The 573,093-nt window shown below is 38.6% G+C and overlaps 23 protein-coding genes and 1 non-coding gene across 47 annotated transcripts in view; 11 read left to right on the forward strand and 13 right to left on the reverse strand.

The window, feature by feature from the left end:
• Window positions 1-6,422, forward strand: part of LOC117371634 (membrane-associated guanylate kinase, WW and PDZ domain-containing protein 3-like) — a 13,153-nt gene extending 6,731 nt beyond the window's left edge. The window contains exons 2-5 of the mRNA XM_033967329.2: window positions 389-485; window positions 1,036-1,173; window positions 3,290-3,428; window positions 4,381-6,422. Coding sequence (XP_033823220.1) covers window positions 389-485; window positions 1,036-1,173; window positions 3,290-3,428; window positions 4,381-5,453 — 1,447 coding nt within the window. The 3' untranslated portion in view covers window positions 5,454-6,422. The remainder of the gene's footprint in view (window positions 1-388; window positions 486-1,035; window positions 1,174-3,289; window positions 3,429-4,380) is intronic.
• Window positions 6,423-9,589: 3,167 nt separating this feature from the next.
• On the forward strand, window positions 9,590-15,638 carry im:7151449 (membrane cofactor protein). 4 transcript variants are annotated; one of them, XM_055221798.1, is made up of 13 exons: window positions 9,602-9,742; window positions 10,502-10,687; window positions 10,925-11,024; window positions 11,328-11,401; window positions 11,503-11,685; window positions 12,439-12,513; window positions 12,989-13,090; window positions 13,236-13,307; window positions 13,776-13,817; window positions 13,899-13,940; window positions 14,028-14,079; window positions 14,482-14,557; window positions 15,390-15,620. In XM_055221798.1, the coding sequence occupies exons 1-12, from the start codon at window positions 9,661-9,663 to the stop codon at window positions 14,537-14,539; spliced, it is 1,068 nt and encodes a 355-aa protein (XP_055077773.1). In that variant the 5' UTR covers window positions 9,602-9,660; the 3' UTR covers window positions 14,540-14,557; window positions 15,390-15,620. The 4 variants fall into 4 exon arrangements, with proteins under 4 accessions (XP_055077775.1, XP_055077773.1, XP_055077774.1 ...); XM_055221800.1 differs by lacking the exon at window positions 12,989-13,090 and having other exon boundaries at window positions 9,590-9,742; XM_055221799.1 differs by lacking the exon at window positions 14,482-14,557 and having other exon boundaries at window positions 15,390-15,638.
• An 11,040-nt stretch (window positions 15,639-26,678) lies between these two features.
• On the reverse strand, window positions 26,679-43,368 carry si:ch211-286o17.1 (hematopoietic progenitor cell antigen CD34). Of its 3 annotated transcripts, XM_055222132.1 has the most exons (9): window positions 43,228-43,368; window positions 41,474-41,665; window positions 32,635-32,742; window positions 32,353-32,558; window positions 31,396-31,488; window positions 30,162-30,282; window positions 29,933-29,985; window positions 29,360-29,509; window positions 27,003-27,683 (listed from the first exon to the last, which is right to left on the reverse strand). In XM_055222132.1, the coding sequence occupies exons 2-9, from the start codon at window positions 41,550-41,552 to the stop codon at window positions 27,492-27,494; spliced, it is 1,002 nt and encodes a 333-aa protein (XP_055078107.1). In that variant the 5' UTR covers window positions 41,553-41,665; window positions 43,228-43,368; the 3' UTR covers window positions 27,003-27,491. The 3 variants fall into 3 exon arrangements, with proteins under 3 accessions (XP_055078108.1, XP_055078107.1, XP_033823222.2); XM_055222133.1 differs by lacking the exon at window positions 43,228-43,368 and having other exon boundaries at window positions 26,679-27,683; window positions 41,474-41,691; XM_033967331.2 differs by lacking the exon at window positions 43,228-43,368 and having other exon boundaries at window positions 32,353-32,549; window positions 32,638-32,742; window positions 41,474-41,681.
• On the forward strand, window positions 37,280-169,908 carry yod1 (YOD1 deubiquitinase). 2 transcript variants are annotated; one of them, XM_055222134.1, is made up of 3 exons: window positions 37,280-37,284; window positions 167,273-167,484; window positions 167,698-168,930. In XM_055222134.1, the coding sequence occupies exons 2-3, from the start codon at window positions 167,277-167,279 to the stop codon at window positions 168,393-168,395; spliced, it is 906 nt and encodes a 301-aa protein (XP_055078109.1). In that variant the 5' UTR covers window positions 37,280-37,284; window positions 167,273-167,276; the 3' UTR covers window positions 168,396-168,930. The 2 variants fall into 2 exon arrangements, with proteins under 2 accessions (XP_055078109.1, XP_033822305.1); XM_033966414.2 differs by lacking the exon at window positions 37,280-37,284 and adding an exon at window positions 166,188-166,304 and having other exon boundaries at window positions 167,276-167,484; window positions 167,698-169,908.
• On the reverse strand, window positions 52,358-117,118 carry LOC117371263 (plexin-A2-like). The gene is made up of 31 exons (XM_033966904.2): window positions 115,848-117,118; window positions 113,133-113,315; window positions 98,814-98,948; window positions 90,572-90,672; window positions 86,785-86,908; window positions 85,971-86,124; window positions 84,835-84,931; window positions 81,001-81,115; window positions 79,823-80,023; window positions 78,968-79,064; window positions 78,073-78,272; window positions 76,235-76,386; window positions 74,710-74,827; window positions 74,283-74,419; window positions 73,282-73,449; window positions 71,461-71,554; window positions 68,853-69,092; window positions 68,153-68,296; window positions 67,308-67,542; window positions 66,689-66,831; window positions 64,854-65,122; window positions 62,367-62,433; window positions 61,380-61,526; window positions 60,312-60,471; window positions 58,640-58,743; window positions 57,498-57,594; window positions 56,513-56,712; window positions 55,729-55,898; window positions 54,677-54,889; window positions 53,702-53,852; window positions 52,358-52,676 (listed from the first exon to the last, which is right to left on the reverse strand). Exons 1-31 carry the CDS (start codon window positions 117,069-117,071, stop codon window positions 52,581-52,583), a joined length of 5,736 nt encoding a protein of 1,911 aa, XP_033822795.1. The 5' UTR covers window positions 117,072-117,118; the 3' UTR covers window positions 52,358-52,580.
• LOC117371281 (olfactory receptor class A-like protein 1) lies at window positions 148,117-149,061 on the reverse strand. Its single transcript, XM_033966928.1, has one exon. The coding sequence runs from the start codon at window positions 149,059-149,061 to the stop codon at window positions 148,117-148,119; it is 945 nt and encodes a 314-aa protein (XP_033822819.1).
• LOC117371637 (olfactory receptor class A-like protein 1) lies at window positions 152,408-153,355 on the forward strand. The gene has a single exon (XM_033967332.1). It carries the CDS (start codon window positions 152,408-152,410, stop codon window positions 153,353-153,355), a length of 948 nt encoding a protein of 315 aa, XP_033823223.1.
• On the forward strand, window positions 154,023-159,506 carry phtf1 (putative homeodomain transcription factor 1). 2 transcript variants are annotated; one of them, XM_055222125.1, is made up of 17 exons: window positions 154,023-154,235; window positions 154,335-154,433; window positions 154,637-154,696; window positions 154,782-154,851; window positions 154,945-155,103; window positions 155,453-155,633; window positions 155,807-155,903; window positions 155,978-156,163; window positions 156,238-156,486; window positions 156,780-156,908; window positions 156,985-157,254; window positions 157,530-157,661; window positions 157,736-157,822; window positions 157,899-158,054; window positions 158,142-158,237; window positions 158,324-158,449; window positions 158,863-159,506. In XM_055222125.1, exons 2-17 carry the CDS (start codon window positions 154,404-154,406, stop codon window positions 158,881-158,883), a joined length of 2,049 nt encoding a protein of 682 aa, XP_055078100.1. In that variant the 5' UTR covers window positions 154,023-154,235; window positions 154,335-154,403; the 3' UTR covers window positions 158,884-159,506. The 2 variants fall into 2 exon arrangements, with proteins under 2 accessions (XP_055078100.1, XP_055078101.1); XM_055222126.1 differs by having other exon boundaries at window positions 155,981-156,163; window positions 158,863-159,495.
• On the forward strand, window positions 159,760-166,080 carry pfkfb2b (6-phosphofructo-2-kinase/fructose-2,6-biphosphatase 2b). 6 transcript variants are annotated; one of them, XM_055222127.1, is made up of 17 exons: window positions 159,776-159,981; window positions 160,329-160,442; window positions 160,701-160,826; window positions 161,318-161,414; window positions 161,827-161,893; window positions 161,975-162,049; window positions 162,125-162,181; window positions 162,322-162,446; window positions 162,902-163,109; window positions 163,401-163,547; window positions 163,712-163,816; window positions 163,881-164,010; window positions 164,079-164,141; window positions 164,224-164,288; window positions 164,677-164,862; window positions 165,261-165,283; window positions 165,462-166,071. In XM_055222127.1, the coding sequence occupies exons 2-17, from the start codon at window positions 160,364-160,366 to the stop codon at window positions 165,529-165,531; spliced, it is 1,623 nt and encodes a 540-aa protein (XP_055078102.1). In that variant the 5' UTR covers window positions 159,776-159,981; window positions 160,329-160,363; the 3' UTR covers window positions 165,532-166,071. The 6 variants fall into 6 exon arrangements, with proteins under 6 accessions (XP_033822303.1, XP_055078102.1, XP_033822302.1 ...); XM_033966411.2 differs by having other exon boundaries at window positions 164,698-164,862; XM_055222128.1 differs by having other exon boundaries at window positions 159,804-159,981; window positions 164,224-164,285; window positions 164,695-164,862.
• A 353-nt stretch (window positions 169,909-170,261) lies between the features above and the next one.
• On the forward strand, window positions 170,262-174,273 carry zgc:158258 (uncharacterized protein LOC791186 homolog). The gene is made up of 4 exons (XM_055222131.1): window positions 170,262-170,279; window positions 171,854-171,970; window positions 172,464-172,659; window positions 173,049-174,273. The coding sequence occupies exons 2-4, from the start codon at window positions 171,866-171,868 to the stop codon at window positions 174,125-174,127; spliced, it is 1,380 nt and encodes a 459-aa protein (XP_055078106.1). The 5' UTR covers window positions 170,262-170,279; window positions 171,854-171,865; the 3' UTR covers window positions 174,128-174,273.
• A 1,904-nt stretch (window positions 174,274-176,177) lies between these two features.
• Window positions 176,178-183,912, reverse strand: kif17 (kinesin family member 17). Its single transcript, XM_055222017.1, has 14 exons — window positions 183,682-183,912; window positions 183,077-183,223; window positions 182,894-182,995; window positions 182,444-182,633; window positions 181,665-182,117; window positions 181,254-181,342; window positions 180,994-181,159; window positions 180,446-180,513; window positions 180,229-180,359; window positions 179,750-179,978; window positions 178,980-179,238; window positions 178,096-178,148; window positions 177,904-178,027; window positions 176,178-176,389 (listed from the first exon to the last, which is right to left on the reverse strand). Exons 1-14 carry the CDS (start codon window positions 183,910-183,912, stop codon window positions 176,214-176,216), a joined length of 2,418 nt encoding a protein of 805 aa, XP_055077992.1. The 3' UTR covers window positions 176,178-176,213.
• Window positions 183,913-184,569: 657 nt separating this feature from the next.
• On the reverse strand, window positions 184,570-189,292 carry sh2d5 (SH2 domain containing 5). Its single transcript, XM_033966157.2, has 10 exons — window positions 189,044-189,292; window positions 188,618-188,681; window positions 188,439-188,519; window positions 188,283-188,357; window positions 188,049-188,195; window positions 187,640-187,840; window positions 186,727-186,910; window positions 185,934-186,036; window positions 185,324-185,483; window positions 184,570-185,232 (listed from the first exon to the last, which is right to left on the reverse strand). Exons 2-10 carry the CDS (start codon window positions 188,666-188,668, stop codon window positions 185,032-185,034), a joined length of 1,203 nt encoding a protein of 400 aa, XP_033822048.1. The 5' UTR covers window positions 188,669-188,681; window positions 189,044-189,292; the 3' UTR covers window positions 184,570-185,031.
• A 426-nt stretch (window positions 189,293-189,718) lies between these two features.
• On the reverse strand, window positions 189,719-194,661 carry hp1bp3 (heterochromatin protein 1, binding protein 3). Of its 4 annotated transcripts, XM_033966155.2 has the most exons (13): window positions 194,546-194,661; window positions 194,027-194,108; window positions 193,455-193,620; window positions 192,938-193,000; window positions 192,678-192,834; window positions 192,452-192,595; window positions 192,308-192,367; window positions 192,087-192,226; window positions 191,782-191,872; window positions 191,494-191,653; window positions 191,291-191,402; window positions 191,038-191,184; window positions 189,719-190,962 (listed from the first exon to the last, which is right to left on the reverse strand). In XM_033966155.2, exons 2-13 carry the CDS (start codon window positions 194,091-194,093, stop codon window positions 190,455-190,457), a joined length of 1,815 nt encoding a protein of 604 aa, XP_033822046.1. In that variant the 5' UTR covers window positions 194,094-194,108; window positions 194,546-194,661; the 3' UTR covers window positions 189,719-190,454. The 4 variants fall into 4 exon arrangements, with proteins under 4 accessions (XP_033822046.1, XP_055077855.1, XP_033822044.1 ...); XM_055221880.1 differs by lacking the exon at window positions 192,938-193,000; XM_033966153.2 differs by having other exon boundaries at window positions 192,087-192,367; window positions 194,546-194,634.
• Window positions 194,662-194,998: 337 nt separating this feature from the next.
• Window positions 194,999-229,012, reverse strand: eif4g3a (eukaryotic translation initiation factor 4 gamma, 3a). Of its 7 annotated transcripts, none has more exons than XM_055222028.1 (34): window positions 228,431-229,012; window positions 224,231-224,303; window positions 222,778-222,885; window positions 222,199-222,291; window positions 214,246-214,278; window positions 212,290-212,469; window positions 211,602-211,710; window positions 211,352-211,512; window positions 210,846-210,971; window positions 209,863-210,013; window positions 207,974-208,690; window positions 207,521-207,612; window positions 206,265-206,544; window positions 206,060-206,184; window positions 203,421-203,540; window positions 202,234-202,389; window positions 201,870-202,067; window positions 201,260-201,403; window positions 200,921-201,157; window positions 200,457-200,561; window positions 199,894-200,032; window positions 199,523-199,635; window positions 199,140-199,230; window positions 198,894-199,017; window positions 198,583-198,803; window positions 198,375-198,493; window positions 198,118-198,284; window positions 197,888-198,013; window positions 197,676-197,757; window positions 197,482-197,580; window positions 196,524-196,670; window positions 196,363-196,444; window positions 196,141-196,287; window positions 194,999-195,959 (listed from the first exon to the last, which is right to left on the reverse strand). In XM_055222028.1, the coding sequence occupies exons 1-34, from the start codon at window positions 228,577-228,579 to the stop codon at window positions 195,778-195,780; spliced, it is 5,196 nt and encodes a 1,731-aa protein (XP_055078003.1). In that variant the 5' UTR covers window positions 228,580-229,012; the 3' UTR covers window positions 194,999-195,777. The 7 variants fall into 7 exon arrangements, with proteins under 7 accessions (XP_055078003.1, XP_055078004.1, XP_033823072.1 ...); XM_055222029.1 differs by having other exon boundaries at window positions 198,375-198,487; window positions 209,863-210,016; XM_033967181.2 differs by having other exon boundaries at window positions 209,863-210,016.
• A 562-nt stretch (window positions 229,013-229,574) lies between these two features.
• Window positions 229,575-244,128, reverse strand: ece1 (endothelin converting enzyme 1). The gene is made up of 18 exons (XM_033966170.2): window positions 243,687-244,128; window positions 241,419-241,557; window positions 239,194-239,406; window positions 238,917-239,041; window positions 238,666-238,812; window positions 238,301-238,366; window positions 237,897-238,085; window positions 237,650-237,792; window positions 237,392-237,506; window positions 236,917-237,027; window positions 236,749-236,847; window positions 236,586-236,663; window positions 236,403-236,506; window positions 233,687-233,797; window positions 231,926-231,993; window positions 231,089-231,279; window positions 230,528-230,623; window positions 229,575-230,432 (listed from the first exon to the last, which is right to left on the reverse strand). Exons 1-18 carry the CDS (start codon window positions 243,813-243,815, stop codon window positions 230,256-230,258), a joined length of 2,301 nt encoding a protein of 766 aa, XP_033822061.1. The 5' UTR covers window positions 243,816-244,128; the 3' UTR covers window positions 229,575-230,255.
• Window positions 244,129-250,144: 6,016 nt separating this feature from the next.
• On the forward strand, window positions 250,145-264,483 carry alpl (alkaline phosphatase, biomineralization associated). The gene is made up of 12 exons (XM_033966783.2): window positions 250,145-250,315; window positions 257,282-257,441; window positions 258,263-258,382; window positions 259,711-259,826; window positions 260,414-260,588; window positions 261,581-261,756; window positions 262,183-262,323; window positions 262,433-262,502; window positions 262,633-262,767; window positions 263,239-263,430; window positions 263,510-263,629; window positions 263,948-264,483. Exons 2-12 carry the CDS (start codon window positions 257,327-257,329, stop codon window positions 264,211-264,213), a joined length of 1,626 nt encoding a protein of 541 aa, XP_033822674.1. The 5' UTR covers window positions 250,145-250,315; window positions 257,282-257,326; the 3' UTR covers window positions 264,214-264,483.
• A 15,356-nt stretch (window positions 264,484-279,839) lies between these two features.
• Window positions 279,840-279,911, reverse strand: trnap-agg (transfer RNA proline (anticodon AGG)). The gene has a single exon. It is a non-coding gene; the product is annotated as a tRNA-Pro (tRNA).
• A 601-nt stretch (window positions 279,912-280,512) lies between these two features.
• On the reverse strand, window positions 280,513-282,247 carry LOC117371363 (guanylin-like). Its single transcript, XM_033967025.2, has 3 exons — window positions 282,134-282,247; window positions 281,738-281,927; window positions 280,513-280,747 (listed from the first exon to the last, which is right to left on the reverse strand). The coding sequence occupies exons 1-3, from the start codon at window positions 282,197-282,199 to the stop codon at window positions 280,677-280,679; spliced, it is 327 nt and encodes a 108-aa protein (XP_033822916.1). The 5' UTR covers window positions 282,200-282,247; the 3' UTR covers window positions 280,513-280,676.
• A 4,082-nt stretch (window positions 282,248-286,329) lies between these two features.
• On the reverse strand, window positions 286,330-288,010 carry LOC117371246 (guanylin-like). Its single transcript, XM_033966885.2, has 3 exons — window positions 287,888-288,010; window positions 287,152-287,344; window positions 286,330-286,658 (listed from the first exon to the last, which is right to left on the reverse strand). The coding sequence occupies exons 1-3, from the start codon at window positions 287,960-287,962 to the stop codon at window positions 286,600-286,602; spliced, it is 327 nt and encodes a 108-aa protein (XP_033822776.1). The 5' UTR covers window positions 287,963-288,010; the 3' UTR covers window positions 286,330-286,599.
• Window positions 288,011-298,114: 10,104 nt separating this feature from the next.
• Window positions 298,115-300,282, forward strand: nmur3 (neuromedin U receptor 3). The gene is made up of 2 exons (XM_033966948.2): window positions 298,115-299,005; window positions 299,858-300,282. The coding sequence occupies exons 1-2, from the start codon at window positions 298,117-298,119 to the stop codon at window positions 300,280-300,282; spliced, it is 1,314 nt and encodes a 437-aa protein (XP_033822839.2). The 5' UTR covers window positions 298,115-298,116.
• Window positions 300,283-304,320: 4,038 nt separating this feature from the next.
• Window positions 304,321-318,307, reverse strand: lactbl1b (lactamase, beta-like 1b). 2 transcript variants are annotated; one of them, XM_055222030.1, is made up of 7 exons: window positions 318,248-318,307; window positions 316,065-316,236; window positions 314,891-314,997; window positions 312,773-312,930; window positions 306,836-307,083; window positions 305,874-305,979; window positions 304,321-305,321 (listed from the first exon to the last, which is right to left on the reverse strand). In XM_055222030.1, exons 1-7 carry the CDS (start codon window positions 318,305-318,307, stop codon window positions 304,343-304,345), a joined length of 1,830 nt encoding a protein of 609 aa, XP_055078005.1. In that variant the 3' UTR covers window positions 304,321-304,342. The 2 variants fall into 2 exon arrangements, with proteins under 2 accessions (XP_055078005.1, XP_033821782.1); XM_033965891.2 differs by lacking the exon at window positions 318,248-318,307 and adding an exon at window positions 316,385-316,480.
• A 33,958-nt stretch (window positions 318,308-352,265) lies between these two features.
• Window positions 352,266-471,707, forward strand: ephb2b (eph receptor B2b). Of its 2 annotated transcripts, none has more exons than XM_033966252.2 (16): window positions 352,266-352,455; window positions 396,323-396,402; window positions 406,836-407,520; window positions 431,288-431,443; window positions 433,237-433,572; window positions 451,495-451,619; window positions 453,897-454,059; window positions 457,606-457,714; window positions 458,225-458,292; window positions 459,722-459,844; window positions 459,999-460,246; window positions 465,063-465,278; window positions 465,953-466,102; window positions 467,687-467,880; window positions 468,678-468,833; window positions 469,932-471,707. In XM_033966252.2, the coding sequence occupies exons 1-16, from the start codon at window positions 352,404-352,406 to the stop codon at window positions 470,038-470,040; spliced, it is 2,970 nt and encodes a 989-aa protein (XP_033822143.1). In that variant the 5' UTR covers window positions 352,266-352,403; the 3' UTR covers window positions 470,041-471,707. The 2 variants fall into 2 exon arrangements, with proteins under 2 accessions (XP_033822143.1, XP_033822144.1); XM_033966253.2 differs by having other exon boundaries at window positions 352,317-352,455; window positions 458,228-458,292.
• A 25,769-nt stretch (window positions 471,708-497,476) lies between these two features.
• LOC117371672 (leucine-rich repeat-containing protein 38-like) lies at window positions 497,477-510,894 on the forward strand. Its single transcript, XM_033967370.2, has 2 exons — window positions 497,477-498,869; window positions 509,342-510,894. The coding sequence occupies exons 1-2, from the start codon at window positions 498,242-498,244 to the stop codon at window positions 509,587-509,589; spliced, it is 876 nt and encodes a 291-aa protein (XP_033823261.1). The 5' UTR covers window positions 497,477-498,241; the 3' UTR covers window positions 509,590-510,894.
• Window positions 510,895-532,123: 21,229 nt separating this feature from the next.
• LOC117371670 (leucine-rich repeat-containing protein 38-like) lies at window positions 532,124-545,519 on the reverse strand. Its single transcript, XM_033967367.2, has 2 exons — window positions 544,105-545,519; window positions 532,124-533,676 (listed from the first exon to the last, which is right to left on the reverse strand). Exons 1-2 carry the CDS (start codon window positions 544,730-544,732, stop codon window positions 533,429-533,431), a joined length of 876 nt encoding a protein of 291 aa, XP_033823258.1. The 5' UTR covers window positions 544,733-545,519; the 3' UTR covers window positions 532,124-533,428.
• Between the last annotated feature and the right edge of the window lie 27,574 nt (window positions 545,520-573,093).

Raw genomic sequence — 573,093 nt, forward strand, 5'->3', positions numbered from 1 at the left:
TTCTGCCCCAAAAGGTGTGAAGAGGAAGGAATCAGTCACATGGATTTAATGTCTAAACCACCTATTGTTTCTTCAAACCTCATTATTGTATTTGTGTGGTTTTTAACTGATGTGTTTGTTTACTTAGTTTTGTGTCCCTTGTTTAGTGCTTTGAGTTGATGCTCCAAATTGTCAGCGATTACCTGGGGAAGGCATAGGAAAGCAATAAATGAGAAAATAATAGAAGAAAAGATGTAATGTTCTAATTCTTCTGGCAGTAAACCGCCCACCCACTCCTTTCACATTCCTAGCATTACATTTATTGTTTTTGGTTCATGGCCAACAGCGTCTTGTGTGTTATTAAAAAACATAATAAGAACATAAGGCAATTTGTTTTATTTGTTTCCAGTTCAACCTTGGACTTGGAGGACAAAATCGACAGCCTCACCTGGTCGGATCAGAAGGCCGGAGAGCAGGGGGCATTGTGCATTACAGGTCCAAACCAGGTAACTGTGTCATCGCTTTATATGTACATGTTACTGTGGCAACCAGGTATAGGACAAACAATGCTCAGGTATGATCAGGTACGATAATGACTTGACTCTCGCTTGTAAGTTTGCAAGTGCAATGACTTGTGACTCAACTCAGTTTCAGGCAAGAAGACTCGGACTCATGGACCAAGAACTTGGAGCTCTAAAGTCTTTATACTGCAGACTTGTATATTGGCCTGTTTTTAAAGGATGATTTCATGTTCAAAGTTAGTTGAAAGCTATGCAAATTTCTAGTATGCTCCACGGAGTGGACAAAGATGAGAAAATTACAAGAAAACTTGTCTTAAATGGACTGGACTCAGTTTTAGTTGATAATGAGTTGCCCCATGGAGATCAAAGGAGTTGACTTGAACTCAGCTCAAACAATGAGGACCTGAGTGTGTAATGATTGTTATAAGTCTTCTTCTTACATGTCATGAATTCAGGTCATCCCATCCCCTTACAATGAAGTTACAAAACACAGTTTTGTTCTGTACCCCATATAAGCAGTGTCTTTCCTGTGCAGGGCTGTCTGACCATTGAGCTGGAGCGGGGTCCCCGGGGTTTTGGCTTCAGTCTCAGAGGAGGGACCGAGTACAACATGGGGCTGTACATTCTGAGGCTGGCCGAGGATGGACCTGCACAGCTGGACGGAAGAATCCATGTAAGTGACAAGTTAAGTTTTTTTCTTTTACTTTTATGATTATGTTGTTTATTCCTCTGATGTTGTATTATGGTTTAACCCAGGACTTCACTCTGTGAGCTCTTTTATGTTCTTCTCAAATCAATCTTCAGATTTCATTAAGTTCTTAGTTTTTAGCTTTGTCTGTGTTACTGGTTGTCAAGGCCAACAAGACGACATGAAAATAAAGTTTTTTGAGTGAACAGATGACCTAATAGATTTAGCAGTACGTAACATTCTGTTTATTGTTTTACTTCCATCTTGTCATTTTGAACGAACTAACTTTTAGTCTAATTAGTATGGTAATAGATATGAAGTATGCATCTGCTCTGCAGACTACAGAACTGCATACACATTGATTTGTACGCTCTATTTAACAGGTGGTTCAAATATTATGGTGTTTAAAGACACTTGTAATAATCTCAGCTCATAATAGTCGTAGGAGGCAGAAGATTAAAGTATGTTACCGCACCAGTGAGGATCTACTGTAGAGTGTTATGTTTGCCCCCCAGAGGCCATTGAAAGACGAAAATCATTAGAGTGAAGCCCAAGAAGGATTACCCATAAAGAATACCCAGTAAATGGTATGCTGAATGTGCTCTATTTAGGTCAGAAAACTGTGTATTTTGCATCTACTGTTTTGATTCAGAAACACCAGACATTGGAACAGTCCTTTGGCCACTATAAAAACATAAAATATTAATTTATTCTGGTGCCAACTTGTTCAAAGAGTCATAAAGGGCTGCACTAATGGACTGTATTTACACAGCACTTAGTTACAATAAGGCTGCAGAAAAATGTGTTTGTTCATTTATTTATACTCCTATTTAAGTTTTCTGTGCACCAGAAAACTGATAAAATATTTATATGCAGAAATTGCAGATGTGAATATTTTTAAACCATAAGTCAACAGTATCTCTTTTCAGTGCAATATATAATCACATATATTAATTGTTTGTAATATGGCTTTTATAAATGCTTTTTTTTTAGGTCACTTCATTGAATGTAAAAACGTTAAATGAAAAAAGGTGACAAAATATTTTGGGGTCAACATTACAATTTTTGAGTGGTGTTATGGCAAATGCACATCTTATCTGATGCCATTCATTTTTAATAGCCCTTTAGAGAAACTATGACGTAAAAGATCTTTGCATTCCTGATTATGGGGTAAAGCCCTGGCATCACTTTGAGGGCTGAATTCATCACATTATTGTAATTATTATTAGCATGGAGAGGCTGATGATGCACAGACGCAGCAGGAAAGTGGCCTCCAGCAGGAATCAGTCTTAGATTTGGCAGACTGTGATATTGGCACATGACTTTGCCCATCCACGGAGCAGAAGACGTCAACAGTGATTAGAGCTCAGGAGAATGACAGGCTTACACATTTCATCTAAAGTTGTTTTGTCACTTCCAATTATACTCTATGTCAAGGTGGTAGTGGTGGAAGTTATTCACAAACATTCAAATGGCCTTTTGTGTGTTCATAGAAAGTACAGTTTGAATGAATGGCATGTGTCCTGAACCATCCCCTTGTCCTCTTACCTAAGTGTTTGCTGGTGAACAAAATATAGACCCAGTTATGACCAATGTTGTTATGCTTTTCAAAGTAAGAAAAATACTGTATAAAGCTGTTTTCAAACGTTCTGTTTAAAATTTTCAGATAGGTGTAAGATGTTGTCATTTAATCTCATATATTACAGAAATGTGTTGAATGTTTAATGTTCATAGATGGATACTGTATGAGTGGTTCTCAAAATGTGGTACTTGAAGTCCTCATGACTCAGCATTTCAAATATTTGCTCAATTTAATTCATTTATTTCAATACCTTTTATGCTCCTTTTGGTTAGTCCTTGGTTCTAACTAGTACAGCACCAGTGTAGTCCTATGTTAGACCCTGTTTAGCCCTAGTTTAGAATAATCCAGTTTTACACATGGTTTAGATCTGGTGGTAGGAAAGCCAAATATTTGAGAATCTGTGCTGTTTATTTTGTCACCTCTGATATTACAAGAATATGTAAGAATATGTGACTCTATATGTGCTATAGAAGGCAGCAGTTTCCTTTTCCATGACGGCGTTTTCTTCGTGTCCCACAGGTTGGAGATGAGATAGTGGAGATCAATGGAGAGCCGGCGCGGGGGATCTCTCACACTCGAGCGATAGAGCTGATCCAGTCTGGAGGGAACAAAGTGGTTCTGCTTCTGAGACCCAGAGCAGGCCTGGCTCAAGACAGCAGTAAGTATTGCAAACACTGTCTGACAGTTCAGTGAACTGGGGTATTCAAAAGTAAGCACAAATCAAATAGGTTTATGTATCAAAAGGTTTGTCTGTCAACAAGCAAAATATTTCAATGTCTCAAAATTGAATCTGTGATATCCACAAAGTAAACCAATATGGATTGGAAGAATTTATGCTTTGCAATAAATCTGTTTTTCCATTATCTTCACAGGGTACATAACACTAGTATTACTATTATAAGTGGTATTTAATTGACTGTATAGTGATAATTGTGGTTCTTTTGGTGAACTAAACTAAATGAGTGTGTTTTTGGCTTTTCTTGTTCCTTGTTTTGACCTATTGCAGGTAGCTCTTCTACTGTGTGCTACTACACTGAGCACCAACACTAACATCCTCTATGCTTTCACTGGCATCTTCTCTTTAACATGGTAATTCTGGGTTTCTTTTTCTCCCTATTTAACTCTTCATCAGCCATAGCATTATGACCAGTAACACTAAATAACCACTTTATAACTGTTTTAGAGGGTTATAAGTATCGTATAATGTTGTTATAAAGGTTTTTTGTGTGTGATTAGCTTGATAACTGCATTAGAGCTTTGAGTTGGAAACATATTAGAAAAATGAATAGGCCTATCTCAATTTTCTAAACTGTATAGACCACAATTTTTATTTAATTGCGATCCGTGTACACTATGTGCATCATATTGTCTTGAAGAGGCGGCCACAACTATCTGCTTCCTCTGATCATGAAAATAAAGCCTCAGTAGCAATAACCTCTGATGGCTATTGCTTATAAAATAGTCAGTTACAGAATGCAACACAGTTTGAGGCACACTTTACAATCTTAAATACCAAGAGTGGTCATAATGTTTCGGTTGATCAGTGTAGAGTCACTAATTGAACTTGTACTAATGTAGCTATAAAATGTAATTGTGCATTTTCCCTCCAGGTCCACGTGATCCAAAAGTCATTTCACCTGCTGTCAGCTATTCGGAAGGAGAGGTGTTCTTCTCCGACTCGTCACCCTCGTCTTCTCCATATTCCACTTCTGGGGCTTCCATCTATGCTTCCTCCCATCTCTCTGGCAAACTCAAGCATTCCCGCAGCTGGGGCACTAATGTTTCCCCATCAGGCCTTAGCAGCTCACGCATTAGCAACTCCAGGACTTTGACTTCTGTGGACGAGGCAAGCGAGTGGGCAGACAATGAGGCAGAACCATTGTCCCCTCGTAGGTCTGAGCAAGCCCCATTTTATTCCAGGACCAGGCCAGGAAAGGATGCTAGTAATCTAACCAGCCCAAAGAAAACTGTGGATACACCCAAAGCCAAAGAGCAACATCCCAGTCCTAAAAACACAACAAATGTGCAAGAGGTGGCACCAATCAGAAAGAAGACATCCCCGACCTCAACGAAAACTGCAAACATCAAGAAGATATTACCTCCAGGCAACCAGCAGGAGGCGCTAACCCCACAGCAGCGTGATCGTCAACAAACTAGGGGATTAAAGGAGTTTTCCAGTAAAGAGAGCTTAGATCTTGAAAAGAGAAATGGCAACCTGGAGATCAGAGGATTAGCCCGAGAGATGGAAAGGAAAGGAGGAGGAGAAAGGACAATGGCAGGCCACAAGCAAGAGAGTTTCAAAAGGAGGGTTGGGGGAGTAACGCATCACCACAGGACAGCTCAAAACATGAACAAACAGAGGAACAGAGATAGCAGAACAGACTCAGGGCGCAAAGATGCTAAGATGAAAACATCTGAGGAAAATGGCATCAGAAAAGAAATCAAAAGAGAATCACCATCGTCTTTTAAGGATTTATTAAAAGGGAAAAAGTCTGTAGATTCTCCCAGAGAGCCCAAAGAGAGAAGCGCCTCCCATTTCAAAGAGGGCAGTCGGGAGCTCTCCGTCGCCTCTGTTCCAGGGACCCCACAGAGCCCAAAGGGACCTATTAGCCCCGGCCCTTGGAAAGTGCCAAGCTCAGCCAAAATCCTCTCTGAAGCCGAGGTCCTCCGTGACCCTTTGTGAATATTGAATCCCGGGCTGTGACTCGAGCTGTGCCATGGAATAATATTAGCCCGTTTTTATTTCAGAGTTCTTCCATAAAGCAGAGGAGTGCATGATGGTGCCACTTCAGTGGTCCATTTACATAAAATTTTTCAGACTTACTGTGGCATGTAGTAGCATCCTTCTGCCATGTCTACTGCCTCACATGTGGGATTTTGGGGCATGCTTCGGGCAACGCCAGAGAAAATCATAAGAAATGTGAATATGTGCCAACTGCGCTTCACCCATGAAAATGCAAAGACTCATATGCAACTCAAGACTTTTTCCCCATTGACAAGTCTCATATGGTTTACTTTTTGGAGTCTTGTCTCTTTGAGGGACAGCTTTTCTCAAATGTTTGCCCAAATGCATGCAGTTAATTCCTGTTCTTTTTACTGCTTTTAACTTCTCATTTTTCAGCACAAGACAACCCAGCAAGCATTAATTTCATGGGACACTAGACTGTTCTATTGTAACAGCGTCATTTAAAAGACCAGAAACTTGTGGTTAGAGATCTTGTTTACCGTGTGTATAATAGCAAATTTGTGTGTAATTTATTGAGATTATATAGATTAATATATATGTACATGTAGCTGTACCAAGCCATTCCACATTTTTATATAGACTCAAAGATTTGTCCTAACCCCATAAGACTGCGCCATCCTTCCAATGTATTCAAGTGGTAGGAATAACCTTGGATCTTTGTAGTTCATGGACTGCTGTACCAAATTGTTTGCAATTGCTCAAAATGTGTCTCATTGTGGAATTTAATATATACATAATTATATATTTGAATGTGTCATGTTTTACAGATTCTAACTTTTAAACTATTGAACTCCATTGCACTGCATCTGCCCTTGTAGCATAAAAGAATGGCAATGAGATGTGAAAATGAAAGCTGTATTTTATTTGTGACTTGCTATGAACATATTGCTTTTTCTAATTATAGTTTCTATCTACAGCTTCATTTTTTTTAGTTTATTACAGATTTTTATGTTGATGAGCTTTGGCTTGTCTGATTTTGAAAGTGTGCCCAGGTCCCTGCTAAGATTAAATTGTTAGAGTCAAGTGTATAGTTTATGCTAATGGAACATTGATCTATGCTGATGGTAAGAAACTGTAAGGGACTTGATTGAGATTGAGACTTGTGTGTGTTTAGTGCTCAGGGAACACAAAGTAGCAACATGTGATCAGGGAGGTGAGCAGCAGCAGTTTGATTGAAATGCTTTGTTTGATTGTATTTTGGTTCAGGCTCTAAGTAATATAAGGTGAAGAGCGTAGAAAGCAGGGGTCGGTTTGTGCAATAGTCTGGATTGATAACTCGATAAATCCAACTCCTTTTATCAGGTACATACAGTTTGTCATTTCTCTCTCCCCTGCCCCTCTGTGCTTCTGCTCTTTAGTTCTGGACCTTTTGTTTCCCCTCTCTGCATCATAATGTGGCCTTGCATCATGTCATTAGAAAACAATCCTTATTGTAGCTTCATGTAGGGCTGGTAGATGTAAATCTTTGTACATTGTACAGCACCTTTATAAATAGTTGCTGAGTGCAGAGGGAGAAAAAATAGAGGTATAATAAAATGCTCCATTATTTTTTTATGTAAAAAAGAGTATTTATCATGGATAGAAAAGGATTGGCTACAACCTTGACATGGTGTTCTGCTCATGCACTGAAAATAAAGTTTTACTGAAAACATCTCTTGAGCTTTGTGTACTCAAATTTCTTTACTGATGCAGCATCTCAATGCATTCATTACAATATATCACATGTAGATTGCATTTTATGTCTAGAAGTATACAATCACTTGTAGTTAGTGTTAATTGTATCCATGTTGTCACTGAAGCTTTTTGCTGATTTTTTGTAATGTTTTTGTTTATAAAAGTTAAAGTTGTTTATATTGCCCCCCAAAAAGAATTGTTTCTTGAAGACAAATACCATGCTCTCCACAGTCTCAAACTGGCCATGACAAAAACGGCATAAGCCACTGTTTCTGTGGCAGATTTCCAGTTGTCATGGCAGCCAAGAGCTTCATATCACAGAGCGAGCTGAGTGCTTTGTGCTTCAAGTAGATGTTTTTCCAATATCTTCATGCTGTATGTTAGCCCTGGGTCTATGAAAATGCCCATGAAGTCATAACTATGATTATTACAGCCCAAGTGAGAAGCTGGAGCACTAAGTTCTTTTATAACCCCAGTCACATTCCCCCCTCAACTTTTGCTGTATGATGTGGCATTGTGGATTATTCAGAATAGTTGGAAGATCTGGATTCAGTTGTGATCACTGCATTCATCACAACTATATATATAGTTTGGAGGGGGGGGTGCTTGCTTTCAGCACCACTAGATGTCAGTATTTGCTATTCTAACACATTATTCTAACACATTAGAAGTGGGTCTGTGTGCCCATACAACATGCTGTGGCCCATATTGCCGCTATTTATCTTTGCAGTGAAGTGTTTTTCATTAGGGGCCATGGCTGAAAATTCCCAGCTGACTTTGACAATTCCACTTGAGCTGTTTAATGAAAGTGTCACAAATTAAATGCTGTGCACAAAGTGAGGAAATCTGGACCTATAGTATTAGAAGGTACATACATCTGTGGAGATTATGTTTCGGGTCGTAGGGCTGTCATTCCACAACGTGTAAGAGTCAGATGAATTATGTAAGGCAGTATGATTGGTAACATATTTTCCTTATTCTTGGCTTTGAAGAGGCCCAGATGCATTCTTGTTGATGGGCTACGAAAGGGAGACGTATCAATCTTTCACTCTGACATAGTGTTTGTGAAGATAAGAAAAGCAGAGCATGTCTTAAGGGGTGAACATGAGATAAGTCTTAAGCTATGCCAGTTTGGTAAATGCCTTTAACGTTGTGGGGTCGTTTCTTCCATTAAAAAGCTTTACAATTTGATAAAGCATTCAGCTTAGGGCCCCTGAACTTTGCGTTTCCTTTGTGGTGTTTCTGTGTAAAGTAACTCAGGCAACACCGGGTGGGGACACTAAACAGTCCTTGTTAACAGACTGGTTCAAATAATCGCCTAATTAATGGGTGGTTGAGCAAACGCACTGGAATTCACTCTTTGCATCGGCCCAAAAAGCCACGAATGTGTAGTCTTAAGTATCCATGACGACACAACCCCCAAAGCCGCAAAATGAGTCTTTAACATGCCATGGCAACCTGATGGAAACAACTTTCCTAACAGGCTATAGGCTATTATCGTGGTGGTTTTTACAACGAATTTGTCCACTGTGCTATTTGTTATTGTGTCAGTCCATTTTTTTTCCATCGCAAACAAAAGCATTACCCATGGCAACAAAAAGGCTTCCCCCTCTGAGGGAACCCCCTGTTTTTCTTCTTCACGGACACGCCCATAAAGTTCTTAACAACACAAAAAAACAATCTATTCTAGGACAGGCAACTTGTTCCAACATGAGAAGAAGCCGCGCTCAGCTGACCAAACCAGTTTATACAGTTTTATTTACAGGTATACAGTATCAGGAAATGGCATTACACCGCGCAAAGCTGCGTCAATCTGATTTAACTTAGACTGTTCACTACTGCCCCAGTCCCATTCAGTGTGCCACACTCCGTGCACGCGCACTCTCGAGGAGGAGGGAGTGTAGATGTCCTGACAGCGGCATCCTTTTCACCTTTCAATATAAAGTCATGCAATTTTCATATTTTAGCAATATAATAGTCTCGTAGTCCTTTCTAACACAGCCGACTGTATGTTACATTTTCCAATATAATAATATAAGAGGTTTTTATACAGAAAGTACAAGGGGAGAAACGAAGTGTGTTAACAATTAATGACGGTAAGTAAGATGGAAGCAGTGCAGAAAATGTATTCATTATTATTATTATTATTATTATTATTATTATTATTATTATTGTTTGTTTGTTTGTTTTTAAAGTAAGCCTTTTAGAAATAGTTATTGTCTTGTACGACCTACAATGCGCCTAAACTTTTCTAGGGCGCTTTTATTGTAAATCCACTTCCTGTTTGGTATTCGCACTTCGGTGAGATTGACAGTGCTCCTGGAGTTCAATTGTAAAGGCACGTCTGGTGGGAGGTGTCTGTGAAGAGTGTCTCTTGCATTACCGCGCCTTGAGTCAGTGGATCAGCTGAAGTAGAGACACGGAGACCTGCGACTAGACAGAGACACTTCTCTTGAAGCTGCATTTCACGATGGACATATTACCGTGCACACGTGCCCAACATTGGATCAAACCTTTGTTTTTGCTTTATCTTTTTGTAGCCAAAACACTTGGTGAGTAAACTGCCACGCGCTTTGTCTAAAATAATGCTTCCAGGATTCTTAAACGATTTGTAGCCTATTGGCACATTTTACGCACAGCTTTGTAATTCACATGAAGATGCGTAATGATACTTTGGATACACGACTTTTGGCTTCCACTCAAATACTGTTAAAAGGTACCGTATGCAATTTTCTGGTGAAAGATTCCCCCCTGCTTGTCTCCGTGGAGATGTTACTTCTTCGCCTGGAATACTCCACAGCATGGCATTAAACGTCAGTCTCCATGCAATTGACATGCAATTGACACATGATCAGTTCTGTGGAGAGGTGACCTGCTCCTGCCAAGAATGCATGTCGTATTTATAGGGAATGAAGTTGAGTAAATGCAACATAAATTTGCTGCCATATTGTGGACCATTCCAGTCAAAACAATAATACAAGTATCAAGTAGCAAACCCCCATGAGAAACCTTTAAGTCTGAGTCTCATTCCAAATGTCATAATGTTGCATATTTTAGACACAGCTCTACAATGTGTCAAAGAAATGAAAATACATGACGATGCTGGTATAAATATTTGATCTTTATTTGCTAAGATTTTCCACGGTTTATGTTGCTGGCTTGATCTTCTTTCCACTTCAAGTGGAACTGTGTCAAACATTTTCCTATAAAGTTACTGGTGGTGTATGTTCAAGTCATTTTTTTCACATATTGAAGACAGAATAAATTCATTCTTTACTGTTTATTGACCATGGCTACATCCTTTTTTCCAGGCGACTGTGACAAACCTGTGTTAGAAGGAAACATCGTTCTAACCGATGAAGCTCTTCTGATGAATAAATACCCAGATAACGTTGAAATTTCTTTAACATGTGCCAATGGATATTTAAAAGACAGTGGATCTGCAACCATAAAATGTATTGATGGGGCATGGCATGACCCAGATCTAACCTGCAAAAGTAAGAATGAACATAGAGCTGGAAATCCTATGTGATAAAACTAACATTTTAAACAAACTCTATTAATTAACCTAACACGTCATACCGTATAAACCATGTGTACAAGTGTCCTTTTTCTTTTTTTACTTTCTTCACATTTTAAATGAGGCTTAAAACACCAAATAAGTTTGATTTATTATTACTATTATCATTATAAACTCAACCCAAAATATGTACAAATCTTATTTATTTTGACAGAAAAGGATTGTGGACCACCACCTCCACGGCCCCACATGACTTTTGACACAAGCATGGGCACCCTATTTGGCGCTGTAGCTACTATCATATGTGAGAAAGGGTGAGTTTACCATTTAATTTTATCCTTATCTGTGAAGTCAGTGCTAAGACAACAAATATTTGCAATGTTTTATTTGCTCAGTGTCTAACTGCTGTCAAGCCCACTATTTGACATCTTGCTCCTTATATACATGCATTATTAAGCCCATACAAGGTAGATATCCTAAGACCAGAGAATGGAAACATGTAGGCGGAAAGTTTGGGTGAATGTTGAGATTGTTGAGACAGTTCAGACTAAACTGAATCAAAAAATGTTGTACTGTGCAAAAGACGTAAACAAAATAAAATGCCTTGTTTGTTTCAGCTTCTCAGTCAATGGAACGGCTTATAAGCATTGCTACAATACCGGCTGGACTGGGAAGTACACCATATGTGAAGGTAATTGCTCCAGATATTTTTGAAGTTTGATATATATTTCACACATATAAAATGTCATTATCAGATTTTAAATGGGTGTAATCCTCCTTTTTTGTCCAAAGTTGTAACATGCGATATACCAGAGGAAATATCCAATGGCAAACATTTATGGAATTCAACAGAATATCCAGAATATGGAGATTATATATATTATTTATGTGATGGTGGATACAGGCTGACTGGGAAAGAGGCCATCATGTGCAATGAAAATGGTGAATTTGACTCCACTCCACCTCAGTGTCTCAGTAAGATTATCTACACTATTCTACACTTTAGTTTTAATGTGTGTCAACAGACATTCCTTTATGTATTTTATGTGTAATCATCATACATGAAACATAATTGTTCTTTTGTAAATTACATAATCTGACATAATCTCCCATTACAAAGTCCTTATTAGTTTTGTTTTTTTGGATTTATGAAACATTTTGATGAGTTGGGCAAATGGAATCCTCTTATTTATGGTTTTGTCATTCGATTGATATAATGTTATATAATGTTGTAAATCCCTGCCGCTATAACTGCACTGAATTCCTAAAAAGTTTATGTGAACTGGACAATGACATAACAAAATCTAGAATCTATTTTCCATCCCTAATTGGATTACATCAAAAACATGTGCTACGCATATGTGAAACTCCATATATTTACTCAAGTGCACCTGGTATGTCAAGTATTCTTGTACTTGCTCAGTGATTAATTTGCGCTGATATGCACTTTTTTAATGCAAAAGTGTTACATATTTAATATAATATTTTTCTGCAAAATGTTTTAAATCAATTATCCTTGTGACTGCTGCTCATACATTTAACACTGATAATCTCCATTGTCCATTCCTGTCTGTATTTCCTCTATGTTATCAGACTAACCGTCGGAACTCACTAACTCTCCAATATTGTGTCTTGTTGCACGTTAGGGTTAGCATGCACACTCTCAAAATGTCTTAAAACAGTAATTATATAAAAATGCAGAGGAAAACACAATCTTTTCATTTGTAGGTGTCACTAAAGCGGATGTATTTACTACTAAAATTGTGACAGCACCAACTTCAACCACTACACCTCCAACGCAAGGTATATTTTTCACAGAAAATATTTTTGGTAGAAGTAAAATGTTCTGCAAAAAATTCTATATAAAATATTGTTATTTGAATAAGTTTCTACGTGGTCAAAAAAAGATCTATCAAGAAATTTGCATTATGTTTCCACAGAAAAAGAAAACACTAACAAATAAAAAAAGTCTTCATTTGAAAGTTTGAAAAGCACTTTTTAAGCTTTAGTACCAGTACCTTGATTTCACCTTCATTTGAATAATTTCTTATATTTATTAACACACATTCATTCATTTATTTACACAGGTGAACCCAATGAGAGCACTCTTTTTCATGGGTGCCCTGTTCAAAATACAATACTAAATACTTAATATTACTTATTACTTATCTAATATTATAGATCTAAATGCTAAACACAATTGCACAGTTGTTTTAAAATACACTTAAATATACACTACGCAGTATTGAAAAAGGTTGGTTATTTCCAAATGTTCCAGAAACATCAGCCTCTACAACCTCAGCAGGCACAACAAGGTCAGGTCCCAGAGACAGCACTCACACAGCCAGTGTCTCTCCAACTGTCTCTCTATCCGCACGAGGTACTAGTGCACCTGCATGCTCTCTAGCATGGACTACTATAAGGCTTATGGGCTCACTGTATGTGTTTGAGGGAACTCTGGGCTGAGGAAGTACAGCACACTTAAAGGGAATAAGTTGTAACAATAATTGTTGTTGTGTTCTAAGGTGAAGATAAGTTCAAAGATGCAGACAATACCACCAATACCATAAGATCAACCATGCCACATAATTCTCAAGGTATCTCATTTGCAATATGTCTTTTTATAGAGTGCATTAGCCAGATCAACCACATAGTATGTTGTTTTTTATTTGTTTTTTTAAATCATTTTCTAACTTCTCTTGATACTTTAGTGCAAGGTCTCAGATGTCTCGATGGCTTATTCTTAGTAGATCTAAATAAAGCTAAGGTTAGCATCATTTGATATTCTCAAATTGTATGCCAGTTTGATTTGAATCTTGAACAGTACCAGTCATAACTTGTCATAACCCTTCTATACAGAGATTTGAAGCTGAAAAACTCGTGCTGATGCAGAACATGTGTCATTTATTTAGCAACATAATTATAACAATGTTTCTGCTTTCTAAAATACCCCTCCCTCTGGCATTAACTTTGTTTTCCTTTAATTTATTCTGTATTGTCTGTCATTGGATCAATATTATTGGACTTTGGAAAGTTGACACAAGTGTGAACATTTTGTCTTTCAGGAGATCAAAAAGACGACGTAGTGGATATAAAAAAAAATGTTGGTGAGTTTGAGTTTAATTAAAGTGTGGGATGCCAAAATGTTGACATGTTCTTTGATTGTTTAAACTGTGTGTGTTTTTCAGGATACACACCTGTAATAATCAGTGTGGTGTGTGTTTCATTAGGTAATTTGGGTTTCATATTTTTTTTCCATAAACTTTGATTAAAATAAACAAACCAAGAGTCTAATATGAATGTGTCTTAATCTACAGTTGTGTGCATAGCAGTACTTTTTATTCACAAGTTGCTTAACAAGAGAAAGGGGTAAGTGCACATCCGAATACTGATTGCTTGCTCTTTCCTTTTAAAAATGCATTTCTTTTCGCTTCTTTTATACAAGCCATTACAGCTGGTTTAGTACTGTTCAATAATGCTAAAAGTAACACAAAAGAGCAGTACACAAAAGTTCTGCCGGTTTTATTCTCCATTTATGGAAATTTGCATATTTTTGCCTCCTGGCTGGTTCTGAGATGTTTACAGGAAATCCTCTTGCCAGAGGAGGTGCCAGAAAATTCTTCAGGCAGATTTGAATTGGTCATATTGTAATAAAAAATAAATAAATTACAAAAAAGAAGAAAATAGCCTCTACTAACAAAGGAAAAAATGTACTGTAACTATTTCAGCAGCAGAATTGTAAAATATATTCCTTATTTGATGACACTGTAGCTCTTATGACACCAGAGAAGACCTGAAGCCGGAGTTATTACAGTTCCAAAATCTATAGTTTGGCCTCTACCTCCAGGTATCTGTCCTTTTCTGCCTGTTGTCAAGCCAAAATGTACCCTGATTTTTTACATCAAGCAAGCATAACATTATGACAACTAAAGTAGACCATATGCCAAAATAAATATGAATTTCATACAAATAGGTTGCATTAATGTGCTATAATTTAATGATTTGATAATTTCAGATGGAGAGTAGAATCATGTAACTCTATGGTAGGTTCACTGATTTTGCAAGAAATGCCCAAATTTATGATCCACAAATGTTTAATTAATGCATTAATGGCAAGTGGTCATAATGTTATGCCCAATTGCTGGCTTATGTACTGATTCAATAAAAAAAAAAAAAAAAAAAGATTTCAGCTGCATCAATAAATGAAAATATGGTTGAAATGTTGCACCACATTGGTGGTTTTCAGATTCTAGATGATGTGATGATCGTACTCCTGACCATCTTTCCCATTGATTAACACTGTATTTTCCAAACTGTAAATTCATAAATGTTGAACCTGATCATTTCAAGTGACTACAGTGGTACTCACTGTAAGTAAAAATCTGCATTTAAGTATATTTATTGTAGCTGCCCTGCGTCTGTATTAAATATTAATGGTCTATAAAATATTATGATCATCTGAAACCCAGCAATATAATAAGTGTCCCATGGTAATTTATTGTTCCCAAGTAACTCTTAGGACTAGACAATAGAACAATGCATTTCTTTATTACACAGTAATTGTGTAACTCAGTAAACCAAAACCATATTCTTATTTATTGATGCCAACATGCACCGTAAATGAGACTTTTATTACTCTTGAGAACTGAAAGCTGACCGTTGCTTGTTATCTTCTTTAGCTCACGCCACCTATCTGTTGGGGAGCATCTGTGACCTAGGAAGGATGTGCACACAGACTGTAGCAGGGCTTTGGGTGGAGAGTAACCACTCCAGCATTATTGCACTTGAATGAGAAAGTCTTCAGCCTGCTCGGGACATGTATGGAAGTGCACTGACAAAAAGCACCTTTGTAATAATCTATTTTATTAACACATCTGTAAATAGTTGTTTGTACTTTATTTATAATAAACTGGAACATTTTGTAAGTTATTGTAGCTGCTCTATACTGTTGTTTTTCTGCTTTGCAAGTCATTCAGACAACAACAATGTCAAAATACCTTGGCACTTTTAGACATTCATAGTCATAGCACATAGTCCTGGAGAAACACTAATAATTTAATATGTAAATTCATTCAGTCAACAAAAAATATGTTTCATAGTTTTCATATGAACAGCTTGCCATGTATTTAATTGTAAGTACACGGCAAACCATTTTGAGCCTATATTAAGCAAATATGTATCGTATCATGATCTAAAATTGCATGCTGTCTCAGAGAGTGTGGACATACTGAGAAATACCATCTTACGTATACATATATATGTGTACAATATTCCATTATCAAAGCCCCTCCTCAGGATGGTACAACACACCAACATGCTTAAACATTGAACTAATATATGCTCAAAAATATGAACAAACAGTTTGGCTTTTGAGAAGCAGAGGATGTGTGTCCTTTTAATGGCTGCCAACTTGAAAAGACCAATTCAGGAGACACACAATGTGGTGAATTGACTTTGCACAGAGCAAAACATAAAGATACTATCTGCCACATTCTTCACATTCTGTAGGCTTTTCTGTATTGTCTGGGCCGTACAGAGTGACTACATTTAATGGGAAGCTTTTTTCATGAGGAAACAACATTCCTTGGTTCACTGAACAATGCAAAGACATAAGAGAAGATTTAAGATGTGGTCTAGAGTTTACAAAATACTAGGAAGAAATTGTGGCAACAAATATGGTGTCAATTATGGATGCGGCAATAAACAATTTTTTTTTAATATATTTAAATTACATGAAGTCTATAATGGCATACCTAAATATTTGCAAAGGTTGTTGTGGCTTCACATCATTATTAGATACCATTTCTAGAAATGGAAACAAAGAAAATAGAGGGTTGAGTTTTGTAATTGTGGCAGAGACTAATGGGATCAAGTGCAAAGACAGGTATTAAAGTGCAGTTCCTACAGAGCTAAACAGCTTAGTCAAAGGAACACACAGACTTCCCGTCAGAGGCTTATAGTTAATCAATACTGGTAGCTTCATAGGCTTACTTTAACAGTAACAGAAGGGTAATGTTCTGGAAGGTCTGCCACCTGCTTGTCTACACATGTGTTCAGCTGTGCCTGCGAATGTTTCACATTATGGCATTAAACTCATCTATCATTATTCAATTGTAAACATTTTTATTGTTAAAAAAAAACAAAAAACAAAACAAAAAACAAAAAACAAAAACAAAACATGCATTCTCAGTGAATGGGGTTCCCTCTCCTCAAATCTGGCTTCTAACTTGGCCTGATGGTATCACCTGCTTGTCTCTATGGCGATAACTCATAACATTTCAGGCAAAGCAATAACATCTCCATAGAGACAAGCAAGTGGCATACCCTCCCCCAGAAAATTTACTAGATACACCTACAAGCTTAAAAGTTAAAGTAAAATGACTGTAATATCTACTGCAATGTCTTTAATAAAAAAGTAGGAAAATTATGTGCATATAAAGTTACTACTGCACTGATAAAGAAATAATAGGTATGGTACAGTAATAGTAGTGCTTTAAGAGTTGAAAAGGTGCCTTTTGAAGGTGTCTTTTGATGTCACTGTTCACACTAAATAGTTGTTGAATAGTATTCGTGGTAGAAACGGTGCTGGTGATTTTACTTCAGCTTAGAATCATCATCTTATGTTAGATCTTACAATAACAGGAAATATTCACACACAGCTCTTCTCCTCACTACTATCACTTGTCTTAATTTCATGGACACACAGTACAGTAGGCCTCATCAAGGCAGGACCTTTCTCACAACCCAGACAACACTGCAGTTATGTGTTCTGCCCACTGTGGTTGACCTCTCTCAACAAAGAACTTTTTCTCCATCACTTCAAATGCCTTTTCATTCATTCCCATGGCTTTACACACACCAAAGCAAGAATTCAAACCTTACCTTGATAGCACTGGTTATACTGAAACGTTTGACACATCTGTAGCTCAAAACACAAAATGTATTCTCTCTGGATATGACCTCATTCCAGGAAAAGAAATGATAAAGAAGGGCTCATCACCTGCATTTAAATATAGAAATGGGATGTTCAAAAAAACAAACGCATTGCATGAGGAAACTAAAAACTTGTAGATTTATAGGAAACTGGAGACAGATGTATTCCTGATAATATTTTTCCAGCGTGTGTCCTGTTTTGACGGGAGACCGCCCGAGGTGTTGATTGACTCGAGACATAAATGACAAAACTTTGCCATAATATATTGAGGTTGAAATGTTAAGGTCAGCAACACTGTGAATATTGTATATGTGTAAAGGTTTAATTTTCTACTCTTATCTTAGACAACTTCTTCCTAAGTTTTGGTGAAAGTTGATAACACAGTGGGTGTGATAAGGAAATATTTCTCTCAGTTTGTTTAAATCCAAACAGCAGAAATCCCTGGTGTATAAAATTTCATATTCTTGGAATTTTACCTAATCTTCCAGGAAAAGGCTCCAAATATTATTGAATGTGTTTCTGTACTCCACAATTTGACACCCAAAGCAGACTGCATTATAAAAGGATGAGGGTTGCAGGAGATAGAAAGGGAGTTCCTAATAACAATAGAAACCCCTAATATCTGGGGAGGTTGACCTGTATGGTGGGCAAACAAAAACCTACAAAGTACATACATTTTTCAGACAAATCATGTCGTAAAATTTTACAAAAAGTAAACCATTGTAGTTGGTTAGTTAAGTGACTGCCAAGCAGCAGGTGTTTTCAGTTACTTAGACTGCGTGCCTGGTACATATTAGATCAATGAGTTGTGTGAGTGTAATAAAACAGCATATGTGCGAGAGAACTATATCCTACTGCCGGGCGTCTTCCAATAAACATGGGCGTGCACTGGTGATGCAGGCCAGGGTGAAGTCCAAATACGTATTACATACTGACTTCTAAATGTATCTGGTTTTTTTTTACTTTTCTACTGACTCTGAAATGGCCTGTGGTAGAAGCAGCATTTGTTGAAGCACATTTTGATTAAGTACTTCCTTGTAAAATGTGGTCATATACAACACTTCATCTTCTATGTTGATAGGCTTGTTCCTGATTAAGTGTAAATCATTTCCTCCAGTAGTGCTGTCCTTTGTTCCTGTTGATGCTCCAATCTTTCCTGCTCCTGTCACGTCTTTTAACTTCAACATGGAAAAAAGAAGTAGGCCTATCTTCACTGTAAAGGAAGTTGTTTTTCAAGATTTACTGATTACTACAGAGCAAGTCAAAACACATTACATCAGCTTTGTGTTTATTTAATAAAGAATTCAAACAGAGAGTGAATAAATAAACCTCCAGAAAAAAACATAGAATTGTAATAATGATCTCAAAGCTCCACTTGATCCTGTAACAGTTTTCATGTCTATGGTGAATGGAGATTTGATCACTTAGTTAGACAGACAGTGTGTAAATGCTTCCCACAGGGGCCCCAGGGTGGAGAGCTCAGGCTGTTTAGTGTATATGGCACCAGTGAAGACTGTCAGTAAAATTAATGTTTAACATGCAAGAGAAGTACATGGATATGACTAGTTTTGAAGAACTGCACTCCCTGCTTACCTCATGGATATGAATCAGATTATATACGCCTATATTTTGTCCATTTCACCACCAAACGATGACTAAACAACCACATATGCTCAATGCGCCAGTCAGTGTTGCTCCTTCAAAGTGAAAATCAATGATCCGTCACTGGGCACTCCCTATGAGTCAGTTATTCAGAGGAGAGAAGAGAGAGCTGAACCACTATCAACTTATTGTTGATATATAGCAACCGGCTGAGTGAACACATCCATTACAGTACACGTAATCCAGTTAAAGGTCCCGAGATGTCTCCATGCCATTTTTACTTGTAAGGCTGATTCATAATGTGGAAAGAAGGCATTCTTGCCCAGATCTTGCTGGATCTTCAATTCAACTCAGAATGTATTCATATTTGCAAAGAGTCACCTGGGAAAAGAAAACTTCCACTAACGAAACATAAAATACAAAAATGCCACAAAAAGTTAAAAATATCATCATAGTCATTGATATTTTTATAGGCAAAACATCTTTTAAAACCATGTTAACTATCCAGTGGGAACACTAATTAAAGACTGTACAATGGGCATAATGCTGTGTAATAACCTATGTTTAAACCTTGTATAAATCTATATTTACTTCAAAAAGTCTGTGGCTAGAAGCAGGTGGCAGATTTTGAGCATTCAGCTACAAATGCTAAAAACTCAAGAAAAAAAAAACTAAATGTGGAGCTAGTTGGGAAACAGTGAACAGTAATGTGCATGGACTCGATACCCAGATACTTACTGCACACTACTAATTTAGACACTGATATACATTTTCTTGGTTTTTCAAATGTAGTAAGGTTAAAAGGTAAATTGCACCTGTCGTAGTCCACACTTGTTGGTCTACAAGAGAATGACTACTAAGGAGTGTTAACTTTGGTTACCCATTCATTAATCTTAATTAAGACTTTGGGGTAATTTATTATAGTTCACAGTATGTTAATGTGGTTCAGCCATGTGTACTGTGAAGGCTAACCATGCTGACAGTTTGGCCTTTCTTAATGCTAATTCCTGGCCCTTTGCTCAGTCAGAGCTCTGCGTAATTAAGTGCGACTGGAGCAGCCAGGTCGTTATTAAACTATTACATGGTCTAAAATAATCGCACTGTCAAAAAGGTGCTGAAAGGTGACAGCCTGCAATTAGAATAGGTTCACAAAGCTTAATTGACGCCAGCCTTCCCTGTCTTCTTCTTCAAATCCCTGACAGTGAAAGAATGTTATGTTACTATTAATATCCAAAAAAGCAGGGGTCTTTATCTATTCAACTTCCTCACAGATGAGAGGTGAGTGTCATTGTTCAAACACATTTCTCATAAGCGTCACCCATTGTATCTGGCAGTATACGGGCGCCATCTAGTGGTGTAACCCAGTATTGGCAGGATTGTTTCATTCTGTTGATATTCCCCCCACATTGTAACCGATTTCAAATGGTGCTAGACATGATGGCAACTCTGAACACCAGAGGAAAACGGTCAGCCTTGGTTAGGGGGTGACCCACCGGTATACATTTCTTGTATTTTGATTTTTTGTAAAAGTGTGGAGAAAAAAATGCTACCCGGAACATATTGTGAAATTTGAACATGTTTTGCCAGAGTATCACCGCTCTGTGCACTGTGTGTTGTCCAGACGACTGATCCCACTCAAGAACACCGATTTCAAATGGTGCTAGACGGAAAGTGTACTCTAAGACACCATCTGAAACCGGCTCCCTGGGGAGGAGGACATGAGATCATTCAACAATCCATGCATATGTCTCCATCTGCAAGTAGAACAACAAAACATTATCTGCTGTATCTGCTTATATACTTCATCTATATTTGCAGATGAGTAAATAGTAAAGCAAATAATTGGGCATATTTTTCACCATTTGTACTGGATCTGCATTTACTATAATGGTGCCATTATGGGAACGTCATAGTGCTATTTGTGAGGCTGGCATTAAAAGTGGCTTAAACATGCTCTGTCACTATCACACTGTAGTACTGCTGATGGGAACAGGTGACGTAGCACTAATCCTTTTTGACTCTGAATCAACAGTCTTTTGGGAATAATTTAAATGCCACATCCTATGTGCTTCTTAACTTGAATAAAAGAGTACAGTACAATCAGAGACTGGGTTACAAACAATATTTACACATGGCCAGTGTTCATATAAATATGAATATAAATATGACGTCTCTGCACCTTTTCAAAAGATCATCAAGTGTTATTGCAATCAGGAATCCTTTTCCTTTCAAACTTCTCAAATACAAAGTTTAGGCCTATATCAACACAACAAGTAATGAAGCGTTTGTTTTTACAGATTATACTCAAATATTCTTAGAATGTTTTACTTTATTCAACTAATACATTTTCTGTATTACATATACATATTTATAAATTTTTATAGTAATCTCCAAACACATTTTTCCGATAAGATTACAAAGTGATTTTTCATTGATTCAGTTTAAGACAATGCAAAATGTTGCTTGTTTTCATAAAACATTTCAGTCTTCCAGTGAAGAGTAGGAGGATCAAAACTGTGTCATAGGCCAAATGACTTGGGCTGGACAAGTTTAAGGGTAGGTGCATAATCCTCTTAAAGATTAGAGCTAATAATTCACCAGCAAGTAAAACAGTAAAACGCACAATTTTAAATGTTTTTCAAAGTTTATAAAATCTAATTATTTTAAGTATGCTTACATTGTTTGACAAAACCTTTTTTTCATAATAGTACAATTTTATCTAATATATCTTACTTTGCTGCCATCTACTGGGAATGAAAGGAATGAATAACACAAGGAATTGTAGCTGCTCTTTTGTTAACATCAGCAATATTGATGGTGACTACCAAAGCAACACTGAGACTTTTGTTTGTTATGTAATCCCACTGGTATCTCTGTGTAGATTATTATAAAATTTAAAGAACACAATTGTCTCCTCTTTGTAACATGTTCATAGTAATAATAATGTAAGAATAATACCTGCAAATGAATGCTGCTTCACACTTGTCTATTAATACATCATCCTGGAAGGCTGGCGGTGCTCATGGTTAATTTTAGCAACGTCAACTCTTAGCTCTGTGCCACCTCCTGCGCCATAATCTCTGTGTGGGAGGTTTGAAAAAAGCATTGGGTCGCTCTGCATTTTTGGGACTCCTGTTGCTATAACATATATATTTGTCCATAGCATACAATCAAGATTATGTTCAATTTTGCAAATGGGACTGAGTTGATTGAGTAATTCTACCAAATGATTTGTATTATGTTATAGTTAGTAGTTGCAATAAAACAGACCAATTTGAAAAATGCCTCTTCTGTTTGTTTGACTCAAGAGACAGCGCCCCTCCCTGAAAAGTGGCCAAATTACAACTGAGGTCACATTTCCTTGTTTTGTAACTAGGTCACTTGCTCTGGTCATCCATGGGCAACATGATAAACACTTTCCACAGCAAAAAGGAGTGATGTTCTGTAAGTACTTTGAGTACTTTAATATTTTGCTTTGGTTTATGTTAAAAGCAACCCTGACACAACAGCTGTTTCACCATGCTAAAACCTTTTATTGTTTCTGGATGTTTATGATCACGCTGTGTTTAGTATCAAACATTAAAACCATAAATAATTAAAAAACTTTCTTCCCTTCAATGCTGGGTAGTAAAGAACTACATTTTCTTGAAACTATCACTATCAAAATGATCATAAAAATAATTTTGACTTTGTGTATAGATTTATATCAAAAATGATATTGTCCTATTATTTACTCTTTACTCTGATCTGTTTGTCTCTCTCGCCCTTTTGAATTTGGTCCGGTGATGGAGTGACTTCTCCATCATGACTGTTGCTGATTCACCTGATGACTGAACACATTTTGTAGACAGGAAGTAACTGCTCCCTCCAGTGTGTGCCCATTTCTCACCTCCAGAGCTCCAGGAGATGAGCTGGCTCTTCTCTTCTCCTCAACAGGTGAATGAAGAAGGGATCACCAGCACCACCATCAGGCTCTTCTTTGCTCTGTTTTTATAGGACAGACCTGGGGTCAAGCTGTCAACAGTTACAGAGGATCACATTAGACATTACATGAATATAGAGCTTTCATAACTAGACATTAGTATGATGCAGATCTTGATATCATAAAAGCAAATAATACTTAACTTTTCTCTTTTGTATTGATGTCCTTGTCACATTTATCATACACAATCACATTTGTGGTCTATCCTGGATGAGTAAAGGCTGTTGCGCAATAGGAGAAGCTGGCCAAAATCTAAATTATATTGAATTATAACAATATGAAAAAAGGTGATGTATGACTGAAAAGTCCTAACTATTTATGCTAGTTTATTAAAGTGACATTTGCTGGAAACGCTTGACTTTAAAAAAACCAAACATTTTAGTCACATGTCTGCTCCGAAAAAGTAGGACAAGGTTATATTGACAGTTATATGTAAGTTTGTAGAAGTAAGCTATTCAGTTTGGTTTTCTAGTTAACCATAAAATGTATATCAATCATCACAGCAACCAAAATAAACTGTTTTGAAAACTGGCTTATCCTTTTTTTTTAAATAATGTACAACTCAACAGCTCCCCCTGCCTTCAAGGCAAGAATTGTTTTCATCAAATCAAGTGCGCACTACAAAACTAGATTACTATTAAGGCGCTCCTGGGATCTCAGTGACGCAGCAAATGTTGTTAGATACCTGAAACATTAGGCCACACAAGCTGCGTCACCACCGTGTACTCACTTCAGAACAAAGTGTCCACTCTTCCATAAAGGCGATGCAAACAATGTATTTCCTCTAAGGGTATAGAGCACACAAAACGTCAATAATATGCGCTATATCAGTAAAACAACACAACGCAGAGATGTTTAGATATGTGTCCATATCAAACTGCGTAACATGGTCCTTTCCTACAACAGGATTACGCACTATCCATCTCTTGCGCAGCATCCTATTCCTAGCTCTCCCTTCACACGCCAGCCCAGCGACAGCTCCATGCTTTGTTTACATGCCATTTTTACACATTTAAACCACCCAAATGCCACAATTTACGTCAGGTACAAACGACAATGTCACGAATAAGCCGTGCGTTTCTTGCTCTCAGCGGATATTCCCACTGGATTCAAGTGGTTTCACAGTCTTTCTCGCTGACGCAGTTGAATTTACCTGTTGTCGCGCTGATGATGAAACAACCCTGGATAACACAGCCCTTGTTCCTTTATCTACGGGGCCTCAGCTCCATGTTGGCACCTGCTTACATAACTTTTATATCTCTTATTGGCTATGCGTACACTTTTAACCTCTAGCGTTATCCTTACCTTTTCATCCAGCCTGACTATGAATTACATAGTGGTATTCTCTACGCAACATACGCAGGTTACTATCTCTATGGCGTATTAAACAGTAACAACTTACGCGTTAACTTCAGGGATGCCTTTGGTGGAGCCAAAGTGGTCCTGTCCTTTGCCCGGTCCTTCGAGCTGGCAAGGTGTTTTTCTTGCTATTATCAATCCCAGAGCCACGTTTGTTACTGTGTATATCCCTAATGATTTTCCATAGCGCAACACCGATGCCCCGCCCCTGACACTCCCCCGGATGCTGGTTGGCCAGAATATAGGAGAGCGTTTCCTCATCTCCTGAATCACATGTGGCTGACGCATGTTTACAAACATCAGCGAAATCACATGGTTATGACCCTTTACCGTAAACTGCGTTACACTGACGCATCTTGCAGATGTCGCATCGAGAGGCGAGTGAAAGTGATGAGGGCAAAACATCCAATACAACAGGCTATAATACAAGAATGAAATGAAATTATTAATGATGGAGCGTTCAAAGCACTTTCATCTAAAAAGGTTACAATGATTTCAGGCACAAAACAAATCATTTTGCTATGATGTAGCCTATTGCAGCATTGATTTTTACCGTGTTGCCTTCGCCAGGCCGTAGTTCACATCAAAAGAGTCTTGTTATTCTGTAAATTATGCGTTTTTTGTTGTTGTTTTGTTGTTGTCCAAGTTTTATGTGTTTAGTTGTTTTATGTGAAGCACTTTGGTCAGCTGAGGTTGTTTTTAAATGTGCTATATAAATAAACTTGAATTGAAACTTGAATTGAATTGTTGTTTTTTATTTATTTAGATATTTTTTCCTTTTTATTTATTTATTTATGTTATCTTTTTATTTATTTTATTTATTTATTTATTTTATTTATTTATTTTTTGCTAAAAAAGACTTACGTTAGTTTTATTCTACATGTTTACCCTATGCTTTAATGGTCATGATTTGCATGTTTAATGTTTAAATGATCATATTTTAGTTGCCAGCTCATTGTTTTGTAACTTATTTGAGAGATGACAAAGCAAAGACTGCAGTGCCATTTTGTTTCAGCAGATGGTGATATTTCACTTAGTAATAAAAATGCACTCATATCTGAGAGTGAAGGGGCAAAGTGTGCACGGTTTAACAGGTACCTATAGTTTTTATTTGTTTGTTTTGTTTTAAAAGTATTCTCAGTTTCGGCTGCAAATGTGTGTGTGTGTGTGTGTGGGGGGGGGGGGGGGGGGGGGGGGGCAGAGACGAACTGTTCCAGCTTGAGAAGAAAACACAATCATAGAGGTTTAGTCATCTACGCCTCCAACTCCAGATGAGGTCATCGCTCGTTTCTAGTTTTTAGGGACCATTGAACTGACACTATGTATGGCCACTAGAGGGAGACACAATACTGTCAGCCTGCTAGTGCAAGCTGATGTTTGAAACAGCCAACATTATTTTGATAAGTCTAGTTTTCTAACCTTTGTCTGTTGGCATAATGATGTTTAGTATTCAATAAATACTAACCATGAAAGTTTAAACCATCCAAACAGTGCACTGGAACAAAATGGGTTAAAACAGTCTAAACCAGTAGACTACAGAATTCCTTTGACCTGTTGCTGTCTAAAATAGTATCCTTAAACAGTATATTCTTGGCAGCTTCTTTGAAGGACATGTACGTGATGTCCTGGTGTTTGTAGTTGGATGTGTAATCCTCTGATATGTCTCAGGTCGTTGTGGAGTTGTTATGTGCCTGTGTCTGTCCTCACTCTCACTACTATGTTCACTGAGCTGCTGCTGGAACATCAGATGGATGAATGACACACTATCCATGGGTTTCAGAATGATATGAAATTAGGTTAATCACCATAGCAATAAACAATTTAAAACAAAATATATGTTTTGAATGTGGGGTGTGAAATACAACAGGAACCTGAAATCCATGAATACTCTAATATTAACTCTAAGTACTGAGCTTTAGTTTATACTCTGCACATTTCACTAACATTTCACTTTCATAAACATATCTTACTTCAATAGTTCCCCAGCTGTAGCAGTGTAATGTTTGCACATTTCATAAAATCAACATAAGATTTATTAATACATTTCAACAACTGTATTTCCTTTATTTAAGTTTTTTTTTTTTTTTCTTTATGTGGATATTGACAAGGGTGTACTTCTAGTAAACTTAGATAAGCCACAGAATTGTTTGACAGTTACAAGACTCACTATTTTCTAGCATACAAATGTTGAGAAAAATATGACAGTTGTGTTCAGTAATTAAAAAAACCCAAAACTGTATATAGTAATCTAATGTACAGTAAGTATATTATTTTCTTTTGCTTGACTTTAAAGTTGAACACATTGAATTTAACTGATAACTGAGTAAACGTATCTATTTTCCACTCATGATCAATTGTGATTTAATGTAAGTTCCTACATTCAAGTCATTATAAATAAAATGTGTTGATGTGCTTTATTTCAGAGTTGTAGACACATTTGAAACATCTTTATTGTTTATGGCATGTACATTAAAACAGTTACCTAATCACTCACTCATACAAAAATCAAAAATACAAAAATAAAAGTGGTGAGTGTCAGTCCCTTTAACAACAATACAAAATCGCCATAATTGTAGTTTCAGAGATCTTCTTCTTCATTTATATGACAATATTTTGATAATCTTACAATGATTTGACTACCGGTATACTTCTAGACCGAGGGTGGCTACCAAAATCCAAGTCAACTTTTCAGTCCCAGAAGAGGTTTTGGAGCCCCCTAAAGTCAGTGTTCCCACGTGTTTCACATTAATGGCATTGTCAGATATTTTGTTGCTCCCAAGTTTGCTTTAGGGGTATGTTTGGGCGTAGATGTCTTCTCTCAGTGTGTGGACAGTCAATGAGGCAGCAGAGGGAGTGTGGTAAGAGAGAGTGGGAGGGACTAAGGGTGTGTCAGGAAGTGGCTTTTTACATCTCCGTGTCAGCGTCTGGGGTCTGATTGGCTGAGTGTCCGTTGGTGGTGGGGGTGGAGCTAGTGCCATTTTCAGGAGGGGGGGACTCTCCATTCACAGTGGGTTTGTCCAAGGGCTCCTGAGGCAGAGGGGCCACAGATACTAGGGTGTTAGCCTGGTTCTCCTGATCCACCTGGAAGGACTCAGCCTAAAAGTAACAAAAAGATAATAGTGAATATGAATATTAGACCCTAAATGTTTTGCTTCACTAAAACATTTCAATAGTACTTCAATCAGAAGTGTCCAAATAATGGCAAACCAATTTCTGTTACCTTTCTGATGAATAGTAGCACTTTTAATTAATAGTTAGTAGCAATTTTAATTGCATTACCATTATACCCTCACTCACAAACAACTTTTAAAGGGCCCATATTATGCTACTTTCTGATCACTGTTCTAATGTTGTTTCCTCATCACAAACAGACCTGGAGTTGTGTTTTGTTTCATTCACACATGTTTAACACACAAACTCTGCATATTTAGGTTCTCATTGTGTTCTTTGCAATGGAAAACATTCTGGTCCACCCTGTGATGTCATGTTAATACAGGAAGTGCTCCACTGTGTTTTTAAACTTTCACTAGAATAATTTGGATAATTTTAGCCCTAGATTGCCAGTCTTTACTGAACTAAAGGTAAATGAGAGCCATTGACTTGAAAACTACCTCATGACATCACAAGGTGGAACAGAGCATTTTGAGCTTTGGAGATGTAAACAGACTAATAATAAAGTGTTACTCAAACATGTGTGAATAAAACAAAACACAACTCCAGGTCTGTTTTTGAGATGATAACAATATTATAACATAGCTTAAAAGTCACATGTCCATTTTGAGTAATATAGGACCTAACAACAACAAACATAACAAGGATCAAAACTGCTAAATGCACATCTGTCACTGCACTGACCATCAGTCTATGGCCCATCTGATAGGCCTCCCACTTTGTCTGTGTTTCTATGGTGAAAAAATGTTTGAACGCCCCTGAAGGAAAATAATGCCATGGTTTATCCCTATCAGACAGCTGTAATCGTGTTCCCCGAAAATTACGTTTGGAGGTTTTTCAAATTAAACTAAAAACTTAATTCCAGATGTTTTGTTTATGTTCATGTGGATAAATTATGGCGTTAAGAGCCTATGCCATATAATTCCCAAATCGGCTCAGCTTTTGGAGATCAAGGTATAAGAAGGTCATCTGTTCAAATGTTCTACTCAAACACAAGAAGGAGGGTTTGTTTTGTGGTTGTTGTTTAAAAACAAACACATTTTTGGTTAATGACTTTTATTGGTTTCAGCTGCACGTGCTCAGAAGGGTGGTGCTCTGGCTTTACTGCAGTGAAGAAAATAAAACACAAACCAGCCTGCACACACAATCCAAAATGTGCTTTCTGATTGTGAACCATTATCACGAATAGTTGAGGCCTGCATCAATAATCACAAAAAAAATGTTGCACAAAAATGGGTGGCTCCACACATGCTAACTCTTATGATAATGATGTCACAATGTAAACCGAACCATATGTCTCCCACTGAAACCACAGAGAAGCCATTGGTGAGTGCACTCGGGGCACAACCTCTGTATACTTAAATCTGACCTCAAATCCATATGGATTTATGCAATATAAATCGTTTATTCTCTGTAAGGGGATGTAGAGTTTGTGTGGCCTATTGATTTAGCCTAATATGGAAAATCTAGCTTTTCATTTTTTTTCAATACATTTTATATTAGATAAAAATATGCCATGATGTTATGAAGGCTATGCGATTAACACTTGAACTGTAAAGCTACTACTTCATTATTCAATTTCTCTAGAGAGCACAACTCACCAGTCGGACACCTTTGGAGTTTTTGCGGTGTGTCTTGAGGTAGTATCCAGCCACCAGCAGAGCAGCTAGAAGCAGACCAGCCAGCAGTATAGAGACGAGGACTAACTTCGAACTCTTTCCCCAGCGAGGAGCTGCCTCTTCCACATCAGTCTAACACAAAGCAAGATAAAAGGGTTGAACAAATGTATTTACACTTCTCATATTTCATATTAGAATAAGCCACTGTATAAATATCACCACAGCAATGTTTACATACAATGGAGTCATTAGCAGAACAATCAAGAGCGCTACATCCTGTGACTTTGAAGGCCAAACACATTTGTTTTTGCCGGTTTGCTGCGTGTTATGGGCAGTGCCTGTTTGTCTAAAGCAGCAGTAAACTCCTGATGTAGCGTGTGGAGGTTATGTAAGGCAGATGAAAGAAGTGCAGGGTAGGGCCCACACACCCACAGCCCCAGATTGAAGTGAAAGTGCCACTGATATATTCTGCACATGTTAATTTGTCAGTCAGGAATATCACAATTATACAACATCAAATTCAGGTCTATAGTTGTTTTGTTTTTATCAACTTACCTTATCTTTGATGTTGTCATTGTTGAACTTGTCAGCCATGCCTCCAACATCAGCTGTAAAAAAAAAAAAAAAGGTTAGTTCTCAAAATTGCATATCTAGCACAAGCACATACAATGCAAAAATAATTACCAAATAAGGACTATACCTAAACAAAATCATAACCAGAAATGTGTGCTATTGTAATCAGATTTAAATAGAGTTTTCGAGCTGAATGTAATATCTAACTGACCTTCCACATAGTCTCCTGCCACAAGGATCTGGTCTGTGTTGTCCTCTTGGTACAGCTGCAGTTTACAGTCCTCTCCACACAGCTCCTCAAGCACACTTACAATTTTTGTTTTTGTGTCCTCCTGGAACAAAACATTATTACGTTATTATTGTATTGTATTAACAAGATGAGCACAGCCAAGAACATCTCACAATTGAAATTACATGGTGAATGGAGAAGACTCAAATATGAAGATATAGAAGGAAGTTAAATGTAAATAATAACTGATATAATCTTGAATCCAAACAATGATCTGGATGCTCATCAAAGTGAATCTCATCTGACCTCTCCTGAAATTAAAGATACACTATGTAACTTTTCTGGCGGATGATCTGCCACCTGCTGGTCTCTATGGAGGTCAAGAATGCTCTACAGTATGGCATTAAACCAATCAGCTTACATATGATAAGATAAAATATGCCTTTATTAGTCCCACAGTGGGGAAATTCCAGTATTGCACCGCACATAGAGAAAAACGCCACTAGACCAATTCACAGGTGAGGTCATGGTATTTTTTTTTTTTTTTAGCAACAAACCACCAGAAAAGTTACATTGTGTACCTTTAGCATTCAACAAAATGCATGACCACTACTGTACCGGTAAACTGACAGAGCTGACAAACACTTTCACAGAACAGGATGTTGTTTGCAGAATACATCAAAATTCAGTTTTGTAGTAAGTTCCTGGCTTCACTGCACACAGAGGTAGAGCCCAGCTGAACTCATAGCTGGTGGTTTTGGACCACCTTACTGATGCTGTGATTCCTGGAGACCTCAAAGATGTTATTGTAAAGAAAAAACACTAACACACCCACGCTACACTCCTACACTGCAGCCCTGGGCATTTCATACAGTGTGCAGCAGCAGGCCCACCCATTGAGAACCTCGCCTTCTCAACACATTAGCAGCTCACTGACTCTAGGATGTCTCTCCACCTGATAAGAAATACTAGGTGTACAGTTTATCCCCTACTGTAAAGGAATGTGACGATTTATTGACATCTATATGTATAAATGGTCTTTAAGCTATGAAGGAATTTCCTGTTGAGCAAATGTTAGTATATTCTGACAGCCAAACCCACATTTATATGGAAAAAGGAAAGAAAAAAAAAAAATCATTGAATTCTGTATCACTAGTAGGCCTGGTTTGAACGATTAGAGTATGGTACTAGGATAGGTATGGAGAGGTGAACTTACACAGTTGGAGGCTGACTTGAGTTTGAGATTGACAGCGTTTTTATCCTGGACAGCTTCCTTAGTAACACAGACGACATCATCTTGTGGAACTGGCTGCAAACACAAATGATAAAATTATTATTAATGACCTGTTATGATTTATTTCTGGTATTTAGTCAAACCTAATGTGATTTTACACTTTGTTTTTTTGTAGATCACCAAATCAACTGGTCCATTGCCTTGCAGTTAAACATGACAGAACTCATTGGGACTTGGTCTTTAAAGAGTCCATATTATGATCAGTTCTGATGTTTCTATGTTATAATTTATCTATGTAATTTACTCACCACAAACATACCATTGTGTTTGGTTTCATTCACACATATTTAACAAACACACTCTGCATATTTAGGATGAGATCTTCTCTCAAACAGAAAACACTCTGTTCCACCTTATGATGTCATATAGTAATAAAAGAAGTACTCTACTGTGTTTTAAACTCCAGACAACTACACTAGAATCATGTGGATAATTTATGTCCAGCCTCTACTGAACTACAGGTAAAAGGAGCTGTTAACCTGGAAACTACCACAACATGACATCACAAGGTGGAATAGGGCATTTTGAGGTTTGGAGATGAAGACAAAAATAAAGTGTTATTCAAACATGTGTGAATGAAACAAAACACAACTCCAGGTATGTTTTTGATGAGGTAACAACATTATAACATGCCTTAAAGTTCACAAAAGCCAATTTTGCATAATATAGGACCTTTAAATAAAATGGTGACATAATATTGTATAACACAATGAATCACTTGGTTAATAATTGCAATAAAAACACAGAAAATACCATAGCTTCAATATGAAAACAGTAGTACACAGTTCATACCAGAACATATGATTTGCAGCTCTACACAATCTGTTATAAATGAATGGTAAAGTTACAATAGTTACAATATTTGAGCCTGTCCTTTACCTTGGGCTTATCAGCAGGCCCATCTCCTCTCGCAGGGGCAGGTGTCTCAGCTTTAGGTCCCTCTGTCTGAACCACCTCTGGCCCCTGTCCGTCTTCTTCTGCTGCAGCTGGACCACTATGGTCACCTGGAGCAGCTGTGGTCTCAGTCTCCTCTATAGGGCCTGTGGAAGGTAAGACTTCTATTTGTTCCTGTGGTTGTTCTGCATCTGAAAGAATACCACGTTGTCTTAATTTTGATTCTGAGCTCATTCATGTGGATTTAGTGAAAAGATGAGGTTGTACCAGGGTCTTGAGTGGCCTTGGGAATCATATCTCCTCGAACATATGCCTCAGCCACACCCACAGTGGTCAGTGCTTGAGTCACAACTTCATCTTCCTGTGCAATGGCTCCTGCAGTTTGAAAGGGATATTGTGGTGAGTGCACATACTAACCCACTGACATGTTTCCATTTGACATAAGTGTTCCATGCAACCATTCACATTCAAATGTTATGTTTTTATTTCATTTATTTCCAATATTTTTTTCTCAAAGGGCAAATCTGTTTCCTTATTAACTATCAGTTGAACATTGAACAAGCTCTCAAGTATGTTTATGCTTCATAAAAGTACAATTCTAACCAGCAGAATAAGCTACGTGGGTGTTGCTTCTCTGCATCTACTCTAGTTCATATCTAAAGTTGAGTCAGCCATTGTGCCTAAAAGCTTTTTAATGCCATTAGAGAGAATAGAATGGATCAGGATCAGTAAGGGCATCTGACTTTGACCAATCCTTATCACTGCATAATGGCAGAAGAGAATCACTGATATGTGCCAAGTAATTCTAGTAAACAATTGTTTGCTTTCAGTTGTAAACAATGACCACAATATATTTGTAGAATGTGTGTAATTCATTAGTAATTTGTTTTAAGTGACAATCTTTTAGGGCACGTTTCCTTATTTTGTGTAAACAGCACCGCACCCTGCTGCAGCTGCCTTAATGAGTTGCCTTTCCTGCACTGATGTACTAGTGTCAAATTAAAAGCACAGAATCCAGAGGTTGAACCCAAATACCCAGCATGCATTCCTCTTGCCAAGATACCCACCCCCCCACCCCCACCCCTTCTCTCTCTCTGTCTGAAAACAACAGCAGCATTACCTCACTTTGAAAACATCCCATAATACCTTACCCCTGCAGATCTCATTACGGTTGCCCAGATCCTGGATTATGTTAACAACCCATGTGAGATTTGTGCTGGACTCAACTAAATGTATACTCTGATATAACTACGATGTATTCATTTGAATGCATTTTTTATTGTAACAACCTTATGCAGTTTGCACCTGCAAATGAATATATTTCTGGCCATGATATTAATTGTTGGCTTGAAAAAAGTTAAATACTATAGTTGCATGAAATTGAAGCATCATTATTTTTGGTTCACTATCTGCCCTGCCATTTGAGGCTTATTCCTTGGCATCTCTCATGGAAAAGCTATAGTAGTCCCTGTAGTTTAGTATTAATAATTGCAGGGATAATGTATAGATTTTAGACTCAAACAAATATATATGTTCTGCACCAGTTTATAACAGAGTAGCTACCTTCCATCGATAGACCTTCAATAGACAATTATCAGTATCTTAAATTTTGTGATTAGTTATTCCATCTCCATTTTGACTTTGGCTTTAGCATCATTTAGCATCATTTTGAATACAAAGTACAAACAAATAGTTTATTAAGACTGACTTTGACTAATTAAGGTGTATAGTTATTATACCAAGGAATTTAAAAGACCAATAAGGCTCTATTGCCCCTTGCTCTCCACACAGTTTGTTGTGGCCTCTTCACTTCCTGTTGCTTTCACACATGAGCTGCATATACTGTATGTTCACACAGAGGTGGCATTGACACACATCCTCATGTGAATGACAGACAGACAGGTGCACGGGCCAGAACAAACACAATCCGTATGGGTCCAACAGGTGGAGCCGTAATCCCCAGGGAGGTCTACTGGACATGTCAATGTTAATGTTACCGTCAGCAACTGTCCTCTGCAGCTGTCTCCTGCTTTTACACTTACATTTACTTAGCTCACTTACTCACCCTGGGTAATAATATAAATAATTAATATTTGAATGAATTCTGCTAAACTAACTAATATGGTATTGATTTCCAAGCTTCATGGTGGGGATGAAATTATTTTAGTCCTGTGCCCTATGAGGCAAAGTCCTCAAAAACATCCCACTTCAGCTTAGAAACAAAGACGTCAAATGAATATTGTGTGTGACGAGTATCACCAATGACATAGGTATGGAACACTGACAGGTCATTGGCTCCGTAACACTGAGAGTCTAGACCTTTGTTAACCTTTTGGCTACATGCTGTCTACATAGAACCTTGGTGGTCTACATGTTTATGTTACTAGAGAGGATGAAGTCCAACATGAGCAAGATGGCTGCCCATAAATCTTATTTTTCAGGGGTTGACATTTGTCCCTCCCCAGTTATTTTTTTTATTTTTATTTTTTGCAATTGGGTGACTTGTTGCTCGTTGGTATGAAGCGGAAAAAGTAGAGGGAATGAATAATTGTCACAAGGGATTTTCTTGTGGTTGCTGATGGGAATTGGTTTTTAAACTACGACAACCACAATTGGATTATAGTTTTACATGGTTGTCTGTTTACAGTTGGAATTTGCTTGTACATGCAGTATTGTTACAAACATATATTGCATTATGTCTACAGTCTTTCTTTTAACAGTAGAAAACAAATATTATCCCATTTTATATGAAACAAAGCACACATTTGTTTAAACTGTGTCTTTGCAGTGTGATAGTTAGCTACAGATGTTACTTTTTGAAAGAAACACAGTTCCTAAAACCACAACCTTTGCCCCCAAACCCTATAAATTATCCCTTGACTCATTCCTGATATTTCTCTAATTTGAGCTGTTTTATTTATTTTTTATTTATACACTTTTTTGACTGTGCTTTAATGCATATGCATGTTTTCCAATGATGTGGTGTGTGCCCTGGCACTTGATAGCACCACTTTGTCAAATAAGTGACAAACAAGAACATTTAAAGTAAATGCACACATACATGGACACACCCGAAACACCAATCACCTTTCTTCCATGCAACAGCTTTGTGTAATGCTCTGAGCAGCTGATAGTGCAGATATCAGTCGCGTGGCTCACTATCACTGCACAAACACAATGAATCCAAGCCCAATCTCACTAACCAGCCCTGACTCCGTAATTCAACAGTGGCCATGACTTTGTGGCTCTCTCCAAGATTTTCCCACCAGATTGTATGAGTGACGGCTGTGGTCTGGATATGCTCTGACCCCCCCTAAACATACACCACAACCACCCTACACCCCCACACCATCTCCCGGGACATCCTATAGAGGAATGTGGCATGGAGCATGAGAGGAGACACGCCTTCTTTCCTCCCGGTTTGAGCTAGCTGTTATAGCCATGTTCCAGTCACGCACAGCTAATACCAGGCATCCACCGAGGTGAGATGTGGACCTTGACACACACTACCATAAAACGTATTGAAAAACAACACGTAAAGAGGCCAACAAAAACTGTTATTTTCAACACCAGGAGTGAGAAAAAGAATGAACACCAAGACAAAGTGACAGTAGATATTGGTTGGTTTTCAGATTGCATAATTTGCCAGAAACCTGTATTTTTGTACTATAAGACACACCCAAAAGAAAAAAAAAGGCACACCCAAACAAAATTTCTATTTGATCATTTCTATTCGTGACAATGTATATTATGCTGTTATTAAGTGATGCTAGTAATGGTGATGATAGGAGTCATTTTACTTTTCTAATTACTTCTTCCACATCTAATGTACTGTATCACATCTGTAACAGCTACACCCCTGACTTCCTCAGTACTGCTGGTGCCTCCTATGAGAAACGTGAACCAGCTGTTGGATGTTTTAAAATGGGTAGACCTTCGATCAGACCTCAGATTCCATTTCTGCTTTTTGAAGAGTACTATGCTAAATTCTAACCAAATTCTAAATGTAGAACATTATATCCCATAGTACCAGCAGTGTGAACCCTGTGCCGTTTAATGGGCCGTGGAGAGGTGCTAATGGCCGGCACACATTGGTAAAACAGTTTCTGTAAAAGTTTGAATGTTTGAGGTTTTACTAGCACCCTTCCTGTTACAATCAGCGCTCTAATTGTTACCATATGATACTGTTTAACAGATATGCAAATATCACATTGAGGGTTTCTCAAACTGCGAGAACTGTGTCCTTATTAAGTCTTGTAGCACTATTTTTTTTTCTTGATGTATAGAGTTGTTTATGGTTTAAGCCTATACTAGGTTCATTTTAGGTAGTTAGAAAGTCAAATAACTCCTGTAGTGTTTAAGAAGTGCGGGTACATCATTTGGGTCAGTTGCTCTGGCACTCCCAGCAGCATATTTCTGGTATTTATGAGTCTGAATGTGGATGTCCTAATTTTGTCTTTGGCGGGGCAACAGTACAGGAGCCCAGTTAGCCCAGATCTATATCCACTCCTCTGACATGACATCCATATTTGTGTGCACATTCTCAAAATAGTCGTCATGTTTCCATCTTCTGGAGGTGTTTGAATTCTTGACATGATAGATATTGGGTTAAGGTTATGAGAAGGGGTTGAGTGTGAAAGTATGGTCTAGAAATACTGACGTTTAAATATCTTAATAATGCTTTTGACCATTTCTCCACTCATATCGTCTCTATTACAAACCTCAAATAAATTGTGGGAATCATTTCAGCTTTTCTATTCTTAAGTCAAAGCCAGTCCCACATATGTAGTGACAAGTGCAGTCAAATGTATGATAGTTCTGGATATTCATTAAATAAAATGATTATAAATGGCATTGTGTGCTCAATTATCTTTTTGACCTTTGATTTGAGTCACATTATTTTGGGGTTGCATTGACTTATTAGGCCTGAGTGCCAGAAGGTGGTGAAGGGCTTGTTAGTATCATTAGGCCATACAAAAGCATGATCATGTAAATGCACTGACAGGAAGTGAAGTGCCCGTCCGTGATCAGGGACCTTCACCATGACATAGGAATTCACAAGTGCTTTTCTGAAAATATATGTCGCATTGGCATATTATTCTTCTTATTCTTTTCTATGGACCTTATTTTTCACCCAGTCAACAATGCTGAAAATTAAAACATCGGATAAATTTAAAACATAATAGAAGTGGTCTGGGTGATCATTGTCACTTGTGGCAATATAGTTACTTTCTTTTGTATTTGCATTCAAAACAGATAAGTTACTGTGTATAAACAAAACACAGTTCTTTTGAATGTTGTTTTCTTCAACAATGATGCTATGATTTAATATCCAGCTTTTGGTCCAAATGGATGAGTAAGAGTATGCAGAGGAATGTGACATTGGAGACTGGTCCCTTAGGGTTAAACATGCCACGCAACTCAAATCGCTCAGGAACAACAGAGCACTAACCCCACCATCTTGACCCCCATTTTGCCCCCTCCACTGCTTTATATGGTTCCAGTCATGTCAATTATTAGCAGTAGTGAGCCTCCTTTGTACTACTGACTCTCATGTCTTGTAGAAGTATAGATAATAGCAGTTTAGAGTTACACTGAGATTCTAAGGGGCCACAAACTTACAATTGAATACATTTAGCACAGCAGACGACATGGGCCTATCAGCAAAACCAAAGGACTACTGGAAGGAACAGTATTTCAAGTAGTATTTATTTGACAGTAGTCAAATGTGATGTTACAAGCCTAGTGGTTTTAAGGTGATATCAGTTCATGTAATAGGTGACAGTGCTAACTCTGATGGACTTTTATTGCATCAAAACATTCCATTTCACTGCAAACACTGCAGCATTCTTCTTGAGGCTGCTTGAGTTCTTATCTCCCATTTTCTGGGGACCACAATCAGGAAGCATGACATCTGCATTCAATTGTGAACATTATATCACCCCCCTAGGACCCAACCCTCACTCAACCCAGCCCCCAACTCAAAATCTGCAGTTATGGTTTCATGTCCATTACCTCAAGAGCAAGCGCCAGTGTGTTTTAGCAGGTAGACCGTTAGCAGATCCGGTTGCACTGTGAGCCAAATCAGGACGTCAATACCTTGGGGGGCTTAACATTGATTTTCTCCAGAAGAATTCTAGACTTTGCACTTATAACCGGTCCATTGGTAGGTAGGATTTGAAAACAGTCATTAAGACCTGGAGTTAAAGTGCACTTATGTTCAACTTGTGTTGAATCATTTTTTTCACCAAGTTGTTACAGTGTTGGATGCCATTTTACTCCCCCAGCTCTCCCTTTTCTGCCCTTGGCTCAGCTCATAGATCACAGCCCCAAACTGGCGCCCGCCACATGTTTTAAAGCGGTTTGTTAAGCTGTACAGTGTCAAGGCCTCTGAATGGTACTGGCACCCAGTGCGTATCTATAAAAGGTGCACTATTTAGCTTTTCTGATGGAAGCTCCTCCACCTGCTTCTCTTCATGGAGATGTTATAGCTTTGCCTGGAATGTTCCATAATATGGCATAAGCAGAGGAAGTCGCAAGCAAGTAAGCATATAGCCTTTTTTCAAGGTTTGTTTGGGTAATACAAAATCTAACTAAATACATGCAAGATAGATAAGTTTACTGGCATACTGTGGGACATATTGTGGAACAATCCAGGAAAAACTCCATGGAGACAAAGAAGAGGCATAACGCCCACAAGAAAAAGTTACCAAGTGCACCTATATTGATATTGAAACAGATTTGCTGAAGTTCTTTTAGGCAACGTGATGCTGTACAACAATAAGTACAAGTTGAGTTTTTTGAGTATTATTACAGTGTTATTTTGGTTAGCAGAAGCAGCAATGCCCTGTGATAGTACCATAGTTTTGGTGGTGGTATATAGTACTGTTTATAATATAGTCTAAAAAAATGTGATTCAGCCAAGGTAGTCGCCTCTAATCTTCTTTATACATTCAAACAACATATAGAACATAAAGTAGCAATTACCTAGCCAATTTAAAACAGGAAAACAGTCCAGGCAACTTATTTTGAAACCGCATGGGTAATCACAAACATTACCCTAGTATAGTATACAGATTCTTTGACTGCTTTGTCTTGTCTTTCTTTTGTTGCGTCCCTTGAGCTATAATTTCTTCAAAAGGGAGGATTTTCTTGTTGTCATTATGTTCAGGGCAAACAATGATTTCCATGATTACATGCTGCAGGGCTGGCACCGAGTTTGGCTAGGGTACAACTAAACTACAGAGACTTCAGAAACCACTTCATAGGCGATGCGACTTGTTCATAAGTAGGTTACGACTGACATTGTTTATACTGGAGCACACATAGGACTCATTGAATTATATTTTGCTCAACCATACTACTCATAGCAAACTGTGTGCCTATGCTTCTTGTGATCATGTCCTTACTTTGATGCCACTCTTATCACGCACACTGCCCTGGCTAACGTTACGCTTGGTTACATCTGTGAATCTGACCTCACCACACCAGACTGTACACTCAGCCACAGTTAGCATTAGCCACGCTTGCATAACTACAGGAGTGGATAAAAAAAAAAAAAAACATGGCCGAATTGCAGGTACTCTTAATTGATCATTTAAAGTGCTATAACTTCAATTGCTGTTGCTACACATGCTAGGTCTCTTGATATTACTGCTACTACTATTAGGCCTACCTGTAGTCAACTATTGAAGTGAGTGTAGTTTATTTTTTTCTCCAGCAAGATACAAACTTACCACAACTATTACAATTATGGTACTTTACAGATGGAGGAGTTGTTAGGACAGTGGAACTTTCGTGTTTGTATGTTTCTGTGATCTTTTGATTCTATGCTTTTATACACTCTGACATGCACATTTGACATAGATTTTAAATATCACATGTTTGCAATTTTCTCTTTCATGGGTCGAAATCACATTACGTTTAGCAGACAAATACGGCCTATGTGAACATGTACAACTGAATCTTTAGGTAAAAATCATGTCAAGCCACTCTGATTTTCTAAATCTGATCCAGCTGCCCCTCGTTGATCATGATCTCATCCCCATAAGCTGCATCCCATGGACAGGACACATGGTTCAAATTAAGCAATCCACTGTGTGATTTATATCAAGCCACAACACTGTGGGTCGAGGCTTAAAAAGCAAGGCGGGATTTCCCTAGATTCATTTTGTAACCCCAACTTAAAGTGTTTATATGAATGTAAACATAATGGACTGCTGAAAGAACTCATCTTTCTTACAAGTATCACTGATATGTTATTCTTTGCTTCTACCATTGATTTTTAATGGGGCCACTTCAGAGAATTTATGGACAATGACTCTGGGCTGACCTGCCTTGAGTCCCTCTGCAGGATTTTAATCATTTAGAAAAACATAAGGTTTTCATTGCCTTTTTTGGACTGGGTCTACACTTTATTCTGTTAGTTTTGTCGTCCATGAATGAATGGGAACTTGGACCAAACTCAGGAACTTAAGGCTTCAAATTACAAAACCAAAATTCATAGTACTGCATGCATGTATATGAACAACAAACATGAAGTCTATAAAAACACAGAATTTCAAAAGTTTTATAGAATAATATAAAAATAAATAAATAACTCTCCCAAGCATTAGTTCAAGAGTAAATGCTCTTTCAACACCCTCACATTCCACTGAAAATCTTCAACTATCATTCAAGTTTTATCTTTGGTGTCAATACCTTGCAGCCCCTTGTGTATTACTTTTAATTTCTCTAACACATTCTTCATAGAACTTTCCACACTTAAATGCAAGATTATATTCACATATATACAACAAACCACCAAGTTCACAGTGTTTTTTTTTCCATAAAGCATATCATTTTTCCCTATCCTCCTTTGTCTGCCTCAGCATGTTGGTAACAAAAGTTTATATTCATTGTCCTTTGCAAAGCCTCACGTTTGGATCATATCTCACTTCATCTTTTTATCTGTTGTTTATAGCATCACACAGTCCAGACTGAGACAAGGTTGTAGGGTTAAAACCAGGCTCTAACTTCATCCCTAGAAACAAACACTCCCCCAGCGTGCAGGACCCCACCCCTCCTAACCCACCCTCTCCACCCAAATTTAAAACAGAATTCTTACCATTTGAGAATAAAGCGATGAGAAGCAGAGAAATAGTGGTCATTTTGCAGAAGATCAGTCTCTGTATAGATGCTGCCATTGTCCTGGGTGAGTCCAACTCGTGTAGGATGAGAGGGCGGGTTTCGAAGAACAGAAGAAAAAATGGAGGGAAAGAAATAGAAGCTGGAGTGGGGCAGCGGAGGATAGGGTTTCCTGTAAGCACACAGGGACAGCCTGGATAAAGCAGCACTTGTGCTCAGTCACCCTTTATATAGGACCACCCCTCCCTCCTGTGGCTACTCCTCCCCCCCAGCACTGAGGCCTGGCTTTGGATATACCCCTCCACATGTGCCCCCACCCGCTCCAAGAAGCAACAGATAGTCGCTTTTGGGGTGCTCCCACAACTTCTGCTGCATTCTTGAAATAGTGCAGATATAGGCCTACATTATTAATAGTGAAGATTTTAAACATGTGACATATATTCCAGATAATTAATATTGTAGGGAGAACACATTGTTTATTTCAGATGGGCATGTTATCTTAACATTGCAAATTAGGGCTAGCATCCTGGGAGACATATATTCCTGGAAGACATATAATACATACATTTTAAAGAATATACACTACCAGTCATAAGTTTGGACACACCCTCTCAATGTTTTTTTTTTTTTTTTACTACTTTCTACATTTTAGATACATACAAAAGACATCAAACATATAATGTAAGATAATATGAAATTATATATATATAGCTTTGTTGAGGATTTTACTTTTTACATACTACAGGTTGAAACTACTGGTTGAAACTACATAATTCCATATATTTTGCTTCACATATCTGATGTCTTTCTGATGTATTCTGTATGTATATAAAATATAGTAGAAAGTAGAAAAAAATGTATATAAAAAAACAAAAAACAAAACATTGAATGGGATGGTGTGTACCAAAATTTTGGTAATGTATATCTATACACCCTCTTCACAGTATTTGAGTAGTCCACTGACTCAAATACTGTGGAGAGGGCATATAGATATACACAGTATTTGAGTAGTCCACTGACTCTATGAGGAAAACTATCACTAAAATTTATTCCAAATCAATGCACAGTTGGAGGATGACCTTTTGATGTCTTGACTCGAGTAACAGACTGGTACAGCCTTGACAACTTACTTCTACATACATTTATTTTAGCAGATAACATAGTTGCAATGATCCAGACTTTTGCGTTTTATGTCTGCAAAGAGCAATGCCAAGTCTTCTCTATCTGCGAACTCCATCTAGAACTAGCACACAATGAAAGGTGATAGCTCACAATGGGCTGTGACAGCACTGCATCTAATAGGCTTAGAAATGTCCCTGAATATTAAAGCTGCAAAACAATGGTGTCCACCACTGTTATGCTAATGCTATTAATCCATTTGCTAGAGTTTTAGCAGGTTTCCTTCATCACTCAGTGAAGCCATCAATCAACATCTGTGTTAGCAAAGACACTATGGACTTTGCTTCAACCTTTCACACTTAGCAGAAAAACCCACCCCCCAATCTTGCAACTTAAAGAGCTTTGCCTATAGCTTTTAAACATCTGGAACCATTGCAGGAGGTATGTTAAAAGACTAATAAAAAAGATTTCTTACAGACAAAAAGTATCACAATGAGCAAAGTGATAAATACTATGTTTGTAATTTAATACTTTGCAGTGTCCCCATATTGGCCCCCATTTCCTCCCATGTGAGCCCGGACCACTACACCCCCACCCTCACGCTTCAGTATTTACCTCAGACAGCGGGGCATTAAGGTAGCCAATTGGAGCTTAGCTGTGAATCCAGATGAGCAGAAGCAATAGTGCGGTAGTCGACCCATCTGTGCAGCAGTAATAGTTGTAGATGTTGGTAGTAGAAGTAGCTGTGTCCTCCTGATAAAATATTTGTTAGACTGTGAGCTGGTGACTTGTTGTGAATCACAGACAGATGTCAAATGGAAACATGAGCTGTTGACCTTATAGCCTTAACAGCAAAGTAAATACCTACATTTGTTCATTACACCTCTACCTTTGTTACAACTTTTATTTATGCTTGAGGTTTTACTTCAGAGCTGCAAAATACGCTTTGTCAAATTTTTGTTCATTAGTAAAAGAAATAGATCTAAGATTGTATAGGCTGTTAATAATTCTCAAAATAATCTGTTAAATGCTACAGTTTCAATTACATAGTGACAATTTAATTCTGAGAGTTGGATTTTTCTATCATTATTGTGTAAATACTTTACTTTTATACAGCCACAACAGATTAAAGTTACTTGTTTGTACCAGTTGCATGATCAAATAATGTGTGACAACTGGGTCATGAATGGAATCCAGTTTAAAGCGTCTAAAATAATTTGATGTCTCTCCAACAGAAAAAGCTTAAAGAAAGAGGTATTATTACATTATGCATGTTTACATACACCACAAACCTTTACAGTTCTGTATTAGACACAAAGCTGTATTGTCCATCCTCAGTACGAGTCGGCTGGAACATATTTCTATGCAGTGTGTCCATAGGACCTACAGGCCCGGCTTCATATGGTTTTATTTGTTTATAGTGTATTGACTGTTCTGCACATCTGCTGAGCTTTATGGACATTCAAACATGCCCCTCTTTCCTCTGAACTAAACAGTCCACAGAGTTCCTAAGAAACAGTACATAGTAAAAGTACCCTGTATCTGCTCCTTGGAGGGTGTGAGAGCTTTAGAGCACACACATGCTCATATGAATCACACATCAGTAACCTGCATTTTTGTTTCTTTATCACCGATTCATTTTCCTATATGCCCATATTAAAAATATAAGTCAAGCTGATTTATACATGGAGGACAGAAGAGACAATGCAGAAAGGATATCTGGCAACACTTAAGAATTACTACACCTAATTAACCATAATAAAGGGCAAAGAAAGACTTAATTCATAACGAAGCAATATTTTTAGTTTATTAAGAATGATTCAGGCTCAGTACTTATTCATTAACCCAATTTTAGCCCTTTTTGCTCTATTTTCTGACATGTTGTTTCCCCATCACAAACAGACCTGGAGTTGTGTTTTGTTTCATTCACACATGTTCAACACACAAAACCTGCATATTTAGGCTGAGTTCTTCTTTCAGACAGAAAACATTCTGTTCCACCTTGTGATGTCATGTGGGAAGTGCTCCACTGTATTTTTAAACTCCATACAGCTTCACTAGAATCGTTTGGACAATTTTAGCCTTGGAATTGCCAATGTCTACAGAAGGTAGAGGAATGTAGACAGACTAATAATAAAGTGTTACTCAAACATGTGTGAATGAAACAAAATGCAACTCCAGGTCTGTTTTGATGAGGTAACAGCATTAGAACATGGCTAAAACCTCACAAGAATCAATTTTGTGTAATACAGGACCTTTAAGTCAAAACTTCTATCCCTGTAACTAAGTAGTTAATAAACCTTAATAAACTATTAATAAACTACTAGCTCATTATGGATTAAGTCTTTGTTCATGTTTTATTAGGGCTAATTAAAGTGTAGTAATTATAAGTGCTATTATGTGTAAGTGGATATTCACCCACAAACACATGTATTCTTGAGTTTCTAGTCGAATTTGGATCAAAATGTAATTCAGTTAAAAAGCAGTATATCTGATATCCTTTCAAGTCAAGTCTTTGAGATTCCCAATCATTTGGTCAGAAATGTTATGTATTTTGTTTTCAACTGATCAAATAGTTTTCTAGACTATATCTGACTATTTTGGTGAGTCCACTCTGTGAAACACTCTCTGCCATCTAAAACATGTGTCCCTTGAGAAGGCAGACGGCCGGATTCAGCATCAAACCGAAGGCGTAGTGTTTTTCTGAACAGGAGTTCCCTTGCAGCTCACCCTATACTTTTAGACCACAAGAATCTCAGGGATGTCGCCAAGTATTTAGTGAACGTGCCAGTATTTCAACACGCATGAGAACTCCTCCTTATTAAACAGTCACTCCAGAGCACATGTGGATCCCATATTAAATAAATATGTCTCTCACACTTATGTAAAGGGAGGTTAGGTGTGAGGAAAAGCAGAGCTGGTCTTGCTTATACTAAGTTCTTTCTGTAGCTCTGAAAAAACATGAATTATTAGTTGGCTTTAAAAGTTTATAAAATATCAAGATAAAGTGAGGTTTTCACAAAATTAAAGATTCAAAAAGTGTTAAAGAAGTTAAATATTTTCTTATCCTGACCATGTGTGTCATATAACAGGACAGTTCTGTGCTCTTTTAGAAGGGGATTATAAAAGAGCACAGCTTTTTTTATATCTGAAACTATTTTGCACAATTTTTCATGCATGGCAAAGGGCACGCAGTTTGAACAAATCCACTATTGTGCTGGCCTGGGCTAATAGTCTACAACAGGACACCATAAAATTTCATCTAGCACACAGGAAGTGTTCAAATATTTAGTATACAAGCATCTTTTGTGGCTGAGAAAAAAAAAATACAGCTATGAAATTGGCTATTGCTTGTTAGTGTATCAGGTAAAAAAGGGCAATCAAACACATGTTCCCATTTTCCAGAAATAAAAGTAACTTGATGCTTGATTCAGATGTTACAATAGGTTAAAGGTCATATCTAGAACCAAGCTGGCCAAGGTTTGACAGCCTTTGTTACTGGCACACTTAACCTTTGACCCCACATTCAATAGTATGAAGAACATATGGTCACGTGATCTCTGCCTCTTCTGCTCACACTGTCTAAACGGTTTGTGATAACTGTGGCCAGAAGGGGGCACTGCTAGACTGATGTCCAATTGCAGGTGACTAGTTCAAGATATCTGGGCATGTAATGATGGTCTTTACAGAGTCTGAGGAGTATGTACTCAGGTATGTTTACTCAGATACATTTACTTTACTTATTTGAAGTGAGTATCCATTTCCGTGTTTTTGCTCTATTATTACATGGGCATTATGTGACAGTTCGAGTAAGTTTACTGTTATAGGGAGATATTTACTATCCATATTAACCTTTTCAGTAACTGAATTAACGGGCTTCAGCAGAAAGGTTTCCTCTTCGTAAGACCAACCTCAAATTACGTTTCCAGCCTGTAACTTCTCCCTGAAAACACCAGGGGGCAGTATCATCATTGTTTTAAACTCGTGATCATATTGAGTGTATTGGTCTTTGCAAGATTCATGCATTTTTTGAGGAAAACATTTACTTCTGACTTCATCACTTAAAAGGTTCAATAGAGTCTGTGCATTACAAGACATTAGTAGTGTGCTCATTGTAGTGGGTGGGGATTTTGGATTAGGCCTACAATTTCTTATGACCGTCCAAAGGCATTATCGTTTTTCTTATTTGGTGAAAAAAAACACTATCTGATGAAATGTATATGGCTGTTATGCTAAGGGCAGGCATTTTCCAGCTGGTTATATCCCACATAAGACCCATATTAACTGGACTACAGGCCTATTGCGACCCCTAATGGGAATAAGTGAAATATTAATCAATGAACAACTATTCCATTGGCTTATTTATTTATATTATGTACCTCGGAGCAGTGTAAATGTATCTGTTGCATTCATTGACAATTAAAAAGTTGCAGTTCCCAAACCACATGCCGCTTTCCAAAGCACAAAGAACAACTGCCAAGCCTTGATAGAGTTATAATGGACTTCTAATGGCGCCAGCAGCTTTATAAATCTGTCCATTCCTCCTCAGGCCCATCAAGCCAGACGTCCCGCAGCTCTCAATTTCTTTCTTACTTTTTTTTTGTCCAAATCATGTTCTCCTGCATAGAGCCCATGTGCTTCAGGTGAGGTGAGACAGCAAGACGGAGGCATTTTGACAGGCGCTGAGGCAGGAGCGGGGGAGGGATGGGAGAGGTGAGAGCTTTGGCAGGTGAGAGGAGCAGTGTTGGGTGAGGGCGGGGGCCACCTCCACCTCTATCTGACAGGTGTAAGAGCCGGGGCTGACTTTATACTCTGGGTCCCTCCCCCCACATTTCTGCACTCTGTGCTCGCCTTGCCCAGTGGCCCCCAGGGTTAAACATGAATAATGAATCTATGGCGCCTTATGGCAAGTGCAGAGCAGCCCCTCTATATGCCGCACTAAATACTGTCACAGCACTGCGCCTATACCTCACTGAGGTTGTGTTTTATTTGGCGCAGTTCAAAGGGACTCAGTAATGCACATATTTTTGTAGTAGGTTCAGTGAGGTAAAGTGAGAAATGTTGTCACTATTTACTCTCAGCTTTTGGTTATGCCCAACAGCATAGTACTGTTAAATAGTAATGCTTTTTGAGACATTTTTAAGGTGTGCATGTAACTTTTCTGGTGATGGGTCCATTACCTGCTTGTATTTCCTCCACAGTATGGCATGTATCTGTCCTGTTCTTAATACTGAACAAATGACGTGGGAAAGCTACGTGCTGTTTTTTTAATTAACCAGAGTGCCTCAGAGCAATGCCATACCTCACCAACTCTATCCATCATTTCACATACAATGCAGAATGTTGAATGCACCATGGTATCTACTCCCATGGAGACAAGCAAATGACGCCACTCAGCCAAGTCACAGGTCATCACTGTGGAGACAGAGGAAAGCTTCACAGTAAGAATACATGTTTTTTTTCTCTGTAGTAAAACATCTTTATCAAAAAAATTCTAGCCGACAAATTTAAAGCTATACTGTAGAACACTCTAGATGATTCAATAACGTAACCTTCACCAGAAAAGTTGCATAAAGAATGGTCATTATACTGTGTTATTATGCTGTGTTATTATGCTGTGTTATTATGCTGTGTTATTATGCTGTGTTATTATATTGTGTTATTATACTGTGTTATTATACTGTGTTATTATACTGTGTTATTATGCTGTGTTATTATGCTGTGTTATTATGCTGTGTTATTATATTGTGTTATTATATTGTGTTATTATGCCGTGTTATTATGCTGTTATTATTCTGTACTATTTTACATGCAGGGCTTATGGTGTAACAGTGTGGTACTTATGAGCTAAGTATAGTATTTCATATGAGCCATTTCAGGTGATGTGTGGAGTTAAAAATACACATTTTTGAGTGAGTCTATTTATTTTTATTTTTATATGTATTCTGTAAATCCTGCACTCAGGGTTAACTCAAGGGCACTCTGGCTGCAGCCCCCATCCAAAGGTATCCACGTCCAGGTGATATGACGTCTCCTAATTGTTCAGAATGAATGGATGGAGCAGTGGTTGGTTGTCAGTCTTCCTCAGCAATTAACTGAATTTCCAGGGTGTACCTCACCTCAGGCCCACAGTTACTGTCATTTCATGAGAGGAAAAAGCAGATGAATACTGAGGAAGTCAGGACATCTCGTACTTCAATTTGGAATATAGAAAATAAAACTGTCAAGTCTGTGCAAATAGGCAAGAACTACATTTATAAAGTTGTAGTGTTGCCCTCACTTATTACATTTATGTTCAGGAGTTAGCAGCAAGCCAAAACTGCATTCTTATTCTCATCGACATCAGACACATCAGGGAATCTCTACTCAAATTGAATATAGTTTCCAATGAATAAGCACAGGTAACTTTAAGACAGTACAGAAGTTAGACTTTGTGTCACATCATGTAAAATACTGTATGGGATAGCATCTCCTATATTAAAAAAAAAAAATTCTCTAATCACCTGAAATCCAGACAGTAATAACAAATTATGTTTTGTAAAATATAAATTAATAGTGTGAATAAACATGTGCAAAACAAAAACACATAAGAAATAACTCACCAGGCAAATATTTGTTTCATTAGTTGCTTATTTTATGTATAACAACAGTACAAAGTGAATATTTCCCTTGCAAAATAGGAGTGTTTTATATTTACAATATTTATATAATAATATATAGTTGTAAAAAAACTAAAAAAAAACAACAACAAAAAAAAAAAAAACAGTTAATGTTTGACAGAATATTGCACGGCACATTTATAAATAAACATATTCACATAGAAAACAGATGAGTTCTGCCATAGGTCAACACTTAACAGGAAATGGGCTCATTATTTCTCTTTTATTTATTCATTTTTTAAATAATAAATCAAGGTCCATTTGGGAGCAGTGTCTCTGTTGATGCAGAAATGGTGCAGAGCTTTGGAGTACCATTTAGTGATTTTAAATACATAAAAAAAAAAAAAATGTAATCATTAAAAAGATTCAGAACAAAAACCCTGATTAAAACAAAGTCATTTTACCTTCAGATATGGCAATAAATACAGCAGTCTGACAATGTACATCAAGTAAAAGACACAGTGAAATGTGAAATTGTCCAAAAAATTCTTAGACTTACAAAACATTAAGTTCAATACTGCTACTAAAGTCAGATTAAAGGTGCACTATGTAACTTTTCTGATGGAGGGTCCATCACCTGCTTATGGACATAGAAATATTATTGCTTTGTCTGCAGTGTTCCACAATATGGCATTAACAGTATTTACATCTATGGAGACAAGCAGGTGAACCACCGTGCTAAGTAACAAGTCAGATCTGTGGAGAGGGAATCCCACTCACATAAGAATGCATGTTTTCCATGTTTTGGCAATAATTGAATAAGCAAAATAGAAATGTTTAATGCCATACTGTGGAACATTCCAGGCAAAGTAATCACATCTCAATAGAGGCAAGTAATTTAGTGCACCTTCAATAAATCCACATGTATTTAAGGCTATAAGGAGCACCTACTTCAGTTTCAGAATACAAAACTTTCCATTTTTGTCACAGAACGTGTTTGGTTGAAATACTTCATAATATTATACGATATCTGGAAATTGCTGAAAGTGCTGTTCCAAGCCTAGATTATTAAAGACAGTTACATCAGTAACATTTTCAAGGATGTAAATCACAGAACATTATATTAAAGTGATGGGAGATAAAAGCTAAAACATACTAGTAGCCTTAATTGCTCTTTGTCCTCAGACTTCATATGACAAGTCTAAGTACCTTTTTATTCAAATTTTTCAGCTCGAGTGAATATATTAAAGTCAATGAGGCTCACTGCAAGTAGGTGTTCCTAATATCTCATCCAATGTGGAATTCAAGTATCACACCCATTGTAAACAATGACTGATGAGAATAAGGGTTGAGGGGATGAGGTTGGGTATGGGTAGGGTCAATGTCGTCCCGTTTGGGTTAATCTGACCCAGGATCAGTGCTCGTAGGGTCCATTAATCATGCTTTCTTCCACGGTTCAATTTGTCCCACACACTTATCTCTGAGTGGCTGAATTAGCGCTCTATAGATCATGACTGTAAAAAATCACCTATCGCAAATGGGATCTGTCTTTTTCTGTACAATGGCATCTTATATTAATAGCTTTCTCCAAGAACATTTTACATAAATGAAAGATGAGACATATTATATTTGGCAACAAACGCCAAGGATTGGGTCTTGATATATCACCGTGTATGTATAAAATATGAAAGTAATGCATTTTAAAGTCTCAGTTCATTCAAAGACAAACGCACATTTTGGCGTAGACACTATAGTCTATGGATGTCAATAGGTTTTAAGGGATTTGTTTTTTGAATCAATTATTTTATTATTTTAAATTTAGTGCAAATTTACAAATATGCCTTTATAAATTGAACCTTTTTGAACTATGTTTTTTCATAGTGATGCCAACAAATCAACTGGTACTGTCTTGTCTTAAATGTTTTGGCTATGTTGACATGTTATCAACTTTATATTAAATATACAATATCTCTTGGAGAAAAAAAAAAAAGGGTTTGAAAACATACACATTTCTGCTTTAAATGATCCCCACAAACCAATGACACTATACTTGTGATATGTTGAAAAAAAATCTTTCCTTTTTGACACTAAAATACTCTCTTGCGTTTAATAAGCCCCAGTCTTTTTCTGAGTCTGTTCAGTGACTTTTCAAGTTTCTCCATTCTTTATTAAGTGCTGTGGTCTTCAGAGATCCAGCCATGCCACGCTCTCACATATTAAGTAAAAACTACAAAGACAAACCATTACCCAGCGGGAAAGACACAGTGCCAAATGCAGCCGCTGCGATGGCCCAAATCCTCTTTCTCTCTCGTCTCTATACGAGCATTTCAGGAGTTGGAAATTCGCCGGTTGGATTTTGTTCTAAAAAGAGGGATGACACTGGACTGGAACGTGGAGCTTTGGGATTCTTCTCTGTTTGATGTGTGCTGTGGATTGTGTGAAGTATGCATTGTCCTTTTATACATTAGGCCCAAGGCTATGCACACTTTTCTGTGTGATGTGATTGTACATATGCATTTGCCAACCCAAAATGTAACTATTTGACATTTCCACAACACCAGTAATTATTTAAATTATTATTATTTAAAGGCTCTGAAACCTTCTATTTTCCATAGAGATGTTAATGTTTTACCTGGAATGTTCCACAAAATGGCAACAAATTCCATGGAGACAAAGAGGTGACTCCACAAATCCTTTTGGCAGTAAAAAGCCTGTAGTTGAGTAAATTGATGCATAAGATGCATATGTATATACCATATTGTGGAACATTCCAAGAAAAGTAATAATATTTTTGTTGGAAAAGGAGCTGGTGGACCCTCAACCAAAAAGTTTACATAATGTACCTTTACGTTTATACATTTTTTAATCATTTCAGACAACAGCGGGCTTTACAATTCAGACTCTGGTTATTCATAGTGATAGTAATAAATTCTTATACTAAGACTGTAAAACAGAATGTCTACTTGTGTGATAACATAAATCCTAAAAATGAATCTTGGTTTGAGTAGTTTTACTAAATTTGGATTTATCTAGATTATAGGTCTAGAATGTGGATTGCTAGATTATTATTTCTTAAGGCCTTTTGGATCACCAAACTGCAAGATTGCAGAATGCATCCAATAAGTGAAAGCAAGAAAGCAAGCTAAACAAAGACAAGCCATGCCAATGATGACTACTCTGAGTCATAAACCTTTATGTTAGTGGCCCCAGCATTGGCTTTGTGTATAAATGATATTGTCCAATGCACTGCCTTAATGCATCCTGTACTTGTAAACTGTGAAATGTCAAATAGCCACAACAATGGGTTTCACTAGTAAACATCAGTGTAGGTGTAAGACTGTATTTGACTTGTGGTGCAGTGTACAGCTCTCAGCTCTCTGCAGACATAGCGGAGATGATCTGCTCCACTTTATATGCCAGCTTCTGCTTCTGGGCTTGTTCATCATGCTCCAGTGCCTCGGTGATCTATCACACACACATGCATGATTACATTAGTATGGTAACTGTGAGCCAGTGAAGAATGGCACGAGGCCTGCTATTAGTCAGCTACCTTTTCCAAATGACAAAAATGCACATTAGTCATTAAGCAGCAATAACAGATCTTAAATACCAACAGTGTGCAAATGTGCAGTCGGATTTGCTGATTCCAAGTGATTACACTGTATATAAAGCAGTTTTTAAATGTCAGTGGCATAACAAAGCTGTGGCAATAGGAAAGTTTCATTATTATAAATTGATAAGTTGGGCCTATCTTATGTATTTAGACCTTTTTTATATGATGTACAGGTGCTCAAAACTGAGGAGCCCTCCCACCAGCACAAATGCACTGTTTGTAGTTGCTTTATTCAGTTAGTAACATGTTTTTGTGAATTTCTGGGGACAGACATTGTAAATTTGCTTTGTCTATAAATGGTGTAGAGCGTTAATGTTGAACATATAATTGTCACATTTTTATATAGCGCCTTTTCACCTTCAAGTCACTCAAAGCACTTTACATCAATAAACCACTCAATCATTCACACACACATCCATACATACACCAACATTCACAAATACTGGGGGTAAAGTGGGTTAAGTGTCTTGCACAAGGACACAATGGCAGCATTCATTTGTAGGAGCTGGAATCACCCATCCACCTGTGGGTCAGTGGATCTGACTGCTCTACCAGTGTTTTTTTTTTTTTTCTTGAGAGCAGGATTTGAACTTCTAATGTTTGGATCAGTGAACAAACACTACCAGCTGAGCTACTGTCGCCCCTATATAGTTGTCCCTATCAAAATAAATAGATAAATAAGTAGTTATTGACGCCTGTCACATTCAAAAACAAATACATTTAAAAAAAATATTTTTCTAGCTCTATTCTATCACATATAGTATTGCAGAATGGTATCTTTATCATATCTAGATGAATGAAAATGCACTGTCAAATCTGTTAATATTACGTCAATGCACTGGTACAGGTTCAAAGCTAGCGACCTCATTGACCTCACCTCTTGGCTGTACTTGCTAACGTAGGTGAAGATCTCATGAAGCGCACTGAGCACATTGAACTCGCTGGAGTGGAGGCGCGCCTGTTCAGCCAGATAGGCATTCATATCCTGATCGCTGATGGCAGGGAGCCGGCTGATGTCAGCGTAGTACCTGAGAACAGACGTGAGCAGATCACAGGGACAGTCATGCATGCCACACCTCGCTCCTGTCATGTCTGTGCACCTCACTACAGCCAATGGCAATATCTCATATGTGGTAGTGGAATAAGCCAATGAATCACACATGCATATTTATAATCTATTCATAAACTAAAGCTATTTTTATTGTATTTCCAAGGATTTACTATGCTGTGAGAATGTGCATCATAAAATGAGCACATATGTTGCCATTATTTATATTTCTGGATTTATCATTTCACTCATTTCCACTTTACCCACATAGATTAAGTTTAGATTTATCATCACTTACAAGCTATTATATGAATAGTGACAGGGAGCAGAAAACAACTCTGTTAAGTAACACCAGGGGCCTTTTCTCAAGCCTCCAAGAACAAAAGATTCTGTATTTCAGCAGAAATTTTGACTCATCAAATCACCCCAACCAATCACAACATGTACTTTTCTAGAAGGAACCCAGTGTCCCCACACAGAAACCAGAACACTGTTGTTGATGAAAATTATGTTAAAAGACTCACAATAATTAGATTTTACATCTAACATACTAACAAATAAAACAAAATGATGATTGTTAAGGTAAATTACACACTATGATATTTTACATTCAATTTGTACAATAAAATTACAAAATTTAAAAACTGAATTCTGTCAACTGGACAAAATACAATGCTGCAACCAATCACCTTCTAGATTAGTATTAAATAAAGTTGTAAAAACTGTGAACTTTTTATCCACTCTTATTATCAAGATGGTTCCTCTAATGCACTTTAGTGAATAGGCTTAGCTACCGGTACTTACCGTTCTACCCAGCTCTTGTAATGTGGGATGTCTTTAGCATACAGTAGTTTGGTGGAAGGTGAGTCTTTGCCGAGTCGGTGCTCAGAAGTGGAACAGGAGTCCATAAACGTTTGGGCCACCACTGATAAACAGGCGTCTGTGATACTGCTTTTATGGATGTCAAACACAAACTGTGGATTTTTTATTACGTTTACCCAGAACCTCAGGGGAAGGCTGTTGAGAGAGAGAAAATGAGAAACCATGAGATATGTACATGGTTAATATGGTTAATATTTTAACATAAATTGTGATATAATTCTGTACACAAACAAGTTAAAGCTGTATACAATTAGAGCTTATAATGAACTGAATGCAGTCTTTGGACAATATCTTGTGTTAGCTGGACAACTCCATGTAGGTGCTGAATTGCCATTTTACATTAAATTAGTTACTTATGCCATAACATTTCACATGAGAGAAGAAACCAGTGATAAGTCATTCATTTTGTTATAATTTACATTTTAACAGTGAATTTACCATGAAGAATTTTATTCAATCCCATTTGGGATTGTGAGGATTAAAAGAGTAGTTTAAAAAATGAAAAAAAATTGTAGCCTACAGTACTGAATACTGATTTGCAAGCTTTTTTTTCCCCAAAATTCTCCATAAATTGTCAAAAACTGTCAAATGCCTGATATGGTGTTTTTATTGTATTAAGTACAATGAGAAATTCACATTACACCGACAGTATGTGCTGTATTTAGAAATTTGACAGTACTTCAATTCAGCTGTTCCTTTGATTGACACAAATGCTGTAAGTGTATTAAAACGTGGTCTCAAGGGCATCTAAAACTCAGCTCAGGTGTCAGTCTGAGTTTTCCAATAAAATATGTTGACCGTAAAGGATGTAAGGGTAACAGTTTAATAGGCTGTGAGCATCTTTCCATCAAGCTTGACTTTCTCTTCTGCCGCAGCGATCTTTTTGAAAAAGCAATGAGAGTCCTCTCATTGCACTTAAAGGCAGTGGTGTGAGACAGGAGAGGCGGACTGGATGGATTTTGTAAGCTGCTCACCAGTTACTCTTCCAGGTGTGGCGCACGTCCATGTCATGAATGCCATGTCGGTCTGCCTGCTCGTCCAGGAAGTCGAACATGTACTTAATGGCTAAAGGCAGAGCAGTGCCTCGACACACAGTGCTGAAGAGAGTCTCAAATAAATCGTCCACAAACTTCTGTAGTGTGCCCTGATGAGAAACATGTGTGGTAAGACTGATGCATACATAAACACTTCATAGTAACATATAAAAGACTCTGCAAATGTGATAATTGTGGCATAATTATTTTTATTGCCAACTGTCTACTTTTTTATTTTTATTGCTAACTGGCTTTATAGCAATTAAAAATGAGAAACGGTACATTTACCCAACGGACCTATTTTGATAAAATTTTAGTAGTAGTTGTACTACTTGCATACAAACTATATTAGGCAGAATTAGAATTTGAGATACCATGGCATTCTGATAAAACAATAAATAAATAAAATATGCCACTATGTAATGTAGTAGTTCTATCAAAAGTATTGAAACCCAGATACTACTCTAACTAGATACTCATTTGAAGTATGAATAGTGACACCTACTGTTTTAAATCATCTTGATTTTTATCAAAAAATAATACAAGAACGCAAGGTAATATTAAAGAAACTATTATTCTATATATTCTATTGTCTAACAAACAGTGTTTTTGGTAACATTGTGGTATCAAAATTGGTATCAAGTATCAAAGTTTTTCCTTATGATTGAAATCAAGTTTAAAATCTTAGTATTGTGACAAAACTATAATGTGTAGACTGTAGTACCTTTGTGGCCAGTAGCCTGGTCAGGTAGATTTCTGACACCATTTTGCTGCCTCTCTCTCCTTCTTTCTGGTCACCGTGATCGTGATTCTTCACCAAATGCCAGACTTTGACTCCACTCTCCAAATCAGGGGTCAGCATGGGCACCCGTGAGTGGGGGCTGTCCGGACTGGTGGGGGTGGACCGGAACGGAACATCCACACCTACGCACAAAGTCAAATGGTTGTCTCTAACTGAGAGAAAGGATAAATGTCTTTTAAAGCTTTCTGTTCTCGATACAAGCAGATAGACTGTATATTTTTTCACAGTCATTATTTCTGTTGTCATAGTGATCATATTATTTGCAGTGCACCGGATGTGAAATTCAATAAGACTGTTCAGAATAACAATGTGGACAAAAGGCGCATACCCATAATATCATTAGTGATTTACTGATAATGGACAATGTACAAAGCAACATTTAAAAAAGGACTAAATAAACCAAAATACACAATGTATCTCTGTAATTTACATTTACACTTGGCAAGGCTGGATTATTACACAGTAATAATAAGTACCTGTTTTTTTGTCAAGTATATTTAACTTTCATGAATATTTAATTGAATGTTTTTGGCCATGGGAAATATGGATTTCAAGTGGAACCTACATATTCTTTCAGCAAGGGCAAATTCACCCCCCACAGCTTGGCATGATAGGAGCAAGTGAGGCTGACCTGAGAACCTGAGAGCTAACCACTCTGCCACCATGAACATCATGATTTCTTTATAGCTGTAGATAGCTTGGTAACATCTTGTTATGCTCTCTATACTTAAGAGAACTCCCAGCTTCTTTGAGTAACTTTCGTTAAATTAGACAAAGTTTAATTGAATCTTTTAATATCACTGTTTTGAACAGTCTATATCTGTATGTGTTAATAAGCAGTATGACTACCACGATCACCGGTGGCAACAGATGGTGCACAGTTCCCATTGAAAACCTCTGCACTGACCATATCTGCTGATGCTGCGAGGGAAGCTGGCTGATGAGGGAATATTGAAAGAAGACATCTGTTTAGGCACCAGGGCCACTACACAGCGATCCGACACCTGCAAAACAAAAGTAAAAATGTGATGCATCTACTTTTTGGTAATGAGACAGCAGATGTGGGTCAGAAGTAATCAGGGAAAGTTGGTATTTACAAAGAGTTTGGTAATCACCGACTTAGCACAACACAGATGGTGTCAGCTCCAAGCTTGAATCAGGGAACACTATTCTTGGTAGAAATGCTTTAAGACAAATGAAAACTATTTGTAAGAGAAATGCCTCCACTGTAAATTCATAGCCATGGCATTTTGAGATGTTAATACTTAGAGCTCAAATGACAGATGACTATGTGCTCTCTGTAAACAACAATGTCTGTGTGGTGCTTTTTATTTTGCTTGCTAAAAGAAAAGCCATTCTTGTTGTCTGCTTTCTAATTCAATGCATACAACAATACATCAAAACACAACTGACAGAATGGCTAGAAATGATTGTGAAAACAATTGTGCTACCAGCAACGACTAGACAAAACAAACACTAAGAGGGAATGATTCATATGGGGTCACGACCTTTGAAGTTCATGAGCAAAACAATGAAAAGACAGAAAGAGAATTGGTTGACTAAATGTGCCAGAGACCATGAAGCTTAAAATGTTATCTGGGAGTGATATGAATATGAATTAGTGATGTGTTGTCCTTCAGGGTGTATGGATAGTTGCAGTTGAAAAATGGTTGGAAATAAACTGTGGAGTTTGTACTATTAAAAAAATAATAATAATAACATATAGCTTATATATAAAAAAAGAAAAGAAATGACATGCTCTCTCACATAACTATTCTAGTTATAGATAATTAAACAGGTCTCTCAATTACAAGAAAACGAGTGTGTTACGATTTGCAGTTCATTTTACTTGTACTTGCACTTGTACTTTGCATTGTACCACTTGATCTTTTCTATTTGGGTTGTAACAAAATCTTGTCAATAGCTTACACAGATGAATCACCACCACAAAAGTCTTCTTACTGGAAATCAATAGATCCCAAAATAACTTTGTGAAATCAAATATCTCCCAAATGCAGCTCCTGTCTCTGCCTGTGTGTGTTTCTGTACCTGATAATGCAATAGTGTGTTCAGTCTCTTCCAGTCACTTTCGATCTTTGTTGTGATGTCTTCGTCTTGAAGGACCACTCGGGCTGTCCTGCCCTGACGCCACTCTGGAAGATCAATGTGACAAGCTTTTTAGAAAAATCTTCTTCAAATCCTGTTGCTATGTCTGCTCCTGCAATTCAGGTCATTTTGGTACAACTTTGAACAGCATAGCAATGTACTTCTCTTTTCCTTACAAAAAAAAATGATTAGAAAATATATAAGAAATATATATGAGAAATATCCTTTTTTGGAAGATTACAAGACAATTAGCAACTGTTTTTGAAGATTTCTTCTTGGTATAATTATGTTCAGTATTACCTAGTAAACTTTTATATCTCCACCCACCTATACTTTACAAATATTATTTACTGAACACTTTGAGAACTAAATGTTTTTGAACCACCCACTAATCTGCATAATGAGGGATAATCTTATTCACTTAACCTGTCAGCGGTTGTGATATTATCCTTGATTGGTGTCGTTACACGCTTGTTTAAAGTAATCCAGTCTTCAGACAGTACTAGTTTGTACAAGATTCCAAAGGAAATGTCAGGTGGCGTCTACCATGTTTCTATCTGACAAGTGCACTGATTAGAATTCTGTAAACAACCATCCACTAACATTGTGTTATTGTACAAAATCAAGCTGCTCAAAGCTACTAGACCTGTCTCCCAATCACCAAACTGAGACCACCCTTTTACACAACTCCCACCCAGGGCAAAATCCAGTGCCCATGAGGTAGACTTCCTTTTCGTGTCTCATCAGCCTGACTCTTTTGGTGCAGGGGTGACACGTGGTGGGAGTGAGTGTAGGTGTGCTGTCACCCGGGTTTAGCGTCACCATTTGAGAGTAGTGTCCTGATTACAAGTGTAAACAGGTACACGAGAGGGATGACTTCCAAAGAGGAGACAGTAAGTCCTCTGTTCATGTCATACACTAAAGATTCCTAATATTATATAAATATTGTTTCATTATTATTTTCTTAAAAACAGTTGTAATTGCTGTAGAGCATTATGTGCCAATGTTATAGTTCCACTGTTGAGCGCATTCTTTGTGCTTTTTTTATGTTTTATTTTTTATGCATTTCATTATTTTGCTATGTTTAATTTAAGCTGTTGGTAAATAAATTATATTTTTCCAACACATGTATTTTGGCCTAGCATCTAAATACATCTTTGACATTTTAGTACCACATGAACCATCTCACACCCAGAGAACCTCAGGAATCAGACTCCTGCTAATGTCCAAACTCAGGACTAAACATGGGGAATCAGCATTTCAGTTTTATGCTGCTAAAATCTGGAACAGTCTTCCTGAAGATGTGAGACAGACCTCTTCTCTGACAATGTTCAAATCTAGTCTCAAGCAGTTCTGTTTCGCTGTGCATGTGACTGAAAGCATTTTATTCTGTGCTCTTGTATTTTAAAATGAATCTGTGCTTATTGACTTACTGTTGCAAATTGCATTGTACTTTTAATGTGCCTTGTTCTTGTTCTGTAAATAATTTTGAATGACTTTGTGTACAAATAGTGCTGTACAAATACAAGTGCCTTGCCTTATACTGTATGTGCACATATTTTTGTAAGGCTAAGAAAATGCCATATATTTCCATTTTTGCTTTGTGCATTGTTACCCAGATCCATGTCTGCAGCCCTCGGCCTCTGTGAATATGGCATGTTCTTGTAGACGGCATCCAGGATCTTCTCCTTCACCTGCGTGATGGTGTCACAGTTGAGCACCTTGACAGGGATCTCAGGGCTGTTCTCATTGTCTGGATTCACACAGCTCAGTGTCTGGGGGAGCGGGAGAAAGAGAGAGCAGCGGAGGAGGAGCGAAGGAGAGGAGACAGAGCAGAGGTGTTGCTTACTAGGAAGGTCCTTTCATTACCTGCTCTTCACCAAACTGTCCTGGTGGAGAGGATCTTGGCCTCAAATGTAATTTCACACCTTCAGGATGTGGCTGTGTGGCTCTGGCAGGTATTAAACAAGTAATGAGACACACAGGTTCTGCGGCGCCCTGACATGCGATCAGAGAGGTGTCATCCTGTCGCCGCCTGCCTCTGCTCTGGAGCTAAAGCCTGGGGGAAACTTATTCAGAGGGACCCAGCCAACTTGAATTTAATGGAAAAGTAACCATACTGAGCAAAAGTTTGAGGCGGGGTAAAAAAGGTTCAGACAAATTTCAAAGTTTTGATTATATTTAGTTATGAACAGTAATTATAATTGACAAGAGGCAAAATGATTAAATTTCTTTGCAAATCATAGTTTTGCATTGATGTCTTTTTGTAAAACATTTCAATTTGAGTGCAATTTATTCTAATACAGATGGTTCAAAGAAGAGAAAATGCACCAAAATGGTCAAAGAAATTTCACCCTCCAGGAATATCTATTACAACTGTGAGAAATTAGTTTTATTACACAGTGTTGAGCATTAACCCTGAGCTAGGTCTGGTCACCATATAACACAAAAAACACCCATTCTGATGAAAGTTTGCATTTATATAACTTTCTTTGTACATTGCCTTTCTTAAAAAAGCCTGAGACTGTAAGAGTCCTCACTAACACTATGTGAAACTTTGTGAACACTGAGCACAACAATTTAATCTCCTCAAAGAGCCTCATTAATCCTGGTTATTATCTTCAGCTATTACAAAGGGAGTGTATTCAATTGCTGTTTTGCTTTGTGCGCTGGAATGACTCACCAGCGTCTTGTATTCGATTTGTTGTCGGATGAGTTTGTCCTCGCTCAGGGAGTAGCGTGCCTCTCCTGTGATGGAGTCAATGGGTCCCTTCTCCATTTGTTGCTTGATGGCACAGAACAGCATGAAGAGGGGCTCTCCAGCACACTCCTGAGTTATACAAGTGAAAAATGGGGAATACAATAAAAGTAAGTAGAGGTAGATGGGGCATTGGTCAATTTCAGAGGATGAAAATAGGCCAGTAAATTTCAGAGAGGGAAATGGAGAACTAGTTTGATGGGTACTTTCTCTTGTTTGGAATGAGCTATGGGAAATCAAAGCTCAAAGGCCCAACCAGCACATCCCTAATGCCTGAATATCTACAACTAGCATTATTGTAATTGTCTGTGGTATAAACTGAGTAACTCACAACATATCATTTTATGTATTATTAATTCTATTTATTTATTTTGCTCATTCCAGTTTTGCCTTTGCTTGTCCCAATGAAGATGTTATTTCTATGCTTGGAATGTTCGACAGTATGGTATTAAAGTTATCCATCTAGGAAACAAGCATATCACATGCTTGGCTATCAGGCCAAGTTACAAGTCATATCCATGGTGTGGCAACTCCAATCACAGTCAGAATGCATGTTGCTCATGGAACATTTGTGGCAAAGCAGTCCTCTGTGGACCCTAGATCAGACAAGTTACATAGTGCACCTTTAACTGAAATGTTAAAGGTGCACTATGTAACTGTCATGTGGACAACCTGCCCAATTTTTTGCTTCGTAAATCTAATAGTTGTTTCATTAGTGATCATAATTCTAACTTGTGAAAACGCTGTCAATCAATGTCTAGTTGTTTATTTATCAAGAAAGGCAGCAATAATCTACACCGGTATGTGTGTACCGCAGCTTATTTGCAAATCAGTGGCAGTAATTTAAAGCATTACTCTCGTCTATCTGGCTGACACCTGTAGAGATATGGCCCGACAGAGATTTGATTTTACCTTGAGAAACTTGTGGAGCAAGAAGGCAAACCAATTTGTCAGCATCTTCTCTGCCACCGACTCGGTTCTGCCGACAAGAAAGAAACACTCATTTGTTAGCAAGAGACAGCGTCCCACCGAGAGGCTGAATGCACTGATTATTCTTGTATAATTTAAGACCCACAAGAGCTCGACAGAACGGGACTCAAAACACAACAGCTGCTTTACAGGCTGGTAACTAGAACCAAGCTATGTTAAAACAAGTCATACTATGTGATTGTCATTTAGATATAGGGAGTAAATTCTTGCCCAGTGGTACAGCCTCCGAGGATGCACACTTAGAGCACATTTGGGCCATGACATAATTAAGCATGGATCATAGATGGCCACTTCAAGCTCTTTCACTTACTTCTGCTCCGCTCAACTACTTGAGATCAGGCCAAATGCAAAAATGTCCATGACTGCGAGGACAAAACTTCAGCTGCAAAATAATAAGCCTGTATTTGCTCCCTTTCTTTTCTGATTTAACAAAATGATGTCACGGTCCCTGCTCTGCTCTCCTCGTGTCCTCGTCTTCCCCCCTCCCTCACCTGTCTGTCTCCGGAGCGGGGCGGAATCCGGACTCCTCCCACGCGCACCTGCTCCCCATCAGCGCAATCAACGCCACCGGCCGTGGATAAGAGGGGTTCGGACGAGTCACTCGGCGCCGGAACGTCCGCGTGTTTCACGTGACTATACTTTTGGCTTTGTACTTTGATCTATGCTCGTCCTCTGTGTCTCACTGGAATCCCTTTGTCCTGCTCCAGGTCTCCGTCCCAGAACCTGCTCCGGACTACCCCAGCACCCGCACCTCCGCCCCGGTACGTCTTGTATCCTCACTGCCGCGCACCGTGTCCCTCTACGCTCACGGACCCGCAACCACGCTCCCCAGCTACGTTGGACCTGTGCACTCTGATCTTTATGAACACTTCTATGAACTTTGTCTCTGATGAGCATTTATTATAGCTCCATTTGATCCATGAACTCTGATCTCTTTGAACTTTTGATTTCTATGAACATTTATTGAGATTAAAGACATTATAAACCTTTGTGAGTCTCGCTACTCTGGTCCTTACGCCCCGCTGGTTACGATAAATGATTCTGTAAATAGCATGATGTACATTTAACACTCAAAAGATATATGACTGTCCAAACTATTGCTCAGGGCACAGAAAGGAAAATCACTGACTAAAGCAAGACAAATCTAGGACTAACCCAGCTAAACCAATAAAAAATCTGTTCTAATCCTAGACTAAATCAAGTCTAAATCAGGACCACACCAGGTCGTGACGATTTTAAACTAAATGAGTACTAAACCAAAGCTGCAAGACCAAACTATAGTCTAAACTAGGCATTAACAATATTTAAGAATTATGTAGCCTACCACAATGAAAAAACCTCTCTCAATGAAAGGGGAAATCTCATGAAAGATTCAGTGGGGCAGTCTCAGCGATGGGAAAACAATTGGTAGTCACGTAGAGGTAGCAGTAGGAAGAGGAAGAAAGGCGAGAGGTGATGGTGAAGCAGGAAACCTAAGCCATGGCTGAATTTTTCATGAGTGGCACAGTGAACAGAAGCTAGACTGACAACAACTGCGCAGCACTCACTCTTCCATATTAACTTCTATTCCTCAGCTGGGCCCTCCTACTCTCTATCACTACTGTCTTTCACCTGTCCGCCTGGTTGTTCGGCTCATAGCAGTTGTTTCACGCCGTTGCACAAAACAAAGCTGAAATGCAGAGGTAGAGCCAGGCCTCCCTCCTCTGGCCTAGTTATTCTGCCATCAGAAAGGGATGCTAACTGGACTGGAAGGAATAGCGTGCAGAAGAATTATATTTGCCAAAACATAAGCAGCAGCACTGATCACAAATTGTCAGCTTTGGGATATGGGGGACTTTAATTCGTCCTCTGAGTGGTATTTATAGAGGAAATGAGGGTATAAAGTGTTGGCTAACCCAAATTAAAATCAGCAGTATGGTCGGGCATGTGCACAATTGGCTAATCTGTTTTGTATAAAATAAAACCACCAATAAATGAATTAATGTTTACCAAATGGTATTGGTTGTGGAGTTATTACATTTTGTTTGGATCAATTTAACACTAGCTTCATTCATTACTTCAGCAAGTTCTCGAATTAGTAAATAGTTGTCTTTTGGGATATGAAATGGTTTTACATCATGACAACCACATACACACACACACACACACATTCATACATCAGCGTATACAGAGACTTGTTTGGTTGTATTAGTAATTATGATTCACCAACAAAATGCCATGAAACTGTCAATTATGCTTGTGTTAACTCTGATGTCTCCATAACATGACTATGTCTGTCAAAGTATTTTTTTTTTTAAACAAAGCTATGATAATTACGTCATTAAATTCAACATCCCATCATTCCTTTGCTATAACATAACCATTATTCTATAGAACTCTATTCAAAGGGATACCGGTTTGTTGGGTTACCTGCGCAGGAGTAGTTTGGGGTGGTTCTTGCTCTCCAGGTTGCGCTCAATGAGGTCAGACAGCAGATGTTTAAGGATGTCGGTGGCATACTCCAGGCGTCCTTGCAGAGCGGTCATGATGAGAGATGCCACGTAACCTCGGTCACGCATTGAGAAAGACCGCTGCAGCTCCAAGGTCCGAATGAACGTCAAGAGGAACACCTTGTTATTCACCAGCTGAGCAAACTGTTTCAGAGCCTTCTCCACACCCACCTGTCCGCTCCCCGGCACCTGCACACACCATCGACACATTATAGAACTTAACAATAGAGGTCAGGGTCAAATGTCACTGTCCAGATGTGCCAAACGTTCATAGAGAGTAAATCTTAAATCTTTAAATGTCCCCTGGTTTAACATTAGGCTAAAAAAAAAAAAAAAAAAATCTTAGGGGTACCAATCTCTACAGACTGCATTTATTACATTCTAAATTTTGGGGTGAATTTATGTTGTGAATTCAGATAGGGACTAATATAGTAATTATATGGTTAAGTCAGTGTGTGAAACAAATATTAAAGAAGATCCACAATTAACTAAGAAGATTATTTTCCAGTGTTTGATTGAGTCCACAAATTTGTCATCAACTGACAGCAATTACACTTTTGTGATTGAGTAATATCACCACTTTAAAAACAAATAATATTTTAGTTTGTTTGTGCTGAGAAACAATTTATGTTTTTTCTTTTTCTTTTTTTTTTTAAATTCAAGTGGATAGGGCAAGCAATTACACAGAAGTAATTACAAAGATGTTAACCATAAAACTGGACAAAATCCGACATTTATACAAAAAGGAAAAACCTGACATGCCCCAGTTTCAGTTTTAAAATATTGTGAAATCATGTGAACCAAACCTTTAAGCCTATAAGTCACTTAAAGGAGGCTAATACTATGTCATTGCATCTCTCACACGTTTTTCTTCAATAATATAAAATCTAAATGCATGCTACTGTGCACTGTGGAAGACAAGTTTCCATGATCTCCCTGTTAAACTGTGGGTTTTGTCAAAAATCTTCAGCTTACTATCAATGGATCTTCTCTCTCATGTCAATCCTGCAATCTGGCCATTGTGGAGTCCATTGCAAGACAGTAATCCATCAGCAGGCAGTGTTGGGACATGTTTCAACCGCAAATTGGTAATCAGTTAGACATTTATTTAAAATGAGTCTGGAATATAATCACCTCCTAGGGCCTCGAGCAATCATTGTTAAATGACACAGCGTGGTGGTTTAACCTAATTTTGATTGAGAAGTTTACAATTGCTTTAAGTGTTAGATGATAGATAGAATGTCAAGGAACTCAAGTCTGATGAGAAAAACTAAAGAGCCCTGGAAATGAAGTTACAACACAGTATATGTTAAAAATATGAGACAATATGCTGCAGGTCAGTTTTACATATACATAGTAATAGCATAAGTGTTATCACAGGTTCAGTTCAGTTCAGGGTCTAATTTGATATGATGGTAAAATAATCTTACTTCTAATTACACATGACCCTTGTAGAAATTTTGTTAGTAGCTGTCTTATGAAAGTAATAATTTTCAATGAGAGATACTGAAAACACACAGCAACTTTGGCATTAGACTCAAATCAATCAAGTTCAGGATGTGTTGTGGACACATCTGCACACAGTGTTCTTAGCTGCTGCAGTGAGTAGACTGGCATTCACTCACACCACGCCTCTCCCCTCGACACTTTGACAGATCTCGCCAATGCAATAAATCAGCAAGTTTGAAGTATACTCCAGACATAAGGTCGGAAACTTCAAAGAAACAGAGAGAGAAGCTCCAGCACTTGACTTACCTCCAGCTCTCGGAGCACAGGGTGATCGTCAATGCCGGGGAAGAGGACTCTCATGGCGTAAGTGCGGTAGTCCAAGTACGGGATGCCAGCACGGTCGAGGTCACTGGTCAACTCGTTAATGTCTGTCTGGAGCTCTGCAAAGGCTGCATTCAAAAGAAAAGTACACAACTGTTAATACAAAATGGAAAACACTGTTGAGCATTGCAGCATTCAAGTGGCCCTCAGAAGTTGACATTTTCAATGCATGAGTTCAGTTTGGAACACAGTTTCATTTCGAAACAATCCCAAAGTTAGAAAATCCTACATGGCTGTGATTATGAGTTACATGTCTCGCCCTTTACACATTATTCTCATGTGCTGTCCTTGTATATTAGCTCTGTTTATCATCGAAACAAAACAATGACACAAAGGGCACAACAAGGCAAGTAAAATCAGATAACTAGAATAATCAGACAACCCAATAATCAGATGTACATACACAAAAGAAATGTAATGATCAAAAATACCTGGTGACTTGTCTTGTGTCAGCTAATCAATGATTTTTAGAGTAACAGTTGTATTTAGAAGACAGTTTTTGGTGTGTAAATATAGCTAATAGTGACTTGATTTGTTCCCTGACCTTCCTTGCACTCGAGGGCGACACGGGACTCCAGGTTATCCATCTGCATCTGCAGCCTCTTCAATGTCAAGTCATTCTCGTGGGACTTGCGCCTGTAGGCCAGCAGCACCATGATCACAATGATGAGGAGCAGCCCCCCTCCGGCTGCGATGCTGAATATGGCGGGCATCGTAAGAAGACTATCTGAGCGGATGTGCACTTCACCTGGGGAGATGTGGAGACCTCCTACTTGTACCTATGGGGTGAGAGGAGTGCAGGCTCATATCACAATCCCACACAGTCTAGTTTGGGTTTTATTTTAAATTAGCTAGAGAAATTAGTTTGTTTGAAGTCAGATATGTGATTGCAAATTGAACTTGAACTATCAGCACAAGTAGGGTTAATTAGAAAAAATACTAAAATGATATAAAGTATGCATGTAGTATTGCTGTGCTATGTAGTATTGATGCTACTTCAACAGCTACAAACAAAGTGACAGAAGTGTTTTTTTTCATTTTCCATCTCTTCTTTTGTTGTGCTGCAATGCATTATTACACATTGTAAATGGCAAAAGCCTGTTATTAGTCGCTTGATTATTTTTCTTAAATTACTATAGCCAGGACAATTACAAAAACTCTTATTTTGTCTTCTACAGTCTTTTGTGTGCAGGGGTGCCCATCAATAGCTCCGTGGGGCGATTGAGAAGCTAGTGGACCATAAGGAACGAACAATGACAAAGGGACAGCGGTTAACCCAAGCCTGACGTTGACCCACAAACACAGCACTGCACAGAAAAGCAGTGACCCACATTGACATGGACAGACAATCAGCAGACAGCCGTGACAGCGCGAGGCAGGCGGACTGACCAGGATTTTGTGCTGTCCGGTGAGATTTGGAGGTTCACAGAGCAGCTGTGTGTCAGAGACTGTCAGAGAACATGGTGTGTCTCCAATCAGCACTGTGTAGTTGAGCCTGGCCCCTCCCGATGCAGATGGCACAAGGTTACGGCCCTGTGCAACAAAGAAACAATGTCAATACACAAAGCAATTAGCGAGTATTACGTGGCACTGTGTCCTCACCAATGGTATGTCATTTAAATCTGGGGCCAAGGACACATGGTCAGTATCACTAAATAAGAATTTATAGAATACACTCATGATTACAGTATAATGATTTCTTCCATTAAGCGTTTTAAAATAGCAACAGTGCCACCAATCAATTCAGTTGTTTTTGCTTGTGTTGGTTTGGTGGCTGGCTGTTGGTGTCAGATTAGCCTGGCTACCTACTATAAAACCCAATATTATATTATATTATGTGAAGTGATTTATTTTGTTAATCCATTGTTATTTTAATTGTAGTAAATATGTCATTAGTATATATTTTAGTTACTGTTATTTATAACACAAAATGTACAACACAATTAATAATAATTAAACAGTTTTGAAATTTGCTAAATTAACCTATGAGCTAAAAGTTATTCTACTATGGTTGGAATTTCATTAATTTCATGTATTATTAAAATCTCATTTCTGGTAAGTGTGTATCAGTAAAAAAAAGATGACATACTTTGAGAATGATAGGAGCTCCAGGTTTCTGCTCCAAGACCCCTGTCAGGCTGAGGGGCTCAAGGTAAGGGTTGGGGTAGTACACAAAGCTGGTGTTGTTGTACGTGAGCAGAGCCTGGACATTGTTAAACACAAAGCCAAACTCGTCCACATGTTTGATGGTCTCCTGGTCTGTAGAGTACTCCGCCTTCAGGGAGGGGGCAAAACAGCTGATAGTGGTCCGATTCAGCACCTTGCATACCTACAGAACAAGCATAAAAGGGACAAAAATAAAATTAGATTACATTATTTATACTATGTCAAAGACTATCCAAAATTTATAACTTTAACTTTATTTTGTGTTTTTTGTTTTTGTATTTATTGCTAAAACAATACCTTGAAAAACATGAATGCTTAATGCGAGCCCCTCCACAGACCATACCTGGTGGCATCACCTGCTTTTAATTCTTTTAATTCTTTTAAGTTTAATGTCATGTTGTTGAACATGCAATCAAAGCTAAACATCTCATTGAGACAAGCAAACAGAGGACCCCCCACCAAAATAGTTATATAGTGAACCTTTAAAATGTGGCATGTTGCATATTATATATAGGGCAAAGGTGATAGTATTTGCCCAGTAACCCAACAGTTGGCAGTCCTAACCCTTAGAGAAAACTGCTGTTGTATCCTTGGGCAAACGCACTCCTCACATCTCAAGTATCTCTTTTTGTACACTGCTGTTATGCCTCATTTATGCCTTATTACCTTCTTTCTGCAAATCCATTTAATACCTGTTCAAATTGTCCTTGAAACAGTAAGCCCTTAATGTTGTCTGTAAAATTAACCCGATTTCTTAAAATACACCAGACAACCCTTCTCACCTTTTGTTCTAGTTTGTCAATTGTCTGATTCTAAGATGCTAAACAATATTATGAGTTTTGAAGAAATGTCTGGTAATGAGCTCGGCCTCATTAAATTTGCTATGACCCTTTTTAAACTGCTGATTTGTTTGAGAGTTCAGATTTAATCCCTGAAGATGTTAGTGCTGCTGGTGATACTGAAATCCATGCTGCTTTAATTGACTGACTCAGATTCTGTGCTGGCATCATTAACACTGAACCTAATTGCTCCAGTGCATTCTTCTTGACACCCATGCCTGCAATGCAAAAATGAAGTACTGAAGGTATAGGTGTAGAAGAATCCTGTGCTTTTCCAAATAGTTGAGCCACAAATACTTGTCAAGTGTTTCACAAAATAATGACTATTTTAGCTAGGCACAGCTCTGAAGTATTCTTAACTTATATACAGTTTAGAAGCTATCCAATTTATACTATAAATATAATATAACCTCTAAAACTTTCAAATAAATATAGATGACTTAAATGAGACATCTTGTACATTTAACATCAAAATACACGTTAATACACGTTTCCATGGTCTCCCTCTTTTGGATAAGTAATCGGCCAGTACAGTACCCTTTTCCTCATTATTAAATACCAAAAAGGTCATGTAATACATGTACTAAAGTTTTGCCTGAAACTTCCACCTCAGAATATGGAGGGTTGTGTGCTGCTGCTGCAGACCCTGAGGCTACACTCTGACTGGTCCAAATTGGAAAAGGTAAGGCTAAAGGTGAGTTGACTTTTGCCATCGGGGCTCTGTGCTGTGGAACCATCAATCACTTTGAAGCCACCTGCCCGCAGAGCTCTGCCAGCAGACTCAGCAACATAAATCACACTCCAGAACCAAGTTGTACCTCATGTATTTTTTGTAAACCAATGGCTTTCTCTTGTTTCAATGGCACACGAGATTATTTTCAAAAGTAAAGGTTAGTTTGGAAACTAAAACAAGCCACTGTTTAGGTTTACCAGTTTAGCCACATGTAACTGTTATAATACAATATACAGTGTGATAATATACTCATTTGTAAACTGTTTTCCTCCTTACACCACTGCCATGTAACAGAGAGGCTAATCTTGTGCATCCACTGCTGCTTTCATGCATAAAATCTAGGAATGCTACATTTTGCTTCAGTAAGTCTTTTTTTTTTAAATTTCAGTAAGTCTTTTTTTTCAGATTCTCTTCTATAGACACCCTTTAGAAATAGTTTTGTCTCCAGTTACTTTTGATATGGGTCTAATTGCTGCCAGGCAGAAAGGGAATTAAGAAGAACAAGTTGCATGGCGGAGAATAATTAATTTTAATAAGACATGGGAAAAACTCAGGTTACTTAAGTATTGATTTGTCGTGTGAAACAAAATCCAGGCTCCATCTGTTTTTATGGATTTGCTCCTAAAATTAATTGACTCTGCGCTATATCTGAGTTTATGAAATTCGATGCTATAATATTTTTTGCCCAATTCTGCTGACGCAAAAGTGCACGTAAAGCCATAAAGCTGCTTGGCAGACCTATAGAAATATAATATACAGCCTTATCGCTGCACCATTTGCATGTATTATCTGCATTTAGTTGTAAAAATGTAGAGTTTTAAATTTTATTGTACAAATATAGACTGTAGAGTGGTGTGACTGTGTCCTAAATAGCAAACAAAGAATATGAAAATGTATATCTTAAATTGCATGTTTTACTAACTGATAAATAGTTGACATAACCTTGAATAATAACTTACATTGACAGATTCGTGGCCAGCGTATTTGACTCTGACACGTGGCTCTTGGACCACATCTAGGTTTGTTCCTGTGACCGTTAGCGTGGTGTGCCCACTGTAACAAAAACACAACAGCTCTCAGTATGCGGCATTGAAAAGATAAATGCACAAGAAAAAACTGCATTACAAGATCACATGTCTGCGCTGGAAAGAAATCAATTTTTAATTTGCAAACTCAACATTTTCTTGGTTTCCATGTTTGAAGAGGTATAGCTGGCAGGAGTGCTGGCTCATTCTTTGTTATAGAGCAGGAAGAGCCAGATCAAACAGCAAACCAGCTGGCTGCTATTTCATATTCATCCACGACTGTGAAGCTGGCATGGCACAAATACAGGTGCTGCTTGTTTACATATCTGCTAAATCTGATTAAAACAAACAGCACTCACTAATCTTCATATAACCTGTAGCGCACTTGATTGAAAATGTAGCTAGAAAAGTAAGACATGAGAGGCTGGGAGCAAAACAGCAAAGCACTGGTCAATTCAGTAAAGATGTCGGAGTGCCATTCCTTTTCTTCTTCCACTTCAAAGACCACCTAAGCTTGGAAGGCTGCACAGGCACAGGAGTTTCTATACACATTCATGATGAGGGCCCTTGATTGGCGCTCCACAAAGCTTCTCCTGTTACTTGTCTGAAGGCCAGCGGTATTTCTGTGAAGTTTAACCTGCATAGACATACTGCTGATAATCCCACCAAGAGCCAGTTTAAAGGTGTGCAAATACGTGTGTGGTGAAGAAAGGAAAAGAAAATAGATCCTTTGTGTTTGTTCATGGTCAGTAGTAGTTTCTTTAGCCAAGGGACCATCTTGGAAGTATCACACAAAATGTAAATTACCGGTAACCGTAAAATTCCAACAGAACTGTCGAAACTTCACTTCATACACTTGTTCAGAGGATTACACTGCTAATTTATTTTCATTCTACAGTTAGTGGAAACAAGTCAATGTAATCCCTCATTCCTCATTTCTTTCTATGTTTAATCACCATTTTTGCACCCTTTAAAACTCTTTTATTATAATAGCCTGTATACTCACTGTATTCCAATTTTTTTTTTCTCCAAACCAAATTTTCCGATTCTATCTGTTCATCAATATATCTCCCATGCCCACACTGCAGTAAAAGAAGTATATCAGTCTGTCTTTTCAGCTCTATCACAAGTCAAATTCCCCTCCTTCTCCACCTCACAGAATAAGAATATCCTTTTTTATTACCTGGAAAAACATAATTGTATCCATTTTAATTCAGTCAAAATAAGACTCATTGCTTTTATTGGTCACATGTCTGGGATTACTGATGCCATATTCTTATTTAACAATATTTGCATGATTCTCAATGTGTCCCTGATTGCTAGCTAACTCACAGATTGGCGGGCAGAATGATAATCTGTACTAGGCACGCTGCCATATTTAGGCAGAAGGTCTTTTTCATATTAATAACTTTGGGTTGGAAGGGGCACAGAGAATGCAAAACAGTTGATTCATGTTTTACCTTCCACATATTCAGCTGTGAAGAAGTGAGAACATGCAAACATAAATAAATGTACATATAGACACATGAATCTATTTGCTTCCTTAGAGTTATATGTAGGGCTGTGTAATTTTAATCAATCAAATTAATCAAATTGCGGTCAATTAATATGAGGAAAAGATTTATTTGGCACATATGTCAATAACAGACAGAACCTCTCAAATGTATGTAGCACTAGTAGTGATGGTAGGTGGTAATAGTAGTATTCACATAGCAGTAGTTGTATCTGCACTAGGATGTTATGCTTTTGTGTTACCTGGTAATACTCCAGAGTGGTTCAATGCGTTGGACAGTTGGATCCTCTATGTACTCAAAGGCCAGACTCCCAGGTACTTTAGCTCGGTCCACGGTCAGAGAGACCTGAACTGGCCCCGCCCCCATCAGTGATGGTGCAGAGAAGCACACTATCTCTGACATACTCCTCCTGGAGAAGACAAGACAATTTATTGTTCTCTTTGATTGTGATCACCACGGTTACAGCTGCAGTGGTTAACCCGTGGCTTCACACAGTTATGAGCCCCCACATTAGCATGAAGGGAAGGGATTCATCACGGCTGTCCCATCCCCTCCTCGTTAGGCTCACATTAACGATGGAACACTGTAATTAGAGTGAGCTCAGGCTAATGGCTCCATCGTTTCATCCCCTGACTATGAGTGTGGGGTATTTTAAACTTCAAATACTGCTAAAAATACTCTCACAATGGCGGCAAAGGGTTTCAGACCTGTCAAGTAATGCATTATTATGGCATTTAATTTGAACACAATGTAGTTCAAGTGAATCTCTTTAATAATAGACCAGTTTCAGTAAAGACAGAGCCAAGCAAAATGTGAATTAAAAAAAAAAAAAAAAACACACACAGAACTTAATGGTTCACAAATATCATAAAATATACACACTGTACAACATAAAAAATGTATCAGTAGCGGAAACAAACATCTTACATCTTACTTCTTTCTTGAAACACTTTTGAAAAATAAAAAAGTTAAATGATTCTTCTTAGACACAGCAGGACTTAGTATTTTATTAATGCAAAGCAAAAGCAAAAGCAAAAATTCATATAAATATAAAGTGTTTTTCATTAAGCAAGCACCCTTGAAAAAATTACCATTGTATAGCCTACCATTCCTATATTTTCCTTACTATCATTTCTGTACTTTGTTTTTTTTTTTTTTTTTGTGTGATTTAGTTATTTAGCTTTATCAATGTAATGATGAGCGACAGTGAAATATATACAGAGAAGGTAATGCAGAACTCACCGGTACAATTCACAGGTCTGGTTGCCAAAGTACACATTAACAGTGCTTCCAGCTCCCAGATTCTCCCCCACAATGGTGACTTTAGTACCCCCTGACTCGGGGCCTCTGCCTGGGGTCAGTGCCAGCATTGAAGGGGTCTACCAAAACCAGAAAATATGACAAGATTTGTAAATGAAAAAAGTGACACTGTTGGTTAAAATTCTCTAACAACATCTTGCGCATATCTGACACTTTGCAAAAATTACAGTCTTATCTGAGCTTGTGTAAAATTCGAACTGCATGTTATTTTCAAAGTATTTTACTAGAGGTCCAAAACTGTGAAACTATTCTGTTGAACAATGTTGGCAATAGACTCACTTTGCCCTAAACAACTGCTCTAAACAATTCACACATAAACATTTTTTTTATTTTTATTTTTCAGCCTCACCACAAAGGAGTAGATCTGGGAGGACTGTGCGCGTAGTTCAGGTCTGCACTGGCCAACACACAGCATCACTGGGCCCGGCACACTTCCTCTAGGGGCTGCTGCCATCTCACACACAATCCTATCAAAACAACAACAACAAACACTTTCATTCATTCACATTTGGGCAGTATGCATGCAAGCAATAAGCAGAAGACTCGCTGCAGTGTATCACATCTTTTATGTATTGCACAAGAGGGGAGGGACAAGATGGCCTCTGCATCCGCCGTGATTGAGGCAGACTTTCATGGAAGTTGTGGGTCAATACGACGGGCCATCTTTCATCCTAATGGGAAACCTATAACAGCAATATAACTCACATGATAAAGTACACCCCTCCCTTGTCTCCAGCAAAATCGCCACCCACCATTACCTCGCGTTACCATGACAACGCAGGGGTGTCTCCGATAAATCAGTATTCCCTGTCAGGTCAATAAGACAAAGTGCACCATGAATAAGTCATTATAGCAACTGACCCCATGCTGGAATTAATGATTGGAACAGCTGTAATGCCATGTTTTAAGACTCTAAGCATGCCACATAAATGGTTTTGCCGAATGGATTGCCCCACGCCTCTCAAACTCTGCATTTCCTGATACAATAAGAGAAAACAATGAATTGTCCCCAGTGAGCCATTGCATTCATACATCATATGAGTTTTCCAATTTTCTGCCGGCATGTCCTTTTGGTTCTTTTTGCCCACATGGATATAAATAAGTCCCTGTAGCTTCAGCACAGTCGTATTACATGGCTGTGGGAGAAACACACGGCTAACAGATTGTCCCTCCAGTCAGCAACACGCAGCGCATTTCAATTACAGCTGCGCTCCAAGTCTCACATCAACAATGACATGAAGACTGTCTTTTCCCTTAGCATATGACTACATCAATGCAACACACTGTCTCCATTAGGCTACAACCTGCTGTTTCATCTATGGGCATTTTTACAAATCATAGGCCTGGTGTGATAGGAAAAAGTGAATCTTCCAAAGCAATGGAAATAACAACCACGCATTGCAGGTAATTTTGTATATACTGGGCAATCGGCTAAGGTTTGGGTGAAAATACTTGCATCGACAAGCATTGTAAATGTGTATGATCTCAAGAAGGTTGTCATTGCTGTTCTGATTTGTTCACTCTAAGTTATTCTCAGTGTCTAAACATAAAGGTGTACTATGCAACGTTTTTGGTAGAGGGTCTGACACCTGCTTGTCTACATAGAGATGTTTTTGCTTTGTGTTGCAGGTTCCACAGTATGGCATTAGAAGTATCTATCTCAATGGAGACAAGCAGGTGACACTGCCACCAGGTCAAGTTACAGATCAGGTCTGTGTAGAGATGACGCATGTTTGAACACATGTTTCGCAAGGTATTTGTTATGTCGTTTAAATGGGAAAACGTTCTACGATTTTGCATATAACAGGAAGCTGAAACCCAAGAATATAATAGGGTTAATATTTTAGCTTGTTCGCGGTGTCAAATGATCTTACTGTTCTGCTGTGATGTAGCCTTCTTCTTGTGGTGTACACTGGACTCCTGCCACCTCCACGTTTCCCTCCAGTTCAGAGAATGACAGCCCGAGGTTCAGGCCCTGGATTGTCACCAACGTGCCCCCCTCAAGTGGCCCTGCGATTGGGCTCACCTGCAAGAACAGAGCAGCCAGAGTTTGGTTACTAAGAGGCATTCACACCTTCCCTGGTTTGGTCCTAGTTTAAGCACAGTTTAGTCCTGATGTAGACTTGGCTTGGTCTTGTCCTTTTTCTGGTTTAGTCCAAGTCTAGTCCAAGTTTAATTTCAGGATTAGTCCAAATTTTGATCCGATGTTATTTTCTAAACCTACCAAGGGTTATGTATTAACTCTAATCTTAACTAGTTTTTACATGGTCTGTATTCATGGGCACCTATTCAAACGGCCCTCCATCTGCATAGAAATTAAGCAATTAAAGTAAAATATTATGTATTTTGAACAAAGAGATGTCCTCGCAAAAAAAACTAAAATCAGGATTGGTTTGTCTGAATGCATGAATATTGCAAGATGTCTATTGAGTCCTGCCTGAGGTTCAGAATTGTATTGAGATTCAGAAAAATATTGTATGTACCTAAAGCACTTATATTTACATTTATCACTGGATTCCCTTCATGATTCAGTCTTCCCTTTTCCACATATTTTTTTCCAGATTAATAAAACATGTATTTGCCTTTCTCAAATCCATTGAAATACATTCCAAACAATCTTGAATGCATAAGACATTCCTATAGACTCCTTCAGTCACATTATCCGTCCTTTCCCGTATAAAGTGAAGCCTCCCAGCGGGACACCTCTGGACCTGTGGAGCCGAACAGGGGCTGCAGCAGCGTGACACTGGCTGCTCTCTGCTGTCGATTCATCGGGTCCTGGCTCCTTCAGAAAGACTAATAACGTGACAGGGACTTCAAAGTGTCTGTGTGCTTTGAAGTGGAGGAGCCTTGCATCTGTGCGTCTGACCTACTGTGCCTCATTGTAGAGGAATGAACAGGAGTTTGTGGCATAAAAGATCCATCTCCACTCTCTAAACAGTCTCAATGCGTTTATCTGTCGCGCATTTAGGAGGTTCAGACAGTGTGCAAAGAGAGGGGAGATAGACTGGGGTAAACATACACTTGGAGGGGAAATTGGAGAGGACCCACCGACACAAAGCAGCTGTTTTAAAGTGAACAGGTTGGCATGCTGTGTTCTAAGTCTGAGTGGGAGTGAAAGGAAGCAGATATATTTCCTGGGCTTTTATTTGGAGGTAAATAATGCTCAAACTGAACTAGTCGATTAAAGAAATTCTTGATTGATAGATAAATCGACTATAAGGGGTCATGGAGCTGGCAAAAGCTTGCAAAATCATCAGGATCTTGAGCATTTATAACTATGTATACAGAGAAGTACAAGTAAACAGCGCTCTTCACAACTGAAAATGTAGAATCCTGAACTGTTGCCCCACTGCAAAAACTCCAAGACACTAGACCTGGTTTAGTCCTGGTCTAGTCAAGGTTTAGATCCAGGTTTAAACCCAGTTTTGTTCCTATTTTGTAAATGCATCCCAAAAGTCACTAAACCATCTTTTATTTTATTTCTTAAAACTGCCGTAGTTTACTAAAAACAAACCAGACTTAGTAGAAGTTATGACTCCCCCGTGTCTTATATTTCTTGTAACTGGCATTTTTAAGCTATATATTTGCCCTGGGCTTCTGTAAATCTTGTCAGTTGTGTAGTTTATGACCAGACCACTTGTAAACATTGTTTTTTTTACTCTGTGTGTAAGAGAGAGTGACTGGGAGAGTATCCAAGTCCACAGCAGACCTCGGTGATGCGTGGGTTGGTGCACTTGACACTCCGGGCAGACAGGTCCAACCATCGACTGGCGTAGGGAGAGAGGGGGGCGCAGTGCTGCTTCAGGGTGCACTTGCCCTCACCACTGCACCAGCCGCACTGGAACTTCCTGTCAGCACGAAGACACATCCCACAGCTGTCCCTCTGGGCACTGCATTTGTACAGGTTTACTATGAGGAAGGAGAGGAAAAGAGAGTTTTGATAGATTTAAGTATACATGTACAAGCTGACTGTAAAAGCTACAGTTTCTTACATATTTAACATATATATGTATAGCTTTTTTTTTATTCAAGTAACATTGCCATCATGTATAATTAGATTGTATTTAGAGGACCATATTGCATATTTTCATAGGCTCATAAATAATTAACCTAATAACTTACAAAAAATAACAAAAAATAAGAAGAAATGTTTTTGGCTTGTATAAAATCTAAATTTATCACTAGTCCTGGGGTTTAAATGGCTGCCAGGGGATCTATCATTGATACCCTCCTTTTAAGTGCCTTTTATTTATGCTTGTAGAAAGTGCTGTGTCTAAGTGACGACATGGCCTGGTCAAATTCATAGCCATCCTTGACCAAGTGGATGTGTTTTATATAGAACCCACATTGAAAACTCCAAGCATGATGATGGAGAGGAAACTGAGATAGAGACTTCAAAAGCTACAGTGAGCAAATAAGAAGATTCGTCCTTCACCTCCTCAGCTACAGAGTGATTGGGCACTTTTTGATCACACTGGCTGCTATTGTGAACTTTCTCTCAAGGCCCTTTGGGTGGCTTGAAGTGCTCTCTCTGACCCATCTATCCCACATGGATTGAGTGCTTTATGCTCCTCTAGGTTGGCAGTGATGGATGACAGACGCACCTTTAATCTTCTCGGGATTGTCGATGATGAAATTGCCGTTCCATACAATAGAGAGGTCCACTGCCAGGTCACTGATCTTCACACCCTCGTACATGTACTGAAAATCACACAGTAACACAGTGAGCCCAAAGTGGGTGCTATCAAGAGCAGGGTAAAGGAGAGGAAAAGTTGCAGTAACATAAAGAAACAGAGCAGTGCAAAATGAGAGGATGAAAGGGCCATGGCGAGACAAGGCTTTTAAGCATCTGTCATCTCTGCCATGCCTGTCTGCTCCGCTCCTCTGCGATACACGGGGACACCGACCCCGACCACAGTGCCTGATGATCCACATCTGAAGAAAATGGCCTTTTCATTCATTGTCGCAAAAGCGCAAGGTGTGCTGTGCATTGCAATTTGCTCTCCCATTTGTGCTCAAAAGCACTGTTTAGTGAAGTTCAGTTTCATGCATTTTCAAATCACTTTTGTAATGTGAGTGGCACTTTGCTTGCTACTTCTTTTTCTTACCAAGCTATTTAAACTACACATAGAACACAGTTCAATGCCAGTTATATATAATAGCATCACTTGTCTTGTCAGTCAATTGTTTTATTTCCATTTCCATTCAGAATATAAAACCATCCAGCTACTTTTCTTTTCATTCTTATCTTTCCGGCAACACAAGTCAATAAAATTCAATAAATTATTCTACATTTTACTTCTTTAATTTACAATTTCACGGTTTTATTCTCCTCCATCCTCTTTTTCTTATCTTATCTTTCTTATCCACTTTTTAGTTCCCACCCCGCTCAGCCTTGTGTGTATGGCAGACTCATCAGACAGTGGTGAGTATCTCTCGGGGGGAGTGTGGGGTCATACCGAGCTGTTCTGGCACTGTACGCTGGTGCTGTTGAAGCGTAGGGCAGTGACTCTGTGGCTGGTCCCCTGCACATGCACCACACACTCATACCCCCTCTGACCCGACTGGGGCTGGGGTAGGTTACGCGCTTTCAGAGTGATGGGCCGCACCTCTCCAGCCGGGATCAGGATCTGCCCGGAGTTAAGGAGCTGGGGACAGTCCTGGGAGAGAAAACATGTCATACTAACTGATGAATCTTGAGATATGAGATGAAATATTGTTGGCTAAAAGGTGCACCATGGAACTTTTCTGGTGGTGAAATGTTCCACAGTATGTCATTAAACTTCAGTCTAGAGAATTACAGTTCTTATTGTTCAAATTACCTTGGAGAACATGCATTATTACAGTGAAAATGCATTCACAACACACCTGACCTTAAACTTGGCCAAGTGGCTTCACTTGGTTGTCCATATGGAGACTTAATGCCATACTATGGAACATTACAAACAAAGCTATAGCTCCATGGACACAAACAGGTGTCAGAGCCTCCACTAGAGAAATTATATGGTGCACGATTAACACAAAATGATAATTGTGAGATGAAAATGAAAGACCAACCCATTATAAAGCCTAAGTGTGTTACATAAATATTAAGTAATAAACAGGACAGGGATTAAAATCATATTAACTGTGACAGAGTATGTTTGTGCTGCTCCAGAATAATCCTCAGGGCATTGCCAGTTTACTTGTGGTCAAAAAAGCTTGTTTCTGTCAGTCAATACTCATTTAATAACTGATACTTAAAGTAGATACCCAAGTGAACAGGTGTTAATATTGGAGTTATATCCTGAATAATTATAGAATGGTCTGTCTTTATGTCAGAATGAATATGAGATCATGTGGCAATATTAGAAAATCTATTCATTTTGTTTTAATGATTACATTCCATTGCCAAAAAACATACAAACGTATTGAGTTGAGTCTGTTGTTTAGTAAAAAATCAAGTTTGAAAATTTGATACGGTAACAACACTTTACTCTATGATGTGAAAGTTCAAGCCTTTCTTTTCAAATGCAATGGGGACTTTCATTCAAATGGACGTGAAATGGGACATTTTGTGGCTCTATATTGTTCTAGCTCTGTACCAGACTGCTCTTTGTAGTATATATTTTCAGGCTAAGTGCTTTTGTGTGCATACCTCTGTAGCGTTGACCCTGCCCTCTTGAAAGGAACAGCTGCTAGGGTCGTGAGTGCACAGGTTGCGATATTTACACCAGTGGCATCGGAAAGTGCTGCTTACACAAGACAGACACCTGCAAGAAGAGGGAGAACAAATCATGTAATTACTATGTGTTTCTTTGTAAAACTCACAGCTCAATGTAATCTGTTCTCACGTTTGGACATTATCAACATCTTTCCTATTCAAACACAAAGACTGATAAAGAATTATAGCTTTGTGCTGGCGTTATGTTCTTTCAAACACCCAATGTGAACCATTTCTATGCTGGCTGAATGAATGGCATAACAGATATAACAATACGTGACCTTGAGGAAGCTTTGAGCAGTAGCAGAGAATTGTTCAAAAGTTTAAAAAGAAGGTATTTTTAGTTCAGTTTCAGAAGTCACAAACCAGTGCTGGTGCCATGTCTCGAGAAATGGAGGGCATTTGTAAATCAACATGCAACTCAGTACACAATTCAGTGACTTTAATTCATATCTTTCATTTCAAGTTGTTGATGTTGCAACTAAGTCACAGTGTTGTAAGCAAATGGAGTTGTGTGGTACATTATTAACAATTCCACCTAAAATACATAAAATATAAGTAAAAATCTAAATGGTGAACTTTTACTTTGAAATAAAACGACCATACTTATTGTTAAACATTGGAAATATAATATTGTATACTATTCAGTCCGCGGTAACAATCTCAAAGGATCATGTGATTGCAATATTAAGGTCACAACAAGGAGAGGTGATACATAAAGCTTGTTTTAGAAACCAGATGCGTGAGAGGGGTGAATACAGAGGTTCATAAAGATGCAATAACAAAAAAGCACATTGTAGAACTAGAACTTTATTTTCTTTTTTAGGAAAAAAAATTTAATTCTACAGTAAAAAAATAAAAATAAAAATAAACGTAACATAAGCATTGGTAAAAGCATATTATATTCATATTTCAAAGAGGAAAACCACTGGAAAATTGATTTTTATTTTCAAGATGAATATCCATTACCAAATTCATAAATTAGTGTGAGTAAATAAGTGAATCCAGGAGAATAGTACAATATATTTTGAGATGACGTTATTTTAGAGTTTTGTAGTGAAAATATGATTTTTGTAGACATATATAAACTCCCAGAGAAGAAAACTGTGTGATTAAAAGCTATGAACCCAGAAATGAAACAAGATTTATTTTTATTTTTTTTACAAAGCAGGCAATAAAATAAAGGAAAGCACATAGCAGAACACTGCCACTCATAGCGGGCTACAAATGCCAATAAATGTAGCACAGAGCCATTAAATTTTGATATTAATTAGCTGCCCAGGGCCAGTGTGGATATAAAGTGTGTGGTTGTGTGAATGTGTGTGTTAAACAGGGAAATTTCAGAGGTGGGGTATTAATAGCAGTGGACTGGCAGGGTGCTACACTCGTTGGATAATTAATTATGTGATGTTGGGGTGGTTCTGAAAAAGGGGGGTTGAGGGTTGGCGTAATTTTTGGTTTGAAATATTCACAGGCTTTCACTGGGTCACCTGGCAACTAATGGAAGCATGTACCGGTCTTAGGCTGATGAGATGAGCTTCCAACTGTTTCTGCCTAATAGCTTAATATGGTCATATCTGCATTCACTAGGAGTACTTTTCAATGGATGCCATGTGGGCTAATTTTCTGAGTCCAGATTTAGCATGCACCATTAATCATGCATCCCCTCCCACAGTGAACTTGCAGCATGACCATTAACACAATTAAAGGTTAGTTAAGTGTTGAGTGAATCGCCCTGGACAAAGGGTATTTTAAAGGTCATGCTGATATTGTACAATGCAAGTATCTTCCAGATTTAATAATAACATGTTTGCTTTTGAATGATTACAATTAGCTAATATTTCGAACAAAATGTATTGCTTTCATTTGTTTTCACATTCACATACAGGAGCTAAAAGTCTAGGGAGAATATGCTCTGTCCCGAGGATCACAAATCGTATCTCCCCCACCAAAACTCTCAGGCAAACAAAATAATGTAATTATTGTCCTAAAATTATCATACATTTTCAAATCAAGAGAAATGTAGTATGTAGGCAATTAGCTACAACATGTACATAAATAACAAACTACCCTTGTCCAAATACTACAATATTTTGCACAATTTGATTGATGGTGATGGTAATTAAGAAGAAAACCTCGTGTGAGATAAATACACACCATATGACTATAGAGGTGCTGATGTTGTTCACTTGGCCTAAAGCAACCAAATGTTCCTAATTGGCATTCCTCCCACCAGGATCCACCTCTGTAGCTGTTAGTACTTGATATTCAGATAGGGATGCTCATGCCATTGTTTACCACTATAGTAAATACAACTGACGTGAACATAATGGTTCAAAGTCAAAGCTTTCCTGCCTAGACAGAGGCTTAAATTACTGCAGCAGATGAGCATTTCAATGAGGTGCATTTCATTTACTGCGAAAAGCGTGCGCAGCGCCAAAATCTTAAATGTCAGATCAGCTCCCACAGGGGCTGCTCCGAGAGAAAAATCACAAGTGGAGTGTGACTCTAATTGTCATCTACAAAAAAATGTATCCAGTCATAACAATGACACAGACGTATAGTACTGGAGCTCCTGTAAGTGTCAGAGATGCAATTATTATTCAGAACATAATCAACAAAGCAGATATAGACCAACTGATACTTTACGATTTCAAAATAAACTAGCTTATATTTAATTTAATTTTGAATGGCATCAAAATGGCATTAAAATGGCATTAAAATGGCATTAAAATGGCAGCATAAAACTTGCAGAATAAAACAATTTGAAATTTATTAGCTCAGTTATTCATGTTCAGTGTTTACATAGTAATGTATGAGTTGAATTTAAAAAAAAACACTGATGTTTCCTCTACCCTAAAGTTTTTTTAATAAGACAAAGTTGGTAGGAGCTATTGTGTGTATTGTCTATTGCATTTAAACCATTTTTGTTTTTATGTCACATTATTAGTTACAGAGTAAAAAGTTTGTACAGTCAGTGTTGAAAAATTGGATGACAATTAAAATATCATACTTCAAATGTATTTAAATCTCTTAGACAAACTGGTAAAGTGCCACTTAAAACAAATCCCCAAACAAACGAGCCGCAGAGAATGCATCACCCTGAATGAAATAGAAGCTGACAGGTAAATTGAACTTAGAGGTTATCTAACAGCCTCCCCTTAAGTGGGCTAGTGAACAGCAGTACATCATTGTCCTAAATTAGGTTGTGCCCCAGCATCTATTAAACAGATCAAACCTAGGAGGGAGGGGCCGTCCTGCTGTTGCAGTAGGTGCAAAGATTTTAGTTAGCAAAGAACTAGTGGATAGTAAAAGCAAAAGTTAAATCTGTCAACTGGGCAAAATGTTGTAGGAGTGAAGACGTTTCAGTGCTCATCCAAGCCGTTTCAGTGCTCATTCTTCAGTTCTAGTAACAATGAAGTTTACTTTGCTACACGCCTTTTGTCCATATTTTGTGGTTTTTTTTTTGTTTGTTTGTTTTTTTTTGCTTCAAGGCCAATGTTTTTATATACTTAATAGAAAACAGATTAAGAACTATAACAATAATGAATAAAGCAATATAAAGAATAAAACAGTGACTAGGTAGTGGAATAACCTTTGTTTTGTTCATTCATGTTTATTTTCTTCAGTGTTACATCTCACTTAGTTTTTGATATTTGTTTGTTTTGTTCAGTCTTTGTCCAGTATGTAAAAAACCCTTTATAAATAACTGAATGATAAAACAGAAGTATCAAAATGTCATTATGATTTAATATTTATTAGACTCACGTTCTGTGGGTGCTGCAGTTGTAAAACTTCACCTCAGTGCTGCCCACCATTTGTCCCGTCTCCTTTGAGTTTAGTTGCAGCTCTATACCAGCCCAGTCTGAAAGAGAGAAAGAGGGAGAGAGATGGACGGAGAGATAAAGAGAGAGAAAGGGAGAGAGGGGGAGATGGAGGGAGGGAGGGAGGGAGGGAGAGAGGGAGGGAGGGGGGAGAGAGATGGAGGGAGAGAAAAGGAGAGTGATAAAGAGAGAGGGTGGAAGAGGGAGAAAGAGGGAGGGGGAGATGAAGGGTGGGAGAGAAAGAGAAAGGGGAGGGAAATAGAGGGTGAGGGAGAGAAAGGAAGGAAGAAAGCGAGGGAGGGAGGGAGAGAGGGAGAGGTGAGAGAAAGACTACAATAAATGGTGGGAAGAGGTCAATATGCAAAACAGTTTAATACTTTTATCTGGCTCCTCTAAAGAGCCACCTGGCGTCTGTGCTTCTGCAAGGGCATATTGCAGTTGGTGTGAAAAACCTTCAGTCAGAAACTTCAAATGAGGGATTACTGTAAATGTGCACAGAAAATTAAACAGCCCAGCAGTAACTTTGGGACTAAACAGAAATGCAGAGTGGTCAATCCCAAATGAAGGCTGCAGTTGTTTACTTCTTAAAACAACGCTGCCTTAAGTCACCAATGGACTTTTAGTTTCATTAAAAAATAAGTTCTTTTCTTTTTCTTTTTTTCATTTTTTTAGAATCAAAATCTTCATAAAAACCTTGGGCTGTATTTAATGGAACAATAATTGACTATGCAAATAGCTTCTGACTAAAGGGCCCATGTGAAAGTCAAGGCTGCTTCTGCAAAGATTGAAGATTATTTTGCAGATAGCACTGCAAAGGTTCCTTAAACATAATATTAAATGTTGAACTGGTAGGAATCCAAACTAAATATTAAAAAACTATAACTCATATATTGAGTGAATATACGGTTTTCATGGGTTTCAACTTCCTGTTTATAGGTGGCATTTTGAGGATGTTTCACCATTCAAAACATATCATATTTAGTTTTACATTGCTAACAGTTATTACAAAAGTCCTAATTTCTCATCTAAGCAGAGTTGGGATCTACGGGCATCTAAGAGCACCTGTGTCAGTGACCTCACCTTGTCCCTCAGGTATGTGCGGAGCCTCTTTCCCTGCAGGAGACAGACACATGACCCTGTTCCCATTCACGTGTCCTTCCACCTGCGCCTGCTGTCCGAAGGAGCACGTGATCCCAGCAGAAAGGTCAGGCACATTGTTCACCTCCAGCAGCAGCTTCAAGAAACAAGACATTTTATAGACTAAGAAACGAGCAACGCAGACTGTACATGGTTTCATATAATTTCTAATGCTAAGGGATTCAAGAGCTCATATAGTCCGTATTCATTATCTGTCAGTTCAATGTTTCCAATCAAACTGATTTCACAAAGATAGATCACAATCGCCTTCATTACGCCTAGTACATTAAAAGGACACTATGTAACTGTTGTAATGGAGGATCCATCACCTACTATTTCCAATGGTGATGTTATTACTTTGCCTGGACGTAGCATTAAACTATCTATTTTGCATTATTCAGTTGCAGTTGATTTATTGCTTAAAAATACCTTGAAACCAATAAGATCTCCATGGGGACAAGAAGGTGGTAGACCCTCCATCAGAGAATTTGCGTAGAGCACATCTAAATGTGAAATACCATGGTGTTCAAACAGTACCAGTAATTAAAAAGCCTAAATCACTGATATGACCTTTAATGTCCACTAACTGTATCTTCTGAGAATCTCTGACTTCACCAATGACAGTTACCATACCATGCGTCATCCCTAATCTCTTATCTGTACATTCTCCACATGTTTCTGCTCTGCACTACTCGCTGTACATTCTCGTAAACTTGTGACAGGTCAGTGATTGGTGCAATAGTAAAAGCGGACTCACTGGAACGCTGTGTGCTGATACCGCAATGCTGTCGGGATGAGAGATGACCTTCACACAGCGGTCAATGTCGGTGGCGAAGCGGTACATCTCATCAGACCTCGGACAGCGATCCCTCCTGGAGCACCTGTGGGAAAAGACCCCAGACATGGTTACACTGAGGCGGCCATTGAGAAGAAAAATGACCCCAGAAAATTGCTCTGCAGGAACATTTGGTTTGTTTGTCAATGCTGAGGTTGAGCCTGGATACTCCTATATATGTGATTTATATTCTATCAAAGAGTTACTGCATTTGGAGCTTGGGTTTGTGTCGTCATAGCACAGTGAATACCTGTTTAGCATAAGAATAAACAAATGCAGATTTGCTCTATGTAGGGTCCACCACCTGCTTATCTCCATGGAGATGTTATTGCTGTGCCTGGAATGTTACTTTAACTCTATGGAGACAAAAAGGTGACACCAGCAATTTACAAGTCAGATCTGTCAGAAAGAAATCCCTCTAAGAATGCACGATTTTCAAGGTAGTTTTGAAGAATAAAAACACCTGTAATAAATGCCATACTGTCAATCATTACAGACAAAGCAATACCATTTCCATCAAAACAAGCTGGTGGCGGACCCACCACAAGAAAAGTTACACAGTGCAACTTTTACTTAGTGTTCAAACAACCATATTCTGAAAGTATTCTATTAGATGCAATATAGTTGTTCCTGGCACCTTTAATTACTTTTTTTTATATTGTCCATTGTTGCATAGAAGTGTCTGTTAGTGTTTCTTAATATTAACTCTCAGACTTGGTTTCCACTATGTACCAAGGCCAAAGGTTTTTTGGTTTGGCTCGTACCACATGCAAGTAATTTGATCCTAAGTCAGATGTTCAACAGTATAGCTAAAGTCTTTCTATTGTTCATAGAAAGCTTATAAAGATTACATTACAAAACCCAAGCATAAACCTCACAATATAAAATGGTCATCTGCTTTTATAGATGACAGTTAAAATGAGCAACAAACTGTAACAGAATCTACATACTTCCTGCTCTCTAATAAAACTTAGCAGGGTCTTTATCACTCTGCTCATGTTTCTCCCATGTCTCACTCTCAATCTTTGATGCCAGGCTCAATTATTCATTTAACATTTTACTGTTCTTTTCTGCAGAGCCAATTACACTGAGTGCCACCAAGGAATAATCTGCACTCCTACATCCCAAAAGAAAATTACTTGTAGAGAGCTGAATGAGTTGGCTTTTTACTGTGACCTTACCATAATCTTGTCTGGGTGATGTGCGAATTAAAGTACTTCTAGGAGAAGGGAATCTGAACTTTTTATTTTATGTTATGTTGAAATTCAAACTAATATAGCACAAGCCATGTAAAATAAGATATACTGTGTCTGTTAGTCTCAAGATACCTGTTTGATATTATTAAAAGGTGGACTATGTAACCTTTCTTGTGGGAGGCCTGCCACCTGTTTATATCCACGGAGATCTTATTACCTGCCTGAAATATTCCACAGCATGACTATGGCTATAGTAAGAGCAAAAAGTACTTTTTACTTAATAAAACTTTACATTCAGTGCTTAATACTTTCTAACACTGACAAATACATATTCTAATAAATGTTTTGCTTCAATAGGTTTGAGTAATATCAGTTTGTATCAGCACTTTAATTTTAATACATTCTGCCTCAAAAATGAATATAAAATCTCAAAGCAATTGTTATGCCTTGAAAATCCAGACAGTATTTTGTTCTCCTCTTGTCTACCAAATTGTGTGCAGCTCGGAGCTAATACACTGTTGAAGAGTATTGAGGGGGTGGCACCTCCAGAGAGGACTCCAAGAGCTGCGAGCCTTGGCTGTAATTACAACACAATATAAAAGTAAAATGGGGAAGCGCTGACAGCTGTTGCCTGCTCAGAACCAACGGAGTACAGGCAGTCACCTTCTGACCGCACATCAGCTCAAGTACGCCTTTCATCCAGCCAGGCTTTCACCGCCTTTTATTTGAGCTCTTTTATGGGTGTGTTTTGTCTGATGAGACAAATTGTACCCCCCTTTTTATTTTACATAGTCTGTGGAGAGCATTAACCAAACATGCAGCCGAGAAAATTGTCTAAAATGGTGCTGGGATTGGCGAATTTAGATTTTGAAACACAAACCACAAAACTCTAAAATAGATAAGCAGTTCATATTAATATAAACCAAAATAATCAGTATATCTTTCTTGCTGTCAACTACCATGTATATGATTCTCTTTATACAGAGTAACAAATAAGAACTATAGAACCCTTTGTATGGACACTGTGGTAGAAGAAATTGAGAAGCTTCAACCTCTGTTCTCAATCTGAAGGTACTGATTTGATGAGTTAGAATTTATACTGCCCCAAGGGAGGAGTTATACCCTGAAACTTGCTCTTGATGTGTTTACTTGCTACTTACTAACCCTCAGCCCACTCATACACACCACATTATTCCCTGCAGCCTCTCACTCACAGTCGTTAAGTACCTGATAATTTGACTGGCCTAATTTCTGCTTTGACCAAGGTTTGGCCAAGGTTAAATTGTAACATCCACCATGGATTTAGATACAAAAAGATACTTCAGACTTTTTCTACCACTCCTGGATGAATGTGAGATTACACCGACTGTGAGTAGACACTACTCTCAAAAATCATATCTTTTATAAATATATGTACAATGGAGTTGCCGATAAATGTCAGTTTGCTTTCCTTTTGGCACAGCCCTTCAGACAACTATGGTTTGAATATTGGTCTATATAAGAAAAAATAAATTAACATATTTCTTTGATCTCAAACACTGATAGGAGAAGGACGATGGAAGAAACTGAACTGCCCCAGGCTCACCTATCACTGCTGACATTTGCGACAGAAAAGCAGTGGACAAGGTGTTCTGGGGCTGTGACACTGGCATTTTCAGTAAAGTGGCCTGGTATAACAGTATGTGCTCGGACAACTAACACCACATTCATCCGGAAAAGGTAGAACAGGAACAGACAGGTAGTGGACGGGAAATAAAGCAGCCAATTCAGTGGTTTAAAGAATCATGATTTACCTTGGGTTACTTGGGGCAACAAAAGCTTTCTATTCAGTGATAAGTGTACAGCATTCATTTCAGTAAACATGCTAATGATACTCAGAAAAAGAGGAGTGTTTAATGGGGTAATTTAGACTAAAACACAGCATTACCTTTTTCTTTGTTGTGATTTAAATAACCTAGATAATGGTGACGATACTGCTAGCTAAAATTCAGACGTCACACAGCTAAATCCCCAGGTTAAGGTCAACTACCAACCCAGCATCATGCTCAAAAACACGGGCGTTTAATCTCCTATATCCCCTTTACTCAATTTTGAGGGTTTTATGCAAGCTAACCTGGGGGTCACATAATTAAGACAGGGAGATAAGCTTGTTCATGCATTGTGTCTAAATATTCCCCCTGGTATATTGGGGTTCAGTGGTCCTGCTGAGACCACTAAATGAATCCCTCTCTCCATTAACTTTATTCACCCTCAGCCCACTCATACACAGAAATCACATTGTGGATTGTCCAAAATAGCACTAGCTAACAGAGGTCATGCTGTTCCCCAACCACTTCCTGGTTTTCTGAATGGCCAACCAGCTGTTCTTAATGGAAGTTGGACAATAAGCCTGCCCAGTATTAACCGACACAAATCATATGACCACTTTCTCATGTCTATTTTAAGTACACCGAACCAGATGTTGGGAAAGTGTGGTGATAAAATTGTAATCTCGACGCTGCGTGTCGACTTACATGTTGTAGAGGACACACCAGCCGCAGTGTGGATCTCCAGAGCTCAGACACTCGGAGCAGGTGACGTACTGATCACAGGCCTCAACTGGAACCTGGGCCACCTGCAACAAAGAGGGAAAAGAAAGCTAGATTTTAACCATGTTATAATGGTTTTCCCTAATCATTCACTTAAATTTGTTTGTAACCACTCAAAGATGCTTCGCATTTGCAGAAAATTTCAGTTTTCACCTACACCCTAGTCCTGTACTTGCTTGCAATTCTTTCAGATCAATGGACAAACACTCTACTAACTGAGCCACTGTCGCCCAGTAGTAGATGACTTGTGTAAGTTATTAGAACACACCATAAAAATCAGCAATATAAAAATCCCAAAATGAAGGCTAGACTGAACTTTTTAATGTGCACTAGATTATTCATGCGTACAGGTGTTGGTATAAGGAGCACTTTGCACACACTCTTAATTGCACGGCACTTATCATGTTAATGTGCAGAAGGCTTTAAGACCACTTCTGTGTAATTGTCAATGTTTGGATAAGAATTGTGACAAACTGGTTATGGAGGGATTCAAATGAAGTGGGCAACAGAAACAAACAATCTCTGATTAAAAAAAAAAAAATGCTCTGAAGTTACTTTAGAAAACATTAATCTTGTCTTCAGTTATAGTTAATCTCACTTGTGAAGATGGCTCACAGCTTGCAGCCGGAGTAGGTAAATACATCACTAACAAAGTTGTCTGACAAAAATAAAACAAAGAGATGCTCTGAATTAATTCTATTGTGATTTTTGCAAACCTTGACAGTGGCTGCGGTTACATGCACACTCCAAATCTGCTTGTTATTAGAATTATTATTTGTTTGTTTGTTTGTTTTTTTGTTAAAATGGCATGTAAACAGCAAAATCATCTGATTTATTTTTTACCATGGTCCCTCAGATTACTCACATCAATCTTGCATAATCTATATACATAATTTTAAAGGTTCAGAAATCAGATGATAATCAGAATTTTGTATGTGTGTAAACTTACCCATTAACATAATCATGCAAGTGTAAACAGGAAAAGTGAAATTATACCACCTTTGATGCCAAAGTCTGAAGTAAAATCAGTAGGTTGAACTGATCAGGTTTAACTTTAGATAGATTATATTATTATACTTTAGTTAAGTAGAGTAATCTTTATTTTAAATTGTGCAGTACAGCTCCACCTAATTTAAATCTTGTGAAATTAGAATAAAATGTGTTTCTTGTCAGAGACACCACAACAGTTTGCACTGAATACATGATATATTCACCAATATCTGAACAATCAAGATGAACCTCATTACAAAATCTCAATAAGTGCATTAAAGCATTATAATTCATGAAGCTAACAAACCTTGTATTATCTGGGTAATTGGACAACTGATATTATCACAACCTGTGACCAACCATGCGAATTAGTACCAAATAATGTGGACATTTTTTTGTGTGTGACGGCCTCCATCTAAATTCATGTTTTTTTAATATAGTAACAGATTCTGGAGACAACTTGTGCTTGTGCCACCAGAATTATATATGAAAGTCAGGCGGTCCATAAGCTCTCCATTAGCGTTTGGAGAGCTGCTGCTGTCAAGCGGGCAGCAGCATCCCCTGCATACAAAACCAGGATTGAAGCCTCAGCCTCCAAGTCTGGGCTATTCTATATGTGCTTATTATTCAGGCTGCTGGACGTATGATGCAAGCAATTTCCCGATGTAAGCAATCACAAATGAAGAGTGGATTATGGATTGGAGTGTCTACCGGTGCTCTTGATAGCATAAGTGGGGGCTCTCTCAGGTCTGTGTTGGCAAAATGGATTATCAGCTGCTGCCTGGAAAATAACTTTCTTTCCTTTTTCCCTGCAGTTCGGAGCATTCGGTGCATTCCATTAGTGAAATGATTTTGTAGTGCAGGGGGGCGGAGGGCTCGGACTCTATCTGACACAGTTGGAATAATCCATTGAATTACGGTGGACCAGTGTTCATCCAAACTAACAGAGCTGGTTGTGCGGCTGTTGGGCAGGGTGACCTTTACAAGGGGAGAGCTATAGATCTTCAGATGCTTGGACATCACGGTTTATTTGCTAAGCACAGAAGACTTGAGCAGGAAGAGCCTGGGCTGAATCCGAATAGGAACAAGACACGTGTCAGTAGGACTTAACTTTAAAAGGGCCTAAATGACCAGCAACTTTAGCGAATGCATCAAGAAAACAACTGTGAACTGCAATACTCATTTCAGTTTTTGAATGTTGCACATCAGCTTAAGATTTCCAGTAGGCTTCAATGTGTATCTACCAAAAAAGAAAGAGACCATTTTTTATCTAGAAACAACTAGCCTGCTAAGAACAAGTTAAGTGATGCCGTTTAGAATGGAGGGATTTCATGGATTACAACATGCTGACAGAGAATGTTTTGAGCTCTGGATAGAGAGATCAACTAAATGCAATATACTGAAACATGCACAAATAAAACAAAACATAGAACTATATACTATGTTGTAATTATATTAACTATTATCAGTGGTTACTTGTCCTGGGTTAGTCCTGGTTGTGTCCAGTTAAGTCCTGATTTAGACTTTGTTTGGTCCTGTTCTAATTCTGGATTAGTCCTTGTCCAGGTTTAGTTCAATTATATCAGTGTCCAGTGTTTGGCTTGTTTAGCCGCTGCATTAAGCTTTCATCTTCATGTTCAATGTAGCATGGCTCCCTCATAAATCATTCAGGACCAGTCGAACGATTTAGTATTTCTAATCAAGCTTTTGTTTGTCTTTTCCTCTGAGATACTTTCTACAGAAGAAGGCGATTATTTAAAACAAACACAGGCAGCCAATGAAAATCCTCTGCTCCCGAGAGTCCAAATCTCAGCCTGGCAGAATGTTGTGTTTTAGTTTGGTTTTTCCAGCACTAGAGCAGTAAAGGAAGATTGCATCCATTTTTACAAGCTTTGGGAATTAAAATAATTTCACAACATCTGGGGTGAGCTTATTTAAATGTGCTTCATTTACTAGTTTGCGTTTTCATTTGGGAATTAAAAATACTGACAGATATCTATGAATTTCCAGACCTTTTACTTGCAATAAATCACATGACAATTTGCACCATGTCTGCAGATCTTCAGGTCATATACAGCAGCTTCGTTTTATGACTGGACAAGGAAGGAAATAGAGGACTTTATTGCACTTGTCTGTACTGGCTATTTCCATTTTAATTAAAGACTGAATTACATTGTAAATCATGAAGATTAAATAAGTCAAAGCTCATTTTGTGACTTGTGCAGAATATTCTATTTGAAACAGGTTTAAAAAAAAAAAAAAAGCAACAGAATAAGACATGGATCTGCAACTATACAAAGAAATTAAGTCACAGTTTCACAAAAGATCGAGGCTCAACTGTACTCAAGAATCCATTACAAACCAACAAATGCAACTTCAGGGAGACAATAAATCTGGGTGGATATTACGGCTAAACCATTTTGGAAAAATATCAAATTGCAATTTTTTTTTTCTGACATGCACTGCAATCACTATTAGTCATTTATGTTTTTGTTGCAGGATTCTGTTGGTGCACAATTTAACAGTTCAAAGAAGAAAATATGAACTGCAAAATGACAGAAGTCCCATGTATTTTAGAACATATTTGCAAAGGTCTTAACTGAAGGATTAGCAACTTTTAAACAAAACATTTTGTTGTTTGAAGAGAGAATCATGTTTAATAAATTGGGTGACAAATAAAAACTTGATTTTAGATTTGATCCCTATAAATCTTGCAGCCCAGTCTCTTACTGCATGTCACAGATCACAATACTATATTAAAGAAGACATATTGTGCTTGTTTCTGCTACACAGTTATAATCTATGACATCCGTGAATCATTATGTTATAATTTGCACATTTTACATCGCAATAGTCACCTAAAACAACTTAATAAATAAACAAGTCCGCTGACTTCTGCATTAGAAAACTGTGGTGCCCAATGGAAGCTGACGTCACCATAAACATCATCACAACAAAGAGCCGTGGAGCTGTCGGCCCCTCCTATGGAAAGCTGCTGATCACACTAGCAAGTAGCAGATTTTTATTCGTTTGTACCAAAATCACTATGCAGCGCTGCCGAGTCCTGTGCATATCACTAAAATTGGAGACCAAAGTAAATACAGAGCAGAGGAAACATGGTAAAAAGCTCAAAAAATCGATTTTGTATAATAGGCCTGATTTAAAAAGTATTCAGTTTACATCAGTTGATAGCTATACCACAATTAAAAGATTGGGTTACTAATACAGCTGCTATTGCTGTTGAATAAATGCTTGGCACTTTTCATATAAAGCCTAAAAGACAACCATATCCACTTCTACTGATATGTCTGCTGGCACATGCTAACATAACATCAGATGCATCCCAAACAACAGATGGTGTAGGTCATTGTAGAGGAAGTTTCCTGGTTTCAACTTTGTATTTTATCCTTTTAAATAGATCTATAGATGAACACAGACTGGACCCTTTCATAGCTCAAATAATACACAATAATTCAATATGCAAATCAACACATCTATTTTTGATTGCATTGTCTGGCAGCCTCTTCTGTACACACATGCTATTCTGTGCCCACCTACAGAGAGCGGGAGGGCAGACAGATAGAGGTGGAGAGGAACAAAGAAGAGGATGGATGGGATTTGGAGTGATGATTTTGCATTCTGCAGAGTGCCACTCAGAGAGATTGCCCTGGAAACACCCTGAAGCAGTTTCCCCACACCGTGCTTTAAGTTTAAAGCCCTAGTCTTCAAAAAGCAGACAAACAATTGTAGCTTATTTTGTGTTTTGGGCGCTCAAGAATGCTGTTTACATAAGTTGAAAGCCAAAAGGGTAGATTGTAGTGAATTAAGTATTTGCTTTCAAACAAACATGTGTACAAAGATGGTGTATGATTGGTGGAACAACTACAAAGAAAACTCAGACTCAACCTGACATTTTGGGTTTGAGTTTCAATTCAGCAATTCATCAAAAGTCTCCCTGTGGCTTCCTCCATTAGTTTCTGTCTGGTCTCCAATGCCCAAACGTAAAAGCCAGAAATGCCAAGGAAATAGTTACAAATGCACATAATCACATGGTTGAAAATGCATAAAAAAGCAGAAATGTGGGTTCAAAAATCAAACTCAAATGGAACTAAAGCAGAGTTTGTTCACGACTGGATCACAACTTAAAGGTTCCCTATGTAACTTTACTGGTGGAGGGGGGGTTGTCTCTATGGAGAAGATAGTACTGTATTGACAGCAATTATACCATGAAAAGGATCTTTACTGAGATGAACAGCTGACACCAACAGGAATTACAGGTTAGATCTGTGGAGAAGCGACCCTGCTCATTGTGAGAATACATGTCAATGTTTTAAAAAAATTGAACTTCCTGTAATTGAATAAATGCAGGATAAGTGTAATGTCATACTGGAACATTCCAGACAAAGCAATAACATCTCTGTGGGGACAAGAAGGTGGAAGACCGCCCACCAGAAAAGTTACACAGTGCATTTTTAACCAATATAGACAATTAACTAAATCAGGGCTAGTGAGGAACAGACACAGGACTAATCCAGCCCCAAATAAAGACTAAAGCAGGGCTAATTTACTTCACAATACAACACATCCCCACTTCAAATACAGACAGATGCCCTGTATTCTGCTTTCTTCATCATCATGCTAACCCGACGTGTGTTTCCCTCGGCAGGAGACACAGAGGCTCATTGTTATTCCACAAGGGTCGGTCGATCTCCGCCAAATCTGTCTGTGCCCCACTCCTCATTTCACATCATTCCTGTATTGTCTAGCTCCCAGGAATCCAAAACTCTCTCATCTAAGGGATCGACTGGAAATGTGGCAAATCTGCACGTGAAACCTCCTCCCAGGGGAATTCTCCTGCACACAGGAAAAGTGAAGGGAGAAAAAGAAAGAGAGGGCAAGAAAGCTGCTCCAGGCAACAAAGCTCCTCTAATACTGAGAGAAAAAACCCAGGGCCAGAAACTAGTTTGGATGTGTCTTATTTTGTTGTCACAAAGAGATGGCAGAGTATCCTTGAACGAGGTGAATGGGGCTTTTTGAAAGACTAACCCTCATCAATAAATGATGCTCTGTTGCTTCCAGTCTATCATATATGAGAAAGATCTGCAATGATAAAGGCTGCATAATGAATCGTATGAATGTCAAATAGAATGTTTATATAAAAAAATATGTTAACACAAAAGCATTACTTATTAATGCTAATAATACTGTAGTAGGTGATGTTGCTATAAACTGTATGCACCTATTTGTAGTACCTGTTTCAGGTCAATTTGAAAATAATTTCTAAAGGTATAATCCAAATCATTCAGTGCATAATTTGTTAGAAAGTACAGTCAATTTGTGTAGATGTGATGGATGCCACTAGCTGTCAATGTGATTCAAATTATTCCTTGAAACTCTCCAGGAATCTAAGAAAGAAATCTCAGAGGGCCAATTCTGGTTGATGATGGTCTATGATGTAGTAAGCTTTCTGGGATATGTGTCACTGTGTTTCGATAACGCATCTGACAGTGTGTTTATCTACTCTTTGTGCTTTGAGGCAAGAGGATTAACCAAGGATGCCCTGCCCAATTATGGACATTATATTTCTCTCATTCATAGTAACCTGATTTTTTGTGAGGGCAGACATCAGTTTGTCATCCTCTTTGATGATATTGCTATATTCACTTTATTCTCTTGCTATCGTAGTTTTTCACCCTGTTTTCCAAGTTTTCAAAAGACCCACTCAGAGAGAAGTCACTGCACTGCGATTGTTCCAGTGGCCTTTTGCCTCTCCGTCCTGCGCCTCTGCCTCAGTGCGTTCCAGCAGACAAAAAGACAAGTGAGAGAGGCTATATGGAACGCTTTTTGGCTACGATAAAACCTAATCCTATTTCACAGTGCGATGAAGCTGTGCCAAAATAATCACTTGATGGGAGTTGAAAGTGATTACCAGTGTTCACTCTTATCTCCAATGAGTGCAGAGAATACGCTCCAGCAAAAACAACAACAGCAGCAGCAGCAGCAGTAGTATAGCCTCTGTGTGATGCTGGACCAGGAGAGGACCATATGCAGACTTGGGGTAAAAGGGGTTAGGGGAGTCAAACTGGAAAAGCCACTAATGCTTCTACTCAAAGCCAAAGTGAGTATGTCTGTCGCACACAAAAGATGTGTACAGTGTAAGTCGATTCGCATGGATAAGTAATTAGAACAGTGGTCCATCCTCATGTGCGTGGCCTGAATATTTTACAAACACCATGCTGGATGCTGCTTGCAGTTTTCGAGATGTACTTTTCATTCAGCCAAAAGAATAACGTACAATTATCTTTTTAAGAATTCCAAAATGCCAATTTAATTGATTATTCCTAAGAAAACAAAACATATTATAAAAGAAAGCATTATTTGGTTGTTTTAATGCTCACTAGATCTGTAGTTTTGTTCATGATGGATACAGAGATAAGTATTGGCTAGCATTGGCATATATTTAGACCAAATACACTGCCTGGCCATAAAAAAAGTCGCCACCTGAATTTAACTAAGCAAATAGGTTCGAGCTTCCTCCAGTTGGTCAGGTCTAGGGTCAGCAACAGGAGCATGAGACATCATTTTCACACATGGATTGTCCACCACAGAGTCCAAACCTTTAGGATGTGCTGGAGAAGTGTGCAGTGGTCAGACTCTATCATCATCAATGCAAGATCTTGGTGAAGTTTAACGAAACAATGCCACAGCGACTGTGTGCTGTAATCAAAGCTAAAGGCGGCCCAATGAAATTTTTTTTTTTTTTGGTGGGGACTTTTTTTTTGGCCAGGCAGTGTATGTCCATTAAGAAATTAAGATCACAGACAATGCACCTGCTGTTGATCTTTAATACAGTCAGTAATGTCCCAATTGTGGTACAAAAAATGTCTTACTTTATCTTTGCCCCAGAACTAAAATAAAATTCCATCTTTAATCTAGTTTTAGATTACATTCACACTGCTACTAAACTGCAGTTTCTTTGAGGTGACACTCCTAAATCATTGATTATAGGTGACCAGTCTGTTGAATGGATTTTTAATATTATCAAGTAACATAATGATTTGTTTTAAAACATTCAAACCATACACTTATGTCCTTATAGCTTATATAAGTGTTGTTTGATAAAGTAACAGTTGTGTAGGCAGTGTAGTGAGTGTCTCCTGGCACTATCTCCTCTCACCTGATTGTTGGACATGACATAGAGAGAGCTCCGGTCCAATGAGAAAGCCATGTCCCGCAGGATGGGGCTGCTCTCCTTCATCACAGTCACTGTCTCATACAGGACGCTTTGCTCCCGAAGACCATCCACACGGATCTGCACACATGGGACAAAATGCACTCAATAGAAGCCGGAGCAAAAATGTTGGTGGAAAATAAAACTGTTTGCCCACATCATATAAGACACATACAAAAACACATGAAAATTACAATATATTACTTCAAAATATTTTCAAATTAAAGGTGCACTATGTAGCTTTCCTGATGTAAGATCTCACACTTGCTTCTCTCCCCGCTTTGTCCGAAATGTTCAACATTATCACATTAAATGAGACAAGCAGGTGACGCTATCAGGCCAAGTTATAGGTCAGATTTGATGAGACCCCATTCACAGTAAGAATAGCATATCTAGGGAGACAAGCAGATGGCAGACACTTGTTACATCATGAAACTTTAACTATTTAGTTAGAGACAAAATGTATACAGTTATAACAAATGCATTAAAAAGGCCATTAGAAATAAATAGTTTTTACATGAAAATGTCTAAGATTACAAACCAGCTATTAATAGCTCATGTGAGTAAATGTACCAGTTCAAAATATATATGTACTATGCTGTGATATTAAAATTTCCGTAGGATTTTAGAGAGCTACATTTTGATACTTGGTTTATTACTAACTTAAGTCCCATAAAAGTCGTACAGAAAACCATCAGTGAATCTGGAGTTAGTCATTCCTCAGTCCATTTGACAGTTACAGCTATGACCCAGATCTGCCCTCCAGCCATGACATGTTTTATTTTTTTAACAATGTCTGCTGAATTCAGCTGCTTTTGACAGTGCAATGACTTCAGGCTGAAATCTTTCGGGATCCAAAAAATCAGATAAATATACATGCCCATGATTATTCTATCTATATCTTGAGCTGTGTCCTCACATAAAAAGGTTTGTTGTATTGATGCTTGTGTAGGCAGATGTGTAAAACTATAGCGAAAATGTATAAAATGTTGAATAAACTAAAAAAGTTAGTTCATCATCAAAGTCTGGCAACATCATAAACTTGGAGTTCTTGTCAGGATTGCATAACTGTTGCAAAATATGTTTTGCCATGTGAAAACAACTGTTCCTTCTTTTTTTTGGCAGGACAGCTAAATTTAATTGAAAGAGAAGTCTACCACTGAATTTTGAAGTTTCACATCTCTTACACGACCATTATTATCAAATCCAATTGAAATGTAATTATCTGGCCAACAACCAATACATACACTACAATGGACACTACAATGTGTTCTTACAAAATAAAACTGAATTGTAAACAAAGTACTATGTGTGTAAAAATAGCCATTGTGCTTGTTGTCAGTAAAATGAATTGAAAAGGGTCAGAGCAAGATACAATAATAATGGAATGCACACTGGCAGAGTTGTTAGCCTTGAGGGTGCTCCAAATTCACCCCACTGTCCAAGGCGTACCAAGAAGACCAAAGTTATTTCCTGTGACCCAAACAAACTGTTATTTGGTTGAGCTATAACCGAGAGTACAAAAAAACAAACTAAGCAAGCATCATTTTATTTCAAATTATTATCCAAAAAAAATAAACCTAAAGTGCTGTCTGTCTGTCACATTAACTTTCCTTTGTCATTCACAATGGAAATAAAAAAAACTCACTGTTGTTTGGTCATGGTGTCAATAACTGTTTATAATTGTAAAACTGTAATGTTGTTTTTCTCACACTAAAATTTGGCATTGTGACATCCATCTGGCATTAAAGTGTAAAACAAACAAAGATATTTCACATTCTCACTTGTGGAAACGTATTGCCCTGCGATTGGTGCTGGATTGATGTGGATTGCATCATATGACAGCACAGTATCCTGACACATGAAACGTCTGTCATTAAAGTGAAATGAGCTGAAAACCTGAATAAAGTATGATGTAGAAAAAAAATGTATTTGCTATGCAGAGCCAGGTTGAATCTTGAATTGTGGGAGATTGGATCATTAGTGGTGTGATGCAATTAAAGCTGAATAATCTTAGACATAATTACTAAAGTCGCTGCAGAATAATAAGGCTGTATAAGAGTATGCTGGTCTTGGATACTTGGGCAGCCTTGCATACCAAATTAAATCAGACTTTTAAATCTTAGACACATTATAAAGTAATTGGTTTGTTGACCCTTTATGCCAGACTTTAACCAGAGTATTGTTTAGCCAGCTGTGATATCTTATCTATTGTGGCCAGTCATTTTTTTTTATTTTTATATTTGTATTCATTTATTAAAAAACACAAACAAGATCTATTTTCTATGCTGGGCCAGGCTGAAGATCTTAGAATTATAGAAGACTGGATCATTAGCAGTGTGGTGCAATTAAAGCTGTATAATAATCTTGGTCATAATTAGTCAAATCCATGCAGAATAATAAGAATGTGTATGAATATGCTGGCTCTGTGTACTTCGACAACCAAATCAAATGCGACTGAGGGAGTTTTGAATGCATGCCAGGCCAGTGAGCGCTCGTGGTGGCAGGTCCACAGCACTCCCTCAACAGGGACAGTGAATCAATACAAACTGATTACATGATTGGATCCCCTGGGCACCCAAACTTCATCAATCAATCACGCCTCCACCTTCCAGGCAGCTGCGCCTCTCCAATCACCAGCTCTGCCAGCCAAAAGGGAGGGAAACATGTGGGTGCATTTGTGTGTACAAGGAGAAGTGTCCTCTTTAAGAGACAAAACATCACAGCTTGCTAATGAGCAGGCTGGCTTTCGACGCCAAGTAAACCACGTAAAATATTGGCTTGAAGAATGCATGATTGAATTGCAGACATTTTTTTGCTTTGTTTTAAGCCAGAAACAGCTTTGCCAGTAGACAAATGTTATTTATATTTACTTCAGAAGATGAAAATCATAGGAGATTAGGAGTTGATACATTAGTTTGTATCCACTACATTAAAACAAATGTGTTTACCTGTTTTAGGTGTATAACTAGAATTCTGAGAAGAATAATTTAAAAGGTTGTCAAAAAACAAAAACAAAAACAAAAAACAACTTGTGTATACATTTGGTATGTGTAGATTTGGTGATAACTGCACATGCATGATGAGTGAAGAAGAGAGAGAAATATGGATCATTAAATATTACAATTATGTCAATCATGTGCAGACAATGTTACTGTCAATCAATCATTTTCATAAAAGGAACAAATAAATTAATGAAAAAACAAGCTACAAAACATTTGTAACATTTGCAATATATTGTGTGAAGGAGTGCCTAAATCAGATATGGACGAGGCCACAGCAGATGAATCTATAAATGCCAATTCCTTTGTAGAAGGAACCATTGAGAACCAATATAACTAACTGTAGATTCCCACACCAACAGCCGTTGTATTGTCCTGACTCCAGACAGATTTCCTACACCTCCCATTCAACGTCAGCCTTCCTGCCTCTTCCACATCAAATCTCATTCCACGGTCCCATGCAAATGCAAAGCCATTTTACTGTACATTTTTTCCCACACTCATCTCATAAATAGCACTAATGCAAACCAGAGATAGTGGACATTTCTCTGTGTGAAAACCTTGTCCAAAAGCCACAAAATAATCTGGAGAGGCAGATTAATGAGTGTGTGGTTTTCATTGAGTACCACAGGGTCAAGCCAGGGCCAAAGGAGGACGGAGCCCCGGGATAGCCCATGCTTACTGTGGGAGTGAGTCTGCTTTTTATCATTTAAAACAAGGCTGACCAGACAAAAGCCCGCTGGGACCTCGAGCAGGTTTTCAATCTCATCTTAAGCCTCACAGCCCAGTAATGAGAGTAAGTCGAGTTTAATTGGTTTTATAATGAGGCAGCTCATAGTGACACACAAACCTAGGCACGCACTCACAAAGGCACTTCAAAGACAGTTTAGGTACAACTTTATTTTGGATTTATTTATGTGTTTTCCAGGAGCCCCCCACCAAGGCAATGACCCTCTCCTCCTATGTTTTAAAAGTTTGTGACAAAACTCTAGACAAATTGGCCCCTTGTGTGGTCCAAATTATATGGTGATCTTCAAAGCGTTGAAATTAAGAGCACCAGTATATTGTTGAAGCCCATGTGTCACCAGATAATCATGCTAATAATCAAAATAACAGACTATTGTGTGTAGGGTGCATTCAGCCTTGTCCTGGTTTTAGCCCAGGTAAGTCCTGATGTAGACTTGACTCAGTTCTGGTTTAGTCAAGGTTTATTTCTAGAAGAAGATCAACTGTTCCCGTAGAACAGTTTAGTCCTCTATTTGATTTGATTGCTAATTGTTTTATTTATATGGGACATTTAAATACAACTTCAGGTGACCAAAGTGCTTCACATAAAAGTCTGCAAAAAACAAATATGCAGATAATATGATACATAGGTAAAGAACAGTAAAACGATAAAAACACCAAGATATCCTGTTGAGCTAGAATTAAATGCCAGGGAGAAGAGGTGGGTTTTCAGTGTAGTATTAAACTGCGTTAAAGACTGAGAGGATATGACAGGCAAAGGGAGTCTGGGCACAGCCACAAACGATGGAACAGCCTCCCTTTCTGATGGCAAATGTGAATGCATCCATACACACCTACAATGAAAGTGATTTTAAAATTGAGAAAAAGACAAAAACATATCACTATACCAGTGTTAGTGTGTGGACGGAGCACACATGATAATTTTAAACGTTGGATTATTTAATCTATAGTACATTTGTCTATAAGGTTCATGGCATTAAACAAACCAAATCAAGTTGCCATTAATATTGTGTGTTATTATGACCTGAGAAATTCTTTTCATCTTTGTTCCCAGCATGCCTCAGCTAACAAGGATATATATTTAACCATGAATAATATTTAAGCCAATGACAGCAGCATCCTCTTTGCTTGTGCAATAATTTAGTACAACCTGCTGAGGAAATAAACAAGCCAGCTTAATATGGATTTCCACAAACAGATATGCAACGTAAGCTCACAAGGTCTTAACTAAAACAAAATCCTTTTCCCGTGGTTTCAGTTTGCATCCTGTGCTACATTCTCATCCACCCAGAGCCAAGCAAAACACAAAAGCCAGGCTATAATATGTCATTCAAAATAAGGCTGGCGCAATTTTAAAGTTGCCAGACACTGCATGGGCTGTGATTCTGCCATGTGGAAAATAATCAAAGACTCCCAAGCAAAGGATTTAGAGGAAGTATACATATTTCTTTCCATGGCAGATTGGTAGACCTTGCTATGCAGATGATCATTGTATTTATGTGGCAACAGTAATCTAGCCCGTAAAATCATGTCCGCATGTGGGTGGCCAGTCTGTGCCCTCTAAATTCAAGTCTAAACATATGGAAGAAGATCCGGGAGGCAAGGAGCTCACTCTTCAACCAATCATTCCCAATCTGCTCTTTTAGCATATGTCTCCGATGACCAGACTGCCAGACATACTCATATGAGAAGGTTAGGTCAACAACATGCCCTCTTGTGGAGTGGAGTCTAGTCTAGTTTTATAAAACTTTCTACACTTTGTAAATTTATGGAACTTAAGTATGAATAAAATACATAAGTGAACAAGCTTAGGTCTGGATAAAGACTGTTGTTTTTTTGACCTACTGGCAAAATATAGGTCCATGGACAGTCAAAAGGGGTTCAGGAAATTAATACATTTGTTTTTGTCAGTTTTTGACCACTATCTACAAAACCGCTGCTGCTGTGAAGTAATAAAACTTCTACCCCTATATATATATATATATATATATATATATATATATATATATATATATATATATATATATATATATATATATATATATATATATATATATATATATATATATATATATATATATATATACACGTATAGGTTCAGGCAGGTACCTATTTAAAAATAGGTGAATATGTCTCTTTCATGAGTAAATTACAATTAATGCCCTTTGGCTATGTGAAATTATTGCTTTTTTCACATATATTGCTATTTTTACACATAATTTCCTTGTACTCGGGAAAATGTTAAAATAAAAATACATGCAGTTGACACAGAAAGACAGATTCTGGCACAGAGAGGTAACACTCCCGGGCTTCTCTCCATATTGTGAGACAGGAAAAGCAGCAGTAGCATACGGACCAGACAACTGGCAACCTTTAAGGCTGAGTGGCTATGCATATGGTGGGATGGCGGATGACAGCAGAGGACAGCAGACATTGATTAGCCTGTGTATCCATCACGTCTGTGTGCATGCTAATGAGATTCAAGTCAGGACGCGGTGCTCCGAAAGGCTAATGAAACCAAAAAGTCCTGTGTATTAAAGGACAGGGCTAATCCCTCAGCTATCACACCAAATGCAAATGCAAAGAGAGATGCATTGATAAGAGTACAGGGACCAAGACGTTAACAATTGGCAACTTAAAGCTGTATTTTCAAACCATGAAAGGAGGAAGTAGGTATTTAAATCTACCAAAGTTGTTGCTGATCAATCACTAAATACTGCTTTTCCAAAGTGCCCTAGATTTAAAGAATGTAAAATGAAAATGAAAGCAGATATTCATATTTACCATCACATCAGCAAACTATACACTGCCACATATACATACTGCACTCAAATTTGATGCTCTACATATATGTACTACATATTTTCATTACTATGACATATTTTGATTGATACCTATGATTTATGTGGGTTTTGCATGCTAAATTATCATTGTACTCACTCTCAAAATTGTGTGAAAATAAATACTGTGACCCACGAAAGCATATCTTTTGGTTGTTAAAAGCTTTGTCATTACACCACCCGACATCCTAGTTCATATAACCTTCAGCTGTGTGGCACACATCCAGAAACATGATCCCATACATCCATGGCACAACCGCAGTCTCCACATGGCATTCCCCACTTTGGACAACACCGTTTCCTGTTGTGTGTTTCCTGTACTCCTCCATGCTGCCCCCTCATCTCTCCAATCATTCCCATTGTTTTTTCCGATTCCCATGGCCTGACTCGCGGAGGTGGTGGGAGGAAGACACAGAGGAACAATTCATGGCACTCATATGGTCTTGGTTTGCTCCTGACCACAGTGTAGTCACAATCCAGTTGCTTTTCCATTTGTGAGACTAAGTGGTAAGAGGACACAAATTCAGAAACACCAACTGAATTGCTTAAAGGGATAAAAGAAAGATGTTATCATAAAATTGCTTTCCTTAATGCGATTATCATTTCTGAAAGTCTGCTCCACAGACCTTTTAAGACTTTGGTCCAGTTCGCTTCAAGTTGAAAAAATATATCAATCTAACCTCCAATGCGCCTATTCTATTCAGAAATGGTGCCAGGGCACAACGACTTTAATGATTTCAATCACAAAATTGCTCACTTCCTGGACTCCTCTGATCGAAACCATGACTTTGAAAAGTCCAACTCACTTATCCCTGTACTGTGGAATTCCCCCTCACCGACAACTCTCAATAAGACATAATGAATCTGCTATTTGCACATGAGCGTATTTGACTAAGGCACCATTTGCTTTGAGCTTAACATTTCCAAGCATTCCTAGAAAAGTTATGCAGGGAAGATGAGGAACTGTGCCGCAGAAACCCATATTTAAGTTTGTGTAACCTTAAAGTCATGTTTGCCAGCACAGGGCTAATTTTCTCACAGTGGTTGAGCAGTTAGGACATCGGTGGTTTGCCTGAGAGCGGTGTTGAGGGGTCGGATTTGTGATGCTTCAGTTAAAGGACACATTACTTCAGTTCAAGGCGAAGGAATATTATTTTATAGAAGACAGCTCTTTACAGAGCAATGATTTGAGCAGGTAAACTGGGTTACCTGAGACTAAACAATGAACTAAAATGTAATGCTCTGGTTAGGTAATAATAGCCCATGTCACATGTATTCAAAAAAGCTAGAGTTTTACCATAAAGACAGAAGCAGTATGACAGAGTATTGATGTAGAGATATTGATTAATTATTTCTATAGCATACACATTCATACATAGATGGGTAAAGTGTTCTACCCAAGTACACACTAACAGAACTGTTGACACAGTTGCCTCAGAAACTACAGGTAACTTTAATGTTGTTGATAAAGAAAATACATAGAAAACATAGTTTAGAGTCAAGGTTATATTTCCTCTACATGCTTCGTGAAAAAAATTTACAATGAAAGAGATACTTAGTTTTCGATTTTCTAACACAAACTTTTAATCTTTAAAAGAAAACTTAATATGCAAACTTACAATCCAAAAAGCTTGGGGCAAGCTCAGCATTAGAAGCAAACTGGATATCAACAAAACTTGAATATATTATGCACTTGGCCCTAGGAAAGGAAACAACTGTTTTTTAATAGTTTTTATTTTTTATCTGTTTTTTAAAGCACAAAAACACCCACGGCTTGAATGTTGCACTGCACCGACCTTAGTATCGATGACCATGTTGTAATACACTGCCTTGGTCCACGTTGCATCGAGCCCCACTCTATATGCCATTGTGTTACAACACTTAGAAGAAACATTTCCACACAAAATCAATTCCATTCAACACCTGTTATGTGCTTGGGACTGCTACAGGGCAAGCCAAGGTATAATGTCATTCGGCACTGGCTTGTAGCTTTCTTGCATACTAAGCTCCGGTAGCACAGGGTGAGGAGATGTAATCTGCTACCTACATAGTCGTAAAATGGACACACTATACTTGTAGAAAGTTAACTTTTTAAGGCAAGCAGTCAAACTTCAGCTATAAGGTAAGCATAAATTTGCAATGTAACTATTGACACTTCTAGATTTTATTCCAAAGCCCTTCTGGTCAATATTAGCAAACGTCTCTTAAGGGTTAGTTGTCTAGCTCTTGGTGCTTTCTAATTTAGGGAAGAAAGTACATCAGAATGCAATTTTATGATGAAAGATCTTAAGTGTAAAGCTTTTCAAGGGCAAACTAAAAGTAATGACACTCTTAGGTGCATTTGTCGAATTTATTTCTCCTCAACTGCCAACTCTACTTTTAATTGCTTGTCTCTGTTCTTTCTGCAGTGACTGTCGCCTGTTTCCTTCCACTGTCTTTTCAGATTGTGACAGATTCAAATAAGAGGGCAAAAGATAATGGGTCTCACAACGGTCCCACCTCATTAGTGCACATCATCTTAAAGTGTCCAGAAGGTTATATAAGGCCAGTCACAGTCAATGCATCACCTACAGCTGTAAATGACCGGGAAGGTAGACAGGAACTCTGACATAATGACACACAAACTATACTGAGTAATTGATAAGAAGATCCAAATGAATGCCCTACTGCATTCGGAAATGAAATGTGCTATTTTGTTCAATTTTTCAAAGAGAATTTTAATAGAGCAATCCTAAATATGGCAGGTAGTCCACTTTGAGTTGAAATTAAAGGATGACAAATGCAATGGACAGATTTCTCTACTTATCTCTCTACCCTCTAACCATAAGGTTACAGGGTCAAAAACATTTTAGTACAGAACAAAGCACTGTCCCTCAAGGCAAACCTAGGTCTGTTGCGATGTACAGACAACAAAAAGATGTAATTTAAATCAAATCTTCTTTTGGTTGATTGCTACATACAATATCTCCCACCATCCTTTGTAACCTCCCCCTGACCCTGATTCATCTCATCTTCCTATTCGCTGCATTCATCCATTCACTTTTTTTGTTTACATTCATAGTGTGCCTTACCCTATTCCATAAAGGTTTATTGCTCAAAATTTGGACCTTTAAAAACAAGCTTTCTTTCTGTGAGCAGAGTCACCTCCACAGACCTGACCTGTAACCTTACCTGATGTCATCACCAGCTCATTTGGGATATATAAGTTTAATGTCACCCTTTGGAGCATTTCAGGCAAAGCAATAGCATCTCCATGGAGACAATCAGGTGACTGACCCTCCAGCAACAAATTGACATTAAATTCACATTTCAGTGTTGTGTCTGACATAAAAAGTCAAATGAAAAATAAAAATATCAACCTTTTATTGACAGAAGCACATTCAGAACATCTCCATCTGGCCTTTTTGATATTATCTCACAACATCAAATATTTTCTTTTCACTTGACATATTCCTTCCTATCTATATAATTAAACATCTCCTCTACACATTTGAATTTGGGGTGGTCTGGCTTGATTGATAGGTAATGATGGATACAAAGGTTCCCCATGGTAATCTAGAATGGATGATGGACAGATTTGTATGCTGTGTGGTGGTTTAGTGCTGGATTTGGTTATCACCTGATCTTTTTAACTCCAGTTTACCCGTCTAGTGGTGACCTTTGCAGTGGCCCGGCTCCCTGATTGATCAGGTTGTACTTGTTGTCATGCCCCATTTCCACTGGCTGTCCATTTGGGGGTGATGGAATAGGATTAGAGATCTGACCTCTGCGCACCTCTTTATCTCCAGGGAGTTTTTTCCAAGGCTACCCATTGTGCCAGCTAGCTTCTGGTAATGTGTCATTTACATTCATTCATATGGTTACGGATCACAGAGGACTCCTCCCATCTTTAGAAGCTATTTAGGATGCAGGCACTGACAGACTAATCACCCTAACATTCATTCTATATTGGCAATTTAGAGTAGTAATAATGCATGTATTTGAAGGTAAGGCAACATTTCTGTAGAGCGCACACAGACGTTCAGCAGCAAAGGAAGCTGCCAAGAATATGTCAATAGAATATCAATGTTCAAATGGTTGTTTAGCCATTGCTGTGTCTGTTTATTTAACTGAGTTTGAGATTAACACATTTCAGTCATTCAAAACTGCATTTTTCTTTTTATTTGAAAGTTCAAGAAATCAGAGATCACACTAATACTAAACAGACTGAATATTTAACTGGAGAGACCATGCTCCAGATCTTCACAAAAGACTGTAGCTTACTTGACCTCCTCGCCCTGGCTTAACTGGTAGGATGGAAATTATCTTCCAAAGTTTGAATCTGGCACCGTACAAGTATTGTTGCAATAAAGACTAACTGTACATTGTCCTGTTGAATAACTGCATGAAAAGAAATTAATGCAATGATTTGAGTCCTACTCAGGTCATGCAGTTTAACGAGACACTGGACATACACTGTAAAACCAATGCCAGCAAAAACATAACCTCCACGATGAAGGTTAACACTAAACAACTATGATTTTTGTTTTCACCATCAAAACACTGCAGATGAATGTGTCTCCATTGTGCCTTTGTCTATAGATTCTGCGCCTCATTCTGTCCTGTCTTCCATAACCCTCTGTCACTGTCTCTTCCGCACTATCTAGTCTCTTCTGCCCCGCCGGCGTCTCCAATAAAAGAGCTGCGCCGATGTTATCAGTGCTCCCAGTGTGGACCAAGCCTATAGTGTGTGAGTGTGTCAGACAGATTGCTCCTCATAAGACTGAGGGGCCCCAGGCTAATGTCACTACAGTCCTCCAACACATCTCTCCTCACTGTGCCGCATGCTGCAAGACTAGGCAGAAAGCACAGCCCGCGGAGCTACCCAGTCTACCCAGCTCCATCAAACAATGAGTCCTACAGGAGCTCAGCAAGAATTATGATTAAAATACACTGCAATGAAAATATGGACAATGGGCTGAATCATCTGAAATAACCTATGAGAAATAATCATGGTAAAAGCAGAGTATGTAAAGAAATATTATGGTCTTGTAGACACTTATTTGTTGACTGGGTTGTTACTGTATTACTTTTTGGTGGAGGATCTGTCACCTGCTTGTCTCCATGGAGATGTAATTGCTTTTCCTGGAATATTACGCAGAATGGCATTAAACCTAAACAAGCAGGTGACGCCATCAAGCCAAGTTACAGGTCAGATCAAACCCTACTCACAGTATTAAAAACGAATACTTGTTTTTGAAGGTAATATGAGTATTAAAAAAAAAACAAGGCCTGAACAATGTGGCTAATATCTCACTTGTTCGGGCTCCCTGAGGTCTAAATAGAGAGTCTAATCAACATAAGGAACCCACATGAAGAGGCAGGAGATGTAGTAGTCATCAGTAAAGTGGCTCTTGAAACACATTGTCATGCTAAAACCACTGAATCAAAAAATCCACATTCTTTACACAATGGCACTGGAGACAAAGCTCTGTAACATGCAACAGCATAAATGAAGGTCGGTTTTGTTTCAAGATAATCGAGATTTAAATGAATTAGTCCTCATTGTTGCTCACCAGAACCAATCATGAAAACATGTTTTGGATGGGAGATAATTACTCCTTTATTCCATTACTGACACAAATTGTAAGTCTATAATCACACTGAACAAAACAAGATCATTTTGATGTAAATTGAGACTAGGTTTAAAGGTACACTGCCCTTTTTTTGCAGAATGGCGCATCCCCATCTTGTCTCCCCAGGGATGTTATTGTCATGAAAACACTTGTAATTGAATAAATGCCAGATGGATGTGTTATGCCATACTGTGGAACACTTTAGACAAAGAAATGCAATGTCTAAAAAGACAAACAGAGACCACCAGAAAAGTAACATTTATTCTACATGATTCTATACCCCTAATTCCAATGAAGTTGGGACGCTGTGTAAAACTTAAAAAAAAAAAAAAAAGGCAGAATATAATGACTTGCAAATCCTTTTCAACCTATATTAAAACTGAATAAACTACAAAGACATGATATTTAATGTTCAAACTGATAAACTTTATTGTTTTTATGCAAATATTCACTCATTTTTAATTTGATGTCTGCAATACGTTCCAATAAAGCTGGGACAGGGGCATGTTTACCACTGTGTTACATCACCTTTCCTTTTAACAACAATTAATAAGCGTTTGGGAACTGAGGACACTAATTGTTGAAGCTTTGCAGGAAGAATCCTTTCCCTTTCTTGCTGAATGTACAACTTCAGTTGCTCAGTAGTCTCCGTCGGGCATTTAGGGTCTCCGTTGTCGTACTTTGTGCTTCATATGGCGCCATACATTTTCAATGGGAGACAGGTCTGGACTGCAGGCAGGCCAGTCTAGTACCTGCACTCTTTTACTGTGAAGCCACTCTGTTGTAATACGTCCAGAATGTGGCTTGGCATTGTCTTGCTGAAATAAGCAGGGACGTCCCTGAAAAAGATGTTGCTTGGATGGCAGCAGATGTTGCTCCAAAACCTGTATGTACCTTTGAGCATTAATGGTGCCCATTAATGGTGCCCCATGGGCACTAACACACCCCCAGACCATCACAGATATTGGCTTTTGAACTTTGCGCTGATAATAATCCAGATGGTCCTTTTCCTCTTTGAAATGAAGGACACGACGTCGATGATTTCCAAAAACAATCTGAAATGTGGACTCGTCAGACCACAGCACACTTTTCCACTTTGCGTCAGTCCATCTCAGGTGAGCTCGGAAAAAAGCCGGCGGTGGCTTTTGCTTTGCATGATACAGTTTTAACTTGCACTTGGAGATATAGCAACAAACTGTGTTAACTGACAATGGTTTCCTGAAGTGTTCCTGAGCCCATGTGGTAATATCCTTTACACATTCATGTCTGTTTGTAATACAGTACCACCTGAGGGGTCGAAGGTCACAGGCATTCACTGTTGGTTTTCGGCCTTGTCATTTACGTGCAGAGATTTCTCCAGATTCTCTGAATCTTTTGATGATATTATGGACCACAGATGATGAAATAACTAAATCCCTTGCAATTGTACGAGAAACGTTGAGAAATCTTGTTCTTAGACTGTTGGACTATTTGCTCACACAGTTGTTCACAAAGTGATGAACTTCGCCCCATCCTTGCTTGTGAATGACTGAGCCGTTCGGGGATGCTCCTTTTATACCTAGTGATGACACTCTCCTGTTTCCAATGAACCTGTTCACCTGTGGAATGTTCCAAACAGGTGTATTTTAAGCATTCCTCAACTTTCCCATTCTTTTGTTTTCCCCTGTCCCAGCTTTATTGGAACGTGTTGCAGGCATCAAATTGAAAATGAGTGAATATTTGCATAAAAACAACAAAGTTTATCAGTTCAGTTTGAACATTTGTGGAGTGGTAACACCACTAAAGAATGCATGTTTTAAAGGTGTTTCTGAGAAATAAAAACACCTGCAATGAAATTCAACATGATAGATATATTTAATCCCATTCAGGGAGCTTTTACAGGTAAAGCAATAACAACTTCATATAGTGGACCTCAGCAGAAAAGTTTTGTATGTATGATGTAAAGTAATCAAAATTGCTTTACAATTGAGATGAAAAGGGTGAATGCTCTCTATCTATATCTAAGGAACTATCAAATCCCAGTTCTCTTCTCTTGTGCCTCTCAGTCGAGTTGATCCTTACCTTTTTGATGCGTCCACTCTTGGTCCCCAGAAAAACCACGCTGTGCCCATTGTAGATGTAGGAGGTGACAGAGGTCAGTCTGTCCCGTCCCTCAGTGAACACAGTGTGCCCTGTCACCAGCTGGGACCCCCCTAAGGGCTGGTTTATGTCCAGGCCACAGAAATGGTCATCGATGGGAACAGGCTGAAAACAGAAGGACAGGGATAAAGGTCGCATTCATATGATGTCATAACAACATGGGACAATCAGATAATCATTTCATGCTCAAGTCTGACTGATGATTGGACATGAGACAGAACAGATACAAACCAGTGGTATGCATGGAATTTGCAGTTTTAATAAATGTATTATTTTGTTAAAAGCCACCTCTATACTTACTTTGTAGACTAGAGAACGAGACAGATGTTTACATAATTTATAATAAACAAATTGTGCAGTTCAGCAGTTGGTTTCATCCATTTTTTGTTTTATTTGCTCACTGTCATTATAGCACTGCTTTTCTGAATCACAGTTTGTCAAGAGATGTAACATAAGATGTTGTTTTATGTTGTCCCATAACGTCAAAGAAAGTTCCTCCTTTGTGAATATAGTTCACTGACAATGGCAATAAAACTTATTCTGATTCTGAAATAACCACCATTAACTCTTTTTTGCCAAATGTAAACACAGAAATAAAATCTTGTGGCATACTTATTATTTTGGCTTTGTCGTAACAAAGTCTAGGCAACTTGGCGATACAGGTGTAGTTACTGTTTTGTCTATATTTTACATATTAGTTCAAGCATGAGTCCATTCAGATTTCAGGTATTTGAGTTTTTTTACTATTACTTTAAGGACAGGTGGCAATTGGAGTGAACAGACTGGAAAACATTGGTTTAGGGCAAAAATAATATCAACATAACAGAATAAAATACATATCTGCTAGAACCAATTAACTTCTAAAAATGTATTATATTATGGTATTATTCAAGCACACAGGCAAAATCACAATTGTTGTAAGTTGTTACAAAGACCCGTACAACTTACCACACTCGGCTTTTAAAGATATGTCTGTTATAATCAGCTTTACAAGCAACACCAACCCTTGCCCTTCAACTAAGTTTTTGACATTTCATAAAACTACTTATGAGTGGGCTGGGGTGATTTTTTTGGGGGGGTGCAGCAAGTAACAAGAGTCTGGGGAAGAGCAGGGAGCACAGATGATGACCAAGTAAGAATGACAGATCTGAGAAAGTGGTTTCGAGCTGATGACAGAGAGGAAAAAAGCGCAAGTGCAAGACAGAAAATGACTGAGATGGCTTCAGACACTTACGCATATGAGAAGAGCACTCAAACTGACTTGGACTAAAACCAACGTGCATTAAGCTCAAGGTTTCTAGGTTAAAATGGCTACTTCAAATGAGCTTGTATTTATCAACAAGCCTTGGAGCGGGCCAAGTTGTGAGGTCGACTAATTGCAAATGGCAAACACATGAAACGGTATGTGTTTTGCATGCGTTTTCTGTGATTCTGAGGTTGCTTGATCTGACATCACACAAACACACAGCGCAATAGATGTCAGGTTGTGATTAGGCATCAAAGAGCAGCGTGTTTAGCAGTCCAGTTACATTGCGTTACATGCACATCATATTGCTGCTAATTGCTTGTCATTTATTATATAAATCTTTCTTCTTGGATAATTCTTTATTTTAGAATTGGTATTTTCTGTACAAATGTGGGTTTTTCTTCTCTCACACACAAATTCATGCCTTGATTTTGTTGAGTCTGGCAAAAAATAAGCATGATAAAAATAAATGTGGTATCAGTCAGTGATAATAATAGATATTTCAAGCAAAGTTCTGGAAGAGCTGCTGGCGGTAAATGCATTATACTTGACAAAAAACATTTAAAATATGAAAATTTCTCAATGAACATGCACCAACTGGCCGCCATTAACTTAAAAGCTATAACCATGCATAGTTTGAACTAACTGTATTCAAATGGCTCTCTACCTGCCAAACTAGAAATTGTATTATGACCAAATTAGCTTCATAGTGGGAATGGACCAAACTGCATGGCGGAATGTACCAGAATAGTGTGGCAGTGATGAATATGATTGTTTTGAAGCTTTTCTGAACCAAAGCTGCTCATTATACAGAATTACAGCTTTCCCAAAGGTCAGGCTTGGACCTTTGCAAGAATAAATCCTTTCTGAAGATCAAGAGCAGGTCTCAGAAGGCCCAAATTCAGCGGACAGCGACTTGAAGAGAAGAAGAGAGGAGAAAGAGGAGGAGGGAGGAATGGCAGCCTAAAGCTCTGAATGGACTCAAAGCCTCATACAAAACTCTGTGATTAGGGCTGTGAATTAATCTCCTCCAGCTCCTACGCTCTAGTGGGACCCTAAAATCATGAATGATGTCTTGAGCCCAGCTTTGCCTATCAGCTATTTAGGCAGCAACAACAATAGTGGTTTACATGAAGGAAAGGCCACTGAGTGAATCTACACAATGGTTGAAGACAAAGTAATGGAAAGAATAACGTATCACAATTATCAAAATAAAGCACACAATAATATGTTTGATAAGTGTCAGTTTGAAACAAAACTTAACTAACTAGAATTCTATATCAACTTTATAATATTGTCAGCATGGTCATAGTGGAGTGGCTATTATTCTTAACATAGCCCTACTGTTGAAACAAACAAACAAAATACTTTTTTCTCAAAAAGATACTCACAGCCTTGGTGCATTGGACGTCCTTCCCCAGCAGCCAGTGCAGCTCCAGGTGGCCCTCGCCCTGGTAGCAGGACTGCAGCCGCTCCTTGATCCGAGTGTTGATGTCTTGTATGGTGAACACGCACAGGGCAGAGTGATCCGGAGGGTCATTGTACTGTTTCTGCCCTTTAGAGAAGACTGTGTACAGCACATCTTCCTGAGCACTGATGTTCAGAGCCCGCGCCAGGACTCGACCTGCCTTTGACAGGTGCGCTGCCTGCAGCAGCCGGTACTCTTCACCTCTGTGCATGCAGCCCACCGGGAGCGACACGTATGAATGGAACTTCTTGTCACCTTTGCAGAGGCGGATGATTCGGGAGGTGTAAAACAGGTCACCGGGGGAGCTGCCAGCGGGCATCCCATTCTCAGGGGTCTCCGGCTGTACAGTCATGAAGTAGACAAAGCTGCCACTAGCAAACCCATAGATGTAGTAGATATCAAAGTGTGGTACAAGAGCCAGAGTGTCCGAAGGAATTTTAATGAGAGATGACACAAAGTCAGTGTGAAGCTCATAGTCCAACATAGCAGAGGATTCTGGGTCACGAGGAAGCTTACGGCTGGAGATGGTTGGAAAATAATCTTGTTTGCCTCCAACAGCAGTACCTATATACAAAGTAGCATCTTGGCCTTGAGAGGGCACCACCACCCCAAACATAGTCCCAGTCTGGTTATCACTGGACAGATAGTGTTCTTTCTTATGTGTGGGCTCTACAAGGATGAACAGGTCATCCAGCCTCATGAGTTTGCAGACCCCCTGGTACAGACTTCCACAGGCCAGCAGCCGATTGTGTGAGTAGTCAATGAGCAACAGTTTATTTACATTGTCTGTGGAGGAGAGTGGCTCAGAGCAGGGCTGGACAATAAGAGGAGGGTAACAGGCTTTGTTGTCATACTCTGGTCCAGTGTCATGGGAGACCAGCAGGGTAAGATTTGAGGATAACTTGTAAATGCGATTGACCGCTCCCACATACAGAGCTCCGGTGGACTGGTGCACTGTCAGGTGGTTCAGAGACCAGTCCCTCCTCTCTGACTGGAACGTGTTCAGAGTCTGACCAACAGTTGTTTTCTGATTCACACAAATTAAAGTTAATAATAACAGCGGCAGGGGCCATGACATGACTTTTAGTGGATTACGATCCTTTGAGAGGCCACAATAAGTCCTTCCTTTGTCCGAGCACGCTTCCATCCCAGCGGGTCCAAAATAATTGAAGTCAAACTAGTAAACAGGTGGTTATCTGTCAGATAGTTGGAAAGAAATGAAAAATATTTGCCTTGAGACACCACACAGGTTCCTCTCCAATGATCTTCACATCATTCTGAAAGAAAAAAAGAGAGAGAGTTGAGTTTTAGCTTAGAAATGAAGGTGATATCAGAGTGTCATTAAACTTTTCATGTACAAAACTACAGCACAAAGTTTCAAAGGAACAAGTAATGGTTGCTCAAGCTGTCTTCACATATTTACCACCAGTGTAGCAGTGTTCTCTTTATCAGCACAGGGGCTCATTATATTTGCCTCTGTAAGAAAGAACTGTCTGTAGCCTATTACTTGAACAAAGCGCAGGCACAATGCAGCTCAGCCTACCCTCTGTTTGGGTGGCTAATTAAATGATCCAAATGTATTAATTATGCACCCATATTTGGGTCTCTGTGTTTTCCCCCCCCTCCCCTGTCTTGTTCATTTAAATGGTTGAATCCAGAAGGAATTAATCACTCCAATGTTGCAGCCGACATTCCAAAATTAATCTGGCTTTTTTTTCATTGGATGGCATTGGAAGTCATCAAGGATTCAGCCTGCATCAAGCCTCACACAACCCTCTTTAATTTCATTAGCATATTTTATGTTGCTATTTCCAAGGGGACAAACAATGACCCTCAAACCAGCTATAGAAGGGAGAATGAATGAGCCACAGTGGGAGCCTGAAGACAGATGTTTGATATGCCATTGTTTCTTGTCTTTGTGCCTGGCATGTTTATATTTATCATGCATGTGGCAAAGTCGAAACAGTAAAACGCATTTCAATCTGAGAATAAAAGAGGAGATTTACAGAAGGCAGCACAAAAGCAGCGGGATACAGCTACTCGCAAATGCAGTTACTTCATCAAAGGCCATTAATGGAGTCGTAAAACTGTCATACATAGGTGGAGGGGGCATAAAATAAGGCACCTATCAGAAGACAACACGATCTTTTAGACTCTCGTGTCATTTTTCATTGTACACTGCCCTTGCACTTAAAAATATCACTAACCCACAAAAAATATCTCCCAAATTGTCCATAGATCATGTACCAATGATTGATTTTGATACTAAGGAAAATGCTTGATGATCAATTCCGATTTTGATACCACATTCATAATACATATTTTTTATTAGACCACACGATGTCATTTTCAACACAAAATTATAGTTTGTTAATATAGTTTCTGGAACTGGGTCTGATATAATTATTCAGTAAAATCAAAAGTTTGCTGATTTTCAATATTAGTATTAGTATTTGGGTAAGCATAAAAGCAACTTTTGGCAGTGTCCCCAGTAAACAGGATGACGGCTCAGTGCCACTCATTGGTATAAGTAAAGGTTAAGTGAAGACAGGCGTGTCAGGTGCTAATGTGGGGGTCAGGGCGCTGTGGGGCTGTGATGGAGAGGTGGGTTTGGCTGACCAACAGGATGTCCTGCTATGGGTTTGAGCACGGGCCAAGGACAAGAGCGGATGGACAGACACTGAGAGGCCTGGTTCATCTCCAGCTCCACTCCAGCGTCTCCTGTCCATCTGTCCTCACCACACAAGGCACTAAAGGGTCTCGGCATATTTGACTCAGTCTGGCAGGATCTGAGGGTGAATCTGCCCTACTAATTATACATTTAAAGCTAAAAACTACTTGGCAAAGTGTTTACACTAAAAACTACTTGGCAAAGTGTGTAAAGTAACAATTTGCTCAAGTTTATGTAGGAGAGAGGTTAAGTATTCAGTTGATAAAATGAGTCAAAACTTAAAAATAGTCTCCAGATCAGAAGGCAATGACATTACATTCATTAGAGTTTACTTCTACTGAATGGGTTTTGGAAATTGGAAGTAGGATCAAAGCAAATTCAATTCAATATCAAAAAGAAAATGTTCACACAAAAACTAGATCCAACCTTGCCATAAATGTCAATTGTTAGACCTACCATTTTATATTATTGAGAAACACAAACAAAAAAATGCTACTTAAAAAATAAATAAATAAATAAAATGATAACACAACATTATAAATGAAATCATCTTAAATGCAGAGTTGTATTAGGAAAATGGGGAACATGACTTCCTCTACAATAAGTTATGGTAAAACGTGGTATTTAGTTTCTTCTGGGCTTTGCTGTTAAAGGTTTCCTGTCTGGGCACATTATTCATATGAAGATTTTGATAGTATGTTATGTGCAGTGTTTTTCTTTTCTTTTTCTTAAAAATATCCTTGGATTATCTATTTGCGAACAATTCAACTATGTCTGTTTATGCACACTTCATTTCTGCTTTTGTGTCCAGGTTTCACAATAACAGCAAACACAACATAGACAAACTGAATGTTTTCAAAAGAGGTTTTGTTTGGTTCATAATACAATTTTGAATGGTTTGATTTGGTTTGTCTTATTTAATAGCCAAAATGTGAATGCCAGAATGCATTTTTCCAATGTGTTCCAATGATTATGGAAGAGTACAAAGAGTTGGAATGATGTTAGGAATGAATCATTGTTAACAAAGGTGAAATACTGTGCTATGGCTTGGACCAACAAACCACCAAAAAACCTTCCCGAAAACCAATCTCCATTGTCCAAGATTTAAATACAAAATACAACACAGGTTGGTTTTGCAATTTCCCTCAGAAGTAGTTACTTATCAGATTACATTTTGAGTTACATTGCCATTTTGTCTCAAGACAGAAGATGTGTGTTAGCCCAAAATCCAGCTGTGACAAGATGAAATGTTGTTATAGAAATCAATAGAGATTTTACGCATGGGTAATGATCCAATTTTGTTCTGGTTATGATCAATGTTCACATTTCCCTCTCCTGTACAAGAATAAAGACATATATCTCAACGACATGACAGCAGATATCAGATTTGTGTCTACAAAGTTATCCCATGACCTTTAGGAACTTGACACCAGCAGTGCCACTCGGGGGTTAATTCAGTGTGGCCAAACTCCTTTGTGGATTACAAAAATGCATAGGGAAAATAAAATAGGAAGCAGCATTGGAAGAGGAGACAGACAGGCATGCAGGAGGCAGTCTCAGCCTCATCGCTTCATCCATTTGGGCTGCGGCGGCTTTGGTCACGTCTTAGGCGTGCAGTCATGCTGCTCAGTGTTTACCCGGGATTACAGAGGCAGCTCTTGGCCCCGCTGAATTCTTCGCCTCGCCACTCAGACATGCTCCAGCCGAGACGTGACTCATTCAAACACACAGCACACAGGAGCGCCCCCTGGGGACACGTGCTCTCAGCGGGCACCAATCACAGCCAGGGGAGACAGAGGAGAAGGAGGATCTGGACCTTGACAAACATGACCTCTGACCTGGATGGAGATCAGTGGAACTAAAGCCATTCTATGAAGTAATCTTAAATCATATGTGACGTCATTGTTTCCTGACTTAATTCTATTTATGAAATTCACTTGATAGATTTTCATTGATTGTAGGCTGGTCTAGTAAAACAAGTAGACAAAATTACATTTGGACTGCAGATATTGCAATAACAATTACATTAGATTTACAATAGATTGTGTAGCCCTAATGGTTATGGATTTTTCTCTTAATTGTCCCAAATCCATAATGCCAATCAATACTGTTCCAATGTTAAAAGATTATTTGTCTGCAAAATCAGTTTTCTTGCTTGAACAATCTTGAGCTACAATACCATTTCTGTGGTAAATTGGCAAGAGTCAATTTTGTGTGTTTCAACTTTTATCATTGATTGCATAAGTTATTTTTTTCAAATAGTTTTAAGGGCCAAGGCAATAACTTCAAGGAAGCCTGATTTTAATAAAGCAATGGTACAAAACAAACCTCTTGCCTGAATTAAGACTGAAAATCAATGTGACAAAAATGCTATCCTAAACCAAATCTTTGCAAAAAATATTCAGTTTGTTAGAGTTGGATTTGTGAATTTATGCGGAATCAAAATGTTTTGAAAATCTGTGTCATAATAACAGTAAAGGTCACTAGATACAGCACAGTCAAGACACTGGTGATGGCATCATAAGTGAAAACACAAACTAGCTGTTTATTATACTGCTCACTCACTAGGGACAAAGCAGCTTCACCTTACACTCACCACAAGCTACTCTGCAAAAGATAGAAAGATGGAGAAAGATTCTATGGAAACATATGAAACTAAATTGTTTTATACATTTTAGGCTTAAGTTTTCTTAGTTTTTATCATTAATAGCTTGTACTGCAGCAGTTGGTAATGGGAAAATATTCAAACATCAACGTACGAGAGGAAGACAGAGAAGCCTGGCCAATTGTATGTTTGGGCCTGGCTTATCTGTTACTTATAAACACCGTCTTCTGGTATATGCAAACATTTAGAGGTTTGCAATATTGACATAAAATAAATATGAGATAATGAAATTAATATTTTTTGTGGACTATTGCAATGATAAATTAAACTGGCAGAAATGCATGTCTGTTGAGGTTAAAAAAAAAAAAAAAAAGTAAAAAAAAACATGGACAGTTTCCTTGTTTGAAATATTACACTGTAAGTTTTTTTTTTAGCCAACTCTTTTTCCAGCCTTTTCTTTTTATTCTGAACCATACTACAAATATCCATTACAACAATTGTAATATTATGAAATGTTCTTATTATACCTCCCACCAGCAGGATTGTTTTCATGTATTTTAGCATTACAGTAGAACAAACTTCTGACATGGTTGTGCCTACTATGTTTGATGGGATATTTAGTGGGTGCTGAATCACATGAGCGCTTCACTGGGGGGAGGGCTACCGTTGTACCAATTACACATGAATGAACTGCCGGGCGTCAGTCGCAACAGAACTTGACTTCCAAATGAATAAATGAAGGCAATTAGTAGGCCTGTGTTCAATGTTGTGAGGCCAGAAGTAGGTCAAACATGCCCAGAGTGGCAGAGGATGGGGGGGTATGCACAGCAGGCTGAGGACAGAAGACCCTCGCTGTGACCAGTGATGAGTTAGAGAATTGTAGGACGTAGAAATGCCATATTCATTAACAGGGTCTTTTATGTAAATGTCAGAGCAAGTCACAAGAGACTGAGGAGTTTATTAAAAAGTGAGTGTTGTGATATGGAGCCATGTTTTAGTGAGTGACAAAAGTGTCCTACAGGCAAAAGCTCCCTAATGCTTTAATAGTAACACTCAAAATAAGGTCAATAGAGGTAATGTATCAGATCATCATTACTTAAAGAGACCCCTAATAATGCTGTACTCTTTTCACATGCACACTCGACTGTTCAGGTTTGACAGTAGTAAGTATAGCTGTGCAGCATAATAAAGGTTCTCAGCTTCTATATTCTCAAACCTTGAGGGGCCATTTAATGTGGCGTTTGCATGTTCTCCTTCTGCCTTTACGTTTTCTTTGGGTGTTCAGGTTTTCTCTTACCATACTCTAACAACATACAAGAGGACTTACTCTGCCCAGAACCCCCCAATAATGTGGTAAATCGGCAAGATTCAATTTTTGTGTTTCAAGTAATTGTTATTTTTATCATTGATTACCCAGCAGCTATTTTTTCCAATTAGTTTTAAGCGCCAGGGCAATAACTGTGGGGAGGCCTGTTTTCAATAAAGCAATGGTACAAAACAAACCTCTCGCTTGAATTAAGATCCATGAGACAAAAGTGCAATCCTAAACCACATTTTGTTGTAAGAGCTACATGAAAGTACCTTAGTTCTAGCATTTACTATTACTACTGTTTACTACTTCCAACCTCGTTGCTTTTAATCACCAAGGACTAATTGGGTAACACTTTTTTTTTTTTTTTTTTTGCCAGTCCCAAGTCTGGATAAACAGAGAGATTGCCTTGAGAAGACAGATATTTAGGTTAAAGCTTTTTCTTAATCAGTATGCAAATGACAGCCGACCCAGACAGAGAAAAAATATGAATTTATGAAGCATAAAAGCACCATTTTGTTCGATAGTTTCCCAGCTTTACTGCTTATGTTAATTTTGATGCAGCACAAGAGATTTAGCTCATCATATAATTATGCTCCATAGTAAATTTAAGCAGAAACATTTTCTTGAGACGAGGGAATTCTTACAAACAGCATTTAGATTGATGATCCAAGTCTGAAGCTAGTGCACTCACTGTAAATTCATTCCACTGGCAGCCTTCTTGGCACTGCTCATGCATCATGTTACATTAATAACAAGTAGCATAATTGCCTTTTTTCCATATTTGTTGTTTGGTTTATTGGTCATTGCAGATATTGGGGCTTTTATGACTCTCAGCTTGGCTACAAATCTTTCCGGTGGAGTGGGGGAGGCTGTCCAGTGGGACCAGTAAAACAACGGCATGTCACTGCAACGCACTGTGCCCCTAATAAGAGCAGGATGCTGGGTACAAGCAAATGTGGCTTGGGGGAGCCATTCCAGCACATCACCAGCCTACCATCGTCAGCATCCCACCTCTGCGCCACATGCCATTATCTCAGCATATGCATAATACATGTAGATACAGCCCTATATCAAAAACTGCAAGTCAAGACCGTGGGTCTCCAGCTGCTCCTCCTACCCTTTCTCCATCTCTTCCATAAATCTCATTGTCGTTCTTCTCTGGCTAATGGTGACCCCAAGCTGGCCAAAGCTAACCGCCGAAGCCGCTGCATTGCATATATGATGAGAGAAAGAGGGGGGAAAAGTCAAAGTGACCTCCAGTGCCGTGATGTAAACCCATGCAGTCCAAGTGCAATAGGCAGCTTCTTCTATTATTCAGCAACCACAGAATAAGGCAGACTAAGGGGCTGCAAGAAAGTGTAGACCAGGCAGGGATATTTCTTAAGTGCACAAAGAAAGAAGACGGGATAAACAGGAGGAGATGGACGGCTACTAGGGGCCGGGTCAGTGGACTCGTACAGCTGTAAGGAATGAAGAATGACTATAGTGAAATCTGAGAGGTAGTTTCTTTGCTTCAGAGCACAGATGTAACAGGATTCAACCTTTTTATTTGCGTCAATAACTTTGAACCAAAGGCTCTGTTCACAGATTGGTAGTAATACAATCTACAGTCAGTTGTAATTTAACTATGACTCACCAAACATTTTCAGGGTCATTAAAACTGATTTAAGAAAAGATTTCAGGTAATTTTACTCAAAAAGAGGAAAAAAATCACATTTGAAAACCATTTCAGCAGCCATTTTTGAGGTGAACAGCAAAAAGTGAATCTTAACAATCTGAAAGGTCGTTGGCATTCCATAAAACTTACGAATCTACTACTGTAATCAAATAGGTCAACAACTTCCTTAAAACCAAACTAAAACTATAAAATGCTGTCTCATATGAATCTTCCTCCCCATGAAGACATGAATGTGTTAAGACAAATCTTGAGAGTATGGTTGTCTTGGTCTCCGTGTATATATTTTTTCTTTATTTACAGTAAATTCAGTGTTGCTTTATAACCATCAATAACCAAGGTCTCTGTATGTACAAATGAGAGAGATAATTCAAATCATTGATGCAGTGCAGGCATGAGAAGCTATGCATATGTCCATAATTCCCACACCACTAGACACTGATATCAAAGAACTTATTCCTGAGATGTCTTCTGCTTGCTTTCTTCCTCTCTACTTGCCCATATGGCTTCACGGAGCAGGGGGATGGCAAGGTCTGAGGAAGCTGGCACAAATAATTACGATCAAAGAAATTACAATGTAAAAGGAACAGATGCTGCCTTCAGTGCTGACAAATCACTGCAGTGTGAGGACATGCAGATTTACAGAGAAGAGGTGGGGATATTTCTCACGCACAACTTTTTTTCTCCCTTTCTAAGTATCTCCTGCTCCAAAACCCATTAAACATTTAATCCATGGGGCAAATACAGCTTTGGAAAGGCCATTCACCCAAAAAGCTGTACAAATACAAGCATCTGCCCAGATTATCACAGTCTGTCTCCACGGTTGACCCAGCTCAGTCTGGCCCTAATTGTACACACAGCCATGTAACTCTATCCTGCTGCCTATCAAGTAAAATTTTCAAGAATAGAAAGGCTAGGGAAAAAAATACAAGAAACAAGTGAGACGATCAATACAATAGGTGAGATAAACAATTTTAGCCAATTTATGGTAGAGTTCATATTCTCACATAGGCATTTAAGACAAATGTTAAAAAGGAAAATCAGCCTTTTGTTGTGTTTAGTGGGTTAATCGGTCACACGTCTTTTTATATTTAAAAATGACTAAGATTAGTAACATTGTTCAGTTCTTTTCACCACTAATTGTATTTTCAAATTCTAGTGTTGCTTGTGATGCCACACAGATCAGATGGCGTCTGGAGATTCTGGGTCAGGGTTTTGGGTAACCTCAAAGGACTGCAGAGGGCATTGGGGAGGGAATGATGGCTCAATTTCATCAAATGTTTGCACTCCAAACATTCCTGTAGTCCTCTCCAGCAACAGAAGCCGGTTGTCTGGGTCGTTTGTTATGCTTAAAAAATATGTTTACTTTTGTGGAAGCAAGGAGCTATCTTAAAATTTCAAGCCACTATACTGGTTTATCTCAAGATATAATTTCAAGATATATCCTGTTTTTTCAAACTTATTGAAACGTGCTAATATCCAAGATAAATTGATACCAACAACTTTACCAAATACACAGAACTGATCCATTTATGTTATGAAACTGTATAATAAGAATTTAAATATTAGGTTCTGGGACAACAACGGCAAGTAAGAGTCTTGGTAGATGTAGCCTAACCCTGTACCAGTACTGTGTAACCAGGAGTTGATATCATTATCAGTACCAGTCCATTGATCATTTCAAAGTCAAAGTCAAACTTTTGAAAGATCCATGCCACCACCATTTTTTAAACCAATCCTTGTGACTTTGATATTTCAAACTGCCATATGTTGTGTGTTCAAGCTTCAACTGTGTGTCGAAGCTGGCAGAACTGATGCAAAACACACACATCAGCAACTTCCTGCTCTGTTTGTCACAACAACAGTGTGACAATCTGGATCCGATACGCCATATTGTAGGAGCAGCTCCAGTGCACGCTGAGCATTGCCATTGGTACCATCTGCCAGGTGAGCCATGCACTAGACTCTGGTACCTCCCTCTTCCTCCACTGTCACCACATCACTCCATCACAGACACGAGGATCTATTTGTGCTTATCTCTTATCTTCACCTTTGTCTAACACTATCCTGCTCCAGGCTTAGTTTTTATGTTGAAATCAGCATGAAGACTGACAATTATAGTAAAGCCAAAAACAAATACTGATTCAAATCAGTAGCTTTGTGTCTACAGTTTTTGTTATATGCAGCTGAGCTGCAGCAAATTAGATCAATCAAACATACACAAATATTAAGTTCATGTTCACCTACAGCCCTTGTACTCTAACTCCTTTCATTTAGCAGAAATTATTTATTTTGCCGTTTTAAGTCAGTTCAGTTGTCACTTGGACTGGATGACACTGGGCCTGTGCACCATTACCAGAATGGTATAGAACAAAATGTTTAGTTACCAAAAAAAATGCCTGGGAGTGCACAATAGATTGTTTCTTGGCATTGTCACCAAAATTGAATTAATGAATACATAAATTGGTACAGAAAAGCACCATTCAAAAAAAAAAAAATTAATTAATTAAATAGAACACTGAAAAATATATATTGTCCCACCACATTCCCCTTACAAGAGCACTCGTTTTAGATGTTACAAATTGGAATACTCCAATACTAACATATCATTTTACCTACCAAAACTTTCTTTCATCTACTGCAGGCAATCTTTAGAATTGCCATAATCTTCATGGCTCTTGTGTGCATGCAGCTTCATACACACACATTCACACATCATTATTCCACAGACATCTAGACAGTTTGTTCCATACGTACAAACTCTTCCATACTCAATACCCACAAACCGGGGGCTCTACATCTTCTCCCTCCTCAGGCTGTAGCATCTGAACAGTCGTGTTTAATCAGCGTCTCCGTGGGCAACCGCGTGGAGGAGGGAGGGCTGAGGGTAGACGACTGGAGATGAGGGGGGTCTCCAGTATAGCACTGAGACACTGCAGTGCACTCACGCACCGTATAATTGTGTTACATTCACTAATTTGTCTGATGTAGTATTCCAGTATGTGTGCCTGTGCCCCTGACCCATATCGGCCACACTGATATTCAAATTACACCACAATCAATGTCATCCATGCAGCCAGTGCACATTTATAATAAAATCACTTTTTCAGAGACTTTGCCTGTGCTGTTACTGGTAAAGTGAGGGTGGCAGTAAAAATAAGATAAGATAAGATATAAGATAAGATATGCCTTTATTAGTCCCACAGTGGGGAAATTCCAGTATTGCACTGCACAGTTCAAGAACAGCAGGAAAATGGTAACATGCAATAAAACAAGATAATAGATAATAGCTTAAAATAATTAAAAAATAAAATAAAAATAGACTCTAATAGACACTGTTACATTAGAATAGAATAGAAAATGATGTAGATGTCACACAGAAGTCAGATAATTCAGTACTTTCTTCATATCTCCATTCTAAATTGGTCCAACATGCACCAATACATAAGTAAAACTAAGTTAATGTAAGCGTAATGACATTTGAATGTGTTTCCCTTAAACATGAACATTACCAAGATCAATTGAGAGTCTTATAATGTATTATTTCATTTCCCACTCAATCACAAAGGGGAATAATCGTCTTTAAACATCTGAACCCATTTTACATTATAATGATATCTGCATAAGACAAAATGACTAGGTCTATCTTGTCCTAAAGTAAATCTGTAGCAATAAGTTTCATTATTTCAAACTTCTTCAAAGATGAGCTCATAACTCAGACTCCTGTCAAACTCAGAAAAAGTGTCAGCTAATGTAGAAACTCATTTAAATTCTAAAATTAGCAAAGCAGTGATAAAGTGCCGCTTTGGTGGATGACTGGCATGGGTGAGCACAGGGGGAAAAGCCAATCTCGGGCTCTCTTCATCAGAGGTTTTAGCTGCTCTGGTGGGGCACGAGAATAAAGGCTGGTCCAACTGGCCGTCCAGATAAGCTCGGTCAGAGAGAGTGCACGTGCGGAGAGGGTGAAGGGGGTTTGAATGAGGGGCTGCTGGGGGGTACACATCCATGAACTGAACCGCAAACCCCTCTGCCACAAACAAATAGGCGCTGGGACGCACTTGGATCACGGCATTGTTAGGGTTGGCAGCGCGTACAGCTGTGTGTGCGCTACTTCTTAAGCTCCTGTTCTTATCTCCATCTCAACCCCTCCTGCTCCACTCTGACTGCCACTTTGACTTTGACAGACAGTATCCTACTTCTCCCCACTGTTCTCCTGATCACCTGCAATTTGAAGCACCTCCAGGAGCAATTGTCACACGCTGAGTGAGGACCTAAATCCCGTGCAGGCTTTGTTTAGAATACAAGCACATTTCCGATTAACGGATTTACGCGCACTCCAACCAAATGTAATTGTTGTGAGCTACAGTGCGTTTACAGTCTCTTAGGCTAGTCCTCAGAGAATGACCCAGTACTGTTACAATAGACTGGTTCTGTGTTACAGGTTGCCCAAAGCGGGAGAGACTCATGTTACCCCTCTCATTCAAAACGTTCATGTCACTACCTCCAGCAGGTTCAACGCGGGCAAAGTCAATTCCAACTTTGCAGTGCCAAAACTCATCATTAATTATGTCCCGTTACCTTACCAATTTTAACCAGCATTACTCACCTTGAAATAGGAGCAGGACAAGTCACCAGTGGAACATAGATCCGGTTGTTTCGTGTGGATTCAGTCAGTTACAGATGCAAACAACAGTGGCGGTGTCCATTCAAATCGCACGCGGTTGTTTTGTGCGTAAAGTCATGTGGATCGAAGCGTGGTGCATGTTCCCGACAGAGACGCATTCAGGTCGGTAGCTTCGAAGAGGGATTGATCATTTTCTGTAACAGGCTGTCAAATAGCCTCTCCCTCCTTCTCTCCCTCTTCTCTCTCTCTCTCTCTCTAGCTGTGTGGAGATGCCGGTGCTACACATGAAGTCACCCGTCAGTTCACTTGCACCTCACGTACAGAACAACCGCTCACGCGTCACGCTTTGGCACAACTTACATCGCATAAAAAAGTGAAAATAAATAATGTTCCAGAAAATATGAAGGGAAAAATGCGTTTTGGCACAATAATAGCTTCTTAAAGTATTTTTGTGAATGGGCAAACGAATGAATGAAAGCTTAAAATGAGTGGAAATTAATTACAGTTTAGCCGTACCATCATATCTCCACGTGTTTCTTTCCAAATAGGTGCGTTAAGCAGCTTGATTCAATTAAAACTATACATTTTGGGTCTAGATTCAAGAGAATTGGTGCCAGACGTCCCAGCAGGAGTTTCCTTTGAAATACTGCCCTCTGTAGGTCGAGTCATACAAGTACCAAACCCTGACCATTGAGCTGTGACTAAAGGCCTGTGAGTTTTTAGTTTTTTTAAAAGATACATTTATATACTTTCCCAGAGTTTGGAAAGAACACCGTCCCAGCAATATAAAAAGTAGAAACCAATGAAAGTGCTTAGATGGCCAAAAGCTTCTGATGGAGTTGGCGTGGACTGGGGTATTCAGGGGGTTGTGGCCAGCTGTCTGCCCCTCATTATGTGCTGTGTGGTGGGTTGGAGATGAGTTGGATGTGTCAGCCGAGCTACCTGTTACCTCCGGGGGCCAGTGGACTCCCCTAGGCCTGAGCAGATGGCAGCTACCTCTCACTGGATCAACATCAGGTGTGTGGAGAAGATACACGCTCATAAACACACAGCCCGCAGACATACAAACAAACCAGGGGGATGCATAAAATAGGATCCAAATGCACCCAGGGATGTAGGGAAAAGTGGTATTTGCGGTGATGATGTGTTGTTTTTTTTACCAAAATAGAAAAGGGTGTTTCTACAGTAGGGAGTTGTATATTAATGTTACTATTTTATCCACTCACATGGTATTATAAGCCAGTGTACCTTAAGTGGCTATTTTATGCAATGGAAGAGTTAACATCTTAAACTATAGTCTTCATTATAATAAAAATGCATGGTTTAGAAAAAAAAAAAGTATACAGAATTCATTTAGCTTTATTTGTAGATCTGTGTTGGGCATTGCAACTAACTACTGTCAAAGTAGATTTCCCTCATCCTGGACAGGGAAAACTGCAATAAAATACTACTGCTGTGTCTGTTAGTGTTTTAAGATTTTTGTTTGTTTATCTGTATTCCATATCAGAAAAGAAATGTCGACCAACCAGATGGGCACATCTTGGGCCAAAGCTCACCATCAAACTGATCTTAACAAGAGGTCAGGTATAGTTTTTTAAATGTATATGTAGCATTCCATTCCAAGACTTCAAGTTTGTGAATCTACACATATTAGGTGTTAGTTAAGATGTAACCATAAAGTGAAGATGTTTGATTCTTGTTTGTATAAACTGTTAGTTTGTTCTAATCTGAAATTGCACACTATGGCAATGGCAGTAGGGAATGAACTTTCTTAATCGCTATCATTTCTGCAGAGTGTTCTTGAGAATCTTAGTTTGTCACAGCCTAGCCACTCTGCTAAATTACAGAAAAATCTGATTGTTGCATCTTTAAACCTCAGCACGATTTGTTTTGTCTTATTTTGCAAATTATGACACTCAGGATGAAAGACAGGCAGGATAATTCACTGTTTATGGCAAAGAAGCAGAGAGGTGCCCTTGCATCTTTTTAGACTTTAACTTTAAGCTTCTATTGAGTTTTTTCCTCACCAGTTGTATACCATTTTCTAACTGCAGTAGGTAAAGAAAAACAGATGTGCTAATGCAATATCTGAACCACTGACTCTCTGGCTGCTGTGCCCCACTCAACCCACTGTCACCAGTCCCAGACCCTTAACAGGAGCTAACATAGTAATAATGTTTAAAGCAGTGAGCAAAACAAGAAGGAAACACAGTGGCGTTTGTGGGGGTTTATTATCTCTTGTCCATAGCTCCTCAGGTATCCACAGTCCTCAGCTAAATGGTTCTACTGCAGCTGGCACTTGTGGAGTTTCCTTCTGGCATTGTTCTGATGTGTTCATTATTATCTCTCTGCCGTGAGCTTTTTCTTGCGCAGACAGCACCAGAGTGGAGCACCCAGCTAAACACAATCTACTCCATGGAAATTACCATAACAACATGAAGCTGCAGTGGAAGGACCCGGCCACATGCAAATACAAGATCCATGAAAAGACGGCTGCAGGCCCAATCAAGCTGTCACAACACACAGAATAATAACAAGTGAAAGCCATTAAAACCCCTCACTCCGTACTGTTACACCTCACTGTGCAAAGAATGGACTGGAGAGGCTCTCATCTGCCTCATTTGCCCATATAGTCACTCCTACAGCTGGCTTTATTATACCACTGACATCCATCATCGCCCTTCATAATGAGGTATTCATCGGGTCTAGCGGCGTGCTCACAAAAACAATGATCCGATCCCTTGTCGCTTGTCTTTGCTTTGCGATAAACATTCACCCAATTTAAGATAAAACAATAGTGTGCCAGGTGCGTCAATCTGATTGCACTATAGTTTTTGAGGTACAATGCTCGATGGTGCTTGAAAATCCGTCATGGAACTATCTTGAGCGATGATGTAATCTTATATGTTTGCAGCTGCCAATCTTTTATATAGTATATTATTGAAATTATCTAACTTTACAGTTAATACGGAAACTCAACTTCGTTAGTTTTGCATTCGAAGTAAAGAAATGGTACGGATGATCTCACTGCAGTGTCGTAAATTGATGTTAGGATGGCAGACAGTTGATAATGATATAGTCATACATTTGAAAGATTGAGTAGTTCAAGTATAACTGTGAGTATTAATCAATGGCTATAATGAGAAAATCGTCAAGGTTCAAGGTTCTTTCTTGAGTCAGCTACACCACCTTGACGCTGTCTCAAGAGTTAAGTTTGTGCTAACAAAACTACGCCTGTTCATGTAATATGTTTAGAAATGTTAAAGCACATTTTATACTATTTCAGTTCAGAAACTCTATTCACTAATTATTTTCCATAATTAAACCAACACATTTGGCCAATTTCAAAATTTTCAACTATGTGAAAATCAAGTATTCTCGTCTTTAGAAAACAGTAATGTGTTCTACTATCATTGTCACATAAAGCGAGTTTGCTCAGTGGAATGGACTAATACAGTATAATCATGCATGTGGTTAAAGTGATGACACCAAAATCACTGGTGCATTTTCATCTGCTGACATTTGCTGGCATTTTGCAGATTCTTGTTGAATGCTTTATTTCATTGTTCGGCCAATCAATATTGTAAAGGTGGAGACATACTGTGTCAATACAAAAATGCACATTTTTCTTCAGTTAAAAAGTCATCTTAGAATTTCAGATAATTATTAACCCATGATCAAAATGTATTGCCAACTGCTTTACTGGGACACAATTTAAAATGAATTCAAAATGACTTACTAATTTCAATACAGGCATAATGAAGTAAGATACTGGATATAACAAGACTTTCCGCTCAAAGTATTAAAGACAGAAAAACAGAAAAACTTGTAATTACTGTTAACAACAAACAAAACTATGTATTGACAATTGCCTGTTTGTGGGGCGAATATTGATTTTAAAGGTCTACTATGTAACTTTTCAGCTAAAAAAATGACATGTATTCTTATTGTGTGTGTGTGCTCGTCTCTCCACAGATCTAAGCTGTAACTAAATCTAACCCCTTTCTTTAGGCCTGGTGTGGTCACTTGCATTCTTGTGCTGAAAGAATGTAAGTAATTATTTCTCTCAAATAACATCCATTGAGATGAGCAGGTGGTCTACTCTACCAGAAAATGCACACAGTATACCTTTAAAGAACATATGTAGGGTAGATGATGCACAAAAAGACAATAACAATATTTGTTGCTTGCATAGGAAGAGCCAGGACCTGATTTACAGGGGCCAGATTCGAGCTGTGAAAGTGCCGAAAGGAAGAAGAAATAAGTAGTGTCTGGACTTGATGCAAATCTCTGCGTACCTTAGCTGTGGGTCATTATCTCAGTGAACAGGTGAACAGGTGGACAGAGCGTGCACAGTCAGCTCTTCACAAAAGCGTGCAGGGCGGAAGTGCTCTTTAAGCCAAATGACTGTAGAGATGCCCACAGCGCTGTCTGAGCCTACACATGAATGAGTGTCTCTGATAGATGGAGGAGGGCAATCTGAAGTGCACAGCTCAATTGAAGGATTTCAGTTTTGTAGTAAACAACCAAGTAAAAGGCCCGCACTGGGTGGCTGCATTCAAGAAACTCATAATCTCTATAGTTAGACACCTTTCAGACAGTATTATATGAAGCAGGACTCTTGAATATGTTTAACCTTTTCTTAGTTGAATTCATTTGCATGCAGCATATTGGATGAACTAATTTGCAGCACCAAAATTAGTGTTGTGTAGACCCTTAGTCGTCCAGGTCTGATCCAGAGATGGTCATGCATTTTTTTCCCTGGCAAAGCAGCTCCATTCATGCTATTCTGGATCAAAATGTGGTATAATGCTTATTGTTAGATCTATGCTATCTTTTTAACACAAAATGTTCATGGATTGCCATGGAACAAATATGAATGTCATATTAATACTAGACTCAATATTCTGCCAAACAACAAGCTTGTTGTTGAATATTTCTGTTAAATTGAAGAAAAATGGCTGCTGATGAACATGGCTGGAGCCTGCACTGGACACATACTCGTTCATGGGGAGGTGCTGATTAGATCTCAGTGGGGTTCTCTCAGTTTGTTCCATATTATGTGATTCTTTAACAATGCACAAACAGGGAGGATAAAGGCCTGGCTCAGAATAGAGTTGACTGAGGTGGCTTTAGGCTGGAGCAGAAAATGACTGCATAGCGGCAGAGCAAACATGACTTGAGATAAAAAGAAAGAGAAAGAGCACGCTCCAGGATTCATTGCTGTTTGGTGGCAGGCTATGAGCAACAGTCGTTAGAGTAATTATCCAGCTCAAAGCAGAACTGCACAAGTTACAGGTAATGAAAAAATATCAGAAATGACTGCAGTGATGGTCTGTTTAAATTATTATTATTATTATTATTATTTTCCTGTTTAATGCATTACCTCATATCATTATAGAGATTGTTCAGGGGAATGAATGAATGTCACTTGTCTGTGTATAGCGAGCCCTAACAAACCCTTGGGTACTGTTTACCCAAGGCCCAGTCTAGGGAGGGGGCCCTCACAAACTCTGTAATATGCATTTTTCATGTAGTGCAGCGACCCCAAGATGATCTTTACGTAGAGCCCGGAATTTGGTGCTACACACCTGGATGTATAGAAGATTGGTCATCTATAATTTAAAGCAAAATATCAAATGTCAAATGTCTGCATGCTATTCAATCAGGCCCATTAAACTGTGCGAGATAAGATAAGATATTGGATAGGAAAAGCCCTGTAGTCTTAGCTGCCCAAGTTATATGAGTTTGTCAGTGCCAGTGTTCAAATAAACAATAGGACTTCTCTTAGGTGTACTTGCTTGGTCAATGAAACAGTCAGTCTGAAGCAATCATGAGTTCATGAGTTGGAATGAGTATTGTATTGAGCCCACTGAAGTTTTGATGAAATGCATGCAGCGTATCCAACGCGAAAGCATGCACCTGCGGCCCAATCTATATTTTGTTTGTGCGGAAATAATTACCACTTTGACAGGTCTATTCATATCAGACTGTCATCTTCGCACTTCCTTATCGGCTTATATCAGCTTTGACATTGGGAATAGGTGGTGTGATGGGTGCGTTTTGCCGAGGTGAGGCCTGGCTTGTGTTGGCTGTCATATGCAGTCACTACCGGAGACATGATGATGACCTGCGCGCCATGCTTCACTGAGAGCCCTAATAAGATGGTCCACCTCCATCTCAGTCTTACCGACCATGTGATCAGCCATGGGTCAGTCGGGAGCCCTGTCTGATGAATGAATCATTTCCTCTCATCTGAAATACTCTGTCCATGATCAGATCTCTAGAGATTGTGAAATATAGAAAGAGATGGGGGACTTGGTGCAATGCTGCCAGCAATATAAGGAAGTTTCCCTCCAGGACAAACAAGCAGGGGGACAGAAAACAGTATTTACAAGTCTTAGTATAAGAATGATGCAGGCTTTCAAACAATATAATTAATAAACAAGATGTGACTTAAAATGTTATATATAGAGAGAGAGAGAGACAGAGAGAGAGAGAGGACAGTAAGGGCTATATTTCAACAGGAAAAAAATTAAGGTGCATGAAGTAATTTATGGGCAAGGATAGACTTTACTATGAAGAGACAGCAGCAGTTTGATTTAGGGAGAAAAAACAGATTTGGTAGCTCTTTCAAACATGCCTATATTCTTGAAGAAGGTGAAGAAGATGAGATAGAAAGGCTAGGGTGGCTGCTAGTTTTGCTGCTGCTACTGCCTTGACAATCATTACAAGGCTGGTCGCAACATATGGTAAAATTGCAGCTGGATAACAAAGATGAAAGAATAAATGATAACAATAATGAGGTGATGTGTTGTTAGTTAGGGAACTTTGATAACATCTAAGACTCACAAACAAAAGCTGCCAACAAACCTCGGTTGCTTAGTTTACTGACAGCCTGCTTGTACCTTGCTTAAGTCTAACTGAGTTCTTTTATTTTTAACTGTGACAAAGACGTTCTGCAAATAGATCATTCCGTTTGGCTGCTTGTTGCGTGTCAATCTGCTTTTATCATTACTAATCTCAGTGGGGAATAATAAGACAAGTCCCTCCTGTCCAATTCTCCAGTCTCCCACTGTTTAAAAGTAGTTATTATTAAACGTGTGCATTTGCAAATGATTATGCTTGTATTCTTACCATTAGATATGATTTATGTTATACCATATCATTTGCATATCAAAGTAAATAATAAAAGAACAAAAATACTATAACTTACATATTAACTAAGGCTCTCTATCAGATCTCTTCTAACAGCTACAGCAATTAACACAGGATTAGATGTGTTAATGAGAGGATTTACAAACGGAGCTGCTCGTACTATTGCAAATCCACATTTTCATATTATTCATTAAAGCTACTCTCATCTTCCACAATATCTCCCCTAACTCTGCTAATCCCCAAATCTCTCAGCTAAGCGGTGCAGGACAGTTTATGAAAGGTTAAGCTGTCACGTCAAACACACAGGAGTGCACTGAAAACTATTTTGAGTTGTTTTTCTCCTTGCAATCTGGTGACAACATGTTTTAAAGTGGGGTGGATCTGTGAGTCAGAGAAGTTTCAACAACACAAGACAGGCCATGAAGCTGGATAATTTTAGCCTTTGAGAACCAAGTATATTTAAGAGAAAATATTGCTTATAATCACGACCAAGTCTGACACAACTGTTATAGGCAAGTCAGTCATATTGTATGGGGTCCTCTCCAGCTTGGGGCCCAAGGCAATTACGTGGCTTGCCTACCCCATGCTCTGATTTCTCCCATCCAATCTTTGTGGATGGGAGAAATCACTTGAGTGTGTCACCTAATAACTCGTGCAAACTGGTTGTTTTTACTCTGACAAGGTTATTTGGCCATTATTATTTTCAAAACAAAGGATTGCAAAATGTGTGTCGAACAAAACAGTTTAAAATTGGAAAAGGAAACTGTATTGCACAAATGTATCAGTGACAAGTGAACGATCTCTGGGTCAGACGCAGTGATAATTCCCAGAAAGGTCACACCGCATGACGACCGGCAGCATTAAACTGGCCCCTCTCTGGTCCCTTTCTTCCTTTTGAGCTATAATCTGTCCGATTCCGTTTCCCCACGCTGCCTTTGTCATCGCTCACACCGCCTCTCACCTCCACTAATGCCACTCTCGACAAGTGAAAGGGCATGAGGGACAAACTCTGTCATCCAGCCCATACCTAATGTTTCTCTAGCTACTGAGGCAAAACCACGAGCTGTGTGTAAATCAATGCAACTAGATTGAACATGAACAAGTTCCTATTATTTTTTATTACCTGAGGAGAAACTCTAGGTCGAGGATTTATTAGGGTGTTAGCGTCACAATGCTAAAGCAATTTGGCCGTTTGGCGCGGTAAATTGGCTTGTCAGTTAAGATAGCGTTACAGAGAGGACCAGAGAATGTCATGGAGCACATTAAATTATGAATGATGTGAATTATATTAACATTTAAATGAGACAGTCACGGTCCAGTGGGGTTACAAGTTTTCTGTGTTTATGGTGTGGAATGATGCATCACGAGGAAACAATAAATTAGTTTTAATTGAGTTTATTTGAGTTAGTTTTGGGAGAATAAATATGGTTGTGCTTTAAACAACAGCAATTTCGCCCTGAACTGCATTTAGATAGAAATGCTGGGATAACTAATGAAATATGGAATTGGCAGATAAATAAAGATATGGATTCCTCATGATTAAGTGCCTAAAATTACTTCCCCAAACATAGAAATTTAATCTTTCCCAGGTGAACAAAAATTAGCGTTCCTTTGTTGTTAATAACTGTGCCTATTCACAAGCAATAATCACAGACTGTGGCTCATTTCTCTTGCACCCTCTGTGGTTGCTCAGTTGCATTATCTGCTCTAAGGTGTTGGAGGGAACATCTAGTTTGAACTTGATTTCCATACATTTGAAGAGTTTCAATTAAGGCATGAACTTAAAGATAAGGAAAGATAGGTACACTTTTCTGATCCTGTCATTTGCTTTTGACCCATTCTTCAAAGCCCCTGGTGCAAACTGTCTGCCACAGTCCAGGGAACCACTCTTAGATCTCAATCTTGCACCAGATTTCGTAAGGATTACCTTAGCTGGAGGATTTTTCCAATTTTTAGGTTATGGTTGCTGTTGTGGTGCTGCTCAAATCAAACTGCTGGTGTACAATATTTGGTTTGAAGCTACATCCTTCTTTTGGTTACTAGATTAGATTATTATAGATTGAATCAACCTGGTCAGTAAAGAAGAGAATAGCCTAATACTTTTTAACATCATAGTAAGGTTCCTGACTGATCCTAATCATCAGCAGCAAGAACAATCTCTTTTTATGTAACATAGCGGAATCAGATGGTGCTTGTCAATGTGTGAATATTTTTTCAGATCATAAACTTCAATTTCCCCTGACCCAGAGTAAGCAGGTCATAAGCAGTCACAAGGAAGCTTGTCCATAAGGAACAGGGCCAGAGAAATGAAAGCAGAAGTACATGGTCTGACCTTTGCCGACTCAGAGCATGATAAATGTCAAAGGTTTTCTGTTTTTAATTTGTCAGACTTTCCAGAGAAGCCTGACCTATGCCGGCTCTGCAGCCACACTGTTCCCATCACACCAGTCGTTGAAGCGGCACCTCAAAACCTATTACTACCCGCCTTTGCCGAGGCTGGTGCTGTCAAAGCTGCAAATTAGCCTATTTGCAACCTTTCATAATGCACTGCAGCAGGGAAAAGCATGTTTTTCACTGGATGGAAAATGTATGCACAGATGGAGGAGTCAGACTTACAACAAGAAAATGCATTGTACAGAGGGGAAAAAGAGGGGAAAAAAAGTATAAAATATATATTGTAGATGCATCTACAATACATATTACAGTTCAATAATTTTTGTGAGGGGCATGGTCTGCTCTCAATAGTGTAACTTGGTGTTCATTGTTGAATGTATCTGTCAGTTGAGATGAAAGAGAAGAGAAAATCTTTATTTGAGATAAAGAAAAAAAAAAACCACACACTTTTTATGGGTTTTATCTGGCAATTCTTGGGTGGGATTTAAAACGTTTTCAGTTTTGAATAAGTGACAACAAAATGGAAAAATATCTGTCACCACTTTAAATTTGTTTTCAAAGTCAAATACAAACAGATCAAACTTCTCAGAGTCAGCTCACTATGTGTTCTTCCTCCTCTAATGTTTACCTTAATCTCACACCAGGAAGAAAATTACAAAATTACCCCAATTTCAGCAGTTCTCCTGAGGTTTTCTTTTCAAACTTTTCAAGCATAAATAACAAAATAAGCTGAGTGGTCCCTAAATAACAATAACAACAAAAAATGACTTGTCAGCACAAAGAAGTCAACCCAGGAAAAGCATTTGTACCCAAAGAACTACATACAACTGTTGCTGAATGCATTTTGAAAACTCCAAAACTATATAATATTTACATTTATTTACATCACACATTTTTTAATAAAGAATCACCAATTTAACTAGGTCATAAGGATAAACTAGCTTCAAATGGTACTGTGAAGTCATATGACAACAAATCATATCTTTCTGGCTTAACAGTAAATCTTATTTTTATCCACTTTGAACATACACATGTACAAATGGATATGTACAGCTATCTGATTCTAGCTGTGAGCTATAGAAACAGCAGTGGGTCTATACTCTTCAAAGCTTTCTTTCTTCTGCTCAATCAATGAACAGCAGTGATCATTAAAAGACCGGTCAATTCCTCATTGGACTCCTTCAGCTTTATTAATGAGATATTTCTTTCCTCATCTCCATCTGCTCTTGAACATATCTAACAGCTACAGGGAGGAACTGCAGAGCTCAGTGTCACCTTACATTACTGATATCACATAAGCACTTCATAAATTAGAACCCTCAGCAGCAACATGAGCCAAGACAAGTCTCAAAAGGTTCAAATACTAACTGTTTGACCTGTCAGTATGTCAAAGAGGTGTTTTTTTCTAAAGATGCTGGGGAGTAGAAATAGAAGTCCCTCTAAAGCAGCAGCGGTCTTCAGTATGCAGAGAGGTGAGCACTGTGACCTTCAGCCCCTCTCTCCTCATGGGGTGGGACGAGGCTGTGCCGGTTCGGTGATACTTCAAGGTCAGGCATAGGGCCAGGGTGAAGCAGGATGTGATTCATTCCCATTAGACTGAGAGATCCAATATTATGTTTTTTGTTTTTTTCTGGCAAGCGTATAGAAGATTTATTTGTTTCAATTGCTGAGAAGGATTAGACCATAGCATGCAATTCTTGTCAGTTTTGTTATACTGCTGTGCACCATTTTTGTTAGATCAAGAAATCTGAAACATCAATTTGACATGGAACTTAACTGAAGATTTTACAAACAAGCTTTACAAAAAATTTAACTTAAAACAGTTAACCAGAAGCATTTTGTTAATTGCTATGGCAGCGACTCTGAAACCCATGATAGGAACCATCCATTAGTCTTATATGATTCCTAACCGTAACTATTTCAGTGGAGAGGCAGATTCTTCAGCCACTCTGTTCACGCCTGCATCCATCCGTTAAGGCACTTTTAGCCTTGATAAATCCATAATGTGCTTAGAATGCACTTCTGTTCATTTAGCTGAGCTCAGCTGCACACATCTGTCTTGTGGCCTTCACTGCCATGTTCACACTTTTTAAATGCCACCTTACCTTTATATTCAATACACTCACAGATTATCATTTGTCATTACAGAAAAAATGAATACAACTCTAAAAGCGCAATGTATTTCAGCATATCATATTACAAATATTTAATGTTTTATTTATTTTGACTTTTATGAGAACACAATTGTCTAGTTCGTGTTGGCTGCATTGATTGCTGGCTGTGTTTCTCAGACATATCATGGATCAATATTTACTCAGACATCTGCACGAGTGACACAAGTCATCCATGTGGTATCATGAGATTGGATGCACTGAAATGTATGTTGTTTCCATGTACAGCTTGTCACTTCAGGACTGATATCACAGTTATTGTCTAGATATTATTATCTAACCTGACAGACTGAGGTAAACAGAATCACACACATGTAGCATAATTAAAATAAGAGCATTAGGCGTTAAATTAGCATGGGAATATCATACACTATGACATTGGAACAGGAGGAGGCTCAGTAAGTATTATAATTCTCAACAAATATTATTAACGACATTGCCTATGATAACGAAACCAGAAAATAGACTATGCGTTTTGTGATTCATGAAAATGAGTGAGTATATGAATGAGTATACCCAACATGTATATCCTGAACCTGGGCCTCTGACAGTAGTACTACAACTTACCATCAGGTGGCAACACAGAGCAGTACTAATAGCAAATAAATGGCATTTTTTGGAACTAGCCCACCTCAGGACTTGAACATGCCTCATTCCTGACTATCTTTATAATGGTGATGACAGCTGCTGTATGTTGAGGTATTTTCTGTGCATAATTCAGGCTTAAGAGAGAAGAACAACATGGCTGCTTGTTCGAGAATAGACACTGAATATTTTATTGCAAATGGTAGTGAAATGCTCTTTACCATCATGTCCCCTTATATACATGTCTTATATACAGTCTTTTAATTGACTTGAAGCTGTTCAGCCCTCGTAAGGGCTTTGTAGATGTACCAATGTGAAAGATGTACTCTGTATATAGAACATTATGTGAATTTATAATCCACTGTGTAGTTATTGCTGAATGTGATTGTTGCAGGAGAGTCTTTTCCATTTGGTGTCTGTTGGAGATGTGTGTGTGTTATGTCAGCACTTGCCCATGTTGTATAACTTTACAAGCTGCTTTGAGGCATAGATGGCAATCACGTGTTGTAAAGTCTTCACTTGTAATTTTGGAGAGTTCAAGCTTCCTGGAGACCACAGATACCTATACTGGCTCCTATAAGATGAATCTATAAGTCAGGTGGTAAAAGAAAATGGATCTTTGTTTCATAGTTTAGGTCAAAGAATGTTTTACTGTTCAAAAAATATGTTAATTGTCACTAAAAGGGATGGTGTGGGTAACAATATTAAATGCAAAGTGGCAGATGAATGACTGTGTCCACCTTAGAAAGAGAGGCTGAAAGTAAAAACAACTGCAGATTTATGTTGAGTTCACATAAAATAGCTCACAGGATCTTTTTGTCATCAATCATAAATGTCCAAGAGGCACAAGTACACTGTAGTAAGAACCCACCAAACCCTCCTGCGGGATGAATCAAATGACTGGACAGTGTGGCCATAGACAGGCTAAGCTCCATAACCCAGAGCTGGTGCAGAGGTGCGTCCTCCACAGGCCTGCTCCATCTTGTCTGCATTCCTCAGTGTTCTTTGGGAAGAGCTGTGTGGAAAATTCCACTTCTGTAGCATTTAGGAGGGAAGATAGCAGTGATAAAGGGCTGGAACAGTGTCATTTCAGTGGGGAATGGTAAATAAAAAGCTCATAATAAAATTGTACGTTTTGGTTTGGATAATAATTTCTTTTTATAGACTTAAACAATTCCAGCTTGCTTGAGTTGCAATGGTGGAGTCAATTACTATCAAATGTGTTGCTATACTGTGGTCTATTTTGGGGTTAGTAATAATATTAATAATATTTATAGAATGATCTGATCTGCAAAATTTGCAATTCATAGTTTCAGGGTCTACAAGTCATTCATATCTCTCTGCCTTATTGACTGCTGTGGCTATAGGCCTAGAAACGGGGTTTAAGCAATTTTAACATTTAATGCATTTATGTTTTTGTTTATACTAGACACACTCACTCAGACAAATTAATTTATGCAGGCTTGGGAACAGCACATTCATACTTGAGCATAAAACTGCAATAATAAATCCTTGAACCTTCATTCATTCAGTTAGTCACATTTACTGCATTAATTAACTCTCTTTACAGTGTTATTCAAGGCTGGATAGGTCTTTTCATGTCCCAGCAGAGTAGAACATATCTTACCTGAAATGGTGCAGTTACAGCAGGGAGCAGCCCAGGGCCCTCAGGTGTGGCCCTGCCCCCACTCTGTCCTCACTGGTACAGAGCAGGAAGTTATCAGCTTCTACTTTCATACAGAAGAATCATGAGGTTTTAATTGTGGTTTTGTACGTTACAAGTAATACAGTATTAATAACACCAACATTTGTATTGTTTGTTTTTTGTTACCATCTTCTAGAGATATTAGCAATGACAATAATGTATAGTGGATTTTATCAAGAAGGGATGGAATTATCTTGATAGCAGTAAATAGATTTGGCTTTGAAAATATTGCTATACAGTAAACTGCAAGCCTCCAGTTACTTTTTCAAATGGCACTTTTGTTCTGTTTCTGTTCTTTAGTGAAATAGCACATCAGCTAAATGTTCTATAACATCCACAAGTAACACTAAAACTCTAAAAACTAGTCAATCTTTTTTTGCGAAAAACTCACAAGCTATTCCACAAATAGCATGTCATCATAATGCGGTGTAAGGACAGCAGTGAGCAGCTGTATGACACCATTTTAATTCTTAAATAAACACTTTGAATCGGGTCGGTGTAAAAAAAAAAAAAAAAAAAAAAAGCACACAACTACTGTAAATGTATTGAGATTAGAGAAGTTTAGAAAATACTCTGAGGCACAAAACTGAGGAGAACATAGAATGAGACATTTAACCAGTTTTTTTGAAATTTTAATGTTCTATTTCCATTTGTAGCACCTAACCTAAACTCTCCAATACTCCACAACAAATCCACAACAATTTCCTGCATACTAATGATGAAAAACAGTTTCTCAGTTTAATATACCAATCCGTGGCTTTTCAACACTTTTCTGGAAATCAGCAATTACAAGTCATTTAAAAGGACTGCCATCATGTTTACTGGGATTGGTGTAAAACTGGAACGCTCCTTTCAAGGATGCACGGCAGCATTCCGAAACAAGTTGAAACTCGACTGGGCCCTGGTAGTCTGAGGGAAAATGGTAAAATGGGTTCTCGAAACAGAAATAGGCCACACAACATTGTAATTTCAGTGGGGGAAAAAACAATAATAATCAAGGATAAGTACTGGTCACCTGCTGCTGGACTAATCAGAACTGTAGCTGTGCCAAGCTGATTTTGAATCGTGTTTAACACTGAACGCATGTGTCACAAATATCTTGAATTGTTAAATTGTAAAATTGGGTTTATTTTTGTTCATTTACAAGTGTCACGTTTGTCTATTATTTGTCAAGTTACTGGGTCCAAACTGGGAATAAATCATCAAAAACATGCCTTGGGTGACATCCTATTACATGAAAGGAAAAGGTTAACAATATATAATTTCAAATTGTAGGAAGCCTCAAGTCAAAAGTCTCAGTTGGAATTTGCATCAGAAAGTTCAGTGGGGATAAGTGGGCGGGAAAATCTTTATTAATAACTCTGCATGTCTCTACAATATTTATTATCATATTGTTGACAGCGAGTTTGTTTAATCATGCCATCATTCCAGGCCCTGCACCTAAACCTGTAACAGTAGCCATTCATATGTTGCTGTAATTGGAGAGTCTTTGTTGAGGGGGATAGGGGAGGGGCCCCCACCAGTTCCTCTGTGAAAAAGGCCTATATTAGGGTGTGGAGGTGCAGATGTAGGCGGTACTCATGATGGCTGCTGCGTTGTTATTGGTGGAGCCGGGGGACAAAAATGCAGGTATCTGGCCCAGGTAAACAGACTGACAGGAGAAAGGATGAGGAGAGGAGAAGTGGCGGGATTGTTGGTGATGCATCTATGGAGATCCTTTGACAGCAATGCTTGTTTTTGAGACTTTTTTTTTTAATTATGGTGAGTTACAACTTCAAATAGATGCATTTCTGAGGATTTATTTGGTAGTAGCAGATTTGTAAGATGTCACATTTGTAATTGTATGTTTTTGCAAAAACAGAAAACTGAATTTGCTGAAAAAAATGATTTTTGTGAAAATATTTATTTCTTGGGTGTTAAGTCTTTTCTGAATTCATTTGAGCTCAAGGGGTGAGGGCCATACCTTGTGCAAGTATAGGCCTGTCTGGCACACCCTTCTCAGAAAAACACAACACAGAAAGATTGGAACCAGTTTTTCATGGACTAATCGCCCACATTTTATTGTTTTTAACAGAATGACTGACATGACTGCAAGGGAGCCATCTTTGTCAACGCTGTCAGTTTGAATGAACACCTTAATCTATGTTATTTATCCTTCATTCCACCGGAGTCTGTGTCTAAACCAATCAGATTTCAGTGGTGTGAAGGGTAAGTTGCATGGAGTATGCAACTTGGAAATTCTTGTATTTTGATCTAACCAACCTTTTACAAAGAGGAAATCCTCAGTTCCTTACATAACTTCCAAAAGTAGGCCTACTACTACTATTGCTACTACTACTACTACTACTACTACTACTGCTACTACTATTTTACTACACTAGTGCTACTTCTGCTACTACAAGTACCAATGTTGCTTTTATGTACTACCTCATATACTAAAAGGAGCAATACAAAATCACTACATAAATATATGCACATACACTTCTATACTGCTACTACATGAAATACATCTCAATTTCATACATTCTTTCATTTGTGTATTGAGTTGGAAAGTTAATTATATTATTGAAGTAATTTGTGTTATAATAATTTTCAATAAATAAAAGATTGCCTATTGCCTATTTTGTTGCCAGTTTTGCACAAGCACTGAAAAGTCACCTTTACCTGCAGCGACATCACTCGGCCAGCACTTAAGACTTATTGTGACATCAGGACGTTGGCAGCCATGTTGTTATGTCTTTTGGACTGCCACTCACTCAGGTTGTTATGTCCTCAAAATGTCTTGGTGCCCTTGCTTTTCAAAGACACTGCAATTACAAAATGACTCTGAAAACCCTCGTAGTATACCTACAAAACTCTCACCTGCTTCTCCTCCAATTCCACACACTCAATCATAGAGAGTCAGCATCTCCAAAGAATACAGTTTTCAGGCTGCAATGCAGTTCTCTGTGGGAAAATGGTTAACCTGAGTTATTAGCTACATATTAAATTGAATATTGAATCACCAGCTATCATTCTTACACCCAGCAGGCTTAAAAAGGCATTCATAGCCCAGTTTATCAAGTTGATATCACTGCATAAACTGAACCTGCACTTCTGTGTCAGCGCTTAAACTGTTTACTCCACTGAAAACTGTTACTCAAGTCCATGTCAAATTTTAGGTACCTGTACATTACTTAAGTACATTTTAAAGTGGATATTTTTTTGTTTGTTTGTTTATTATTTAATGAAGGGACAATGCATATTAAGAACAGAGGCATGAGGAACAAATCCCACACCTGTAAATATGCAGGATTATAGCCAGTGCTAATTTTCATCCTTTGTCCCTTGCTAGAAAAAAACAAAAAACAAAACAGCCACACCACAGCTTATAAAAACAATAAGTGCAAAATACAAAGTACAAAATACAAACCCTCTTTCATATCTTAAAACTCATCCATAGACCACTGCCCTCAGATCACCAGATCTCTCTTACAGTACATACATTCACAATACAGTCCACTCATACACCACATCTACCTATAATCACAGCCTACACCTTAATAAGCTAAACATTATACATTCATGAGAAACTGCATTTGCAATTCTATATACAGTACATGTACAATAATGTCTTGTGCAGACAAAAACACAGCATTACCACTAAAATCCATTCAAGTTAGTGATTATGTGGACAAGTTTGATTGTCTAACAGCCATGACCTGAGTTGTTCTGAAAATGAGCTGAGAGTGGGCAGCTCACGTATTGTTACTGGGATAGTATTCCAAGTTTGTGAAGCTCGAAAAGAGAAAACATTCAGTCCAAAAGTGCTTTTTCTAGATGGAATCATACAGTCACCTCTGGAACCTGCTCTTGTAGATCTAATTTGACGTTTTTTACTTTTACTTATTTTTTATTTTTTACTTTTAATAGGTATCTCTACTGTCTACACTACATTTTTTTAACTGGACTGAAAAGTATTTTTCATTATAGTATGGGACCTGCTGAAAAGGCCCAGTTTTTGTTTTTGTTTTTTGAACAAAAAATAATACATTCAATTGTTTCTGTTGAACAAAATTCAGAACAATTTTTTCATGTGATACTTTTACTTAAGTTTTTTTTCCCTTCTGTATCTTTACTTTTACTTACTAAAGTAAGAAAATTGAGTACTTCTTCCACCACTGTGTATTGTACAAGTTGATGTTATATCTTTAATGTAACTAGCCCATGCACCAAAGGTATTTCTGCTTCACAGGTAAAGACAGAACATCAGCAAATAAGCAAACAGCAAAATGCCAGATCAGCAGAGATCCATGTGTAGACTTGTGCCACTGTGCAAGATTATTTATGTCAGATTAATTACAGACAATTCAACTAAATGGAACTTTCTGCAATCAATCATGACGATTCAAATACAAACTGCAGGAGAAATTCAAACAAAAGCATAAAATAAGCTGCATATAGAATAAGCAATCAACAATGTAACAAACTTAGCAGAGCAGCCTCTCATATGAAAATTAATAAAATGTTGTTTTGACTGCAAAGGAAAGGTTAGTATCCCTGGATTCAGAATGCACACTTCTGCAATGTTTACATACTTTTGTGTGTGTGTTTAAGGCAGGTGAACACATACAAGTGAAAAAGTAGGCCTAAGTAATATTTGATATGTCCAGTAATTTGAAAATGGTTTTACCTAAAATTACTCTGAAAGCACTTTTGTCAGGTAAACTTTGTGAACCTGGAATGACCTGGCTTGAACTAAAGTAAAGTCTTCATGCCGCAAAACCCCGAATCCTTGATGGTTAAAAAATGCAAACATCATAAAAAGAATCAAATAAACCAAAGCTTTTCTTACATTAAAGAACACCCCCTCTGGCCACATGCCACACTGAAAACAATGGAAAACTGGAGTGCTTCTACCTTACGTAACTGTCAGTTGCAAAATAATTACATAAAAAAGACCTGAGTGAATAGAGAACATTTCATTGGGATAGTAGCCTATGAAATACAATGATGTCCTTATAGTAATCCAAAGTCAACAAACAAGAAGCTGTGTCTTAAAAAAAATAAACATTTTATTGGTTAGTAGCAAGAATAAGCATAATTTGTGTCATTTATGCATTCAAGTTCGCTTAATTATTCATATTTTCTTTCTTTGTTGCAGGAAATGTCAAAAAAATATTGTTAACCCTTTATATTGCTTAAATAAATGACACAATCCTTTATCTCTCTTTAGCTCAATCTTTTAACAGTTTTTGCAGTTGAATTACCCATCATTTCAGTCCTTTCCTCTTCTTGTAATTTCATATACTTTCACATTGTAGAGAGAGTTGTTGCCTTCTCAGTAATTGGTTTCTCAATCCTTAGACACCCGAGCAGTCCGTGCACCTTCCTGTTAGACGCAATAATGACCAATGGGCTGAGGGCCGCGTAAAGTGACGAGAAAAAAATACGCAGGTCAGACATGAGAGAGGACTTCATTGTTGTTTTTACAGTCAAGGTATACACCCAAATCCCATTATCAACGCCGTACAAAACCACATAGAGAGTCACTAGAGCTACTACAGCTTTGGCAGCACGTTGCTCTGCCCCCCCTCCACTGCCCCCTCGAAGCCCCTTCACCTGCTTACTGTGCTTGTACAAGAAAATGAGAATAATCAAACTGGCTAGAGTCATAAGCACCATGGGTACTACGTCTCGTCCCACCTGGGCTGCTCCATTGGCTTCTTTGGAGAGTCTGGAGGGAAAGTACACATGACAGAACTGGACGTTGATCCCGTGGAGGGCGGAGATGTTCTGATTGCCAAAGGAAAACACAATGCCCGCCGAGCTCATGCAAGTATTGATAAGCCATAAGCAAAAGAAAACGAGACCAAGATACTTCGCAAATACAGCGCGTGCAGAGGCCCAGTGAGAACCAGGTGCTGCAATGCTCAAACACTGGTAGGTACTCAAGACAAAGGTCAACCAGATAGACAGCGAGCGGGATGTTCGATAGATAAAAATTACAGTTTTGCAACCAACATCCGTGAAGACTTCAGTGAGGGAGAAGGATTCCAGAGTTTCCAGGAGACAGCGGACACCCACAACTAGAAGGTTAGCACAGGCCAAGTGCAGGACAATGGCGTTGGCTGGAAGAAGGCGGTTTTCTCGGTAAAGCAGAAGCAAAAATGCCATAATTACTGCAAGATTCCCGGGAACACCAACCACAGTGAGGGACAAGTAGAGCATGCCACGGACAAACAATTCGGAAGACATTTTGTACATCAGGAGCAAAGTGCCTCAGAAATGTGGACTTGACATCTCTTGAAGCTTAATGTGAAATGCAAGCCATCTGACAGACTTTCTAGGAGGAGTGAGCTAACATGTGTTTTATGCCACTAAACAGGTAGCTTTGTTTGCCACGGTCCATTGATTCTCTTCCCTCAGCTTCCAATTACTAGAGATAAATCCTGATGACTGCAGCTGTCTGTCACATTGCTATGCTAAACAGACAAGATAATACACCCAAAGGGGATTGACTATACCAGGGTATAGAGCCCCGTTAAAACAATTGGGAAGTGTTAACAAATAGGCCATTTAATTTTGATCTCATCAAGGATTAAAACAAATCTCCTCTTAGTGAATGCTTTAAATGTACCAGATAAGTTAGTTTAATCTATCTTCTCATCTGACTTTGTTATTCTGGAAATCAATTTGAAAAGACGGTTTTGATACTGTTTGATACAGTGTCCTCCAGCAGAGACATACAAAACCCAAATAAGCAAAGACACAAGCACGGGTGAATCACCACACACCACACAAAATAACAAACCCAATGACACAACAAAAGGACTGAATGTTCAATTCGTGTATGAGTGGGGAGCACTCTTGCCTTACAGCAAGAAGGATTTTGGGTCGACTCCCAAGCACAGTTCACATATTTCTCTCTGTGTCTTCCCCAATCACCCCAAAACATCCACAACAGGTACAATCCTCCAATTACGGTATTCCTGACCAAGCGTAGCTCAAGATCAAGAGATGGGTCCCAGAATGCAGCACTGCAGCATCACTGCTCCTGACAGGTTGCTACAGTGGCATTGAAGGATGGGCAAAATACAAAGAAAACGTAAGTCTAACCTTACCCTTAATTCAATTACTCTGCTTCCCCAATGAGTTCAAAATAAGCCACCCTATTGCATTAGCACAATTGTTTTTTGTTTTTTTTGTTGTTTTTTTTTACCAGTCACCAGTTGATATGAGTTCAGACAGAATATGAACTAGGTACTGGGGTCACACTTTTAGCTCCAGCTCTGGGGCAGGTCCTTTCAGATCAGACCAGTATCTCTTTGGTTCACACTCTTGTTGTGAAATACAAGCATTAATTCTCAAATTTTAATTCTCAGACTCAGACATACTTACATATAAACATATTGATCCACAAAAAAAATACTTTAATAGCTCCAGAAATACAATTCCTAATTAGTAAGTAGTGATTCAGATTATGATTAACTGTGGTAATAATTGAGTTAATTAAAGTAATAATTGATTAACTGTTCATATAGTTCTGTTTGAGTTTTGTTTTTGTTTTTTTGTACATGGTGTACAGTGCTCAACAGGAGTAGAATGAATAAATAATTTAAATTAATCCTGACCCCACTCTACAGCTGCTAATGTTAAAGCAGGTCCACATTAAGACACTGCCGCTGTGTGAGCCTGAGCCAGGAGGACAGAGTGCCTCAGACTAAACCGGGAGTGGAGTATATGAACTTTTTTGGTACTGTTATGTGTTAAACCGTCTCTCTATCTCTATATGCCTTTTACCGTAGGCATGTTGCCTTTCTATTAATATATTTAATAATTATGTGATATTCCCAAATGTTCATATGTAAACCTAAGCTTGTGTGCATAAAATGTTACATACTTACATGTGAACTTTTACCTAAAGTGAATTATCAGATGCTGTAATGAACAACTATGAACTTCTTAATGGATAAAAACATATTTACATCATCAAGCCTGAACAGAACACATGTCTAAGCCGTTGGGGGAAATGGCCTGGATTTTTCTGCACATAAAACTCCCTCCCCCGAGAGAAACGTGCTTGAACATGCCATTTTAATTAGCTCTCTGAACGTGTAAACATGTAAAAAAAAAAAAAAGAACACACTGAAAAATAATAAATGATCCCTTTCCTTATTACTGGGAAAGCTCCCATGAGGAACGTAACTTCTCCTCACTGTCAAAGTCCACTGGTAAAACTTTAAAATGGAAAGGGTTAGCGGGGCACTAGAGCATCTTGATTTTTAAAGGAAGACAAAAACATGTTACCACTTGGGGAAGGTCAGACGTAACACATGTCTTCAATGTGAGATGAACATTGAAGACATGAATGAATAATGTGTGTCCCTGTGCCCCCAATTAGCACAGGCTTTCATTGTTATGGCCTAATTGCCTCACTCCTCTGTGTCTTTAACATACTCCCAGGTTATGGAGGAGGAGGCCAGAACACCAGCTGAGCATCTAAAAGCCTCCTGATGGCTTATTCAAGGAATCATCAGGCTGCTTTGGCATCAACAATAACTGCACTGTTGTCTCTGCAGGGGTTAGCCAGCTCTGTGTTTATGCCACAGGACTACAGCACAGTTTAATTTGTCTCAAGATTGACATGCTCTCATACAGAGTACAATTTATGATCAAGGACATATCAGTCAAATTGTCAAGATTTACATAGATTTACATGTGTTATCTCAATGGCCTGTCAGCACTGCTGTCACGGATGTTAACTTACGGAAGTTGGCTTCATTGTTATGGAGTATAAAAGATGCAAAACTGTATGAATGTAAAAATATGATTTATATGCATCATATTTTACACTGCAACTTTAAACTGAAACATTTTGAAAGTAGCCTAAAGTACATGTTTTCTTCTTCACTTGACCATGGGCTAGCTTTACAAGACAGAATAAATGGTAAGGTTTTGTATGCCCTCTGCCTTACCACTCTGGCTCCATGTCTATGATCATGTTGTAATGGTCACAGGGATTTTACTTTGAATAAACCTAATTTTAGAGTGTAATGTTTCATTAAGTTTATCATAAACTGAGAACAACCAACATCAGTATTAAAAAAATGCCAATACTTTCAATGGAAAGTTATTACACATCTTCTTTCTTGATACGCTTCATGAAAGTGATCTTCACACAAAGAAATACAATGCCGTCTCAAATAAAACATGACCTTAATATTAATATTATTCCCACTAGAGCCGTGTATAGAGTCTTCTGAGACCACTTTGGTGTAATTGTAGGGTTGGGTTGAACATTTTACTATTTCCCAATACTCTCATGGGAAGTGTAAGACTATAAATGGAAATTACATGTCCCATTAATCTCTTTGCTTCACGCTTCATTGACCACTTCAGGTGAGATGATCATTTTGAGACATTACTATTGTTTTCAGTTTTAAATTTAGTAATAAATGAATAACTAGATATTGGGTTGATCCTTGTTTTGCATGTAAATTACAAGATGTCCATGCATTTGCCTTGATGTAATTAACTTGGTGTCATTTATTAGATATTTGTTTGTTGTGTTATTTATTTTTGCCCTTGCAGATTTTGCATTATGGATCTTTGCTTGACCATCAAAGGTGTCTCCTTCCTCTTCCAGACTGGAATGGGCATTTTGGGGAACTCTGCTGTCCTTTTGGCCTATGCCCATATTATCTACTCTGAGCCCAAACTTCTCCCTGTGGACATGATACTCTGCCACCTTGTCTTTGCCAACCTTTTACTGCTCCTTACTCGTGGTGTACCCCAAACCATGACTGTGTTTGGCCTTAGAGACCTTCTAAATGACGCTAGCTGCAAGGTGGTGATCTATGCCTACAGAATCGGCCGTGCCTTATCAGTCTGCATCACTTGTATGTTGAGTGTGTTCCAAGCTGTAACCATAGCCCCAGCTGGCCCTTGTCTTTCCAGGTTAAAACTAGCTCTACCCTCTCTTGTACTTCCCACATTTGCAGGTTTATGGTTCTTAAACATGGCTATTTGCATTGCTGCTCCATTTTTCTCTATGGCACCACGAAACGGCACTGTCCCCGCCTTTACTCTCAATCTGGGCTTCTGCCATGTTGATTTCAGAGACAATCTATCCTATGTTATAAATGGCATAGCAGTATCTGGGAGGGATTTTGCCTTTGTTGCACTCATGTTAGCGTCAAGTGGATACATCCTACTTCTCCTCCACCGCCACAGTCGTCAGGTTAGGGGCATCCGGCGCACTCAAGGTGGGGAAACCAGAGCAGCCAAAACTGTGGTGACTTTGGTAGTACTCTATGCAGTTTTCTTTGGAATAGATAATGTCATATGGATCTACATGCTGACTGTGCCACAGGTGTCACCAGTAGTGGCTGATATGAGGGTGTTTTTTTCCTCCTGTTATGCCTCTCTGAGTCCATACTTTATTATTTCATCAAACAAGAAAGTTAAGACCAAAATTGTATGTGCAGCAGAGCAAGAACAACCATCCGGCAGCACAAAAGAGTCTAGAGAAGTGACAATTAGTAAATAACATGGACTATGACCTGAAAATAAACACATACTCATCTGAGGTCTAGGTTAAGTTACAGGTGTGGTGAGGTCACCTGGCTCAGAGTAAGAATGCATGTTTTTGACAGGATCTGTCAGCAATAAAAAAAAAATAATAATAATAACTGTATTGAAATAAATGCTAGATAGACATGCACATTTAAGGTTCATTATACCAAATAACCAAAGATCATCACTGACCCACAATCAACAAGGCAACAAATGTTTTGCAGTTGCCCAGTATATCTAGTGTATTGTACTTTTATTATATTTTACTGCGTACAATGTAGACCCGTGGTCCATAACAAAATGTTACTCTAGTTGTTTGAGTTGATTTTCAAACTTTAATGCTTAATAATAGTAATAACAAAACACATGAAAATAAAATCAAATCAAATGTTTTACGTGTGACTCGCTGCATTTTCCCCAGCATACACTCATTGGGTAGACTTGTATTTTAATAATGCTTCATTATAGAATAAACTTGGGTGATATAAAACTCTAAATATACTCTACTTTGCAACTATAGCTCTTCGATGATTAATATAGGCATTTAGTTACATTATTTTGAAAAAGCGCGTCTCGCCGGTGTGCGCTAGGAGCCTGAAGGACAAAATCGAGGGGAAAATGGTACTGTATGTTTAACAAAACAAACCCCGGAAATGGGAAGTTGAGGATTGAGAAAGTTTTTAAAATGTTGTAAGCTGTATGTTTAGATCCTCACTGTGCGTTTGATCATCCAGAATGTATTGCTAATATCTCAATTTCCAAATTGTGAAACGCTAACAGTCACATATCAATACGTTTGGGATGATTTCTTGGCACAAATTCCGAGTTTTAACAAGAAGTACATTCCTGATCAGGTATGTTTCGTTTCCCGTTTACCTGTATGTATTTTTTTTATTGTTTTTTTTTTTCCCCCTTAGCGATAAGTAGTAGTTCTGGTTTTGTTTTGTAAACAGAAATCGACTCGTCCAGTTCTTGCTGTGAAATGACCTGACTATAGGAGCTCACAGTGAAAGATTATTACAATGGCCCGAATAGCCTGGTATCAGGAAAAGGTAAGCATATTATAGCATATAATTCTATTGTTTTGATTCATATACTAATCGAGTGTATGATAAAATGTGAAAATTGGAGTTTTTGACAATATATTTCCCTAAATATAAACATTCAGCTCTGTGTTCTATAGTCTTATTTGTTGAAGTCTTATTGTACATCAGTAACATTGGAAAACTTTGCTGTTACAATTCTGTTGTTACAGATTGGTGCCTATGACCAGCAAGTCTGGGAGAAATCTTTGGAGCAACAACCCGATTTAAAAGTAAGATAAAGTTATTTTACAAAGTCTAATCTCATTGTGCGGTTTGTCAGTGCTAGTGATACAAATACTCGTGTTATCTGGCCAGGGATTACATACTAAGCCAAAGAAGAATTGCCACATCAAACCAGACCTCATAGATGTTGATTTAGTACGAGGTAATTATGTGTGATTTGTGAATTGTAATAATTTGTAGTTAATTATGTATTGCAATAATTTTTACTTGTATAATTTGAATAATTTTATTTCAGGGTCAACATTTAGTAAGGCTAAACCAGAGAGTCCCTGGACAGCCTTGACGAGGAAGGGTTTGGTGCGAGTGCTGCTCTTTCCTTTCTTCTTTCAGTGGTGGATCCAGGTGACCTCCAAGTGTGTCTCCATATGTATCCTCGTACTCTACTTATTACAAGGTTTGCCCACAAAATCAATGTTTTAAAAATCTTGAACAACTATTGTAACAAAATCCAGATTATATACATGCTATCCCATATAGAGGTGGGGGATTTATTGAAAATTAATAATATTGCAGTAGTGATTTTGGGGAAATGCCAAATTAAAATGTCAAGTAACTTATGTAATATAAATTCCTACATAAAGCTGATCCAAAATAAAACTAATTGCAGTATAATTTCTCAAATAAATGTGTGTAAAGTGTCATTTCTGCATAGTTGTGTTTTAGAGTCCATTTATATTTTGTGCAATTGAGCCTCAACCAAGATATTTACAGGGACATATTAGCATTTTTATTGCACTTTTCAGTTGCTGCTGTGGTGCTGTACTTGGACGTCCCTGGGGCAAATGCCAGTGAGGTGTTTGGTCCCATGTGTCTTATGTTGCTGTTGGGGACTGTGCACTGCCAAATCGTGTCGACTGAGTCCAGCCGGTGGCCTTCAGGCAGTCCAGCTGCCAGCATCACAACCAGCCCAGCTCGCAGGAGGAGGTAGGGGCACCATTGTTAGGCTCTGAGCACACATGTGCACTTGGCTCAGGCAAAAATCCACTGACTACACAAAAGCATTCTTTCCCAAAGGCCTCCAAACCACAATACGCTGGCTTTTATTGTGACATTTCATGTAGTGTTTTTCACACCTTTAACGTTATTTAATATCTTAGGCCAAGGAAGAGCAAATATCCTAAAAGGTCTGAGGAAAAGAATGACAGTGTGGATGTCCCTCTACCAGATGGAACAAACGCAGAAAAGAAAAATGAGGTGTGCTCTTTGTATTTTTGTGTAAATTAACATAATATAATTCCTAATTACTATGGTATTATAATATCTTCTAGCAGAACAACAATAAGTGTGGCTTTGGAGCTTCTGATGAGTTGTCAAGTGATGAAGAATATGGAGTACAATCAATGGAGGATCCTCATGCACTACCTCATAGAGAAGACAATGAAACAACACATTCAACATTCACTGTCAGAAGAAGAAATGTAAAGTCTCACTGTAAACCTGCTGTGAAACCTCAGGTGTGCACAAATGTAATATTTGAATTCACTGCTCTACAGACACATTTCTGAATGTGTCTTTACGGAAACTTCAGGTGGGAAATGTGTCTGCTGTCAGGATGAAACCCCGAGAACTGGAGCGTCTTAAGCCAAATGTGAGCCCTCGTCATGCCTCGGACACTGATGACACAATGTGGGAGGAGCTTCTGCAGGGCCCAGACACGGTCTCAACAGGGAGCAGTGACAGTGAAGCCAATGCGAGGTACAGTGGAGGGGCCATGGCTCTCCGGGAAAGCTCCTCTCAGAGCAACAATGATGAAAGTCTACATCAGAGCATCACAGGAGTAAGAATCACCAACACATACAGTATGAATACTGTTGTTTTGTAAAACACTCATTTGGAAAATATATTAAGCGCCCTTAATTTAAATTTAGAGCTCTCTGACAGTCATTTTTTTGTAATTATTTTATTTATCTATGCTTTAGATCGCACTTGGATTTTATCGTTACACAATGGCGCCCTCAGCTGTTTGATTGGAGTAAATGGCTTTAGTGCACAGTTGTCTCTCAATCAGTTATAATTTATTGAATGTATTGGAATGGTATTCAATGGAGTCTTACTTTTTCTTGTTTTTAGAACCAACTGTCATGGCTTCAGGCTTGTCATCCATCCAAGGACAAAGTTAGTGCCATTATTTGGGAACAGGGCGAGTGTAAGAAAGTCGACATGTCAGTATTGGAGATAAGTGGAATCATCCTAACACGGGTACACAATTAAATAAGAAAGATTTGTTTAATGTATTTAGTAATTAAGTGTCACAAATGTGCTTTTGCAATAACAGGTGAAGATGGTAGAGCAGGGTGTAGGCTACCTGATGTTTGGTGGAGTGGTTACAGCCACATTGGCTTTGCTTCCTTTTGCATTTCGACTGGCTGAGGAACTGAACATGTCTAGCCTCAGCTCTACGGCCATGTCTGAGGTATTGGAGATGGCAGTGGGACCACCTGATGCCAAAGCCTATGTGTTTTACTTTATCACTACAGTGCAAAGAATCTGCCTCACTGGACTATTCTTCTTTATGATGTGTGTGGCTGAAAGAACATATAAACAGGTGAGAGGGTGCTTGCTTATCTATTTGTCTCAAACACATAGCCAATCACTTCCCGTAAATCCAGAAACCTGTATTATTTAACCCATATACTGTATACACAGTAATAACCCAGTGGTATTTTTAAACAATTTATTATGTGGTATTAGATTTAATTTCATGTTGACAACTTTATATCTTGAAAATATATTTAATGTGCATCCAAAGCTAATTCCTTCACTATCATCTTATTGTAGCCCACCAAGCCATATTGATAACTTCCGTATACGTTTTTACAGAGACTTCTATTTGCCAAGTTCTTTAGCCATCTAACCTCAGCTCGAAAGGCCAAGAAGTCTGAGGTTCCTCATTTTCGACTGAAGAAAGTGCAGAACATAAAGATGTGGTTGTCTCTACGCTCTTTTCTCAGAGTATGTACCAACCTCAAACTACCAGGTTCTTTTCACGATTGCTCTGAAAAATCTAATTTTTATTTTTTTTTCAGAGAAGGGGGCCTCAGCGCTCTGTTGATGTCATTGTCTCCACAATATTCCTTTTAGCACTTTCTATTTCATTCATTGTCTGCGCCCAGGTCAGTTGTTTAGTATTTTCTATCTACATTTTCTATGGAATTGCTATTAAGTTGTTTTAAAATGTTTCTTCTTCAGCTTTTGCACAATCATAAAATGTATCTGGAATCTTTAACTAATTGGGAGCTTGTTGTGTGGGGACCCTCCCTCCTACTCTTTCTATTGAGACTTGCTACTTTAGGCTCTGAGACAACCAGCAAATACAGTAACTCCTCAGTATTACTCACTGAGCAGGTGACAGAACAATTCAAAACACCATTTATAGTACATACAATCATACGGTTATAGTTGTTTAAGGTGAATAATCTACTGTGATTTCAGATTAACTTGTATCTTAAAATGGAGAAGAAACCCAACAAAAAAGAGGAACTAAATATTGTTAACAATGTTTTGAAGCTGGCAACAAAACTAATGAAGGTAAGCTCAAATTGGATGATGTCTTGTATTTATATTAAAATGTACCATTGACTACAGTTTGCTTACATAGTGCTCATCTATTTTAGGAGCTGGATACTCCATTCAGACTTTTGGGTTTGACTGTGAACCCTCTAATCTACAACATCACTAAAGTGGTCATTCTGTCTGCTGTGTCAGCTGTGGTCAGTGACCTGCTGGGCTTCAACATCAGAGTAAATACATAAATCCTTTTTTCATATTTATTGCTTGCACAAGTGTCATTAGGTAGTCTGTTTTGAAATGTCTGCTCTATTACGGTAAATGTTTTAATGGTGTACACATTCAATCAGTTTTATTAACACTACAGTAATTTAACAGGATTGAAAGAAATATTTATTTACCTGTATGCCTAAGAAAGTTTCTTCTTTCTTCTTTGAAGTGACAGTAAGACGCACAATACTACCCTCTGGCTTTAATTAATGGAATGACTTTGAAATAATTCAATATTTGAATAATAAATGCAATGCATAAAGCTTACAAAATGCATTTCCCATTGAATTAAACTATTGAAATACATTTTGTCTGTGCAATACTGATTGTTCAAGCAGCAACACATTTTAAAATATGCTATGTTTTTGCTCCTCAGCTTTGGAAGATCAAGTCTTAATGTGAACCTGGCAAACCACTATCAGATGAACACTGGAGATGAGACATACTGCGTGTGCATCTCATTAATCTACAAATCAAATGTGTGCCAACCTACTGACACTTAAGGAAATGTCTGTGCCATTCAGCTTCCTGTGGCAAGCATTGGATGCCTCGACAATCAGTCACATGCCCCACTACTGGCTGCCCAACTGATGCACTTTCCATTACCTCTGCCTCTAATCTGGAACATAACTATGACCATGAATGTCCCCCAGTGTATAACTTTAATAATGGTGTCTGCAAAACTAGTACAATTATTTAACAAATATAATTGTATATTTTTGGACACACATATTATATTTAAATTACTTTCTAGTGATGTTATGACAGGGATTTGTTGAGGATTTACTGATGGTTTTAAATTCAAAATAAATCCATCAAAAGGAAAAAAATGTACAGCAAGATATTTGTGCAATGTTGTTATTGTTAATGTAAAGTTGTTGGAGCAAGGGAAATGGTGGAAGAAACCTACTCTATTTTAAGACTCAACTGAAAAGGTACCTTTATGTCACTTTAAGACTTTTTTATGGCATTTAAGCTGATAAAATAAAATTAACGGGTGTTTCTTTTGTGTGTAACGGGTAATACCTGGTACATGTACATTATGAATGTCATAATAATAATAATAATTTGATTAATGAGCGCCTTTTCAACACCCACTTCCCTTTACGTCACTTAAAGCATAAACACAATAAATATTACTTTTAGAACATTAAACAGAATATAATGATAGTGTAAAATAATAATCACGCCTCAAAAAAAGCCTAACCTGCAGTCTGTCACTCAGCTCTGCAAAGGGGCGGTTCTATTACAAACATTACGGTAAGTTTTCCATGTCGCGTTGCACATTTGCACACCTCCAGCGCGCACGGACTGGTCACTCTGCAAGGACAGGTCGAGGTGTGACTGGTGTGACTGGTGGGACTGGTGTGACTGGTGTGACTGGCGCTCGTAGTAGTGACAGTGCATCTAACGCACATTGCGGTGAAAGTACCCGAACACTGCGTTATTCCCGCACACAGGGAACAAGGAGATCAGGAGACCCAGCAGGCATCAGGTAAAATCATATTGCTTTATTGATAGCCTATTATGAATATGGATAGGCCTACATGATGTTCTTTTGGAAACAATGTAAAATTTGAACATGGAATAGTTTGTTTTCAGAATAAGATTAATGTAATATTCTATAGCAGCCTATCTGATATTTACAACGTTTTGGGCAGACGAGAATAGATTTGATGTGGCAGGTTTGTCTGGTCCTTGCAGATTATTGTTGCTAAGGGAGATTAAATCATATTTCATTTACATCTTGGAGCCTTGTCTAAACATATACTGTCAAATGTTCTTCTTCACAAACTACGTCTACAGCCCTGATCCTGTTGAATTTGTATGTTTCTATTTCAGATCAGAAAATGAGCCTTTGAACGCCAGCCTCAAACATGTCCAACAATCAGACAGATCCTGCAAACTCAGTGGAGAGAGAGAAGAAAGACATGAGAGTGAATGAGAAAAAATGCTGTAAGTGATTGGGTCCTTAATTAGATTTCACCAAACTGCAGGTGCCTGTAACACTAGACAAACAATGACAGTTTGTTTTAAAGTTATTTATCTGAGAAAGGGCACCTATATCATGTATTTAGGTAACAATAGAGAGCTTGGCAAACAAACACATTGTAATCATATGCCTACCACAAACCAATTCTGTCTACTTGTACATGTTCATTTTATAATTACCCTAGTGCTTGTAAATCATAACATTTTTGATCTTTGTTGTAGCTTGGGCATCCTATATGACCAATTCACCAACACTTATTGTGATGATCGGGCTACCGGCCAGGGGCAAAACTTACATGTCAAAAAAACTCACACGTTATCTTAACTGGATTGGTGTCCCCACTAAAGGTAACTTGTCAGTGAAACACAACACCTCAAGACATTAAATCATTTAAATATATTTTTATGATTTTCTGTGTTGATCTTTCCTGAATAGTTGGAAGGGTTATGGTCTGGATCCATATCAGAACTATATACTATAGTAATATTTTAAAAACTAGCCTCCTAATAGTTGTGTTGTGTGTTTTAAAGGATGTTTTATTGTTTTCTGTTATCACTGTGGTATTTAAGTCAATATTGAGTATCAAGCTTTGATATCAATTTCAGTTAATGTTTTAATCATCAAACGAACACTTTACATCAAATATACAAACTGAAATTTTGTATTAAGAACAGGTTGTGTAACAAGAAGCTTTATTTACATTTCATTTAGTATTTGCACCATCAATAATATGCATCTGGGTTTGGCATTTCAGCTCTTAATAGCATATATTGCTAATACCAGCTGTATTTTGCAATCCTGATTACCTAAACCTTTATATTATATTTCAATTTTGCAGTATTTAATTTGGGCGTTTATCGTAGAGAGGCTGTTCGAGCTTATAAGTCCTATGATTTCTTTCGCCATGACAATGAGGAAGCCATGAGGATACGAAAGTAAGTTACATCCATTGTACAGCGTTATATAATCATGTTGTCCTATAGTGTGGATGATGCTGCTGTCTGCGCTGCTGCATCAGTGACTAAGCTCTTTTTTCAGCAAGAATCAATAACCCAACATTGCACTGAGTTTAACCTGCAGTGTGAATTTATAGACCGAGATGAATTATGTGAGTCTGACTCTTGAGAGTTCCCCTCTGTAACACCATGACCCAGATTTGAGCATGTCACAGCTGTCACTATGAAGCTGGAGGGTGTGAATCCTCATACTGCAGTAGGACTCAACCCAAATCAAGAATGCACTATAAAACTTTTCTGCTTGTCTCCAAGACGTTATTGCTTTGAGTTGAATGTTCCTCAGTGTGACATTAAACTTTAAAGGTGTTTTATCATGCACTTTTTTTTGTAGACAGTGTGCACTGATAGCTTTACGGGATGTGAAGGCTTACCTAACAGAAGAGGGGGGTCAGATTGCAGTGAGTACACATTTTATTTTCATCTCATCTTAATTTTATAATTTTTTTTAATAATAATAATTATGATTTGGATTATTGAAGGTTTTTGATGCAACAAACACAACAAGAGAACGCAGAGACCTGATTCAAGCATTCATTAAAGAAAATTCTTTCAAGGTACATATGTAAAAATAAGACTTTGGTTATAATTAGCCCTGCCACACTGTCTGAACAGTGTGCCCTTTGTGACAGGTGTTCTTTGTGGAGTCCGTGTGTGACGACCCGGAGGTTATTGCTGCTAATATTTTGGTATGATCTTGCGTCATATGCAGGACTTTTGACTGTGCCTTTTTGTTGAGGTCAAATTCATTACTTATTTATAGTCTCACTAAAGTGTTATGCAAACATGCTCATAGACAGTGTTCAAATATTTGAAATACGTGTCCCAGGAAGTGAAAGTGTCAAGTCCAGACTACCCTGAACGACACCGGGAACGAGTGATGGATGACTTTCTCAAAAGAATTGAATGTTATGAAGTGACATACCAGCCATTAGATCCAGATGACTATGACAAGTAAGACACAAAAACATTTTAGTATTCATTCCTATTATATTATCTGCCCTGCTAAGAAAGGAACATACTTTAAAGTACGAAAAACGTACTTCTAAGTCACTGTATATATTTCACATATGGCACAGAACGCAGAACTGACTTTTGTCCGGTTCAAATAATTCAGTCTTATAGGACAACTGAGGACACACACATGGCACAGAATGGTGGTAAAAACTGCCCTGAGCTGGACCCATATTGGAAGATCTAGTCCAGAAGAATTGCTCTCACCATTGAGTCATACATTCCTTTTATCTAACAATAGAAAAATATAGTTTATATTAAAACACAAGGTTAGTTTCCTCTCTCAGACATGTGTCTCATTATTGGTATACTTAATCATTTTAATAATTGGAATTTTATTGCAGTCTGTACACTGCACAAGAGATGGCAAACTACACAATGCTTCTCTCCTGCAGGGACCTGTCTTTTATCAAAGTGATGAATGTTGGTCAGCGGTTCCTGGTGAACCGGGTGCAGGACTACATCCAGAGTAAGATTGTGTACTACCTCATGAACATCCGAGTGCACTCCCACTGCATCTACCTATGCAGGCACGGAGAGAGCTGCCACAACATGGAGGGCAGGATTGGAGGGGATTCTGAACTGTCGCTGCGGGGAAAACAGGTATAACAAAGTTGTGTTTTTATACAAAAAAAAATATTGTGTAATAAAATATGATTTTTTTTATGACATTATATAAACATGATTCACACATCTGAATCTAGCATCATAAATAGTCATTTACAGTAAAAGTGACATAATAGCTATGGTAGAGTCAAAGATCAAAGAAGTGTGTTAAGTTATTTCTCTGAAATGTTGAAACTAATTAATTAAAAAATGCTCATGTTTTTGTCTCATTTGTGCCAGGGTTTGTACTTCTCAGGTAATTTTCATGAAAATGTCTCTTCTCTCCAGTTTGCCCATGCTTTGCGTGACTTCATTGAAGAACAGAGGTTGACTGATTTGAAGGTTTGGACGAGCCAGCTGAGGCGAACCATACAAACAGCAGAGGAGTTGGGGGTGCCTTATGAACAATGGAAGATACTTAATGAAATTGATGCTGTCAGTATTTTAGTTATTTAAGATCCTTTGTTATGTAATATTATTTATTGTTTTCACCTTATTAATTTGACATAATGTGCATTCATGTAAATTATATAATTTTATATACATAGATTTCACATTGTTGTTAAGTATGAAATGTGCCCTCTGCTTTAACTCCCTAGGGTGTATGTGAGGAAATGACCTATGAGATGATCCAGCAAACATTCCCAGAGGAGTTTGCTTTGAGGGACCAGGACAAGTACCATTATCGCTACCCAGGCGGAGAGGTGCTTATGTCTACCTCCTCAAAATGTGTTTTACCTTATGAACTTACTTTCTTGCTTTCGTTAGTCCTACCAAGATCTGGTGCAGCGACTGGAGCCTGTCATCATGGAGCTGGAGAGACAGGGCAATGTGTTGGTCATCTGCCACCAAGCTGTGATGCGTTGTCTGCTTGCATACTTCCTGGATAAAAGTGCAGGTCAGATACTCATAATGTGCTGTTTATGTATATTTTTAATTCTCACTGATTGAGTCATTATTCTACAGAAGATCTACCTTACATGAAATGCCCATTGCATACAGTTCTAAAGCTCACTCCTGTTGCCTATGGTATGAAAAAAAAAAAAAAAATCAGCAAGTCAGCATTACACTATGACATTGTAGTAATTGTTCCATCATGGTATTTTGTCAGGTTGCAAAGTGGAAATGTTTCACTTAAACGTGGAGGCGGTCAACACACACCGCGATCGACCCCTTGTGAGTGAAGCCCACTTGTGTCTCTGCTTTTAGTATTTTTTTTATTTTTTTTACTGTAAAAAGTTGCTTTAACTAGTCTTAACTAATAAGTAAAACACATTTTGCTTAAAAAAAAAAAAAAGAAGTTTTTTTTGCCTTTTAGCTTTAACTTAGTGAATGCATTACAGCAACACAAATTCTTAGTCACTAATTAGAAACCAAGTTAAGCCTGGCCTTGGCTCTAACAAATGCATTGGACAATGCCTAATGCTGAGCATGGCTTCATCTTGCATTGCTAATATTATTTCCAGTCCCAATGTAAGTGGTAGTCTTCACTGATCTTAAGGATCCAACACTCAACTTTTCTGTATGCATGCTTTTTTTACTTCCATATTTTCTTTAATTCCAGTGGTATCTCACTTTCTACCAGGGTACTATGCCGAGGGACTCTCTCATTCATCGAAGGAATAGTTACACCCCCTTGTCCAGTTACAACCAGGTCAAGCGTCCCAGGCTCTACAGTGCAGGGAATCAACCCTGGCTGCCCCTGGCTCCCACTCCTGCCGCCCTGATGCCAGAGGGACGGCCAAGCCAAGTTAGTGAGAGTTAGTGCCATTGGATCATAGTCAGTGTCTCAGCTCCTTCTGCTGTCCATGTTATTGCATTTCCCTAACTAAGGTGGGATTTGATGGAAAGCATCTCTTGTCTCAGGGCATTCTTTCACTTTTTGGTTTGGGGATTTTTTCTTTTCTTATATTTTGCATGATATGGTTGTTTCTTGCATGCATATTCAGCATACTACATGTCCAGTTGAAAACATCTAACAAAAGACACACAAACCTGAAAATGCGCTTTGGATCAGTTTTATTTTCACAATGAAACATGTTAGAAAACTGTCCTGCATATTCATATTGTGTTTTGTTTTGCTGTTGGTGATTCATGCCTCTCTTGTCCACATTTGTATCTGTTGTCTTTTCCACATCTGTGTTACAGACTTGGATTGGAAGCTCTTGTGTGTGAGTATTTTTAAATCAGAATTCCAACTTTGTTGTTTCTTTCAACTCACCTCATTGTATCCCTTCATGCTATAGGCTACTGTCACTAGTCCGCCTATATTATATATTGTTTTAGTTAACCATATTTAATGCCTGTAATGACATGGAATATTTTGGTAACTTGTGGAATTTTTTTAAGGAATGCCTGTCTGAAGGAGCCGACACTGACAGCCCAGAAGAAGCTAGTGAAGGTGTCTGCTTCTGATTGAAGAGGACTGATGCCATAGAATGTTATAAACTCCATTTTATTCATTAATGCACTAAACAGTATTTATCTGCTTCTGCACTAAAAATAGGAACAAACTGAAATCTTGTGAACACTATTCTTTATCACTTATCATTTTCTTGTTCTGAATGTTATGCAGTTTTTTGTGAAAAGTACTATTTATAGAGCCTGCAGTGACTCAAACCTTTTCTTAAAACAATTAAAACCCCCAAAACAAAACATGTTAAATTATATTCTACTGCTTGTATGCATAATTATTTGGTCTAAAATTATACCTTGTATTGTTTCACTGTCTTATCAAAATTTAATCCTGTCCTTCATGTACTTGCTAGTGGTTGTTCGCACAGGGTAGGGGGCTGCATTTTCAAGGACTAGGGGACAGGTGATAAGAGACAGCCAGATGTGCCTTTGGGACTAATTTGATTATATGAACGTATATGCATGTAAACAAGCTCTAAACTTAAATTTGCACAATGTAATACCTAGTATCATACAAAATGTGCTATTAAATAAAATCACCAAAACTGCACAAAACGCTCTCACTAATTTCTTTCTGGTCCAACAAGGTACTCCGGTTGCAGTAAAAGTTTGGAAAAACTAAACATGAAGCTAGTTTCAAGTGCATGTTTACCACGGGACTTACGGATGGGGCGTGTCTTTGAACACGACGTGATGACGTTCTGTGGACGAAAACTGACGTACTCCACTCTCGCCTCTCACGGGCTGTTTATTGTTTGGAGCAGTTGTATTGACCAGGTAGGACAATAAAATAATTAAAAATTAAGCGATCATAAATGATAATCCACTTGTTTTTAGACTGTTCAAAGTACCCGAGATGTACTGCCATCAAAAGCGGCATGATTTGTTTGTCCTTGTTTCAGTTTAACGGAGAGGTTAGCTTGCTAACGTTAGCATCATAACAGTCGGCAAAGAAAAGCGTTTTGTTTTTTAATCATACTTGAAAGTCACCGATTATACTTCATGTAATTGACCTCGTGATAACAGACATTTTTGTCTGCACGTTTTTTGATGTGTAATGCCAGTTGAATTGTTAGCACAACTCCTGTGTTCATTGCAGAACAATGGAAAGGTACAAAGAGATTTCAGTAGCCGGACTCTTCTGCTTTTCATCAGCATTTTCATTGTTTGGCTTATTTTCCCCATAAGCTTCTTGGCTGTTAGTGCCGTGGAGATAAGAGAGCAGCTTTTCGTAGAATCCTCGGCAAAGTTACTGTCACTGTGTTTAGGGTGGTTGTTTGGAGCAAACAAAATTAATGTACATATATGAATATTCTATATGCACATTTAAATGGGCAGTAATTATATTATAGCAATGTTATGTCCTAAGTTGCCAAGTTGGAAGCAAGGTTTAATGTAGAACTAAAATGAGAAAATCACGTTCATATTTTAATATTAATTCTAAAGAAATGTATATCTCTGTCAAATAGTGAACCTTAGCTTTGCCTGCTGTGATATTTAATTTCTTCTTATATATATGATGTATGGCACTTTTCTGTCTCACATACACCAGTGTATGTTAACACTGTGGGCAAGGAATGTTTAATGTCTCGCCCTTGACACAGGTATGCATCTGTGGTAGTTGGGATTGAACTGCTCACCTCTGACTTAGTGGATCGGACTGCTCCACTGCCACTAACATTGTGAATAGTTTGCAATAATTGCCCTTAGCCCTTAATTGTAATTGTCCATTACTGTCTTTTTTACAGGATGCTAAAACTACGCTGTAAGACCAAAAATGGGAGCCACATAATGCAAGGCTTGACTCACCAATCATGTGTTCAAGAGTTGAAGAGCAAAGTGGAGGAGCTGACTGGCATACCATGTGATGTGCAGAAAATAATGGTTGGTTACCCTCCGTCCAGCCTGGATCTCCGAAATGGAGACGCTCACCTCAAAGATTACCCCATCAAATCAGGTATGACCCAGTCTGTTTATCAGAAGACCTTGTGACGTGCCTTCAGAGTAAAGAGATTTACGGAAGATTATAATATTTTCAAGCTTAATAGATTTAATAGGTCAAGTTAAACTAAGAGTGAAGATATGATGTGTGAAGGGTAAAAGTTGACTAACACAGACTGTGGTTAAACTTTATACATAGCATTGTTAACACTTTTCATTAATTTTTCAGGAGACACACTGATTGTTGAAGAAGAGAAGAACAAACCAAAACCTCAGGATCATTCCACTGTGAACAAACCCCCTCGCCTAGACATCTCCCCTGTTCTAGCCCGTAGAGTGGTGCCCGCAGACAACTCCTGTCTTTTTACCAGTGTGTACTATGTGGTGGAAGGGGGCATGTATGACCCTGCTTGTGCCCCCGAAATGCGTCGCCTTATCGCACAGATTGTGTCCAGTGACCCTGACATGTACTCTGAAGCAGTCCTGGGAAAGACCAATGAGGAGTACTGTGCCTGGATCAAGCGTGACGATACTTGGGGAGGGGCAATTGAGGTGTCCATAATGTCCAAGTTTTACCAGTGTGAGATCTGCGTGGTGGACACTCAGACTGTGCGCGTGGACAGATTTGGCGAGGATGCCGGATATAACAAACGTGTGCTGCTAATCTATGACGGTATTCACTACGACCCTCTACAGAAAGAAACGCCCGGCTCAGATGCCCCGCCCCAGACTATCTTCTCAACCACAGACGACATAATCCTTGCACAAGCCCTCGAGCTGGCAGACGAAGCTCGCCGCAAGCGCCAGTTCACGGACGTTAACCGCTTTGCCCTGCGCTGCATGGTGTGTCAGACAGGCCTGGTAGGGCAGAAGGAGGCACGTGAGCATGCCAAGGAGACAGGCCACACCAACTTTGGAGAGGTGTGAAGTTCTCTTTAGTTTTCAGTACAACCGCCACTAACTCTGTGTTGACGTGTGACAGATTTTATGATACGTTTGCTTGTGTGATCCTCTACCTCACATTGTTCACCGAGTCCACAGTGTTCAGCCTCTGGTCTGTTCAGTATTCTACATTGCTACAAATGAATTAGGAAAACTCCATCATCAGTATTTTTTTAAGACCTAAGGATTATGAAATCTTTTCAAGAACACATTTTTCACTACCTGACTGATTACATACTGGAAGCAACAAATGACATGCAACTTTATCCTGTAACAGTTACACTCATTTAAGTCTTAAATTATAATATATTTTGCCTGTTTTGGGAAAATGTTATGTAGCAAACCCAACATTAACTTAGCATTAGAGATATCAGTGTACAAATTAGGGATGCAACAATATAAAATTGTTCGATATGGCCCTCACAACACAATACACTAGTGTGACTCAAAACACTGACAGTACTTCTCCAGCACATCTGGCAGATACAGGAAGAAAACAGCTCTCTAAAGGGGTAACACTATTACATCTGAAAATAGAAGATTTAATTTAATAATAAAATGTTATGTCTACTGATAATTAGCATAAAAAATAGAGGAAACATTTGCTTGTTTTAAAACTTATTGAAATCAGTTATCTTGACCTACGTATTGAATAAGGCAAAAACTGTATTGATGCATCCTTAGTATGAATACAGTGTTTAACTCAAATCAGTGAGGAAACACCTTTAGTGGTTGTCACCTTGGATCATGCCCTTTGACCAAAACTAGGTCGAAACAGCAAAAATAATGGTGCTTGGTACATTTTCTATTATTTTGTGGAACAAGTAAGCCTTTTATTTTTAGGCTTTCATCAACTACACACCCATTTCTTTACTAATGAAATACTTCTCTTAATTTTTGTCATGAAAAGTTACTTTTTCAGTGATGTATGTTATAACTCAGTACGCAACTATGACTTTTGCTTGTTGGTTAATACAGTTATTAGTAGTATGTTGAGTGTCCGGTATTTTTGTCTTAAGTGAAGCATGTTCACCTAACTACAACTGGCCTTGACAACACTGCAACGTGCACTTAAAAATCACAACTATTTAATGCTTGGGTGTCATCATGATAATGTACTGTACACTGTTGCCTCACCATGTGCATGACTGTGTGTGTGTGTGTGTGTGCTGCCAAAATGTAATGATTTTTGAGTGGTGATGAGTGAATAAAATAATATTAATACATTTTTTTTATTTGAATGTGAACTATAAACTATACAATTTCCCTATTCTGTTACTAATGTTGTTTTCTTACAATGGGTTAATTATTACAGTTCGAGGCTGTGGAAATAACAATGATAACAATGAATGTTCAACGCAGAGCACTACAAAACCACTGGAGTTACTTTATTCTGTGTTATTAAAAACTAGCGGGTGACGTTGTGTCAGGTGTTTTTGTATCAATATTTGGTTAAGAAAATAGATCCTTCTAACTGACATAATCTCAAATAAACACATTAAAAACAAGTAATTATGAAAAATTGTAATTTGACCTACTGTGTTCTTTCAATAAGCCATAGAAAACTTCATTACAATGAATAAGTGGGGATGATTTGTAATTGCCCGTTCGGATTTCACTGGTCATCATTGTGTAAGGCAGTATGATAAAATAAAACAATATATTAAGACCAAAAACAAAAAAGCTAGTTAATAATTTAATCCGTAGTAGTAGTGTCCCAGTGCGCGCCTCTTGTATTTAGCAGCACGGCGCGCTCTGATTGGCTGAACGTTTAGCGCACAGTCTTTGTGCAGGTGCAGTGTAGCGGTGTGCAGGAGCTGAGTCTGCGGACACTGAGGAGCACCTGAACAACTAACGGGACACAGGGAGGTGCGTACTAACATAATACAGTAGTGTTATATTGTAAATGTATTTCCCCTAGTTTGTTCACAGATTGTGGTAAAGTGCCAACGCCGCATATGTTTGTTTTACTTTATTTCAATAGACTAGCCTACATCATAACTGAAATACAGGCTTATGTGAATTCATCCCTTAGCAGGCAACATCCATGGCTAAAAGTTTTAGGATGAAAGACAAGATCAGTAAACTATTTCCTAGTGTTTTGATGCATGTCGTATAGACTACAATAAGCGTATACTCTAAATATTAAAGGTAATCTATTATTAGTATTTGAAACTGTTGCATAAGGTCTCTGATAGTTTGATCAGTCTTTTCCTGAAACTTTGATTATCAAGTAGTCATAATGAAAAAAGGACAAGGACAATAGACTGAAAATGTGAATTTGAACTTTTGTCCAGATAGAAATCTTCAACTTACTCAGTTGTTATTTTGTGGCAGGGATCAAATTTACATTTAAGTTTATTGTCAATGTGACTTGGACTTGTATCAAAAACCTTATGTAAGCATTACCAATCATTGCCAAGACAATACAACCCAAACTGTGATAATGATAATGATGTACCGATACTTTCCATTGCATTGATCGCAGAGATTTATAGACTGTTCTAGATGATAAACGATCCCATTCAGATGCTGAAAATACTTCTCCATTGTTTATTTATTCATTTTTATTCCTTGCAGTGTTTTACCTCAATTTTAAACTTAAAAATTATGGGCTAATTTATTACAAAAATTATTTGGCAACAATAAGTATGCCTACAGTGCAACTCATGCAAAACTGTAGTCCACTATACTGGGCTATTATGAAAACTACTGACTACAACTTTTCTTTCTATTGTATCTATACAGTGTATTACTACACCATCAAAAGGTCCCTTTACAATTTACTCTAATTGAGTGAGCTGGAGTAGTAAAAGAGCATGGCCAGATGAGCAGCTATCGTGTATCCTGCCATATATTTGAGCAGATTATTTATCGCGCCCTCCACTACCTCCTGAAACTGATCCCATTCAGGAAGATTAGGAGTGGCATGTGTGCTGTAATCCGAGTCACATGTAGAAGGAGGACTAGTGAGAAGGAGATCTGTCAGAAACACGTTTAAACAATGACACTCATTCAGGGAGGCTCAGACAGAGAGCACAACATGGTACAATTCACTTTTAAGATTATACTATAGTCTATAACTTAAATGTACACTATGTAACCCTTCTCATAGAGGATCTGGTATGTGTTTGCTTTGAATGTTCCAGTATATCATTTAATTTTTCTCCATGGAAACAAGAAAGTGATGCCAAGTTATAGATCAAAACAATGGAGAGGTGTGCCCACTCCCAGTAAAAATACATGTTTTCTAAGGTATTTTTGAGCAATAAAAAATGGCAATTGAATAAATGTGATATTGTGGAACATTCCAGGCAAAACAATGACATGTCAATGGGGGCAAGCAGGTGAAGGACTTTGTTTCAAAAGGTTGTATGTAAAATTGTATTCATGTTTAACAGATAAAGGGATTTCATCATTTGTGCATCTATCGTCTGGTGAAGAGGGGTAGTAAGATGCCCAAAAGTGACACATGGCCGGGAGGCACTGGACTGGAGGCCATGCCCGGCATCGACAGCTCAGGCAGCTGCGACAGTGTCCTGAGCACCAACTCAGGATTTGTAAGTATTGGAAAACATTATATTTTTAACATTATATTTTTTTTATACAGTTAAAATAACCAATATAAGTTATAAGTACTTTAACATACGACAGGTTTTCATGTTTTTCTCGTTATATTGGTGGGGTAGTATATGAGGTGAACTTTATCTTAAATTTTACATCAGTTAACTGTGAAGAAAAGGTTGAAAATGATCACACCGAGTAGTAAAAGCCTCATGTCAGCAATATAAAATACAAATACAATTCAAATATGGAATTACCTAACAAATATCACATCTGCTGCACATATCCAACCAGGAACTGAAATTGTAAACACCAAATTTTAAGCAAAATCTAATTATATATATATATATATATATATATATATATATATATATATATATATATATATAAAACTTGTCATATAAATCACGGCCAATGCATTATGTAAATCACAGACTGGATGCAAAGTAGCAACTTTATATATTTTACATTTCATTTTGCTTATTTCAGAGTGATGACAGCCTGGAGTACCTCTCTGCTGAGGAGAAGGCCTGTCTCATGTTTTTGGAGGAGACCATTGACTCACTGGACACAGAAGATGACAGTGGACTCTCTAATGATGAGACTGAACAAAAACCATGTCCTGAAACTGTGGCCAGCAAACAGGCCAAACTGACTGCCCATTTCAACCAAAGCCCAATCAAGAGTGAGTGAATACAGCGGCCTCCAGGGCTGCAACTGACAATTATTTTAGTTGTCGACTAGTCAGCGAATATTTATTTGATTAGTCTACCAACCAAATGATTATTTATACTGCACATTGAGATAAAGATTTTAACTAATATTGACCAAATAAAGATTAAAATATGGTGACTGAAGGCTTCGAGAGAGAGAATATTTAGGAATTACTCAAGTTGTTCTATTATACAGTCTATGGTTTAGACTCTGTTTAGTCAAGATAGCAATTACCATTATCAAAATACAATTGCGACTAGTCACAATGATTATATTATTCAAATTGTGCTGCAACCCTAGGGACCTCTGATTTATAAAACACAGGATATAGTGTTTCACGATTCTTTTCTGTTTTTTCAGGTGAGGACAGAGAAATCACCAAGCACGCTGTCAAAATTAATGTTGACAAAAATCTACCAAGCTACCTTGTTCCTACACCCTTTGTCATTGCGAACAGCACTCAGCCATCTACAGCTAAACCAAGTGTTGCTCCAAAAAAGAACAAAGTCTCAAAACCTACACGCAATATTTCGGATAAAGAAATTAATCCTAAAATCCCCCAGAGTGCAGAGCCTCCTCCAGTCCCCTTAGAAGTCAATGTAATCATTCCTCCTAAAATGCAACAGCACTCTGGCAAAGCAGTGGACAGTTCTTTACAAAGAGGCCCTCTGTCCTATGATGCACTGGTTTACTTGAGGAAGAATGCATCGGAAAAGAAAACACCATTATGTCCTTCAGTGGATCATACCATAGAGTCTGTTCCCCAGGACACCGCTACTGGATCTGTTCAGAGTAATATATCAAGATTTGACCGGTTTCACCCTGAGTTCTCCCAGTCAAGGACCATTCCCCCTGCAGTGCCTCCCAAACCAAAAAAGACACCCACTAACTCCAAGACAAAAACTCAATCCGATTTAGTTTCAAGTCATTCCTTCAGTATCAAGCGCACACCAAATCCAGAAACTGTGCGACAAGAAGCTTTGCAGAAACTGGGCCTCATCAAAGAATCGAATGAAGCAACTCTACCTACATCAGGACCAAAAGTTCAAAATAGTCTGGACTCAGCTACCAGCAAATTTGTCAAATCTCCAACTAACAATAACCCAATGAGAAGCCCTTCATTCTGTGTTACTCGTTTGCCCCCAGAGCCCAAGAGCAGGGGTCTACAGAGCAGTGCTAGCTTCCATCATTCAACCCGACCCAATCAGTCGTCTGTATCACCTAATAATCAAACCAGTAGACTGAGAAATGGTCCACAAAACAACTACAGGAGCGAACCACACCATCTTGACCAATCTGAGCCAGTGAAAGGTGTTAACACTGCCCAGTCTGCAACCCCTAAAGCAACTAGTGCAGTGGGCTACACGGTGATGGTGGTCCCCGGGATGGGTGCTGACAGGAGGGAGGCACTGAGGAAGCTAGGGCTGCTCAAAGACTGAATGAAATAAAGACGTTGACTGTTTGCATGGAGTGGGCTCAGGAGGAGTCTAGCAGATTAAAGGATTTAAGGAGAATTTAGCACTTGGCACTTTGGCATTGGCATAGTAAAACCAAGAGGATTAGAAAAGGCAAATATACACACAAATAAATTCTAAGGATTTATAATATGGAAAAAGGTATTTGATTAGTATTGGAATTGTACATAACTTTGTTTTGGTGGTAAAAAGTAGGGCTATAATTGCTAGGTTAAAAGCACACCAGCAGGCATCAGGTAGAACATGCATATAGTGATATAAGTTTACAAAGCTTTTTTCTAATGGCATTTTAATATATTTTATATGTGTTGAAAGTATGTTTTTAAGTATTGATCTTTTTATCTTATTGTTCTGATTTTCTTGTACTGCTCTGCTACTTCATAGTTTATCAATAATGTGTAGTAGTATTTTCATTAATAACTCACAAAGTGCCTTCTACAGAAAGCATGCAATGTCTTAGATTTGTTGCTGGATAAATTGCACTGATGTTTGCATTCCTGAGATAAAAAGTTTAGTTTAACACAACCAATTGCTTAAAATAACAGTTTTGATGAATGTGGCCTCAATAATGTTTGGCTTTGTTGTGTAGACTGCTTATCTGCGTAGAGATGATTTGCTTTACCTGCATTGTCCGGTATGTATTAAACTTTATTACAACTGTTTTATTGCTCAAAATACAAGATGACTTGTAACGCGAATTGGTGTCCTCCACAAGAAATGTTACACCATATATACATATTATAATTATTATACAATAAATAAATAAATATATATGATATATATAATAAATAAACTATACACACACACACACAAACATATATATATATATATATATATATATATATATATATATATATATATATATATATATAGTGCATAAACAATGCACCATGTATATGTATGTATAATATATACATGTATATATATATATACACAATGTATAGCCCTGTGATGATGCAGTTGCCCTTCCTGTAAACCTCCAGAGTATCAGTCATACTACTACTCATCTTACCGTCCACATACTGCTCATTTTACAGTCGACTCAAGTGATGCAGCCCACTCAGCGATTCTGTCATTATCTGATTATACTCAGTCCCCATGCCCTCTTTGTGAACTTACACCATTGCTTTCCTTTTCTTTATATCCTCTATTGTTAATTCCCTCTACTGAAAGAGTTTATGTAACAGTCTTAATGGGACCAATGATTGTGTGGGTGAATGATTAGCTTTAGCACAGATGATTTGTGTAGCTAGCGGGATAGATCGGTTGGGGGCTCGTGTGACAGGCAGTGTCTGTGTCTACTGTGTCCACATTCAAGCCAATAACGGTGTCACGTTTTGAAACTGAGAACGTCAAGCCACATCAAACAATGGACAAAGAAATCAGGCCACATGTGATACTTGGCCTCTGCTCTTGTACGAAAAGGACTGATGGGGAATCAAACCTTTAAGGAAGGAACTGATTTCTTTCAAAATTGGAAGTTATTCAACTCATGTAATAAATGTAAGGGGATAATGAAAAAATGTTGATGGGGCACTACTTATTAGATGTTCTTTATACATCCAATTATAATAAACATAAATATCCAACCCAATCAGTATACTAGGTCAATGAGTAAAATACATGATGATGTAAAAATATCAATTACTATACCTACCATATCATATTTTACATTTGTGTTAAAATGCTTTATGAAGCTTGCATGTAATGCACACCTGTAACTTAGACAACACAGGTCGTGTGTCAAGCTGTGAAGTCTGTTGGACTGTTTTGTCAAGGCGACAGGCTCCACCCTTTTGTGAAAAAAGCGAATAGTGTGTAGACCATCCATTTTATTTTATTAGACAGACCACATGTAAATACATATGTACATTGTCTTTTTATTCATTTTTCATTTTTTTAGGTCATTACTAACAAAGAGTACAAATTTTGCATAAAAATTCATTTCAAATACTACTCAGTTTATTGTCAAATGAAATAATGCATAGGCAAATTTGGACTGTGTGCAGGTGATCATGTGACATAATTCAAGAAATATTTATAGAAAGATTTAAATTTGAGACTTGCCCTTTTTCCGTCTGATTTTACCATTTGAAACAGAAACATCCAGGGACTCCAGACGAAAGGGGCGGGGCATCACAGAGTCTGGGCTTATAGACACGTTCACAGGTGAGCTGCTCAGACTCAGGTGAGACATCCCATTATAGAGCGCAGAGGAGTGGATGACTGGAGACGACACAGATTATTCAAGTTAACATTGTAGGTAAACAGTGGCTTGTATAGAAGTGACATACTGTATAAAAGTAAATGTTAAATAATAATAAACATTCAAAATGTGCACTGTGTAACTTTTCTGGTGAATAATTTGCCACCTCTTTGTCTTAGGTCATTACTTTCCCTGGAATGTTTCACAATATTGCATTCTTCTTCTTCTCTGTAATAGTATTTTTTCCAACTTATTTTAAACAAAAACACTTAGTGAAATAAATACAAACTTGATACATTTACAGCAATGCTATTCTGTGGTACACTCTAAGGAAACCAATGACCTAAGGAGAGAATCACATCCATGAATAGAGCCAGGTGACAGACCCCCACCAGTACTCAGTGTGTACGAGTTTACAGCATTCTCTCAACATCTCAGACTTGTGATATAGGTGTCCCACAGGGCTCTGTTCTTGGGCTGTTGTTCAACATCTATATTAACGATCTTCCATCGATGTGTGGGGATGTGGAAGTCCAAATGTATGTGGATGACAACTCTATTTATGTGCATGGAAATGATGCCACTTATGTGGCTGCCAAACTCTGACATTATGACAAAAATTGCTGATTGGCTTGAGTCTGCATCTCTTACTTTAAATGTTAATGAAACAATGGCAATGTATTTTCCAAAAACAAAAAATCTAAATCTTTCCCATGCATCATTGAGAAAAACAAGCAAATCAACGTTGTGGAGGAATTTAAATATTTTTAAGTGTTGTGTTGGATCCAATATTTGGGCTCAAAAAGCACATCAAAAAATGTATAACACTGTGAAATACAATGTGTCTGTCTTTAGACACATTCAAAATACCTACTGAACTATGATACAGCAAATGTTTATCTGGATGCCATGATCATTTCTCATATGAACTAATGCATTTCCAGTTGGTCTCAAGCAAGCAAGACATTAAAATCACTAAAATCTCTGTAAAATCAGGCATTAAAAGTGCTAAACAAGAAACCACTAAAGCATCATCATTGTCAAATTCTTACGAAATATAAAATGTTAAACTAACAGCTTTCTCATACAAGGGAATTCAAGAATGAAACAAGCTCCCAGACAGACTGAAACTCTCCTCTGACCTGAGGGACTTCTCTTATAATGTTAGTAAAGTCCTTTTAGAGAGTCAGCATTGTCAACACTGACTGATTTGTATGCGGTAGCTTATATGGTAATTTTTTTACATAATCTTTGAGTAATTTTAAATGTGGAAAAGTGGAGTGTGATGCCTTTAAATGAAAGAATGGGAGAATGCATGGTTTGATTGTAAATGGATGCATGCTTAGATGTATTTTAATTGTTTGTAACCTGCCCCTGGATTGCAGACAGAAACTAAATCTGCTGGAAAGCATTTCTTCTTTTATGAGATGAATGTGTTTGCATATGGGCCCAGTTAAAATAAACCAATAAACTAAACTAAACAGAAAAGTTACATAATACATATAGTAATAGCAGATTTGACCTTAACCCTTACCATGTCCCTTGCTTGGTTCACCCCCAAGCAGCTGAGCTGTTCTTTTGGATTTGAAGTAACTGTTGGCGATGTTCTCACTGTCACTGCGGTTGAGCATTTCTTTGTACCTGTCCTCTTCCTCCTGCTCAAAACAGAACTCTGGTAGGACATCTGCAAATGGCAGCATTCAGTTTATATATTGCATAAACTTACTTCTTCATAATCTGCAGAAGACCCTCTACCAGTTGGCAGTTTTTGAGGGACAGCTATAAACAGAAAGTGAATATATAAAGAAGTAAGATAATACACTTTTCACTCAGTAAATAAACATATATACATATACATATATATATACATACATATATATATATACATATATATACATATACATATATATATATACATATATATATATATATATATACATATATATATACATATATATATACATATATATATATACATATACATATATATATATATATACATATACATATATATATATATATATACACATATACATATATATATGTATATGTATATGTATATGTATATATATATATATATGTATATACATATACATATATATATATATATATATATATATACATATACATATACATATACATATACATATACATATATATATATATATATATATATATATATATATATATATATATATATATATATATATATATATATATATATATATATATAAAAGGAAATAAGGTTTGGCTTTAAGGTTTAATTTAAGGCACTTTATTATGCGAATAGGGAAAAATATCCTCTGCATTTGACATGTGAATAAGACTGTACAAGTGTTACTGTCATTCATTTTAACAAAGAACTTACACAGGAGGACAGAGTTTGAGATAAAACTGCACCTGAATTGAAGAACACCACCAGAGGGTGCTCACGTGCCACTAGCGGTACACAAAGGCTAGCACATTTTGAGAACCACTGTTCTAAATCAAACGTCTCTATTGACAAAGTGGTTAATGGGCTTGTCTTTCTGCATAAACATGTGTAAAAAGTCTCTATGTACCTATGTTTCAGAATGAAGAGCAGAAATTAACAGAAGAAGATGATCAAACCTGAAGGTAGTGTTGTTTTCTGCACCATGACCTCTGGCAGCCTCCAGGTGGCACTTTCCTCATCCCAAATTGCTTCTTTTTTCAGGCGGTCCAAGTTACTATAGTTACAGTCCCTCCTCACCAATTGCACCATGCGCTCCAGCAGACTCTGCATGAGCTGCCCATCCCGTTCTAGTCGGCGGATAGTGGCCAAATAGTCATCCCTCTCCACTTCAAACTCTCCCTGCAAGTCACGGATTTCCAGTTTTGCTGCTTTGAGCTGAGAGAAACAACAAAGTATATTAGAGAATCTATTAAGTCTTTCTTCTACTTCAAATAAACTACAAAACTGAATTGAGTAATTGAATGTGGATGTTTTCTTTCTGGCAGATGATTTGCAGTAGTAAGTGATAAGATAAGAAAACCTGAAAACCTTATCTGTCCCAAAAGAATAGAATAGAATAGAATGCATTTATTGTTACTATACACATGTACAACACCATACACATGCACAGCAAGATTAAAAGCATCTCACCCTCCAATACAGACAGACATGGGACACTACAACACAATATAACTAAGATAGCTAGCAAAATTGAGAAATTATAGTGTTGCAAAACAAAGTTCAAGAACAGCAATGGAATAGAAATATGCAATCCAAATAAATAATTATTAACTATAGATTTGAATCTAACAACACTGTGCAAGTAGAGCAAAGACACAATCTAACTTTATTTTATTACTGGGCAGTTCATATATTGGTAAAACTAACCAGCTGTAGTATTACTCACTTTTCCCTGAACTTTGACCAGCATTTGGCTTTTAGCATGAACCTCCTCCTGAATGGAGTTGTAGACGTTAAAGAGCACATTTTCACTCTCCTCGCTGTTCTCGGACAGTGCCTGGATGAGCTGGACTTGCCTTTGGTCGGCAATTTTTTTCCTCTGTTGATGCCTCCACCTCAGCTCCTGGTTTCGGACCTGTTCTCCTCCAACCACAGCCTGTTCAAGCTGCTGCAGCCTGGAGGGATGTCACATGGTCAAATGTTATGATTATTCTGAGAAGAAATAATGCCTTTGTATAAAACAGTACAGACTTTTAATCATTTAACACAAATTCTAATTTCTTCCTCCAAAGTCTCCGCTCCAAACGTCATTCTTTTACTGAGAGTAAGCTATAGACAAATAAATATTTGCAAGTATAATAACCATACCAAATATAATTTAAAAATGTATAATCTAAAAAGTAATAATAAAAAATAATGAGTGACCTTTCTATAATGTCTTTTTGGTCGGCAGATTGTCCTGACACTCCAGATGACTCTGTGAGCTTCTCTACATCTGAAACAGTTACATCCCCCACAGTCTGATCCACCATAGTACATTGGCTTTTAGCTCCTTTCTAATAGAAAAACCAAGAACAGTATTGCAATCATTCAGTACTAATCATTAAAGCGTAAGAGGAACAGTTTATAATGTCAGAGGTACCGTGTTGTTACTGTTGGGCTCTGCCTTATGTGAATCCTCTTCAACAGAATTGTGCTTGCTGGAACTCACTAATTTAAACATTAATCATTATGTAGTTGATGTTTATATTTGTGTGGTCAACTGTAATGCATTTAAACAAAAATAGAAATTGTTTTGCAAAAGTATTATGCTAAGTAAAACAGTTAAGATGGTTTTCATGCAACAAAATATACATATTCATAGTCTTATTAGTTTTCTTTTAGGCAGGCAACTTTATGTCAGACAGCTTTAAGTGAGATGTATTTACAATGATATATTCAAATATTATTGTTATATACTATTGGTGCCAATATTACTCACTGCTGTCACCAAATCTGTCTTAAGCCTACTAACAAAGCAATCCCACAAGCCAAAATATTAAAGTAAATTGTGTGTGCGTGTGTGTATATATATATATATATATATATATATATATATATATATATATATATATATATATATATATATATATATATATATAATGTTCTAAAAACTAACAACTGTGTCAGACAATACAGATTTTGTCCTACCATTATCTGGTTTAGAGCTCCCCCTGGTGGATTGAGCCTTTTCCAGATCAGACAGCTTTGATTCATAGGACAATCTTAACGCAGCAATGTCTTCCTGTAGCTTTGCCTTGGATTCTTGCTCTGCATTGTACTCAGCCTGCAACTTGGCAAGCCTCCCCTCATAGTTCTGCAGTGAAAGGAGCACAGAGATCCATAAATCACCTGCTCTTACTGAGTACATGTAGAGGTGTGGAGTGTGTGAACAGCAAAAGTTTAAATGCCTCCTTAATCTTCTCTTTCTCAGCTTCTGTTTCGCTGGAGAGGGGCCTTGAAGAGACTGGAGACGCCCCAGACTGAGCAGTCAACAGAGCTGCAAAATAATCAAGCACAACACATAATAATTAAAGTAACTTTCTGAGGATAGTTACATGTTATGCCATACTGTGGAAGATAGCAGCCAAAGGAAAAGCATTTCCATGGAAACACGAAGGCCGTGCCCCTCCTCAAAGTCAGGTTTGTGGGGATGCAAGCCCACTGACAGTATGGATGCATGTTTTTTATTCAGTGCAATAAAAAACATCCATATATTTTATTAGTTATCTACTTATTTTAGTCTATATCTACTGTAGGGCTTTAATAATCACACTATTTTGAATCTCATATTGACTATTCTACTCTACATTAGTACTTACTTGACAAGTTAGTTGTTCCCAGCTGACCCGAGACAATTGCTTTTAACTTCTTGATCTCCTCTTGATACTGTCTAAGCAGGGCATCTTTTGGGTCCTCGTTGATCCTCGGCTTGTTCTGAATGCACTTGGCCCTGTTTGCATATCTCAGCGTGCTCAGTGTCTCCTCGTAGTTGTAGTCGGCAGGTGACAGACAGGCGATCATCAGGGTGCGTGTGTTACCCCCGAGAGAGTCCTGGAGCAGTCGGGTGAGTTTGGAATCTCTGTAGGGGATGTACTTGGAGCGCCCGTCCACCAGAGCAGAGATGACATTACCCAGAGCAGACAAAGACAGGTTGATCTTGGTTGCTTCCCGGAGACGCTCGCCTGTAGCTCCAGTTTTGGACTGGCGTTCACTTCCTGCCAGGTCCACTAGGTTAAGTTTACCTGCTCGGAGATGGTCGTGTCCATTGCCATCTGAGAGGAGATGTAAATACTGGTCAATTTAAGTTAATTAATACTCAGGAAATACAGAAAATGTATTGTTTTTTTTTCTGAATCAAACCAATATAAGACTGAATACATTTACACAGATGGAAGAAAATAAAAGTAGAATTTAGTGCATTCTTTGAGAAAAATCAAATCAATTCCAACCTATTTTGAAAGACACAAAAGTCTAAATAATTGCAAAATCACTTAATTTTAAATTAATCAAAAGTTAAAGTTTACTTTCCTTGTGAGATGAAATCTATAAAGTCTATTATTTCTACCACTGATCCCATTTCTGTGTGTGACTAATAAACCTGTGCTGCAGATCTCCAAATGGATGGTGAAGATGGAGTGGGACCTAGATGAGTCTTTGTTCATCAGAGTGTAGCCCACAGCTCTGTTCCTCCAGCCCTGCTCCAGGATGCCCTCACACTCTCCCACGCTGTGCACTGTGTGCATGGAGAGATCCCGAACGTACACACCACGCTCAGGGTGCTCCTTCAGCTAAAACACATATCATGTTATTGTCACACAGCAACTAAGGTGACAAATGATGTTTGAATCAGGTCTGGGTCAAGGTTTATTACTGTAGCAACATTAAACAAGTACATTGGCAAATTCACATAATTTGGCATTTTTTGTTTGAAGAGAAATATATAAATCAATGTCAAGTGATGTGCTTTAATATGCATTTTAGTTTATTAAAATTGTATAGAAATTATTCTATTACAGTTTAAAGGTTATGCAAAATCCCCAAAACTTACCTCCAATTTATTCTTGATTTCACTTCCTAAAAGATCCCTTATTTCTTCATTGTATATCTCCAAGTATGAAGCTCTCACCAGGAATTTAGTATTTTCGGTACACTAGATTAGATAAAGAAATGTATTAACCATGTTTTTGGATTGGTTTAGCATGATCACAGTCATCATGTCACATAGGCCTACTTGTATAGTTTCAAAGATGTGCTCAAAAGCCCGTGGAATGACGCCTCTCTGACTTGCTGGTACTGGTGTGCCCTGCATAGTGAAGGATTTGCCACTTCCAGTTTGGCCATAGGCAAATATTGTACCATTGTAGCCTTCAGTGACACCCTATGTGCAGAAAATAAGAAAAAATGACCTGTTAAAGGAGCATTATGTAACATTTTGGTTAGAGGGTATGGAACCTGCTCATCCCCATGGAGATGTTATTGCTTTGCCTGGAATGTTTCACATGGAATTAAACTTATGCCACCGGGCCAATTAAGTTACAGGTCAGATCTGTGGAGAGGTGACTCCACACACAGTAGGAATGCATATTTTTCAGTGAGCAATTAAAAACATCAGTAACCTAAATGAATAAGCACAAGACAGACACATTTAATGCCATACTGTGGAAACGTCCAGGCTAAACAATAAAAACTCAATGCAGACAAGCAGATGGCTGATTCCTCACCAAAAAAGTGACATTTTGCACCTTTAAGAGAGCGTTGGCTAAATAATGAGCCATCTACACGCCAAGGTGTCCAGTGGCAGCTTGGTTTTGTCATTATAGCTAATTACAACCTCACCTCGACCAAAGGATAGGCGATCTCGTTGTACATTTGCTCAGTGGTGTGGTCGGTGAAGTAGGTCCCATCAAAAGTGAACTGTTTGGGGGGCTCATCCGCTGCTCCGGGCTTTTCTATAAAACACTGGCAGCGCTCTAGATCCATGGACAGCACCATCTTGGACTGGAGAGCCTTTTCCCGGTCATTCAGCGGTCGACTGCGGACAACCACTTTGACAGACTCGGACCCCATCTCGCTCCGGTCAAACCAAAAAGCCCCAGAAAGTTAAAAAAACAAACTATTTGCATTCCTATAAAGCTGTCCCCAGTGAAATTACTGACTAAGATAGAATTGCAATAAGACAGAAAAGGCAACGCGCCGGTCATTCTCTTGTACTCACGGCGTTAGTAAATCGCTTAGCAACCGTAAAAGTCTTACGTCTTACGCGCACACCTGCACGCATACCTGCACGCACAGGTGAGGGACTACAGTGCAGTGATCCCATTTGGCCTGTTCTTCGTCATCATAAGTTCAGATTGACAATTACCAATTCATACAGAAATAGGCCTACACATAGTACTATAATAGGCCTAAACATAGCACTATAATAGGCCTAAACAGAGTACTATAATAGGCTTACACATAATATAACTTTTGTGAAGCACTTGTGACTATAGTTTAGAAAAGTGCTAGGCCTAAATAAAGCCAATATGAAATTTCTTAATTGTTTAATCTCCACAGTTTTACAAATAAAGGTGTGTTGATTAAAAAAAACAAAAAAACCTCAGATCTAGGTCTGTTATCTTGGACTGATTGTGACGGTACATTATCCTGCCAAACACTAGGCCTACAATCTGATCTGTCCAGGAAACAGACAGATAAAAAAAAAAAAAAAAAAAGCAGAACTCAAAGAATTCAAATAATTAACTTAATTTAGTTACATTTAGAATTTTAGACATTTAGGCATAGATGTGTTTACCAGTTTTAAATACACACACAGAGAGAGTGTACATAAAAGACCAAGGGTTGGCAAATGGAGCAAATATATTTGCACACAGATTAAAAATGTTCAAGGCAGCAGTCCAAAAACAAAAACAATGTACAAGTATTGCCTTTAAGACATACAAAAACAGACTTAAAATACTGAAATAAAAGCAGCATATTTAACTTTTTTGAAAATAAGTACCTTTACTAAAGGGAAGTGCTGACATTTTTAAAGATGTGCTTCAAAGTGTACCACAGAACATCACCAAAAAGACCCCACCAGAAGTGAATACGATATATAAGTATATAAGTGCAAAAGAATAACATAACATCATCATACAAACACTATGCTCAGTCATAGCATACACATCAGTCCAGTTTCAGACTTTAAGGCCTTAAGTAGGTACTTTTCATCTTTGTTTTGAAGTTGTCCAGTGTTTTAACAGCCTGTTGTGGTTTGTCAGCATCTTCCTCCCACTCATAACAGTGGTTAACTCTGGCACAGCTCAGCAGACAAGGCAGTTCATCCAGGCTCTCTGTGTAGTGTTCAATTAATTCAGCCAAGGAGCTAAACTCCAGTTTACATTTCTGTAAAAGCAGCATGTAACAACTATCACCAGATCATAACAACAATTGTGCTACAATACAAATCTATTGTGTACAATAGAAAAAACGTTACCTCAAGCAGAAATTTTCCTTTCCGTGTTTGTTCTATGAGGTGAGTGATCAGGCCAGAGGGGAAGCGAATGATCAGACTGCCACATTTGGGTTTTTTAGGATGTGGACACACGAGATATGCTCCCAGGACGTCATCTGCCAGGAGTGAGTAGCTACTATCACTACAAAAAATAAGTAAATTAATTCACTGTATAATATATGAAGTACTATCCCTCCACACTAATTAGATCAGGTCCAGATGGTAATTTACAACTTGCTCTGCAATTTTCTAGAAGTCTTTGTTAGGAAATTTAGCCATCAGCACTGTGGATTATCCAGATGAGAAAGCCTGTTTTTTTTTGTTTTTTTTAGTTATTTAGTTATTAACAAAAGGTCTCCTGGGGGTTTAGGGTCAAAGCTCTGTGCTCTGACTGTGGAATGTGGGAGCAAAAGGAGATTCCCAAAACTGCTCTATATCGCAGTAGAAGTTAAGTCTGAAATATCTTAAGGGAATAATTAAGGCTGCTCTTCACTGGAGATAAAAGAACAATGACCAAGCCCTGAAAAACAGGTGTTGCAAAATACTTGTGTCTATGTAGATTGGGTAAACGCCTAGAAAGTGTGGCACTCACTTTGCGATTCCAGCCCAGCACCACACTGCCTGAGCGAGTGCTTCTTCGGTTTCGGCCAGACTCGGGGCTCGGGACCTCTTCTGTGGAGCGCCTGCTACTTTTGCTGCTTATCAATAAGAGAAATCAACTTTAGAGAGTAAGATAAAAAGAAAATCACCAGCGTTATAGCAAAACTACCAAATATAGGTGAAAGATGATGCACAATTATCTTTAATGAACACTATTAAAAATGACCTAAAAATAGAATATTTCTGCACATTTGTGGTTCATTTTAAACATTTTAGTAGATATCTGATACATTGTTAAAATATCATCTGAATCTTGTCCTTATCGCCCACCCCTGCTGCCCAAGTCATTGTTTAGCCAAATTTATTTATTGTTTTGTTCTCAATTTACTCTCCAGACACTGTTACATCTGAAGGTGTCATTGGCTCCATTCTAGGCCAATCAGGACACTTTCATCTTCCGTCAGACATGTAAACATAAATCACATGACTTAAGTCACCATATTGTAGAATAAAAAAATGTATTAAATGAAAAACAATGGAATGGTGCAATCTTAAATAGTGATGCATTTATATTAATCGTTGGTGCTTGCGAAATAGTACCAATCATTCCAAGATGACAAGAACAAAAGACAACACCCACACCAGTGTAAAATTAAGTGTGCAAGGATCTCCATCCATTCTTGTGGACACCACTCTTAAGTACAGCCCATCACCTAACACATAAATTCTGCGTTACCTAATCAACTCTTTCAATCTGGACAGCCCCCTCTGAATGGTTCGCCCACCTGGTGATGACTTTAGTCGCTCCTGAATCGTGTGCTGTTTGAGGGGAGTAAAAGTGAAGGAGCGGTAGGCCCCAGAGTGGAGGACTTTGGTGTGGATGGCTTTTCTTCGAGTCAGTGAAGGGGACAAGGAGGGGAACACTTCATCCTGGCTGCTCTGCTGGTCATCAGAGGGTTTACCATTTTTCTACAGAGAAATAACAAGAGAAATCCGCAGAGTTTATTTTATTGACTGCTTTATTTTCTGCTTAACTGACTGAGTTTTTATCCATGTTTTAATGTTGTTCTCTCTTGCAAACACTGAATTGTTTTGCTTCATTCATGGATATTATTTGGTTAACTGCACCCACTTCTGGGGGAAAAATAGATCAGAGAAATCAGAGCTGGAGCTAATTTAATGTATTTCCATATACATATTATTTTGACATTGACCAAATATGTAATAATTAATAAGAATTTGGGCTAGATTAACAAAATACAACAAATATCCCTTAAGTATGAAAAGCAAATCGGAAACAGTTCCAGTATTTAAAAGTAATTGTACAAGCGCATTTAGAAAAAAACAACAAAACAAAACAAAAACGCAACATTAATTCTTGATTCAATCTAAAATTCTTCTTTGCCATTGATCAGTTTGGAGCTTTTTAATAGCTAGGTCTAAACCCAATCCTGTAGAAGTAAAAGCTTTGAGGAATAAATATGATTCTTGTGCATTATATATCGTGGAATAAAGTCCATCTTATTATTGTTCCCCAAATTAAGACTGAAAGCCCTATTTATTAGTTTGTATTAAGAAAATGTATATCTAATTAAACAGAAAGTTATAAACCATCAGTCGGGATGAAAAAGCATTGTCAAGCCCTACAAAAAAAAAAAAGAAAAAAGAAAAAAAAAAGTACCAATGTAGGCCTAGTACCTTTGATCCAGGCAGCCACCCTCTAAAGGGTGCTCTCCTGAAGGACACCAGCGCACTGACACTGAGGGGGAAACCGTGGTTGAGGAGGGATGGGTTTCGACGAGGGGCAGAGCCAGTGGACTCCCCCTGGGCCTCCTCTGGATGTTTCTCCAGATATGACAGCTGGAAACATCTGCACAGGAGCAGATTCAGGAACTGGGCCTGTTGAACAGAGTGTAAAGCTTTTTTTTCATTTGAGGATTCATTTCAGATTTTTAACACTTCCCTAAGCCTGAAATACAAACTGCTAAACTACAAGAAGCCCATGACAAGTAAATATTTGGTGCCAGAAATAATAAGTGATGTTTAGTTGTTGACAAACATAAGGAACACATATATTTGTTTAGTAGCAAAATGAGGACTGGCTTACAGCTCGTGCGTGTCGGGCTTTGAATACATGACAGTAGAGTTGTGCATCTGTGCTCCCTGGGTTGTGGGATACAAAGGCAAACTGGGAGTCTGCAGGACGAGCAGTGGACAGGGACACTCTACGAAGGGCATGGGCCATCAGGAGAGTCTACAGGTGAGGAACAGTCAAATATTTTAAACTGTACTCTGTGTAAATTAGGCTTTATACTATATCAAATCCTTATTTTATACTTACAGTTTCATCCTCATCATACATTTTAACTCCTCTGATGGAAAATTTGAGTGATACAAGCCGTTTTGATTTGCATGCCTAATGGTGACAGATGGAGAAGTGCAACATCAGGTAATGTAAGTGTTGAAAAATTAACTACATTCATGTTTTAAGCCTTACCTTTAAACATTTGAGCTGCATGTGGAGTTGTTCAATTTGGTCATCCAGACAGCAATCGTCAACAGGAAATGACCCCACATACTGAGCAGAATTAAAATGTTACATAATCTAATTAAAAAAATAAAATAAATTAAAAAAAAGAGGTAAGACAACCCTAAATATTAATTTGAAGCCTTTACCTCAGCTGTGCGAGTGACTATGCCATCCTCTCTGCCTGGTGCCTCCCCCATGTTCCTTTGGTGCCTATCTCAAGAAAGGAAACTGTCAGTCTACTCAGATTAACAAAGTTTCAAGTTATGCCAACAGAAATGTATCAAGACAAAATGCACTCAAAGTGTTGGTGTTGAGAACATAACGCTACAGTCATAATACAGGCGTAAACAGTCTGATAGTTCTGCTAAATGACCTATGCTACAAGAACAAGTTCTGATGTAAATCGCACAAATGTTTAGCACCATAAATCGAAGCGTGAGAGTATGGTTTTGTGTATGTTGCTACTTTGGCAAATGACTTTGTTTGGAGGTCGCTTTCGCCAGACTGTGTTGGGAAAACTCTTCAGACCACAAAAAGCCTACATATTCAGCCGGTGTGAAATAAAAACCTACCTCTTCTATGTATGTCTCAGCCGACTGCTCTTCCTCTCCAGCTCGGCTCCAGGATCCGTCGCTTGGATCCGTCCCTGCGGTGAAGTCCCAGTCGCTCCCCGCGGTCCTAGTCTGAACCTGCGCCTGATCCAGGACCAGGTGTGCGTCTGTGGGCCGGAGGAGGAGCCACAGTGACGGGCCACAGTGACGGGCCACGGGCTCAAGGAATAACCAATGGAATCTTTATATGGCCACAACCTTAACTTGTCGATATCCTGAACTGTAAGAGTGAAATAAAGTGTTGCCCCGAGCGCTAGCTGTCTATCCCAGATCCTTTCTACAAATTCCTGAACATTGCGAAATGTTCTCCGCATCCCGCCCACTGAACGCCCTTACAGCTGTGTGTGTGTGTGTGTGTGTGTGTGTGTGTGTGTGTGGGGGGGTGTAAAGCATGGTCTGCTGAACTGTGAGTAGGTGTACTTATAACCATTACACATGTTAAGTCATACAGCTGTATCTTACTCAACAACAGATGACTTTGCATTAATAACAGATTACTAATAACTAATATTGATCTCATAAAATGCATTTTTCCTGATTAAATTGGAACACTATATTGGTTTGTACATTGCCTGATATTTAACAAAAAAAAAAAAAAATATATATATATATATATATATATATACCAAAACGTGCTACAAATATAGCCATTTATTAATGACTTAAGAGAAAAAGTTGAACAACACAAGGTATACATGCATGCAGAGTATGTATTAAGCTCTTGGCCGCCTCCTCTTTTTCTTATTCACAACACACATTTCTCAAGGTTTCTACTGTGATCCACTGAAATGAAATCTTTTTCTGTATATGTTCACACACCTATCAAAAAGACATTTCCTCATAGCCACATTTTAAAATGAATACTGACTTTAAAAGTCAATCTCCTGGCACCTGCAGGTACAAATCTTTTAGGGATAATGTTTTAAATCAACTATAAGCACATAAGGCAAATTTAGTGCTTTTACAAAGGCCATTAAAATTATAAAATATAATTAAAACACTAGGAATTGTTTAACATAAATTGAACCAATTACATTTTCCAGTGAAAACTCATTGTATTGTGTGCTGCTGACATCTACAAGAGGGTGAGGAAGTATAAAAACAGAAGTAACTTCATATCTAGTAACATGTTGGACCTTGCTACGTTTTCTCCATCAGTTCATAAACCTGTTTTATAAAGCACTAACTGAGCTTTCTACGCACAGAGATTAAGAAACACTGGAAACTCTCGATTTAACATTTAACTTAAAAAATTAATCTACTCTACAATAGAAATAAAAAAACCTGCTGCCTCATTAAAAAAGGCAGTAACTGATAAAAAGAGCACTGGTACAGATGCAAACTGCTGTTCTTGTAGCGTGGCTCACTTTGTTTAGCGCTTTCCTCTTTTGGACTTTCGGGCAGACTGAGCACTACTCTTCGCCCCTTTTTTGGCGGCAGGTTTGGACTGTTTCAGAGCAGCCCGGGAAACACTTTTGGTCGCCTGTTTTTTAGCTGGAGGTGCAGGAGATTCTTCTGGTTTAGAACGGTTGGACCGTCCTTTCGCTGTCTTCTTAGGAGCTTTAACTTCTTCCTCATCCTCTTCATCCTCCTCCTCCTCATCAGAAGACAGATCTCTGGGTGCAGGTCGCTTGGCTGCCCTGCTTGCCATCTTTTTAACAGCAGGAGTTTTGGGCTTTTTTGCAGGAGCCCCTTTCTTCACAGGAGTAGCTTTTTTCACAGGTACGGATACTTTCTTGGAGACAGGTTTGCTAGCCATTTTCTTAGATGGTGTCACTTTCTTGACTGGTAACTTCTTGCTGGCTTTGGATTTGGAGCGACTGGTGCTTCGGGATTTACTGGGGGGAGGACGTCGTGCCTTGGGTGGAGGTCTCTTACTCCTAAAGACGTAAAATGAATGTGTCACTTAAGATGCAGTAAATACAACAAGTGATACTAACAAAAATGCTACTCACCGACTGTGGACTGGAGCTTCATCTTCTGACTCTTCCTCTTCCGATTCCTCCGACTCCTCCGACTCATCGTCAGATCTGGCCTTCCTTCGTTTTGGCACTGGGGTTTTTTCAAGTTCTTTAAACCGGTCTGGATACAAAACTGTTGGACTGCAGAATAACAACATTGGTAATCATTCAATAGCACTTTTAAATATTCATTGATAGGTGCCTATTCCTTAATTACTAGATTCACAAGTCCAAAACCCTCACACACCTTGGGTAGTAGGGGAATGAGAGCCTGTAAGTCCCTGTGAAGCCGTGACCAGTGATCTGCTCCATCCAGCCAAGTACTTTGCACTTGGTTAGAGTCCTCCTCAGGGAGGACACTAAAAAAGGAACAGCGATACATATTAGTAATTTACATGTATAACATGATATACAGCAATAGCATTATCACATTTGGACCGATGATGATACCTAGTATGTGCTCCTTCCTGTCCTTGTTGGCGTCTACAAGGTGTTTGCGTAGAGTAGTGGTGCTGCATGTCTTGGGTTCATTCATGGCTGTGATTGCAGCTACAATGGCATCATCCAGCGTGCTACCTTTCAACTGGATTTTGTTGCCAGGTCGTTTCAGCTGTAAAAAGGAAACAGGTAGTAAAAAGATAAAATAAAAGTAGACAGCAAGAAAACTAACATCACATCAACTTTTATAAGGTGTGTGAGTATATATATATACGCATGCATGTATAAAAAAATGTATACCTGAAACGTTCCACTTGCTCCTTTTCCAGTAATCTGTTCCACTTGGCCCTTTTCTATGGCTCTTACCAAAGCTGCTTTAAGAATATCAGGTCTGAAAGCATATTCACAATTACATTTTGTTATTAATTAGTCCCTTTGAAAAAAGTTAATTAAATTTTGTGAGTCTGACTGACTGCTTACAACCATGCACTGAATGGTTAGTAAACAATTCAGTACACAGAAATTGCCAACCAATTCCTGGTTGCCTGAAGACCAGACTAAACTGTTAATCATAGTGTATTATTTTATTGAGCGTAAGAAAGTACCTTTTCTCAACATTGAGAGCAGGAAAGTGTTGCATCAGGTACTTCTTAATAAGGGTATAGGAGGCTTCTTTGGGCTGACAGAGCCGTGTGATGATGAGGGGCAGAGCATCTCCCAGAGACTCTGCATTCTGTGGAGTTTTCTGAAATGGACATGGACAGTTAAAGAAGTTAGAGTCATGCAATGACACAAACGCAGTGGGCAGATTACAGATGATATAAACCTTTGATGCTGGTGCCACTTTTCCAATGGCAAAGGTTCCAGAGAGGCCTTTACCCTTTAACTGTGCAGTAAAACAAAAACAGAAAGATGCATCAAGGTAAAAATCATGTTTTCTACAACTGTTTATTGAAAAACAGGCAGTTACCTGCTTGATGGAACCATTCCCCAACTGTTTCTTCATAGCTTTTTTAATAAGAAACTTCTTTTTGTCAAGGTCCATCGAAGGATATTTTTGGACAATATATTTAAATAGTGACTGGTAGGAAACCCCAGACCGAGAGTTGAAAGACTGTAAATGAACAATGCATGCATTATTTTCAGATCTGAAAGCAGCGGTTAATAGGTTCATGGTTTTCAGATAAAACACACACCGTTATAGCTTCAACAAGAATGTTATCCAGTTTATGCTGCGTCCCTGCATAATTTGTAACAGGGACCTTTTTATTGGAGGCAATGCTAGCCCAGGCTGGAATGGTCCTTTTCACCTTCTTCCCTTTGGACTTTTCATATTTGTATCCATCCTTCAGCCTGTCACCAAAATGAGCATACATGTTTGAGTTACGCTGCATAAGAACTTTAAAGCGATATTTCACTGTGATTATTACCACCCTTATCTTTATCACATCCTCACCTTAGTAGGAGAACATAGCAGTGTGTGGTGCAGTGTCCAGCCAAGCAGTCCTTGCATTTGTCACTTTGTCCATGTGTCAGCGCCGGGAGAGACAAAATGACATTTCAGAACATCCGTCTTAATGAGCAACAGTAACTGAACTACACTGGTGACTAGTTTGTGGAACAAGTTTTATCCATCAATCAATTCATCACACACATCTCAGCCAAATTTCAATGTAGAACACCAATCCTGATTCTCTTCCATAATACTATAATTTTAAGATTAATTTAAAAAGAACTTCTATTCACCCAGCAAACCATATAGGCCTATTAACTCTGAAAATGGCCACACAGACTGTTACATCTGCATGCACTTGAAGTCTGAAGCGTCATGTATTTTGGAGAGGTTTGTTGCACTCATGAGGCAAACAGTGAGTTGTTATCCAGCAGAGGCAAGGATAATAAAAACAGATAAAAGTGCTATCAAAGTGAAATATCGCAGATCTTACAGAGTTGAACAGATTAAACAAACTCACATTCTCTTGTCTTTGCCATCCTCCGCTGCTGCTTCTTCAGGATCCTTCTCTCCATTCTCTGTTGGTTCAGACTCATCAGTGGACTGGCCCTCTTTAGCCAAAGTGTCTGGGGCAGATGACTTCACTGGACCTTCAGTCGCTGAATCTTCATCTGCTCTTTCTTCATCTTTAAAAAGAAAATAATGACAAGAGGTTAATAATACAGAAGCACTAATAACCTGCCACGTGGATTCAAAAGTGTATTTATAAAAGACTACAGAAATGCAGACAACAAAGCTGTGGGCAAACCTGTTCTTGCATCTTTAGTGATAAACAAAAGACAGACTACTGTAGGGTCCTATGTCCACGCCGCTTTGAAGACAAGTAAATCTTTTATAATCAAGTGTAGCTCTAGTATTTGTCTGTAGCCTATATTCATAATAAGTTATGATAAAGTGATTCTAAGGACAACATCTTTGAACCTTCAGCCTTAAAAGAGCTGGCCTCCCATAGGAGCCGTGTGCACAGGAGCCGTGTGCACAGGAGCCGGAGCCCATTACCTCTGTGGTGGAGGACGGGAGGCCGGGCCTTACCTTTCTCTGCCGCCGCGGAGGGGATCTTCTCCTGTGGCGGAGTTGCCGCTGCTCGACGAATCGGCATCACTCCACACCTTACCTGGATAAATAAAACAATATGCCTTTTTCATGTTTTATGAAGAATTTGTGTCTTAGACTGAACCTACTGAGTCAAAGTGGTTAGTGCACCCGAAGGCTCGAGTACAGCCTCTCATTCATTGGACTCATACAAGACTCAAACACAAACTACGCTCGACTTTCATGAATTACTCTCGCCTTTTCCACTCTGCAGCTTTGGGTTTTACTGGCCCATGTTAGAAATCAATACTATACTTCCCCAGGACAACTAAAAAAGACGAATAGCTAAAATTTTCAGAAATTTCGCCATTTTGTCAGTTGGCGTTACACACAGTAATGGCGTCGGACAAGCCCGATAAAAAAATATTTTCCCAGCAGCTTTTCACGGTTCTTTCCATAAATGCACACATGCAAACGTGCCTTTAGTCATTGACGTTTCAATATGCAAACAAAACTAACCTTTCTATTGTCGAAGAAATGTAAAACACTTTGAAGTAAATTTCTGCACGATCCTTTATTTAGATTTGGCCGTTTACGTGCCCCGCCCCACTGCCGCGGTGGATTCTGCGTCTTTGCGTCACACAACGTAGGGTTCCCACAACCCTTTGAAATACTCTTCCTGTTTCAGTAGCAAGCACGATCTGTGCGCCACAAAATGTTTCATTTAGATATAATTATATCACTGCACACCATTTCCAAAACACTGTTTTGTTGGCAGGATGTTGTTTTGAGATAAGGAACTATTCATTCTTGTATAAATCACTTGCAACTAAATAAACATGACACTAGTTACATCTGAAGCCTTACTCTGGAGGATGTAGTTATACTAGATACTATACTAAACGCTTTACAAACTACTCAGAGGAAACCGGAACGAAATGCAGGGGTGACAAATAACACTTTCAAAACAACTTAGCAAATAGATTTTTAGTCTTTATTTACAAGCTTTTCATTTGCTCTTAAGTATTGTAAGCATATGTTCAGTAACCCTGGCCATGTGATTTAAATGTTGCATGTCGCTCATGTCATGTATCCAGTTTGTCCATCTGGAGGGTGACCGTTCTGTTGGCTGACTCGCTTCACTTCTTCAATGCACACTTTCACCTCTCAAGAGGTTTATGTACATTTCACATAAAGCAAGTCAAGACTGAGAGAGCACTCTGGAGACAACCCAAAGTGCCATTCAGACATGTTATAGTTCCTTGTCTTTCATTTATGCTTCCCCTTAATCCCCAAATGACTTTGGTTTTATTCTGTTTTAAATCAAACAGTGTGGAGTCCAGGGAAGCTATTTATATCACAATTATTATTTTGTTATTATAATTAATATTATTTCTGTTTTCAGATTCTCCTTTGAACATCTGCAAATGTTAAATAACTTTCATATTTGCAGTCTTTAAAAAAATAATAAATTAAGAGTCCAGGACCTATGTATTTAAGTCTTTCTTAAAAAGTAATAAAACAAAAGTTAAAATTTAAAACAAAAATATTTTCTATGTATAATACAAGTATTTAGTGCTTCCACCGTACGAATCCAAACTCAAAATGGCGGCATGTTTCAGAACTGTACCGCAGAAAAAAAAATATTCCAGCCGTAAACGCGTTGTCCTGCTCATACACCCATTTTGAATTTAGTTTGTTCTGTTGAAACAATTAAGTTTGACTATTTCCAAGTCCAGGGTTGCCTCATGTCAATTGTCTTCCGACTCTTCTTCAGCTTCCCGTAACCAGGTAAAAAATGCAGTCACAGATTTGAGGGCCACCCCTTTGCCCTGCTGCTCTGCAGGGTCTTTACTTGACTCCCACTTGTAAAACGCATCCTCCGAGATAACATCCTCATCATACAGACAGTCAAAGAACATCCGCAAGAGATCTGAAAAAACAAAAGAATGTAACTAAAGAATCTTAACATAACTTTAGTTTTTATGCAAGATTATCCAACATTACACTGGAACAGTGCTAAATAAACGTAAAAGTTGTTATATAAATCAAATTAAAGTAGAAAGAATAGTCTTACAGTGTACACATACTGTAGACATGCGTTAGTTACTCACTTGGTGGCTGATCGAGGGACACGATCAGTGCCTGAAGTGCATAAAGTGCTTGAAGCTGTCGCTCAGTGTCTGAGTTAAGGTACTTAAGTAAAACAGGAAGTCTCCTCTGGATGGTGTCCGTGTCTACACGACAGTTAGTGTTCTCATCTGTTCATAATGACACAGGCAGATCAGTTAAGTCAGCTCATTTAAACAAACTTAGAAGGGTTTGTGCAGTGTTACCTTTGACAGCTGCTTTACACACAGCCGTCATTAAGGCCCTCAGGAAGGGAGACGAGCTCATCTGAGATTCATCCAGGTTAGCCTTTACACAGCAGAACAAACAACATACACATCACAAATGTCTTCTTTTTATTCCATGAGTATTTGGAGTTTACTCCTACCTCAACCCAGTCAAAGATCTGCTCATCACTGGCCATATCCTCCAAGAGCAGTTTCTCCAACTGTCGGTTTAACTCCTCTGGAGAAAAGATCCTTTTCGATAAGGCGGACTCAGGCAGAGACATGTCTGACGTAACAAACTGGAGTTTCTGTTGGTAATGACATTTTTTTTTGCAAAGTAGCACAGATATAAAAATACCTGTTACCAATTCATGCTGTGATGGTATACAGTGGTCCCTCACTATAATGAGGTTCACCTTTCGTGGCACCGCTGTTTCGTGGATTTTTTTGGTGCAATTTCGCATGCTTTTTTACAGTGTATGAACGTGTCCTGCATCCTGATTGGCTAAGGAACTGGGTCTCCTGTACAGTACAGAATGCGTTCAGCCAAATTTACATAAATGTTGGATCGCAGTATGACTCTGAAGTGCTGTATGTTTGCAAGTTTTCTCCCCAACAAAACCCACAATGTCGATGAAACGTTCACTGACAAAGGCACCTACGGTCGCGTGAGTCACTATTAATAATTTCTTATGTGTCCAACCTCATAGGTTGATCAATAAAATGTAATTTGTTACAGTATTTCTAAAAGCTATTATTTTTATTTACAGTATTGGTAAATGTTTATATTTTTATTTCTCAAACAAATGTTTGGGCCTGTAAACAGGTCTTGATCTTTGGTTTTGTTCTATAATACTGTACTGTACTTTTTTTTAATCTATGAAGGTTTGAACTTTGAGAGTGTTTAAACAAGAGAGAAATGTGAGAAAATGTTAATGCCTGTCTGAGAAAAGTGTATAAAGTGTGTGGTGAGGAGTTTTACAGCCTTAAAACACAGTTGTAAAAAATAAAGCTGACTACTTCGTGGATTTTTCCTATTGCAAGTTATTTTTAGATCGTAACCCCTGCGATAAATGAGGGAACACTGTACTATAATCTTATACTACAACAATGACTAACCTGCTGTGAGATGAATGATTGGACATCCTCTCCTTCTGGTAAAAAATCCACCCAGCTCAAACCAGATTCCCTCCACAAGGACCCCACGGACCTATGGCTCTGTAAACACATTATATTTGCACATATTAGAAAATGACTTAAACAAAAGCACGGCCTTACTATCATATTATTTGTGTCACTGGTTCAATGATTACCATCTGTTTGCATAGTAAGTGCAGTATTTCAGAAATTAGGATTCCAGCTCTTCCCACAGGAAGCAAAGGTTTGCTTAATTCACTGTAAAAAGACATGACAGAGCAACCTGTAAGGATGATTTGCTTGAAAATATCTTGTAACAAACTTATTTTATGATTGATTTATAAAGTAAAATTAAATAAAATGTTGTGAATGGCACAGATTCCTGTACCTAAAGAGCTCTCTCATAGAGAAGCCTCCATCTTTTAGCACTGGGCAGAGCAGTTCAGCAAGATACAGCCAAATGTGGGGAATGTCAATGGCCATGTCATCTGCCTGTTCCAATGTGTCTGAAAATCTGTGAACATCGACAGAACAAATTATAGGTCTTACGAGTTACAGTATATGTGACTTGTTGTCAAATATAGACACAAAAGATCTCTAAACTGCATTTCTGCTGACCCTTTATAGAACTCAGATTTGGGGAGGATTCCCTGATGTACAAGCTGGAAAAAGAGCTGCCCCATGTGGTCCCGTGTGATCTGACTCCGCTCCAGAGTCGACTCGACTCCAACGCGAACAAAGACATGCAGCCGAGAGCCCAATTCATCCACACACTGGACTGCTTCCTGCAGATTAACCATCTTCACATTAAGACTTTCACTGATATTAAATAATTAAAATTAACAACCAGTATTAATCTTGTAACAAACATTTACCTTGTAGTCATTAATGTGCAGAAACTCATCAATAATGGATTTGGATTTTCTTTCAATTTCTTCCTCGGATAGGCCAGTCCGCTCTTGCATCAGTATCACAGATTCAGGCTTAACTGTAACTACATTTAGCAAGTTAAAATATAAGTGTTTTGTCATATAGCACTGTAAAAATTATGTGTACTGTTGGTGTAATATAGCATTTGCTCACCAGGATCCTTGATTCGGTTGCGCTCCACTTCAGGTTTGTCCTCTGTCACACTGGGTCTCCTGGGCTCCGCCCCCTCTGTGTTCCGGTCTCTCCGAAGCTCCTCTGAGGCCTGGGGATCCTGCAGCTCTTTGGAGCTCCCTCTTCGGAAAAACGGACTGGATCGCGATGATGGGCCAGACACCAGAGGCTTGTCATTACGCTCTCGCCCTGTGCTGCTTCTACTAAAAGTAAAAAAAAACTCATCATTGACGCATTCAAATCACTAGTTATCATTTATAATTCAATACAGTAGTAGTGGTTTTCAGCGTTACCTTCCTAAAGATCGTCTAGAATCAAAGTCTTGGTTCTGAGGCGGTGTGGTGGAGGGCTGGGCTGTAGGTGTAGGCTGCAGAGCGGAGTAACGATTGAGGCTAGTACTAGATGTGCGTGACATTTCTGTTGAGATAAGAAATAAAAAGAATACTAAATAATTCTTGATGAAAAACACTCTTGAAGTGTCATTTGTTATGAGTTTATTTGTTAAGGGTAATGATATGAATAGCAAAGATGAAGTTTACCTGAGTCACTGGCCTTGGCACCTCCGCTGCTTCCTTTTACCCAGGTGACTTGAGCTCGTGGACCTAGCTGTATCTTTTCATCCATCTGTGGCTGTACATGGAGAAAAACAAGCTTTTACAGACAACAAACACAGCAGTGTGTAAAGGAATCAAAATCTCTGAGCAGCACTACCTGCAAAGACCAACAGAGGGTGCATGTAACATTTAAAGCCACAACAACCCAAGTCAAGTTAGGACAAAGTGTACTCTCTCCTACAACCCTCTCATACGTGGTCAAAGTCAACAGTGTTTATAAATTTTATCCAGTCAGTTAAAATAATTCAGATTTTTGTGAACAGTGAAGTTGAATCTTCATTATTCACAAAGGGTGACGCATGTCTGACCTTGGAGATCTTTGGGATCTTTGCGGGGTCGATAGTCCTACTGTTCTTTGTCATGGGCACAGTGTTCCAGGTCTCGTCTCGCTGCATGCGCTGGTCCCTCTGCTCTCTTGGATCTGTTCAACAAAATACATAAGATATACATATATAACTACATACTGTTCTTCTCTAATGTTGTAGAGGGGTTTATATCTTAAGTACTATGTGTCAATTACATGTACTGTAAAAGGAGTATCCTCTCTGTTGAGGGGCACAATGAGGGCTGTGTGGCCATTTCAGACAGGAAGTGGGACTGTTTGCTCATGGACTTCCTGAGTGCCTGTAGATGTGCCGATGTGACTAAGCCTTAAAGAGGATTTGAGCGCTGCACTGACCTGTACGTCGCTTGCTGTCCTTCGAAAGCAGTTGCTGGTGAACTTTCCTCTGTTCCTCCTGTTCCTCAATTTTGGCCTCTTTGTGAATCTGCTCAATTGTTTTGGGGCCCTGGTCTGCTCTCCGGGACACCCAGTTGTGCTAAGAAACAACAAGCACAATCAATTACATATCAAGATGGCTAAATTGGAAAAAAAAATCTGTCCACCTAAAAAAACATGATAATTTATGATGATTTATGAAGATGGCAATGATTTGTGATGATTACTATTATTTATGATGATGACTAATGATGAATTATGAAGATGATGCCAATTAATAATACATCTTTTTGGTTGTAAAGCAACCAAAAAGTCTCAATAAAAGTAGTTGGCAATCTTCCTGTGTCTGTATCTGATGCATTTGCGAGTGGAAATAGTAACGCTCATGTTCTTTAACATGTGTGGGGATTGTTCTGGACTAACCATGGGAAGCTTTAACCAATACGTTAAAAAAGAAAACATGGTTAAAAAAAATGTCTGCATGGGAATGTCGAAATCACATGCAGCAACAAAACAAAACTCACCAATCTCAGGTCTATAACGTCCTGAAGCATGAACCGTATTCTAGATGAAGTCTTCCTTTCCTTGACTATTTTCTCCATCTGATTGAAATACTGATCCATTCGAGGCTGTGGAGAGTTATGAGTTAAGAGTTGTGGCATTTTAGAAGTACAACATATATGGTCACATCCATTATGTTAAAAGGATTCTGTGCCTACTGTAAATATCAAATAGAAAAAATAAAAGTCACTTATAGAGACATCACCTCTATAAATATTACTATTTTACTATTAGTCTGTAATTTGGTCTTGTAGTTTACAACGTTAGCCATTAGCTGAGCCCAGTTACATACGGTTCATGAATTTAATTATGTATTACACTAATTATTTTATTCCTACATGCAACTTTATTCTATAGAAGTAAGGATGTGTATTTTAAGAACTATTTAATGACATTCATATAGCTTTGTGCATCTTATTGGGCAAACCTTAGCCTTTTCGAAATCCAGGTCCTTGCCGATGGTGGTGAGTAACCTGCAGAGGCACTCCAGGGACTCCTCATCATGGTTCTTGAGCAGCTTAACCACACAGTCATGCATAATGGCCTCCGTCAACATTTTGAGTTTAAAAAGTTCCCCTATAAATTTAATATTGCCGATGGAGCGTCGCCGGGCTTTGTCCTTTGCTTCCTCTAGCTCTTCTCGTAGCCTCTCGCGCTCTGTTGTCTAAACACAAATATAGAATATGTTACAACTATAAAATAAACCGTTTTAGTAAAGGATATTTTGTGTAGAAAGCTCCTTTGAAATACTGTCAAGCTGTCTTACTGATGCAGCCGAGTCCAGTTCTTTCTGCTTCCTTTCAAATACCACATCATCAACTTTGTCTTTCTCAAACTCCTTCTGGCATCGGTTAAGAAGTAGTTTGCGAAAGTTCACTGTAGTGTTGGGTTTGTCCGTGGGCACTCTGAGCTGGAAACGCATAAGATCCGATATTAGTGATATAGGTCAGGAAAACAAAGTACTGCAGGCACGATGAACAATCCTTTATTGTGCTTAATGGCTTTAACACAGTAGTTCCCAATATTTTTCTCTCCACGACCCCCATTTTACTAGTGGATACATTGGCGACCCCATCCCAACATGAATCAATTATTTATTTCGAGTTTTCTAGTTTTCACACACTGTCATGGCAGTCAACTTAACATTACAATTCTTAAATAACAGAACTTTTTAATAAGCTAGTGTCTTGTTAGGAAACATAAAACCTTGTTAACAAAATATCTAGATGGCAATCTTTAGAGGGCGACAGCCATACATAGTCCATGTATATCAGCTGTCAACCATAGAATGTACAAATCAACTTGGCTGAGATTCCGAAATTTAAATATATTGTTCAACACACTGTGACAGTGTACCGGTTGTACTAGCAGCTTACCATGGCAAGGCAGCGGCACATGTTTCCATAGGCAACGGAGAAGCTGGGCTCGTCTATAGCCTTCTCAAAGACCAGGTCAATGACCCCTTTAAGCCTCTCCTCAGTGTCAATGGTCAGGTCTGTTACCTGCTTCATCAGCTGATTGAACTTCTGGGGTGTCAGTTTGTTCAGGATGCTACGAACCTTCCTAAAGAGTTCCTATTGAAAAAATAATATATATATAATTTTATGTGTATTATATAATTTTATGTGTATTTTATATATATATATATATATATATATATATATATATATATATATATACACACACACACGTTGATAGAAATGAAAAAAAAACGTTTTTGCTCGTGTAAGTTTTGTTTACCTGTGTTTTAAGTGTATCTGGATCCTCTGGGGGACCCTCTCTCTTCATACCTGGTTTCCAGGCATTCTCAGCCTTTTTCAGCTGTACATCATCATTCACCGACACATTCATGATAATCTTCCTGGGAGGGGGCCGCCTGGAGCTAATGTTCATGAGCTGTAAAAAACAAAGAAAAAAAAACTTAATAAACTAACAATACAAGAGCAGTGTACACTATTCTGAGAATTTAGTAACAGTAAAAGTAAGATAAACCATGCATCCTACTGACTAAGCTCTGAAAGCATATCAAGATATTTCAACAAAAATTAAATTAAATACTATAAAAATACATCTACTACTGCTTAACCCTATAGCGTCGAAGGCTATCGTCGCCGATAGAGCGCAGATGCAACCAGTCTCAGTCTCTCAGTCTCAAGTAAATTCAAACAGTGTCTCAAAGCGGAGGCACGGGGCTATTTAAATATTTTTTCCGTCAGTTACGGTAATCTGCCTCTGTTGCTCCGCGAAGGTGACGAATAAGAGCGCGGGTGCTGCGGGGATTTTCCCAGTCATTTATTCGATGCGTAAAAGAAAAGGATGGATGTGTAAAATAGAAGTAGATGTGTGAAAATATGAAGTAAATTCTGATACTTCCTTCAATATGATTTTTATGGCTAACAAAAATATAAAAGTCTAGGTGACCTATACTGGCCCATAGTGTGCTCAGTCCTTAAAGGGTTAAAGACTTCAATATCAAATAATAATAATGCCTTACACTTGTAATGCACTTTGTCAAAGCCTCTCAAAGCGCTACACTATAGTCATTATTCATTCATTTCCATACTTGGTGATGGTAAGCTACTATTGTAGCCACAGCTGCCCTGGGGCAGATTGACGGAAGGAAGGCTGCCAATCTGCGCCATCGCCCCCTCCGACCACCACCTATCATTCACGCATACACCACTTTCATACTAGGCAATGTGGGTGAAGTGTCTTGTCTAAGGACACAATGACAGAACTTGGTCCATCCATCCAACCAACCACTGTTTACCGGAAGAATATAATTGTGAGACAGCAAGTAAGATTTAGTGTTTGACTACTAATGGCTTAAACAGCAGGTGATTGGCTGTATGAAAAAGTGAAGGTGGAAGTTGTTTTGGTAACTTGTGATGCGACAGCTGGAGTGTGTACTTGTGTGTGTCACTCACAGCAGCGCCGCGCCCCCCACTCATCTGTCTGCCAAAGTCTGCAAAGGCAGGTGTAAAATCTGGTCCTCTGGAAATCACCCTGGAATCCACCACTCGCGTTGGCAGCTTATTTTGGTTCATCTGCAACATGGAATAGACAACATGCATATCATTATTATGGACAGCAGAGGGAGCACCAAGCTTCATAGAATTGTGTTCAAATCTTGCACAATGACAATAGTTTGAGAATTTCTAATTTACTGAGTTAATATAACTACAAATCACACTCAAAGACATGTCCAGATTTTAAACCATGAATTAAAGGCATGCCATGTAACTTTTTGGTGGGGGGGTCCATCACCAGTTTTTCTCTGTTCCACAAGTGTTTTTATTGCTCACAAATACCTTGGAAAACACACAGTCTTCCTGTGAGTAGGCTCGCCTCTCCACAGACCTCACACACAGTGGGGCCAAAAAAATACTTAGTAAGCCACCAATTGTTCAAGTTCTCCCACTTAAAAAGATGAGAGGCCTATAATTTTCATCATAGGTACACTTCAACTATGAGAGACAGAATGGTGGGAAAGAATCCAGGAAATCACATTGTAGGATTTTTTATGAATTCATTGGTAAATTCCTTGGTAAAATAATTATTTGGTCACCTACAAACAAGTAAGATTTCTGGCTCTCACAGACCTGTAACTTCTTCTTTAAAAGGCTCCTCTGTCCTCCACTCGTTACCTGTATTAATGGCACCTGTTTGAACTTGTTATCAGTATAAGAAGACACCTGTCCACAACCTCAAACAGTCAGACTCCAAACTCCACTATGGTCAAGACCAAAGAGCCGTCAAAGGACACCAGAAACAAAATTGTAGACCTGCACCAAGCTGGACTGTATCTGCAATAGGTGCAGCTTGGTGTGAAAAAATCAACTATAGGAGCGATTATTAGAAAAAAGGAGACATACAAGACCACTGATAAGCTACCTTGATGCAAGATCTCACCCCATGGGGTCAAAATGATTACAAGGATCACAATGGTGAGCAGAAATCCCAGAACCACACGTGGGGACCTAGCGAATGACTTGTAGAGAGCTTGGACCAAACTAACAAAGACTACAATCAGTAACACACTACGCTGCCAGAGCCAAATCCTGCAGTGCCAGACGTGTCCCCCTGCTTAAGCCAGTACATGCCCAGGCCCGTCTAAAGTTTGCTAGAGAGCATTTAAATGATCCAGAAGAGGATTGGGAAAATGTCATATGAAACCAAAATAGAACTTTTTGGTAAAAACTCAACTTGTCATGTTTGGAGGATAAAGAATGCTGAGTTGCATCCGAGAACACCACACCCACTGTGAAGCATCGGGGTGGAAACATCATGCTTTGGGGCTGAATTTTTGCAAAGGGACCAGGACGACTGATCCGTGTACAGGAAAGAATGAATGGGGCCATGTATCGTGAGATTTTGAGTGAAAGGGATCCCAGACACACCGCCCGGGCAACGAAGGAGTGGCTTCGTAAGAAGCATTTCAAGGTCCTGCAGTGGCCTAGCCAGTCTCCAGATCTCAACCCCATAAAAACTCTTTAGAGGGAGTTGAAAGTTCGCGTTTGCCCTGCAACAGCCCCAAAACATCACTGCTCTAGAGGAGATTTGCCTGGAGGAATGGGCCAAACTACCAACAACAGAGTGTGAAAACTTACAGAAAATGCTTGACGTTCATCATTGCCAACAAAAGGTATATGACAAAGTACTGAGATGAACTTTTGTTATTGACCAAATACGTATTTTCCACCATAATTTGCAAATAAATTTAAAACATAAAAAATCTGACAATGTGATTTTCTGGATTTTTTTTCTCATTTTGTCACTCATAGTTGAGGTGTACCTATGATGAAAATTGCAGGCCCCTCTCATCTTTTAAGTTGGAGAACTTACACAACTGGTGGCTGCTGACTAAATATTTTTTTGCCCCACTGTATCCTCATCTAGATAGACAAGTTTAGTGCCATTCAAAGTGTCAGTATAGACTGGTGTATGAATGTGTGTGTGAATGGGTGAGTGGTTGCTTGATGTAAAGCGCTTTGAGTGCCTTGAAGTTGGAAAACTGTTTTAGAGGTTAGACACCTATAGAGATAATTTAGGGGAAAACTGTAATAAATATCATTACTAAAATAGCAATGTCTTTCCATGGTGCTTGATCTGAGAAATGAAGAATACATGAAAAGCACATCAGCCCTATTGCTAGAGTGCTGGTCTGGTTGTTCTCTCACCAGATGTGGGGGTGGGGCACAAACTCTTAAGCACTGCCAAGCGTGACATAATAGCAATGGGATTTTAATCAAAACAGTATTTCTACTGGCTGTACACTCCACCCGTATGCAAGAGTGGATCAAAGGACTGCTGCAGACCTTCAGTGGTGTGAACCAATCAAATGAATCTACACACAAGACCTTTTTGCCAAATTATAGGTCAAGAGCGTAAAAGTAGGTAAAAAATTTCACCACTTCAACTAAAACTAATTACAGTTTATTACATGGAGCTCCATGTGAAGTTTGGGCCCCAATAGATTGGGTTGCACAAATAGATTAATTGGGGGAATAAGAAAAAGACAACTTACAACTGTAATCCAATACAATTTTCTCACAAGCTCACTCACCTTGTCAAGAACAACATCACTGATTGGTGGTAGGCCCTCAGGTTTCTGTATACATGCTGGCATAAACTGGAAGCCTAATAGGAAATCTCTGCCATACTGTCTCTTTCCAGTGGGCTCAGTTAGATCTGGGTGAGTGAGAAGATGAGGTTAGATGAACATAAACATTGATGCGGACTTTTAAAACTTTTACACAAAGAAAGTCCACCTTCTATGTCTGGAGGAACCCCAGTTGAGCTCTCTTTTTCTCCAGGGGTCATTCCACTGTCGCTGCTCTCGGTCTCAGATATGTGGCCTGCTCCGTTCCTCATTGGCTCAATTTCGGCATCACCATTCTCCTCCAGACCAGTGGGCTTTCCATCAGGGTCTGGGCTGCAGGCCAAGGGGGCAGAGGCAAAGGCTGATGGTACGAGCATAGGGCTGCTGCTCAATGCATCAGACTGCTGGCTCTGTTCTCCAATAGACTCATCCATTGGACAGGCTTCATCCTGTGTGCAGAAAACATTAATTACTTGCACTCAGGACAGCCTTGTTGGTGTCGTTTTTGTTTTTTGCCAACACAGCAAAACAATTATCTAAGGGCAAGGAATGTCATTTTAAAAAGGTCACTGATGATGCAGGGAGAGCTTTGGAGCTGTGGTAGTGTTTACAAGCATATATCCAAACACACCTTTAATCTCAGCTTCATAAGCAATATTCACCATACAAAATTGACTGTACTAAGCAACAACTGAATAGTTCATGTAGATAAATCTTTGTTCAAAGTGATAATAATGCAAAGAAAGCTCAAGTGGAAAACAGTGGGTTCACATGCAAGGGGAAGCTGAGCAGTAGAGACGATAGATACGCATTTGTTTAGATTTGACATCGACTGATGTGATTTTTTTCATGGCCGATGCCTATACCAATTGTTTAGAATCCAGAGTAACCGATGGCCAAAGCAAACTGGACTGATACGCTGGGCCGATTTTTCTCAAATTATGTAATTTAAATTTACTATAACTCCCCCCAAATAATTTACCACAAACATTTAAGAGAGCTGTAGTCACGTTTTTTTCATCTAGCTCTTCGTTTTAAAGTGTTAATATAAAGCTTTGTGTGTATTTTTAAGCAGCAGATCAACCAAAACAAAATATTGGCCTGTGCTGTAGATTTAAGGCTAATAGCCGATACACTAAAGTTTTAAAAAATCTGCCATATATCGGACTAACTCTAGTTTAATTCCTAGACAAAGTCGTTTTAGCTCTCTCTTCACATGTGGAAACACTTTCCACATTAACCATTCCCATATTGTGCCATTAGTCTACTCTACGAATACTTGGTCGTCAGTTGGTAAAGGACTCATTTTAATGGAACATCTTTTATGTTGTTATGTACAGACAGCATACATGATATGACAATCTATCCCTAATTGAACTAAAAAGTGCATTTACTCTGGTGGTTTGAAATAAATGTTTTTCTTACTTCCTCTTCCTTTTGAGGTGTCTCTGCTGCTGTAGAGATGTCTTCATTTGGTTTCCTCCAGGTCTTTGGTATAGTAGAAGCAGTCTGATTAACTAAAGACAAGTGTTGCATTTAATACGGTCAGTGACTAGTGAGGCTCATTCAGTTCTCTATAAGGACAGAATTCAAATAGGCAACCCAATGTCAATAATCTTTCTTGTTTAGATGGCATGCTTCTTAACTTTAAATACGGATGTTTAAACTTAAATTACTGTGTCAATAATCAAAGCTAAATAAGAAAGAAAGCACAAGAAACAGTTAATACCACTAAGCTGTTCCTGAAATCACATGCACTTGTGAGATTTTTGTAAATGTAGTTTTGTACTTGTGTAGTGAAAACACAAATTAACAAATATACAAATACAAAAATAACTATTTAGTCTTGCCAAAAGTGATACTGGAGCAGACTTGTACCTGTTATAGGGCTTGTCCTGGTGTTAGCTTGTGGCTGGGGTTCCGTTTTGCTCTCTGAAATACTGTTGCGAGCCTCTGTACCTACTCGAGAGGTCATGTCTTTAGAGTCCAAAGGCTGGCGGGGCCCATCTGCCTCTGTTGTGGCCTGCACTAGAGGCGGAAGGCCTGGGGGGAGCATCATGGGCAGGACAGGGGCAGGGCTGGAGGTGACCGTGACTGGTACAACAGACACCGGTGCCACAGGGGACAGCACAGCAGCCGCAATGGGCACCTCGGGCCTCATGTCGGGTGGGAGAGTTTCAGAAGAGGCCTCTCTAAAGACTGGGGCAGAGAGCTGAGGTGAGAGGACTGAAGATAGAAGCACAGGTTCATGGGCTGGCATGTCCAGTTCAGCCACAGGGTCAGCAAGGCCATTTAAAGTTTTAGGAAGTGGGGCTGGAGAGGGCGTTAGAGTCCGTGGGGGGTCTGAAACTGGTTTGTCTGTATTAGGGGTGTGTTTGGGTTCTGCACTCAGGGGTGAGGGTGAGGCAGAGAGCCGGTCACTACTGTGGGAGGCCGTGACTGGGACAGTGGACACGGGTGCAGTGAATGAAAGGTCAACTGGCACCGTCGAAGTTTGCTCAGCTAAAGGAACATTAGCTTCAACAGAGGCTTCAGATGAGACAAGCACCGGAGAGGAAGACTTCTGAACAGCTGGCTCCAGCTTTGATGAACCATCTGAGCAAATGCAAACAAATGAAAAACATGTTTCACTGTAGATAGTAAAAACATGTAAAACAATAAATATAAATCAATTTTCACAGTTGATGAAACTTGGATTAGAGCCTGGAAAACTTGATGCAGTGTAAAGTTATCAGCATGATACATAGTATTACGTGAACAAAACAAGGCGTGTCAGTCTTTGGTGTAAAGATTCCAACCTAGTTCTTTGGTAAAATCTTTGCTACTGTGCCAGTTAGTTGAAGCAGATGGGGCAAGATTGCTAGAAAGCTAAAGGTGCCTACACTCTACACAATCATTTTATAATACAGTATAGCCAAAGCATATCCATAGGGGTGGGTGATATGTCACAAATTTTAGAGCTTAAATCTTCCTTTCAACTTCATCACAATTCATGTAAAACTTTGTTTCCTCCAAAAGGCAATGGAGAGATACTAAATAATTTCAGTTTCTTGGATTACTTCACTATGATTGGTTAAATCCAGCGGTCACTAACATAGCTGAAGCTGACCAATTGATACTTTGCAACTGATGTTATCAACATTCACTGGGATATGATGCTAACTGAAGGCATAGTCTGTCTGAGGGTTTGTTAGACTTTAATCTGAGCTTTGTTTTAAAACAATCTAACCATAAAGAAAGGACATATCAAAAAATCAGCTCATCTGTTGTAGTTCCAGCTGTTAGTCCTCTCAAATAACATTACAGTCTCAAGCTAGCAAGCATTAGCAAACAGTTTTTCAGTAGACACACTTGCTTTTCATGCACACGATCACCAAGATCTAAACAGGACCATAAATGCTCATATTGCTCATAATCTCCTGAAAATGTGTTGTTTAAATCCATTTTGTATTTTCTTCATGAGTTTCAGGCTATACTTTTTGGCAGTGTTTGCCAAAATGTGTGCATTGTGTCACTGTGGTTCCACAATACACATACATGTAGAACACCCCCAGCCTGATGTCACTGTGAGGAATCAATTGGTGGAGTACAGAGCAGCATTAAACAGAAGCTCTGATATGCAGTATGGATTTGACAATTTTACCAAAATTACATATTGTCACAGGAATCAGATCAGATCAGATCCATTTTTAATCATACAGGAGCAAACACAGAAGGCAGAATGTGTGAGTTTTCATATTTCTTGAGAGTACAAAATTGAGTCAGACCTGGGCTTGCTTTGACGTCTGAAGCTCCAGAAGCCAGCGGTGTTGGTGGTGATGGTAGATGTGGAGAGTCCAGCGTGAAGCCTCCAGAATGGGCCTGCTGCGGCTGTGAAGGTTGTGACTGCTGCTCTGGAGTCTGGCTGTTGCTCGACTGCTGCTGTGTTTTGAGGTAGAAAATGTGAGGATAATGAGGATGCGGCCATAAAAACTAGCAACACAGAAAACCAGAATGATAGGCACAAAGATGTAGCAAGTGCACAAACCATGTTCAAGCAAGCCCAATGCACAAGATAGCAAACAATAAGGAGTCCAATGAGGTATGGGAAAAGAAAAAAGAAAAAAGTCAACAAAAGAAGGAAAAAAAAACTCAGAACAATGCCAAACAGGACGAAAAACAGACAAAAAATAAAAATAAGGTAAAAGAATATGAAAAGAGAGGAAACACTGTTAACATCCATAGACAGAGGAAATAAAGAGATCACTATTCCCTCAGCAGAATGTCACTCCACTGTGTCACTGCATTTATCAAATTATTACTACAGTTGGTATAGTTAAACTATACGAGCCCAGTGAGTTACTTCAAATCCTTTTGCTAAGTTGGTGAATGAAGTTAATCAATATTGTTTATTTCTGATAAATTAAGCAATAATTCTCACTGTCTTACAATAAGTTTACATGACATGCTTTATATAAATGTGAGGACAAGTGGATTCTGTTGAAAGAGTAGTACAACACAAAGTACAAACAATTTACTGTACAATAATAAGAGTAAAAACAGAGACAGGAGGCAGCCTGTGTAAGAAACAGTGGTCAAATGTTTCTATATATAAATGTTGTAAATGTGTTGCTCCAGTATTGGATATGACACTAAGGAAAAGTATAAATTGATATTTGGAAGCCATGTGAGAAAACATGAACTGTTTTTGGTGCTTAAGATGTGTCTTGTGCAATGGTGTGTACCAACAGTATTTAAAGAAATTATGTACCTGTGGAGGGGTTGGGGTGGAAGAGGGTGGACCGACCGGAGGCGTTGAATTCCTGCTTCCTGAGCCTCCTGCCATGATCTCCTCTGTGATGTCCCTGCCACCCTGATTGGGGTCACGGATACGGATCTGTGAGAACAATAAGCAGACGTCAGTCACTATCTTAACATGCACAGGAAAATTCAAGTGCACTACATCGCCAAATTCAAATAGTCTTTAAACTATGGGATGTTCATATACAACTTCTTTTCGCAGAATAGATAAGCTTTTGGTTAGTCTGTGCCTGATGTAAATCGGACTGCGTGGTTACAAGAAGCATCAGCTTCTGTAAATGTGTTCTTGGAATCTTCTGGTGTTTACATGCATTTTGAAAAATCTAAGGTGTAAAAAAGTACCAACTCTTAAAAATATTGTAATAAACCTAAAGTACTGTATTTACCGTACATTATTACTTCAAAACCAACTTAGTTCATCTCATTTTATAATTCAGAGATGTATTAAATGCTCACCGTTTTCTTCTCTCGCTTAGCTGGTGGAGGTTGCTGTGGTGTAGGCACTATAATGGGGGGCGAAGGGGGGTATACAGTCTGTGCTGGGTAATAGGGTGGCCCCGCGGTGGGCACAGGAGCAGGGACCGAGGGTGAAACAGGAGGATGATACCTGAGGGGATCTGATCACAAAAATACAAAATAAAAATGCGTAGAGCTGTTATGATTGGACATTTAGTGGGTTAGATTTCTTAATATGGAGGTAACTCACGGTATGGGGCAGGGTATTCCCCTGGCCCAGGACCAGGATAAAACGTGCCGGACCCCGGAGGCGGTACAGAATACTGCTGAGGTCCCACATAAGGCGTACTGGGGCGATACTAGAAGACAAAAACAGTACAATACAACAACTTTAAAAACAATTTTCTTGAGTTTTGTTTCTGTCAGCATGTGTGGTAATGTTACATAAAAAACAAGCCATAGTTTCAAATAAAATTTCAATTGAAAGTTTCCGTCCAAGAATAAAAATCCATGCAAAAAATATACAAAACAATAAAAATAATTCCGTGGATGTACAGTAGAGCTGTACATTCTGTGAATGTACAGCTCTACTGTACATCCACGGAATGATCTTCTCATACTGCATACTGCAGAAAGAATTAGAATTTATTGAGTTTTGAAAGCTTCAGTCATTTATGTTTTCTCTCAATTAAGCAGAGGGTTACAAGAGTCAAATCTATACTGCAAAATCCAACCGTTTTGGGCAGTCAGCCTTTTCCTGTAAGAGCAGAAATCTGTGCAACTCACTAATCACTGAAACTTATCTGAGCTCAAAATATTCACCTCCAAGAGGTATATAGTTTAAACTCTTACCCATGACTCTGAATTGTCCTCCCTCTTACCAATCCTTCAGCACAAGTGTTCATTGATTAATTGATTAAATGTTTAGTGAAACTGACCTGTGGGATGTAGTACTGTGCAGCTTGTGGCGAGGGGAAAGGCATAGGTGGCATGGTCATCATGATGGGCTGATTGGTGGGATACACAGCTGCAGTGGGGGTTTGCGAGCTGGGCCGTATAGAGGATGTATTTGTAGGTATGGTTGGACGTGTGCTCTGCATCTGAGCCCTCTGGAAAAACTGTAGGAAAGAATTAAAATACTATTAATAACTATTTTACCATTTCAAACCAGTGTGTGTTTCAGTGTGATCCTTATAAACACCACCCAAATATTAAACTAAACTTTGTTTCCAGCAAACTATCCAAATAAAGAGCTGATCATATTAATTGAAAATTATAACACGTACAAACAAAATAACAAAAGACATGGTAATTACAATTGTTTAGATAAAACATGCTGAATAAACACAGTGTGTAAATGTCCAAACTGTAGTGAACATTGCCCAACCCCAAGCAACATATAGATGCAACACATTAGTGAAAAAAGTAATTTTTTTATGTGTTCATTTCAATGCATACTTAGAAAATGCTTACAAAAATGACAACATATAAAATCATTTATGGCCCTAATACAGGGTAAAAGAGAACATAAGGGTTGATGGCAACAACTGGCCTCACAGGAGTGAACAGGATCATTTAAGGACAAATCTCATCATGCCATGCATGTCTGCAGATTTTTATATATATATATATATATATATATATATATATATATATATATATATATATATATATATAAAAATTATATGTATATATACATATATATATAAACATTTTACCTGGATAGGCCTGAATCCTCCCTGGTGTTATGAAAGCAAGAGAGAGAGAAAAGAACCAATAGAAAAGTCCGACAATCACCCCAACACATCAGGACAGAAAGCCTCCAATATTATTTGAACTTGATTATTGGTGTCAGTGAATTTGCTGATCAAAGAGTCAAAATGACACAAAGGCAAAATGCTCTAAACAATACTTGGATTGTCTGAGTGTGGGCGTTCAAATAAAGGAAGCTTGCAACAAAGAACAATCATCTATCAACATTTCGATTTACAACATATTAAATTCTACAAATCTCTACAGTGCAACTCTCCCTTGACTGCTTTGCTAAATAAACACTTTCCTACCACACTGGACCGGGTCATCATCTACAGGGATGACTTGGCAACTTAGAAAAACAGTTAAGGGCATGGGCTTGTGGGTTTACAACACATTCTTGTCATGAATCTCCCTCTGTGTGTAAGCTAAACTGAATCTCCTCAACTCTGTTAAAGGACTATACCAATTATGTCTGGGATGCACAATGCCACGAACAAATGTTATTCATTTCTGCTGGGTTTGACTTTTAGATTTAACTAAACTTTGTCTGAACACAGCCCTTACCAACAGTAAGATAATGACACTTGTAAAACAGGTGTTAAGTTGTTAAATTGATCTTTGCTTTGAAGTCACTATTTTGCATTAAGTGCATTTCATTAGAGACAATGGTTGTTTTCTCTGACAGAATAAAGGCCTCTGTTCAGTCACTGTCTGCTTTCCATCTCCACCTCCGTGGTGGCACAAGGAGGTGCAGCACCAGTTTGTGACAGGCAGTGTTTTTTGCGGTACACAACTGTATATAGGAAACCAATTAAAGGCAAATGCATTATAAGCTGTTACACTAAGACAACAGGAACTGAGTTATTTTCAGAGTAATATGTACCACTGAACTTAAATGTGCAATGAAAATAAACATGAATACCGGTAGATAAAATAGAGACCCCATCTGTTCTATCATGTGTTATACCAAATTGCAAATATCCCTCATCTAAGAAGCTCATTTAACTGTGTTCAAGACACTTAAAAGAAAAATCTCATACATTTGAAGGACAGCACTCTTTGGACAGCAGTAAAACACTTTATGACAATGGCTACGTAAGAGAAGGAGCAGGAGGGGTGATCAGCAGGGGTATAATTACCTGATGGTGGGTTGGTCGAGGGCCCGTAGCAAACTGGTGGGGGAGGGAGGAGAGGTCCAGCAAACAGATTGAAGCAGCGATGGTTAAGCAGGGAGGAGAGAAAGCATAAAGGCACACACATAAGATGAGGTGACGACAGGTGGATGAAGCTCTAACATGGCAGACAGTGTAGAGACCACATCTCAATTATTGTCTTCCTTTAATGAAGAAACAATGACTTTGTATTTGGCTACCATTCAAGAAGATCCAACTAACTAGCTTCATTTCCGGTGGGGGCAGGCCTGTAGCAAGCAAGTGTCATTAATAATAGACAAGTCTATGTTTGTAAAAAAAGTTTAAAAATGATACATTACAAATCTGAGCATTCTTTACATTAATGAATACTCAAAAAATAATAGATCCCAAATACACAAAAATGCATAAATATCAGTCAGACTTTAGACACACCTTCTCATTCAATGCTTTTTCTTTGGGTTTATTCTTTTCTACATGGTAGATATATACTGAAGACATCAAATACATGAGGCAATCCCTTCTCTCAATGAGATTCATAATGAAGTCTCCTTAAATGGTTTTCACTTCACAGATGCCTTTTCAGGCAGATTTTTGTGGAATGGCAAGCAGTGATCAAATCAAAGAACAAAGAGCTACTTTGAGCAATATAAAATATAAAACGAGAGTTTTGCATGTAACTAAGGTTCTGGGAATTCTGGATGACCATCAGAGGGTGGAGCTTATCTATGGATATTGTCTGTGGAGCACATAGGTTGAGAATAAATACCAAAAAAGTCATGCCGTGGATGTGACCTGGGTGACATCAGAAAATACATATACCTGACACACAAAATACACTTGCACACAGCAAAAGAAAGTGGTTGATTCATATGAAAAGCAGAGACTCAGGTAAGATAGATGGGTTAGTCTACAAACCGCTTTGCAGAAGAGATCGCAACAAGGAAGGCTGCTATAACCAACATCCACCTTAATTGTGCCCAATCCAATGGTTCAAATGGAGTTGAGCACAACTCTTCCAGAACTAATGGAAAATCCCATGAAGGCACTCGAGTAAGCCTTGGAGGTCGCAGACGGAGGACGCCTGTTAAAAACAAAGACGAAGGAATGTGACCCCACCAATCGGCCATCAACCAAAGAGTGGCGGGTTGAAATGGCAGCAACATACATTTTAATAGTTGAACTAGAGAGACCTGTTGTGCAATTTCTAAGAGTAAAAACCTTTAAAATATAAAATGAACAAAGAACTTGTCTTGAATCAATGGGAACAACAGTACAAGAAAACCAGTTTAGTCTAGTCAAAGTGGCCCATAAAACTAGAGACTTTGGTATCACTATAAAGGTGGTTGTGACACAGACACAGATGTCTCCACAATAAAGATTTGAATACAGAAAGCCATAACAGACCCTTGTCAAACAGTGTCTGAAGATAGTTCAAAAGTACTGGTACAGGACAGTGCTGTGGGTCCACAGGCAATGATAGCAATATGGTCTGGACCACTGCCTATTCACATTAGGTCAACATGTAGTCTGGCCCTTCAGTGGCAACAGATACAGGTGAAGGCGCTCTGGGTGAGGATGCCAGATGCTCCCTCCCAGCTGTCATAAGAGCCCCTTCCTCTGAGGGAGAGCCCAAGGCTTCCAGTTGAGCTTTAGAAGCATGGAAAACCATATTCTCCCTGGCTAATAAGGAACCACTAATGTCACTCTGTGATTGCTCCCGGCTATCCTGTGCAGCGCTAGCAGCAGCAGTGGAAAAGGAGGAAATGCATACAAAAGGCACTCCATCCATGTGTGTGCTAGTGGGTAATGCCTAAGCAGACTGTTCAGTTCTGACACAATCAAGCTCAAAACAAATAGATCTGCCTCTGCCGCACCATAGTTCTTCTAGATTTACTGTACCACAGTCCAATCTACATTCAGCAAACTTGGCAGATGGACTGCCCGGACACTCTGCAAACGAGGCACTGATCACAGGTGAAGCTCCCGAGCTTCTATCAGTGAGTGAATGTATCTCGTGCCTCCTTGATATGTGATGCACTGTTGAATGTGTTGTACAATGAAACAAGAACGTGCCTCCCCTGGAGGGCAGGAAGGAAGAACGTCAGTGCTAGCCCAATAGCTCACACCTCCAGTATGTATTCAAGCCTCTCATGAGGGCTCCAAACAGCCCTGACCATCCTGTGGCTCAAAACAGCTCTTCAACTGTGACTACTTTTTGGTAACAGGGAAGAGAGCGCAGAGAAATGACACTGGATAGGAACTCTGTTCTGCAAGCTCAGATGGTTGAGCCAAGTGCTGTAGTGGGCACAAAAGTACAGAAGCCCCAGAGGTATTACTGTAGATACTGAGGTGAGTTTGCCCATCAAGTGAAGCGACAACTTCGAGTCCTGTGAACATGAAAAACGAGATTGAGAACATTCTTTGCCCTCCGAGAGCATAGTCACAGAATTGATGGCAATGCCAGTGATAATAACCTGTTGGTCTGGAATCAACAAGCTCTTTGCAAAGTCCACTGCAAGTTCCAAATTTGATAAATGGTCTAAGTATCCCTGAGTGCTTGATCTCAACTCAAGCCAATCGTCCCAAGTACAGGAGAATTTGCAGTCTACTGGGGCTACAGCGGTGCAAGTGTTGTGGCCACATAGGCAAGGCAAGGCAAGGCAACTTTATTTGTATAGCACAATTCGTACACAAGGTAATTCAATGTGCTTTACAGAATAAGAAAGACATTAAAATTATACAAATCAAAACATAAATAATCACCCAATCTGCAACTCTCTCACCCACTCGTTTGCACCCTATAAAAACTTTCTCTCGCACTCTTTAAACACTGTCTTGCTCACTTTAAGAACTTTCCCATTACTTTACAAAAAAAACTTTCCTGTCACTTCTCAAATACTTTCCTGTCACTTTACTATGTCTAATAAAAGTCCATCAGTCCATGTTTCTTTTGTCATCATAAAATGACCATTAAATGAGAAGAGTGCAGAATAAAAACCTTTCAGTCATATTCACAGCTAAACAAAACCGTTTTGAGCCTGGATTTAAATATTGTCAAAGTAGAGGCCTGTCTCAGGCACATATCACATATCTGGTGAATGTTCAAGAGGCAAGAGAGAGAGAGGAGCAGCTTGAACTGGTATGCTCGTCCTTCAATGGCAAAGCAAAAGAAACTGCCCGTGGTGTGGCACTACAGCTATGGGGACATAAGCATCCTTCAAGTCGAACCTTATGAACCAATCCCTTCTCATGACAGACTAAAGAACATCTGTGGTACGTAGCACGTGAAAATGTAGCACCTTGGCATAACTTGACAACTTCAAAGGCACCTTTCTACAGAAGATCCTGAATATCTTACCTGAGGGCCATCGACCTCACTGGGTCAGAAACAACGGTCATTTTCACCCCATCGAACTTTGGGGGTCGACGTCTGAACTGAATGTTGTAACCATTAAACAATGTTGAGATCGTCCTTTGTCTTCCAGCAACTTAGATGTCTTGGGGGAAAACTGATAGAGGTCAGATGCCGAGTCAGACTCAACTGTCGTAGCAGCCCTGTGGCCTGAAGGCACAGTCCCAGTGGACCTGACTGTTATTTCTGAGAGCTCTTCCTCTAGGATGAAAAGAGGTCTGGAGAGAAGGTGAACTCGTCTGTTCTTTGCCATCAGCACCAGGAAATGATGAGGTTCTGACCGGGGAGCGAAAGACCATAGCACCTCTGGGTTGGGGCTTGGGAGGCTTGTAACCCAGCAAACTGTCAGCGAGATTGATTTGCCTCAACAGCCCCCTCCAAGCTCTGCTGGGCAGCAGGTCCATACACCTGGCCTGGGACCACAGGCAGTGTGCAAAGTGCGAAGTTCTTGGAAATGAAGTCATCTGTGACTCTGCACTGAGGATGTGGACAACGAGCCTCTGGTCAGGCAGCATCAGATTCCACTACAACCAGCCCCACACTAGGGCCATCAACAAAAGGTACATGATCCAAGATGAATTAGGGAATCACCATCATTATGAGGGGTAGGATAAGGCACAGAGGGGTGAAGGCTGAGGTTGGAAAGGACTTAATCTAAGTGAATTCAGAGGCCAAACTGTCCACTTTAGCAGATAAAGCCTGATCGTGACAACTTCTTTGGCCGCAGGGGTCTCAGTATTTGGGCACTTGTGGCGTTTAGGCTCTTTAACAGGGCTAGAGGCTAGAGTCAGTTTATGTATACTACTAACAACGGCTGCCAGCCTAGCAGACCTTTCTACCAGTGGCAAGGAGAAGCAATTAAAACAAGCCTCTTTGGTGAGTGCTTGTTTCAGGTTTCCAACCCCAAGACATTGCAGACATAAATCATGGCCAACTTCTGGGCTTAGAGGTGCCAAGCGGCTGTTGCATCCCTGCATCAAAGATGTAAACATCATGCTGTGCTATGTTATTATTCGAGGAACACACTACTAATGGTAGTGTCAATAGTTCAATGCACTAGGAACATCCGGAGCAGGGTGTCACAGACAGATGGTTGAAAACTGGTCACTAGGAATGGGACGATATACAATAATATCACTAATTGTAATTGTAAAAAGGTCCATATTTAATCGTGATCATAGCACACGATTATAATCACCTTTACGGCACTAGACTGCCTAACGTTTCCAGTTTCAATATAATGTTTAGATGTTAGTTCAGGTGTTTGCCCACAAGGGGTCCTACTATCATAGCAATGAAACTTGTAGGCTATTCTGAATTGGGGATGATTGGGTATTCACTGAGGTGAAGAAGCATCCCCAGGCAGTGGATCTGGATCCAGATGACGCCACACATTTACACACGTGGACAAAATTGTTGGTACCCTTCGGTTAATGAAAGAAAAACTCATGGTCATAATCAATTAAAATTCTATGAAATTTAACCAAGGAAAGTCAACCATGCTTCAACAGAATTACTTAAAAAAAATAAACTCATGAAACAGGCCTGGACAAAAATTATGGTACCCCTAGAAAAGACTGAAAATAATGTGACCAAAGGGACATGTTAATCCATGGTGTGTCCACTTATTCAGCATCACAGGTGTCTACAATCTTGTAATCAGTCAGTGGGCCTATATACAGGGCTACATGGAGTCACTGCGCTGTCTGGTCCATGTTGGTGTGTACCACACTCAACATGGACCAGAGGAAGCAATGGAAAGAGTTGTCTCAGGAGATTAGAAAGAAAATTATAGACGCATGTTAAAAGGTAAAGGCTATAAGACCATCTGCAAGCAGCTTCATGTTCCTGTGACTACAGTTGCACATATTATTCAGAAATTTAAGATCCACGGGACTGTAGCCAACCTCACTGGACGAGGCCTCAGGAGGAAAATTGATGACAAATCAAAGAGACGGATAATACGAATGGTAACAAAGGAGCCCAGAAAAACTTCTAAAGAGATTAAAGGTGAACTTCAAGCTCAAGGAACATCAGTGTCAGATCGCACCATCCATCATCGTTTGAGCCAAAGTGGACTTAATGGGAAATGAAAAACAAATCATAAAAAGCCAGATTGGAATTTTCCAAACTACATGTTGACAAGCCACAAAGCTTCTGGGAGAATGTCCTATGGACAGATGAGACAAAAATGTAACTTTTTGGCAAGGCACATCAGCTCTGTGTTCAGACGGAAAAAATTAAGCATATCAAGAAAAGAACACTATCCCTACTGTGAAACATGGAGGAGGCTCTGTTATGTTCTGGAGCTGCTTTGCTGCATCTGGCACAGGGTGTCTTGATACTCTTGAGATTTCATTGTATCCTGCACAGATTCAAGGGATTCTAGAGAGAAATGTGCTGGCCAGTGTCAGAAAGCTTGGTCTCAATCGCAGGTCATGGGTCTTGCAACAAGACAATGACCCAAAACACACAGCTAAAAACACCCAAGAATGGATAAGAGGGAAACATTGGACTATTCTAAAGTGGCCTTCTGTGAGCCCTGACCTAAATCCTATAGAGCATCTTTGGAAGGAGCAAGCCGTCTGGAAAAGTCACCCTTCAAACCTGAGACAACTGGAGCAGTTTGCTCATGGGGAGTGGGCCAAAATACCTGCCAAGAGATGCAGAAGTCTCATTGACAGTTACAAGAATCATTTGATTGCAGTGATTGCATCAAAAGGTTGTGCAACAAAATATTAAATTAAGCGTACCATCATTTTTGCCTAGGCCTCTTATGAGTTGTTTTTTTTAAATAATTTTGTTGAAGCATGGTTGAAAAGCAAAGTCTGACTTTCATTGGTTAAATTTCATAGAATTTTTATTTATTATTACTTTTGTCAGAGTCAAGTTATTTGTGACCATTGTGAGTTTCTCTTTTATTAATCAACGGGTACCAACAATTTTGTCCTCATGTGTATATCCTTCACTCAAGAAGGTAAAGTCCGATGTGTGCAATTATTATGGCTTTGAAAAACAATACCAACAAGGCGATGAGCCACCAACCTGCAGAACCTGCCAATAAAAAGTCACAGCTCCAAGGACAAACATGAGGAACTTGCACGCACAACCATCCTGCATTGTTTGACAAACTAGTTTGTGTTAGTTTGGATTTGCATGAGTAATGGTACGTGTTTGTGTCAACTTTGCTATCGCTAGGTTAGCGCTAGCTAAATAGCATTTTGCACAGCTGATGGCTGCGATGTCAGCATAGCCTTTATCATATCATTTTTTCTGGGGGCTTTCTCAGGTTGATTCAGGTGTTGTTGTTTTTTTTCAATATAGTTATATAATTGGCACATTTATTATTCATTCATTGTTAATTTCACTTGCAGCAAAAAACAATAAATGTGATCGCTCAGACATCTGCAAATTGTATGGTAATTCATGTTTTAGTGAGTTTTTTAAAAACTGTAAACCTTGGTTTAATCATTATCATGATAATATCGTTAATGGAGAGTATTTTGACCCAAATTATCGCAAGTCTAAATTTTCATATCGTCCCATCCCTACTGGTCACTAACATGGCTGAAGCAAAAGACACACACAAGACACCGGGTCAAGTAGTCGATAGCTAAATCCTGACTGCTACGTGCTGTGTCATTGGAGCGAAAGCACTCACAAGGCACCGAGTCACAAACTACCCCCTAACACAGCTTAATAGTCACAATATGGTATGCTGGAATTCGCTTACTAAAACCAAAAACCAAATAATAGCTAAGGCACAAGAGCTGAGTCACTCATGGGGCACTGGTGCACTACAAGCTTATTACAATGGTATGACAGTCAAGAAATGGCGGTTCCACTGAAGCAAAAGCAATCAAGAGACACCAGTTAAAACACTAGTTCAACTCTGAGTCGATAAATGTTCTATCTTACGTGAACCAGGATATGCAAATCTAGTCTGCCAATAGTAGCCATTGAACATGCAGTGTACGATAAGATATATTCCACAGTGACAGCTCCAATATGTGGAAAGAAAAGTTTAATGGATGCGTCAGGTATATATGGGTTTTCTGACATCACCCACGTTTGTTGGTATTTATTCTCTAACTATGTGCTACGCACAGATGTAGATATCCAGGTGAAAAGCATTGCCCTCAGGTGGTCAGAAGGAATGAAATAGAGCATCTATTTTGTTTACTATATTGCATGTGTTTATTCATAGTTTTGATACTTTCACTGAAAAGGTACAGTGTAAATAATCATGAAAATTAAGCTATTTTTACAGGCAGATTAACAATATGAATATTTGTGATGTATAACCACAAAATTTAGTGGCAGATCTTACCTACAGGTTTAAAGGCAATAACTTGAGACATTAAGATGTGCAAGAGAGGGCAGAAAATATCAACTATACTTAAATACAGAATTGACATTTATGGTCTTTGCACCTGGGGCTGTTGGAGGTCAGATATGACACTGTACAGTACACATTATTATGGGACTGTTGAAGCAAAAAGGAGGTACAGGAGAAGGTCACTCACGGGGCGAGTTTGTTGCTGTGCGCTCATTGTCTGGGTCTGTGGAGAATACACAATGGCAGCAGAGCCAGCATTCTGTCCAGGGTTGTACGGAGGCTGGAGACAAATGAAAGAAAGATCACAAGAATGTTACAAGATTAGAACCTGTACAAGAGCAAATGACATAAAAAAGTCTCTCAAACTAAAGAGGAATTTTTCCGTATTTATTTTGTGCTTTGAGTGTGGACTGTGCCTTTTTATTTTTCTTGTCAACATGAATGTGACCAGTTATGGTCTAGTGTAGGTGTATGGACAACAGGCTAGCAAATGCAAAAGTGGTGTGAACATAACAAGTGGCCACAAAGACAAACCAAAAAAGGGGCAGGATAGTGACTCTGAAGGAGATGATTTTGATGAAGCACAGTTGGAGGAGGAACAGACTCTGGTTGTAGCCTACACTTTAGCAACGTGACAAAAATTGGCAGGGCAAAAACATTGTTCTGTATTAATGAGGTTCTGGGAAACAATGTTTTAAGATTTATTGAATTAAGTATGTTTTGGGGTACATGTTGAGCAAACCTAAGTGTAAGTATGTAGATTTACCTGAGATAGGGCAGGCGAGTGAGCATGACCCGGCGGTGTTCCCGCCAAGTTTGGATGTCCCTTTGTGATGTCGTGTGCAGTGTAGGGAGGGCCAACCTGCCTGGCTACCTGCATTACAGAATACTGTATATGAGATAAAAAAAATTGAATGAGACACTGCGTAACAATAATTACATAATTTACAAAATTATACAAAGTTGTAACAATACCAAGTAGTACAATGCTTTCTTATTTAGAAAGTTAGTTTCAAATAAAGATCTTATGGAGATTCCATCTCAAATAGGTCCTTAATAAATTCCTAGTGAAATTATTTCATTCTAGGTCAGACTGTTATGATCCACTGAGCTAAACTCAGTGATGGGAATGATCTATGGGGCTCATTTGTAGGCCACATAATCAAACTACAGCCCTACTCATGTGTGACAGAGAGCACCTGGGACAGGGCTGTTGGACTGAGTCATGTTAGACATGCCTCCTCAGTGTGGCTGCATCACAGTTATAGCACCAGCATGAGAGCTCTCAAAGCCATTTTACACTGACTCCGCTCATGTTCATCAAGTGCCTGAGCTGCTGCAGCTGTGAGGCAACTACTGCAGGTGTTGCTCAATAAAACAATGAAGCTGAAAAAACAGCACTTACAAAGGGCAAAGGAGAGATAATAGTGAGGCCGAAGAGCAGACAGAGGGCCTTGGGCAATGTGCTGTTTTTTAGGATGCCAGACATAATGAACATATAAATTAGTATTTGGACAATGTCTTGAGATTTTGGAGTATAAATTTGGCCCGTTTCTCACTCCGCTCTGTGTGGCCCACTTTCCTCAGATGACCTGGGATAAAGCAACTAATCTGGCTGCTGTTGTCAAGGGAGGAGCCTGCACTGCTTCAGGCAACTGACTGATTCTGAGGATGTACTTGGTGATGGATTGGGGGAGGGGAGGCACTGTATAGGAGCTGTACATGAGGGCAACAGGAAGAGAGAAAGTAACCCACAAAGGTATGTTCAGGAAAAAGGTCTCACACTGGGGGCAGCTGCTCTTTTGTCTTGTGTCCTCCGCACTGAATACTGAGACTAAAACACCCCAGAGTACTAAAAAGAATATCATACAACTACTTAGGTCTTCCCAGTACCTTATAGTATCACTTTTTTGTTAAAATGGAAATTTAAAAAACAAACATTTAGTGCTTTATGAAAATTTTGATGTGGCTAATGGCCATCTCTTTTTCTTTTATATACTTCTATAAAATGTTGCTATCATACTTTTTGCTAAGTGTAAGTGGAAGGAAGTAGACATTAAATAGTTAATTAATCTTTTTCATCAGAGGATCTGTCAGTTGCCCTGACCTAAAGTATTCAATGAACTGACAGGAGCATCTTTAAAAACAAATTATTTTTGGAGAGTTCAGTTGTAGTCCAGCAGGTTTATGTTTACAGATAGAAGTTTGTAGTGACTCACGCTGTAGACTGCAGCCACTGCCGGCTGTGTGGGAAAAATCCGCTCGTCCAGAGAAGGCTGAACCCGAGGGATTCTAGGAGACACATGTTAAGGAAAACCCAAACATGTAAAATACTGTTATATGTGATGTGCTAACTTTTTAGATGAGGATAATGAATTCTTTACCCAAGAAAATAAGTTGTTCTCATCAGACCTTTGTCAACTGGAAAAGAACTCGTTTACTTTCAAGTCCTGCACCCCCCACCTAAAAAACCCAATCTCCACAAGTACACTATGTACCTTCAACTTTTGCAAGTGTTGTAGGGAAAATCCGAAGTGGACTTCCAGAAGACCAGAGATAGAAACCATGGCAAGTAAAAACCACACCTGAACAAATCTATTGTGAAAGCATAAATGTACTTCTTAAGGTAAACTGTTTGCCAGCATTGTAATAAATAGTGTAATACTTTCATGACTATGACAGAACTCACAAAGTGTTAAAAAAAAAGAAAAAGGGTAAAGATAAATACTGGAAACACTCAAGTTCCTTAATCGTATCACAAAAAAGGGCCACCTCCGTGGCAATAGACAGGAAGAGGCTGGTGCACAGCTGGTCACATGGTTTAGGAGAAACTGTCAGGCCTTCTTCCTTAAGCAGAACTCGCGCCTCCTTTTTCCCCTGAACCCTTATTACTCTGCTGCTGTCTGTAGGAGCTGCTTTTGGACCTCCTCCAGCAGATCAACTCATAACCAAGATCACAAAGAGGAGCAACAAAAACAGAAAGTGGTTATGTTAAAAGCAAACTGCTTTGCTACTAGAGAAAGAACAGCAAGATGTAATCAGTTTCATTGGGTAAAAAAAGAATGACAACAAAACACCCTCAATCTATCCGGATATCGAATAAAATAAAACAAACTGACTATTGACTGAATTACAAATAATTAACAGTACACTGCTTAAACAGTTCAAGTGGGTTGGAAGAAGGTGGTCATAAGTCAGGAGGACACCACAGAGACAACTTGATCCGTCTACAGGACATGTATGCTCATGGGTACAGACAATTTGAGGACTGTCAACACAGAAAGGGGGGGGGCATGGTTCACAGTGCCTTGTCACCAAAACAAACCAATTGGTCATTGGGTTCCTTCAAGGGAACAAGCAGACAGCAAAATGAGCTTACGGTATAAGCAGTAACTTATATTATGTCAGATGATATAACATAGCTTCCTTGTGTGTATACTTTGAGGGCTATGAGCCAAGAAGAACTTGAAAAAAGTTCATTGCACAATGCAGACAGAATGGCCTTCCTAAAGCACAGAACACAAATCAGCCAGTGGCATAACAGTATTGCAATACTTCTTGTGAGGATGCCAAAGAAAGAAGAAAATAACTTGTTACAAAGACTAATCAATACTAAAATTAGTATCAAATGTAGAGACTCACTTAAACAAATATCAATACTGATAAAAATCACATTGGGACAGAGATTTTGGCAGGCACAGTATTGGATGTGTAACCAGCCTATTCTTTGCCCATTCTTAGCATAAAAACGTCTTGTTTTCTATGTGGGTGGATAGGTAGCCAACAAGAACCCCCTTTCATAGTCCACTTCAGTGAACCAGTGTAAGACACAAGCTTGTAAGTGGCTGAGTGCGCTAATTAGACATTAGAAATCTTCATTAATTTTCTGCTTGAGGAGAGAGGGGAAGCTTCATGTCAGACTTGCAAGAGAATTACCACATTAGGAGAAAAATATAATCTAAAGCAACCAAATGGAACTGTGGAACTGCTGACCTGTACACATTAGAATATTCAGAGGGACGTTTAGTAGAACTCAGAGAAAGTCAATAAAAGCACAAGAGCCACTGACAGATTTGCAGTTTGCATTTGGTCACAAATAGTTCAACAGCATTGTCACTTAATTTAGAATACAGAAACCACTCAAATGTCATGCTTAACCTAAAGTAAATCCACCTGGAAAAATGGGAAAAATGTCTTAACAATGTCAGTGTGAGTATAAACTTGGTCAGTAATATGTGATATCCTAAATAATCTGTTCTTCAATCTACTCGGTCAACAAACTGTTTAAAGGTTGCATGCTGCAATGCTTACCATCCCCTGTTCATAACTGAAGCACAGGAAGTGAGTAGAGACAGCCCAGATGGTGCCGACACAAACCTTCCTTTTCCCCGCTTGACTAGTGCCCATTCTTTCACGCTCACACACACGCACAGTTGGATAAAAGCAGAGCTAACAAAGCTGTCACTGCCTGCCTGCTGGTGCTGAGACTGCTTTTTCACTACAGCCCAAACAATAGATGGCAAATTCAACTTACAATCCCAATGATGAGAAACAATCTATGAGTAGAAACAACCTACAGCATTGACTTCAACATAAAAAATAATAATAAAAACATGTGTATTGGAATTTGGAGTTTCAAATTATCTATATCTATCCATATGACAAAAAATGCTTGCTATATGGGAGGGTAACTCCAACAAATATCAACCTCCAGGATCTAGAGGTAAATAAGACTTTTTCCATTTATTGTACAATCTACCTTGCTAGTTCACACCTACTATTTTTTTTTGGTTTTTTTTACCAACTTCTTACACTGTGTAGTTCTGTTGTTTAGAGGTTCCACACCTGGCTGGAAATAAACCATGCGAGACACAAGGTATGTTTGTTGCAGGAAAATCGAAGCACTGAATGCAAACTGGACAGGTTATAAAAGTGCCTGATATGAGAGTATAACAAAGGAGGGGTTACATATATGGAGAGGGCCAAAACTTTGTCAGCTGTGCCCGAGGTGAGCTCTGGGGGATGGACGGAAACGAGCAGGGCTAGCCAGCCTGATTGACCTGAGCTTTTGTTGGCAGATGGTGGGAAGCACCACCTTGGCCTCTCGCTCTGAATGTTAAGCAGTGCTGCCATTGTCTGGCAAGTGCAGCAGCAGACGCATGCGCTAGGTGTTTCTCCGGCAACCAGAAACAGAAACAAGCTACCCCCCTCCCTGCACTGCACACATGCCTCACTATGCAGTCTCATCTAATCTAATGTCTCTCCATCAAGATTCCCAAACACAAGGAGATGATACTAATCACACAAGACTTGCACTGCTGTGAACTAGTGACTGTTAAGAAAAGAACAGTTTTTACCAGTTTTTCTATAAAGATTTAAATACACAATAACATATGGGCCCCTGTTTTATGCGAATTTAAGTTGCCAATACAGCCAATAACCAAAATGGCATAATTAGATTCAGTAATCTTAAGCAGATCATGTTTCTCATCATAAAGTTGTAGGAATGCATCTGAATACACAGATGCAGCCAACCAAATCAGCCAAAACAACCATACAGTATAATAATGTCTGCTGTCATCAAGTAACTACTACCCAAATGTCATCAATGGCACCTATTGGGATGCTGCAACATAAATTAAGTTTTCCAATTTTCCAGATATCACCAATCCTGCACCATACTGTAAATAAAACAGGAGGTGACATAACCACTGTGACTTTATGTCCCTGCCAGGTCAGTAAATGCAACTGGATTCTTTGGATGACAAGTTATGAACAAAAACTGAAAGTAAAAACATATTACAACCCTGATAGCATACATGTAATCAGTAAGCTATTTGATACTGAATGATTACAATCAGGTTTCAAGATTAATAAAAGCAGTCAGTCCAAAAGATAGCACCTGCTATGTCTCATGGTGCCGTGCATTAGATGAAGATGCTTTCACTTGTACAGTAACTGGGCTAATTTGTGTTAGCCAAAAACACTAAGTGAACAAAGCCGGTCACCGGTAAGAAACGCAGCTCAGCTTTGCTACAAAGAATAGCGAACTTGTATTATCCATTTAGAACGTATAATGGGTTGAATTTGTAGTGTTAATTACACATATTGGTAATAATGTGCATAAAATTCCTTATTCAAACTGCTATTTCCGTTAGCTTTTACAGGAGGCTATAGTCATTGGGGCAGTAGAAGCCAACCGGCTCCATAGGCTAACGTTAGCATTAATTTAGCATGCTGAGCTAAAGTGCTAACCTGATGCTAACGGTACCCTCCCCTCACAGAACCCTCTCTGCCAAACCAAGATACCCGCATTCAGTGTTATGGTTCCCCACCAATAAAACGGATGTTTGTAAATGTCATTAGTTGCAATCGAACACACCCGATCACACTCTCACATTGCCCATGTCAAAGGATACTGTGGTGGCGGGACAGCAGCGGGCTGTGGAGCGGTTGGAGCTCCCGGCGGCAGGGAAGCCCGTTGTTGGCTCGACGGAGAGGGGCCACTTCCAGGTCCGCTAACTGCGACAGCGGTGGGCTTGGAGACCACTTTCGGTGGCAAACTCATCGCAACAAATAAAATAATACCCACAAATAAATACTGTTATAAACAACACCTAGCTTGCATGCATTGAGCAATCGTAGCAAAAATATTGAAGGCCCCAAATCCCTTTAACGAACTGGGATAACGAAGCTCAAATAGCAACACAAACGTTCTTTTTCATGAAAAGTCGCTGTTCGGATCAGCGGTGCTATTCATGGGGACGGCGGGAGGTTAGCCTCCCTCGCCCGTCCGGAACCTCAGCGGATCCGGTTCGGTTCGTTTCTTTAAAAAGAAATAATCGCCGCGATCTTCAGAGTCCCACGGCGATTTACCTCTTCCTCTCAATAAGTGTTTTTTCTATCATTTTTCTCACAGAGATGAGAGACTTCGCCAACATGGCGTTGCGGCCGCTTCCAGCAGTCCGGGCAGGACAGATGATTCGGCAATTCTCGGCCAATTACGGATACACTCGTCTCATCCACTGAACATCAGTCAAACGATGATAAAGTACATTTACTAAGCTTTATGCATCCTTGGTTAAGAAAAGATTTGTAGTAAAAAAACAAAAAAAACAAAACCAAAAAAAAAAAAAAAAAAAACAAACAAGCGAGATGGAGTGATATACAAAAAATAGGCTTATATTGGTGTGCGTGAGTATGTGTGTATGTATATGTATAAATATATATATATATACACATACATACACACACACACATACGTATGTATGTATATATATATATATATATATATATATATATATATATATATATATATATATACACACACACACATATACATGTATTGTATGTATTTATTATTATTATTATTATTATATTAAACAAAAGTGTAAACAAGAGTGTAAACAATAATTTTGTGGCCGCATTCTCACATTAGCATGTAACACCATCGCCATCTACAGTTTGCTCAGTATTTTAACTCTTCAGTAACAGTAGATTTTACTTTGTACTACTATTATTAATGTATTCCTTTATTATAAAGAATACAACATGATCCAAACATATCTTAAACTTGTTTTACTATACAAAAATAATTTATTACAAATTCGCAAAAATTTACTGCACATATGCAATAAATGCAACTAGGTGAATTCACAACTCAAAATCAAGACATCTGTAACAAAAAAAACCCAAAAAACAAAAACATTAGCGAAGATAAATTGGCTTGAAAAGCTGATGTAACGTAAGACATTTTGAATAAACAGCGTATAAAGTGCCCCTATTTGACATTCAACCAAGAACATGTTTTGGTCCCTAAAACACAATTTAAAATAGTCGGGCTATATCACCATAAACAATATTAACGGTAAAATATGTTAAGAAATATAGCACAGTGACAAAAAAAGACTATACACAGTATGATTTGTATATCACTACGTCACAGACAAGCAGTGGCATCCATCAGTGGTTCTCTCACGCTGAAATAAAATGCAGTCTTCCAGTGCCAATTCCAGTGTGTAAAGCATTTAAAATAGAAGTTGAAGAATCCACCCAAGATAATAGGCAAAACATATGAACTGCAGTCTACTGAACAGAACAAGCAAAGTGTGTTATAATGTAAATCATGTGGTAAGGCTGAAGACTTTTCAGTGGTACACAAGTTTTCAGTGAAGAGCAAATTGTCTGCATGACTTTGTCTCAAATGTTCTTTTCATTCCCTTACCAACAAACCATTAAGCAGCATCACCAAAGCTCACACTTGTGTTTAGGGTTCATCGGTGCATCAGCTTTGCAGTCAAAGTGCTTTGAAAATTCTGGTGAATTTGAAATAGTCCCAATAACTCTAAATCTAGATGGACTGTGAGGGTCTGTGATCACTCCTTCATGTGAACTTTCTGGTGTCCTGACCGAGCACCATACCTGTATCATATTTAGAGGAAAACAATGACAATTTACATACTACATGACAGGCATACATAATCTGATGTTTGTGTGTATACCAATTTGATACAGACCTGGGCAAATCCTACAAAAAACAGTTGATGGTTTGTCATCCCAAGGGCTGGTAGAGTAGGCTCTTCACCATGTTTTTCAATCCATTTTACATAAGCCTTGAATGATCAAAAGTGGTGAAGTTAAACACAGGTTTATTTTGTTTGGAGAATGTGTCTGATGTCTTTTAAATATATCTGACTGCCTTAGTCCAGGCTGCTTTCACTGCAGAAGACTGGCTCATCTGACTCTCAGTCTATGACCTTTATTATGTGGAAAGAATGTGCATGAGATGTAATGATTGGGTGACAAGAACCCCTCATGGCTACCTCTTATACTGTATTTCCAGGCTTCATGGTAAATCAGGGCACCTTTTCCAATACTGATCAACTGACCACATCCATAAGAGCCTCATACTTGCTATATAGTAAAGATACTTTACTACGATTATACTAGACTGTGTATAATATCTATAATAATAATAATAAATTTTATTTATATAGCGCTTTTCAGGACACTCAAATGTATGTGCATAAATGGTTCTGCTGTGATATTTGATTTATTTTTTGTGCATCAATACATACTTTGTAAGCAGATTTAAGTCCACCATTGTCTGCAATGTTCTCTCCTAATGTGTGTCGGCCATTGAGTGGCTCATTATTGATGCTGTAGTTTCCATATTGCTCCACCATACACTGGGCCTGCTTCTTAAAAGCCTCTACAGATGAGTTTTTCCACCAAGAACGCAGGTTTCCATCTTTATCATATTCACGGCCTTTAAAACAAAGTATTGACATGTTGGAAATAGTCTGAACTCCTTTTCTAGAAAGAATTACTTTGTTGCAGCAGCAAATAAAGGAAGAGGGAACTAGAGCCTATATGAAGAAATTATTGTTATTTAACTTTTTTGTCTTAATCCTTGATAGCACCAAAGGCTTGTCAGAGGATTTTAGAATGAAATTCTGTTACCCGCTCTGCAATGTTCAACATAAGGTGAATACTATGATAATATTTTAAAGTGACATTTGGTTGAATTCCTGCACATAGCATGATGTTTACTAGTTTTCCTGTGCAGCTAATCTGTATACCAATTTTGCTAATGCCTAATGGCATAATTTGTCATAGCATAATTACCAAACATTTTTTTCAAGGTTTTCAGAAAAATACAACAGTAAATTCCCTATGTCAATGGGATGACTGGGTTTGTGGCATTTGCACGTAAAAATCTTTTTGATTGGTCGAGAACGGAACCGATAATACCTACAGATGCAGTAGGATCTGGAGAGTAGAATAAGATAAAAACGTATTTTGGCCAGAAAACACATTTATGGTATGATACTGGCACATTGTAATTCTACAGATGTGTTATTATATATTGCAACTAGTTCAGCTTTAGCAGAAATTATTTTAGTAAAACTAACCTTGGTCATCAAAAGCATGAGTAAGCTCATGTCCCATCACAACTCCAATTCCTCCAAAGTTTAAAGCTCTGGAAAGAAATACATTGTTGTAATTCATCAAGTTACAATGTTGTGCAAAAAATAATACAGTGAGGCAAATAAGTATTTGAACACTCTGTGATTTTGCAAGTTCTCCCACTTAGAAATCATGGAAGGGTCTGAAATTTTCATCTTAGGTGCATGTTCACTGTGAGAGACATAATCAAAAAAAATCTGGAAACCACATTCTATGCTTTTTAAAAATAATTTATTTGTATGTTACTGCTGCAAATAAGTATTTGAACACCTGTCTATCAGGTAGAATTCTGACCCTCAAAGACCTGTTAGTCCACCTTTAAAAAGTCCACCTCCACTCCACTTATTATCCTAAATTAGAAGCACCTGTTTGAGGTCATTAGCTGCATAAAGACACCTGTCCACCCCATAAAATCAGTAAGACTCCAACTACTAACATGGCCAAGACCAAAGAACTGTCAAAATGCACAAGAGACAAAATTGTAGACCTCCACAAGGCTGGAAAGGGCTACGGGGCAATTGCCAAGCAGCTTGGTGAAAAAAGATCCACTGTTGGGGCAATTATTAGAAAATCGAAGAACGCATGGAGTCCCTCGGACTGGGGCTCCATGCAAGATCTCACCTCGTGGGGTCTCAGTGATCCTAAGAAAGGTGAGGAATCAACTCAGAACTACACGGGAGGAGCTGGTCAATGACCTGAAAAGAGCTGGGCCCACCATTTCCAAGGTTACTGTTAGTAATACACTAAGACGTCATGGTTTAAAATCATACATGGCACGGAAGGTTCCCCTGCTTAAACCAGCACAGGCCCGTCTTAAGTTTGCCAATGACCATTTGGATGATCCAGAGGAGTCATGGGAAAAAGTCATGTGGTCAGATGAGACCAAAATAGAACTTTTTTTTGTCTAAATTCCACTCACCATGCTTGGAAGAAGAAGAATGATGAGTACCATCCAAAGAACACCATCCCTACTGTGAAGCATGGGGGTGGAAACATCATGCTTTGGGGGTGTTTTTCTGCACATGGGACAGGACGACTGCACTGTATTAAGGAGAGAATGACCGGGGCCATGTATAGTGAGATTTTGGCGAACAACCTCCTTCCTTCAGTTAGAGCATGACAACATGACAATGACCCGAAGCACACAGCCAGGATAACCAAGGAGTGTCTCCGTAAGAAGCATATCGAGGTGGAGTGGCCTAGCCAGTCTCCAGACCTAAACCCAATAGAAAATCTTTGGAGGGAGCTCAAACTTCGTGTTTCTCAGCGACAGCCCAGAAATCTGACTGATCTAGAGAAGATCTGTGTGGAGGAGAGGGCCAAAATCCCTCCTGCAGTGTGTGCAAACATGGTGAAAAACTACAGGAAACGTTTGACCTCTGTAATTGCAAACAAAGGCTACTGTACCAAATATTAACATTGATTTTCTCAGGTGGTGCAGCAGTAACATACAAATAAATTATTTTAAAAAAATCATACAATGTGATTTCCAGATTTCTTTTTTTTTATTATGTCTCTCACAGTGGACATGAACCTAAGATGAAAATTTCAGACCCCTCCATGACTTCTAAGTGGGAGAACTTGCAAAATCGCAGGGTGTTAAAATACTTATTTGCCTCACTGTATGTTATATTTCTGTTTATCCAATGTGATTTTTTTGTTACTTTTCTTATTTAATACGATTTTATAATGTATGTGTAAAATACTTAGGCCATGTTCGGCTGTAGAAAGGTGCCTGAAGAATCCCTGCAGGCAAAACCATCTCATTCTTTGTAGGATTGTAGTATGCATTCACAGTTGGAGGGGTCATGCTCCATCTGTGGAAAGACTGTTTAGTTAAGTAAGGCCAATGCCAGTGTTTTGTATTGCAAAAATACTTGGCAGTTTGTAGCACAACAGTATTTAATACTTGGCAACACTTGATGGGTTTGGGAGTGACACTAATTAGGGCAATTTGCCAGTGCAATTAGTAATTAAAAAGAAATATTGCAGTGACGTGCGGTGAGGTTCATGGCTGGTGAGGCATTGATGTCATCACAATCAGACAAACATGTAAACCAGGTGTTGAGAAATAAATTTGGCCCTGGACCAATTTCTCTCCTAGTAAGTGACTTGGGGCCAGAATAAAAAATAATTTCAAAATAAAAGTTCCTAAGTCTGTATGAAATAGCTCTAATAGTATGAAATAAAAAGCAAGCTGGTTTTGTATTGCCAGCCTTTTCGTGTGTACCACTCTGTTTGAAAAGAGTGAGTCTTTCGTCCCGTAGTCTGGAGCAAACCCTTTAGCTCCGGCATTGGTCTTCCTTTAATTATAACCTCCTGCTTCGACCGAAAGTCTAGTTTAGAAAACTGCTTGAGCTTTAATATGTAAGCCTCCTCCATTTAAAAGTAGGGCCAGACAAGAAGAAAAAAAGTGAAGGGATTGCTAAACTTGCCAACTCTAAATTGTAGCTTGCTGTCACTATTCTGCTGCCCCAGGAGTTGCAAGAAACTCTGAGCTCACAAATGCCCCCTACCACGAGGCCAGGTGACTATGTGTATCCCCCGGCGCCTTTTCAGAGCAGTAGTTTAAAGCAGTAGCTGTCACTGCTGAGCGTACAGCACAGCACGTCTCTTCTTGGTATTTGAACGGTAAAAGTAAAAATTCAGCGATTTTGAATAGAAAAAAGAATTAAAATAGCAGATTTAAATAGAAAATAACTCCATCAGGTCCTCAAGGGTTCATGGGAGTTTGCCTAACCAGTCCACATGTGTTTGGTGGATCTGGAGAAGGCATTCGACCGTGTCCCACGTGGTGTCCTTTGGGGTGTGCTCCGGGAGTATGGGGTCCGGGGCCCTTTGCTAAGGGCTGTCCAGTTCCTGTATGACCGGAGCAGGAGCTGTGTTCGCATTGCCGGCAGTAAGTCAGACCTGTTCCTAGTGCATGTTTAGACTCCGCCAGAGCTGCCCTTTGTCACCAGTTCTGTTCATTATATTTATGGACAGAATTTCTACGTGCAGCCAGGAGCCAGAGGGGGTCCGGTTTGGGAACTACAGGATCTCATCTCTGCTGTTTACAGATGACGTTGTCCTGATGGCCTCATCGAGCCAAGACCTGCAGCAGGCACTGGGGCAGTTCGCAGCCGAGTGTGAAGTGTCTGGGATGAGAATCAGCTCCTCCAAATCCGAGGCCATGGTTCTCAACCGGAAAAAGGCGGTTTGCCCTCTCCAGGTGGGTGGTGAGTCCTTGTCTCAAGTGGAGGAGTTTAAGTATCTCGGGGTTTTGTTCACGAGTGAGGGAAGGATGGAGTGTGAGGTTGACAGGTGGATCGGTGCAACGTCTCTGTATGAGTCCGTTGTGGTAAAGAAGGAGCTGAGTCAAAAGGCAAAGCTCTCAATTTACCGGTCAATCTACGTTCCTACCCTCACCTATGGTCATGAGCTCTGGGCTCATGACTGAAAGGATGAGATCATGGATACAAGCGGCCGAAATGGGTTACCTCCACAGGTTGGCTGGGCGCACCCTTAGGGACAGGGTGAGGAGCTTAGTTACACGGGAGGAGCTCAAATTAGAGCCGCTTCTCCTACACATCGAGAGGAGCCAGCTGAGGTGGCTTGGGCATCTGCTCAGGATGCCTCCTGGACGCCTCCCTATGGAGGTGTTCTGGGCATGTCCCACTGGGAGGAGGCCCCAAGGAAGACCCAGAACACGCTGGAGGGACTATGTCTCTCGGCTGGCCTGGGAACACCTTGGGGTCCCACCGGAGGAGCTGGAAGACATGGTCTGGGGTGAGGGAAGTCTGGAAGTCCCTGCTTAGACTGCTGCCAAAGTGACCCGGATAAGTGGAAGAAAATGGATGGATAACTTTATAATACAAATCATTGGATAAATATAACCATTTCATTTATTTTTTCTCTGTGATGACAGGTGAGGCACGACCTCACCTGCCTCCCCTGACTGCACGTCACTGAAATATTATTGTGTAAAAATAATACCAGTTAGGACTGATGACTATTATTATTATTTTTTACAAGGGTTTTAATAATAATAATGGCTTACACTTGTAATGCACTTTTCAAAGCGCTACACTATAGTCATTATTCATTCATTTCCACACTTGGTGATGGTAAGCTACTATTGTAGCCACAGCTGCCCTGAGGCAGACTGACGGAAGCGAGGCTGCCGATCTGTGCCACTGGCCCCTCCAACCACCACCTATCATTCGCGCGCACACCACTTTCATACTAGGCAATGTGGGTGATGTGTCTTGCCTAAGGACACAACGACAGAACTTGGTCTGAGCGGGACTCAATCCTCCGACCTTCTGGTTGGAGGACCAACACTCTAACCGCTGAGCCACTGTCGCCCCGTTCAACAGAATTTTTGTTTTGAATTGCAAATGGAAAACGGTCCATCTGTGCTTGAACTTTTCACCAACTTACTGGTTTCTGTTGGGGGCTTTCCTTAACTGGTCAGCTGTCACTCTGCCTGAGAAGTTGTAGTATTGCATAACGTTTTGGAAGTAAAGATCAGACACCACTTCAAACTGAAAGGAATATAATTCTATTATTATAACTAGATAAAATAACAAATCATTTCACTGGTTGTTATGGTCTATTACCTACATCATTGAACACCTTGTCCAGCTTTGTGGCATTCATTATAAACTCTGGGTATCCAACCATGTTGTAGATTGCATCTGCCTATGACACAAAACATTTAAGAGTTTACTAAAGAACTGCGACAGCAGGTGGCACTCCAGTCTTTCAGGAAGAATTAGTGTCCCACCTTTTCTTTTGCAGCTTTTTTAGTTTCTGCATCCATCCAGTTCACGTCTTTCAGGCTATCCTCAAATGCCCATTTGATTTCTCCAACCATATTTTCAGCCTGAAAAAAATAGCCAGAAGGTTATCATCTGACACCAGACTAGCAGCAACTCTTAAAAACAACACTTACAATGGTCTTGCTGTCCTCAGCAAATGTAGCTTTGACAAACATGGCACCAAGAGCAAAACCAAGGGCGCTGTCTGTATCACTAACACACAGCTTCCAGCGAGGGGTACAACTCTAAAAAAAACCAAAAAAAACCTAATACTATATAATATGTATTTATATAAAAAAATTTGTCAGTTAACGATGGATGTTGACAAAATGTTTAAAATATATAAAAAAATTTGTGGGAACTTTATAAAAGTTAACTGAATGAATGCTAAACTAATTATTTATATATTTCAAAATTTAGCAAAACATAATTTCTAGGCTGAATGCCCCACACAGGACTAAGAAGTAAAAGGCTCTTCATAGACATGTGTTTAGATTCAAGCCATATCCTCAGTTAGTATATACTACAAACATTGTATACTTTATGTAGAGACAAAAGTGTCTGTTTTGTATTAATAAATCTGTGAAATACTGTCCATGAAGCTCTCACCTTTTTGGTTCCATACATAACTTCTAGGAAGTGCTGCTCAGCATCTTGAAACCTTTGGTCTAAAATGGACACCATCTTCCTCACTACCTTCATTATCATGTAGTTATTTAAGAGACTGAAAGAAAAAGAAAAACATGTTGTTAGAGCTGATATTGCTTGGTTTCAGAGGACACCACAACATATATGTATCTATAAATAACATTTAACAGTAAACATTTTATGAAAAGCTTTATAGAATCATAGTCTCACACATCTAACCTTTTATTTGTTTGTGTTATAAGATCAGACACTTTCTCCAGATATTCTTTGGCATACACAACAACAGGCTCAGAGTCATTGAGTGGCACCGGAGCAAACACTTCTGTAAGGTATGGCATCCAATCCACCGCAGGAGCCAATGTCTGTATAAATATAATATATTAAATATAATAATACAATTATTGTAGACCAGAGACTCAGAGTACATTAAACAGTTTCAGCTGAAATTACAGCGCTAGGTACTGACTGTTAAATTTTTGGCTTCCATTTTGTGGTAGATTAGCTCCTCGTCCCTCCTCTCGTCTTGAGGGATTGTGATGTTGGCCAGAGTTGTTTCAAACTCCACAATCTCCTCCATTAGTGTCTGAGATGTCTCTTTGGAGCCACCCAGAAGAACCCCTAATTCCACCAGGAAGTCGAGGTATGCCGTCAGGTACTGTCAAGATGTTAGGTAAAGATGGGGGATGAGTGCACAAAAATGCCATTAGAAAAGCTGTTTAAAAGTATGCACATATATGCCAGTGAGATCATGTAAATACAACAGATGTGTCTATGCTGTGGCAATGCCTTGTTTTTTTAGGTCCATATTAAAGCAACTTTAGTTAACATTTTTTTGACATTGCTTATTTGTCATGTGCAAAGTTTTCACACCTTTTCATTTGCGGTTTTGTTGAGGTAGTAATCCCGCGAAGGAAGTCCGAGGCTTGACTGATCCACCTGGAATTTTGAAAGAGATCCTTTGAGTTACACCACTCTGTCCAGCTTCCCAAGGCCCAGAGTAAGGAAACTTGCCAGTGATTTTTATTATTCGCCATGCTCTAATGACTTTGTAAAAAGGGATATATTCTTCTTGGCTAACCAGCCGTGTAAATATAGGACCACAGTTAATAGGGACATAACACAGATAGCTATACTCAAGATACAGGTTAGCCACAGTATAAACAGGCCAATCCATTTTAGAGTGGTTGGGGTATTGTTCTTGTTTAAGCTGTCACATAAATATTCGAGCCTCTCACCTGGATAATGTTGCTGTTGGAGTTTTTGGAGTCTGTGCTGACAAAGACTGTAAAAAATGGTGACGCACGAAAGTTAGCAGACACCATTCTCAATACTTCCTGAAAATTGTCTTTGTCCCAATGTTCAGTCAGGGCCCAGCCTCCCAACTGAAAAGATACATTAATAGAAAAAATAAGTAAATAAATAAATAAAGTAAAATTGATTACTGTAAATGATGTTTGATGTTAATGACTTGAGAACAATATCAAACCTGGCTGATTAGCTCCTGTAGCGGCTTAGCTCCTAATTCCTCAATCTTGGCTTCATTCATGCAGGCCTGATAATATCGCTGGGCCTTTTCCTCAGCGTTATTCAAATCTTTCATTGTGGTATTCTCTACCCAAATAAAGATAAGGCATAAGGTTACAAGAACAATAACTACACACCTTCCATGACTATGGGAAGTAGGGTGACTAGCAAGAACATCTTTGCCTGAGGTGAAGGCAAGTAAGGACATAGGGATCAGACATCAGAGACAAAGCTCATACCTAGTAAGTGCTTCATTATGAGCATATTGTGCTCCCAGAGGTTGCTAAAAGGCCCCCAGCGTGACTTTCCCTCAGGAAGAGGGTTGTTCCTCACCCACCCTCCACATGCAAAATTGTAGAAATCATGGCAGGGGTCCACAGATCGGTCTAGTGCTGCCATGACCGTACTGGCCACAGTAATGCATGGCTCTGAAAGGCAGCGGCCTGGATGAGCTGAAAAACAGATTTTTGAAAACATTAATGTGAGAAATATTTCCAGCTTATAAAGGTCATTTTAAGATAAGTAGGTCTTATAAATATCTGGATGATATTACTATAAAGAACAAGTACACAGGATATTGTGTCATTATTCAAACTATGAAGTTCATTCCTGATATATTTTATTTGGGCTTCTCTGTAGTGGAATAGGCCCAGTCTCTTCTAGCATGTAGTGCTTGAATTTTAGTTTGATATTATTAGCATTATTCGAAATTAGGAAGGACACAAACACTTTTGTCAAATCATTTTTTATGATTTATTGTGACTGGGTAAAATATCTTGTATAAAATCAGCAACTAAAGCACTGCATGTAAGATTTTGATTTAAAATTTTGTCATGATCCGCACTGTCCGCTCCTGGGTTTCCTCCCTATGTGCTCTTCCCCCTCCCTCACCTGCTTCTACCTGGAGCTGGGCGGAGCTCTCGGCTCCTCCCACGCGCACCTGCTCTCCATCTGGCTAATCACCACACCTGCCATGGATAAGAGGAGATGGGGGAAGACACTTGGTGCGAGATCGTCTGTGCTGCGTTTCTGTGTTCCTGTCGTGCTCTGGCCCTGGATGTCTCCTGCCCGTTCTGCCCTACACCCGTCTGGTCTGCCTGTTGTCCTGTGGTCCCTTCATGTCCCCGGTCCCTGTGTTTCCTGTGTTCCTGCTCACCTGCTCACCTCCGGTTCACCCTCTGTTTGTATTTGTCCTATTCCTACAATAAATCCTGTAAATATTCCCCGAGTCTGCATCCTTTGGTCTGCTACACACACCCGTTATGACAAATTTTAAACATGCCCTGTCTTTGTTTTGGTTCTCAAGATGATTAGCCTATCAGAAAGGAGACTGAGTCTCATTTAGGCTGCCAGTTAGGTTGCTGAAATCCAGTTGCTTTAAACCTAAAAGGAACCTTTCTGAATCTTCATGACCTCAACCCCAGCACCTGCAGCCAAACATTAATCAGTACTAATGCAGTCTATGCAGCTTAGTGAGTGAATTCTTGTGGTCTAGTTTTCACATGTGGTATGGCTTCTCCATATACTGAGAAATATGGGTCCTCTATCTGCAGGTTTAGGCACTTGAAACCCAGGTTCAGTGGAGATTGTAGTACCCTTTTATAAAACTGTACGAGGCTACATATAGTGTTTTTAATGTTTACTCTTGGTTAATCAAAAAATTTAATAGAATTTGGATTACGAGGAATGCATGAAAGATATAGTACATGTAAAGGGCAGCACGTCTATTGTTCTTTTTATTATTTTTTTAGTGTGAGATGACAAGCAATCCTGAATGGGAGGAAGTGGTTCTATGTTTCCCTGGATAAATCTGAGGAAGCCAACACAGACACTGCCATGATGTAATAATAAAATTGTCACAACTTACCATCATAAGGAGGAGCTTAAAGCATCTGTAATTTATCAGAAAGCATGACTATATCTATAAAGCTAAATATTTATGAGTCATCTTATTCTAGTATAGAGTGTTGATATCAACCCACTGTTGATATTTTGTCAATATATGAACAGTGATTAAATCTTTCTTAAAAACTTGCTAATAAATGCTGACAGTGACCTGCCCTCCAGTGTTGATGACTTTTGTTTTTAATTTACATAAGAGCAGATGGATAACACATCTCCTCAGAACTACTGATGTCCGGATATGCAGGAAACTATTTATTACTTCCCTCTCGTAAACAAAGAGTTAGTGATGGGAACTGGAGTGGCTAAAAATAAGTAAATCATCCTATGAATGAAAATGTTTTCAAAGATGGTTGAAATACTTTGCATATATATATATATATATATATATATATATATATATATATATATATATATATATATATATATATATATATATATATATATATATATATATATATATATATATATATTATATAACATACAGTGAATATACTGTTTAAACATAAAGGCCACGCAATACAATGCACAGAATAACATCACATAGAAAAATAAGACTTACTCTGTTTGTAGAAAACCCCAGTTGTGATGAGAGATATAAACAAACCCACAGATAAAAAACAGACTAAAAGCAGTAGCTTCCTCTCTCTCTCTGTCTTATTGGACCAACACCGTGGACCACGGCCTGGAAGAAGAGTCACCTGAACAGATAGCAAAAATATATGTTAATGCAATGGACATGGACAGAAACTAAAATGAACAACTTTGAACATTCCCTAAAACAATATGTTTAAATTTCATGAAAAGTAAAGTTATAATTGACATTCAAAATTTCTGATTAAGGTTACTATAGAGCAGTGGTTCTTAACCTTGTTGGAGGTACTGAACCCCACCTGTTTCATATGCATATTCACTGAACCCTTCTTTATTGAAAAATAAAATATGATTTTTTTTCAAATTCAAGACATATGTATGTTTTACTGGTGCACAAAATGAATCGTGCATTAACATCACTGTGTTCAAAGAATAAAACCAATACAGTGCATGAACTCACAACAAATTACATACATACCTTTTCACAAGGCATGACCTTTTTTAATACTACCACACTGAAATTATTAAAATTTTTAACTTTATGTATTCCAATAATGAACTGTTACTGTATTTATGCTATTTATTATTTTTAACATTTTAACACACACCGTAACTTCGCAACCAATTGTGCTCTCTTGTAATTTCACGGCATGTCAAAGCAGAGGCATGGGGCTCTTTAAATATGTTACTGTCATTACGGTAATGTGCTTCCATGGTCCCTCGAAGATGTCCAATCAGAGCGTAGTTGTTCGCCGGGATCCTCCCAGTCAATGCTGGGATATCACTCTGGCCACTCACTCTGGCTGTGTCTCAATTCACCAATGTGCCTTGACCTCCGTCGAACCCCTGAGACTGTCTCACCGAACCCCTAGGGTTCGATCGAACCCAGGTTAAGAACCACTGCTATAGAGAAATCAAACCCACAACTACAAAAGCTAACCAATCCAACATAGACCGCTTATATTAAGGTTAATGACAACGTTCTAGTATTATTGTCAATTGATCATCTTTAAAAGACACCCTGTATACTTTAACTGAGCTTAAATGTACATGTTTAAAACTTCTCCTATGCCACACATGGCTAAGAGAGGAGCATTTCATATCAAGTTCAGAAGGATTTTAATTACAGATTTACAAAGCCCAATGGCTGCCTCTCTATTGAGGCCTTCCAAGCAGAAACTTTTGCCCATTCTTCTATTGTAGTCTCTTCTCTAGTTCAACAGGATATGCTCTACTTGCCCCAAATTCACACAATGCCACCTGCACTAGATTTGAATCTGATAATTTTGAAATTTTTGTTACTGGTATTATTATTTATAGATTTATTACCATTCAATCTTCTATTTGTTATTAGTCATTATTGTAATTTGGAAGCTACTGTGTCCAAGTAGTTTATCTCAATAAAATTTACCTAGAATTATTGGCAAGCCAAGACATTTGTGGGGAAAAAAATGTTAGTCAGAAAAAATGTTTTATTTTTTTTACTGAGAACTGGTTTGTGTACTACTATTTAAAAGGTGACTAAACTGAATGCCAGAGTCCAAATACTTTTAGACGACATACTTAAGTTGTTTGAGTTTGAGCTATTTGAGGGTAAATTAGTTAATCCAATAAAATACTTTTTCTGTCTAGATTTAATCTCTTGTATAATCCGATTTATTTTACTGACACCTATAGCAAATAGGCTATGGGTATTTTTGGCAAATAGGTCTTTTTAAAAAAAATGATATAAGGAAGTCTAACAAATGCAAAGAGACTAGGACAAGGAAACCCATGAGTCAATATAACAAGTTCAAACAATGGCAAGGAGCAGGATTATGTCACAGTTAATTTATAGGTGGTAACTGTTTCAAAATATGTTCAACACAGGTCATTATAATCAAGGAACTATATTAGTGTTATTAATGTGTGTTGTCTCTCTTTTCAAGATGCTGAACCAAAAATGACAAAATTGTGCACCATCATCCAATTAAAAAATTAACAGTGTAAATAGTTTGTAAGTCATAGCATAGACTGTATTGAAACCACTGGCACTGTACATCACACTGAAACTAAACCAGGGGTAAACCCAGAGTAATATCATATTTAAAAGTTACTAAATGAAACTAAAACTAATGACAAGTATGATTTTTCTATTGAAGTAATTAAAACAAGTCAAAATTACATTTTAGCAACAACAATTTTCACATTCCACCAATTAACTTTTATTTAGCTGAAAGTTTGGTAGTGGCTTTACCTGCATTGGGTGTGAGGGATAGATGTCATCCCCAGTGGAGTCCACCAGGTCCTCCTCGTCCAGCGTAGCCCTCTTGTACGTCGACATCTGAAAGGTTAAATGCAGAAAAGACTGTCTGAGCGCTTCCATGGTCCCTGTAGTTCCACACTGACGTCTAAGAAAGTGTGACGTCTAGATTTCTGAAGCTACTCCGGCTACACAGGATCAAGTTTCTGTCCTATATCCATGGTGAGGAATCCAGTCTTTCCAGTCCATCTGTCCTGTGCAAGCACTATGCCATTAAAAGCAATACTCACAATATATAAGTGTCACTCTTATCTGTTTAACTTAGCTTTTATAGTCCTTTCAATTGAAGCAAAAACAAACTTCAGCTCCAAGTGCTCTGGCATGATCGCCCTGCGCAGAATCACTCTCTTCAAAGTTTATAACATTTCCTTCTTGTGTCTAGATACTTTGCTCTTCCTGAGATTTTCACCTCCCAGACTTCCTCATCAGTCTGAACTATGTAAATGAAACGGGACAAGGCGGAACTAGTGAAAAACAGGAAGACGCGTTGGCTTGACAATGAGACTACGACTGAGAGTGTTATTCCCCAATGTGTTTTCACTTAGATTTAGGGAGGGAGAGTTGCTGGTATAGTGCACACCCAGGACTCTTTCTATAGGACATATTACACTCGTGGGCGGGGTTTGGAAAAAAATGAGCCCCTCCCACTAAATGCTTGCAGTTGCTTCCCTTGGAAACCGTTACCTGATAGTCAAGACAGACAGTAATGTTTCAATCTTACCACACAGACCCCCCATGACAGAGCTATGAAGAGGGCTGAGAATCACAGGATCTCTCATGATTCAATACATAACACACAGCTCCCCATACAATAATAATATGATTTTGCTATACACGATATTGCACGTATATTGTGCGATATAACTATGAAAAACAATTGACTCTGTGTACAGCAGCACACTAACTAGCTCACTGTGTCTCAAAGTTTATGCTAACATTTATTAAAAGTGTAAAATATAAAATATAAAATAAACAACCTATTAATTAAAATAAAGACCTGATTGTAGAATACATCAGCCTGCGGTGTGTTTTTAATATTTATTAGGCCTTAAAATTAGCACTAGTGTAAGCACTGAGACACAAACATCTCTCTTTTAAACACAGAACTGTCCTCCAAACTGTATTCATTTTATTTGTGTAGTTTTTTAACTTTTTAACTACTTTTTATCAGTGACGTCCATCCTCCTGTCCAGTGCCTTATCTTTAATTATTTATTCATTTTAGTGTGACTCAGCAAAAAAAACCTAGAGATACACTTGGACAGGAAGTAGTGACGATAACAGTGAGGTTGTCAAGCGCTGTTGTGCGCAGAGCCAGTTACATTTATTTGTTTAACCTCTACTGCAGAAGTTGAATATGAAATACTTTATTTTAATAATCTAAACTTGTCAAATGAATTGAACAAACAAGTTGGTGCTGTCATAAAATAATTTTGTAAAATATACCAAAAAATACATGTGGCGATTTATATAGAAGCCCACAATATCAATACTGTATCACCAAATTAATTTAGCATCTGAATATGTGAAATGAGGAGGTTTATAAGATTTATCTACTACCTGTACCTTTTGACAAGGCACATAGTGGAAGGAACTTGTATTTATGTTAATTGTTAATTTTTTATTTTTATTTTTTTAATTGATGCTAACAAAATTAAATTGCATTACCAATCAATCAATTAATCAATAAAATTAACAAACAAATTAATTATTTAATTAATTCATTTTCCTATCATTTATCAATCATGGCTATAAGAGAAAGTTGTCATAACCATTATAAAGTTAAACATATGTTGAGAGTAGAGACTAGCGAGAGACTAGACTAACTAGAGAACTAGAGACTAAGACATTCATACATAAGCTCGGGGGGTGAAGTGTCTTGCCAAAGGACACAACAACAGTATGTGCTGGTTGTAGCTAGGATTGAACCATCCACCAAACACTCTAACCACTGAGCAACTCCTGTCCATTCAGTGACAGAGCAAGTCTTTTACTCCTTTGTTTGAGCTGTGAATGTACAGCAAATGTCGGATCTTGAGTTTGAAGACACTGCTATTCTGGTTTGCATCACAGAGCGTTAACACATTCAGCACAATCCAAAAAGCTAAAGTTTTGTAAACAAATCCAGGAGACGCTGAGCCGTGGTGCCAAGCTTTATTTGAATCTCATTTGTGTCACATAAACACGCATTCCACAAGAGTTCTGGCCTGAAAATTTTTGTTTTCTCAAATAGCAGAAAACCACTTTGAACAATATCAGCAGTTTATCACCTTAAACCAGTGTAGCCGGGATAAAACACAGGGGGTGAAGTGTGGAAAGATGGCACGAGGGAGGGGGCAGGAAAAGGCCACCAATTGTTTTTAGGACATACTCAATTACATAAATAGTCTCACATGACCTACAGCGGAAAGCCTGTCACCTAATAGGTTATTGATGGGTTTCTTTCTCTGTGGTTGCAGACAGAGCACTCTTTTAACAGGGCAGGGTTTTTTGCAGTAGTATAAAATGAGACTAACAAGTGTAAAACAAGAAATGCATGAATGTACCGCATGTAAGTTTTGATCGGTTTTGCATGCTTGTTTTTTACCTGCTATTTGGTGACATACTATAGATTGCTTTTTTCCAGAAATGTCTCATATATGTAAGTAATTCTGTAACAGACCAACATGCATACTGTAAACAAGGGCAAAGCTATTCCACTTAAAATCGGGATGAGTTGAGACACAATTCCCATTAGACACAAGTGCTGTGATTTGACCACTGCTTTTTTAAACTATGACTTCTAAAATAGATTAACTCATCACAGCACTTCTTTTTGTTTGTGCCAAATGTAAACACATGGAAAAAAGTATCTCATAATGTCATGAGATGATTCTACACGTGAGCATGTGTGCACACATATCATGGTACATTTTTTCCCACCCTCATCCTCTTTTCTGAGTACACAAGCCTCAAATGAAGGACAATACAGGTTTACTCAAACATGCAATCAATCAAAATACAAAATACTATGAGTAAGCTAATGATGAGAGAAGCGTGTTTTGCTTAATGTCTCCTTAATGTTAGTAGGAATTTAAATGATTCTTGAGGAGAGGATTGCGTGAGCTGTGGACAGTTTGTGGCCATTGTAGGACCATGTCCCGTGATACCAGAATTGAAGCATTTAAATGCATTTTGTACGAAGGGTAAATATTGTAAAGGTTGTGAAGCCATGCTTTTCCAGGGCAGCTGTAAACCACAAACATGCGTCAGTAATTCGTCACTGATCCTCCAAAGCAGTTGATTATTTGTAGCACGGAGGCATTCCTCCAAGAATAACTGGAGTATGTTTGTGTTTGAGATTGGCTGCTGCATACTGCACACCTATCACACAGACTGTTAGCGGAGTGTGTCCTCAGTGAATGCATCTAAAGCAGCTGGTTAGACAGAAGTGGATATAAACCACCAGTAATTACAGACCGCACACCCTTAAATGATATAGAAGACAATCTGAGCTAGGCTTACCATGAAGTTCAGTACAACCTGTCAGAGCAGAGTTTCAGCTTTATCACAACTTCTCATTGCCTAAAGATGAGCAACAGGAAACCAGGGCTACACAGGAAAGAGCCTGCAGCTATCAGTTAACTCTTTATCTATTGTTATGCTAAAACATTCCTCAAATACCACAAAACCCAATGCAAATACAGCCACAAGTTTTACTCATTAAGATTTATCCATGAAAAATACCAGGATGCCAGGGATCCCGATACCAGACTTAAAGCTACACACTCTTATCAGTAGGCCATCATGCTGTCTGTAAATGCATGTATAAAATGAACAAGATAAAATTAATGAAGAAGAAAGAAAGAAAGATTAAAATGACCCAACAACATCTGAAAACTAAACGCAGCAGGTTTAACCCCATGAGTGTACAACTATAAGATCCGAAGGTCGCCCACAGATAAAGACACTGAACTATCCCAGGCCACAGCTCATGACCTGTGACGACTACAGAGAGGGTCTGTTTCCTTAAGATAATGCAACGTTATGCAAAAAGAAAAAAGGTCCTTTCCCAAGCAATCGGCTTTCCTCTAGGCGAGATTGTCAGGCTTTGAGGCTGTTTTTTAACACGTAGGGTTTATTTTTAGTTTTGCCTCATTATAGCAGACAGCTCATGCACTTTCTGATTAATTGCCTCTGCAGTCCTAAAATTGTTAAGATTTTTGTTGACATAGCTTTAAATCTTCTATACCGACAATACCAGAATACTGTTTTTGCTAAAAGCACCCAAGTGTTACGTTCAATCATGCTGCAAAGGCACCGGAGAAGTCTGATCATTAAAATTTCAGAGGTTCCATTTACTTGAAGGTAAAAGCTCCTGTATTTTGAAGCTTTAAGGCAGATCTGAGAGGCTCGTTGCTTGCACTGCCTGAGTCCCTCCAGAGACAGATAACATGAGACTACCCTTTTGCTGTTGTTATGGTGCCCTGTAGCTTCAGCACTCACAATGACACGTGACCTGGGTAATGAGTAACTGTCTGTAATGTTACTCAATAAGTATTAGGATTGAACCATTCATTTCCCACAACCAATGTCATCAGTAACAAAGTCTAGACCTGTCAAGCACTAACACATAAACATATAGCTATTGTGGTCAGCATTAGGCTACTCTCTTTTCAGTTCTTGAATCATGACTGGCTCTAAGATAGTCCTGGGGAAAAGTAATAAACGTGTTATTATACTGCACTACAATGGAGGTTTAGTCAAATAAGATCTTCCAGGCAAACATAAGCATGGATCGTTGTTACTATAAGATACACACAGCCCATGATAAGCAAAAAGGCTGACACATTACACTTGACATAACCCTTATATTGTAATAGCCAGATGAAACCTATTTTGCATCATAGACTTACCTCCAAGACCCATGCAATGACAACTAAAGTTTTGTCCTTGCCGCCTACACACAGGATCTTTACTGTGACTAATCTCAGTTCCTGTGGCTGTGGCAGGGACAGCCAAAAAAGGATTTCCCAGACCACTTAAAATGATTGAAATGTTCAGAGATAGAGGTCTAATTTGATGCGCGTCTACGTAAGTACATGTGAGGTAAACTTGGGGGTGTCAAATTCCCAAATGTTACGCAGCAGCTCCTCGTGTACAAAAACAGTAACTGATCATGTGCAGGCAACGTGGAAAGATAATCAAACCTGCCAACATCCATCATTCAAAGATTTAATAAGGATCTATTTGGCCCAACCACGTAGATCTGTAGGGCAAATGAATAAAACACATCAACTGAGATTTTGAGAATTTTTTTTAACAATTGCAAATGCAGAAAACGGGGTGTATTTCTAACCAAGTCCGTATGAAGAAGCCTCGAACAAGAAAACGGCATCTTAGCAAACTGTTTTTAAAGTAAACAATTAAGGACACTCGCTTACCTTGCTGTCAGAGGCTCTAATGACACCGCCGTGATTTCAACGTGCTTTCTGACCGCGGACAGAGACCGGGACAGCCTCCGTTCAACAAAGATCAAACCTGCGCCTCTGTGACAAGATAATTTAGTTCAACTATTGCTTACTTGGTTTTTGGTTGTACCCCGTCCGGAAGTTGCGCTGCCTGTTCTTGATTGGAAGCACTGCAGCAGTAGTTTCCCTTTTGAACTATTATGATTTACTCCACTTAAATTAAATAAAAATGGCATAGTAGCGGGTGCAGAAAATCGCACTTGTTAAAAATTACTCGTTTTTGTTTTCTTCTTCCTCTTTTTTTTTTTTTTTTTATCTAAAATTGCTTAACATTGGTTTTATTTTCTATCAGTGACCTCTAGCGGAGAAGTTGTGTAGTCTGCATCTGGTTGTACTTAACGTATTATAGTAAAGCATACAAACTGTCATAGTCCACTTTCACTGTGATTAGGCAAGGCAAGTTTATTTGTATAGCACAGTTCGTACACAAAGTAATTCAAAGTGCTTTACAGAATAAGAAAGAAATTAAAATCTCTCAAATCAAAACATAAATAATAACAAATAATCATCACAAAATTAACATTAAAACAGAAGAGTGCAGAATAAAAATTACAATCACAAAATGGATTTTATGAAAATAAACAGGTAAATGTAGATAAAAAGTAAAAGAACAAAACAAAAAAGGATGTATACTAGGCCCAGGGGGTTATAGGCTGCAGTTTAAAAATATCTATAATGTAAGCTTTGATATTTGTAAAAAATAAATAAATAAAAATAATAATAATTTTAAAAATCACTCATTGTGGTTTATAATGATGAAATAATCGCAAAGTAACGGAGCATTGTAAATTCGCCGAGAGGGGGAGCTCTCGGGCTATTTCCCACAGCGCCATTATTTGTAAGGATTTTTTTTTTTTTTTTTTTTTTTTTTTTTTCCTTCTTCTTCTCGTGGGATACAGACAGACCGCTATTCTTAGAGCCCAGAGCCAGAGCCGAAAAACGGTGCCCTTATAAAAAGAAGTGTGGAGACACAAGGACGCACAAGTCAAGGTGAAGCGCCGGGTGAACGGGACTGTTTGGATGAGAGCGCAGCACTTTTGGACCACCGAGTGAGGTAAGACCAACTACAATAAACTTTTGTTACAGCAGCCTGTTATCAAGCACACAACATGAACTCGATCAAGATCTGAATTTATGTAACCTTTTTGGAACTATTCGTTTTGTAATAACCTAGTTCTAGGTTCTCCGATTATGGTAATGACAAAGCCAGCTAATCAAAGGTTTTTATTATTATTATTTTTTTCTTCCTACACTTGTTATAACATTGTATCGTAGGCTCGTATACAGTCTCCTTTCTGTGGTGAAATGCAAATGAAATGTATGGAAGTCTGTCATGTTTGATGCTCTTTCTTTTTCCCACGTGGTGTGCTGGGAATGCAAACAAATCAATCATCAGCATCAACTCATACAAATCTAAATACAACGTCATTTTATTTTCAATACCCTATCAATGTTGTGTGAAGTAAAAGGTTGTGTCCACTTTTTAGTCTTTTAGTCTTTAGTCTTTTTAGTTTTAGCCTACATCTCTCAAACATATTTTAGACAACCTGTGAGAAAGCAAACATCTTCCCTTGAGTAAAATACTAAAATACAATGGAAATCCTCATGTTTTCTGAAAGAGGTAGGAGAATTGCATGAATTGCATCATGTTATTAGAGTGTCTTTATTTTGGCCTACTCTTTTAATCAAAATCCTAATCCATGCCTTGGATCAGCTTACCTGATGCATCTCCTTGCTCTAGTGACTAGCAGTAGGCTACTGTAGGACTATTCTATTACTGTAGGACTATTCTATTCATACATTCATTCATCGAAGTCCACTGGGTTGCAAGTTGCCATGACAGAAGATGGATCTTATTTGTTACTGACCACAGCTCTGACTGGTCTTTTGCTGGTGGCTGTGGTGGCTCTCCTGTGCTACTTCACATGCAGATTGGCTGCCTCTCTACCTTTGGGTGGACCAGGTCGTTTCTGAGCTCAAACTGAGCACATGAAGGGTAAAAACTATTCATGCGTGGGTTTCAGCTTCCTGTGATGCTCTGAGTACTTTTGCCCTTTCAAAAGATACAATATTTTGTTTTGAATTGTTATTTTTGTATATTATTGTTGTTTTTTTGTATTGACTTAAGGCCAAAAGCAGAGTGGCTTGTGTTGCTTGGTTGGGTATTCGTGCAAAATTGCTATAGGCCTACCTAAATTGTAAACATATACAAGTTCACGTCCTATTTGTTTAGTGTACTTAAAATGCTTTGCCTTTTCTAAAAAAATATATAAATTAAGTAGGCTAGAAGGCAAAGGTAAGTTAAATAGCTGTGAGTTGTGAGTTAAATAGTTGTTATTACAGTTGTTGTTACATTGCGTTTCATTGCGTGAACAGTGAGTTGTGAATTTATTTAATTATTTATTTATTTATTTAGACTTTTAGATTATTCCATCATGTGTTTCAGGTTGCCATGTTTGGTCAATCATCCATTGTTAATCGGCTTTGTTATGGCTATTAAAGCTCTCAGAACTATTGCACTCAATCCAATTAAAATGACCTTGAGTGTAAGTAGGGAAGAATAGAGGAGAGTGTGGATAATTACTGATAAAAGCCTGGCTGGCCTGAACCCTTCTTGGCCCCTGTTGTGACTACTTACATTCACGGCAAGACCTCCATCTCAACTTTAGTGAATTAAGCTTTTGTTTTTTCTCTTTAGCTGCAAGGACTGGCAGAGAGCTGAACTATACACATTTGAAAGGTTTTATAAAGCTAGGGCTGAGGAGTTTTAGTTTTTTCTTTTCTTTTCCTTTTGGCTGTTAGCTTCAGGGGTCACCACCACAAACTGTCTTTGCATTTAACAGTCTCCTCTGTATCCTGTTCGTCAACACCAAATACCTTCAACTACTTTTACTACATTCATAAATCTCCTCTTTGATCCTCCTCTAGAGTAGACCCCCTGCCTCACTGCTCCACCCTCACCAGCCTTAATATTGCTTCAGTAATGTTATGTAATACAATACACATATATGTATCACATTTATGCTTTTCATTATTTAAGTCATTAATCTGCATAATTAGACCTCTTTTAAATTTCAACCAATTTTGTCTCAACCACCTCAAACAATAAACAGGTAAATAAATTCTTCTGTGTGAAAAAAGAGTCTTAAGAAGACAACAAGACACATTTTGGGGAGTATTAAGTTTTAAACTCTAACATATAGCGATCATGATTTTACATTTTGTTCATTGTAAACCTTAATCTATAACTGCTTAATAAGAGAAAAAGGACATTGACTTCCTGTTTCAAACAGCGAAACTGTGAAGCCCCATGTTTTTATAGTGGCATTTAACTTAAGAAAGCAGTGGATCTTAGCCCGATATATAGGGCAATTTTAAATATTTTCCTCAAATTATCTTATTTAAACTTACTACAAACATAGCCCTTTTTTAACCACAAACCTTTAAGAGAGCAGTGAATCACATTCAGTGCCGTTGCCTCTTCATATTAAAGTGTTAAAATAAAGCATTGTGTTTATGTTCTAGGCAGCAAATCTACCAAAACAAAATGAGATTTAATGCTGATAGCCAATGTGCCAAAAAGTCCAAATACTGGTCCAATATATCGGGCTGCCTGTATATCAGTCTAAATCTACTCGAAATTCAATTCAATTTATTTTATTTTTTTAACGCCCAAAATCACAACAACAGTTGTCTCGAAGGGCGTTTATGTTTTGGTTGATGGGGGAAACCGGAGTACCCGGAGGAAACCCATCCAGACACGGGGAGAAACATGAAAAACTCCACACAGAAAGGCCTGGGCGACCCGGGGATTGAACCAAACCTTCTTGCTCTGAGGCATGAGTGTTGCCACTCAGCCACCGTGCTGGCTACACACAAACACGAACAGGAAAGCCTACAGGATGTCTTTCTGTTTCCTGTTCATTTTTGTTTTCCTGTTCGCACTAGAAATGTTTTAGGCTTTTTCATGCTGTAGAATCTCATTTTGCAAGTAATTCATCCATCCATCCATCCATCCATATTCTTCCGCTCATCCGGGGTCGGGTCGCGGGGGCAGCAGTCTAAGCAGGGACTCCCAGACTTCCCTCACCTCGGACACGTCCTCCAGCTCCTCCGGTGGGACCCCAAGGCGTTCCCAGGCCAGCCGAGAGACATAGTCCCTCCAGCGTGTCCTGGGTCTTCCCCGGGGCCTCCTCCCGGTGGGACATGCCCAGAACACCTCCCTAGGGAGGCGTCCAAGAGGCATCCTGAGCAGATGCCCGAGCCACCTCAGCTGGTTCCTCTCGACATGTAGGAGCAGCGGCTGTACTCCGAGCTCATCCCGTGTGACCGAGCTCCTCACCCTATCCCTAAGGGTGCGCCCGGCCACTCTGCGGAGGAAGCCCATTTCAGCCGCTTGTATCCGCGATCTTGTCCTTTCGGTCATTACCCAGAGCTCATGACCATAGGTGAGGGTAGGAACGTAGATTGACCGGTAAATCGAGAGCTTCGCCTTCCGGCTCAGCTCCTTCTTTACCACAACGGACCGATACAGCGACCGCATCACTGCAGACGCTGCACCGATCCGCCTGTCAATCTCCCGCTCCATCCTTCCCTCACTCGTGAACAAGACCCCGAGATACTTGAACTCCTCCACTTGGGGCAGACACTCACCACCCACCCGGAGAGAGCAAACCACCTTTTTCCGGTCGAGAACCATGGCCTCGGATTTGGAGGAGCTGATTCTCATCCCAGCCGCTTCACACTTGGCTGCAAACCGCCCCAGTGCCTGCTGCAGGTCCTGGCTCGAAGAAGCCATCAGGACAACATCATCTGCAAACAGCAGAGATGAAATCCTGTGGTTCCCAAACCAGGCCCCCTCCGGCCCCTGGCTGCGCCTAGAAATTCTGTCCATAAATATAATGAACAGAACCAGTGACAAAGGGCAGCCCTGGCGGAGTCCAACATGCACCGGGAACAGGTCTGACTTACTGCCGGCAATGCGAACACAGCTCCTGCTCCGGTCATACAGGGACCGGACAGCCCTTAGCAAAGAGCCCCGGACCCCATACTCCCAGAGCACCCCCCAAAGGACACCACGAGGGACACTGTCGAATGCCTTCTCCAGATCCACAAAACACATGTGGACTGGTTGGGCATACTCCCATGAGCCCTCGAGGACCCGATGGAGAGTATAGAGCTGGTCTAGTGTTCCACGACCAGGACGAAAACCACACTGCTCCTCCTGGATCCGAGGTTCGACTATCGGTCGGATTCTCCTCTCCAGTACCCTGGAATAGACCTTACCGGGAAGGCTGAGGAGTGTGATTCCCCTGTAATTGGAACACACCCTCCGGTCCCCCTTCTTATACAGAGGGACCACCACCCCGGTCTGCCATTCCACAGGTACTGTCCCCGACCGCCACGCGATGTTGCAGAGACGTGTCAGCCAAGACAGTCCCACAACATCCAGAGACTTGAGGTACTCAGGACGGATCTCGTCCACCCCCGGAGCCTTGCCACCGAGGAGCTTGCCAACCACCTCAGTGACTTCAGCCAGGGTGATGGACGAGTCCGCCTCTGGGTCCCCAGTTTCTGCTTCCTCCTCGGAAGACGTGACAGTGGGATTGAGGAGATCCTCAAAGTATTCCTTCCACCGCCCGACAACATCCCCAGTCGAAGTCAGCAGCTCTCCACCCGCACTGTAAACAGTGTTGGTGAAGCACTGCTTTCCCCTCCTGAGGCGTCGGACGGTTTGCCAGAATCTCTTTGAGGCCGTCCGATAGTCCTCCTCCATGGCCTCCCCGAACTCCTCCCAACCCTGAGTTTTTGCCTCTGTGACTGCCCGAGCCGCGGCACGCTTGGCCGGCCGGTACTCATCAGCTGCCTCAGGAGTCCCACGAGCCAACAAGGCTCGATAGGACTCCTTCTTCAGCTTGACGGCATCCCTTACTTCCTGTGTCCACCACCGGGTTCGGGGATTGCCGCCGCGACAAGCACCACAGACCTTACGACCACAGCTACGAGCAGCCGCATCGACAATAGAGGTGGAGAACATGGCCCACTCGGAGTCCATGTCTCCAACCTCCCCCGGGATCAGGGAGAAGCTCTCCCGGAGGTGGGAGTTGAAGACCCCCCTGACAGAGGGCTCCGCCAGACGTTCCCAGCAGACCCTCACAATGCGCTTGGGCCTGCCAGGTCTGTCCGGCTTCCTCCTCCGCCAGCGGATCCAACTCACCACCAGGTGGTGATCAGTTGACAGCTCAGCCCCTCTCTTCACCCGAGTGTCCAAGACACGTGGTCGGAGGTCAGATGACACGACAACAAAGTCAATCATCGACCTCCGACCTAGAGTGTCCTGGTGCCATGTGCACCGATGGACACCCTTGTGCTCGAACATGGTGTTTGTTATGGACAAGCTGTGACTAGCACAGAAGTCCAATAACAAAACACCGCTCGGGTTCAGATCGGGGAGGCCGTTCCTCCCAATCACACCCCTCCAAGTGTCACTGTCGTTACCACATGGGCGTTGAAGTCCCCCAGGAGAACAACGGAGTCCCCGGTTGGTGCACTGTCTAGTACCCCTCCCAGGGACTCCAAGAAGGCCGGGTACTCTGCACTGCTGTTAGGCCCGTAGGCCGACACAACAGTGAGAGACCTGTCCCCGACCCGAAGGCGCAGGGACGCGACCCTCTCGTTCACCGGAGTGAACCCCAACACGCAGCGGCTGAGCTGTGGGGCAATGAGCAAGCCCACACCAGCTCGCCGCCGCTCCCCGCGGGCAACGCCAGAGAAATGGAGGGTCCAACCCCTCTCAAGAAGTTGGGTTCCAGAGCCCAAGCTGTGCGTGGAGGTGAGGCCGACTATATCTAGCCGGTAACACTCAACCTCCCGCACAAGCTCAGGCTCCTTCCCCCCCAGCGAGGTGACATTCCATGTCCCCAGAGCTAGTCTCCATGTCCGGAGATCCGGTCGTCGAGGTCCCCACCTTCGACTGCTGCCCGGATCTCTCCGCACCTGCCCCTCATGGCTCCTCCCGCAGGTGGTGGGTCCACGGGAGGACGGCCCCACGTCGTTCCTTCGGGCTGGGCCCGACCGGGCCCCGTGGGGAAAGGCCCGGCCACCAGGCGCTCGCTGCCGAGCACCCACCCCAGGCCTGGCTCCAGGGTGGGGCCCCGGTAACGCCAGTCCGGGCGACGTAACTGGCCTCGTTGTTACTCTATTCATGATGGGCTTCTGAACCGCTCTTAGTCAGACCCGTCTCCGAGGACCTGTTTGCCATGGGTGACCCTACCAGGGGCATGAAGCCCCCGACAACATAGCTCCCAGGATCATTCGGGTGCTCAAACCCCTCCACCACGTTAAGGTGGCGGTTCGGGGAGGGGGCAAGTAATTCAATCTCAATAAAATCTCAAATATTTCAATGAGCAAAAATAGAGCTCACTGTGAAAATGCATGAAGGACCCACACAATATCCTTGTCCATCGTGTACGTTTAAGTGCTAAGAAATTAATTCACATAAAAAATAAATAAAATAAAATAAAAAAATAATAATAAAAAATTGACCAAACGTATAACCAAATATGCCCAGCACACTGAAGGACACAGCATTCAGTAAATTATATTTAAATTAATTAAATGTCACACTACATTAGAATGTTTTTCTGGATTTCTCTGTTGTGTGGTTTACTGTGTCACCAATATAGTAAAGTCTGTTATTATTGACTGTGTCTTATTCTTACTTCCTCTTTATTGTTCCAGCAGGAAAGCTTTTTCTTGTCATGTACTGATTTGCATGTTGATTTAGCAAGTTTTATTTAAGATCATTTTGTTGCAGTTCTCTCTGTAGGCCCCAGAGACATGACATTTGACTGCTGGTTTACATGTAGACTATAATGTGTGTAAGTAGATGTAAGTATCAAGGAATAAGCTGTATTTTAAAATCTTTTTAGGTCAACTGTCACGATATTGAGACTGCCTGCTATAATAATGACAGGATTGTTGAGTGACAAGATGGATGTAAATCTATTTCTGTTTCTAGCAACTCCTTGGCGGCATTCAGACCTCATCATCCTCTCCGAGGGCCATGTTATGGGCATCTGAGAGAAAACCTCACATAGAGAACAGCATGAAGGCGACAGTCCTGCTTTTAATCTGCTCCACGCTCTTCTCAGGGGTTGTGGGGAAGCCACTGTTTCCAGGTAAGAAAGCACAGTCCACACACACACTTGGTACAGGTACAGTGCTGGCTTTGGCAAGTAACAAATCTGTCAAAACTTAATACCCAGAATTGAAAATAGATATTTCAGTATTGTGCTTTTGCCTTAGTACCAAAATCAAGTTTGAGATTTGTTTTTGTTAGCAACACTGGTGCATATCACACATGATAAATCCATTTCCCAAGAAAATTTTAGTGAATCTGACTGTACTAATTTTATTCAAATGCAAACCAATTCAAAGTTATGTAAGAAGCTAATGTTGAAATAAATTATAACTACACAAAGTGTTAAACAAGATGATTGAGGTCAACCACTGTTTTTGCATGACCAATGTGATACAGATCTTTTAAGTCTTTTTGATTTCTTTGAGCTGTTCATGCTATTGACTTAGGAGCCAGAAAGTCAATCAGCTTTTGCTAACCAAGAGGATTTACCTCATGCTCCATTTAGTGAGGCCGCTGAGTACAGGGTAAAACAGCAAATTGTAAGCCTTCACTGGCAGCAATAATAGGCTTGGCCGACTGAGCACACAACTGAGCAGATACCATATGTTACAGTATGTTTAACAATCATTATGGAGCTATTACAAGCTGCTGTTAAAACCAACCTGGCATGCTCCCTTGGAAAGACAGCTTTCACACCCACAGCCCATTTGACCACATGGTATTCTGTGTAACATGCTTACACTAAATTACATCAAACATTTTATAGAGCCATGGATTGATGAATGTTGATACAATTCAAATTCAATTACAAATTAGCTTAAGTTTATTTTGATACTTGTCTTATATTCTGATGCACAGAGCAAGAAAAAGATCCAAAGTTTTGGAATGCGTGGGCTCAAAAGACTCTGAAGAACGCTCTGACACTGCAAGACCTCAACAAAAAACAAGCAAAGAATCTTATCCTGTTCCTCGGAGATGGTGAGCTTAACGCCTTTCGAACCGGCCAAGACACTCTCTGAATTGCAAATAGTATAACTGCTTGGCTGTACAGAAAGAAAATGCAAGCCATAAAAGTCATGTGTATGATGTATTTAAAGCAGAGATAGATTAGAAGATTTGTGAGAATTCTATATATGCTCCAAAAGTAGACTTTAGTCTTTCTGTTTATGTCCCATTAACCCATTAAGTTTTATTTCACAAAGCTGGTCATATTCTTGGGAAACGGTAATGTATTAGACAGTGGGATTGATGTTGAAGGTATTTGTAACAATAAATAGTCACTCCAAAATGTGATATTGTGACATACATAGTTTGAATGGTTAATTGCAATTAGCAGTGCAGTAGTGCAGTATACATAGCTGTTTATCCTTTTTAAAGAAATCTAAAATACTTACAACATTAATCTTTGCTTGTTTCTGCATGTTTTTGAGTATTCTGTCCAACTTTTATTTCTGGTTAGTATAAAGCAGAACATGTGTGAGTGGGACAAGTTAGCATCTCAGTGCCAAGCTCATGTTTGTGTTGGGACAGCTCTCTGGTCACACAATAACTCTGATCCTCCATCGGGCCTCTGCTCTGTCTGTTTGCATTGTACACCAGAGAACCACGCTGTTCTGTACTCAGGCTACTCTGAACTTAACAGAGTTTGAAAGTCTGATTTGTTAAATTTAACAGTTTTACAGAAAAGAAAATTGTTCACAAAAAGATCAGCTTTATGCCAGCTTATGTTCAGAAAAATAGACTCACTGTCCCATGAAGCTGTTTTCCTTAAAGTGCACTCTAGATGTGGCGCTAGCATTAAATTTTATTAGGCAGCAACATGGGGCTAGCTCTGGACCCTTTTTTTTCTTTTGGAAAGAAAACATGAAAAAAATGAAAATGAAACAATGACATTTCTGATTTTATTTTTTTATGCAAGGTTAGCATGTTCAAATCTAATTTTGCGTTTACTGATAACAAATGTAATGCTGATAAAACACTGGATATAAGTTATTTGGTGTTTTGGTTCTCACAATGATTATTCAGCCAGAAAGCAGAATGACATTTATGAGTGTCTCATTTGGCTGGTTTCAATGCCAGTAGGTTATCTAAGAACTGTACTTTGAGCCATGGAGGAATTGTGTGCAAGATGTAAATACAATGTCTAGTTTGTTTAGTTTTGGTTTCAGCTGTAATGTATGTTCAATAAAAAGCTAGGTTGTGTCAAAAGTTATTTCTAACCTAAATATAGACATAAAATCCATTGTTATTTTATTATTGCAGTTTTCTGTTGCAATCATAACAGATTACCTGTTTTTGGTGTCCAGGCATGGGTGTTCCTACTGTGACAGCGGCTCGGATTCTAAAAGGCCAGCTCAGTGGACAGAGTGGAGAGGAGACTGTGCTGGAAATGGACAAGTTCCCCTTTTTATCTCTGGCTAAGGTCTGACCTGGTTATTTATTCATTATTTATTTATTTTCTGGAACAGTGCATGGGCCAATTTACCTGCAGCCTACATTTGTACTCACAAATTCACAATCATTCAACAACATAGGCACTGGAGGAAGTCTTCCCTTTATGTCTAGTTATATTTTAATTTGGGTAGGAGAGTATAGGAGGGTATCATCATCATATCATCTCAGGTTAGCTGTCAACAATGATAACCACACACCTGCGGTTTCCTTCTATGACTAATGAATGACAGATGCATTGTGCGTTTACTGTTAAAAATAGGCTGTGGGTCAGCATACAGAATGATATACATCACATTTCTTTAGTGTACTAATTTTACCTCAGACTAAATAATAGAGCCTGAGCTGACCCTCTTTTAGATGTTGATAAAATAAATAATTAATAATAATCTCTTTCATTTTAGTACAGAGCTTTCTTGGAAATTTCAATAGAATTTCAGCACAAACAAATAATTCAGGCTAATAGGTATGATCACTTTATAAAAACATATAGATGATCAGAAGCTTCAAGGTTTGTAAATTAAGAGAAAATACTCACATATTGATTTGTATTGGCAGACTTATAACACCAATGCCCAGGTGCCTGACAGCGCGGGGACCGCCACAGCATACCTGTGTGGAGTCAAAGCCAATGAGGGAACTGTCGGAGTGAGTGCCGCTGCTGTCCGCTCCCAATGCAATACAACAGAGGGCAATGAGGTCACATCTATTCTCAAATGGGCCAAGGATGCAGGTAGAATATCACCAAGCCATTTTATCTTTTATGTATTCCACAGAGGAGCAATGAATTATCATTTATCTACGGTTTGTAAGGTGATTTTTTATGAATGTGTGAGAACCCAGTTATGCTAGAAATTTATGCTAAGGGGGGACATAGTGTATACTTGGGTGACTTGATTGCTCTGAGCAGTGACTTTGAAGTGCTCTTGAACACTGTTTCGCCTCCACTCCAATTCACAATCACACAACTAGAGATTACATGGTGCAGATGTAGCATCTGACGAAGTGGCACATTTTTATGGACTTTTTTCACATTCTTTTTCAGACCTTCTTTTAATGGTTAGACTAAAAGTACATGAGAAAAAATGTGTGAAGAGTCAGAGGTGACATTTGTGTGTGTGTAGGTTCAGGGATCATGGATAATGGGAAATCCAGGCATTCCATAGGGCATGCTGCACTAGTTAAATAAAAATAGTTGAGTGTTTTGATGTAGCTGGGTGGTCTGTTACTGCGTATATTATTCTGTAAAATGTTTAACAAATTAAGCTGAATAAACAAAATTACTGTAATACTATTATGATTTTATACTCACTCGCATTGACGTAAGACAATATATTTTAATTTATTTGTGCAATAGGACAACATGTTTAGCATCTAGCTTGCCAGAATAAACCAGGTCTTTGATTTTTGTGGCAACGATCCTGCAGTAAACCACAGTAAGTAACATCTGAATGGCATATTTGCTGTATGAATTGTTGCGATGGTTTTAAGTCTCATTTGGATAAAAATAGGAATGGAACATTGGGGCTGTTCCCACAGACAAGAGTTATTTAGATCACATCCTGTTTGTTTTGAGAATAAATCAATTACATAATGGGGACAGCTATGACACACAGACTGTGCTAATGTACATGTTAAAATACCAATATTTATTGAGTTTGGTTACTGGCTAAATAACATGCAAACATTCTAGCCCCATCAATAAAATTAGTGTTCCCATTTCAGGGAAGTCAGTGGGAATCGTGACAACGACTCGCGTTAACCATGCCACCCCCAGTGCTGCGTATGCACACTCTGTGGACAGAGACTGGTACTCGGACAATGAGATGCCTGCTGAAGCTCTGCAGGCCGGTTGCAAGGATATTGCCAGACAACTGTTTGAAAACATTCCCAACATTGATGTAAGTGTAATAATCTGTCAGAGCATGTCATTCCTGAGGAACAATGTGACAGGCGACATAGACTATCTCTTGATCATGGCAGCTGTTAGTATATAGCAGATTTGACACAATAATTCGTTTTTCTAGGAAAATGACATAGCTTAAGGATTTGACTGACATTGGAACTGGATCAGAGCATTCCCAACAAGTAGTTGTTACTATTTTGGAATGGTCAGTAACTATTAAAAGTGTTGTTTTTTTTTAAAATGACGAACCAACATGAATTAATGGGGAAAGGCAACAAAATTTCTTGTGTAGATAATCGATGGGAGTTACTACTTAGTACATTGGGATGCATTATAAAATATGAATCTTGTCTGATCAGTGTCTTAAACATTTTTGTCTTAATTGGTAGATGTGTAAATATGACAATGTCTTCCACTATAGGTTGTCATGGGGGGAGGACGGAAATATATGTTCCCCAAAAACCAGTCCGATGTTGAATACCCCAATATTGCAAAGCACAGTGGCACACGGAAAGATGGCAGAAACCTGGTGCAAGAGTGGATCGACAAAATGCAGAGCAAGGTTTCATCCCAGACTCTTTTTAAGGCATTCTTCACAAATGGATTTACATATTTTGCAGTTCAAAGAGTACAACATTCATCCATGCTGCTTTTTTTCTCTCACTTTTCAGAGAGGCCATTATGTATGGAACAAGAATCAACTCTTATCACTAAACCCTAACAACGTGGAATACCTACTGGGTGGGTATACAATGCAAGCTTCATGTTAGAAACATCATTGAAGTGTAAATGAGGAACTGTGTTTTTGTATTGGCTTCAGGCTTTTTCCAACTTGATGTAATATAATGAATTGTGGTGTCTTCAATGTCAGGTCTGTTTGAACCTGGGGATTTGACATATGACTTGGAGAGGAACACAGAGACTGATCCCTCACTCACAGAAATGGTGGAAGTGGCAATCAAAATCCTGAAGAAAAACCCAAATGGATTTTACCTGCTTGTGGAAGGTATGTAAAACTTTATACAGCTACCTTAGCAAGAGATGATTGTTAATACTGTTATACTGGTTCATTTATTTTTATTAAAGGTGCTGTACTTAATTTTTGCTCTCTGAGAAACCTCTTAAAAACAGAACTAGTTTGGTTTAAATGTTTGCAGAGGTCCAAGTTTATATGGGTTTTTCCCACGTATTTACTGTCACAGTAAAGCTAAAGCTAACAACTACTGGCACACATTCTGGTTCTCGAATGATAAAACACTTTCTAATTACTTTCTAATTATTATCTAATTAGACAGCACATAGCTATAACAAACATAAAAGGATTTTTATCAACAAAACTAGTATAAATGCAGAAAAATTATATCTGCTTCCTGTTTTTTGTGTGTGTTATTTCCAAGATAAATGGAAAGGTTTTGTCCAAAAGGCCTCTGATAAAACACGTACCAAATCAATTTAACATAGATTAATTTCCAATCAGGAGGGCGTATTGACCATGGACATCATGAGGGAAAGGCCAAACAAGCTCTACATGAGGCAGTGGAAATGGACCGTGCGATTGGCAGAGCTGATCTACTGACCAGCATCCACGACACTCTGACTGTCGTTACTGCAGACCACTCTCACGTCTTCAACTTTGGAGGCTACACTACAAGAGGAAACACAATCTTTGGTGTGTAATTACTCTGGTATACGAATGGAGCTTGTGTGGCTGGTTGATAAGCAACCCAACTAATCCATCTTCATCCCAGGTCTGGCTCCCATGGTCAGTGATATTGATCAGAAGCCTTTCACCTCCATCTTGTACGGGAATGGACCGGGTTATAAAATCGTGAATGGTGCAAGAGAAAATGTCTCCACTATTGACTACCGTAAGTCATTCGCACAAGATGAGCGTATATTTCTGTACTATCCAAATTTTTGAATGTGTTTTTAGAGTTTAAAACATATATTGCAAAAAGTAAATAAATAAAACATAAAATAAATTAAATATGGAAGTCTCAAGACGCAAGTCAGATTCACGCAAGTGGCTACAACCCAAATAGATGTAAATGCTTCTTCCAATTGGCCACAAAACAATAAAATATAACTTTGTCACTTTCCGAAAATGTTTACAAAAAATATGATTTCAGTAATTTTTTACTACTATCACTAAATGTCTTGCGCTGTTTTTTATTTATGCCTTTTAGAGGAGAATAACTACCAAGCTCAGGCAGCTGTCCCTTTGAGTATGGAGACCCACGGAGGGGAGGATGTAGCAGTGTTCGCTAAAGGTCCTCTGGCTCACCTGCTCCACGGAGTCCATGAGCAGAACTACATTCCCCATGTCATGGCATATGCTGCCTGTATCGGCCAAAACAGGGAACACTGTTTGAAGGAAAGTGGAGCCGGACATTTGCACTCCACCTTTGGCAGTGTAATATCCATACTCACAATTAGTCGGCTGATTTGCTGACCCTTGTTCTTAAAAGTTATTTTAAATCCCACGTTTAACAAGGCATACTTTTTTAAAATCATGTATATGTTGTTTAATTTGTTACACAGATTATGTGCTATCTATTCTAGTTACTGCACTTTGAAGGCAACAATGCATATGTAACATATATAGTACAAAATATTCTGTCTATTCATTAGTTTTTTGGATTATAATGAAGATATCATGTTGGCACCAGATTTGATTGTTTTGTTAACAGAATCTACCTCATTTGATCTAAAAAAGGAACAATGTCATCATAATTTTTTTTTTTCTTTTCTAGATGCAAATAAGAGTTACAATAAGACATACAATTTTAGCCATACACATTGTGGCACGGTGTCCACAATAGTCAGACAGAACTTGTTAAACAAATGAGTCTAAACTATGTCACTGTAAAATATTTTTGTTCTGTCACTGTACAAAAACCTGTGGAATTGTTGACATTAAATGAAGAAAATGACTGTTGTATTTGTGTTTTGCACCAAACAATAAACAAAAATAAATAGTATAATAGTATATATTTTATCAACCAACCATGATTATACTATGCATAGTTATATATTTATTATTTATCAGTGTATTAGTATTAGTTTTTTTAATGATGGTGTTCAATTGTGATTTGTACCAAAATGCTTACCTGGCCAGCCACTGCAACACGCTTTGACAAAACGTTTCAAAGACAAGTAGGTCTAACTTTAATCAAAATACAGTGTTAGCTGAAGGCAGAAAAATTTAAGTTTGTAATAGGGGTTTATCAAGATCAGCATCCATGAAAGGTTATTATATACCATACCATTCTGTTTTACATACTTACTGTCAATAGCTTAGTCTATGCACCAATGCCTCCCATCAAGAATATCCTATATTTTAAGGGTGGATATCGCTGATGTGTATATTTGGGGGCCTTGGGATAACCTCAATACCAAATACTGAAAAGGTGAAGTTTCTTTAACTGAGAAAACCACATTGCAACATGTATACAGATATTTCAGAATATTGTACACTTCACTTTAAAAATCCAGAATTTAAAACAGTCAAATATGTTAAGGTTTTTTTATTCTTTGTTTTGTTGTTTGTTTGTTTGTTTGTTTTTTGTTTTGTTTTTTTAATCAGAAATTTTAAATTTTAATTCTAACAAATCAAATTATCTTTACTGCCCACACAAAGTGCTGTGCTACAGGTTTTTACAAAGAGATGGAGCAGCAGAAATGTCCTTTGCAGCTGTGGTGAATATTTACAAACATTCAATCATCATTCACATCTTGAACAAAGTTATCCATGTTGTGATTCCATGCTTTGTTTGAAAGCTTCTGGAATGTGAACAGATGGAAGCCATCCATTCCTTGGCATCAAGCAGTTCCTGCAAAAACATGGGAGGATTCCTGTTGGATGAACCATGAAAACTGGTGTGGGGAGTTCTATAAAGCACCGTGATGTCTTCAAACTATTGTTATCAACAGATCCAGCAGGAGCCTCTGGGCATTTTGGTGTTTCAATGCAAACGTGATAAGCATTTCCGACTATTCATGCTGCGTAATCTTTTTTTTATTTCATTTTGCACTTGAGATAGATAATGATGGTTATCAACTATAATCAGCCAACATGCATTTTGGCAGTGTGCGTGATTCGTAACTTTTACCATTTCCACACAAATTAAATTCCTCACTTCTCTCTTTATGATGAAAATGTGATGAAACAGCGTAATGGCCCTGTTTGATATCTTACAAAATTATCATGTGGCATAATCTTTTTCCATTTGCCAAGACAGGGGAAGCTTTTATTAAGAGGAACTACAGCTGCTCTTTCTGTCATCATTCATACTGAAGTTGAAAGTGTGGTGTATTGAAAACGCCCATGGTGGCCTCTCCAGACGGTCAATTTACTCAGGTAAGTCATGTCTACTGTACATGAGCTCATGGTGTTACCTCTGAATAACAGGGCAAATGACAGCAATAACACTCATTTTCTACATCTTCGATCTATATTTGTGGCTATTACAACAGTCATTCTGTAGGTACGTTATAAAACACAGATTGCCAATTCTGTAGGTGGCAATTATTGTAATAGATGTCACACTTTTTTCAATCATTCAATGTGAGAAGCATGGGATTACAACAGCAGTTTCTGGACATGTCTACAGAAGTGTCATCCATCTCTAACGCATTGTCTCGGACAGTTTTATGGCAGATCGGTACTAAGGCAAGGTTATAGATTTTTTTTTTTTTTTTTTTTTTAATGAGATATTGTCTAAGTGTGAGTTAAAGGTTGACCACAGATAAAACTGACTAGCTTTGGAATAAATTACACTGTGCTTTAAGTTTTAAGGTATCAAATTTCTACAACTTTTACAGTGACATAGTGATGGACTGCCCTTCCCCCAAGCACTTCTTTCAGATATGCCCCAAAACATTAGTTATCAAGGGTCCGGAGGGGCATGCATAATGAATACTAGAGGCATATCAGTTAAATCAGCAGGTAGGCCTATCACGTTATATGTGAGTAATATTCCAATACAATCACAATTTTCTAGAGCCAAAATCACAATTTATTTTTTTCATAATTCAAGCTAGTATCTGTACGTTATTAGGATTTCTGCAGAAGATGACTGAATAGGTAACTTCTAGGACTCACTATAGATACTTACTACTCAAGTGTTTCCATTGTGTAATCATCTATTGCAGCATATTGTTACATCAAAAAAAATATGTATTGGGATTTTCTCTGCTTTTGAGTTATTGTATAATATTATCATTTATTGTGATATTTATATATTGTACCTCAAAATTTGATATTGTGACAGAAGAGAAGGCTTCTTCAGTGAAAGATGAAAACTGAATGAAAAACCAATACTGCAATGAACATACCAACAAGATTTGGACAAGGGAGTCAGCCAGGTTTTTAACATCTGGGTTGCTACAGATGCACTTCTCAAACTATAAAACTAACTGAAACATGCACTTAAATGATCAGTGTCTCAGGTTGAAGAATGGTAGATATGTCTCCCGAATGCACCCCAAATCCCTGATAGTGACACCAAAACCCTCTGACAAGATTGACATGCCTTATCATTTCAGTGAGCAATCTTCACCTCAATTTTTCTGTTCAATGTCACTCGGTCTGCCGTGCTTCATTTGTCCACTTGTACTTTGAGCGACAACATTTTATATCAGTCACTCAATCTGATAGTGTACCCCAGATTTAGTCTGAGATGTGATTGGGGCATGGAGTGAAAAAGTTAATATTTGAAAAACCGTGTGCTGGGATTGAGGGATTCAGACAGATCAAACTGAGAAAGCAGGCCAGGCTGACAGCTACTGGGCCGCTGAAGAAAAGGAGCACTGGAGCTAATGCTAATTCTCTCCTTTTCAAAGCACAGACCCTGCTCTGGGTGAGTAGACTCCAGGGGTGAAAGAAGCAGCCCACTCCAAATCTGTACCAGATAGGTATTCAGTATTCACATCCAAATTACCACAGTAAAAAAGAACACATTACAAGAACACTTCTGAAACTTCTGCAACAATATTGCTTCTAAATAGATGTTGCTACACCAAGTTGTTGTAGAAATAATTCAAGTAGCCTGAGAGTTGCAAAGCAAGGCAGGGGACTCTGGTTGTCAAATGCAGGAGCTTACCAACAGTACAGGGACATGGGGACATCAAACACACTGTAGTAGTATTGTCTGTTTCAACCTGCCCCATGTTTCAATTGTAGGGAGTATTATTATTTATTTTATTATTGTATTTATTTGTTTGAGTTACAGTACACAAAGAGATATATACGGTATGTACACCTGTCCACAACCTCAAACAGTCAGACTCCAAACTCCACTATGGCCGAGACCAAAGGGCTGTCAAAGGACACCAGAAACAAAATTGTAGACCTGCACCAGACTGGGAAGACTGAATCTGCAATAGGTGCAGCTTGGTGTGAAGAAATCAACTATAGGAGCGATTATTACAAAATGGAAGACATATAAGACCACTGATAATCTCCCTCGATCAGGGGTTCCACGCAAGACCTCACCCTGTGGGGTCAAAATGATCACAAGGATCACAACAAAAATCCCAGAACCACACGGGGGATCCCAGTGAATGACCTGCAGAGAGCTGGGACCAAAGTAACAAAGGCTACCATCAGTAACACACTACGCCACCAGGGACTCAAATCCTGCAGTGCCAGACGTGTCCCCCTGCTTAAGCCAGTACATGTTCAGGCCCGTCTGAAGTTTGCTAGAGAGCATTTGGATGATCCAGAAAAGGATTGGGTACTAGTAAAAATAATGGCACCCTGTATCCCAGCCTTGCTAATAAGTAAGGTAAGTAAGTTTATCCACCCAGCCACAGCCAGTGACTGAGAGAGTGACTGAGAGAGCACCCATCCAGCCACAGCCAGTGACTGAGAGAGCACCCACCCAGCCACAGCCAGTGACTGAGAGAGTGACTGAGAGAGCACCCACCCAGCCACAGCCAGTGACACAGAGAGGAGTAGAGAAAGGCATTGCACAGCCTGGCCAGTTTGTTGCAGGACAGACACAGAGGACAGTTTTATAAACCTGAGCAGTACACCTTATCAACCCCATCCTAAATGCATTGAGAAGCAGTGTCCAGCTGGCAAAACATTGTCATTTCAAGAAAAATGGTTTAAAATTTACCATGGTTACATTACAATCCGGAAATAAAAGGAGTATTGTAAATTCTCACAACTGTACAATTTTCTGTTATTGTAGATGGGACAGAGGATATTTCTGGTGCAGAGCAGGAAAGTGTCTGTTTATGGTATGTTGATAAGGACTTGGTTCCTCACGAAGAGTTCATTGGACTTTATAAGGTCACAGAGACCACTACCCTGGCTATTTCAAAGGTGGTCAATGATGTACTCCTGCATCTCAATCTGCCCATGTCTGGATTGCAGGGGCAGACCTATGATGGTGCAGCTAATATGTCAGGGCAGTACAGTGGTGCACAAGCCATTGTGAGGAAGGAGCAACCATTAGCCCTGTATGTCCACTGTGGTGCATATTGTGCATCTAATCACCCAAGCTGGTTGCTCTGCATCTAGATTAATCAGGGACTGTCTGGCATGGGTGCATCAGTTGGGCATTCTTTTTGGACAGTCAGGTAAATTCAAAAGACTGTTTGAAAATATTGCAACATCTGAACATTTGCCAGTGGTTACTTTAAAACCTTTGTGTCCAACAAGGGGGACTGTCAGAAACTGTGCAATTTTAGCTGTTCTTGGGCAGTATGAAGTTGTTCTGGAGAGTCTGTATGAGATGGGGAAAGGCACATTTAGTAGTGCTGTGACTGCTAGTGGCTTGTATGAGCACTTTTGTAGAGGCAAGACAGTGCTAGGGCTCATGCTTGGATCTGCTGTCATAGGAGAACTTTAATCACTTTATTGCAAAGAAGAACTCTGACTGTTCCAGGCATGCTGTCTGCTGTTGATTGTGTCCGCTATTCACGTAAGGCAAAGAAATGTGATGCCAGCTTTCAGATTTTGTATGAATAGGCATGTGCTATGGCCAATTCAGTAGAAGCAGTTGACAGTGTTGATGCTACGTCCCGCAGATTTTGTGGTACTGCATTTGACCAGTACAGGAGTGAGTTTTTTTGTTGTTGTTTTTTGTTCTAGAGGCAGTTGAGGTCCAGTTTTGCTTTGTTTTAACCAAGGAAGTCTAAAGACCCTAAAGAATTTGGACGATGTGCTTCTCACTGGTGAGGTTACTGACTGTGTTGATGGCTACCCAGAGCTAAATAGGAGATCTTTGTGTGTTCAGTTGCCCCTCATTTGTAAAAACTACTCTGTTAAGACAAGCATGGAAGCAGCAACTGTTCTGAAGGAGCTACCTCTGGAAGTGCGTGGCCTCTTCAGTCAAATGGAAATGCTTGGGAGGATTTTGATGGTTGTGCCTGTAACTTCATGTGAAGCTGAGAGGAGTTTCAGTGCATTGAGGAGGTTGAAAACATGGCTACGTGCTACCATGGCACCATATTAATCTTGTATGTCAGGAGTTTGTTGGGTCCAGTGACAACAGGAAAAAGATATTTGGCTCTTTTTTGTAGCCTCAGCTGTAAATGCATTATGATTTCAGAGTTTTGGTGCGACAGGTAATTTTTATTTGAAACATTTATATTTTTTTCTAAATATAAAAAAAAATAGAAAGGCTTACATGAAGTTGTGTTCAGTTGTTTTCATTTTTTCATATTGTTAAAAAAAGTATTTTGTACAGTTGAACACACAGTTTCTTTGCAAATAAACGAAACTGTTTACTGAATACCTTTGCATAGTTTAAATGACAAATAGTCACTAGTAGGCTAATAATAGCTTAATCATAATAACATAGTTGTTGAATTTATAATTGGGTATCATTACAACGCCCTTTGAAGCATTGTTCTAATTTTTGGTTTATTGTCTTCCCCTAGACCAAACTGAGAGTTTCGCCCCTGGGAGAATGCCATATGGTCAGATGAAACCAAAATAGAACTTTTTGGTAAAAACTCAACTTGTCGTGATTTTGAGCGAAAACCTCCTTCCATCAGCAAGGGCATTGAAGATAAAACGTGGCTGGGTCTTTCAGCATGACAATGATCCCACAACGAAGGAGTGGCTTCGTAAGAAGCATTTCAAGGTCCTGGAGTGCCCTAGCCAGTCTCCAGATCTCAACACCGCAGAAAATATTTGGAGGGAGTTGAAAGTCCATGTTGCCCAGCGACAGCCCCAAAACATCACTGCTCTAGAGGAAATCTGCCTGGAGGAATGGGCCAAGTGTGAAAGAGTGTGAAAACCTTGTGGAGTCAGAAAACACTTGACCTCCGTCATTGCCAACAAAGGGTAGATAACAAAGTACTGAGATGAACTTTTGTTATTGACCAAATACTTATTTTCTACCATAATTTGCAAATAAATCTTTAAAAAATCATTTGATTTTCTGGATTTGTTTCTCATTCTGTTTCTCATAGTTGAAGTGTACCTATGATGAAAATTATAGGCCTCTCTCATCTTTTTAACCCTAATTGACCATAATATTTTTAATAAGCCAGTGTTATTAATTGCAATTAAATGTTGTTGGCTTTTAATTATGATGACTGATTAGCATAAATAAAATAAAATAAATTACTATGTAAAACAGAATACGTTTAACAGGTGTAAGACCCAAAGTGTGCTTGTTGTGCATGCCACAGGTGCTCAGAGCACAGAGACACATTCTGAGCACAGCAGTGCACAGTGATAGAGTGAGGTGGCCCTTAAACACCTCAGCTTCACACACTTGTGTCAGGACGTCTGATCACATCTTTACGGCAGCAGAGGACTGCCATTCTGTGCTTAAATAAAAATGAGCAGTATCAAGTTTTAACGAAATTACGTGATAGTATCACCAAATTAGTGATAGTTTCATGTTAAAACGTGATACAAAATTACACATTTGTGATAAGAAATGATCATGAAATACCATAATATGTAGAACGAGGAACTACGGCAGCAGTGGAGGATCTCACTTCTGCACGTTTGTATGGCGAGAGATGGGCTATGCTAATGATGTTGGCTTGACTTTTCCCACCCGTTATCAGTAGGCAAGGCAAGGCAAGTTTATTTGTATAGCACAATTCGTACACAAGGTAATTCAAAGTGCTTTACAGAATAAGAAAGACATTAAAATCATACAAATCAAAAATAATCACAAATAATCATCATAAATTTACCATTAAAAGAGAAGAGTGCAGAATAAAAACCTTTCAGTCATATGCACAGCTGAACAGAACCGTTTTGAGCCTGGATTTAAACATTGTCAAAGTAGAGGCCTGTCTCACATCTTCAGGAAGTTCCAAGTTTTAGCTGCATAAAACTTAAACGCTGATTCCCCATGTTTAGTCCTGACTCTGGGCATCAGCAGCAGGCCGGTTCCTGAAGTCCCCAGCGTGCGAGATGGTTCATATGGCACTAACATGTCGGAGATGTACTTTGGACCTAGGCCATGGAGAGACTTATACACAAGCAGAGCTGCTTTAAAGTCTATTCTTTGAGCTACAGGAAGCCAGTGCAGAGACCTGAGTACAGGACTTATGTGTTTGTACTTCCTGGTTCTAGTCAGGACCTGAGCAGCAGTGTTCTGGATGTACTGCAGCTGTCTTAATGCTCGTTTGGAGAGGCCAGTGAGCAGGCCGTTACAGTAGTCTAACCTACTGGAGACAAATGGATAAGTCTCTCTAAGTCTGGCTTTGACAGTATACCTTTAATTTTTGCAATATTTTTAGGTAGTAAAAAGCTGCAGATGTTATTGATTTGATGTGGCTGTTAAAGTTCAAGTCCGAGTCCCTTATTACCCCTAGATTTCTAGAGTTGGAGGTCGTATCAGTAGTAGTAGTAGTAGTAGTAGTAGTAGTAGTAGTAGTAGTAGTAGTAGTAGTAATAGTAGTAGGACTCTCGGAGTAGGACTACTGCTTGTGCATAAATGACAAGGCCATATCACCAATGGTGACATGAGGCTTACCACTGGTGACCCCACTGTCCATAATGAGACATCTGAGCGGAAAATAACCCCCGCTCTGTGCAGTGAGTCAGTAGTCGATGAAGGCAATCCCCAGCCCCACTGAACCAAAGAGACAGCACGCCGAGCGCAGTGTTCTGTCTAGCAGGCTCGGGGAGTGATCACTTTTCTGTCTCTGACTACTATCTCAGAAAGAGGACACCTAACCCACAGACAGCCCATCCACAGTCTCACACCCAGAGCCCTTCACCTATTTGCGGCTTTAACCCTACGCAGTACCCAGTGCTCGGTGTGCTGGCCCTGAGAAGATGAGCTTTGCTGGACAATGGACCAGCAGGGGTTGTAGCAGGGCAGCTCCAGTAGAAAAACATGGACCAGAACGAAATAAGCCTCATTTTGATTTACACTATTCATCCAAATGTAACATCTATTGTAGGCTGTGCAGTTTATATATCTGGCCACGCGCTCCATCCTGCCGCTGCCACTCAGCACATTAACGCACAGGGGATAGATTATTCCATGACAATGACAGCAGAAGAGCATCAGACAGATGCTTGATCAGAATGATGCAGAGACTGCTTAAGTAGGTGCTATTAAATGTATGATTTATTTACTGAAAGTGAAGGCTTTGGTCAATGACAGAGAGTTGCTTCTTGCTGTGTGACCAGCAGTAGACTATGGGCACATACCTCGGTCTGTGCGTAAAGAGAGTAACTCAAGTTATCTCCCATAGCTCTGAGTTGAGTTCATTCAGCCACGGACTTGAATGTGGAGGACCACAGAAAGCTTACAACACTGACACAGTCATTTCAGTGCTCCCTCATGGGCTCCTCTTTCCATTGGTGATGCAGCCTTGTCATTTACACACAAGCAGTAGTTCTACTCCCAGAAGCAATACTACTACTACTACTACTACTATGGGTGGGAAAAGTCATGCCAACATCTGTAGCATAGCCTATATCTCATACAAATGTGCCTCCTCCATTGTTCCTGTAATGCCTCATTTTACATGTCATGTCCTTTCATGATCTTTTTGTATCATGTTTTAACATGAAAACCATGAAACCATGACATAATTTTGTCATACTATCACATAAAATCTTTTAGTCTGTTGCAGAAGTTACATAAGAAATATGCTGCATGGAAATTAACAGTGATCTAAACTAGAACAATGCAAATATATGATCTATCATGTAAAGTAAACACTGGCATGTTTGAAGATTGAAGTCTTGTCTAGTCTAAATAATTGTAATAATAATAATAATAATAATAATAATAATAATAATAATAATAATGTAATGTAATGTAATGTAATGTAATAATAATTCAATTTAATACAAGTTAATGTATTTATGGGCCTGGAAAGATTAATCATCTTCACAAAATGTCTTGATTTCACCATGATTTTGATTAACAGACTCTACAACTTTGCACGCTGCCGTACGGGACAGGGGCTGGGCCAACTCGAGTGAACTCACAGACATCACAACAGAGCTGTAAAGCCATTGAAAGTCGAATAAGAGCGTGCATGGTGTTGCGCACAGTGACAAAAAAGTAAAAAAAGGACCTCAACCCATCAGGAAAACTCCTGGTGCTCACGGTGGGGCCAAACTGGTTGTACAATCAGGTTCATATATTTCAGATAACGGAAACTTATGGGAGAATTGGTCATCTATAAATTAGAGCCAACTCAAACGTCTCTCACCTCAGATTAATGGTTGAGCTTCAGTCTTTTTCATTTAATACTGGAAGCAGACATGTTTGTTTTGATACAAATGGTACACACGTTTCTGGCTAGTGCAATTGTCATGTCCACCTGAACTTGCAGATCTGAACTGCAGCCCAAACTACACATCTTTGTATAGTATAGGAAAAGCATCTTGACTGGTCAGGTGCATTTGTTTGTGCAGGCCATTTAAAAAAAAAAAAAAAAAATCAGTTTACTGAATTAGAAATCACATCAGATACAGTGAGACAAATAAACAAAAATATACATTTTTCTTACTTGCTCACTGTGGTCTGGTGTTGTCCTGTACACATGCACTTGATAGAGGTGTCCAGATTATCAAATTATTGATAGTATTTTGAAGATTGTTTTGAAGATATGCAAAATTAAGGTATTAATAAGGGTACAAATAGATATTTCTGCCCTTATGCTGGTAAATGTATAGTTAATTTACATTTGTCTTATGCTTAAACTTCAACTAATAAATTTAAAGATATGTTGAAATATGTCTTTAAAACAATAATATATCAAACACAATTGATATTATATCATCTGAATATCATTATCAGAATTGGCTTATTGAGATCTTATTTTTTGTAAATATGGCCTGCCCCTGACTCTTGGTCTTTAGTCTCTCTTCATAAGTTCAGGTAAAAATTGGCCACACTTTTTCACACATTTTGGCCAGCCTCTCAACTAGACTCACCCCTCTAAAACTGATACCCAATAGGGTGGCCTGTGCTGTGTATATCCTGTTATTATATTTTCATCCATGTTCTTGATTCACCTCAGTCTGAACTTGTCATTATGGTCTCAGCTCTCCATGCGATTTACTCACAAATTGTTGCTAGCTTGCTAACAAGTTAAACAGCTAATCCAAAGCCTGTCTAGCCCCACCTTTTCCTGGAAAAAAACTGAAAGGTCATGATCTGAAACCAAATGTTTTAGCTGGACCACAAGATGTTTAGAGAAGCAAAAATTCCTTGGATTGTTACGTCAATAAATGAAGTGAGCTTAAAGAAAATATTTACTTACTTAGGATTTACATATGATTTACATAGGATTCCTCCTCTTGTCCCTGTGTGTCTGCCAAACTCATTTCTCAATTGTAAGTCATTGACAAGGAAAATATTTTGTATTCTTCATTCTGTCTGCTCTTATCTTGCAGTCAGTCCTCCAGAGCATAAAAGAAAAGAACATTTCAATTTCTGCCAGTGTCCACGTCAGTCATCTGAACAAAAGTTAGAGTTTTCATAAATATTGAAAAGAATGATGCTGTCCAGTCTAGCATTTCTGGTTTAAAATGTTTTTGGCACAGTTTGCATTTGGGCCAATCTGTGCCTCCATTTGCAACAGTTCATTGATTTGGTACTGGCTAAACAAACTCAGTCAGTTTGTTTTGGCTGTTTGGTAAATGTACTTTTCAGACTCCTGTGAACCAAAGCAAAATGAGTCTTTCAATAAGTGATGTGACAAGCCATACCATAATTACAGTCTACTCCAAAAAGGTACATTTGGTCTTCCTATTCTGTTGCTGACAAGGCTATTAGTGTAACTCAGTTTGCCATAAAAATGCTTATAAATCATTTTCATATTTCATATTGTACTTGCTTAGGCATTTTGCTCATTTCAATACTGCAATGTTTTTGTGTTTCATATAGCTTATTTCAAAAATATGCAGTTTCATATGAAGTTAATTCAAAATTGAAAACCTTGTATAAGTCTTTGGAAAATCTGGAAAAAAAACAACTTATGTCATATAGCAACCTGATGTTTACATATTAGTCATATTACCATAAACCAAAATATGCTCTTGGTCGACTTGATGCAACTTCCAACTTGTGGAAGGATGTGGTTTTACTCGATGACGCACCTCCTGGAAAGTGCCAAGATTTCAACTTTATTGTCTTTTTTGAATGTTTAGTGCATTTACTTGACCATCTGCACCTCAAGGAAGAATTTTTTGTATTTTTTGTGTGTCTTTCTCCTGTAGACTCATCTTAGTCTTAATCTTAACAGCCATTGTATAGCTGCATATGCTCTTTACCTTGAGGTAGTGCAGAGTGGAGAGCTTTAAATTGAAAGCAAAGTCTTTTGTAGTCTCATAGCTCCCACACACCCCCTCTGCCCTCTGCTTTAAAGCCCACTCTCACATCCCCCACCGACTATTGACCAGCACACACCACTGCATACAAAACACGGCCACGCTGTAACTTAAAAACCCTGTGGGTGAAAAGGATGCCGGGTGAACCTTTAATGAGATATCAAAGTTGAAATCTGTTCAGGGCAATTGATTAACACAGGCAGTTAGATAGAAGGAAACTTGTAAAGAGTCTCCATCAGACGCAGCAGAAGAAAGTGACTTTGTTATTAGATATGACTCACAGATGTTGTATAGACTTGTGCATCTGGTACAAGCTAAATTACAACTGAACAGATGCAGCAAAGGTTTAGGCTTAGAGGAGTTATCCGGTGTAGGTGGAATGACATTTGACCCTTGGCCTGACTGCTGCAACCAATTCTTTATTATTTCTTGTCTGTAAGAGAACACAGATAGATTTGCTTTAAAGTTGTGGCTTTGAAATGGTGCTGCAATTATCCCTGATGGTATAGTTGTAGTGTTAAAGATTGATCAATAGATGTGTGCTACTTAAAGATCTTATATTACACAAAATTGACTCTTGTGAGTTTGAAGCCATGTTAGAATTATGTTACCTCCTCAAAAACCACCCCAGAGTTGTGTTTTGTTTCATTCACAGATGTTTGAGTAATCCTTGATTATCAGGCTATCTACATCTCCAAAGCTCACAATGCTCTGTTCCACCTTGTCATGTTATCTACAGGTAGTTTTCAAGTTAACAGCTGCCTTTTAATTTTGTTCAGTAGAGAATAGCAATTCCAGGGGTGAAATGATCCAAATGATCCAGGTAGATTTGCGCTGAGGAAACAACATTATAACATAGATCAGTAATATGAGCCTTTTAAGGTTTATGTTGTATTTGTTGTCACTTGGAACGCAATGCACTTTGGTTCAGTTGTTGCTATTGTAAAGTGGTATACAAATACATTTTGACTAATTAATCAATTAGAAATAACCTGTGACAGTTGGGCAATAATTAGTCAGTAATTGTCATAAAGAATAAAATGCTAATCATTTATTCATGACACAGCAAGAGCCACTAAACAAACCAAAAAACAACAACAAAAACATTTACAAGTTCCAATCGTCTACCATCAAGGTCAGAAAAACCAATCACCCAGTTCCCCATCAACCTCTCAATCTCCCTCTTGAGTAATAGTTCACCTCAAACGCCGGATCACCGGTTTTGTGATTTATTTCAGTGGTGCTGGATATGGAGGAAGTTGGCAGCATTCCCAAAAGCTGCACTATTCTCCTATAATAATGACGAGACTGCACCTCTTGCCAAATACACTAAATCTACAATTAACCTGAATGGTGAACCCAAATCTCTATGTCCTCAGGCTGGCATAGTGAACAATGCTCCAGTTAATGAACTTTGCCTCAGTACATGACAATTAAAAGACTGCAAGTAGATGGAAGCTTGCCTATTTACTCATTCTGGATGGTAGCATATGAATAAGTGCTTGAAATTCTTCTGAAACAGAGAGGTCTTTCATGTGCACTAATGAGAGACTATGGGTATTATCTCATCCTCAAACAAACTCCTGTGGTTAATAGTGGGTAAAATGAACCAGTCAACTACAGAAAATTCACTATCACCAAAAGACTGCAGACTTCCCTGTTTGAATTCTTTCTAGGTACTACAACTTCATGCCACTGCAAAACAATACTTGTGAATTGGTGAACCCAGTTTCCCCAAATAATGGTCTGTCTGGAATTGTGTGGTAAATGAGTTAATTAATTTGTGGGTTTAAAAAGGCTGCATTCAGTTCAAGGTAACTAAAATCAACAAAGACACCGTTCAACTTCCCAACATGATCTTATTACAGAATGCTGCATATAATTCATTTCACCATCCTTCTATCTTTATTGTTAATATTGTAGGCAGAGTGATTGGTTGTCATCTGAAACCCAGCAATAGCAAAAACAAATGCTTCAAGCTGACTTTTACACAACACTGATGTAGTGTCTTGTTACTGAGGATCCCACTGCCAAGATCCTTCTGTGAGTTTCCAGCTGCACACATCCTGATATGCACTTTCTTATGTCATCTCAGATGAGTTCCCAGCTCCATGGTATTGGACAAAAGGAGCCCAAAGTACTAAACAAATAAGTAATGTATCCTTTGGTGGTTAAACTATAACACTGCATATCTGGTTGAATTCTTTCCATGACAAAACCATCAAACATTAGACACAGGCATAATCAGAAGATTTAGGGTAAAACAATCTTTGATTCTGCAACCACTTTACCCCTCAGGAATAGACAAAACACTGTTGTCCAGCCAGCAATGTATATAATGTAGAACTTCCCAGCATAGCCCTGCCAGCTCAGAGTAGCCATACTGGCTTGTGTTTGTGATCCTCTGTGGTTTTCAGTCTGTTGCAACAAAAACGTGGCTTTGGAAACTGGCCTTGAGATAGAAAACATGAAAATTTTTTTTAACCCTTTTACTGTAAAAATATAAATCTAGACTTGGTCCTTGGCTTTTTGGACTATCAACCAGCCCCAAGTGTCCGGTATTCAGCAGTTAAAGGATAAGCCAATTTTGCCAAGAGCAGGAGACAATACTGTAAAACTGTCTCACAGCAAGTTTTTTTATTAGCTACAAAAAGCTAAACAATAACATGGCCAACAATCTACACTGTATGTTCTGGAAACAGTCAAGCTCTGAATCCAATACAGCAGATGTAAACACCATCACAAACTACAGCATATTTGAAATGTGTGGGCAGTAGCCAAGATCTTTATTGAAAGGGATTGCTTTTGTATGTGATATGAATAAATTTAATTAAGCAATAAAAAGGAGCAGGTCACACTGTACTGCCCGTACCCTACACTGAGGGCAGACTTACATATACAGCACATGCCAGTGAACAATGCCTGCCTATCTAGAGTGGGCCAATACTGTGCACTGTGATAAATGGGGTTCACAAGGGTTCACATGATTCAAACATGTGCAGTGTTGCTAATTAAATTATAACATAACTAGGCCTATAATCTAAAAATTGTAGCCTATGTATGAACGTATCATAGGCATGCAGCAATTTAACCCTATTGCTGCTTGGTCAGGGAAATGTTTAGCAGACAGTTCCCTCTAGTGGAGTGAAGTGAAAAGACAACAAAAATTCATATCCAGCGGGTACATTTACAGTTTCTGCTGGATATATCGAATACTTTGACAACATTTAGGAGTAGTACAGTAGTTCAGTAATTTACAAGCCTTAAAAGAGATAAAAGAAGAAAAATATGGGCTCGTCCGGGATTTGAACCCGGGACCTCTCGCACCCTAAGCGAGAATCATACCCCTAGACCAACGAGCCACTCAAAGGAAGATTTACAATTATTATACAGTAAGGGCTTCTGTTGAACCTGGCCATACATAGTACGCTAAAAATGTAAACTTATAAAAATATATTTTTGTTAAGCTAAAAAGTAGTTATCTTAACAGTTATCTTACCCCGCTTCCAGATAACATTGCTCTGTTTTAGTGGCTCCGTTCGTTTTAAAAATGTAGCACGACTCGAAAAAAACAAAAATAAAAGTTGGGATAGCTAGCGTGTTAAGTGTTAAATAAATACTACTGCCAGCAGATGTCCCCATCTGAACAAAGTTATTGAAGCTCGTGCTCGTTTCTATGTCCAATCCGAGACACACGAGGACACGTTTGTTTACTCCCACCTCGAGCTCTGTCCTTTTTCTTTTCTCTGATTTTATAAGACTCTTTCGGCAAATTAATTAATAGGCGTTTATTCAAAATAAGCTGCTTTGTAACCAACTGCTCCATGGGATTACTATGCATTTTTGGTTTGGTTTAGGTTTAGACAAAAAGTAATTAGGCTCACTTTAATGCACACATCTTTATTATCAAAACATAATAACTTACTGTTAGTACAAAAGCAAGCAGAACATGTAACAGCGTTTTTTGACAGTGCACATTCTAGTCGAGAAGAATAGAGGGACTGTTGTAGGCCTACAATCAGCAGCCTTGAAAGTTCATAGTTCTGTTTTGCCTGGTGATTACTCCATGAATGCACTGTGGATGTTTGCACACAGGAGAAGTGCCTTTGGGAATGATGTTTTGTGCATCAGTTGAGGCAGCCGAAGCAGGCGGGGTTGACACAGATCTCACAGGGATCCACTGGTGAGATAAGCATGACTGAGAAATGAATGAAAACACTGTGTTAAAACAGAAGGTCTATATACAAGCTGTAGTCATATATCAACACAGATGGGTGCAGCCTGTTGTTTCTAAAGAGTGTAAAGGTCCTTTAAGATTGCATATGTTTAATGTTTATTGGTCTTATCATTTTAGGCCACATTAGGGTGCAGCATTTGTGGCTGAGTTTAAATAAGCAATAAAATGTATAGCCCCAAAAAAGTAGCCTATTAGCATATAGGAGGAGCAGTGGTAGTAGATATTTGAACTCAATATACTAATTGTAAAATGTATTTATTTATGCACTTTTTCTATTGAAGCAAACACATTTTTACAACTAATCTTTGTTGCTGCCGCTACCAATTAGATGATACAGACCTACAACACTGAAACCTTGGATTAACTTGGACTAAAAATATACTGCAATGTTCTTCTCCCAGATGTCAAGATGTTTTGAAGAGTTAATCCTTATCCTATCTTATACTATCCTCTTTATCACACCACGTGTACAATATTCATGAATCATGCAGTAGTGCTAAGTCTATTTAGAGAAAAGTGGGAGCTTTCGATTTATATGTTAAGTAAGTATGTCATCAAGTGGTTTGGTGTCTCTGCAATGTTCTTATATAGACTTTGTAATTTACCCCCTGGGCAATATGGTGATAAAAAACTGTAATCATGATATTATTCCTGCGACAATATACTTTTTTGATAAAATTGAAATGTTGTGATTCACAAAATTCATCTCGAATACACCTCTATTCTCAAACAAAGGCTTTTTTTTTCCATCCACGATTACTATTGACTAGCCTTAGGTGGATTTGAGCAATTGCAGTTGAAGTGTGAACTCTTAAAAAGTTACGTCTTCTTCAAGGAAACATAAAGATACCAAGTATACATGAATCATTGAAATTATGATCTAGCGTCCCGAAAATCGAGATTTATTTTGGTATAACACCCTTCTCCTAATGCATTTTATATGTTTCTTACCTAGTCTAGAAAGTGTCATGGCCGCTCCTCTCCCTTGGCAAACTGGCTTAAAAACTTGTGGCAGGAGAGGGTCCTTGCACACCGATACAATGCTGGTTTCTGCGACGTGTGGGTTCACCTCAAAATCTTCCATGGCCATCAGACCCTTCAGAGCCTTCACCGCCTCCAGAGGGAAGCTTCTGTCTCCTTCCTGCAAATACCAATGTGAGAAAAAAACATATTGATATTACTTGGTACTGGATATGAACATTGTGTAATATGCCTTCAGAGTTAAAACATAAACAGACACTATGAAAATTCATAAATTATTCAAGTAAAGCAGTTCCAGGCAAAATCAATTTACCCTGTAGTAAATTGTAACAAATCAACAGAAACTATTAAAAAGGCAATTCTTACCTGTACATACACTCCAAAGGTGTAGCTGCAGAGGCATAGTCCCGAAACAAAGAGAAAGAGTTTCATTTTAACTTGCTCATTTGAGTTCAAGTTCTTTCTGAGTTCGTATGTAGCTTCAGAGTTCGTCTGTGTTCTCGACTTTGCTGCGTGGCCCCTTTATAGATCCTGGGACAGGCTTGGCAGTGACTTATGGATGAGTGGCAGGTATGATGAGGTGGAAAGATAAGCTAAAACCTAATAACTATGGCTCTTGATTTTGTAGTTTACAACCTACTACTTAGTTTCACAGTCATCACAATACCTCACTGTTGACAATAGGGTTTTTGTGTAACTCACATAGTGCCTCGATGTCCTTCATAAATTAGTCATGACCTCTCTCCCATAGCTGAGAGTCACGGAAAGACAGATAAAGAAGAGTTCCTCTATGCAGAACAGTGGATTGTGAGTCAACAGCTGTGATGTACTGCAGTGAGTTTTGGACGCAGTAGCAATTTTGGTTATTTGCCCTCACGATTTAAAATGTCATACATTAGTGATACATGGTCCCATGCTACGCATCATACATGGAAAAAGATGTATCTCTTTGCAAACATTTGCAATGTAGAGCGTAGTCAGTGACGTTAGGATGTTAGCACACACTTAGTCCCCCTTTCCATGAATAAATTCAAATACACAATCTGAACTTTGACCGCACAAGGTCACGCTCTAGAATACAGAAGTCAAGCTTTTAAAATTTACACCCAAGTGGTGCTAGCTCAGATCTTTCCAAGAAAGAAAATCCCTTGGAGCACATAAAGGACGAAACGGATACCTTTTTGTCCAGATGTGCTCACATGACTTGCTGATCACATTAATGGTCACATTTTTATATGGTGCTTTTCTACCTTTCAAGGCAATCAAAGCACTTCAATGAACTCTTTCACATGCACACTCATACACCAGTGTACACAAACACTGGGGGGGGGGAATCTGTGGGATCTGGATTTGCACTGCTAACCTGTTTTGATGTCGAGGTTTGGATCAGTGGAAAAACACTCCAACTGAGCTACTGTAGCTGCAACTAATGAGCCCTTTGACGACTGGTATATAGTCCAGATAATCAACTTTCCATGCACACATTATGATAGAATTTCACAATGAACAGTGAATCAATATAATTTAGGTTTTGTCCTTCCAGGCTTGTTCTCAGCAAAGTTGTCAATTATCGATGAGCTGAGAAAAGCTGATAATATTTGGATTCACCCTGTGGTAATAATTGTGTCAAGTAGAATTATGCACTTTCAAACAGTATGCCCAGTTGACCATAAACCTAAAGAACAACAGTTTCATTTCTTAAAAAGTTAGAATAGTGTGTTCACTGATGTGCCTAATTAGTGTTATTCATGCTTCATCGTGGCTCATCTCTTATTCAGTAGATCAGAGCACCGGTCGTTGAGCACTCCAAAAGACAAAATCCAATTTGCTTCATATTAATCAAGGCATTATTTTAGGAACACACAATGTACAAGCCAGTACCAGAACTGAAATCCCTTGCAACCAGACGATGTTTTGTTAGATACTATTTGCTGTATTTATGTAAGATAATTAACAGAACGCTTATACTAATCACTAAGTTGCAGTGTTGTTTCAGCATTGTACTGGATATCAAGATTTTGATCTAAAAAAAACCACAGTGAAACTATGTATTAATAAATGAAATTACAATAAATTCATCCAACATTCAAACAAAAAGGATTAGGAAACAAAGAAAGCCTGTCAAAGTCAGCTCTTGTATTAGGGGTGAGAAAATAAAATGTCCAGATAACGACTTTAAAATTTTTCATTTTGGCTAATTAATAATTAACTCTTAAAACTTACTGGGTCTGTCTTGATATGATGTTGTTCTAACCCAGACATGGGCAAACTACGGCTGAGGGGCTACACACGGCCATTTGGTCTTATTAATCCGGCCCACTGAACGTGACTAAATTATATTAAAATAGGTAAGGGTAAACCTTATTCAGTTAACTTTTTCAACAAGTTGCTGATGTTTTGGCACTTTATAAAGCTAAATGTGAGTTTATTCTGCTGTGTTTATTTAACGGAAATTTAATAAATAAATTATTTGCTATGGCAATGCATGAGGGGCGGGGTTCACATGGGCAAAGGTGACGTGCTGATACATTCAAAGGCACCGGGTTTCCTGCTGTGGGGCAGTTGAAGAGGGGTGATGCTGGGTAGCTGTATTTTTTGTTGACCTCTTCCTTTTTGATTGTTACCATACTAGTTTTGTAAGCCTACATTTCACCATCTGTGTGTGTTTGTGTAATCTGGTTAAGCCACTTTGTCATTAAACCACCTGAAGATGCATTATGTGACTCTACTTCTTACAAACGGCAGAGCGTTGATGAGCCTTGTATGAGTCATGCTTTACTACATGTTACAGACCAAATGTCTAATGTAATATATACATATATACATCCTGGCCCTGCCCCTCTGTCAAATTTTAGAACCCACTGTGGCCCGTGTGTGTAAAAAAGTTTGCCAACCCAGTTCTAACTCCTCCCTCATCGGGGCAATAACTACCAGTAGCCAAAAGTTATTCAGGGGTTTCAGAATAATGAAAAATGTGAACCATTGCCACTTTTCTTTAATTAAGAATTTAAAACAGCATTTTACATTATTTGAATGGGCAAATGTCCTTAGGAAGCCCATTGTCACAAATTGTCAAGCCTGGAGCAAGTGAACATAGACACCTTGAGCTCTTACATGTGACCCTTTCGAATAGACTATTGTCACTATTAATTTGATTTTTCCACATAAAATAAAACTATTGCAGTGGTACCAGATTGTTACATTTCCCTTTTAGATGTGCTGTCAAAACATATTTCATTCTACCTTGCACTGTTAAACATGCCACAACTGTTCCTAATGCTACAGATATGGGCGCCGCAGTGAGTCCCAAAGCAGATAGAAATGCAAGCTTCGATGAATAATGAGTTCCCATCAGCCCAAAACATTCTTCGAGGAGATATCTGAGTTCTTAGTAGCTGCACGTAACCGAGACACGCTCCAAAATGGTGTTGATTTATATTCCACCTGCTCCTTTTTGTTCAGGGTCATTGACTCTTGCTTTCTACTGTTTCTCTGTTGGTAATTTCTTGTCAGTCTCCCCAGTGTTCTGTCAATAAAAGATGTAAGACCAAAACAAAGACCGCAGGAGATTCACGGAAGCCACAGTTTGATGGCATTTATGTCTGAGCAAAAGTGAAAAATGTGAGTAAAATTGTGGATTCTTGAGTAAATGTAATAAAATTATAAGTAAATGCATTAAAGCGTGTGTGATGTGATTTTCAAACCATTAACTCTCACAAACCCTTCATCAATCCACACATCACTACTATTATTATTCACATGCATGGATGTTTCAAGTGCTTGGCCAACTTTTGAACAACTTTTTTCAGTAAAGCAAGGGCAAGCTAAAACCAATCCTCTCTTCTCCCAGAATGCAAGAGATGTCAGACTCCTGCCTCTGTGTTTGCAAGTGTTTTATACTGTCATTAGATGCAGACACAGGGGTGGATTTGGTCAAGTGTTATTAATATGTTGCTTGTAGGGATGGGCGATATATTGGTTCCGGTATTGGCTAATAACAATACAGATTAGTCAATATTTATATTCAATACCAATATTTTTTGGATTGACCTATTCTTTGTGGGCCCTTTTTGAACAGACTGAGCCAAAATGGAAATAGAAAAGCATTATAGAGTTTATATTTACACATTTTATATCAAAAGCTAAAATCAAAGTATCAAAAGTGAAACATTTATTTGTGATTTTAATTTGTGAACTTAAGATAAATTTGGATCTTGTTATGGATTTTAAAAGGCTTGCTGTCATGTTCTTGTGTCACTGTGTTAGACTTCAGATTGACACGTTTCCTATTGCTTTCTATGCCTTATCATTAGTTCTGTTCAATCATTGATTACGTCTGGTGGGTACATAGTTGCACAATAATGAATGGCCATTAGCTCCAGCATCTTGGTCTATTTATAGATACGCAACATCCACAACTTATCACCTGGCTTATTACATGTCCAATAATGTGTGACAACAACAACAGGCTCACGTGTGCTGTGTTCACTTCAAGTGGGTCACAGAATAAAACAGTGTTGAAAAGAAGGCTCTTTATTTAAACAATGATGTCAAGATACAAAAGAAGATAACATGTAAAGACTTTAAATAATGTCTTAAAAATTGGGCAACAAAGAAATGTAACAAATAGTGTATTTTCTATACAGTGCATAAATGTTGAAAAAGTAACAGTGCAAGACATGCCAAATTACTGTATTTAAATGAGCTAGAACTTCCTTTATCTTTGGTTAATAAATACATAACACTATGACAATGCATTGGAATTTTTGTGGTATTAATATAAGATCAATAGAAAGGATTTGAAAATATGTTGGCTTCTTCTGTAGATTATTTTAACAGCCAGTGCAGGCAGCAAAAGCGCAGATCTCACACACATCCAAGGGGACCATCGCTAGAAGAGAGAGAATTACAACCGTTAGAGACAAAAGATCGTATTACTGTTACTATTACTGTTAGTCAGTTTCAGCAGTATGGTGCAACAATGAAAAATGAATGAACTATTACAAATTATTATTACTATTACTATTTTACTATTACCTCTATTATTTCTAGTATTATATCTATTACTGTATCAATTATTCTTGTAGTTCCACACTGTCACTATACTATTAAATATGTGGATATCTCTATACCTCTTCCTAAAAGTCCTCTATTCGATATTTAGCTTAAATATCAATTTTATCTAACATAGAATGTACTACTTTAACTCCCGTAACCACTTCCTCTAACCCCACCACTACTATTATATAACTTATCTTGGATCTACATGGTAATAGTTTGTTGTTTAACATTCACTTCAATTACTACTACTGCCATCACTACTACTATACTACTATACTACATTACTAACCCACTGACACTGTGTAAATCTCCATTGGTCTTACCCAGTCGGGCCAGTGACGCAGATGCCCCCCTCTGTCTGCACAAGGGCAGCAGCTCTTGGGGCAGCATGGGGTCTGCACACAGAGACACAGTGCTGGTCCTGAGGCGAGGGTTCTGCTTAGCGGCCAACATGTTGTTGTCTGTCAGCTCCTGCAGTCGCCTCACAGCCTCCAGGGAGAAGGCCAGGCCACCCTCCTGCAAAAATGCATGCTGAAGATTAATAAAAAGTATACAAACAAACAAAAGTGAGTACAATTGTGAACGAATTTGGCATTTATTGGTAAATAATTGACAATTCTTTGCAAAGTCCTATTCTTTCTAGTTCTAGTTCTTTCAGTTAGATATCAGCTCTGCCTTTCACATCCTTTTCTAGTTTCAAGGATTATAAATCTATAAATAAATAAATATCTAAATAAATGCTTGTTGAAAGTTAAGCTGATCATATGGGTTTCTGTAGTCCTCATGAGGGGTTATGCCACATCGTCTTAATTGGTTTTGTCAAAGATTTGCATAATCTACATTTTGCATACATACATTTTTGGGACAAAATTATTCTATTCACCAACACATGCTTGTCGCTTGCTAATTATTTGCTGTATTTAAAGGCCAGCGCAGCCATAGTGATAAGAGATAATAATTAGTCCATCCAAAAAATCCAAACCATTATCTCTAAGCACTAACGGTCTTGATCATAACTCCTAATTATGTTATTAAGCTAAATTATTAATATGGATTTACCTCCACTTCCACAGCTTCAGAGGTCCAGCCAAGTGCCAGTACGAGGAAAGCAACGGCGACCAGAGTAGTCTTCATGGTGTTTGTAGTATTTCTTTCTTGTATTAGGGAGATCTTTGTAGTTTCTGACCCAAGTGTCTGCTCTCCCGCTCCTTATAAAGCGTCTAGCCCGGGAGGTGTGATTCACGCAAGAGCAAAGTTTTTTCTCATGGGTTAATGATTAGACTATGATTATTTACAGAGGAGTTAAGATATTCATAAATCCGTCTTTAGCCAAATCTCCCTTCTGTGTTTTATGGCGGGGCCTACCTGTCTGTATATTGATCTCACCACGACGTCAGACACAAGTTAAAGAGTTACCATGATGGAGAAATGTGGGATGATTCATGTCCCTTTTACACTTAAGAGATCTGTCTGCTGAGTGGTGATGTGGTGGGTGTTATCACAATAGTAATATTTCAAGCTTGATTTCAACACTAAAAAAAAGACTTGATGCTCGATACCAATTTCAAATCAATAAAAATTTATGAGATGCACTTTTCAACACAAAATGTATAAGACCACATGGCAATATATAAGAAACCGACTACAAGTTTTGATATTGGTCAAGACATTCTAAAGCACTGCAGGGAGTGGAATATAGAAAATTACAAGAATCATATAAGAAGTTCGACCAGAGAAGTGAGTCTGCATGGCAAAAAGAAAAAAAACCCCATACATTTATTTTCAGCGGACTTTCATTTGATATTAATTCAACCTTGCTGTTACTCAGAAGGCAAGTTGAACAAATTAGCTTTAGAGACATTTAATAAACTGCAGGAGCCCACTGTACAAACTTCAAATTAGTCATGCTGATGAACATAGACTTTGTCACACAGTGAACAGACACTAGCATTTTCCTGACAGATCCATTGTATTTGATGGCTATTATGCAAGCCCACATCCTGCCTGAACCCATAGGTCAGACATGTTTAAGAATTCATTATGATGGAAGTACAAAAATGACAAAAAAACGGCAATCTCAGACACAGTAGGGGCAGCAGGAATAAGACATGCGACCTTTTCCCAATGACCCGACTGTCTAGTGCTGAAGCAAAGTGGTCAACCAAAGCAAATCAATTCATTTCCCTTATGAGTGGCATCAAGCATGTGAACGCTGCAATAATGTCCCAAATTTGCCTAATGAGTTCCTAATAAGCTCATTAGATACAATCTTTTACAGAGAGAAAATTGCAGGGATGTCCAAAGTGAAAAGCCATTTGCAGCAATGTCAATGATTTTATTAATCACATCTTTTAGAACACTGTCATAGTCATGTAACAAAGATGAGTTTCATTATCCGGCATCTTGCTAAGTCACACAGTTGGAGGATGGATCCTGTTTGCACCTGTCATGGACTGTTGTACTAGTCTTAAAATTAGACTCATGCTAAAACTAACATGACGATTTATAATACTTATATAATACTTGAATAGTAATTACAGGGATAATAGGCCAGCGTTAGCTTCTCATAATAGATGTGCCGTAACTAATCTAATCTCATCTACCTACTGCCCAATAAAATGATACTAGGATCAGGCATTTGAATACTCCACTTTTGTTTCCAGAGAACTTTAAATCCCACTATCACCTGATGAACTGTTAGCATCAAAAGTTACTCTTTTGTCCCACCAAGAATCTTATACTAGAGAAGTATGTGGATTCTTTACAGCTGAACCGACCTCTAGATGATAATTACTTATAGATAAATCTATAATAACGGAAGCAGTGTTATCATTCAAAGTTTGTGGTAGTCATAACCTGTCCTGTATGCCTCATAGGGTCTGGGCAGACAGGTGGGAGCACCATAAAACAAGATAAATCACTTTGTTAAGCAATAACCTCTGCATCATCTGTATAGATTTACTTAATGTGACGTTTTAAAAGTAGGTCAAAAGCTGCAAGACCAGCAACTCTGGCATAGTGAGTGTGCAACATGACGTGACCAGAACGTCTAACAAGATCTTTTTTAAGCTCACAGAAGCCTTATTATTGTATGTTGCAATTAACTGACATATCTAGAGAAGATAACCGCCTTGCCCGCACTAACCTCACACCATAAAGTTTATACAAGAAGACTATTGATTTTCAGTCAGGTTTATGTACATTTGTAGTCAAAGGTTATAAATAGTGGCTAAGTCATGGGAAAGGGTGCTCCGACATCCATGACTAATGACCACACATTAAGCTATAGGGAGTAAATCATAAGCCTGAGAGTAGAACAGTCTGTGTGTTTGCTCAGTTGGGCATCGGTATATTGCATGGTACATCTACATAACTATGAACCTTTTTGGAGGCTTTACATAAATTAGGGCAGCACAGTTTTGGAAAATAATTACAATTTTTCTGACAAGCATTGAGATAGTGATTAGATTTGCGATTTAACTTTTAATATCAGAATTTGCTTTAAAAAACATGCATGAACTTTTGAGACAAGACTGAAATATTAACAGCAAAACTGTACGAGAATGACAGGTTTGTATCGGTCTAAACTACAGGGTTAGCTGATTTTATACATAATACTCCTGGATATTTAGTAGTTTTCATGGCATTCTTTCTGATTTGTTAATTTTGACCATTCAAATTGTGATTTCATATATTTGCTTTTAATGTTACAGGTCTACTTTAAATTACAGTTAAAGTTCTACAGTAAGATTATGATCAGTGAATACTAGATGCTGTGGTTATTAATAAATCCTTTCTTCTGTTAGGTTTCCTTATAATTTGTCACCTGTCCATGGAAGATGCCAGTGACCTGAATCTATGGTGGAGTGATGAATTAATTCTGTGTCTTTCCCATCAAAAGGGTATGTCTTCATGTATTGGGAAATCCACACAGTTTTATTTACCAAGATCAATCAATCCCAGAAGAGCAATTACATTTTTCACCAATTTATAAGATTACAGTCACTGGCTATGGTTACATGCTAACTCTAAATCAGATCATTATTAGATTTTTTTGAGTTATTGGTCTATTAAAATGACACCTAAACCACAAAATCCATTATTTTTTTCCTCATCATGGTCCCTCTGTATACTCACCTCAGATTTTGTGGTTTACATGTCACTTAAATGATCTTAAAAGTCCAAAAATCAGATAATAATCAGATCTTGGTGTGCATATGAACATCAAAAGCCACTGTTGACCAATCACTGAAACCAATAGTGGGTTTAAAATTACAGAGGAAGTCAATATTTAATTAAATTTAAAGGTGCTATGTAACTTTTCTGGCGGAGGATTCACAATCTTGTCATCGTGAACATGTTAATGCTTTTTTTCTGGAATGTTTCACAATATGGCTTTAAAATTTTGCATTTGTTCAATAACAAGTGTTTTTCTTTTTGCTCTACCTTTGGAACCGTGAAACATTCAAGGCAAAGCGTAGCATCTCCATGGAGACCAGCTGCTGCCGCGCTACCAGAAACATTATGCAGTGCACTTTATATCATAATTTGGCTCTTTTATTGATGTAATTTACAACCTTTTTTGGAAAACATAAAATATGATCAATTACATATCACTTAGAATATCGTCAGACTATTTTTTCCCATCAAGTGTTCAGCAGATTGAGTGTTCATGACTCAGTATACAAAATGCCACCTGGTGCTTTTACATATCACTGTCCCATGACATTTTGGAGAAAGTAAATGTCAGCCCCATTAAAGTGAAGTATATGAGCGCACATGTCATAATTAATCTTTGTGTTTCCTGTTTCTATCAGAGGTTTGGGGCTTGGACAGTGAGCTATTTACATGTCAGCAGCTGTAAAACTGTAAATCATGCCACTCAGTGAAATCTCAAAGCACTCAAAAAGCTAATTGTGTCTACTGAGTATTTAAAAGTCAAATAACTCAAAATCAGACCTCATACACAGCGTATACAACATGTCTACTTTTTCCATTATGTTATCTTCATGTAAATAAATAGTATGATATCAGAGTATTTATGGCATATAAGATAACAGATATGGCAAAACAAAAACACAAAAAAACATAAAAAACATTGCTTAACATTTTACTAACTTATCTTATGCTTCATACTGCCTTGCAATGAGAAAGCAGTGTGTTGAACCTGAAATCTCCTGGTACAGAGGCTAATGCTCTACACATAGGCTGCCACACATGCTTACAAAATGAAAATATTCACATTGATCCAGCATGTTGCAGTAAGCGTAATGTGCTACTGTGGCACTTCATACTTTTGTTGAGTTCACTCTTGGAATCTTTTTTTTTTCACAATTTCTATGCATTCTTAGTTAAAGCAGACCTATTATGTAAAACAACTTTTCAGAGCTTTTAACCATGTTATAGTTGCTTCCCCTCACCATTTACTCATTCAAAGTTGTATTTGGAGTGATTTGTGCACGCTTGAGCAATCTTTAATACTTATTTTCAAGACGCCATATTGCCAATCAACCCTGTTTTCACCGTCACCATCATATTCCCACTGCTCTTTACTTACTTCCTGCCTTTGCAATTTCCATCCGCAATGATCTAATTGTTAAGCGAAGACAGTCTGTACTCAGTAGAATTACAAACTAATGTAATAGTGAGCCATGGTTTGAAAGTTCTAAAAAGTTCACTAATAATAACACTACTTTGTATGTTTTGAACCGCGACCACTAATTCTGATTTAAGATAGATTTGAACGAGCCTTCCTGAGCTACCGTTGCCCCACTTACCGTACGTAGTTGTTTTCATTTATGTACTGATGATTATGTATTGGGTGTTTATTATTACACTATATTCCCATCACGTATCTCAGTACCAACATAAAATCTCAATGGGCTAACAAACATGTGCTTTAATTACTACTATTCAGGCCGACGTGCCCATCCATGTTTTACTGCATGCAAAGTTATAAACTCAACTACATAGTCACAATTTATTGCAGACACTATCTTGATGCATTTAGTGACTTATGATGCAACCGTAGGGATTAGGACGTGGGGAAGCACATGAGCCAACGCTTGTTTATCTTATATAAATGTACCGAGATGTACGTGCCAAGTTTGCTGTTATCCTAATCAAACAGCAAGGGGCGCTGTCGTGTTCCCCCTGCTGACCTTGATGACCATTGCTGTTGAAATGTGTACAAACAAATTCATATTTAAAGAGACGGTATGTTGAATTCATAGTTCAAATTTCATGAACATGACCTGTGTGTCCCCAGGTACGAGGTAAACCCAGATAACAGTTGTGATTAGTGTTGCTCTGATACTTGAAAAATGTACGGTATCTGAGCTTTTGCCGGTACCTGTATCAGTATTAGAAGAACCCTAGTTGTGATTGTTGTTGTTGTTGTGAAATAGATCAGAAATTATCTATGAAAAATAAAGTAAAATAAAGTAATATAGACGATTTAAATGTAAATAACAACACATAAAAAAGAAACTGTTATAACACAAGCGTTTACACAAAAATACTGCCATGTAGATTTGTAATCACTGTGTCAAAAATCAAGGTCATGGTAAGTGTTTGCCCATTCCTATAATTTGATTGTGGGTGGTCCAAACCTTGACCCAGCAAAATTTGAGTTGTGTCCTTGAGCAAGACACTTTACCTTTATTGCTAATCCCAGTGCCTCAAATATTAGCAGTTATCCTAAATGCTTCATTGTATTTCAACGCCGTGACCATTACTTTCCTCAATATAAATGACATGAGTAACAAAGGGCCACATGTCTTTAACCTGTGCCTCCTCAGATAATGCATTTATTACATCTATTCAGAATTAAATGTCAGATTTAATTTCCCCATCATAGTTCAGCCAGTAATAATTCCAGTGACCTTTTTTACCTGCATGGACTTTTGGACACATGCTATTTGTTGATATAATTGTGGTAAAAGTGTATTTTTGCTTTTCTTTATGAAAACAACTCTAAACCGACTACTTCCTGTGTTATTCTGGTACAAAACAGGCACACACAACCACTTTGAAGTTTGATGCAGACTTTATGAATGAGAGCTCTCATGATAAATATAAAGGAAGGGGTTTTATTTCAAGGTTATTACAAATGTATTATTGGGAAGGACCTCAACAGCGACAAGACCAAGTATGTCCCTTTGATAAAGATAAGAGGAACAGAAAAAGTGATTTGTGAAATGTCCATCCTGTATGGAGAGGCAGCTGTCTATCAAACGCACCATATCAGGTAGTATTTGGCATTTATGTTCCTTAACTCAACGCCGAGTCATGTCTTTTTTGACATTGTACCTAAAAAACATACAGACATTTAAGAGCTAATTTCATTATTCTCTGTAAACTATGCACTGCCTTAACTAAGTGGCCTAGGATCTGCAGTATCCACTCCTCCAATTTGGGACAACTGATGCCTTCTCAGGTCTTCTACAGCTTTTCTCTGGGACCTTGGAATTTCTTTAGTTCCTCATGTTCCTTTTTTCCTGATGTTGCTTTCCTCTGCTGCTTGTCCACCACCACATAGTCTGGTTGTTTTTATGGAAGACCAAATCCTGAGAACAGTCATGAGCAATCTTAGGCACAGAAATGTTAGAATATTATTACTCCTATAGTGTTCCCAAAAAATCTTATTTCCACATGACAGTAAGTTATATATTTTAACAAATTATTGTATATAAAAATAATATTGTACACAATACAAAGTCTTAACAGGATCCTCAACAGTCACATCCTGTCTGTTCGAGTCGCTTGTCCTCAGTACAGGCCACAATATGCACATTTCAACTGGCTCTGGTGCCCAGACATAAAGCTGATCTCTGCAAATCACGAGAGGTTCAGTAATTCTAAGTATATAGCGCTGTGAGTAAACAGAAAACGACTTCTGAGCTTGAGGGTTCTATGCAGTATCATGCCTGTCCTTGACTTGATTTTATTTAATTACATGCCTGATATGCGAATAGATCAACTTTTCTTTAGAACTAAATAGGTGTACATCTCAGGAACACAATGCACCATATTTAAATGTCTTTGGTTTTCCACTTATTCAAAATGTCACTGTGCTCAAATGGGTTCAATGGAAATAGGTCATTTTTTTCTCATCTACTCTGATTTCCTCTGAGAATATATTGTCAGTCTCAGTACATATTCAAATGTGGCTTGTTGATCACCACGACTGCATTTGATTCGTAAATATAACACTTGTGTTACATGTAAAATGCATGAACATATGGGTATGTTGTGTAAGCTATAGCATAGAAGGACAGAAAATGATATTCGTGCTAAATGTAAACTGTATAATTGTACAGTAATAGTTTCCACTTGAAAATAAAATGCATGAGTTACAGTATGCCACAATATATCACAATATGTATGAGTCACAACAATACGGGTCAGCTTCTGATTCTCAAGCACTGGCATTCAGTCTCAGAATGGTTTAGTGTTCTTATTTTAGAGCAAATCTCATTCATATACAGTTTGTGACATAATAAAGCATTCATATTTGTACAGCATGCTGGTGATCAGTATATTTTCTAATATCTGATTACTTCAAAATAGATGAAATACATGCATTTATTGATTCTCTTCCTAGTATTTATTCTCTAGGTCAGAGCCAAAAAAATATTGATATGAAAATGATATGCCTGTGTGCTGTGGTTAAATAATTAAGGTTAATCTTAAATTTACATGCAAAAACAATGCCTTTTTTCCAGTACCAGTGTCTTTTTCACTATAACAACGGGAAATTGGTTCTCTGCATTTGACCTGTGCTGCTGGGGCAATGTAGAAGTCAGGGACCCATCTCTACATCTTGAGCTTGGTCAGGACTAAACCGGAGAATTTCATACATTTTGCCTTTTTTAAATTACTAAAGAAATTTCAGGAAAAAAACAACAACAAAAAAACCCCAAAACATCTAGACAAGGATATGATCAATATTATAACTCCTCCTGTGGCCAGGTTAAACTTTAATGTAACCTTAAGGTATGTCCTCGGAAGAACTTCACACTTCACTTCACTTCACACACAGCTTTATAGGGAGTAGAAGTCTTAGGGCATTATCAAATATTTAGTTTGTTTTCATAAATCCTACTCAAACGCAAGCATAATAATAGAGCTAATGCCAACGCATTTCACACACAACAGGAACACCATTGACAGTGCCAAGACACGGCATTTCCCTCTGACCATATGTGCTAGTTATCTCAGAGTTCAAACCAGACATAGCTGTTTGACCTGAGATAAATAAAACAAGTATGTTCAGATTTCCTTAGGTTGTTAAGAGAAGTCCTATGTCTTCTATGTTTGCCTATTGTTTTAAAGCTCAGGACTGAAAGAGAGCATAAAGATGTTTGTTCCTAATGTTTAAAGTCTGTGCACCAACCATGTCTGGTTGCTGTCTGATATATAACGCCTATACTGCCCAAAGTTTATGGTGTCTCCTCTGGTACCCAACTAACGAAGGAGATAAATGATCAAAAATCATAGATAATAACATAAATAAAATAATATATGTAACAGTGTATAATAAACAGCTTGCTTTGCGTGCTATGTTTTCATACAGTAGCTAATATAAAATCTAAAAAATGCCAAAATCAACCTCCTTGTAATGGCAATAATGTGCATTTCAGTATTTTACAGTATTTTAATGTTATATTTGCAAAACTACCCATGAATATTAGCACTCAGCCCCACTCTCCTCTCCGATCGTCCACTGCTCTCTTCCATAAATTCAAAGCTGTGCTCACTCTGCCCCCTCCTCCTTTCTCTCCTCCAGTTTCATCTGAGTCTGACGTGATGCGGTGGCAGCGCAGTTTTCATTGTCCTCTGCTCCTTCTGTACCCCCAATCATACGCTTTCTCAAGCAACAGTTAGATTTTAACAGATATGTTCTTTTAAAATGAATCAACAACAGGCTTGCTTTTGCTGCAAAGACTTACAACATAAAGGTAAGTAATTTTTTTTTGTTACATTGTATAATTCTACTTGTTCTTAACTTCTAGACCTTTATGCAGCAAAATGTGTCATGCCAAATAACGATTACTTATTGAAAAATCTATTTTATTGCTTCAAACGGCAATATCTTGAAATAGAATCTAACTTTGAAATGCATCGAATCTGCACCATAATCATCCCATTAGAAGATGGCATTTGCATCTTTCATTGGAGCCTATCTAGAGTCAATCACCCCAGCAATTACCAGCTTATAGGAGCAATTTGATCTTTATTGTTGTGGCTCAGAAAAAAACATGATGACCCAAGGGAACAGGCATAATTTCAGAAAAAAAAGCTGTCTTTGGAATATACTGTATACTAAAAATGTTTTTCTTGAATGAGCAATTTTTTTCTTAGAATTAACCTTAAGTTAGTTTGAATCCTTGCCAACTTCCTCGAAGAGAGCAAAATGTTCCAGCAGGTGGTCTCTAGACTATTACAGTAAATTGTTTCTACACAATGGTGCTGCCAGGAACCCTTCAAATTTGCCTCTCTTTTAATGTCGCAGACCATTATGGCTCTTGCATGATATGATTCAAATGAAAGATTTTCAAACATATTGAAACAGTTTTTATTGTTAATAGAGTCTTCTTTTTCTGGCAAATATACACTCAAATACTTATGTTTTTTCAAAATAACAAGAAATCATATGAGAGTTCAGATCAGTAACATTTGCCCAAAATATAATAAGATTCTAAAATGAACTATTAAAAACCTATTTTTGTCATGCAAATGCAGAAACATAGGCACCACAAACATAGGCATGTTTTTGAAAGCAGACACATGTTCTAATGAGAAACATAAATCCACCTAATAAGTAGGTTGTTGTTAGCCTAAAAAACAAGCTCTGTTAGATAGAGTGCCACAAAACTGATTTTCTTTCCATCTATCATCTCCTATCTATAATGCATGTGTAATTGCATTGTGCCTTGTGTTGCATTATTGCTGTCAATTTTAGCATTTGATGGTAAATTTTAACAAGGCACAACTATTTTCTTGGTTTTGTATTTTAATTTCCAGTTATTTCCACCAAATGTTGATTTGATTATTTTAACCTAGTCTTGTTAACATACTCAAACCCTGACTTTGTCTATGATTCAGTGAGTTTCCATCTTAGAAATGAGTGCTTTGTGTAAAAAGTTGAAAGCAAAGCAAATGTATCATCCTTGCCAAGTAGGTACTGATGTGAATGAAATGAATAAATCAATTCAAGTTTTTTTCTTCCCTTTTGCAGCAAACTTTCATTGTTGAGCAAATTACTCCAAAATCCAAGGCAGGTCATGATGGCATCTCTCATCAGTTCATTGGACATCTTCTCAGAAATGGAGCACTCTCTGATTGCATCCTCCTCCAACTTGTCCAGGATGTTTCTCAATTCTACTATACCCATGAACAACACTGGAAGAAATTCATCTGAGCAATTTGTGGAAATGAACCTTTATGACATCCTGGGGCCAAAACGGTCGCCATTTTTCCTCCAAGTCACCAGCATCTACCTACTTATCTTCTTAACCGGCCTCTCTGGAAATCTACTTACATGCGCTGTCATTGCAAAACACAAAAAGATGCGTAACCCCACTAACTTATACCTTGTTAGCCTTGCCGTGTCTGACTTGCTTGTGCTAATGTTCGGGATGCCTTTGGAGCTTTACGATCTCTGGCAAAACTACCCATTTCCGTTTGGCGAGGGGGGATGCTACTTTAAGACTTTTCTTTTCGAGACAGTTTGCTTCGCTTCCATTCTCAATGTAACTGCGTTGAGCGTGGAAAGGTACATTGCTGTAGTGCACCCCCTTAAGACACGCTACCTGTCCACAAACCAGCATGCCAAAAGGGTGATTTCAGTTGTTTGGGTTGTATCGATGACCTGTGCGATACCCAATACCTCGCTACATGGCATCTTCTACCTACCGGAACAGAAGGAGGAGTCAGCAATATGCACTGTGCTCAAACCGTTGTGGATTTATAACCTTGTCATGCAAATCACAACAATTTGCTTCTATTTTGTACCAATGATTGTGATCAGCATTCTCTACCTGGTCATGGGTCTGCATTTGGGCAGGGACCGACGCAACTACAGAGGGGTACTTGACAGCAGCTACAGCAGCCACACTCGTATCAAAATCAGTGCGGAGAATGGACGCAGGAGGCAGGTCATCAAAATGCTCTGTAAGTGTTGATTTGTCTCATATCACTGACATTTGAGCACATGTTCCTTTTGATTGATAGTGTGGATGCAGGGACATGTCTTAACAAGCACTTCTGATTGTAGTTTGTAGTTTGATTTTAGTTTGTAGTATAGTTCCACTGAGATTAAGACTCTCAGAATGAGGGATCTTATGTACATGTTTTAAGTCTTCCTCTGAGAACTTACAATTAAAAACATGGAGTCTCGGAGTCTCCGTTGGACATTTAGGATTTATAGAGATCAAGATCACATAATCTTTAGTTTGGCTAATGGTACACTGCAATTAAAATTTTAAGGTGCTACATACTAAACTTTACATTTATATTCTGATTCTATAGTGTGATAAACCGATGGGCCACAATAAATAAATACATTAATTGGGTTGTTGCATGACTTTTTGGTTTATAATATTACCTAGTATCTGTATGTATCTCTATAGAGGTCAGGCACATCTGGCCAGTAAAAGTTTTTGATATTCGATCTCTATATAGTGATGTTTCTGATACTCTATGTGCTTTTAGTCTGACAGTAAAAGGGGTACCTGCACACAACTACCACTCAGTCTCCCACACAGCACATTCACATATCTAAAATAAAGGAGTTTTGCTGTATGCTAATCACCAAACAAGACTTTTCAGTTTTCATTAGAAATGCTTTTAATCCCTTGGTAAATACAATCTCCCCAGGCTTTACAGATAAGCACTTTGTTTCCACCATGTTCATTTAAAAAAATCGAACAAATTTGTGCAGTTACTGTGTGTGGTGACCTTTCATAATCAAACCTCTTTTTGTAAACTACGTGACAGCAAATTTGTTTTTGTTCTTGTCCCCAGCAATTGTGGTGGCAGTATTTGGGGTCTGCTGGGCTCCCTTCCACATCGAGCGTCTCTTGTGGAGTTCTATCAGCCACTGGACCGACCTCATGCATAACATTTATCAGTACGTGCACATCCTGTCGGGGGTCCTCTTCTACCTCAGCTCTGCAGTCAACCCCATCATCTACAGTCTGTTGTCCACGCGCTTCAGGGAGTGTTTCCGAGAGCTCGTCTGTTCGCATGTTGATGATAGCAGCTCGATCAGAGGCTCCCCGCCCTTTCCTAAAATCCTCCTCCATCCCACTCTGTCTGGTTCCAGGGAGGAGAGGGCCCAGGACTGTAACGCATACCCCCTTTTGTCCCATAACCTGTCGCTAACCATGGAGTCCACCATTCTTACATGCACATGCAAAGACTCAGCTACGATGACCTCTGGATTTTAATGAAATTGTTTGTAAGATGGACAATTATTAAGTATTGCATCTGGACCATGATCAAAATTGTGATCAAAAAACAAATTTTGAGATATTCATAGTTGGAAATTCCTGAGGTAAACTGATATATCAGCTGGTTGATGACCTATTTACAATTGCTACAGTACTCCAATAATCAGCCTGACCACTGACAGGTATTGTATACAAAAGCTCTATATCTATTAATTTGCTGCTAAATTGAAGATTAAAGTGGTTGACATGGTACCAAAAGTGTTTAATTTACAAACTTATTTAGGAGTGAAATATAAATTTTCTCTGACACTTAATTTACTGAACCAGTTGCTGTAGCAACATGCAATGGAATAAAGGTTAGGCGTAGAAGGGAGGAGTTACAAACAATTCTATTTGTAAAATAAAGTATTACATAATTTTCAATACAATTCCAATGAATTGTAATAGAATTGTAATAGAAAAAATAAACTTAAAGGAATTTATAGAGGGACTGAAAACTTAAACTCCACCCATGACCACAGTCCAAATGAGCTGTTAAGAAGAGAGATAATCCTGCAGGTTTGTGTCTGAGTGAATACTAATCAGAGCAGGTGTTTTTTTGGCTCTTTTAGACCACAATGTTGAACATTTACCTACGTTTACCATACAGACAGTTTGGTCACAAAAAATCTCTAGTACTTACCCATTAATCATACACAAGTTTCAGAGAATAAAAATGACAAGAAAATAGCTATGACTATAAATCTTTCTAGAGAAAAATCGATTTTTAACAAATGTTTAGCTCACTCACATCTTGGCAGACTTGGCAATAAAATATAGCATTGTTGAGAGGCAGCTGTCATTGACATCTGAAAAATGTTTTCAGCAGTTGATAAGAAACAGACTCTTCAAAGTTTAGACTGGCTCAAAATATGACACCAGCATTTGATTCTTTTTCTACGAGTAATAAATTATGCTATTCATATGTCAAAGGGGAGGAACATTAAGTTTAGAAAAAATGGCCAAGCTACATCACACATACTCAGAATACAATTATGCTGTGTTCATATAGGCTACACAGTGCCAAAGTTTGTCCTCTGTTTTCATCACTTATCTAAGATATTCAGATATTTTGTTAATTATATTTTGTTAATTTTGTAAAACTATTCAGTTAAAAGATGCAATAGCAAAATTTTATAAAAAATATATTGTGGCTTGTGGTCACTGAAATGTCAACGTTTCAATTGTTTACTTTTTCTATTATCAGTCACATTAAATAGGCCGGCCAGTAGATAGGCCTATCATCCACTTACAGATGATAAAAACATAATCAAGTCTTATTCAGAGACTTTGATTATGTTTAAGGGTTGTAATATTATGCTTCAGCCCGATTGGAACACAAACAGTAAACAGTACAACTTACTGTGTGGCCTTCAAATAAAGTAATTTTCTGATGGGCATTTTGTCTTTGTTTCAGTTGAGAACAAGGATTAAGATGTATTTTTAAGCTTTCTTACAATATAGGCAATTTCATATTAACGTCAACAATGCCCACAATGTCAGACTAGTGATTTGTCAAAGAGCAAGTCAAAAAGTAATCAAAAAATAGAATATGCTAAAATGATCTAAAAAGTCACATAGTCAAGTCATTACAGCCAAGGTCACTAACTAAAAGGCAACTTAGCACATGTGTGAATGCTAGTATTTTCTAAAGGGGCAGTCGTACAGATCTAGATACGTGGATTTAAATAGCCTTAATCTGCATTTTGAATGAGGCCCTGGACCAAAGTCAGAACTTGTAGATAACCAGAATACTGTGTATGCGTCTTCTCCCAGAATGTCTATGCTATTGCGATGGGATCTCAAATGATCTTTTGTGCTTTATCTGGAATATTGATGTTGCTTTGTTGAAGCAGGAAAAGCTTTGCTGTGTTCCAGTCAAATACTATACATCCATGTACGTGTGTTTTTGTATATAAACTGCAAATGTGGCTTTCTGTGCACATTATTTGATTCTTAGCTTGTGCCATTTGTGATTGTGGAGGACTGATTATGGCTCTCGTGTAATAAATGTAAAAGCAGTGTTTTTTTGACTGCTGTTTTACAAATGCTTTTCTTTTTAAATGAAGAGAGATGTCCAAGTGTGATCCGTAATTGCTGTGTAATTGGAGGTTGTGATTGGAAATGTTTAGTGTGACTTCTCCACAAATGACAGGTAGAACAATAACTTGGTTTATAATTTCTGAGATTGTTACATGTAAAAGGGGATGTATTGTCATTGCATTTTAATGCACAGGTACTGGGCTGAATGACACTATTGAAGCCAGGCTTTAATATTTTATCAAGTGAAGAGAAAGGCCATTTATTTAAAATCACATTGCAACTCAGATCCTTCAATCTCACTTGGTGCACCTTGGTTTCTGAGCAAACCATTGATTTCACTATGCTATTTCTGGCAATCCTTTAAGATAAGTTATTTCTCACAAATGATAAACTGATGGGCTTTTAGCTCACATGAATATTTATGTTCTCTTCAGTCAAGGATCAAAGTGTGTTGAAATTAGATGAATGTTTATGTAATAGAAAAAGTGTATAAATGATTAAAGTTTAAGCACCACTTGGATTTTGATGAAGTTTGACATTGGATGGAGGTTAAATCTCAAAGTGTTGCTAAGATTGCATTTAAAGTATCCGTCAGCTGTGACTACAATTGTAGCTTACTACCACCAAGTGTGGAGTGAGTGAATGAACTATTATTATTTGAGCATAATAATAATAATAATAATAATAATAATAATAATAATAATAATAATAATAATAATAATAATAATAATAATAATAATAATAATAATACAATTCTAGATGGAAAGTAACCCATTTGCTAAGCCCGGTGAGTTTTGAAATACAGAAAAGTTTTATACTTTGTTATAGCAGTTACAGACAGGGCAAGGCCTAGACCTGCCCTAGCCACAGACTGGCAGCCTTCGGGCATCCCAAGTCTCTCTGGATCTCTCTTCTAGAGCATCTTTCCCCCTGGTCATTAGTCTCCCCAAGCATCTGAGCTCAGAGTTTTGTTTACAGTTTCTGCATATAGGCTAGGTCTATTGAGCTACACTAAGTGTGCACTGTGTCTGAGTCATACTTAGCATATTCATACACCCCTTGATAGATGTTTTCACACCCATTGGCATCCTAGTTAGCTCTGTCATTTTCTTTGTTCCCTTTGTTTGCTCTCACAATAATCATAACTCTAAAATTTGATTAAGTAACCAACCAATTTTCAACATCTTGTTTTTTTTTTACTTAATCTGAAGTACAACAAGGTTTGATTCCAATATATGGAGACATTGGGGTTCTACTTTTGTTTCAGAATAACAACACAAGGTCAATTACCCAGTATTTATTCAAATTAGTCTGCTGTAAGTATGATGCTTGGGTCAAACCATCTCACATCTAAATATGATCAATATATCACCAATAATATATTTAATGAGAGGACACAATGTGAATTTGCTGCAGTATTGTTATTGTAGTTAGTACGGTGATATACCGTATACAAATACACACTTCATGGTTCTCGTTTTCATTCAAAACACAAATAGAAAAAAAACAAAAAAACAAAAAAACCCAAAAACAACTATGTACACATGTTGCTGAAATCACAGTACAAAACTCAATCAAAGAACATCAACAGTATACCAAGTCCATTGCAAAGTGGCAATGCAGCTTAAGTCATGCATTTATAAACAGAGAGCGTGGGGGTTACAGACTCAATCATGAAATCACTATGATGTCATTTCAACTTTAGCCACACAAAATCTCTGGGACAACTTGAAGGAGCTTTTGAAGAAGTAAAAAAGTGTTCGCAGAGTAAACACATGTGGAGACTTGGATCAGTAAAAACAGGTTTTGTCACATCCGGACCCATTTATGCAAGTCAGAAGGTTCTCAGCATTCTTATCCATTTATTTGGGACTTTCAAAACATCCCCAACATTGTAGACTTTTAGTATTCTCTACCTTTTGGAGGTTGACGCCAAGAGCATACCATTAGTCTTACACTTTTGCAAAGCTATACTTCAGCTTGAAAAAGAGGGTCTCCGAGCTATTCTCACCACGTTGTAAGTGTTAAGTCCTGGTGCATCAAATCCGGGCGACACACCTCTTTTGTTGAAGTTGTAGAAGTTAAATAACTGTCCGTCTTGTGCCTCCAGAGACACAGAGGCAGTGCCCACTCGCAGAACACAGGGATATTCTGTCTCGAAAACAACTCTAAAGACACGATCGACTAAATAGTTCAGTTTTATTGTCCTGTATTTTTCTGGTATTAGCTCTTCGATCTGTGGCCCAAATTGTTGCATGATCAAAACTCCGTCAGAGCCAGCTCTTATTTCATAAAATGTGATGTTGCTGTAAGTAAAGAAGCCAACATATGGGTCAGCTTTTGGTGGTGCGTTGAGTACTTTTGTGGCTTCTCTGAAAGCTTTTTCTATGGCGGGAATTATTTGGTTGTATGCTTTGATGACTATATCCTGTTTTTGTGGTCGACTTCCTGCCATTAAAACTATAAATCCTAACTTTAGTCTTGGGACTAATGAAAAGGTTGCAGAATAACCATCCAAATCACCATCTTTGCGCAAAACCTCATACCCCATAAGCTCATTGACCTCCCATGGTGTTCCAGTGCGGTTGGCAAAGTAATCCTTCTCACACCTGTAGAGTGGAGTTAGCATGATCTTCAAGGAATCCGGCTCAAGTAGTTTACGATGGTAAGCTCCCAAAAGCATCATGGCAAGTTTGGCTAGGTCTGCTGCTGTTGAGTACATTTGACCAGATGGGCGATACCAACCAAGGTCATAGAGGGGTGCTGGTTTGCCATTGGCATAAACCCCGACTGCCATTTGACTGTAGACTCCAGGAGATACATCAAAGCCAGTGTCCTCCATCCCCAAACGGTCTAAAATGTTGTCAAGGACCCAGCGCTGGTATTCCACGCCAACTATTCTTTCTGCCATGACGTGAGCAAGTAGTGAAAAGGCCAAGTTACTGTAATGGCATCTGAAAAAACCCCAAAGAGCTTTTTAGGATTACACTTAAAATAAAAAAAATTTAAAAATGCAGAATATCTTGATACTCAGCTATACTTTACTGGCAATTTTGTTTATACTATGAGCAACAGAATGCAATGTATTTTTAATGCTGATATTTTCCATGTTTGCTTCTAAAATAACACTTTTTTTTTTTTTTTTTTTTTTTAGAAATGTGACTGACATTAAACAAATATTTCTCATAGCCTTCCTGTGTGTAGTTGTTCACTGAGAAACACTTCACAGCAAACTGAGATGTTCATCTCATCCTTGCTTTTACAGTGAGCCTTTGGATCTCCTGCCGTACATCTCATTCATACAGATGGACAACATTAGTATTAGTATTTATTTTTATTTTTTTAAATTATATCGGATGATCCCTACTTATTTCTGTGCCTTGCAGTCATGCGCGTCTCTGAAATAGTCATCAACTCTCTCTTTATATTATATATGAGCAGGCAATAGAGATAAATCTAGAGTATTTACACAAATGTTGTCACCAGCCAGAAAAATCACATCTTACTTGGTGCCTGGGTCGGCTACGAGAACATCATCTTGTAGAAGGTTAATTGCGGTTTGTGTTCTGCCTTTCCAAAGCAAACTGGTGGCTCGAAGTCTTCTGGGCAAACCTGGATTAGAACAAAAATCATTGGACTTGAAAACACATTATCAAGAAACTCCTCTTCCAGCATAGCCTGTAGCAGTGAACTGTCTACTTAAAATGTATCTGATAAATAAAAAAAGAAACTTTATCCCCTTCCCCCATTGTAATATATTTAGAGAAATATTCATAGCACCACTCAAAACCATTCAAAACTGTGGATATATATATATATATATATATATATATATATATATATATATATATATATATATATATATATATATATATATATATATATATATATATATATATATATATATATATATATATATATATATATTTATATTTATTTATTTATTTATTTATTTCAGGATCAACTTATCCAAATCAAGATAATGCTTTGCCTGTAATGTTCTACAGTATGAAATTAAATATAACTTGCATTTGACCTATTACAGATATTTGCATTGCGTAAAGGTACATGCATGCATCTTACTGAGAGCATGCTCATGATCAGGTTTGTAGCTTGGCCTGTTGATGTTACTCATTTGTCTCCATGGAGATATACGTTTAATGCAAAACTGTGGAACATTCCAGGCAAAGCAACAGCATCTTCATGGAGACTCTCTATTGGAAACGTTACACAGTACACCTGTAACCAATAATAAATAGCTTTGATGGTATGTCTACGTTTTTTTTTTTTTTTTGTTTGTTTTTTTTTTACAACTATGCAGCAGGGGTAGACAAGTTTAAAATACCCTAAAGTCTGAAATATATTTGAATTTTAGTTTAGTTTAAAAACTAAACCAAAAAACTAAAGATAAATATTGTGAAGAAATGGTAATCTGTTTGTGAAGTTGATATAGCCTGAATATGTATACCTGAGAGCTGACTAGCCATCCTCCTCAGAGTGACTGACGTGGAGCGTATCTGCACCTCTCCGCTGTCCAAAAATATGAGTCCGTCTGTGATGTGCTTGAGCTCTGAGTCCCGGGACCTCCCCAAAGGGTTCTTGATGGTGAAGTTATCCACGTACTTCTCCAGAGGGTCATCTAAGGAGGCAATTTTCCCATCCTCCCACAGCTTGTACAACATCAGAGTGGGGAAGATCTTTGACAGGCTGGCAATTCTGAAAAAGAGCATAAGTTTGAGTTTAATCCATGGTTTTAAGTCATTAATGTGGGCTTTTGAGGGGGAAATGTCTTCTTTTAAATGTATTTTCTGGTGGAGGGTTTGTCACCTTCTTATCTCCATGAATATGTTAGTGCATTGCCTATGAGCCTTGGAGTCCCTGGGAGGGGTACTAGAAAGTGCACCAACCGGGGACTCCGTTGTTCTCCTGGGGGACTTCAACGCCCATGTGGGTAACGACAGTGACACCTGGAGGGGCGTGATTGGGAAGAACGGCCTCTCTGATCTGAACCCGAGTGGTGTTTTGTTATTGGACTTCTGTGCTAGTCACAGTTTGTCCATAACAAACACCATGTTCGAGCACAAGGGTGTCCATCGTTGCACGTGGCACCAGGACACTCTAGGTCGGAGGTCGATGATCGACTTTGTTGTCGTATCATCTGACCTCCGACCGCGTGTCTTGGACACTCGGGTGAAGAGAGGGGCTGAGCTGTCAACCGATCACCACCTGGTGGTGAGTTGGATCCGCTGGCGGAGGAGGAACCCGGACAGACCTGGCAGGCCCAAGCGTATTGTAAGGGTCTGTTGGGAACGCCTGGCAGAGCCCTCTGTCAGAGGGGTCTTCAACTCACACCTCCGGGAGAACTTCTCCCTGATCCCGGGGGAGGCTGGAGACATGGACTCCGAGTGGGCCATGTTCTCCACCTCTATTGTCAATGCGGCCACTCGTAGCTGTTGTCGTAAGGTCTGTGGTGCTTGTCGCGGCGGCAATCCCCAAACCCGGTGGTGGACACCGGAAGTAAGGGATGCCGTCAAGCTGAAGAAGGAGTCCTATCAAGCCTTGTCGGCTCGTGGGACTCCTGAGGCAGCCGATGAGTACCGACGGGCCAAGCGTGCCGCGGCTCGTGCGGTCACAGAGGCAAAAACTCGGGAGGAGTTCAGGGAGGCCATGGAGGAGGACTATCGGACGGCCTCAAAGAAATTCTGGCAAACCGTCAACCGGCTCAGGAGGGGGAAGCAGTGCTTCACCAACACTGTTTACAGTGCGGGTGGAGAGCTGCTGACCTCGACTGGGGATGTTGTCGGGCGGTGGAAGGAATACTTTGAGGATCTCCTCAATCCCCCCATCATGTCTTCCGAGGAGGAAGCAGAGACTGGGGACCCGGAGGCGGACTCGTCCATCACCCTAGCTGAAGTCACCGAGGTGGTTAGCAAGCTCCTCGGTGGCAAGGCTCCGGGGGTGGACGAGATCCGTCCCGAGTACCTCAAGTCTCTGGATGTTGTGGGACTGTCTTGGCTGACACGTCTCTGCAACATCGCGTGGCGGTCGGGGACAGTACCTGTGGAATGGCAGACCGGGGTGGTGGTCCCTCTGTATAAGAAGGGGGACCGGAGGGTGTGTTCCAATTACAGGGGAATCACACTCCTCAGCCTTCCCGGTAAGGTCTATTCCAGGGTACTGGAGAGGAGAATCCGACCGATAGTCGAACCTCGGATTTAGGAGAAGCAGTGTGGTTTTCGTCCAGGTCGTGGAACACTGGACCAGCTCTATACTCTCCATCGGGTCCTCGAGGGTTCATGGGAGTTTGCCCAACTAGTCCACATGTGTTTTGTGGATTTGGAGAAGGCATTCGACCGTGTTCCTCGTGGTGTCCTTTGGGGGGTGCTCCGGGAGTATAGGGTCCGGGGCCCTTTGCTAAGGGCTGTCCGGTCCCTGTATGACCGGAGCAGGAGCTGTGTTCGCATTGCCGGCAGTAAGTCAGACCTGTTCCCGGTGCATGTTGGACTCCGCCAGGGCTGCCCTTTGTCACCGGTTCTGTTCATTATATTTATGGACAGAATTTCTAGGCGCAGTCAGGGGCTGGAGGGGGTCTGGTTCGGGAACCACAGGATTTCATCTCTGCTGTTTGCGGATGATGTTGTCCTGATGGCTTCATCGAGCCAGGACCTGCAGCAGGCACTGGGGCGGTTTGCAGCCGAGTGTGAAGTGGCTGGGATGAGAATCAGCTCCTCTAAATCCAAGGCCATGGTTCTTGACCAGAAAAAGATGGTTTTGCTCTCTCCGGGTGGGTGGTGAGTCTCTGCCCCAAGTGGAGGAGTTCAAGTATCTCGGGGTCTTGTTCACGAGTGAGGGAAGGATGGAGCGTGAGATTGACAGGCGGATCGGTGCAGCGTCTGCAGTGATGCGGTCGCTGTATCGGTCCGTTGTGGTAAAGAAGGAGCTGAGCCCAAAGGCGAAGCTCTCGATTTACCGGTCAATCTACGTTCCTACCCTCACCTATGGTCATGAGCTCTGGGTAATGAGGACAAAAAGGACAAGATCGCGGATACAAGCGGCCGAAATGGGTTTCCTCCGCAGAGTGGCTGGGTGCACCCTTAGGGATAGGGTGAGGAGCTCAGTCACACAGGAGGAGCTCGGAGTAGAGCCGCTGCTCCTACACGTTGAGAGGAGCCAGCTGAGGTGGCTCGGGCATCTACTCAGGATGCCTCCTGGACGCCTCCCTAGGGAGGTGTTCTGGGCATGTCCCACCGGGAGGAGGCCCCGGGGAATACCCAGGACACGCTGGAGGGACTATGTCTCTCGGCTGGCCTGGGAACGCCTTGGGGTCCCACCCAAGGAGCTGGAGGACGTGTCTGGGGTGAGGGAAGTTTGGGAGTCCCTGCTTAGATTGCTGTCCCCGCGACCCAGCTCCGGATAAGCGGAAGAAAATGGATGGATGGATGGATGGCATTGCCTATGATCCAAAGTTATCTATATGCACTGAAACAGGCAGCTGATTTGTGGAGACAAGACCTGTAAGAATACATGTTTTTCAAGGTATAAGTTGAGCAATAAAAACATGTTTAATTATGTTTAATTAAATAAATTCAAAATACACAAGTTTAATGCTCTACTCTGGGACATTCCAGGCAAAGCAGTAATATCTGCATAGAGAAGCTAGTGTACCATCCACCAAAATTTACTGTCAATTTTATATATATATATATATATATATATATATATATATATATATATATATATATATATATATATATATATATATATATATAGATATAGATATAGATATAGATATAGATAGATAGATAGATAGATAGATAGATAGATAGATATATATATATATAATATTTCAGATTATAAATTGAAATCACATATGGTCCATTACTTGGACACTGACTCTTCTTTATTACACTTGCATGAGAGATGCCAGACATTTGTGTCATGGCAGGTCATTATGGCTTAGCACAGGGGTGTCAAACACATTTTCACCGAGGGCCACATCAGCAAAATGGCGGCCGCAAAAGGCCAGATGTAAAATAAATCTAACTACTTTTTTTAACTTGTCTATTCATTGTTTCTGTATTTATTACTTATTCAAGTTACAAATATTGCATATGTATTTGCCTAGATGTAAAAATATGGCTATGTAACTGTGTATCTCCTGATAAAATTACATTGTAAGACCATCATACCTTTTAATTTAACCTGTCGAGGGCCACATAAAATGATGTGGAGGGCCGCATTTGGCCCACGGGCCTTGAGTTTGACATATGTGGCTTAGCAGATGCAGTCAAGAGAGTAAAAGAAATGACAGACAAAAGAAAAGAAGTCTAACACTAGTGAATGTGAAAAACTAATCTTTTTGATTGGATACACCTATCTTATTCATATGCAAACTTACTATGGAATTATATACACCTATTTACCCTGAGTTTTCTGTAAACACCTTCTATTTGAATGGAATTATAGACATTGCATGCATCTGCCTGATGTAATAGGATAAGAGATATTTTATTTGCACGAACAAATTGCTTTGCATCAATCGTCTGAGGGTAATCTCAACTCAAACCAAACAATCTAAAACCATCTAAAGTCATTTATCTCCAGGCAGTCAAAGTGCTGCACTGTTTTCTATTTCTTCTTAAAGAAGTATAATGGATTGAAAACCAATATACATGTTTTCCACATTTTCCCACATCCTTCCATTCTTTTCATATAATAGTGAAACAATAAAGCAACAGGGTGCAAATATCTGGAGTTATGGTACATACAAAGCTATGCAATGTGTGAAACCTTTGCAGTGTAGAGGTGTGACAGAAAAGTTTTTTGTCCCCCCTGAAATTAAACATGGTCTGTCATTCATTTTAGTGTGTTTTATTAATTAAAACATCCTTGTGGTGTGTAGCCTTGCCTCTTAGTCTGCACAGATCTGATATGTAACTTTACCTTATTGAAGCGGAGAGACGAGGGAACACAGAGCTAGCCCTGTGGCTGCAGCTAAACAAATCAGTGCTGCGTTTCAACATCTCGTCATATACTGCACTGGGTTTGACTAATGTTAGATGCATTGTGCACTGGTAATATAATATTTCTAATACTGATGTGACTGATGTGCATTCATAAACAGGAAACAGCTGATGCAAATGTGCTCTAGCTTTGTTTTGCTAGTATGTAGGCTCAACACTTAAGTTGCCATCACTGTAAATAGAATGGCTTTATTACAAGATCAAGTCAGTGTTTGGTGAGAAATTATCTTCTTCTTACATCTACTTTTTGCAACCTTGTTTCTGCCTGAATCTGCCTTCTCTCTCGTAGTGCTATGTAGCCTCTCCTCAGCTGAAGCGAGCCAGGGGTACTACTCCCAGGGGTCTGCTTCGGACCCATCAAACAGGTCTATACATAAACAAAGCTATAGTTAACCTCTAAATATTAAATATAAAGCAGTCAACAGAGTAGTTTCATGTTTATAAGTTAATATAACCCACCCAACAACATCATGAAGACAAAACCTTTGTTCTCTTTATCAGACTGTGGCTAGAGCCAGTTTGTAAAAGATAATTGTTAGACAGACCATATATGATGAATTGTCTATACAGAGTACCAGAAGGTGTACTTTGACATGTTCAAAGAAATAATACAGTAGACTTAATATTCTCAGATCTCTAAATGCTTTGCATTCATCCAGCCACAGCATATGAATGGGTATATAGTTCAAGGTGTTTCTGCTCCTGAATAACAGCCCCTATAGGAGCTTTATACTGAAGCACTATGTGGTTAAGGAAAAAATATAAGCTACGTAGAGCCTTTTATTTAAGACGTCCATTTTCATGATAACAGGTACATGTTTTAAGTTAAGAAAATCTGAAAAATGGTGCCTGCTTCAATGAATAGTATGGTAATAGTTTTGGGATAAGGGACTAGAAAGTAATTCAACAACAGAATGTTCTCCTGCTTGATAAAATAATGACTATTATTTAGCAAATTTTACCATTTTGTTGTATATCTGTAAATATAGTCCACAAATTATCTGTCTGGACTTATATTCATATAATGATATATGTTCAGCATGCACTGACTTTAACCAACAGTCAGGTTCCTAAAGCGGTCCCCAGATGAGCTACACTGTGCACTGGTATAAACTTAGTGTACTCTCTCGTATAACACAGTGCACCCAGGAGCAACACGAGGAAGGTGTAAATTAAAATAGATGAAATTTACATTCCGGGTAAATGAGAAAGTCTCTTCCCTCGAGCGTAAAGTGAACTAATGTGCTGTGTCTCAATTTCTGATGCAGACCCATATCAGACAAGAGGACCAATAGGGCTGCAACAATTAACTGGAAAAATCATGACTAGTCAACTGATAATTTGCTATGCTGGATGCCCTTCCCTTCCATTTATCCAGTTACCTGTAGACAGTGTACTCATTTGGAGGGCCAGCCAGAGGGTCACTGATGTTCTTCTTCCCAAAGTTGCCGGTCCACAGCACAGTGTCGTTCAGAACAACAATAGCCGACAGTGAGGGCAGGCTGACAGGGTTAGTGCTCTGGCGCAGTATCACGTCCACCTTACGGCAACAAAAACACAATTTTAACTTGTTATTACTAAAAGGAATTGGGCATCCTTCTCTGATTGAATTAAAGACACAGTAGCTTATTTTTTCACTTAAAAATGTGTTGTGACTGTTTCAAACAGTCTAAAGTTATTCCTAACAATTACTCACTACAATGGATTTTTAAGTGCTTTCACAACTTCCGGAGACCAGAGTGGAGTTTTGTGGTCACAGTGAAGCTGACAGCAACTAGCACCAGCATTACTTCCTGGTTTGTGACTGATCCAAATGCTTCAAAATTAGATGCAGACACCAACATTTGTTTTAGTTTGACCCGGCACTTTGAAATCTACGTTTCCAGTCTAATAATATATATATATGAGTTTGTGTGACTACACCTGACTACCACCTCCTTCATAATGTCTTCTGGGCATTGAAAGACTGCAGCTGCTGTTTCAAAACCACAGCTGAGAAAAACAATGGCCTCCAGTCAATCAAACTCCCTAAAAGAGTATACCTCTCATACTCTCTGTAGTGATGCAATTCTCTTTTCTTTTGTTCACCTCCAAGTGATTATGGCATCACTGTCAGTAAGCATGTTCTCATAGTATAAAGGTCTTCTCCTATAAGACTCTTACTCTTAAACATTTCAAATTTTATTATGTGACAAACAACATCTGCTTTCATATCTTGATCCAGATAATAAGAATCCTCAACCAATTCTGTTATTTTCTGAGCATTGTTAATTTCTGAGCATTAATGAAGAGGAGACAGCTGCCTCCACCAGATGTTTTCAAAAATATGTCATGAATGCACAGATTACAAAAGAAGTCTTGCTTTGCCAAAGGAATTCTCAGGACAGTTCAGTATAGAATTCACTAACCTTTCCTTCTAATAGTTTTTCATCCTCCATAACTTTAATCTCCTTCTGTTCAGTGGAAGAGCATTTGGTGTGAAGGATTACAGGGTTGGATAGTAAATTTACCCACACTTGTTTAGGCATGATGGATAAATAACACAAACTAATCTCAAAAGTCTCACTTCTAACACTCACCTGTTACCAATATCACAAACATTTCTGATATCTTAAAGGTGCACTATGTAACTTTTCTGGTGGAGGACCTCCCCCTGGTAGTCTCTATGGAAATGTTAGTGATGGCGGGACAGTATGGTATTTAACATATTGCCATGGAAACAAGCAGGTTACACTGCACAGGCAAAGTAACAGGTCAGATCTGAGGAGTGGCAACCCCGTTCACAGTAAAAAAACAAAAACAAAAAATAAAACATGTATTTCAAGGTATTTTTGCGAAACAAGAGAAAAATTCAATTCTGTCAACTAGACAAAAGTTTTAAAGCGAAGATGTTTCACCACTCATCCAAGCTGCTTCTTCACTTCTGGTCAGATTACTGGCGGACACTGCCTTATATCTGTCTGAAGGGAGGAGCTAACTACACTGAAATTCTCACAAACAGGTGTGTTAGTTTCAATGTAGTTAGTTCCTCCCTTCAGCTAGATATAAAGCAGTGTCCAGCAGCAATCTCACCAGACAGACAGAATTTAATTTATTTATTTTTTGCTACGGGTTATAGCTGGACATCTGAGGGATCACACAGACATCTGTCCTTGAGAAATAAACACATCTGTAATTGAATAAATGCAAGACAGATATGTTGACAGTTTAATGCCATGCTGTGGAACATTCAAGGAAAACAAATTATAATTCAAGCCATCAAACAGGTGGCAGACCCCAGGAAAGTTATTGCCTTTTGTTATTGCCTATTATTTTGAAGGCAATGAATCTTTCTTTATGTAAGACAGCTATTCCCCCACCAGGAAAGTTACATAGTGCACCTTAAAATTTCCAAATGTACCACTATAAGATTATGCAGCAGATTATAGCCAAAGCTAGTTTTCATCTATAGTCCCTGAATACTTGAAGTCTATGTCTAGTATTCTTGTCATTGTTCTCACCTTCTCAAGAGCGTCCTTCAGTATGGGAATAGGGTGCTCCAATGGCACAGGCTCGGGAAAACGTGGACAGATCATTTCTGCTTTAGTATTGCGACCCATGCTTTCATCTGATATAAAAAAAGAAACAATGAGGACTGACTTAATCTCATGAAATCTAACATCTTAGGCATCAGGGTGGATTTACAAAATGCTATATGAGGGTGTGTGCTATTGTTCCATTCACCGTCATGATTAATACACCACCATTTTATAGCGTGTAGATCATGTGCAGGCCATAGACGGAAACAGTGGTAATGTGGACCCACTGAGATCCTCAATAGAGCAGGGATATTTCAATAGAGCATCACTGTGGGGAATGTGCATGTATGAGAAATTAGATGTCTGGGATATAATAGAGGTGTATAATGGCTTGACCTGACTTTGCTTTTCATATGAGGATTCACATTGTGCAATAGAACCTAGTTGGGATGGCAGATTTTGAGTAGCGGGCTTGAAAAGCTTTGTTAATCATTGAAACAGTGAGGTTGAAAAATCAAGATAGAAGAAAAAAAATCACAACTTATAAACTGTATATCATATAGCTTAAGAGGAACCTAATATGAAATTTAGACTGACAGGACAGACAATGCAATTCAGGTTTTTTGAGTTTTTTACATGGATATGAAGGAAAGCAGGAAAAATACCAGAGATCTCACAGACACTGATCAGAGTAATCGGATGTATACAATCCCTCACAAATGTTACTGAAATAACCCATTGTTAGACTGCACACTACATAGAGTATTGTGATTTCTCGCCTTACTCCGGTTGACCATGTTTTTATTTGAAATGCTTTTATAATAGTGTTGATCACATTAACAGATATCCTGTGCTCAATAGGAGATAGTTTATCTTGTAATTAAGAGATTTTTATCTGAGAGCAGGCACCATTCCAATGTCATTATCGTAATCACACAAGACAATGAGAAAACATTATCTATTGATTATCAGGGACGTTTGCGGTCTGTTTTAATAGATAAAACCTTTAGCTATGAGCCCATAGCTATCTTAAAGTAAACAACCACGGATCAGTGTTGATATCAGTGGACTCGTACTGTATAATAGAGAATCACTGTTGTGAATTTCAATACATTTGAGGTTAGCCTTTAAAGTTTTCTGGTCATGTTGCATTTACCTGGCAGCAGTTTGGGCAGTTGGTATTGCCAAAAGAAGCAGCCCGTCATGATTACAGACACCACCAGGAAGAAGACCAAAAGCACTTGACTCCATTTCACCTTCATCTTCTTTTTCTCAGGCAGTCCTTCAAACTTAACCGCAGCAGCAGGTGCAGCCGCAGCAGGAGGAGGCTGAGACACAGACAAACAAGGTGACCCACTGGAGCAGGTCAAAGGGTCAACTTCATGCATATATAGTACACACAGAAAGTACGTATATTTAAAATCTCTTATTTCACATAAGCTAAAGTACATGTTATCTCGTATTTAATGCACTCACCACCTGATGCACCACAAATGGGATTACTAGCCAGTCTGTCAGTATTTACACCCGTATAGCTCTTCTGTGCACGTAGATCCCATTCCCAAAAGGTCCCCTGCGTCCAATGAAGATTTTCCAGAGACAGTCGTCTGCATAGACTTCCATCTCTGATTCCTGACTCTGCCGTAATCCTGAGCCGTTAGCGCTCACTACCCACAATTCAATTTCCTCTTCTGCAGCGACAGGCTGGTGACATCATAATCCCCAGATTTACTCCACCAAAGCAGCTAGGGAACTCTTAAACCTTAATCCCTGTGAATGAATTTGCTTCAGTCCAGCACGGCCCTGTTTAGAGCCATGGCTAACTCTCACAAGCTGACAAAGATGGCACCCAACATGCTGAGATGGGCCATAAGAAGTGCAGAGTAGCCTTTGTGCCAAGGCATCTGTGTGTTGGCTGTGTCAGTCCAATCCTTCAGAGCAGCAGTGGATCAGGACACACACTCCGCTGTAACACACCCCACTGTGTAATACATCTGGCCCAGGAAAAGACGACATGCTATGATTATTTAGATTAAGCTCAAATTTGTCATTGTGACTTAAGCATCTCTAAAGTGTTTTCAAACAAAGAAGCAGGGAAGGTACATACCTCACCTTAATATAAATATGCAGGCACAGTCAACAAGGACAATTTGTCACTGCTTAGCAACCTTCTACATCATAAGTGATTTTAGATGAATAATTTCAAACAGTAAATCTATAGCACTGATTTGTTTGTATAAGCAAACACATCCATCAAAGTTAAAGGCAGTGTTCCAAAATAATATACACAACTTGTTTGTTGAGAACAGACTATTCCTCGAAATTGTATCCTGTTTGCCAGTGAATCTTGGGGTCAGGAATGGTGGTGTCTCAGTGTGCTAAGCCTCCTTGAGCTCATCTGCTTATGTCAACAAGAGTTCACTGATATGATGTAATATCATCGTAGCTTTATTAATCTGCCACAATGAGAACTGTGGGGTATACGTATACGGTATAACTACTACTGCCAATACTGCACTATGAAACATATTTTGTCAAATATGCTGTATAAAAAAACATCAACACACACACACAAACACACATGTATATATTATTTTATGCTAAATCGATGTTGAATCCCAGTTTGGTGTATGTAGTGATTATGACTGGATATTAATGGTCAGCTTAATCGTGTGACATTTAAAGTGCGGTGATGCATCTGGATGATTACAGATATGATGTGATGTGTGATCAGATATGTGTGAAAGCTGGCTCTAAATCATCCTGGTTGCGTAACCTGGGACTGCTAACGTGCCCAGTGGCTGGTTTGGGGCGTATAGCATAGATAAAAACACATGCAGAATTTACGATACATAAAGGTGCAGGTGTAGGTCATTTGTGGGCCATAGGAATGTATATGTATATTTGTGTGTGAGCAGAGTGATCATTGTCCGGTCGGTGGTGTTGTCATCATACTAATTCATGAGGGATAATAAATTATGACATCTTTATAATAACTGCACTACATCCTTAGAAAAGCGTGCATTAAGTGTTACCAAAATTTCAAACTACATGCCCAAATAAAAATAAAAAAAGCTTGATATACAGATACAGATACTGATATAATGAAGATAACTAAAAAATATTAAATACATTGCTATTTTCAACAACACAAATGATACATATATATATATATATATATATATATATATATATATATATATATATATATATATATATATATATATATATATATATATACACACACACAGTATTGATGCCTATGTAAATGAATATCAATTACTAGTTTTAGTATTGATTAGTGTGTGAGTTTTGATTTTTGACAACCCGATCACTTACCTGCGACTGAACACCATCCAGCATAGCCCCGAGCAGGACTTTGCTGTCGGTCTTTCCCATGCTCCACTGGCAGCAGCTGCACAAGTTTTTTCTGTGGATAAGACTCTGAAATTGTTAGGTTGAAGCTAGTGTTGTGGTGCAGGCACAGAGCAGAAGCGCAAGTAGGACAGTGGGAGATCTATATTCATGTTTATGTTCTCATTCTATCTCAGTCAGCCACATCCTGTATGTACAGAGTGTCCTTCGCTCAGCCAAGTTATGTATGTATTTTATAGTCATTCACAGGTCAGGTAGATGCATAAGTGCAATAGTTAATATTATATCTACAGCAAACTTTGTAAGGAGGTAGTAGGTATTTAAATGTGTAATTCTGACAAACCCTTTGGCTCACCATTAATGTCCATATACATTAATTTACATGTGCATGTCTAAAAAATAAATAAATAAAAATCAGATAGAGATATGAAACTAGGATGGACTGTGCAAGTACAGCCAAATGAGTCAATGAGAGTGCTGCTTTTGGTACTTCTGGGTTGACCACAAATAAAATACTTTCTTATTGTTTTGCACCACAATGGCTGTAAAGAGCGGTGTTATAGTGTTGACATTGATCATTCTGTAAATCAAGTGCCCTTTTCAGAAATTCACACAAACAAGTGCGTACATTACTTATCCCAGTATTTATGTCAGGTTAGGGCTAAGTGCTACGGCAACAAAAAATGTAATTCTGATCTCATCCTGTGATCTACTATTTTTCTACTTATTATTCCACTTATTTTCTACTTATTTTATGTTTTAAAAATAAATAAATAAAATACAAAGCTTATTATAAAAATGGAAAAAAATAAAATTCTAAACACAATCTGCTATTTTGTTGAAATCATTATATTGTAATACTGTGGCTTTCTGTTTAGTGCAGATTTTAGCTCAAAGTCTCCAATAATAGTGGTCAGCCTTTGTCATGCCCTGAGTGAGTGACAGGTCGATTAAACCAATCACAGTGAAGTGTGAACTCTCAGAAAAAGAGGGTGGCTTTAGTTCTCTTGGCCTGTCACAATAAGATAATTAGAAGTGTGACATTTTTCTGAAGAAATTATACACAATAAACGATAATACTGAACAATAAATGTCAAGCTATTATAGATTTATGAGCTTGTTCTTTTTATAGAGGATCTAGATCTATTGACACTTACTCATGCTCTAATCAACCACTAAGAGCAGATGTGTGGAGGTGTTGATGAAAATATTATGATGAAGTATTACACACCACTATGTCCCGCTGAAGATGGAGAAAACACACTCTGCATCAGGCCTGGATTAATGGATCACTTTTATATCAGCACACTCTAAATGCACCATTTCAATTACAGAAAAGCCTGGGCCGGGTGCTGTCTCTTGAGAAGGGTAATCTGAATGATAATCCTCTCTCAGAATCAAGAAGCATACTTAAGTACAATCATCACCACTGCTGAAGGAGCATTTATTATTTTGAAAACAATTATGTTTGTTTTGTTATTTCTGCCAGTACAGTTTCAGCGTGTAGAGGAAGAAGAGGATCTAATTAAAGCATTGTGGGCAGCAGACAGTCACACACCAACCAAAGCACTAAGCATCTGTCTCTCACGTGTTAAAAGAATCCTGTTGTCTGCAGAGGTTCTTCATTTTTAACATAAAATAAGGTAAAACTCTCTTCTTTTCATTTTTGTGTGCAATATGTTAAATATACTTTTTTTTTTTTCTTTTTTAAAGTTGCTCTATGTAATTTTCCCTGTGGGGGATCACCACTTGCTTCTGGCTATGGAGCTCAACAGTGACAGTCTGCTGAGATTACAGAATTACATTTTCCATTCATTTTTCCCATAGACTTTTTGAAAAAATTCAAATACTAAAAGTTCAAAGGCATCACGAAGGCTAAGCAGCTACATGTAACTTATATCCACAATATGGGTTTTACGGGTTTAAGTCCAAAAAGGCCATTTAAAATGCAAGATACAGCGAAATGGTTTAATAACTTGGTGGTTTATAACATTTCAGAAACAGATTTTAAATAAAATTATAGGTCTTGTGGTCATGTAGCTGACTATCCCCGGGCAAGCTTTCAAATTTTTCCAAAAGTTAATGAGAAAAAATGAATAGGAAATTTAGTTCCAGAACAGTGGGGTGGGGTCTGGAATATGGCAATATGGTATTAAACATATAAATTTTGCATCTATTCAATTACAAGCGCTCATGTCTTTAAAAACATGCCTTCATGCCATCGCCTCTCTACAGATCTGACCTGTAACTTGGCTTGGTGGTGTCAACTACTTGTCCCCTATTTTAATGTTACAACAGTTACAATAATTTGGTATTCACCAGGATTTTATCCAGATGTGCCATTATTGGCTCGTTGATAAAGGCATCTAAATGGCAGCTGAAATGTCTTTATAAAAAAAAAAAAAAAGACATTGATAAACTTTTTCTAGCATGGACACTCCTGCTGGGCGAATGAGGGATTACATTATGAGGGATTATCACAAGTTTGATTAGCACTGTTCGTATTAAGGCAAGACTAGGCACAAGGGTGACATTCATATTCAGAGTGTGAATATTTCATGGGTCCAAATGCAGAGTCGTGGGTCCAGACTTATAGTAACAGCAGAGTCTGTCAAGGTTGGTCAGTGTTGATTTGCTATTGGTTGTTCTGATGGATAAATGATATTATATACCCCCTTCTACAGTTTGGTAGTTTATGAAATGAACTGATACTTGTTAAGGCATCTGTCTTACCTTAATTCATGATGCTATTTTGGTTGGACTGATTTCAGTTTTCTTGTTTCAATATTTATGACTGGTCATTAGCACATAAAGAGTATGCCCTATATTTCATCAGATCTCTTAGAACTCTGAGCTAACCCAAGCACCCCCTGACATGGCATTTTGGAGGTTGCTTACATGACGTCTTTGAAGAGCTCAGTATGCTTTATCAGTTTGACCTTAGCCTTTAGCTTGAACTGAAAATAAACAGAGATAGGGGCTTGTTGAAGACCACCGGTAATTGGACTCTAAATCTTCCTTCTCTACCTACTGGACAGAAAATCCTCACAAAATGCCTTGTGCATATATCATTATATAAACATGTTTCTAAGAATCTTAAACATTTAATAAGAAAAGCAATTGTGTACATGTAAACTGATTATGATTAAATGCTAGACAGAGCATAGCTCATGAGCTCAAATAACCCTGCTACCATTGCTAATTATACATTCAGTTCTTAGCTTTTCTGCTAATTAGTCCTTTACCCCAAATGTTCTCATAAACACACACACACTGATGTTTCAATCAATTTCTCTTAGAAATACTAATTAGAATGCCATGCATTTGCATATATTTACTGAATGTGCTCTGGTTCTTAATTGTAATACAATTTACTACCATTTACGCTGTGATAATGGTTTGTTTTAGACACTTTTGCATTTCATAAACATGATGGTGTGGCATATGGATAAAGCGTCTAGACCAGGACTGTAGCTGAACATGAATAAGAGGTAAAAAAAACTGAACTATAACTTCCTGCCTTGAAGTGTTAACTAAAATATCCAAACAGTCGTTGAATCACTTACCTTTTAGTATTTTTGGACTTTTGATTATTCCGTTTGTTGTGTCAATGCCGGTCTCGTGGCTACAGATGCACAGATGTTGGTAGCATGGTTGTAGAGGACTAAATCCGGCTCGTTCCCACTCACTGTTGTGGATTAAGCATGCAGCCAATGGCCACAGCTGCCATGCCACCAAAATGGGTGCCCTTTCACTGTGGCTAAAAGCATGTGTGTTCAGGCATTTGGCTTTTTGCATTTGCCTAATTGTGTGTGTAGGTACAAAGGATTATACACTGACAAGTACTGAGGTTATGGGTCAACAGGGTGATAGAACACATGTCATAGTTGCATGATTTAAACTGGAAACATTATTTTGGATTCATTAGTTGCTCATTGTCATATCTTCTCATTCAGTGCACATTCTCTTGCCAAGTAGGCCTATTATATTCAATTTAAACACATTTAACAATAGTAACTCTTCATTATAGCGAACATGATCCTTTGTTTTTAGTCTAGTGTAGTGTTGCTTGTTGTTTGACACTGCTGAAATTTTGTCAACATAAATATATTTAGATGATGATATATTGAAATGAAACAGCTGTCTTTGAATATTATGTTTGCTTATTTAAAAAAGGGCTGTAAGTAACACTACCCTACTCACAATATGTTATGTTCTCGTTCACCACTAACATTTCAACTTATTATTTAGTTATTTGGTGCAGTTTCTTCTTTTCTTGGACTCCTCAGTCTGAAAGGCCCCATTTGATTCCACAGACCTTATGACCCAATTATCCACAATGTTCTCAGTGTTGAATAGGAACATGGCAACATGTCCTTTTGTGTTTGATGCATTTTAATGTAAACCCATGGACACAGAGAAGGAGCTGCCTGGACCTGTTGTCCTGGGCGACATATAGTGCCTCTTTCACTGAGCATGACTAGAATCACTTGCTTGGGTTTAGTTATTTGGCAAACAGCAAATAAGTGCACTTGAGCTGTTGTTAATTTTCTATCAGGTCACAAAAAGGATAAGACACTCTTTTCACAGGGGGACTTCACAGCAATGGAGACTTTTAAATACATATTGTGTCTCTTTTCTTAGACATAAACACACCAATAGAAAAGATAATTACCATAATAGTTTGGAATTTGCAAGGGACTGACAGTGAGATAACTGCAGAGGATTTATTGGTTTATATTATAAAATAATTAAAATTTATGTAATCCTTGAAAAACCCTTGATGAAGAAGAGCACAATTTCTATAATGGCTGTGTAAAAACGTAGTTGCTGACAATTCACTTTATAAGAGCGTTAAGCACATGCTCTGTGTAATTACATTCCCAATCCTATATGTTTAAAGCATACAATAATCCATCCATTTTGTTAATACAATGACTGACATAACTAATCTGCACATTTCAATGAACAATTCATTCTCTTGAAGAGATGGATTAGTTACAATCAACTATTTTATAGAATGGAGAAATGTGCACTGGAGACAATATGTAGTAACTACTTGCTCATATGAAGTCAAGTGTTTTATGGATGACTTTTGCGTTGCTGATTCAGAGGTCCAAACTGTGAGTAAGTATAAACAACGCTTTCCACAGCATAACTAACAATTTTCTTATTGATTATGAATGTGTTCTGACAAATAAATCATGCCACCTGACTAATCCTCTGCAGAGTTTCTCACTTTTAACATGAATATGCTGTCATATGCTGCTCAGTGCATAATCAATGCATCCTCTCTCCTCCAGCCCTGCAATTGAATCTACTCAGTATGATACATGCAAAATGAATGTATGGAATAGAATATTCATACTTTCGATGACAAACTTAACCTTTGAAAAATTTTGCTGCGGTTCAGTGATTTGACTTATGCTTAGTTATGTTACCATGCTAATCATACTGACTCAGTTTACACCAAATATGAAAGTAATCTCCATCCATCCATACATTTTCTTCCACTTATCTGGGGCCAGGTCGCGGGGCAGCAGTCTAAGCAGGGACTCCCACACGTCCTCCAGCTCCTCTGGTGGGACCCCAAGGCATTCCCAGGCCAGCCGAGAGACATAGTCCCTCTAGCGTGTCCTGGGTCTTCCCCGGGGCCTCCTCCCAGTGGGACATGCCCGGAACACCTCCCTAGGGAGGCGTCCAGGAGACATCCTGAGCAGGAGTTGATTCTCATCCCAGCCACTTCACACTCGGCTGCAAACCGCCCCAGTGCCTGCTGCAGGTCCTGGCTCGATGAGACCATCAGGACAACATCATCTGCAAACAGCAGAGATGAGATCCTGTAGTTCCCAAACCAGGCCCCCTCCGGCCCCTGACTGCGCCAAGAATTTCTTTCCATAAATATAACGAAAACAGAACCAGTGACAAAGGGCAGCCCTGGCGGAGTCCAACATGCACCGGGAACAGGTCTGACTTACTGCCAGCAATGCGAACACAGCTCCTGCTCCGGTCATAGAGGGGCCGGACACAACAAGGGACACGGTCGAATGCCTTCTCCAGATCCACAAAACACATGTGGACTGGTTGGGCAAACTCCCATGAACACTCGAGGATCTGATGGAGAGTATAGAGCTGGTCCAGTGTTCCACGACCGGGACGAAAACCACACTGCTCCTCCTGAATCCGAGGTTCGACTATCGGTCGGATTCTCCTCTCCAGTACCCTGGAATAGACCTTACCGGGAAGACTGAGGAGTGTGATTCCCCTGTAATTGGAACACACCCTCCGGTCCCCCTTCTTATACAGAGGGACCACCACCCCGGTCTGCCAACCCAGTGGCACTGTCCCTGACAGTGCCACATGATGCTGCCATGCCACTGAGGAACTCGCCAACCACCTCGGTGACTTCAGCCGGGTCCCCAGTCTCTGCTTCCTCCTTGAAAGAAGTGACAGTGGGATTGAGGACATCCTCAAATTATTCCTTCCACCGCCCGACAACATCCCCAGTCGAGGTCAGCAGCTCTCCACCCGCACTGTAAACAGTGTTGGTGAAGCACTGCTTCCCTCTCCTGAGGCGTTCTCTGGAGGAGAAAGTAATATTTAAAAAAAAAGAAGTTTGCTTCTCCCAAAGACGTGTGTATTAATTAGAGGCAGTGATGTGCAAAGGTGGGTCTTCAGTAGAGTCAGGACTTTATGGGAATACTGATTTGCTTTATATATTTCTGAAGATAATTTGGGCAATTTTGAAAAATGTGTTTTGAAACTCATAGTGTTGGTGCTACAGGATGCAGTAAAAATGCAATTTAGCTGTGCAGATATAAGCATGTGGTAAATACTCAAACAATATTTTCCCACATAAGTTACATATAATAACCATATTTTTAAGGTTCTGACTGACGCTGTCTCCACTGGCACTGTAAAAGGAGAGCTCTGATCAAAGGTGAGGAGTGAGTGCATTGATTCACCCCCCTTATTAAGTCATTCATTATATCAAATTGGGGGCCTACGCTACAGATGACGGTCCTTAAAATCTGCTCACTCTATCAGACAAACAGGCATTAATTACAATAGCCCCATGTTGCAGCTTCATGATCCTCTCCATTTCTCTAATTGACATTTCAACACCACTGTTTATAGTCCAAGCACATCAGTATTATCTCAAGGGTTCTGTAATCTACAAACATGCAGTTTTTTTTCTCTATAGATCAAAACACACACTGCACTGAAGTTGAAGTTGCCATCTGATGGTACCTTGTAACTTCTCTCTTTGATGTGTTGCCAACTCATTCAGAACTTACATTTACGCATACAGAATGCTGATTATTCCCACATATAGGCTGTAGGAAGGACGTATACCCTGTGCTGCAAGTGAATACATCACATTTCTGGTTATGATGCTGGAAACTGTTCAAACATATATATTTAATCATTCCTGTCTCAAACAAAATTGCAACACTATGAGCATAAATGGTTGTCTATTTGTAGCCGTTGAACTCTACAGTGATTGTCTTGCCAAGCAACTGAGTTTATCCCACCAAAATCTATATTGTCCTGTCCGGTCCCTGTATGACCGGAGCAGGAGCTGTGTTCATTGTCGGCAGTAAGTTAGACCTGTTCCTGGTGCATGTTGGGACCTCGCCAGGCTGCCTCTGTCACCGCCCTCTGTTCATTGTATTTATGGACAGAATTTCTAGACACAGTCAGGGGCCAGAGGGGGTCTGGTTCGGGAACCACAGGATTTCATCTCTGCTGTTTGCCGATGATGTTGTCCTGATGGCTTCATCGAGCCAGGACCTGCAGCAGGCACAGGGCAGTTTACAGTCAAGTGTGAAGTGGCTGGGATGAGAATCAGCTCCTCCAAATCCGAGGCCATAGTTTTCAATCGGAAAAAGGTGGCTTGCCCTCTCCAGGTGGGTGGTGAGTCTCTGCCTGAAGTGGAGGAGTTCAAGTATCTCAGGGAGCGTGAGATTAACCGGCGGATCGGTGCAGCATCTGCAGTGATGCGGTTGCTGTATCGGACTGTTATGATAAAGAAGAAGCTGAGTCGAAAGGCAAAGCTCTCAATTTACAGGTCAATCTATGTTCCCACCCTCCGGGTAATGACCGAAAGAACAAGATCACAGATACAAGTGGCCGAAATGGTTTTCCTCCACAGGGTGGCGGGGCGCACCCCACCCTTAGAAATAGGGTGAGAAGCTCGGCCACACGGGAGGAGCTCAGAGTAGAGTCACTGCTCCTCCATGTCAAGAGGAACCAGCGGGCATCTGTTCAGGATACCTCCTGAACAGATGCCCGCTGGTTCCTCCCTGGGGAAAACAAAAACCTTCTTAATTTACTTGAGACTCTTTGATTACCTCATCTGAGTCAATAGTAAAAGGAGACATAAGCAGAGGTGGGTAGTGCTCAGCTACATTTTCTCAGTTACATTAACTTGAGTAGACCTAACTTTTCTAAGTGTGTGGGTGTTTTGATAATTCCTGGAAGCTAACTTCATCCTGCTTCCCAGAAGATGTACTCGGTGCGAAGGATGTTGTGAAATGTTTTGAAAGTGAATGTCAAGATGACCCTTGTGAGAGGAACCAGACGCCAGATTGAGCTCAGATCCCGTCTCACCCCCTTCTATGGTCAGAGTTAGGTCCGGAGTAGAGTTGCACCAAACTACGTCAGGTGGGTGGACGGTCCGAGGAAGGGGTGGAACCTCCAGTGGAGTAGATCTAATAAAAGTGATGGCCACACCCGATTCTGGGGCTTTACTGGGGCTTCTGGGGCTTTGTTGGGCATCTTTAGATTCAGAGCCACTTGTTTCTCACTGAACTGGTCTGGGTCCTAACGAATGAGACACCTGATCTGTAAGCTAAAGTAATTTCTGTTCATACTGAACACTTCAATAAACCTGTGGAACCTTATTTTGGACTCGGCTTCTTTCGAGAGAAAGCACCCACAAGTGCAATGCCAATTCCAATGAAGTTGGGACACTGTAAAACTTAAAAAAAAAAAATACTTTGCAAACTCGAATTTCTATAATTAAAACAGATATATTACCACGTATACTTTTTTATTTTGCAATGCTTCCCCTCTCTCCACCGCCCAGGTATTTTGAAAGGCTTCACTCTCTGATTTCAAAATATTTATGGAAAGGAAACCGACCACGTGTCTCTTTACCTACGTTACAGCGGCACAAATCTTCAGGACGCCTTTCACTGCCCAATTTCAAATACTATTACTGGTCTTTTGTTTTACGTCCACTGTCTTCATGGTTCTGCCCAACGAGTGACTCTGCATGGAAATGCATAGAAGAAAATCTAGTTCACCCTCATAGATTAAAAGACCTAATTTACTCTGCTATCCCACTTAAACGAGCAAAGACTCGTTTTGGCCCAATAATTACTAATTTATTAGCAGTCTGGAGATACGTGGAAAAAGAATCTAAAAGCATACAAAAATGTGATAAGAACAGTCCAATTTTCCACAACTATTCATTACTATCTGGGGCCAAACCATTTGCTTTTTCACAATGGGAAGAGAAAGGGATTCATGTGTTAGGAGACATGTTTGGTGATTCTGGGCTTTTCCCTTTTAGTGATTTACGTGCCGTCTTTAACCTGCCAGCATCTTCTTTTTTTGTGTACCTACAGTTGAGATCCTCCATGAAAGCCTATGGGGTTCCATGGACTGAACCTCTTACCACACACAAATTACACCATATATTAAATAGAAAAAAGAGCTTTGTTACACAAATATATCATTTATTATTGATTGCAAATTATAAACCATTGAAAATTGAAAACGTGTGGAGTAAGGATTTGGATGCAGCAATGGAGAATGACAACTGGAAAAGAATATGGAATACAGTTACTTACTCATCAAAAAATCCAAACCATCAGGTACTACATTTCAACTTTTTACATAGAACTTATTTAACCCCTAAAAAGAGATACCTGATGAAGCTCACTTCTTCTCCATATTGTGATAAATGTTCAGAGAATGTGATTGGTACTTTTATCCACATGTTTTGGGATTGTAAAGACGTCAATATATTTTGGAAAACTGTACATTCCTATTTAGTTAAAATGTTAAACAAAGATTTTTGTTTTACCCCACTTATCCTTTTGATTAATGATTTTTCAATATTATCAAATTGGTCCTTTTTTCACAAAAAGATTTTACTGGCAGGGTTGACAGCAGCGAAAAAACTGCTGGCCCTTCGCTGGCAAACATCCAACAACTTGACTCTTAGTCACTGGATCAATACCTTTCGCTATATCATCAACATGGAACTATCAGTAGCTAAAATGCATGGAGCCAAAACAAAAACTATCTCATTATGGAGTAAAACCTTATTGGAGCTGTTGTGTTTTTGCTGTTATTATGTAAACAATAAAAAAAAAATTTGATCACAAAAAAATAAAAAATACAGAATACAATACAATTTCAAAATATATTGAACTGAATAAACTACAAAGACGTGATATTGAATGTTCAAACTGATAAACTGTATTGTTTTTATGCAAATATTCACTCATTTTTAATTTAAAATCTGTAACACATTCCAGTAAAGCTGGGACAGGGGCATGTTTACCACTGTGTTACATCACCTTTCCTTTTAACAACAATTAATAACCGTTTGGGAACTGAGGACACTAATTGTTGAACCTTTGCAGGAAGAATCCTTTCCCTTTCTTGCTGAATGTACAACTTCTGGACTGAAGGCAGGCCAGTCTAGTACCTGCACTCTTTTACTGTGAAGCCACGCTGTTGTAATACGTCCAGAATGTGGCTTGGCATTGTCTTGCTGAAATAAGCAGGGACGTCCCTGAAAAAGATGTTGCTTGGATGGCAGCAGATGTTGCTCCAAAACCTGTATGTACCTTTGAGCATTAATGGTGCCCATTAATGGTGCCCCATGGGCACTAACACACCCCCAGACCATCACAGACATTGGCTTTTGAACTTTACGCTGATAATAATCCAGATGGTCTTTTTCCTCTTTGGAATGCAGGACACGACGTCCATGATTTCCAAAAACAATCTGAAATGTGGACTCGTCAGACCACAGCACACTTTTCCACTTTGCGTCAGTCCATCTCAGGTGAGCTCGGAAAAAAGCCGGCGGTGGCTTTTGCTTTGCATGATACAGTTTTAACTTGCACTTGGAGCAACTGTGTTAACTGACAATGGTTTCCTGAAGTGTTCCTGTGTGTTAATATGTGTTAATATCCTTTACACATTCATGTCTGTTTGTAATACAGTACCACCTGAGGGGTCAAAGGTCACGGGCATTCAATGTTGTTTTGTAGCCTTGCCGTTTACATGTAGAGATTTCTCCAAATTCTCTGAATCTTTTAATAATAATATGGACCATAGATGATGAAATCCCTAAATTCCTTGCAATTGTACGTTGAGAAACGTTGTTCTTAGACTGCTGGACTATTTGCTCACACAGTTATTCACAAAGTGATGAACTTCACCCCATCCTTGCTTGTGAATGACTGAGCCGTTCGGGGATGCTCCTTTTATACCCAGTCATGATACTCACCTGTTTCCAATGAACCTGTTCACCTGTGGAATGTTCAAAACAGGTGTATTTTAAGCATTCCTCAACTTTCCCATTCTTTTGTTGCCCTTGTCCCAGCTTTATTGCTGGCATCTAATTGAAAATGAGTGAATATTTGCATAAGAACAATACAGTTTATCAGTTTGAACACTAAATATCATGTCTTTGTAGTTTATTTAGTTTGATATAGGTTGAAAAGGATTTGCAAATCATTGCATTTTGTATTTTTTTAAGTTTTACACAGCGTCCCAACTTCATTGGAATTGGGGTTGTATTTATACCTTATTTAGTCCCAGATATGCTCATTTCTAGGACAACTACTTTGTACATCTATTTGAGTAATATTATTTTAAGGTAATGGTACTTTTACTTAAGTTCTGTTTTTGGTTACTTGGCCTACCTCTGGACAGAAGTAGATTTCGGTGTTGTAAAATCAGCAAAGGTTTAAAGACACGTTGCCTCCCTCTTCTGGCCAGTATCAAACATTGCACAAACTAATCCGTAGGGTATTTTGAGGATTACAGGCGACCATGTCTGCAGAGCACTGACACTGGCTGGTGTATTACAATAATATTATGGTTAGGTCAAAATGTTAAAGTGAGTATTTCAGGGCAGAGAGCATGCACGTAACCTGTTAAATGCCCTGGCAGAAAGAGCTTTATGAAAGAGCCTATCGCTGTACAAATACAGAATTTTGCTCTTTGAGGGTGATTTTTCTGGTCCATAGGCTTTGTTGGCTAGAATAAATATTAGATTTAAATTGGGGTGAAGAGTGGGTAGAGAAATGAATGGATGGAATCCAGCACAGCCAAATTATTGTCAAAAACTTGTATGTACTTTTGGAGTAGGTTGCTTCAACAGTTTAGATGAATTTGAGAAATATAATTGTACATATCTAAATGGGGCCAGTGGTGGTAATAAGTAATAATGTACTGCACTAGTATATATGTAAGTATGTATTTTAGGTATCTGTACTTTACAGAAAGTAGAGTTTAAAGTATTTTTTGACTGGACATAAGTATTTTTTGTTATTATCTGAGACCTGCTGAAAAGGCTGAGGGGTTTATTTAACGTCCATGTAATATGTTCATAATCTGAGCAACAACATACACACAAAATTATACAAGTAAAACAGCTAGAAAAAAAAAAAGACTGATTCAGTTGTGTTTACTGAACACAATTCAGCTCAAATCTTGATCAAAATCATTACATTTGAAGTCTTACAAGACCTCAAACATGCACAAAATGCTTTTACTTTATACCCTGTAAGCACATTTTTAAATGGAACTTTAATCATTTTACTTAGAGAGTAGATTTTTTCATGTGATACTTTTACTTTACTTTTTCTTGAGTAATTTTTTGCCTCAGCATCTGTACTTTTTACTGTACTTACTTTTGAATAAACTGAGTACTTTTATCATCACTTAAGAGGGCAGAGGATGGTGGGCCTGAAGTATATAGGGGCTGGATTTAGCTCCCTGACCTGACGAATAACAAATGTATCAAATAGAATAGACTCAGCAAAGTTGTTATTTTTGCCAATCATTAGACCATCTTTTGAACCAAAAGCATATTTTCTCCTGGTGTTGAACTTATGCTGCAATATGCTTACCACCAGATGGCAGTAGCTTCTCACGTTTGACTTGTTTCTCTGACAAAACTGGTTAAAAAAACCCCAACAAAAAACAAAAAACTGCCATTGCCTCGAATCATAAGAAAGGCATGTTTGGTCTGAAAACAGAACAAAGGATTACAAATACAAATAAAAGATGACATCACCTTATGATTCATTTCTGCAGCACTATAACCATCAGGGCTAATAAACTTCTTTTGTTTACTATTGACTGTCCATGGCTCTGTATTAGCATAAATAGTGCTGGTGGTCTGTGCTGCATCTTGGACTTGTTTTTTTTTTTTTTTTTTTTGTATTGGATATTCATGTGCCAATTTTCTGTTTTCCTGCCAATGACTGCCCCCAACAAAAAACCCACAAGACTTTCCATTAGCTGATACAAAATTGCAATCAAGTAGCGTCCCTAGGGCCCAGCACAAAGCACATCCCCACTTTGTAATATTCAGGGCTGTGGTGTGTGCCAGCACATCAGGCCAGTGGGTTTGTAGAGGCAAAAGTGGAAAATTAACCAGTTCCAGTTTCCAGAGCATCTAGTCCAAGTAAGAGTAAAGGGTTGATGAAAGATTTTTAAAAAGCAACATTCAGAAATCTTCTATATCACAAGGCAAGGCAAGTTTATCTGTATAGCACAATTCGTACACAAGGTAATTCAAAGTGCTTTACAGAATAAGAAAGACATTCAAATCACACAAATCAAAACAAATAATCACAAATAATCATCATAAAATTACCATTAAAAGAGAAGAGTGCAGAATAAAAACCTTTCAGTCGTATGCACAGATAAACAGAACTGTTTTGAGCCTGGATTTAAACATTGTCAAAGTCAAGGCCTGTCTCACATCTTCAGGAAGACTGACTATCACAATAAAACATTTCTGACAGTCATATTGTTTTAGAACAGCAAGAAACAATTCATAATTAGGACATGTTTTGAATCAAGCTCATGTAGCGGGAGGTTTCCCTGCAAAGGTTTTTGGACCAATCATTAATAATCAAATTAAACTAAGATGAGATGCACATTTTATGTTTTTAAAGAACAAAAACATGTGAGATTGAAATATCTATGTGAGTGATGGCATGGTAACAGTGTAAATAGCATGAATATTTTCAGATGCCAAACCAGGTCATGAGAGAGTTTTTTTATAGCATTTTTCAAATGTAATGTGTTCTGGGTAAAAGGCACTTGTGTGTTTTTGAGAATTGCATTTGAGTGTATAAAGTGTTTAGGCAAGAACAATAAATGATCATTTCTGGTGTAAATATAAGAATACTTAGTTGTTTTTACGGTATAAAAAAGGTGTTTATTATGTCTTAATTACAACCAGACATTAATTGTGTCCTTACTAGTCATTTGCCAAAGCAGAGGAAAAAGCAACACATTTGAATGAATTTAATGCAATAGCTGTGACCACCCACTATACCACACACTCGGGGGACCTCCAACACTGCATCCGGCGTCTCTCTCTGCTTACCCCAAACACGTTGTAAACACGCAGGCCCCTGGCTCTTTGTTCTGGCGCACACAGGCAGCAGCGGATTGTGTCAAAGCCCTCCTTTTTTCACTAGTCCTCCTGTGACCCCTGACCTCTTTTCAGACCCGAGCCGCAGACTTGAGGGCATCTGGACTGCGACTTCACATTAGAAGGGCTAGTCAAACAGTGCACACTCTATGTAGGTCAGCACATGGCACTCCTGGTCACTCGAGAAACACAAACAGATCAAGAATGTGCATGGGTAGTATTTGTACTTATGTGTACATGTGTGTGCTTATGCATACTTGTGTATATGTGAGGCATTGAATACAACAAACTAACTGCAGAGTGGATGTGCATTTCACGGGATGTTACTGCACTGGAGGGAACATTCCATCTGTTGCCAATACTAGTCATGCTTCATGCTTCTTTAGCTCCTCATATGGTTGGAATTATGACTTGTTGTGGACGTGCATTACACGATGTTCATGCTAATAAAACGTATGTGTTTCAAGATTGTTACTTATTAAAAGGACTGTGTTTGAACTTCAATGTGCTCTGAGCACACAATGGAAAGTAGGCAAATTCTTAGATTCATAGACTGAATTTCTAATTTGTGTTTTGTTGTTTGTTTGTTTTTTTCTTTTTTTCACAAAATACAAGGGTACTCTGGGGCCACAAATTTGGCTCAAACTATATTTAAAATACTTTATGCTTTAAACTGTAATGTTTATTAAAATGATCTGTGCATTTATGAATCTGCTTAAAGACAGTTTTATAATTTGCATTGTAACAATTTATTTAATGTCAGTATTTATTTGCTGTATTTTCCGGACTATAAGTCGCACTTTTTTCATAGTTTGTCCGGGAGTGTGACTTATACTCAGATGCGACTTGAAATGATTAAAATATATAATTTCTCATCTTCGTTATTGTCACACTGTGAACCCTGCGAGGTCACTCTAGACTTGTACCAGTATCTACTACTACTAATGTACCATTAAAAATTTTAACATTACAGTAATTTAAAAGACATCTGAGAAAGACTGAGCAAAACTGCCCCTAAAAGAAAATCAGCCACATGGAAGCAGAAACAGTGCTTCATCTACCTCTGGAGCAGGGGGAGTTGTTCAGAAGTGACACCGAGGACGAAGAATTCAATGGATTTAGTGATTTGGAGTGAGATCGAGAGTTTGGTAAACATGTTGGCTTGTTTTTTATGCTTTAGTTATTGGATTTACTGTTAATAGCTTACGTTAACATACCATTATTATTACGTTAACATACTATCTTCATTATTATGAATTTTTTGGCTGGTGCGACTTATACTCCAAAATGACATATAGTCTAAAAAATACAGACTAAAAATTGTTGTTTTACTTTACACTTTAGACTCATTTGTGAGGCCATACTTTGTTATGGAAGCTATTTGCTACACTGCACTGATGGTCTTTGAGACATCTTTATACAAGTCTCAGAGAAATCACTTAGGAAAATGCAGCAATGATCTCAAATGTTGAATTAAAGCAATGTTAACTCTTGCTGCTGCTCATGTACAAACCACTTTTAGGTCACACTGCTGAGAATAGAGGTCATTCGATAACCATTGATTTCCAGTTACCCAGCTTCATAAGACTAGTGGTGCATTGATCAGCCGGGACACCGCTCCCACCTCTGTGTTCATTTGGCAGAGCTTATCAGACGGAGATCAGAGCAGCCTCTATCCACCTGCCCCTTATGCTCTTCTCCACGGTAAATACAACACTTCACCATGACCCCTGTATGGCCTCTATAACACTCTTCATCCAGACAGCGGAGGATTATGCAGCTTGAACTGATCTGGTTATCAACGTTAACACAATAGGTTACATCCACACTTATGCTCTCATACATCCCATCCTTACATGTTTTTGGGAAGCATCTGTGATAATAATTCAAATTTTTTCCTTATTTTTTTTGTGCATGAAAAACTTAAAATGCTGGTAAGTGTTGCCCCCAACTGGCAATAGTTTGTACTGAATCATATTGCAAAGCTAATTAGCATCAAGAATACAGTAAGTATAATACAATTTTAGTAGTGAAATGATCAGAGAGTGCAGTGACAGTAGATTAGCTTTGGGGCGTTTCCATGTCAAGCTGAATCCTTTTAGCTCAAGAAAGAAGCTTCCTCCCTCAGCACAATTCAATTCAATTGATTTTATTTTTGTAACGCCCAAAATCACAACAACAGTTGTCTCGAAGGGCGTTCATGTTTTGGTTGATGGGGGAAACCAGAGTACCCGGAGGAAACCCATCCAGACATGGGGAGAAACGTGCAAAACTCCACACAGAAAGGCCTGGGCGACCCGGGGATCGAACCAAACCTTCTTGCTGTGAGGCATGAGTGTTGCCACTCAGCCACCGTGCTGCCTACACACAAAAACAAACAGGAAAATCAGACAAAACAAGAAAAATCACACAGTTCATACATCCTCATGAATGTATGAACTAACAACAATAATCATTGCAAGCTTCAATATTGATCTAAAAACTGGCACATTTAAAAAAAACTGCAGGACTCTTCCTAGTGGCATTTGACTGTAGTAAGCAGCTGATTTTCATGTATTTAGGTGTTTTTTTTTTTTATTTTTATTGTTGAATAAAAACTATATGACATTTTTTAACCCTGTATGTGTGACATGGAGTCCAAATTATTATTTTTTTATTACAAGTGGGCGAGGACAAGGGGTAGATGAAAAATCTCAAATGCAGGACAATACAAGAATACTCAAACAAGCAAAAGATGAAGTTTAAATCTGTAGGAGTGAGGATGTTTCGTTGCTCATCCAGAGAAATGTCTTCACTTCTACAATGATTTTTCCAATTGACAGTTTTAAACTTCATCTTTTGCCCTGGATCAGACCTGGAACGACTAAGGGATTACACAGACTATTCTCAAACAAACGTAAATTTACCTTAAAACATGCTTTAAAGCTGTATAATATTTTTCCCAAGGTAGTTCAGTGCAACAAGTGTGTTAGCAAACCAATTAAGTGGCTTTAGACATTTTCAGTGAGATTTCCCCAATATAATATAGGTTCTTTTGGTCCATGGAGTCTTCTGAGAATCCTGTATGGCCAAAGTGATAGATAAATCCATGCTCTTCCTCTTTTTCTCCTCTGTTTGTCCTGTACACGTCTTCACACCTGCTGGTCACTGCACCTCCACTCACCCACCCCCAATGTCCTCCAACCCCACAGGACTCGCTGCCAAATGTGTTGACAGCCATCGATTTAGCATCAGCAGCATCAGCTAGCTCATCAAGAGGAAGAAAACATTATTTGTGAAAATGATCAGGCTTCAAGGCGTTTGACAAGGGATTGCAACTACTACACTAAAATGAAATGAGGTAAATACACCATGGATAGTGTTCATCAGCACGAGGCAGCATATGGAGGAATGCAGTGGATTATAATCTATCAGGGAAACTTGAATTCCCCAGGTCGTGAGCCATTTTAGAAGTATCTTACAAAGCTGGAGGATAAGCCCTGTTACTATTTAACCTAATTAACTATGTACATCACCTTTGAAAATTGTATGACGATAGTAATAGTACATAGTCTTTTGCGTCCACTCAGTGCTTGCCCAAACTTTCAGGGGGCCCGGGGGTAAATTTGTTATGGGGGGCCCTCACCTTTTCACCTCTAGTTTGTCTTAAGTATTGATGTAGTCACGTCCAATCTCTGTGTTAGTATTTATAGTTTATTTTAGTAATATATAAGTGATAATAAGACATTGTAGAGTCATGTGTTCATGTTTGCTGATTCATTTTATTGTCATCTGGTTGGATAAATATCAAAGCAATATTTTTTTCATCATTTGCAATCACATTTGAGGTATTCTTGGACACCCCCTGGAGGCTTTGGGGCCCTAAGCAGCTGCAGGACACTCCTTCCTAACCCTGTGCGCCCACCTGTCTTGTACTTTTGCATCTGACTCTTTGCCCTCGCCATGCCAGAGTGCTCTCAGACTTGGGGCTCTTGTCCTATAGCCCTGAAGCATGATTTGAGAGAGAGGAAAAAAAAAACGTGCTGTACAACATGAACCAAACTAGTGACTGGGACAGCCTTTGGTCCTTTCCTTTTCAGAGATTGCTGTCTATATCCGGGCCAGCATCCTGAGTGCAGCGTGCACTCATGTTCCAGATATTAAATTACTCATGAAATATTTGCTTGGCCTCCGGGCCTCATGGCTTCTTGCTCTCAAAGCTCCACTTAGCCCTAAAACCTCTGGGAGTGCACACTGTCACCTCTTTGTGGAAGGTCAACTTTCTAATTCAGCAGCAGGCCATTACATTTCATTTTATATTATCGTCACATTTATTTTGTTGTCACCTTTTTGCCACATCTTCACATCAAATGTTTAACTATGATTTTGTGTGGAAGTAGCCTGCTTCTTTGTCCAAGAAGTTCTCCAGGTCCTAAGAGTGAATTCCATCAACAATAGGATAAAAACGATTGTAAAACTGGACCAACGTATAACAAGTTAACATATTACTTCTACCACTGCAGTGTAACAATAACTGCAGCTATTAACAACTACTCTATTACTACCTTTTAAACACTGGAGTTTAAATGTTTAGATCAACCATGCCATAAAATACGTGAGTAAAATTGAGTTACTTTAGATGGTGCATTTTCACGGTGGCTGCACTTGGATGGGTGGGGAAGTTGAATGAAAAGGCTTGCAGACATTTGAAAGCTCGTGCTGCAGAGTTCACGAGGCCACAGGAGGAGTGCGAGGGTGGGACAGGCTGACATGTTGTGACTGGGCCCTGTGGCTGCACTTATCAGCTCTGACGGCAACATCACATCACATATTTAATTGGACTTGAGGGAATGTGTGAGATCCCAAATTTACTTACACAACACGTGACAAGGATTTTAAATTCAAAATAAGAACAACTTTTTTTTGTTTTAAGTTGAATTCAGTTTTTAAAAATGAATGTGTTACCCTCTCGACAAATATAAATGTACTGTGTCACATTACTGTGTTTAGAACAACACAGCTAAACATTGACAACCAGAAAATCTGATGAAAATGATTTTGCATTTTTGCTGCAATGGTTTCTACATTACATAAAAGAGCTTTTGAAAGTGAGTTTTATCTTTTATGATAGCAACATCCACGTGTGTACATTTTAGTTTAATTGTCTGTATAATCCCTGTCATCCAGGTATTAAAAGAAAAAAAAAGAAAGAAAAGAAAAAAAGTCCAAGTGTCAGATTTTTTATTTAATTTTTAAGTCAAGTAATAAATGAACTGAATCTAACATATTTAATTGAATATGAAAATGTACACACACAAACATATATTTTTTAAGACAAATGGCTGATTGATATCGCTTTTGTCACACACAAAAAACTTGAAGCAAGAGCATAGAATACATGTGAGTGTTTTAGGATGTCATTATTCATGACTGTATTGTACTGCTGCGACATCTCCTGACCTGACAGACGACAGCTGACCTCATTTTACAGTTTTCATCCACATGTCTAGTGCAGAGCAGGTGGAGATCAAGCCGGAGGCTCAGAATGAGGCAAAACTTAAGTGAGAATACTTTTAGGACGGAACTGGTGGTTGTAAGTGTAACATGTGAGGGTGTAATAATTGAGATGTTGGTTGTTGTGTTATGTTGGAGGTGGGCATGCAGAGACAGAGCATGTCTTTGCCTGTGTGACTCAGTGGGGAGGTAGTTTTATGTAAGCACACGTCATGATCTGCATGGGGAAAAAATAGGACAGAACTGCTATAGCACAACAAAGGGGAATGGAGCAGGGTTAGGAGTTAAGATACAGATTTGTCCAGATTGTATTATTAATGGGTTACAACAATTTTTTTATTGATTTAAAAAATGTATAGATTTTATTTTCCCCTCAATATTTGAACAAAACAGAAAAAAAGTGATCAATAAAAAACAAAATAAAACACATAAACACTGCAGATACCTACAAAAACTACCCGCACAGATAGAGAATATGAATTGCTCGTTAGCTCAGTTATGCAAAATGTTACTACAGACTAAGTGAACATGTTAATTGTACTAAATGAAATAATGAAATAAATTGATAATAATAATAATAATAATAATAATAATAATAATAATAATAATAATAATAATAATAATAATAATAATAATAATAATAATAATAATAATAATAATAATAATAATAAAAAGAGTGCATGAGCACATGAGCATTTATAAGGATTATATTAGTGAAGACATGTTCCACGGTTGAAGGTTGTTTTGGTTATTGTAGAAAGGCTCAATTAATTTTACATTGTTAAATATTTGTAGACTAATTTTATTGATCAAAGGAAATCATTAGCTCAAAAAAAATTCCAATATAAAACAAATCTAAATAGTAATGAAAATGAAATAAAACCATACAGAAGGATACAGATACATCAAATAAATGAATAAAGTGTAATTAGATATGAAAGGTTCAAAAGTACGAAAGTATTAGCGTGGGAAAAAAAGACAAGTGTGCTCTGTGAGGCGTAAGTGTGAAGATGGCTGTACTTGACCCTGAGATGGTTTCCCTGTGGCTCCCCACGGCTCAGTGCAGAGGAATCACTCATAGATCTCAGCCAAAGGTGAGAGTCCAGTCACCCGTGATTATAGCAGCTTACTCAGGAAATCTCAACCACAGGCTGCCAGCCAGTCAGGCCGACATTCAAGACCTGTCCACAACTCCTGAAAGACATTTCAGACATGTCTATGGTTATTTATTTGTCTGTTTATATAGGCACATTATTGAAAGCAAATGATTATTTGCGGTGTTCATTTGGATATTATATCCATGTGTGGCACAATTTATGTGTTATTTTAAAAACCATTAGGGCCAAGCCAGAAAAGGGGACGAAGGCCTTTATCACCACATGCAGCTTTAATGAATGATTTATTGTGCTTTATTTTTCTTTCAAATTAGATTTTTTAATTAACCATTAAAAAAAGTATTTCTTCCCCATTTAAACGGACTGTATGGTACTTATCGGACTTATAGAATATAAACAAATAATATGTCGCAATAATAACAAATAATAATAATAATAATAAGCTTATTCTAAATTAATTTGTTAGATTTATTTCTTTGTTTTATATTAACTGTCAAATATAGCTGCCTAAATACAGATGTTACACAGATAAGCATCTTGATCACTGGCTTCAATGTTTATGTGAACAATATGTAAAAGCACATTCACCCCAAATATACGTTTTCATGCACACACATGGTTTTATTAATGCATAACTGAGAGTGAAGAATTTAGACTTGTCTCAAAATAGGATTTATCAGTTTAGTGAACCTTACAAAGCCCCACACTGCCGTGAGCGCTTAGAACATAGAAGACCACATGAGGCTTGCCAACACACTCTTGACAAACTGAAATCGTGAAGTATAAAATATTCAAACCTTCTGTGTTTCTGGAGCTTCCTCCTGAGTGTAAGGTTCAGTTAGTTCAGGGCAGAGGCATCCATGGATGTAGTAATGAAACATGCCCATGCACAATAGTCTAGCTCAAAGTGCAATATGGCATTCATAAAAGGCTTTGCCACAGTATAGAAGACTCTGAAAGTCAAAGATATGCAAAACCAACACAGGTCCTAAAGAGTGACAATTTATATATATATATATATTTAAATGCTAAATAAGCCAACATACCTCAATAAAATTTAAGTATTGGGACTTACACAACTTGCAAGGAGTAAGCAGTGTAAAATAAAAAAAATATATATTTTTTTTTGCCTAGTGAGTAACGTATAGTTAAAAATAATGAAAAAAGTAGACAAAAGTTTACTTTACTTAGATTCTGTTTCTAGCTTTGTATTTAACCTTAAAGACTAGATAAGCAGCTATATTTGTAGGGAAAAATCCTCTTTATAATTGATTTGAGAGGCCTCAACATTTTTCCTCAAACTTAAATGAAAATGCTGCCAGCACCTAACATGATATCCTACAAGTGTGCATTTGACTGCAGTACTACAACTTGGAACATCCACAAAGCAGTAATCTAGTGAATCAGTATAATTACTATAGGCCTGCAGATTATAGTTCTCTATGGTACGAGGTGTGTTATGTTATGGACCTGTGAAGTGTTGATGATGCCTTGTCATATCATATACTTATCCATATTTGTACTTAGATGGGTCTTGTTGACACAAACATTTACTGGGTCAGCTGATCTGCTCTCCGTCATGTCGGCCATTCTCATAAAGACGCACGCAACCATGAGATAAACCAGCTTTCCAGTAGAATTTATATATGACCTACAAGTTCAGCCAGATTAGTCCTGATTGGATTTCTGGTGCCATATGTGACCTACAATCTACAATGGGGCGAGTACGGCAGGGCGGGAGGGTCACTGATCTCTCTCGGATGAGGTTGCCATGGGAACGACCCCTGGATGCTCCCGTGTGCTCTCCAATGCCCTCACGCATCTTCAGGATTTCAGTGTGTGTCAGACTGGGCTTCTTCTGCTCTACTTCCCCATGCGCTGCCAGTTCTCTTCTTTCATTACAGACTCGACAGCAGCATGGATACTGGCATTTATGTGCGCTCAAACTTAAAGTGTTTTTATCAAATTCACACTGGTATTTTTATAGGAAATATAATACTAAATGATTTGATTATGATTCTACTGGGTGCAAATTATGAACTAAAGCGGTGGTTGTCAAACTTTTTATGCCATCTATGAAAATATTTTGTATTCTGAGTATCACCAGATCCAGTCGAGGACTATACCAGCTCTTAAACAGGTTTAAAATACTCCTGCACTTTTGCTACGAAATTTCTAAACAAGGACTCACATGAGGAAGAAAATGTGAATACAATTTCCTCAAAATGTAGCAAACTCTAGAACTGGAGTTGAGTCTGTGTATACCACCAGAAAGAGTTAGTAGTACCATTGCTAATAAGAGACGTGTCCAGGTTTGTTTTTTAATATAGTAAGTGTTGACTAAATAGCCTTTTAGCCTTGTGCTGTCTAACTCTAGTGTTGCCTCCAGGACTTCTCTGTTATTAGAATTCCATTTCGGGGACGAAACCCCAAATTTTGAGTCAATGCAGCAGAGCCCTGGGCCAAACAACACTGTTCATTATCAGTGGAGCGTCTTGCAGCTTTTTGGTCACTGCACAGGGACACATTTATCCTAGTCCAACTGTAGCCACAAGCACTCAGCATCACAAACTTATTGTTAAAAGTTCATGACATTCAACTGCAAGGCTCGGCTCATATGAGTCAGAGATTGTTGTAAAATAGGGGACTGTTCTTCTAATGCATAAAAAAACTTCTAAACCACAGAATGATACTGTTCTAATGTTGGCCTGTGTCTGTAAAAAAAAAAAAAAAAAAAAAAAAAAAAAAAAAAAAAAAAAATATATATATATATATATATATATATATATATATATATATATATATATATATATATATATATATATATATATATATATATATATATATATATATATATCTTAAGAAGACATGATAAAAGCTGCGTCCTCCATGTATTCTGTTTTCATGTAATCATTTGATGAAGACAGGTCACTCTTATAATAACAATGTGCGATGTGCCAAAATAAGTGTCAAAGGTCAATGCTGACAGTTCCACACAGATGTAGCCTGTAGCAGAAAGGGCATCTGGTGCAAAAGAGACAAATCAATCTGTAAACTATTGCATGTGATGATTTGCAAAAGGAAATTAAAGAAATGTTATTAGATCTAATTGCCTCTATCCTAGTCCAACTGTAGCCACAAGCGCTCAGCCTCACAAACTTATTGTTAAAAGTTCATGACATTCAACTGCAAGGCTCGGCTCATATGAGTCAGAGATTGTTGTAAAATAGGGGACTGTTCTTCAAACGCATAAACCCAACTTTTCCATATTTCTGATAGGAAATACAAATGCATTTGATGATTTGAAGATCTTACCTGACCCCTCAAAACTGCATGGCATCCTCCATTTTAATGTAATAATAATATATTGAAGCCAGATCACTCTTAAAAACAGATTGCAATATGCCAAAATAAGTGTCAAAGGTCAATGCTGACAGTTCCACCCAGATGTAGCCCATAGCAGAAAGGGCATCTGGTGCAAAATAGACAAATCGATCTGTAAACCATTGCATGTGATGATTTGCAAAGGAAATGAAATATTATTGCGTCTAATCACCTCTAGATTGTTTCCTTCGCTGCGAAGTCATATTTCAGTGAACACAATAAAAATAGCACCAGATCTCTCGAGAGTCTTCGCTTCTCTCCCAGGGTTAAGGTTAAATACAAAGCTACTCATCCCTTTAGAATCAGAAGGTTCTGTCTGCGTTCTGGGCACATCTGAGATATTTAGGTTTAAAGTTTTGATGGCTTGTACAGCAGATAAAAAAAAACAAGGGATACATTTATTTGATAAATGGGAATTAAGGTCACCCTCAGGGGAGTCTAAAACGAGAAAATGAAATTTTTGACACTTGTTTTGACCGTGGGTGTTCTGGGAAGTGGTCATTTGAAGATAGAACCTTCTAATTCTGAAAAAGGTTCTATCTACAAAACATGCCAAACTCATTTTACAGTGGTCAACTTATTTTATACTAACAATGATGATATTTAACTTGTACATTTTAAATGATTAAGCATTTCCTGCATATGATCACAAACATACGATAATAAACACACAGTTAATGTCAGTTTTTTCATATTATTAACTGTTATCATCCGTTTCTAATCCAGAAAAACTTTAGATCAGCATAAACTGTTTTTGGTAGTTTCTGTCTTAACTAGAGCATGTGTTTACACATGTTACACTATATTATTATATTTTCTTTATCTTAAAGGAAATATAAATGTTTTGGGAATGAAAGAGACACGCAAAAAGACATTACAACAGCATTATGATCACACTATACTGTAGGGTGAAAACTGGGTGGTTGTAAAAATAAAACAGCGAGAAGATTTTTTTTTGCCTTATGTTCATTTTCAAGCACGCTTGAACCATTGGTAGGGATCAAATTGGTCAAAAATCGGGACACCTGGGACATTTCTTGAATAAAACTGGGACAAATCACAGCTTTTGGATAAATCTACTGGGACTGTCCCGAGTAAGGGCCGTCTGCTTGGCTATAACCTATAAGATGATTAACAAGTATCAAATATTATCCAAATAAAAGTGTAGGAATAAACATTTGCAATTTAATCACAAATAAAAGTTATTTGATGTTAATTTGTTTATCTTTGTTTATTTCTTGTTTTCCCCACTTGCTAGACTTGAAATTAAAGTCTTTTTTAGTTAGTTAGCAAGTTAACAGCTAACAGCATTACATCTGCACAAAACGCAACACAAAAAAAATTCAGAATTTTGGACTGAAATGTCCTTTTTATACCAAAAATGCAGTCGTCTTTAACAGAACAAGGACAGAACGCCAAAGTTCCAAAGCAGTTGACTGTGATTGGTCAATTTAAATTTATTCTGTGTTTTGGTTGGTTCAGAAACGTATAACACAAGTGAAACCTTATAACACAAGTGAACTTTCAAAATTGCATCTCTATTTGCTTATAAAATCTTCAAAAATGGACCAAGTCTATACAAATGTAGACGCCCAGGAACTAAAACAAAATTTTGGCAAAAATGGGAGATAGATCTTTATAATAATAATAATAATAATAATAATTATTATTATTATTATTATTATTCACATTCTTGCTGTGAATGCCTCCATATAGATCCTGTGTCATTACACTGTTTTTATTGCACATGTATTTAAGAGTGTATGGCTGCAGCTCATTGAAAACCCCACCATGACTACGACTTTTACAAGTAAACATCTCAGCTACTTCAAGGGTTAAGGTAAATGTAGCACAAACTAAGCGTGGAGTTGTGAAAATCAGGAGCCTTTCATGGTTAAATACAGTGCACCCTTTAAACAAGAACTTAACCTGGTTTGACTCCAAAAACTAAACATTTTGATGGAGATTGGCTGTTAAAATATACATAGAAAACCAACTCTTAGATTTAAAACTATTTGTTGATGAAGCAAAATTACATGGTTCAGAGTTACAACATTTAAACCACAATCATAAAAAAACAGTTGAGTTTTTTGTGTTAACATTTCACCTGTGCGTTTAAAGAGAAGCAGATCCCCCTGGAGGGGAGCGTAGACTTAAATATAGCTGCCATGGGTCACTGGTCTGATGCCTTTTGTGAGGCCTGAGGTAAGACTGCAAAAATGGGCTTTAACCATGTTTAGCCTTGACCTGACCCTGTTTTTGGTATTGTGCTGTACAAAGAAGTTGTTTTTGGTGCACAAAAAGCTCACAGAACACATGTTTTAGTTTAAACATTACTTTGGTTCTTATTCACTTTTTATTTGTGTAAAAAAATGTGAAAGTGATGGAAAGTTATCTTGATTTACATAAGGGATTATCCTTCACATATCTTACCATTCATATAAGAGACTAAATTAATTGTTAATTTCTTGTTTATAGACACAATTTTTGGGGAGTTTTGAAGCTTTTATGTATGTAGCATTTGTGCATTTTTTACATTTTAGATGTAGCCAAAACTGCTATTTCAGAATCTTTCAAACTATTATTTTATTAGACTATTCATAGTTAAATTTGTATAAGGAAAATACATCAGAATGCTGTGAAATTTGACCGCAGTGACAATAGTTACAATATTTGACCGCAGTTAAAATAGTTCCAATATTGTTTTTTGACTAAAATTTTTTTTTAATCAGTATTAAAGATTAAAACTTTCATTAGTTTACATTTCAAATTATATGTTTGTCCCATACAAACCTTGTATTTGACACAGTATTGCCTGTTGTAAACTCTTCAATGTTGTATAAGTGTATTAGCAGAACAGGTGACTCTCACAGAGCTGGCGCGTACCTCCTCGTTCTCAAAGGTCACTGCCTCCAGCGCCCACGCTCCCAAACACAGACTAATCCCACACAGTTCAACACCATTCCTGATGAGTACAGCCCGCTGTGGTGCCAAGCAGGTCAGTGTGGTCCACGGAGGTTATCCAAAGGCTTAACCGGAGTTTACAGTCCAAGACTCTTTGCTGCAAGATCCAACCGACACTTGGGCCCACATGAAGGAGTCCAAAACGTTAACTGTCCCAGGAAGAGACACAGAAAACTTCCAATGACACCGTAGGGTCCCACTGAGCATCACTGCAATAAAAAAAAAGAAACAATGGCATGAGAAAAAGAACAAAAAAGTTTACGTATTCAGTTATTATCAGCATACAATATAAAATACTTGCAATAATTCAAATTGTATGGGGAAATCATTTAGGCATTTATTTGAATTGTGAAGACTGGTGAAACAATGAGACTTTTTAAACTACAATTTAATTTGTATAATTTGTGGTACATAATTTGCTGTTCATTTATAACAGTACAATCGATTTAATTTTAAATCAGTCAATGGATTTAAAGTTAAGTTAACGTAATAATAAAAAGCATTTGCAAATTTTGATATATTATTTTAACAGTGTTTTTTATTAGAAAGTGTGGTGTGTAATGGTGGGCCGTTTGTATCTTTGGAAGTGTAATTTATCTTTTGGGCCCTTTTATACTTACATATTGTATGGCCGTGTGACATGTGCGTGTGTGTATTGTTGTTATTTTTATTTTATTTTTTTTAGAATTTCTACACAGAGACAATAACCAAACTAAACTAAACCTATGTATTCATTATTTTGTTATTTTCTACAATTGCCGTCACATAAGGCCATGCAGCGCTGTTCATCATACCCCAGAAAATTGTATTGAACCACTGTGACTACAATCCTTCCCACTTCCACACATCTGCAGATTTATGTTCAGTCTTACGGTCGGATCAATTAGTGCTGCAAGATAATGCTAGCGTCCAGAACCGAGGCATGATTGATGAGTGCCATTTACGCCAGACATTCATTTGGCCATGACTGTCATCTCAATGGCTTTTTACAGAGCCTGTGTTTTACTGCTTACATTCATTATAATGATAAGACCTAGCCTTCTCTTACCATACTCTTTTTACATACATTCCTCTTAAGGCGGTGACACCATAAACCACAAGAAGACACTGATTCTGACCCCATTTGTCAAAGCAAAACGCCTTAAGTGATTTGATTTAAAAGTAGTGAAAGGAGAGGATAGGGGAGCGAGGATCTCTTTTCAGGTCCCTGTAGTCCACTATAATGTGAGTACTACAGTGTCTGCAAAGTTCACATCACAAGAAAGTCAATTAAGTCCTGCCAGGGCTTTTGGGCTATTTAATTAAAGCTAAAGCAACTTAGCAGGATTGAATTAAATTTTTGGCAGCGGTAAACCAATACACTGGGAAGGCGAAGGTGGTGTCCGGGTGGGGTGAGCTGTCCATGTAAAATAAGCACAGAGGACCACATATCACTGCCTCTGAATACATTATCTAAAACAACTGGTGGTTTGTGTCTCATGTTCTATGGCTAATTATATAACGTCAAACATTAGCAAGTTCATTTCAAAAGGTATAATTAGTTTTCCTCAAAATCAGAGGTTATAGAATGCACAACTTAATACAGCCCTATGTAACTTCCAGTATAATGTAAATAAGGTAAACGTGTATCTTGCCGCAAGAAATCTGTAAATATTGTTGTAAATTACAAGGTGAAATTTTAATAATAATTATAATAATACAACAGACTTATATGGAATTCTTTTGGACACCTAAAGACGTTTTACAAACAATACGAAAACAGTAGAATGTAACCGTGTTATTTTCTATCATAAGATCAAATATCCATCAATCAATTCATTTTACAGTCCATTCACTATTTATGTGAGGACTTCAGCCATGACATTTACAGACATATTATAGCACATTCCTAATTGTCTGGAAATCATTGTCAGAAAAAATGGGAAAAAAATCAGATATTGATGTTGGTAGATATTAGGCAGTTATCAGACAAATATTAATAATAATGAATATGAAGAGATACTAGTGGCAAAACATGCATGCATTTTTGTTTAACAGAGCCTTTAATCTGCACAGAGGTAAATATGAGCAGAGCCAGATCTGGGATTAATCCTGTGCGAAAGGTCTCGGCAGATTAGACAGGTCCAGAGCATTTTCTCACTACAGGGTCAGAGACCCTGACACTCAAAAACAAAATGCTTCCATATATATACATATATAATTCTCAGTGCAAAACCTACAAACACAAACTATTATTTGCTCACATTGTTACGAAACACACATCCACTAAACTAATTGTGTCTGAAGCTTTTATTTCAATTAAACTTTAGAATTCAATTATAAATTTCAGTTTTCAAAACAACTCAAAATAAATTTTATTATCATGCATAATTAAATCAGCCTTATCCTTCAGGCATAGTTTTCTAGTAAATAATGAAATATTTGCACTAATGAGTTCAAGAGAGTGCTGGTAGATGTACAACTGTGAGGCTCTTGGGGGCGCTGTTGGTGAAAGTAGACCCTCTGGAATGCAGTGTGCTTTTGTGTTAGATTTTTACTGACTCCTACTCAGCATTACCTGGGCTCTTATAACATGTGTGTGTGCCTATAGAACTGTAGATTGTGTCTATAGGACAGTAGATTGTGTCTATAGAACTGTAGATTGTGTCTATAGGACTGTAGATTGTGTCTATAGGACTGTAGATTGTGTCTATAGGACTGTAGATTGTGTCTATAGGACTGTAGATTGTGTCTATAGGACTGTAGATTGTGTCTATAGGACTGTAGATTGTGTCTATAGGACAGTAGATTGTGTCTATAGGACTGTAGATTGTGTCTAAAGGACTGTAGATTGTGTCTATAGGACTGTAGATTGTGTCTATAGGACTGTAGATTGTGTCTATAGGACTGTAGATTGTGTCTATAGGACTGTGGATTGTGTATATAGGACTGTAGATTGTGTCTATAGGACTGTAGATTGTGTATATAGGACTGTAGATTGTGTCTAAAGGACTGTAGATTGTGCACTGTGTTGAACTGTGCTCATGATCATAAATATACGCTGTCCCATTTTAAATAAATACATGGTAATGGAAAAGCTGCAAGAATATTAAAATACCAAAATGTATTGTAATGCCAACATTGATATACATTTATGGTCTTTTCTTGTCATTTAGTGGGTGTTTATTAAAATATAATTATACTAAATAAATTTTAAAAAATCTCAAAGTGATACTAAATACAATAATTACATTTAAATAAAAGACATCCTTTTTGTTGCATATTCATTTGCATAAAAAGGGGTGATTTCAGTGACCCTCCTGCACTAAACCTTGTGTCAGACACAGGACACTGTGTCAGAGTTTAGACCTCCGCACAACACTACTGAAAATATCACCAGACAAAACATTACAGCTACATTAAAAAAGACATTTTTTATCAGCTTCCCAGAGATACTGTGATGGTAAGTACTCGAAAACTCACCTCATAAGTCTGTTTACTCAATTACAACATTGAACAAAATTGTGTAAGTAAATGTATAAGGATTTTAACAGGAGTGCATATTTTTTACAGGTTGAGGTTTTTCCAAAAATGTATATTTTAAAAACAAATATAGATATTTTTTCTGATTTATTAAAGTAAAAATGTGTTATTTCATTCCACGATGTAGCACAGTTGTATTCAGTTGGCAAAGCTCAAGAAGATTCCTTCACGTTTACTGCACTCTGCTTTTCATTACACACATATTACCACTACCATTATGATATAGTATGTCTCAAATATATCTCTAGGCAATATCAGCGTGTATATTAATACCATTTGCATCTCTAGGTCTCCAGTCGATGTGTATGGAAGTCATTATAAGAGGTCTCCTCTCTTTCTTTCTCTCTCTCAGAAGGTTTGCCGTGTTCTCTCCATCTGCGTTGAAGTCACCTGGTCTGAAGTTGGCCCAACAACTGACCTGGAATCAATACAGTCAAACTCAGTGGAGGCAGATAAATCAGACTTGACTCGTTTAGCCCATGAGAGTCTGCACCGCATGGGCCCGCCGCTGCGCTACATAATAAGCTAGGCATGTTTGATGACAAATAATTTATAGGAAATTCTTCTATTAGTTTGATTTAGAGGCTCTATATAACCACGGGGCATCCAGGCACATACATTTTTACTTGTTTCCAGTGAGCTATAAATCCAGGTGTACACAGCTGTATGTTCGCCTGGACTCTGGCCTGGTACTATGACAAAAGCAACCTGACTCCAATACTTTTCAAATTCCTGCTATGGTCTCTGCTTTTTATTCAGATATAAACTATCGGAATAGGTTGGGACTTTTATAAAAAAAATAAATAAAATAAAATAAAATAAATAAAGACTTTTGGAATCAGGAATGTCTTATTTATTTTATTTTTTCTCTAATAAAATGTGAATGTAAAAATGTTTTTTTCAGTTAATTTATATAGTTCTTGTTAAACATTTATTAAACAAAATGACTTTACATCGAATTGTGTTTAGTTTAAATTTAATTGAATTTATGAATTGTTCATATTTGTTGTATATATTTGAAGTGTTAATTTTTTGAATATATTATTTATTTATATTTATATATATTTATATTATTTATCTTTTTTTGTTAAAGAAAAAAAAATTCAGGTCTGTAATGAAGCACTTCTATTGACGTTGTTAGGAACATAGTAGCAATAGACTTTATATTTTACTATGCAAATGTACTAAAGCAAAAACACATCTAAAGCTCGTGACTTTGTAAAGTAATGTTAAGCGTTTATGTTTATATATTTATATATGTACTTCAGTTTACATTATTATTATGTGTGCATACTTTGTACCACTGTCAATTGAATTGACTGAACTGAGAGATTTACTAGTTTTAATATTTAAAATAAAATAAATAAGTAATGTAATGCAATAATGTACCAACAATAAAATATGTTGGGAAAACTATATACAAACAATATAAACAAAAGAGTCAATCCAAATGGTGCGATATATAACCCCCCCCAATAAAAAAATAAAATAATAATAATAAAAAAATAAACTAAATAAAAAAAAATTATAATGATGAATCTTTATGCTCTAATTATTGCTATTAAATGTATAAATATCTATTGCCTGCTGTCCACAGTTATGGTGCCAACATGTCTGAATAATCGTAGAAGCTGAGGCCCAGTTGTCTGAGCCAACATTACATCAAATGATTATAGTTTTATGACAATTTTAAAGTGCAGGAAGAAAAAGTTTGTGACCTGGAGGAAGTCACATTTCACTTGAGTGTAGGCTGCTTTGGCTCATGTTGCTAAAAAATGTACGACATAAGATGGAAAAAAAAAATGGCCTATAAATGTCACATGACACTTGTGTGACACCAGAGTCACTAAGAACTACGCTGGTTTTGATTAAAGCAAATAACTACATTTTTTGTTGTATGAACCTGGTCATTACTGATGAATAATTAAAAATAATTAACTACTGGGTCAAGCTCAAAGCAAAACTTAGCCTATCAGGAAATGTGATAATGGGTCAGACAAGTGGAGATATTATAACGATTATATAGTGAGTTTATCTATATCTATAAATATATATATATATATACACACACACATAAAATACTATGGACATCCCAAATGTTGCTACTTCTAAAAAGCCTATATCCTAAAGGGGTTGTCACTTATTATTTTGACACAAAACAATGCGTAAACACATGCAATCATCAAAAATGAAACGTGGGTTGTATTATATAGCCGTATTACTCAGTCATTATGTTCTCTACATTTAAAAATGCACACATATTACCACTACCATTATGATGTGCATCTAATTATCCAGAAACAATACAAAAAGTTTGTGGAAAAGTGGGTTTTACTAAGCACAGCACGAGATAAGTTGTACTTACTTTAAACTGTTCTTCAGGCAGTTCTTCATGACGTGCGTCATGGCGCACTCCATAGTAAAAAAACAAAAACAAATGCTTTTGTTTTAGCGGCTGCAGTGCAGCCTTGAGACTCCATCTTTCATAAATGCCCCACAGGTCCCAAACATTTAATTGTCGTTAGGTGAAGGCAGAGAGGACTGTCCTTCTCGCAGTGATTGACAGTAGGGGGAATTGAAGTCGCATCTGCAGGGGACGGACTATTCCGCGACCAATTGCTGAATATGTGTTTATAGCGCAGTAAAGCGGCTTTTTATAAACACATATCTAAAACAACGTGTTTAAAGGTCTTGCTGTTTTAAACTCTACAGTTGTGTGAGCCTGCGCTGCTTCAAGCCTGCGTAGCTCACAGCTCCCCTCTGTCTCCATTTTTTTGGTTTGGTCCAAACTTGGTCCAGATTTGAGTTGGTTTCTCTGCGTCTCGGATCGCTGTACTGGGGCTGACGGAGCGCCTGTCCCTTATCTGCTTTTTTCCTGTCAATGGCTTTCAGGACATATTTTATTTGAATGTCTGGACCTTTAAAGTGACCGATAATGGATATTCTATGGATATTATGGACCGTACCGGCCGTAATAGCTGTTGAAGGTAAGCCAGTGTTTTCATCCATCACAGCGTAAACGCCGCATCCTCACGCCGGTTTGAGTTTGAAACAACAAAGCGCACGAGTGGACGTTTTGTGAATGTAATAAGGAGACTAACCTAAAATGACGCTTTTCCCTTTTCCTGGCCCTTCTTTGAAACACCATAGATTTTACGCACATAATACGGCTTCTAGTCTCTTTATAAACGGCGAGCGGTGATGATGGAGGGACACAAAACACGCGCATCTCTGCAGGTTTACACTCGTTACAATAGTAATTACGGGATTACTAGTGTGTAACATGGCATACGATGAGATCATTGTGAGTGTCTTCAGACCTGAACATCACATGTATAAATGTCCCGTGTTGGCTTAGAGGTTTGTTGCCGGGTTAGTTGTCAAAAGCCGGTGCCAAAACGAGGCATACGATCACAAACCATGGCGAGATTATGGTACTATTGTCCGCATGCTTATTGCAGTAATTGACCGTGGTGTGAGCGAGCTTCTCGTGCAGAGGCTTCCCAGACTTTGAGACGCAGTGCGTGCTCAGGCAGTGGTGTGTGGCGGCCAGGCAGCGTGGCTCCGCGCACAAAGGAACAGGTTGGCTGAATATCTGTGTTAGGTGTTTACTCTGGAGTGTCTGGACACAGGAGGAAGATCTCTACCTCAAACAGACTTTATCTTTCTGAGTCACAATTTATAGTATTATTATATCAATTCCATATAAACAATCCAATCCAATATATTATAGGTCTGCTCTCCAGTATATTCTTTATTTTGAGTAAAACTCACTTTATTTTATAAGAATGCAGTTGTGTTGGACATTCATTCATAAAGATCTAACTACAATTATATCTCAAACTATTTTACCTTAAAGTAGCAATCAGGTCTTATGCTCATGCAATATACATTAGACATAAATTAAATGTCTCAAACTGCTATAATTAATTCCAATAATATTTGGCAAAATCTACTGTTTTAATGCTAACCCTAAAATAATTCAATGGTATTTTTCTATAACATACATATTGTACAGTACAAGAAACTGTAAAAGAAAAATAAATGAAAACTGAATAAAAGTGTGGTGTTGTATCAATTATAATATGGATATCAGTCAATTATTTCACTTTCTAACTTTCTGTTGGTTAAATCAACAACTCTGTGAAGCTCTGCCTAACTGTTGCTGTGCTTTTGTCTCAAAACAAAAATAAATTCAATTGAATAAATCAACATTTGATATTTTCATTCTCAATGAAAAATCTTAAACTGTTACTTGGAACTTGTGCTGTGGAGATCAAACGACAAATGTGCCGTGTTCACTGTCTCTCTACTATCAGTAACAGTGAACTTGGTGGGTCGGTTTCTCCAGCTCCTCGAATTTTAATGTGCAGCCTTTTGATCCCAATGATACGACTGCCTTTTTTCATTGTTTTGATTTAAGGAAAATGTTTTGGGTGTCTTTCTTGATAGGGGCCGTATCTCAGTCACTTGTGGATGTTTTCTTCAGCTCTAAACATGTTTTGTTATTCTCAAAAAACCTCGTCTATTGGCCAATCCGATAAGACCACTGTCCATTTTACCCTATGAATCACCCTAGTTGAATAACCAATGGGGATGCAAAGATGGCTTACGTGTGAGAAATATAGAGAGTTGAAAAAGAGGTCACCAATGCCTTAATCCAAAAAAGAAAAAAAACATCCCAGCATGCAGCAGGGCCGATCTCACCAACAAATCATTTTGACACATTTGATGGCCGTGTTTTCAGTTTAATTCAAGTTGACAGTCCTTCATATTGCAGTAACGTTTGATGACAAGGATCAAAAGTTGTACTGTATGGTATTCATCTGATCGTGTTTAGAGGTCAAAGTTCAGCCACAACGCGAATTATTAAAAATCAAATTGCTAGCCTTGTCTCATAATACCATGTGAAACTGACTTAATTTGTGGCACTAAGACATTGGAAACATAAGCACATTTTTGCTATTGTGAAAATAAAAATTGTATTATCAGGCCAGGCTATGAGAGCATTATTTTTGAATTGATACTTGACCTTCTTATTAAAATGCATTAACTGCCAGTGTTGACATAGTTGGTTAGCAATAAATTGAGACTCTGTTGCTATGATGTTAGCAAAAGGAAACAGAAAGATTTGCACAGTTTGTTTTGAAGCACCTGTTTATTTATTATGTATTTAATAATAGTATCAGTTTTTCATCTTTATGCCTGTAGGTCAGATTATGCAGTATGGATTTATATGTTCGCTGTAAATTTCAGTATAAGTTGAATTTTGTGCCCAAAACATCCCTGGCGCTCTTCTGATTCACACTGCTCATTATGTTGTGGCATTACAAACATTTTATGGGCAGCTTGTTGTTGCTATGATGCAACGAGCGCCTCCTCCAGACATGTGTGTGAGTTGTTGTGGCTTGAGCTGGATGATGGATCACTTTGATAGCAGACTCTTTCCCTTTTTATTTGAGTGGACACAATGAGACACACAGCCCACTGCAGAGGACAGCCGAGCGGGTTAGAATGAGCCCACAGCATGGCGTCTTTAAAAAATGTCTCTCCGATTGTGATTGCATTTCAGCATGTGCACCACATTCCTTCAAGCACTGTATCTCGTTCAGTAGAAAATCGTGTTGGCAAACATTACCCGACATGATGTTATTTCAATTCAGATTTGTCACTTGAATTAATGCACTGAGTTACATATCTTTGTATAGGGTGTTTCAGAAATCCTGCCAAGTTTGGTTAAATGCTTTGAAATGTAAATGTGTTGGCAATTGTTTTGCATGGTATAGACTGTAACATGGAAGCTTTATGCTGAATAGCAAAAAAAGATAGACAATAGGATTAGATAAAGGTAAAATGAGTGCCCTACACAACTCACTATTTTAGCAATTCCCCCAATGAGCAGATGCAGGGAGCCAGCCCTGCACGCCAACCGCCACAGCAGGCTTTCACAAAGAATCTGTCTCTATTCAGGCCCTAATCCATGCTGCCCAGGGCTCGGGCATTGTCACTTTGCATGCAAAATTTCAATTAGTGCTGGTACCAGTTGTTTCACTTGGACGGGGAGTGTCACATATCAGTAAAGCTACCTTTTGTATTAGAGATCGACCAATATGTTTTTTTTCATGTCCGATACTGATTGTTTAGAATCCAAAGCAACTGATGGCCGATAAGCTCTGCCGATAATTTTGGGCCAATATGTGCGTCTGAGTTTTATTTTTTCCCAACTTACGTAATTTAAATTGACTATAAACTCACTCACACCCCCTTTTTTTATCACAAACCTTTAAGAGAGCTGTGTTGTTATGTTTTTTACAGTTATTGCGTAGTACCCGGAGTGTTCAAATAAAGCTTTGTGTGTACTCTTTAGGCAGCAGGTCAGCCAAAACAAAATAATGGCCTGTGCTGGAGATTTTACGCCGATAGCCAATGCACTAACAAGGGAAAACATCGGCCTGACATATTGGCCAACTGATATATTGGTCTATCTCTATTTAATATGGGACCCCAAAAACAGCCATAGCTTCTTAAGCGCGTGTTTTAGAAAACATTGATTTCTTGTATTATTACATGTCCCGTGGGACATGGCTTGATTGTGGCCGCTTTATGATGGTGACCCCAAGAGGTAGTCAATGAAAGGTATTTTTGCAATGACTGCACATGCTTTTTCACATAAGCAGAAAAAATAATTACGTGTACTTCAAATAGAGATGTGCTAATCGATAGCTGTGAAGACTAGCATTGGCTGGTTTAAGCTTGGGCAGCCAAGGCTGGTAACTCACAATGCAGCTCTTACAAATATTTGATTCTGTGTCCATTAAAAGAGATGCACAATAAGTGCTGAAGCCTTGCATGCAACTCGCTAACATTGACATGTTAGCATGGAAATTAGTCTTTGTGAACAATGAAGACACAACATGATTAGAGCTGACTAACCAAGTGTAATGCACGCCATGAGCTTAAGTAACGGCAGCAAAATTAAGCTCAACATTTGCCTGCTGCAACAATGTTTTGTACCCTCTATTAATATGGGTAAGAAAACAGTCAAGCCATAGAAGATGAAAAAATATGGTATAGATCATAAATATTGCATTCTAGGTGAAAATAAAGTCTTTACCTCTTTGTAACCTCTGTAGTATTTCACACAAGATCTAGATCAAGGATGTTCTCATATCCTGCTGTCTTAATTAGCACATGTTAATTGGTAATGCCTATTCTCTTGGTAAGTCATATTTATTAGCAGGAGCCTGATTCATCTTGACCCAGTGGGAATATAAATCATTTGGGGACTGTCAAATGTATTTCCAGACTTGGTTCATAACAAGTTTTCAATCTGCCCTGCAACAACTAGCCTCAATTTCACTTGATTTTATATAATGATCCTATTTTGATGTGATCTTTGATTTATCTGGTTTATGCACCTTTTGGGTTGTGTAGTCATAAATCCTCACACTCAAAAAAGAAAAAAAATCAACAGCAACAATAACAAAAAAGACAAAAATAAATGTAGACTTCTTTGCTCGAAGGAACCAACACAGAATATGAAGCACTTAACTTAAAGAGGTCTTGACAAAGTGCTACATGGGAGATATATTCAGCAACAACCTTTCTGTGCAACATAAATGTTGTTTTCCTTGTATTGTGCTTTACTGATAGTGTGTCTCATGGTACAGAAAATCAACCAAATAAAAGGATATACAATCATCAATTTAGAAACGCATATTACATTTGTAGTCACATTACGTGGATTTTCATTCGGTGTATTATGCAATGTCTTTTCCTCATCAGCACAGATGACCTGCTCAGCTTGACCCCTCTGGGCCTGTCACATCCATCATTTGAATGTTGAGTCATCCATAGTCACAATATGGCCCATGAAACAGTTAGCTCATCACTGCAGCTCCTTATGCAGACACAGGGGGCACTAACAGGAGCAACAGCACAAGGAGATTAGAGAGGTCAGACCTGTGCTATAAACCTACACACTCTCCCAGGTGCACGTACACTGCCCATATAAGAGCGCCCATGAACACAAACCCTCTGGATTAGTGTCAGTCAGTGCAGAGCACAGCCCGCTGGAGACAAAGCTAAACTGATTGTCATCTGCATGACAAAGAGCAGTTCTTTCTACCTGAGCCTCGGCATGTGCTGCACACACCTCACATCAGCCCTCTGCACCATGTGACCCAGCTTTTGTTTTCTCATTCTTTCTGTAGCCCACTCCGTCTGTCCACCCCGGGTCATATCAACAGCTTGCCCCTCCCCCTTTTCTATGCGAACTCACTCTGCTCTGCACCCATGAGGCCATAACAGTGCATTTCTTATCATCCTCATAGCTTCATTTTGATTTGGTGTCTTCTCAGTTTTGAACAGTCAGGTCCCAACAGGTCCATGGGTCTCTTTGACTTGTAAGCCGACATGTTTTATCTGATTAGTGCAGTGGCCAGACAAGCTCTGCTCCTCTATAACCAATGAGGGTCGCCCTGGGTTAGTGACCCAGCAAGCTTCAGCAGCCATAACAAATAGATCAAGCCCCCTCTGCAGATTATCTACTGCAGCATATGTGTACGTAGCACAAGTGCTCTTTTTAGACTTTCAAAGTTTCTCCTTTCTCATAATCGTAGGGATCATTAAATCTCTGTCATGTGACATGTATGTATATTTCTCTCACTGTATACTGTATATTATTAATTATTTACTAATAGTAATAAATGTTTATCATGCAAAACTCATGCAAAATTTATGGACTGCTTATAATAGAATTTTCTGATTTGGTTTTGTCTGGTATGAGAATTGCTGCTCTTCCTGTGTTGTTATAGATCTGTTCACAAATCACATTTAATCGCATTTAAAAACCCTGTAATACATAAGTAAACAGAGGACTGCTTTGACGTGTATGAACAGTACTAGTAACAGTGTAATGCAAAAGGTGTAACATGTGTATAGCTAAAAGCTGCAGTTGAACTGCACACATGAAGGGTTCAGAGGTGAGAATATCAGAAACAGAGGTCAGTGCAGCCTCGGGGTGAACACTGGCATTAGAACTTAATCATCTGTAGTCCAATTACTAAAGACTTTTCAAACACATTAGGTAGTTTACATCACCACATCAAGTGTATTCAGTAAAACCTCATTTAATTTTTTCATTTACATTTCATTTTATAGAGGCAAATAAAATAAACATTCAGTTCAAACCAAAAAAATAAATAAAAATTGCATAGACATTTACTGAGCTGACACAGGTGTCCACACTCATGATGCATACCTTCACCCCAGCTTCATCTGAATTGACTCTCTGCTGTCATCCCTTCAGTAAAACCAAACCCAATGCAACATTTGGATGAAAAAGATTAGCCTGAGTTGCACAAGCACTTATCTGAAAGTTAATCTGTGTTGGGGGTGATCGGTGACATATGCTACACACAGTGAACTCTGCTAATGCTGTAAGACCGTATTCCCCCTATTTGGCTTCACTCATGCACCTTTAATTCATTATCCTGTACTAATTTAAACCTGGCAAACCTAGAGAGGAAATACTATCTGCACAACACATGCTAGCTCTGGAAGGCAAAGCTAAAATATGTCTTTGGAGATCAATAAATACCGTCTGGAATCACAGCATACAAATAAACGGGTTAAAACAGAAGCAGAATATAGGGAGCTGATATGACTGTTTCCATAGCTTCCACTGGCAGGACCTTTGGTGGTGAAATTACAATAGATCATTTGGAAGGGCAGCTGGAAAATCCATAGAAGAGCCCCAGAGACCTGCTGTGTCTGTGAAATCAATCCACCCATCCAGCTGAGGCCAATAACTGCGAATGATTGTCACATGATAAGGTTAAACACATACAATATTATTATTCATACTGTCCAAATAGGTTTTTCATCTGCACCTAACACAAGAAGGCATTTCATCAATAAACGGCTTGATTGGTTTTCATAAAGCAGTCCTTGACCCACACAGTACCCAGGGCTTAATATTTATAGGGTAAAATGTTAGGGCTGTCACGAAAACACATTTTGAAGTACGATTAGTTATCTTGCTGAATAAAATATAGACGATAAACGATAAAATTTAAGCTAATTGATATTTGCTTGTATCTATATTGAGTGATACAAGTTATTTATTCTTTTACAGATCCAATTTTATCATACAAAAAAATACAACACGGGCGACACTAGCTCAGTTTTTCAAGTGTTTGCCCACTGCTCCAAAGGTTGGCTGTTTGAATCCCGCTCTCGACATAAACATGATTGGATGAGCGGTCCAGATCCACAGACCCACAGGTTGGTGGTGCAATTCCAGCTCCCACAGATGAATGCTGTCATTGTGTTCTTGAGCAAGACATTTTACAGTGTCTGCGTACACTGGTGTATGAAAGTGTGTGTGGGATGGAATGGGTGAGATTTGATTTAAAGCGCTTCGAGTGCCTTGAAGGTGGAAAAGTGCTATATAAAAATGTGACCCAAAATATCCTCATATCCATATACTATCCATATAGTAAATATATTAATAGTTAAGTAAACGTATTGTGAAGATGGATAAGAGTTTGTGTCAGTTTAAAAGCTTTAAAATCAGACAGATAACACAAGTTAAATAATATAGAGCTCTTATTTACTATTTTTACTATTCTACTAAACCCATATTAATAACAAAATACAATCTAACATGAATCAACCATTTTTCATGTAATAATACAAGATTTTCTCACCTTGGATAATAGCTATGTTATCTGACTCAGTTGTTTATGTGTTTCATAGTCAAAATGATTTGTTTCACTTATGTAATTACAGTACAGTCAGTTGCGGGGTGGCCTCGACAGGAGAGGAACCTAAAGTAGGTTCTTGTTACTCCCATGCTGTGCTCTGTGCGAACAATTCAGTCTGTTCAGTTTTAGCATTGCTTTGACACTACTGCAGCGTGTAGGGGAGCCACCTCACTATGGAGGGGAGCACATTCAAAATGGATAAGGCTGGTGTCGAGAGGCATGCCTGTGCTGCTGATTGGAAAAGTGTGTATAGGATTAGCTATCTGTCCTCAGCTGTGTTGAGATTTGGTATACATTTAGAGTGTACTGCTTCACAGGCTTCAGTTCTCTATGAGTGACAGAACAGATTCAGTTCAGTCCAGGTTTCTAAAACAAATTTGACATTTTATTCTTTCAGCAGTAAATGAATGTATGCTTTAGCTACTCATGTCTTTGTTTCTGAATTCCCTGCTCTAATTTAAACATAAAACTGCACATGGAGAATGATCTAGGACAGGGGACGCCACCTTTAACATCCAAAGAGCCATTTGGACCCAGTTTCCACAGAAAAAGAAAACACTGGGAATACTTTTTGACATTTTAAATGAAGATAACACTGTATATATTGTTTTTTTGTTTTTTTTTACCTTTACGCTACACAGAAGTCCCATATATATATATATATATATATATATATATATATATATATATATATATATATATATATATATATATATATATATATATATATATATATATATATATATATATATATATATATATATATATATATATATATATATATATATATATATATATATAACTAACTATAATATTTGCAAAATATCTGCATAAATATTTATTTTACCTGGCTAATGGGACTTCTGTGCAGAGGACTCTAAGCTATCATCTGTGAGGTGTGAGCAGTGTTTGTTTTTAACATGGTTCCATGAGTGTGAGGCTTATTTTGAGAAATGAAAAATAATACAATATTTTAATATTTCAAGATTCCAATTTAGAAGCGCAATTTAAAAGAACAACTAACACAAATAAAATACATTTCAATTAAATACTTATAATTTATTTTCCCAAGCCATGCAGAGCTGCAGTATAAGGATGAAAAGGCTGCATGTGGCTCCGGGGCCGCTTGTTGCGACCCCTGACCTAAGACATCTTCACAGCCTTGCATTGTGACTCTTCAGCTGAATTGCCAAACCATTTCTTCGCTACATTTTAAATATAAAGCACTGATGAAGCTGAAATGCTGATGCTAATAAAACATACATTTTTCATAAATTGCAAAGAGATACAAATCATAATGCGGACCCTGCTGCAAGAAATGGGGAACTCAGTACAGGGTATATATTGTGTTGCAAAATCATTGAACATACATATCCCTAATGTACATATATGCATGTTTATAAATTGAACTGCCCCAGCAAGCAAGTTACTGCAAAAGCTACTTATATTTCCCCTGAAAAATGGAAGGCTGGGATTATATTGTGCAATTTTATTTGTCATTACGCAAGCACATTTAGTTATTTTCCTTTGATTGTAGTTCAAGCTGTAATACCTTTGTCCTACTTTTGAAAAATGGAAATTGAGTCATTATTCTGCCAACAGATTTTCACATGAGCTTGCACTAATCACTTGCACTTTTACTGCATGTTCCTTTCCCTCAACCTGGAGCACTGGGCTAGGGGCTATTGAAGAATGTTAGCGCCGACATAAAAGCAAAAGAGCCATGAATCTGGATTACAGAGTTGCGGTGTGAACACAGGGTCAACCCTATGATGCGCTTTTATCTGGCTAATACTTGCTCTCTTAAGTCTTATCAGTGCATTAACATAAATAGGTCATAAAGCCGAACTCACTGTGCCTAATCCAGTTATCAGATTTTTACTGGCCATGAAAGTATATGCACTGTTTGGTCACTCGCTCTGTGCATAGGCTGTACTATATATAAATGGACATAGCTAACCTGCCAACTAAGAAGTCAGCAAAGGTGCACTTCCAGCTCCCTCAATTCTGACTCCAATTCACTTTCTATTGAAAAACTGTTGCCCATCTCTTCATAACTACTGCTATCAGGCTTGTCATTTTGGTCTTAAATGTTCATATTAACCCACTCTACATGACCCTGGTATTATTTCACTATTGTGTCTGTAAATCAAGATATTAACATTAATAACAGAACAGGTTTGATTGACAGCGCCCTCTCCATGGTAACCCAGTGGTATGGGTGAGAAGGGGTGTTACCTTCAACAGCCTCACTCCGGATTGGCTCTGTGGTTGCTATGATACTCTCGTTTGGAATTCTAAATATGGAACTTGGCTCCAAATTTGCCCCATAACTGCTAACCTCGATGAGCTTCATTTGACTGCAGCCGAATGCTATGGGTGATGTCACACTCCCTTACTCCACTTCTGTATACAGTCTATGGCTCTGAGGTTCCCTTTTCAGTGCATCTCATTCAGTTCTAATATTTGCACATTCCCCTGGCTGTGTAGTATTCAGTCAGTGTCAAGGATTTTGAATATGGAATTTTCTGTTAAAATTGAGTTAGTGCAGTGTTGAAGGTAAATATTGCTTAAATTCTTGTAGTAATTCATAAAAGTTTTTTTTTTTAACTTTCTATTTGTCCCGACACCACTTATCAGGGCTTGAAAGTGGCACATATTACTCATGATGTGATAAAAGTACTAGCATGTGTTAAACAGCTTGACAAACCTGAACTGGAATATACTGCTTTATATCTTCTACACCATTGTAGATTTTTATTAAAGCCCTAGGATTTGTGTCAGCCAATCACGGCAGGTTTTGTAGGAACCAGGACAGGAACCAGGACAGGCATAACGATAAGGCTATACAAAGGGTGCTAAGACAGTTACGTAGATGTCTGGTTGGGATTTTAGGACAGAACTGAATAAAAATCCATGTCTCTAGCTCTTTGTCTCCATCTGAAACTCCAAAAACAGCTGATGAAGTAGTAGAACTAGACGACCTTACACACGAACTTAACATCTTTAACTGCTAATTTGATTAAATGTAAAAAAAAAATGGCAGAACAAAAATAGAACCCCCACTGTGGATGTGAGGGATGTTATCATGGTTATTATCAGGTGTGATACCAGTGGAAATGTGCCAGAGTGGTGTGACTGCATATGCTTCATCAACACTTATAGACTGAGGACAAAGGGACACATTTTGGTTCCTCCGTTCAGTTCTGTGTAGTGCAGCTATGAAAAATTTTAGAACAACAATTTAACAGTTCTTTAAGTGCATATGCCAGGTTTTTCATGTTTTTCTTCTTATTATATGGTTAGGTGAAATAGTAGCTGTTATAAATATTTGTTACAGTTTTATATCAGTTAAATGACAGTTTGTGGAAATAAAATAAAATAAAAATAGCAGAAAAGTACAAAAATACAGGAGGCAGTGGTGAGTTCTAAAAAGACTCTATATATGTCATCTGCAAAGAAAATACTCCCTACAGTTGGCAGTTTAAACCTTCATTTAACAAAACAAAGATATATTGGTCTAATCATCACTGCTGTGCAATTTAGATACATTTTGATCTTTGTTAGCATTGTGGTTGTTATCTTATGGACAGTTATTGAATTAACATTTGCTGCTGCTGTCCAAACAATAAAATTATACACACACACTGAAAAAATTGCAAGTTTTTAGTAAGTTCTTCTGTATAATTGTGCTGCTGTTCTAGTGAAATGAGTAGTCTAACTTGCCATATGCGCTGTAATCTCTTTTTTTTTTTAAATATATTCAGTTTCAGCGATTAACCACCTCTAATCCTTTAGCTGACAAAAGAAGTGTGTAAAACTCCAGCCTGTTGTGAAGCCTGCTCTTGTGTTGCGTGGCTCAAGGGCTCTTGTAAAGCGCTCGCTCTCGTCCTCCCATTTAAAAACATTTGCCGCTGTGTTTACCTCCTTTGTCTCGCTCCGGGCGCTCTCCCACAAAAAAGAACTTCACCTGCTTCCTTTCTTGTATCGGACCAACCACCACCTGTCAGGCCCAGACTAATGTGAAATATTAACAGCTGAAATCCCAGAGTATAAAAGCCACTTCCCATATAAATACATTAGCTGTCACTCCATGTCGGGATTAGGGCTTCAATGCTGCCACATGATTTAAGGCTCTTGTGCTGGGCTGTCAGAGTAGACATGATTGTGCCCGTGGTCATAAAGAAACATGTGTGGTTCTGTTTGAAGGCAACACCAGATGTGTTTAGTGAATGGTGCGGGACATTTTTTTTTTCACACTTGCACATGTCAGACACTTTGGAGGAGCGAAGTCTGTTTCGCCGAGGTGAGAAGCAGCAAGTTTAATTGAAGCAGTTAATAGACTGTCTGAGGCCTTCCGACTGTGCAAAAGAGAGAAAGTTAGCGCACTCGTTCTAGTCCTCCTGCTCTTACACACTTGACGTGATATTTGTTCTTGTCCATATGCTGTACTTTACACAGTCATAATCTATAGGCTAATCATAGCTTTAACGTATTATTTTTTGCAATTAAAACGCACTGTTGGCTGGATGTCACTGACAGCGTGTTAAAAGCTACACAAATAAAATTAATACTTCACCAGAGGACTATTCTAAGTTTAGAAAGAGAGATGTTTGTGTCTCAACGCTAATGCTAATGCTAATTCTGAGACCTAATAAATATTAAAACACCACAAACTGACGTATTCTACATAATTGGGTAGTCTGTATTTTAATGACACTGTGGAGTCAAGGTAGCAGGCCTCTTACCAGAAAATTTGCACATTTTAAATGGTTAGATTGAAATATTGTAATAGTTATTTAAGTTTATTTCAGATAGCATATATTGTAGTCGCAGAAATCAAGGTTCTCTTATCTTTATTTTATTTTAGTTAAAGCTAAGACATGGACTTAATTATTGTAAATGCCATACAAGAGCACACATATGATTAAAAAAAAAAAGGAAAAAAAAGTGTTATTTAGCTTGAGAACTATAGGTGAAATAGGGGATTATAAGTAAAAGGGGACTGTAACTGAATGGCCACACTAAACACATTGACCTGTAACCACTGGAATAAACATATCTGCACACATATATATTTATATTTTTTACCCTTTTGTCAAGTAGGTCTATTTTTCACGCTGTATTCATAACATTGCATCATACTTTCAATTGTAAATTGGCTTCACACTTCCCACACCCACGGTTGGCCCAGAGCAATCTCTTTGAGGTTTGTCTCTCTTGGATTCAGTGATGATCCGTGCACAGCCACTTCCCCAGCGGACTCCCCTGGTGCTGCCTTCACCGCTGCTGGGAAATATGTGATACAGCTGCAGAGCCTCCCCATATAATGAATGTCGGTTTTAAAGCCAACAGCTCTTTGCTTCTGACACAACCTTGCACCTCCTCCAAAGATCATCCCACAGGAACAATTCACAGTGTCAGTGATGCTATCCCCACTGCTACTGCCACTCCTCATTCTACCTCCCCCTGAACTCCAAATCTATGGCAAATATCAATACAGTGAACTAAACCGAGATTAAACGAACAATGAATCCTTCTGTGGCCATTGAGAGATTGGACAGATATTAAATCCCTAATGTTTTCACTGGAGAGGAATGTGTACAAGTGATGTAGAAGTCTTTCTTTTTGCAGAGTTGTTGGAGGTTAGATGGGGATGGGCTGGCTTCAGACTAAAGCTGGGGGGGATGTGGTTTCAAAGGCAAGCATTCATTAATATTTAGATTTTCTTTTTACTTTTAAGAATAGTGAAAAACAGGTCAAAAATGAATACAATATCTCGTGATTTTTATTTATTTTTTATTATCTCTGTGGTGATATTCAGATGATATTTTAACTGTGCATCAGGAGTGTGCTATTTCATTAATTTCAGTTCATTTGTAATTTTTAACCAGCATGTCGCCCACCACTAAAACCAATACATGCACGTTGTATGTTGCAATTAGTAATAACTTCAGTTTTCAAATTATAAAAGTCTGCCTAATGCCCTGTTTTCAATTGTAACATCAGAAGATTTAAACCCTCTTTTCCAAGAACACTTCAACATAACAAGTCTTTTCCCTTGCACTTTTCTCCATAATCAGTTTGAAATGGGAGCTAAGACTTTGGCACACTTAAATGGTGCAACATGATGGAGCCAAAAACCCTTTTACAAACCAGATGAATAGTGAGCCAGGGTTCATTCATAACGCCACGAAAGACACATACTAGACCTAATTTGATACATAGTTTGTTTTTGTGCATTTTTTATATAATCGTAGTCTGACTGATACAAAGGCACATTTTGAAGTACAATATTATAGATGATAAATGATATTGCAACTACTTGACAGAGTGAACTTAGAAGTAGAATTATCTTCAAAAAATATTCTAAATGTATATAATATGGTGAAAAAAATTGCAATAAATAAATAGCATAATGAAACACTTAAGTAGTTATTTTATGTTTATAATGGGTCATAGCAGTTATGTATTCACCCCTCCACAGCTCAAATCTAATCATCATACAGAAACACACACACACACACACAAAACAAAAAACAAAACAAAAAACACACTAGTACACAGAAAAAGTACATATGAGAAATACTGACCCCCAAAAGCTATTGTCCCATCTGTCATATATTGAACGATATAGTAATCATCGTGACAGACCAACATACAACAACAATATTTAATTTCTTTCCAAGCTCACATCCTCCTCATTGGGCTTTCAAAATGTAATGAAATATGGGCAGAAATTCAAACACAAAATGTGATTGCGAATTGGAAGTATGTCACAACTCCATTCTTCCTCAGAGAATAATCCATATTAAAAATGCAGAAATATCCTGGACTTTGATGTATTTCCTGGTTGCTTTAATCCTTTGATGTTTTCCATTTGTTTTATGCAGCAGCAGTGATATTGTTGCTCGTTTCTTGCATGACTTTACAGCCCTTCAGCTCTTGCCAACTGGATTTTACATGGCTCACTCGGCGTTGTGTGTGAATTTCAATGACATCCATCTGCACTGTGGATCTCTGAGACGTGCAAACATCATATGCCCTTTATGTAGGTTGGTAACCCGTTCTCTGAGTGAGTTAACCTACCTTGACACGCACCCATTGCCCTGTGCCATTAGCTGGGAGTCTTGAAAAATACTACAGTAAAACTTGAATCTTCCTTTATCCATGACAAAGGTGCACTATGTAATGTCTCCATTATTCAGAATCCAGATCCAAACTCCATGGAGACAAGCAGATGACGCCATCAGCTGAGGCTATAGGTCAGATCTGTGGAGAGACTGCATACATTATTCTTGAGCTATAAAACACCTGGAATTGAACCAATGCAAGATGTAGACAAGTTTAATCTCATGCTATGTAACATTCCAAGTCAATAAAATCTCCATGCAGATTGCAGACCACACCGAAAAAGATACATAGTGCACTTTTTATGCCTGCCTAATTCCTCCTCTATGTAGTTTTACTACTATTATATCATCATCACGCAAAAATACTGAATATACAATGACTGTAACATGTCTTCTTTGAGTTTTGAAGGCTTAAATCAGAATACTTATTCAAAATCTACAGGTCTGGACTTGCTGAAGGACAAATAATAATGTAGTATTTTCATTAGATGGTGGAATGGTAGTGGCCTTTCGCTGTCCACAGCAGTATGTAATGTGCTGATTGCTCAGGACGTGCTTGGCAGAATAAAGTCCCAGCAATAAATTACAGCAGGACATGAAGATGATGATTGGACGAGAGGAAAATCATACCTAATCTCCTTATTACGGAAGCAGGAGTCAGTGTGTAACTCTCCCTCTGTGCGTGCTCCTTGTTCTTGGGAGGAAATAAAAGAGAAGCTGAATTGTAGATCTGTGCTAAAGCATGTGTGACCCTCAGGCAAAGTTTGGTCACTGGCCCATGTTGTCATGTGACCTCATTGTTAACCTACCTGCATTCATAAGGGATGCTTTATGTTTCATACGCTGGTAATAACCATGAATTAAAGGGGGTCAAAAGTCTGCTTTTATGTTTTGTGTGGAGTTGATTCATGAACTGTTGTTCATTCCACCGCTCTACCACTATCTACTGAAGATAGACTGAGGGTTGTGCCTCAGGAATATTACCTAAGACTAGAGTTCGATTCTCAAATACCATCATATTGTCCTCTAATTATACCGTGATAGACAGTATTATGGCTTGTCCATACGGTTAAGGCAAATCTGCTAAAAAATGTTTTAATCTCTTTTTTTTTTCTTTTTAAATAGCCCATGTAAAATAAAGCTAATTTATTAAGGGGAAATTTTGTTAATTTAAATGCAAAATACATCATTAATTGACCAACAAGCCTCGTGTCTCTCTCCCCTCTGCTCGCACACGTCTGCTCCTGCCCAAATCCACCTCAGTCTGCTTTTTTTCTTTTTAACCATTTTAAAACTACAAATCATGAGTAAATGTGTGAAACTGTGCAACTAATACATCTGATACAAAAATCTATACGTTTAATGGTAAAAAAGTGTTTTACTACTGTACATCGCTCCACATGTCCTGAACATTGCTCCAAGTCCATGGGGTAAAAAAAACAACATATTAATATTTCTTGTAGCTAGGCTGTTGTTTTGACAGGTAGAAGGAGCCGCGCTCTACCGATGTGATGAGAGTTCATGTGTGCTATGAAAGCTTTTCTTGTAAGTTCTCATCTTTTAACTAGTTATTTATTCACATGAAAAGGAAGCTAACAACAAAATAGAGGTTTAATATCTAGACTATATATTTAATGGAGTAATTAATTGTATAGAGCATTTAATTCTGACGTCGCTGCCCAAGCATTTCCTCGCCCACTTGCACATGACCCTTCAGGAATGATATCCAGCTTACTTTACCTAAAATGTAATCATTTTTTCCTTGATCAGCACACATCATTGCCTCCTCTCACTGTTACTTTAGATAGGTAAGCAGCTTATGGAATCTAGATGCAGGGCACAGCTGAGCTCTTTTAAATATTCAGCACCTTCGTGGGATATTTATTGAAGCGGTAACAGATTTAATACATCCTATTTGCCACAGGGAAACAAGTGTGTGAAGAAACTTTTCTAAACTTTCATTAATTGGAAGTGCATACCTTTGGAAACGTGATAGTAATAGAAGATGAAACTATAGAATCATCACTGCCTCATTGTTATAGCAACAGTTGTAGAATAAGTATGTGATACTTTGAGTACTAATACATTTAAATTAAAATAATTTTAAATAAATTAAACAAACATTAAACAAATACTTTTACTTGCAGATTTACTGTACATCTGGATACAGAAGCTAAATACAGACGTGCAATAAAGTGGCAGTTATGTCCTTAGGCGATAGCACACCAACCACAGGGGAAGACATTGCCCTATAATTTCTCCTCGACATGTTTTTATTCTCTTTCTCTCTTGTTTTTGATCAAGTTAGTGGCACATCAGCTTGTGTTAACATAGGAGAGTGCTGGCCTTGTTTTACAGAGGTGCTGCTGGGAATTAGGCCCTGTTTTTGGTATATGAAGATACACACTTCCAGAATTGACACATTTAAGATAGAACTAAAACAGTAACATAAACCACAAGAGACTATACTGATGCTAGAAGGGGTTACAAATAAAAGATATACACTTGGAACATTTTTTTTTATGTCTGCTAAAGGCATTGGGTGTAGACGCTCGTGAAAAGTCAAAAAGGATTGTGTGAAGAATCTGGCATGCTAGAAGGCTAGGAGGCAGATGATTATGTTATCAGCCAAAAAGGAAGTTTGAGAAAAATATGTTCCGATTAATGTATAATTCATTGGTTGTAAGTTAGTACTTTAAGAATTTATACCCACATTTGACTTTGCATATGTTATGAGTTACTTAGTGAGTGCATTTTCCAAACAGTAATGTCCCATCTGTATATCTTTCATGATAAAGCGGTGGTATTGGAGTGCTGCAATAAGTACTGTCTATAAATAGCCTTGAGTGGTCTCGCCAAGCACTGGTAATTCACTCCTGAGTATCCCTGTTATTCAGTCTCTGGCTTTGTTTTAGCATTGGAGCGACTTAAATGGTTGGCAAAATGGTGATTAGAAGAGCGTCAATGCTTTGTCTAACATTATTTATTTGGCAGCTTCTAATTGCACCACATGTAAGACTGGCTCTACATGGTATGGCTTCTTTTGCATAGTCACAATACATACAAGTTTGAAAACACACACAGTATTTGATCCAAAACTAAAATTAGCTGTGCCCTGCTATTTCACAATAATCCCCTCCGTCTTTTTACTCACTGCTTACTGTAATCACCAGTACCCACAAAATGAATACATTTAACTCCAATCAATAGGATTCATGGCACCCTTAAAAGCCAAAGGTGTCTTTCCTCTTTTCAAAGTGCTGTTTTGGCTGCAATCCAGTGTACAGCCAACCTATACCCAATTGTGATAAATTGTTACTATCTTGGCCACCCGCTCTCGATTCACATGTCTTGTTAAAGTTAGAAAGAGCAGCGATGTCTTGATGCATTAAGTAGCCTGGATTGTGGACTCAGGTGGTTCATTTGTCTCCATGTTGTTAAACCTTCCTGTTCTTCTATATTCCAGTGGTTCTCAGCTGGTACAAGTTGAATGCTGAGTTTATTAAAAAGAATAGTCACTATAAAGGCATTGTTGGAGCCCTGCATGGGTTCATTATGGTTGCAGCTAGTTCACAAGCCACAGAATTCTGCAAAAATGGTAGAACAATGAGCAAAGTTTGGTAATTTTATAACTTTATGTTGCAAATAGGGCTCTTGGGCATCATAGCAAAGTAGCACTTTTTTAGCTTGTATGGCTCGATCATGAGGATTGGCTGTACACCTTTTAATTAAAAATCCCCCAAGCTATTCAGATTTAAAACTCAATATCAAACCATTTCTGCAGTGCACTGAGGAAAATTATGACTATGCGGAACTTGGGCCTATAACTTATTCAACTGAAACACAAACTTCTCAATAGAGTTTTCCAAGACATATAGTCCTGTATTCATCTTACTTCCCCCTGATAAAACCCTGCCCTGTGAGATTGGTAACTGGGCATTTGGGATCTGCATTAACACAGTACAGACCTCGAGAACACCATTGAATCCACCCAGAACATACAAGACAAAGACTTACACTCTATTAAATGTTTACTACTCTACTGGAGTTATTCCACCTCCCAACCTCATGGCTTATATAAAGAACCACTGCAGTTGTTTCTTTTACAGAATAGCTCACTTGGGCTGTATAAATTGGGAGCAAGTGTCAAGTTATGACTTTTGTGTTTTGCCTTTGAGGATTATATGACAGACAAGAACATTGTAGTTAACACAGAAGATTGCTCTGCTTTGTGTAGCTGATAGTTTCAATCTGGAGTTTACACATGCCACTGAAGTCATATGTCTGATAATCTTCGACCTTGCATACTTCCTTTGTCAATTGCAAATATAGAGATTTCTTCTTATTTTAGTTTTTTACAGAGTGGAATGAAATTGAATGCATTCTCAGGCTTAATAAATTATATTTATTACTCATTCACAAAAAAAAAAAAAAAAAAAAAAAAAAAAAAACCCTCAGTGTTCTTGGCTGCTATTGAGTGGAAAAGACAGGGCTTAGAATTTTGACGACCTTGAGTCTATAGGACATTTGAAACGTAATCAACTTCATATCACATTGAAGCTTAACAACACTCAGTGGCCGCTATTACCGCGTAGTGTAGGAAATAGAAGATTCCATTATCTGATAGGAAACAACTGGGCTTCTCCAGCAAATGTATTTATTGTGGACCAAAAGTCAATTGAAAAATCAAACCAGTACAACGTGCACTGGAATGAAGTTAGACGTCATATCAGTTGTGATTCTATGTGTGTAACTTTTGGCCTGTATTGTTCAGCAGTATACACGTAGAATTAACTGCAGTACTCACCAGCCTGTTTGTGCTCAGTAGGTGAAATAAATGGCTTTTCTACTACTGCTTTATTGATATTTACTTAATCAGCCGTAACCTTATGGGAGCCAGTACCCATTAAACGACAACTGTGCTGTTTAATTTCACATAAGGTTTGCACTGTGAACATTCTCTCAATAACAATAGGTCTTATTTAATTCACATGCATCTACTAAAAGTAAAATATAGTCCATATAAATGTGTAGAACAAAGCTGTGGGGGTTTCACACTGGGTATACTGCTGCTACAGGCCAGCCAGATCCACATGTCTTATTGACAATGCAAATAAAGCTTTCATAAGAGAACTATGCACAGCTATAACACGATCAAACATCATGATCTGTGAATTGTAACAGAATAAACTTAATTTAAAATCTGATATAGATGTGCTATTGCTGATATCTGGGATTAGAGATCCACTGATATATCGGTTGGTCGATATATTGCTTGATTGATATTTGCACTTTTTAGCGTATTGGTCTTAAATCTCCAACACAGACTGATATAAAGTGTACAAGATGAAGCTTTATTTTAACCCGCAAATGCAAAGAGATAACACAACAAAACGTGATTACACAAGTCTCTTACAGGTTTGTGGTAAAAAAAAAAAGGGGCTGTGGGTGAGTTTATAGTAAATCTAAATAACAGGACTTGGAGAAAATAAACAAAATCGAACCCACATATTGGCCCGAAATTATCATCAGGTGCTCAGGATTCTAAACAATCGGCATCGGCCATGAATAAAAAAACGAAACAAAACATATTGGTTGGTCTCTATCTGGAATGGTTTTATATATTGATACTGAAACAACTTCTCAATGCTTTGGGCCAGTATTTTTTTCTCTAGTTCTTGAATGGAACTAGAAGAGCAACAAAGCTAAGGAGTTCATTTGTGAATCTAACCTAAACTAAATATGTATAATTTTAATTTCGTAGTTTTTTTTTTTTTAGTTGTTTGGGTATATAATGTAATAAAGACACCACAAAAAGAACAAGCTCAAAACCACATTGAGCCTGCCCTGTTTTACAAATGGCAGCCTTCCAATTACACATGATTGCATTTTAACACTCACTTAAAGCAGACAATCTAATCTAATTCCCATCAGAATCATACTGAACTAAATTTATCCTGGTTAGAAGCTGTTAAAGTGTTTCCTTTCCTACCATGTCCAATTGCAAACATGTAATTTAGACAAGAAGGCCTAATTACCCACAGTTAAAAGTAATGACCGGTCTTGGAGCTTTGTGCTGGAGTTTCCATGCAGGCTAGTGCTAGTTCTTAGTGAGTGTCAGAATGCGTCTCAAAAAGGGGAGAGGGGTCCGTGCTACTGTCCATAGTCTGTGCGTGGAAGCTCATTTGCCTAATCTTGGGAACTAGAGTGGAAGCCGTGTATAATGAGGCCCGACTTGTCCCTTGTCTGTTGTCCGCGATGGCGGTGTGGGGAGGGGCCAGACTGAAAGACATGGAAGGTATTAGTCAGACAATGGGGTGAGCGAGGAGTTTATGCAAAAGCCAGTGGAATGGTCAAGCATTTTTAGTATTTTAACCACTTTTGTGCGAGTGGGATTGAAAAGACAGAGAAAGGCCAAAAGAATGGATAGAAGGTGGTGATGGTTTAAAGTTTTCCGGTTGCTTTTGTGCTAAGATTGTGAAGTGGACTTGGATTTTTCAGGCATAAAAAAAAAAGTCCTTAGTTAATTTAAATTCAGCTGTTAGCTTAAAATTCTGCAAAGTGATTGACAGTTTGTAATCTTCAGATAGTATCTCTCTGTCATTTTTGGATAGCCTTTTATGACACCAAAACCAAGCCTGTTTTGACAAGGAACAAAACGTACATTGTTGGGAACGTTTATTTTTACATACTGTGGTTGGATACATTTTGCTTGCGTTGCCCTTCCTGTCCCAATATAAACTTTGAAATATGAATTAAAATGGACAATATGTACCTTGAATGGTCATACTATAGAAATACTAGACTTTCTAACAGTAAACACACACTTGCTGCTGTATTGATATTAGTCCTGTGTTGCCTTTTTTAAGACCAGACTAATTTAGTAATGACATGGGCATTATCTTGTGTAATCTAGCAGTGAATTAATTATGACCCACATGCCCCCATTCCGCTCTTTGCTCCCCCAGGACACAACCACAGCCGCAGTTTGCACTTGTAGTGACTTCCTGCACAATAATGAAAATGAAATATCTGATCGACCAATACCATCTCAGATAAGAGACTGGGGGGAATAATCCTATTGAAAGTCCTGAATTTCAGTGACAGATTTTCATATTCAAAGCTGTACGTTATGAATGTTTTGGCCGTTTTTTCAGATGCCCTTGTTGGGTTGGTGAAGCCTGGCAACTCTGGGTGATAGAGATAGTGCTTTAATAAAGGAAACTAATAATTATAATGTAGGAATTGGTACTTTCTTTTTCCAATTTACACATCAGTACGATAATATTTCTTTCGCCAATTTTAATCACCTGAGGCCTCAACTTTGGCATGTAATATATTTATCAGATTAGTTGCCCCAAATTAATACTGCGGTTTTATTTCTATAAAATACCGTGTTAGTGAGTACTCTAAATAGTAAGCCACTCCCAGTATCTTCAATAAATAAATAAAAGACTCATGGAGGCATCTCTAGCTCTAACCTTGACTAGCAAAGACTGATCAAATATTCAGTTTGCCACTCGTTTGCATAAAATCAGCCAAAGGTGTGAATGCATTACTGTGAGCTCAAAGTCCTGCAGTGAAGGTCACAGTATATTTCAAAGTTGGTCTCTGAAAAATGCAGCCTCATAAATAACAATTAATGCCAAGTAAGTTTGACTTTGCTGTAATTGGTTCTAAACGACGGCGAGAAATAAAAGGGCTGTTGTTTAAACTTGACATTGGAGTTACTCTGGCTGGAGGGAAACGGGGGCCCTAATTGATGTAAAATGTAATCACTGTCAGTTTTGTATGTATTAGAAAGTTGAGGTAAGTGGCATTGTTCTCAGCGGTCTGAACAATGTTGCACTTCCATTTAGTGGATTTGGATTTTTCCAAATGACCTATCATTGTTTCATACAAATCTGAAAACAAAAGTACTTTCATATAGTTCAGATTGTTGACATGTTACTAAACCTTTGTGTAGCTTCATGCTTTTTGGAGATGAGGAATATTTTTTAGGTTCTCTTTGATATCCTATTTGACATTACCATCCAGATGTTGCTTGTGTATTTGTAACAAGTCAATGCTAAGTCAGTTCTAATATTCTTAAGAGGAACTACTTCTAAATCAGACTCTTTTTGAAACTTTTTTTTTTTTTTTTGATAACCAATTTACAATTTTACCAATTCTTTCCATTTTGTTTTACGCTTGCTTAGGAGTGTTGTGGAATAGTTGTGCCAAAAGATTAGTTTTATCCAAATCACAATTTAAATGTAATTTCAATTTACACACAATAAATTTAATTCCTATAAGACGTAACTTAAGACATCCCTGAGCATGAAGGAGGCTGAGCAAAAGGAGAAATTTGTGAGAAAACATGTCTGAATTTGAGCATAGCGCTGCATTAAGCAATATCACCAAAATTGTAGATTATCACATGGATCAGATCACAGATTTATTTGCCATATCACCCAGCCCAGTGCCTCTTACTCTGCACGATGATACGAGAACCAAATCACGCGACCGCCTTGTAATCCGAGATTAGTAAAATGTATATACCTCACTATCAATAAAGAGCCGGAGAAGGACCCAGGCATCCCGAGCTCTGAATGCACACAGCGTCACACAAAGACAGACACAAGGTCACAGGACTGGCTGGCACAATAGGCTCCACGTATGCAGCCCCACACTCAGTACAAAGCGTCCACAGGCAAATGAATGCGCCGACACACTCCAGCAGAGATAAGCTGTGGCCACACGTCGCTTAGGGAATTCAGTCATCCATATCATAGAAAAAAAGGTCTGTTCAATTGTATTCCCCAAACAACAGAGGCTTAAAGACTATAAATAATGTTGGTAGGTGCTCACTTATGCCGATCTCCTGAAACAAACCCTAGAATCTACACTGGTCTATCATTTGTGTTAGTGAGCCTGGTTCTGGCTTCCACATAGGTCTGTCATGATAACACATTTTGAAGTGTAATATTTTCGTGAAGAAAATATAGATGGCAAAAGATAATATTCAAAGCCATTATGCCACTAAAGCAAGATCCCCCCCCAAAAAATAGATTTCAGATGTGCAGTATTTTTTATTTTAGTGAAACAATTAACGAGTCATAGAAGTTATTTATTCAACCCTTTACCATATATGTACCCTAACCCATATAAGTACAAATAAAAAGTACCCATGATAAATATTGACCATCATCCAGCTGTCATGTATTGAATGATATTGTAATTATCGTGACGTTTTTGGCGATTTCATAAACAAGGCTACAAAACAATTAAATATAGTTCAGGGATTTATTCGTATTGAAAGGAAAAACAAAACAAACTGACAGTGGTGACAGTGTAGAAAACTCTTTGGCTAAAGTTGACATTGTAAGTCAGATCCGCACTCATAAAGGACACTGTGATCTTTTTTTAGTCTGCTACTTCTCTTTATGTAAAAAAAAAACAAAACAAAAACTTTTCATGACACACCAGTCGCACAAGTCATTTTTCCTTGAAGATCTCGTTGAGTTACCTTTAGCAGAGAGGTGCTCTGAAGTTCTCTGTGTTTAATGTTGAACAAGCTGAAGTTCTGTTCAATTTTTAGAAAGAAAAAGTGTGATGAGGAATAAATGTCATAGGCTGGGCAGAGACGTAGTATTTTGGGTTGTATTTTCACAGTACTCACTCACAGAAAACATGTCCTAACATCTCTGCTACTTTAAAGGCATTCAATCGAAAACAATGAACCTTGAGTCTTTTTATTGTGTATTTCCACCAAGCTGCATTTGCTGCCTTTCAACCTTGAGTTTATATAAGCAAACATTTCATAGTCATGTCTTGCCAGCACTTTTCTTGATAAACTGTCTTGTTCTGTGTTCTGTGTCATTCTGGGATTCTTTTAAGCTTTTTTTGTTTATCTATGCAACACCTTGACTGTTTAAAAGATCGTGCTTGAATATGACATGATAGTGATTCATATAATTTGCATCTTGAAGGAATGAAGAATATGTAAAGCGGTGATGTTTTTTTCAACTCAACTCCAGACACATTTTGTGCAGATGTGGTTAATTACGTAAATCTTTGGACAATTAGTAAATGAGTCTGACAGTAACCTCCTAGCATTAATCACAGTAAATTACACAGAGGAAGGCGCAGCGGCAGTACTGAGGTTCAATTAACCTTTTAGCCTTATTCCAAACGCAACGGCTTTAACACTCGCAGGTCGCCGGGGAGACGGGGATCTGCTAAGTCCTTACGCACGGACCCAATCCCACCCGCACAAATTACTTCAGCGTCTGCAAATCAAGGCTACCTTTGTGTGCCGATGTTTGCCTCTAAACAGTCGTGCCGTTTGTTTCCTACACGCTTGTGCCACATTCACACGATTTATTGGGTTTTAATTTAGCTGATTGTTGAAGCTGACCTCATGATCACCACTAGGCCTGGGAATCACAGGGTCCCACATGATCTGATACAATACATGGCTCAAAATGTGATAATAGCAAAAGAAAATTCTATTCTGTCAACTGAACAAAAGTTTTAGAGTGAAGATTTGCCCAGTAAAACAATTGAATTTTCTTATGCTATGGATCGTACCTGGACACGTACAGACACAATGCGATAATTTCATGTTGCGATGCATGCAATAATCAATATATTTCACATGGTATTCTGAGATAGAGATCAAACTCTTTATTAGAATAGAATATGCTGGTAACAGTATTTATTTGTTAAACCATTACCTACATTTGCTGGAAATACATAGATTTTATTCAGCAAAACAGTAGTCAAATTCATCTTTCTTTAAAATTAAAATGTAGCATTGTCCCAAAAAAGAAATATACCAAAAAATATTCATGACGATATATTGAAACAGCTGCAGGTGAATCATCAAATTCAGTATCTGGACATTTCAATATTACAGCATATCCCTTAACCACCCAAACATACATATTGTCACATTTTGCAATAAACCACTTATGACAAAATTGTTCATGGCCAAGAATAGCAAGCATAACTCATCTGTCATCCAAAAATGATGGGGATTTACAGGACTATCTGTGTTATCTATAGAATATTGGTTTTGAAAAAATGAAAGACTATGGTGTCCTTGGTTTTGGCTGGTGGAGTAAGCGAAGGTTTAAATTATTCTGTGGCTTCTCAAACGCAGTGGAACCTTCGGCATACATACGTCATTCAGTAAGCCAATTCGGTCGAAGATATAGCTTTACTTTCGGAATATCTTTGGCTGTGATCCATGCAGACTGCGGTTTGAGAGTGGTTGAGTGACTTTATATCTTAACTGCTCTCACCTCATTAGCCTTTAGTACGAGGCACTGATCCACTGATTCCTGTGGACTGGCTGGCTCTCAGTACATAAAGACACTTCCTCCGCCACACTGCGCTGTTGGCAGGGTGCTCTCCCATCACTGTTTTTGCTCCTGTGTTTGCTTTGGTAACACTCGCCAGCCTTCAAAAACACACTCCGTCACCCTCACATAGTTGTTTGCAGTATGCTTCCATATCACTCAAATATTTAAAAAAAACAGATGTGGGGTTTCAACGTCAGCTTGCACCTTATCACAATGCTTTTTGTTTGTTTTCTTTTATTATACAGATTCCTTAACTCAGTTTTTTTCCAATACTGTACAGATGTCAAGATTATTTAACTCCTTAACTTTCATAATTAGGCTCGTCACAAAATGGTGGAATGGGAAGCAACGTTGTTGTTTGGTCATAGTGTCAGTAATAAGAAATAATTAATGCATTGTTTTTTTTTCTCACATTAATTGTAAGACAAAAATTTCATATTGTGACAAGCCTGCTCAACCATTTTACCCTAAATTTTTGGAATTTATGACCCCTTTGCCTTCAACTTAAATAACTTCAGTTTTAAACCCACAATCCTAAACAACAACAATGAGCAGTGGCCTTTTCTTTCTTTCTGGGTGAGTGCACTCTTTTGTTGCTACGGGCTAACAGCTAACACAGTGTCTCTGCTTAGATGTTAACTTTATGGCTGTTTGTGTAACATGGGGAGTTAACTGCTTTTAAAACACTGGGCAGACGCCACTGAAGATATGGGTCACTGTGACATAACACAAGGAAGCCGGTTCAGCTCGCTCCTACTATTTACTTAGTTTGTCACTTGTGTAATGGTTAACAATAATTTAGTCCCTGGTTGTTGCTATTCTTGAACTTTCACAGAAGTCGTGGGATTAATATTAGTAGTACAGCCCACTTCCTGTTCTCCGTCTCTTTGAACAAGACAATAAAATGACAGTGGAAGCCGTTTAGACAGACCAGTCTAGGTTGAGCACGGCGGATTACATTGCCAGTTTTTATGTAGTGCTGTTCTTTGGTGGTTTTACATCCTGCCATGAGCAAATAGTGAATAGTTGAAAGAAAGAGGCTTGCTTCTCTTTCTGTGTAGGTCATGAGAAACAGACAACAGAGAAAGACAAATGTAGTGTTGGGGACAGAGGAGGCATACAGACAGATAAATGAAGGAGGAAATACTCTTCACTGCTGTTGACTCAGTTCCCAGAGCAGGACCGACACAGTGCGGCCTCTGTCCCGCTCTGTCTCGCCTCACTTTGGGCTTGTGGCCGGTTTGCTGATGTCCCAGGATTGATTCGTCTGCATTCAGAGCAGAGGCACCCCACACAAACAATTCAAACAGGCATGCGGCCCGAACACGCTGCCCTCTTGTTTGCCACTGCCCATAGGCTCTGTGAGAACCAGTAGTCACATGAACCACGGACTCATTCAAACAAGGGAGGGTCGCCCCATCACAGAGAGCGAAGAACATCCACCCCCCACATCCAAATCAGACACATGTGCTTACATATGCTAAACTTATGCTTCGCTGCTGTGCCAACACACATGAATACCATATAAATTTTGAGTGTATGATAACTGGATTATAGACCACCATCTTTAAATGGTAAATGGTGCTTTTCCACTGTCAAGACTCACAAAGCGCTTTACATCAAGGGACCAATCACCCTTTTTAAACACACATACTGCATACACCAGAGTATGTAGACACTGGGGATGAAGGGGGGTAAATGTCTTGCTCAAGGACACAGCAACAGTATTCGTCTGTGGGATCTGACTGCTCAACCAATGATGTTCATGCTGAGAGTGATATTCAAACTGCCAATACTGGACAAACATTCTACCAACTGAGCTACTGCCGCCCTCTTCCACTAGTGTTCATGCGTGGAACTGCACTACTTTTTTTTTCAAATTTCTTTAGTATTGTAGTAATTCTGTAATATGGACAACTCCACCGACCACTATTTGGAATACGCAGAAATGATAGGACAAAGATAAATTGTAATGTATGCTCCAGCATTGACATTTTGCCTCTCCACAGTCAAAAAAAACAAAAAAAGGAGGTTGACTGATATGGGTTTTTTCATGGCCGAAGATGATACTGATTGCTTAGAATACAGATCAACCAATGGACGATAAACTCTGACTATATTTTTGTGTCGATACATAGGACTGGTTTTGATTATATTCCTCAAATTATGTAATTAAAATTTCCTGCAAACTGATACACAGCCCTTTTTTTTTTTACCACAAACTTTTAAAAGAGCAGTGTGTCACATTTAGCGTTAAACTAAAGCTTTGTGTGGATGTTCTAGGCAGCAAATCAACCAATACAAAATATCGGCCTGTGCTGGAGATTTAAGGCTGATAACTGATCCACTGAAAGTCCAAATACTGGCCTGATATTTCGGCCAAACGATATGTCAGTACTGTATATCTCTAGTCACATCACTAGTGGCAGTTTTAATTTTTCAACCTGTGTTCAGTTTTGTAAATGTTTGTATGTTTGTAAACCTTCTGTTTTGTGATATGTTACCACACTAGAAATTACCAACTAAATATTTCTGGAGCCTGAGACGCTGAAACTCAACAATAAGAGCCTCAAAGTTGCTTCTTTTGGCCCTTCTAGTCTTCTAGTGCACACAAAACAGATGCTAAATCACTTGACAGAAATCCCCACGATTGTGCCAACACTCAGATTGTCAGGTCCTCACAGACGCATATATCATCTTTTCTTCACTCCAAAGCCAATCCCTCATAGACACTCATGCTTTTTCCCTGTACACTCAACACCATATCTCCATTCACACTTGACCACCCAGATTCTACAGCCAGCCACAATAAACCACAACGGCTGGACCCACACATGCTAAACAACATGACCCTTTGTGATCTATACAGGGACCTTTTTCTCAATAGGAGGAGCACTATTCAAAGTAGAGACATGATTTTAGCCTTTAAACCTTCATTCAGACAGGAAAGGCTCTCACGCAAACACTTAACACACATGCACATTAAGCCTTACTTCCCCTCCTTTATCCTGACCTGTGCCCCCCCTCTCCCAACCGCAGTGCAAAAAGACCATGTGCGAGTGGTAACACAATACAATTGTTGAGTTGTTCACATGCAACAGTTGTTTACAGTTGAGATCTTTTGTTTTAATTATTAACAAGAAATATTTTGTATAGAAGTACCTAACCTTAACAGTTTCAGTGTTTTAGTTAACCATGCATATGCCATTCTATGATAATATTAAAAAGCAAATTATAAGCAATTTACCTATATTATGTAAAGGCTCACCCTGCAACTTTTCTTGTGGATGTCCCGCCACCTGCTTGTCTACATGAAAAGGCTATTGTTTTGACTAGAGAATACTCCACGGTAAGATTAATCTTAACAATCTTGCATACAATTTACTGGTGTTTATATCGTAAAAAAAACAAAAAAAAACAAACAAACAAACAAAAAAACCCAACAACAACCAAAAAACGCTTTCTTACTATGAGAATGCTTGCTTCTTCACAGATTTGATCTTGAAGAAAGATAACATTCTAGGCAAAGCAAAAGCATCTCCATGGAGACTAGAACCCCCCCAATGGAAAAGCTACATGGTGCTTTAATTTCTGAACATTTTTGACTAGTTAAAGCACTTTTTTCTCTCACATTTTCATTTGTTGTGATCTGTGCCAAAAAAGCACATAAGTCCAGCTATTTTCTGGACATGCACAGTTGCCCCCCCTCCTGCCCCATGTTGCCGCTCCACTGAAATTCCTTGCGGATCACTGCTTCCCAATTCTTTATGCCCATTCTGCGGCTTCTCTGACACCTGGCCGCTGCCCCCCCACTTCTCTGCCCCCACCTCCACGTACCCCTTTGGCCCCTCATTAATCGCCCCTGATATTGATGGGAGCTGAATGGTGGCGAATGACTGTCCTCCTATAGTCCCTCTCATACTATCCCGCTTCTCACCCTGATTAGCATGCCGGCCCATCACCAAAACTGTGAATCACCTCCTGTGTCTCTGCTCAGTCCTATCTGGCTTTTTTGTGCTTTACACTTTTGTTTTATAGTTTTTGTCAATTTTCTGTCCTGATTCACATAAACGCAGGTGGTGATCAAAGCACCATTCTCTGCAAATTTGGCTGTGTAGCTTAATGTTTACTGCTGCGTTAATTTCGCACTGAAGAGATTCTGCTGTAAAACAAAACTAACACAATAAAGGTTGAGCAATATACACTATTCTGAAAACAAGCAGGCGAAGATGTGTTCAAATTAATCAGGCTCAAGCAATCCGTTATATAAAGTCCAGCTTAAGCAATGTTTTGGATCTACTGCGAGTTTCTGAATGAAGATAAGATGTAGCGCTGTACTTGAAGAAATACTTGATTGGCTAAAGACATGTCCTGCCGATCGATTACGTTTTTCTATGTATCTGACTCAAACTGAACCTGGACAAGAGTTCATGAAGAGAAACATGAGGAAACAATGTACTTATCTGTACCCAAATCTTCAGTAAAGTCCTTTTTGCAGTTGTTCCATATATGAATAAAATAATTTGCCAACTAATACAAATTTTCGTGGACTGAGACACCATCAACTCATTCAACTGAGTCTCTTTCTGCTCCCTAATGTCCTGGGGACATATTTGATAATGTCAGTTTGCCCCTACACATAAATTACCCTTTAATTAAAAGCAAGAAAAAGCAGTGGTTCTATCTTATAGTTTCACTTTTAAACCATTTAGCATTTCCAGCATCTAGTAACTGCTTTACACACATTTAAATGGTCTCAAAGCAGCACTAAAGCTAAACTGTGTTAATCCCATAGTGCCAAACAGGATCTAATTTGAAGACACCACCGACAAATAAATCACATTAAGTTGTAAGATCGCTACATTACAGGTCAGACTGTGTTGTGCAAACAGAAATAAACAAATGTGTGTTGTGTCTGGAAGCCTTGGCTGTTTTGAATGGAGATAACTCTGTCTGGGAACATGGCGCTCAACAGGCTTTATCTCTCCTCTGATAACCAGCTTCCATTACACGTGCCCCTAGCTCAACTTTATCGGCGCCAATAGAGATGGGGTCATCCTCTGCTTTAATGACCTGCTACTCATTACACCTCTACACCTATCGGCGCGTAACCATGGCAACACCAAATCCCGTCTGGTTCATTGTCAGCACTTCCGATTTGATGGTCTTTGTCCGTGCCAGGCGAATTGTTCAAACATGACAATATCATCTCTCACTCCAGCTAATGGACGGTGCTATCTGGCATTAAACCGTACCAGGTTCTTTAAAATGTGTTTTTCCGAAGTTCACCTGTCAGACTTGGGTCTTGGTGCTGAAATATGCCCTTTGTGCTTTTTTCCTCCTGGAATGAAACCATAAAACCCAAAGTATCCTTTTTTTTTTACAATGGCTCACTCAAAAGCAATTTGTCTTTGATGTGTGTCATAAGTAAACAGGGAGATAGGAGCTAGAGTCGAAGCCGGGCAGACGTTCTGAACACTTGTGTGCATTTTTAGCTGCATTGGAGATAAGGGGAACAAAGTGCTCTGTCAGGCTAAGTGGCTGTAATGGCCACAGTGCAAACACATGGGCCACAGCTTCAGACTGAGGACGTCTTTGCATTCTTCAGAGCAGAACCGACCACAAGGACTCAAACTGCAGTTAACATAAGCCAGACATGCTGTGTTTGCCTTGCAGATTGTTATGCAAACATTCACTGGCCTTATAGGCAAAAGGTGAAGTCTGGAATATACACCATATGCGCCCAGCCCATACAGCACCTGATGTCCTTGTTAACACTCAGAGCGACATCCTCACGCTTAGGGAAGCAACTTGGTGAAAGGTTTGTTTTAAGACAAGCATGAGTAGTGATTGCACTGCAAGTAAAATATCCTAACTCAAATAAAACACTAAAAGCAAGCACGATACAAGAAAACGCCATTAGTTGTAAATGTTAACAAAAATAAAAATTCTACTAAAGGTTTTAACACCATTATCTTCAGAAATGATTGTCTTGCTTACTTAAGTATGACTATGTCGGTTAACACTAATGATTAGAACAGTATTAGAAAGTAAAATGACAATATCACACTGTATATTAAAAGTGCACTATGTAACTTTTCTGGTGGAAGGTCAACCTTATTTATCTCCACAGAGCAGAGAAGACTCTTTGGAAAATATAGACCCCCCCAGATGGAAGACATTAGTGATGAGACTTTCGGGTCCTTCGTGGGATCCGAATCTTTTGGATCCGTTCATGTCAAAAAGCTGTTCAAAAGAGTGGTTCTTTTACTATTTATTTATATGACAGAAGCCAATGTGTGAACTCATTTTATCTACAAACTAATCACAGATGGAAATGACCAGGGCTCAGATGTGTTTAAAATGGTTCAAACTGAGAGTGGGAGTGTGTTTACTCTTTGAAATTATAAATGATCTAAATAAAACGTTGACTACAATAATAATAATTCAAAAACTAACCGTTAAAACATATAAATATTATTATGTTATATGTTTTTTTTCGTGCACAAATCTCTCCCTCGTGTGGCCTGCTCTGCTTCTATGATGATTCTTGTGTTGATCCAGTGTTAACCCATGTAAAAATGTACACAAATTGGAAAGAAAAAAAAAATTGGTTCTTTTAAAAAATGAGATCCGGATTCAACTGTTCATGTTAAGGAAGAGTCGACTTATCACATCCTTAGATTACATGTACATTATAGTCATTTTTAGCAACAAAATCTGCCCTTGAATAAATGAAAAATAGATAGTGCACCTAACAAAAACCCATACACTTCCTCTCTTTCATATCCACAAGGGAAAAACATTCTGCATCTCAAATAAAAGCAAAGCAGTTATGCGTAAATATTTTGATACCACTGCAGCTGGCATCGGGCAAAAAACATATGACTGTTATGAAAGTAAACCATTTATGATTTCACGTTGATGGAAACTGTGCAGCGCTATTTGAAAGGCCAGTATAAATCTGCAAAGCATACATCACTACAAAAATGCAAGAGAACTGTGCTATTTTTCTACAAGTACCTTTTTTATAGACATCTTCACACTTAAGAGGAATGCAAAGTCTTGAACACGGTGCTATAAAACAATGACGAGCTTGCTTGTAAATCCACTCCCATTTAATTAAAGACAACCCGGTGATAACCATGTACTGAATGAAAAATAAATAAATAAAATGCGTAAAACTGTTTCACTGGTTGACATGGGTTTTAGAAGAATTATCCACAGTTAGTTGGGAAAAGAACCGCAGTAATTTCCTCCCCAAAGTTGTAAAACTATAATATTCAGTTTTTCTTGCATAAGAGCAATCATTTCTTAGTTGGCTCTTGTCTGTTTCACAGCTAACCGTCGTGAAACCATTAGCTGTGTGTTTTCTGCTCTGGTGGTGTCCGATGTCTCCCTGTGTATGTTAGTTTGACAAACAGACTGTCCTAAAAGTGCTTTAATGGTGGCCAGCAGCACTTCCACTGTGCCGTGCAGTCAGTGATTAAGAGGTTGTTGATTGCAGAGGCTGGAGGGCTGTTGTACTGTAAGCGATATTTGGGTTATTCTAAGGCCTCTTGTTGCCGTGATTGGACGCAGTAATGGTCCCAGCAGTGCACCAGGCGAGCAAGCAGGCATATGGCCCCAGCACTGCCTGCAGGTTATGGATCTCCATGAGGTCACAACCCCATCATAACTTTGTTAAATCTCAAAAAATCTCAAAAAAGTTCTCCTTTATATGTGTGGTCTTGGTAAAAGGAAGTGGATAGGAGGTGCACAGGCTGTCTCCATGGTTCAGAGAGGACAGAATCAGCTGAAAATTGGGCATCTGTGCAATTTTCAATAATGTCAAGGGGTTAGATCTGAGGAACTGTGGAAGGTGTAGACATGATTGAGGAAGACCTAAAAGGCTAAAGGTATAAAGATATTGGTGTCGTAATCATAATTCGTAACATCTTCAATGCAAGGTAGTGAGCACTTATAAAAACGGGGTTCATAAGTAAGTATGTTTTGAGTGCCGTTGTTGTGTCTTTTGGCAAGACTCTTATGTGCTTAATTACTATGGGATTTGGGGTGGTCGAGTCTTGCACAGTTTTGCAGCCATACTTTTGTCAGTCTATTAAGTCGCTTGTTATTTAGCAATTACATTTTATATGGATGTAGTGTTGTCATTTTCACTTGTTACACTTTTAGACTTTTATGCTGGCTTGAGTTTGTATGTTTGCACTCATTGATTACATTTATATTTCAATATTGATACACAGGTATGTAATGATACTTAATTTAATATGAACTTGTAATATGTATTTGTTCACTACCGGTATCAGTCTTATTAAAAGGACATTTTTATCCCACTTAGATTTGGAGTACCTCATAATGTGTGCGGAGCTGAGACAAAGATAAATCATTTTTATTAGATTTTTCCTACAAACTACATCCTGCCCACGACTACATTATCCCCGCTGCATTTCAAATCATAATACAGACATTATCTGTTGTAGTCTACAGGTCCCTCATTCCATATCTACTGGTTTACCACATTGATTTTTTAATACAGGGCCCCTTGTCTTTACTATTACATACATTAACGGCAATTGATTGACCACGCACAGGTCAAGTGCTGCATTGGACTGCAGTTTGTGCATGCTGTGGAGGAGAGTCAGAAAAAGGCTCTGATGACTTTGTTTGCAGACAGACAGACAGACAGACAGACAGCATCGACTGGTGAAAGATTAAGTCTCACAGTTTGACCCTCACACGTCAATAGTACTCTTTCTGTTTCTGACCTCAAGCCAGAGCTGTATCCAGGCTGTTTGAAGCTCATTTGCGTCTCATGTGAATAATTATTGCATTTGAGCAGGCACTTAAATTAGGCCTGCCATGATAATTACTATATTGACTTATTGTTCAGTGTATGAATGCTATAATATTTGGTCACTTTTTGTAGCACCATAAAATTGGAGTAGTTGAGGGTTGAACAAGTTGCTTCTACAAGTCTTTACAAATATAAACTAATGAGTGTTTCATTCCACTTTATTGCAGCTCATGTTTTTTACTTTTAGAATTTATTGTGTCAGTTGCATTAATTTGTTTCAATATTATCATTTATCGTCTATATTTTCTTCAGATCACATTTCAAAGTTTGTTATCATGACAGGCCTAATTTGAATTTCAGATATTGTTTTACAAATTAGGAGTGGATACTATTGACGCAAAATAGTATTTTGACAACATGGCAGTCCAAATGAGAAGTAACCAAATGTAAATGGTTGACGTTTAAGTAAGTATGAATACATTATCCAAATATGTGTATATATATGTATATATATATATATATATATATATATATATATATATATATATATATATATATATATATATATATATATATATATATATATATATATATATATATATATATATATAATTATTATTATTATTATTAGAGCATTATTTTCACTATGTAACAATTTATATGTTTCAGATGACTTCTTTGTAGGTCAACAGTTCATTCTATCACTAAACTTCAAATGATAAGGATCCTGCTTTATCCCAGGAATTTACTACTGACTTTTAAAGGCTGCCGTCTCGAAGGATGAAAGGCTCATTAAAGGCATGTAGAATAGGCCATAAACTAGATTTGTTTGTCGCACTATAATGACTGGACTTGGACTGCGTTATATAATCCAAGTTGAACACAAACCTGAAGGAGGACTGTTTTATCAACTAAACAAGGACAGGTCATCACAATAAAACTAGGTGCTTGTCTCTTATAGTAATTTACATGCGCTCGGCCTACATGCACTATTCCCTGTCCAGCCTGCTCAGAGGACCCTGGATACATCACTTAATTAATTTTCAGCATCATATCTCACTGTCATTGGCTGACTGTGTGTATGACGGGCCAGTCTTAGCGTGAGCTGCCACTCATTATAGCCTGCATGGAGACACTAAACTCCCAGAGGACTGCATCATCTAATGAAGCTAAATTAAAAGGGGAAATGGTCCCTTTGCACCACACCACAGATAAGTGTTGCTAAGCTGTGAGGTTGGACTCCACATTATTATTGTTGCTAACTCTAATGCGCAATCAACAAAACAATTATAAATGTAGAGATGAGGCATGAAGGAATCAAGTCTGGCGATATGGTCATAAAAATCGAATTGTGATCTCATCCTTTTGGTGAAATCACTTCTCTGTTTAATGCTGCTTTATGCTTCAACACAGACACATTTAGATAGCTTTTATGGTTAAGATGATTGATTCTTAACTTTTTTATTTGTATTTATTATGATTGGAGTAGTCATTGTGTCGGAAAAGTCATTACACCTTCTAATAGAAAGGGAGAGGTAAAGAAACAGGCTTCTAAAATGTATAATCTTCATTCATGTTTTGTGTTCATTTTAATCATTCATGTTCAAAAATGGCTCGTGGGCAATGTGTGGGAGTCTTTATCATTATTTCCACCAAGTCAATTAGTGCTAGTATCTTTGAGGCTGTCACTTTGATGGAAAGTGATGGTACATTAGCGGCCTAACTTTGCTGCAGGTATTTCCACTTGCATGGAAAGCTGAACATTGCATCGCTCATTTTGATTTTACATGATTGCTTTGCTAGGCGAATGTCACTTGTACCGTGCGGCCTTAACTTCAAACCATACACATGTTCCCTTCAGCTGCCGCTTATAAAAGTGCGGGGGCCCCAATTTTTTTAACAGAATTTTTCCACAGTAGAATTCTGAAATGCACTGATGTGTTAAACAGGTCTCAGCGGGTTGTCCGGGATTTGGGAAAATATGGAAAGCGTACTTGTAAATCCTTTCGGCGAAGTTATTAGGCAGCTTTTGCTCACATAATCCCTGATTGGCTAGGTGACAGTTTCCTTTTCTTCAAATTTATAGCTTGGATTGATGTCTCCGTGCTGTGAAATATGGTGTCATTGAGGACTCGCTATAATTTAACGGCGGAACTAAACTAATGACACTTTTACAGGTGCTTCTAATTGCCAGCACACATCACAAGATGGAGGAAGGAGAGGCTGATTATGATGCATTGCCTGTGATTACAATGCTATCAGAAACTGTGCGTTGTGGCTATTACAAGCTGAAGGAGCTGACATTTAGCGAGGATATGTCAAGTTGCAGTTTTTGCAGTACTTCCATTTGTTTTTGCCCACTGCCTCTTGGCTCCATTGACAAGTGAACGTACACTGAGTGATAACACAGCACAGCAGCGGTTGTAGAGATTACTGTGGCACATTTTGCCTTTGAGGCCCCTGGGAGCACCATGTTGGATCTCTCTGTCAACAGTTTCTGAGTGCTACTACGCTTCTACGCTTAATGTTTGTGTGTGTGGTAATGCAGTTCTCCCATCGCATGCTGCCAAAGCTAACCACCCTCTCCTGCCTTTCTTTGCCTTGGACATTACCTGACTTCTCATTGTGTAGTAATAGTATTTAAGTTGTCAGTGTGTTATGTAACTGTTGATCTTTGACTGGGTTTAAAATAACATACACTGATATCCCTCATATAGATTTAACACAAGCTGTACAACACATTTGTACTGTTCTGAAGCCCTAGATTGATAACCACAGGCCAAACATAGAAATTAAATTGACATTATTGATGTGATAAACATTTACTTTATGCTCAGGTAAAAACTATTAGGTTCAATACATTAAAGAGTTAAAAGCATCTGTTACGTGGCTTCATCGACATGCTCTGCCATGACATCCTTTAGTCAGTGTCTTTTGAAGTGAGCAATTCCAATACATCAATACATTTCCTAATGGCTCATGGTTTCATATAAAGTACCTCGATGGTTGTGATGTTTAATTGTATTTTGGATGCTCGGTCATTTTCACAATTTACATTAGTGTGAATGACAGAAGCTTTACTAAGAATATCTTGACACAAAACTTAATCTTTTGTTATTTATATTTAGAATTGCAAAAATAAAATGTCAACTAGACAAAACAGAGTTAAATTTGATTTGGCCTATCTGAACGACTGAGGATTACACAGATATGGAAGCGAGCATGGCTGCTTGCGCTAGTGTTAGTAAAAGGTTTGATTGACAGCGTTGCTAAGCGCCTGCACTGCTGATTTAGCAACCGGAATGGGCTTTACCTTTAAAGCCTTACTCCGGATTGGCTTTTTGGTTGCTTGTGGACAGAATTCCAAATATGGAACTTGACTCCAAATTTGCCCGTATAGCACAATGAAGCTTGGTGAGCTTCATTTAGCTGGAGTCAAAGGCTATGGATGACATCACACTCACTTAGTCCACTTCTTTATACACTCTATGATTTGAAACGCTGTAACCTTCACTCCATCTGTCACTGTACTGCTTTACCAACGGCCCAGTCTTTGGTCATCATCGTCTGCGTGCCAGTTTGCCATTAGCTCTTCAAGTGACTAAAAGAAACCTGAAGGATCTCGCCCCCTTGCTCCACAAAAGGCTTAGGACTTAGCATAACTGTACATTGGAGGGATAGTGTTGTAATGTGACAGGGCTGGGAGCTTTGCGTTAATGGCCCCAGCGCGCGTTGACAGATAAGTTGAGTTTCTCTGGACTGGGTGCCCCTCCACTTCTTCCCTAAACAACATAGATTGTTATTCTTTCCAGCGGGCCGTACAGTAGCTCTGTCCATCATTATAGTTATGAATCATGTCTGGGACTCCCCGTGGCCGGTATCATTGCTTCATCTGAGCAGATATCTGTGCTGGTACCATATAGATTTCTGTTTGTAGAACAATTAACAGCTTACTCATGTTACTTTATGTCATGCAGCCGGCACACATTTGACATGGAATATATTGCTTTCAACTAAGGTGATGAAATGCTTCAGAGAAAGTGTTGAAGCTTCACGAAATTGAACCTTGCTAATATGCTGAGAATGGTATAGGGCTGTTCAATTAATGGAATTTGAATCAAAATCTAGATTCAGTCACTTCTATAATCAGCTTTGGTCTTTTTAATGAAAAGGTCTACAGTCAAATCTAAGTGGGTAAAATCATTTTGTATGAATCAGTTCAAAGATGAAATTGGACAGTTTTTTTGTCATGACAATCATTAAAAAACATTATTTATGTTCAGGAAATTCATCTTGAAAGCCATTTTGATTTGTTTTTAGTGAGACAAAAAGTAAATGAATAAAATTGGAAACTGAGATTGACTATTTATTTTTTGTCATATGGCCCATGGCATGTTAGTCTGACTGCAATATCTGTACTTTTACAACTTTTTATTATAATCCATTTTGGACCTCAGGAGTTGGGTGTTAAGAAAACAAAAACCATGGGATTCATTTTTGCCATGAATGTGTTGTATTGTTTTTTATAGCTACCAAGAGACTTTATGAGACTGGTTTATCTGGATAAACTGTTTTTGTTAGACAACACCATGAAGGCATTTTCCAACAAGTAGCTTAGTAGCAACCATAAAGATAAAAAGAAGCCACTCAATCAGAACACTCAGTCAGCCATGTCTTCGGATTGGCCTCATTAAAACGGTCTGCCGGGGTCTTACTGATTTCACTTTGAAGTAGTAATCTGTATGCTGAGGTTTTTCTCTCGTAATGATGCTCTAACAGTTACGCAAATACGTTCAGTCCAAATGATAAAAGATGCAATATCAAAGCAATCAAGAGTCAATAAGAATTATTATTTATACACATATGCTTTATTTCGAGACTACAGAGTTTTACAGTTTGTTGAAGTAGTATAACATTGAATCAAATCAAATCAATACAACCGATCTACACTCATTACTTTTTTTTTAGTACTAGAACACTAAAGTATGAACATTCAAATTAGTGAAAAAAACAAACAAAACTTCAGCTTGTTCTGGGATGTTGGGGTTAGGACCTGGAAGTGTAGGTTTACCTCTAAGATGAATGGGGCAGTCACACGTCTCCATGCATCACTCAGATGGTGCTGTGCTGCTCTTCTTCTGTCTGCTTCTGTGAACTGATTGGCCATCCGTCTATCACAGCCTTTGGACAGGGCACGGCCTCAGCTGCTGCCTCTCGACACATCTGCACAGTCTGTTTTATTTACTTATTCATGACACAAACTAAGTCAAACTAAAACATTTTTATTTTGAAAAACAGCAAGGTTTGATAAACTAATCCATGCTAAAACTGGTATCGGAACAAGTATCATACAAGTAAATAAAATAAAGTTGAATATTTCCTGGATACTTTTAAAATTGTCTGGATCTTTATCAGAACTAGCGCAAATCCAGATGGTAACTATTCTTTCATTGTTTTGTGTTGAAAATGACATTCTACAGTCTAAAAAACAATATACATATTTTTATAGTGGCATTGACATTGATATTGAGTATTAAGTCTTTTTCTTAGACTCAAAATCGTATTTCATCTTCTAATGGCGTGAAATGTTTATTTTGGTCTTGCTGTATTCTTGAGACTCTGTGATCTGCTCTTCTTTGAATGGCTCATTGAAAATGCTGTTGCTTTCTTTAGCACAGAGATGGTGCAGACTCTCTCTGCTGTCACTTCAGACAGCCCCTCATGGAGAGCTCTCACATCACACTCCAGTCTCTCCTTAGACTCAGGAAGTGTTGGAGGAAGCACTCTCCTCCAGACTCAGCTCATTGCATATTTATGACCTCGCTGCCCACAGTTTATGCAAAGAAGAAAATGCAGATTTTTATGGTTTTGGATTTCATGTAGACATTTTGTGTAGACTTACGCGTAACAGTAATGAAATAATTAAATATTGACCAAATTAATTATTATAGATAAATAATGATTTCAGTATATCCTAAAGAATCACCCACCACGATGAAAGGAATTTTTTTATTCTGTAATTGAAGCTTTTAGTCAAACAGTTCCCTGTATTCCTTAGGGTGATACTTTACTCAGACAGTAGACTGTGTTAGTGGACATCTTTGACAGCCCCTGCAGTGGGAGAAGCCCTGATACAAACAGTACAGCGCTGCTCCAAACAGAATAAGTGTCTCCTGCAGTGGGCTGTGCAGAGCCCTGTGCTCAGCCTCCTTCAGATTAATCACCCACAGGTCCAGCTGAGCGACGGCCGGCACGGCGGGGGGCGGAGCTCAGACTGAGGCTGTGAGCTATGTACTGCTCTGTGCTGCTCTGCACTGCAGGAAGAAATGGATGCTGCTCTAACAGAGCTGTAGACAGCAGAAGTGATCAGTCTGTGTGTGAGGGACTGTGTCCAGTGAGTGGGCAACACAAGACAGAGAGAGCAGGAGACAAGCAGGATCTGTGTGTGCTAATAACTGTATTTTTCCAAACTAATGATTGTGGGAATGAAAGTGATGTGAAATGAAGCAATGCACAAGTCATTTTCTGATTTGACTTCTAAAGCTAGTCGTGATGTGCAATGAATATCTGTATTTAATTGGATTGTGATGCTTTAATTTTTGGCAGTCACAAATAGCTTGTTGGCAGTTCACTTGTGTGTAACATTTTATTTTGGTAGTGGTAAAATTTTCCAGCAAGTCAGATATGAATTCCATAAGCAGGCCAGGCAGATGCATTCCAAAGACTAGGGTGTTCCTTCGACTTTGGTTCAAGGTACATTTGCTTCTGTTCCCCACAAGTTTCCCCCACGCGGCCGCAGAGGGGGTTCATTATTCTCATTTTACTCCTTTGCTAATTATCATTATCATTACGCTGGATAATTACCATTTCTCTGCCTAACAACTGCACAGGCTGCAGCTTCTCAGAGTCACTCACACAAGCTTATCAATAGCTGCTCAATTGCAGTTTCATCTGACTAATTATACGATTTGAGCTTTGTGATAAGTGAATAGGAGGGAAAATCTAGTATTATGGCATGGGGAGAGGCAGAATGTAAGCACAAGGCCCTGGAAGAAATGGATGCGTGCAGAGGATGTTAATTAAAAAGTAGTTGGATGCGGAATATAAATCAGGAGAACCACAGTTATGGAACCACTGGAAGGCTAAGATATCCTTAGTGCTTCCATAGGGTTTAAAGTATTCTTATAAACTATTTATTTTAGTGTGTATGTGTATACTGTGAGTGTGCTATTAAAGGTGCACTATGTCACTTTTCTGCTGGAGGGTCTGCTACCTGCTTGTCTTCATGGACATGTTATTGCTTTGCTTTCGGAGTGCTCTAGCTTGCAGTTATTAAATTACTCAAAAACCATGCATTCTTACTGTCTCCTCTCCATAGGTCTTACCTGTAACTTAGCCTGTTCATGTCTTATCCTTGTTTTTATGGAGACAGATAACGTGAATCCCTTAACTTACATTTTATGCAAAGCAATAACATCCTCATGGAGACAAGCAGGTTGCGAACCATCCATGAGAAAAGTTGCCTTTAATAAATGAAGAATAATTTGATCATAACTGTTCATCTGTTTTGAAGTCATGGGATACTACTGGGTTCAACTCCTAACACTAAAGTGCACAATTAATATGGCTAAATGAATGCAGCCGCAGTGAACAATTGCTCAAAAGTGTTATATTTCAACACTGGCTCTGACTTCTGGAGAGCTTAGAAACTGTGTTCGTCAGGGGACTTTGTAAATCCCTGTGTGGCATTTCCGAGCTGCAGCTGCCGCCCCAGACCTGATGAATGTCCTCTCCATCTGCTGCCGGCTATAGCACTGCCCTAAACTTACACTCACGTCTAAGGGCCCAGTGGCAGCATAAATTCATTAACTCAAGGGGGAAAAAAAACAAGTTTGCCAATAAAATATAATCTTTTTTTTGTTTTTTATATACAAATATGTATATTTAAAGAAGTAAATAAAGTCACAAAAAGCCAGGGCCTAGAGCTATTTACTAAAAAAAATAAAAAATGGTGAAGCACAGCTTTTGAAAAAAATAAAAATAAATCTAACATTTTACAAGCTTTGCAATTGTGATTGGATTTGTGATTTTTTCAGATTTCATTTCAGAAGATGTTTGCAGAGATTTAAATGAGGGCTAGTAAGTTATATACAAAATACAAAATATGATTATATGAAGATCTATTGTTGTGTGTTTTGGAAATCAATTATCACCATGTTGTGATTGTGCCTATATATATATATATATATATATATATATATATATATATATATATATATATAGGTTGAACACAGTATCTTCATAGCTAACCAAAATCTGCCAGTTGTATAAATGAATAATAATAATAATAATACATTTCTTTTTATTGTCTCACAAACATTATCCAATAGCAGCTACAGCCGAGGCAGAGAGTGGTCATGCATGCTCGGGTGATCCTTTGATAGACAAATGGATCACATCCGTGGAATGTTGTCTACAGCGGACCTCATGACAGACAAGAGGCACATTCTTTTTGACCCCAATTACCAGAGGTGTTCCTTTACCCGGATAATCCACTGCCCCTCCTCTGGACAGACTTACAAAGGCTGTAGCTTTCACTTCAGTCGTATGGCGCTTGTCAATGTGGTGTAAACTGACATTTTCAGACTCGTTAGAAACCTGCTGGGCCTCAAACGCTTGCTCAAAATAAAATTGTAGTAATTGTTCTATGTGGGACAAGAACAACCAACATTGTGATTTACAGCTGCTCAATATGTTTTGTCAATATAAAAATAAACAATATTTGTTTTTTGTTTTTCTTTGTCTAGAAACCCTAATGGACTCCACTACAGCGACGGCAGAGCTGGGATGGACAGTCTATCCAGTGTCAGGGTCCAGCGACAACAGTGTAAGTATATGATCATGTGCAAACTGCTACTGTGCTTTACCTAACTGTAGGTCATAGCAAAAAATCTATTCAGGAATTACATCAATGTAACACACACAATAGATAGGTTCATACAGATGCTGCTCTTGTTTTACTTTGTTAAACTGTAGCTTTGCCAAATGACAAATGTCAAAATGACAATAAACATTTTATCCTCATTCCTTGTTTTACTGTTTGGATGATTGGATGATATGTTCCCTCTTAACAACACATTCACTTATTAGACAGATTCAATTATATATAGAAAAATTGACCAATGTTTAGAAAATCAAACTTGAACTGTATGAGACACAGTGTTATTGTTAAAGCTAACCAAGCTAACAGGATGAGGGCACTAGGGTCATGACTGTCTCTCTGAAGGTGCAGGCAGCTCAGTAAATTGGCTCAGTCCCCCATGATCAATTTAATCCTGACATGTTTTGCTATCTCACCTTTAGGTCAAAGCTCAATTAATGAATGCCGGCCGGAACTCTAGAGTCAAAGCTTTGCTCAAACCTCTAAAGGCAAACCAGTTGAACAGTGTAATACCAACTATGAAACACATTATGTTAAAGGCTCTATAATTTTACTCTCTTCAAAACATGAAAAATACAGGTATTATTACAACCAAGTTATTCCTCACTTCCCTAATGCACTTCTAGTATCCTAATTATTCACCTTAATGAGATTCTACACATTTCACAACTTTCAGAGGCCAGATTAGAGTTTTGCCCTTAAAATAATGTTAACAACAACTATCATACTAACAGTACATTTCCTGTTTCTCTAAGGATAAAACACTTAATTACACGCATTCAGCCCACAGCATGCAGCGATCTCATTTCTACTGTAAGTGTTGCTTATACAATTTATCTGTACTGGGTAAAACACATTTTAGCAACCATACAGAAACAATTTGGCTACTTTAATGTTTTAAATGTACCCAAAACATTCTCAGTGCCTGTGTTGCAACATGGGTAAATTGTGCTTTTCACAGGGAGAGTAACCAGTCCCAAAGCCACACTGTTAAGCCCAGAATTCCTAAGCCAGACAAATAGCTCCAGTATGTGGTACAATGCTTTGGTGCTGTTTGATGCCCTGTGTTTCCACATGGTTAGCCAAGGCTTGGGTTCCTCTGAGCCACATTGAAGTCAGGCCTACGCAAATCCAGCCAAAACCAGAGTCTCGTTCCCCTTCACTTTTTTCTCACCACAGGATTTAGACTTCTTAAACCAAGTCCAAAAGAAGGAGAAAAATGTTGTACACGTATTTGCTGCTGCAGTTGAAAAGCCCCACTACAATTTTATTCAATTATTTATGCCTCTGTGGCTTTGTTATAATATGGTTTCAATTATAACCTATCATTCTAATCAGAGAAATGGCCACATAGAAAGGAGTTCAACATTTTTGTAATAATTTAGGAGAGCTTTATTACTCAACCTGGAGTTTGCAAATGCTAATTCCAACCAAAAAGACAAGTTTTATCTTATTTCTGCCAAGGACAATATGTCTAATAATACACACCCTCTAAAGTTTTCCCTGGAATTTTCAGACAATTTAGAGGTGGTTTCATGCCAGTTCATAATTTTGCCTTAGTTCAAGTCCAATATTAACAGATTTTAAAATTATTCTCGTCCTTTTCCCAGTATGATTTAAGAACTTTTCAATGTTTTTATTTTCGTTTAATTTTATTCATTGTCGTGTCCCACCATAAATATCTTTAACCATTTATTGAAGTCATCATTTACAAATTAAAACAATGAACTATGAATGGTAAAATAAAATAAAAATAATAAATTACTGGCAGACATAGGTTAGCTAATAAAGGCATAGGTTAGACTGTACATATGTAAACTGAACTATGCAGTTCTCTATGCCCTATGAAAATCTCCTTAACAATCAGATTTAAGAGTGCAGTGAAACGCGAACAAGTTCTAAAGCTGCTGGATTTAGCAAAGTATAAATCGGCCTAATCTGAGCGGGTAGTGTAGATTTATGAGTATTCTGCGCTGTACATTAAAATACATTGTAAAGCAGTAGGCGAAGTCGGTCTCTAACTGCCCACGACAACAGGTGTGGAGTTTGGTCTAACCCTCACAGCCAGAGGTGCCCTACAGAAGCTATTGTCTTACACATATATGCACGGCTGTATTTGGACTTAGCTGGAGGATCAGTGATATCCAACGAGAGCCACACCACCACACATTTGGCTTTCACTAACTCTTAGTGTCATGAAATATATCCTGACACGATATGTGATACTTGTGACACCTTGGAAACATAAACAAAATGAAAGTTGGTGTCACATCATCTGTTTTATTTAAGCAGATATATGAACATCAGCTATCACATTATAAGTGTAAGGCAGTCGTCCAAACAACGCTATAAACAACTGATACAAGGTGATTTATGTTAAACGCTATCTCAGCTTTGCCTGGGTAAATCATCTTTATATATCACCGCACGTATAGCCAAGCTGTTCCTCTATTTCATTAAGGAAAATGACAAGCAGAGCTATGCCGTATCTGTGCCAGACAAGTGAAAAGTCTATTATTCTTGTCTGGAAGAAAAACTCATAACATAACTTATCTGTCATATTAAATATGCAGACACGATGTAATACACAGGTTTCAAAAATAGACTTCTAACTTTTGACCTGAGATTCCTGTACACATATGAAGTCATGAACATTGCTCCACCCACATAATACTGTATCAACTTCTCTGAATGCTGAATGGAAATACATTTGGTGGATTTGTCACAATTGTGTGACTGAGCCAAGTTCTGTATTTGCATATTTCAAACATACTTCAACATATATGATGCTGTAGTAATTTTGCCATACAGTTTAACTGACTATTACACAAGCTTTCTCATGAAATGAAATACTTACCTGTGAAGTGTTGTGGGTGCAGAAGTGAGTTCAGCTCAGCAATAATGAATGTGACCTGGTCTGACTCAGTATACGCTTGGTGACCTAAACTAAAAGAATTTTATTATTATAAATGAAAGTGATATTTATGCCTTTATCCATCCATCTATTTTCTTCCACTTATCCTGAGCCGGGCCATGGGGGCAGCAGTCTAAGCATGGACTCCCAGACTTCCCTCACCCCAGACACGTCCTCCAGCTCCTCCGGTGGGACTCCAAGGTGTTCCCAAGCCAGCCGAGAGACATAGTGCTTCCAGCGTATCCTGGGTCTTTTCTGGGGCCTCCTTCCGGGGGGGCATGTGCGGAACACCTCCCTTTAATGCACCTTTAATATTCTCACAGAAAGTAATGACGAAAACAATGTTGCTCAATGTTATTACAATGACCTCACATCCCACCACAAATCTGTACATTAATGACATGCTCACCTTTACTTCGGTTTTCAGTTTGCAAGATTGATAGGTGACTTCACCTAAACAAACACACTAACATATTATTATTATTATTATTATTATTATTATTATTATTATTATTATTATTATTATTATTATTATTATTATTATTATTATTATTATTATTATTATTATTATTATTATATCTATATACATATAGATGGAAGTGATATTTATGCCTTTAAAACCCCTTTTTTGTCTTTGTAGTTCCCAGCACACCCATGTCAGTCCACGCTCACCTCTGATATCTGCTGCCTCTTGAGTCAGATGTGCCACAAACTCTCGCTCTACTGGAGTTTTACAACAGCAGGGCCAGTGTCTCAGTGCAGTTAGCAGCACACTGTTTACCCACATCAGTCCCTGCATAGCTCTGATCGCTCGCTCTACCGGAGTGTTACCAAGTCTCTTTGTACTATCCAGTGGAACCGGGCCAGTCCATGATGTGCTCAGCTCAGATCACCGACACCGTGGTGCCTCGCGCAGCAGCACGAAAGAGGGAGCAAAGGGCTCAGTGAAGTCGGCCTTTTCACTCGTGGTCATGTAAATGAGCCTATTGCTCTAAATACGCCTATGTGGCCACAGCATAGTTATTCAGGTTTAATATAGGCAAGAACTACTTAAGAACACAACAGACACAAAAGTCCTAATACTCTACAAAATACATTACAAAGCTGAAAAATTTGTAAGTCTAAGTTTTACTCTTTTGTGATGTGAATGGAGTGCAGTACTCCCACAAGTTTCTCTTTGGCTGTGCTCTCTGCAACTGAATATATACAATGTGCACACATTTGAAAATACAACATTTACATGCAATACGCTCCCATCTACAGTGGTGCACAAGCTAACTGTCAGTTAGATAGTAAGTTAGTATGTATGTTACAACATGCTTACTAACTTAATTGTTCTTCCTAACTAATGAATTTCTGTCCCACAATGCATTCTAAATCTACAGCTATGATGTGTAATATGAATATGAAAGCAAGAAGTTTTTTGTAAAAAATACTGTAGGAACTACAGCAATTTGCTACAGTGTAGCATTTGACAATAATGTATCATCAAAACAGCTTTATGTAGCCTGAATGCATACTCTCTCTGAGACCTCGGCCTGATAGAACTCTTCTGTGTAACGTATAGTGAGGCGCAGTGGGACAGGGTTAAGTGGCCAAGACTCTTCCTTGCGAAGACAACTCCTCAAGAACAGGTCAAAGCTCCTGACCCTCTCAGTGCCACACTCAAGAGCAGACAAGCACAGACATTTAGACTCACCATGAAATCCTGCTGAATCTGTTATACATAAAGGACCATTCATATATTCATATAATAGTATGAATATATGAAAGGCCTTCTCCTGCCATGAATACCAGGGACTGAAATATGCCTGTTTACCTAAAAATGGGTCATAGTATTAGAGGGGTACTAGTAGAAACAGCATCCCTACAATAATGGCAGCAGTTGTAGAAAATATAAACTATAACTGTAGCAATAAATGTAACACATCTAATAGCATTGCCATGATGCAGAATCTCCCTTTTGATACCAAGGAAAAGGCTACATACTGATTTAGATACCAAAAAGATAATAGTGATATTATTATTATTTTTTTCCAACATAAAATGATAGTAGTTTCTCTGAATGCATTCCAAAATGCATTCAAGAAATGTTCAGCTTTTTCCTATTATTTCAATATCAGTACTTGCTTAAATGAGTGATCAGTGATGTCTTGGTTTTGTTTGACCACCCCCATCTACCACACTGTAGACAGTTGTGACATGACTTTGTGAGTAATTTGTTAAATGTTTCCCAGTGCAGTCATATTTCTCATACCGTGGAAGCATGTCAGTAAAAGTTCACATGTTGTACATTAGCAGTGGTCAGTTGTAATGGGAGCTGACTTGAGCAGACAGTTGTACTTAAGTGCATGCTTGTATCTGGCCCTCTCTCCCATGGCCTCTGTCGGAGTAATTGAATGCAGAGAGTGGGTGTCATTTGTCCTAGCTGTCCCTCTGGGGAAGGCACTCCTGCTTTGACAGATTCCCCACATCTGCAAATAGGGCGACGATACCGCTGCTTCTGCTGGAGGAGTTTTCTACCCAGCCTCTCGCTCTCGCTGCCTGATTTTACTGTGAATAATTCATTTGGCTCTGTCAGTGATCGAGAGCGGAGTGCGGGCCCTGGATTGTGAAGCAGGACTAAGTTAATTCGTACAATGTAATGACAAAAACGTGATAAATAGATGGTTGGTGCGACGTCGAATGTGTGGGAACTGCACGGAAAGTGGAGCTATATTGAGATGTGGTAGTGCCCTTGACTGATGTGGGAAAACATTTCAGGACTGCTCTAGACTGTCAAAATGGAGAATAACAATGTGTAGGATTTTGACACCTGAAAGTTTTAACCCAGCTTGAGTCCATTAGTAAGGGATGAGATGAGACACAATTCCTACAAGACGAGACGAGACACAAGACTGGGTCCACGAGAATGAGACAAGACAATATTTTGACGTCATTTGAGATGAATAAATTGCGGGGATCAATCAATGGAACTATGGCTTCTCAGGAGATGTTAGTAAGAAGAACTTAACCCTTTTTATCCATGCCAAATGTAAATTCTTTGAAAATAAATCTCACAAGATAATTTTCCACATGTGAGCACAATCTTGGCAATTTTATCTTGTGGGATCTTGTGGCCTGAGATCTTGTTCCTACAAACTATTTCTTACAACCATACTCTTATATCAGTCATTCTGCATTTATCTGATGCCATAGATCTTCCTTGAGAGCTACAGGGACAAAAACCATTGGTCAGGTTTAACTGCTCTACAGACTGAACCAAACAAAGGGACCAAAAGCCATGATAAATAAAGATGGATGTTTTGTTCCTTTAATAGGCCATGAATTCTCTCAGTGATATAGAATGCATTACTGACAAAACACTCATATGAGAACCTATATATCCAGAAGCTGGAAGACACTAGCCTTTGACTGATTTCATGAATAAAATGTGAAAATAATTCCTATTTTATTATTACTTAAACTTTAGTTCTGGGGTTGACACCGAATAACGCTGTTGACAGTCAGCAAAATAATCCAACATCTTTCCATTGGCCCCTAGCCTTAGACCACACAGAAAACTCCAGACAATCTGTATTTATCATTACAAAAATAAAACATTCCATGGATATATATCAAATGTCACTTTTCACTTTGTTTGGCAGTAGAGTTTTAAAGCACCCATCTTTAGAAAATCAATGTTTCAGAGTGAACTTTTGTAGTCATTCTATACAACTATCTTTTACCCTTCTGAGGTTAGATATCGCAAAATCTCTTTTCAAATACCTGACTTAGCGGATGTCCTTGAACATGACAGCCTATCCATTACCGCCATTACTGCGAATTAATTTGGATTTTGGACGTCAGTGAAGAGCCCAGATGTAAACATGTCTCCCTTTCTTCAGACGATGGAGAAATTAGCGGTGATAGAGGAGTCCAACACCACTCTCCCAGTGCTTTTGAGTGAAGGCTAGTGCTGTGTTTGGCCTTGATGCAGTGTTACGGTTGGCTTTGCAGGGACCAGCTGTCACAGAGATGTATTATAGAGGTTAGCTGAACAGGGCCTGTCTTCCCCAGAGAGGCACTAGAAGATATTGATTCTGAACTTCATTGTCGGTGAGCGTCGCTGAACTGTGCCGCTTATGTGTAACTCAGAGAAAGTCAACTGGAATGTAATAACCTCTGCTGCACAATGCACTGTCCAATATATCAGAAAATATATAGAGAAGTGTTAGCATGCTGTATATGTAATGTACATATTACAATAAACTACATTTACATAACAATGATGCCATTTCAGATGCTTTCAGACATTCACACCACAGTTGTTCATCATTTAAAATGACAGATACCTGCGTGTTCTCTGTAGTTAATCTATCTCTCTTTATTCAGTTGAGTTATCTTTTTTGGTAGAAATTGCTGTGGCATTATAAACCCTATAGATAAGACATTTTATACATACAAATGCCAGAGGCTTTTAAAAAGCAAGCATCAACCGTTAATAGCAGTTATAGTGATAAAGATAAAGCACAGGTTTGTTGTGGTAACAGTGCCAGAGTGGTTGCAGGTTAAACTGTGTGATATAAATCAAAGACAGGTGTGCTGTTAACTGACAATTGACACAACATACAAAATTAATTTTTCCATTTGCTCTCATAAATCCAGATTGGAAGTGGAACTTCAGGTGCACAATGTAACTTTTGTGCTGAAGGGTCCACCACCAGCTTGTCTCCATGGAGATGCTTTGCTGAATGTTCCTCAGCATTGCATTCAAATAAAGCATTTAGTGGGTGACTTCATCAACCCTGCATCAGTTACTGGTCAGATCACCTCCCTCTCCAATCACATTGTGGACTTTAATTTATTTTTCTCTGTTGCACCTATTATTCACCTCTTGATGTTTACATCATCACAGACAAAAAACAAACACAGGTAAATTTAGGTCATTATGTTTCATAACTTTGTGTTGTGAAAGTGTAGGTGTTGAAAAATAATTATGTGTCACATGGCAGCCACACTAAACAGTGAAACTCATTTACCAATGTTGTATAAACAGGACTATTAGAGCCTGGGACCCTACAAGAGCAATTAAAACATAAAAGACTGGGCTTTTGTATGGAGGTAGTCATGCATCCTATCTCACAGATGCCTCTGTGGGCTCTCTCTGGGGATGGAAGTGTATGTACTGCAATAAAAGTATTTTCTTGTTGCTTACCTGAAATAATTCATATTCAATTTAGTAGACATTTAAAGTTACTTAGAGTAAAAGAAAAGAAAAACTTCAAAGTCTGTACTGTTCAAAAATATTTCTGAATAAAATTGTAATTGATTTAGTACTGTAAAAGTATAGTACTGCTACTATCACCATTACTACTACTACTACTACTACTACTACTACTACTACTACTACTACTACTACTACTACTACTACTAAAATACTAAAATCAAAACTGTTCACCATAATTTTGATCAGAATATTTTAGCTTTGTTGCGTAGATTTAAAAAATCAACTTTACAGGCCCTCCTCTTAGCTGCCCTTAATCCTTCCTGACACTCACCACCTCCACTTTCTGTACTTAAAACACATGATCGGTCTCTTTACACCAGCGCTGGGCGAAAAGCTGTGAAAATGAAGACGTTTCTTCTAATTTCACACTCGGAGCTTGATCGTTTGGCTCTTATTATGCCCCATTTGCTTCCCTCCACTGGCTGTGATGAAAGCAGGGCAAAGAGGCCATGACAGGACAAAAAGGGGCCCTTCATCAAAACACATTTTGTTTGGGGTTCTTCTACCACCCTCCCCCTTGGAACAGGACTAACACTTTCCTATGCGGTTTCCCCTGTCTGCAGCTCTCATTAGTGACCACCCCCACCTGCCTCTGCATCCACTTTGTTAAACTGGGATTGTCCCTTGCTCTGTGCTGGCTGGTAGACTGTGCACTCTGCTTTAATTGGCCCACAGCCGCCCCACTGCGTCTCAACAAGTGGGAAGGTCAATGGCTGCGCACGACCTGAGATGATGATGTCTGCCAGCACAGGCCAAAAGACACAGCAGCTCTGTGACACGGTGCATGCTGGGAAATCCAAGCTTTTAATGTTAAATCCACCTGGTTGCATTCCTTTGAAGAGAAGCAACATTTTATTTTTGTAAAGACTAGCAAAATATTCAAATTGTTTCATTTTATTGTGCTTCATATTAATGCTTTTTGTAATAGTTGATCTTATTTCAAGTTTTTTAGTTTGTTTTGCAGATGTATTAAACTTTTGGCCAAGCAAATAAAGTTACAGACTCCAGATCTCCAGAGTTACATAACTACAGCTGAGTTGCTCCCTGTGTGATGTAGTAACCCAGTCTTTTTAAAGTGTTTGTATTGTTTTCTACATGGCAGTAGGTAGGAACAGAGGCTTCATAGATTCAGCCAAACATGCTCTGCTTTCTGTTTGGGTTGGCTCGTGAGATTGTTCGGGCACTGGGTCAAGCCTTTGCTGAGCTGTGATTAATTAAGACATGGGAATTACCAACTAAAGCTGTTGTAATTAGTCCGGGGTGTTTGGTAGAGGCCGCCCTGTGACACGCAGGGTGACTTACTTCTCCCAGCCCGTCAAAAACTGTCAAAATCCTTGTAAGCGCGCACTAATTTGAGGAATTATATCAGCGGTGTAGTGAAGAGTGAATGGAGGTGGGGCGCAGGGGGCTGCAGCTGATTCAAAGTGTCTCGTGGGGGTTAAGAACAGACTTTCTTTCTTGGCTGAGATGTAGGGGTCAAGGTTATGACCCCCATGTTGGGTGGAAAACACAGCATGTAGTGTAGTTTATGAGCAAAGGCAAAACACCAGATGTAACACTTGCATATTTACATAGGTACAAAGTAAACACCCTAAAAGTGATTGTGTTCATCTGAATGTGTGACTTTGACCTTGGTGCATTCTGTGGTTGAGTGGGTTTGCACCATGTTATCTGGTGTGAAAAAGAAAACTGAGGTTAGAAAACACATCATTAAATATGCTAGTGAATATTTGACAGGCATATGTAAATCTATACTGGATGCATGCACAATAGATGATAATTGAGCTACAGTAAGTTGGAAAGTTAGAAAAATAGCTAGCTGAGTATGTATTTTTTTATATGTATATTATGTATTTATTCATCCACAGTATTTGGGGTGAAAGTGTCAGTTTAAACTAACAAATATACACACAGTGATATGAAAAGGTAGAGCTTTTCAACAAATTAGTTTCTTAACAGCTACAAAATAATAAATCACAATTATATATAACTGTAGTATTAGTAACAATAGCAATAACAAGTCTAAAGTGTCTAATAAAAATCCAATAAAACACAAGCACTATCACATTAACAAGGCTGCGCAGGAGATTTAATGCTAGTTTTACAAGTTCTCTGGAGCATTAACGTAAATGTTTACTGTCAAATTGCTTTGTCAGTAGTACTTCTAATTCCTCTGCTGTCTTTGCTCGTCCACAGTGGGAGGAGGTGAGTGGTTATGATGAGAACATGAACACCATCCGGACGTACCAGGTCTGCAATGTTTTTGACTCCAACCAGAACAACTGGGTCCGCACCAAGTACATCCGACGGAGAGGTGCCCAGCGTATCCATGTGGAGATGAAGTTCTCCGTACGGGACTGCAGTAGCATTCCCAACGTCCCGGGCTCCTGTAAAGAAACTTTTAACCTCTATTACTATGAATCTGACTCGGACATTGCCACCAGACACTCCCCTCCTTGGATGGAGAACCCCTGGATCAAAGTGGACACTATCGCAGCTGACGAAAGCTTTTCCCAAGTCGACTTAGGAGGCAGGGTGATGAAGATAAACACGGAGGTTCGTAGTTTTGGTCCGGTTTCCAAAAACGGCTTCTACCTGGCCTTCCAGGACTACGGCGGGTGTATGTCACTCATAGCTGTACGCGTCTTCTACCGAAAGTGCCCTCGGATCATCACAAATGGGGCATTGTTCCAGGAGACTTTATCAGGAGCGGAGAGTACATCCCTGGTGGCGGCGAGAGGTGTCTGCATCCCGAATGCAGAGGAGGTGGACGTGCCCATTAAACTGTACTGCAACGGAGATGGAGAGTGGATGGTACCGATCGGCCGCTGCATGTGCAAAGCTGGGAACGAGGCTGTCGAGAATGGGACTGTTTGTCGAGGTATGTCTTGAATTTATTTTTTAAAGGTGCAATACGGAACATTTCTGGTGGAGGGTCGGCCACCTACTTGTCTCCAATGAGATGAGTTTTTGCTTGCCTGAAGTTTCCACAGTATGGCTTTAAATATTTCTATCTATGGAAAGGCAACCCTATTACTGGAAGACTCACTGTATTGTTTAAGCAATAAATGCAAGATAGACACATGTGAAACTTTTCTATGAAACATTCCAGGCAAAAATGACATCTCCATGGAGGCAAGCAGGCAATGAACCCCCACCAGAAAAGTACATTGTGCACCTTTAAGTAAAATAAGCCATAGTTAATGCTTATCCAAACACAATCACACCCCACTAGGCTTTCTCAACTCAAAACTGATTTAAGTTCTATTGAGCTCCCCTTATGCGATGTTTCCAATAGCTCTATACATATTGAAAACGCTTATGCTGATCCTTTCTGTGAAAATATATATTTTACCTGATTTACATTTAAATGTCATTGCCATTTTTCCAGTTTGTGCACAACAGAAAACATTGCTGAATATAGCAATTCAAATGATAATTTTTGTCAAGGTCTGATCAGAGAATGTAGTGCTGCATTCATGTTGGAAATCAGGACAGGTCTTTCATGCTTCCATATAAAAGGGAGGGTGGGCGTCAGTGCAGGTGTTCGGTCACAAATCTCAACTTGACAGTGAGCGGTTTGTATTTCTGATCAAAGGGCTTACTGACAGGAAACATCTTGTTAAGGTTTCTAATTTTATATTCCTCTTTAGTACTATTTGAATATCTTTGTTGTGTTCGGTCTCTTACCACACACTTACTTAGACTGAAAATTTATGCCAGGAAAAGTTGCCATTTTTTTTGTTTAGCTGTATAGAGCAGTATGCTTTTTCAGATAAAGAAAACATATGAAACGCAATTTTGAAGCCGGCAAATTTCATTGCTAATCTGCTGGTGAAATGCCTTCTCCCATGCGACTGAACAAAAAGTATATTTTTCAAAATTGCCTCCATCTTCCTATCAATTTTCACCTCTCGCAGGCAAATCGATGTGGGCTTTTCAGAACATCAATGCCGCAGACATGGTGTTGTATGCTAGCAGGGCTGTGGCAGGTGGCATTTGGTCAACGTGCGCTGGGATCCTCATCATTTGGAGCAGTGTGAGCTAGCGTAGCCTGCAGACTGGAGTCGTGCTGTTGTAGCCCCGAACAACAAACCACCCACCTGTGTGTCTGATGGCTGTCTCTTGTACGTGGGGCTGTAATTACAACACTTCCCTTTTGCGTGCGCGTGTGTGTCCATGTGTGTCCCTCCCCTGTGTGTGTGTGTGTTTGAGCAAGGAGGAGAAACATGCCGGGTGCTGCTCCACAAACAGAGCCAGCCATATTCTATTGAGTGGTAATGAGGAAAGAGGCTGCTCTTCCTATAGGAACAAATGCTAATAGGAAGGATGAGGCTTGCAGTATGCTGTGTATAGTCTTAGGCATTACACATGTCTCTGTTTAATGGAAAATAGCTAGACTGTAGAAAATATATATATATATTGGAATTTTGGTTTTAATTAAAGGTGGAGTTACAGGGTTTTACAATAGCAACAAAATCAGCACTCTTCCCTATAAGCATGAAGGATGTGCGTTCAACTTCTTTGCAGTCCAACAACAATCCCAGTGTTTATGTTGTGCACCAGAAACATTTACAGATTTATAAAAGTCTACACCTCAAAACTAAAAACATATATATATATATATATATATATATATATATATATATATATATATATAAACTTAGTAATTTGGGTAATGTACATTTCATATTTGAATTAGAAAAGCCAAAGGTGTTTAAAACGTTAATTAAGCATAAGATGATACTATACCTGTTGACTTTCTTACACTATGCTATCAAACTAGAAATCACCACGTGTGCTGCAGCGTTCACTGAAACACATGGATTAAAGTGTGTCTTATAAGTACGTCTCTGAAACAGGTACAGTATGTGAGGTTTGGACTGTGCTCTTCTTCATGCCGTTTCCCTTCATCATGTGACGCTGGAGCCCACATTAAAGCTGTATGAGGAGAATGCATTATCTGAGATTGTGGCTTGCACCAAAATGCTATGCACAGATGGAAATTTTATTTTAAAACTCCATACAGGGCTGTACTGAAATATAGAATGGATTTTCTCACCAATCTTTTTTAAATATTAGAAAATTTGAAGCAGAAGTAGACATCATCTTTCATTTTTGTCTTTCAGTTTGTTTAATACTATCATTTTTTTTTTCATTTTGTAGTTTGATAACTCTCCGTCTCTCCCTCTTTTAAAATGCACTCTGCCATCTGCTTAATACTCTATTCTGACTGACTGCTGCACTGTAGACATGTTTCTGTTCACTGTAAGCCGATATATGATTGGTTAAATATGTGGTCAGTGCCTGCCTTTCAAGTGCCAGTAGTTGGATAATTAAGACGTCCATGAGAGATGCATCTTGGTTAGCCCATATTGTAATGAATTGGTTTGTGAGAGGTGCCTGTCGTGGTTTTGGGCAGATATCCTCTTTCATGGCAGGATTATGGAGCTAAGAAGACAGGCAAAATGAAAGGGAGTATTTGTAGTGCAATATTAATGTGGGAACTACTGCTTTGTTCTAAGATCTCTTCAACGAAACGTGTAATTACGCATGTAACAATTAAAGCCTTGGCGGGGATCCCAGCAAATAATTACGCTGTCATGAAATGTGTCAAAATATTGATACCAGATCTAGTGCTTACATCAAATTGGCGTAGCTTTTCAGTGTATTTGTCTTACAAGAAAGATGAAGTTTCCTCAAGGAGTTTGACAAGCACACAGTTTTGTTGGAAGATAGATCTAATCAAATTTTAATAACTTCCAAAATGATGTGTCACAGACATTACTGTTCATGTCTGCATAGATCATTGTTTACTGCTGTAGTGCTGCTGGAGTGACATGGAATGAGCTATTAAATATGTGTTATCATTAAATGCACATTTCCTCAAAAACTCAAAGATTATATGATATAACTTACTGTATGCATTTTTCTTTTCATTATTATGTTTCTGTAGCTCCATTGTCTGTAATATTATATAACTTCAATTGTATTTTATCTATGTTGTAATATCGCCCACATCTCTGTTCATTGTTAGACCTTAAAATGCATTGTATTGTACTATTATCTTGGTTCCCATTTGCATTTGATACTACATTCAAAATAAGAGCCAACCATCATAGTTTGACGAGACGCTCACAAATGAAACCAACCCTTTTAACAATGCCCTTGTGCTTCTCACAGTAAGACGATCATGTAATTCCATGCTATTGTAAATTCAGCAGCTCATCTCATAGCAATAAAAATCCAGACAGAGACTGCTCTGTCAGTGACGATAACAGCTTCCCTAGTTAAACATTTGCCGATTGCTGTATTTACACAGAAAATTGTCTATTTACGTTTATGTTCTGATTTGTGGCAAGTGATGAGAGCACTAAACAGCAGGCTCAAATGTGCTGTGTAAAATATTCCCAGAAGCAAAACTAATTAGTTTCATTGCTTGTAAAAATAATACTCCCACGTTTAAACTTGATCCAAATACAACGGTAGAATAAAATATTAGAGCTATGTTCTAAGCCCTCATTTTTCTGATTGACTTTAATAGCCCCATTTGCACAAAACTAAAATTATTCACACCTTAAAAACATCTTTAATTGCTTTTAAGTTTAAAGGTGTAAAATGTGACCTATTTTGATAGGAGGTCTGCTACCAGCTTGTCTCCATGGAGATGTTATTGTTATTGTTATCAACAGGTTGGTTGGTTTATTGTTAGGCCAAAACTTACTGTTACATAATTGTACTTATCTATTGGTTGGTTCATTCTTGATATCTTTAAAGACAAACAAATAGAAATATGTTCACAAACCAAAAGTAGGATCATAAGACATGTGTATTCAGGGCAAAACATATTACAGATCAATATGCACCAGAAAGAGCTTTGACAATGCTAGGAGAAAAAACATGGTGGACGTCCTGAAAGCCCTGAGGCCAGGTTTGCACTGTTGCACACCACAATTAGATTAGGAAGGAGCAAAAGCACCTATACAATCCCTATAGTTGAAATAAACTGTGCATGTAAATGAAGACAGTTAAGGGGCTGTGAAGGTGAGCCACACAGTTCAGATTGAATAATTGTATTGCAACAAGAGGGGAGGAGGCAATAGTAGAAAATGTACCCACAGTTATTACCGGTGCTTGTTCTGGAGAGGCTGAGGGGGCTGAAAATCAGTGTAGCACCACGCCTTTATTTCCCCTGGTACTTGTGTCTTATAATGGCAGCTCTAATTGACTTACAGCGCACGTGGGGTAACTGCCTCGCCGCTGACTGTCCTCTGTGCCGGAACAAGACGCAAAGCAAAACAAAACAAACACACCCATCAAGGCTTCTACGCTGTGAGCAAACAGGGATGAAGGCAGCTTTGCATTGAGCTGTAATAACAAGTGAAGGAGGGCTAGAGAAATGTCAAAAATAATGGGCTTCTACACTATGTAATGCGAAAGTAAAAGCCCTACTTATATTTGTAGATTAATGCCTGTGTTATGAATGTTTAGCTGTGGGTTATTGCCCTAACAGATGTTCATTATTGCCACATTTGCTAAATAAAACGGTTGCAGACAACATGAGTCAATTTCGGCATAAAAGATAATGGTCCCCATTTGCATACTGATCGTTTTACTGGCAAAGAAAGGCTGGTAATATGTTTTAGATAGTTGCCACCTTAGAGGGATGTTTTTCGGCCAGCTGGAGACCAGAAGGAGAGCTATAAGACGAGACGTTTTGTTCACAGAAGCTCCAGGAAGAGCCCCAGCTGTGATGGCTTTTCAGTGTGTCCATGCAGGTGCCTCTTTTCCATCGCTCTTGGTTTTACTATAGAACCAAGAAGAAAAAGCTTTGGACAACCCTCAAGAGATACAAGTTGTAAGACAGCAGTTGAAGAATCTGACCCAGAAGTATGAGTCATTTATCAAGTACCGCCCGAGTCTGCAAAGAGAAATCCTTCATTATTTGTAATATGCTAATGTGATAATGTGACCTGTGAACTTGTAAATCTCTGTGAAGGGGAGGATCACGCCCTGTTAAGCCTGTAAATGTTTTTCACATGTTTTTGCACATGGTGGATTCAGACCGCGTCTACCAGAGCGCTCACACTGCTCTGTAACCTGCTGAACTTTAAAAAAAATAAATACCTATTGTAGTTTTAACCTTGTTTGTTTCAGGAGCACTGGTCCTGCTTCTAATACAGGAACAAATGCAGGGTTTAGTAACATTAACTACAACAGTTGATTATTTTCTCTGTAACAATTTTATATTTCATTTTGATTGATTATTTTACACTTGACGTTCTGTGCAACAGCCTGTATCACAAAAACATTGCTAAACAAATTGAATTTGTGAAAGAACTTAGCTGAAATCAAAACTGACTTTCTACGATCCATGGACGACTTATGTCTTCCAAGATGTATGTTTCTGTTTTTTTAGTTTGTATTTGATGTTTAAATCTCAAAGAAAGGGAGACAAAATAAAAAAAATAAAAAAAAATATAGAAATGACTGGATAAGAAAAGACTATCGACATTTTAGCTCAATCTATGGACACACTGTGATTTGTGTAGTGAGTACATGCTAACAGTCCATTTAAAAGATTACCCACTGAACGTTACAAATTCCACAGTAATAGTCGTGTTTTTCATGAATCATATGTATTGTTTTTCTGTGTGAGAGCTGGTTGACAAATGCGTTCGGTCTAAGTTAAGCCCCTGATAAACTTGTGCATAGGCCTGGCTTCTTTTACATAGGGGAATGAGAGCGCGGTATAGATGGGCCTCTCCTCTCTGTCATCAGGGACATGGCCGGGGCTTTGTCAAACTATCCCCATGTGCTCTCTCTCTCTCTCTCTCTCTCTCTGCTGTCCCGTTTAAGGATTCTTGTCTGTCCTCTGGCTAAAGAACACTGATGGATCAAGCATCTGTCTAGTTAAAGGATGAGAAACAATTGTGGCTTCGTGCAAAAGGCAGGAATCCCTCTCGAGTATCACTGACCCTGTTTCCTCTGGTGATGTATTAGAAGTCGGTCAACACTGCGCGAAAACTCTGGCGTCTTGTGTTGTGTGGCGTTGACCTATTTCAGAGCTGTTTTCTTTGCTTGTAAGTTAAGGGATAGCCTATCAATTCCTTACATTAGTGGCATATGGTGGATGTGTGCTGCACTTGTTAGTTTACAATTAACACTTGGGTGGGGTCAGTATGTGATTTCAAGCTACGTATCTTGTGTCATGACTTTGTGGCATGTCCAACTGTGCTCTTTTGTGTTAATATAATGTAAATTCAACTGTCATATCGTTAAGTTAGTTTAAAGGTGCAATTTGTAACTTTTCAAGTGGAAGTGCTTGACTCCATAGAGATTATATTTCTTTGCCTGGGATGTTCCACAGTATTTTTTCTTTTCATTTATCTTGATGTATACAAGGAGAACCGAATGTGAGCACTCTTTTCACCCTGGCACCCTGTTTAAAATGCAGAAAAATACAAACAAACAAACAAACAAACAAACAAACAAAAAAAACCTCAAAGAAAACAAAAACAAAAAAGAAAACAGGTACAGGTGTGAGTATAAATGTTTATCACCAGATTATTAAAGTGCGTTGTGGCACCAAAGTATCCAATTTTGCATGCTCTTGAAATATATTTCATTTTTGGGAAACAAAATAACCAACTTTTTCAGTTCTAATGCAGCTAGTTTTTAGATTTAGACAACCATGAGATCTTGTATTAAAAGTAAAAAAACACAAGATAGGTATGTGTAATACCATACATTGGACCATTCTTGGCAAAGCATTGAGAAACAAGCAAGTGGCAGACCCCCCCACCAAAACAGTTACATAGTGTACCTTTAAATGACTGGACAGTTGGTTTCACTTCCACAGACCCACATCTGCCCTCACACTGACTTTGTGCTGGTGCTGTAAATCACAGAACAGGTACTTCTCCCTAATGCTGGAACATGATAATGGATTCTAAAATAAGAAACATCACACTACAGAGATGTGGTGGATTTGATTTAGTATTAAACAGCTGCACAGTGGAGAGGTATGGGAGAGAAAACAGCATGTGTGTGGAAGACTGATGTTAACAAGGACACATGGAGCTCTGGAATTCACCTCTTATGGCTCTTAGGGCTTTCTTATACTACCCTGTAGCTAAAGGCTTACAACAGAGCACATAGCTACAGTGTATAGTTCATAGTAATGACAGAAATACTAACAACAAATTCATGAAACAAATATGAAAATACAAATACAATGAAGGTACAATTTGGATAAGGATAAACTGGTAAAAGAGTGAGTCCTCCAAGGCTGATTGTTTGATTCTCGTTTGCCCCAATTTTCGTCATGCATAGTAGAGTAGAATAGAGTATCTGTACATAATATTAAACTTCACACATAGGCCCATGATAATCTGTAGCATTCCAACTTCAGTTTATGTCCCTGTTACTTGGTCATATTCGGATAAAATGCCAACTGGCCATTTTCTAAAACTTTCATAAATCGTGAATGAAAGCTGGGAATTGGAAAGACTGCAAAACGTAGCACATAGTTGGTGAAGTACTTTTGAAAGTGTGGAGTGCCCACAAACACTTGAAAGCAGTAAATCCAGTCTTATCTCAGTTGCGGTATATCAGTGTGATGTGCTGGGCTGGCACCATGACTCAGAGCTCACACTAAATCTCTACGTCTGTTTGGTGTCACTAAGACGGATGCTCACCCTCTTTATTACCCACTTATCAAAGTGATTTAGATTCTGAAAGTACACAACACCATAGGGCTGCAAAGTGTACTTGAATTAACTGTTAATCTTCTTGACATGCGCAAGTTAAATAACAACAACAAAACGCTTTAAGTGTTTGTTCACTGCTGAGTAAAGTCAACAATCAACCGCGTGTAAATTATTTTCCCTTCGATTTTAATTTCAAAATGTTTAGATAGAACGCGCTAATGTCAACTGTAATGTTCAGCTGGCTTTGCAAATATTTCCGCCATTATCCCCATAGGAGGTTACTAAAAGGAATTCATTTTGGAAATTGAGCTCACACTTCCAAGACTTCCATAGGGTAAAGTCAATCTTATTCCCTGTTGAGAGGCTGCACTCGTGGTCTACCTCGTGTTTTCTCTGCTCGATCACCTGCAGTGTCCATGTCTCAAATACAGGTGGATGATATTTGGTTAACTGCTTATATCTCTGGTTTTATTACACTGAACACTAGCAGATTACGTTTGCAATAAAGTTATTTAGAGCTTGATAGAACACGTCTGGATTGCGTTTGCACAGAATCACAAATGTAAATCAGATGAGAAGGTCAATACTTGGGAGAAATACGGTTTATTTGTGTAGACCAAGCACATTGATCTTTGTAAACAGCCTGTTATTACATATTATTGTAAGAAGTAGGTATTTAAATCTGTCTAACTCTAATAATAATAAAAAAATCATTCCTTCTAATATTTTACTCCAGAGTTGCCAGATACTGCATGAGAAAATCTGGCATTCTGCATGATGGGGAGGGGGTCTAGACTGGATTAATTGTACGAGATCCATGCTTTCCTTTTGCTCAGGGGGACAGCTCTAGCACTTTGTAAATGAACTCAAATATTCTGGACTGTATATTTTTTCTTCCCCTGTGCCTTTGAGCAATGGCTAGACAAATAAATTACTCACTATAATGAGACGTTCAGTATTCTCTGTGGAATACCCAACCTCCACATTTGAGAGGTGCGGCTCGACAGGCTTTCTCATTCTTCCAGCTCTTGTAAGGGACCGGGTTCAACCAAAGGATAGCTGCTATTTCTATCGCATTTTGGCAGATGAAAGACAAAACCCGATACACAGCAAATCCTTATCTATTCTTTGACAGTGAGTAAGCATGGGTGAGAACTATATCTCCATAATATGGCTATTTAACTAGTTCCACAAATCTGGGACTTTTTCCTCATGCTGTTTGTATTGGAGAGCCTTTGGGGTGTGCTGATACTGCGCTGATATAGAGAGAAGAGGTGAGACTGTGAACACAAGCTAATGAGAAGCTGCACTGTTTAGTTCTACAGGGAAAAATAACATTTGCTTCCTGTGTGTTCACCTCAAGATGTGAACTTTAATCTGTAAAATGTTCTAAGGCAGTGGTAGGTTGGTGGTGGCCAAGCTTGTTCTGGTGAAACTGGGTTAATTATATATTTTCTTAAATAATACTTGATATGAAAGTTGGAGAACCGTGCTCTAATCCACAAAGATTGGTATTTAGTTTGTTGTTTCTGCTAAATTGTATGCTGTGTTAGCTCTCTGAAGTAAAAAAAAAAAAATAGAAGTACAAAATGAACAATGCACATATCTAAACTAGCTGTATATTATATTATAGTATATTATTACTATGAATGTTTTATGTGTTTCACCTTTGACACTTTCAGATCATTATACATGGCACCAGTCCTAAAGATAATTTAAGGTTGTACTTATTTTGGTCAGATTTACAGGGTACATATTACAAAATTTTCTGTTGTTTCCTCATCACAAACAGACCTGGAGTTGTGTTTTGTTTCATTCACAAATTTAGCACAGAAATCCTGCGTATTTATGCTGTGTTCTTCTCGCGAACAGAAAACACTCTGTTCCTCCTTGTGATGCCATGTGGTAAAACAGGAAGTGCTCCACTGAACTAAAGGTAAAAAAGGAGCTGTTAACTTAAAAACTATCACTTCATGACATCACAAGGTGGAACAGAGCGTTTTGAGATTAGGAGATGTAAAGACCAACATGTTGTAAAGCTCACACTCAAGAGTCAATTTTGCGATATATAGAGATCTTTAATGTATGTTAAATGTGCTATGTAAATAAACTTAGGTGTCTATACGGTTTGTGTTGATGAGATGGACAAAATAGAAATAATAACCAACAAAAACAACTCAACATAATTCCACATGTGCACTCTTGGGGACATTAACCACCCGCCTGTGCTTACTCCTGATGTCTGATTGGTCCATGCAGTCCTGTAGTGGTTCCTGGGAAATGTTCAATTCGTGCTGAGACCACTGTTCTGGTTTATTGTGCTCGTCACCAGGCTGTGGGGAGGGGGAGGGGTCTGACTATTTTCATGTGTGTATTTACTCTGCACTGCTAAATAACTGTCAGTGTGCTGTAGGAACACTGCAGTCTCTCCAGTCTATTGAGCAGGGTAATCAGCACCTGGAATACATCAGCCATGCTTATATGTTTATTTAGGGTTTCCTTTACTCTTGTTTCAGCTCGTTCACATATGTGCCAAAAAATAAATAGCAGTCCATGCCCATGCACATGTGGTAATGTTTAAAATGCATTTATTTTGAAATTCTTGATAAGATGAAACATACATCCAATGAGGTGGCTATGCATGTGTTTCAGAATGATGACAAATTGGGAGTTTATTAGTTGTCATAGTGATTAACAAATTAAAATCTTGAATTGAATAGGAAAAAGTCCTCAAAATGCAACATATAATAGGAAGCTGAAACCCCTAAATACCACCCACTAAATCTCAAAGCCCAGTATGACCCAATTGGAAACTCAGTTCTATTTTTAAGTTCAATTTGATAACTTTGTAAGACCCAAATATTGGTACTTTCGACTTCTGAAATCCTCAGAGTTCTGTGACATTTTCAACAATCTTGTAAAGTCTCAATGTAGCCCCTGAAAGGTTAATGCTACGCCCTTGACACTTAGCAGAATGATGACATTTGGAGCAGCCAGGAGGGGCACGTCTCTCCATGGGGTGGATTTTGCACGGGGGAGGACATTTTGGGTCTATCGTGATCAGAGCTGCCTCAACTCCTAATAACTCCTTCTGATGACCTTCTTACTAAATATACCCATTTATGTATTGATCTGGGGCCCAGGCATTCTCACAGCATGTCTCCTTTGTAATGACACATTTCAAAAGATTGTGTGTCATTTTTGGTATTTTTGTATCGAGCCTCTTGGAAGAAAAAAATATTGCCTCTCTTGGTCTTCTCGTTTGCGTGCACAGAAACATTATGCATTTTTGATTATCTCTGGGCAACATGTACACATATTCTTTATGCAGTCAGCCCATTGATTCCATACATTTTTCATTTACAATTTGTTTAGACTCAAGGCTGCCTGTTTTGTTTAGTTTTTTTCTTAACTGAATCGAAACTTCACACTCTAGCAGATCTGTGAGCTGCCAACATAGTGAAAGTACATATTCCACATAGATGAGCAGTGATATTGAACTAAGGCAATAGGGAAATGAACCAATGAAATGTTGGCTCAGGATCTCTCGAATTCTTCCCGAGCCTACACCATTCCAGCAGGCAGGCTTCCCCTTGGAGAGTGACTGACCGTGATTGAAACGATAGCTGTTATGTGCTCTGTCAGCTGTCAGTGTGGTGGAGCAAGACATGCAGCCATCAACAGGATCTGTTGTGCCAGTGAGGTAAGAGGAAATCCAGAAAACACAAAGGTATTTTATTAAAGCAATCAGCGGACATGCCTAAACACAGTGTTGTTGATGTTTTGCCCTATTCAGAACCATCTGTAGACTCTTCTTTCATCTCATCGTCCATTGTCTCTCAGTATAGAGTATAGTATAGTATAGAAACACTTATTAACTATTGCTAAATATATACTATGTTACTTGAGAAGTATCAATGTGTTGTGTGTTCAGTGAAGTTATGAAGTTTTATATATATATATATATATATATATATATATATATATATATATATATATATATATATATATATATATATATATATATATATATATATATATATATATATATATATATATATATATATATATATATACACACACAGTCAAATACTTTTACTACACTTTGATGACTTTTTCCAGTTTTTTTTCTTCCTTTTCCACCTCCTCCTCTTCCACAGTAAATGAATGTATTCTGGCCATACTGTAGCTGCATTGTCATGTAGCAGGTATCAGGCACAAAGCCCCAGAGAAGAGCGGTCATTCTTGACTCTTTACCTGGTCTCCATGGCCTCCACAATCAAGTCTTTGTGGCTGTGCTTGTCTGTCATCTCCCTGCTTCTGCTGATATGGGCCTCGTGCTTCAAGTGTGCAGTCCTCATACACTGCACTAAACGCTGGCTAATTGTGCTTGTCCAGCCAGAACCTGTTAGAGTGCTGATAAGAAGCTATCGGACATATAAGCAGGCCTCTGCTGATGCCCTGTGGAATATGTTCCTCAAAGCTCTAGAAATCTAACCCAGTTTGTAGGGCTGGGCATTATGGCCAAAAAATCAAATCTTATTGTTTGTGCACACACTGGAGGATTATAATTTGAATCAGTTTTAATCAAAGTCAGAGCAGGGACTGCTTGTCTTTCAAACTGGGCAAACTCTTTACATTTTGATTTTTATATGCTATTATTTTAGGAGATTGTGGACTGCCTTCAGTTACATGTGTATAGACATGTAATCTAATTTTAATAGTTTAAATTAATAGACTTTTTAACAATGCGAATTGTTTAATTGCACAATAATTCTGCTTTGCAAGAAAGAAAATCTGGACTCAACTTTACAATTTTGCAGTTTTTCAAAATTTAAATTATTAAAAAACACAAATTAATTTCTTTAATTAGATTCATTGCCCAGCCCTACCAGTATGTTATAGTTTTATCATTGTGGGTGGTTGGTTAGCAGCGTAATAAGAATCAAATCATTTAATTTCAAAAAGTAGGCCATGGAAAAATATTTTTTGCTTAGTATAAGTGTAAAATTGGTAGTGCACAGTATAGTTTTGATAAGGCACACCACTGTGAGAGTCATAATGGCAAACATGATATGTGTCATTATGCACAGTCACAGGCAGCACTGGAATGCTCACCGTTGTGCCAAGAAGTAAGAAAAGCCTGAAGCTTTAGATCTCATGTAGTATGCAGGGAGGTTTATATATATCACACCATATAAACCATACCTGTGATCATAAGTCAGGAGCATTTATAAACAAAAAATACATAATTCAAAGATGGAGCCTTGATCATGTAGACTGTAACATTCTCAGTCAGACATAGGTTATTCTAGTAGATCTAGATAGAGACTAAAACTGATGCAATAATGCATATATAGGGTAAATTCAACAGGCGTCGTTGCCAAGCAACAGTGGGCTTGCCTGTACCCTCTGCTTCTACATTACTCGACCCCTCTCTGTGTGAGCGGGGTACTTAATTTCACTGACCCCCTGGGTCTGCTCTGAACAGCCTCCATTGATTAGGACAAATGGAAGGAAGAGCAAGCAGCCAGCCCTATTCTTTATCAGGGTTAAAGATGCAGTCATAGCAGGAGAGAGGTGCAGGGTTCTACATGAATAGATCCGTGATCCCTTGTTTTAAATAAATCAATGACAAAAATGCAGGATAATTGGTTGATCTGTTGAGTGAGTATATTTTCTCTCTCTTACCTAACCCCACAGTCATGAATGAATGGGCTCTAAGACTAAACAGCCGCCATTAAAGCCATCAAACAAACGTTGTCCTTACAATGCTGGCACTTAGGCATTCATAATGCTTGGGGCACATTTACATGCATGTGTTAAAACGCCAGTGCACAGCTTCACATGCAAAGACTATTTCAAATGTTTCACACTCAAGTGCAACTGCAAGTTCATACTTTCATAATCTACTTAGTTTGGTCAAAAAACTTTTTTGACATTAACAGTGCGGATAAATTTTTGTGTTTTCATTTTAATTAACTAGAACAGCTGAGCACCGGTACAGCCTCTGATACTTAGATGTGGTCGAGTGATTGTCAGTTGGCAAAATAGTCTTGATTTTTCAAATAGTATAATGTTTAGTGGTTAATGCTTTATTAAAAATGTGTTTAAAAAATCTTAATCTAAGATCTGGTCTTCAGAACACAAACGTTGAGTTTACAAACACTGGAAGGGTCTATGGAAACTCTACTGACACAGTCGTGTGTGTTCCTCCTTCTCGCTGGGAACATTGGATTTCAGAAGAGTTCCATTAAATATGGAAATATGGTTAGTAACCATAATATAATATAGTATAAGTAATATAATCCACCAAAAGTTCTAGCTCAAGATCTCAATAGTTCTCTTTTCCTCACAGGTTGCTGCAGCGGCGTTGAGAGATGGGTCAGAGAAAGAATTTTCCCCCATGAAGGATCAATAAAGTCCTTGATAAAAAACAGAATCTTATAATGGTGTCTTTGTAATTAATTAATCCTATTTAATTCCAATTTAGCAATGCACCGCTTCTCTGTTCTCAGTTTTGTTTTTCTTAGTAGTCTGAAGCCAACAGGCTTTATTTATAGATGAATGTTTGATTTTATGTGATATAGCTTGATAAGATTGCATTTGCTCTGCAACCACTTTTGTCAATTCTGGATCCCTTTATATTTCCAAACTAGCTCTTTAACAATGCAGCTATTGCTTCAGTTTTTCCCAAATGCTGTGATTGTGGTGGCTTCCAGGACTGTGTGGGTTTGTTGGATGCATGCATGCGTGCAAAACAGCCACATTACAGCTGTTGTTTCTTTCTTTCTCTTGAAGCTCCAATAGATAATAGCACTCTATAGACTCCCTGCTGCCCCATTAAATGCCTGTGGCTAGAAGAATTTATATAATCTTTAATAAACAGACCCGAGGGAGACTGGGTTTGAGCTATCAACTCTACTCTTTAAATGTGATAGTTGGATGCAGAGACGTTTTCTTCTTTGTTGGAGGTGTATTCACAGACTGCAGTGGAGGGTTACGCAGGGACAGGGACTGGATTGGGCACCAGCTGCTCCTTGGAACGCCTCCTCCCAGAGCACCCCCTCCCTCCCTGTGACACCCCCTTGTCTCTACAGACTGGACAACATGCCGGCCCTTTATGCCACCTGTCCATCAGCTCCACTGCACCTCGGGGAGCCCCTGTCACTGAGCTCTGAGTGGCCCATCGCTGCCTTTGTTCACATTCTGGTAACCCCCTCCTCCCTCCACCCCCCAGCCCTCTCAGTGCTGTCTTTTAGAAATACAGACACACTGGACATTGGATTGCCTCTGTCAGCTATTTCCTACATCTGCCTTCAGGCACAAAGGCTCCCATCGCCTCCACAAGCACGTCACCGCTGTCTGTCCCTCACCTGTTGTGATCGGACTGTCTACTCAAACTGTTGTGTGCCTATGGGGAAGTTTGAAAGCATTTTTACAGAGCCATGACTTGAAAGTTGAAAACACACAACAACTTTTTATAACAACTTACTGGATAACTTAATCTTGTCTAATATGTTTTCTAATTATGTTTTGTTTTTTTAACTTGACAGGAGTAAGTTTTTGTTTCTCCCCTCCTCCTTTCCCAAAGTTTATATGTCACTCGCACAGCCCTTGTTCCTCAAGTCGCCCGTCCACTGCTGTCATCTGTGGCTGAGTCCACATCTTGAAGGTCTGGGTGCAGTGTGCGGAACGGAGCGGAGCAGCTCCTTACATGGTCATGTCTTTAGTTGCCCATAGCAACAAGCTGTCCTTGAGAAAAGGGTGCGTTAGTGGGTTTGGAAGGCCTCTACACTGACAGCCACAGTCAAAACTCAAGAGTTGTGGCACATTAAACTGTCTATAGTGTAAACACTGTCCTTCATACAAACTTTAAAAATAAATCTTTCAATCAGAGCACAGGGGCACTGTGCTGGAAAATATGTGTCCACTGGGAAAGAGCATCTCCAAATCTCTCCACTACACTTGTCTGCTGCTGGTGTGGGCACGCTCTTCAGTGCAACCAGTGCCACAAGTGCTCATTTCACACAAGATCCAGGTCGGGTGGAGGTTGGCCACATTCTTTTGTGTGCTTTGACAATGGCCAGTTAAAACTTGGGTATCAGATCTCTCCCAGCGCTCCTCATTTCCCAGCTCTTCTAATGTTTCAGAGTTTGCCTATTCAAGCACAGCAGAACACAGGGGAACAGGTGTATTACTTTTACCTCTTTACTGCAGGATCGCTACAGCTGTAAGACTACAAGCACAGACCACAATTACAGCCTCTCCTCTTACAGTTTTTAAATGTTAACCAGAAAATTTTAGCGTTTGTCAAATACAATTGCCTCCTACTCAGAATTGACTATTAAAATTTTCACTTTTATCAATGTGCAACATGTTCATAAATTGACTAATACTCATTCCATTAACATTAAATAATGTATTTGCTTCCAAGCTTGTAAAGTGGCCAGATTGTGTGTTGTAATTTCAAATTATCTGCCATTATCTTCATTAAGGGACTTCTTACCGATCTCCTAATGGCCTGTGATTACCGATAATGGAATTTAATGTAGTCGGTTGGATGTGATGTGGATTGTGCAGGGTGAAAGCCAGCCCTAAATGGAGATTAATGCCGACACTGGCCCTGCCTCCTGCCACACCCGAGCCATCTGCGGCCCAGTGTAGCGAGGAGGTCCACCAGCAAACCTGATTGGTCTCCTCTATCCTCGGGAGAGCAAGCTGTCAAGTGATCCGCCTGCATGAAATGACCCTTTCCGCTTTATTCCCCTCAACCACCCAGCCCTCTAACCTTCTCCATACTTTTACATTGTATGTATTCGCTGGCTCAGATGCCTGTAATTTTACTAGTCCACACTTTTTGGGCCTGGCTTCCCACTTTGGCCCTGAAAGAAGCAGTAACAGAAAACCAGAAAATTCCAGACGATATTACTGCGCATTGCTCCGGGAATATTCTTTCATCTTTGTTTCTTCCTCTGCTGACAGATGGTAGTTATCAGACAGTATGGTAATGGTGTGGTTAAGATACTTTTCACTCTTGCTTTTTTCTTTGGGCATTTATGACCTGATGATTATTATGAGGGTAGTGTGGTCTCCAACAGTGGGACATTCTGCCAGTATGAGGCTACGCTAACGTTTGCCACATGGGAATGACGCACTTTAAACTTCGTTAACTTAACTAATGTTCAACATGTTGAAGAGTCTTGTTATGCTCAAGTACAATAAATTCACCGATAATCAATCATTGCCATTTGCCCCACTGGTTGTTTTGGAATTGTGCAGTGATGTTATCCTCTTTGGGGTTTGAATATGCTACGATAGTTTATGAGACAAAGCTAAAAGACAAATCCATACATTTTAAAACAAGATACTTTTTATTAGTGGCAAGGTTCTTTGTATTACTGTACTATCTAATCAAATCATAACATTGAAACTACACTATAATGTTTCCACGTCCTAATAATGCACTTGTCTTATATAGTGCTTGCAGATGCTTAAAGTTGCTTTTACAATTTCATGCATTATTTATTGATTGGTGGCAAACTATTGCCTTTGGACACAACAATAAATACACACTTTACAAACCAGGCCCAATCCTGTTTAGTTTCCAAGATCAGACAAAATCGAACATTCTCTAGGTGGTATGGGCATAGGAGTTTAGTTTTTGGTTCACTATAAGCTTGGCCCTGTGTGCTGCTGAGGAGATAATGAGAAATCAGGCCAGTTGAAAGTCAATTTAAATTGGCCGTTACATCACTAATATCTCCCATGAGTATTTTTAACTGCCTCTGACATTTTGAACATTGCCACAGCTACATTTTTGTCCTTGTAAATACCAGTCTGGGGCACATATACAGTGAGAGGTTAAGCCCCACCAGGATCAACTGAAACGTCCCTTCAGGCTCCGGACAGATGAGGTTTGCCAACCATTTCCCTCTGTTGTGTCTGTTTATTTATACTTCAACAAATATAAATGAGGAGAAGATGTAATTAGATAGTGCGGCTGGTGGTGTTTATTTCTGGTTTTCTATGGATTTTTGCCACTTTTACATCTTGTTTGCTCGGAGCCCTAGCAGTCCTGATGAAGCTGTACCTTGGAGCTCATTTCCCAGGTGTCCCACATTTCCAGCTATAATCTGCAGCACACTCCGGCCCCTAATCTGTCTCTTAGGAGCCCGCTGGGTTGTGAAGGGGATTGGGGGATGTGAGATCTGTGACAACTGCACAGGAAGCAGCTTAGAGCAAAATGCTATGGGATACGCAAGTCACTTTCGGTTTTGCTGTCCTGACATTTTCTCCATTATCCCCTGACACACATATTCCATATTTAGTGTTAGAACTGGTGACATTTTACACATCCCCTTAACCTGGAAAACATGCTTCCAAAATCCATTGGACAGTTTTAAGACTTAGAGATGTTATTGCTTCATTTGGAATGTTCCAGAGTGTGGCATTAAACTTGGCTTGGCATCACCTGCTTGTTTCCATTGAGGTAGAATTTATATAGTGAACCTTTTCACTCTTGCTCTTGCACGCTAGCTAGTTGGACTATTTCTTTTCCCATTACTGTATACAGAAAATGAAAATGAATAATAGCATTAATTTCACTTGTGAAAAAAACAAAACAAAACAAAAACAAAACAAAAAAACACCACCTTACAAAGTTTTAAGCCTGGTGTCTTGAGTGGCACTGTTGGCACTGTGTCAGACCTGGCCTATAATAATCCTGAATAATCCGGTCTGTAAAATCAGTTGTACTTGTGTCCCCAAACAGAAATGATGAATATTGTACTAATTTTGTAACATTCTGCAAAATGCTCTGTTCAGACTGTCCTGGTTATATTAGGCAGACAGCAGTAACCCATTTAAACGACCCTGTTGATATCCTTGAGCCTGATTTACACCTAGTAGGTCGTCACTGGTCACCCGCACACTGTCCTGACTTACAGCGCCCGGCTCCACACTGACTCCCACACCTGTTAATTGCATCCGACATGGAAAACCTTGGGGGGAAGAAATGAATCTCTTGTTTGTGTGCCAGTCTATGTGTGTACGTGGGGTGAAGCCAATGCCAGTTGTCTAATAGCGTTCACACAAGCCCTGATTGAATTAAATGATGAGGACGCCTGTGTTCCTAATTGAATTGCCGAGACCTTGTGTTGCAAACAGTGTGGTCTAGTGTTGCCCGTGGAAGTGCTGAAGCAGACGGAGGACAAGCTGTAAATGTGTGACTTTATGGGAGTTCTATAGCTTCAGCTTACTCCTTTTGGGCATTCTGCATTTTTATGATAATGTGCAATATATAATGTAAAGTTGCCTAAATAAACTAAACTAAAATATAAAGATGTAATAGACTCCCACTGACGTCAAAGTGCATTTACTGAATCATGTAATAAGAATTATTAAAAGAAAAAAATCTGTTTGATTAAATAATTATGACTAAAATTAGACTATATTTACAGATAATTTAATGAAATGTGTTTGGTACACATTTTAACTATTGGAAAATTTGAAGTATTCAAGTAGCAGTTTTAGTAGACGAAGAACCATGAATAGACCTGCTTTTTTTTTTTTTTGGCGGCCTTATTGGTGCCGCTGCTCCTATACGAGACTGCCTATTCATTATTATTCCACACTGCTGTCCAATAGCTGTTCTTATACCTACAGTAACTAAAGCAAACAGAAGGCAGAACGCTCCATTCTGGTGGCCTCATTGGTCACAATAGATACAGGAAAATACCCGACATCACACACACAATCCCTCCGACGCTGGCCATTTTCTCTCCTTTCAGCACTTTTTCCTGCTGTGTTCACAAAACCTCCCACCTCTGATTTTTTTCCTCTCTTTTTCAGCCCTCAGTCTATTCTCTTTAGCACTCTGAACACGTGCACATGCTCTGCCCATCGCTGTCTGCTTGCTTTGTGTCCAGTAAATAAAACGCTTTTGGGGCTGTCAGGAGTTGTGCCTTGAGTTGTTCAGCGATACCTCATCGTTTCAGATAGCTGTTATTTTTACTTTTTTGTTAGTTTTTTTCAGAATCAGTAATATTAAATGCATGTTCGATTAGATTCAATGACTTACAAAATGTTAAGGCACTACAAAATAGCTGACAAAAAATGAGAAAAAATATATAACAAAGTCATGTCAAATTTCCAAATAAATATCCAAATAATCCAAATATAATATAATAATCCAAAATATTTGAAATTAAATCAAATTCATTTTATGTTTTGTTTTTTTCAGAATGGTTGCCCAGTTTTCCATTCTCCTCACATATTACACTGTGTATATGTTGACTTGTATGAGTTTGCTTAGAAGTGGATTGTGTAATTATGTTGAGGTAATGCACAAATTGAACTAAAACTCTGACAATAAACAGACCAATAAAGATCCATTTGCAAGTTTCTGGAGTTGTAATGCATCATTTGACCAACTTTGCCTGTCAGTTTTCCCCCTCCCTCTTCTTTCCCCCACAGTCCCATAGTGCCTCCCATGTACCGTCTATGGTTTTAGCTGCAGGTCTCTTCTCCATATTGCTATAAATTTCCAAAGCTGTAATATTCAGGAAACCTTTGAAACAACCAGCAAATTACCTGCTATAAAGACTGCCTCGTGCCCTGGCAGCGGCTCTCATGTGTCTCGCAATGCTATTTTTAAGCAGCAAAAAGCCCTAATTAAAGCCCTATATCTTATTGAGTCGTAAACACAGACAGGGAAGCAGATGCGGGTTCTGCACATGAGTGTGGGAAATGTGTTATTAAGCACTCAAGTTTATGACGAGGATTAATTGTATTTAAAACTTTACATTACAAGCAATGCAGCAGCCTAGACCTTGCAGAGTCAATATTCTGGCTTATGTCTGGAACCACTTTGAGGTGATCTGGACCTTTTCGAGATTGCTAACGCGAAATTGAACTTGAACTGTTTATAAATTCTCTAAAAGCTTTTTCATGAGCTGTTTTTTTTTTTATTTCATTTTTGGCCAAATTAGATTCTCTGCATCAAATCCAAAATCTATGCCAGAGCTCCCTTGAGATGCACCATGTTTGTTTGATAGTTTAAATAACACTAATAGGAAGCAGGAGTGTTAATGAATATTCTTGGCATGATCAGCACTACGAAAACCATGTGTAAGGTTAGACAAAACCGTTTTTGGCATGTTGATTTAGACTGCAGGATGGTAGTGATCAAACAACCTCAGTCTGGGCAGGCAGTGAGGTGGGAATTAAAGCCCATGATCTGTTTTTTAATTACCACTCTGGTCTGGTACATCTGACAGCGCTCAACTTTTAGACTCTTAGAAGATGGCATCTGCTGCAAGTTGGTAAGTCCCTAGATATGTATCCAAGTAATGGCCATGGGGAGAAAGAGACAGCTTTGTAATTTTATTATAAGTTTAGAGAGTAAAATATGTTTACAAACTCTGTTAATTGCAAGATTTATATATATTTTTACACAAACCTGTCCTTTTTATCCAGGGATCAACTGAGAGAGCAGGCTGTAATCTGTACACTTTGCAACAAAGAATTCAGACTGCTGAGTATTTAGTAGTGACCTGTGAGGACCTGGCCAGATGAAGTATCAATGAAGAGCAGATGAGGGGTAGAGGAGCATAGAACACATTACACATCCATCCCCATATATGGAACAAAGGAAACAAAATGAAAATTAAGCAAAAATGAAAAAAAAGAAAAAAAACAACAACAAAAAAACAGTGCAGGTAAAATACAGTAGTTCCCCACATGCGTCATAATAATAGTTTTGATTACTCTCCATCTACACACTGTAGCAAACACACTCCTCAAAGGTTTTGTAGTAGCAGGAGCAGATTCCTGAGCTCCCCTCCTCTCCCTCTCTTCTCTCCTCTCTTTGTTGTCCCTCTTTACACTTCTGTCTGTCCCCCTTTGCCACTCCTTTATTGGGTTCCCTTTGGTGCTGCGGCTCTCTCCATTCCCCTCATGGCAGTTGCCTGGGCCTCATTCACACTCTCTGTTGACTGGCAGAGTGAATGTCTCGGCCTCATGTTTCACCCTGTACCCCAAATCTCCACCCCATCCATCAGGGAGCAAGAAAAACATGTCAGACTTAATATTTACTGAAGAGATCTGGGAGATTATTTGAATTTATGTTGGAAATCCGTACTGATATTTTTGATAACTTTACATTCCAACAGTGTGTCCCTACTTTTACTGATTTCTTCACAATCTGCATGTTCTTTATGAATAGACTCATTCATGTTAATGTCATCCATCATTTTCTTTGTCCAGCACTGATGTCACTTTGTATTTTAAAGAAACAGCTCCTTGTATAGCTTAAGTTTTAACATCCAAATGCCAAAGAACAATGGTCATAGTCATGCCTCCATCGTACAACACTGCTGAATATGATATAAAGTAAATGTCTTCTACCACTACTTAAAAATACTTACTAATACTTGAACTGGGTTGATTTTCATACTGAAGAAGGCAAAGTGAAACTAATCATTTATTATTAGCTGCCGACAGTGTACGATGATCTCTATTGGGTAAAGATGGGTAATGCTAGCTATTAGTACAATTGCATATTTGTAGAAAGAAAGGCAGTGAAGCTCATGTGCTGGAGGTTTTGTGAGTGCAGAGAAGTGTCTGTCTAGCATCAACATGGGAATTGGATGAGGACTAATTCTGCTCTGTGACTTGACCTCTTTAATGAAAATCACAGCTGTTGATGTTTTCCATATTCCAGATGCTGGGCTTGTAATTACAAATGCAGATTTCCAATAAAGTAATAATGTTTTATTACCATGAATAATACAAATCCATTTTTCCTCACTGGTGAAAATGTATAAGAAGTTCTACAGTCCTAAATTTATAGACTGGGGTAGTTAAAACTCATAGCTCCCAGTAAGCGTCGACATCTGCCAATACAAAACATAGCTGAGTGGTCAACGCTTTAAAAATCTACTCATCTGGTAGCTTTGACAACTAACGCACAACCATCAAACAAACCGTTATCGTCAAAATACATTTTCCTTGACAGGAATATCAAAATAAACCCAACCTCAGGGCTTCAAAGTACGTGCACTGTGTCCCATGTGTGATTTTTTTGATGCATCTATACTTCGCACCTCTGTCTTTTTCTTTCTTATCCGTCCAGCAGGTGGGAGCTGTGTTACCTGGAGCTAGACCACGGCTGCTCCGTCCAGAAATAGAAAGGAAGGAAAATCTATTAACACTGTGCAGGTGTAAATGCAAGCAAAGGTTATTTTTCAGCAGTGAATGTTTGGGGAAGTGTGACTCAGGAGAGGATACGGCGCTTGGCAGTTCGACAGCAGCCAAGTTGGTTTGTTTATCAGCGCTTATAGAGGCCAGCATTCACCCAAGGGCAGATGCAGAGTTACATGTTGTGTGTCTATGTGTGTTTCTCCCAGACTTCCTCCAAAAGGCCTTTAGCGTAGCTCTTAACAGAAACCAGGGCACTTCAGAGATTCCCAGGCAACTACAGCCCAGTGAATAATTCAAAGCAAACTTACAACATGTTGCAATGTTGCCAGCGAGTTGCTTCACATGCAAAGCTTTCCCCCGAATCTATTTATATGACACGCTCTGATTCTTATTTATGCGGATTAAAATTCAAGCCTTGTTTCATTTGTGGAGACCCTGGCTATGATGATGTCACAATCGTTTTTATTTTATTGTTTTTTTGCAGAGCATACATGCAAAGCAAATCATTGCAATCAAATCATCCAGGTTTACATGAAAAATATGTGTGTCATTCTTGTAGCAGTGTGTTTTTTCCTTCTACCATATTTTCTGGGTGGTTTAAGATGCTTACTCACATGCAAAAACATACCCATACTCAACAATTTTGGCAGAAAATTACAATTAGTAATTGTATCTGTTTTTGTGATTTTCAAAATGTTGTAATCTAATCTGTTTTTATGTTTCTTCTTCCAGCTTGCCCATCTGGCTATTTCAAACCAACCCAAGGAGATGAGGCATGCATGCAGTGTCCCATCAACAGCCGCACCACCAGCGAAGGCGCCATGAATTGTGTTTGCCGCAACGGATATTACCGCACTGACTCGGACCCTCTCCAGATGCCCTGCACTAGTGAGTACAGCCCCATACACTTGAAACTCCTCTCCAAAAACCAGCAGGCCAACATGAAAAGGCCAAGTCTTTTTTGTTAAATATGAATCCTTTGACAGTACGCATTTCACACCCACTATTAGAAGCGCCCGGGGATCAGAGGACAGTGATCGTCTGTGTAGATCTAAACAGAAAACGCCTGTCAGAGCTGTCCTTCAAACAAATGCAGCAGTGACGAGCCCATAATGTAGCTGTCCAAAAATCTGACCCAACACACAAGCTTGGGACATCCCTCCTCAGCATCACAGTGTCTGTTCCAGGCGGGGGCAAAGGTTAGTGGGCCGGGCCGCAGGGCATTGTAGTGGGCCAGGCTCACACAATAGGCCGGGCCGACATTCTCTGTTGTCATGCCAATGAAGGTGCTTAAATTTGAATTTGAAGCTGACACTCAGGGCCACGGATAGACGGGAGTATCACCAGGAAGAGAGACACCAAAGTTTGAGTGCACATTTCTATGCAGCTGAATTAGTTCAAAGAGTGGTCAAGCTAAAACAAAACAGGTGAGGGTTGGGCGGTGAAAAAATCTTTCTTTCAGCATGTCTGTAAAGTTTTTTCCTCACCCTCTTGCAGCCTGTTGAAAGTAAGTAAGAAGGGGAAGAGATTTGATGGTCTCCAACAAAAGTGATTTGCATAAGCCTGGCTCTGGGACTAGAGCAGCTGTTGTGAATGAAAAAGTGGCAGCGGCACGTCACAAGAATTAAACACAGCAGGGCCCAGTCTGATTAAAGCAAAGGGAATGGGTCCATTACAGTGGACGGCTAATGGGTGAGAGCAGTGGTCCTCCCAGTAAAGAGAGGCCCGCGAGGAGTTAGGTTTTTATGTAGAAGAGACTTTAAAAAGGGGAATCCAATGGGCCTTTATCCAGAAGATTTGGTCATGATGAGTAATTAGAAAGGCTAAATAAAAAGATAGATTTATCTTTAAGATGGTGTGGGCGTTGTGGAACTGCTTATCCCATTAGTCCTAGAGGACACATCTTCCATAATTGGGCCCACATGGCTGCAAAAGATAAACACTTTTGGTTGTTTGTTTGTTTGACCTGTCATTCCAAAAGCAGTTTCTGGTGGAAAGTTTCCACCCTGGCCGCCGGGACCAAAACATAAAACATAGGTTTGTCTGTTCTGCGGTAAGTGTGTGAAGCCCCATGAGGAAATCATCAGGAAAAATGTTAAGAAAACACTTGACTAAGTGGACAGCGCAGGAGAAAATGAGAGCGTGTAAACAAGGCTCTCAAGGGAAGAGGCTGTTAGAGGCTGAAGGAGCCAAGAGCTAAAGAAGTTTCAATTTTCATGAGGCTGTTTGTTCTGCCCTGTGTCAGTATCGCCCTATTCACTCAATAACACAAAAATTACAGTCTTAACAAGCAGAAGTCAAGCGTTCAACTCCTGCAAATCAATGTGCAACCTCTTCTCTCACAACTCACACCACTCATCTTTCTACGAGAATTTCCACTGAACAGTTTCACCATTTGTTTTTCAGTATATAAGTTCATTATCATAAATACATTTATAAGAAATACATTCCAATACAATATCAGCTTAAGGTTGTTTTAGTTTTTTTTTCCGTTAATGATGAGAGTTTTCTGTCAGATAAAAAGCAATATGATGTAAATATTCTTTATTTAATTCATTTCTTTGTAACTATATATACCATATGTAGTTATAAACAAATGTATAACATATCTTTGTATGTTATTGTATTATTGCACATTGTGTTGTTTGATGTTGTTTGATAAAAATGTGTTTGTTTTGCAGCTGTGCCCTCAGCCCCCCAGAACGTCATCTCTAGCGTGAATGAGACCTCTGTGATGCTGGAGTGGATGGCTCCCAGGGACTCGGGGGGCCGTGAGGATGTGGTTTTTAACATTATCTGTAAGAGCTGTGGCGGCGGTCGTGGAGGGTGCACCCGCTGTGGGGATAACGTCCAGTTTGTGCCCCGTCAGCTGGGCCTGACCGACTCCAGGGTCTACATCAGCGACCTGTTGGCCCACACGCAGTACACCTTTGAAGTCCAAGCTGTCAACGGGGTGTCAGACCAGAGCCCCTACTCCCCTCAGTATGCCTCAGTCAACATCACCACGAACCAAGCCGGTAAGTGGGCCCATCTGTCTGCAACCACACTCTATGCTCCACATGTGCTCTCTACTTTTGTCTTCAGTGTTTTGCTGTAAGTTTGACTATAATTTAGCCTGTTCTTTTTTTACTACGACATCTCTGCAACTACTCCAGCATACAATGGTCAGTATTTGATTAGTAGATTTAGCCAGATACCAGTTACCATATGTGTCCTAGTACAGACTTAGTTCAAATCTGGTTAATACTTAAGGTGTGTTCACATTTGGTTCTTGTTTGAGCTCTTATATAGATTTGGTTTGGTGCTGTTGTAGTCTTGCTAGTGTGAACACACCCTTTGTTAAAGGTGCACAGTGTAAACTTTGTGGTGCCCTTACTACTACATAGATATGTTATTTCTTTGCCTAAAATATTCCACAGTATGGCATCAAGCATCTATCTTGCAGTTATTTCATTAGCTATAAAACACACACACCGATTGAAAAACAAGCATTTTTACTATGAGTAGTGTCACCTTTCGACAGATCTGATCCGTAACTTGGCCAGGTAGCATTGCCTCTATCCAGATAGATTACATTAAAGCCATACTGTGGCATTCTAAGGAAAGTCATAGCATAAATATGGAAATCTGCAGCTATCATACCCTCTAACCTTAACTGTCAACAATCCATGGCTAGTCCTTGATAGGTTTACATGTTATTTTAGACCTAGTTTGTCCTAGTTGATACCTGGTGTGGTCCTGGATTAGATCTTTTTTTATAGTCCAAGTAATACACCTCCTTTCCTGCTACTCCCTGTTTTTTCTATATCTTAGTTTAGTCCAGATTCAGACCCGATCAAATGCTGGTAACAGAACCTCTGGCAGCCACTCCACCAGCTCATATAGGGTACATAGAATGGACTCTTGTGTGTTATTGAATGTAGATGTAGGGCTGGAGAATTGTATGTAGTGAGCACTTGATGATGTGGCTTATTGTGACCGATGAGCTGTGATGGCTGTAGGTCTTCACACTGTGACCTCATCATCGGGCGACTCTGAGTGAGGAGAGTAGCTGTGGGCTGTCACTGTCTCCTGTCTGTTCTCACTTCATGTGGTTCACTTCACTTTTTAAAAATAGGTTAAATTTCTCTACATCATGAAACAGTTCGTAAAATTCACAGTTCGGTAGGTGGCATGTTATTCTAGTTGGTCTGGATTTGACTTTAATGGAAAATAAATGTGACAAGTTGGCCCAGGGTGTGCTTTCAGCAAAAAAATATTTGTTATGACAAGAAAACATACTGTAATACATACTGTCACTTATAAACCTTTGCTTGGTATTTTTAGTCAGGTCTTTTTTTTGATTGAGAAATTACTACTTTTCTTATTAGAGGCAGATACTCTTGATGTCTACAGCAGGAGAAGTTTATTCACCATCAGTACAGAATCTGAGACATGAACACTTAACACACCGTGGTACCTTTGTTCTTTCAAATCTGGCTATGCTTCAATTGTAGGGAATATTACAACCTCTGATGATGTAAGCCAGTTACTGACAAAGAAATATTAACAAGTAAGTAAGATTTTATTTATGTAGCATCTTTCAGAGATAAAATCACTGAGCTGGAGGTGTCCTTGGTACTTTAGTGCAATTTCTTTATAAACCAACTGCCTGCCCACATATGAGTGATAATATTAGTGTAGTTTCAACACTTTTGGCAGGCTACACTTTGGCTAAAACTTTTTCTCCCTTATTTTGAAAAAATAAGAACAAAAAAGATAGTTATTATATCCCCTCAAAACTCAAACTATATTTATGGACACAGCGTGCCCATTGGCTCAAAAAAACAAAACAAAACAAAAAGAAACAAAAACAAAAAGACAACAAATATAACTTGGGGACAACAAAACAGAAGTGCAAAATTCATATTCATTTTCCGCACTGCAGCACTCTATTATTACAGGGGATGTGAGGCTGGTCTCTAATTATTTTACTGAGACGGCTGCATTGATTCGCTCTTTAATTGTCTCTGTGTGATGCATCACTTGCTGTGCCAAGCTCTGTTGCCCTGGGCGCTGATGAGCTGTGGACTGGAAAAAAAGAACTGTGGGAAATCTAAATATATATAAAGAATTGATCAAAACAGCATTAATGCATCGCCTAATGTAATTTCTCCTAAATAAAGTATATTCTAAATAATCACTGTTATGATCTAATCTATGATTCATACTTTTTTCTTAACAATGTGCCCTAGATAAATTTCTAAATATAATGTAGGTATTTTTATCTGTATTCATAGCTGAAATGACTTTTCAAACATTAGACATAGATAGACCACAGTAGTTTTGCATTCCACTGCCAGCAGACATAAAGAGCTTGTCATCTCTTATAATCCTAGACATTTCAAACTAAAGTTCTATACGCCTGTGTTTTTTCACGATCAGGACACACTTGGTTGGAAAAGATTCTGCAGCACATGACCTACTAAAACAATATGAAATTCACACACTTAAGTCAAAAATAAAATAAAATAAATTATGGATGTTCATGCCACAATGTGTTTTTCTGCCTTTTTGCCAAATAAGTTTGCTCTGGAGCCCCTAAATAATAAATCATTTAATTAAATCAGGAGTGGGTAAACTTTTTGACACACGGGCCACCAGGGATTCTAAAATTTGAGTGGCCAGGCCAGGATATATATACGTATATATTATATTAAAGATTTGGCCTGTAACATGAAGCAAAGCGTAAATATGCAAGGCTCTTTGTACAAATTGTTTTCCAAATGCATTCATTAAATGAATAATTAATTTATTACATTTCAGTTAAATAAACACAGCAGAAAAACTTTGAACAAAGTTTACCCTTACCTATTTATAATTTGGTCACGTTCGGCATGCCGGATTAATAAGCTCAAAGGGCCTTGTATGGCCCCTGGGCCATTAAATCCAAGTGTGAATCCTAAAGTCACAGTAGTGTTCCCTTGCACAATATTTGAAAATCAAGGCTATACGCAATTGTAGTAGGCACAGTCTTCTAAGTTGTACAAAATTATCATACAATTTTAAACCAATAGTTGCACACATAAAACAAGTGAGATAGTTCTGAAGTTGTGTAGCACTTGTGTAAAGCTTCATTAAGTTGTGTGTTATAATGCCAGCTCTCCCGCATGCATTCTAACTGAAGACCTTTATTTGGACGGGCACCTCCATTTTATTGTCTGTTTTGATTTGAGTCACTGGTGTGGAGGGTTAATGAGGCCCTCTGAGTGCAGTAAAGCGTTGTAATAGCCTCTCTTCTCTCACTCTTTTTCACTGCAGCACAAAAAAAATCTCCCACCACCCCTCTGACTTCACCGCCTTGCTCCAGCCGAAAGGGCCCTGGCGGAAATTCAAGGGCGGGGGTGGGTCGCTCCGAAGTGTCCCGTCATCTCGGATTAGACGGACAGAACTTGGAGCTGTGAAAAGAACTCACCTCATAGTTGCCCCTAGTTGAGCCTTGCCACCTTTTGCTGTCACCCTGCAAAACCAGCTCCAAGCACACGGGGCCACAGTGTTTTGTGGTGCGTCGGGGTCATAGGGAATGAGAGCCCATAATTGCATCTGGTTGGTGAGGCTTGGAGGTTACATAAACATCATGTCGTTCCTAATTACTTTGGGCAGTACCGCAGCTCCCTCTTCTATGGAGAGAGAGAGCACAAGATTGAGGAAAACTAAGATAACAGTCAATGAACGTAGGTGTACACTACAAGTATGTTAATTGCTATAACGAGACCGTGTAGATATAAATTAATCAGTGTGATGTAACTATTATTACTTCAAATACTACAGATTTTAACTGGGGCTGCTCAATTGTTTTCACAGATAGAGCATCAGTGTGCTTAAAATTAAGACAATATGAAATAAACTTGGAGAGCTGTATATTATTTATTCATGAACATATTCTAAAAGTATGCACCAACACGCAACGTTTTCTCTTACAGAAATACTTGCACCCAAATTCAGTTTTGGGGTAAATAATGTATGTGATTTTTGTAATTGCTATTGGATAATAATTAATTAACTGCCCTACTTATATTAGTATCATCCTGTGTTGAATGATCCGATTCCATTCCATTAATGTCACAAACGTGATACCAAAAAAGAAAGTTTGCTGGTATTAATACAACCACAAATCATCCTTCAGCCTACTACTATTATCAGTAATATTGCTAGTTGTACCCAAAGTATTACCAAAATAAAAACTACTATTGTGTAAAGAGTTATACCATGCTTGATGGCGGGTACAATAGTATTTTTTATAAGTAGCTACTAGTGATAGCTCATCGGCCAATACATTCTGAATGTCTGCAACAGCTGCACTATTCCTCAGGGTCATAAAGTGCAAACCTTACACCACTACAAATGAATCTAAATCAAAAATCTAAACCAAGCAAAAAACCCAAACACTGATAAGTAAAATGTGAATGGTGTGAAAGGGAACCTTGTGTGGGACGTCCTCTGTCCTGAGTTATGACTGTAGATGTATGGCGGGGCAGAGGGGTAAGCAGTGACTCACTTCTCAGTCTCTTAATCAAGTGCTATACCCAGAGGGCTCCTTCTCCTCCCCTCTGTAGGTGGCTGGCGACAGTTGATAAAGGACGTGATTGGCCTGGAAAGGACAGTGCTTGATTACACACTGTACAAAGGAGAGCAGTCAATGGGATTTGAGACTGTTTTATAAGTATATGACAATTTCCCAGAATGCATTGTGCGTTATATGCATAGGGTTTAAAATGCCCATTTTTACTGGCCTTGCTGCTGCGACTCAAATGAATTGAGCTTGATGGAATTAGTTGTATCTATTCTAGACACATAATATAATCTATAAACAAACAAATCTCATTTCTTCTTTTCATTTTTCTTTAATTACCATTAGGGGGCACCAGTCACAGGAGATTATAGAAGCTATGGGCCTTAGGTGCTGCTGGGACAGTGTCCAGGTATAGATGGATGGCACCAGTAGCTCTCAACATAAACATTGGTACCACTGACCCACAGGATTATTGTTGTGTCCTTGGGCAAGACACCTAACCCAGCTTAACTTGTTTTTGTACACTGGTCTATGAATGTGTGTGAATGTGTGTGAATGTGTGTGAGTGTGTGTGCATGGGAGAGTGGTTTCTTAATCTAAAGCACAGTGCCTTGAAGGTGGAAAAGTGCTTAATAAAAATGTGACCATTTATCATATAGATGCAGGGCAGGCAATTCAATTCAATTCAATTGATTTTATCTTTGTAACGACCAAAATCACAACAACAGTTGTCTCGAAGGGCGTTCATGTTTTGGTTGATGGGAGAAACCGGAGTACCCGGAGGAAACCCATCCAGACACAGGGAGAAACATGAAAAACTCCACACAGAAAGGCCTGGGCGACCCGGGGATCGAACCAAACCTTCTTGCTGTGAGGCATGAGTGTTGCCATTCAGCCACCAAGGCACCCAGCAAGACAACCATTGTTGCTGACAATAATTCAACTGAGGTAATATTAAACATTATAGCACGTGCATGCATTTTTTTTATTAAAGTAGAAAAAAACAAAGATGTTAATGTTTAGTTAAGAAATATCCAACTTCATGTTGTTTTTTCCACCGCTGTCTGCTGTGATTGTCCTACAACTGTTTTCCGCTCGTAAGAGTTTATACAAGACCTTTGTTGTTATCAGCAAGAGCCATGTATTTTGGAGATATTAAGACACTACAGCACTAATGTACTAATACCACACTTGCACTGCTGAAGATGGGGCATAAATTAGATCTAGTTTAAATGTAATTTGAAAATTGAATTTAGATGTCAAGATCACACCACAAGCATTTGCACAAAATGTGATGAAAGCACATCTACACATCTAGAACACACATATTTTGTATACTAAATATATTTATACATATTATATACACTATATACCGGTAAATATATCTTACATTGATGCCTGTTGTCTAATGTATATAAAAATTGTACCAGTTTACCGAAATAGTCAATTCTGTGATCTTTAACAAAAAACTAAACATTTTAACCACAGACATTCTCCTCGGTCTCCAGCCTTATTGTTGGCTTACATTTATTATCCTCTAAAGTGAAAATTGTAACCGCATCTGTGCCATGAAGTTCAATCTGTCACTCCTCATCATTCACATGGAGAATACACACTAATGCACTTCTCCTGCCACTTTTCCTTCATACACTTTAAGGAATCTAACTGGAAAGATGGGTAACTCACACACAGCCTATATTTTGTGCTTCCCGATATGTCAAACATGTCAGCGAGCACTGGGTTACGGTTATGGACTGCCAACCCTAAGTTTAAAATGCCAATACATCTCAATAGCATGCTTGTGATTAGAGCGACTGGAGCGGATGTATGCTAGTCATGGCTAAATGTTGTTTATATGAGGAGAGATGGCCTTTTGCTATTTTATAGCCGACAAAATTGCCTATAGACACACACAAACAAATGATGCATGTAAACCATGCTGCAGAAGCTGCCCGTACCTGGCTGCACACTGTACTGAACATTTATAATTCATTCTAATAGTGGCAAATATTGATTATATAGATTACGTACATATCACATCTTTATAATTATAGGATTCTAAACCCAAAAATCTCAGAACTACCCAGAATGCAGATAGTACCATTTGTGGTTTGCCATTCCAAAAACTTCAAATCAAGAAGGAATCTTTGTGCCTGAAAACCATAAATAATTAGAATGATTTTACACCTCATTTAGCTCTGGTATGAAACTTAGCTCGTTTTACATCTTATTTTGTCTGATAGAATTAGTATAGTTTTGATCAGTGAGTCCCATAACAGGTTTATCACTGAATGTGCTGAAATAACAGTATCATATCAATACAATATGAAAAGTACTACATTTATGCAGAAGATACAAATTGGCAGTCAGCCTACGTGGGCCATATTGCATTTGATGGCTGGGTATATTGGATTCCAGAGGACATATTTGTTTGGCGTTCCATTAACTCAAGGTGAACTGTTCAGCCTGGCGCTAATGCTATCAGGAACCAGGGGCACTCAATTGGTTTCTTATCAACTGACTGAGGAAGTGAAGCACATTTCCTGGGAGGTGGGGGTTTAATCAGCTGCGGCCTTTTCATGTGTTCTGGAGAAGATTTATGACTTAATTATTCACCAAATTCTACAATTCTATGCATGTAAAGCACAGGTTAGCGGGGTTCAGTTGCTGCACTGAGGCATGGTGTGTGTTACTCTTGTTTGGAGCCAGGGGGCAGTGCCAGGATGTCCCAGATGCCAGGGCTGGGTTATGCTGTGTTGATTCTGGGACAGTGTCATCGCTCAGCATGGGTTTAGTCTAGTCCAGTGGAATGTTATATTGATTTCATTATTTATAGAGCAGTTCTGTAATTATTATGTTGTTACATCAGCAAAAACATCCTAGAGGTTGAGAGACAATATTAAAGTCTGAAGGAATTAAGCATCTTGAAATTGAAGGGAGGAGAGAGGGGTTGAGAGAAAAAGATGAACAAGAATAGAAAAATGAAGATAAAAAAAAAAAAAAAGATAAAAAAAAAAAAAAAAGCAGACCTGGTAAAGTGTTGTGCCCAAATCTTGTTTTGGTAAAACTGTGAGCAGCACTGTTACCACCCATTCATAGAATAATGTTAATTTATTGAAAAAGCAAAGCATCCAGGAAATTATTTGGGAATTATTAGTTTCCCTAAATACTGACATTATTGGTCAGATCTGTGAAAAGGCTGCATAACTATTTCCTTTTGTACTAGCATTCTCCACAAACTGCCTTCATATTCACTATAGAAGCACATTTTCTGCATTTTAGTCCCCTGACTTTCACTGAAAATCCCAGCACTTATTAAAGACAGTGCTTACTAATGAATCTGGCAAGAAACATCATTATCAGAGGGACCAGGGGTGTCATGGCGGGGAGCGTGACAGTGACAGAGTGTTAAGTGGAGCACATATGGTGGATGCTAGTGGGTCAGTCTGTGTGCACCTGATCTCAGAGCTGCAGAAAACCAGAGAGACAGCTTCCTTTTCACCCTGTACAATCACATAGATGAGACAGCATCCATTTTATACTTGCAATCCAAATGGTCACATTGAACACACCGCAGTGAAATTATTCAATGAATATAACCTTTTCATTTAGTTGAAATGTTCTAAATGGAATCATATTTTCAAATAGCCAGGTGATATGCAATAAAAATTCTTAAAATACAAATCTTTTTTGTCATATTGTGATTCAGTGTTTCTTTGTTTATTATGGCTCCATGCTCAAACACAGACACTTTTCCCCTTTCGCTCCTCACATGGCTCAGCCTCTCTCATGCTCTGAGTGAGTGAGTGACAATTGGATTTAACCAATCATCGTCAAGTACGAACTTTGAGAAGTAGATGACATCACCAAACCAAGGTTTAGTTTGTTTTCTTATAGTTTTGACTGCTCTTCATCTTCCTCAGAGTGGTTACATGATGTCGCTGATCTGTTGCTAACGAAAGCGGGAGCAACTTCAGGGAAAGAAGGCAGCTGATTTGTCTCTTATTAATGTTCATATCTTGATTTATGAACACAATACTGAAATAAAAATAACAAGATCATGTAGAGCGGGTCAATATGAACATTATAAGACCAAAATGATGAGCCCGACAGCAACAGTTACAGAGAGAGGGGCGTCAGTTTTTCAAAATAAAGTGAACTGGAGCCAGAGTGTGTGTGTGTGTGTGTGTGTGTGTGTGTATATATATATATATATATATATATATATATATATATATATATATATATATATATATATATATATATATATATATATATATATATATATATGCATGTGTGTGTGTGTGTGTGTGTTTAAAGTGTTGTTGTTTTTTTTTTATCATGTTATTGATAAAAATTATAACTGTGATCTAGTCTCCTGATATTTATATTTTGCCCACACTTCGTCGCAAAATTATTTCCAAAATGGTTGGCCCTAATTTTAATGGCCGATATGTTTAATAAGAGGAGGGAGCTATGCAATGATATAGGATTGATGACTCCCTGCAAGCCAATTAGTCTGTCAAAATGAGTTAACTAATTGCTTTAGTTTGTAAATAATTCAGCAGTATTGTGCGAGTGTTTTTCTGTGTACATTAATGCTTTTCATCCTTCTGCTTGGGATTTACGGGGCTTATAAGCTTTCATCAGAGTAGAAAAAAGTGTGCACATCGCCTGCATACAAATGTGGGTTAAAAGGCCATGATCTTTTGGACCAGTGGGCTGTAAAACAGATCCTAATGTGGGCACGCAATTAATTATCGCTGAGTGCATTAGAGTTATGGCTAAATGTTTCAGTAATTGAACAAGCTTTAATGCACTCATCTATTTAGGTTTTACATGCAAACTCATTAAAACAACATAGTGAAAATAAGATGGTAAAACAAAAAAGGGTCACATCCAACTTCAGTGTTTATTTTCATCTGTTTATAAATCCATCCATCCAATTAGGAAAATGGATTCTAACTGTTCAAACAAGGTCTGTCTTCCTTCAGAATGTGTTTGGTTGGGCTGAAAAATATATTGCCATTGAATCAAAATGACAACTTTAATAGTGCAAGTGGCAAATCACAATGGCTGCAAGCATTTAAGTGAAAAAATGTCCTCTATACATATAACAAAAATCCCAGTCTTATAAAAGTAATCTTTAGACCTTTACAAAAATGATCTGAAATGCATGTATTGTTCCTGTATTAGTTTATCAGTTCATATTTCAGTCTTGTCTCAAATGTTAATGCCTCTGGATATGGTTACAGTATCATACAAAAAACATTGTGATTGAAATATTTGTCCGAAAAATTGCAATTAGACATTTTTTCAAAATCAGTGAGCGCTAGTTGAAATTCCTGCGGTGGCATGCCGATTATGGATTCCTTCTGATGGTATTGGAAAAATAGAGTTATCATTGTCTGCTGCGACTGTCCTACAACTGTTTTTTTTTTTTATAGTTTATAGCACAACAAGCTGTTCTTCCCTGGGCCTGCTCATATGTCACTAATACCTCTCTTTTTAATGTAGCCTGGATTCACTCACATGCCATCTCCCCTCATCCCTCCAAGGTTTTATGTGTAAATTGAGGTCAAGAACTTTATAAGCACAGATGATCTTTTGTAATCCTTCTCCATTGTGCACCGCTCATGGCAGGAACCTCTTACTTTGTAGTTAAAGTGTCATTCGGATTGCTTAAGCCAAAAGTCATAACTGGGGCATATGTGGGATGCACTTTCTGTAGCTAGTGCAAAAATGGGACAGCACAAAGTCACAAAGGACTGATTTTGTTTAACCAAATCTATTCTTTTGATAGATTTTAAAGAAACAAGGTGATACAGGACTATTCTGAAATCTCTTTGTTATTTAGATCTGAATTTGACCGGGCTATTGATAGTTTAGCCTGTAACAAATCGCATTGTATTTGTGCCAGTCCAAAGCTCCTGATATGAGCCTATTCAGAAAAGACAAATCTGAATGCAAAACATTGTCAAGTTCAATAAGTTTTACAACTAAAATGCCCTATACTGAGATCTTACTAATATAACTTTGACTTTTAAACTGGTGCTTGGGTTCTGTTTTTCTTGGCTAATGACAGATTTAGCCAGTACTTACTCAACACAGCATAATGTAAAATAGTTGGCGAGCCAGCAATGTGAAAATCTATTCTTTTGCCTATATTTTGTTCTTCTAAATGTTGAAATTGGCATGAGTGATAACTTCTCCCCTTCAGTGAGCTACAGAATTATTTTAATGTTGACATGGACCAGAAGTTGTCCAACACTGGTCGGAAATAACTTTTTGGCCTCTCCTTCTCTTCTTCTCTGGCCAGCCTTTTACCTACAGTGAACAAGAACCTTTATGGGAATTTACTAGCAGTATTTTTCATGTCATTGGCCAAGGAGAAAGACAAGAATGCTGCTCCTCTATGTTGCCTTTGTAGGATATCGACATGCAATCTGTGGTTTGTGTAGCGTTCCCATTACAGATGCCAGTTTGGAAGTTGTTTGAAAGCAGAAAAACAGTTTTCTGATTAAACAGAGTCCAGCTTTCCCCAGAGCTGTTTTTAGACTCAAAAAGTAATTCCTTGTGTGAACAGTGAGCTTGTTCATATCAAATCTGTCTCCTGTGAATATATGACCAATCTGTTTGTCATTGTGTAACAATGTATGTGCATTTGTTTTATTCCAGTCAATATAGAAACAGATATGTTTAGCACTGAATACAATTTGCATCCTCATATAAAGATGAATGTTGTAGTACACAAAATGAACCCTTATTTACTCACATGGGGAAATAAAACCGGATGGGTATATGTATCCTTATACCAAAATGGAAAATGATAATCACACCACATCCAAATCAGCACTAATCCAGGACTAAAACAAGGCCAAACCAAGTCTGCTCCAAGACTAAACAGGGCTCAAACCAGCGCCTGTGAACGCACCTATGAACATCACAGTATTTCTGTAGTTAAAATTAAACTATGTACAAAGATATAAATATTCAATAATGTGTTCAGCATTGGCAAGTTCATCAAAAGTAGTTACAGTTGTAAAGCTACCAGGCAAACGTCTATGACAAAGAAGCAGAAGGTAAAATCCAGCTGTAAGTTCTTCGACAGATTCTCACAGTAGCCATGGGGTTTCCTCTTCTGCTTATGTGGTACTTATTTGGCTTGTAAATTGGTATAACTTAGCACTAAACCATAACCTCTGCTAGCACGTCAAACTTCCTGAACTGCCTATTTTGGAATTAGCTTATAGCCTACCACTGTGTCACAACCCCCGGCTTTTTACCAGATGGCTTTAAGCTTGATGAACGCAAATCGTACTTTTGCAACTTTACTGCGCTGGAAAATCTTTATAGATGTAAAACCCACAATCCTTTGCAGCTGAGGGAAAAGGGCAAGCTGCCAGTGCACAAGAAGTACATGCAAATGTGGGCCTCTCCCTTTAAGACGGCTCAGAGCGGCACTCATAAAGGCGGAGATGGAGAGAGAGTGAAGTGGTTTTCAGAGTACTGCTGGGCCAGGACTAGTTGCTTTGGACCCCAGAGAGAAGGTCCAGAGAGGAAACAGATTTTACAATGCAAACGAAAGAGGATGTGTATGTTGTGACCTGCTCTCAACTTCTCTCACTGGCTCCAAAAGTACATGTTGCTAATTGGGCCATATGGAGATCAAGAATGAAGTTTGCTAGAATTTATCATTATTGTAAATTCAAACTGGCCCTAGTATTTCTTGAGCTAGGGAACTCAATTCTCTTTTTGAATTTTGGAAATGATTACATGTGTCAAAGTAGAAATGTGTAAGTTACTGCCAGCTAATGTTGGCATAGATATTAGTAATAATATTATTCATATTAAATTTATATGTATTTTTAGTATAACTCATGCTGGCATTTTCAGTGATCTGCATATTACGATACTTGGAAAATATTTGTGGTAATGTTAAGTACAATTTAAACATATGGTGAAAGAAAACTACAAAAAATAAAACTTTGAACTGACAAGTTACCTTATGCTGGGTTTATTATTCAAGCTACTGCTACTTCCTTAACCTTTAACATTTAACATGTCACACTAAAACTAAAATCCAACTTAAAATGTAATTGCACGCAGTATATGAAGCTACATTTATATAAGACTTCAAATAGATAATTGTTTAAAATGCCAGCTTTAGAACAAAGAGTTAGGATTTAGGAGTAACCTTTGGATAAAAGCCTCAGAATGTTGCCTTGTAAAAAGCCTGTTTTATCTGAATGAGTCAAACTGTCTAAATAACACATTTATTAGATTGGGTGAAGTTACTGGCTGCTAAAACACTGCAGTAAAACATCTATTAGCGACATTCTTCAAAAAAGGAGCCTTTATATCTTCCTGTTTTGGTACAAGGCCAAAGTTCTGTGCTACAATAGACTCCCGGCACTCCAAAGTCCTTCATATCAGATCTCTGGCTGCACAATAATGTGTACCCTGAAACCCTATTCTTTAACAACAGCTGGGGCCTCCCATCTGCACAATTAGACCATGTAATATAGAACCTTGAAGATTTTGCTTACAATATTTACCATTTAATTTGATTACAATTGTGATTATCTATAAGCCTTGAAGATTTGTGTTGAGCAAAAAATGTTGTTGTGACTGTTTCATCTGTTATCTGTAGTTTTGACTAGGCCTATTGTGAATACCTTTCTGTCTATCTTATGGGAAAGCCATAAAATACAATTAGAGACATCTCAGTCAGTGCAATTTATCTTATTAGTTAAAGCAACTAATTTAATCATGTAGTTACAATACATGTACTTGTCATTATAACCACTTATTAGTTGGAACAGGATCCAGCATTCATTGAGAAAACCAAGCAATATGGCTGGACTTAGTTCTCATCGCCGTACAGTACACAAACCGAGCTTTTACCATATTGTTTTTACATGTCTAATTGTCCTAATAGAGTGCAATCCACAGGGTTTAAAAATAATTACTGTAACAACAAAGAAAATGGCTTGAAACAACTCAAACATGTATTTAGCGGTGTAGCTCCAAGACTCATGTTGACACAATGAAAACCAAGTATATTTACTCAACCTCTGAATTATAGATTAGCTTGAAGAAGGGAAAATGGCAAGACTTGAAGATCGGGAACACAATAAGGACTTGTAGTTTGGGAGTACATAAATTAGATGTAGTAAAATGGCTTTCATATGTGGATCAGTGCTGTAGGCCTAACTCAAGTGTAACGGGGACTTGGCCTGGTACCACATTCCACAGTCAATTGGTGGAACGTCAGCTTTAGCTTGAGACACATGGAGTGAACTGGCTCAGCATACTACACAGCTGGATGGCCTTTTCTCTGTTCGATAAATATTTCATACAACACTCTCTTACTATGCACTGGAGTCATATACAGCCAGTCTTCGATGCACGGTGCAAGGGAAATAACTCCATGTAGTTGATAGGCTGTAATATGAACACACATGGGAGCTTAACTGTTCTTGTTTTTGGAAATATTTAATTAATATCAGACCAGTTCATTATTATATGAATTCACTTTGTATGTTTTTCAATAATGATAACCAAGATTTTGTTTGTATAACCAATTACAGTAGAATGCCAAAATGAATAATAGGCCTGCATGATCATGAGGGGGTCATTAGCATAACAGACAAGGATAGCTGCTGACTGTATCTTTCCACTGCACTCCTCATAATGACGTATATTCATGGTAGCATGTGTATTTATATAACTATGCATTTATAGCTAAAACAGCTCCACTGACTTTCAAGAAAATATTTGAAGGTTGGGACAGACTTAAAGGGGGGTTTGCTCACATTTTATTTATTTATTTTTTACAAAAGTAGTTTGTCAGCAGTAATAACAGTAAAACATCTTCAAACACTTTTCAGAGGGAGGAGGAAAATATACAAAGCCTATTTATCTTAAAGGGCCCATATTACATTATTTTCTGATCAATGTTATAACATTGTTTCCTCATCACAAATGTGCCTGGAATTGTGTTTTGTTTCATTCACACATGTTTAACACACAAACCCTGCAAATGTAGAGAGTTTTTCTCTCTAACAGAAAACACTGTTCCACCTTGTCATGTGGTAAAACAGGAATTGCTCCACTGTGTTTATGAAGTCCACACAATTTCACTGGAATCATTTGGATGATTTCAGCCCTGGAATTGCTATTCTCTAGTAAAAGTTAAGGTAAAAGCCAGCTATTAACTTGAAAACTACTGCTTCATGACATCACAAGGTGGAGCTTTGGAGATGTTGACAGACTAATAATAAAGGGTTTCTCTAACATGTGTGAATGAAACAAAACACAACTTCAGGTATATTTTTGATGAGGTAACAAGATTCCAACATAACTAAAAGCTCACAAGAGTCAATTTTGCGTAATATAGGACCTTTACGTTATTACAGTTGTAGTTACACAGCAACAAATACTAGCATATTCGCTATTTATTTATCTTTTACCATTTTCCCAATAGGCTTTTTAGGTGACTGACGCTTGGATGGTGATTTGTTATTTTAAAGTAATAGTACCTCTACACTGAGTGACAATTTTGAGTGAACACTTAATTATTCAAGCTATTTATTTTTTAGAACAGGGATGCTTTTATGAGGAGAAGTCCACAGGGTTGCCATCGGAGTGCTTTTATGTTGGCATGTGTCCATCCCCTCTGCATGAATACATGAGCTGCCTTTGTTTCTCTGCCTCGGGTTAGGTTTCTAGTCATGGCTGTACCGTGTGTTTAATGGAAATAGTATGCAGGAGACGGCCATGTGGCACTCCTGAATATGTGTATATCCGTAATGGGATACTCGTGAGCTCCCCTCAGCCTCCCTGTTTGCCTTATTAGGCCGTCGTCCTGTGAGCACAAACAAACTGTGTGTGGAGTGTGTCCGAGGAGATTCCCCTTGTCCCGGCTGGATACGTCTGTGTTTATTATGGGACCTCCGGCTTCAGGAAAGACTGCTCTAATGTATTCAAGGAGCGAGGTACACGGCATTACAGTGTTAAGTGCTGTACTCACAAGAACAGAACAGCAATTTATTATCTGCAGACCCATGTACTATATATCTCACAGTGACTCACTCTCATTATTTATGTTGGACGTGATCTGTTGTGGCCTTAGATAAATTTCTCTGTAGGTGAGAGATCAGACAAGGCTTGATAGATTGGCTGATACATAAAGTGTAATGCATAATGCAAGGCTAATATAATATAATACAGTAAAAAATTAAAATTGGAACAAGCTTTGAGCGCTGCTCAATAGTAAATTGGACCGAGTATCTTGTGGTACTTCATATGAAACAAAATTTTGACATTTTATAGATGCAGGAAGTCCCGTGATTCCTGACTCTGACCATTTTTTTCCCCCATATTTCTTCCTTCCAATGTAGAGAAGGTTTTCATTCAACCATAACTGGAAGAGAAGGGATTAGTCTCATATCTTCCTTCCATTTAGCGTTACAGTTCAAAGTTTTAAGATTCTTGGGACCCTAATTGAGAATATTGCTTAGATATGCCTTTCCAAACACAACTAAATCATTTCAAATATTGTTTTTTTTTTTTTTTTTTGTTTTTTTTGTATTATGTATTTAGTTGTATTTCACTTGTTACTTCAGAAATATATAGCTAACAATTTTTTCTTATTATTATTTTGTCTACACATTGTCACACTAACTTTATATTTAAGTCAAATGACTGAGAAAAGTAATTTTATTTTGGAAGAACAGGTGTCGTACCAGCTGCTTTAACATAACATAAATTGTCCAATTATCTTCACGCACTGCAGATTTATAGCAGACATAAATTCCACCAGTGAAAAGGCTCAGTGCTACAACAGCATAGATTAACCATAGTAAGAGTAATAAGGGAGGCGTAGCTGCTTTTCCAGTCAGTAGACTTTCCATAGAGAACATGTCTTTATTGGTGCACCAGGGGAACCACGTGTGCGGTTTGTGTGCGGAGATGAGTGGAGGCCCCTGTCATAAATCTGAGACTGCACCCCTCCCACTTCTACACACACTTCCACAGACACTTAACAGGACAGGCCCAGAGCTGCAGGCCCAGACTGTGCCCTCCTGTGTTAGCTTTACGCTTAGCCTCAACTAATCTTAATGCTTGTAGAAGGACTTTGATGTGTTCACTCTTGGCTGACCTTGGCTCCTCAGAAAAGAATGGCGTCTTTTTTTGGCTGAAGGGAAGATTTATTTACCTGGATACTGTTGTTTCTTACTTAAGTAGTTTAATCATTACACAGTTGGAAAAAATAAAACTTAAGGAAAATAGGTGTGACGCTTTGTAATAACTACTATTAACTCATTTAAAACCTTAATAAAGCATGGAGAAATTTATTAATTCACAACAAATAGTTTGTCAAGAGTGATTGAGGCTTAAACTTCTTCAAGGGAAGGGTTAGGAGTTAGTATAAGGGTAGTTATAAGACCTGAATCATTCTTAATAAACTATTTGTTCATTATGTATTAAGACTGTCTTATTATTATACTTCTTTATTAAGGCTAATCAGTGCTCAATTATTATAGTGTTACTAATTAAGGTGCAGTCATCAATTAGATTTTGAAATTTCTGCTGGTATAAAGATGGTAGGAAATAGTCACAGAAAGGGTAGTAGGAGTAAGTAGTTTCTGTGAAATCTTACAAAAAGAAAGATTTATAAAATTGAATTAGTTTCATTTTGTGAAGACCACCCATACTGTAAATGGTTCATTTAAAAATGATTCTGTTTTGTTTTTGTAAAATTTATCATAGTCAAACGCTTCTTTAAAAAAATGTTCTTCTTTCTCTGAGAAATTTTGCTTTATTCCAACTTTAGCAACATCTAAAAAAGGTTTTTTTCCCATGAGGTTTCCAAATAGTAGCAAGACGTCTGCTTCTCCAGAAATATTTATCTTGGATTCAGTTGCACAGGCCAAAAGTGTGCAGTAATCAAAACATTTACTGCAATGAATGATGTTGTCATGCACAAATAAATATGCACGCACAAGTGATATATTAACTGGAAAGATGCTAAATCAGGTAATATGGTTCTCACTTACATACCATGGGTTAGTTTATAACGTCTACAACACTGGCTTATTTTACACCCCTAACACAGCAGTTTGAATAATGCTCACTATTCTCAGAGGGTGGTCCATCATCAGATTTCTAAGTCAACATATAAGTAGAGGTTGATGCTGGGAAATCCCATGGGTGCACTCCGACCTGCCATCCTGCCCACTCTCTCTGAAGATAAACTGCCTTACATCATGTTCCTGGCATTGCAGATTCCCAAGTAGTATTTTATCACAAGATTAAAGATGCAGGCAATGTCGGGACATGCTTTTATAACTTTTAACACACTATTTGTATCTGTTTGCAGCTCCTTCCACGGTGTCCATAATGCATCAGGTAAGCAGGACAGTGGACAGCATCACCCTCTCCTGGTCCCAGCCTGACCAGCCCAATGGAGTCATCCTGGATTACGAGCTGCAGTATTATGAAAAGGTAACATCAGGAGAACTACAGCAGTCTTTCAATAATGCCAGTAATAAGTATGGCAATAAAAGCAGAAAATGAATACACGAAATACACAAAAATGTTGAATTATCTACATAGAAAACTGTTTTGCAGTTAATTTTTTCATTAGGTCATTTATTAAGGTTCACTACCTGCACATACATACATGGAAACCACATGTGTTATCTTTTGTCTACATAAAGCTTAAAGAATTATTTGGATTTTTAATAAATGTCATATTGTGAGGAAATAAATTTATGATAATTAAAATAGATTTTGGAGATTAAAAATGCACTACAGCAAGGCCATTCCAAAACCACTTAAAGAAATTAAAGAAAGAAAAAAAAAAATCTCAGTAATCATAAAGGTAATAGAAATATAACCCAGACCAGTGGCAGCCATCTGAAACACTTCTCCACAATACTCTTTACAGGAAATGAGCCTTAAGATAAATACATTAAGCACTAATCGTAAAAACAAGTTAATTTAAACTAGCGTGTGATAAGAGCAGATCAGGAGAGCCATGTCTCTGGGCTTCTGAACACTGCTCAAACTTATGTTCGCTCTTTTTACATTAGAATCACCATCAGTCACAGGGAAAACCAACCGCAATCGTCCTGCAGCACCGCCACTGGGGACTGGTGCTCTGGGACTTGTGGTTGAAACAATGGTGCGCTGACTGCTGTTAAAATAGGAGTCAAAGACCCGCATCAGCATTCTTTCTCACAAGAACATTCACAGATGGCTGCTGGCCCTCATGCTGTTTGTAAATCATCTTAAGCTTAAAGGATCAATGTGTAACTTTTCTGGAGGGGTGCAACTGCTTGTCCCCATGCAGATGTTATTGCCCCCATGCAGATGTTATTGCTCTGCCTGTATTGTTCCACAGTGTTTATCAACTATTTTGTCAGTGTAAGAATCAACAATATTTTGGAACTGCATTAGTGAGAAAGCCATTTATTTATTTAACTTTTATAATAGTAAAATAGTAGTAAAATGTATCTCTTTACTTTTTACTTGTGTGCAGTAAAGAAAATACATTTGTCTTATTAAAAGAAAATACAAAGCTTTGCTATAAAAACAAGATTAATTTAGTTTAGTATAGTGCATTTAGTATACTGAACACTTAAACAATATATCCAGTGAGTTAATGCCAGAGATACCCTTGTTGGTTTTATTCAAGGTCGGGGCTAGCACTTTTATACAGTCATTGTTAGGCTCTTCTTCCACATGCTGAGCCATCCACTCTTGACTATAATTCCCCTCTTTGTGACGCTGCTGGAGTGAGCTGTCAAAACAGTTGTCCTGAGCCTGCTGTGCCTCTGAAGTGTGCACACAGCGTCTGGGGCTCTGTCTGCTCTCTCCCACATGTCACTGTCAGGAGGAAGAGAAGGAAGAGAAGGGAGAGGAGGACTAAATATGCCTCTGATCATGTGATGTTACGGCTTAGAAACATGTCCTGACCCAAAACTGTCACCAAAACCTTTTGGATTATCAAATATGAATTGTTTTGTGCTTAAAATATGCAAATGACTTCTGTTGTGAATGTTATTTTTGGAACAGGAATGAACAATAGGAACTGTAAAGGTGTGTTCACGCCTGAATTTATTTGGTCCTTGTTTGAGCACAATTTAGTCCTGATGCAGACTTTGGTTTGGTCCTGTTCTGGTCCTGTTCTGGTCCTGGTTTGGTCCTGGTCTGGTCCTGGTCTAGTCCAGGTTTAGTTTCATCTTAAGCCCAGGTCTAGTCTTTTGTTGTTGTATATGTACAACTGTGAACACACCTTCAGTGAATGTACGATATAAAACTTCAAAAGTAGACTATGATAATTACATGTATTATAGATTGATTTCAATACAAGATTATCAACAATTATTCAAAAACTAATTAATAGTGAAAGTTTTTTTCTTTTTTTTTTTACACTGTAGTATATTTGAACTTAGTTTGACCATCAATTGCCCAAAAATGGCTAACTCTGTTGCCACTATTTTTTTTTTTCTTGTTGGTTTTAGAGTTCATTGGCATAATTATATCTTTCATAATATTACATTAGCATACCTCAACCTTTTCAAATAACCTTGAAAACCTTTATAGTGAATTCTTCATGAAACGCCACTACTTCTTCTTTGTTTGCTTTCCTCAATCGTGCTGCATATTTTAGCATAACTTGTGGACAGAGTGCTAGCCATAATTATTAGTCTCTGCAGCTGCACTATAATTATTAATGTACTTCCATGTAACACATTGTTTTCCTTTTGTTTATAGGACCAATCAGAGTACAACGCCACCACAATCAGGAGCCCGACCAACACGGTGGTCATCCGCAGTCTCAAGCCAGGGAGCATATACGTCTTCCAGGTCCGAGCTCGCACTGTGGCCGGGTTTGGACGCTACAGTGGCAAGCTCTACTTCCAGACCATGACTGAGGGTGAGAATCCTGACAATGTGCCCTTGAGCACGCAGAGCTGTTATCACCTCACACGCACACGGCAATATGGGCCCTAACAGCTGCAAATCTGGAGACACATAATGACACAGCATACTTATGTTAGAATCAAATCTATACTTTAAAGGAATATGGTAAATTAATTAGATGGATATAGTTGTGTATTGATTGCTTGAGTCTTTGACTCATGCACATAAAACATCCTAAAACATGTTATCTGTTGGTTGCATTCATGTTGTAGAATTTGATGATGCAAATATCTTAGGTGGAGAGCGGAATATATATTTTGTTCGGGTCCATAAACTTGGTATTTTAATCTTAATCTTCTAAGTCTTTTAAGCCTCAGCTGGTGTGATTAAATATTGCTACCATTTGTGGCTATGCAGAAAATAAATAAATAAATAAATAAATAAATAAATAAATATATATATATATATATATATATATATATATATATATATATATATATATATATATATATATATATATATATATATATATATATATATATATATATATATATATATATATATATATATATATATATATATATATCCACACAGTGGAGATGTTAAATGTTTTATTATGTGAATAGGTCCCATAATTGCATAGATATTACTATAAACTGACAGCAGTGGTATAAAGTAGGTCACACTGTCCAATCTAATTGTACCATACAATTCCTAGCTGCCTTCCACCTCTGTGTTGAGCCAATCTAATTATGTCATGGCCACCTGTCAAACCCCATATGCAACTTACTATGATGCACTGTACATGTGGGGGCTGTATATTCTATTCAAAACAGTGTTGACCTCTTCAGGAATCTGAGCGCTAGTAACCTGTTCGATGTACCTCACTACTCATCCGACCACACATCCCAGTGTTCTCTTGTGCGTCATCATTTTTTGAACCATTGAACTTGTCACAGCTGAAGCAGTCTTTAATGCCATACAAACATTAATATGTTTAAAATATATCATTTTGTCACCATTTACTAACTCTGGCCTTTATAAATAATCCTTTGATTGTACTGTGACAGAGTTTTGAAGACGAGTAATCATTAGTCATGTAGCTCAGTGCTGGAGCCAAGGACTGGATATTCTGATGTAAACATCTCTTTTCCTTAGACTACACTGCCCGGGGCCATTATTATACCACAACTCAACAAACAGCTTTGATACTGCTGCCACACGCTTTCCAGATATGTTCAAGTCATGCATGTAATCAATATTAAGTTGGTGTAAAGGGCCTAATATGTTTAAATTATTACTATTATTAGGGGGGGAAAAAAAGTATTTTCAGTATGTTTCATTTTAATCGTACTCCATTGAAAATGAGAAGTTTCCAGGTTTAATATCGACACAGATAATAAAAATAGATTAGTTATGTTTGTATTTGTTTTGTATTCATTCATTTTATCCACTCATGTGATGTTAAACTACAAAAGCCACAGCTGCCCTGGGGCAAACTGATGGATCAATTGCTCATTTACCACATACAGTAAATAGGAAAAGGGGGTGAAGTAATAAGGGTGAAGTGTCTTGGCCTTGGGCCTCATTCATGAAGCTTTCTTATGAAGATTTTTGGTATTCACAAAATGTTCTCTTAATTGAAAATGTTCTTCTGGAAGAACAAATCCTATGAACAGTCAGGAGCACTCGTAAGAACAAACTACTGTTCTATTTTAGAATATTATTACAAAAATTCTATTTCCTACATCAGGGGTGTCAAACTCATTTTCACTGAGGGCCACATCAGCAAAATGGTTGCCATCAAGGGCCAGATGTTACAGTGAGGCACTTATGTCATGTAAAATAAATGTAACTACTTTTAACTTGTTAAATAACTGGTTCTGTATTTATTACTTTTTCAAGTTGCAAATATTACATGTCTGTGTAACTGGAATCTCCTGATAAACTGACATTTTTAAAAATGTGTATCGGGGCACACCTGCTCACAGACCTTCAGCTCTGCTTCAAAAACACACCCTCTGAAAAAGACTCAGCCACAATAGAGCTAGGTTCACTGACGCATGTTTTTTGGTTGTTGCTTTTGTGAACATATTCTGCTGTGATTACAGCCTTTTAATTCTTTAACAATTTGTTGTTTTTCTTAAAGGCTAACTTTTCATACTTAGCTCTGTAGATTATACTCTTTGACAACTGACAACGCCTCGTAACACAAAAAACATACAGGTTTTTTTTTTTTTTTGAAGTACAAGCTTATATTCACCTTCACACCTTTCTTGAAACTGCCTTCCATGCCTACAATTTTCCTCTTTTCCTGAACATTTTGGCATCTTTATTTGCAAATATTTCATTTGTTGGAAAAACCTCATTAGTTTATGCGCAATACACACATTAAAGCAGCATAGACTTATTTTAAAATGACAGTCATGCCTTTTAATTTACCTTCTCATGGTCCACATAAAACAAAGTGGCTGGCCACAGTTGGCCCCCGGGCCTTGAGTTTGACACATGTGTCCTACATGATTGTAAATTATATATTTATTTTTTTATCATAAAAATATTAGAACCAAGAACCAATCCAATATATGAGGAGTTTTATAGAGCATGTAGTCTGTTTGATCTAACAGATTTTATGCAGGCTGCAGTGAAAGCCTCAGCCTGTCCCAGCCCCAGTGCACTCCATATGGGCCACTGTTACAGCCCTCCCGCTGAAGCTGTAAAACAGTGGTAATTGGTAGATGTGCTCTACCTGACTTCCTCTTTCACTCTGTCCCTCGCACTTTCACATGTCATAATGCCAAGCCCATATTGGCCATATATATATATACATTTAGAGGGTTTTACTACTTACTAAATACATATTCTTTTTCATGCAAATGAAATGTAAATGAGTGTTGTGGTGTTTGTCGCTGGATTTTGGTGAATCAGGCACAGCTGTTATTTAAGAGGAAATTTGGCAGCTTAAAAACATGTTGTGAATCTGACGAGTTCTCTCAGCATCTTCTTAAACTGGAAGTTACAAGCATTTTTTAAGAAAACATTCGTGAATGAGGCCCATTGACAGGGTGCATTCAGAAAATGCAATTGGAGCTTCAGGTCAGTTGGCAAATGCTTATAACAGATCCCAAACTTTAATGCCAATGTGTGAAAAGACAAATGCTAAATCAAGCATATTTTAGTTTTTCTTTTGTGTTTATGCCCTTCTAAACCATAAAATCATGTAATTTGTCGAGTCTGCCTTAGCTCGTATAGTTGTTGGATTCTTGGCTGCTGTCAGATGAGACTGGTTCTGTCCTCGTTTCACACTTTCTGCCAGATGATTTGTCCATAATATCCTGAGCATCTGAGCACATTTAGCCCTCGCTGGAGAACAGGCACGGTGCAGCCAGTCAAGATGCCAGCTCGCTCATAGATTCACAAGGCCGTATGTCTGTCTCTCACCCACTGCTCTGTCCATATGCAGCGGCTCAGATGCTCACCCATATGTTTGAACTGTCAGTGTGTGTGTCGATGCTGTTTGCCTGCTCTTTATGTGGTATGTGTTTGTGTCTGTGTTCAGAGGAATACAACACCAGCATCCAGGAGAAGTTACCTCTCATCATCGGGTCGGCAGCTGCTGGACTGGTCTTCCTGATCGCTCTGGTGGTGATTATCATTGTCTGCAATCGGTGAGTCAGTCTTTTAATTAAAATGTGTAGTATTAACATTTTGGTTACATCATTTTATTATCATTTACACTTTTACTGGGCACAGAGGATACTTATGTCTGTTTAGAGCTTCATAAATCCCACACTATGCATGGGTTGTAAATATAAATATATATTATAGACCTATATAGCTTACTAAAACTGTTGTGACTCAGCTTTTGGAACTGAACTCAAGGAAAATGAAATGTACAATAATGTAATTAAATCAATACACTGCACTGCCATCAGATGAAGAAGGACCAAACATAAAGAACCATCTATAAAACTTGCTTTAATTACATAAACTATTATGTGTGGAAAAGAATGTTCTGGTGACAACTTGGGACTGGACTTTTGGGTCATTACATGCAGGTTTACTTAATAAACCAATGTAAACAACATTCCGGGTGGGTTATGAGGTAGTTGGTTGTGTTTGAGCAGTGTCCCAGGCCCCTTTTTGTACCAGAGCTAGAGTTCTTTGTCTTCCCCCAGGAGGCGTGGCTTCGACAGGGCTGATTCTGAATACACGGACAAGCTGCAGCACTATACCAGCGGCCACAGTGAGTAAACTCCATTACCACTGCTGCTCTGTTTACCTCTACCTCCCTCTTCCCATTCAACTCCATGCACACCTGTAACCATGACGACCGCCTCACATTGCCATCTCCATAGCGATCACACCTGTCTCCATGGTGACCACCTTTCATGGCGGTGTCCTTGGCTATGGCCCAGCATCCCCCACTTTCAAATACTCCTGCCTGTTGTTTGACTTCATCCTTTCTTAGTTCAATTTTACCATATCAAATACCTGTGGTAAAGAGAGCTCACCACATCATGTTTCATACTTAACTAAACCCATTGTTGCAGAAATGGGTCACTCAGCGCTCACATTAACACTATTACCATGCTAATGCCACGTGAGTCATTTCCCATTGTTGAATATCATGAAAAACCTAGTGCGTGAATGGAATTTTTGAATGGATTCGTACCACTGTAGCGAACAGTTTAAATTACAATAATTCAAAACGGAGCCTGAGGAGCACTGTGGCTGATTTGTTCCCTCGCTGTGCCCATGATATTATGTTAATCTGCCTCTCACCAGCCCAATGTGAAGGAAAACATTTATGATCTCATACTAATTTGTTTATAATTGTATAATTACTTCTCCCACCATTCTATCCTTCTATGATGTGCTGCTTCCCTGAGGCCAGTAGCTCTCTCAGTATGATCGGATCACACTGTGCTCTAGTTATAAAACCGTGCCAGTTACAGTTCAGGTGTCTGCTTTTACTCTCTGTGGTCTTTGCCATCGGCGAATGGTGGTCTGGTGAACAGCGCTTCAATTTGGGGATAGAGTGTTGGTTTTTTGTAATGGAGGCTTTACCAGCAAGATCCTCTCCATCTGCTCGTCTCTGCACCTCTCAGTAATGTGCCAGCTCTCAGGCACTGCTCCAGTGAGTGTAGCGCTGCCTGGGCACAGGGACAGTATCCATTTTAATAGCCTTGGGTCTGATGTGAAGGTGAGGCAAATAATCGGATTTAAAACTCAGGACACTTAAGTCCCCCAACACTTAAAGGCCACCTTAAGCCAATTTACCTGGCATCGAGGCTTAGAGGGGCCAATTTATTTCTTGGACTCGAGCTGTACGATCCAGATACAGACCCCGCGTTTCTTGCTCTAGTGTTAATGGCCGTATGAGTCGCACAAGGTGATATATCTTTTAACCTGGCTTATCACAGCTGCAAGGGCTCCAGTTCCCATGCTGCACTGCTCCATTGCTGTAGCCCTATAGGCCACAAGTCACGATTTGTAACTACACCATAAGCCCTGGTCTTTTATGTCACGCAAGAAAACACATAATCACGTGTTGACGCAGAGTGAATTGATTTGTGAATGTGCATGAATAGATTTAACTGTTGCGCCTGTGGGGGTGTGAACGCTGGGCCACGAGAATCAAATATTAGAGCTGGTCTCCGCTTTTTTCCAAGTGTCTCCAGGAATGAAGATTTATATTGATCCGTTCACATATGAGGACCCCAACGAGGCTGTGCGCGAGTTTGCCAAGGAGATTGATATATCCTGTGTGAAGATTGAGCAGGTCATCGGTGCAGGTAATGGAAAAAACAGCCAAATGAAACATATCTAAAATGCAGCACACCACGGTCACATTTTGAGTTATTTGATTCATAAATATAAATGGATGGCTCTGAGATATTTAGTTGCATCTATGAATCATGCTTTTATGTTATATGTGAATTTTTACAGGGGAGTTTGGGGAAGTGTGCAGTGGCAACCTGAAGCTGCCCGGTAAACGAGAACTGTTTGTAGCCATTAAAACGCTCAAATCGGGATACACGGAAAAGCAGAGGCGGGACTTCCTGAGTGAGGCCAGTATCATGGGGCAGTTTGATCATCCCAATGTAATTCGCCTGGAGGGAGTGGTCACCAAGAGCAGCCCCGTCATGATCGTTACAGAGTTTATGGAAAATGGATCACTCGACTCCTTCCTTAGAGTAAGTATTGATATTAATATAGTATAATGTAGTGTTGGAAATATATGGTGTGGTAGAGAGCAAAGAGGTAGAATGATTAGTTACTATGCTGTAAAGATGGAAATGTGTATTTACTCTAAATTTCCCTTTATTTGTTTTTGTTGTCCAAAAGTTGAAACCCAGATACTAAGTAATACTAAAACAAGAACCTAGTACTCATTTGAGCAGGTTTGAGCAAGTTTATTAAGTATATAGCACAATTCGTACACAAAGTAATTCAAAGTGCTTTACAGAATAAGAAAGACATTAAAAACCTTTCCTTCCAGAAGTTGCTCTGGATGCTGACATTGTGATTCAGGTTGTATTATTTTGCATTGGGCGGCCGAACTTAATAGCAAATAAGTTCTACATGGACTACAAAGCTGTTTTAAAGCCTCCTAGAGAATCGGTGAAGTGTTGACTTGTTGCACATAAACATTGAACATTTGACACAAATCAACCTACTTTATGTTCATAGTTCTCTATTGATTCCCACTTAACTGGAAGTGACACCTCAAAGAAAGTGCGGTTTAAGGTCAAGAGCGTAAACAATATGAGAATGATATAGAAATGGCAAGGAGACTAGGGTTTTCTAAAGGACTACATCATAGTACCTTATTTTGTTAATTAAGGTAATGTAATTACCATATTTTCCGGAGTATAAGGAGTATATAACCAATAAAAAAATGCATAACAAGTGAACTATAAGTCGCGTTTTTGGGACCAAGAACAGACATTTTATCGTTAAAGACAAGTTATAGTAATAACAGTAAAATAGAGAAAGCAGGCTGAATAGCAGTACAGCACGCTAACGTAACACATAGATAACAAACTGTCTGGTTTACGTAAGTTATTAACAGTTAATCAGATACGCTACACTAACGCAACATATGCGCCTTGTCCACAGACACGAGTGACACGAGAGTTCTTTTCACTGATGTTTACTGTGGTCTTACTTTTTCATCACAGTTCACACCGTAGATCTAGCAACCACATCAAATATGACATAATCTCTGTACAATCAACCATTACCTAACGCATACATAAACACGTACATGAAGCAAACTGAATACGCGTATGGTATGTTAAGGTAAGATATTGACAGTTAATAAGATAACTAAAGCATAAAAAAACAAGCTAACAAGTTTACTCTCGATCTCACTCCAAATCACTAAATGCATTGAATTCTTCCTCCTGGTTGTCACTTCTGAACTTCTGCCTTCTCCGGAAGTAGATGAAGTACCGCTCTGGAAGTAGATGGCTGCCATACAGGTACACGAGCCTAGAGTGCCCTCGCTCAGTTGTCAGTGTGACAATAATGAAGATGTGAAATTATATATTTTAATAATTTCACATATAAGACGCATCTGAGTATAAGTCGCACCCCCGGACAAACTATGAAAAAAGTGTGACTTATAGTCTGGAAAATATGGTAAATAATACTTAATTAAAGTCCATATTTGCGTTGAGTGCGTGAGTACATTAGTAATACAGAGAGACAAGTTGAATCATTCTTTAGACATACACTGTAATCACTGACTTCCTCATGCAGTGATAAATTGCCTTTTCACAAAAGGATATCACACTTGTTTTTCTTCTTTTGCGCTGATGAGAAATATGCCACTCTTACAACTTCACAGCGTTTGTATTATGAAAAACTAGGCCAGATAAAGATATTACCCCGATCAGTCCATGCACAGTTATGACACATGATTTAAACACTTTACAAGGTTTCAAGTGACATGTCCAGTGTTTTCATAATGTAGTTAGCAATGAACTTGGATGTCTCATAGTTTTTTTGCGATGTGTCTACAAGGCAAATGCTTAGAATCTGTACATGTTTAATAGGAAATTTGAGTGATATGGCTTTTGTTTTAGTTTTATGAACTTTTTCAGGCGAAAGAGTAATTAAAAATCTAAGGGAAGGTATTATAAACAATACTGGATAGTGATGGGTGATCTGATACCAAGTAGTACTATAGTAAGTATCACAATGTCAACCCAATACAATGAACTTTGTATTAATAAAAAGCATTGATGCTCTCCACTATTAAAAAAAAAAAAAAAAGTATTATCTCATTTTTGCTCCACCCCTGCTCCAACTGATCTAACAGTTAAATGGGTACAGACAAAAAACATAAATATATAATGAACATTTTTACTGACTGTACACTTTTGAGAAATCTAAAGTATCAATATTTCAAACTGAGAATCAATACTTTTCCTGAGAATCAATACCTGGTCTGTATTGAAATAACAATCTTTTTGTATTGATCCAATCCTCCCACAAGTAACTGAAGTGTAGGTAACGTCTTTTCAATGTAACCAAGTGTGAACAACTGAGGTTATATAACATATTTATATTCACAGCCTATACCTTAACTTCCTGCACAACTCTTTGTGAAGCATCTCCAGGAAGATGACTTCTTTGCCTTGTCAGCAGAGTTCTGGAGAAAAATCTGTATTTGTATTCTACTTCTAACATCATAAATTCAAATAATCAACACTTTTTAGCCGCTGGTCCCGTGGCGTAGTGCTTTGGGATATGTAAATGTTTTCTAAACACATTTGACAGTACATTGTAATGAAAACAGCAGGGAAGTAAGTTGTGGAGGGTCTCACACTGACAGTTCTCAACAACACTCGCTCTCTGCAGACAGTGTCAAAGCCTCAGCTCGGTCTGTGTCTTCTTCTTGGAGGTGATGGTGGTGGGTGGTGGTTAAAAATGTCTGCTGTTGCCTGAGCTGAGCTGTCTGCTGTAGATTGTTTCTCTTGCTACTCCTGCTCTGAACCTGCAGGGGGAAGAGATGGAGGATCAGGGGGAGAGGGGTGAGATGGAGGGGGTGGAAGAGGTAGAGAAGGGGAGAGGGAGGATGAGAGGGTAGGAGAGGGAGAAGAGGCAGATGGGGAGGAGGGCAGGAGAGATGCATGGGCGAGATCGATGAGACTCCAATGGGATCCCGAGCAACTGTAAAGAAAGCACAGAAATAGTCTCTTTTTATGCCTCACCGCAGACAGCATTATTATCCAGCTCGCTTTGAGATCCTCTGTGCCATTCAAGTAAAGACAGTATTTACCTGGAGGGAGGCTTCACACAATTTCTTTTACTTCTTTCGGTTGCCATATCAACTTTTGTAAAGGTTGTGATACATTGATATGCAAATGTCCGCACACTAGCCATTTAATCATATGCTTTGCCCCAATCTAACAAGAGATTATTTATATTGCTCTATATGTATGTCTCAGGGGACTTCATCATACTAAAATGTCCTTTTTGCTTTGCAACATCTACAAATTACAATGTGTTCCGCAATCTTTTGTTTATTTGCTCCTAGATCTGTATGAAGCAGTAACTAACTGTATTTCTCAGGCCTATTTATTAGCCAAGCCCAATCTTCATATAGTGAGAACTGTCAACACCTCTGGAAAGCTGTACTGCTTATTGAAATTGCAATGTGAATTACTTTTTATAATGTGTGAATAGACTTCACCTTGAAACACAACCTCCGTTAACAGTGTGAGATTTTGCATTATCACATTATCACGTCTTGTTCCATTGCACCAATTTCATACTATATAGAGCTATTTTATTAAGTGACGATAGGAGTAAATTCTGTTGTCGATGTTATATTCAACAATGGGAGAAAATAACTTCTTCCTCATATTCTAATCTATTGCAGAAAATGGTGGATTCCTTCCAGCTGGACCCACCCAGCAGACTTTGCCATAGTCCTTCCAATTAAAATATACCCAAACACAGGCCTCAGATTATGTGGCAATTTGAATTTGTGAGAAAAAGTTCATGAATTATGCATCCAGTTTAATTGCATTGGAAGACTATGAGCAGCTTGACGTGAGGAGAAGCTTTCAGTCAACTAATGAGCAGCTAACTGTTTGAAAGAGAACTGGGCTACTGGGGCGGTCACGCAGGCTCGTAATATGGCAGTACCCTGGATCTGGCCTCTCTGTCCACGCCCTTCGCCCCATGCCCCCCTCCCTGTCCCCCTCTCTGCCCCCCTCTCTGCCCCCGTGTCGTGGTGGGTGGTGGGGGGACTGCAGGTGTGCTCTGTTGGAAGCACAGCTGTGGTGGAGGTCCAGACACTCCCAGTGCATGGGGGTAAAGCCCTTTCCAAAAGTGTGGAGGGGAACAGCTGTAGACCGTTAGCCAGACCCGACTCAGCCCAGCCCTGCCAAGCTCAAGCCGGAATGTTGGTCATAAAGTTGGTGCTACCTTTTTGGTATTGTTACAATGTTGAAATGAAAATTCAATTTCGATACAAAGAAAAAGGCTTGATGCTCGATACCACAATTCAAATTACAAACACCCACCTTTTTGACAATAGAATGTAATTTTTTAGCACAAAATAAATAGTTTATTTTATCTTTCCATGTGCTCAAAAGTTCTGATAAAGATTGTTCTAATACTATTCAGGAAAGGTTACATTTTGCCCTATTCATGTGTTGTTTTTCAGTATGAGCATCTTATTTAGACTAGTTTTGGTATCTGTTACTATCTGGGTATCATTCTTTGGACAACCTACGACCTTATAAGGAATGTCTTATATTTTAATCATTGTTCAAGAAAGAAAGACAGCTACGATGCATACGATAAATAAATAAATTAAGGTACAGAGACAGATGCTGTGCTTTGTTTTAAAGTCCCTAATATCCTTATGTACTGCATTTTTCCTCAGGCTGGCACAGAGCATATTGTTTAATCTTATCTAACATACACACAAACAAGCATGGAGTAACTTGTACCTTATAAATTGACAAATGCTGTTTATTGTATTTGTAGCAAAATGATGGCCAGTTCACTGTGATTCAGCTGGTGGGGATGCTGCGTGGGATAGCATCAGGGATGAAGTACCTGGCTGATATGAACTATGTGCACAGAGACTTAGCCGCTCGTAACATCCTGGTCAACAGTAACCTGGTGTGCAAAGTGTCAGACTTTGGGCTCTCGCGTTTTCTGGAGGACGACACCTCAGATCCAACCTACACCAGTGCTCTGGTAAGAAATGTGTTGTTTTTTTTTCAACCATAAACAGCATTGTACAAAAGTAGGCTAGACTATGGCTTGGGGACACTTACCAAAGCTTTTGTATAAGTCATTGTTGTATGAAGTGACAAAGATGTGCCTCCGGAAACCATAAATAAGTTGTACTTTTTAGCTATGTTAAAATAATGGAAATGAATACTGTTCATGGAATACTTTCAATGGAAAAAATTGGAGAAACACACCTGCTATAATATAAAGTTACAGTTTTCAGAGTATTCTTACTTTTTTTTTTGGTTGGAAATGTGTGTTTTTGACAGCATGTACTCATACTCATTTTACATTCTGAAGTATTGTCTTGAAGTATTGTGTACCAGAGTCAGACCCCGCACAGCTCATCTTTTCTTCCATTTGGTGTTATTTAAGTCTAGGTCAGAATAGTGCTCCTGACATGAGTGGCCCTCTCAGGGCACTGTCACCTCTTCACCTCTCCTCAACCCACCTCTCCCCTCACCTTCCTGCCTCTCCTGTATTTCATGTTCTCTGCTCCACTCCCACAGGCTTGGTTATATCCATGCCCAGTTTGAATTACCACCTGCATTGTCCCAGTGAACGGTGTCTCTCTGCAGAGCCAGGACACTGTGACGGTTAGGTTTCGCTTGCTGAGGTTGTGGCCTTTGTGTTCACAGGGAGGGAAGATTCCTATCCGATGGACCGCCCCTGAAGCCATCCAGTACAGGAAGTTCACCTCGGCCAGCGATGTGTGGAGCTACGGGATTGTGATGTGGGAAGTCATGTCCTACGGAGAGAGGCCATACTGGGACATGACCAACCAGGACGTATGTATACTGCCTGAGAGAGGTTCACAACTGATGGGTGGGACGTGAAAAGTGGGTGCACACTAAAAATAAATGAAATATAGTTTGCATTCAATAATCATATCCTTGTGTTTTCATATTGACAATCAAATATACCAGTACATTGAATACATCGACCAAAGAACTATGCACTAATTATGTTAAATTCAAGTGACTTAGTGAAACAAGGTCAATTGTTATATTTGAAAGAAAACTCAAAATAAAAATTGGTTCTCAAAATTACGCCAGTTGAGAATAACAGCTCCCTGTAATAATGCTGGTTATTCTTGTAATATCTTATCACAGTCATTCTTGAAGAAGCTATTGAACTGCACAATGAAAAAATCAATTTCTTTTGCTATCTGCATTTCATTAGAGCCACAATTGCTTAGAGACACATTTTGTCACTGTATCTGGTTTCCCTTGGCTAAACAGTAGCTTTCACTCATCATGTTTGAATGAAAATTCCCACACACCACAGAGACATAATCAGATCATTTAAAATGCACAGCAGAGCTCTGTGGGCATTTTCTGCTCTTGACTCGAGCTTCCATTTCCTCATCCCCCTGGGCAGTGGTGGAGAGCAAATTATGGCGAAGAGATAATGAAAATAGTTTCAAATTGAAAGTGAGAACACTAATGTGCTAAGAGGGACCATGGACCTCCACAGTTATCTTATTAGCAGCTCCAGACTGTGTTTCTGCTCCATTGGGGTGCACTTTTGGAGGTCTAGTGAATGAGATTAAGCAGGACCTGAATGGAGCCCCTTTAATGATCGACAAATGAACGAGGGATTGTGGGTCCTCAGCAGAAGCATCCTCTGGAGTTTTCGTCTCTCTTCACTGTTACCACCTTTTGCCTGCCCCCCTGACCACAGCACTGTAAGGCTCAAAGTGAACCACTGTCAGAGGCTGTGGTGTGGGCCAGAGACAATATGATGAAGTACAAGTGGAAATGAGAAGTTGTTGGAACGTGATATATGGTTTTATTCCAATAAGGTCCTAACAGGTCTTCATATGCTGAACTAATGTAATGATTTATGTTAAGTGTAATGGTTCCATTGAGCTTTAACAGATATTAATGCTTCTAACTGTTCATTGTAGCCCCAGACATTGAGAAATGATGTCAACGTTGTAATAACCTCTAACATAACCTAGACATGAACTATTTTCAATATTTATTCCTTCATCTTATACCACTTGAGGTTATATGAGACTGAAACCTATTTAAACAATCATCGCTCATATTTACTCCTATTAAAAAAAGGTAAATGTGTTAAATCTATGACAATAAAATAAAGTCGTTTTGCATCTTTGTGATATATGTAATATCTGTGGTAAAAAAAATGCTTTGATTTTAAAATGTAAAACAAGCTTCACTTAGTAAGTGTAAGAGCAATCATAATACTAACTGAAGAATTACACAGATTTACCTAAGTATGTAGGCTACAAAAAGTGTGCATGCACCTTGTTTGTGATGAAGATTAAATTACTGAGTACAAGTGGCATCTTTTCTGTAGTTTGAGGTTTTGTTCTTGCTGTTACAACTCTCTGTCTCCCCCTGCAGGTCATCAATGCCATAGAGCAGGACTACCGACTGCCTCCTCCCATGGATTGTCCCAGTGCGTTGCACCAGCTCATGTTGGACTGCTGGCAAAAGGACCGCAACAACCGGCCCAAGTTCAGCCAGATTGTCAACAACCTGGACAAGATGATCCGTAATCCCAACACCCTGAAGGCCGTGACGCCCCTCTCCTCAGGGTATGTGTGGCGTGTGGGAGCAGGGCTAGTCATAACACTGTCTGAATGATTTAAATGAGGGTTTTATCTTTGGATGAGCTCTTCCATAACACAGTATTGGCATGACAACAGGGGGAATATTTTTGTTATACAGCAAGTAAAAACAAATAGGACTTAATCTGCAGAAATAAATAGAAATTTAGGTTTAAAATAAATTATAGAGGACAAATTGTAGGTTGCTTTTTTGCACCAGACCTTTAAATGTTACTACAAAAAAACTACATTTGGTTTTGAGTACCAGACATTCTTTTTAAAATCAGTTTGTCAGTGTTAGTGGATAACATCTAAAATAATATCCGCTGTGGCAGTTGACTTTTGCCTAACTGTCTCTCATTTCTGTCGGCGCCAAGTGGTTATGTTAATGCTGTTTGGTCTCATGAATTGAATCATTCCCACAAGTGCTTGAGGCAAACCCAGAACTGAAATAGTTTTATAATTTTCAAAACAAAACATTTTTAGTGCCTTCATTTTTGGATGTCCTTTTTCCCTCTCGGAGAAGGATTTTACTGATATCCACAGGCTGTAGTTTCATTTGTGGTGAGGAGCAGGACTAGGGCGCACATTTTCCACTGACACTAAGTAAAAGTACATGCTCCCTGAAGCTTATCACTTCATTTGGAAAATTCTTTTTTATGAGATTTTAGTTCGGAAAATGTTCAAGAGCATAGAGACTGCTTTTTAAAATCAAATAATTCATAAATCACTCTCAGGTGTTTTGGTTTTGAAGATAGTCACTCATCATTTTATGTCCTCTTCAGGGTCCACCTCCCCCTTCTGGACCGGAGTATCCCAGACTTCTCCAGCTTTAGTACAGTGGACGAGTGGCTGGACGCAATCAAGATGGGACAATACAAAGACAACTTCGCAAATGCTGACTTTTCCACTTTTGAAGTCGTTTCTCAAATGACCATGGAGTAAGTGCACTCTTCAAAATGATTATGCTTTATAATCACCTGCAGTGTACTTGGGCTGGACAGCTAATTATGAGTAACTGCATTCTGGTAAAGTTACTCTTTTATTTTGTGGTATTCATTATACAGTTACTTTCCTAAAATCACAGGAATTCATTGAAGTACATGATCACGTATTTTAGACTATGAAAATAAACCTAAAATTTGAAAGTATTCTGTATACACAATACACAGGCTTGACTTTAGACACACTACATAGAATATGTTCTAAAATCATTAACAGTTTGAAGTGTGCTTCTTTGATCTATCAATAGTAGAAACCCCATTATAATCCCACTGAATGTTCCTGAGGCACAGGCGTGTGTGTGCTGTGTGATTAACAGATTGCACTTTTATATTGGGCCTAATCACTCAAAGCTATAGCTGTGGCCTTTAGGCTGAGCCATGTGCCAGACCGACTGCAGAGGAAACATTAAATATGGGGTGAGCCCAGCACACTGCAACAGATAAAACATGAGAGTCAAAGATTAGGACTGGCACCTGTAGGAAAGTGATAAAAATCTCTTCCTGTCTCAGCGTAACTGTATCATCATGAGCTGAAGATTAACCCACACAGAGCTGGCTTTAAGAAAACTGCAGTAATGTGTAAAGATCATATGACAGACTATTCATTGTCTCGTCCATAAAAATACTAAGTGGAGCTGGCGTCCCTGAACTGGAGATACATATCATAGCTACATATGAAATCATAATGTCTTCTGCAAATGCTATGGTGTACTTTTTCTCTACCTGAATGCATGGTACATGATTTTTATGCACTTAAAAATGTGAAATACAGAATGTATTCCTCACCTTCATTCCTAGCATCCTAATGATTCACTGCAATGAGTTTATATGCATCTTTCACAATTGTCAGAGACCAGAGTTTTGCTTTTATGTTAATGCTAACAGAAAACCAGTGTATGTTCCTGGTTTGCAGTAAAAATACATATTTTACTTTACATGAAAAAATGGGTATAGCTCCTTTAAATATATTATACAGTCTATTTTATATTTGTAGAAAAATCCAGTTGCTGATGGATATCCTGTTTGTGTTCCCAGTGACATCTTGAGGATTGGAGTGACGTTAGCAGGCCATCAGAAGAAGATCCTGAACAGTGTGCAGATGATGCGGGCGCAGATGAACCAGATCCAGTCAGTGGAGGTCTGACATTGGGAGGGATAGGGGGCAAAGGACAGGAGCACAGGACCAGGGCTGTGGAGGAGGCAGTGGACCTAGATTCTGTGGCAGTGTCTGTTGAGCCGATCAGATGCCCGTTCATACCCTACCCCTCGCCTCCTCTGGATTCTCCCTCCACCCTCACACCAGCTCTGGGCACTTGGTCCGACGGCCACCAGCCCTGGAGCCCTCACATGGGAACTAGACCAGCAACTCCATTTTGCAATCTTCCATCACTTTTCATTTCAAGTTGAACATTTTAATTTTGTGGTTTGTTCAGATATTTGTAAATTTTTTAAAGAAAAAGTGAACTAAATTTATAGAAGTTATAAGGTTGTATGGTAGTGAACTGCATAGAATGCTACCCTTTAAAAGGGCAAAAAAGAAGAGTCAAGGACAAGCTGAGGTTCAAGAGTGTACCCAGTCCTTGTCTGAGAAACAGTTGTCTGGCCTTTGGAGTGGGACAGAGCTGAGCTGCACTCCCAACTGTTTCTGTGAGAAGACCAAGACATCCATGAAATGGACAAGTGTAGGCACAAACTCATCATTCAGACAGACTCAGCACTGGGACGTCTCCACAAGTACTTTTCTTATAGTGTGAAACGTTGTGATGAAGACCCTGTCACCATGCTTCCTCTCACTGTAGACAAGATGACATTTCACAACCTGCCAAACAGAGCTGCTCCCTATTTGCACCTGACCATGACCCTATACTGTACATATCAGCCCGCCTCACTGACACAGTGCTACACAGGAGTACAGATGGCTTTATTTTTAACAGTAAAAGAAGTGTTCCCGTGTTGGCTCAGCACGTTGAGTGTTCCTCCATCATCTCTCATACAGCACACATCAGTGAAGACATTTTGAAGAGTGAGTGGTTCATTTGAGTTTGTGCAGTAGAATCTCTTTGGTACTATAGTGTGGCTTTGACACAGTGTGGCTGCATTCAAACAGCTGACCTTCTTCCAATTTTACATGGACCTTGCATTTTTTTTCTTTCAAACACACAGACTCACGTATCACTCCAGCTTATGCAAAGTGCTCTCTCACATACACCCCACTACTTAATCAAACACTTTGTACAGTAATGATTTTGATTTTGAGAAAACACTCTGGATCTTCCATTGATGCTTGTTATTTTTTTAGCAGTGAATAAGTGCTGACAGGTTTTGGACGATATGCATTTGGTTTGTATGTGTGTTGTTGTCTTTGAGCTGTCCTTCTTCGTTTGTGTTGTCGTGGGTTACCTGGTGTAAAGGTCGCAGGGGTAAAGACTCAGTTAATAGTGATGTAGCGTTCCCTGGAGAGAGGAGAAATCAGACTGACTTTATGTAGTAAGTAACACAAGCACCAGCCTAAGGTCTGACAGGCAGACACAGGCAGACACAGGCCTCTGGCTAAACAGCGCCCCCCTCAGGCTGTGCCCGTGCTGTGGGACCTGCTTTGCTCCTGACGTACATGTGAGCCGTGCACCTGTCAGTCCTCTCCGCTCCTGTCACAGTTGTCTGCTCTCATCTGCCCGTCTGAAACATCAAGAGCAGCAGGACATTGGCACTCATCACACAGGCTTTTGTTGGCTGTGTGCTCCGTGATGCTGCGTGCCAATCACTCCATGTGTGGAACTAAAGGATTCTCATTCACTTCACAGTGCCTCCACTGTAAATAAATAAATAAATATATATATATATATATATATATATATATATATATATATATATATATATATATATTATATATATATATATATATATATATATATTCTAGTAAATGATCTGGCACCATGGAGAGGTTCTTGTTTTCCTTGGAATGTTTAAACATATCTACCTGGCATCAATTCAATTACGGGTGTTTTCATTGCTAAAAAATACAATCAGCTGGGTCACCTCTCAACAGAACAGGTGACAGACTCTTGCCAAGACAAGTTACATAGTGCACCTTCTAATTTAGAAGAAAACATTTTGATGAGGAATTCTTACATTTTACAAGCTGTCTGGGCAATATTACATTATTAAATACAATACAAGTTAGACAGTGTTTAATGACTTGAAAGAATTCAATTCAATTCAATTCATTTATTTTTGTAACGCCCAAAATCACAACAACAGTTGTCTCGAAGGGCGTTCATGTTTTGGTTGATGGGAGAAACCGGAGTACCTGGAGGAAACCCATCCAGACACAGGGAGAAACATGCAAAACTCCACACAGAAAGGCCTGGGCGACCCGGGAATCGAACCAAACCTTCTTGCTGTGAGGCATGAGTGTTGCCACTCAGCCACCTACACACAAAAACAAAACAACAGGAAAAATCAGACAAAACAAGAAAAATTGTCCAAAGAAACAATTGGTGTCTGTATATGAGGTTTGTTTTGACAGTAGTATTTATTTAAATAAAAAAAAAAGGGGCTAGCACACAGTTGACATAAAACACAAGCAGTAGTTGATTTTGAGTGTATGAGGTCTTGCAAACCGAGACCCAATCATCATGTATTAGATATTGATACTGTTTTTATTACCACAAAAATCTGATTTCTCTATTTTTTCCCCACACAAGGCTATAAACACCCATGACTTTGCCTTGACTTGTATTACCAAAAGCTTCTAACAGTGCCGAGCAGGTTCGAGCCAGAGTCCATGATATATGGCTTTGAAAGTGAGAGTCCTTCTGCCTTTCATTATCACTGTCTTTCCAGAGAATGGAAGCCCACACCATGTCTCTCCTCCCTCCTCCTCTAAATCCTCTTGCTTATTTCCATGCTGCGCATCACTTTAAATATTCGCCTGAATGTGGTCCCAGCTTCAGAGACAGTGGGAGGAGAAGCATTAGTCGAGGAGTCAGAGAGAGTGATGCCGGAGCCGTGACCTAAATGCCAGCCGTGCCATACTGCTGCAAGAAGCTTTTAGCCTGAGCTTTGCACTGTCTTCCTTTTCCCATTTGTCTGCGCTTAACAGTTCATCACGTTTATTTACTGTGATGGAAGCTGTAAGTCTTACAGAAAATGCCCCACGAGTAGAACAGTTTTTTCTTTGTCCCCAAATAAATTAATGTATTGCTCAGTTAATCAGGGTTTCTCATTTACAAAGATGGTCCCCGATTCCTAAATTTCTACTACCCCCAAAAAAGTTTAGTGTGCCACAACAGGTGCTGTGATAAATTTACAGTGAATTTGCTATGATAAATTTTATTTTTATCTCATTATCTAATATATTTATTAAGAATGATTTGTAAGGGTCCTCGCCGGTGCCTCTGTAGTATCAGTAGAAAGGGACTACGTAAAAATTGTGAGTTATTGGCAGAGTGGTTTGCTATCCTGCCACTCAGCAGAAGTTTGTCCTAACAAATGCATGAATTGGGTGCCTTGGTTATAAGGTTGTTCTCTTTTCCTTGTAGGAAAATGTATCCTCTGTGTTTAACCCATCCTTCAATGCCATATTTGTGGGAAAGTTACAGTACAAATATACATACTATGGTCAGCTTCTGAGAATCCTTTTATCCAACATGGAGTGTTTGATAGAAGTATTTGTGTCTCCTGGTTTGATGCACAAGGAGGAGAGTGGTATTGTGGAGAGGCACAGATGAGAGCAGCGCTCGCTGAAGAGGATATGTCTGCACTTATGTCGAGTGGTTCAAGTGATTACTCAAAGGTGTGCACACACAAAAGGCGTTCACAATTCCAACAGCAGCTTTTTGAATAAATCTCTGTTAGTATCACTTACAAAGTTGGGACAGTGTCTAAAAATGTAAATAAAAATACAATGTAATGGTTTGAAAAATAGTACAAACTATTTAATTTTAATACTGGCCCAAAACTATTCATTAATAAGTTCAAATTCCCTTTGCTAATGTCAGACCATACTAAATTGCTTCCTACTGTTCTATACACTTTTAATTTTGTTTGAATTGGTTTGATACATTCTGTAAGTTATTTCATGAAATTTAGATAATTAATGAAATAGTTAATATTCATGGAAGAAAATTATTAAATAATTGGAATAATAGTTTGTTTTTTGTTTTGTTTTTTTGTTTTTTTTGTTTTTTTTTGAGAACCATTGCGTTATGTGTTTATTTACATTTCAGCATTTTCTGAAATTATTTCTTGTTGTGGCTTCTGCTACTAGTTGTACTCAAACATAAAAGAATGTCCCCTTAATTTTGTATATAAAGTAATTTGCCCATAATGTATAGTGTTTCATTTAAAAATGATAATTTAACTTAAAATATTTTTATTGTAAAAATTGCCCTTTTTACTTTTGGAAATGAAAGGCACAATAATATTGTTGTTTTCGTGTCTTCAGAATCTCGCCCATGCCTCATGAGTGCCAATAGTGAAGCTTACAGGGAAGTGCAGTGTTACAGTTACATGATAGTGTGCCAGTATTTGGTGTTTGCTCCTGTCCGGGACCAGGGTCTGCTCTGTTGCCTCCTGCACAGAAAATGGCTTCTGTTTTTGGGGCCTGGCCTACAGTGGCACAGCGCCCTCTGATGGTGCATTTATCAGTAACACTCCTCCCACTGGGACCTGTCGTTAAGGAGGCTGCTGACAGACAAACGCCGGGTGTGGATCAGATTAAGCCTGTGTTTTGCTCTCTGTTGGACAAACATTCATAACACTACCCCCCTCACAACCCCCCACCACCTGTGTCTCCCTGTGCTGGTGGTCAAGGCGGTTGAGAGTTCAATTCTTTATGTTTGAGGTCAGGACGGCAGTTGAGCTGGTCCAGAGCACTGTGACATGACGCTATGTGGGAGCCCCTGAATTTGTGTATAAATGTATATTGACTGTAACCCTGTGAATGATGTAACAATTTCATTATTTGTAATATTTGTCATTTGAATTATTTTCTAAAAATGGAAAGCCCAACTTGACTCTCCTCAATAAAAATAAGATCTGTTTTAAAATAGTGCTGTGCTCATTTGATAAGCAACTTAAACTGACTTTTTGGATATTATGTATGTATTATTTAGGTTACTGCACCCATCACCCATCACCCTTCAATAAAGTAATTTAACACTTTACTACACTTCAATTAGTCTTAATAAAGGATGGGCAAAAACTTAATTCATAATGAACAAATTGTTAAAAAAAATAATTCAGGCTTAGTAACTACTTACTTAATTAAAGTATAGTCATTATAACGTTACACCAGTGAAATTTATGCAGTCAGAAAATATTACAGTCTTAAAATGGCACCCTCTTTATTTCCAATAGTTACAAATTCCCTATACTTTTTGTTTTCTTTTTAAATTTAAGTAAGTTATTTTTTATTGTCTGTGATTTATATTAAACATCTTAGGCACATTCACACTTATCATAAATTGAGCCCATTTGATGTAGACTTGGCTTGGTTCTGCTCTAGTCCAGGTTTAGTAATGGGTTTAGTCCTGGTTTAGTCCCACTTTTGATATGGTGAACGTGCAAATGTGGTCGCCCCCTGTGTGTGTTCCCCGTGGTGCAGCTCCATTGTTGAGCATGTGTCCGGATGGGGTATGCTGTGGAGCGGGTCAGACCTCTTTACTTCACTATGAGTTTTATACCTCATTAGAGTCTGATGTGTGAGGGACAATGACCCTGCTTTGACACTGCACCAAAAGCACACTTCACTTGTACAACACCCATAAAACTCATCAGTTTGGGCGCTTTGGAAAACTATACCAACAAAGACACCGAAACATAAGCAGCTTGTCATCAACGCTCTCGAGGCCAAAGGTGAAAACTGGGTGTGAGACTGAGGTGACTTATGAGTAGCTGTGACGTGACGTGCTTAGTAGGTGCGTACCAAAAGTGAAAAGGTGAAGAAGTATATTCATTAAAGATGTTTTGTCACTGTTTGGTGCTATATGACTTAAGCTCTGTCATCTTTTTAATTTAAAGGTGAACTATGTAATTATGTTGTTTCCACTGACACATAGTTACATTGCTGGAATGTTCCACAGTAAGACATTAACTTTATCTTGCATAGAGATACATTTAATGCCAACATTCCAGGCTAAGCCATAACCTCCATAATCTCTGTGGAGACAAGCAAGTGGTTGACTCTTTTCTAAAAAATGCAAGCATATTGTGCCAGTGTTAATTAAAATAAGTTGAAAATAAAAAAAAAAAAAAAAAAAAAATTATATGCAAATGTGTACTTCAGTTACGCTTCACTATACACCCCCCCATGCACCCCCCCACACATACATATACATATATATATATATATATATATATATATATATATATATATATATATATATATATATATATATATATATATATATATAGTGAAGCGTAACATTTGCAATCAATGAAAGTCCCCCTCAAACTGCGAATGACATTTTACATGGTGACCTCATGCCCATAAAACCTGGGTGATTTTATATTTCCAGAGTGTTTTGTAATCTTTTGGCAACAGCATCAAATACAGAGGTTATTAAAATAATGAGGGGTGAGCTGTTTACTCATTCAATTCCAACACACATATAATTACAAAAGAGCACATTTGTTACTTCTGTAACATCTGAAAAACATCTGGACCACACTCCACAACAAACAATCCAACATGAGCAATGTCATGATCAAATGCATTGAGGTTACTGCTCACCAAAAACACTTGTGATGTCAGCTTTTGGGCTTACACTTATGACCAAAGATGGACTTTAACTGCTGCAGGGAAACCAAATGTTTCCAAATGTTTCCAAATTCTGTCTATACATAAAAATTGGACACTGTGAAGCAGTTTTGCATTACATGTGCCTTTCCATTTGGCTGTCAATACAGAGAATACTACCAAGTCCACTTATACAGGGACTACTAAGATTCAGGTCACTGGAAGTAATTGAAAGATCATCTGAAAGTATTTCACAAGTGTCCAATTCTCATGCTGTTCTGTCTTGCTAAGCAAATCCAAAAGACACATAGTTATATAGTGCTGCTTACCATGCATACACTTCTAATTGGCCCAAAGCTCAAAGGTCTGGTCCCAGGATCCTGAGTGGAAGAGAGTTATTAAATCTAAATAAATAAAATCTTAAAAAATAAATATATAAATACACAGTACATTGAGATACATATTATTAATTTGGCATTTTCTTCTGCAAAATACATAGAAATTAACACTTATAATTCCTATATGAAGAAAAAAAATGTTGCAACAAATTTTTGAACACATAGCTGTCATAGGGCTTAATGATCAAAGCTCAGGATCCAACATATTTATTCTTATTGGCATTTTAAGTTGCATTAAAACACATTTTTATATTTAAGATAGATGCAGTGTTCAGTACTTCACTGAAGATGTGCTAAACAAAAGAGCTTGATAAAAAGAAGGCCAGAGTCGCTGTCACTGTGTGTAGGGAATTTATCTGTGATCACATATTTTTAGATGCAATTTTGTGATGTACTCAGTGAACCGTACGCCCCCGGGATGAACTCAGAATGAGAGCATTTGAGGGCCTCTCGGCACTTACACAAAAACTTTCATCTTGTCAGCCTGGAGACTTGGACTGTAGACTCTGATTAATTAATTGGAGAACTTGAAATGGCTTTTGGCTGAGCGCTCCGCGCAATGAGCGCATCCACCTTTAGATAAAGATAAAGAGCTTGGCTGCCACCTAGTGTTGTGGAGAGAACATCACACTATGCAAATCTGACACATGTATGTGGGGTTGTACGTGCTTAATAATAATAATAATAATAATAATAATAATAATAATAATAATAATAATAATAATAATAATAATAATAATAATAATGTTTTGTTTGTTTTTTTTATCTGTGTTGGAATATCATGTAGGAACACAAGAGAACAAACATTCCCTGAAATGCAGCATTGGGCCTATAAATATAAATGTTTAGTTGTTATTACCTGATGCTCTTATACATAAAACACTTATCATGTAGCATTCCAGAAATAGTGCTTTCTGGATCTGAACTGAAACAGCTGGCAGATTATTACTTATAGGGACAGTATAGGATTTCTAAGAAAGGAAATGACAAAGGATGTTTTTCCTATTGGTGAAAGGATTGGGCCCCATTTATCCGTACATTATTAAGGAAGCAAACTACTTTCTCTTCCATGAAGTACAAGGAAAAGCTCTGATCTCTGTCTCGATAAAAAAAAAAAAAAAAAAAAAAAAAAAAAAAAGTCACTCTCAACGATTACCCAAGGCAGTAAAACTCGGAAATTAAAAATAGGGCTTTCCAAATTCTGAGAAACTAATATTCTTAATGAGACAATTAGGACAGAGTGTGGTTATAAAGGTGAAACAAAAAAAAAAAACAACAACAAACAAACAAACTACTTTACCATGTGCACTTCCCCTCATGACTGTATGGGAAAATCGTTCAGCGCGTTCAGTCCAAAGTCCCACTAGGGGGCAGTGGCTGACAGCTCCTAACCATCCTGGTCTCTTCTAGAGGACAAATCCCCCCTCCAAGGTCCTTGTCCTGTCTAGACTATTTGCAATTCTCCTCTTATTTTGTGTATCACTGAGCAAAGTGAGTGGTCCCAATTCTACCTTAAAAAAAAACTCACTCACTGCTCATCTTTTCCAGTCATCCAAGGTAATTTACCAAGAAAGAAAATGTGAGCTTTCAAGGGGACACAAAGGCACTGGGGTTATTCATCACATAAATATCAGTGGTAGTAATATTTTAAAACTATATTATCAATGCAAGAAAATGTGACAAGATTACAAACATGTGTAATCCAGCATAGGTCAAAGGTTATCATTTATCTCCCACTCTGTACCACTGTGTTGGTACAATAGCTTTAGCACTACCGCTCATGTGATTAATAGAGGACATTATTAACATGGTAGTCACAGTGTTCAAACCTGCTGTCCTTTGACTACAGTGAGATCATCCCACAACAGTTATTTACAACTGCAAAGGCCTGCACTCACTTCTGTTTGTGACATGAGACACGTGACAAGAATATATTGAGGTATTTTAATAGCTTGTGTGAACTGCGCTAGTGGAGGCATGAAGAGGAGAAACATGTCAGGAATGTACAATTAATAGGGTGCATGTGACTGGTAGGACATCTCAAAGAGTTTTTTTTTTTTTTTTTTTACATTTATTGAATACACATTATAGTGCTAAAGAGACAACAAATATAATTTCTATAAAGATGCAAATAAATGTAGAAAATTTAGGGAGGGAGATGGAAAGGTTGAGGTGGTTGCCGATTGGTAGTTCAGCTGCTGCAGTGGCCACTCTTTCCTCTACTCCAGGAGTTCCTTGCAGGCAAAGTAGATCCCTCAGTGCATTATACAGGATTACATGACAAATCAACTTAAAATATCTCATGCAGAAAACATTTACATTTCTAAACAAATCAGGCTTAATGAATAGAATAGATAGAATAGATATGAATTTAGAGCAGAAAACTAGAAAACGTTCTGAAAACTACTGTTTCTTACCTGTTACATGTAATTTAAACTTAAAAAAAACATCACTCTGCAACAGCGAAATAACAAACAATCCATATTTGAAACTTAAGTTGCCAAGCTTTTTGTCTGAATCCCATTTTCACTCTCTGCTCCAACTCTTGAGGGAAATAAATGCAACCAAGGCTGATAAATGGCTCTCCACACTTCTGATACAGTATTTGTTTCATAAACCAGCTCGGAGCTTCTGCAGGGATCCAGGCTCAAGAGTGCCGCTGAGAGACACAAATCTTGATCAATTTCTCCCCCTGGTTTCTCCTAAACTCACAATCAGAAATTCAAAGTGTTTTCCCCACAGTGGTCTAGATAGGAATCTCCCAGAGGACTCCATCCATCACTGAGGTCAGAGTGACAAGTCAGTAGTTGGAGTAAGGAGGTGTATATGACAGATTGGATTGCTTTGACTAATGTGAAGTGTATTGCTTTCCTCTAGCTTCACTCTCCTGCAGCCCCCAAAATTGCCACTCCCATCATCTCCATGTGCACGTAACGCACGTGTCAGAGAGAGAGGGAGAGACTATGAGGTCGTGATGATACTGGCAATGCAGGAAGGTCCTCAGAATGATAAAACATCAAGATCAATACAATGGCAAACATTCTAGATCAGACATGGGCAAACCACGGCCCGGGGGTCACACATGGCCCTTTGGGTTTATTAATCCAGTCAGCCCAATGTGACATTATATTCAAATAGGTAAGAATAAACCTTCAAAGTTTTTTTTTGCTGTGTTTATTTAACTGAAATTTAATAAAGTAATTATTAATTTAATGAATGCATTTTGAAAACAATTTGTACAATAAGTCTTGTATAGTCATGCTTTGCTACATGTTACATGCCAAATCTCTAATGTTATATATACATATATATACATATACATATATATACCCCTCTGTCAAATTTTAGAACCCACTGTGGCCTGTGTGTAAAACAGTTTGCTCACCCCTCTTCTAGATGATTTTTTTTTTTTTTTCAGTGACAGCTTGCCTTTAATTGACTGATAACTACTGCATTGTCGTGGCCTGTTTGTTAGATAAAATAAATAAATAAATAAATGTGAGATAACTGCAATTCAGATTTTTTGCTCTACAAAATGTATTGAATTAATTTAAACTTAAGTTTCGATAAGTCAAATTATTATGAGTATGTCTATGGAGCTCAAAAGTGACTGCACACCCACAGTTCTGAAACTAAATCTCCCATTAATTTTTCTCATAGACATTCCAAAAAGAATTTATATTAAAGGTTCGGAAGTGTGGTAGTGTGGTAACTAATGACCACAAGACCTATAATTTTATTTAAAATCTCTTTATAAACTTTATAAACTGCAAAGTTATTAAAACATTTCACAGAATGTCATATTTTAAAAGGCCATTTTGAACTTAAAACAGTATGGATATAAGTTACATGTAGCTGCTTCGCTTCTGCTTAGCTTCTGAACCCTTAATATTTGAATTTTTTGAAAGGTCTGTGGGAAAAATGAATGGAAAATGTACTTCTGGAACCTGAGCAGGTCACTGTGGAGCTCCATAGAACACTACTACTATATTCTATTGAGAAAAAAAAAAAAAAAAATATATATATATATATGAGATATGGTGATGATTTCTAGATGGAATTTTTTTTTGCAAATATAATGTAATAATACCAATCTAAAATTCTTGTTGTTTTGACATTTTAATGTAATATTTCCACTGTCTGTGTAAAAGTGCATTTGTTTTAGAATTTATAGTCTAGATAACAATTACTTTAATAGTTTGATACTTTTACAGAAGATGTGTTAACAATATGATTTGTATCAAAGCCCATGTTAATCTTAGAGGCCTCAGATTGTATTATTTTCTGATCTATGTTATAATGTTGCTTCCTCATCTAAAACAGACATGGAGTTGTGTTTTGTTTCCTTCAAACATGTTGAAAACAAAAATCCTGCATTTTAAGGCTGAGTTCTTCTTTCAAACTGGAATCTTGTGATGCCATGTGGACAGGAAGTGCTCCACTGTGTTTTAAAACTCCACACACCTTCACTAGAATCATTTGGATGATTTCAGATCCGGAATTGCCAATCTCTACTGAACAACAAAAGGAGCTGTTCACATGAAAACTACCACTTCATGACATCACAAGGTGGAACAGAGCATTTTGAGTTTTAGAGATGTAGACAGACTAATACTCCAGCATTACTCAAACATGTGTGAATGAAACAAAACAGAACTAACATTCTAACATGGCTTAAAGCTCACAAGAGTAAGTTTTGTGTAATATGGGACCTTTAAAGACATTGGCCCAGCAGTGACACGTGTCTTATTGGTCTTGTTGTTAGGCCAATAGGTTTGAAGTGATAAGTATGTCTTTTCACCATAATTAATTTCTAAATCTATTCTTCACTCATACTATAGACATTTTTCAATTTAGGCAGAATTTTGATCTGATGACAAGTTGCACATTCTGACTTGCATCTTAATAAAATAAGATAAATGCTTTTGTACTAAACCACTTAGGGCAGAGGAATTATTCAGGTAGAAGTCATAACTCAGCTTGATGATTTGTAATCCAATTTTTTCCAATTTGAATCCTTTTTCAGATTGAGTTACTTGTGGGGTGTGTTAACATCCCTATTGCATTAAACTATACAAGCACAAAATCTAAACAGCACATTGTAGAAATTCAAACGATCCACACCACTGAGGAATCATAATGAATTCTAGTCACATTTCTCACAGACGAAGTCAAAACAAAGTCATAGAAGTTATTGTAGGTAGCGCCCTCTATAAAACAACCGCCATGAGAGGATGAAATATCAAAAGTCTGAAGAGTTCTTTTGGAGAGGAAGTTCATTATGAAAATTAGATGGTTACAAACTGTTTAAAATCTGCTGGAGTTGTGGAGGTGGTTTGAAGAGTGTTTGGCAGATGCAGACTGGTGCCCTTCTACATGACTGACCAGAGTCTGTGTCCTCTGGTGCTCTGGCTTTTATCTCATTTTGCACACGACCAAGGCCAGAGTACAGTGACTCAACAATGTCTCCACAGGTCCATTGTCAGAAGATCTAGGAAGTTGTCACGCTCATGAAAATATAGTTTTTGCCTGCTGACATTAGATTGTGAACAAACTGATAGAAAACAACAAAAATGTTAAACTTGAATAATCACAAGTACGTACAGAGAAGTGGGTGGAGATAAAGGCTAGGTGAAAACTAAAATTTTCGGAGCAGTCAGAGCTGATGTGGGACAATGCAGAATTACTTGAGCATGAGTAATTGAATGAATGAATCAATTGGAATACAATTTAAGTAAAGTAATGATGAGGGAACACTGTTATAAAGGCTATAAAGATGACAGTAGTTCAGTTGGTGGAGCATTTGTTCACTGATCCAAAGGTTAAAGGTTCGGATCCCGCTCTAGTAAACATCATTGGTTGAGTGGTCAGATCCAGAAGTGCAATTTCAGCTCCCACAGATGAATGCTGCAGTGTCCTTGGCCAAGACACTTAACCTCCTAAGACCCGAGCTCCTGCATGGCATGCTTTATTAATTTCTCTTTATTATTTGGGCTGATAGGAACCTGATGAGTGCAAAATGTATCTTTTTACTCTATGAGAAAAATAGTTTCGACATATGAGGATATTCGTTCTACTTTTTAATGATTTTGAACAAAATAAAATCACATTTGAATAATGATTCCCAAAAAACTATTTATTAAGTGCCTGAACACAGCAACATTTTTCCTGAGTAAAAACAAAATGAGAAACAACAATTGTGCCTCTTGGAACAATGTGGCTCATTTGAAGAGCTGCTGACAGGTGCCGATATGTGCCTTTAACAAAGACATATGCCTTTAACAAAGTCCATCTGAAATCTAATTGTAACATGTTATACTCGTCTGTCACCACTAAGGGGCAGTATAAAGACCACATATGTGGACACCAGGACCTTGTGGAGAAAAAAAAGTACTGTGGCCGAGACAACCCAAAATGTGTTGTCCAGATGTATGGATGCCAGGTCCTATGAGGTTAACGCACCTCACCCCCAGTGCCTGTGTACACTGGTGTATGAATGTGTGTGTGAATGGGTGAGGGGTTCCTTAATGTAAAGTGCTTTGACCATTTACCATTTATGATAACATGGTTAAAACTCATAGAAATTGATTTTACACATGCCCACTTTTATTGTTTACCAAAGTCAGTCAGTTATTTTCAAAATGTACAAAACCTCAATAGAATAATTCAGTACTTCCATGAAAGCACATATCTTCCCTCACTGCTCTCTCCAGTCACCAGCCATTCTCTTCCTTCACAGTCTATGGAGCTTTCTGACAGTGACAGTGTCTGGAGACAGGGTCACATCAGTCCGGCTCTGCTCTTGCATAACGCCACAGCACATGACAGGGAAGAAGGCTGTGCATATTTAAAACACACCATTGTGAGTGTCAAATACGGGACCATTGCATCTTTGCTGTCCATCTATCACACTGAAATAGCTCTGGTGGTGGCTACTTCAGAAGAGCTGGTTAAATGCAGTGCTGTGTTTAAAATCAGTTTTATCTTGATGCTGACAGAACATTAACTCTCATCAATGTTGTTTTTGTAAAAGTATTTGGGATCTGACAGTGCTCTGATCTCTGTCTCACTTGTGTAGAGAGAAGAGTGACTTTGAGGTACGCACAGAGGAATATCAAATATAGTGACGCAAGTCTCACCTCTCATGCAACTCAACTCAACTGGAATAATATCTTGCCGCTTCAATTTTTTCATTATATTCTACAGCTAAAACACAGGCTGAAAGAAGCACTCGATATAAATCCCTAAAAGTAGTACGGCAAAGTAGACTTAGATGAAAACAAATTGTATTCACAACCCATCACACTTGTTTTTCATATATAAAAAAGGCATTATGTGTGTAAAAATGGCCAAAACTGCAGCTTTTTTGGGTAAGCTACATAAATCTGAATAATGGTAGAGCTTGATTCATTTTGTTGACAGATCTGATATAATTTCACAGCAGATATTGGTGAAAAAATATATCTAAGAATTAAAATAGTTCCATTTGTTAGAATTAATGTTATACGTGGTGTCTTGGGTTTCTCCTCCCTAAACTGTATTAATTCTCGGTGACTAAAGAAAAGCTTATACCAGTGGCCAAGCGGTTTAGCCCTAGCTTTTTTTTTTTTCATTGGTTCAAGAGTGATGACAGAAATTTACACTTGTGTTATTTTTGTCCCCCCTCCCTGCAGTGCCACCCCACATGCCCTCAGCTTGCTGTGCTGCTGCTGCCCACAAACACAACGCTAATGATGTCGTCATCTCAGCCTTCTATGGGTTGTCCCCTTTGACCTGTGTGCTTTTGATGGGAATGCATTAGTGCTGATGTGTGGTGTGCCACTAACACGGGCATGCCTGAATGTTTGAACATGCCTAAGTGCTGCCAAAAAAAATAAATAAATTGAGGAGTCTTGGCCAGTGACGTTTTAACAGCTTGAAATTGCTCTGTTGGTTTGGGTGTCTTCATTTGTGACTTGATAATTACAGCCTTTGAGAAACATGGATGTAAACAATTCACGCAAATTTAACTGCAATGACAGCAATTATGAACTGTCGAATGTTTTGTTTTATAGCGTCTCTTATGGTCTATTTTCAACTCATTTGACCTGGTTAAATTTGTTGTATATAATGTACATATTTTATGTTCTTTACGTGTAATGAAATAGTTTCTTTTTCAGTTTATAGCATTAGCCTTTAAAGCTAAATACAGAGCGTTTCTCCTTTTAAAAGTTCACTCACGTCATTCACTTAAAGGTATACTATGCAACTTTCTAGTAGAGGGTCACATACCATGGTGATGTTATTGCATTGGCTGACATGGCATTGGTATGCTCAGAAATGCCTTAAACTTGCATTCTTACTTTTGCAAAGTTTACCCCTTCACAGATCCAACCTGTAACTTGGCCTGGGTGCTGGCTGGGCTTGTCTTAAAGGAGATAGATAGGTTTAATGGAACATCCCAGACAAAGCAATAACATCACCACGGTGACAGCTGGTGACAGATCATCCACTAGTAACATGGCAGTAACAGTGGGGGGCGTGTACATGCATGTGTACATGCATGTGTACATTACATGCATGTGTATGTTTGAGCACCGAGTTGCATTTCATAGAAAAGCTCAATCACAAATATATCACTTGGAACACAATAATTGATCCTGATATCCCCCGCCCTGCAATGTCCTCATGGAAATTATCTGATTTTATTCTGACTGACTGAGACATGCCTCGACAGTCTATGATGTAACAATCTTTTTCTTTTTTGTTACGTGTTTTACTCCAACGTGTTTAGACTGGTAAAGGGTTGTTGAGACCTAGAATCAGTCTATGTTAATATTGTAGAAATAGACAAGGGCTGTGACCGCTGCGCTCCAGGGCAGCTGTCAAACACAACCTGTCCCTGTGGCTGCATGTGAGACAAGGTCATCAGCTCCATGTGATGTCCACCTCCTGCATCAGCTCCATTCACTGCGTCTGTGTCCTCATAAACAAGCAACTTTACAATGGAGGCAGGCTACTCTGTGAGATTTCAAAATGTCACTTGCAGTAAAAACGATTTGTTTGATACATAATGTCACAAACGGTGTATCAAATAAATCACTGTTACTGCAGCTACAGAAATATAAAGTAGATTCCAAGAAAAATAAATATGTGGTGGGGCTAAACTTCTGTAGGTTGGACATGCACACTGACTCTGATTGGTTTATGATAGGTATGGGACAGGACACAATGAGAGCAGAATTTGCATAATGTCTAACAAAACCTATAAATTATCCTAATTTATTATTTATTTGATATCTTTGCTGTAATTGTTCATTGTTATGCTGATTTTTAAGTTGGGCACATGGGAAAAAAAATCTTGTGAGATCATGGCATCTTGTCCCATTCCTAGTTCAGGATCATACCATGATATAAAAAATATATATGAATAAATTATATTTAATTGGTGATAGGATTCTCAAGGATGCTCCACTCAATGAAAACACTCTGATGCATTTTGGCCTGTCAATCAGAGAACATCTATTTCTGTCTGTCTCTGAACCCCTGGGATTTGCGCTGTAAGAGAGCACAGAATGTGTGACATCTTCACAATAATCTCACTGCCTTTCTGTGGCTGACCCTTAGAGGATTCAGACCCACTTTCCCCTATGAGCCTTTGTTCAAGTAACCCACACCAGCATAGAATTGGCCTTTCTCTGTAAGCCAAAGTGAAATGGAACTCAATTATTTATCACTGGAACATGTACCCTGATATGATTCGAGCACTGACCACATATAACGACTGTATTCAAGGTTGGGAAGACTCCAGTTTTTAGATGCAGAATCCTGAATAACTTTAAAGCGTATTTTGTAATGTATTTCATTACATGGTCCAATCAGATTACGGTATATTTAATAGTTAGAATACTTTCACTTTAAGGGTCAGGGTTAGAGTTAATATTATTGTGAAATGCAACATAGGATTAAAATCATGTTTGTTACTCTGCATTCTTGTATTTATTTAACACTGAGAAAAAAAAACGGAAAAAAAAAACATGCACACACTTGCAAGCACTGCAACAGTGGTTGTGGTTCTTTTCTAAACCAAAATTGTCTGATCAAGTGCCACAATGCATTCCTTTGATTTTAGAAATTCTGAAAAGCATCAAATGACAGAAAAAAAATAAATAACTGTACTGGAACACAAGTACTCAAAATTAGTATTCTGAATTTCAATTTTGCTATTTAGTTCCTTCCAAACACTGACAGTGGTGTGTGTATGTGTCTTGGAGTAGTGTCACATGCCGTATCTCTTTATTATGGTGTGCAATCAGCATGTAGCAGATGTTGTCTTAATCTTATCCTCATGACTTGTGCCTCTTGTGTTATTTGCAGCTGTAAGCATCACTGACGTATCCTTTCTGATTTTTAGCATAATCACTGTAGCCAGACTGAGGACAAAGGCACACACTACATGACCCATGAAGCTAAAGTAAGCGCTGCTCAGCAAGAGCTCTTGGGTGAGTGTATTTATGGATATTTGGAATTTCTCTTCAGAAAGAGCTATTGATGATCAAGTAATACTAAACAAATTATAAAAAATGCAGTGCATTTTTCTATTATTCATAATCAAAAACAATTGAAAACTGACATAAAAACTGACCTGATGTAGCCATAAAAAGGGTCAAATCTCACACCATAGAGAAGCAGCAAAACATAGGAATGCTTGGCCTTATGTCCTGCAGATCTACCACACCCTGGTATGTAAACATGGACCGGGGCGTCTCTCTACCCACTCATGTGGGTGATGTGTCTGCGATTTACTTTATGCACAGCTGACACGTTCTCCAGTGCATTGCCCACTGCACACTGCCATACGATAGACTTTTAAGAGCAGGGGGACACACCACTCCAAAGTCACTAAGAGCATTGATCTAGATCCTGATGTTCATATTCTTGGAGGCAGACGTCCTCTCTAACCCAGTAAAAGGCATCTAGATCGTGGCAGTCCTCTCCAAAAGGCTGTCAGCACAGTAGAGATTGAATGCATGGTTGTTCTGTTTTAAGCCACACCGAACGTTTAAAATCTAGGGCTGAATGTGTGCATTCAAACACGCTGGGATCCAGATGCCTTCTACTGGGTTTGGAGAGAACTTGTGCCTCCAAGAATCTTAACGGTGAAACTTTGGGGTGGTGTGTCGGCTTTAACTTAACAGCACAAAGATGGATGTGCACAGCGACCAATGCACTGGAACTGAGCCGGCTGTGCATTGAGTGGTACCACTGGCCCCCAAACACCACCACTCTTCTCTTATGACATTTGGAGACGCATCACACAAGCAGGTAGACAGCCAGGGGCTAGACAGCAGGTAGCCCCTGGCTCTATGTTTGCAACCTGGGATGTGTCAAGTGTATAAGTTCCATATTGGCATATTATCAGCTGATTATAATTCTTTAAAAAAATGTGTTGAATAGATGCAGATTTATTATTATAGAGGTTCTGTGATATATGTTCATAGTTATAACTATAAATGTACAACATTAATAGTACACGTCTTGCATTAGTGCCTTTTATGACCACATCCGGTTTCGTAAAATGAAAAACCATCCCGTTTTTGGACTGTGTTTGTCTTTGTCTTATTATCACAAATAATACCAAAACACACTGTAATTCATTATTCATTTAGTTGCCATTTTCTGAATAGAAATACCATATATATATATATATATATATATATATATATATATATATATATATATATATATATATATATATATATATATATATATATATATATATATATATATATATATATATATATATATATATATATATATATATATATATATATAATATATATATATATATATATATATATATATATATATTCTGATGCTGCTATTGTACATATTTTCTCCCTTTAAGTATTTCATTTGATTTTTTTAAGCATATCTTTTTAACTTTGTGCATGCCCTTATTTGTATTTGTATTTGTATTTATTCAGTGTGTTTATGTTGCACTTTTTCACCGTATCAAGTTCCTAGTTTGTGAACTGTGTTCACAGACTATGGCAATAAAAGTCTTCTGATTCTGATTCTGATATATATATATATATATATATATATATATATATATATATATATATATATATATATATATATATATATATATATATATATATATATATATATATACACACACACCCACACACACACAGATAATTTCTGCTTCTGAACACCGGAGGGCATTTTTATCCCATACCCATACTAATACTATATCACTGGGTTTGTGTGTATCACCCTGTGATTATGAACTTGATAATGCTATATAACAAAATTGGAAGCTAAAGTCCAACACATTTCAGCAACAATTCAAAAAACAATTCAGCAAACATAATTCAGACAGTTCAAAAGCAAATCCAATAAAAATCATTACGAGCTGTTATTCTCCAAATATCACTCTCATCATGTAAACCTCCAGGCTGAGGTGATAAATTTGTTCTCTGTAGTTGATCATTCTTGAATACCATTGGGGCAACCTGTCTCAAGGTTTTGGCTTTGTCAAGACTACTTTAGCTGGTCCATGTTTTGGGTTGTTGATGTAGCCCAGCTGATCTCAAGACATGAACAGTTTGAAAATTGTCAGAAACAAAGAAAAGAGTGCAGTCTTTTCAATCTTTAAGCTGTGCGTCATTAACAAACCCCCTGATACCATACAGATGGCTAGATGGTAACACAAATTCTGCAATCTGAGGACAGTGTTCAACCCCTGACCCCACATCAACACCTAGTCCACTGCAGCTCAGAAAGTGCATAGTAGCTTTTTCATTGCATGTGAGTAACACTAACCTCACACAAGATCAATGGAGCATCTCATTTGGCCTGGCAGTTGGCACAGCCAGGGAGGTGTGTGTGCTGGTGGCTGAAGATTCAGGGTAGAATCCAGGGCTGACAGGGCATACTCCACGGCCAGTGCCAACAACGTGATGAAAAACCAAGTGACTCAAATCTGAAAGGTTATTACTGAAGTAGAAAGATGTCATTTGGCATGTTTTGATGAGTCTCTTGACCTTGCTTATCTCATACTGGGAGACAACACACATAAAGAATTTTCAAGGTGTAAAAAAAAATAAAAAATACTAAGTCATTTATAAGGTTTTATGAGCTGTCCAATTTTTATTTTAAGGAATGTCATTTTGGGAACCTTTTTAGTTGATGAATATCTCCACTCTAGTCACAGACAAACTAAAAGTAGATAAAGCTGCAGATGAGAATATATTACGACTATTACGACTAATCTAGATTGCATGTTCTTATATATTAGTTCAAGACATATTTCCAGGATGAATTAAAGCAATACCACATAACTTTCTGCAGGTGGCACAGTGTCAAGTTAAAACCAAACTTTGGAGATAAGTTTTATGCCAATCTGTGTAATATTATGGCCAAAGGAAAACAGTGAGGACACATTGCAGACATATTTGCACATTTTGGGTGGGTATTTTTAGCCAGCATTAAAAGTGAATGGGGAAGACCACACCATCCACGCATCTGAGCATCCTATTTCCTGACGCTTGACGAAACATAGGGTGTGTATCCCATTCAAAATATACAGAGAGCATGCATTTTACCACCAGCATGAAATCCTCACGATTGCCGTGGTCAGACTTCATAGACAGTAAACAAGTGGCTTTCCCACTGAGAAACACAGAGACAGTACCACATGCGTCTGTGTGCTGAAATCGCCATGTGGCCATCCTTGCATTAATGCGTGCAGTGTGTTTAGAGCCTTATGCACGTAAACACTGTGGCTACAAGTGTGTTTGCCCCCTAAGCATACATGCCTAAAATATAGATGTAGTAAGTTGGAAAGATGTGGGATTTGTGTGCCAAGTTTTCTGCAACTACATCCACTATAGGAAATAAATATTACAAATGGCACCTCTTCTGTAAGTGGGAATTAAATGCGTTAGGAGAGTAGATGTGGGCCATTGTTATAGTATATTTGAAAACTGGCAGGTCACATATGCCTTTACCTCAGTGGAAAAGCTTTTATCATATAAAAGAGCTTTGTAAATATTTAATCAGATATTAATATTAACATAGAATCCTGTCGCTTCCAGAAGAGCTGAGCCTTTGGAAATGTCCCTAACACATGACGGAGGTTGATATGTTTACTACTGGCATCCACAGCATTGGACATGATGCTCAGTGAAAGGATTTTTGATATTTACCTTCAGCTGCAAAACATAAAAACGTTAAAACAGTAACAATACTGTTTATATAGAGGTGCTTAAAGGTGCACTACAGGTGACACCACAGGTGACACCACAAAGCAAAGTTACCGGTCAGATCTGTGGAAAAGTATTTTAAGCAATTAAGACCGGTTAAATCAATCAATAGAATAGATTACCCTGGAACATTTATGGTAAAGCTGTAACATCTCAATAAGATAGGCAGGTTACATAGTGTATCTAAACATAGATAATAATTATACAATAACATGGACAACAATAAAATAAATGAATAAATAAAAATACAATACTTTATATCCAACAATGTCATTTATCTTTATGCAATATTTAATGTAATATTTTAAATGAATAATAAATGCTATTGGAAATTTCCATTGCTTTACGCATTGCCAGTGCTGTCTTAGTCATGTATACGTAGTATATGTCTAAAAAAACAGCCTTGTCAGTGCCTGTCAAAGATAACTAGTGGATGCGTTGCTTTTATTGTAGCACTGCAGAGTTCTCTCCACAGAGTGTTTGGATGGTTGTGGGCTCTGACTCCAGTGCAGCCTGACTCATCCCACTCACCCACAGCTGTGAAACTGCAAAACACACAACAGCTCCCATGTGAGGATCCAGTAAAAGGAACTCTTTACTAGAGCAATACACTGTAAACAGGAGTGGAAGTGAGGTAACTTTTTTCATTTAAACACTAAGTCAGGTTAGAGAACATCCTTGCACAACTCTAAGTGAAAATCTCAGTGATAACCCTATTAATGCTGAGTGGCGCTGCTGAGATGCTGCTGCTTGAAGCCAGACTGGTGTGTGTCCTTGGCAAAAGAGAAAGACCTCTGTCCTGATCCACTTCCTGGTGCTGCTGGCGCTGCCCACAGCCCAAATGTCATCCCGGGCTTAGAGAGGACAGCTGTGGAGCATCTTGAATGTCTGCATCGTGTGGTGAAAGATCCGTGTGACATTCTTCCTTTCTCTGCCTTTTTCCACACTTCCAAACCTTTGTTTACAGCCCACTGTAGATCTGTGCATGATACTGTTGTGCTTACCAATCCATACACCACGCTGTGTATGACATTCATCATTTATTGATGGCGTGTATTTAATTGTAGCAGCAGAGTGCTTAGCCTCCCTACTGTCCCACTGGGTGGGTCCATGGGAGAAGGCCGTCCCAGTGGGTGAGCACATTGGCTCAGCTCACCAGGTGCACCTCTCTTGACTTTTACTGGTTGTGACACACAAATACAACCTGCAGGTTTTCCCCTCTTCTAGCCCTTTAGTGTGGTAGCATTTAAGTGGCTCCAAACAGCAAAGGAAGCCCAGGATGAAGAGCCATGGTAACATTCAGCTCAAATCTAGCCCTGTTAGTGGATGTCATAGAGATTTAATATATTTTTAAAAAAAATCTCATTTTAGATTGTGGTACGTCAGTCTTTCCTAGCACAGCTAGAAATTGTGTTTTTGGCAGAAGGAGAAAGGCAAAGAGCCCAAACACAGCAAAGTAGAAGCACTTTAAGCAGAAATATTGGCTATTTTGCTTTAGAATAAAGAGTAGAGGGAAGCACATTGGGCATTACGGGATGGGAAATGGGAATGTAAATCAACAAACGTTGACCAAGAGGACAATACAAACAACAGTGTTTATAGTGAGTGACAGCTTTGATAAATGTGCTGTATATTATAAAAAATATAGACTCATGTGTGTGCTGTGATAGCACTGCAATGATTTACTCTGTGAATATGGAAACAAGTGTAAACCCCACAAAGCTCCATAAATCCCTCTAAGTGCACCCTGTGGAACACTCAGAAATATATCCTTTTCTTGTCTAATCTTTATCTGTGGTCGGATTAATTTGCCTCTGTACAGCTGTGGATGGTTAATTTTAGCATTGAGAGGTCAGAGGTCGAGCTGGTGGTCAGAAGCCCACAGTAATTGAGGTTAGGAGTGTTATACAGACATATATATGTATATAGACACAGTGGGTACAGAAAGTATTCAGACCCCCTTAAATTTTTCACTCTTTGTTATATTGCAGCCATTTCTTTTCCTCATTAAGGTACACACAGCACCCCATTTGACATTGACACCCCATTGACAGAGAAACAAAAAAATTGTTGAATTTTTTGCAGAATTATGAAAAACTGAAATGTCACACAGTCATAAGTATTCAGACCATTTGCTCAGTATTTAGTAGAAGCACTTTTTGAGCTAATATAGCCGTGGGTCTTTTTGGGAATGATGCAACAAGTTCTTCACACCTGGATTTGGGGATCCTCCTTGCAGATCGTCTCCAGTTCTGTCAGGCTGGATGGTGAACATTGGTGGACAACCATTTTCAGGTCTCTCCAGAGATGCTCAATTGGGTTTAAGTCAGGGCTCTGGCTGGGCCATTCAAGAACAGTCACGGAGTTGTCCTGAAGCCACTTCTTTGTTATTTTAGCTGTGTACTTAGGGTCATTGTCTCAGTCTGAGGTCCTGTACTTGGCTGCATTCATCTTCGACTGTAACCAGTCGTCCTGTCCCTGTAGCTGAAAAACACCCCCACAGCATGATGCTGCCACCACCATGTTTCACTGTTGGGACTGTATTGAACAGGTGATGAGCAGTGCCTGGTTTTCTCCACACATACCAATTAGAATTAAGGCCAAAATGTTCTATCTTGGTCTCATCAGACCAGGGAATTTTATTGCTTACCACCTTGGAGTCCTTCAGGTGTTTTTTAGCAAATTCCATGCGGCCTTTCATGTGTCTTGCACATGATGCTTTTGTCGGGCCACTCTGCCATAAAGCCTTGACTGGTGGAGGGCTGCAGTGAACAAAGAGTTAACAATTTAAGGGGGTCTGAATACTTTTCGTACCCACTGTGTGTGTATACATTATGAAATCAACCATGGAAAGACAACGTATGACTATATTCTGATTCATGACTTGCCTTTTTGATACAGCTGCCCCTATGACATGTATCCAGAACACTTAAGCAGGTCATTGAGGCGAACAGGCTTTGTACTAACAAGGTCACTAAAACCTCTGGCACTGGCTAGTATTACACCCCTGATACATTGACACCTTTAGCACCTTGGTATGCTGCTCTAGCATGAAAGTCCAGAAAATCAATTTATTCAAGTAGCTGCAAAATAGACCTGCTCAGGCCATTGTTTTGTGGGCGTGTAATATAAAAATCGTTTGCACAAGCTGTCAGTGTTGGAGCAGGAAGTCATAGATAACAAAGTTAAGTTCAACCTTGTAAATACCTGATACATTGTTTTCATGCCATTACTATTCACATTCTGAACTTAACACAGCCTTGTTTAAGTTTCCAAGAAACAAGGCTGATATATATATATATATATATATATATATATATATATATATATATATATATATATATATATATATATATATATATATATATATATATATATATATATATATATATATATATATATATATATATATATATATATATATATATATATATATATATATAATGTTGCCAGCAGGAGTGTGATGGTGATGATGGGCGATGTCAAAGATTTTTGTTTCCATCCATTGCAAAGTAATATGTAAACTCTGATACTGGTCGGTTATGAATACTAATGAGGTCTGTTATTTGCACAAAATCTACGCTTGAACTTTACTAAAACATAAACTCAAATATTAACAATATAATTAAAAAAAATCATTAAAATTGTATTGCAAATTTAAATTAATTTGCCATCACTATACTTATTAGGGCTCATTGCTCACTTTGCATTCCCCACAGCACAGAATCCTCCTCATCAAAGTCACCAGTGACTGCCTTCTCGCCTCAGATTCTTCTACTCCTCAACCTCTCCGCTTTGACATCACTGATAACTCCATCCTCCTCAACAATCTGCAGCACACCATTGCCATGACTGGCTTTGCTCAGGGTTTTCATTATATCTCATCCCACCAACTGTAAATCCCACACAATCCCAGTTACCCATGGAGTCCCTCAAGGCTCGATTCTCAGCCCCCTACTGTTTATCATTTACATGCTTTCTCTTGGGCTCATCATTCACGACCATGGACTAAAATTCCACAATTACATCCACGATGCACACCTGTCCACTAAATCCACCTGCTACTGTCTCCACCATTGACAACTGCCTCTCAGCAATACAATTCAAACTAACAGGGCCCCTCCATACCCCATTGACCTAATCCACCCCCTTCCACCTCTACCGATCAGCTGACTCAAACCCCCTCACTCGCAGAGTTAAATCATAGTACAGGACCTTGGGGGACAGAGCTTTCGCCATTACTGCCCCCACCCTCTCTCCCTTTTCACATAAGAAATGCTGTTCCACGTTGGATGCAACCTCAAATAGTGGCATTTCTAATGTATTTTGCTATGATGTTTTTTTTTAAAGCACTAAACACTAATACATTATCATAATTTTTTGCAATGTGTTCACTCTGTTCTATTTCTATTTCTATTCTATATTCTAAGTCAAATTCCTTTCAAATTCCTTGTGCTGAAAATGCACAAAATCTATGTGGAGCCATTTATATTGCATGCTTTTGTGACACCATAAACACATTTGTGCAAAGCAAAAGCCTGAAACAAAATGGATCCTACCTGCACAGGCCTGGTAAGACACAGCCTATAAAGCTTACAGCCACAGAATTGCATTACTGTTGCTTCATTAACTTGTATCTCATAAACAGGAGCTTGTTTGTGCTTTTTTCTCTCTCACTTTGTGCCACCAGTAATTATGTCGAAGATGCATATGTTGACATTAGCAAGTTTATGTTTTGTAGCTGAAGATACTGTAATATACACATTTTATTATGACCTTTATTTGTCACAAAATCTTGTTAACTGTTAAACTAGATGTATGCCTCTTATATGCTGGCCACGTTAGGAGTAATATAATCCATCAGAAATGGCAGTTTATTGATGTGTGAACAAAATCTTTCTAATTGTTTGGTTCAATTCCATTTATGTCAATTAAACTCAAGCAAGCATTTTGTTTACACCATCTAGATTCTTAAAACAAAAAAAAAAAAGAAATAAATAGATAAAACATGTGGTCAAGATGTAGATAAAACATTTATTGAAAAAATGCAGTGTGTGATGTTCCAACACAAGCATACGCAAACGCAAACACAAATGCATTTGGCGGGGAGGCATGTGGTGGACATTCCATCATCCTGTTGTTCTAGATGCATCTCAATGTGAGCCATCTCCATTCTGAGTGTCTTTATGTCTATTTCGTAGCAGCACCTCATCTAATAACAAGCTGACAGAAGCAGGGCAGTGGACACGTGACGTCTCATTTAGTATGCATCTCCTGCTGTGAGGTCATCTGCAGTCCAGTCATTTCACCACAGTACAGGCCAAAAGTGATTTTGTATGTTTTTGGGAGAGGACATGCCATTTCGACAGTGGCAGTCACACACTTAGGACCTTGTTTTGAGGCAAGAGAGCTGCCACCGTTTGCTGATGCCCTACTGACATAGTACATGATGGTGCTTTGCTTTGACTTAATGTGTCTCCTTCTCAAGTTAGAAACCTTCCCTTTATGCAACAAGATAAGCCTCTTTCTCAGTTGTCCTGTTTAAAATGACTTTCCAAATATGATCACGATCTTCCACTGTGATTTATAGTGTCCTGCTCGTGTGGCACAGAGGCAAGGCTCCAGACTTCATTAGAGATTTCATGCTAAGTCTAACCTTGTCTCTCTTGGACTTGTTCGCTGTCTCCATGCAACAGCCTTGGTCTAATTGCATTTAGCTGTTGGAGCAAATCCCATTTGGGACACTTAATGCATGTTTTCTATTAATCAGCCATCTTTGCTTTCACGCTCCTGGGTCCACCTGTGTATATTTAACCATAAATAACATGACAGATGCATCTATGCATGCATCTATAAATACTTATTCCTTTTTAGTTCCCTTTCTTGTCAGATAAGGTGACCTACATGAAAACAATTCAGTACCTTGTGGGGAAGATTCTCAACAAGGTCATTGTTAAATTTTTTATATATTTTTTTGTTTTATTAAACATCGATTCAAAGATAACAACACAAATATTACATTTAACTTATTTTACTGAAGTAGTTAATGTCATCAGTGCTTGTTTTTATAGTTCGTTTTCCTTTTTGTCATTTATTCCCACACTATAGGAAGTGACATCACATGTTGACAGCACGATTCAGACCCGCCTCCCTGAAAATAAGGCGAGGGGAGAGGGCATGAGACACACAGTAGAAGCTTCGGAGGCAGTGGAGAGATTGGCATGGCTGAGTGCAGCTCTGCTCTGCTCTGTGCACGACTGGATCCATTCTCCACGACAACGCAGCCCTGACACACGGCCGGACGACGGAGATTTTTGTTCTCACCATGCTGCACACCATCGAGAGACAGCCAGGGAATAAGCAGGGGGGATAACCTTACCGCACACTTGAGCGATGTAGCGTGGGCTTCTCTCGTGTGTCATTTTACAGCGCCTGGCTTATCCATACGCACACTGGGACTCAGTGGAGGGATGCTGCCATGTTATTCTTGCTTTGGCATGCCTGATCTACATGTCTGGTTATCCTTTTGTGTCAGAGACCTTATAGTCTTTGCGGATCTGTGGCGTCGGGTCAACAGTGGCATAGTGTGGGGCTGACAGACCCCCTCCTCTCCCCTGTCCTTCGCGTGTGCCTCGGGCTCTCATCAGTCTGCTGGCTGTGTTTACGTCTCTCCCTCCCTCTCTCTGAGGGTCTGCTTCCTCCCGTATCCCTGTCTGCTTCAGCCTGTTACATGATCTCCTAAAACACACACTTTGTACTGTTACGCTCCCAAGCTCATTGTGGTCTGTTGTGGCATCACAATGCTCCTCACTCAGGATTGATCCCTTTCACCCCTCCACCCCCTTCCCTCTTGCCCTTTGACCCTTCCCTCTTGTGTGTTACCCGACTTACCCTGAGTATTCTGTGGATCCTTGCCCTAAACCCACCCTTCCCCCAGTCTTTGTGCCCCTGACCATGTTGCCATGCGTCCGCTGGCTGCGGCTGATCCTCCTCTCTCTGTCCTCTGTGTTCTGGTCGCGGGCAGACAACTGCCCCTCCAGCTGCTTGTGCCCAGACCCCCACACTGTGGACTGCAGTGGCCGTGGACTCACCCGTCTTCCTGAGGAGATCCCGCTGGATGTCCGCCGTCTTTTACTGGCTGACAATTGGATCCCACGCATCCCCTCGGACTTTCTGGTTCTGTACAGTGACTTGGTCTATTTAGACCTCCGGAACAACTCCCTGTCCCAGATTGAGCCTGGGACCTTAAGCACATCCTCCAGGCTGGTCTTCCTGGACTTAGGTAGTAATAATTTGACTGAGATCCCTAAAGGCACCTTTGGGGACTCCCGTAGCTTGATCAAACTCCGTCTAGGCAACAATCCTTACCTGAGCATGGTCAGTGAGGATGCTTTCTCGGGCCTCACCTCTTTGAGAGAACTAGAACTGGAGCGTAATGCATTATCCACCCTAAAGGTGGGGGCACTGAGCCAGCTGCCCTCCCTGAGAGTGGTTAGACTAGAGGGCAACCCTTGGGTTTGTAACTGCAACTTTGCAAACCTGTTCACCTGGCTCATGGAAAACAGCCATAAACTTCCTAATGGTGAGTATTCACAATTTCTTTTCGAGTGCTCCTTCTCTGACCACAACACAGCCCATCACCATAACACACTGGTTTATTTATGTTGCCCTGTAGCTGAGGGAACCCCCTCCCTCAATCCTCTGTGCTAATTCTGTCGCTTTCTTCCTCCGCCCCCTCAACACATTATGTGTGAGGCTGAGAGTAACATGAGACAATGGCACTTGTTTCAAAACAATTTGTTTTTAATAATTTGAATTGTTTTATAATTTTGAGTCACTGTGTCAATATGCAACTGTGTCATCAATGATATCACCTTGACTATATCTCACAGCATTATTTCAGACATGACAATACAAACTAAACCTTGACCTTCATGTAGATAGTGTGTAATTGATTCATGTGGTGTACTTCCATTTATACACTACACACGCATACACAGTGCACCTTGTAATTGAGCAACATTATGGATTTTCTGTCATCCACACACACTGCTGCTTTGTTATTGAACATATACTCGGTCCAAATGGTAAAATAAGGTCACACAGGGGCAGTTGATATACTTACATATTACAATGTGAGGCTAAATTATTACTGTTATACAGTACATTGGTATTGGTACCAACCAGCTGATATTCAGTTATGACACGGCTGCGGCTGTAAAAGCTATTTTTTGGTTACATTTTTAAAATAATATATTTGCAAATGTTTGCTTATCTGATGCAGTTTCAATTTATGTTTTGTGGCTTCTCTTTCAAGGCTCTAATCATGATAGTGGACAACCAAATACCTCAGCAAATAACTCAAATGTTTGCCTCTTCAAGATGATATCATGAGCTTTTAACTTGAGGTTACGTGTTATTATTATTATTTTTTTTAGCAGTAACCAAGTGTTTTACTTTTACTGAAGGTCAACCATGTGCAGTGTGCAATGGATTTCTACAAGTGTCCTTAGGCACACAGAGGACACGAGCATGGCTAACAACACGTGGAGCTGAGGAGGCTAAAATAAACAAACCTGCCAATTCAGCCGAACACTGGAGAGCCTCATGCTGTTATCAAGTTCAGATCAGTGAAGGCTTGTTTGGCACTTATTTGAGTTTAATTTAGTGATTGTACAAGAGGAGTGGGTTCTAGGCAAACACATCCAAGAGGTTATAACTGTTTTTATAGCAGAGATCATAAAAACTAGCATGTATGTCATGCATATTTTGTCAAGGTTATTTGGGATTGTAAAGTTTTAAGAGCTGCTAGTATTTGCTTCAGACATAGAAATTAATTCAAATGTTTTCCCTAAAAATCTATAAATTTTGGTTTTACTGGATTTTCTATTCTGTTTGTGATGTGGTTAACACAACTCTTCCAAAATGCCAGTTTGCTTCCTTTGGAAATTGAACATTTAGTCCATGCTTTTCATATCTTTCACATTTTTCTGCGTGTACTGGCCCAAATTAGCACAAGATTGGACTGTTGGACTGGGGAGGAGGTGAACTTGATAGACTGGTGAGAATGTTTCATTTCCCCCCCAGCGAAGAGCTCTGAATGCATTAATCATGTGTTCTAAGTATTGTCAAATGCACCACTTGTAATGAATTGCATTAGCTGTGCTAGCCAGGCACACATCAACAACAAAGATGAAGCAAAAGACCGAGCCAAGCTTCTGCTGCGGCTGCCAACTGGCCCCACACATCACCAAATGTAATTCCCCTAGTTCATATGGCCCAATCGAGGACTGATATGGGACCCTAGAGAGAATTGCATTTCCAGGTGCAGTGACTTTTTATACATACACTACTAGTCAAAAGTTTGGACAGACTTTTTTTTCAATAGTTTTTGTTATTTTCATGGATATTTACATTGCAGGTTTCAACGGAAGGTATCAGAACTATTAATAAACTCATATGGCATGTAGTAAACAAAAAAGTGTGAAAACAATTTTAGATTTTAGATTTCTCAACATATTTTTGTCTGATCATTGCTTTGCACATTCTTAACTATCCCTGACAAGGTACTCCTGTGTAGTGAAAAACCATTTCAGGTGACTTTTGAGTGAAGGCCAAGGGTTTGCAGTATGGTCAACAAAGCAAAGGATGGCTATTTAGAGTTTTTTTTTTTTTTTTTTTTTTTACATAATTCTATACATATATACTTAATTCCATACATACTTGTTCCATGTACTTGATTTCTTCAGTATATATCTACAATATAGTAAATATACATAAATACATCGAATGAGGCAGTGTCGAAGCTGGTATACCACATTGTTCAATTGAATGAAACTTTATTCCAGATTCATGGTCCATTATTGAAACAAACACAGCTACAAAATATTTTGTAGTAATAACTGTAAATGAAATGACTGATATTATAATATTATTATTGTCATATACTTTATATAGTAATTGCAGTTTTAGGAGCCATTGTACTGGAGTGCAACATTGATATACTTAGTGTTAGTATCTCATTTTAATCGCTTCATAGCACAACCCCATTCCCTGCTCTCATCTGAGTTCTCATCATATCATCCTTACATTTGAGTGTAGTATTTTTGACGGTTTATCTGCGTGTTATGTAAACCCACACATCGTGTGGTCTCAAACAGGGGTCTGCCATGGTGCCAGACCTCATTAACATAATGAGAGAGCTCCAAATCTCAGGCATTGACCTATTCTGTGTACGGGTGCATTTTACACAGTTACACAATAACAGATGGACTCTCATTAGTGAGATAATCTTGTTTCAGTAGTAATCTCCATAACTGGTAGGCTTTCCATGTGTTGTCGTATGTGATTGAGAACATGAACCAGAAAGGAAGAAAATTGATTGTTGGTTTACTTCTTTAGTAGCTTGTTAATGTGTAAAGAGAGAACAACACATGAGAGGATATTGATCTGCTGCTTATGATGGATGGATGAGGGACTGCCTGTCTCCATGGAGATGTAATTGCTTTGCCTAAAATGTTCCTCAGTATGGCATTCAATTTCAATAAGACAAGCAGGTGGCCCGACTATGCCAAGTTAGTCTTTGGAGCGGCTCACTCACTCTGGAACACATGTTTTCAATGTATTTTTGAGCATTAAAAACACCTGCTCTTGGAGGAATATAGATGCATAGTAATAAATCTATGCAAAGTTAGGGGTTGAGATTTCATGATTTGTGTAATAATAAAGTCATGTAATAATAATGTACTTGTTTTTTGTTTCTTATTATAACATCTGATTTGATAAAAATTATTTTACTCTCCAGTAGTCATTGGCCAGTTTTTGGATGTGTTTTAATTCAACAAGATACAGCTTAACCAATATATTTAGATCTCAAATGCAAATACGTTTACTTGGGATGGCTGTCTGTCCTGTGAGAGACTGCACAGCAGAGCTCGCTCCAAACCCAATTCCCTTTCCATTTTTCACGTCTTGATTTCCCTGGTGATTTGAAGTTCGCCAAACAGTCTACTGGCTGTTTGCATAACTTTGATTACTGCAGGTCAGCACCAAGAGAGGGAAACTCTCCTTGAGCTACCATATTTGCATGATATATTTTCACTTGTAGATACTGAATATAATCTGGATATATTGTTGTTTTGATATATCTCCAAATTATGAAAGTTGTAACCAAAAGAGTTTCGAATGTCTGGAATGTTATGGAGTATGACATTCAATGTTTATCTACTGTATGTCCATGGAGACAAAGCCTGTGACACCATCAGCTCAGGTCAAGTTACAGGTTAAGTCTGTATAGAGACAAGCCTGCTCATAGTCAAATCGTTTCTCTTATTTAGCAATAAAAACATCTGCAATGGAATAAATGCAACATTTATGCCATACTATGGAGCATTCCAGGCAAGGCAATACTACAAGGATAAATAATGGAAATAAGCTAGTTACACACCCTCCACCGGAGGGGAAATATATATATATATATATATATATATATATATATATATATATATATATATATATATATATATATATATATATATATATATATATATATATATATATATATATATATATATATATATATATATATATATATATATATATATATATATATATATATATGTAGTGCACCTTTAAGTAGAAGCATTTAATTATCCAGGTGCACATTTTTAGCTACCCATCAGCTTCATACATGTTTTACTGTGCGGATGAGTGTAAACATGATCCATGGCTGTCTCCAGTGCTCTTGGGTTAAGGATGAACAAAGGCTATGTATAATTCAGACTGACAGCACTCTGTGGCACACTGGCCAGAGTAATTGGAGCCACAGTTGCCTACAGGCCGGAGAGGTCTGCCCTCCATAAGAAACCAGTGTGTTGTGACTGTGTTATCAACACTGACTCAAGCAGTTTCACTACAAAGTTCAAAGTCAGTATTTTTTGTTTTGCTTCCTATCACGTTCCAGACCCTTGGAGACCTGTTAGTGTGTAAGCAAATCTGATGCCATTGATGCGTGTAGCATAGCCCACATACTCTCACTGCCTGACATGACATTATTGTCTATCTTTACTTAGCCACGGGCTTGGGATGAGAAAATATCCACTCCATTAACACAGGGCTGACACCTTCTTTTATCTTGGCCTAATTTAATCTTTAGTTAAAGGTGGGATGGAGCTGTTGTGAGGATGGCTAATGTGAGAGGGTGAAGTATATCTAAGGATGATTATGCACAGAAGTACCAAAATAAACTTTTGTATCAGGATATTCTCATACCAGCATTTCACAAGGTTGTACCCTGATCAAAAACACTACTACTACTACACAGGCACTACTGTCTAGAGCAGTGCTTCACTACCAGGGGTACTGGGATCCTCAAGTCAATCTTCAGATCTTTAAGAGGAGTTTTTAGTCATTTATATTACTATTGTAAACAAATATATTAGCTTAGTACCCAAGTTAGGGGGTACTTGGTGTGTGAGACAAAGCTTAGGGGTACTTGAGCCATAGGTGGGGAATAGAGTATCCTTTACAACAGAAAAACTTCTCACACCAGTAATTTATTTACCAACCGGAACATGGCAAATTTGTAAATAATAAAAAAAAAAAAAAAGATTACGTGATGAAGGCTAAGGGCCGATACATGGCAACTTTGTAAACAAATCAGTGGTGTTGAAAGAAAAACAATGTGCAAGAGACTTTTTTTATTTTTTGAATCTTTATAGAGCCTCAAAACGCTTGGTTCCAGTATCCTATTGACTCAGCCATCCCTGTTTTCAGTTCAAATGTAGGAGGGTCCAAGCAATTTAAGAAAGTTTACAATATAAAATGCAAACATTTTAATTAAAATGAAATAAATATAGCCCCATTAAAGTCTAGTCAAAGGGTTTATTGGAATTTGAAGCACACATCAGAAGAGTACTTGGCTTGCCTCTCTGTTGTGTAGCACAGATTTGTAGTGCTTGAGTGGCTGCATAAAGCACTTTGATCATAATGCACAGTGGGTCATTCATTACGATCATTAAAGCAGAATACATTTAATGCTTTTATTTTATGTTGAGCAATGGGCTTTTGTGTGGGTGCGTTTGGGCTCCATGTTGTGTGTGATGTTATGGAGCGGGAGCAGGAGGATTCCCCCTCGATGACTCACCAACCCCCCCTCCCCCCGTCACATGTGCTCTCGTCACTGTGCAGCCCATTCACACGTTCACCTCTCTCCTCTGAAACCTCCTCGGAATCACAGACCGCCACAACACAGCACTGACTCTTAAGCCGATTTGATGAGACAAAAATATAAAAAGTAGAATATAAAATAAAATATACGTGATAGATTCATGAGATTGAATGAATACAATGTAAAGAGTCAAATGCAACCTAAGAAAAAGTCATTTTAACCACAGAACCACAGACAATTTTCAAGAAATAGTTTTAAAATGTTTATTCGCAGAGTTGGCTGTTGCGATAATTTCACAAGTTAAGGCCTACACTTTGATTTAGTAACATGACATGAACTTTAACTCAAGTCCTCAGAGAGCACATTGTGTAGATATTACTTAGGCCTCTCCGGGTGCAAGGATCAATGTGGACAGACAGTGAGGTGTTGACGGAGGGGGAGATACAAGGCTCCAATATCAGTCTGTCACTACAAGCTAGATCAATCAAAGCAGCAGACAGTGCTGAGCCTCTCCCTTCACTGGCTGTAATCCGAAAAGTAATCCATCAAGTGTCCGCACTGCATCCGAACATAGCTGTACCGACGTAGAGACATGATTTGTGCCCTACTCCTCACTACAGCACTCTCCCCCAGACACACATTAGCAATCATTACACTGTCCAGGAGTCCTTTAAACAATGTTAGGTCTACATTTATAGTGCACTTATATAGACTCATCCCATTCAGAGGAAATACTTATCCTTATTTAAAAGGTGCTTGAATGACTGGCAGGTTAAGCATTGTATAATTTTTCAATACATTTTTAATTTACTGTTTCAAAAACGTGTGCTCTCTGGTGAGCTCAGATTTGCTCAGTGTTTATGTTCAAGACAGAGAGAAAACAATAAAATGCTCAATTAAAATGTGCTCTGATGTATTGCTTCATATGCAAATCATTCAACCGGTACTTGTTCTTTATTAGGAATATGTAAATGAGTAGCATTATTGTACTACACATATTAAAATCGTACATGCATTTTCTGTTATGTCTATATTATGAAACTGATGAGAGAACAATCAATTTAATAACCATTTTCTTTCCAATTCTCAAACAGTGTTTTATGTTAATGCGTGTACACATGAATACCAGCATATGTATGTGATTTTTTGTACATTTTAAATATCCCTAGATGAATCAATGGGTGTACCTATAGTGATTCTCCAAAGTTATTAAGTCCCCTACATCACCATAGATTTGGCGTGTCACTTTTAGAGGTGTGCACATTATTATAGCCGCTGTGTTTGATCAAGATAAACTCTATGCAGGGGCCATGTGTTAACCTGGACCATCTCATTTACACAGACTGTTTTATCAAACCTCAGGCAGGAGCAGAGGTCTGTCGAAAAGCCACAACCTCAAAGAGGGATATTCTGTATTAAGTGTTCTTTGAATATACCCGGTAAATATGAACTATTTATCTTCAACAAAAACAAACATGACAGGAAATACAATATATTGGATTTCCAAATGTATTCAGTTTTGACTTTGCTTTGATCTTGTTGAGCAAAGACACAAAAGGAGATGTATCTTTCTCTGCTCTCATGGAGAGCATGTGTGGTATTGATTATTTATGCAAATCAGTGCTAATATTTTAGTCAATCTTTTCTGATGATGTACCCAAGTCACTTTTCTTGATTTGATCCATCTATTTTGTTTCTTTTATAAACCAAATGAACCAAACCAAACATGACGACTCTTGACATGCATACTAGCTATTACTATACTATAGTATAGTATAGTGTACTATACTATTTTGTTTTTGAAAAATGTACAGTGTTTTGTGTATTTGAGGATGAGGCCTCTGAAAGAACTAACTGACACAGTACATTAAATTATAGTAAATGACGTTGGCCTTATGTTACCCAGGCTGTGGTTGAGACTGGACCCTGTGCTGCGGTCTGGGTGATACCGTATCTGCAGCTGTCCAAATGTTAAGAGGAATGTGAGAGTTTGTGGATTTGGGATTCGTATTACCCAACTTTATTAAGCTCAGAGTTTGGTTACTGAGTTAATGAATAGCCCAGAGAGTCAAATGAAAACTATTTCCATCCCATCACTAATTTACAGATCTTTGCCACTATCACTTAACATGGTTTCAAGCTTTCTTACACCTGCTTGTGAAAGGCCCAGGTAATTTACACATTTAGCACTAGCCAAAGGTAAAGTAAAGACAGGTACTACAGTTAGTATTGTGGAGACCCATACAGTACTTTGATGTGTTTAAGTGCATTTGCATTTTCAGTGAAAATACCACCCACATTACAAGGTTTCATCTTACCCCAGTGCCCACCTTTTCTCACTGTAAGCCTAGGTACTCTGAATCAATGGAGTTTGATGTTTAAATGTCATTCATGCCTGTCTCACTGTAGATGAGTAGTTTAAAAGCAAATATTCAATTAGTATTAGATGTGTAGTTTAAAAGCAAATATTCAATGAGTATTAAAATTATTAATACTAGTATTAAGCTTAAAAATAATGTATAGCATACTGTTAAGAATCATTGTGTATTGCAGACCATACTCCAACTCAAAACAATAAAAGCAACACCTTAAATCTTTCGGGAGTGCAATAATTCCATTGATAACAGAATCTATACTTAGGATGTTTAAATGCACACCAGGAAAACTAGATTTTTTCTCAAAATGCTTGTAAATCCAGGAAATGATTGAGGTCCCAATAACATGTGAAGTCTGTACGTACTTGGATGCCTTCTGCATATAACAGCACATTGCAATTTATAATAGGCCATAGATGAGGAGAGGTATTCAAGTGTACAGGGTAAGAAAGATCCAGGAAAATATTAGACATGTGTTTGGACGTGTACTCAATCATTTTAGATCAGTAGCAGTGAGAAACTACAATCTCTCCATTGAGCACATGTTTCTCCATTGTTTTGGTTCCGCTTGGTTAAAGTTAAAACTACCAGAGCTTCAATGTCTTTATTTGTGCTCCAAGTAACACAGAGTGTTAGAGTGGTCAGACAGGTTGTAGTTGGTTGAAGTTGGTTTAGTTTAGTATTGGTTATAGTTTACTGTGAATGTAAACCTATTGACTGAAAATTCCTGTGTTCAACTAAGCACATCACTTGAGTAATGTCTATTTGCTCATTGATAAAATAAAAGCCTCATAGGACTTGACTTTGTTAACTGTGAAGATGCACTTTTGACTTTAAAAACTACTGTACACCGGATCTGCCACTGATCATACTTTTGTTCATGAGTCACTAAAAGTCTTGTGCCCTTGAAATCCAATAAACCTACGACACTGTCTTTTTCCATAGAAACAATAAAGCCAGTGTCTGTAAGGAGTCAAAGACAAAGTGGGCAGAGCAGATTTATGATGCTCTCAATCGGAGATGAGTCCGGTCAAGGTGCCCCTGTCACAGCTACCACACTTCACTGACACATAGCTACTCTTTAAAAGGCAAAACACAGCCACTTTTCAGCCAATGTTATTTTTCTGACAGTTTAATTTTAATGTGCATTTTATTCGCTGACTTAGTAGGAATTGTGTCTTTCTGTCAGAGCTTGTGTGTGTGTGCGACCCTCCTCTGCTTCACTGTGAGCAGCAGCAGTCTGTGGGCGGTGCTCTGTGTACACAATGCAATTTCAACTATGAAGACTTATGATCGACCTTGCAGTTATTAAATCAGCCTCCACTGTTGGAAGAAAAAAAAAAAAGATTACCTGAGTGAATTTGAGGTTGAGATTTGGTTTGTAATTTAAACAGTTGCATTGGCTGCAGGAGAGTGATTGAGTATACTCTTGAAATGTCAGATGACTCTGAAATATATGTATAAAAAATCAATATTATGTTATCACATTTATCACAGACAAAATTAGAGTTTAGTTCAGTGTTTTCTCCAAATTTTCACACAAATTACCACCTAAGAAAATGGCTGCCAAAAACAAAGTTGCCATAAAAAAAAGGTCACATATTCTAATATTTGGTTGGACCATCTTTAGCTTTGATTACGTCACACATTCGCTTCTGCAATGTCACAAGATTTATTTCCATCCAGTGTTGCATTAATGTTTCACCAAGGTCTTGCATTGATGATGGTTGAGTCTGACCACTGCACAAAGCCTTCTCCAGCACATCCCAAAGATTCGCAATGAAAAGGTCTGGACTCTGTGGTGGACAATCCATGTATGAAAATGATGTCTCATGCTCCTGAACCACTCTGATGAATCCTGGCATTGTCATCTTGGAATATGGCCGTGTCATCAGGGTCATTCAGTATATTCAGGTGTCAGCTGACCTCATTCTTTGAGCACAGACTGTTGCTGAACCTAAACCTGACCAACTGCAGCAACTCCAACTTGTTTGCTTAGTTAAATCCAGGTGGTGATTTTCCCATGTGTGTCTATAAATAAAACAAATACTAAAACTTCAGATGGCCCCTTGTACCGTTACATGTACCTCCGTTTGAGAAACACTACACTACTTTATTGAAAAGCTTGTTGTTAAAGTGGTAACAAATTATAGCTGGAGAGTCTGACTTTGAAAACATGAAAGGAGAAGGGCTCTCATAAACCAGTTGTGTTAGCCACTAGCAGAGTTTTAGAACAGATTTTTCAGACAGAAAAGTGAAGGTTGGAACACCAAAAGACAGCCAATCAACTCTCATCCCAAATGTCTGCTGGTTATCCACATGGATCTTTTTAACAGGTTTGCGATCTATAAAATGTTTTATAATTATATACCTTATGGTCTGTTGAGACACATTTTTTTCCTCAAACCAATTTTGATCTTCAAGACAACCCTCAATCAATTTATGAGACGTTTAGGTTGTTGATAAAAATGCAATGCCTTGTATGTAACCTCAGCTTTTTGTTTTTTGCAGGGGTTGAAGGTATGGAGTGCTCCTTGCCTATGGACGGGCGGCGCGTGTCCCTCACACAGCTCTCAAAAGACAGTTTCCGAGAGTGTCAGGCCACTCTGACTCTCACAGACCTGCTCATCATCATCTTCTCCGGCATCTCCGTCTCCGTGGTGGCCATCATGACCAGCTTCTTCCTGGCTTCTACTGTTCACTGCTTCCAGCGCTGGAGTAAAGGAACCAAGAGTGATGAGGAGGAAAGTGAGGAGTGAGATATTCTGCAGAACTCTTTTTAATACTTTAAAGCTGCAGCAGTCACTGATCTGAGCAGACTGTTCCCTGCTACGATTTACACTAGAATGGTTATGTTGTGATGGCCAAAATATGGTCAACGGGAGAGTAGGGGATGACTTATAGCTGTTATTAAAGTTAGGCAGACCACGCTCCGTTGGCAACTCATATTGTACACTTCACTCTCATTTATGGCCAGGGGTCTTGGGTTGTGGCTCTCTGTAATAAATAGGTCTAGATTAATGTAATGGGACTGCCAGTGCTATAGGGACAGTAAAATTAGTTTAGTCCAAGGGGCAAATGTGTTGTAGTCTTAGAAATTCCACAACGGGAGTCTCAGACACCAAAATTAGTGCTGCTTTGTAAGGCGAGAAATTACCTCTGCAATCAACTGCCGAAATATGGACGTATCCTGCCATGTCTCTTTTGAGTATCGACATATTGGTGGTCAGTGGATAACAAGCACTATAGAAGTTCAAAAAGCACATTTCCAACAGATTTGGTAAGGAACAGTTTTAGATTGTTTGTGTTTTCAATGGGCCTGGGCAGATACCATGTGACACAAAGTCACTGAAACATTGGTTTTACATTTCCCATCCACAGAGCCAACAAACCAGGCAGGATTCAAGGCCCTTTTAGCAATTCATCTATCTTGTTCTAAACCAACCTGTGCCATACCAGCCTGGTAGAAATGTGTTCCTTCTCTCCTCTCTACTAAATAACAGTTGACTACAGTAACTGTGTACTGTAGTTTAGCCAGCTGCTGTTTTCAGTATGCATTAAACTTACATAACTCATTGTGTACAAACTCTTGTACAATCAGCATATACTATATTAGAATGACTGCAGATTGTTTGATTCACTGAACTGTTTAGAAAAGAATATATATATTGTCAGCAATATAATCTTAAAATGGTGGAAATATAGTTTATATGTAACTACTGTGTCAAATAATGCACTTTAAATGATTCATGTAACTCGGGTGAGCTCCTCCATGTGAACTGTTTGCCAAAGAGAGGGGCTTGATAAGACGCTGTTGTGACTGATCCTCACAGTGGGACTGCATTATAACCAAATGCTGGTCTTCAAACTGTACTCAGTTGAACTCCAAAGATTTATTTTACATTTCATAACCAATGTAGCTGATTCAACGTGGCTTTGGATAACCTCAGAATATTTACAGAGCAGCAGAGGCAGTAAAATGGGCTTGGTCACTGGTGGTAATTTGTACATTTATTTATGCTATCCAAACAGGATAACTACAAGAAATAAATACCATCTACTCACATGCAGCTTCTGGTGCCTTTACTATATTGTGATTTTGTTAGTTTTTGTTTCTGTGTTAAAAATATGTTGTTTTAGAGAAAACAATGCTAATGTTCAAAAATGATCTTACAACACAGAGCCAAGCAAGTTATCTTGCATTTGAGCTTTGTCTTAATCCACAGGCCACCTTGCAGCACAACATTTGAAGACTGAATTAGTCAAAAACCCTATCATAACTTAAACCCTAAGATGCAGGTTGATGACATCACATTAATGTGACATATATTTGCTCTAATGATCCTGGTATAAGACCCAAAAATGTTCTTGAATGCCAACATCCTGCAGCACAGACAGTGCCAAAACAGTGCTCTTTGTGTGAAGTCTCTCTTGCAGAATTTTGATTTCAAACACAGAAGCTCTGAACTTGTGTTTTTACCCACATCCTACGGCTGTCGAATGGAGTGGGTCTTCACATCTTTGTAAAGTATGAATAATTCAGCAAATAGAAGATATGGAGCAGAAAGGATGTCACAGACAGAAATGTAAATGGCAACCAACAATGGATAAAAAACGAGATCTGAGCTGTGAACAATTTCTTCTCTCAGTGCAGATGTGAAAAGAAAAAACAAATATTGTGAACGCTAACAGATTGCTGAAGCCACAGTGGTTTGTGTTCCTCATTAGTATTGCCATCAGTAATAGTGAAAGGACACTCTACATGCACATTTCCATGTAATAATGAACCTGTCATGTGACTTTCAAATGTCATACAAATGTAAACTTTGTAGGATAATAAATACAGTATAGATAGTTGCCTGCTATAATGACTCACGCAGTGAATGACTGAGATGGAGTATCAAGGGAAAATGTCATGGAAATGTTAATACTGTTGAAGAAATCTGATTCTGTGTGAAAGGTAATCAATAATACTAAAAGTCAGTAACAAGCTCAAAAGTAACTTCAGACCAACAGCCAGAAAGTAAAATGATGAGAGGATAATGAAACTGTTAGGTTACTGGAGACAAAAAGAACAAAGGACTCATCCTATAACTTTAAAATAAATATGAAGAAATCCAATGTGGCAGGGCATCAAGGCAACTCAATTTCAGTCCATATGTCCCTGTTTATCTGGTAGAAAAATAAAAGCGTTTTTTCTTTATTTTGTTATGTCATCCAAAATGTCTGTTTGCAATGTGCCAACTCACACAGATGGTAGTCAGCGCTCAGAAAGATGCTAATAATGATTTTTATTGTGTAGTCATGGGCAGCATGAGTCGACTCCCTTATTCCTTGAGTGGCTCTGCCTCAGCATCGGCACTCACACATCTGTAAACAGTACACAGTGTGTTATTTCACACTACTGCTGCCACGCTGCAGGTATGCAAATTCAGGCACTATTTTGGGAATCAGTGTTTGAGAAATTAGAGACATTTGCTTGCACAGCCAACTAAACAGCCTGCTCCCAGACACACTTTCCCTCTCTGGAAGGAGAAGACTAATGAAAAATATCTAAGAGAAATTCATTGGATAAATTTAATCTTTAGAGTAGAAGTATTGTGTTTGTGTGAGTCTACATTGTATTTCTGCTTGCTAGGTTGGTTTCCTGAAGTAAACTGGAGACAAAGGATCTGCGAATGAGAACAACCCTAACCCCCAGGGCACTGCACATTGGCTGGGATGAAAGCGGAATAATGCTGCTCACATGCGTCAAAGCAAATGAACAGAGAGGCTCTTATAGAGGAATTTAGCATTTCAAACACAGACAATTGTGGACAGAGCATGTGACTCTGGCTCAGACATGTTATAATCCGTACAGCTGAAAAAAAGGGCTGTGACGAGGAATGGTGGTCGTGATGGGGATTCTGCTGCTTCCATTTACCTCATGTGGTTGTCATGGCGACACAGCCAGAGGGCCAGGCTCTTGGCCGCTGGGATGCTTCTGGAAATCGTGGCCCTCAAATCGTGACTGCACTTTCTGTCAGCTGTGTGCTCAAATAAATGAGCCAAATGTAATATTATGAAACGATTAGCTTTTCTGATTGCATCATAGTTCTCTCTGCTGGTGCTTGGTAGTTGGTCTTTTTGACTGTATTTTAAATGCCACATGCTCAGCCGCTATTTTCAGAACTTGCACACGGTGAACCTGCTGTCACTTTGCCTCTGTCCAGGGACTGAGTGAAAATCTTAAAATTCATCAACTTCTACTTCTGGTCTGTACAAAACATTAATTATGCTAAATAAATTGCACCTCCTGCAAAACAAATTAACATTACAAGGATTTTTATTATTATTATTATTATTTTTCCAATAAAAACCTGATAAGCCAAAAAAAAAAACACATTTAAGTCTATGTCGAGAAAAGACAATAAAGCTGGTTAGAGGTATGTTGTTGTTTTGGAAAAGAAAAATTTATTTATTTGCGGTGAGTGTCTGGTTTCAATCCTGCTACTGACCTACAAACACAGGAAGCTTGCGGGACACGACGAGAGGTAAGCTAACCCACAGAGAGGAAGCTCTGCATGAATAATGGACTGTGCTTTACAGCGGGATTATGCTGTGGTGAGGAGGGGGGCAGGGGGACTTGGGTTACATGGGCCAAAACAACACACACCTGATGCTCTTGCCCCTCCACACAACTAATAGCAGCCAATGTCAGGCATCAGCCCAGTTTCTAAAAAGAACAGATTTAGTGCAAAATGTCCTATGTGGAAAGTTTTAGTCCTTGGATAAACCTACTATAAATAAATAATAACCACAAAAACCACCCTATTTTAATCTACAAAAGCAGACAGAATATCTTAAAACAATATTGTCGCAGTTTTAAGATTGCTGTGCCCTTGGGGCTCCTTAATATGTGAACAACATACTGGAAGAATACATTAGTGAGGAGTATGCACATTTTACGTGTATTGTATGCAGAATGAGCTGTATAATGTACGCAAATATATTATGTAATAGGTTATCAAAGGTTGAGCTGGTATTAAAAGCTAATTAAGATTCCTCACCACAGGGATATGCTGGAGATAACAACGGTATATGTTTTAATTGCAGCATAATCTGCTCTCCCTTCTAAATGTTTTTGTTTGTTTGACCTCATAGCTGAAATTATATCATGAAGCACAAACTGTCTAATGATTCACCAGACATTTCTGCTATGTACATCACACATCACACCTGACTCTCAGGTAGTGAATGGGTAGTTTAAATCAGCACTAAGTCATTATTTACATCGTTTAGCCTGTTTTGTACTGTCCACTTCCCCACCAAACCGAAGCTTGGTGGTTTGATCTCTAGCAAGACACTTCACTCACTTTGCCTATGAATGTGGCATATGAGTGATTGCTGGTGGTCTGAAGTCCACCCCAAGGCAATGACTTCAGAACTATCTCCTCCAAGCATGAAGAATTAAAGGTACAATGACCTGTTTTTTTACTTTTTTAAAAATGTGAAAAACAGAACTAGTTCATTTTAAATGTTTGCAGCAGTCCAAACGTATTCATCACTTTCATTCATTTCAATACATTCCTAATATCCTAATTAATGGGGTTGTTGGCATATTGCACAACTCTCAAAAGCAGCAGAAGTTTTGTCTTCAAGCTACTGTTAACAACAACTAACATGCTAACAGTGTACCAGTGTTACTTTCTGGTTTGCGCATAATAACAATGCATTATCAGGGTGACAGTATCTCAGTTGGAAGAGACCCCTGATTGGACCTGTCAGGTTGGCGGTTCGAATCCCGCTCTCGACATAAACGTTAGAGGTGGAGCAGTCAGTTCTATGGACCCACAGGTTGGTGGTGCGATTCTAGCTCCCACAGATGAATGCTGTCATTGTGTCCTTGGGCCAGATACTTAACCCACCTCGCCCCAGTGTCTATGTACACTGGTGTATGAATGTGTACGTGTATCTATGAGTGTTGATGTAAAGCGCTTTGAGTCCCTCGAAGCTATAAAAGCGCTGTTTAAAAAAAAAAAAAGAAAAAAAAAATGACATGACCATTTAATAATTTGATATATACAGCACACTATGGCTTTATTTTGACCCTGCTTTAATTCCAATGCACAAAAAATGGGTACAGCCCCTTTTATCAATAATGCATAGAACTGTAAAGTGCTAAATAAGTATGCATTACTAGTATTGCAATTTTTGTCATGATATACACTGAAGCTACCATGGTACTGTTAACAGTGCAGCAGGTAATATGTCCATGTAGTTATAAACTTGCCTTTAGCAAACGGCTCATCCGCTGGAATTACAATACAGTATGGCAGGCTAGCGCACCCAATTACACTTAAATGCCATTCTTTACGTTCATAAAGAACATAATCATGTAAAGTGAGTGGAGGAAAAAAGAGCTACCATCTTGTTTGTTGAGAGGAACTTAATTTAAGCATACTTGAAATAATGAGTCAGGATTACTGTTCGCATTGTGTGCTGATTCTGAGGTCTTTAAATTTAACTAACTAACTTTTTTGCCCCATCATTTGCTTCGTCTTCTTTCACACCTGCTAGCATCATGCACTTGACTTTTGCACTAAATGATCTCTTCTGCTCAGGCAGATTTGTCAACAGTTGTGCTAGTTGTTTACCTTTACTACCTCTGGACAGGCCCACTTGTTTACACATGTCGATATGTTTATTGATCGTATGTAGTCTTAAACCAGATGCCTTTAACAAGCTAGCAAAAGTACTCCAAAATGCTGCTCCTTTTTTACCTGCTCCCTTGGGTCTCACATATTCTGCCACCATAAATGATTATATAGCTTGATTGCACATTAATGCCATAGTGTCATAACAGCCTTATGAAAACAGAAAAATATGTTTTGCCCTGAAAACTTAACCAAAACATATTAGCTGTAATTACACAGCGGGGAACCATTTCTTCTTGTGATTGATACAAACGTCTTTATCTTAGGGAATTATTCCTGCACAAGCAGCATGGAAATGATTGGGCAAAGAGCACAACAATATGAGGCCAATCAGTCATAAAACTCACTCAAGGCATAATGAGGTCGTAATGATGTATGGCGTTCATCACACTGTCAGCATTTATACAAAATCCACTATGAAAGATGTCTCTAGTGCTAACAAGTGGCGTTTTTATTGAAAGGTTAGTCTAATAGTTGTGTGCAAACATTTGTCTACATAAATTTGTTCATGAAATTTCTCCAAAAGGTGCACTAAAAGTTCAGGGGAAATGGCATTTTTCTTTGAATCAATTATAAAGTCTGAATTAAATCATCATATTCCCCATCTTTCCCTTTTCCCATTTGCATTCTTTTTTCATTCATACAAGATAGCACCTGACAATATCCTTACTGCCTCTCCTCTAGCATTTCTAGCATCATTTATACATGTCCAGATCATCTCAACCCGGTTACACTGACTTTTATGTTGCTGCCCTGATTGTACAGGCTACATTTACATCTTAGTCCAGTTACTGTCTCCCAGGATTGGCCTAGAGTTGATGCCTCAACTTAAAATAATCTCTGCTCTCACTTTTGACCACAAGCCTTGGATCAGAAATCACATTTGAATATTCATGCAGTCAGTAGAAGTGTGGCATATGGTATATGCAAACGTCACAAGGACCCCTAATTTACATCTGAGAACAGTTACTGTTATGTTGCTGGGTTTAAATCACAAAATTCGACAGGTCTAATCTGTATTTTATTGAAATGGAGAACAAGAAACATGAATGTTGTCATCTATGTTGTCATAAAGCAAGCTGAAGGGCAAAGTCACTAAAAATCAGTGTAATGTGCAGATTTCCTTTTTGCATACTTCATATGAAAATACCATGTCATCAAAAGGGAAACCCAGCTCTGGGAGTATGACATTGCCTCATTCTAGAATCTGAAGCCATCAGTTTTATAACACAGTGAAACAGCACTAAAGTAAAGAGATCTTTTAATAGGCTGGATCTTTTAATAGTCTGAAGTAAATTGGGCAGGGGTAAGAAGAGTAGAGTGTACAAAGACTTACAGGAGTGAAGTTTTGTCTGAAGTGGATGTCAGATAGCAGGAGAGAAAAGAGTCTAAATATAAATCACAGTGAGTTGGATTTGTTATTGGAGGTATTCTATAAAAAGAAAATGCTTTCATGCGCCCTACTTTTAGGATAGATGGAGGCTCCTACAAAGTGCGTGAAAGTAAATGGAGGTAAAGCAGCTTAGAGACAGGGCTCTTTCTCGCCTGTTCTCTTAGTGGAACGTCCACACTGTTTACACTTCCACTCAGCACAATCACATGTTACACGGGAGTAGTACTCTTCAAACACAGATGCAGTTTCCATAAAGCACGGGCCATTTGTATGAGGGGGGAAAGGAGCTGACGTCCCCAAAATGTGTGCATGCAGCGCAACATGCTAACAGCCTTCTAAAGGTCAGAGCATGTTTGTTCTCTTTCTCTGAGTCATGCATGTGTTTGGGGCTATTAGTATGGAGTCTTAGGTAGAAGATAAAGACAATTAACATTCTTTGAATTTATACAGTATGTAAATACACAATTTAAAGGTGCTGTAGGTGATTTTACTGTCTTAAAAATGTTAAAACAGAACTAGTTCATTTTAAACAGTATGGAATGGTCCAGTTATTGCTCACTTACCTTATGCATTTTGAGCATCCCATTACTCATCATGATGAATTCATAAGCACTTTTCACAACTTTTAGAGACCAGACTGAAGCCATCATGGTAAAGCTAACAATAACTAGCTTGTTAACGGCATACTTCCTGTTTATCAGACAACAAAACGCTTTATAATTAGATGCAGACAGCACGCAATAGACATATTGTGACTTCAGGAGCTGCTTATACAATATATTTGTACTGGGGCAAGACAAATTTTGCTCATATACATGGGAAGAAATTGGGTTCAAGGCTTTTAATTAGTGTATAATTATAATTTCTTTCAAATTACTCCCATTTCTTGAAGCGACTTTAATGTTACCTTAGATCTTGACACTCAAGCTTTCAACATAAAATTAGACTATATTCTTATCAATATATAAGAAAAAGAGTTTGTTTTAAAATTACATCTCTTTGGTTTCTTATTTTTCTGGAGTTTTTTTGGGAACTCCATTGACCACACCAGATGGACACTAATGTAGCGGCCTGGCATCATGCAGTAGCTTACACTGAGAATAAATGTGCTTACATCCTCACTGTTGGTTTTTAGCACCCAGCCAAAATACTTCTGCTGACTTTGGAAAATCATAGAGGGAAAACTTTTTGAAAGATGACATGTTAGTTATTCTTGCACTCACAGTAAATAAAACAAAATTTGGAATGGTGACAGGGAAGACTAATTCTATTCTCACAAAGGTAAATGAAGGTGCCTTTGATATTTAAACACACATATTTCATATTATTTTTAGTGTGCCTGTAATACTGATTGCAGTGCTAATGCATGAGGACTATTAAGCTTCATGCCTGGTTAAAGCTGTCCTGTGTCAGTGACAGAGGAGATAAAAGGGATGGACAGGAGGCGGGACAGGCAGGGGTCCAGATGTGTAGGTCTGCCCCGCTCAAAGTGCACCACCCAGACCAGATGTGCTCCTATGTCACAGCCACGGCTCAGAGAAGGCTATGTGAGCAGGGGGAGGGAGGACAGAGAACCAGGGGGCGGGGCCACGGGGGAGTCCACATCTGTTTAGATTATCCTGATCAGGCAGGGGGAGACAGAGAAGCCATCGGTTTTGTCCCTGTAGAGAGCCAGCTAGCTTTGTAAAACATCTGATCCATCAAAAATAAAACAGTAATAGGAAAGGTTGGTGAAATGTTATACAGAAGAGATTATATCACATGCATTTAAAAGTTAAACTTCAGCCAAACTAATTTGCATAATGCGAATAATGTTCCAAACCTTGACTGTAGCAAATAAAAGCAGTTTTAAATGTGTGTAAAATGTTCAAGTACATTTGGGATGTTCTTCCGAGAGGAGATTGTTCACCTGAGTAATTAAAATAAGACACAAGGCCAGTAATTATTGCCTGGCTGTGATGTCCTTTAGGTAAGGTGAAATAGACACTAAGACTAAGAGCTTTGTCATTGGTGTTAAGCCTCATTGATTATATGAACAATTTACTGCATGTGGATGATCAACCATAACATTATGACCATTACTATACACTACAAACTGCAATGAAACTTTTCTTTCAGAAGTATGAACTTTCCAAACACCTGTCGCTATGTATGTTGAGCACTGTTCCTGACTTGGATGTTTTGCTTTTGTCTGGGGTTGCCACGGCAAACCAGTTGCACTGTGATTTGACATCATTTTACATGATGCCCTTCCTCTTGCAGTCAGCCATGTTGTGACTGTAGTCTGTAGGGACTGTCTCATCCATGAACACAACATTGATCAGAGGTAAAACACAGTACAACCCTCGGATGGGCTGCTCTCACTCACTCAAACAACGTTTATATTTTAGGCCCTATTGTTTCCATTAAAGTTTATTCACAGCAATGGCAGCAAACCTGTGATTTACAGAGATCCATTCTTCTATGCAAACCAGCTGCAGCATTGTATCATTTGGTTGATGATGATTGAGCATATGGCTGCATGTGTTGACTCAAAGCCTGTTTGAGCCCTGTGATTGCCTCTCTATAACATGTCATTACCACCTCCAGATGAAGTGTACATGCTGTCTCCATCACTTATTTATGCTCAGTGTGTTTGAGCTTGTGCTTCTGCACACAACATAAGCCATGGCCCCTCCACATGTCATCATGCTTTAAGACATCTAATGAGAGTGCATGTAGCAATGCTGCTTTCTGTGCCAGCATGCTGTAACATAGAAAACAAAATAAATAAATAAATAAATAAAACAGTTTAATAAAAAATGTGTATACACACACACACACACGCACACACACGCACACACACACATATATATATGAGGGTCATTCGATAAATAAGGTGAATTTTTCAATATAAGGACTTTTAATACAGTTAGAAGCTTACTTTTTTGTTTGTTTGTTTGTTTTACTTGTTTTTCACATGGATTTAATTTCTTTTGCAGATTAAAAAAAAAAAAAAACTGAGAGTTTTGGCAATTAACAAAGATGGCTGACCAAGAAGCATGCTCCAGGATTGAACAGCGGTCAGTTATCAAGTTTTTGGTTGCTGAAGGGTGCAAACCCGTTGAAATTCACAGGAGAATGTCAACTGTGTAATGTTCGATCACCTCAGGAGACCTCACTTCTGTCAGCCTACCAGGCCTGCCTTCATCCTCAACACTGCTCCGTCCTTCAATTTAGCTCACTTGTAGACATTTTTTTTGGCTGAAACATGTGTCACCATACACAGTTGACATTCTCCTATGAATATGGGTTTGCACCCTTCAGCAACCAAAAACTTGATAACTGACCGCTGTTCAAACCTGGAGCATGCTTCTTGGTCCCTTCTGGGAGGAAGACCCTTTCTGTGTGGACTACCTTCCCTCTCTTTGTCACCATCCGGCTACACTCAAGCCGAATCACATTCCAATGTCTGTGCTGTAGATCCTTGTGGTGTGGATCAGTGAGTCGATGTTTTGCTCATTCTTAGCGTACAGCTTGATGTCATCCATGTAGAGGAGGTGACTGATGGTAGCCCCATTCCTGAGTCGGTATCCATAGCCAGTGTTGCTGATGATTTGGCTGAGGGGATTCAGACCTATGCAGAACAGCAGTGGGGACAGTGCATCTCCTTGGTATATGCCACATTTGATGGTCACTTGTGCAAGTGGCTTGCCATTGGCCTCAAGGGTGGTTTTCCACAACCTCATCGAGTTTGCAATGAAGGCTCTTAGAGTCCCGTTGATGTTGTACAGCTCCAGGCATTCAGTGATCCATGTGTGTGGCATTGAGTCGTAGGCTTTCTTGTAATCAATCCAGGCAGTGCACAGGTTGATCTTATGGATTCTGCAGTCTCGGGCGATTGTTTGGTCTACCAGGAGCTGGTGTTTGGCTCCCCTGGTATCTGTGCCAATGCCCTTCTGCGCCGTGTTCATGTATTGATTCATGTGCCCACTTATGTTAGCCGCGATGATGCCTGACATGAGCTATTAGGCCATTGGCTGATGGTTGGATGGTACTGTACCCTTTGAGGGATCCTTTTGGATCAGGATTCTACGCCCTTCGGTTAGCCATTCAGGGTGAGTCCCATCCTTTAGCAGCTGGTTCATTTGTGCTTCCAGGCGTGGATCCTGTCAGGGCCTGGTGTGGTCCAGTTTTTCATACCTGAGACTCTTTCCTGGATGTCTGTCACCATCCATCCATCCATCCATTTTCTTCCGCTCATCCGGAGCCGGGTCGCGGGGGCAGCAGTCTAAGCAGGGACTCCCAAACTTCCCTCACCCCAGACACATCCTCCAGCTCCTCCGGTGGGATCCCAAGGTGTTCCCAGGCCAGCTGAGAGACATAGTCCCTCCAGCGTGTCCTGGGTCTTCCCCGGGGCCTCCTCCCGGTGGGACATGCCCAGAACACCTCCCTAGAAAGGCGTCCAGGAAGCATCCTGAGCAGATGCCCGAGCCACCTCAGCTGGCTCCTCTCAATGTGTAGGAGCAGCGGCTCTACTCCGAGCTCCTCCCGTGCCGCTTGTATCCACGATCTTGTCCTTTCGGTCATTACCGAGAGCTCACCTATGGTCATGAGCTCTGGGTAATGACCGAAAGGACAAGATCGTGGATACAAGCGGCACGGGAGGAGCTCGGAGTAGAGCCGCTGCTCCTACACATTGAGAGGAGCCAGCTGAGGTGGCTCGGGCATCTGCTCAGGATGCTTCCTGGACGCCTTTCTAGGGAGGTGTTCTGGGCATGTCCCACCGGGAGGAGGCCCCGGGGAAGACCCAGGACACGCTGGAGGGACTATGTCTCTCAGCTGGCCTGGGAACACCTTGGGATCCCACCGGAGGAGCTGGAGGATGTGTCTGGGGTGAGGGAAGTTTGGGAGTCCCTGCTTAGACTGCTGCCCCCGCGACCCGGCTCCGGATGAGCGGAAGAAAATGGATGGATGGATGGATGGTGACAGACATCCAGGAAAGAGTCTCAGGTATGAAAAACTGGACCACACCAGGCCCTGACAGGATCCACGCCTGGAAGCACAAATGAACCAGCTGCTAAAGGATGGGACTCACCCTGAATGGCTAACCGAAGGGCGTAGAATCCTGATCCAAAAGGATCCCTCAAAGGGTACAGTACCATCCAACCATCAGCCAATGGCCTAATAGCTCATGTCAGGCATCATCGCGGCTAACATAAGTGGGCACATGAATCAATACATGAACACGGCGCAGAAGGGCATTGGCACAGATACCAGGGGAGCCAAACACCAGCTCCTGGTAGACCAAACAATCGCCCGAGACTGCAGAATCCATAAGATCAACCTGTGCACTGCCTGGATTGATTACAAGAAAGCCTACGACTCAATGCCACACACATGGATCACTGAATGCCTGGAGCTGTACAACATCAACGGGACTCTAAGAGCCTTCATTGCAAACTCGATGAGGTTGTGGAAAACCACCCTTGAGGCCAATGGCAAGCCACTTGCACAAGTGACCATCAAATGTGGCATATACCAAGGAGATGCACTGTCCCCACTGCTGTTCTGCATAGGTCTGAATCCCCTCAGCCAAATCATCAGCAACACTGGCTATGGATACCGACTCAGGAATGGGGCTACCATCAGTCACCTCCTCTACATGGATGACATCAAGCTGTACGCTAAGAATGAGCAAAACATCGACTCACTGATCCACACCACAAGGATCTACAGCACAGACATTGGAATGTGATTCGGCTTGAGTGTAGCCGGATGGTGACAAAGAGAGGGAAGGTAGTCCACACAGAAAGGGTCTTCCTCCCAGAAGGGACCAAGAAGCATGCTCCAGGTTTTGAACAGCGGTCAGTTATCAAGTTTTTGGTTGCTGAAGGGTGCAAACCCATATTCATAGGAGAATGTCAACTGTGTATGGTGACACATGTTTCAGCCAAAAAAAATGTCTACAAGTGAGCTAAATTGAAGGACGGAGCAGTGTTGAGGATGAAGGCAGGCCTGGTAGGCTGACAGAAGTGAGGTCTCCTGAGGTGATCGAACATTACACAGTTGACATTCTCCTGTGAATTTCAACGGGTTTGCACCCTTCAGCAACCAAAAACTTGATAACTGACCGCTGTTCAATCCTGGAGCATGCTTCTTGGTCAGCCATCTTTGTTAATTGCCAAAACTCTCAGTTTTTTTTTTTTTTTAATCTGCAAAAGAAATTAAATCCATGTGAAAAACAAGTAAAACAAACAAACAAACAAAAAAGTAAGCTTCTAACTGTATTAAAAGTCCTTATATTGAAAAATTCACCTTATTTATCGAATGACCCTCATATATATATGTGTGTGTGTGCGTGTGTGTGCGTGTGTGTGTGTGTGTGTATACACATTTTTTATTAAACTGTTTTATTTATTTATTTATTTATTTTGTTTTCTATGTTACAGCATGCTGGCACAGAAAGCAGCATTGCTACATGCACTCTCATTAGATGTCTTAAAGCATGATGACATGTGGAGGGGCCATGGCTTATGTTGTGTGCAGAAGCACAAGCTCAAACACACTGAGCATAAATAAGTGATGGAGACAGCATGTACACTTCATCTGGAGGTGGTAATGACATGTTATAGAGAGGCAATCACAGGGCTCAAACAGGCTTTGAGTCAACACATGCAGCCATATGCTCAATCATCATCAACCAAATGATACAATGCTGCAGCTGGTTTGCATAGAAGAATGGATCTCTGTAAATCACAGGTTTGCTGCCATTGCTGTGAATAAACTTTAATGGAAACAATAGGGCCTAAAATATAAACGTTGTTTGAGTGAGTGAGAGCAGCCCATCCGAGGGTTGTACTGTGTTTTACCTCTGATCAATGTTGTGTTCATGGATGAGACAGTCCCTACAGACTACAGTCACAACATGGCTGACTGCAAGAGGAAGGGCATCATGTAAAATGATGTCAAATCACAGTGCAACTGGTTTGCCGTGGCAACCCCAGACAAAAGCAAAACATCCAAGTCAGGAACAGTGCTCAACATACATAGCGACAGGTGTTTGGAAAGTTCATACTTCTGAAAGAAAAGTTTCATTGCAGTTTGTAGTGTATAGTAATGGTCATAATGTTATGGTTGATCATCCACATGCAGTAAATTGTTCATATAATCAATGAGGCTTAACACCAATGACAAAGCTCTTAGTCTTAGTGTCTATTTCACCTTACCTAAAGGACATCACAGCCAGGCAATAATTACTGGCCTTGTGTCTTATTTTAATTACTCAGGTGAACAATCTCCTCTCGGAAGAACATCCCAAATGTACTTGAACATTTTACACACATTTAAAACTGCTTTTATTTGCTACAGTCAAGGTTTGGAACATTATTCGCATTATGCAAATTAGTTTGGCTGAAGTTTAACTTTTAAATGCATGTGATATAATCTCTTCTGTATAACATTTCACCAACCTTTCCTATTACTGTTTTATTTTTGATGGATCAGATGTTTTACAAAGCTAGCTGGCTCTCTACAGGGACAAAACCGATGGCTTCTCTGTCTCCCCCTGCCTGATCAGGATAATCTAAACAGATGTGGACTCCCCCGTGGCCCCGCCCCCTGGTTCTCTGTCCTCCCTCCCCCTGCTCACATAGCCTTCTCTGAGCCGTGGCTGTGACATAGGAGCACATCTGGTCTGGGTGGTGCACTTTGAGCGGGGCAGACCTACACATCTGGACCCCTGCCTGTCCCGCCTCCTGTCCATCCCTTTTATCTCCTCTGTCACTGACACAGGACAGCTTTAACCAGGCATGAAGCTTAATAGTCCTCATGCATTAGCACTGCAATCAGTATTACAGGCACACTAAAAATAATATGAAATATGTGTGTTTAAATATCAAAGGCACCTTCATTTACCTTTGTGAGAATAGAATTAGTCTTCCCTGTCACCATTCCAAATTTTGTTTTATTTACTGTGAGTGCAAGAATAACTAACATGTCATCTTTCAAAAAGTTTTCCCTCTATGATTTTCCAAAGTCAGCAGAAGTATTTTGGCTGGGTGCTAAAAACCAACAGTGAGGATGTAAGCACATTTATTCTCAGTGTAAGCTACTGCATGATGCCAGGCCGCTACATTAGTGTCCATCTGGTGTGGTCAATGGAGTTCCCAAAAAAAACTCCAGAAAAATAAGAAACCAAAGAGATGTAATTTTAAAACAAACTCTTTTTCTTATATATTGATAAGAATATAGTCTAATTTTATGTTGAAAGCTTGAGTGTCAAGATCTAAGGTAACATTAAAGTCGCTTCAAGAAATGGGAGTAATTTGAAAGAAATTATAATTATACACTAATTAAAAGCCTTGAACCCAATTTCTTCCCATGTATATGAGCAAAATTTGTCTTGCCCCAGTACAAATATATTGTATAAGCAGCTCCTGAAGTCACAATATGTCTATTGCGTGCTGTCTGCATCTAATTATAAAGCGTTTTGTTGTCTGATAAACAGGAAGTATGCCGTTAACAAGCTAGTTATTGTTAGCTTTACCATGATGGCTTCAGTCTGGTCTCTAAAAGTTGTGAAAAGTGCTTATGAATTCATCATGATGAGTAATGGGATGCTCAAAATGCATAAGGTAAGTGAGCAATAACTGGACCATTCCATACTGTTTAAAATGAACTAGTTCTGTTTTAACATTTTTAAGACAGTAAAATCACCTACAGCACCTTTAAATTGTGTATTTACATACTGTATAAATTCAAAGAATGTTAATTGTCTTTATCTTCTACCTAAGACTCCATACTAATAGCCCCAAACACATGCATGACTCAGAGAAAGAGAACAAACATGCTCTGACCTTTAGAAGGCTGTTAGCATGTTGCGCTGCATGCACACATTTTGGGGACGTCAGCTCCTTTCCCCCCTCATACAAATGGCCCGTGCTTTATGGAAACTGCATCTGTGTTTGAAGAGTACTACTCCCGTGTAACATGTGATTGTGCTGAGTGGAAGTGTAAACAGTGTGGACGTTCCACTAAGAGAACAGGCGAGAAAGAGCCCTGTCTCTAAGCTGCTTTACCTCCATTTACTTTCACGCACTTTGTAGGAGCCTCCATCTATCCTAAAAGTAGGGCGCATGAAAGCATTTTCTTTTTATAGAATACCTCCAATAACAAATCCAACTCACTGTGATTTATATTTAGACTCTTTTCTCTCCTGCTATCTGACATCCACTTCAGACAAAACTTCACTCCTGTAAGTCTTTGTACACTCTACTCTTCTTACCCCTGCCCAATTTACTTCAGACTATTAAAAGATCCAGCCTATTAAAAGATCTCTTTACTTTAGTGCTGTTTCACTGTGTTATAAAACTGATGGCTTCAGATTCTAGAATGAGGCAATGTCATACTCCCAGAGCTGGGTTTCCCTTTTGATGACATGGTATTTTCATATGAAGTATGCAAAAAGGAAATCTGCACATTACACTGATTTTTAGTGACTTTGCCCTTCAGCTTGCTTTATGACAACATAGATGACAACATTCATGTTTCTTGTTCTCCATTTCAATAAAATACAGATTAGACCTGTCGAATTTTGTGATTTAAACCCAGCAACATAACAGTAACTGTTCTCAGATGTAAATTAGGGGTCCTTGTGACGTTTGCATATACCATATGCCACACTTCTACTGACTGCATGAATATTCAAATGTGATTTCTGATCCAAGGCTTGTGGTCAAAAGTGAGAGCAGAGATTATTTTAAGTTGAGGCATCAACTCTAGGCCAATCCTGGGAGACAGTAACTGGACTAAGATGTAAATGTAGCCTGTACAATCAGGGCAGCAACATAAAAGTCAGTGTAACCGGGTTGAGATGATCTGGACATGTATAAATGATGCTAGAAATGCTAGAGGAGAGGCAGTAAGGATATTGTCAGGTGCTATCTTGTATGAATGAAAAAAGAATGCAAATGGGAAAAGGGAAAGATGGGGAATATGATGATTTAATTCAGACTTTATAATTGATTCAAAGAAAAATGCCATTTCCCCTGAACTTTTAGTGCACCTTTTGGAGAAATTTCATGAACAAATTTATGTAGACAAATGTTTGCACACAACTATTAGACTAACCTTTCAATAAAAACGCCACTTGTTAGCACTAGAGACATCTTTCATAGTGGATTTTGTATAAATGCTGACAGTGTGATGAACGCCATACATCATTACGACCTCATTATGCCTTGAGTGAGTTTTATGACTGATTGGCCTCATATTGTTGTGCTCTTTGCCCAATCATTTCCATGCTGCTTGTGCAGGAATAATTCCCTAAGATAAAGACGTTTGTATCAATCACAAGAAGAAATGGTTCCCCGCTGTGTAATTACAGCTAATATGTTTTGGTTAAGTTTTCAGGGCAAAACATATTTTTCTGTTTTCATAAGGCTGTTATGACACTATGGCATTAATGTGCAATCAAGCTATATAATCATTTATGGTGGCAGAATATGTGAGACCCAAGGGAGCAGGTAAAAAAGGAGCAGCATTTTGGAGTACTTTTGCTAGCTTGTTAAAGGCATCTGGTTTAAGACTACATACGATCAATAAACATATCGACATGTGTAAACAAGTGGGCCTGTCCAGAGGTAGTAAAGGTAAACAACTAGCACAACTGTTGACAAATCTGCCTGAGCAGAAGAGATCATTTAGTGCAAAAGTCAAGTGCATGATGCTAGCAGGTGTGAAAGAAGACGAAGCAAATGATGGGGCAAAAAAGTTAGTTAGTTAAATTTAAAGACCTCAGAATCAGCACACAATGCGAACAGTAATCCTGACTCATTATTTCAAGTATGCTTAAATTAAGTTCCTCTCAACAAACAAGATGGTAGCTCTTTTTTCCTCCACTCACTTTACATGATTATGTTCTTTATGAACGTAAAGAATGGCATTTAAGTGTAATTGGGTGCGCTAGCCTGCCATACTGTATTGTAATTCCAGCGGATGAGCCGTTTGCTAAAGGCAAGTTTATAACTACATGGACATATTACCTGCTGCACTGTTAACAGTACCATGGTAGCTTCAGTGTATATCATGACAAAAATTGCAATACTAGTAATGCATACTTATTTAGCACTTTACAGTTCTATGCATTATTGATAAAAGGGGCTGTACCCATTTTTTGTGCATTGGAATTAAAGCAGGGTCAAAATAAAGCCATAGTGTGCTGTATATATCAAATTATTAAATGGTCATGTCATTTTTTTTTTTCTTTTTTTTTTTTTAAACAGCGCTTTTATAGCTTCGAGGGACTAAAAGCGCTTTACATCAGCACTCATAGATACACGTACACATTCATACACCAGTGTACATAGACACTGGGGCGAGGTGGGTTAAGTATCTGGCCCAAGGACACAATGACAGCATTCATCTGTGGGAGCTAGAATCGCACCACCAACCTGTGGGTCCATAGAACTGACTGCTCCACCTCTAACGTTTATGTCGAGAGCGGGATTCGAACCGCCAACCTGACAGGTCCAATCAGGGGTCTCTTCCAACTGAGATATTGTCACCCTGATAATGCATTGTTATTATGCGCAAACCAGAAAGTAACACTGGTACACTGTTAGCATGTTAGTTGTTGTTAACAGTAGCTTGAAGACAAAACTTCTGCTGCTTTTGAGAGTTGTGCAATATGCCAACAACCCCATTAATTAGGATATTAGGAATGTATTGAAATGAATGAAAGTGATGAATACGTTTGGACTGCTGCAAACATTTAAAATGAACTAGTTCTGTTTTTCACATTTTTAAAAAAGTAAAAAAACAGGTCATTGTACCTTTAATTCTTCATACTTGGAGGAGATAGTTCTGAAGTCATTGCCTTGGGGTGGACTTCAGACCACCAGCAATCACTCATATGCCACATTCATAGGCAAAGTGAGTGAAGTGTCTTGCTAGAGATCAAACCACCAAGCTTTGGTTTTGGTGGGGAAGTGGACAGTACAAAACAGGCTAAACGATGTAAATAATGACTTAGTGCTGATTTAAACTACCCATTCACTACCTGAGAGTCAGGTGTGATGTGTGATGTACATAGCAGAAATGTCTGGTGAATCATTAGACAGTTTGTGTTTCATGATATAATTTCAGCTATGAGGTCAAACAAACAAAAACATTTAGAAGGGAGAGATTATGCTGCAATTAAAACATATACCGTTGTTATCTCCAGCATATCCCTGTGGTGAGGAATCTTAATTAGCTTTTAATACCAGCTCAACCTTTGATAACCTATTACATAATATATTTGCGTACATTATACAGCTCATTCTGCATACAATACACGTAAAATGTGCATACTCCTCACTAATGTATTCTTCCAGTATGTTGTTCACATATTAAGGAGCCCCAAGGGCACAGCAATCTTAAAACTGCGACAATATTGTTTTTAGATATTCTGTCTGCTTTTGTAGATTAAAATAGGGTGGTTTTTGTGGTTATTATTTATTTATAGTAGGTTTATCCAAGGACTAAAACTTTCCACATAGGACATTTTGCACTAAATCTGTTCTTTTTAGAAACTGGGCTGATGCCTGACATTGGCTGCTATTAGTTGTGTGGAGGGGCAAGAGCATCAGGTGTGTGTTGTTTTGGCCCATGTAACCCAAGTCCCCCTGCCCCCCTCCTCACCACAGCGTAATCCCGCTGTAAAGCACAGTCCATTATTCATGCAGAGCTTCCTCTCTGTGGGTTAGCTTACCTCTCGTCGTGTCCCGCAAGCTTCCTGTGTTTGTAGGTCAGTAGCAGGATTGAAACCAGACACTCACCGCAAATAAATAAATTTTTCTTTTCCAAAACAACAACATACCTCTAACCAGCTTTATTGTCTTTTCTCGACATAGACTTAAATGTGTTTTTTTTTTTTGGCTTATCAGGTTTTTATTGGAAAAATAATAATAATAATAATAAAAATCCTTGTAATGTTAATTTGTTTTGCAGGAGGTGCAATTTATTTAGCACAATTAATGTTTTGTACAGACCAGAAGTAGAAGTTGATGAATTTTAAGATTTTCACTCAGTCCCTGGACAGAGGCAAAGTGACAGCAGGTTCACCGTGTGCAAGTTCTGAAAATAGCGGCTGAGCATGTGGCATTTAAAATACAGTCAAAAAGAGCAACTACCAAGCACCAGCAGAGAGAACTATGATGCAATCAGAAAAGCTAATCGTTTCATAATATTACATTTGGCTCATTTATTTGAGCACACAGCTGACAGAAAGTGCAGTCACGATTTGAGGGCCACGATTTCCAGAAGCATCCCAGCGGCCAAGAGCCTGGCCCTCTGGCTGTGTCGCCATGACAACCACATGAGGTAAATGGAAGCAGCAGAATCCCCATCACGACCACCATTCCTCGTCACAGCCCTTTTTTTCAGCTGTACGGATTATAACATGTCTGAGCCAGAGTCACATGCTCTGTCCACAATTGTCTGTGTTTGAAATGCTAAATTCCTCTATAAGAGCCTCTCTGTTCATTTGCTTTGACGCATGTGAGCAGCATTATTCCGCTTTCATCCCAGCCAATGTGCAGTGCCCTGGGGGTTAGGGTTGTTCTCATTCGCAGATCCTTTGTCTCCAGTTTACTTCAGGAAACCAACCTAGCAAGCAGAAATACAATGTAGACTCACACAAACACAATACTTCTACTCTAAAGATTAAATTTATCCAATGAATTTCTCTTAGATATTTTTCATTAGTCTTCTCCTTCCAGAGAGGGAAAGTGTGTCTGGGAGCAGGCTGTTTAGTTGGCTGTGCAAGCAAATGTCTCTAATTTCTCAAACACTGATTCCCAAAATAGTGCCTGAATTTGCATACCTGCAGCGTGGCAGCAGTAGTGTGAAATAACACACTGTGTACTGTTTACAGATGTGTGAGTGCCGATGCTGAGGCAGAGCCACTCAAGGAATAAGGGAGTCGACTCATGCTGCCCATGACTACACAATAAAAATCATTATTAGCATCTTTCTGAGCGCTGACTACCATCTGTGTGAGTTGGCACATTGCAAACAGACATTTTGGATGACATAACAAAATAAAGAAAAAACGCTTTTATTTTTCTACCAGATAAACAGGGACATATGGACTGAAATTGAGTTGCCTTGATGCCCTGCCACATTGGATTTCTTCATATTTATTTTAAAGTTATAGGATGAGTCCTTTGTTCTTTTTGTCTCCAGTAACCTAACAGTTTCATTATCCTCTCATCATTTTACTTTCTGGCTGTTGGTCTGAAGTTACTTTTGAGCTTGTTACTGACTTTTAGTATTATTGATTACCTTTCACACAGAATCAGATTTCTTCAACAGTATTAACATTTCCATGACATTTTCCCTTGATACTCCATCTCAGTCATTCACTGCGTGAGTCATTATAGCAGGCAACTATCTATACTGTATTTATTATCCTACAAAGTTTACATTTGTATGACATTTGAAAGTCACATGACAGGTTCATTATTACATGGAAATGTGCATGTAGAGTGTCCTTTCACTATTACTGATGGCAATACTAATGAGGAACACAAACCACTGTGGCTTCAGCAGTCTGTTAGCGTGTACAATATTTGTTTTTTCTTTTCACATCTGCACTGAGAGAAGAAATTGTTCACAGCTCAGATCTCGTTTTTTATCCATTGTTGGTTGCCATTTACATTTCTGTCTGTGACATCCTTTCTGCTCCATATCTTCTATTTGCTGAATTATTCATACTTTACAAAGATGTGAAGACCCACTCCATTCGACAGCCGTAGGATGTGGGTAAAAACACAAGTTCAGAGCTTCTGTGTTTGAAATCAAAATTCTGCAAGAGAGACTTCACACAAAGAGCACTGTTTTGGCACTGTCTGTGCTGCAGGATGTTGGCATTCAAGAACATTTTTGGGTCTTATACCAGGATCATTAGAGCAAATACATGTCACATTAATGTGATGTCATCAACCTGCGTCTTAGGGTTTAAGTTATGATAGGGTTTTTGACTAATTCAGTCTTCAAATGTTGTGCTGCAAGGTGGCCTGTGGATTAAGACAAAGCTCAAATGCAAGATAACTTGCTTGGCTCTGTGTTGTAAGATCATTTTTGAACATTAGCATTGTTTTCTCTAAAACAACACATTTTTAACACAGAAACAAAAAACTAACAAAATCACAATATAGTAAAGGCACCAGAAGCTGCATGTGAGTAGATGGTATTTATTTCTTGTAGTTATCCTGTTTGGATAGCATAAATAAATGTACAAATTACCACCAGTGACCAAGCCCATTTTACTGCCTCTGCTGCTCTGTAAATATTCTGAGGTTATCCAAAGCCACGTTGAATCAGCTACATTGGTTATGAAATGTAAAATAAATCTTTGGAGTTCAACTGAGTACAGTTTGAAGACCAGCATTTGGTTATAATGCAGTCCCACTGTGAGGATCAGTCACAACAGCGTCTTATCAAGCCCCTCTCTTTGGCAAACAGTTCACATGGAGGAGCTCACCCGAGTTACATGAATCATTTAAAGTGCATTATTTGACACAGTAGTTACATATAAACTATATTTCCACCATTTTAAGATTATATTGCTGACAATATGTATATTCTTTTCTAAACAGTTCAGTGAATCAAACAATCTGCAGTCATTCTAATATAGTATATGCTGATTGTACAAGAGTTTGTACACAATGAGTTATGTAAGTTTAATGCATACTGAAAACAGCAGCTGGCTAAACTACAGTACACAGTTACTGTAGTCAACTGTTATTTAGTAGAGAGGAGAGAAGGAACACATTTCTACCAGGCTGGTATGGCACAGGTTGGTTTAGAACAAGATAGATGAATTGCTAAAAGGGCCTTGAATCCTGCCTGGTTTGTTGGCTCTGTGGATGGGAAATGTAAAACCAATGTTTCAGTGACTTTGTGTCACATGGTATCTGCCCAGGCCCATTGAAAACACAAACAATCTAAAACTGTTCCTTACCAAATCTGTTGGAAATGTGCTTTTTGAACTTCTATAGTGCTTGTTATCCACTGACCACCAATATGTCGATACTCAAAAGAGACATGGCAGGATACGTCCATATTTCGGCAGTTGATTGCAGAGGTAATTTCTCGCCTTACAAAGCAGCACTAATTTTGGTGTCTGAGACTCCCGTTGTGGAATTTCTAAGACTACAACACATTTGCCCCTTGGACTAAACTAATTTTACTGTCCCTATAGCACTGGCAGTCCCATTACATTAATCTAGACCTATTTATTACAGAGAGCCACAACCCAAGACCCCTGGCCATAAATGAGAGTGAAGTGTACAATATGAGTTGCCAACGGAGCGTGGTCTGCCTAACTTTAATAACAGCTATAAGTCATCCCCTACTCTCCCGTTGACCATATTTTGGCCATCACAACATAACCATTCTAGTGTAAATCGTAGCAGGGAACAGTCTGCTCAGATCAGTGACTGCTGCAGCTTTAAAGTATTAAAAAGAGTTCTGCAGAATATCTCACTCCTCACTTTCCTCCTCATCACTCTTGGTTCCTTTACTCCAGCGCTGGAAGCAGTGAACAGTAGAAGCCAGGAAGAAGCTGGTCATGATGGCCACCACGGAGACGGAGATGCCGGAGAAGATGATGATGAGCAGGTCTGTGAGAGTCAGAGTGGCCTGACACTCTCGGAAACTGTCTTTTGAGAGCTGTGTGAGGGACACGCGCCGCCCGTCCATAGGCAAGGAGCACTCCATACCTTCAACCCCTGCAAAAAACAAAAAGCTGAGGTTACATACAAGGCATTGCATTTTTATCAACAACCTAAACGTCTCATAAATTGATTGAGGGTTGTCTTGAAGATCAAAATTGGTTTGAGGAAAAAAATGTGTCTCAACAGACCATAAGGTATATAATTATAAAACATTTTATAGATCGCAAACCTGTTAAAAAGATCCATGTGGATAACCAGCAGACATTTGGGATGAGAGTTGATTGGCTGTCTTTTGGTGTTCCAACCTTCACTTTTCTGTCTGAAAAATCTGTTCTAAAACTCTGCTAGTGGCTAACACAACTGGTTTATGAGAGCCCTTCTCCTTTCATGTTTTCAAAGTCAGACTCTCCAGCTATAATTTGTTACCACTTTAACAACAAGCTTTTCAATAAAGTAGTGTAGTGTTTCTCAAACGGAGGTACATGTAACGGTACAAGGGGCCATCTGCAGTTTTAGTATTTGTTTTATTTATAGACACACATGGGAAAATCACCACCTGGATTTAACTAAGCAAACAAGTTGGAGTTGCTGCAGTTGGTCAGGTTTAGGTTCAGCAACAGTCTGTGCTCAAAGAATGAGGTCAGCTGACACCTGAATATACTGAATGACCCTGATGACACGGCCATATTCCAAGATGACAATGCCAGGATTCATCAGAGTGGTTCAGGAGCATGAGACATCATTTTCATACATGGATTGTCCACCACAGAGTCCAGACCTTTTCATTGCGAATCTTTGGGATGTGCTGGAGAAGGCTTTGTGCAGTGGTCAGACTCAACCATCATCAATGCAAGACCTTGGTGAAACATTAATGCAACACTGGATGGAAATAAATCTTGTGACATTGCAGAAGCGAATGTGTGACGTAATCAAAGCTAAAGATGGTCCAACCAAATATTAGAATATGTGACCTTTTTTTTTATGGCAACTTTTTTTTTGGCAGCCATTTTCTTAGGTGGTAATTTGTGTGAAAATTTGGAGAAAACACTGAACTAAACTCTAATTTTGTCTGTGATAAATGTGATAACATAATATTTATTTTTTATACATATATTTCAGAGTCATCTGACATTTCAAGAGTATACTCAATCACTCTCCTGCAGCCAATGCAACTGTTTAAATTACAAACCAAATCTCAACCTCAAATTCACTCAGGTAATCTTTTTTTTTTTTCTTCCAACAGTGGAGGCTGATTTAATAACTGCAAGGTCGATCATAAGTCTTCATAGTTGAAATTGCATTGTGTACACAGAGCACCGCCCACAGACTGCTGCTGCTCACAGTGAAGCAGAGGAGGGTCGCACACACACACAAGCTCTGACAGAAAGACACAATTCCTACTAAGTCAGCGAATAAAATGCACATTAAAATTAAACTGTCAGAAAAATAACATTGGCTGAAAAGTGGCTGTGTTTTGCCTTTTAAAGAGTAGCCATGTGTCAGTGAAGTGTGGTAGCTGTGACAGGGGCACCTTGACCGGACTCATCTCCGATTGAGAGCATCATAAATCTGCTCTGCCCACTTTGTCTTTGACTCCTTACAGACACTGGCTTTATTGTTTCTATGGAAAAAGACAGTGTCGTAGGTTTATTGGATTTCAAGGGCACAAGACTTTTAGTGACTCATGAACAAAAGTATGATCAGTGGCAGATCCGGTGTACAGTAGTTTTTAAAGTCAAAAGTGCATCTTCACAGTTAACAAAGTCAAGTCCTATGAGGCTTTTATTTTATCAATGAGCAAATAGACATTACTCAAGTGATGTGCTTAGTTGAACACAGGAATTTTCAGTCAATAGGTTTACATTCACAGTAAACTATAACCAATACTAAACTAAACCAACTTCAACCAACTACAACCTGTCTGACCACTCTAACACTCTGTGTTACTTGGAGCACAAATAAAGACATTGAAGCTCTGGTAGTTTTAACTTTAACCAAGCGGAACCAAAACAATGGAGAAACATGTGCTCAATGGAGAGATTGTAGTTTCTCACTGCTACTGATCTAAAATGATTGAGTACACGTCCAAACACATGTCTAATATTTTCCTGGATCTTTCTTACCCTGTACACTTGAATACCTCTCCTCATCTATGGCCTATTATAAATTGCAATGTGCTGTTATATGCAGAAGGCATCCAAGTACGTACAGACTTCACATGTTATTGGGACCTCAATCATTTCCTGGATTTACAAGCATTTTGAGAAAAAATCTAGTTTTCCTGGTGTGCATTTAAACATCCTAAGTATAGATTCTGTTATCAATGGAATTATTGCACTCCCGAAAGATTTAAGGTGTTGCTTTTATTGTTTTGAGTTGGAGTATGGTCTGCAATACACAATGATTCTTAACAGTATGCTATACATTATTTTTAAGCTTAATACTAGTATTAATAATTTTAATACTCATTGAATATTTGCTTTTAAACTACACATCTAATACTAATTGAATATTTGCTTTTAAACTACTCATCTACAGTGAGACAGGCATGAATGACATTTAAACATCAAACTCCATTGATTCAGAGTACCTAGGCTTACAGTGAGAAAAGGTGGGCACTGGGGTAAGATGAAACCTTGTAATGTGGGTGGTATTTTCACTGAAAATGCAAATGCACTTAAACACATCAAAGTACTGTATGGGTCTCCACAATACTAACTGTAGTACCTGTCTTTACTTTACCTTTGGCTAGTGCTAAATGTGTAAATTACCTGGGCCTTTCACAAGCAGGTGTAAGAAAGCTTGAAACCATGTTAAGTGATAGTGGCAAAGATCTGTAAATTAGTGATGGGATGGAAATAGTTTTCATTTGACTCTCTGGGCTATTCATTAACTCAGTAACCAAACTCTGAGCTTAATAAAGTTGGGTAATACGAATCCCAAATCCACAAACTCTCACATTCCTCTTAACATTTGGACAGCTGCAGATACGGTATCACCCAGACCGCAGCACAGGGTCCAGTCTCAACCACAGCCTGGGTAACATAAGGCCAACGTCATTTACTATAATTTAATGTACTGTGTCAGTTAGTTCTTTCAGAGGCCTCATCCTCAAATACACAAAACACTGTACATTTTTCAAAAACAAAATAGTATAGTACACTATACTATACTATAGTATAGTAATAGCTAGTATGCATGTCAAGAGTCGTCATGTTTGGTTTGGTTCATTTGGTTTATAAAAGAAACAAAATAGATGGATCAAATCAAGAAAAGTGACTTGGGTACATCATCAGAAAAGATTGACTAAAATATTAGCACTGATTTGCATAAATAATCAATACCACACATGCTCTCCATGAGAGCAGAGAAAGATACATCTCCTTTTGTGTCTTTGCTCAACAAGATCAAAGCAAAGTCAAAACTGAATACATTTGGAAATCCAATATATTGTATTTCCTGTCATGTTTGTTTTTGTTGAAGATAAATAGTTCATATTTACCGGGTATATTCAAAGAACACTTAATACAGAATATCCCTCTTTGAGGTTGTGGCTTTTCGACAGACCTCTGCTCCTGCCTGAGGTTTGATAAAACAGTCTGTGTAAATGAGATGGTCCAGGTTAACACATGGCCCCTGCATAGAGTTTATCTTGATCAAACACAGCGGCTATAATAATGTGCACACCTCTAAAAGTGACACGCCAAATCTATGGTGATGTAGGGGACTTAATAACTTTGGAGAATCACTATAGGTACACCCATTGATTCATCTAGGGATATTTAAAATGTACAAAAAATCACATACATATGCTGGTATTCATGTGTACACGCATTAACATAAAACACTGTTTGAGAATTGGAAAGAAAATGGTTATTAAATTGATTGTTCTCTCATCAGTTTCATAATATAGACATAACAGAAAATGCATGTACGATTTTAATATGTGTAGTACAATAATGCTACTCATTTACATATTCCTAATAAAGAACAAGTACCGGTTGAATGATTTGCATATGAAGCAATACATCAGAGCACATTTTAATTGAGCATTTTATTGTTTTCTCTCTGTCTTGAACATAAACACTGAGCAAATCTGAGCTCACCAGAGAGCACACGTTTTTGAAACAGTAAATTAAAAATGTATTGAAAAATTATACAATGCTTAACCTGCCAGTCATTCAAGCACCTTTTAAGTAAGGATAAGTATTTCCTCTGAATGGGATGAGTCTATATAAGTGCACTATAAATGTAGACCTAACATTGTTTAAAGGACTCCTGGACAGTGTAATGATTGCTAATGTGTGTCTGGGGGAGAGTGCTGTAGTGAGGAGTAGGGCACAAATCATGTCCCTACGTCGGTACAGCTATGTTCGGATGCAGTGCGGACACTTGATGGATTACTTTTCGGATTACAGCCAGTGAAGGGAGAGGCTCAGCACTGTCTGCTGCTTTGATTGATCTAGCTTGTAGTGACAGACTGATATTGGAGCCTTGTATCTCCCCCTCCGTCAACACCTCACTGTCTGTCCACATTGATCCTTGCACCCGGAGAGGCCTAAGTAATATCTACACAATGTGCTCTCTGAGGACTTGAGTTAAAGTTCATGTCATGTTACTAAATCAAAGTGTAGGCCTTAACTTGTGAAATTATCGCAACAGCCAACTCTGCGAATAAACATTTTAAAACTATTTCTTGAAAATTGTCTGTGGTTCTGTGGTTAAAATGACTTTTTCTTAGGTTGCATTTGACTCTTTACATTGTATTCATTCAATCTCATGAATCTATCACGTATATTTTATTTTATATTCTACTTTTTATATTTTTGTCTCATCAAATCGGCTTAAGAGTCAGTGCTGTGTTGTGGCGGTCTGTGATTCCGAGGAGGTTTCAGAGGAGAGAGGTGAACGTGTGAATGGGCTGCACAGTGACGAGAGCACATGTGACGGGGGGAGGGGGGGTTGGTGAGTCATCGAGGGGGAATCCTCCTGCTCCCGCTCCATAACATCACACACAACATGGAGCCCAAACGCACCCACACAAAAGCCCATTGCTCAACATAAAATAAAAGCATTAAATGTATTCTGCTTTAATGATCGTAATGAATGACCCACTGTGCATTATGATCAAAGTGCTTTATGCAGCCACTCAAGCACTACAAATCTGTGCTACACAACAGAGAGGCAAGCCAAGTACTCTTCTGATGTGTGCTTCAAATTCCAATAAACCCTTTGACTAGACTTTAATGGGGCTATATTTATTTCATTTTAATTAAAATGTTTGCATTTTATATTGTAAACTTTCTTAAATTGCTTGGACCCTCCTACATTTGAACTGAAAACAGGGATGGCTGAGTCAATAGGATACTGGAACCAAGCGTTTTGAGGCTCTATAAAGATTCAAAAAATAAAAAAAGTCTCTTGCACATTGTTTTTCTTTCAACACCACTGATTTGTTTACAAAGTTGCCATGTATCGGCCCTTAGCCTTCATCACGTAATCTTTTTTTTTTTTTATTATTATTTACAAATTTGCCATGTTCCGGTTGGTAAATAAATTACTGGTGTGAGAAGTTTTTCTGTTGTAAAGGATACTCTATTCCCCACCTATGGCTCAAGTACCCCTAAGCTTTGTCTCACACACCAAGTACCCCCTAACTTGGGTACTAAGCTAATATATTTGTTTACAATAGTAATATAAATGACTAAAAACTCCTCTTAAAGATCTGAAGATTGACTTGAGGATCCCAGTACCCCTGGTAGTGAAGCACTGCTCTAGACAGTAGTGCCTGTGTAGTAGTAGTAGTGTTTTTGATCAGGGTACAACCTTGTGAAATGCTGGTATGAGAATATCCTGATACAAAAGTTTATTTTGGTACTTCTGTGCATAATCATCCTTAGATATACTTCACCCTCTCACATTAGCCATCCTCACAACAGCTCCATCCCACCTTTAACTAAAGATTAAATTAGGCCAAGATAAAAGAAGGTGTCAGCCCTGTGTTAATGGAGTGGATATTTTCTCATCCCAAGCCCGTGGCTAAGTAAAGATAGACAATAATGTCATGTCAGGCAGTGAGAGTATGTGGGCTATGCTACACGCATCAATGGCATCAGATTTGCTTACACACTAACAGGTCTCCAAGGGTCTGGAACGTGATAGGAAGCAAAACAAAAAATACTGACTTTGAACTTTGTAGTGAAACTGCTTGAGTCAGTGTTGATAACACAGTCACAACACACTGGTTTCTTATGGAGGGCAGACCTCTCCGGCCTGTAGGCAACTGTGGCTCCAATTACTCTGGCCAGTGTGCCACAGAGTGCTGTCAGTCTGAATTATACATAGCCTTTGTTCATCCTTAACCCAAGAGCACTGGAGACAGCCATGGCTCATGTTTACACTCATCCGCACAGTAAAACATGTATGAAGCTGATGGGTAGCTAAAATTGTGCACCTGGATAATTAAATGCTTCTACTTAAAGGTGCACTACATATATATATATATATATATATATATATATATATATATATATATATATATATATATATATATATATATATATATATATATATATATATATATATATATATATATATCCCCTCCGGTGGAGGGTGTGTAACTAGCTTATTTCCATTATTTATCCTTGTAGTATTGCCTTGCCTGGAATGCTCCATAGTATGGCATAAATGTTGCATTTATTCCATTGCAGATGTTTTTATTGCTAAATAAGAGAAACGATTTGACTATGAGCAGGCTTGTCTCTATACAGACTTAACCTGTAACTTGACCTAAGCTGATGGTGTCACAGGCTTTGTCTCCATGGACATACAGTAGATAAACATTGAATGTCATACTCCATAACATTCCAGACATTCAAAACTCTTTTGGTTACAACTTTCATAATTTGGAGATATATCAAAACAACAATATATCCAGATTATATTCAGTATCTACAAGTGAAAATATATCATGCAAATATGGTAGCTCAAGGAGAGTTTCCCTCTCTTGGTGCTGACCTGCAGTAATCAAAGTTATGCAAACAGCCAGTAGACTGTTTGGCGAACTTCAAATCACCAGGGAAATCAAGATGTGAAAAATGGAAAGGGAATTGGGTTTGGAGCGAGCTCTGCTGTGCAGTCTCTCACAGGACAGACAGCCATCCCAAGTAAACGTATTTGCATTTGAGATCTAAATATATTGGTTAAGCTGTATCTTGTTGAATTAAAACACATCCAAAAACTGGCCAATGACTACTGGAGAGTAAAATAATTTTTATCAAATCAGATGTTATAATAAGAAACAAAAAACAAGTACATTATTATTACATGACTTTATTATTACACAAATCATGAAATCTCAACCCCTAACTTTGCATAGATTTATTACTATGCATCTATATTCCTCCAAGAGCAGGTGTTTTTAATGCTCAAAAATACATTGAAAACATGTGTTCCAGAGTGAGTGAGCCACTCCAAAGACTAACTTGGCATAGTTGGGCCACCTGCTTGTCTTATTGAAATTGAATGCCATACTGAGGAACATTTTAGGCAAAGCAATTACATCTCCATGGAGACAGGCAGTCCCTCATCCATCCATCATAAGCAGCAGATCAATATCCTCTCATGTGTTGTTCTCTCTTTACACATTAACAAGCTACTAAAGAAGTAAACCAACAATCAATTTTCTTCCTTTCTGGTTCATGTTCTCAATCACATACGACAACACATGGAAAGCCTACCAGTTATGGAGATTACTACTGAAACAAGATTAGCTCACTAATGAGAGTCCATCTGTTATTGTGTAACTGTGTAAAATGCACCCGTACACAGAATAGGTCAATGCCTGAGATTTGGAGCTCTCTCATTATGTTAATGAGGTCTGGCACCATGGCAGACCCCTGTTTGAGACCACACGATGTGTGGGTTTACATAACACGCAGATAAACCGTCAAAAATACTACACTCAAATGTAAGGATGATATGATGAGAACTCAGATGAGAGCAGGGAATGGGGTTGTGCTATGAAGCGATTACAATGAGATACTAACACTAAGTATATCAATGTTGCACTCCAGTATAATGGCTCCTAAAACTGCAATTACTATATAAAGTATATGACAATAATAATATTATAATATCAGTCATTTCATTTACAGTTATTACTACAAAATATTTTGTAGCTGTGTTTGTTTCAATAATGGACCATGAATCTGGAATAAAGTTTCATTCAATTGAACAATGTGGTATACCAGCTTCGACACTGCCTCATTCGATGTATTTATGTATATTTACTATATTGTAGATATATACTGAAGAAATCAAGTACATGGAACAAGTATGTATGGAATTAAGTATATATTTATAGAATTATGTAAAAAAACCAAAAAAAAAAACAAAAACAAAACTCTAAATAGCCATCCTTTGCTTTGTTGACCATACTGCAAACCCTTGGCCTTCACTCAAAAGTCACCTGAAATGGTTTTTCACTACACAGGAGTACCTTGTCAGGGATAGTTAAGAATGTGCAAAGCAATGATCAGACAAAAATATGTTGAGAAATCTAAAATCTAAAATTTTTTTCACACTTTTTTGTTTACTACATGCCATATGTGTTTATTAATAGTTCTGATACCTTCCGTTGAAACCTGCAATGTAAATATCCATGAAAATAACAAAAACTATTGAAAAAAAAGTCTGTCCAAACTTTTGACTAGTAGTGTATGTATAAAAAGTCACTGCACCTGGAAATGCAATTCTCTCTAGGGTCCCATATCAGTCCTCGATTGGGCCATATGAACTAGGGGAATTACATTTGGTGATGTGTGGGGCCAGTTGGCAGCCGCAGCAGAAGCTTGGCTCGGTCTTTTGCTTCATCTTTGTTGTTGATGTGTGCCTGGCTAGCACAGCTAATGCAATTCATTACAAGTGGTGCATTTGACAATACTTAGAACACATGATTAATGCATTCAGAGCTCTTCGCTGGGGGGGAAATGAAACATTCTCACCAGTCTATCAAGTTCACCTCCTCCCCAGTCCAACAGTCCAATCTTGTGCTAATTTGGGCCAGTACACGCAGAAAAATGTGAAAGATATGAAAAGCATGGACTAAATGTTCAATTTCCAAAGGAAGCAAACTGGCATTTTGGAAGAGTTGTGTTAACCACATCACAAACAGAATAGAAAATCCAGTAAAACCAAAATTTATAGATTTTTAGGGAAAACATTTGAATTAATTTCTATGTCTGAAGCAAATACTAGCAGCTCTTAAAACTTTACAATCCCAAATAACCTTGACAAAATATGCATGACATACATGCTAGTTTTTATGATATCTGCTATAAAAACAGTTATAACCTCTTGGATGTGTTTGCCTAGAACCCACTCCTCTTGTACAATCACTAAATTAAACTCAAATAAGTGCCAAACAAGCCTTCACTGATCTGAACTTGATAACAGCATGAGGCTCTCCAGTGTTCGGCTGAATTGGCAGGTTTGTTTATTTTAGCCTCCTCAGCTCCACGTGTTGTTAGCCATGCTCGTGTCCTCTGTGTGCCTAAGGACACTTGTAGAAATCCATTGCACACTGCACATGGTTGACCTTCAGTAAAAGTAAAACACTTGGTTACTGCTAAAAAAAAATAATAATAACACGTAACCTCAAGTTAAAAGCTCATGATATCATCTTGAAGAGGCAAACATTTGAGTTATTTGCTGAGGTATTTGGTTGTCCACTATCATGATTAGAGCCTTGAAAGAGAAGCCACAAAACATAAATTGAAACTGCATCAGATAAGCAAACATTTGCAAATATATAATTTTAAAAATGTAACCAAAAAATAGCTTTTACAGCCGCAGCCGTGTCATAACTGAATATCAGCTGGTTGGTACCAATACCAATGTACTGTATAACAGTAATAATTTAGCCTCACATTGTAATATGTAAGTATATCAACTGCCCCTGTGTGACCTTATTTTACCATTTGGACCGAGTATATGTTCAATAACAAAGCAGCAGTGTGTGTGGATGACAGAAAATCCATAATGTTGCTCAATTACAAGGTGCACTGTGTATGCGTGTGTAGTGTATAAATGGAAGTACACCACATGAATCAATTACACACTATCTACATGAAGGTCAAGGTTTAGTTTGTATTGTCATGTCTGAAATAATGCTGTGAGATATAGTCAAGGTGATATCATTGATGACACAGTTGCATATTGACACAGTGACTCAAAATTATAAAACAATTCAAATTATTAAAAACAAATTGTTTTGAAACAAGTGCCATTGTCTCATGTTACTCTCAGCCTCACACATAATGTGTTGAGGGGGCGGAGGAAGAAAGCGACAGAATTAGCACAGAGGATTGAGGGAGGGGGTTCCCTCAGCTACAGGGCAACATAAATAAACCAGTGTGTTATGGTGATGGGCTGTGTTGTGGTCAGAGAAGGAGCACTCGAAAAGAAATTGTGAATACTCACCATTAGGAAGTTTATGGCTGTTTTCCATGAGCCAGGTGAACAGGTTTGCAAAGTTGCAGTTACAAACCCAAGGGTTGCCCTCTAGTCTAACCACTCTCAGGGAGGGCAGCTGGCTCAGTGCCCCCACCTTTAGGGTGGATAATGCATTACGCTCCAGTTCTAGTTCTCTCAAAGAGGTGAGGCCCGAGAAAGCATCCTCACTGACCATGCTCAGGTAAGGATTGTTGCCTAGACGGAGTTTGATCAAGCTACGGGAGTCCCCAAAGGTGCCTTTAGGGATCTCAGTCAAATTATTACTACCTAAGTCCAGGAAGACCAGCCTGGAGGATGTGCTTAAGGTCCCAGGCTCAATCTGGGACAGGGAGTTGTTCCGGAGGTCTAAATAGACCAAGTCACTGTACAGAACCAGAAAGTCCGAGGGGATGCGTGGGATCCAATTGTCAGCCAGTAAAAGACGGCGGACATCCAGCGGGATCTCCTCAGGAAGACGGGTGAGTCCACGGCCACTGCAGTCCACAGTGTGGGGGTCTGGGCACAAGCAGCTGGAGGGGCAGTTGTCTGCCCGCGACCAGAACACAGAGGACAGAGAGAGGAGGATCAGCCGCAGCCAGCGGACGCATGGCAACATGGTCAGGGGCACAAAGACTGGGGGAAGGGTGGGTTTAGGGCAAGGATCCACAGAATACTCAGGGTAAGTCGGGTAACACACAAGAGGGAAGGGTCAAAGGGCAAGAGGGAAGGGGGTGGAGGGGTGAAAGGGATCAATCCTGAGTGAGGAGCATTGTGATGCCACAACAGACCACAATGAGCTTGGGAGCGTAACAGTACAAAGTGTGTGTTTTAGGAGATCATGTAACAGGCTGAAGCAGACAGGGATACGGGAGGAAGCAGACCCTCAGAGAGAGGGAGGGAGAGACGTAAACACAGCCAGCAGACTGATGAGAGCCCGAGGCACACGCGAAGGACAGGGGAGAGGAGGGGGTCTGTCAGCCCCACACTATGCCACTGTTGACCCGACGCCACAGATCCGCAAAGACTATAAGGTCTCTGACACAAAAGGATAACCAGACATGTAGATCAGGCATGCCAAAGCAAGAATAACATGGCAGCATCCCTCCACTGAGTCCCAGTGTGCGTATGGATAAGCCAGGCGCTGTAAAATGACACACGAGAGAAGCCCACGCTACATCGCTCAAGTGTGCGGTAAGGTTATCCCCCCTGCTTATTCCCTGGCTGTCTCTCGATGGTGTGCAGCATGGTGAGAACAAAAAGCTCCGTCGTCCGGCCGTGTGTCAGGGCTGCGTTGTCGTGGAGAATGGATCCAGTCGTGCACAGAGCAGAGCAGAGCTGCACTCAGCCATGCCAATCTCTCCACTGCCTCCGAAGCTTCTACTGTGTGTCTCATGCCCTCTCCCCTCGCCTTATTTTCAGGGAGGCGGGTCTGAATCGTGCTGTCAACATGTGATGTCACTTCCTATAGTGTGGGAATAAATGACAAAAAGGAAAACGAACTATAAAAACAAGCACTGATGACATTAACTACTTCAGTAAAATAAGTTAAATATAATATTTGTGTTGTTATCTTTGAATCGATGTTTAATAAAAAAAAATATATATATAAAAAATTTAACAATGACCTTGTTGAGAATCTTCCCCACAAGGTACTGAATTGTTTCCATGTAGGTCACCTTATCTGACAAGAAAGGGAACTAAAAAGGAATAAGTATTTATAGATGCATGCATAGATGCATCTGTCATGTTATTTATGGTTAAATATACACAGGTGGACCCAGGAGCGTGAAAGCAAAGATGGCTGATTAATAGAAAACATGCATTAAGTGTCCCAAATGGGATTTGCTCCAACAGCTAAATGCAATTAGACCAAGGCTGTTGCATGGAGACAGCGAACAAGTCCAAGAGAGACAAGGTTAGACTTAGCATGAAATCTCTAATGAAGTCTGGAGCCTTGCCTCTGTGCCACACGAGCAGGACACTATAAATCACAGTGGAAGATCGTGATCATATTTGGAAAGTCATTTTAAACAGGACAACTGAGAAAGAGGCTTATCTTGTTGCATAAAGGGAAGGTTTCTAACTTGAGAAGGAGACACATTAAGTCAAAGCAAAGCACCATCATGTACTATGTCAGTAGGGCATCAGCAAACGGTGGCAGCTCTCTTGCCTCAAAACAAGGTCCTAAGTGTGTGACTGCCACTGTCGAAATGGCATGTCCTCTCCCAAAAACATACAAAATCACTTTTGGCCTGTACTGTGGTGAAATGACTGGACTGCAGATGACCTCACAGCAGGAGATGCATACTAAATGAGACGTCACATGTCCACTGCCCTGCTTCTGTCAGCTTGTTATTAGATGAGGTGCTGCTACGAAATAGACATAAAGACACTCAGAATGGAGATGGCTCACATTGAGATGCATCTAGAACAACAGGATGATGGAATGTCCACCACATGCCTCCCCGCCAAATGCATTTGTGTTTGCGTTTGCGTATGCTTGTGTTGGAACATCACACACTGCATTTTTTCAATAAATGTTTTATCTACATCTTGACCACATGTTTTATCTATTTATTTCTTTTTTTTTTTTGTTTTAAGAATCTAGATGGTGTAAACAAAATGCTTGCTTGAGTTTAATTGACATAAATGGAATTGAACCAAACAATTAGAAAGATTTTGTTCACACATCAATAAACTGCCATTTCTGATGGATTATATTACTCCTAACGTGGCCAGCATATAAGAGGCATACATCTAGTTTAACAGTTAACAAGATTTTGTGACAAATAAAGGTCATAATAAAATGTGTATATTACAGTATCTTCAGCTACAAAACATAAACTTGCTAATGTCAACATATGCATCTTCGACATAATTACTGGTGGCACAAAGTGAGAGAGAAAAAAGCACAAACAAGCTCCTGTTTATGAGATACAAGTTAATGAAGCAACAGTAATGCAATTCTGTGGCTGTAAGCTTTATAGGCTGTGTCTTACCAGGCCTGTGCAGGTAGGATCCATTTTGTTTCAGGCTTTTGCTTTGCACAAATGTGTTTATGGTGTCACAAAAGCATGCAATATAAATGGCTCCACATAGATTTTGTGCATTTTCAGCACAAGGAATTTGAAAGGAATTTGACTTAGAATATAGAATAGAAATAGAAATAGAACAGAGTGAACACATTGCAAAAAATTATGATAATGTATTAGTGTTTAGTGCTTTAAAAAAAAACATCATAGCAAAATACATTAGAAATGCCACTATTTGAGGTTGCATCCAACGTGGAACAGCATTTCTTATGTGAAAAGGGAGAGAGGGTGGGGGCAGTAATGGCGAAAGCTCTGTCCCCCAAGGTCCTGTACTATGATTTAACTCTGCGAGTGAGGGGGTTTGAGTCAGCTGATCGGTAGAGGTGGAAGGGGGTGGATTAGGTCAATGGGGTATGGAGGGGCCCTGTTAGTTTGAATTGTATTGCTGAGAGGCAGTTGTCAATGGTGGAGACAGTAGCAGGTGGATTTAGTGGACAGGTGTGCATCGTGGATGTAATTGTGGAATTTTAGTCCATGGTCGTGAATGATGAGCCCAAGAGAAAGCATGTAAATGATAAACAGTAGGGGGCTGAGAATCGAGCCTTGAGGGACTCCATGGGTAACTGGGATTGTGTGGGATTTACAGTTGGTGGGATGAGATATAATGAAAACCCTGAGCAAAGCCAGTCATGGCAATGGTGTGCTGCAGATTGTTGAGGAGGATGGAGTTATCAGTGATGTCAAAGCGGAGAGGTTGAGGAGTAGAAGAATCTGAGGCGAGAAGGCAGTCACTGGTGACTTTGATGAGGAGGATTCTGTGCTGTGGGGAATGCAAAGTGAGCAATGAGCCCTAATAAGTATAGTGATGGCAAATTAATTTAAATTTGCAATACAATTTTAATGATTTTTTTTAATTATATTGTTAATATTTGAGTTTATGTTTTAGTAAAGTTCAAGCGTAGATTTTGTGCAAATAACAGACCTCATTAGTATTCATAACCGACCAGTATCAGAGTTTACATATTACTTTGCAATGGATGGAAACAAAAATCTTTGACATCGCCCATCATCACCATCACACTCCTGCTGGCAACATTATATATATATATATATATATATATATATATATATATATATATATATATATATATATATATATATATATATATATATATATATATATATATATATATATATATATATATATATATATATATATATATATATATATATATATATATATATATATATATATATATATATATCAGCCTTGTTTCTTGGAAACTTAAACAAGGCTGTGTTAAGTTCAGAATGTGAATAGTAATGGCATGAAAACAATGTATCAGGTATTTACAAGGTTGAACTTAACTTTGTTATCTATGACTTCCTGCTCCAACACTGACAGCTTGTGCAAACGATTTTTATATTACACGCCCACAAAACAATGGCCTGAGCAGGTCTATTTTGCAGCTACTTGAATAAATTGATTTTCTGGACTTTCATGCTAGAGCAGCATACCAAGGTGCTAAAGGTGTCAATGTATCAGGGGTGTAATACTAGCCAGTGCCAGAGGTTTTAGTGACCTTGTTAGTACAAAGCCTGTTCGCCTCAATGACCTGCTTAAGTGTTCTGGATACATGTCATAGGGGCAGCTGTATCAAAAAGGCAAGTCATGAATCAGAATATAGTCATACGTTGTCTTTCCATGGTTGATTTCATAATGTATACACACACAGTGGGTACGAAAAGTATTCAGACCCCCTTAAATTGTTAACTCTTTGTTCACTGCAGCCCTCCACCAGTCAAGGCTTTATGGCAGAGTGGCCCGACAAAAGCATCATGTGCAAGACACATGAAAGGCCGCATGGAATTTGCTAAAAAACACCTGAAGGACTCCAAGGTGGTAAGCAATAAAATTCCCTGGTCTGATGAGACCAAGATAGAACATTTTGGCCTTAATTCTAATTGGTATGTGTGGAGAAAACCAGGCACTGCTCATCACCTGTTCAATACAGTCCCAACAGTGAAACATGGTGGTGGCAGCATCATGCTGTGGGGGTGTTTTTCAGCTACAGGGACAGGACGACTGGTTACAGTCGAAGATGAATGCAGCCAAGTACAGGACCTCAGACTGAGACAATGACCCTAAGTACACAGCTAAAATAACAAAGAAGTGGCTTCAGGACAACTCCGTGACTGTTCTTGAATGGCCCAGCCAGAGCCCTGACTTAAACCCAATTGAGCATCTCTGGAGAGACCTGAAAATGGTTGTCCACCAATGTTCACCATCCAGCCTGACAGAACTGGAGACGATCTGCAAGGAGGATCCCCAAATCCAGGTGTGAAGAACTTGTTGCATCATTCCCAAAAAGACCCACGGCTATATTAGCTCAAAAAGTGCTTCTACTAAATACTGAGCAAATGGTCTGAATACTTATGACTGTGTGACATTTCAGTTTTTCATAATTCTGCAAAAAATTCAACAATTTTTTTGTTTCTCTGTCAATGGGGTGTCAATGTCAAATGGGGTGCTGTGTGTACCTTAATGAGGAAAAGAAATGGCTGCAATATAACAAAGAGTGAAAAATTTAAGGGGGTCTGAATACTTTCTGTACCCACTGTGTCTATATACATATATATGTCTGTATAACACTCCTAACCTCAATTACTGTGGGCTTCTGACCACCAGCTCGACCTCTGACCTCTCAATGCTAAAATTAACCATCCACAGCTGTACAGAGGCAAATTAATCCGACCACAGATAAAGATTAGACAAGAAAAGGATATATTTCTGAGTGTTCCACAGGGTGCACTTAGAGGGATTTATGGAGCTTTGTGGGGTTTACACTTGTTTCCATATTCACAGAGTAAATCATTGCAGTGCTATCACAGCACACACATGAGTCTATATTTTTTATAATATACAGCACATTTATCAAAGCTGTCACTCACTATAAACACTGTTGTTTGTATTGTCCTCTTGGTCAACGTTTGTTGATTTACATTCCCATTTCCCATCCCGTAATGCCCAATGTGCTTCCCTCTACTCTTTATTCTAAAGCAAAATAGCCAATATTTCTGCTTAAAGTGCTTCTACTTTGCTGTGTTTGGGCTCTTTGCCTTTCTCCTTCTGCCAAAAACACAATTTCTAGCTGTGCTAGGAAAGACTGACGTACCACAATCTAAAATGAGATTTTTTTTAAAAATATATTAAATCTCTATGACATCCACTAACAGGGCTAGATTTGAGCTGAATGTTACCATGGCTCATCATCCTGGGCTTCCTTTGCTGTTTGGAGCCACTTAAATGCTACCACACTAAAGGGCTAGAAGAGGGGAAAACCTGCAGGTTGTATTTGTGTGTCACAACCAGTAAAAGTCAAGAGAGGTGCACCTGGTGAGCTGAGCCAATGTGCTCACCCACTGGGACGGCCTTCTCCCATGGACCCACCCAGTGGGACAGTAGGGAGGCTAAGCACTCTGCTGCTACAATTAAATACACGCCATCAATAAATGATGAATGTCATACACAGCGTGGTGTATGGATTGGTAAGCACAACAGTATCATGCACAGATCTACAGTGGGCTGTAAACAAAGGTTTGGAAGTGTGGAAAAAGGCAGAGAAAGGAAGAATGTCACACGGATCTTTCACCACACGATGCAGACATTCAAGATGCTCCACAGCTGTCCTCTCTAAGCCCGGGATGACATTTGGGCTGTGGGCAGCGCCAGCAGCACCAGGAAGTGGATCAGGACAGAGGTCTTTCTCTTTTGCCAAGGACACACACCAGTCTGGCTTCAAGCAGCAGCATCTCAGCAGCGCCACTCAGCATTAATAGGGTTATCACTGAGATTTTCACTTAGAGTTGTGCAAGGATGTTCTCTAACCTGACTTAGTGTTTAAATGAAAAAAGTTACCTCACTTCCACTCCTGTTTACAGTGTATTGCTCTAGTAAAGAGTTCCTTTTACTGGATCCTCACATGGGAGCTGTTGTGTGTTTTGCAGTTTCACAGCTGTGGGTGAGTGGGATGAGTCAGGCTGCACTGGAGTCAGAGCCCACAACCATCCAAACACTCTGTGGAGAGAACTCTGCAGTGCTACAATAAAAGCAACGCATCCACTAGTTATCTTTGACAGGCACTGACAAGGCTGTTTTTTTAGACATATACTACGTATACATGACTAAGACAGCACTGGCAATGCGTAAAGCAATGGAAATTTCCAATAGCATTTATTATTCATTTAAAATATTACATTAAATATTGCATAAAGATAAATGACATTGTTGGATATAAAGTATTGTATTTTTATTTATTCATTTATTTTATTGTTGTCCATGTTATTGTATAATTATTATCTATGTTTAGATACACTATGTAACCTGCCTATCTTATTGAGATGTTACAGCTTTACCATAAATGTTCCAGGGTAATCTATTCTATTGATTGATTTAACCGGTCTTAATTGCTTAAAATACTTTTCCACAGATCTGACCGGTAACTTTGCTTTGTGGTGTCACCTGTGGTGTCACCTGTAGTGCACCTTTAAGCACCTCTATATAAACAGTATTGTTACTGTTTTAACGTTTTTATGTTTTGCAGCTGAAGGTAAATATCAAAAATCCTTTCACTGAGCATCATGTCCAATGCTGTGGATGCCAGTAGTAAACATATCAACCTCCGTCATGTGTTAGGGACATTTCCAAAGGCTCAGCTCTTCTGGAAGCGACAGGATTCTATGTTAATATTAATATCTGATTAAATATTTACAAAGCTCTTTTATATGATAAAAGCTTTTCCACTGAGGTAAAGGCATATGTGACCTGCCAGTTTTCAAATATACTATAACAATGGCCCACATCTACTCTCCTAACGCATTTAATTCCCACTTACAGAAGAGGTGCCATTTGTAATATTTATTTCCTATAGTGGATGTAGTTGCAGAAAACTTGGCACACAAATCCCACATCTTTCCAACTTACTACATCTATATTTTAGGCATGTATGCTTAGGGGGCAAACACACTTGTAGCCACAGTGTTTACGTGCATAAGGCTCTAAACACACTGCACGCATTAATGCAAGGATGGCCACATGGCGATTTCAGCACACAGACGCATGTGGTACTGTCTCTGTGTTTCTCAGTGGGAAAGCCACTTGTTTACTGTCTATGAAGTCTGACCACGGCAATCGTGAGGATTTCATGCTGGTGGTAAAATGCATGCTCTCTGTATATTTTGAATGGGATACACACCCTATGTTTCGTCAAGCGTCAGGAAATAGGATGCTCAGATGCGTGGATGGTGTGGTCTTCCCCATTCACTTTTAATGCTGGCTAAAAATACCCACCCAAAATGTGCAAATATGTCTGCAATGTGTCCTCACTGTTTTCCTTTGGCCATAATATTACACAGATTGGCATAAAACTTATCTCCAAAGTTTGGTTTTAACTTGACACTGTGCCACCTGCAGAAAGTTATGTGGTATTGCTTTAATTCATCCTGGAAATATGTCTTGAACTAATATATAAGAACATGCAATCTAGATTAGTCGTAATAGTCGTAATATATTCTCATCTGCAGCTTTATCTACTTTTAGTTTGTCTGTGACTAGAGTGGAGATATTCATCAACTAAAAAGGTTCCCAAAATGACATTCCTTAAAATAAAAATTGGACAGCTCATAAAACCTTATAAATGACTTAGTATTTTTTATTTTTTTTTACACCTTGAAAATTCTTTATGTGTGTTGTCTCCCAGTATGAGATAAGCAAGGTCAAGAGACTCATCAAAACATGCCAAATGACATCTTTCTACTTCAGTAATAACCTTTCAGATTTGAGTCACATGGTTTTTCATCACGTTGTTGGCACTGGCCGTGGAGTATGCCCTGTCAGCCCTGGATTCTACCCTGAATCTTCAGCCACCAGCACACACACCTCCCTGGCTGTGCCAACTGCCAGGCCAAATGAGATGCTCCATTGATCTTGTGTGAGGTTAGTGTTACTCACATGCAATGAAAAAGCTACTATGCACTTTCTGAGCTGCAGTGGACTAGGTGTTGATGTGGGGTCAGGGGTTGAACACTGTCCTCAGATTGCAGAATTTGTGTTACCATCTAGCCATCTGTATGGTATCAGGGGGTTTGTTAATGACGCACAGCTTAAAGATTGAAAAGACTGCACTCTTTTCTTTGTTTCTGACAATTTTCAAACTGTTCATGTCTTGAGATCAGCTGGGCTACATCAACAACCCAAAACATGGACCAGCTAAAGTAGTCTTGACAAAGCCAAAACCTTGAGACAGGTTGCCCCAATGGTATTCAAGAATGATCAACTACAGAGAACAAATTTATCACCTCAGCCTGGAGGTTTACATGATGAGAGTGATATTTGGAGAATAACAGCTCGTAATGATTTTTATTGGATTTGCTTTTGAACTGTCTGAATTATGTTTGCTGAATTGTTTTTTGAATTGTTGCTGAAATGTGTTGGACTTTAGCTTCCAATTTTGTTATATAGCATTATCAAGTTCATAATCACAGGGTGATACACACAAACCCAGTGATATAGTATTAGTATGGGTATGGGATAAAAATGCCCTCCGGTGTTCAGAAGCAGAAATTATCTGTGTGTGTGTGGGTGTGTGTGTATATATATATATATATATATATATATATATATATATATATATATATATATATATATATATATATATATATATATATATATATATATATATATATATATATATATATATATATATATATATATATATATATATATATATATATATATATATATATATATATATATATATATATATATATCAGAATCAGAATCAGAAGACTTTTATTGCCATAGTCTGTGAACACAGTTCACAAACTAGGAACTTGATACGGTGAAAAAGTGCAACATAAACACACTGAATAAATACAAATACAAATACAAATAAGGGCATGCACAAAGTTAAAAAGATATGCTTAAAAAAATCAAATGAAATACTTAAAGGGAGAAAATATGTACAATAGCAGCATCAGAATATATATATATATATATATATATATATATATATATATATATATATATATATATATATATATATATATATATATATATATATATATATATATATATATATATATATATATATATATATATATATATATATATATATATATGGTATTTCTATTCAGAAAATGGCAACTAAATGAATAATGAATTACAGTGTGTTTTGGTATTATTTGTGATAATAAGACAAAGACAAACACAGTCCAAAAACGGGATGGTTTTTCATTTTACGAAACCGGATGTGGTCATAAAAGGCACTAATGCAAGACGTGTACTATTAATGTTGTACATTTATAGTTATAACTATGAACATATATCACAGAACCTCTATAATAATAAATCTGCATCTATTCAACACATTTTTTTAAAGAATTATAATCAGCTGATAATATGCCAATATGGAACTTATACACTTGACACATCCCAGGTTGCAAACATAGAGCCAGGGGCTACCTGCTGTCTAGCCCCTGGCTGTCTACCTGCTTGTGTGATGCGTCTCCAAATGTCATAAGAGAAGAGTGGTGGTGTTTGGGGGCCAGTGGTACCACTCAATGCACAGCCGGCTCAGTTCCAGTGCATTGGTCGCTGTGCACATCCATCTTTGTGCTGTTAAGTTAAAGCCGACACACCACCCCAAAGTTTCACCGTTAAGATTCTTGGAGGCACAAGTTCTCTCCAAACCCAGTAGAAGGCATCTGGATCCCAGCGTGTTTGAATGCACACATTCAGCCCTAGATTTTAAACGTTCGGTGTGGCTTAAAACAGAACAACCATGCATTCAATCTCTACTGTGCTGACAGCCTTTTGGAGAGGACTGCCACGATCTAGATGCCTTTTACTGGGTTAGAGAGGACGTCTGCCTCCAAGAATATGAACATCAGGATCTAGATCAATGCTCTTAGTGACTTTGGAGTGGTGTGTCCCCCTGCTCTTAAAAGTCTATCGTATGGCAGTGTGCAGTGGGCAATGCACTGGAGAACGTGTCAGCTGTGCATAAAGTAAATCGCAGACACATCACCCACATGAGTGGGTAGAGAGACGCCCCGGTCCATGTTTACATACCAGGGTGTGGTAGATCTGCAGGACATAAGGCCAAGCATTCCTATGTTTTGCTGCTTCTCTATGGTGTGAGATTTGACCCTTTTTATGGCTACATCAGGTCAGTTTTTATGTCAGTTTTCAATTGTTTTTGATTATGAATAATAGAAAAATGCACTGCATTTTTTATAATTTGTTTAGTATTACTTGATCATCAATAGCTCTTTCTGAAGAGAAATTCCAAATATCCATAAATACACTCACCCAAGAGCTCTTGCTGAGCAGCGCTTACTTTAGCTTCATGGGTCATGTAGTGTGTGCCTTTGTCCTCAGTCTGGCTACAGTGATTATGCTAAAAATCAGAAAGGATACGTCAGTGATGCTTACAGCTGCAAATAACACAAGAGGCACAAGTCATGAGGATAAGATTAAGACAACATCTGCTACATGCTGATTGCACACCATAATAAAGAGATACGGCATGTGACACTACTCCAAGACACATACACACACCACTGTCAGTGTTTGGAAGGAACTAAATAGCAAAATTGAAATTCAGAATACTAATTTTGAGTACTTGTGTTCCAGTACAGTTATTTATTTTTTTTCTGTCATTTGATGCTTTTCAGAATTTCTAAAATCAAAGGAATGCATTGTGGCACTTGATCAGACAATTTTGGTTTAGAAAAGAACCACAACCACTGTTGCAGTGCTTGCAAGTGTGTGCATGTTTTTTTTTTCCGTTTTTTTTTTCTCAGTGTTAAATAAATACAAGAATGCAGAGTAACAAACATGATTTTAATCCTATGTTGCATTTCACAATAATATTAACTCTAACCCTGACCCTTAAAGTGAAAGTATTCTAACTATTAAATATACCGTAATCTGATTGGACCATGTAATGAAATACATTACAAAATACGCTTTAAAGTTATTCAGGATTCTGCATCTAAAAACTGGAGTCTTCCCAACCTTGAATACAGTCGTTATATGTGGTCAGTGCTCGAATCATATCAGGGTACATGTTCCAGTGATAAATAATTGAGTTCCATTTCACTTTGGCTTACAGAGAAAGGCCAATTCTATGCTGGTGTGGGTTACTTGAACAAAGGCTCATAGGGGAAAGTGGGTCTGAATCCTCTAAGGGTCAGCCACAGAAAGGCAGTGAGATTATTGTGAAGATGTCACACATTCTGTGCTCTCTTACAGCGCAAATCCCAGGGGTTCAGAGACAGACAGAAATAGATGTTCTCTGATTGACAGGCCAAAATGCATCAGAGTGTTTTCATTGAGTGGAGCATCCTTGAGAATCCTATCACCAATTAAATATAATTTATTCATATATATTTTTTATATCATGGTATGATCCTGAACTAGGAATGGGACAAGATGCCATGATCTCACAAGATTTTTTTCCCATGTGCCCAACTTAAAAATCAGCATAACAATGAACAATTACAGCAAAGATATCAAATAAATAATAAATTAGGATAATTTATAGGTTTTGTTAGACATTATGCAAATTCTGCTCTCATTGTGTCCTGTCCCATACCTATCATAAACCAATCAGAGTCAGTGTGCATGTCCAACCTACAGAAGTTTAGCCCCACCACATATTTATTTTTCTTGGAATCTACTTTATATTTCTGTAGCTGCAGTAACAGTGATTTATTTGATACACCGTTTGTGACATTATGTATCAAACAAATCGTTTTTACTGCAAGTGACATTTTGAAATCTCACAGAGTAGCCTGCCTCCATTGTAAAGTTGCTTGTTTATGAGGACACAGACGCAGTGAATGGAGCTGATGCAGGAGGTGGACATCACATGGAGCTGATGACCTTGTCTCACATGCAGCCACAGGGACAGGTTGTGTTTGACAGCTGCCCTGGAGCGCAGCGGTCACAGCCCTTGTCTATTTCTACAATATTAACATAGACTGATTCTAGGTCTCAACAACCCTTTACCAGTCTAAACACGTTGGAGTAAAACACGTAACAAAAAAGAAAAAGATTGTTACATCATAGACTGTCGAGGCATGTCTCAGTCAGTCAGAATAAAATCAGATAATTTCCATGAGGACATTGCAGGGCGGGGGATATCAGGATCAATTATTGTGTTCCAAGTGATATATTTGTGATTGAGCTTTTCTATGAAATGCAACTCGGTGCTCAAACATACACATGCATGTAATGTACACATGCATGTACACATGCATGTACACGCCCCCCACTGTTACTGCCATGTTACTAGTGGATGATCTGTCACCAGCTGTCACCGTGGTGATGTTATTGCTTTGTCTGGGATGTTCCATTAAACCTATCTATCTCCTTTAAGACAAGCCCAGCCAGCACCCAGGCCAAGTTACAGGTTGGATCTGTGAAGGGGTAAACTTTGCAAAAGTAAGAATGCAAGTTTAAGGCATTTCTGAGCATACCAATGCCATGTCAGCCAATGCAATAACATCACCATGGTATGTGACCCTCTACTAGAAAGTTGCATAGTATACCTTTAAGTGAATGACGTGAGTGAACTTTTAAAAGGAGAAACGCTCTGTATTTAGCTTTAAAGGCTAATGCTATAAACTGAAAAAGAAACTATTTCATTACACGTAAAGAACATAAAATATGTACATTATATACAACAAATTTAACCAGGTCAAATGAGTTGAAAATAGACCATAAGAGACGCTATAAAACAAAACATTCGACAGTTCATAATTGCTGTCATTGCAGTTAAATTTGCGTGAATTGTTTACATCCATGTTTCTCAAAGGCTGTAATTATCAAGTCACAAATGAAGACACCCAAACCAACAGAGCAATTTCAAGCTGTTAAAACGTCACTGGCCAAGACTCCTCAATTTATTTATTTTTTTTGGCAGCACTTAGGCATGTTCAAACATTCAGGCATGCCCGTGTTAGTGGCACACCACACATCAGCACTAATGCATTCCCATCAAAAGCACACAGGTCAAAGGGGACAACCCATAGAAGGCTGAGATGACGACATCATTAGCGTTGTGTTTGTGGGCAGCAGCAGCACAGCAAGCTGAGGGCATGTGGGGTGGCACTGCAGGGAGGGGGGACAAAAATAACACAAGTGTAAATTTCTGTCATCACTCTTGAACCAATGAAAAAAAAAAAAGCTAGGGCTAAACCGCTTGGCCACTGGTATAAGCTTTTCTTTAGTCACCGAGAATTAATACAGTTTAGGGAGGAGAAACCCAAGACACCACGTATAACATTAATTCTAACAAATGGAACTATTTTAATTCTTAGATATATTTTTTCACCAATATCTGCTGTGAAATTATATCAGATCTGTCAACAAAATGAATCAAGCTCTACCATTATTCAGATTTATGTAGCTTACCCAAAAAAGCTGCAGTTTTGGCCATTTTTACACACATAATGCCTTTTTTATATATGAAAAACAAGTGTGATGGGTTGTGAATACAATTTGTTTTCATCTAAGTCTACTTTGCCGTACTACTTTTAGGGATTTATATCGAGTGCTTCTTTCAGCCTGTGTTTTAGCTGTAGAATATAATGAAAAAATTGAAGCGGCAAGATATTATTCCAGTTGAGTTGAGTTGCATGAGAGGTGAGACTTGCGTCACTATATTTGATATTCCTCTGTGCGTACCTCAAAGTCACTCTTCTCTCTACACAAGTGAGACAGAGATCAGAGCACTGTCAGATCCCAAATACTTTTACAAAAACAACATTGATGAGAGTTAATGTTCTGTCAGCATCAAGATAAAACTGATTTTAAACACAGCACTGCATTTAACCAGCTCTTCTGAAGTAGCCACCACCAGAGCTATTTCAGTGTGATAGATGGACAGCAAAGATGCAATGGTCCCGTATTTGACACTCACAATGGTGTGTTTTAAATATGCACAGCCTTCTTCCCTGTCATGTGCTGTGGCGTTATGCAAGAGCAGAGCCGGACTGATGTGACCCTGTCTCCAGACACTGTCACTGTCAGAAAGCTCCATAGACTGTGAAGGAAGAGAATGGCTGGTGACTGGAGAGAGCAGTGAGGGAAGATATGTGCTTTCATGGAAGTACTGAATTATTCTATTGAGGTTTTGTACATTTTGAAAATAACTGACTGACTTTGGTAAACAATAAAAGTGGGCATGTGTAAAATCAATTTCTATGAGTTTTAACCATGTTATCATAAATGGTAAATGGTCAAAGCACTTTACATTAAGGAACCCCTCACCCATTCACACACACATTCATACACCAGTGTACACAGGCACTGGGGGTGAGGTGCGTTAACCTCATAGGACCTGGCATCCATACATCTGGACAACACATTTTGGGTTGTCTCGGCCACAGTACTTTTTTTTCTCCACAAGGTCCTGGTGTCCACATATGTGGTCTTTATACTGCCCCTTAGTGGTGACAGACGAGTATAACATGTTACAATTAGATTTCAGATGGACTTTGTTAAAGGCATATGTCTTTGTTAAAGGCACATATCGGCACCTGTCAGCAGCTCTTCAAATGAGCCACATTGTTCCAAGAGGCACAATTGTTGTTTCTCATTTTGTTTTTACTCAGGAAAAATGTTGCTGTGTTCAGGCACTTAATAAATAGTTTTTTGGGAATCATTATTCAAATGTGATTTTATTTTGTTCAAAATCATTAAAAAGTAGAACGAATATCCTCATATGTCGAAACTATTTTTCTCATAGAGTAAAAAGATACATTTTGCACTCATCAGGTTCCTATCAGCCCAAATAATAAAGAGAAATTAATAAAGCATGCCATGCAGGAGCTCGGGTCTTAGGAGGTTAAGTGTCTTGGCCAAGGACACTGCAGCATTCATCTGTGGGAGCTGAAATTGCACTTCTGGATCTGACCACTCAACCAATGATGTTTACTAGAGCGGGATCCGAACCTTTAACCTTTGGATCAGTGAACAAATGCTCCACCAACTGAACTACTGTCATCTTTATAGCCTTTATAACAGTGTTCCCTCATCATTACTTTACTTAAATTGTATTCCAATTGATTCATTCATTCAATTACTCATGCTCAAGTAATTCTGCATTGTCCCACATCAGCTCTGACTGCTCCGAAAATTTTAGTTTTCACCTAGCCTTTATCTCCACCCACTTCTCTGTACGTACTTGTGATTATTCAAGTTTAACATTTTTGTTGTTTTCTATCAGTTTGTTCACAATCTAATGTCAGCAGGCAAAAACTATATTTTCATGAGCGTGACAACTTCCTAGATCTTCTGACAATGGACCTGTGGAGACATTGTTGAGTCACTGTACTCTGGCCTTGGTCGTGTGCAAAATGAGATAAAAGCCAGAGCACCAGAGGACACAGACTCTGGTCAGTCATGTAGAAGGGCACCAGTCTGCATCTGCCAAAACACTCTTCAAACCACCTCCACAACTCCAGCAGATTTTAAACAGTTTGTAACCATCTAATTTTCATAATGAACTTCCTCTCCAAAAGAACTCTTCAGACTTTTGATATTTCATCCTCTCATGGCGGTTGTTTTATAGAGGGCGCTACCTACAATAACTTCTATGACTTTGTTTTGACTTCGTCTGTGAGAAATGTGACTAGAATTCATTATGATTCCTCAGTGGTGTGGATCGTTTGAATTTCTACAATGTGCTGTTTAGATTTTGTGCTTGTATAGTTTAATGCAATAGGGATGTTAACACACCCCACAAGTAACTCAATCTGAAAAAGGATTCAAATTGGAAAAAATTGGATTACAAATCATCAAGCTGAGTTATGACTTCTACCTGAATAATTCCTCTGCCCTAAGTGGTTTAGTACAAAAGCATTTATCTTATTTTATTAAGATGCAAGTCAGAATGTGCAACTTGTCATCAGATCAAAATTCTGCCTAAATTGAAAAATGTCTATAGTATGAGTGAAGAATAGATTTAGAAATTAATTATGGTGAAAAGACATACTTATCACTTCAAACCTATTGGCCTAACAACAAGACCAATAAGACACGTGTCACTGCTGGGCCAATGTCTTTAAAGGTCCCATATTACACAAAACTTACTCTTGTGAGCTTTAAGCCATGTTAGAATGTTAGTTCTGTTTTGTTTCATTCACACATGTTTGAGTAATGCTGGAGTATTAGTCTGTCTACATCTCTAAAACTCAAAATGCTCTGTTCCACCTTGTGATGTCATGAAGTGGTAGTTTTCATGTGAACAGCTCCTTTTGTTGTTCAGTAGAGATTGGCAATTCCGGATCTGAAATCATCCAAATGATTCTAGTGAAGGTGTGTGGAGTTTTAAAACACAGTGGAGCACTTCCTGTCCACATGGCATCACAAGATTCCAGTTTGAAGAAGAACTCAGCCTTAAAATGCAGGATTTTTGTTTTCAACATGTTTGAAGGAAACAAAACACAACTCCATGTCTGTTTTAGATGAGGAAGCAACATTATAACATAGATCAGAAAATAATACAATCTGAGGCCTCTAAGATTAACATGGGCTTTGATACAAATCATATTGTTAACACATCTTCTGTAAAAGTATCAAACTATTAAAGTAATTGTTATCTAGACTATAAATTCTAAAACAAATGCACTTTTACACAGACAGTGGAAATATTACATTAAAATGTCAAAAACAACAAGAATTTTAGATTGGTATTATTACATTATATTTGCAAAAAAAAATTCCATCTAGAAATCATCACCATATCTCATATATATATATATATTTTTTTTTTTTTTTTTTCTCAATAGAATATAGTAGTAGTGTTCTATGGAGCTCCACAGTGACCTGCTCAGGTTCCAGAAGTACATTTTCCATTCATTTTTCCCACAGACCCTTTCAAAAAATTCAAATATTAAGGGTTCAGAAGCTAAGCAGAAGCGAAGCAGCTACATGTAACTTATATCCATACTGTTTTAAGTTCAAAATGGCCTTTTAAAATATGACATTCTGTGAAATGTTTTAATAACTTTGCAGTTTATAAAGTTTATAAAGAGATTTTAAATAAAATTATAGGTCTTGTGGTCATTAGTTACCACACTACCACACTTCCGAACCTTTAATATAAATTCTTTTTGGAATGTCTATGAGAAAAATTAATGGGAGATTTAGTTTCAGAACTGTGGGTGTGCAGTCACTTTTGAGCTCCATAGACATACTCATAATAATTTGACTTATCGAAACTTAAGTTTAAATTAATTCAATACATTTTGTAGAGCAAAAAATCTGAATTGCAGTTATCTCACATTTATTTATTTATTTATTTTATCTAACAAACAGGCCACGACAATGCAGTAGTTATCAGTCAATTAAAGGCAAGCTGTCACTGAAAAAAAAAAAAAAAATCATCTAGAAGAGGGGTGAGCAAACTGTTTTACACACAGGCCACAGTGGGTTCTAAAATTTGACAGAGGGGTATATATATGTATATGTATATATATGTATATATAACATTAGAGATTTGGCATGTAACATGTAGCAAAGCATGACTATACAAGACTTATTGTACAAATTGTTTTCAAAATGCATTCATTAAATTAATAATTACTTTATTAAATTTCAGTTAAATAAACACAGCAAAAAAAAACTTTGAAGGTTTATTCTTACCTATTTGAATATAATGTCACATTGGGCTGACTGGATTAATAAACCCAAAGGGCCATGTGTGACCCCCGGGCCGTGGTTTGCCCATGTCTGATCTAGAATGTTTGCCATTGTATTGATCTTGATGTTTTATCATTCTGAGGACCTTCCTGCATTGCCAGTATCATCACGACCTCATAGTCTCTCCCTCTCTCTCTGACACGTGCGTTACGTGCACATGGAGATGATGGGAGTGGCAATTTTGGGGGCTGCAGGAGAGTGAAGCTAGAGGAAAGCAATACACTTCACATTAGTCAAAGCAATCCAATCTGTCATATACACCTCCTTACTCCAACTACTGACTTGTCACTCTGACCTCAGTGATGGATGGAGTCCTCTGGGAGATTCCTATCTAGACCACTGTGGGGAAAACACTTTGAATTTCTGATTGTGAGTTTAGGAGAAACCAGGGGGAGAAATTGATCAAGATTTGTGTCTCTCAGCGGCACTCTTGAGCCTGGATCCCTGCAGAAGCTCCGAGCTGGTTTATGAAACAAATACTGTATCAGAAGTGTGGAGAGCCATTTATCAGCCTTGGTTGCATTTATTTCCCTCAAGAGTTGGAGCAGAGAGTGAAAATGGGATTCAGACAAAAAGCTTGGCAACTTAAGTTTCAAATATGGATTGTTTGTTATTTCGCTGTTGCAGAGTGATGTTTTTTTTAAGTTTAAATTACATGTAACAGGTAAGAAACAGTAGTTTTCAGAACGTTTTCTAGTTTTCTGCTCTAAATTCATATCTATTCTATCTATTCTATTCATTAAGCCTGATTTGTTTAGAAATGTAAATGTTTTCTGCATGAGATATTTTAAGTTGATTTGTCATGTAATCCTGTATAATGCACTGAGGGATCTACTTTGCCTGCAAGGAACTCCTGGAGTAGAGGAAAGAGTGGCCACTGCAGCAGCTGAACTACCAATCGGCAACCACCTCAACCTTTCCATCTCCCTCCCTAAATTTTCTACATTTATTTGCATCTTTATAGAAATTATATTTGTTGTCTCTTTAGCACTATAATGTGTATTCAATAAATGTAAAAAAAAAAAAAAAAAAACTCTTTGAGATGTCCTACCAGTCACATGCACCCTATTAATTGTACATTCCTGACATGTTTCTCCTCTTCATGCCTCCACTAGCGCAGTTCACACAAGCTATTAAAATACCTCAATATATTCTTGTCACGTGTCTCATGTCACAAACAGAAGTGAGTGCAGGCCTTTGCAGTTGTAAATAACTGTTGTGGGATGATCTCACTGTAGTCAAAGGACAGCAGGTTTGAACCACTGTGACTACCATGTTAATAATGTCCTCTATTAATCACATGAGCGGTAGTGCTAAAGCTATTGTACCAACACAGTGGTACAGAGTGGGAGATAAATGATAACCTTTGACCTATGCTGGATTACACATGTTTGTAATCTTGTCACATTTTCTTGCATTGATAATATAGTTTTAAAATATTACTACCACTGATATTTATGTGATGAATAACCCCAGTGCCTTTGTGTCCCCTTGAAAGCTCACATTTTCTTTCTTGGTAAATTACCTTGGATGACTGGAAAAGATGAGCAGTGAGTGAGTTTTTTTTTAAGGTAGAATTGGGACCACTCACTTTGCTCAGTGATACACAAAATAAGAGGAGAATTGCAAATAGTCTAGACAGGACAAGGACCTTGGAGGGGGGATTTGTCCTCTAGAAGAGACCAGGATGGTTAGGAGCTGTCAGCCACTGCCCCCTAGTGGGACTTTGGACTGAACGCGCTGAACGATTTTCCCATACAGTCATGAGGGGAAGTGCACATGGTAAAGTAGTTTGTTTGTTTGTTGTTGTTTTTTTTTTTTTTGTTTCACCTTTATAACCACACTCTGTCCTAATTGTCTCATTAAGAATATTAGTTTCTCAGAATTTGGAAAGCCCTATTTTTAATTTCCGAGTTTTACTGCCTTGGGTAATCGTTGAGAGTGACTTTTTTTTTTTTTTTTTTTTTTTTTTTTTTTTTTTATCGAGACAGAGATCAGAGCTTTTCCTTGTACTTCATGGAAGAGAAAGTAGTTTGCTTCCTTAATAATGTACGGATAAATGGGGCCCAATCCTTTCACCAATAGGAAAAACATCCTTTGTCATTTCCTTTCTTAGAAATCCTATACTGTCCCTATAAGTAATAATCTGCCAGCTGTTTCAGTTCAGATCCAGAAAGCACTATTTCTGGAATGCTACATGATAAGTGTTTTATGTATAAGAGCATCAGGTAATAACAACTAAACATTTATATTTATAGGCCCAATGCTGCATTTCAGGGAATGTTTGTTCTCTTGTGTTCCTACATGATATTCCAACACAGATAAAAAAAACAAACAAAACATTATTATTATTATTATTATTATTATTATTATTATTATTATTATTATTATTATTATTATTATTATTATTATTATTATTAAGCACGTACAACCCCACATACATGTGTCAGATTTGCATAGTGTGATGTTCTCTCCACAACACTAGGTGGCAGCCAAGCTCTTTATCTTTATCTAAAGGTGGATGCGCTCATTGCGCGGAGCGCTCAGCCAAAAGCCATTTCAAGTTCTCCAATTAATTAATCAGAGTCTACAGTCCAAGTCTCCAGGCTGACAAGATGAAAGTTTTTGTGTAAGTGCCGAGAGGCCCTCAAATGCTCTCATTCTGAGTTCATCCCGGGGGCGTACGGTTCACTGAGTACATCACAAAATTGCATCTAAAAATATGTGATCACAGATAAATCCCTACACACAGTGACAGCGACTCTGGCCTTCTTTTTATCAAGCTCTTTGTTTAGCACATCTTCAGTGAAGTACTGAACACTGCATCTATCTTAAATATAAAAATGTGTTTTAATGCAACTTAAAATGCCAATAAGAATAAATATGTTGGATCCTGAGCTTTGATCATTAAGCCCTATGACAGCTATGTGTTCAAAAATTTGTTGCAACATTTTTTTTTCTTCATATAGGAATTATAAGTGTTAATTTCTATGTATTTTGCAGAAGAAAATGCCAAATTAATAATATGTATCTCAATGTACTGTGTATTTATATATTTATTTTTTAAGATTTTATTTATTTAGATTTAATAACTCTCTTCCACTCAGGATCCTGGGACCAGTACCTTTGAGCTTTGGGCCAATTAGAAGTGTATGCATGGTAAGCAGCACTATATAACTATGTGTCTTTTGGATTTGCTTAGCAAGACAGAACAGCATGAGAATTGGGACACTTGTGAAATACTTTCAGATGATCTTTCAATTACTTCCAGTGACCTGAATCTTAGTAGTCCCTGTATAAGTGGACTTGGTCGTATTCTCTGTATTGACAGCCAAATGGAAAGGCACATGTAATGCAAAACTGCTTCACAGTGTCCAATTTTTATGTATAGACAGAATTTGGAAAACATTTGGAAACATTTGGTTTCCCTGCAGCAGTTAAAGGTCCATCTTTGGTCATAAGTGTAAGCCAAAAGCTGACATCACAAGTGTTTTTGGTGAGCAGTAACCTCAATGCATTTGATCATGACATTGCTCATGTTGGATTGTTTGTTGTGGAGTGTGGTCCAGATGTTTTTCAGATGTTACAGAAGTATCAAATGTGCTCTTTTGTAATTATATGTGTGTTGGAATTGAATGAGTAAACAGCTCACCCCTCATTATTTTAATAACCTCTGTATTTGATGCTGTTGCCAAAAGATTACAAAACACTCTGGAAATATAAAATCACCCAGGTTTTATGGGCATGAGGTCACCATGTAAAATGTCATTCGCAGTTTGAGGGGGACTTTCATTGATTGCAAATGTTACGCTTCACTATATATATATATATATATATATATATATATATATATATATATATATATATATATATATATATATATATATATATGTATATGTATGTGTGGGGGGTGCATGGGGGGGTGTATAGTGAAGCGTAACTGAAGTACACATTTGCATATAATTTTTTTTTTTTTTTTTTTTTGTTTTCAACTTATTTTAATTAACACTGGCACAATATGCTTGCATTTTTTAGAAAAGAGTCAACCACTTGCTTGTCTCCACAGAGATTATGGAGGTTATGGCTTAGCCTGGAATGTTGGCATTAAATGTATCTCTATGCAAGATAAAGTTAATGTCTTACTGTGGAACATTCCAGCAATGTAACTATGTGTCAGTGGAAACAACATAATTACATAGTTCACCTTTAAATTAAAAAGATGACAGAGCTTTAAGTCATATAGCACCAAACAGTGACAAACATCTTTAATGAATATACTTCTTCACCTTTTCACTTTTGGTACGCACCTACTAAGCACGTCACGTCACAGCTACTCATAAGTCACCTCAGTCTCACACCAGTTTTCACCTTTGGCCTCGAGAGCGTTGATGACAAGCTGCTTATGTTTTCGGTGTCTTTGTTGGTATAGTTTTCCAAAGCGCCCAAACTGATGAGTTTTATGGGTGTTGTACAAGTGAAGTGTGCTTTTGGTGCAGTGTCAAAGCAGGGTCATTGTCCCTCACACATCAGACTCTAATGAGGTATAAAACTCATAGTGAAGTAAAGAGGTCTGACCCGCTCCACAGCATACCCCATCCGGACACATGCTCAACAATGGAGCTGCACCACGGGGAACACACACAGGGGGCGACCACATTTGCACGTTCACCATATCAAAAGTGGGACTAAACCAGGACTAAACCCATTACTAAACCTGGACTAGAGCAGAACCAAGCCAAGTCTACATCAAATGGGCTCAATTTATGATAAGTGTGAATGTGCCTAAGATGTTTAATATAAATCACAGACAATAAAAAATAACTTACTTAAATTTAAAAGAAAACAAAAAGTATAGGGAATTTGTAACTATTGGAAATAAAGAGGGTGCCATTTTAAGACTGTAATATTTTCTGACTGCATAAATTTCACTGGTGTAACGTTATAATGACTATACTTTAATTAAGTAAGTAGTTACTAAGCCTGAATTATTTTTTTTAACAATTTGTTCATTATGAATTAAGTTTTTGCCCATCCTTTATTAAGACTAATTGAAGTGTAGTAAAGTGTTAAATTACTTTATTGAAGGGTGATGGGTGATGGGTGCAGTAACCTAAATAATACATACATAATATCCAAAAAGTCAGTTTAAGTTGCCTTATCAAATGAGCACAGCACTATTTTAAAACAGATCTATTTTTATTGAGGAGAGTCAAGTTGGGCTTTCCATTTTTAGAAAATAATTCAAATGACAAATATTACAAATAATGAAATTGTTACATCATTCACAGGGTTACAGTCAATATACATTTATACACAAATTCAGGGGCTCCCACATAGCGTCAGGTCACAGTGCTCTGGACCAGCTCAACTGCCGTCCTGACCTCAAACATAAAGAATTGAACTCTCAACCGCCTTGACCACCAGCACAGGGAGACACAGGTGGTGGGGGGTTGTGAGGGGGGTAGTGTTATGAATGTTTGTCCAACAGAGAGCAAAACACAGGCTTAATCTGATCCACACCCGGCGTTTTGTCTGTCAGCAGCCTCCTTAACGACAGGTCCCAGTGGAGGAGTGTTACTGATAAATGCACCATCAGAGGGCGCTGTGCCACTGTAGGCCAGGCCCCAAAAACAGAAGCCATTTTCTGTGCAGGAGGCAACAGAGCAGACCCTGGTCCCGGACAGGAGCAAACACCAAATACTGGCACACTATCATGTAACTGTAACACTGCACTTCCCTGTAAGCTTCACTATTGGCACTCATGAGGCATGGGCGAGATTCTGAAGACACGAAAACAACAATATTATTGTGCCTTTCATTTCCAAAAGTAAAAAGGGCAATTTTTACAATAAAATATTTTAAGTTAAATTATCATTTTTAAATGAAACACTATACATTATGGGCAAATTACTTTATATACAAAATTAAGGGGACATTCTTTTATGTTTGAGTACAACTAGTAGCAGAAGCCACAACAAGAAATAATTTCAGAAAATGCTGAAATGTAAATAAACACATAACGCAATGGTTCTCAAAAAAAAACAAAAAAACAAAAAAACAAAACAAAAAACAAACTATTATTCCAATTATTTAATAATTTTCTTCCATGAATATTAACTATTTCATTAATTATCTAAATTTCATGAAATAACTTACAGAATGTATCAAACCAATTCAAACAAAATTAAAAGTGTATAGAACAGTAGGAAGCAATTTAGTATGGTCTGACATTAGCAAAGGGAATTTGAACTTATTAATGAATAGTTTTGGGCCAGTATTAAAATTAAATAGTTTGTACTATTTTTCAAACCATTACATTGTATTTTTATTTACATTTTTAGACACTGTCCCAACTTTGTAAGTGATACTAACAGAGATTTATTCAAAAAGCTGCTGTTGGAATTGTGAACGCCTTTTGTGTGTGCACACCTTTGAGTAATCACTTGAACCACTCGACATAAGTGCAGACATATCCTCTTCAGCGAGCGCTGCTCTCATCTGTGCCTCTCCACAATACCACTCTCCTCCTTGTGCATCAAACCAGGAGACACAAATACTTCTATCAAACACTCCATGTTGGATAAAAGGATTCTCAGAAGCTGACCATAGTATGTATATTTGTACTGTAACTTTCCCACAAATATGGCATTGAAGGATGGGTTAAACACAGAGGATACATTTTCCTACAAGGAAAAGAGAACAACCTTATAACCAAGGCACCCAATTCATGCATTTGTTAGGACAAACTTCTGCTGAGTGGCAGGATAGCAAACCACTCTGCCAATAACTCACAATTTTTACGTAGTCCCTTTCTACTGATACTACAGAGGCACCGGCGAGGACCCTTACAAATCATTCTTAATAAATATATTAGATAATGAGATAAAAATAAAATTTATCATAGCAAATTCACTGTAAATTTATCACAGCACCTGTTGTGGCACACTAAACTTTTTTGGGGGTAGTAGAAATTTAGGAATCGGGGACCATCTTTGTAAATGAGAAACCCTGATTAACTGAGCAATACATTAATTTATTTGGGGACAAAGAAAAAACTGTTCTACTCGTGGGGCATTTTCTGTAAGACTTACAGCTTCCATCACAGTAAATAAACGTGATGAACTGTTAAGCGCAGACAAATGGGAAAAGGAAGACAGTGCAAAGCTCAGGCTAAAAGCTTCTTGCAGCAGTATGGCACGGCTGGCATTTAGGTCACGGCTCCGGCATCACTCTCTCTGACTCCTCGACTAATGCTTCTCCTCCCACTGTCTCTGAAGCTGGGACCACATTCAGGCGAATATTTAAAGTGATGCGCAGCATGGAAATAAGCAAGAGGATTTAGAGGAGGAGGGAGGAGAGACATGGTGTGGGCTTCCATTCTCTGGAAAGACAGTGATAATGAAAGGCAGAAGGACTCTCACTTTCAAAGCCATATATCATGGACTCTGGCTCGAACCTGCTCGGCACTGTTAGAAGCTTTTGGTAATACAAGTCAAGGCAAAGTCATGGGTGTTTATAGCCTTGTGTGGGGAAAAAATAGAGAAATCAGATTTTTGTGGTAATAAAAACAGTATCAATATCTAATACATGATGATTGGGTCTCGGTTTGCAAGACCTCATACACTCAAAATCAACTACTGCTTGTGTTTTATGTCAACTGTGTGCTAGCCCCTTTTTTTTTTATTTAAATAAATACTACTGTCAAAACAAACCTCATATACAGACACCAATTGTTTCTTTGGACAATTTTTCTTGTTTTGTCTGATTTTTCCTGTTGTTTTGTTTTTGTGTGTAGGTGGCTGAGTGGCAACACTCATGCCTCACAGCAAGAAGGTTTGGTTCGATTCCCGGGTCGCCCAGGCCTTTCTGTGTGGAGTTTTGCATGTTTCTCCCTGTGTCTGGATGGGTTTCCTCTGGGTACTCCGGTTTCCCCCATCAACCAAAACATGAACGCCCTTCGAGACAACAGTTGTTGTCATTTTGGGCGTTACAAAAATAAATCAATTGAATTGAACTGAATTCTTTCAAGTCATTAAACACTGTCTAACTTGTATTGTATTTAATAATGTAATATTGCCCAGACAGCTTGTAAAATGTAAGAATTCCTCATCAAAATGTTTTCTTCTAAATTAGAAGGTGCACTATGTAACTTGTCTTGGCAAGAGTCTGTCACCTGTTCTGTTGAGAGGTGACCCAGCTGATTGTATTTTTTAGCAATGAAAACACCCGTAATTGAATTGATGCCAGGTAGATATGTTTAAACATTCCAAGGAAAACAAGAACCTCTCCATGGTGCCAGATCATTTACTAGAATATATATATATATATATATATATATATATATATATATATATATATATATATATATATATATATATATATATATATATATATTTATTTATTTATTTACAGTGGAGGCACTGTGAAGTGAATGAGAATCCTTTAGTTCCACACATGGAGTGATTGGCACGCAGCATCACGGAGCACACAGCCAACAAAAGCCTGTGTGATGAGTGCCAATGTCCTGCTGCTCTTGATGTTTCAGACGGGCAGATGAGAGCAGACAACTGTGACAGGAGCGGAGAGGACTGACAGGTGCACGGCTCACATGTACGTCAGGAGCAAAGCAGGTCCCACAGCACGGGCACAGCCTGAGGGGGGCGCTGTTTAGCCAGAGGCCTGTGTCTGCCTGTGTCTGCCTGTCAGACCTTAGGCTGGTGCTTGTGTTACTTACTACATAAAGTCAGTCTGATTTCTCCTCTCTCCAGGGAACGCTACATCACTATTAACTGAGTCTTTACCCCTGCGACCTTTACACCAGGTAACCCACGACAACACAAACGAAGAAGGACAGCTCAAAGACAACAACACACATACAAACCAAATGCATATCGTCCAAAACCTGTCAGCACTTATTCACTGCTAAAAAAATAACAAGCATCAATGGAAGATCCAGAGTGTTTTCTCAAAATCAAAATCATTACTGTACAAAGTGTTTGATTAAGTAGTGGGGTGTATGTGAGAGAGCACTTTGCATAAGCTGGAGTGATACGTGAGTCTGTGTGTTTGAAAGAAAAAAAATGCAAGGTCCATGTAAAATTGGAAGAAGGTCAGCTGTTTGAATGCAGCCACACTGTGTCAAAGCCACACTATAGTACCAAAGAGATTCTACTGCACAAACTCAAATGAACCACTCACTCTTCAAAATGTCTTCACTGATGTGTGCTGTATGAGAGATGATGGAGGAACACTCAACGTGCTGAGCCAACACGGGAACACTTCTTTTACTGTTAAAAATAAAGCCATCTGTACTCCTGTGTAGCACTGTGTCAGTGAGGCGGGCTGATATGTACAGTATAGGGTCATGGTCAGGTGCAAATAGGGAGCAGCTCTGTTTGGCAGGTTGTGAAATGTCATCTTGTCTACAGTGAGAGGAAGCATGGTGACAGGGTCTTCATCACAACGTTTCACACTATAAGAAAAGTACTTGTGGAGACGTCCCAGTGCTGAGTCTGTCTGAATGATGAGTTTGTGCCTACACTTGTCCATTTCATGGATGTCTTGGTCTTCTCACAGAAACAGTTGGGAGTGCAGCTCAGCTCTGTCCCACTCCAAAGGCCAGACAACTGTTTCTCAGACAAGGACTGGGTACACTCTTGAACCTCAGCTTGTCCTTGACTCTTCTTTTTTGCCCTTTTAAAGGGTAGCATTCTATGCAGTTCACTACCATACAACCTTATAACTTCTATAAATTTAGTTCACTTTTTCTTTAAAAAATTTACAAATATCTGAACAAACCACAAAATTAAAATGTTCAACTTGAAATGAAAAGTGATGGAAGATTGCAAAATGGAGTTGCTGGTCTAGTTCCCATGTGAGGGCTCCAGGGCTGGTGGCCGTCGGACCAAGTGCCCAGAGCTGGTGTGAGGGTGGAGGGAGAATCCAGAGGAGGCGAGGGGTAGGGTATGAACGGGCATCTGATCGGCTCAACAGACACTGCCACAGAATCTAGGTCCACTGCCTCCTCCACAGCCCTGGTCCTGTGCTCCTGTCCTTTGCCCCCTATCCCTCCCAATGTCAGACCTCCACTGACTGGATCTGGTTCATCTGCGCCCGCATCATCTGCACACTGTTCAGGATCTTCTTCTGATGGCCTGCTAACGTCACTCC

This window comes from Periophthalmus magnuspinnatus, chromosome 5 (assembly GCF_009829125.3).
Source record: "Periophthalmus magnuspinnatus isolate fPerMag1 chromosome 5, fPerMag1.2.pri, whole genome shotgun sequence".
In the NCBI taxonomy this organism is placed as follows: domain Eukaryota; kingdom Metazoa; phylum Chordata; class Actinopteri; order Gobiiformes; family Gobiidae; genus Periophthalmus; species Periophthalmus magnuspinnatus.

What these genes read in the sequence shown, in the direction of transcription:
- im:7151449 (XM_055221798.1), top strand. Translation starts at nt 9,661, where the DNA reads ATGGACATATTACCGTGCACACGTGCCCAACATTGGATCAAACCTTTG. An exon ending in CCCAGATCTAACCTGCAAAA is followed by an intron (nt 10,688 to 10,924) that starts GTAAGAATGAAC and finishes TTATTTTGACAG; the next exon opens with AAAAGGATTGTGGACCACCA. An exon ending in GAAGTACACCATATGTGAAG is followed by an intron (nt 11,402 to 11,502) that starts GTAATTGCTCCA and finishes TTTTGTCCAAAG; the next exon opens with TTGTAACATGCGATATACCA.
- si:ch211-286o17.1 (XM_055222133.1), bottom strand. Translation starts at nt 41,552, where the DNA reads ATGGCAGCATCTATACAGAGACTGATCTTCTGCAAAATGACCACTATT. An exon ending in GGCCTGCTGATAAGCCCAAG is followed by an intron (nt 31,489 to 32,352) that starts GTAAAGGACAGG and finishes TTGTGTTTGCAG; the next exon opens with CCAGTTCCACAAGATGATGT. An exon ending in TCAAGTCAGCCTCCAACTGT is followed by an intron (nt 30,283 to 31,395) that starts GTAAGTTCACCT and finishes GTTTTGTTCCAG; the next exon opens with GAGGACACAAAAACAAAAAT.
- LOC117371263 (XM_033966904.2), bottom strand. Translation starts at nt 117,071, where the DNA reads ATGGAAGCGTGCTCGGACAAAGGAAGGACTTATTGTGGCCTCTCAAAG. An exon ending in ATGTCATGTCCAACAATCAG is followed by an intron (nt 90,673 to 98,813) that starts GTGAGAGGAGAT and finishes TCTTTGTTGCAG; the next exon opens with GTGGCCCAGGTTCCAGTTGA. An exon ending in CTGGCCACGAATCTGTCAAT is followed by an intron (nt 69,093 to 71,460) that starts GTAAGTTATTAT and finishes CTTGTTCTGTAG; the next exon opens with GTATGCAAGGTGCTGAATCG.
- LOC117371281 (XM_033966928.1), bottom strand. Translation starts at nt 149,061, where the DNA reads ATGTCTTCCGAATTGTTTGTCCGTGGCATGCTCTACTTGTCCCTCACT.
- LOC117371637 (XM_033967332.1), top strand. Translation starts at nt 152,408, where the DNA reads ATGGATCTTTGCTTGACCATCAAAGGTGTCTCCTTCCTCTTCCAGACT.
- phtf1 (XM_055222125.1), top strand. Translation starts at nt 154,404, where the DNA reads ATGGCCCGAATAGCCTGGTATCAGGAAAAG. An exon ending in ACGCAGAAAAGAAAAATGAG is followed by an intron (nt 155,904 to 155,977) that starts GTGTGCTCTTTG and finishes AATATCTTCTAG; the next exon opens with CAGAACAACAATAAGTGTGG. An exon ending in GTGGAATCATCCTAACACGG is followed by an intron (nt 156,909 to 156,984) that starts GTACACAATTAA and finishes TTGCAATAACAG; the next exon opens with GTGAAGATGGTAGAGCAGGG.
- pfkfb2b (XM_055222127.1), top strand. Translation starts at nt 160,364, where the DNA reads ATGTCCAACAATCAGACAGATCCTGCAAACTCAGTGGAGAGAGAGAAG. An exon ending in GAAGCCATGAGGATACGAAA is followed by an intron (nt 161,415 to 161,826) that starts GTAAGTTACATC and finishes TTTTTTTTGTAG; the next exon opens with ACAGTGTGCACTGATAGCTT. An exon ending in TGTCGCTGCGGGGAAAACAG is followed by an intron (nt 163,110 to 163,400) that starts GTATAACAAAGT and finishes TCTTCTCTCCAG; the next exon opens with TTTGCCCATGCTTTGCGTGA.
- yod1 (XM_055222134.1), top strand. Translation starts at nt 167,277, where the DNA reads ATGCTAAAACTACGCTGTAAGACCAAAAATGGGAGCCACATAATGCAA. An exon ending in AGATTACCCCATCAAATCAG is followed by an intron (nt 167,485 to 167,697) that starts GTATGACCCAGT and finishes TTAATTTTTCAG; the next exon opens with GAGACACACTGATTGTTGAA.
- zgc:158258 (XM_055222131.1), top strand. Translation starts at nt 171,866, where the DNA reads ATGCCCAAAAGTGACACATGGCCGGGAGGCACTGGACTGGAGGCCATG. An exon ending in TGAGCACCAACTCAGGATTT is followed by an intron (nt 171,971 to 172,463) that starts GTAAGTATTGGA and finishes TGCTTATTTCAG; the next exon opens with AGTGATGACAGCCTGGAGTA. An exon ending in CAACCAAAGCCCAATCAAGA is followed by an intron (nt 172,660 to 173,048) that starts GTGAGTGAATAC and finishes CTGTTTTTTCAG; the next exon opens with GTGAGGACAGAGAAATCACC.
- kif17 (XM_055222017.1), bottom strand. Translation starts at nt 183,912, where the DNA reads ATGGGGTCCGAGTCTGTCAAAGTGGTTGTCCGCAGTCGACCGCTGAAT. An exon ending in TTTGGAGATCTGCAGCACAG is followed by an intron (nt 182,118 to 182,443) that starts GTTTATTAGTCA and finishes ATCTCCTCTCAG; the next exon opens with ATGGCAATGGACACGACCAT. An exon ending in TGAACCAAGCAAGGGACATG is followed by an intron (nt 176,390 to 177,903) that starts GTAAGGGTTAAG and finishes TGTCGTCTCCAG; the next exon opens with TCATCCACTCCTCTGCGCTC.
- sh2d5 (XM_033966157.2), bottom strand. Translation starts at nt 188,668, where the DNA reads ATGGGGGAGGCACCAGGCAGAGAGGATGGCATAGTCACTCGCACAGCT. An exon ending in TAGTCACTCGCACAGCTGAG is followed by an intron (nt 188,520 to 188,617) that starts GTAAAGGCTTCA and finishes AATTCTGCTCAG; the next exon opens with TATGTGGGGTCATTTCCTGT. An exon ending in TGCAGCTCAAATGTTTAAAG is followed by an intron (nt 188,358 to 188,438) that starts GTAAGGCTTAAA and finishes TGTCACCATTAG; the next exon opens with GCATGCAAATCAAAACGGCT.
- hp1bp3 (XM_033966153.2), bottom strand. Translation starts at nt 194,093, where the DNA reads ATGCCGATTCGTCGAGCAGCGGCAACTCCGCCACAGGAGAAGATCCCC. An exon ending in TGCTATGTTCTCCTACTAAG is followed by an intron (nt 192,835 to 192,937) that starts GTGAGGATGTGA and finishes TTTTGGTGACAG; the next exon opens with GCTGAAGGATGGATACAAAT. An exon ending in GCTCTCAATGTTGAGAAAAG is followed by an intron (nt 191,873 to 192,086) that starts GTACTTTCTTAC and finishes ATATGCTTTCAG; the next exon opens with ACCTGATATTCTTAAAGCAG.
- eif4g3a (XM_033967177.2), bottom strand. Translation starts at nt 228,579, where the DNA reads ATGAGTTTGCCACCGAAAGTGGTCTCCAAGCCCACCGCTGTCGCAGTT. An exon ending in CAGATACACTTAAAACACAG is followed by an intron (nt 202,068 to 202,233) that starts GTAAACAAAACT and finishes TTTTTTCAATAG; the next exon opens with GAACTCTTTAGGAAGGTTCG. An exon ending in CAACCGAATCAAGGATCCTG is followed by an intron (nt 198,494 to 198,582) that starts GTGAGCAAATGC and finishes TGCTAAATGTAG; the next exon opens with TTACAGTTAAGCCTGAATCT.
- ece1 (XM_033966170.2), bottom strand. Translation starts at nt 243,815, where the DNA reads ATGGAAGCGCTCAGACAGTCTTTTCTGCATTTAACCTTTCAGATGTCG. An exon ending in TTATGTATGGAACCAAAAAG is followed by an intron (nt 237,028 to 237,391) that starts GTGAGAGCTTCA and finishes GGTTTTTTTTAG; the next exon opens with AGTTGTACCCCTCGCTGGAA. An exon ending in TGGACAAGGTGTTCAATGAT is followed by an intron (nt 236,507 to 236,585) that starts GTAGGTAATAGA and finishes TATTCCTTTCAG; the next exon opens with TTTGAAGTGGTGTCTGATCT.
- alpl (XM_033966783.2), top strand. Translation starts at nt 257,327, where the DNA reads ATGTTATGGGCATCTGAGAGAAAACCTCACATAGAGAACAGCATGAAG. An exon ending in AAGAGGAAACACAATCTTTG is followed by an intron (nt 263,431 to 263,509) that starts GTGTGTAATTAC and finishes TCTTCATCCCAG; the next exon opens with GTCTGGCTCCCATGGTCAGT. An exon ending in TGTCTCCACTATTGACTACC is followed by an intron (nt 263,630 to 263,947) that starts GTAAGTCATTCG and finishes TATGCCTTTTAG; the next exon opens with AGGAGAATAACTACCAAGCT.
- LOC117371363 (XM_033967025.2), bottom strand. Translation starts at nt 282,199, where the DNA reads ATGAAACTCTTTCTCTTTGTTTCGGGACTATGCCTCTGCAGCTACACC. An exon ending in CCTTTGGAGTGTATGTACAG is followed by an intron (nt 281,928 to 282,133) that starts GTAAGAATTGCC and finishes TGGTATTTGCAG; the next exon opens with GAAGGAGACAGAAGCTTCCC. An exon ending in CATGACACTTTCTAGACTAG is followed by an intron (nt 280,748 to 281,737) that starts GTAAGAAACATA and finishes TTCATTTCTCAG; the next exon opens with TCATGCTTATCTCACCAGTG.
- LOC117371246 (XM_033966885.2), bottom strand. Translation starts at nt 287,962, where the DNA reads ATGAAGACTACTCTGGTCGCCGTTGCTTTCCTCGTACTGGCACTTGGC. An exon ending in CTGAAGCTGTGGAAGTGGAG is followed by an intron (nt 287,345 to 287,887) that starts GTAAATCCATAT and finishes GCATTTTTGCAG; the next exon opens with GAGGGTGGCCTGGCCTTCTC. An exon ending in TGCGTCACTGGCCCGACTGG is followed by an intron (nt 286,659 to 287,151) that starts GTAAGACCAATG and finishes TCTCTCTTCTAG; the next exon opens with CGATGGTCCCCTTGGATGTG.
- nmur3 (XM_033966948.2), top strand. Translation starts at nt 298,117, where the DNA reads ATGATGGCATCTCTCATCAGTTCATTGGACATCTTCTCAGAAATGGAG. An exon ending in GCAGGTCATCAAAATGCTCT is followed by an intron (nt 299,006 to 299,857) that starts GTAAGTGTTGAT and finishes TCTTGTCCCCAG; the next exon opens with CAATTGTGGTGGCAGTATTT.
- lactbl1b (XM_055222030.1), bottom strand. Translation starts at nt 318,307, where the DNA reads ATGGGAAAGACCGACAGCAAAGTCCTGCTCGGGGCTATGCTGGATGGT. An exon ending in TGGATGGTGTTCAGTCGCAG is followed by an intron (nt 316,237 to 318,247) that starts GTAAGTGATCGG and finishes TCTGTGTCTCAG; the next exon opens with CCTCCTCCTGCTGCGGCTGC. An exon ending in TGAAGGACGCTCTTGAGAAG is followed by an intron (nt 312,931 to 314,890) that starts GTGAGAACAATG and finishes TGTTGCCGTAAG; the next exon opens with GTGGACGTGATACTGCGCCA.
- ephb2b (XM_033966252.2), top strand. Translation starts at nt 352,404, where the DNA reads ATGGATATTCTATGGATATTATGGACCGTACCGGCCGTAATAGCTGTT. An exon ending in CAGGGTCCAGCGACAACAGT is followed by an intron (nt 396,403 to 406,835) that starts GTAAGTATATGA and finishes GCTCGTCCACAG; the next exon opens with TGGGAGGAGGTGAGTGGTTA. An exon ending in TCTCCAGATGCCCTGCACTA is followed by an intron (nt 431,444 to 433,236) that starts GTGAGTACAGCC and finishes TTTGTTTTGCAG; the next exon opens with CTGTGCCCTCAGCCCCCCAG.
- LOC117371672 (XM_033967370.2), top strand. Translation starts at nt 498,242, where the DNA reads ATGTTGCCATGCGTCCGCTGGCTGCGGCTGATCCTCCTCTCTCTGTCC. An exon ending in CAGCCATAAACTTCCTAATG is followed by an intron (nt 498,870 to 509,341) that starts GTGAGTATTCAC and finishes TGTTTTTTGCAG; the next exon opens with GGGTTGAAGGTATGGAGTGC.
- LOC117371670 (XM_033967367.2), bottom strand. Translation starts at nt 544,732, where the DNA reads ATGTTGCCATGCGTCCGCTGGCTGCGGCTGATCCTCCTCTCTCTGTCC. An exon ending in CAGCCATAAACTTCCTAATG is followed by an intron (nt 533,677 to 544,104) that starts GTGAGTATTCAC and finishes TGTTTTTTGCAG; the next exon opens with GGGTTGAAGGTATGGAGTGC.